At 42.5% G+C, this 576,716-nt stretch overlaps 11 protein-coding genes, 5 long non-coding RNA genes and 2 pseudogenes across 30 annotated transcripts; 6 read left to right on the forward strand and 12 right to left on the reverse strand.

The window, feature by feature from the left end:
• Nucleotides 1-28,822: 28,822 nt before the first annotated feature.
• Nucleotides 28,823-30,408, reverse strand: LOC132226810 (phosphoglycerate mutase 1-like; annotated as a pseudogene).
• Nucleotides 30,409-34,327: 3,919 nt separating this feature from the next.
• LOC132226812 (coagulation factor XI-like) lies at nucleotides 34,328-54,619 on the reverse strand (annotated as a pseudogene).
• Nucleotides 54,620-60,436: 5,817 nt separating this feature from the next.
• On the reverse strand, nucleotides 60,437-84,573 carry LOC132228719 (plasma kallikrein-like). Its single transcript, XM_059685625.1, is given in 16 exon segments — nucleotides 60,437-60,932; nucleotides 60,934-61,092; nucleotides 61,673-61,812; nucleotides 66,342-66,437; nucleotides 67,405-67,580; nucleotides 70,369-70,537; nucleotides 70,701-70,813; nucleotides 70,913-71,075; nucleotides 71,228-71,337; nucleotides 72,151-72,310; nucleotides 75,015-75,124; nucleotides 75,926-76,085; nucleotides 78,314-78,420; nucleotides 80,210-80,372; nucleotides 83,789-83,847; nucleotides 84,441-84,573. Coding segments are annotated over 15 exon segments (1,920 nt in total). The 5' UTR covers nucleotide 83,847; nucleotides 84,441-84,573; the 3' UTR covers nucleotides 60,437-60,896.
• Nucleotides 84,574-91,060: 6,487 nt separating this feature from the next.
• Nucleotides 91,061-325,949, reverse strand: LOC132228726 (cytochrome P450 4V2-like). 4 transcript variants are annotated; one of them, XM_059685637.1, is made up of 12 exons: nucleotides 325,401-325,935; nucleotides 317,350-317,462; nucleotides 315,871-315,956; nucleotides 314,925-315,115; nucleotides 314,475-314,544; nucleotides 312,427-312,553; nucleotides 309,152-309,337; nucleotides 303,125-303,227; nucleotides 293,764-293,898; nucleotides 293,492-293,671; nucleotides 291,912-292,118; nucleotides 91,061-93,474 (listed from the first exon to the last, which is right to left on the reverse strand). In XM_059685637.1, the coding sequence occupies exons 1-11, from the start codon at nucleotides 325,612-325,614 to the stop codon at nucleotides 291,946-291,948; spliced, it is 1,578 nt and encodes a 525-aa protein (XP_059541620.1). In that variant the 5' UTR covers nucleotides 325,615-325,935; the 3' UTR covers nucleotides 91,061-93,474; nucleotides 291,912-291,945. The 4 variants fall into 4 exon arrangements, with proteins under 4 accessions (XP_059541620.1, XP_059541619.1, XP_059541621.1 ...); XM_059685636.1 differs by lacking the exon at nucleotides 91,061-93,474 and having other exon boundaries at nucleotides 291,710-292,118; XM_059685639.1 differs by lacking the exons at nucleotides 91,061-93,474; nucleotides 291,912-292,118; nucleotides 293,492-293,671 and adding an exon at nucleotides 300,335-300,382 and having other exon boundaries at nucleotides 293,763-293,898; nucleotides 325,401-325,949.
• LOC132228724 (cytochrome P450 4V2-like) lies at nucleotides 92,409-124,401 on the reverse strand. Its single transcript, XM_059685632.1, has 11 exons — nucleotides 123,972-124,401; nucleotides 118,894-119,006; nucleotides 117,429-117,514; nucleotides 116,481-116,671; nucleotides 116,031-116,100; nucleotides 113,176-113,302; nucleotides 111,036-111,221; nucleotides 99,832-99,934; nucleotides 95,346-95,480; nucleotides 95,074-95,253; nucleotides 92,409-93,681 (listed from the first exon to the last, which is right to left on the reverse strand). Exons 1-11 carry the CDS (start codon nucleotides 124,183-124,185, stop codon nucleotides 93,509-93,511), a joined length of 1,578 nt encoding a protein of 525 aa, XP_059541615.1. The 5' UTR covers nucleotides 124,186-124,401; the 3' UTR covers nucleotides 92,409-93,508.
• LOC132228717 (protein FAM149A-like) lies at nucleotides 151,998-183,911 on the forward strand. Its single transcript, XM_059685617.1, is given in 13 exon segments — nucleotides 151,998-152,390; nucleotides 155,849-155,959; nucleotides 156,262-156,406; nucleotides 161,373-161,523; nucleotides 163,621-163,738; nucleotides 164,647-164,817; nucleotides 165,607-165,797; nucleotides 170,763-170,932; nucleotides 175,009-175,112; nucleotides 175,656-175,865; nucleotides 178,503-178,623; nucleotides 182,563-182,691; nucleotides 183,615-183,911. Coding segments are annotated over 10 exon segments (1,422 nt in total). The 5' UTR covers nucleotides 151,998-152,390; nucleotides 155,849-155,959; nucleotides 156,262-156,406; nucleotides 161,373-161,429; the 3' UTR covers nucleotides 183,729-183,911.
• Nucleotides 190,693-217,700, forward strand: LOC132228721 (cytochrome P450 4V2-like). Of its 3 annotated transcripts, XM_059685628.1 has the most exons (13): nucleotides 190,904-191,034; nucleotides 198,582-198,809; nucleotides 199,331-199,443; nucleotides 200,831-200,916; nucleotides 201,672-201,862; nucleotides 202,485-202,554; nucleotides 203,855-203,981; nucleotides 206,750-206,935; nucleotides 210,728-210,830; nucleotides 215,248-215,382; nucleotides 215,475-215,654; nucleotides 217,245-217,567; nucleotides 217,599-217,700. In XM_059685628.1, the coding sequence occupies exons 3-12, from the start codon at nucleotides 199,345-199,347 to the stop codon at nucleotides 217,415-217,417; spliced, it is 1,350 nt and encodes a 449-aa protein (XP_059541611.1). In that variant the 5' UTR covers nucleotides 190,904-191,034; nucleotides 198,582-198,809; nucleotides 199,331-199,344; the 3' UTR covers nucleotides 217,418-217,567; nucleotides 217,599-217,700. The 3 variants fall into 3 exon arrangements, with proteins under 3 accessions (XP_059541612.1, XP_059541610.1, XP_059541611.1); XM_059685627.1 differs by lacking the exon at nucleotides 198,582-198,809 and having other exon boundaries at nucleotides 190,696-191,034; XM_059685629.1 differs by lacking the exons at nucleotides 198,582-198,809; nucleotides 215,475-215,654; nucleotides 217,245-217,567; nucleotides 217,599-217,700 and adding an exon at nucleotides 212,865-212,911 and having other exon boundaries at nucleotides 190,693-191,034; nucleotides 215,248-215,387.
• Nucleotides 191,041-192,790, forward strand: LOC132228730 (uncharacterized). Its single transcript, XR_009451423.1, has 2 exons — nucleotides 191,041-191,149; nucleotides 192,177-192,790. It is a non-coding gene; the product is annotated as an uncharacterized LOC132228730 (long non-coding RNA).
• On the reverse strand, nucleotides 243,883-275,820 carry LOC132228722 (cytochrome P450 4V2-like). Of its 2 annotated transcripts, XM_059685630.1 has the most exons (11): nucleotides 275,499-275,818; nucleotides 265,054-265,166; nucleotides 263,607-263,692; nucleotides 262,659-262,849; nucleotides 262,209-262,278; nucleotides 258,102-258,228; nucleotides 256,121-256,306; nucleotides 250,650-250,752; nucleotides 246,281-246,415; nucleotides 246,009-246,188; nucleotides 243,883-244,630 (listed from the first exon to the last, which is right to left on the reverse strand). In XM_059685630.1, the coding sequence occupies exons 1-11, from the start codon at nucleotides 275,710-275,712 to the stop codon at nucleotides 244,458-244,460; spliced, it is 1,578 nt and encodes a 525-aa protein (XP_059541613.1). In that variant the 5' UTR covers nucleotides 275,713-275,818; the 3' UTR covers nucleotides 243,883-244,457. The 2 variants fall into 2 exon arrangements, with proteins under 2 accessions (XP_059541613.1, XP_059541614.1); XM_059685631.1 differs by lacking the exons at nucleotides 243,883-244,630; nucleotides 246,009-246,188 and adding an exon at nucleotides 248,827-248,874 and having other exon boundaries at nucleotides 246,276-246,415; nucleotides 275,499-275,820.
• Nucleotides 275,821-327,814, forward strand: LOC132228729 (uncharacterized). Its single transcript, XR_009451422.1, has 3 exons — nucleotides 275,821-276,240; nucleotides 276,353-276,466; nucleotides 326,716-327,814. It is a non-coding gene; the product is annotated as an uncharacterized LOC132228729 (long non-coding RNA).
• Nucleotides 290,879-348,914, reverse strand: LOC132228728 (uncharacterized). The gene is made up of 2 exons (XR_009451421.1): nucleotides 348,767-348,914; nucleotides 290,879-291,456 (listed from the first exon to the last, which is right to left on the reverse strand). It is a non-coding gene; the product is annotated as an uncharacterized LOC132228728 (long non-coding RNA).
• On the reverse strand, nucleotides 339,558-345,140 carry LOC132226472 (uncharacterized). Its single transcript, XR_009451063.1, has 3 exons — nucleotides 345,024-345,140; nucleotides 344,376-344,434; nucleotides 339,558-339,716 (listed from the first exon to the last, which is right to left on the reverse strand). It is a non-coding gene; the product is annotated as an uncharacterized LOC132226472 (long non-coding RNA).
• Nucleotides 348,915-349,750: 836 nt separating the features above from the next.
• On the reverse strand, nucleotides 349,751-376,705 carry LOC132228720 (cytochrome P450 4V2-like). The gene is made up of 11 exons (XM_059685626.1): nucleotides 376,377-376,705; nucleotides 369,603-369,715; nucleotides 367,318-367,403; nucleotides 366,373-366,563; nucleotides 365,923-365,992; nucleotides 364,119-364,245; nucleotides 361,658-361,843; nucleotides 356,172-356,274; nucleotides 351,657-351,791; nucleotides 351,385-351,564; nucleotides 349,751-349,975 (listed from the first exon to the last, which is right to left on the reverse strand). The coding sequence occupies exons 1-11, from the start codon at nucleotides 376,675-376,677 to the stop codon at nucleotides 349,803-349,805; spliced, it is 1,665 nt and encodes a 554-aa protein (XP_059541609.1). The 5' UTR covers nucleotides 376,678-376,705; the 3' UTR covers nucleotides 349,751-349,802.
• Nucleotides 376,706-386,575: 9,870 nt separating this feature from the next.
• FAM149A (family with sequence similarity 149 member A) lies at nucleotides 386,576-430,592 on the reverse strand. 7 transcript variants are annotated; one of them, XM_059685619.1, is made up of 14 exons: nucleotides 429,817-430,580; nucleotides 411,682-411,792; nucleotides 411,235-411,379; nucleotides 407,936-408,078; nucleotides 406,216-406,341; nucleotides 405,134-405,304; nucleotides 403,762-403,952; nucleotides 401,102-401,256; nucleotides 396,383-396,486; nucleotides 395,496-395,705; nucleotides 392,700-392,820; nucleotides 391,373-391,501; nucleotides 390,364-390,442; nucleotides 386,576-387,613 (listed from the first exon to the last, which is right to left on the reverse strand). In XM_059685619.1, the coding sequence occupies exons 1-14, from the start codon at nucleotides 430,476-430,478 to the stop codon at nucleotides 387,540-387,542; spliced, it is 2,421 nt and encodes an 806-aa protein (XP_059541602.1). In that variant the 5' UTR covers nucleotides 430,479-430,580; the 3' UTR covers nucleotides 386,576-387,539. The 7 variants fall into 7 exon arrangements, 6 of the variants coding, with proteins under 6 accessions (XP_059541602.1, XP_059541601.1, XP_059541606.1 ...); XM_059685618.1 differs by having other exon boundaries at nucleotides 403,762-403,970; nucleotides 429,817-430,579; XM_059685623.1 differs by lacking the exon at nucleotides 429,817-430,580 and adding an exon at nucleotides 416,804-417,069 and having other exon boundaries at nucleotides 403,762-403,970.
• A 7,749-nt stretch (nucleotides 430,593-438,341) lies between these two features.
• Nucleotides 438,342-439,515, reverse strand: LOC132228727 (uncharacterized). The gene is made up of 3 exons (XR_009451420.1): nucleotides 439,238-439,515; nucleotides 439,012-439,131; nucleotides 438,342-438,577 (listed from the first exon to the last, which is right to left on the reverse strand). It is a non-coding gene; the product is annotated as an uncharacterized LOC132228727 (long non-coding RNA).
• A 228-nt stretch (nucleotides 439,516-439,743) lies between these two features.
• On the forward strand, nucleotides 439,744-476,099 carry LOC132228725 (cytochrome P450 4V2-like). 2 transcript variants are annotated; one of them, XM_059685633.1, is made up of 11 exons: nucleotides 439,744-439,978; nucleotides 447,181-447,293; nucleotides 448,688-448,773; nucleotides 449,532-449,722; nucleotides 450,103-450,172; nucleotides 451,861-451,987; nucleotides 453,762-453,947; nucleotides 469,569-469,671; nucleotides 473,900-474,034; nucleotides 474,127-474,306; nucleotides 475,691-476,099. In XM_059685633.1, exons 1-11 carry the CDS (start codon nucleotides 439,765-439,767, stop codon nucleotides 475,861-475,863), a joined length of 1,578 nt encoding a protein of 525 aa, XP_059541616.1. In that variant the 5' UTR covers nucleotides 439,744-439,764; the 3' UTR covers nucleotides 475,864-476,099. The 2 variants fall into 2 exon arrangements, with proteins under 2 accessions (XP_059541616.1, XP_059541617.1); XM_059685634.1 differs by lacking the exon at nucleotides 439,744-439,978 and adding an exon at nucleotides 445,417-446,655.
• A 6,152-nt stretch (nucleotides 476,100-482,251) lies between these two features.
• LOC132226813 (plasma kallikrein-like) lies at nucleotides 482,252-501,046 on the forward strand. The gene is made up of 8 exons (XM_059681235.1): nucleotides 482,252-482,417; nucleotides 487,249-487,411; nucleotides 489,811-489,917; nucleotides 492,143-492,302; nucleotides 493,076-493,185; nucleotides 496,067-496,226; nucleotides 496,836-496,941; nucleotides 500,798-501,046. The coding sequence occupies exons 1-8, from the start codon at nucleotides 482,252-482,254 to the stop codon at nucleotides 501,044-501,046; spliced, it is 1,221 nt and encodes a 406-aa protein (XP_059537218.1).
• Nucleotides 501,047-522,667: 21,621 nt separating this feature from the next.
• TLR3 (toll like receptor 3) lies at nucleotides 522,668-537,669 on the reverse strand. Of its 2 annotated transcripts, none has more exons than XM_059685641.1 (6): nucleotides 537,653-537,669; nucleotides 535,315-535,426; nucleotides 529,514-529,966; nucleotides 526,639-526,830; nucleotides 524,003-525,855; nucleotides 522,668-523,280 (listed from the first exon to the last, which is right to left on the reverse strand). In XM_059685641.1, exons 3-6 carry the CDS (start codon nucleotides 529,955-529,957, stop codon nucleotides 523,052-523,054), a joined length of 2,718 nt encoding a protein of 905 aa, XP_059541624.1. In that variant the 5' UTR covers nucleotides 529,958-529,966; nucleotides 535,315-535,426; nucleotides 537,653-537,669; the 3' UTR covers nucleotides 522,668-523,051. The 2 variants fall into 2 exon arrangements, with proteins under 2 accessions (XP_059541624.1, XP_059541623.1); XM_059685640.1 differs by lacking the exon at nucleotides 537,653-537,669 and adding an exon at nucleotides 535,868-536,144.
• Between the last annotated feature and the right edge of the window lie 39,047 nt (nucleotides 537,670-576,716).

Here is a 576,716-nt window from a genome sequence, read left to right on the forward strand (position 1 = left end):
GAGCGTCCGTGAAAGAAATGTACTAGACTACATTCCGGCCAGTGGACAGAGCTGAGGAATTGTTTCGGGGGAGGTCCCATCTCGTAGCTACCCACAGGGAGGTGGTTCTAAGACGTCCTCCGAGGACTCTCAGAACCTCTGCAGACCTAAGGCTGACCCTCAGGGCCGCAAGTCTGCTCTCAGCAGCAGCCTAGGAAAAAGTTCAGATGCTAGCGTCCTCCCCGCCTCCTATGCCAGGCATATGTGTGTGTTGCATGTAACATGTATACAGATGAAATGTGATGCTGCACAGTGGTGCAGGGGAGTGTACCTGACGCCAGAAAGCACGACCAGGGAGGGAGGGAACCGGAGCACAGAGAGGAGGCGAGGATGCTGGAGAAGGTGAGATGCCTGGGCACCGGGCAGAGAGGCCAGAACCGACCAGGCTCCAGGGGCTCTAAGAAGGATTTGGGTCTTCATCCTGAAAGCACTGAGGAGCCTTTAAAGTGCTTCAAGCAAGGTCATTCCATATTCAGGTTTTCTTTATGAAAAGACCACGGGGGTGAGTAAATCCGTTTACAACTAAAGGCTTTCCCCGCCTACAAATGCAGCCTAGAGAACCGGTCGCCCTGTGGGGCTGGCGCCCCCTAGCGCACAGCTTGAGGAGCTGTACACAGCGCAGGAAACACAGGGAAAGGTTGAAGGCCAGAACATGACTTCTAATAACGGTTTGTTGTCATCCTTCCAACAGCGATAGCTGCTTAGCAGGCGCCCAGTCCCAGAGCTACTCCCACCCTGGTTCTGTTTCCTGAGACAGAAGCTGAGCCGAACCCCCAGCGGAGGAGAGGGCTCATTAACCCAGATTATGTAAAGGAGCTTTTTGTTACTAAAGGCAAAGCATGCCAATAGTGGAGGGAGACGGTGCTCCATGCGCCTGCACCTGGGAAGCCACCGTGCCTCTCAGTGAAGTTGTTTGGATTTTGCTTGTTAGTTGCCAAGGCACAAAGCCCCTTTGTTTATGTTCATGTCAACAATAGCTTGGAAAGTTCCTCATCTGGCAGCAGCCAGAGTTACGCCTGCCCGGCTGGGGGAAATTCCATTCTTCATGCAGCCCTTTTACAAGTATTCATGGCTGTGAGGAGAACATTTGGGAATCAGAAGGAGCCAGACAGTACTCTGGTGGAATTTATATAGCAAAGCACCCCCTAATTCACTCCTGTGTGGGTCTCCAAGTCCTGATTAAGTACGGCTGTGACAATGGACCAGGTTGCTCTGTCTTTTCTCCCCGCCACCATCACCTGTATTCATTGAACATGCTGTACGCTTAAATCTATTTATTATTTTCATTCTGAGCACCAATATGAAGAGCATCAAACTGTCCCTCTGTTTAGGTAGTAGGCACACTACACTGAGAATCACAGAAACCTCGGTTCTACCCTTTGTAATCAAAAACAGTTAAAGACACAGTTGCATATGGATACAAAAAAAACACAGTTGATATATACACTTTATGTACATTATGGATATAATTTAATTTTAAATTGTTAAGAGTATGACAAGAACAATGCTGTGTTTACAAACCCGTTGAACTTCCCTCTTGGGCACCCTGAAGATTAGCTTTCCTTACAGGTATGTGGGAGCCATGTACCTAGTTTCCAGTCAATGGAATGAGGGCAGAAATAATCTATAACAATAAAAACTCAATATGCTAATCAGGCCAGATGTCCTTCTGGACGTCCTTCTGGATGAAGCTGGAGCTGCAGCCACAGGATCGAGGAAGCTGCTACAGCTGCGAGGGATCCAGGCAGCCACCGTGACTGCGAAGGCCTGCTCTTGCACGAATTTTGTGCATTGGCCCTCTAGTGTATTATAATTCAAGACTTGGACACGAACACCCCTATGGAAGATTTCATGCTCCCCCTTACCTTCACATAGCGAACATGGAGGTGATATAGAGAGGGTCATGTAAAACGGAAAAGGCCTAGATTCCTGAGTCACCGCGTGGAGGAGAGGTGCACATGAGGGCTGCCATTCAGGGTTGGCAACATTGCACTTTGTATGAGTGAGAGATGAAGCTCTGTTGTGCTGAGATTTTAGAGGTGCCACAGAGGATAGCCTGTCCTAGTACAAGATATTGACATTGTTAGATCAAATCTAAACCTCATTAAAAGGAAAACAATTTGTTACAGTCTATGCAGTGCAGGGGTACTGCTTTGATTATAAGTTACAAATATCCAGGATAAAAAGCTTTTATACAACCAAGATGTCCTTCTGTGGTACATCCAAACAGCACTGAAAATAAATGAGCTGTGAAGCCATGAAAAGACATGGCAAAAACTTAAAGGAATATTTCTGAGAGACAGAAGCTAACCTGAAAAGGCTACCTACTATATGATTTCAACCATATGACATACTGGAAAAAGCAAAACTATGGAGACAGTAAAAATATTAGTGGTTGCCAGGGGTTAGGGGCAAAGCAGGGAGGAGAGAGGAGTGGACAGAGCAGAGGATTTGAGGGGCAATGAAACTATTCTGTATGATACTATAATGATGAACACATGTCATTATACATTTGTCCAAATCCAGAACATGTACAGCACCAAGAGTGAACCCTAATGTAAACTGTGGACTTTGGAAGATAATGATGTGTCAATTTAGGTTAATCAGTTGTAACAAATGTACCACTCTGGTGGGAGATGTTGCTATTGGGGTGGGGCTGTGTATGTGTGGGGCAGAGAGTATAGGGGAAATCTCTGTACCTTCCCCTCAACTTTTCTGTGAACCTAAAATTACTCTAAAAGTAAAGTCTTAATTTAAAAAACATTTTTGTAAGAAATAACACACCAAGAAGATGTTTATATGAGCAATCATGTTTAGCTAGTTTCAATACAAGGCTATCTAGAAGATACTGCCAATTATGTATTTGTAACTCCTACTAAAATGCTATTTAATTGACTACAAGGCTATAAGCTTACATGACTAGGATCAAAACAGAACCCATTGAGAAGCATGAAGAATCTGGAGGGTGAGTTAGTTATTAAAGAAAGATTATTATTTCTGCTTAGAAGCACTTTTATCTCAGTTAAATATCTAGAACTCCTTTAGCTGAAATAATGGTAAATGTTATTAATGACATTTAATGTTATAGTAGTATTAAAACACAGTTGCTGTATTTTTCTTACAAACTGACAAAAATGGATAAGGATATTGAGACACATTTCTGTTTCCCATTTAATTGTACTCCTGTACTCACACCAGCATGCCAAATCCTATAGAATAAAGAGGTAATATGCAAATTAACCCTCACGCCCTCACAAGATGGCTGCCTACAAACAGGCAGGCAGGGGGGTTATTCAGGGATGACCAAATGACTGAACAGCAGGCTGCATGGGGCAACCAGGCCAGTAGGGGGGGTAGTTGAGGATGACCAGGTAAGCAGGGGGAGGGGTTCAGTTAGGGGCAACCAGGCTGGTGGGGGGGGGGGAGCAGTTAGGAGCAACCAAGTTGGCAGAGGGGCAGTTAGGGGCGACCAGGCAGGCAGGCAGGTGAGTGATTAGGAGCCAGTGGTCCAGGATTGTGAGAGGGATGTCCGACTGCTGGTTTAAACCAGGCTGGGCTGAGGGCACCCCCCCCCCATGCATGAATTTTGTGCACTGGGCCTCTAATATAAGATAAGATTAGACACAGCTGTGTATTACTGAGTTGGGTGCTATACTGATATTTATTAATCAAATTTTACTCATACAGAAATAGGTAATAAAATAATAATGTTTTATGCCATTTGTCCAGATGATTTTGGAGTGGAAGATAAGATTTTGTTGAAAAGTAAATTGTAAGCTCCTTTACTGAAGTTGCTGTCTATACTTCTTTGCATGTCCTCATATAAAATGCATGCAAGGTAGGCTAGGAGGAGACAGGGAGGAGACAGGAGCGAAGGAAGGTGCCTGGGAAACACAACCTAATGCAATGCCTGCCCCCAACTATAGCATCCCAGTGATTCACTGTACAAAAGGCAAGCTTAGCCCTGGTTGAAGCTATTTTTGATATCTAAGGGTGTCCAGCTGTTAAGTAGGGCAGGGATACACAAGGAAGGCATTGTGTCAGCTCATACTCAAAAACAAGTGGGCATCAGGCATCATTTTGACTATTTAATTCATGGCAAAAACACAGCCAATGGACTAGAGGTTGGGGAGGAAGGAGGAGGTAATGTATGAGTGGGAAGAGTGAAAAGGAAGTAGGGTCTGGCCTCTGGGAAGGAAGCTTCAGGCAGATAACCAGAGATTTGGGGTGGGGTTCAAGTTAAGGTTGGCAGGAGAGGTCTGGAAATCTTAATCAGGGGGAACTGAGGCATAATATCACTGAGATGAACTGCCCAAGTGAACTTCCATTATTATCAATAAGCATAAAAGGAATAACAGCTGACAAATATTGAATACTTCGTGGGTGCTGGTATATTATACATCATCTCATTGGAATGTAATGCTTACAGCAGCCCAGTGATATTGTTACCAGTGTCTCCATTTTTAGAGATTAGGAAAGTGAAATATGGGAAGACTTACTAGTATCAATGGGGCAAAGTCATACAGTTAGTAACAAGCAGAGGTGGAATTAGAGTGCAGGCTTTCTAACTCCCCACACCCAAGGAGCTTGGCTGGTACCAGGCACCATAGGGGTCAGGGTCTCAGACAAACTCTGTCCTACTTAGGACCCGATAAGGAACTAGATTGTGTGAATCAACTGCTGGAGGAGTCAGAGCCTTTAAGGGACATTCTCTTTCACCCCCCACGTAGCCACAGGGACTTCCATCCAGTTGGTGAATGGTCATTGTTCACTTGTGGGTTGCTTTTGCATCCAAGTTAGAGAGACTCGGGATAGAACAGCAACAACGGAACCGTCTCCTCTGCTAACCCAGGATGGAGGTCTAGCTGCCGGGGAGAAAAATGTTCTTCGCAGAGGCAAGATGCCACATGCATCTTCTCATAAATCATGAACCTTCGAGATCTGCTAGACTGGTCATCTGTACAATTTGGAACAGTTGGCCCAATATGTCAGTTGACCCAATTTAATAAATGTATGTATAACTTGAGTTAGACACACAGTGGCTACCCAAATGAATTAATTGTGTCTTTTTAGTGTTCTCTCTTCCCATGTGCCTGGCATGTAGTAAGTGCTCAATAAAAGTAGGCTGCCCTTATGTGTGTTACTATCCTGTCTAATAAAAGACAAGAAGGATAATTAACCGTACCTCCTCTAAGCTTCCCATGGGCTAATCGGGGCGATATGCAAATTAACCACCAACTAAGATGGCGGCCAGCAGCCATGCAGCTGAAGCAAGTTCATATGAGGCTTGCTTGCTCCAGTGATGGAGGAAACCAAGGTTTCCTGCCTGCCGCGGCCCGGCTCTGAGCTCTGAAAGCAACAGAGTTTCAATTATAGAAGCTAAACAAACCCGAGATACCTGCTTTCAGCAGGCCGTGGCCTCAGAGCTGGAGCCCGCTCTCAGCTCCAGTGACACAATGTTTCAATTATAGAAGGTAAATAAATCTCAGAATAAAAAAAAGAAAAGAAAAAAAGGAGAGGCTGGGAGCTTCAGTCATTGGCCAGCCTGAAAATGGCCCTCAGCCCCTCACCCATACTGGCCAGGCACCCCAGTGGGGACCCCCACCCTAAAGGGGGTGTGGCCAGCCTGAAAACAGCCATCAGCCCCTCATCCAGGCTGGCCAGGCACCCAAGTGGGACCCCCACCCTGATACGGGACACCCTTCAAGGCAAACCAGCCAGCCCCCACCCATGCACCAGGCCTCTATCCTATATAGTAAAAGGGTAATATGCAAACTGACCCTAACAGCACAAAGACTGGGAATGACTGGTCACTATGACACACACTGACCACCAGGGGGCAGACGCTCAATGCAGGAGCTGCCCTCTGGTGGTCAGTGCGCTCCCACATGGGGGAGCTCTGCTCAGCCACAAGCCAGGCTGATGGCTGCCAGTACAGCGGTGGTGGTGGGAGCCTCTCCCACCTCCTCAGCAGCGCTAAGGACGTCTGGCTGCAGCTTAGGTCTGCTCCCCGCTGGCAAGTGGACATCCCCCTAGGGCTGCCAGGCTGCCAGAGGGATGTCTGATTGCCATCTTAGGCCCAATCCCCCAGGGAGCAGGCCTAAGCCAGCAAGTGGTCATCCCCCAAGGGGTCCCAGACTGGGAGAGGGCACAGGCTGGGCTGAGGGACCCCCCCACACCCGAGTGCACAAATTTTTGTGCACCGGGCCTCTAGTTATGTATAAAAATAATCAATGTTACAGCTACAAAGGTCTTAGATTGAGAACCCTCTGTTGAAATACTTCTGTATTTCTAGTGGCCATTAACCAGGACATCATTAGAGATTTTGAGAAAGATTAGCTAATGAGCGGCTCAATTCATTAATGTGCTTTCTCTTCCCTTAATGGCAGATCTTCCTACTCTCCAAGGCACTATTTAAACTATTAAAATAATGAATGAGATCGTTACTGTTGTCAGAAAAGTCCAAGTCTGAGCAGATATCTTTACCAGTAAATGTAAAGTACTTGTTCCAGGAGAATGTTTGACATGCTTAGTGACTAAACAGAATGGACACAGACAATAGTGCAGTGAAGGCCTGTGGTGGGGTGGCTGGGTGGAGGGGGGCAAAGGGAGGAGGAAATGAGGGGCATCTGTAATATCTTCAACAATAAAAATGAATTTAAGGGGGGGGGGTGGCGGGGCAGGAAACAGCCGAGCAGAGGACTCCTGGGTCCAAACAACAGTAATAGTATATTACCCTAATGTTACACTTTTTCAGTCAAATACATAATTCCTTTGTGTGAAGATAACTTGAGGTTGAATTTCTGTTTGATTTTTAAGTCAAAATGAACACAAAGTCTAATTGTCCATCAGACTCGCACGAAGCACATGTCCTCCCCAGCACAGACTGTTACGGATGGTTAGGAAAAGTGTGTCTGATAAAGGTACCAGCATGCACAGCACCGGTCTCTAGGAGGTGCAGACCTCTGAGATCCAGCTTCCTGCGTCCCCACCTCAGCCAGGAGGATGTTGGTTTCTGAGAGAGGACTGTGTGGGGCCAGGTTAGCACAAAGCTGCCACTGAGTTCAGGGTCTCTCAGCTTGTTTACCTCCCATGTCATGTAGTTCTTTCTGGTTCCCAACATTCATTCTTCAACGCCGCTGCAGCCCACAAGTGGCAGGCTTATTGACAGTCCGCAATCTGTTCTAGGCAGACCAGGAATGTCTCGCTAAAAGCATTTCTGGGTGAGTCATTGCTACATGGCAACTCCTGAGTGACCTTGATGTCACAGTTCACATTTGCTAGGGGTTCTGCTCAGGGCCAAGTCGGCTGTTGGTGTGCAGAGGAGGGAGAAATGGTTTGCACACCTGTGCTAACTCTTTCCTTGCTAAGAACAAAGGGAAGACAGACAGAATGTAAACCGACAGCCAGCTGTTACCAGAACATCAAGGGCTCTCAAGGGTCAACGGCTCAAGTTACTGCCGTCTTAACCTGAACACAACAGAGTATTAAAATCACCATTGCTTGATATCACAATGAATCAAAAACAAGGTAAATTTTTAAAAAAGTCTTCATGATAGTTATTTAAGAGAAAAGGTTACATTTTCCAGTGTGATTATCTTTTAACTCAACTTTATTCCTTGAGAGAAAAACAATTTCTATAAAATATAGCCTGTTGTGAATATTTGTCATATTGGAATGTTTACCTACAGAGAGCATACTTTAGACATGAGTATCAGAAAGGACAGTTGATTAACCACATTTCTCATATAATGTACTCATTTTATAGCAATTTTCTATTATTGTACTGATTTATTGGGTAAAAGGTAATACTATTATTAAATAGTGCTATGATCTTAAAAATAACACAAGCTTACAAATATTGGCTATGATAGATAAAAATCTCATAACCAAAACAATGTTCAATTTTTATAGTCATAAAAACACACATTGGGAATAAGAAAAATGGGTATGGCTTTCCATATTTGTATTTTGCTTATTTTTTTAAAAAAAAATATATTTTATTGATTTTTCACAGAGAGGAAGGGAGAGGGATAGAGAGTTAGAAACATCGATGAGAGAGAAACATCGATCAGCTGCCTCTTGCATACCCCCGACTGGGGATGTGCCCGCAACCAAGGTACATGCCCTTGGCTGGAATCAAATCCAGGACCCTTCAGCCCGCAGGGCGACGCTCTAGCCACTGAGCCAAACCGGTCAGGGCTGTATTTTGCTCATTTTAATGTGCTTTGGCCCAAGTTGTTTATGCATCAGAGACAGGATGGCCATGGACCTTTTGACATCTCCAGTTTTATTTCTTAGAAGAGGGGGAAAACTGACAACCAAGCCAGTGCACAGGGAAGGAGGGGGGTAATGAGTTTTGCAAATACTCAGCCACATCCTTACAATGGACACTTTGCTAAATTTACTCTACCCTGTTCATACATACTGTTAGTAAATCAGGGGAATATGTGAGTGCTTTTGAACCTGTTTTTGGATGGGATGCTGGGGAAATACAAAGAAAGGACTATATGTCCTATGTTTAGTCTTTCAATACTTTAAAAGACTTTTGATGTGTTTGTTACTGGGCCGAACAAAAATGATCATCAAGTCCCTTCTACATGCAACCCACATCTTCTGGGGAGTTAGGACTCTAAGAAGGTAAGTATAAGCCGTGAAATCAATCCTACACTATATTATGTGTAAATGTAGAAGACAGAGAAACTAATGCACCATTGTGCCCAGAGGAAATTTGAATGGATGTGGTAAGATTTGTGCTGGGTTAAGAGTGATGATTAGAAGTTTCCCAAGCATAAATGGAAGGGTAGGGAATAGCATTATCTGTAGAAGAAAGAGCAAGGGCAATGGCATATGTGTTTCTGCAGTGCCAGGTAGTCTCACTCCTCTGTGAAGAGAAAGTATGAAAAAGAAAAGTCTGGAAAGGGTTTCAGGAATTTCCAATCTGGGTGCCCTGCTAGCCCACTTGTTTAAATCTTTCTCACTGTTCAGGAGAATATGCTGGGAAGACAATGAAATTTTCATAAGATGATGAGCTGCTGGAAAATGTACACACATATTTCTTAGTTTGGGGTTATCACAATCAAGGGGGTAAAATGAAATGCTAACTAGGAAATACCTGAAGATTAATTTTTAAGAAGGAACCAATTTGAATGGCTAATTACCTACATAGATGAGTCACACAATTATGACTTTTTTCATGTGTCTGACTTCAACTTTTTAGAAAATACTTATGAGAATTATTAGTAGCAAAAATTAAAAGTAGTGGCTATAATGAACTAAAAATAGGAAGATTCCTCTTGCTAAAATGACCCTTAAGATTTAGTGAGACCCATTTGTTAACCGAGCCACTAACCAAGCTCCTGGGAGCCTGATACCCTTCTGAGTAGGGTTTTAGACCATGAGAATTTTCTGCCTATAGTTCTCTCTCTCTCTCTCTCTCTCTCTCTCTCTCTCTCTCTCTCTCTCTCTAAATATATATATATATATATATATATATATATATATATATATATATATATATATGTATATACTAGGAGCCTGGTGCACAAAATTTGTGCACTTGGGGGGTGGGTCCCTCAGCCTGGCCTGTGCCCTCTTGCAGTCTCGGAGCCCTTGGGAGCAGGCCTAAGCCAGCAGTCCCACATCCCCCCTGTGGGAGCCCACTGAGCACCAGGGGGTAGCTCCTGCATTGAGTGTCTGCCCCCTGGTGGTCAGTGTGTGTCATAGTGACTGGTCGTTCCACTGTTCGGTCAATTTGCATATTCGCCTTTTATTATATAGGATATATATATATATATACTGATTTCAGAGAGGAAAGGAGAGGGAGAGAGAGATAAAAACATCAGTGATGAGAAAGAATCATTGATAAGCTACATTCTGCTTGCCCCATACTGGGGATCGAGCCTGCAACCTGGGCATATGTCCTGACCAGGAATTGAACCATGACCTCCTAGTTCATAGGTCAATGCTCAACCACTGAGCCACACCATCTTGGACTGCCTACACCACTCTTGGTAGATCTATATGCCATAATCAATATCTATGCATTTGATCACAATAAATGTGAGCTTTTGGCAAACTTCGTGACCTCACTGTTTTTGAGACCACTAAACTAACCTACAATAGCATTAAAGGTTTAAGTAGAAGCTGAGGTTAGTGAGCTCACTGTGTTCACATGCATCTCCAAAACTGGTGGGCTTTGAAAGCCCAGAAATAAAAGGCCGGAGACACAAAGCTCCCAGGAACCCATGGAAGACAGCCCAGGTGAGCTGCCACTGTGGCTCTCAAAGGCTTTCAGTGCTCACTGATCAGAAAGACTGCCTTCATTTAAAGACTCAGTGACAGAATGGACACTATTTAGTTAGTTAGTTAATCCTCACCTGAGGATATTTTTCCCCATTGCTTTTTTAAAATATATTTTTATTGATTCCAGAGAGGAAGAGAGAGGAAGAGAGAGAAACATCAATGATGAGAGGGAATCATTGATTGGCTGTCTCCTGCACACCCCCTACTGGGGATCGAGCCTGCAACCTGGGCATATACCCTTGACCGCAATCGAACCTGGGACCCTTGAGTCTGCAGACTGACGCTCCATCCACTGAGCCAAACCAGCTAGGGCTCCCCATTGCTTTTTAAAGAGAGTGGAAGGGAGAGAGGAAAAGAGAGACATCAGTGTGAGAGACACATCAATTGGTTGCCTCCCACATGCACTGGGACCGGGGCCAGGGATCGAACATGCATCCAGGTATGTGCCCTTGACTGGGAATCAAACCTGAGACCCTTTGGTAGCTGGGCCAATGCTCTAACCACTGAAAAACACAGGCTGGGGCTGGTCTGAATCTTAACTGTATGATTACTGATATCCTGGTTATAATATAGTTTTGAAAGGGTATTACCATTGGAAGAAACTGATAAAGAGTACATAGGATCCCTGGATTATTTCTTAAAATTGCATGTGAAGCCTGGCTGGCATGGCTCAGTGGTTGAGCATCAACCTATTAATAAGGAGGCCATGGTTCAATTCCCAGTCAGGGCACATGCCTGAGTTTTGGGCTCTATCCCCAGGGTGGGGCATGCAGGAGGCAGCCAATCAATGAATCTCATCATTGATGTTTCTGTCTCTCTCTCTCTCCCTCTCCCTTCCTCGCTGAAGTCAATAGAAATGTATTTTTTACAAAAACAAACAAACAAAAAAAACCCTGCATGTTAATCTACCATTATGTCAAAATAAAAAGGTTGATTAAAAGAAACAAAGAAACAAAAAGTAAAATTGGGCTGAACATTTTTTCTTTTACCATCTTCAAATTCCTGTATTCATTTAAAGATCCTCCAGAATCAGATTGAGTAGTGATGGGAAGTAAGCAATGAGAAATGGGTCTCTTTGGACTTCATTGGAAAATATTAAAAACAATTATTGACCTACTCTTCATTGCTTGATCATAATTTATCATGACTTATTTGCCTCTGCAAGTTAAAGATGGCACTTTTTGATTAATTTTTATGAGCCAATTTGCTATGATAAATACTTTTTAATTTATCTCAATGAAACCTACAACAGCCTTGTGAGGGTAGGTAATTATGCTTAGTTTGCAAAGAAGAAATGATTCATTTAGAGTAAATTGATTGTCAACTAAAAGCCAAGAAATCATGGGTCAGAACGGGAACCCTTGCTTCTCTCACTGCGATTCCTGTACTCATGGTGGCACATCACGGCGTTCCCTCTGCCTGACCTCTTCCTGTTGTGTTCCTCCTGGAAAACTCTGCACATTCATTTGCCATCTGACTCAAATATAATTCCATCTGTTGAGTCTTTCTTGACTGTCAGGCAGAACTGGTGACTTACAGTTATTTTCCCAGATATTTTGTATCTCCCTCTTTCAATGTACTTTTACACACCTGCAACTGCTTCTGTGTCTCTCCCAGGAAGCTCTGAGATCCTATGGGGAAGTACCTGGTTTCTTTCCTTTTATTGTGTTCCCAATATCCAGCCTCATGTAGCCTTAGTAAAATCACAATCAGCGTTGGTTACTTGAAAGAATAAATGGTGAAAGCTCTCACAGTTAGAAAGGGTAGAATCCAGACTGTAGGTGCATGAAGTATAAAATCAGGAAGAATGTGAGCTCGAGTGCTAATTAAGCTGCATTGTCCAGAGGAGCTCACTCTTGAACGAGGCTGTTGAGTAATTTTCAGCCATGTTTCTGGCATTTAAAATGAGATGCAATCAAACATCTGCTTGTCAAGTCCACGCATTCCTGTGGGTGATGCTCTTAAAAATATTCATTGGATGCTTCAACATATTTGTTGTATTCAATATAAGGTTATATATCCTATCTAATAAAAGAGAAACATGGTAATTGGCGTACGACCGCTACCCTTCCCATTGGCTAATCAGGGAGATATGCAAATTAACTCCCAACTAAGATGGTGGTTAACCGCCAACAAAGATGGCGGTTAATTTGCATATGTAGGCACAATGCTGGGAGGCGAAAGGGAAAGGACGGAAGAAGCCCCCCTGCCACTGACTGTGATCCGAAACCCAGCGGGGAGCTAAGAGCCGAGGGCAGGGCAAAGGCGGCGCTGGGGGCCACCTTTGCCCTGCCCCCCAGCCGTGATCAGAGAACCGGGCACTTTTGCCACCCCGACCAGTGATCGCAGGAAGCAGGGGTGGAGCCCGCAATGGGAGCTGGGCAGGGGCAGAGCCTGCAACCGCGGGGAGCTGGGGGTCCCCTGCCCAGGCCTAATGCCTTGGCCAGAGGCGTTAGGCCTGGACAGGGGCGGAGTCAGCAATTGTGAGCAGCTGGGGGTCCCCTTCCCAGGCCTAATGCCTCGGCCAGAGGCGTTAGGCCTGGGCAGGGGCGGAGCCTGCAACTGCAGGGAGCTGGGGGCAGTGTCAGCAATCGTTAGCAGCTGGGGGTCCCCTGCCCAGGCCTAATGCCTCCATCAGAGGCGTTAGGCCTGGGCAGGGGCGGAGCCTGCAACTGCAGGGAGCTGGGGGCAGAGCCTGCAACCGTGGGGAGCTGGGGGTCCCCTGCCCAAACCTAACGCCTCCATCAGAGGCGTTAGGCCTGGGCAGTGGCGGAGTCAGCAATCGTGAGCAGCTGGGGGTCCCCTGCCCAGGCCTAATGCCTTGGCCAGAGGCATTAGGTCTAGGCCGGGGCAGAGCAGGAGATTGCGGCGAGCTGGGGGTCTCCTGCCCAGGACTAATGCCTCCACCAGAGGCCTTAGGTCTGGGCAGGGGCGGTACCAGAGATCGTTGGTAGCAGGGGTGGAGCCGGGGATGGTGGGAGCTGGGGGTCCCCTGCCCAGGCCTGACACTTCTGCTGGAGGCCTCAGGCCTGGGCAAGGAGCCGATCAGGGGATCGGAGGGTGATGAGGGTCAACTCCTCTGGCTGAGGCATCAGGCCTGGGTGGGGGCGGGGGGGAGCCAGCAACGGAGTGGGCTGAGGGTCCCCTGCCCAGGCCTGACGCCTCTGGCAGAGGTATCAGGCCTTGGCAAGTGGCCGATCCTGCAATTGGAGGTTTATGGGGGTCAACGCCTTTGGCCCAGGCGTCAGGCCTGGGAGGGGGGTGGAGCCGTCAATCAGAGGGGTGTGTGGGTCCCCTGCTCAGGCCTGATACCTGGGCCAGAGGCCTCAGGCCTGGGCGGGGGGCAGAGCCAGCTATGGGAGGGAGATGGGGGTCCCCTGCCCAGGCCTTACACCTCTGGCGGAGGCATCAGGCCTGGGCAAGGGGCCAATCTGGCAATCGGAGGGTGATGGGGGTCAACGCCTCTGGCAAAGGGGTCAGGCCTGGGCAAGGGTGGAGCCTGTGATCGGGGGAGATGGGGTTCCCCTGCCCAGGCCTGAAGCCTGGGCCAGAGGCGTCAAGCCTGGGGTGGGGGTGGGTGGGGTGCCAAGCCGCAGATTGGTGTGAACTACAGAGGAAGCACCTTTTCTGACCGCTCATTGGTTAAGCTCTCTGTGCCACTGGTAATATTCTTAGTAACTTGGGTAATAAGAATCCAAAACGGTGATCTAGGGTTTTTCACCACACTCCTGATAAAAACAACGAAGGTCCGCTGCTGGAGGGCTAAGAAATGTCATATCCTGCTCTAGCCACTTTGGCTCAGTGGATAATGCCTTGGCCTGCCGATGGCAGGGGTCTGGGTTCAATTCTGACCAAGGGCATGTATCTAGGTTGCAGGCTCCTCCCTGGCCGGGGCCCAGGTCAGGGCCCATGCAGGTGGCAACCAATCAAAGTGTTCCTCTCATTTTGATGTTTATCTCTGTCTTTCCCTTTCTCTTTCACATTCTCTAAGAATCAATGGAAACTTATCCTCAGGTAAGGATAAAGAAATAATAAAGAAATTTTTATTATATGAAAGACACATCTTGAAAATGCCTAAAAAAAAGTTGTCATTTTTTCATGGTGATGGGACTGGAGTCCGTATTGATGAAAATACCTTGCTGGATGTGGTGACTGGCAGTGGCTGCAGCAGCGGGGTGATGGGGCTGGTGCCTTCCCCTGATCAGCCCGGTCACCTCCCACAAAGGGAGGCCAGATTGCAGCTTAGGCCCGCTCCCCAAGGGGAGCTGGGAGCGGGCCTAAGCCGTCAATAGGACATCCCCTGAGGGCTCCCAGTATGTGAGAGGGGGCAGGCTGGGCTGAGGGACACTCCCCCCTCCCAGTGCACGAATTTCGTGCACTGGGCCCCTAATATATATATATATATATATATATATATATATATATATATATATATATATATATATAAACCAAGTTACAAATGAGTAGATAGGATCATGTTATATCTGCATTATATCTCAATGAAACGTACAACAGCCTTGTGAGGATATTGGTTAATAAAGTATTAACCAAAATTATGCATAAAGGGGACAAGTTGTACTCTTTATTCCCACCCCCTTTGATGAATTCAGGACCCCAAACCTTTGCCAGCCTAGGTGGTTGGCATAGTGATGGAGAAGGCACAGTTCTTAATTTCATGGGTGGTGGGCGACAGGAACTCTTAGAAACAGAGTTGGAGAGCCACGTCAAGGGCTCAGGCCCACATATGCAGAGGAGAGCAGATGATTTGGAAAGTTGGAGCATGATCACAAATGATAACATAGCTGGTCATTTCAGGGTCATGCCTGTCACATGCAGACACCACTAGAACCCAATAACCAGTTACAAAGTTTCAGCAAAAGTGAATAAACATTAGGAATCACATGACTTTGCATGGTGCCTCCATGTGGTAGGTCTTCCCCAAAGGCGTTGTTGTTGGGTTGAAATATTCCTATTTCACCACTCTCTGATGGTAGGTGTGTGGAAAACCAGAGATGGTGGTCATAGTACCAAGAAAAGGCTGAATCACTGCCTACCTCACCTAAGCACACTCTCTAAGTAAGAAGAATGCTGAGAAGCCACCTTCCATGGAGCTCAGCACCCCTAAACTACTTTTTTTTTGTAGAAACTTGAGGTTGTTAATGATACTAAGTGACTTTCCTGAAAGCCAACCTTGAAACATTAATTTTTGGCAGAATGTCAGACTAGCTATTGGAAGGGAAGCTTTCACTGGAAAATACCTACATCTTGCATAAAGCATCTTTCAGAGCCATACGTACTAAGTGTTGATTACATAAAAGCAAAGTTTCTCTGCATTTCTGGAGCCAGTACAACAATCCAGAGCCCCAGTGCCTTAGGAAAGGTGAGTAGAATCCCAGGACCACACTCTCTCCAGAAGGGGTGCACGCGTTTCCAGGTCAGAATGTTCCCTGGCTCCCAGCAGAAGAAAATGCATTTCCTCTCTAGACAAAAACATTTTAATCACTCGGGCTCTTCAAACATTAAAGTAAAGAAAATTTTTTTTTTTGCCATTAAATTTATCATCATAATTCTTTGCACAGAGAAACCAGTGGGCTCAAATGGTTTTACAAGTAAAATGTTCTGCAAAAGCCAAATGCTCAGAAATGTGAGCATTTGTTTAAAAAATAGTATGGAGATATGTTTTAAAATGGTGTGGAGAAAACAAATAAACAGAAAAACTGAATTGAAAGACAATAATAAGAAAAAAAGCAATGAAGAGAGTCTATGTTCACGGATAGAAAAACTCAGTATCATGAAGCTCCAAGTAGTATAGTCAATAGTATTCACTCTCCCAGTTAATCTAGATTTTATCCAAATCCAGTCAAAATCATACAAGTTCAATTTAAAAATAAATAAATAAAAATGAAAAGAGGTAATATCACAGTGATTGAAAATTGCTTAGTGTGTAGGTGCTATTATTATGTTGGTAAGTGAACAACATTGCCCCCATGTTAGGGAAAAATTTGGGGTTGCAGTATTGCATTCATAGAAGGAACAGAACATGGAGTGACTTCTGCACAGCATGGCTGCTGCAAATGCTCTCCCATGGATGGTGAAGATTATGGAGCTTCAAGAAGACACTTCAAAAAGAAAGAACAAAGGTACCTTTGTTCTAATATAAGTATGGAGTCTTTAGGCTTTCTACAATGTTACCGCAGTTGGAAATAAAGATGGCAGCGCATATAATAAACACCCTAAACTGCATTTTAGATCCATAATTTAAACTCAGCTCTATCACTAATTAGCTTTGTGATCATGGGAAATCACTCCATCTCTTGAACTTTGTATCCCACATCTATAAAACGTAGTTGAATTTATGAGCACTGACGTTTTCCCCAACTCTGACACTGCACAATTCCAAGGCTGTGGAGAAATGTTGTTGACGATGAGCTGAACTGTGCAGTAAGAACGGAAGCTATTGCCAGCAATGTTTTTTATGTTTGGCTCTCACAGTTTCCTACGTGGTTTTACATGCATCGTCTGCTTTCATAAGTTCTTAAAATTTCACTCTTTATCGGGATACTAGACAGCATGCTATCTGGCCAACCTTTCAAAGATGTGTTGTTGTTGTTTTCAAAATCAGTACTAAAGGTACAGTCTATACTTAAATATTCAAATGACCTTAAACTATTTGACAAGGGAACCCAATTCCATTTTGAGAGTTTCGGATTAGTAGAAATTTCCTCAGAAGGATTCTGTCTAAAAATGATGTGAACAACCAGGCAGAGGCACTCAGGCTGCATGCTCCCTGCAAATGATTTAATCTGATCCTCAAACCGGCCTAACACGTAGGCAGCATCACTGCACACCTTCACACATCACCGCTCCAGGTCCCTCTGGCGTCTGGATCCAGAGCTCAGCTTTACACTAAACAAGCTCTACCTGGTAGGACTTATTTCCAAACCAGTGTACACTTACTCATGCCCTTTGGCCAACATCTCCCCATATCCCCCACCCCTTGGCAACCACCATACACTCCATTTCTACCAGTTTGGCCTTTTCAGACTCTACATACAAGTGAGACCATTCAGTAATTGTCTTTCCTCTGACTCACTTCATGGATGTTTTCAGGTTTCATCCATGTTGTCAAAATGATAGGATTTCCTGCTTTTATGGCTACATAATATTTATAAGTAAATTCCACATTTCCTTTTTCTATTCATCCATTGTTGGACACGTAGGTGGTTTCCATGTCTTGACTATTGTAAATAATGCTGCAATGAACATGGGTGTGCAGATATATCTTCAAGGTAGTAGCTATACCAAGTCCCATTCCCAACAGTGCACTAGGGTTCCCGTTTTTTCACATTCTCACCAACAGTTAATTGCTGATCTTTTTAATAAAAGCCATTCTAGGAAGTGTGAAGGGATATCTCATTGTGATTTTGATTTGCATTTCCCTGCGGATGAGTGATGTTGAGCACCTTTTCTTGTACCTGATAGCCATCTGCATTTTTTCTTTGGAAAAATTTATCTGTTCAGGTTTCTTACCCATTTTTAAATAAAATTATTTGGCTTTTTTGCTATCAAGCTGTGTGATGTCCTTGTATATTTTAGATACTAACCTATTATCAGATCTATGGTTTACAAGTATTTTCTCCCATTCCAAATGTTGCCTTTTCATTTGTTGATTATTTCATTTGCGCTACAGAAGTTTTTAAATTTGATGTGGTCCCATTTGTTTATTTTTGCATTTGTTGCTTATGCTGTAGTTTTATATGCAAAAAAATCATTGCCAAGACCAATATCAAGGAGCATTTTCCCTATGTTTTCTTCTAGGAGTTTAATAGTTTCAAAAATCTGACATTTAAGCCTTTAATCCATTTCAAGTTAACTTTTATGAGTGGTGTAAGATAAAGGTCAAATTTCATTTTTTTGCATGTGAATGTCCAGTTGTCCCAACACTTCAAGCTCCTTACACACTGGACTGAAAACCAGAAGTCCAGTATACAATTCCTAAAATAAAAATAGTTTCTCAACGAAATAATCAGTCATCTCTTTAAAAGAAATAGGTTTTCTTCAAAGTATGATTAGTTAAACTTCATACCTTATATACATATTATATTTTTTAATTTGCATTCTGTTGTTTTAGCCACCCAGTCTAAAGTATTTTGTTATGGTAATCTGAGATAATCTATACTAATAATAGAGGAATATGCAAATTGTCTGGGACGCTGTCACAGTAACAGTAACGACCAAACAGCAGTTTGCTTGGGTTGACATGGCCAGCAGGGGGATTAGTGAGGGATGACCAAACCACTAAATGGCAGGCTGCGTGGGGTTACCAGGCCGGCAGGGGGGGGGGGGAAGTTGGGGGCAACTGGGCTGGCAAGGGAGGGCAGTTGGGGTGATTGGGCTGGCAGGGGAGGGCAGTTGGGGGTAATTGGGCCAGCAAGTGAGCAGTTAGGGAGCAATCAGGGTGGCAGGCAGAAGTGGTTAGGGGCAATCAGGCAAGCAGTCAGGTGAGCCGTTAGGAGCCAGCAGTCCCAGATTGTGAGAGGGATCGGGCCTAAACCAGCAGTCAAATATCCCCCAAGGGGTCCCATATTGGAGAGGGTGCAGGCCAGGCTGAGGGACCCCCCTCCCCCGTGCACAAATTTTGTGCACCGGGCCTCTTGTATTATATACAATTATATACATATACATATATACATATATACATATGCATATTATAGACCTGGCTATAAGTGCACTTAATCAAATGCTACTTCCAGGTCAAAAATAGTTTCAATTTGCAGAACCCAGTTCATTACATTGTAAATACCTTCAGTCAACGATGTCTAGTGCACATAGATAACACATAGATAAGATGGCATAATGTTCATAACCCTCTAGGGCCGTGCTGTTCAATATGGCAGCCCCGTCACACATGGGGCTCCTTCAAATTAAAGTTCAGGCTCACATAATTAAAACTCAGCTCCTGAGGTGCATCAGTCACATTTCAAGTGCTCAGGAGCCGCAGGAGACCGATGGCTACTCCACCGGACGTTTCAGCTACACACCGTGCAGAGCTATTTCCATCACTGCCGAGAGTTCTACTGGACATTCTTGCCCCAGAAGGAATAAAACAATATTGTCCGAGATCATATAAAGGGCCTAGCGCAGGTGCCAATGTCTGGTTTATGGAGTGCCAAATATATTGCTAGGAGCCATGAAATCAAAGGCCATCTAAATGTACTGCAAAGGTGATTTCATCTTACAAGGCTGCTTTTCTGCTATTTAGCTTCCTGGGGGCTGCCTGAGGGAACTTCTGATCGTAAACACCCATTATTCCTTGGGATATGTACATACCTGCCTCAATATATAAAACAAGTGGAGTCAATAAAATTCTAGGGATGTTGCTTTCCCCTGGCTCTCAGAGCTGTGGAAGACAGAAGCTAAAATAAGGCTAACTAAAAATATTTATATTATTACACACCTATCACTGGACTCTGCAAAACAGCCAAGCGCTCACTGTTCTGGTGTGATTGCAATAATACCTGAGGCTGCAGACTTTTGTATGCATGTTTGTACGTGATACTCAGCAAAGCTTATGGGGAGCCAAACACTGTGGAAGTGGGACTAGGTAGAGCAGGGTGCAATCCCTGCCCGCAAGAAGTTCAGAAGTAAAGTGGGGGGTTGCAGGGGCAGGGGGGTTGGGAGGATGAGGAGATGTTGGTCAAAGGCATAAGCTTGCAGTTAGAAGATGAATAAGCTCTGGAGATCTAATACACAGCATCATAATTGCAGTTAACAATGCTGTATTATACTGTGTATTCATTCAATCAAGACATGGTTGTTGGAAACCGGCTCTATTTTAGAAGCAAGTAGGACTTCTATTCTGATAAGATGATAGAGAGAAAATAGACAAAAACACGTAGGATATGTTTTATTGTGATGAGGTCATTAAAAAGGGTCATGTGTTAGTAAGAGCTGATGACAGGGTCTGCTAGTAAGTTACTGTAGATGAGAAAGCCTTCTCTACAGATGTGGCATTTGAAGAGAGAGAGAAAGAGAGAGAGAGAGAGAGAGAGAGAGAGAGAGAGAGAGAGAGAGAGAGAGATCCACTCCACTGAAGGAACAAGAATGGCACTTCCAGGAAGAGGAAAAAAAAATGCCTAAGAAAAGCAAGCTGGTAGAAGATGCAGATAACGGAGGTGAGGTCAGAGAGGCACACAGGCACTAGGTAACTGAGGCAGTGAACATCTTGGAGTAAGGAGTCTGATTTTCAATAAAAATCACAGACTTCGAAGGATTTAATCTAAAGTCCCTAATCTACTTTCTATACTGAAAACTGTTACTTATTTGAAAGGAATTGAAACAAAGCAAAAAGGAGAAGGCAAAGAGACCTGTGAGGAGACCGACATGAGTGGCAGTTGGTGGTGATTGACTGCAGAGAAGATGGGTGGACATATGGAGGGTGATTGAAGTTGGAAGCAAAGCCTTTGCCGATCAATTCAATATGATCGTGAGTCCAGGCACCCTGTCAGATTCCAGTTTATTTAGCCGAAAGTACAGAAAATATCAGAAGTGGGGTGGCCACACAGATGGTGATGTAGGATCGCACAGCCCAGATGTCTGAGTCCCCAAAAAGGTAAATCTGCAGTTATGTTTCACTTTACTAAATGTCTGCCATATTTTTCTTACATGAAGGGAAGGAAGATGCTTTGTTTGAGAGAGGTGAGTTTTTCTCCGGCGCTGTACACTTATGAATATGGTAAATGGGGAGACATCAAAGCCAAATCTGTCTGGCGTTCCTAGTCCTGTTTTCCCAGAGATGAGCAAAATCAGCTCTCCACTCCCCTGGGCGCATGAACAGTGCGATAGGTGTGTGTGTGGTGGGAGCAATGTCCGACTGTGTGGTGGACTTTCACTCTGTCGCAGTGGCAACTTCTGGGGGCTCAGCCTGTCCCCATCCAATCCTGCACAGAGTGGAGCTTCACACAGTCATGACGAGATCGGTAGTCTCGTGGCGCTTCGGGGTAAATTCACTGACACAGATGCTCATCTTGAATAATCCCAGTTTGCATTTACGGCAGACTTTTAGCAACAACAAGACAAGTGATTTAACATATGCATTTGTACTTTTAATCATCTTACGTAATAAAGAAGTGATCTCCATCTAGAGCAGTGGTTCTCAACCTTCCTAATGCCGCGACCCTTTAATACAGTTCCTCATGTTGTGGTGACCCCCAATTTCATTGTTACAAATTGAACATAATTAAAGCATAGTGATTAATCACAAAACAATATGTAATTATATATGTGTTTTCCGATGGCCTTAGGCGACCCTTGTGAAAGGGTCATTCGACCCCCAAAGGGGTCTCGACCCACAAGTTGAGAACCGCTGATCTAGAAGAAGGTCTGAAAGCCATTTCAATTGCCTCCATGTCGCTGCTGTGCTAACAGATTAGCACACAGTGTGTGGCTTGAAACAACACAGATTTATCATCTTGCAGTTCTGGGGGTAAGAAGTATAAATTCCATCTCGTTGAAATAAGGTCAAGGTGTTGGCTGGGCTGTGATCCTCCAGGAGGCTCTGAGGGGAAACCCCTTTCCTTGTCTGGTAGGGCTTCCAGAGACCACAGGCATTCCTTGGCCGGGAGCTCCTCCCTGCATCACACCAACCTCTTGCATCTGTGGTCACATCTATTGCTGACTCTGACCTTCTTGTCTCCCTCTTCTAATGGCCCTAGTGGTAGCATTGGGCCGAGTGGGACCACGCAGGATAGTCTCCCCAGCACAAAACACTTAACTTAATCACCCGCACAGTCCCTTTGCTACTTAAGGTCACCTAGTCACAGGTTCTGAGGAGGCGGACAGGGACGTTTTTTGGGGTGGCGCCGATCAGCCTACCATACCCACTTCACATCCTAGTGTCTGCAAGATGCGGAACTCCCCGAGGGCAGCAGATGCCCCCTGGAAGCTGAAGACTTAAAAAATATCTTATAAGAGCAGTTAAAAAATTAATAAATAAGAAAATTAAAAAGATGCTATCAATTTGTGCAATCTCATTCCTGTCATCAATGTAATTTTGGCAGCCTTGGGTGCTATACGTTTTAGTGTGGTCTTCTTATCTGTTAAAAATATCCATGGGGGCAATATTACTTTAAAACTCAGAAAAAAATAAAATGATTGAGAAGGTAGCAGATAATGATTATCTGTGATGCCCTCATACATAGAGTATCAGATGTGAACACTAATGAAAATAGACATCTAGCTGACAGCCTGGGGCTTTGACGTTTCACTGTGAAGTATGTTGGTGCTAAAAATAAAATTCGCAATAAACAAAAGTTCCTTCTGGTATTTAAATGATCTTTCGATTAATTCGGGAGCTCCTTCAGGCAGTAGAGCACCTTTTCATTCTGAGATTGTATAGTAGCTGGAGAATTAAGAATATTAAAGTGAGGGTGTTTAAAAACCTCATTGGAAATACAACACACAATTTATTATGTTGCTCATACGACAATTTACTTTTAAAACATTTTTGTATTCATTGGTTCTTTTATTCAGTTATTCATGCAAAAATATGTGCGGAGTCTCTCCTCTGTGTCTGCCTGGCAGATATTGTGCCTGATGGGCCATTGTGTGAATGTTGCCTTTTGCTCTGAGTGTGACATTGAGCCACCAAAGCAAAAGAGCAAAGAGCAATATAATCCTATATAATAAAAGGCCAGTGACCATATGGCGTAACAACCAGAACAATGGATCGACCAGTCGCTATGAGGTGCATTGACCACATTTTGGTCTCTTACCCCAGCCGCAGACTCCAATCGCTGAATGGCCAACAGGGACCCGTGGGGGAACTGGGGTGGGTGACGGTGGGGCAGGACTGGGGACTGGCGAGTGGGCGGAAGATGGCCTTGATCACAGGCTAGGCCTAGGGACCCTACCTGTGCACGATTTCATGTGCTGGGCCTCTAGTTAGACTTATATTTCAGTAGGACCACTTGGACTGCTGGGTTGAAACTAGATGAAGGGAGGGAAGGATGCAAGCCAGGGCACTAGTATAAACAGTGTCATATATGTGTGCTACCCTAAACCGTAACGGAAGAGTGACTAGTTGGCATTCGATGTGCCCTATTCCAGAATCAGCGATGCAGATGTGGCTACTCAATATTTCAAAGGATGCTGTCAAAACCTACAGTGATGTCCAGGTTGGCTGGAGGCTAGCTGGAAACGTTGGCACAGGCCTCACCATCTGTGAAATGTCTGTAAGTCCCACCCTTGGGTCTGCTGTATTAAGTTTAAGATCTAGAGTTCAAGCCCTACTGATCCTGGATTTTTCTTTCTTTCTTTTTTTTTTTTTAATCCTCATCTGAGGATATTTTTCCATTGATTTTTAGGGAGAGTGGAAGAGAGGGAAAGACAGAGAGAAATATCAATGTGAGAGAAACAGGGCCCGAGCCGGGGATGGCCATGAAACCGAGGTACATGCCCTTGACCAAAATCCAATCCAGGACCCTTCGCTCTACAGACCGATGCTCTATCCACTGAGCCAAACTGGCTAGGGCTGATCCTAGATTTTTCTACCAAACACCACCCAGGGCTCACTGGTCCTTCCCTCAGAATTTTGTGTCTCTCAGTAAACCTTTCATGTCATATGTAAGGCAGGATGCCTGAGGGCTGAGGGCAGGACATCCAGGAGCTATAAGAATAGCTTGTGTGACTGTTTTTGTACCTGCTTGCTAATCAATATTGGCGTGCTGGGCAGAACTGGGTCTCAGACTTGCTTTCTTTGTCACATACCATCTTACAGGCAGCTAGTGGGGACAGGGGATGTACAGTGGCCAACCTTCCTATCACCATAAAAGACTATTTACCAAAAGAACCTGACCTTTACTGAGAGGTCAAATCGACTCAGCTCCCACTCACATCTATTAATGTGATCTATCTCATTTTTAAGCCAAATTTGGATTCTATGTGCTGTGTTCCACGTTATAATGTTTCTGTTTATATTCAAATACGGCATTGCTCTGAAGTTTCCCATTTAAACTGCCTTTCTTAGGTTCTAGAAATATAAAAGTGACCGGAAAGAATTGAGTCAAGGTATGGGCAGTGCATTGGGATCATGGGTGATTTTTATTCTAATCTCTGTATCTTGATGTATTTTACAAATTTTCTTCAAGATATTTATTGTATTCATATTCATAAAATACCATTAAACATTCTTAAACATTTAAAAGACTTAAATAATGACATTTGATCATTTGAACACAAACCTAGCGGAAAATTTTCATTAGTTAAAAAGAGAAGCTTTTCAGCATCTAAGCACATAATAAAATATTTAACAGAAATTTTATGCCTTGATTCATGGAAAGACAGATAACTACTTTTTTAGACCTACAACATCAACAAAGAAATTTTTTTGAAAATTGACATTTATTTTAAAATGCATGAATCAGGTATATCTAGATCCCTCTTCCTTCCTTTTTTGGGAATGAAACTAGTTATTTCACCAACGCAATGTATGTGTTTGACAGGGATATGACTTTCCCTTTGTTTTGCAAAGAAATATATGAAATACAACATTTTAAATAAGTTCTCCTTCATTTAACAATTTTCATTTATATAATTACGACTTATATTTTAAGTTTCTTTCCTATCTCGTACCTTCAGTCATAAAACACGGCAGTTATAGGCCTCAGAATCAATTGTAATACTTATTCTTGGATGAGCTGGATAATGGTTAATACAGTTAATCTCATTAGTTTGTCTCTGGGAGTTTTGAGTATTTTTGATAATTTGCATCTCGAGTTCCCTGCAGTAAGTTTAAAAGGGACTCTTGAACTGAAATTCATTCCCCCAAATACTTCCGTGTACAACTTTGCTCTGGATTCTAAAAGAGACCGTGCTGTCTTCTTAGATAAACAGCTCAATGGCTTAATGTGAATAAAATATGACTTTCTAAGGCTTCATTCCCCACCCTCCCACCCTCTCATCCCTCCACCCCCACAAAATATGTGGCACTCAAAAAAAAAAAAATGCCCATCAGGCACTGCTGCCAATCATCTTCCAAATTCACTTTCTGAAGGTTTTGTTTGCTTGTTGTTGTTGTTTTCTTGGTTTTTAATTTTTTTAAAAATTGTTTATTCCATAGAATGTGATTTTAGCTTCTTGGTGTAGTGGTGGAACTGGGGAGGCGATTCCCGCCGGTCTGGCATTGTCCAGGCAGGCACGGCAGAGTCTCTAAGTGCTTCCTGGGGGCCAGGTGAGGATGCATAGCATCTGCTCCTTTCAGACACCCCAGATACCTAAGTAGGCCTGGTTAGCAGGGTTGAATCATAATTTGGTTATAAGGTGCTCAAGCTGAGACTGGGCTCCAGTAAGTTGTGACAACATGAGGGCTAAAAAACGGAAGAAAGCATAAGGACTGGGAGGGGAATTAAGACAAATTAAGGCTTCAAGTAATTTCTCCATTTCTCTAAACTCTGAGCAGTCTGGAGTTGATATTCAATTCATAGCATAGCTGCGCCCTCTCGTGGCCATACCTGGAAGCTATGACGATTGCACATAGCCCTTCCACCAGTTTTATTTCATTTCTCCCCCCGCCCCCCCCCCCCCCCCCCCATGTCCCTAGCCTACTGGCCAACTTAGACGCTATGCACAGTCAGGGCATATTCGTATCTTTGGGCCTTTCTCTTGTCCACATGAAGGGACAAACCAAAGTTTTACTTTTAAAGAGCCTTCTAGGTCGTAGTCACAAAATAGCACGAGTTTGGGCCCCACCGAGCCTGGTTTTGCTCCTGTGGGTCTGTGGTTGGAGAGCGCCGAAGCTGTCCCTGCAGGCGAGGGCTGGGGAGTCACAGCTCATAGGGAAGCCTGCGGAGGCACCTGCCCCTGGCGACCGGGAGTGATGTGTCCATATCCGTGTGTGTGTGTGTGTGTGTGTGTGTGTGTGTGTGTGTGTGTGTGTGTAGAGTGGGAGTGTATTCTTCTTCTTCTTCTTTTCTTCCATAGTCAAAGGCATTTGCTTGTTGGTTTGTTTTAAATACTGCAACGTGATCTTAGCAATATTCTGAGTAATCAAGAGAGAAGGTTCAGTTCACACGTCCAGCAGGGCAGGTGTGGGGGCGGGGAGTGACCTGAAGGCTGGAGGGTGGGGGTGGTGAAAAGGTGGGGAGGGCTGCAACACTTAGAGGAAACCACAAAGACATGGCAAGCAGGAGTCCCAATCCACGTGACTCAGCAAGATGGCAAGTGACAAGGATGGGTTAGAGGCATGCAGGTAAGCAGTCCACTGCAGTCCTCCGCAGTCCTCAGGGTGTCTGGGGAGGTCACCTTGGTACACAGCCCCCACTGCGAACCCACTGTTGGGGGCTCTCAATAGCTAGTCACCACAGGGAAGTGACATCCCAAAGCTGGGGGACTAGATCGATATTTACAACAATCATATTTGACAAGTCAAACAGAATCAAATTGAAGCTGCCGGCGACCAATTCCAGCATGTCATAATTTCAAGAGTTTCATCAAAAGGTTGATGAGACTTGGGGACTCAACAGGGTTGAGTCACACAGGTAGTCACCTGTTGAGAATGGCTAAAGGCATTTCCCCAAACCTGAATAGGATAGTACATTGAACTGTTTGCTGCTGCCAGACAGTTAAAGGGCATCTTAATCTACATGTTATTGCCTCCTACTGGACAAACACTTAAACAGCTGTAGGCTGTACCAAACCCTGATCCTTTGAAGTGTATATCTCCACCTTGCCTCAGGACAAGTTGTGTTAATAAAAAGCATGGGGTCCTGGGGACGAGAGAACCTAAGGCCTTAGACTTAAGAACTTAGATCTTAGCTCCTTTAGCTAAGCTCCTCTGACCCCCAATGCCTTTCAAAATTATAACTCTTCTCAGGACTCCTCATTAGTCTCTGGATTCCTGTTGAATCTATGCACAGCCTTCTCCAGATTCCTGAACCCTTCTTGATGCTGGGACAAGAACCCCGGCAGAAGCAGTCGAGTTGATTTCATATTTTCAGGTATGACCTGCCCTCGAAATGTGCTTAATCACATTATAAATTAAGTGCATGCTGTCCAGATGCTGTGGTTTGAAATGTAGGTTAAAAGTGACATCTAGTGGGAAGGTGGAGAATTGAGTTGAAAATGTTGACAAGCTGGTTTTCCTTTCTTCCTCCTGTAAAAACAACGACATTGTGTTACATTACGATGGGAGTGATCATACCTTCTCTTACATGGCGTGACAAGGGGTATGTGGCGCAGCACGGAGCAAAGCACACAGCCCAGTGTGCAGCACGCAGCAGACACGCCATCGGGGCTAGACATTGTCACCTTCTCACTTGTATTCCTTGTCTTATTCCATGTTGTCGTTTTTCCTTATTGCGCATCTCGCCTTTATTAGACTGATCTGAAAAAGATTTAGTAGTTATGCTCAAAATGCTTACTGGGCCCACGTGGCCGGGCCAAGCCACGGGAACAGGATTCAGAGCTCACGCACAGTGAGAGACACCCCAGCACGTGATCAAGAGGCTTTTCCCTCCCACGAGACAATATGGCCGTGGAGGGCTTCTAACAGGGCAGGATGACTCCTACAGTCAAGGAGCTCATCCCACCTTGGTGTGAGGAAGGGCTTCTTTTGTGATGACCACATGTGGGAATAGTTCAACCGCCACGAAAAACCCCCAAAGGGTTTTTGTTTTGTATTATTTTATATAGATACTAGAGGCCCAGTGCATGAAAATTCATGCACTCAGGGGGGTCCCTCAGCCTGGCCGATGCCCTCTCACAGTCCGAGAGTTCTCGGGGGATGTCTGACTGAGCCCACACCCATGGGGAGTGGGCCTAAGCAGCAGTCAGACAGCCTTAGGGCTGCCAGTGAGGCAGGAGAGGCTCCCCCCACTGCCGTAGTGCTCACCGGCCATCAGCCAGGCTTGTGGCTGAGCAGCGCTCCCCCTGTGGGAGCGTACTAAGCACCAAGGGGCAGCTCCTGCATTGAGTGTCTGCCCCCTGGTGGTCAATGCACATCGTAGCGACCAGTCATTCCTCTGTTCGGTCAATTTGCATATTAGCCTTTTATTATATAGGATACTTTTTTTTTTTTTTTTTTTTTTTTTTTGTAAAAGTAAATGCAACACGTAAACATTCAGGATTGATCCCAATCTTCTGGAGCTGACTTTTCTGGGGTCAGGGAGGAAATCTTTGTTTGAATCACCATGCACTCATCTTCCACTGGAATGACTAGAGCCCCCGTCAGTTCACCTGACTACAGAATAGCACAGGACTGCTCTGGGGAACACAGGCAGGCACTCTGGCCTCTCATCATGGGTCACACCTTAACGTGGCTCTTTCCTGTCCCCCTGCTCTCAAGCAGGTCCTTAGTAATAAACAAAACACTAGCAAAAAAACGGAGTTATTACCTCTGGACTCACTTAGATAAGAGTCCCCCTCAGCTTGGATTGAGGCCCCAGGCCCCAGAGATGCCATTCTGACTAGGTTGCATGAAGGGAGTGGGTGCAGGAGACAAAATGGCTAAACCAAAATTGGGAGCCACTCACTTCCATCTGCAGCTACGACCTAAGATGCCTACAGATGTGGTCAGTGTGGCATGTGCACAGGAGAGATGCAGAGGAATGCGATGGGAGGGAGGGTGTCCTGGGGAAAGCCTCTGCCTGCTCGCCTTCACTTCGTGGCCTTGCCCTGGGCAGCCACAGCCTCCATGGCTGTACACACAGTCTCTTCAACCCCCAGGAACTGCATGGGCTTGATGGGCTTCAAGTTCTTGTCCAATTCATAGGCAATGGGGATCCCAGTCAGCAGGCTCAGCTCCATGACGGCTTCTTCAGAAAGCCCCTCCAGATGTTTGACAGGGCCTGGAAGGCTGCTGCCATGGGCTGCAATGAGTACCCGTGTGCCCTACTCAGTGGGGGGCACTCTTTCTTCATTCCAAAAGGGCAGAGCTCTGGCAATAGTGTCCTTCAGACTCTCACAGGGGGGTGGCTGATCTTCAGTGAGGTCTGCATACCTGCGATCCTTGCTGATGTTGCTGTAGAAGGGATGGTCAGGCTCCATCGGCAACGGTGGGATATCACAGGAGTGCCTCCAGATCTTTACCTGGGCCTTGCCATGCTTGGCAGCAGTTTCTGCTTTGTTAAGGCCAGTTAGAACCCCCACAGTGCCACTCATTGAGATGCCAAGTCCTCACGACAGGCAGCCACAGGTGGTCAGTGGCACCCAGCACTGTCCAGGGGGTCCGAATCGCTCTCTTCTGCCCTGAGGTGAAGCAGATGTCAAACTCATAGCCGGCATCTCACAGTGCCTGCCTGCCACGCTTTGCCTCCTTGTGCCCTGCTGGGCTTAGACCTACGTGGTACCAGCTGCTGAAGCGGTTCTCCGGGCTCCACGCGCTCTCGCCATGCCGGGTCAGCACCAGCGTGTAGGCGGCCGTGGTGGCGGTTCCGAGTGCATCGCAGACCCCTTGTCTTATTCTTTTTAATCAAGATGACACTGCTATTATTATTAACAGGACTGATCACTGGTGGTTGGGCCTCCTGAATTTTAGGTCTATGACATCCTTTGGACAAGCTCTTCACTTAACTCTGGAATGTGCACTTTAACTCTTTTCTGGATGGAATGAAATGATAATGATATAGATGATAACCCTACGGCCACGTCCTCCATGGGATTGTTTCAAAGGCTGCTCAAGAACCTCCTAGTTTACTGCAACATCCCAGACACTGTACCGGCAGCTGCTGGAGTTGAGGCTGAACAGGGAGGACATGCAGATCCTGAATGAGAGCTGAGCCCACCCTCAATGTCAATGCCACCCATGCAGATGGCACAGCAAATGAACGTAAAGGCCTTTCAGTCATAAGTGGGGCGTCTTAGAATCTTGTCTCGTTCTAATACGTACGTGGCAGCAAAAGAGATATCTGCCCTGACCAAGGGGCAGCCTAGCTCTCCCATGCGACTCCCCTCACGTTTACACCAGCACCTGAAACGGGGCTCTGTGGTTAGACCTGGGTTTTCCAGGTTCAGCTCTTCTCCTAACTCGCCGTATGAGCTGGGAGAGGTCCCTCCACAGCCCAGCTTCATCTCTGTGGATACGATCACTAAGGTCTCTTCTCAATAATTCATGTGTCAAATGGCGCCTCCCATTGGTCTCATCAAAGTGCAATTGGTCAAGGCAAAAAAAAAAAAATGGTTGATTAGATACTGGAGCAGCTTGGAGTTTGATATTCTGATCCTCCAGGGTAGCTGAGATGACTGTGTCTGAGTTTTATTCCCTTCTGAGTGACAGGAAGGAAAGGAAACCTTGGATATAGATGCATGATGCTGGACCTCAGCTAAGTGAGAGCACTGAGCAAGCGGAGCGCCAAGCCTGCGATGTAGCTGGACGCGATCCTTCCGACTGCGGCACAGCCATCAACAAGTTGCTGACCTCACGGACCAATGGTCGGAGGGAGCGTTGAAGGCTGCCCATCACATTTCAGCCCCTCATTTCATTTCCCACTTACCAAGTAGAACCTCAATAAAGATTATTTAACTTTCAAGTCAGAAACATAGTCCTTTCTTTTTATTTTTTTGAAAATATTTAATATTTATTAAATAGTAAAATATTTGATATTTATTTTTTGCTTTTTATTTTTTAAAATATTTTTTATTGATTTTAGAGAGGAAGGGAGAGGGAGAGAGAGATAGAAATATCAATGATGAGAAAGAATCATTGATTGGCTGCCTCCTGTATGCCCCTTCCTGGGATTGAGCCCACAACCCGGACATGTGCACTTATTGGGAATCAAACCCAGGAGCCTTCAGTCCACAGGCCCATGCTTTATCCACTGAGCTAAACCAGTTAGGGCTAAACATTTGATATTTAAATGAATCAAAACTCATCGTCCCCAAACTCCACATGCATGCACCCACAAAACCATCACCATAGTTATGATAGTGAACATTGTTAGCCCTTTCTCCATCCACTTCACCCCCAACCCCAAGCAAATAGCTGGAACAGAACACAGTGGCCTGTCCAAGAAAGAGTGGTCCCTACCCTCTCTTGATGGCTGCCATTTGGCCATGTTGAAATATATATGATGGATAAATATTTTGAAACATCCTTATTAATCCTTCTCCCAAATGAGCAAAGTAATGGTCTAAGAAATACATGCAGCTTCCCAAGCCAAATATTGATTTGTTTAATTACAGGATATATCTGAGGAAGGAACTTTTGTCTTAATTTCTCTTTCCTGCTTTTCCATTCCTATAATGAGGATAATAATTGGTTTAAAATGGTGGCAGCAGAGACTTAGAAAACCCTGTACTTGGTGCTTGATACTGTGTCCCAGGCAACGACAAAGGGGCTGTATTCTGTCTACCTTGGGAAGGTGCCCTCCAGACCAAAGCCATGAGAACCACCTGGACTGTTCTTTTGATAACATATGAGCAATGATATTATCTACCAATCCTCTGGGCAGGGAAACCCCTGCCTCTGCCCAGCACAGTGTCCTCTCAAGGGCTCTGGAGGTTAGGAAGTATACCCAGTTCCCTGGGGAAGTGTATGGTGCAAGAAGAAAGCTGCCTCCTCGTGGGGGGGGGGGGGGGTTGGGAATGGGGGGGTGGGGGAGGGGGGAAGGAGATAAAAGATAAAGGTTGACACCCTGTAGGTAGAGCAGGTGAAACAAACACCTGCACACAATTACACCCCCACCTGGGAACCCCACACCACATACTGCCTTTGCAATGGCACTGCCTGATTCCCAGAGGCAAACAGGAAGGAATCCATTTATAGAATATTGGCTTTGTGCCAGGCGTTTTGAATGTAATCTCCTCCCATAAGATTTGGGTTAAATGGATAATGACTAAATGACATACTCTACAGTTGGATGGGCTCTTTATCCGATAGCACCAGTGTCCTTATAAGAAGAGGGAAGAGACACGGGAGAGGAAACTAAGATGTAGGCAGACATCAGAAGGATAGTGCCACAAGCCAAGGACACCTGGGCACACCTGAGGCTGAAAGAGGCAGGAAGGACTCTTCCCTGGAAGCCCCAGAGGAAGTGTGCCTGCTGACAACTTGTTTTGGACGGCTAGCCTTGGTAACCACGAGAGCAGAAACACTCCCTTCCTGGTAATTTGCTATGGAAGCCCTGGGCAACCAAGCCTGAGGTGAGGAACCACAGAGACCCAGAGACACAGAGGCACTAAGTGAAGTGTTGACATTATGAGACATTTGTTTATTCCCCCCCCCCCCACCCCCACAAACTTTTGCAGCAAGGATTCAGGATCTGGAAAAGGGGCTGCGAGCAAACGGATGCAATAGACAAGAAATATGAATTTAGAAGGCATGGGGGGCCTTCTAAGGTGGAAAACCTTTCTCTGTGGTGGAGAGGCTCTCTGACTCCTGGGTCCTGTTTGCTTTGATTCACTTGAATACACATTTGCCCTTTAGGAATGCAAACAGGCACATCAAAGGTAAAGTTTGGTAAACACTAAAAGGATTATCAGGTTAGGGGATTGCCTTGAGCCATTTGGCCAACAGTAGGGCAATATTATGCTGATTTTCAGTCCTGCTGAATATCACATTGATATGCTAACTACTTATTGGTTTTAGCCTCCGGCACATCTCTCTCTCTCTCTCTCTCTCTCTCTCTCTCACACACACACACACACACACACACACACACACACACACACACACACACCACACACAGAGGCATGTTCCTAATTAAAGAATTCCTCTGCATCCGGCCAGCATAGCTCAGTGGTTGAGCATCGACCTATGAACCAGGAGGTCATGGTTCGATTCCTGGTCAGGGCACATGCCCAGGTTTCAGGCTTGATCTCCAGTGTGGGGGATGCAGGGCAGCCAATCAATGATTCTCTCTCATCATTGATGTTTCTATCTCCCTATCCCTCTCTTTTACTCTCTGAAATCATTAAAAATATATTTTAAAAAAGAGAGAATTGCTCTGAAGAGTTTATCTTTAACTTGTTGAATGGCCCTGGAAAAGCAGGAATGTTTACCCAAAAATGTTCACTCATGCATGCACACAACACGAGGGGGTGATGGGAGAGCTGGCTGGAGTCCACAGGCCACCACCTCTTCCTGGCCCCGTGCCCTCCCTAGGGCAACTAGGTGGCCTCAAAGACATGCCATGGAAAGGCTTGCTGAAGGAAAACCATTGTGACATCCGTGACCACTGTTAACTGCTACTTGAGCATCAATCCAGTGGGTAAATTCTCTAAATGAACTTGGGGATGCTGCTGACTGGAATGCTGAAAATTCTCTCACACAGGACAGGGAAAGGCAAGTTCTGCCCCTGGCTGGTGCAGGATGAGGAAAAGCAAGTGACAAAGTGACATCAGAGGACAATGTGGAAGCCAGAGGATGGAAAGAGAAGTGGGTCTGGACAAGACCATATTTGTCCCCTAAGGTACCACTTCCAAGGGACATGCTGCCTCTAACCCTTTCTCACACAGAAATTCTGGAGTCACATTCATAGCCATGAGAAGTTTGTGTCTACCCAAACAAATTCAGAAAAAAATTGAAATAACAAGAAGTCCTGACTATGATGAAAACATGCCATTGAGTCAAGTTCTTTCTTTACTATGTTCCCATATATAGAGTATGTGTTCCCATATATAGAGTATTGATTCTTGCACATTGGGGTGACTGTCTTTGTCCCCATTTTCTCTGGTTCCCATTTTTGGTTGAGCATATCTCTTTCTGACAGTTTCTCTTCACTGTTCTGCATCACCTTTTGGCCACTTGATTCTCCCCTAGTCCTTCTGGCCATATTTTAATCTTCAAAAATAGCATCTGAGGGTGTTTCTTTGGCTCATCAACAGAATGATCCAAAAGCAAGAGGCTGTGTGATTGTCATGGATGGGGATTTTGAAAATGGCTTTTTCCTTTGGGTGTCTTCTTACAAATACCAAGCCCATTCAATCTGTTACTGTCTCGGTGTTGTAACCTGTGGAGGACAATGGGGGCACAGTGCCTCCTCCAGCGAAATCAAGACTGTCTCCCAGGGAGTGATCTGCTTGGCCCCTGCAGGGAGCCAAATGCCATCTGGGGACTCTGGGGCTGCTGAGTTTTCTCCAAAATCCAGTCCACACACTTGACCACATTGGTGTAGATGCCTGGTTGCTCCTTTTCAGCACAGCCATCACCCCAACTTGTGATGCCCACCAGATACCAGGCCCTCGTTGTGTTTACAGGACAGGGGGTCCCCGGTTCTCCTTAGGACAAGGGGAGAAGAGGAAAGGGATACAGATCAGCTCAGGTGCTTCTCATTAGAAACGTATTTGGCTCAGAGTGATTTCACCTCAAATTCTTCCATGGCCCTTTAATAAACTCCAGTGCAAAACCAATAAATACACCTGGTTCCCTGCTCATTGGCAAGAGACTGATTTTTTCAAAAATTAATTTATTTTGTATTAACATTGGTCAACAAGATCACATAGGTTTTAGGTGTGTGTTTCCATGTTACAAGATCAGTGCATTGCACTGTGTGCCCACCACCCAAAGTCAAATCATCTGTCACCATATATTAGGTCCCCTCCATCCCCCAAACCCAGCCCCCTTCCCTCTGGCAACCACCACATTGCTGTGTGAGGTCAAGAGATTCAGTTCTCTTAGCTCGCCCCCATCTAAGGAACAGCAGCCTCCTGATCACCACACCCTCTGTCTGAGGAACAGCAGCTGTACGTGAAGGCTCAGCCCCACCAGCCAGAGGAGCCACCACAGCAGTGAACAGCACCCACCACAGGAGCTGCTGCCAACTGAGGAGCAGCTGATACTACAACCGCCCAAGAAGCAACCACAGCCTGAGGAGCCACTGCCACCCAGGGAGCAGCCACTGAATGACTCCATATCTAGATATGTCGGTGAGATCAAACATGGGTAGACAAAGAAACCCCCAAAGGAAAGAAAAGGAGGACTCACCAGAAAAGCAGCTAAGTGAAACCGAGGCATGCAGCATGACAGAAAAAGAATTCAGATTAAGGGTCCTAGAGAACCTAAACCGGATGGAGGAAAAAATCAACAACTTATGCAAGAAGCAAGAAGAAACAGATGAAAAAATAAACTACCTATGCAAGAAGCAAGAAGAAACAGATGAAAAAATCAATAAATTATGTAAGAACCAAGAAGAAATGAAGAGTGATATAGCTGCAATAAAAAACACCATTGAAAGTTTCAACAGTAGACTAGGAGAGGCGGAGGACCGAATTAGCGAATAAGAAGACAGGGAAACAAAACACACCCAAACTGAACAGCAATTGGAGAAAAAAATTAAAAGACAGGAGGAGAGCCTAAGGGAGCTATGGGACAACAAGAAACGAAAAAACATATGAATAATAGGGGTGCCAGAACAACAGAAAGTGGAACAAGACTTAGAAAACCTATTTGAAAAAACAGTATCAGAAAACTTCTCTAAGGTGGGGAAGAAAAAAGTCACACAAACACAGAGAGTCCCAAACAAAGTGTAAGGGAGACATTATTATCACTTTTGTACTATTTTGTTAACATTAATAAGTTAAGAAATTACTGAAGGATCTAACTGAAATAACTTGCCACAGAAAATAATTGGATAACAGGCTAGAACATTTACAGAAAAGAGCTAGGTTTCACATTGAACTTTATTAAAAATAATTTGTCTCTAAAACAAATGTCGTATTTAAAATTCCCAGTCAAACAGATGTATCCTCCTCACTTGGGGGGTTTTGTCTTTCCCTCTTTTTCACCATGCTTTCTGTAGTACATACTGTTACTATTTTACTTTCATTTTAGCTGGAAGAGGTGATATAGCAGAAAAGGTTATGATTAAATTGTGGTTTTTACCTGTAAAATGGGGCATGGAGAGAAACATTTTTTTTACCTCTTATTTATCTGTGTCCCCATCCAGTCCCCCAGAAATCAGTATATATTACATCTCTATCTGCTTTGGAAGGTAGGCATATGGGTCATTGAAAAACTAAATTTTAAAACATAAAATTTAGTTATGTTTATAGACGAAAAAGATACCTTCTTTCCCAGGAGGCTTTGCCTTCTGTTTGCATAATTTAGTATCTTCTTTATTTAATCCATTCATTTTCACTCATTGTCATACTCTTCCACCCCTCATGTTTGCACAGTCCAGGATGAAGGAAGAGAGACAAGCCATGGCCTCCCCCACCATCCAGCACACCAACTGGACTGTGCCCTGGAAGTTGCTTTATTGCTCTGACCTGCAATCCTTCTGTTCCTAAAAGGAAGCTATATACCATCCTCGATATCCCAATGTTATTAAAATTATGCCATTTTGTGCATCTGAAGAAGCCTGCAGAAAGCATATCATTTTACCCAAACCCCTGAATAAGATTCAATAATTGGGAATGAGTGTCAGCCTGCAGTCTTAACAGGAGGAAAGACTAGCTTTGCAAACACAAAGTAAGATTTACACTGCTCTCTCCCAATAAAAATTAAAATTAGTACCTGGGAAAACAAAACAAAATGAAAAAAAAAATATCAAAGCATAAAACTTTAGTCAGATGAAAAGCTTTCCTTATTGTTGAGTATTCAACAATATGTGGGCAGTTAAATTATATTTTATTAGCATAAAATTGCATTGCATTCTCCCGACATGATAATCTAACTCAATTTCTTAAATAAGTACCCCAAAATATCATGTTTGGATATTTCTACACAATTTTAAATATACGTAAGAGTTCATGTTTACATTCTGATTTGATATACTGGTCAACATAATCTTTGGAGAAATATGTAACTTCCAGGTTGCCACTAGAACTATAAATAGGAAAAAAGTACTTTAACTTTTCTCACAAGGTAAATTCTCTTGAACAATGAGTTAAATTTCTCCTTTGATATATTTAGATTATACAAGTCTATGTGGCTTTCTTCTACTTACAATAACTTCATAAAACAATGCTTAAAAAACTCCACTTACACTTCTGCACAATTTAGGCTCTATTTTACAAAAAATAGAGTGTCATTATACTTTGTGTTAAGAACTCATTTTTTTGGTTGATTTTTCTTTGTTAAATGGCATTTAAATATATAAAATAAATATCAAAAATGTAAGTCTTTGTTTTACTATGGTTGCAAATATCAAAAAATGTCTATATGTGACACAGCACCAGAGTTAAGTTAGGGTTTTTCAGAATGCTGACACGCCGAGCTCAAAAGGTTCACCATCACTGATCTAGAGGGCCCTGGGTGGCAATTACTTATTTTAAACATGAAAAGTGAATGAATTCTCTTTTTATCCTTACACACACACACACACACACACACACCACAAAGCGTTCTGAGTTTTAGTCTCAATCCTGCTATTGACTAGCTGTGACCCTGAGAAATTCACCCCATTTCCCATATGTAAAAGGTAAAGAAGACGATTGTCCTCAAATGTATCTTTGAGCTATCTGTACAGATTATGTGAGTATAATCTGTATATTTATAAAACAAAAAAAGCCCCAAATCATGTTTGTAAACAACTCAGAGGATCCTGAAATGCAAAGAGGATAGTGGCCAACTAAAGGTCCCTTGGATACACATACGCTCTCAACAGAGCTTTTTACATTTGGCCAATACTGACAGTGACCTAAGTAGGGAACCCAATCTGAGGATGCATGAGAAACTCTTCTTCAGTATCTGGGAACACACACACACACACACACACACACAGTAAGCCAGAGGGAAGGGGGGGAGAGAGAGAGAGAGAGAGAGAGAGAGAGAGAGAGAGAGAGAGAGAGAAGAGAAAGAGAGAGAGAGTGTTTTCTTTGAGTTTAGTTCTGGACTCAGTGCCCAGGGCCATACACAGAGATGATGAGCTCTTATGAGAAATAATAAAAACTTCTCTGGGAAGTGTGTGTATTTAAATGGGAACGTGGGATAGTACACAGACAACTTTGTTTCTACATCTATTCTGATGCTGGTAGACCATGAGTGGCTCTTCCTTTTCGCTTTTCCCCCACTAAAGATAGAAAATTAAGTTAGCAAGTAGAATAGTTTACATTTTTAAAAAATGTGCTGAAATATTAGTGGTAGATTTCATACATGTGTGAGCATGGTGAACCAGTGAACACAGTAACAGTACTGACTCCTTGAAACAGTGAGCAGCTGTTAATATCCACTGGGGCCCAGTGATGGAGCCTCCACACAGGTGTCTCTGGGTGGGTGCGGAGATGTGCAGAGTTACCTGCCAGGGCCACTCACCATGAGTAGACTCCGTTCCTCCAGAAATGCTGACCCTGATTTTGGTTGTGCATTCTACAACAGAAGGATTGCAATGAGTAGCTTCCTAAATCTTCATTTTCTAGCAGTAGTTATGGTCCTTCAGGCACAAAGGGAAGAAACTTTCCCTCTATCCAGTCATTTACCATGACACTGAAGAAATGTTATCATCAAGTTGGCAAAGTAAAACATGCACATAAAAAAATGAATAAGTCACCTGGTCATTATAAGCCCCTAAGGAATCCATCATCTGCTACTATGAGGCAATCTTATCCTCCCTCAAATGATATCCCCAATTGTTCTTGTTTTTTAAAATATATTTTTATTGATTTCACTAGAGGCCCAGTGCATGAAAATTCATGCACTCGGGGGGAAGAAGGGGTCCCTCAACCCAGCCTGCTCCCTCTCACAATCTGGGACCCCTTGGGTAGGGTCCCTAGTCCTGGCCTGAGATCAGGGCCTATCAGGACTTTCCTTCCCTGGGTTGCAGGCAGCTGGCCCCAACCCCACTGCTGCCACGGCTTGCCATCTGTGCAATGCTGCTTCCCCCCTGCTACCGGTGGCCTCCCTTTGCAGGCAACAGGCAAGGGGTGTGATGGCTTGGCTAGCCTGGGCCTCCCTCTTTCTTTGCTTGGGGGCGTGGTCATCCTGGAAAGGGGCTGTCTGCCTACCTGATCTCCCCTAACTGCTGGCCTGCCTACTGATCACCCCTAACTGCTGGCTGCCTGCCTGATCACCCCTAACCACTCTGTCTGCCTGCCCCTAAATACTTGCTTGGGGGCAGGGCGAGGTGTCATCTGCATACCTGATTGCCCTTAAATGCTGGCCTGCCTACCCGATTGCCTGTAACCACTTGCCTGCCTACCTGATCACCCCTAACCACTGGTCTGCCTACCTGATCACCCCAACCACTCTGCCTGACTGCCTGATTGCCCCTAACTGCTTGTTTGGGGGCGGGGCCAGCCCAGGAGTGGCTGTGGTGGTTCTGGTCTCTGGTCATTCCAGTCATTATGCTTATGGTGGCTGGCCTTTTATTATATAGGATAGAGGAAAGGAGAGAGAGAGATAGAAACATCAGCAATGAGAGAGAATCATTGACTGAATGCCTCCTACATGCACCTTACTGTGGATGGAGCCCACATTCCAATCAAATCCTGGCTTTCTGGTTCATAGATCGATGCTCATGAACCACTGAGCCATGTCAATTCTTTTAAATTAATCAGTTGTTTGTCACGTGTCCCTCCCAGATCAATAACATCACCTGGGAATTTGTTAGAAATGCAATTTCTTGAGCCCCAACCCAGACCCAGTGATCAGAATTTCTGGTGGTGGAACCCAGTAATCTGACTTTTAATCAGCTCTGCCAAAGTTTGAGAACCACTGCTATAATAAAAAGTTGAGCAGCCCCCACTCAGTATGTCCAGTTCTCCCCCATTCTCTCCCCCTTGGGCTGACCTTTGGTCCATCACTCCTATTCCAACCTGGGATGCTTTTCTGTTTGTGAGCTGCTTCTGCCCTTTGGCCTTGTTGACAGTTTGGGGATCTCTGATGCAACTCTTGATACCTTTCAGGGACTTTGATTCAGAGTTATCCCCTGTGTTTCTTTCCTGTCTTGGATGCCTCAAGCAGGAGAGTCCATTTGATTTCTACGTCCTGAGATGCCAAACACCAGACCCTACCCTCCTGGTTGTAGGCTTGGGCAAATCTGCTCCAATAACCTACATAGAATGGGAGTGAGGACCTCATAAACAACATTTTTCTAGAGCAGTGCTTTTTGTCTCAGTGGGTATATGGGTCACCTGGTTGTTGTTGTTTTTTAAATGCAGATCTCGATTCTGTGTCTAGCATTATATTTTGTGTTAAGAAATATTTCCTTGGATGGCAATTTTTCTGTATCTTCAGAAAGTTTAGTTGTATTATAGATCAATGACACTACAAGACATAATAAATATCTCGATTAGACATTTCCGTTCATATTAGGATACTATTTCATCTAATAGAGTGCAGCAAAATCTAATTATCTTGTGCCACTTCATTCAGAAGGTCCATTAAAAAGACATAAAGTTTTATTTTCCCTTATCTTACATTTTCTGCTTTCGCTATCAATTACACCTGATACATTCTGTAACCTTTACAGAATAGAGTTCATATTGTCAGCAGAGAAGAACATAATGAAGGAAGGAGGGTGCAGAATGGATTCTACAATTTAAGGCATAAGTGCTGGTTCCTATTTTATAAACTATGTCGACTTCACTAACAACAAAATTTGCTATGTCCCTTTTAATGCTTGGTTAAACTAAGATAACAGACCTATAAATACTCCTTCTTGTCTTTGGTAAACTTATTGTGAGGAAAACAGGGGATGTATGAGATATAACTGCCTTGACTGACTGTAAAGAAGAAGGAGCCATCCAAAGATCCCATCAGAGCCCCTGGACATCCTATCTAATAAAAGAGAAACATGGTAATTGGCATACGACCGCTACCCTTCCCATTGGCTAATCAGCGAGATATGCAAATTAACTGACAGCCAAGATGGCGGCCGGCAGCCAGGCAGCTTGAAACTAACATGAGGCTTGCTTGCTTCAGTGACGGAGGACTCCAACGTTCCCCGCCTGCCTTGCCGGCCTCTGAGCTTGCAGTTTAAGAAACATTGTAACGAATATAGAAGCTAAACAAAACCCCAGAAACCTGCTTTCAGTGAGCCAGGATCTCAGAGCTGGAGTTATACATTGTTTCAATTATAGAACTGAAACAAACCAGATACCTGCTTTCAGGAGTGGAGGCCTAAGAGCTGGAGCCTCAGAGCTAAAGCTGGCCCAGAATAAAAAGAAAAAAAGAAAAAAAAGAGCGGTTGGGAGCTTCCGTCACCCACCAGCCTGAAAACAGCCCTCAGCCCCTCACCCAGACTGGCCAGGCACCCCAGTGGGGACCCCACCCTGAAGGGTGTGTGACCAGCTGAAAACAGTCATCATCCCCTCACGTAGGCTGGCCAGGCATCCCAGTGGGGACCCCCACCCTGATCCAGGACACCCTTCAGGGCAAACCAGCCAGCCCCACCCATGCACCAGGCCTCTATCCTATATAGTAAAAGGGTAATATGCCTCCCAGCACCGGGATCAGCGTGACAGGGGGGAGCTCCTCAACCCCCTGATCGCCCTGCGGCTCTGTGTGTGACAGGGGACGGTGCCCCAACTCCCCTATCGGCCCTACTCTGTGAGTGACAGGGGGGAGCTCCCCAACCCCCTGATGGGCTCTGCTCTGTGCATGACAGGGGGGAGCTCCCCAACCCCCTGATCGACCCTGCTCTATGCGTGACAGGGTACGGAGCCCCAACCCCCCTGATGGGCCCTGCTCTGTGCGTGACAGGGGGTGGCGCCGCAACCTCCCCATAGACCCTGCCTTCAGTGTGACAGGGGGCGGCGCCCCAACTCCCCAATTGGCCCTGCTCTGAGCCTGACCAGGGGCTGCACCTAGGGATTGGGCCTGCCCTCTGCCACCCGGGAGCAGGCCTAAGTCAGCAGGGCATTATCTCCTGAGAGGTCCCAGACTGCGAGAGGGCACAGGCCGGGCTGAGGGATCCCCCCTGCCCCCCCCCCGAGTGCACAAATTTTTGTGCACCGGGCCTCTAGTTAAATAATAAATGCCTTAAATCACGTGATTTTATGTAAATCAATAAATCCTAAAGGTATAATAGGGTGCGATGGTATTTTAAGGAGTGTGTGTGTTACACTTTTTCCTGTTGGCGATTTTATCTTTTAGGTTAGCAATTTTTAATTAATGTGCTGCAAGAACTTTTAAAACATGCAAGAGCTGACTATTTAGTCAGAGGTACTGATCTCTTTTTCCTTAGATTATAAAAAAATGATAACAGTCAACACAACAACACCCGTTGTGAATGAATCAAAATTGTACCTATTTTTTGTCAAATCAGCAAAAAAAAAAAATTTTTTTTTTTTTTTTTTTTTTTGGTGTGGGGCAGAATTTTAGTAATTCGTTTATGTGTGCCATGAGATGGAAAAGGCTCACAATCACTGGCTTAGATAATTCTGTTTGCCTACAAACCATTTCTTGCTACTATTCTCAGAATTGGCCACTGGGCTGGAAACACTGCTGATCAGATTTTTACTCTAATTTTTATATTATAAGTCTTGTTTAATCTAGACAATTCTTTTATTTCCACTCCCTATGACAAATTAATGTTTTTCCAGTAATTTTTGTGAGTATTCATAAGTATGCAGAACCTGAAATAATGAAAGCCCCTGAAAGGGAGCTACTTGAGCATTTCTTGAATAGATTCCTAATTTTTCAAACATGTGATGATTGTTTATGTTTCAATTAAAGATCAAGTAATGGCCAATGGAAAGAAAATGAATAATTTGATTAACCAAGATGCTGGCTGATATTTCAATTAAAAAGGATAATAAGAAAGATAATTGGCCTCAATAACAAAAAATCAGACATGAAAGTGTTGGCCTATTACGAGTCTCACCATGAAATACCAGTTGCATAAATGCAGCAAATTAAAACACATATCCAATTACTACTAGGCAATGTATCCAATTACTACTAGGCAATGCAAGTTAGTCAAGGCCCATTGTTTACGGTTCAAACATGGTCAGCATGGGTGATAGAAGTGAAAATAACAGGTCATTGTAAATTGGTGTTTTTCTTACTAATTTTAATCCCCCTGCGACTGTTATTGACTCTCTTTGTCATGATATAGTAAGCATAGAATAGCTCCTTCAGATGTATTTTTTCAAGTGATGTGAAACTCACCATTACCAATCTTACATAACCTTAATGTATATCCAGAGATGCCTCCTGTCCTATGAAGTATTTTAGTTGGAGATCCATTTGAAGAAACTTTTAAGTAACATTTACCCCTGCAGGTTGGACACAAAATGGTATAAACGTGATGCTCCTCTCGAAGAGATGGGATGGAGCAATGATGGTACCTGCTTGTGTCTTACTTCCCTCCATGGTCAGATTCTTGAGGTGGAAAATAGGTAAAAAAAAATTTGGCAGCAGATGGTGTTGGTACACATTCTCTGGCAGGCTCTATGTCCTTTCACATCAATAGCATCCAGTTCTTCTCCCAAGAAATCAGTGTCACGGTAAAATGGAGTGTGGCAGAACACTGGACAGCAAATCACACATCAGAGACACACAACCTTAGCTCCCATCAGTCTCCTCAGAAAAAAGTGATCTCAACCAGAAGAAAGTGTTTTCATTGTTTACCTGGGATGCTGTGCCTGCGGCTTTGCGGACTGAAACCAGAAATAGCTCTGTTCTTTTTAGTGCATGTACTTGGTAACCCACTTTTAGATGTTTGAAGGAGACAACGATTTCTAACAGTCCAAAAGGGAAATATACATGAATCATATAAAACTTATTCAAGAAAAATAACATTTTCACAGCGCATAGGTGAGTCAATTCATGTTGACATTTAGTCGAGAACATTTCCTGTTTTGAAAGTACTCTTCATGAATCACTGAGTCAGACCCCAGGAGCCATAGGTTGGAGATGAGTTTCCAAAACAGAACCACCTGCCTCCATAAAAAATGTTTGAGCTTGTTCTCTTGTCAGTGTTCCTAGCATCTTCCTTCTTTCTTTCCTTTCCTTCAATGCTCCCAGCCTACCTCAAAGACGCAAGAATTTTCATGCTACCTAGAAATCTGCCGCCCTGAGCTGCTGACAGCTTAGACAGGGAAGCGTGGAACCCACCGCCGGCTTCACATCTAAGCAGCACCTCCCTGAAAGGAGTAACTTTTCCTAATTAGCACAAAATCACAGTCCAGAACAGTGCTGTCCAATAACATTTTCTTCATTGATGCCACCCAATACAACAGTCACCAACCACCTATGACTATTGACCACTGAAAATGTGGCTAGTACAGCTGAGAAAATGAATACGTACTTAGTTTTATTTCATCTTAATTAATTTAAATGTAAACAGCCAAGTCTTGGCTTGTAGCACCCACAATTCTCTGATACCCTGTTTTGAGGGTCAAATGTGTTACTTCTCTCATAGGTATTGATTGGGAATTTTATAAATAAAATTTTAAAAGGACCAGTGATTACACAAAATAACACACTGCAAAGGTATCTCTCTAAATTTTGAAACTTATTATGTTCCAAGACTTGCTCTTTGAACCTCCTTTCTTCTCTACCAGCTGTTTGCTGGTGTCACCCAAACACAGATCTAGAGTGTAAACGTATCTTCTTAATCTCAGAATTCCCTTTCTAATTCCAATTCAACATTTCTCATTGAGCATCTAGCAGATATCTCTCCTCTCTTTAAATCAGATCCTGGAAACATCTTCCACATCTCAGTCATTGGCATCTCCATCCTTTCAATTCTGTGGGCCCAAATCTTGAAGCTATCACTGACATTTTCTTTGACAATATACCCCAATCTGATTACTTCCCTATCATTTCCACTCTGGTCCCAATAGGGAGGGGTTTTTGTTTGTTTGTTTTTATCTATTTAGTTCCCTGGTGTCGAGAACAGTGCCTGGTATATAGTAGGCACCAAATAAATTGTATTAAGTTTGTTAAGTCAGTGAAAGTCACAGATATATTTTCATGTGATAGAACAAGCACTTCTGAAATTACAGCCTCACTCAATGGAAAACCAACTTGCTTGATGGACAAGGAACTCTAGGGCTTCCCTTAGCTGGAGTGCTCTGGGGAGCACTCTCCCCCAAAACGAGCAGCAGAGTCAAACGAATGTTAAGGGCCCTGAGAATTCTAATGTAGATAATACATACATTTCGGATTTTGAAACAGATTTCATCTTAAGGTTATTATCATTTTTTTTTTTAGTGAATCTTGTCAATGAGGGGCAAGACCTCAGCAAGGGTTCCTTTAAGGATCAAAGAAATTTCCCACACTTCATTATGGCTTCCCATGTTAATATCCCTCAGTACGGGGAATGTTCTCAACCCTCCCTACACCTCCATCCCCACTCCCATTGATATAGGCCATCATTTCCACCTCTCTCCACTTTGGATTTGACATTTCACTGATATTTCCAGGTCTTTTTGCTCCAGGCTCAATGATCTTAAACCAGGCCTTGGACTAAGCTGCCTCTGAGTGGCCATCCTTATGTTCTTCTTTCCATTCAGAACTAGGCAGCTCTCCCTTTGTCAAAGATAGAGACCTCCCTAAGCTAAAGAAAACCAAGGATCCTTGGTAGTAGTGGGTTTGTGGGCAGTAGCTAGGGAACAGAAAGGGAGAGGGGTGAGGAATTCTATGCAAGATTTATCTACCTTTCCAGATATTTTGACTAGATTTGTAGTTGCTCAGAATTTTTAATGGTGCATTTTGATCAGTTGTTTTTAAAAAGTCACACATGAGCCTTACTCATAACTCCTTACCTTTCCGATTCCTTTGGCGATTCTTGAGAAAAGAAGGTAAGAAACAAACAACTGGGATGGTGAGTACAAATGCTGAGACAGCCGAAGGCATCAGGAGCCATGACACTGTCGATGTTACTGTCTGCAAACCTGTACTGAGGAAAATGTCCTGAATACAAGCTGTATAGCAGAAGAAACCATATTTAGGGAATCAATTCACCAGTAGAATCTGTAAAATATCAGTCGTAGTATTTGTAAATTCCATATAAAATAGTTTGCTGGGGTATGAGGAAGAAATGAATAGGTGGAACACAGAAGAGTTTTAGGGAAGTAAAATGCTCTGTATGACACTATAGTGAAGGAGGCATGTCCTTATACATTTGTTCAAGCCCACCGAATGTACAGCCCCAAGAACGAATCATAATGTAAACTATGGACTTTGCGTGATTATGATGTGTCAGTGCAGGTTGATCAATTGTAACAAATGCACTGCTCTGGTGGGAGATGTTGATAATGGGGAGTCTGTGGGTATGGGGGGGTAGAGAGTATATGGGAAACCTCTACACCTTACCCTCAATTTTGCTGTGAACCTAAGATCACTCTAAAGAAATAATGTCTTAATAATAATTTTTTAAAGTTCATTTGTCTCAAAATCTTTCAAAAATTTTTATATTAGGAACACCAAAGTGATTATCTTTTAAGCTTAAATTCAAATATAAACTCTAATTATATAGGACATAATAAAAATTTTCACATGAAGAAGACATGTCATTGGTCCATTTCATCAGTGAACATAAAATGGGTGCCCATCAGACCTACCATCCGCAACTCTTTTTTTGTTGTTGTTGTTTTTATTTTTTTAGTTTTACTGCTTAAAGTATTACAAAGGGTATTACATATGTCTCCTTCCCCGCCCCCCCCCCCCCACAACACACACACCTTTGAGAATCCCCTGCAACTCTTATTTAATGGTGCAGTTACCTCGTTAAGAAAATCATAGTTTAGCCAGGTGAGAAAGTACACAGGATTTCAGTGAAAATCCAGACACCACTTCACTGAGCTTCATTATTCTGGTTGGTGTCCCTGTTTGGGTATTCTTCAAAAGGCAGATGTTACTGAAAATAAAACAAAAATGGGAAAATATTTTATTCTTCCAAATGCAAGTAAGAGAACCATCAGAGGATGAGGCGTTCCCGCTTGGAGACTGCCTGAGCCCGTCAGCGAAGGAATTACTCTGCAAAGCGCTGATCTGCAGGCTGGACAGCTGGGAGGCATCCCCACTCTGCCAAGACCTGGTGGTTCGGTGAGTTTTGCCAACATGATTTATCATCAGTAAAATGACAACGTGAGAGAGGGGTGAGACGATAATGGGGATGTAGGAATTAATGACGTCTCTTTTTGTAATGTCTAGCAACTCCCAATTTCCTTGCTTATTCACACTGTGTTAAGTTTTGGATGTAAAATATGTAAGAAGATGTAGTTTCAGGTAAGCTAAAGACAAAAACACTTAAATATTAAACATGAACACTTAATGATTAATTTGGGAGGGGTTGTTTTGTTTTGTCATTGTTTTTGAAATAAATCTTTGATACTTTGTTTGGTTTCCACTATTCTGCTTTTTGTGAATGGAGAGAGCAGAAAGTTAAAATCCAAATGCTAGTCATTTGAACTTATTTCCCCATTTCCATTGGATTTTATATAGTTATAGTTGATTATACAAATCTAGAACATCTCAACTTATTTCTAAATATAAAAGTCATATTTCTCCTACCTTTTTTTAAAAAAGAGAACACAGATTAATAATTAGAGATCAAATTATTTTACATTCTAATGTAATAGATTTATCCCTAAACTATTTCAAAATCCAGTAAGAGGCGGGTTAACACATTCCACATGGGCTTTGGTTATTTTGTCTTCGGTAGGAAACTGTTATTTGGAGAACTACAAGCAGTTTTGCTTTTTTTTAAAATATATTTTTTATTGATTAAGATATTACATATGTGTCCTTATCCCCACGTTACCCCAACCCCCCCTCCCCGCTCATGCCCTCACCCCCCCCCCCCCGTTGTCCGTGTCCATTGGTTAGGCCTATATGCTTGCATATAAGTCCTTTGGTTGATCTTTCCCCCCTTACCCCACCCTCCACTACCTTCCCTCCAAGGCCCAACAGTCCAATCCATGCCTCTCCATCTCTGGATCAGTCCTTGTTCATCAGTTTATGTTGTTCATTATATTCCACAAATGAGTGAGATCATGTGGTATTTATCTGCTCTCCAGTTCCATCCATGCTGTGGCAAATGGTAAGAGTTCCTTTTTCTTCTTCCTCTTCTTACAGAATACCTTTCAGCATTTCATATAATGCTGGTTTGGTGGTGATGAACTCCTTTAGCTTTTTCTTATCCGTGAAGCTCTTTATCTGACCTTCTATTCTGAATGATAGCTTTGCTGGGTAAAGTAATCTTGGTTGTAGGTTCTTGCTATTCATCACTTTGAATATTTCTTGCCACTCTCTTCTGGCCTGCATGGTTTCTGTTGAGAAATCAGCTGACAGTCGTATGGGTACTCCCTTGTAGGTAACTGACTGTCTTTCTCTTGCTGCTTTTAAGATTCTCTCTTTGTCTTTTGCTCTTGGCATTTTAATTATGATGTGTCTTGGTGTGGTCCTCTTTGGGTTCCTTTTGTTTGGGGTTCTCTGCGCTTCCTGGACTTGTAAGTCTATTTCTTTGACCAGGTAGGGGAAGTTTTCTGTCATTATTTCTTCAAATAGGTTTTCAATATCTTCCCCTCTCTCTTCTTCTGGTACCCCTATAATTCTGATGTTGGTATGCTTGAAGTTGTCCCAGAGGCTCCTTAAACTTTCTTCATATTTTTGGAATCTTTTTTCTTTTTTCTTTTTTGGTTGGGTATTTTTTGTTTCTTTGTATTTCAAATCTTTGAGTTGATTCTTGGGATCCTCTTGTCTGCTGTTGGATCTCTGTGTATTATTCTTTATTTCAGTCAGTGTATGCTTAATTTCTAGTTGGTCTTTTTTCATATCCTCCAGGGTCTCACTAAATTTATCAGCGGTTTACATAAAATTCTTGAAAAACCTTATAAACGTGGTTTTGAACTCTAGATCCAGTCGTTTGCTTTCCTCCATTTCTGTCATTTGTGACCTGTTTCTTTGTCTCCACATTTTTTATGCTTCCCTGTGTTGGTAAAGTGGTTTTGTGTGCTAGGTGTCCTGTAGGGCCCAGTGGCTCAGTCTCCCCAGTTACCTGAGGTCGACACTCTTGGTGCACCCCCTTGTGGGCTTTGTGCACAGTCTTGTTGTAGTTATGCCTTGATTGTTGTAGGATCACTGGGAGGAATTGACCTCCAGGCCAATTGGCAGTGAGAATCAGCTGTGTCTGCAGTGGGAGAACTTCTGTGCTGAAGACACCCTTCTGGGGCAAGACTCCCTTCAGTGGGGCTTTGGTGCTCACTGAGTCTGCCCCCTGAGTGTGTCCCTTATGGATCTGAGGAGTTGTAATCCAGATGGTCCCCCTCTGACAACTGGGTACACTGGCTGTTGGATCTAAGGAGTTGCTAATTTAGCCTCTGCCTGAGGTTACCCAGCAGGAGCTATGAAGAGAACTGCAGATTCCCCTTCCTTTTTTGGAGTTTGGAGGTACCCTGATGAGGCCCAGCTGTGAAGCAATGCAAGCTGCTGTGGGGCCTTGGGCCTTCTCTTGGAAGTTCTGGGTCTGTCTGGCCCAGCTGCAATTTGTTAGGTAATTTTCAGGTTGCAAAGGGCCAGGGCATTCATATGCAAAAGCGTCTCCTGAAGCCTGGGTGGGGCGGGGCCTCAGGGAATCAAAGGGCGGAGCAAGCAGCTATGGCTGGTCCTCGGCCCTGCCCTAAGGGGCTGCGCACGTCTCAGTGTCCCGGTAATTTAATTGCTGCAAGCACCTCTGAGGGAAAGCTGCCCTTGAGTTCCGAGTTCTGCCTGCTGCCAGACAGTCCAGTTTCTCCCCGTATGAGTCCTGGGTCCCCAGAGATTTCCCAGAACTGGAGTTCAGAGCAGTCGGGAGCTTATGACTCCCTCCCGATTCAAAAAGACAGCCGCTTCCTCAGGTACCAGCCCCTTTCCACGTGCGCTCGAGCCTCCGTACCTTTGAACTTTACTTCCGCAGCTCCTAACCCTCAGTGTGCTTTTCTCTTTCCTTCTAGTTGTAGAATTTCCACTCAGCCAGCCTTCCTGTAGTTCTGGGTGATGTCCCTTTTGTCTTTTTGTTGTATTTTGAAGTTGTTGTAGGAGGCAGCAATTTCGGTGTTTCCCTATGCCGCCATCTTAGTTTCTCCTGCTTTGTTTTAAATATGGGGTAAGACTATAGCCTCCTTTAGGCTGGGAATGGAACAGTCAGGACAATGTTAACTGTTTCAAAATTGCCAGTTTAAAAAGGTGGGACTTTGCATGAAGAAAACTATAAATATTTATTATAGAAATATTTCATGGGTTAAAAAGAAATGTTGGCATCAAATGGATGAAACTAATTTTAAGGAATCCCCCTATTGCTCCCCGTCAGATAATGTCATGTCTATGGGCTCACTCACTGGTGGTCTGGGCTTGGAAACTGCCCATTGCCTAGGGGACAAAGTGACAGCAGACGTCATCTGTGCATCTGCCCTGGCTCTCCTCTGCATCCTTGGTGACAGAGCTATCATAGTTCACGCCCTCCATGTCCAGGCCCTCATCAACTTCTGTGTCACAGGCTGGAAATAAAAGCAGAAAATATGCTTATCGTTCACACTCTGGGGCCACTTGGAGACTTTTTCCTGTAGCAACTGTCCCTCCTGACTTACCCTTGCAACTCGCTCACCCACTTTCCTCAGACGTCATTTTAATTTTCATCTACTTCATTCCTACTCTCGCGTGGAAACAGAAAAAGAATGCCGATGTCCTTCTTACAGGGACACAATATTACACTTGTAAATTCTTTCTGCAATTTGCTGACCCAGCCTCGCTTGTTTCCTTAACACCAGTGATTGGCTGATTTACTAATGAAACTATTCAAGTATCTACATCACTATTAAGACAAGTGACATCTCAACACTTGCTGCCTTTGGTTTGAATTCATATGTTTAATAAGGACTTTCCTATAACATTTTAAACTGCGAAGGAGGGGGAAATGAATGGTGAGTACTGATGTCATGAGATAGGTCCTATGAGATACATTTTGGTAAGCTGTGGTGGGGCTAAGGGGCAGACATGCCTGCATGCTAACTTTGACTCGACAGAGAAAGAACTTCATTAGGAGACTTTATTTCCATATGTCATGGTTTTCTTTTATAGCCATAAGATCATATGACCATACATATACATCACAATAATTAGTATATATATATAGGTATGTATTTATTTATTTAAAAACTTGCATGTTTTGTGTCTTTTTTTTTTTTACTTTAGACAGGGAGGAAGGGAGAGAGAGAGAAATATCGATGGATATTTCTGGGTGGATATTTATATTTTAAAATAATGCATCTCAGGATTTTTTCACTTATTTCCATCACCATTTATTCCCCTCTACACCCTCTTCCACTTCCATCCACCTATACCCCACAATCACCACACTGTAATGTCAGCATACTGAAAGTCAAAGAGAAGGAAGTAAACTACTGTATCTCATGCCAAAAGAAATACTTTCTTAGCAAGACTGTGAGTTTGGTTGTTTTCAGCCCAACATCCCCACATTTAAAAGATCACATGTAATAATACTGCTTCCTAACAGGAAAGGGTGTGGGCAAGCTATGGCCTGCAGGTTCACGCAGCCAACTGCCTGTTTTTGTATAGCTCACGAGCTAAGAATGCTTTCCATATTTTAATGGCTACATTTTAAACGGTTATATATACAAACTTATATAATGTCCATGACTTTGTCTCCAGACCTATAAAGCTTAAAATATTTATTCTCTGCCTTATCAAGAAAAAGATTGCCCACTCTTGTTGTAGAGTACAGAACAGTGAATTTTATATCTTCATGGTGCTATGGAATTATCTGGGAATGCAGCAATAACACACAAAAATGTTGATCACTTAACATGGCAGTAAAGCTTTCTTATTAAATTCTCAAGGTCCCCCTCACCAGTTTGGCCCAGTGGACAGAGTGTCGGCCTGCAAAGGGTCTCGGGCTTGATTCCTGCCCAGGACACGTACCTTGGTTGCAGGCTCGATCCCCAGCCTGGTTGGGGCTCATGTGGGAGGCAACCAGTCCATGTGTGTCTCTCATATCGATGTTTCTCTCTCTGTCTATCACCGTCTCTAAAAATCAGTGGAAAAAATACCCTTGGGTGAAGATTAGCAAAACCACCAAAATTTTCTAGTTCAACGTGGAAACAAAAATGGTGGGTTGAATGTTCTAAAATTTTACTATAGAGACAAAACTACCAATACAATTTGTGAATCTTGATAAGATTTTGATTAATAACTATACATTACCTTTGGGGGACAATTCAGATGATATAAAGGAATCTTTTTAAATTTTTATGTCTTTTGTGTAGGATAATGTATGTTGAAATAGTTGTGGGTGAAGCATTATGTTTTCAAACTATTTCATATTGTTAAACACATGTTCAATATCCTTTATAATAAAGCGGTAATATGCAAATTGACCATTACTCCAACACACAAGATGGCTGCCCCCATGTTGACACAAGATGGCCAGCAGGAGAGGGCAGTTGTGGGGGAATCCTGTAGGGGAGGGCAGTTGAGGGGGACCAGGCCTGCAGGGGAGGGCAGTTGGGGGGGACCAGGCTGGCAAGGGAAGGCAGTTAGGGATGACCAGGCCAGCAGGGGAGGGCAGTTAGGGGCAACCACGCCTGCAGGGGAGGACAGTTAGGGGTGACCAGGCTGTCAGGGGAGGACAGTAGGGGCAATCAGGCTGGCAAGGGAGCAGTTAGGCAGCCATCTGGCTGGCTGGGGAGTGGTTAGGGGGCAATCAGGCAGGCAGGCAGGCGAGAGGTTGGGAGCCAGCAGTCCTGGATTGTGAGAGGGATGCCCAGTTTGGAGACGGTGTTGGCTGGGTTGAGGGACACACACCCCCACCCCCCGTGCACGAATTTCGTGCACTGGCCTCTAGTAGATAAATAAAATATAATGTCAAAAAGTATTGGTGGTGACAGGGGATCACTACATTCTTTCATCACCTTATAAAATTTATTTTTTTTTCTAATAAAATTATTAGAAATGATTTACAGGCATAAATGCTGGAAGCTAAGTCCAGCAGGGCATAATAAAATGCAAGAAGTCCTCAAAGGGTTGATGGGCTTCTATATTCAGTAGGGCTGAATCATGTTATTGCCTGCTGGAATAGCTGAAAAGCATTTCCCTAAACCAGAAAATCTACATGTTATTACCTGCAGCTGGCCAAACAGCGAACAGCTGTAGGCATTTACCCAAACCTAAAGATTTGCATCTATTATTGCCTGCTGCCTGACAGGTGAGGGCAGTTCCCCCCAACCTGACAACGCCTTCTGTATACCAAACCTTAACCTTTGATATGTATATCTGCTTTGCCTTAGGGAAATTTGTGTTAATAAAAAACCGAGGGGTCCAGAGAGAGAGAGAGAACATGGTTACTGAAGCTAAGCCCTCCTCTGACTCCCCCAAAATAACTTCCAAATTCATATTTCATGTCTAGTCTCTTCATTAAATTACATGCCGCCCTTCTCCAGATTCCTGAACCCTTCTAGATGCTGAGAAACACCTGGCACATAAAGGTAAAGAGAAATAGGAAGCGTACCATTAATATTGAGGACACAAGGGAGTTTGGACAGTCCATCCTGAGAGTTATGTCTATTTCTCCCTGATCTGCCTAAACACCATATTATTATTATTTTTCCATTGATTTTTATGGAAAGTGGAAGAAAGAGGGAAAGACAAAGGGAAACATCGATGTGAGAGAAACACATCAATTGATTGCCTCTGCATGAGACCAGATCAAGGCCCGGGTAGGGAAGGAGCCTGCAACTAAGGTACGTGCCATAGATCAGAATCAAACCTGAGACCCTTTGGTATGTAGGCTGACACTCTATCCACTGAGCCAAACTGGCTAGGACCTGAACACCATATTATTATGTCATATTTCTTATTTCATTTGAAGGAAAATATACTTTTTGATTAACATTAAATTTCATTAAATGGCAGATGGAGTTTTATTAGCAGGTAATTCTGTAAAATCTAGTTTCTCTATGTAGAAATGCAAACACCTACCACCTGGTAGGATCTTTAGCTGATGACTCAGCCATAAATGTGAAGAGCAAACACCTTGGGTGAAGGGTGCAGATGACTTGGCAGTGCTCGGCGCTTGGTGTAGAAACAGTAGTAATGTCACCTCCTTGAAAGCAGGTCTTTGAACAGCTCAGCCACGCATTCTGTGATGCAATCATGGCAGGTGTTATTTGGGATTTTAGACCCATGTCTAATTAGGCAATCATCTACAGAGGCAAGCAAAGGAGACTGACTTAACTAAATAGGCCTGAACTTGGAAATCAGGGCAATCAACACCTTTACATTAGTTTCTTAGATGAGCAGCCTCAGATAGAAAAGAAAACCACAATATAACACATTTGCCTCAATGGATCTGTGTTTATGAGTGATAGTCTCAGAGACGTGGGTGCTTTGTGGGCACTTGAATCATTTCTCAGATCTTTATTAACAAAAGATGCTCTTTAGGATCCCATCCAAGTCTAAAAGGGCCTCCTGCTTTTCCCTTTGCTCCTTGCTTCTCTCTGTCCAAACTCCATGTTTATTGGAAACAAAGGCTCCCGCAAGATCATTAGCGTTCCATGGTGATTCTGATATAAATCTGTCGATATAATTCCCAGAAAGCCCCTGTGTGTTCAGAGTTTCTCTGATTATCCTCTGGGCCATTTTGCTGTTTGTGACATGAGACAGACAGTTATTGTGGGTGTCATCAAAGCAGTGGACAAGAAGGCAGCTAGAACTGTCAGTCACCACATCTGCTCAGAAAGCCCAGAAGGTTAAATTAATATTATCCCCAATTCTTGCCACTCCCATCTTAATCAGGGATGGAAGAATGGGCTCAGAACCATTTTTATCTATTGGACATTTAGGTTTAATCTTCAGAAAGAAAGGAGAATGTTTTGTGGACCATTTGGTGGTGGTGGTGGTGGTGGTTATGTGTGTGTGTGTGTGTGTGTGTGTGTGTGTGTGTGTGTGTGTGAGAGAGAGAGAGAGAGAGAGAGTTTTAAGTTACTAGTTTTTAAAATCAGTACTTCTTCATGGTAATAACTTGACCAAAAATCTGTCACAGAATTTTGAGACCCATTTAAAACAAAGTTTAATGAGGGAATAAAGAATGAAAGATGACCTAAGATTAGAACTACAGATGGCTCGTTCAGTACTCTTACACAAAGAAAAACATGGTGTGTGTGTGGGTCGGGGGGTGGGGGGGGAAGAACAAACTGAAGGTGACAGTGAGAGACTAGTTAGTAAAGGTAAATTTGAAGCTTAGCCCCATATAAACTCATTTGAGACTTTTAGAGAAGAAATAAGCCAGCATTTTTGTTGTTGTTATTCTCTTTGAACAGAAAGTTAAGAGGTATTTAAACTTGGAAGAGGTCGTTATGTAAAATGCTAAGGAACTATTGTGACATTCTATCTGGCAGGCAGTTATTCAGATATTTTTATTTGATCTGTTGCTAAGATTTTATTGCCTATCTGGGTATAAAGAGTCCTTAGTTGCTTTCTTGAGTTTCCAATTTAAAATTAAGTACATTCCAGCTACACAAAAAGCACATATTTATGATGCTCTGCTTTTTACGAAGCTCAATGTGGAATGGCAAATTTATGCCAAGGTAGGTTTTCACGGAAAACTGATATGTGAAATTATATAAGTTCCTTATATCCTTGTATTATTTAACCATGAAACCCCATCTCTATCCTAAAGCCCAAATAAAAAGGCTATAATGATAACTCTCCAAACCTATTGAGAGAAGCAAAAAGACTCGAATGAGAGAAATATTTCCTTGGGAAACAATAACATTTTCCTAAATTTGGTTTAGCTACTTAGTGAAATCTCTAAACCCATTGAAATAATATAAAGATTCCAAAAATATTTTTCTCTGTTTAAATAAAAGTGGATGAGTCTTAATTGCATAGAAATTCTCTGAGATTAAGTAGACCTTCCTCTCAAACTGACAGTAAGTATTCTAAAATTTTTTTCAATGAATACCATTGCAGTTTGGAATCCTCATGTTGACTACTGTTATGTAAAGACTAGAGGTCCGGTGCACAAAAATTTGTGCACTCGGGTAGGAAGAGGGGGTCCCTCAGCCCAGCCTGTGCCCTCTTGCAGTCTGGGACCCCTCGGGAGATAACGACCTGCTGGCTTAGGCCTGCTCCCGGGTGGCAGAGGGCAGGCCCAATCCCTAGGTGCAGCCCCTGCTCAGGCTCAGAGCAGGGCTGATTGGGGAGTTGGGGCGCCGCCCCCTGTCACACTCAAGGCAGGGTCAATGGGGAGGTTGCGGCGCCGCCCCCTGTCACACTCAAGGCAGGGTCAATGGGGAGGTTGCGGCGCCACCCCCTGTCACGCACAGAGCAGGGCCAATCAGGGGGTTGGGGCGCTGCCCCCTGTCACGCACACAGCAGGGCCCATCAGGGGGGTTGGGGCTCCGTACCCTGTCATGCACAGAGCAGGACCCTTCAGGGGGTTGAGGAGCTCCCCCCCGTCATTCACAGAGTAGGGCCGATAGGGGAGTTGGGGCACCATCCCCTGTTACACACAGAGCAGGGCGGATCAGTGGGTTGGGGCGCCGCCCTCTATCACCCACAGAGCAGGGCCAATCAGGGGGTTGGGGCGCCGCCACTCTCACACTCAGGGCAGGGCCGATGGGGAGGTTATGGCTCTACCCCGTCACACACAGAGCAGGGCCGATCAGGGGGTTTTGGTGCTGCCCCCTGTCACGCTGATCCCGGTGCTGGAAGGCATATTACCCTTTTACTATATAGAATAGAGGCCTGGTGCACGGGTGGGGGCTGGCTGGTTTGCCCTGAAGGGTGTCCTGGATCAGGGTGGGGGTCCCCACTGGGGTGCCTGGCCAGCCTGGGTGAGGTGATGATGGCTGTTTGCAGCTGGTAACACACCCTTCAGGGTGGGGGTCCCCACTGGGGTGCCTAGCCAGCCTGGGTGAGGGGATGATGGCTGTTTGCAGCTAGTCACACCCCCTTCAGGGTGGGGGTCCCCACTGGGGTGCCTGGCAAGTCTGGGTGAGGGGCTGAGGGCTGTTTTCAGGCTGGGGGTGACTGAAGCTCCCAACCGCTCCTTTTTTCCTTTTTTTTTTTTTTTTTTTATTCTGGGCCAGCTTTAACTTGAGGCTTGGCTCCAGCTCTTAGGCCTCAGCTGCTGAAAGTAGGTTTCTGGCCTTTGCTTACAATGTTGCGATCCCGCTGGCTGAAGTCCGGCGGTATTTGTTACATAGTTTCTTAAACTGCCCGCTCAGAGGCCTGCAGCCGCAGGCGGGGAACGTTGGTTTCCTCCGTCACTGAGGCAAGCAAGCCTCATGTTAGTTTCAAGTTGCCTGGCTGCCGGCCGCCATCTAGGCTGTCAGTTAATTTGCATATCTCGCTGATTAGCCAATGGGAAGGGTAGCGGTCGTATGCCAATTACCATGTTTTTCTTTTATTAGTGTAGATAAAGGTTCCATACCACACCCCACCAGTGAAATAAAATGTTGTTGAAGCCCAATGAAGATGGCAAATTGCCAGACAAAATCTCTGGAAGAATCCAGAATTTAGTCTACAGAGACCCAAGTGCAAGTCACAAGTTATGGTCATTGGTGACCCAAAGTTTTCTGTCTGGGGCAGGGGACACCACATAGGGATTCTGCTGCCAGAGACCCCTCTGTCCCAGCACAGAGAGCTCCTTCTCTCTCATCAAGTCTTACTGTGAACAAGGGCACAGCCTCCCATGTCCTACAACCCCTTTCTTGCTGTCCCTGAACTACCCCCTTTTCCTTATAAGGTTTTAATACTGACCTTAGAGCAGGGTTTCTCAACCATGGCATTGCTGGTATTTGGGCCAGATAATTCTTTGTGGTGAGGCCCTGTTTGTGCCTGCTGGGATGCTTAGCAACAACAGGCCTTTACCCACTAGATGCTGGTAGCACCCCCTCACCCAGGTGAGCCAACCAAAAATGGCTCTAGTCAAATGTCCCCTGGGTGGGGTTGGGGGCCAACACTGTCTCTGGTTGAGAACCACTGCCTTAGTCGATAAGGAAATGATTAATGGTGGTGACAAATGCCCTGCCATCTTTTGTCCTTCTCACAGTCTGAGGATACATGGCATGGGCCATCACCTGGGGTACAAATGCCAACCTTGGTCCGGTTCTGAACTTGCCATGCCCTCGAGCTAATACTTGTATTTCTTTGAGCCTCCGTTTTAGAATAAAGATGTATTCATTCATTATACATGTACTCAATGCCCATGGACATGCAATATGAAAGGGGGCCTCCTTCAAAGTTGTTCACAGTTTAGTGAGGAGCTAGAGATCAACAGTAATTAAAATAGGAGCTTTAAGTTCCACCTAGAGGTTTCCCACACCGTGGTGAAAAGGGAGACAGACCTTGGATTCCTTGGTTGTCCTCCTATCAGATGTGTGCCTGTGAAGTCCATTACCCAAGTCCATGTTCTGTTGCCTTCTTGCTACTGGTAGCCCTGCCCTGCTGGAGGCTAAGACCAGCAGGTCATAATTATGCAAGAGGTCATCAGAAGGCTGATGGTCCGTGGGCTTTTAGCAAGAACTAAGGCTATGCACCAATTGTTCTGTCAAGACAATGAATGACTCTAGGCAATCCCCTAACCTGATAATATTTTACTGTTTACCAAGCCTTACCTTTGATATGCGTGTTTGCTTTGCTAAAGGGCAAAGTGTGTAAATAAAAAGCCCTGGGTCCAGACATTCAGAGAACCACTCCACTAGAGAGTGGGTATGTGTCTGGCCCCCCACCCCCAATGCCTTCTAAATTTGTATTTCTTGTCTAGTATATCCATTAATGTCACAGCCCCTTCTCCAAATTCCTGAACCCTTGCTGCAAAAAGACTGCAGCACTGCCCGTGGCCTATTCCTTCTCTGTACTCAGTCTCCCTCGTGAGAGTGGAAGCCATGGCAGTCTCTCGCCTTCTTAGCCTCTTACCCACTTCTCAGTCCCAAAGGCTCTGACTGTGGGAAGGGCTCCTCTGTTCACCCCTGTACACGAAGACATTGTTAGTAATAAAGAGATCGGTCCAGTACTACTGGCTTCCACTGGCAACATTAAACCCATCCTTCATACCCCAGGGGAGGTCACATTTCAAAACTCTCCTCTCAATTCTGCCCAAACAAGGTCCTGCCCTGCCCTACAAAGGCCAGCGGTGATCCTGCCAGCACTGTTCAAAGGCCCCATAGGATTATCAATACCAAAGGGCCGCAGATAAAAGACTTTTATTGCCAACCGTTTTCTCCTGTTTCAACATAAAGCAGCATCCACACAGAACAGAGACCAATATCTTTATTACATACCCAAGTAAAAGATGAGGTTGTGTATATTTGTAATCATTTCCTGGAACCCAGCCAGATTTGATGAAATCTGGATGTTTTTCCCTCCAGAGGAAATTTAACTCTTCAGTGGCCTATTGTGTGGTTTGTGAAGAACCCAGACCTCGTGGGTGTTTTTCAGCCCGCGCCCCTTCCTCCATCTTTAGCCCTTCCTACCACTGAGAGTCTCTGAGTGTGGAAAGAAAAACTCGATCTCTCTTAGCAACTTTTCTATTTTTCTACTTAACCTACACAATATTTTATAAATGGTCACTTATGTGTGAACATATGTCAGCTTAATGTAGCACACCTGGTATCAGTATGGTTATCATGGGCAACTTGGAAATTTGTGTTACATTTCCCAGAGAGGAAGAGAGAGGGAGAAAGAGATAGAAACATCAATGATGAGAGAGAATCATTGCTTGGCTGCCTCTTGAATGCCCCACACTGGGGATCGAGTCTCCAACCCGGGCATGTGCCCTGACCGGGAATCAAACTGTGACCTCCTGGTTCATAGGTGGACACTCAACCACTGAGCCATGCTGGCTGGACACATTACATAGATTTACATCATCCATTCCAGGGCTACTTGCTACTACCATGTGCGCTATGAGAGTTTTTGTACCTAATAATACTTCCAAATTGCTATCATCAATCCCAATGTCCACTGATCCTGCAGTCAAGCAGATTCCTTGTCCTCCACAAAGGCAGTGCGATGAGCCCAGGGCAGGAGCTGCAACCAGACACCTGCGACCCCACCGGTTGCCCGGCACAGCCAACCTGGAGCCTGTGTCCACGCCAGGGTCATCAAAGCAAGAGGTCAAAACAAAGAGATGCACCACCATTCTCCCAAGTTCAAATATCTCACCTCTTTCTTAGAAAAACAGATGTTACACAGGTTTCTTCCCTTGCACTTGTCCAGGAAACCCCAAGCTAACTGGCACTTCACCCCTAGTAAGGGGGGAAGTGGTAGGGTTAACGACCCCGTGGGTGATGCACATAAAATTGTTATCTCTGAGATATACTGAGTTCCAGACAAGCAGGGAAGTTAGAATGGCACCGTGCATTGTGCTAGATTCTGAACTGTTTTCTTTGGTTCTGTTTCACAATCGCAGAAAAAACACTCTTTAATCACACTCTTTCACCATTTTATTTCACACTGAACAACTGTGGAGACATTCAGGTGTTATCTCCATTTTTTGTGGGATTAGCAAATACTGGAACCATGCCTCTGTGAGCCATCAGCCTTATCCCCATTGTATGCTGTGTCACTTTTTATCCCCATGGCAGGGACGCGAGGTAGATACCACTCGAGGTAGATACCACTCTCATGGTTCTGCAGGTCAGAGCCCCAAGGCTCAGTGTTTGAATGAAACCCACGTTGCAAAACTTACACTTCAGACTGGGCTCCTCTCCACCTCTAAGTAGCTTCCTCACGCCGGTGACTTCATCAGAGACTGTCCATCACTCACTTCCCTGTGTTTTTTCTAAAATCCAGTCCACATACTCAGCAACTTTGGTGTAGACACCTGGTTGTTCCCTGCGGCCACAGCCTTCACCCCAACTGGTGATGCCAACCAACTGCCATATTCCATGGTGTTTACAAACCAAAGGGCCACCTGAATCTCCCTGTGTCACAGTGGGCAGAAAAAGAAGATGAGAGAAGGTTATGACAAACGTGCCTTTAACATTCTGTAGTCACACCACACACACCACACAAGTCTGATTTCTTATAGATTTTCAGGCATCTCATATGGCTCATTAGCTGTTGAATGTGGTGAAAATTATGCAATTCAATAATGTATTTCCAATGAAGAAATGTTGACATCTTCATTCCACTGTCAAATAAGCCTAATATTCAGCCAATCAGTGATTATCTCTCATCATTGATGCTTCTATCCCTCTCTCCCTCTCCCTTCCTCTTTCTGAAAGCAATAAAAACATTTTTAAAAATAAGCTTAATATTCTTACATTTTAGTACAATTATTGTACGTACAATTGTTCTCCTTTAAATATAGCATGTTCCTGCACAGATTGTAACATATGTTATATAAATTATATATATATAATTTTAGAGGTTATGTATGAAATTATAAGATCATTTCATTTAACTCTGATTTAAAAAACTATAATGACATATTCTATTAGAAAATATATTTTGAAATGGATTTTCTCAAGTTTGCATAATTATTATAACAGAAGACATTACCTTACAAGCATCTTTTCCCCCTTCTTTAAGGCCAGCACAGATCATCTGTTTGGTTATTGCATAATCTCTATATCTTTTCTGGCATTCTTCATTTGTAACCAAAGGAATATTTGCCTTTTGAAGGATATTTTGGACTTCACCTATGAAGTAACCAATATATAACTTCAGAAGGAGGAAATACAATAAATGTGAAAATAAGAATGAAGTCTTAAAGCAAATCAATCAGAATGATGAGCTTTGCATTACGGCCATTCCTTTGGATAGACATATTAAAGGTGAGAAGGGAGAGTTACAGCACACACACACACACACACACACACACACACACACACAGAAAGAGAAGGGGGACTGTACCCTTTATTGGCCTCTGATGCTGTGTTAGAACAACTCCAGATGCAAGACTAACCAGAGATTTTGCTTCCATATTCTCTGCCATTCTCTCATCCAATAGAAGTTTCTCAGAAATTCCCTCCTCTTGCCTACAATCCAAAAACCTGAAGCTCTTACCTTGTAGTTTTGTTTTATATATTAAAAATGATAATCTTTAAATATATAACTAAAAAAATAAACCAAATCTCTGGCAATAGAGGCGCATTTTGTTCTTCAAGTAAAAGCAAGTCAGCATTTTCTATGAAGAACAGTTTATTTACAAACTCGTGGCCCAGTGCGCAAAATTCGTGCCCATTAAAAGGGGATTAATTAGAGGCAATATTTTAATATTGCTATTTGCCCCTTCTCTATAATAAAAGTGTCAGAGATGAAAGAAAATTAATAAAATGTATATGAAAATCTTCCTCCTGTCAGAGTCTGGGGCGCGCCGTGGGAACCAAAGTCAAGTCAAGTCCCTGCCCACCCTTGGCGCTTCAAAATCACATGAGACCCAGACCCAGCTGGCCCCACCCCCATTGGGTGAGATCCAATCTTGGCTGGTCCCACTCTTGTCAAGCCCTGCTGGGTGGGGGGTGCAACCTCAGGTCCCCCAGCACACCCTCAGGTCTCCCAGCCTGATGCTGGGGTGGGGGGCATGGCCTGAGGTCCCTCAGCCCTACGCCAGGGCGGGCAGTGCAGTCTGAGGTCCCCCGGCCCAGCACCAGGGCAGGGGTGCACCTTGAGGTCCCCTGGCCCAGCACCAGGGCGGGGGGGCATGGCCTGAGGACCCCCAGTCTGGGCCAGGGGAGGTTTTGGCACATCTTGAGGTCGGTCCCCCATCAAGCCCCTCCAGGTGGGGGGCGCAGCCTCAGGTCCCCCTTCAAGCCCCGCTGGGTGGAGGGAGCAGCCTGAGGTCCCCCAGGGGTTGGGGGCAAGCCATGAGGTCCCCTGTCAAGCCCCCCTGGGCAGGGGGCACAGCCTCAAGTCCACTGCCCTGGCCCAGCACCTCGCAGCCTCACGTTCCTGCTGATTGGTCATTAAGACTCGTTATAGGAACTTGGCCTCTGCTGTGGGTGCAGCCATCTTGTGTTACAGAAACCCAGCCTCCACTGTGGGCACCGCCATCTTTGTGATTGCATGGCAGTCAATTTGCATATCCCCTCTTTATTAGATAGGATATTTTCTACCAGTGTCCAGTTAAAGTTACTTTTAAATCTTCCTATCTTGACTAGTCAAAAATCTGAAAAATTTGAATTAGTTGAATGAAGGACTAAATTAGGAAAGATGGAGAGAGCTTAGCAAGCTACCTCTTTTTACAAAAAGTGATTATATATAGTGTTCCTTATTACATCTATCAGGAACATCATTTTGGAAGGAAAGAATGACTGGCTTCCTGAAATTTTCAAGAGCAATTGAAATGCCCCAAGTATTCATAAGCTGGTGTTCTTAACCTAGGGACCATAGAAAGAATTCACATTGTCCATAAACTTGGATTGGGGAAAAATACATTCTTCTTTCCACCAACCTCTAACTGAAGTCTAACACTCCCTTCAATTATGAGTGTAGGCAACTCTCTCAGGAGTATTAGCCGTACCTCTGCCTTTCCCATCACTCCAAATTGCAAAAATGTTCCCGTCACATTGCACTTGCGACAGATAACTGAAATGATCATTTGTGCTCATCACAATTTCAAATTGTGGTAGTTATTAGAACAACTCGCTATTTAATATATTAATAAAGAAACACATGTGTGACTATGTTACATCTTTTAAAAAGTACTTTTGATAACTGTCTCGCAATTTCATTGCTTGCTTTTGTAATCCTATATGTTTTTATCTAAGCATTTAAAAACATCACTCTGAAAGTGGTCCATAGGCTTTATCAAGATTGCAGGAGAGATGCATAAAAAAATAGATTAAAAGCCTACCATTCAGAGAGATGGTGTGCCTGCCTAGATCCCTGGTCATGCATATCAAGAGGAAACAGTGTCATTGGGAGATAGGAACATTATTAATACTACTAGCAGGATGGGCTTCAGTGGGATTGTTAGTCCTTTGTGGGACCAATCCTTTATGTGAAGTCAAACAAATGATCTTCATTATAGAGCAGTGGTTCTCAACCTTCCTAATGCTGCGACCCTTTAATACTGTTCCTCATGCTGTGGTGACCCCCAACCATGAAATTATTTTTGGTGCTACTTCATAACTTTAATTTTGCTACTGTTATGAATCTTAATATAAATATCTGATATGCAGGATGTATTTTCATTGTTACAAATTGAACATAATTAAAGCATAGTGATTAATCACAAAAACAATATCCAATCTAATAAAAGAGAAACATGGTAATTAGCCATACCTCCTCTACCCTTCCCATTGGCTAATCAGGGCAATATGCAAATTAACTGCCAGCCAAGATGGCGGCTGGCAGCCAGGCAGCTTGAAGTGAACATGAGGCTTGCTTGCTTCAGTGACGGAGGACTCCAACGTTCCCCGCCTGCCTTGCCGGCCTCTGAGCTTGCAGTTTGAAACATTGTTACAAATATAGGAGCTAAACAAAACCCCAGAAACCTGCTTTCAGCCAGCCGGGATCTCAGAGCTGGAGTTGAAACAGTGTTTCGATTATAGAACTCAAACAAACCAGATACCTACTTTCAGCAGCTGAGGCCTGAGAGCTGGAGCCAAGCCTCAGAGCTAAAGCTGGCCCAAAATAAAAAAAAAAGAAGAAGAAGAAAAGGAGCTGTTGGGAGCTTCAGTCACCTGCCAGCCTGAAAACAGCCCTCAGCCCCTCACCCAGACTGGCCAGGCACCCCAGTGGGGACCCCCACCCTGAAGGGGGTGTGACCAGCTGCAAACAGCCATCATCCCCTCATCCAGGCTGGCCAGGTACCCCAGTGGGGACCCCCACCCTGATCCAGGACACCCTTCAGGGCAAACCAGCCGGCCCCCACCCGTGCACCAGGCCTCTATCCTATATAGTAAAAGGGTAATATGCCTCCCAGCACCGGGATCAGCGGAGCTGTGAGGCCTCCCAGCACCGGGATCAGCGTGACAGGGGGCAGTGCCCAAACCCCCTGATCACCCTGCAGCTCTGTGTGTGACAGGGGGTGGAGCCACAACCTCCCTATCCACCCTGCTCTGTTCGTGACAGGGGAAAGCGCCCCAACCTCCTGATCAGCCCTGCTCTGTGCCTGATAGGGGGGAGCTCCCCAACCCCCTGATCACCCTACAGCTCTGTGTGTGACAGGGTGTGGTGCCCCAATCCCCTGATCGGCCCTGCTCTGTGTGTGACAGGGTGCAGCGACCCAACCCCTCCCCCCCCACCACAGGCCCTGTTCTGTGTGTGACGGAGTAGAGCCATAACCTCCCCCATCGGCCCTGCCCTGAGTGTGACAGGGTGCAGTGCCCCAACCCCCTGATCTGCCCTGCTCTGTGTGTGACAGGGGGTGGTGCCCCAACTACCCTATCGGCCCTACTCTGTGAGTGACAGTGGGGAGCTCCTCAACCCCCTGATCGGCCCTGCTCTGTGCATGACAGGGGGGAGCTCCCCAACCCCCTGACCTACCCTGCTCTGTGCATGATAGGGTACGGAGCCCCAACCCCCCTGATGGGCCCTGTTCTGTGAGTGACAGGGGGTGGCGCCGCAACCTCCCCATCGACCCTGCCTTGAGTGTGACAGGGGGCGGTGCCCCAACCCCCCAATCGGCCCTACCCTGAGCGTGACTGAGGGTGGCATCACAACCTCCCCATCTGCCCTGCTCTGTGCATGACAGGGGGCAGCGTCTCAACTCTCCAATCAGCCCTGTTCTGAGCCCGAGCAGGGACTGCACCTAGGGATTGAGCCTGCCCTCTGCCACCTGGGAGCAGGCCTAAGCCAGCAGGTCGTTATCTCCCAAGGGGTCCCAGACTGCGAGAGGGCACAGGCCGGGCTGAAGGACCCCCCTTCCCCCCGAGTGCACAAATTTTTGTGCACCGGGCCTCTAGTGTAATTATATATGTTTTTTCCGATGGTCTTAGACGACCCCTGTGAAAGGGTCGTTCGACCCCCAAAGAGGTCACGACCCACAGGTTGAGAACCGCTGTTATAGAGTAAGGTGCTCAAAAGTTTATCTGATTAATTCTTCCAGGTCCAGGCAAAAATACATCTTCTCAAGAGCCACTGAACAAATACTTGAGAATCAATCAATTGGAAAGACCATGAGTTTGGATATAATTTTAGGCGCAGATGGAACTGATACATGCCCTGTGCTTTAACATATGAGACTTGCTTTAGGAACAATATTTAAAATGTCACACTGTACCTCGTTCCTTTGTGTAGCCCCATCCCGTTATCCAACAGTTGGTATAAATTGTATTTCTATCATGTTTGGCAGGGAGGCATATTGGCTTTTGGAATTCTGAAAAGTAATTTTAAAATTAGAGTTTAGTTAAAGATATAGATACTTTAAAAGTACACTCTTTCCCCCATATTCTCTTACTATGGAGTAGCACTATGAAGAATAACCCTTTTTTGTCCTGCTCAATTTCTAAGGTCAATGATTCAAGAAAATTTCTCACCATCAAAGTCATTTTCACAGGACATTTTCCTTACTAAATTTTCTGTATTAAATGAAGAACCTCAGAATTCAAATTTACAGTCAAAAGCATTTAAAAGTTCTGCCTCTTATTCCGTATATGATACTTTTAATGGGAATAGAGTGTCTAACACTGTTTCAGGCACCAAGTTAAATGCTTTAACTTATGAGCTGACTTAATTATTCTAACAGTACCATGGGGTAATTATCATGCCCATTTCATAAATGAGAAAACTGAGGTGCTTAGAAGTAAAAGCAACTTGCTCAAGGTTGCGGAATTGCTCATGGACACAGCACACCTTCAGCAACTGTGCGGCATTGCTTGTACCTGAAAGGCAGCACCTCCCACAACCGTGGACTGACTTCCCAGAGCTGCCTCCTCCAGCAGTTTCTCCTCTGCTCAAGATACACCTGGAAATTTATTAATTCCCCACTTGCCCCCCTAGACTCAATAAGCCTCAGCCCAGAGCAATGCTAATTCTTCTCCCCTCATCAAAGGAAGCCATGCTTCCCAGATGGCAAAGACACTGCTATGTCTATTATTTCCATAATGTCTGAGCAGTTGTATCCCTACCTGTGGGAACTAATGAACATTTTTTGCTCCCTACATAGAGGAGACTTTTATGTCAAGCCACAGGTCTTATCTTCCCTGGCAAGCTTCACCTTTTCCCCAACTCCACCAACCAGAAAATGAGGATAGTCTCTGGAGATTCTGCCCTCTCACTCAAATCGATGTGAAAACGTAAACCAATGCCATTCAACTGGATGTCTCCTTGAGTGCACTACGTACCAGTATAATTCAAAGGAGCCTTGAGCTTTATCAAGGCAATATCATTAGTATTTTCTGAGATGCTATAATTGTGGTGAACAATAATCTCTTTTATCTGTGAGAAAGGTGTTTCATATGTAATCTCTTTCAAATCTAAAATGCCTCCATAAATGCGCCAAATATCCGCAAAGGTGAGCCTAGGGGAGAAAAATAAACATCTGTTTGAAACTAGAAAGGCTGGTAGTGGCTACTGGTCTTTTTTCCTTCCCTTTTCCTTTAACAAAAACAAAAACACAACAAAAAACTAGGAAGAGAATGCTACATGTGACGTGTTTCTACTTACCCAACCCCCCCTCTGGCTATTTATCATGGCCCACAAAGCAATCCTGGATCTTTGAAGATTTAGTTAATAACACTGAAAACACACATTTCTGTAATGATTTCATGTTGGCGTGAGTGAAAGTTACTGTCCCATTCTGGGAGAAACTGGTCGGGAGACACGACAGGAGTTGATCATGGAAAGTCCTGGTCAGCTCACAGTCCTGAGAGCAACTGCTCAGGGACACTCAGAGCTGCCGGGGAGGCAGGCTGAGTTTCACAAGCCCCTGTAAGAGGGCAAATGAAGCAGGACTTCAGTGCCATTCACAATCTATCTATTTTATTTTGGGAAGTATGAACACTTAAATCAATTCTTTAAATCTGAACATATACAAAGTAAACCTAAAATTATTATAGCAGTCTTACTTTGTGTAAAGATATGGCAATTTTTATTATGAGTGGTGCAAGACATGCACAAAAACTCTAGCTCTTATAGACAGACACAACACTGAGCCTTCAAAATGAAAATTCTTGACGTAAACTGGTGCAGCTACTATGAAAAACACTCTGAGGTTCCACAAGAAAATAGAAATGGAACCGTATGGTCCAGCAATCCCACTTCTGGGTATGTATCAGAAGGAAACAAAATCGCCATCTCTCAGAGACATCTGCACCTCTGTGTTCACTGCAGCATTATTTTCAACAGCCAAGAAATGTCAACAACCTAAGTGTCCATCCACAGATGAGTGGATAAAGAACATGTGGTGTATACAGCAAATTATTCAGCCTTAAAAAGAAGGGCATCCTGCCATTTGCAACCACATGGCTGAAACTTGAGGGCATCACACTAAGTGATATAAATCATACAGAGAAAGACAAATACTGTGTGATCTCACTTACATGTGGAATCTAAAATCCTTAACTCAGAGAGACAGAGCAGATTGGTGGTTGCCTGAGGGGTTAAGGGAGGGGTAGGTCAAAGGGTACAAACTTTCAGTTATAGGACAAATAAAATCTGGGAATGTAATGTACAGCAAGGTGACTATACTGTATTGGTTAACAGCACTGTATTATATACTTGAAAATTACTAAGAATAAATCTTAAAAGGTCTCATCACTCACAAAAAATTGTAACTATGTGAGGTGATAATGTGTTATATACATAAATCATGATACTGTACACCTTAAATTTACACAATGTTACTTGTCAATTATGTCTCAATAAAGCTGGAAAAAAAAGAAAGGATGAAAATTCTTGGTCCCAAATTGGGTTAATTTAGTAAAAAGGGGAACAACTACTTCTGTTTACAGAATCTTTCCAGCCAGGCCAGCAGCCTTCCCCTAGCAACGCCCTGGGAGTAGAGCCCTACCTGAGACTCATGCTGCTGTGGGGACTGCGGGAGCCTGTTATATTTCAGCAGCAGTATCCTGAACCCTGGTTCACAGTAACTTTTTTAAAAATTTTTTTGAATATGTTTTTATTGATTAGAGAGAGAGAGAGAGAGTAAGAGGGAAAGAGATAGAAACATCCATAAAAAACATCAATCGGCCCTAGCTGGTTTGACTCAGTGGATAGAGTGTTGGCCTATGGACTAAAGGGACCCGGTTTCAATTCCAGGGAAGGGCACATGCCCGGGGCTGTGGACCTGATCCCCAGTAGGGGGCGTGCAGGAAGTAGCCAATCAATGATTCTGTCTTCATCAATGGTTCTCCCTCTCTCCCTCTCTGAAATCAGTAAAAATATATTTTTTTACAAAAAGAAAGAAACATGAATCGGCTACCTCTTGCATGTCCCCTACAAGGGGTCGAACCCGCATGTGCCCTGACCAGGAATCATTCAGTGACGGATTGGTGCATGGGCAACGCTCAACCAACTGAACCACACCAGCCGGGCTCACAGTAATTTTATAATGGGGAAGGGAGGTGGGGTGTGGAATTCTATGAAAACAATAACACTTTTTGAAAGATATCAAGAGCCTTTTATTTTAGGGCTACTAGTATCTCTTTTGCTCATTCACATGCTTTGTCCTTTGTACACTTTTTTATTCAGAGCTTATATTTGAGTAACTTTATCTTCTAGGCATTTCAAGTGTGTCACTCAATCCTTCCAGTAACCTTATGAATTAGACACTATTGTTATTCATATTTTACAGGTAGAAAAAAGAAAGTAAGAGAGAATTACAATTCCCCATTGCCAGTCATACCTCTGCCAAGTGGCAGAGCTGGGAGTCAAGCCCTCTTCTAACAACAAAGTCTAAGTGTTTTAAAACTTTAAAATCCTGTCAAGTCTACTATTTGCCTGATAACGTAAGAAATAGTGTATCAGAATATATTTCTTAAAATAGGGTAACAAACTATTGCATTTTTGTTTTTCTACTTACTATTAATATTATTTAGTACATCTGTGAATCCATGGGCCTGAAAAAACCGTCTTTGAAGAAGACTGCAATCACACCTCACTTTGGTCTCATGGTTCAGACTGGTCAGTGCTCAGCTCCTACTACTTGTTCAACATTTCTAATATCTTCTCTGCTTTAAAATATTTTTTTATTAAATAAGAATAATCTTCCATTCGGAAACTGACATGATGATTGAGAAATCAATTAGAGACTCTTTCAAAACAAAAAAGCAAGATAGGACCCTGGATAACAAGAAGCCAAAACTTACCCATCAAAGCAATGGGCAGCAGTGAGGACCCACCGGTCTCCAATGATGGACCCTCCACACACGTGGCTCTGGGCTGGCAACTTCACGTGAAGGCTGACCTGCCAGGGCCACTCTCCCCAAGAGGAATTGGTTCCTCCTACGATGCGTCCACTGGGTTTTGTCGTGCATACTGGAAAGAGGGTGTTGAAGTTAAAGGCTGGAATCAGAGGTGAGTGGGAGTCCTCCTCAGCCCAGAGAGAAAGATACAGAATTCCATCAGATTAAGGCTCTGCACGCTATGAGGACAACGCGGACGGCCCTTCACAGCTCGATGGGAAAATGGGTGCACTCACCGGAGCTATCCCCACTTCGACACAACCTCAAAGAATAGCCAGAGCTTGCTTGCATCCCATATGTGATTCTAGTCGGAGAACCATCCAAAGATAATCGTAAGGAACACTTACACCTGCATGAAATGATCAGAACAAAGGGTAAGCCCACACAGATGGGGACATTTCATGCAATTGTCTTGCCGACTATCTTGGAAAAATAAACTCTCACTAACTTGTCTCCTTGACAGTCTTCTGGGAGTAAAGAGTACGTGAAAAACTGACAGCGCACCATCTTCGTACAGGTCTCCTGGCAACCTTTGGCTCCTTTAACGAGGGACACACTCAATTCTTCCCCTCCAAAATCAACTCCTGCATAAATTTTTGAATGGCAGGGCTCTGTGGTGAATATAAACATAAGAAGGTATAAAATGCAAAAAGCAATAAACCACATTTACACCAAGTTTCAGGTACACTGAGGATTGTTTCATCACTGTTACTTGAAGACAATAAAATCGGTCACATTATATGTAAGATGACTGAAACATTACCAGGCAAAGTTCGTTTGCAGGTTAGAAGGCTATATCCAGACACGGTGTCTTCCTGAGGAGTCGGGGAACTTGGTGTCCCACTTTTGGAAGTCTTAAGTAAACACACATTTCTATTAAAAAAAAAAATGCAAGGGAAAGAAAATCGCACCCAATTAAAAAAACAGCACCTTGCCAATTTTATTCTTCTAAGAAAGTCTCTTCAAACTAATTCAGACTGCAGAACTGGTTGAAAAAGAGAGAACAAAGAACACATTCTGGGCATTTATGCTGCTGACACTATTATATAACTAGATACTTTTTTTATTTTTTAAAAAAGAGAAACATCGATGTGAGAGCAGAACATCAATTGGCTGCCTCCCGCACGTCCCCCACTGGGGATTGAGCCCACAACTCAGCACGTGCCCTGACTGGGAATTGAACCCGCAATCATTAGTGCCCTGGACGCACAATGCCCAACCCAGTGAGCCATACCGGTCAGGCCTAGATACTGTTCTCTTAGCTTCCTATTGTATACAAAGAAAAGGGTGGGTTATCTGAGGGTAAACAGGTCAACCAGAACCTTGGTCAGGATAAGCAGGGCTCTGGTTTCTGAAACAGAGGAGTTAGAATGAGGTGTTTGAAGACTATGCTCCCGGTGAGCGATACAAAACATTAAGCTGATACAAAACAATAAGATCAGTAAGAAAGGGATCCCATCCTTCTTTTTCCGTGGCTGGTCCCTGGACTCCATGGTATGATGAGTGAGAGGAGGTGGGTACAGAAGTCTGCTAATCTCCTAACTAATTTGCGCCTCGCAGAAAAGTATCTACTTCAGTGCTGGGTGTCCAGCATGCTGAGGGCAATGAACCAAACTTTTAAAAACTCAAAACTATAAAATAAAAGCGATGACTGGGCAGCAGCAAACGCTACACATTCCAACTCACCTTTGCGATTCTACATTCCAGGCATTGGTATAGAAAGTGAAGAAGAGGCAGTTGGGGTGATAGGTGCAAATGGTTCGACAGACAAAAGCATCTGGAGTGATGACTCTGGCAACGTCCACATCCGAAAATGCCGTATGTTGGAACATGTTCATGTGGCAGCCTGTGAACTCACAGAGGGAAGGCGCTACTCAGGAAATGATGCAACGCTAAATGTACATGAACTTGGTCATCACAACTAAGGAAATTATGGCTATTCACAGCACTAAACATCTTAAGTAAAAAAATGTCAACATCTCCCCAACCTTGTTTGCCATTTGGAAGAAGGGAAAATTGGTCTAACTCTCATATAAGACAGATTCCTATGTCAGAGAAATAAAATAGCTCAACCTATGCTCCTAGCTCTATTCTAACCAATGCAAAATATATAGGTTACTCAGCATTGGTTCATATTTTCTTTATATTACCTTGACCCTGAATTCCAGGCCTTTGAAACATGAGGTTTTGTGTTATATTGTCTTGAGTACTGTGCAAAAGATTTTAATAAAAACAGATTAAGAAAAATATCAGCCCCTGCCAGTGTGGTCTAGTGGTTGATGTCAACTCATGAACCAGGAGGTCAAGGTTCCATTCTCTATGAGGGCACATGCCCAGGTTGTCGGTTCAATCTCCAGTAGGGGGCATGCAGGAAGCAGCCGATCAATGATTGTCTCTCATCATTAATGTTTCTCTCTCTCTTTCCCTCTTCCTTCCTCTCTGAAATCAATAAAAACACATTTAAAAAAAAAAAAAGAAAGAAAAGTATCAGTTAGCTAACAAAAATGCCATGTGCCCAATGAAATTAGAACAGAAGAAAATCCACTTTCATTATTCTTATTTAATCTTATTTTGAATTACATTTTGTGTTTATATTATTGTACTCAGTTTGATAGCACATAAATTCTATTAAACTTATAGAAGTTAAATAACAATGATAGCAATTATTGGAGAGAAAAAAACATTTAATTTAAATGCACTAAATTAGATCAGGAGAGCGTACCCTTCATAACATAATTATCTTCAAAGAGGCAGGCTCGGAAATTAGACCTCAACTATTGAAATCTTTAATAGACTCTCGAAGCTGGGAGAGAACTTATGGATCATCCATGCTATTATTACATCCTTTCAAAGGTATCCCCAACAAATTGTCTAAGTTTTACTTAGACATTTACATTGATAAGGAGCTCACTACCTAATGACAAACGCCATTTCTTTCTGAACCACTCTTAGTATTAGAAACTTTTCTTATTTTCTTCATGATATCATTTACCTAGATCTCTCTTAAAAAACCGCACAAATTAAACTAATCCCTTTCCCAATGGCAATCATTAAAACACAGAAAAAATTAAGACAGTCATCTGGCTCTTTTCCAGGTGAGATATCTTTAGCTTACTCCTTTAACCAGTTTTTAAATTGCCCATCACTTCTAGATACTTTACCCTCCTGGTTATCCTCTTTTGAAGTGGCAATATAAATTTCCAGTCACACCCTGAATGGAGAATGACTGCTATTGGAATCAGTGCTTCTTCGGGGATAATGAAAATGTTCTGGGACTGCATAGTGGTCAGTGTTGAACAATTTTGTGAATACAGTGAAAACCACTGAATCATAGATCTTAACAGGGTTAAATTTATATTATGTAAATTATATATCAAATTCTAAAAACTATGAAAAATATATACTATATTAAAATATTACTCTTGAAGAAACAGGAAAAGATATTCCTATTAAAAATTAAAAATCAGTACCATTTGAACCAATAGATCTGGTACACATCAGGGGAGAGGGGAGGGTGGTTCTGGAGAAGAGAAGGAACAAATAAGAAGAGAAATGAGCCCTGACTGGTTTGGCTCAGTGGATAGAGCATCGGCCTGCGGACTGAAGGGTCCTGGGTTCGATTCCGGTCAAGGGCATGTACCTAGGTTGCAGGCACATCCCCAGTAGGGGGTGTGCAGGAGGCAGCTAATCGGTGTTTCTCTCTCATCGATGTTTCTAACTCTCTATCCCTCTCCCTTCCTCTCTGTAAAAAATCAATAAAATATATTTTAAAAAAAAGAAGAGAAATGCATTGTTGCTGACTTCCCAATCTTTCCTGGAGGGGTCCTAGCCCAGCACCCACCACAAGGCTTGGCACAGAGTTGTCACTGGATACTTTGTAGGATTGGCTATCAATGATTTGATTTCAATCACAACTTATCATTTCCACCATGATAGGCTAAATAAGGTAGAATGTCATGGCAATTTCCTGAATAATTCAAATTGAAATTACTTGTATATCTGAAACCACAGGGTTTCATGGATTCCTTATGCTAGAGTCACTTGAATAGACAATGGACACCACCAAGAAATGACCCTCTAGCTTTCTCTGACGTATCATTGCACTAGCCTCCCATTGTTGCTGTAACAGATGACTATCAGCTTAGTGATTTAGAACAACACATCTATTATCTCACAGTTCTGGAGAGGAGAAGTCTGAAATGGGTCTTACAGAGCTACAATCAGCATGTTGTCAGGGCTTCCCTAGCCTTGTCCTTTTAGAGGCCACTGCATTCCTTGGCTCATGGACCCTTCCTCCAACTTCAAATCTCTCTTTCTTCTCTCTGACTGATCCTTCTGCCTCCCTATTTCTCTTATAAGGAAGCTTGTCACTTCACTGGGCCCATCCACATAATCCAGATTCATTTCCAATGTCTAAGTCCTGAACTTAGTCACATCTACAAAGCCCCTTTTGCCCTATCAGGTCACATAATCATAGGTTGTGAATTCATTTGGAGAGCTCTTATTCTGCCTACTACAATTACTTAGTGAAAGAGTAGCCATGGGATTACCAATTTCTGAGAGTGCACAGGACTTCAGGGAGAATCCAGATGCCACGTTTTTCAGCACCTTTATACTGGTCGGTGTTCCAGTTGAACTGTGCTTTAATAGGCAGCTGTTCCTGAAGGTGGAGAAATAGGTTACTTTGCTTCCTACACTGCAAGGTCCACACAGCCATCCATTTCATGTTGAAATGCTCCATGGTTTGTGAAAAATAAACAAAACAATCTAAACAATGACTGCTAATGAAATAGACATCTTCCTCCTCTGCAGAAGAAAGGTTAAGGTGAGAATGGGGTGAGAGACCTTATTCTATAAGACATTTTCTACTGAACCTTCATTCCACAAGCACGGCTATCTGTGAACCAAATGAAAATTACTCTCTTCAGGGAAAAATGACACCAAAAGTAAGTGTATAAGGAGAGTGCTTAGGTCTAAAAGCCCTGTTTAGTTTTCAGTTGGAAAATAAAAAAGGTTAAGAAGCATGCAATCCTATATAATAAAAAGCTAATATGCAAACCAACTGAACGATGGAACGACTGGTCACTATGATGTGCACTGACCACGAGGGGGCAGACGCTCAATGCAGGAGCTGCTCCCTGGTGGTCAGTGTGCTCCCATAGTGGGAGCACCATTCAGCCAGAAGCCTTGAGCCGGGCTCACAGCTGGTGAGGGCAGCAGCAGTGGCAGGAGCCTCTCCCACCTCCACGGCATCACTAAGGGTGTCCGATTGCCAGCCCGCTCCCCAGGGGAGTGAGTCTAAGCCAGTGGTCAGACATCCCCCGAGGGCTCCCTAACTGCAAGAGGACACAGGCCGGGTTGAAGGACCTCCTCTCCCCCGAGTGCAGGAATTTCATGCATTGGGCCTCTAGTTCAATCATAAAATCACTCTGGTAAAGAACAAACACTGAATTTTGCTCACCGGTACTCCACACTGTGAAATGTTTGCTTGGCGTAGGTGAAAAATTTGCAGTGAATGTTATTGGTGCACATTTTTTGGCATTCTTCAACACTTTCAACTTTAGACACATTAAAATTGGCTCCTCTCATATCAATTCCTTCATAAATGTCTCTGTGGCAAGCTGTACAAATAAGATGCATAGAGAAAATTCAGTTTCCCTTCTAGAAGCAGATCATCAAATTGGACAGTGTAGTTTTCAAGGGTGATATTCTGGTTGTGGCAACTGCCCTATTCATTAGGGGATTTTGAATTTTTATTACATGATTAAAAGATCAAACTGCTTGAAATAAACACATTCCAATATGTGTTAGAGTACTAGCATAGAGAGGGGTTACTTTCCTTCTAAAACTGCAAGGTGTGTGCAGCAAGATAGGTAATACTTCCCTGAAATGGTCAATGAGCCGTGGGAGATGAGGCAGTAGCAGTGAGGCCCTGCTACTGTGTGCTAGGCAGTGCCTCAGGAAAGCCTTGACCTCTTGCGTTGAGTGAAGGAGCATCTTATCTCTTTGCCTATCCCTTGCTTTTCAAATACTCCTGTCTGGTTGCAAATTGCATCTGTAAGCCCTGTGATTGACATCTGTATGTCACATCATTATCATAAAATGTGGAGAGTTCTTTACAAGCATAGTGAAACCATTTCCCTCCTTGCTTTTAATTTTCTTAAATTCCACTTAACCACCCTTCCAATTAAAATGTATCTTATATAAAACAAAAGATAGATAATTTTTTTTTACAGACAGTGAACCAAATTTATGAGTTAGGTTCTGTTTTTCCTTAAAGAAAAAATATCTATTATATGTATTGTTCCACTCCTAAGAGGTAAGGTTGAAAAAGTCCTAAAACTAGACTTAATGGTGGGAATGACAGAAAACACGCAAAGGATTAGAAAAACAATATATTGAGGTGGGCAGAACCGTGGACTATTCACGGTGCTTCACACACACAGGAGTTTGCAGATTGTAGAAATAGAATACCTTACAATTCTGCTGCACATGAGAAAAGAAACAGGCTAAGGCTTGGGATGGGATACTTCCAGACCAAAACTTTTCTTTATGGTTAGTTTAAAGCTATAAACCTACTTCTAAATGGTTTAAACTAAAATTGGTCCTGAGTTTAGAATCTTCATGTGCCTGGAATCATTTTTCACTTTATTTTTTTTAAAAGTTATTTGGGGAGAGTTAAAAGGTAACATAAACAAAGGTAACTGTGAGTAGACTAATGGCGGGGGTCGGGCGGGCAATAAGGAGAATTGAAAAGGCACAATATTATTTTTCTTTAAATTTCACTATGATACCATAATTAAAAATAATGCTTAGTTGTATAATGTACACTAAATTATATTAAGATATAAATGTGAGCTTATAAATTAGGAAATGTACTCCTCCTATTGGCTGAGTCAGGCCACCATGTTTATAACTAAGGGCCGCTTACTTTACAAACTGCAGGCACAAAATGTTGTGTGCTGAGGGAGTGGTGTTAATCGGGGAGGAAAGTTTGTAAACATCTGAAATTTGAAACTATGAGGTCAACTATAGATAGGAAACATAGAATAGCAAAGGTGAAGGATCCGACATGATTACTTTTAGTTTCTGCCAACCTGTCAGTTAAGAGAATCTTTTCAGTACTTTTTTGTTTTCTGATCGGTCATGTGAGAGTTATAGGTCATTTGCCTTAAATTTATGAGGATCGGGTTGGGAATTGTTTCCCAAGACATTAGTAGCAATAAGCATCAGCATTGCAGTTTCCTGGCCTCCTAGTCCTCACATTTCTTCTAAGCAGTGTTATTTTTAGCAAGAATGTCAGAAACCAGCCCTTCAGGGTGAGGGGTTAGCAGGGCTTCTTAACCTCCACAGTGTTGATATTTGGGGCAGAGTCTCTTTGCTGGAGGTCTTCCTTGTGCCTGTGGAATGTTGAGCAGTATCTCTGATATCTACTCACTGGATGCTAATAGCATCATCCCCAAGTTGTAACAACTGAAAAAAAAAGTCTCCAAACATTGTCAAATGCCCGCTGGAAAAATGACAACATCGCCCTGGGTGAGAATCAGGAAGCACCACTGGGATGACCCCCCCTGTGTTCTCTTTAAATCCGAATCAAGGGATGACCACTATCTGGGTGTGTGTTTCCTTTCTGCAACTCTTACCCTGTAGTGCTAACCTCATAAATAACAGAGGCTCGCTGAGCATGTGTGGGCTAAAGACAAGAAGATACGTCCAGAGCACTGCTCCTCTCTGTCATCTTTCTCAGCGCTCCCTTCCACATATCTGCGGGAATATGGACTTGAAGCAGAAGCTACTCTTAGGGAGACTCATTATTCATGCAAATTGAGCTGAGAAATCCACACCTTACCACTTATTCGATGACCACATTGCTTTAAGGAATGTCCAGAAATTGCACTTCTCCGTGGCACTCTTGGCAGAACTCCTGTAACACTGTCTTTCAAGAAGCAACCAAACCTGTTTTTAAAAGCAGCGTCACTTAGGAAGTAGAGTAATAAACACACATTGAGGAAATGTCTAGCATATTTGTACACTAATAAGTAGAGTCGGCAATAAGAAAAACAGGGCAGCTTCCCTGACACTTGCTGGGAAGAACATTCTTAGAGGCAATACAATAATATTTAATGGTATTTGTAATACCTAACTTCAGCCTTGTTTTCCTTTACATTCACATTTTTAAGTAAAGAAAGTCAATCATATTAAAGAGTTAACAGCTGTTCCTGAGGTCCAAAACTTTTGGGGAATTATGTTCCTATCTAGTAATTATTTTTATGTATGCTTTCATTTACTTAAGAAATTATTTCCTCCTCATCTGTGTGGCTCAGGAGGTCACAGTTGGATTCCAGGTAAGGACACATAACCCAGTTACAGGTTTGATCCCCACTTGGGGGTGTGCAGGAGGCAGCCAATCAATGATTCTCATCATTAATGTTTCTATCCCTCTCCCTCTCTCTTTCTCTCTCTGAAATAAATTAAACAAAAAATAAATTATAGCCCTCGCCAGTTTGGCTCAGTGGATAGAGTGTAGGCCTGTGGACCAAAGGGTCCTGGGTTCAATTCTAGTCAAGGGCACGTACCTTGGTTGCATACCCGGGCCCTGGTGGGAGCACGTATAGGAGGCAACCAATCGATGTGTTTCTCTCACATCGATATTTCTCCCTGTCTTTCTCTATCTCTTCCAGTCTCTCTAAAAAAAATCAAAGGAAAAATAACCTTGGGTGAGAATTAACAACAACAACAAAAGAAATTATGTCAGTCATGAGAGTTGAATCTACATATGGTGTTTATCTTGCTTATAACTCCTTCTAGTCCACACCTGATGAAAGACTTTTTTCCATCTTTAATGTCAATCTTAATGGTAATTTCATTATTCAGAAGGATTATAGAACCTACCTCAACTTTTTACAGTATTTAAAAAGTTAATGCCTCTCACATCAAATCTGGATTTTTCTGTACAAGTTTAACACTTAGACTCAAAGTATGATTGTCTAATTCCTATTTTTTTTAAATTCAAATAGAGTGAAGATTTAAAAAGTATTATAAATGTGGAAATGGGGATGATGAAGATACATTCATTCTGGACATTGATCAAAATTAAAGAAAAATACAATGAAACTATGGCTGTATTTAGGCAACTTTATGACCTATTAACATTTTTAATGTTATTAGGTCATATTTTTTCAGTGCTCTTGCTTTTCCAAATTACCAGTTAAAAATATATATTCACTCCCCATATGTACCCTAGATGACCCAACTGTCTTACTATAAGCACCATTCAAACTTGGCCCCTCCCAAGGTCACAAGTTCTGGATCTTATTCAATTATATTCTCAACAAATGCTTGCTTTCCATTCTATTTTCTTAGGACTGTGCTCTCTACAGTTGTGACCATGAGTCCTTGTGCAGGTGAAATGTACACCTGTTATTAAATCCTTTCTTGAAACAATTGCTTCACCTGACGATTCACAAGCATTTTCCTTATAAACCTTTGATAGAAAATGACTAGGTTCTACTACTTTAAGTGAATGCAGCACTTATTTAAAATGCAGATTTCCAGGCCAACGAGACTTTGGTTCAGTAAGTCTGGGCTTCAGCCTAAGAAATTACTTTTGTAAGATCCACTCTAGGTGATTCCTTGAACCCCATTTGAGAAGCATACCCCTGTGAGATGCTGCACCACTTTGCACACAATTGCTTCCATTTTGAAAAATGACTGGCTTCCTCAATAAGGAAATATCACCTCTTACCTTTTATCTGTGCCGTTAGTTAAACTTGCAGGGAGAAAACTGAATAGCAAACACCTAGGGTGAAAGGTGCACATGACCTGGCAGTGATGGGCGCTCGGGGTGTACATGGCCGTCACATCCCCGCCTCTGAAGAAGACATTCTCATATAGTTGAGGTAGGCATCCTGTGATATTATCATTGAAAAAACACACATCAATTTGGAACAAATGCAAATAATGCTTTTAATAGAAATGTATCTGTGTCCTGATGCTTTTTAATTCCCCAATGGAATTCCCAAAGATCTGTGCAACATGACCTTAAGTATAAAGGCAGAATAAAACATATTAAAGCCACTATTTGAACAAGGTATGATGCAAAGGCATTTTATGAGTACTTCTTTATGAAAAAAATATGGGGGGTGATTTTTTGTTAAATCATATAATAATTTGCACATAACTTATTGCCAAGAAAACTCATCCCTAGCTTGGCTTCTCCCTGTTGCCTGACATGCTACGAAAATACTATGTCTTAAAAATAATGATGTATGGTCTCTTTTTAAAACACTTTCTTAACAAACATCCCCCTAGATTCTCACAAAAGTTCTGTAGGGGAAGCTGGAGACAGGCTTGATCAGATGCATCTGACTTTCTCTTGTTTTAAGAAAGCAGTTAAGTAACTGGGTTTGGGGGCAGCACCGACTTATCCATGATCCACAGGGCTAATAAGTGTCTGGGACTTAAACCCGGCCCTTCTGACTTCCCGTCTTGTTCCCTTTTATTCTCCAATATTAAATGTTCTTCCTCATCTCAGTATAATAAAGCAAATTAACCGCTATTGGGCAGTTATTACTTTAGGCATGAGGGCAAGGCAGTGTTGGCTATGTTTCTACAAGCTCTGTTTTTAGATAATTTAAGCAAGTGCATGTATATGCCAAGCTGAGAATATATTTGGAAGTGTTTTCTGTTTGGAATTGTTCATAGTTCTAAAGTACCCTGCATCCCACATATTATTGTTGTTATCTTTACTCTTATACTCTTGGGTTTTCCTGGAAAGGCCCACTTCAAAGTCTGCTTAATAAGCTTTTCCAACCCCAGTAGTGCGTTCCCTCTGGCTGGTCAACTGCCCGTTACCCACAGGATATTCCCGTAACAACCTTGTCCATGGCTTAGGGCAGCAGTCACGCTTCAGCTTTAACCATGTCTATTTTTGTATTGTCTTTCAGGGAATGGACAGCTTAGACACATGCATTTCATTGACACTCAAGTTTAAATTTCCTCTGCACTGTCCAACCCTCTGAGGATTCTAGCCCTGGGCTCTATTATGACACCCAACCTAACAAAATTGCTTCTCTCCCTCTCAGAGGTGTGGCGAAGATGACTTGCCTTTGGGTAAGGTTTATATTTAGGAAGAGCAGAGATCTCTTTAGGCGGGAGCTTCTGGGAATACAAGTGCCAAGTATGCAGGAGTGGCCTGCTTCTTAGGCAACTGGTGTTTTTGGCTGATTCATAATTACTAAGCTACCACCTTCCCCATCTCAATGCTCAGAAAGGGTGCACACAATGAGTGGTGTTAGCTGAGAGCCCCCATTCGGGGCCTGAGCCTTTGTCAACTGCCAGGTGAGTTGGCCGAGGGTAACGCAGCTAGAAATACACTAACTTTGGAGAGAAGCAGAAAGAAAGTTCTAGTGAGTGTTCTTATTTATCCTCACAAGTTGTTGATGATGATGATGATGATGACAACTTGATGAGAGGCTTTATGAATTGTATTTTAGAGTGCCTGTAAAACAATGTTACACAAGTTATCTCATAACATAAAGTTATGTTATATCACACTGGATTCAGGCAGACCTGGGCGTGGGGCTCAGCTGACCCTATCACAATACCATTTGTTGGCAGACAATTGCTCTGTTTCAGTGTCGCCTTTGCTCTACATAATGGCAAGACCGTGTCAGACCCTAGGCCTCTGTGTGCTCCCATAGCTCAAGTCCAGTTTGAAGGGAAAAAAAATCAGTATTATCTCTAGAAGTGCAAACAATAGTGTTGTTGCCAGGCAGTGGCTCTGAGCAGGTCACCTCAGGCCGCCGGCTGTGTGCACTTACTGGGTCAGGCCTGCCTGGGTCACAGCCACAACCGCATGGACCCTACCTGGGAGGCCGCAGTTTCCCAGAGATGAGTTAGGCGACTGCTCCAGAGAGGTGAGGAGGTGCCAGGAGAGGAACAACTGATGAATATTCCAGCCAGCCTAAGTGGAGAAATGATCCCTCCCATGTGCTAGGGAGAAAGTCAGAGTAAGAATAGCCTTTCTGGAAGTGAATTTCACAATGTAGAGCATGAAACCTTCCAAAAGATCCACACCTTTCTACCTTATTTCTAAAAGGTTATTCTACCAAAATAACTGAATATGTGTGCAGAAACCTGCATACAAAAATAACATGAATGGGGGAATACTAAAATGCAAATAATATGACATACGAACTCATGTGAGAAGATAGCTATGAATAGGAAATGTGAGTAATAGAAATATCTATGATTAATAACATCTTTGTTAAATGTGTAAGTAGACATGTGTAGAAAAATAAATGAAAGATTCAACAAAACACCTTTAAAAATAGCCATTTCTGAATGATGAGATTATAGACAATATGTAGTTTCTCATTTTTTCCTTACTTGCACCTTTATTTTCCTAGCATGAATATATATATAATTTTTTTCCAAAAAGAGAAAATTGTGGTGGCCATGGTCCAGGGCATCTGTGGCTTCTAATCCTCAGCATCAGTGGATTTGTACGTGGTGATGATTATGGCTCAGAACAATGAAGAGTGAGGGGACAGATAGAGGGGAGTTGTGGTTTAGAAAATCATAGCTTCTTCCTGAAGAAATTATCTCTCTTTAGAAATGCAACCTTTACCCAAGAGGTGTTTGTCTTAGCCATACATCTGAGAAATAAGTAAACAGCACTGTGGTGTCGTCATCCTAAGTCAACATTGATTCCAAATCCACCCCTAAGGGCAGCACAGACAAAACACCGCTCTAGCAGGATTCATGGGAAACAGTGTCCATACTCATCCTAATTCCCTGAAAATTTCATGGAATAGAGAGAGAGAAATAAGGTCAAAACCACTGGTTTGTTGAAACTAGAGCTATTCAAATGGATGGCTTACTGAATTGAATTTAAATCAGGAACTTTCAATTTTGAAATGGTTTGCAGGTTGCCTATAAGAATCAAAGTATGTACTGTGTACCTATTAGGATACTCAGCTTGGACGCAGGCACTTTAAAATGCCGGGCACTCTGGAACATTCAGACAGAGTTGATTTTTAACTAATGTTGATAGAAGGCTGATTGTTTTTGAGCTGCTTTGCAGGGAGTCCTTTCCACACAGAAGTTTCTGCCAACACATACCCAGAGGCACTCCCACTCCTGGGCTCCTTGCCCTGAGGTACCTGGGAAATACTGAGCATGCAAAGGACATGTCCTGACTTATTAGGGCCTGGCTCCTTCCCCAAAGCTCTCTGTTCAGTAGCTTTTTCCAGTGGTGCCCGGTCCTTCCTAACTTCCCTCCCACACCCTTAACTGGACGTCTTGTAGATAATCCACTCACCACAGGAGACTGTAGCAAACAAGCAAATGAAATAAGCTGCTTGTGTGAAGGGAACCATCCTAAAAGAGAAAGCAGCACATGTGTGACTCTGCTGGGTGAGGGCTATTGAACATGAGCCTTAATCTAAGTGACGTAGAGTTTCTCCTCAATGTGTGGATGATGAATCGAAGCACACAATTACCATATAGAGAACATAGGTTTACTACACATTTTGTGCCCCAGACTCGACACAAGATGCAAATTGAGACATCCAGAGGAATACTTGTGTTCATTACTCATTTGTCACCGGTGTTGTTCATAATTATGGAGAGGAAGCTGGTAGAAGGGAACTCAACAGTTGTGAATCCTCTTGAGTTGAGCAGAAAGAAAATTATTGTACGTAATGGCAATAATATCGTTCCAGATTCCCCAAGTAAAGCTCTCAAAATATTGAAGCGCATTTGTTAATTTTTAAATCAGTCAATATTCTTTGAGTTTAAAATAGCTAACACGTAAGTATTTCCACATATAAGAACACCAGTTTCTTCAACACTTTTAAAATAAGCAAGTAATTAAAACAAACTAGTGGCTTCTTCATAACATAAAAACTAGACTTAATTTTTCAAAAAACCTGCTTCATTTGGAAGCAATGGGAATAATAGAAAGTCTCTACCTGAAGGCACAGCTGCTTCCGAGCTTCTGGGCCGAGGGTCTCCTGCCTCTGACGAAGGGCCACCAGTCTGCAGCCTCCCTGCTGGGCTCTGCCGGCCGTGTTCACTTGCCTTCGCTATTGACTTTAGCTTTCTGCCAACGGTTTCAGCGTTTTGTCCTGTCCACATGGTCCATGAACATGCCATTCCTGTGTTCAGCTACTGAATATATTAACCGTTTCACGTTGGGGCCATACAATTCGTACCCAGGTTTCCTTTTTGAAAAATGTTTGTCACATTCCTCATTCTTTGGGGTCAAATGAAGCTTAGATCTCATTTAATGGGACTTTTCCCATTGTAATTGCCTAGCTGCACAACTGAATAACAGGTGGGTGTGGATAGCTGAACCTGAAAGGATCTTCTGGCAAATGGTACCTCTGCCACGAGCAAAGAATCTAATAACACTGAAATTTAAGTACTGAAGGGAGTTGGTTGATGTCTAGGTCCTGCTCCCTCCTAATTCAGAAAATAAGATGTAACATGGCTGACAAGCTACAATTCCCAGAAAAAATCTGGCCCAGTACTTCTTTTTGCAAATAAAGTCTTATTGGTACACAGCCAATGTACACTTAATCATATATTATGGAGGCTTGCTTTCACTCTACAACTACAGTGAAGCAGTGGTGACAGAGACAGTAAGGCCCACACAGCTGAAAAGATTTGTTATCTGGCCCTGCCTAAGTGGCTCAGTTGGCTGGAGCATCCTCCTTACACCAAAAGGTTGTGGGTTCAGATCCCTGTTAGGTCACATACCTGGGTTGTGGTTTGATCTCTGGTCAGGGCACATACAGGTGGCAAATGATCAACGTTTCCCTTTCACTTCTGTTTCTCTCTCCCTCTTTCTCCCTCTCCCTCAATCTCTAAAATCAATAAATATCCTTGGGTGTGAACTTAAAAAAAAAAAGAGGTTGGAAACGCCTTTAGCACTCGTGGCATAGTCTTTGGACTTCTCTGTCAGGATAACTTGACTGCATAAAAACATTGGTTTCTGAGGAGCCCATTTCTGCTCAGAAAGTTCTATCTTATTTTAACTTTTTAAATTAAATCTTTATTGTTCAGATTATTACAGTTGTTCCTCTTTTTCCCCCCATAGCTCTCCTCCACCCAGTTCCCACCCCACCCTCTGCCCTTATCTCCCCCACTGTCCTCATCCATAGTTGTATGATTTTTTGTCCAGTCTCTTCCTGCACACCCACACCCCTTTCCTCCCCAAGAATTGTCAGTCAACTCCCTTTCTATGTCCCTGATTCTATTATATTCACCAGTTTATTCTGTTCATCAGATTATTTATTCACTTGATTTTTAGATTCACTTGTTGATAGATGTGTATTTTTTTGTTCATAATTTGTATCTTTACCATTTTCTTCCTCTCCCTCTTCTTAAAGGATACCTTTTAGTGCTGGGGTCCAACCCCAGCGGGTCCAGGGGTCCCCAAAGGTGTGGACGGAGTTGGCGAAGAAGGAATGACATGGAGACAGCGTTCAGTTGATCAGCAGCCTAGCCAGGATCTCTAGCCAGGTTCTGTAGTCATGTTCCCTCGCTAGGTTCTCCAGCCAGGTTCTGTCTGAGATCTCCAGGCAGGTTTGGTCACCAGGTTCTAGTCAGGTTCTCTTGTCAATTTCTGTAGTCAGGTTCAGTCCAGGATCTTTTGCCATGTTCTCTCCAGCGAAGTTCTTCTGTCTCTAGAGAACGTTCTTCGTAGGTTCTGTGTTCTGAGTTCTGTCTCCTAAGTTCTGTGTTCTAAGTTCTGTCTCTTTCTGTCTTGTTACATCTGTATTTATACCAGTTGATTCAATCCTATCAATCTCTATTACAAAGGTTAGGGCGTTTCTTATCTCCATTCCAGGGAGTAAAGATTATGTAGCTTAAGCATGATTGTTCGTAGTTAAAGTGATTAATTACCCACCTGGCACTTAGTTGAGGGGTTTTATTCCCTCCCTAACTTCAGGGGAAAATCCCTATCTGGGGAAACAACCTTTCTCAGAGAGGAGACCTTGGTTAAAACACATAGTGCCAAGAAGGTGAGCAAACATTTTAAGAACAGTCTGCCATATATGCCAGGTCCTTTGAAACAGCAAGGATGGACCGGCTCCCGGCAAATTCCCCCTTTTTTATTTTTTAAAGGCAGGCATTAAAAAGAAAAACCTCAAATGCTCTCTTATATCCATTTTAAGAGTAGTATTGGCGCTTTCCGCTATTACCTGAGTCCTGATCTATCATCCCAGGGAGAGCTTGCCAATCCTGCACTTTCCCAGGGTAGAAAGGCTGCAGTGGGATTAAGGATAAGGCTCCTTGGGCCTACCTTCTCCCATGCCATTACATTTACCTTTCCTTCCTCAGAAAAGCATGGACATATTTCTTGTATAAAACGTTCTGTCTGACTGGGAGTAACCTTAATTCCTCTGCTAGCAAGCATATATGTTAAAAGATCAATACAGAGTCTTTTTTCTTTAGACTCAGTATGGCACATCTTCTTAATCTAAAGATCAATACAGAGTCTTCTTTCTTTGGACTCAGTATGGCACATCTTCTCAATCTAAGTTCTGTACTATCCACCTTCTTACCCTATTTATCCTCTATAGGGGGGTCTGTAGCACCCTGGTGGAGTCCTATCCATCCCGAGTGTGGGGGTTTTCAAGGGGGGGGGGGGCTTACCTAGGGGAATCCTGTTCCAGGGATTCCCAAAGGTGTGGACAGAGTCAGCGAAGACTATCCACCCTCTTCCTACGGTTAAAAAAGGGGGAATTTGCCGGGAGCCGGTCCATCCTTGCTGTTTCAAAGGACCTGGCATATATGGCAGACTGTTCTTAAAATGTTTGCTCACCTTCTTGGCACTATGTGTTTTAACCAAGGTCTCCTCTCTGAGAAAGGTTGTTTCCCCAGATAGGGATTTTCCCCTGAAGTTAGGGAGGGAATAAAACCCCTCAACTAAGTGCCAGGCGGGTAATTAATCACTTTAACTACGAACAATCATGCTTAAGCTACATAATCTTTACTCCCTGGAATGGAGATAAGAAACGCCCTAACCTTTGTAATAGAGATTGATAGGATTGAATCAACTGGTATAAATACAGATGTAACAAGACAGAAAGAGACAGAACTTAGAACACAGAACTTAGGAGACAGAACTCAGAACACAGAACCTACGAAGAACGTTCTCTAGAGACAGAAGAACTTCGCTGGAGAGAACATGGCAAAAGATCCTGGACAGAAACTGGCCTCAGAACCTAGAGACAGAACCTAGCGAGAGAACATGGCAAAAGATCCTGGACTGAACCTGACTACAGAAATTGACAAGAGAACCTGACTAGAACCTGGTGACCAAACCTGCCTGGAGATCTCAGACAGAACCTGGCTGGAGAACCTAGCGAGGGAACATGACTACAGAACCTGGCTGGAGAACCTGGAGAACCTAGCAAGAGAACATGGACACAGAACCCGGCTGGAGATCCGAACCAGAACTTCGCTGGAGATCCAGACCAGAACTTGGCTGGAGATCCAGGCTAGAGATCCTGGCTAGGCTGCTGATCAACTGAACGCTGTCTCCGTGTCATTCCTTCTTCGCCGACTCCGTCCACACCTTTGGGGACCTCTGAACCTGCTGGGGTTGGACCCCAGCATTTTAGCATTTCATATAATACTGGTTTGGTGATGATGAACTCCTTTAGCTTTTTCTTATCTGTGAAGCTCTTTATCTGACCTTCAATTCTGAATGATAGCATTGCTAGGTAAAGTAATCTTAGTTGTAGGTTCTTGCTATTCATCACTTTGAATATTTCTTGCCACTCCCTTCTGGCCTGCATAGTTTCTGTTGAGAAATCAGCTGACAGTCATATGGGTACTCCCTTGTAGGTAACTGACTTTCTTTCTCTTGCTGCTTTTAAGATTCTCTCTTTGTCTTTTGCTCTTGGCATTTTAATTATGATGTGTCTTGGTGTGGTCCTCTTTGGATTCCTTTTGTTTGGGGTTCTCTGCACTTGCAGGACTTGTAAGTCTATTTCTTTGACCAGGTAGGGGAAGTTTTCTGTCATTATTTCTTCTAATAGGTTTGCAATATCTTGCTCTCTCTCTTATTCTGGCACCCCCATAATTTGGATGTTGGTACGTTTGAAGATAACCCAGAGGCTCCTTACACTATCTTCATACTTTTGGATTCTTTTTTCTTTTTGTTTTTCTGGTTGGGTGTTTTTTGCTTCTTCATATTTCAAATCTTTGATTTCATTCTTGTGATCCTCTAATCTGCTGTTGGATCTCTGTATAATATTCTTTATTTCAGTCAGTGTATGCTTAATTTCTAGTTGGTCCTTTTTCATAACCTCAAGGGTCTCACTAGATTTCTTGAAGGTCTCACTAAATTTATCAGTGGTTTCTAGAAAATTCTTGAAAAACCTTATAACTGTGGTTTTGAACTCTATATCCAGTAGTTTGCTTTCTTCCATTTCTGTCATTTGTGACCTGTTTATTTATCTTTGCATTTTTTATGCTTCCCTGTGTTGATAGAGTGGCTTTCTGTGCTAGGTGTCCTATAGGGCCCAGTAGCTCAGCCTCCCCAGTTACCTGAGGTGGACACTCTTGGTGCACCCTTTTGTGGGCTTTGTGCACAGTCTTGTTCTAGTTAAGCCTTGATTGTTGTAGGATCACTGGGAGGAATTGACCTCCAGGCCAATTGGCTGTGAGAGTCAGCTGTGTCTACGGTGGGAGAACTTCTGTGCTGGAGACACCCTTATGGGGCAAGACTTGCTTCAGCGGGGCTTGGGGGATCACTAAGTCTGCCTCCTGACTATGTCCCTTATGGATCTGAGGAGTTGTAATCTGGATAGTCCCACTCTGACCACTGTGTACACTGGCTCTTGGATCTCTAAGGAGGTGCTAATTTAGCCTCTGCCTGAGGCTACCCAGCAGGAGCTATGGAGATATCTGCAGATTCCTCTTCTTTGTTTGAGGTTTGGAGGTGCCCAGATGAGGCCCAGCTGTGAAGCAATGCAAGCTGCTTTGGGGCCTTGGGCCTTCTTTTGGAAGGTCTGAGTCTCTCTGGCCCAGCTGCAGTTTGTTAGGTAATTTTCAGATTGCAAAGGGCCAGGCCATTCATATGCAAAAGCCTCAACAGGGTGGAGCAAACAGCTATGGCTGATCCTCAGCCCTGCCCTAAGAGGCCCTGGGTCTCATTGTCCCAGGGTAATCTCTGCAAGCACCTCTGAGAGAAAGCCGCCCTCGAGTTCCACCCTATGCCAGACAGTCCAGTTTCTCCCCGTATGAGTCTGGGTCCCCAGAGACTTCCCGGAACCGGGAGCTTGTGTCTCCCTCCTGATTGAAAAAGACAACCATGTCCCCATTTGCCAGCCCTTTCCATGTGCGCCTCTGTACCTCTGCACTTCACTTCCGCACCTCCTCTGGTTCTCAGTGTGCTTTTCTCTTTCCTTGTAGTTGTAGAATTTCACCTCAGCCAGCCTTCCGGTAGTTCTGGATGATGTCCATTTTGTCTTTTAGTTGTAGTTTTGAAGTGGTTGTGTGAGGCAGCAATTTCAGATGTTTACCTATGCCGCCATCTTGGTTTCTCCCTTATTTTAATATTTTTTAGAAATAGTATCCCTATACATGGAAATACACCTCTTTGCAACTTCTATCCTTCCATCTTAGATTTTTCTACTCCATCCACACAAAATAATTTATTCTCCTTTTTGTACTTTTAAAAATATTTAAAGACATAACCAATTTCCCACTAAATCTCCTTTGTTTTCTAACTATTCTTCAAAATTGCATTATATCTGTTTGGTTAGAAAATTAGATTTTCAGGGAGTTGATGCTTAAGTAAATATTTAATGCATATTTCTGCACTGCAGAACTCTTGCTCATTAAAAATGGAGGATAACAAGACCAATAAAATAATTTCTGGTTGAAATGCAGTAGCATATTTCAAATATACAAGCTGTGATGCCTTTTAGATTGAGGGCATCAATCAAGACACCAGCAATTCCTTTTTATTGTACTTCACATTTACTGAGTCCTACCTTTCCTGATCTTAGTCAACTTATGCTTCATGTGAATAATGGCTGTGCTAAAAATCACATTTCTATATAGAAACCTGGTACTAATATTTTCTTTTCTTCAAAAGAGCATTTGTCATGGTGTTTAGACATGATTGTCTTATTTGAAGTATGGTGTTGGAGGAAGGCTCTACAGATAACCTGGACCGCCAGAAAGACAGACAAGTGGGTCCAAGGGCACGTTCAGCCTGAAACATTACTGGGGGCAAAGAAAACAAAATAAAAGACAAAACTGAAGCTGTGTTACTTCAGGCACATCATGAGAGGGCAGAGTTATTTTGAAGAGACAATAATGCTGGGAAAAATCAAAGGCAACAAGAAAGAGGAAGATCAAATATGATATGGATTGAGCCCATAAAAGTAGTAGTAGGTAGGAGATGACTAGTAAAAGTGCTGAGCAGGGCAGCTGAAAACATGATATTGTGAACATCACTCATTCATAGGGTTGCTAATGGCTTGTAACACACACACACACACACACACACACACACACACACAAGCATATCATGAGGTGCTAGAAATACATTTGATCTTCTAGATATAGTCCAAGAATCTCTTTATTTTTGAGACTTGTCAGTAGTTGGGCCAGAAACATGTTCCACAGTTGTCTGTGACAATGAACAGACCATCAATTCAGTAGTCCATCACCTGCAGAGATTTCTAGATGATAAATCTCTGGGTACCCAGTGGATGCTTGGGGCTTTTGCTGATTCCAAGGTAGTCTTGAGAGATTTCACTTTCTCCTTTCGATTAAGCAAAATATGTTGGTCTTTCCACTTATTTTTCAGAGTCAGGGAAACTCAAGATCAGTCTGTGATAACTGCACAGGGACATTTTGTTAGGGAGTCTGAGTGACACTGAGGACATTAACTCAAAGGAGCCATTTCTTTTATTACTTATTATAAAGCACTCACCCACTAATTTATCTTTTAAAGTTATCTATAATTCAAACTCACATCAATTCTTAGAATAAAATGTAGCACCCATGTCTAAATGTAGTTTATTATTCTTAAGATACTTCATTCAAGCAGGAGCATGATAGGTAATAGGGACACAGATATTTAATCTTCTTATTTTTTAAAAAAAAGTCAGCATTTTCATGTTCATACAGCAGACCATGACATACTTTCTCCATTGCAACTCAGTTTAACTGACACAGTTTAAATGATTTTCCAATTAAAATATGAAAAATAAATTTTTCTGGGGACAAATGAAGATCTTAAGCCAAAAGGGAACACAAAGCAACACTTTGCTTTAAATTTAATTTCATGTCTAGTGTAGGGTCACTACATTTTTTAAAGGCAAGGTTTAAAGTAAGTGCATAAAAGTGCATAAAATAATACCAATTTCCAAGAATAAAACTTCAATTATCCAAAATCATCTGGGGAATTTTCTACATATATCTACTTTCTAGATAACACAATTTACCATAAATTGGAAATCATTTTCAACTGCATCATATATGTCCTTGACATTTTCTCCGCAACATACGGACTGACTTGTCTGCACTGAGGGTCTTTGGGATGGTAAAGTGCGTAGAGCTGTTGACCCTGCCCTGAATGCCCGAGCCCATAATACTTGCCCAATGACTTTGGTTGGGTCAGCTCTTCCTTTGATATCCATTAAAGAATACATATTCCATTCTCTTAGTTTGTTGCTTCCACCTGCATTTGCCTTGAGAAAACTAAAGATACAATCTCTGTGTATGCACCAGAAGGTCACGAGTTCAATTCCCAGTCAGGGCACATACCTAGGTGTGAGTTCAATCCCCAGTCGGGAGGTTAACAGGAAGGAATGGATCAAGGTACCTCTCTCACATCACATTGATGTTTTTCTCTCTCTCTCTCCATTCCTCACACTCTAAAATCAATTTAGAAACAGAAACAATCTCATTAAAATTATTTATTAAAATAAGTTTTTTTAAGTCACTGAGTGAGGGAGTAGAACAATTGTCAATGGAATTCAAATTCAGGGAATTAGTGTCAGTTGTTAGCTTGACAGATATGTTCTGGAGGATTGAATTTCCCAGTAGGTTAACCCTAAACTAAGTGCTGGATTACTATACATGTGCGGCTTCTCTTCTCCTTAATGAGGGGAGAATTCTAGAAGATCTGTGTTCTAATGATACACCCAGCTCTAGATCTGAGTTTCATAAAGCAATAGCATATTGTAGTAGAGATTTAGAGTTTAGACATCTATTTCCAGCTCTGTCACCCCCTAGTGGTATGACTTTGGATAGAAACTTACCTCTGATTGATCTTATCCCCTTGGAATGAAAAGGGATATAACCTGATAAGGTCTAAGGTGCTTCCAGTTCCAAATGCCATTATGAGGGACTGGAGATCACCAAGAGGAATCTCTCCCGGTAATATTTGATATGTGAAGGTAATTTTGATGTTATGTAGAATGAAGTGAAATGAAGGCCATAAGTACAAAGTTAAAAGAGAAATAGGAACAGAACCTATGAGTCAACTTATAAATGATCTGCTCTCCTTAATAAAACCTGAAAAGTATCATTATCATAATTATTCTCATAACTGATGCCACTGATATAATTTTTAAAACCTATGCCCCAGCCTAAGTATTTTATTAACCTTTTCAAATTAAATGTATATGTATATATGTATATTTGTGTTCAACAAGAATATCTTAAAAAATTCTGGAACTTCAATTAACTTATATCCTTTGGGTCTGTCAATTGAAATTGAATTGGCCTCTGGATCCCTCTGTTGAGAAATGTATATGTTTATTTGGGTATGGACATTAGTTAACTCGCCTTTTGGGATCAAGAACAAGGATAAGATAATGATGGTAATGAAAATATAAAAATCCTCTCTTTGGAAGACTTGACTCCAAGCTAAGTGGTGATAAGAAAAAAATTAGGTGTAGGGATTAAGAGTATTTAACTCATGATTCACACATTGTAAATGCAAAGTTTCTCTTAAAGAAAGATCTTATTCCTACTAAGGCACAGCCCAATAACAGAGTTAGGATGCATTTGCTTTTCTCCTCTTCAACTTGATCCAGATGCCATTAGTAGGACGAAGAATCAGCTCTCCTGCCACACCAAGTTCTTCTCTTTTCTGGGTGGATTCTACCCAAAAATGCCTCAGGATGGATGAGAGAACAACCTTTTCTTCCATCATGGCAAACCTTTGACCTTCAAATTAATGTAAATAATATGATCTTAATTACAGATATATTTCAAATGGGAGATAGAGCAGGTTCTATTAGAGGAAGCAAGTGATGTTAGATTTTCACAGTAGGCCCTGGGAGAACCAGTATCACTGACGATGCTTCCTAATAATGACTCTTGAGTGCCTTTCCCTGCTCCCACCCAGTGCATCTGAATAGCTCTGAAGACAAGGAATCTAGCCTACGCAGCACACATGTGAATCCTGGGCTCATTGAAGCATGAGAACCACTGCTCTAGAATGTTTTCCTACTGGGCCTTTCCTGTAGTTTACTATAGAGTTACCAGGCCTCATTTCAACAATGCCTGGACTTACATAAACAGTAAAACCCCAGAGATACTAAAGCCAAAAGTGTGTATAATGCATGGTAAGGTGCATTCCTTTTGTTTGAGTACATCCACTGGTCCTATGGTGAGCATTATCTGTTTTGGTTTTGAAAAAAGTAATTCTTAAAAGCAATGAAAACAGGTTAAATAAACTAATTGTTATAAATAAGCTTTCTACCATATAAAGTATATTCTACTTCAATCCAAAGATCTACACTTTAAAACTCTACCATGAAACTGGTTATGCTTTATGTTATGGGCTGAATGGTATTCCCCCCAAATTCATCTGCTGAATTCATAACCGTCAGTACCTCACAATGTGACTGCATTTGGGGATAGGGCCCTTAAAGAGGTGATTGAAATAAAATGAGGTCCTATGGATGGGCCCTAATCCAATCTGACTGGTATCTTTACAAAAAGAGATCAAGCCCTGGCTGGGTGGCTCAGTTGGTTGGTATGTCATCCCATTCACCATGAGGTTGTGAGTTCAGTTCCATCAGGGCATATACTTAGGTTGCGGGTTAGATTCCTGGTTGGGGCACGTATGGGAGGCAACTGAACAATGTTTCTCTCACATCAATGATTCCCTCTCTTTCTAAAAATCAATAAAAACATATCCTTGAGTGCGGATTAATTAAACACACACACACACACACACACACACACACACACACACACACACACACGAATAAACTATGTGAAGACACAGGGAGAATTGATCTATCGATAAGCCAAGGAGAGAGGCCTCAGAAGAAACCAGCCCTGCAGACACCTTGATCTTAAGACTTCTGGCCTCCAAAATTCTGAGGAAATAAAATTCTGTCATTTAAGCCACCCAATCTGTGGTGCTCTGTTACAGCAGCCCTAGAAAACTGATATACTTTATGACAGTCATAGTCAAGTGGGGAAAAAATAAAACAGCTAGTTTTTTAATAGACGTGTATCTGAGACACTACATCTCAAAGACACTGTTGTGAGAAATCCCCTGCCCTGTGGACCTGAAAGGTCAAGTCGATTCTGATGGATACAAACCTATACAGTTTCTGGGTCCTGCAGAGAAGGGCACATATGTGTATGGATGGCGTCCCATCGAATTCTCGGGAAAGAACCGCTCTGGCTTGAACTCCTCAGGCTCTGGGAAGTACCGTGGGTCTCTATGCAGTGCGTAGGGAATGATGAGTATTTGAGAGCCTTTCACGACGTTGTATCCCCCTGTCATGAGGCAGTCGATATGTCATGAGAACAGAGCAAGACAGACACAGAAAAGTCCACTCTCCCCACTACTTTCATGGAAGAATTCTCACCAACATCACAATCTTCATTAAGATCACGGGCAATTAAAGGCACAGAAGGAAAAATACGAAGGGTCTCCTTAATAACACACTCCAGATATTTAAGTTTCTTCAGGTCTTCTAAGGTAACAGGGCGATCAGAATTCCCTGATCAAAGTAAATACATGGAATAAAATAAATGAACTATTTGGGCTTGGCAGATAAGACATCAAAAAAGAATATATTTTAACATCAATACACTGAATTTTAAATACCAACAGCTAGAGTAAAATTCTTAATAGTATAGATAATAAAATAAAATGAGACAATAATGCTAAGTAAAAAAACCAGATGCAAAAGGTCACGTTGTATCATTAAATTTGGAGGAAGTACTCAAGGAAGATAAATCCATAGAGACAGAGTGTAAATGAGGTGCTGCCAGCGGCTGGAGGAAGAGAAAATGGGGAGTGGCTGATTAATGGTGCAGGGTTTCCTTTTGGCTGCTGAAATGGGTTGGAATTAGATAGAGGTGACAGTTATATAACATTGTGAATGCATGAAACTATAAGTTTAAAACATTTAATTTTGAATTCTCAGAGCCTCCTCCAGAAGTGTATCTTCTCCTAGGTCAGCTTCTTGGACTCTCCCCATAGCCTGGCCCCCAAACGCCCTCCATTCCCACCTCAAAGAGAAATCCAAATGGCTTATTGGACTTGCCAACAGGAGAAAAAAACACAGCAGGAAGTAACTGAACAAACTGAGAAAGCAAAAAATGAGACAGACCAACTCAATGAACAAGCCAGTGAGAAGATTCTGAAGGCGGACATATAGCAAATTCTCCAACCACTGTTTCTCAGAAGAGGTAGGAATTGATGGCACAAATCCCACATTTTTGAGCAACAACATTTGCAACCATCTCTATGCCTGCACTGCTCGGGGAGACACATGGAAAGGCACTGTGTTATTTAATCAGAGTTTAAGTGACAGAATTGAAAAATAATAAATCAGGTCACAGAACAGATTTTTCATTTTGATGAAAACCCTTCCTTGGAAAATAATTGCACCCAAAGAATTTCATCTGAGTGCAAGCTGTGATGCATTTTCAAAGTCCACTGAGATATCTGGAAAGGATATGATGAAAAGTTCATATTCAATGCAGGATAACGCCAGCAGGAAGAGGCTGAGACACAAAAATCTGGCTTATGGCCATTCTGATGCAGGTGCAGATAAGTTGGGAGAGATCATTGAAAGTGGTATTTGCCAAAATCCAATTCATTACTACTTGCTTCCTGATATGGAAGATGAAGACGGGGAAGGAGAAGAGAAGAAGATGATGATGGAGGGGGAGATGGAGAGGATTGAAAGCTACCAAGGAAGAAGCTGATGAGGATGAAGGAGACAGTGACTAAGGAACACTGATGGATTCCAACCTTCTTTTTTAAAGTTTCCTCTAGTCACTGGGAGCAAGTTACAGTCTGGGGTTTGTTTTGTTTTGTTTTACTCTTCAGCTCAGTTGTTCTGCCCTTGAAGTCTTTTCTCTCCCTTACATCCTGGTTCTCAACTTATTTTGGGGGAAATACCTTGAGCTGAATACAGTGGGAAAAGAATCTCTAAGGCTTTCTCTTCCAAATTCACCTTTTTTAACGTTTAAAAGTATTTTTATTTTTTTCCATTGATTTTATTTATTTTTTTCTTTATTCATTAGGGTATTACATATGTGTTCTTATCCCCCCAATCCCCCCCTATGTCTTCCCTCATGCCCTCAGCCCCTGGTGTCTGTGTCCATAGGTTAGGCTTATATGCATGCACACAAGTCCAAATTCACTTTTATCCCTTCCTGACTCAACAAGCACTATGTAGAATCAATGCCCCTGTGCTCCGTGGGAAAGAAAAATCTTCTGCTTATTTTGCTCTGCTGGAGGCTGGAGGCTCAGCCCGCGCAGTAGCACACAGAATTCCAGCTTTTTTCCTCCTTTCTCTGTACACTGAGCACACAGATTACACTGTGTCTCTGTGAATGTGGACAGTTAGCATTTACCAGCATATACCTGTCTACTTTCTCTTCTATGGGACATTTTTTAAACTGGAAAAATAAAAAAAAAAGTTTACACAAGGCCAAAGGGTATATAGGAGATGTTTTGTTAGTTAAGTGGGCATTTTGACAAAAAGGCTTTCCCCTTTGATATGTTTAATTGTTATGTTTAATGGACTTCCTTGCAGTTTAAGATGATACTTTTAAAATAAAATTCTCGCCCTTACCGGTTTGGCTCAGTGGATAGAGTGTCAGCCTGCGGACTCAAGGGTCCCAGGTTCGATTCCGGTCAAGGGCATGTACCTTGGTTGTGGGCACATCCCTAGTGGGGAGTGTGCAGGAGGCAGCTGATTGATGTTTCTCTCTCATCGATATTTCTAACTCTCTATCCCTCTCCCTTCCTCTCTAAAAAAATCAATAAAATATATTAAAAATAAATAAAATTCTCTCCTAATAATGGCCTGGGCTCTGCCACAAATGGGAGACTAGCAGACCTGCAGAATCTTATTTGGAACCATCATTCTCTACTGTAATTTTGTTCCTGTTTATTTAATTTCTGTGTGTTTGTTTCACTGGGAAAAAAGATAATGCTCAATTTTAAACATTAAAAGTGTTCCAGTTGCTTATTATAATGAGACTAAATGTGAAGTTTACCTCAGTTTAAAAAGGAATGAATACCTATATCTTAATATCCAAAGATCAGTTGCTCAAAAAAATTTTAGAACTAATACTGGGGATAGAAGAGAAGTGAGGCACAATTAGCAAAAAGCATGAGAAAAAGCAGAAGAAAAATTCTAGTAAAAAAATGGCGTCACTAATTATGTGAGATCCAAAAGCATTTGTGACACCTGCATTGGGCTAGAAATTGTAAAAAACACAAACATAGGAACATATTCCAAAAGAACCTGGGTTTCTATAACACCCAATTTACCCACCAGAGGCAGTTTGAGAGAAATTTAACTTGATACAGGAAAAATTAAATGACGACAGAAACAGAGCCCAGAAGTTTAGATCGTCTCCATTCTACAAAACAAAGTCCTCCCTCTTGGTATGAAAATCCAGTCCTCACACCATCTGGACATGAAATTCCTTTTCCAACGTCACCTCTTAATGGGTTCTAACAAATGTTCTGAGTTCCACCTGTCCTTCATTGCTTACTGTTATCTTCCCACTTCTCCACTCTGCAATTGTGCAACTGGAGCCTCTCTTTCCAGAATGTCTTCCACCTCCTCCTCTTCTCCTTTATTATTCCTTGCCCACTTTGCACTAGGAAAATCTACCAGATACCACTTTGTTGGTTGGCCAACCCAACCTTTACCTTTCTCTTCCCAGCCATGGGACGACATATGACATCTGATTAAACAAAGGATTAAGTTGATGGCAAAATGCACAGGAATTAAGTTGATTGTTTTGTCTTAGGCTGATCATGACCCACAAATATATCAGGCCCTAATCTCTAGAACCTTTTAAATATTATTTTGGGGGAAAAGGTGCTTTTGAAGATTTTATGAAGGATGTTATAATGGAGAAATGATTTTGGATTATCCATGTGGGCCATGAATGCCATCATGAATGTCATGCTATGAGAGAGCAGAGGGATATTTGACACACACCCACAGAAGAGAAGGTCATGTGAAGATGGAGACAGAGATGTGAATGATGTGGCCATAAGCCAAGGTATGTTGGCAGTCACCAGAAGGAATGGATTCTCCCCTCAGGCTTCCCAAAAGTGCAGCCCTGCCAACACATTGATTTAACTCAGACACACTGATCTGGGCCTTCTGGTGTCCAGAACTATAAGAAGACAAATTTCTATTGTGCTCAGCCACCGAGTTTGCAGAATCGGTGACAGCAGTCAAAAGAAACTATTATTATCCTTTATCTACCCTCCCCTTTCTTCTTGCTTTAGAGATAAACATGAGACCCAGAACAACAATCAAGAAAACAAAATCCATGATGATGAAAATGACAGAAAGAAAAAAGTGCAAGCCCCGGATTCTCACAACATCCCTATTGGCATCAGCCTAGGACCCCTTACCTACAGGTTACTGGTTGTACAAAAGAAATGTATGTCCCATCAGCTTAACCCACAGCAATCCTATATGAAACAGCTCTCCTTGACCCCTCTCTGCTCTCTGCTAGCCCCTTGCTCATATCGCTCAAGCACATAGCCATGACTTGATACTTTATACACAGTGTCTGCTTCACCTATGAAGCGTGAGGTCCTTGAGGACAGTGACATTTATCTGTGTAGCCCCCGCATCTAGCCTGGTGTAGTCTCATGCCAAGCAATCAGCAAACGCCCATAAACAAATGGATAAGGTCTTGCAAAGGACATTCGGCCTGGAAGGGGTCTCATATGGCAGCCATCCTGCTTATTACAGTGTCTTTAGAACAGGCCCGACTGCACATTCTTAATGAGGAAGAATGCCATTCACTTCAGTGACTTGGGACCTTCCGTGTAAGTAGTGAAAGGTCCATACCTACCAAACACTTCATCCAGTTCATTGTCCAATTTTTTCTGGACTTCTGGATAGCAACCCAGAAGGTACAATGCCCAGTTCATTCCAGCTGCAGTTGTATCATGGCCCTACAAATGTAAGAGGAAAAAACAACAGCTTAGAAAGCAGAGTTCTATTAGAGATTTTGAACTGTCTCTGGATTTGACAGCTGTGACGTGACCCCAGACAGAACAAGTTAATTTTATACAGTATGTTACCTCGGTGGGGAACAAACCAATGAAACAATCCCTTCAAAGGGGATGGCTCTGGGTACAGGGACATTCAATACGACAGAGTCACATACTTGGTGAGAGTGGCTGGCCTGGGCTAACAGGAGGCATGCTGAGGGAACTCCGTGTGCTGGACTGTTTTTGGGGAAATAAAAGTGTGATTTTCCTGAGCCAAGTGGCCAGATCTGCACTTGTCCACTGTCCCCCATTTGTATGGTCAACTTCACCCAGACTCCAGGGAGCACATGGCTGGTTCTGAGCAACAATCTCCACATCAAGAAGTTAATAAATTCCCTGTTTAAACCCTGCAGAGTTTGAGGCAAAATTCCAAACATTTTGTAGAAACGAACTCAATTATTCTTCACAGAAAATCCATGGGAGCCCGGCCAGTGTGGCTCAGTGCTTGAGCATCAGCCTATGAACCAGGAGGTCATGGTTCGATTCCTGGTCACGACACATGCTCGGGTTGTGGGCTCAATCCCCAACAGGGGGCATGCAGGAGGCAGCCAATCAATGATTCTCTCTCCTCATTGATGTTTCTGTCTCTCCTTCTCCCTTCAATAAAAATATATTTCTCTGAAATCAATAAAAATATTTATTTCTTTAAATCTCCATGGGATACATGATGCTGCTATTCCCATTTTAGAGATGACAAACTGAGCCCCCAAAAGATGCTACATGACTTTCCCAGGGCCCGGCAGCTTCATAGGAGGTGGAGGCAAGAGTAGGACCCTCGGAGTTTCTGATGACAAAGCAGAGCCCACACTCTTCACCTCGGGGAGCGTGGGGGATCCGGGTGAGGAGAGTCCAGCTCCAATACTGATGCTCACACCCTGGGCGACCTTATTCTCTGTCCGTTCAGTGTCTGTAGGCATCAGCCCCTTATTTCCTGTCCTCATCTCAGCAGGACAGTCCACATGCAAAATGGTAAGTTCTTCAGAAAAAAAATGTATTTGAAAAATAAAAAATAATATTATAACTCTTACTGGTCCATTTACCCTATGCAACGCAAGTGACCATTGTAATATTTCATCTCCTGGGCAGAAGTCTCTGAAGGGCTTATTTTAGCTCCTAAGTGCAATTGTTGAGGACTTTTCTGCAATTTTAAAAAATAAGTTTATAAGTCTCTGATATTAGTATGATTGTAGTTTCTCACACTTGCAATTTCTTTACAGAAATGACTCTGAACTCTAGACAAAAGCTGGACCATGTCACTGAAATGTTTAGCAAAGTCATAGAGGAAGTGCTCTTGCTAAACAATTTTAATAGCTTCTCTTGAATTTGAAAATAAATTTCTTGTTTTATTTTTGTCTGAGAGCTAAAGGGAGCAAACATAAAGCACTGAGCCAACAAGTGCATTGGGAGAACTGCGCAGGGCAAGGATCAGCCAATCCAGGAGCATAAAAGTCCTGGCATAGATATAGAAGCATGGAACAGATTGTCTGTTCCATATCAGAGGGAAGGAGGGGGTGGGTGTGAGAGGGGGTGGGAACAGATCAACCAAAGAACTTGTATGCATATATGCATAACCCATGGACACAGACAATAGTGTGGTGACGGCCTGGGTTGCGGGGCAGGAGCAGGCTATAAGGGGTCAATGGGGGAAAACATGGAACATATGTAATACTTTTAACAATAAAGATTTAAAAAATAAATGAAATAAAATTTAAAAGTAAATAAAATAAAATAAAAGGATGCAGCAACCGCCTGCATCTTCTTACGGAGGAGGTCAGAATATTGTAATTATACATGCTATACCTACTGTTTCATGGGACGAAGGGAAAAATTAGAACTTCAAAGAATGTTAGAACTGCAAGAAAGAGATAATTACTCTGGTTGTTTTTGTGGGAGTGAGAGGTTACTGGTGGGAGAAGGATGTGTATGTGCAGGTGTGAGTGTGTGTGTAAGTGCATGTGTGAGTGTGTGTATGCATGTGTGGGTGCAGGGGCCACTTCAACATCAGACACCAGCCAATGTGTGTTGCACAAGAATGTGCCAGGGATGATGGTTGGTGCACATTAGAAAACTATGCACCTAGTCCTCAGAGCTGTTCTGTGAGGCCCGTGTTATTACAGCGAGGACACAGAAGTCCCGAAAGGGAGAGGAGGTGCCGAGGTCACACTTTTAGTATAGGTCAGAGCTGGGATTTGGCCCCACAGCCCACTTTTCAGTGAATTAGATGTCCATTTTCTGCATAATGTTTCTTTTCAATAAAGTGATCTGCTTAAAATAGAAGTTTAAAACCGTTGATATAGTCCATCTTTCCACTTTCCACATGAGGGCGGGGGGGTGGGGGGGGCAGGGCTGTGGCAGAGATCTGCAATGACTGGGCCTGTCTCATCTGGCCAGTCAGCACAGACCTGGGAGAGGTCAGGTCTGTGGACCCTTCACACTGCTTGCTTTCTGCTACAGGGAGCAGAGCCACCGCCCTGGGGAGGCAATGCACCCAGGCGGCTGCAGGCCAAACAAAGATAATGCATGCAGTCCGCCATCAAAACCTGAAGGATTTCCCTTTCTTCCATTTCCAGGATATTCTACCTGCTGCCTTTTAAAACCATTTCTTAATCTGTATTTGGTAAACCACATGTTAAGAGGTTTTCTCTTTATAATATTTAATGAAGTTAAAATTATCTTCGCAAAAATTTCGTCTTTTTGCCCAGCCAGTGTTGATCAGTGGTTGAGTGTTAACCTATGAACCAGGAGGTCATGGTTCAATTCCTGGCCAGGGCACATGCAGGAGGCAGACAATCAATGATTCTCTCTCATCATTGATGTTTCTATTTCTATATCCCTATCCCTCTCTCTTCCTAAAAAAAAATCAATAAAACTATATATTTTTAAAAATTTGTCTTTTTTTATGTAAAGACCAGAAATCTCCTTAGAAGTACAAACGGGTTAAATGCTCTACTAGAAGGAGCTGGGAAGATGGTGGCTGACAGGACAGAGGTGAGGGAGAGGGTGTGAGTGAGTGAGGAAGTGACAGGAGAGTGTGTGGTGTGTGTAGAGTGTGTGGGAATGAGTGAGGGACAGTTAAAACCGGCAGGAGTATCAGAGGCTGGCAGACCAGGCTCTCCTGGACAGGGAGCCCCTGTCACCACTGCGGGCACTCCCCCGGCTGTGGGGCTCAGGCAGGGAGCCCATGCCATCTTGAAGGAGAGAGGGGCCTCCTCTAGGAACTCATCAGTACCACCGCCCAGACTGGCCTTGGACACCGCCCGCGACGCTGCATCCACACCCGACGAAGGCCTGCTGCCTTGTCCGCAGACCTGCAGACCCTAGGACATCTCCCTCCAAGGGCGCACAGATCCCGCAGCAGTAAGTGCAACTTCCCCCTCGCCAGCTGCTGACCTACGGACACTGTGGTCACGGACACCCTGAGTCCCCTGCCCTGGCAAAGGGCTCTCTGGTGCCTCTGTGAGCCACTGCTGGGTGCACTCGTATCCAAACAAGGATGCACAGGCCCGGCAGTAGAAACTCAGACTTCCCACTTCCCAGCTGCCTGCCCATAGACCCAGTGGTCACGTGGTTTCAGCACAGGTCCCCTAGTCCGCTGCCCCAGCAGGCAGCTCCCAGGTGCCTCTGTGAGCAGCCGCTGGGCCCACTTGTATCCAAGCAAGATCTGAAGACCTTGGCTGCAGAAATTCAGTCTTCACTGTCCTCGACTGCCGACCTCTGGTCACTGCAGTTGCAACGAACCAGGACACAGGTCCTCTGACCCTGCTGCCCCTGGAAGGCGGCTCCCAGGTACCTCTCTGAGCCACCGCAAGGCACAACCCTGGGTACCAGCACCCAATCCCCATGGTAGCACTGCTCCAGCACATAGGCCCTGTGAGCCCACTGCCCCAGCAGACAGCTCCTGGGTATCTCTGTAAGCCACCATGGGGTGCACATATCTAACCAAGAATGCACAGCTCCGGAAGCAGAAATGGGGACTTCTTCCTTCCCCAGGCTGGCAGCACACCACAATCCTGCACCGCCAGCATGTGGGTCTCACAAGCACACAGCCCCAGCAGATGGCTCCTGGGCCCCTAGTGAGCTGCCATTGGGCGTGTGCCTCTCCAACCAAGGGCGCACGGCTCCCTCAACAGGATCTATGACATCCCCTCCTGGCTGCTTACCTCTGGACACCTTGGTGAGTTACTGAGGACCCGCCTCCCTAGACAAGGTCACATTGTTTCAGTCACAGGCTCCAAGAATCCTACAACCCCAGCTGCTGGCTCCCGAACCCCCTTGTCATTCAGAGAGGGAAATCACTTTGGCCAGAGTCCCACTGCCTCAACCACAGACTATGGGACAGCCGTCTCCCACCGTCCCGGGCTCCAGGAACCTCGTAGTGAGTTACAGAGTGACGCGACCCCAGCAAGAGTCACACAACACCAGCCAAAGTCAAAGTACCTGAGCCTCAGGCCCCAAGACCCCTTCCTCCCAAGCAGGTGGACTCCTGGAACTCACAGTGAGCACATACCAGTGATACCTCAATTAACCCTTTCCACAAGAGCTGGAACCACTATCACATCCACAACAGCTTATAAAACGAAGCTGAGGGTGAGTCACATTACCAATCTGTGACAAGACTTCATCCACGATTAAGAAACTAATATTCAAGACCGAACTACATCAATAGAACCCAAATAGCTCAAGTAGGGGGCTCTGCTAGATCACCAAATGCAGGAGATTTGAGATACTGCACCAGTGGGTCCCCAAAGTCACCAATTACATAGCACCACATCCAAAAGAACCTGGGTAGCAAATCAGTTGGATCTAAGACATAGAAACAATTAAAACAGCAAAAAAATGGGGAGAGAAAATAAAATGGTGGCATAGGTAAACACCGGAAATTGCTGCCTCACACAACCACTTCAAAAATACAACTAAAAGACAAAAGGACACCACCCAGAACCACAGGAAGGCAGAGAAGGTGTGGAAGTAAAGTGCAGAGGTACAGAGGCACAAGTAGAAAGGGCGGACAGCTGAGGACTCAGTGCATGTGGAAAGGGCTGGCAGCTGAGGACACAGCACACGCGGAAAGGGCTGGCAGCTGAGGACACGGTTGTCTTCGTCTTTTTTTTCTTTTTTTTAATATATTTTATTGATTTTTTACAGAGAGGAAAGGAGAGGGATAGAGAGGTAGAAACACCGATGAGAGAGAAACATTGATCAGATGCCTCCTGCACACCTCCTACTGGGGATGTGCCCACAACCAAGGTACATGCCCTTGAACGGAATCAAACCTGGGACCTTTCAGTCCGCAGGCTGACGCTCTACCCACTGAGCCAAACCGGTTAGGGCACGGTTGTCTTTTTCAATCTGGAGGGAGTCTCAAGCTCCCAACTGCTATGAACTCCAGTTCCGGGTGAGTCTCTGGGGACCCAGATTCATACCAGGAGAAACTGGACTGTCTGACATTGGTCGGAACTTGAGAGCGGCTCTCTCTCAGAGGTGCTTGCAGCAATTACTGGGACACTGAGATGTGGGGCCACTTAGGGTAGGACTGAGGAGCTCCATAGCTGCTTGCTCTGCCCTGTTGATTCCCTGAGACCCCGCCCCACCCAAGCTGTGCACAGAGGTTTTTGCATATGCAAGGCCTGGCCCTTTGCAATCTGAAAATTACCTAACAAACTGCAGCTGGGTCAGAGAGACTCAGAACTTCCAAAAGAAGGCCCAAGGCCCCACAACAGCTTGCATTGCTTCACAGCTGGGCCTCATCTGGGCACCTGCAAACCCCAAACAAAGAAGAGGAATCTGCAGATCTCTCCATAGCTCCTCTCAGGTAGCCTCGGGCAGAGGCTAAATTAGCACCTCCTTAGAGATCCAAGAGCCAGTGTACACAGTGGTCAGAGTGGGACTATCCAGATTACAACTCCTCAGATCCATAAGGGACATAGTCAGGAGGCAGACTTAGTGATCCCCCAAGCCCCGCTGAAGCAAGTCTTGCCCCATAAGGGTGTCTCCAGCACAGAAGTTCTCCCACCGTAGACACAGCTGACTCTCACAGCCAATTGGCCTGGAGGTCAATTCCTCCCAGTGATACCTACAACAATCAAGGCTTAACTAGAACAAGACTGTGCACAAAGCCCACAAACGGGTGCACCAAGAGTGTCCACCTCAGGTAATTGGGGAGGCTGAGCCACTGGGCCCTATAGGACACCTAGCACGGAAAGCCACTCTATCAACACAGGGAAGCATAAAAAATGCAAAGATAAATAAACAGGTCACAAATGACAGAAATGGAAGAAAGCAAACTACTGGATGTAGAGTTCAAAACCACAGTTAAAAGGTTTTTCAAGAATTTTCTAGAAACCACTGATAAATTTAGTGAGACCCTCAAGAAATCTAGTGAGACCCTTGAGGTTATGAAAAAGGACCAACTAGAAATTAAGCATACACTGACTGAAATAAAGAATATTATACAGAGTTCCAACAGTGCCGGGGTCCAGCCCCAGCGGGTCCAGGGGTCCCCAAAGGTGTGGACGGAGTCGGCGAAGAAGGAATGACACGGAGACAGCGTTCAGTTGATCAGCAGCCTAGCCAGGATCTCCAGCCAAGTTCTGGTCTCGATCTCCAGAGAGGTTCTGCTTAGGATCTCCAGCCAGGTTCTGTCCAGGTTCTCCAGGCAGGTCCAGTCACCAGGTTCTAGTCAGGCTCTCCTGCCAATCTCCGCAGTCAGGTTCAGTCCAGGATCCCCTGCCATGCTCTCTCGCCAGGCTCCGCCTCCAGGCTCCGATGCCAGTCCCTGTCCAGGATCCTCCGGCATGCTCTTGCCAGTGAAGTTCTTCTGTCTCTAGAGAACGTTCTGTGTAGGTTCTGTGCTTAGGCTCTGTCTCTCTTGGTCCTGTCTTCCAAGCCCTGTGTCCTTAGTTCTGTCTTATAAGTTCTGTCTTCTTGATTCTGTTATAAGTTCTGAGTCTTTTTTCTGTGTGTTTCTGTCTTGTTACAACTGTATTTATACCAGTTGATTCAATCCTATCAATCTCTATTACAAAGGTTAGGGCGTTTCTTATCTCCATTCCAGGGAGAAAAGATTATGTAGTTTAAGCATGATTGTTCGTAATTAAAGGGATTAATTACCCGCCTGGCACTTAGTTGAGGGGTTTTATTCCCTCCCTAACTTCAGGGGAAAATCCCTACCTGGGGATTCAACCTTTCTCAGAGAGGTGACCTTGGTTAAAACACAGCGCCAAGAAGGTGAGCAAACATATTAAGAACTGTATGCCATATATGCCAGGTCCCTTGAAACAGCAAGGATGGACCGGCTCCCGGCAAATTCCCCCTTTTTTATTTTTTAAAAGCAGGCATTAAAAAGAAAAACCTCAAACGCTCTCTTGTATCCATTTTAAGAGTAGGATTGGCGCTTTCTGCTATTACCTGAGTCCTGATCTATCACCCCAGGGAGAGCTTGCCAATCCTGCACTTTCCTGGGGTGGAAAGGCTGCAGTGGGGTTAAGGATAAGGCTCCTTGGGCCTACCTTCTCCCATGCCTCTACATTTACCTTTCTGGCACCTTTCCTCCCTCAGAAAAGCATGGACGTATTTCTTGAATAAAATGTTCTGTCTGACTGGGAGTAACCTTAATTCCTCTGCTAACAAGCATATATGCTAAAAGATCAATACGGAGTCTTTTTTCTTTAGACTCAGTATGGCACATCTTCTTAATCTAAAGATCAATACAGAGTCTTCTTTCTTTGGACTCAGTATGGCACATCTTCTCAATCTAAGAATCAATACAGAGTCTTCTTTCTTTGGACTCAGTATGGCACATCTTGTCAATCTAAGTTCTGTACTATCCACCTTCTTACCCTACTTATCCTCTGTAGGGGGGTCTGCAGTACCCTGGTGGAGTCCTATCCGTCCCGAGTGTGGGGGTTCTCAATGGGGGGGGCTTACCTAGGGGAATCCTGTTCCAGGGGTTCCCAAAGGTGTGGATGGAGTCGGCGAAGACTATCCACCCTCTTCCTACGGTGGAGTCCTATCCGTCCCGAATGTGGGGTTCTCAATGGGGGGGCTTACCTAAGGGAATCCTGTTCCAGGGGTTCCCAAAGGTGTGGACGGAGTCGGCGAAGACTATCCACCCTCTTCCTACGGTGGAGTCCGATCCGTCCCGAGTGCAGGGCGCTTACCTAGGGGTCCCTGTTCGGGCGCCATATGCCGGGGTCCAGCCCCAGCGGGTCCAGGGGTCCCCAAAGGTGTGGACGGAGTGGCGAAGAAGGAATGACACGGAGACAGCATTCAGTTGATCAGCAGCCTAGCCAGGATCTCCAGCCAAGTTCTGGTCTCGATCTCCAGAGAGGTTCTGCTTAGGATCTCCAGCCAGGTTCTGTCCAGGTTCTCCAGGCAGGTCCAGTCACCAGGTTCTAGTCAGGCTCTCCTGCCAATCTCCGCAGTCAGGTTCAGTCCAGGATCCCCTGCCATGCTCTCTCGCCAGGCTCCGCCTCCAGGCTCCGATGCCAGTCCCTGTCCAGGATCCTCCGGCATGCTCTTGCCAGTGAAGTTCTTCTGTCTCTAGAGAACGTTCTGTGTAGGTTCTGTGCTTAGGCTCTGTCTCTCTTGGTCCTGTCTTCCAAGCCCTGTGTCCTTAGTTCTGTCTTATAAGTTCTGTCTTCTTGATTCTGTTATAAGTTCTGAGTCTTTTTTCTGTGTGTTTCTGTCTTGTTACAACTGTATTTATACCAGTTGATTCAATCCTATCAATCTCTATTACAAAGGTTAGGGCGTTTCTTATCTCCATTCCAGGGAGAAAAGATTATGTAGTTTAAGCATGATTGTTCGTAATTAAAGGGATTAATTACCCGCCTGGCACTTAGTTGAGGGGTTTTATTCCCTCCCTAACTTCAGGGGAAAATCCCTACCTGGGGATTCAACCTTTCTCAGAGAGGTGACCTTGGTTAAAACACAGCGCCAAGAAGGTGAGCAAACATATTAAGAACCGTATGCCATATATGCCAGGTCCCTTGAAACAGCAAGGATGGACCGGCTCCCGGCACAACAGCAGACTAGAAGATCCCAAGAATGAAATCAAAGATTTGAAATACGAAGAAGCAAAAAACACCCATCCAGAAAAGCAAAAAGAAAAAAGAATCCAAAAATACGAAGATAGTGTGAGGAGCCTCTGGGTTAACTTCAACCGTACCAACAGCTGAATTATGGGGGTGCCAGAATAAGAGAGAGAGCAAGATATTGCAAACCTATTTGAAGAAATAATGACAGAAAACTTCTCCTACCTGGTGAAAGAAATAGACTTACAAGTCCTGGAAGTGCAGAGAACCCCAAACAAAAGGAATCCAAAGAGGACCATACCAAGACATATCATAATTAAAATGCCAAGAGCAAAAGACAAAGAGAGAATCTTAAAAGCAGCAAGGGAAAGAAAGTCAGTTACCTACAAGGGAGTACCCATATGACTGTCAGCTGATTTCTCAACAGAAACTATGCAGGCCAGAAGGGAGTGGCAAGAAATATTCAAAGTGATGAATGCCAAGAACCTACACCCAAGATTACTTTACCCAGAAAAGCTATCATTCAGAATTGAAGGTCAGATAAAGAGCTTCACAGATAAGAAAAAGCTAAAGGAGTTCATCACCACCAACCAGTATTGTATGAAATACTGAAAGGTATCCTTTAAGAAGAGGAAGAAGAAGAAAATGGTAAAGATACAAATTATGAACAACAAATACACATCTATCAACAAGTGAATCTAAAAATCAAGTGAATAAATAATCTGATGAACAGAATAAACTGGTGAATATAATAGAATCAGGGGCTTAGAAAGGGAGCAGAATGACAATTCTTGGGGGGGGGGGAGAGGTGTGCGTGTGTGGGAAGAGACTGGACAAAAATCATACTACTAAGGATGAGGACAGTGGTGGGGGCGGTAAGGGCAGAGGGTAGGGTGGGAACTGGGTGGAGGGGAGCTATGAGGGGAAAAAAGAGGAACAACTGTAATAATCTGAACAATAAAGATTTAATTTTACAAAAATGAAAAAAAATGGGGAGACATAAAAACAATCCCAAAAGGAAAGACAAAAAGGAATCACCACAAAAAAGAATTAAATGAGATGGAGGCAAGTAACTTATCAGAGAAAGAATTCAGAGTATTGGTTGTAAGGATGGTCAAAGGTCTGGATGACAAATACACACAACTCAATGAGAATTATAAGAAGCTGAATAACAATGTCACCAACATGAAAAGGAATCAAGAGGAAATGAGGAATGACCTAGCTGAAATAAAAAACATAATGGAAGGCTTCAACAGCAGATTATAAGAGACTGAGGACCAACTCAGCAAATTAGAAGACAAGGTAGGAAAAAACACACAAATGCAGCAATTGGAAAGAAAACTTAAAAAGCAGGAGGAGAGCCTAAGGGAGCTTTGGGAAAACAAAAAAGGAAATAACACCCAGATAATAGGAGTGCCAGAAGGAGAGAAAGCGGAGCAATGGATAGAGAACCTGTTTGAAGAAATAATGACAGAAAACTGACCTGATGTTGGGAAGAAAAAAAACCATACAAGTCGATAGCTTTTTCTGAAAAAGAAAGTTGGTCTGGTATTTAATTAGGGTGTTAAACTTTGTAATTTCTAACTACAATATAATGACTCTTCATCAGTTATAACAAGCTACTTCAAAATGTGATCAGAATTTTAAAAAATGCTAAAAACATTTTTAAAGAACTCCTATAAATTTTTTATTTTTTTAAGTTAAAAAGAAATTGAGAATAGATCATCCCTTATACCAAGCATCCCAACATATTTTAAAAGGTGGCTACAAATAATTCTTTCTATTTCATGTTATTTCTAATTTTACTATTAAATGCTTAAACATGTCTAAGTATTAGTGCTGGCTATTTCTTCATCCTTAGCATTTCCAACTCCCAAAATTAAAAAAAAAGAGTTTTCTTGTTATGTACCAGGAACTATAATTTGTTTAATGGTGATACCTGAGACTAACATAACAACACAAAATACCTCAAACATGAAAGTGTCCACTTCTTCTCGAATTGCCTCATGGCTTAGCTTGTTCCCTTCATCATCCATCACATTTAAAAGCAGGTCAAGAAAAGCCTTGCGTTTTCTGTTGGAGAGGGTTGTGACCTTGTCATCACTTTTACGTTCTTCATCTCTCTTTACTTCATTGGCCCGTTCATTGATGACCTGTATGATTTAAATGATCACATGCTTTTGTGTGGAATTTAATATGGCCTAATAATAATTGTCCTGTGAAAATATACTAGCTTATTTAACTGATTTTTTCCTAAGCCTTTCCTGTTCTGTCTCACTCAACAGGAACTTAGGTCTTTGTGAAAACATAGTAAAGCTTTCTGTGAACATGTTTAGGGCGTTATTTGATAAGATTTTTAAAAACAAATTTAATGTCAGACAAATACATCATTTACAAGGACTATGTTTGCAGCCTTTCCAACATGGGAATAGAGTAGTAGTCTCCTGAATAGGGCTGCAGCGAGTTGAAAGAACTCATGAGAAAAATTTGGGTGGTGGAGAGAACACAATCATTATATGAAAAACTAGTTGTAGATCACTCTAATTACGTGTTGTATTGGAGAAAAGAATCATAACATATGCTTGCCGCTCCTTCTGCCTAGAAAGCTCTTGCCTCAGAAGCCAGCATGACTAGCTTCCTCCCTAGTTTTAGATCTCCACTGCCCATTGTCACACTGTCAGGGTCACTGCTGCCCTAGTCCCTAGCACTCACTCTCTTCCTAAGCCTGCTTTACATTTTTTTCTATTTCACTTACCACCTGGCATTGTATTGTTATTTAATGACTTTGTCCTCCAACTTTAATGTACCAGAAAATTTGTCTTTTATTCATTGATATACTTCCAACCTTTAGAGCACTGCTTGGCATTTTAAACATGTTAATCAGTTATGTGTTGAATGAATTAAAGAATGAAAGCCCCTGAGCTTAATTTGGTTACACATTTCAACTTTCTCCTCCTTTCAGGCAATTGTCCAAACCTGCTTCTGCTTTGCATGAACAGATCCCAAGTTCCATAATGGCAAGCACCATGTCCTCTCTTTGATTCTTGGTGGAATCCCTAGTGCCTGGCACTCAGTATGCAACTTTTGATATTATCCATCCCATTTGGAATTCATTAATTATTGATACTGATATTAATGCATGAAATTTGAAGACAAGGGTAATTATACCTATAAAATACAAACTGTTCACCGTTCACCTATTGCCAGGCAATTATGATATACTCCACTGACAGCAGCTAACTCCAACATCTCAGTCATACAACTCCTAGGGACTCTAACCACTTGATCTGTTTGTAGAGGCAGCACCTCATTGTCAGAAAGCAATGCCATCATATTTTAAACTATAATTTACAGTAAAGGATAAATATAATTACTTAAGCACTTTTATCTGTACATTTAAATTATAATACATGTTTTCAATTAAAGTTTGCCTTTAATAAACATACTTTTAACACAAAGACAGACTATATCCAGAACATTACTATTTCCTTATCATTAAAAATTAAATAGTACAGTGGGACCTTGACTTATACGTGTCCCAACTAACAAGTTTTTTGATACCAGCTGTCTCTCGGCCGATATTTTGCTTTGAGTTGACAGAGTAATTTGAATTAACGAGCTCCTTAACGAGCTCGGTCTCAGAACGAATTAAACTCATAAGTCAAGGCCCCACTGTAATATCTAGTTAATTTTTATCTTTTCCAGTTTAAGATACTGCTGTAAATGCCCTTTGTCTTGGAAAACCATTGCCTAATCCAAACATTTTTCAGAAGATTCTTATAACACAGATCCCTGTGTCTTTATTATCTTAGCATAGCACCCAGTTTGTTAATAAACTATCATTGCACATATCGCATTTTGTAATTATTTATTTATAGACAACCTCCCCCAGTAGATTAACCTCCCCAAGTAAGGAACATTAATGACTGGGTATGTTAACAAACATGGAGTCATGCACTTATAAAAGTTCTAGAAAGTGATAGTGGTAGAGGTTGCACAACATTGTTAATTCCCCTAATGCCACTGAATGGTACACTTAAAATGGCTATTATGATAAATTTATGTTATGTATGTTTGATCACAATAAAAAAAAAAGTGAGGACTTACATTGGTGGTAAAATTATGTAAGATCTTTAGTTTCCTTCTGTGGTCCCTTCCATCTTTAAACAAAAGGTACAAAACGTCATGCCAGAGCCAAAACGTCCTCATTCTTCGATGTAGCAAATCACTCATCCTATAAACAGGTTGCAAATGTATCAGCTGATATATCAAAAACGTGCATTGCTTGAGTACCTATTTGGTGCCTGGTGTCAGTGAGGGTAACATTTGGCAACAATGATAACTCGTCTTAGCAGCCACCAAGAGCTCTATGCTTTATGCTCAACAATGAAGGCATGGGCTAGTACACATCCTAGGAAGCTGAAAAATTAAATGGGTCCTTTAGAGGAATTAAGAATCCTATCTAATAAAAGACAAAAAGGGTAATTGACCGTACCTTCACTATGCTTCCCATTGGCTAATCAGGGCGATATGCAAATTAACTGCCAAGAAAGATGGTGGTTAATTTGTATACGTAGGCACCAAGCAACGGAGCTGGGGGTCCCCTGCCGAGGCCTAAGTCAGAGGCATTAGGCCTGGGCAGGGGCAGAGCCAGTTATCGTGTTTGTGGCAGGGAGCTTGAGGTCCCCTGCCCAGGCCTAACACATTGGTCATTAGGCCTGGGCAGGGGCAGAGCCAGCCATTGTGTTGATGGTGGGAGCTGGGGGTCCCCTGCCCAGGCCGAACACCTTGGCCAGAGGCATTAGGTCTGGGCAAGGGCAGTGCCAGCGATCCTGGGTAGCAGGGTCAGAGTCAGCAATAGTGGGAGCTGGGGGTCCTCTGCCCAGGCCTAATGCCTTGGTCAGAGGCATTAGGCCTGGGCAGGGGCAGAGCCAGCAATCACAGGGGGCGATTGGTCCCCTGCCCAGGCCTGATGTCTCTGGTCAAGAGGCATTAGGCCTGGGCAGGGGCTGAGCCGACGATTGAGGGAGCTGGACGTCCCCTTCCCAGGGCTAAATGACTCAGCCAGAGGCGTTAGGCCTGAGCAGGGGCCAAGCCAGCAATTGGTGTGAACTACAGAGGAAACACCTTTTCTGACTGTTCGTTGACTTAGCTCCCTGTATGCCACTGGTAATATTCTTAGTAACTTGGGTAATAAGAGTCCAAGTAGATGATCTAGGGTTTTTTACCACACTTCTGGAGAACGAAAGGAAGGTCTGCTGCTGGAGGGTTAAGAAATGTCATATCCTGTCCTAGCTGGTTTTGCTCAATGAATAATGCCTCGGCCTGCCCACTGCTGGGTCTGGGTTCAATTCTGACTAAGGGCATGTACCTAGGTTGCAGGCTCCTCCCTGGCCTGGGCCCAGGTCAGGGCTCATGAAGGAGGCAACCAATCAAAGTGTTCCTCTCACTTTGATATTTCTCTCTGTCTTTCTCTTTCTCTTCCACATTCTCTAAAAATCAATAGAAACATATCCTCAGGTGAGGATAATAAAAGAAAGAAATGTCATATCCTATGAAAGAAACATCTTGAAAATGCCTAAAGAAAGTTGTCATTTTTTCCTGGTAAAGGGACTGGAGTCCTTGTTGATGAAAACACCTTGGTGGCTGTGGTGACTGGCAGTGGCTGCAACAGGGTAGATGGGGCTGGTGCCTTCCCCTGATTAGCCCGGTCGCCTCCCACAAAGGGAGGCCAGTCAGTGGCTTAGGCCTGCTCTCCAAGGGGAGCAGGGAGCAGGGAGTAGGACATCCCCTGAGGGCTTGCAGTATGTGATAGGGGGCAAGCTGGGCTGAGGGACTGCCCCTCCAATGCACAAATTTTTGTGCGCTGGCCCTCTAGTCCATTATAAAACACCTTACTAGATGGCCATCTGATCTCTCCTTCTATTTCTCCAGGAAGAGTTGCGGACATCCCCGAGCTGCCTGTATCTCTCATACCACAGGGTGGTATGAAATCTGCCTGTTTAATGTGCACACATTTGCTTATTACTCCGCTGGCTATCCTCTTCTCCAGTAAAGTGCCTCTCGGTCAAATTCCTGTCCTGGGTCCTTCCCTCAACATTTTCAGTGATAGAGCACATAGACCTTGACATGATCTCCTCCTTAGGGAACAGCTTATAGGCCAGTTCTGCAGAGTAGCCTTTCCTGGTCACTCAATCTGTGGGCCCTATTGCTGTTTTCTTCTTGAATATCAACTTTATTCTTTCTTTCTAAGCAATTATTACAGTTTATAAGTTTATACTTATTTATTTTGATGCTTGTCTCCCTGTTATTCTGATCTGTGGACCACTATAAAACAACTCACAATCTTGTGTAAAAATAGCAGATTATATATGCTAATATGTATTAAAATGAAACGAGCAGTGGTCTTAAAGACAGAATTCCTCAAATCAAACCCTAGCCCTGCCTTTTCATAGTTGAATAATCTCAAGCAATTTTTCAAATAAATATGACCATTTCAATTAAAAAATAATACACACTCGATGCAGGAAATATGGGAAAAGAGAATTAATACCAATACAAACAAGAAAGCAAAGCACCTAACACAAAACAATAATCACAGCTAACATTCTGGAATAATATCTACAAGTTTTTTTTAATGAATAATTTTTTATACCTAGTGGTTATCATGCTAAAATATTGTTTTTATCTTTTTTTTTCTTTATCACTAAGCATCATAATGTAATTTCCCAATATATCACAAAATAATCATGTAAAATTATACCAGAGCCTAGGTGTGTCTTAATTTATACAATAAACCCTCTACTGTTAAAATACAGGCTGAAATGATTAGGTTGATTTTTAGTGCATATTTCATTGTTAAACATTCAAAAAGATACAACACAGGCAAAATATTATTAGCGATATTTTTTAAAGCCTGAATAAATAACAACTTTAAAAATAATTAGAAGGGCTCCGTTTACCTATAAACTGCACGGACATACTCAGAATCATCATTAGTCTGAGCATCAATATTCTTGCCCATAGCTGTTTCTGCAAAATATGGGTGAGAAGCAACCATTCAATTCATGCGCATGCCTTGTGTTTATTTTCCAGTGGCAAACACTTCAAAAAAGACATAAATTCTTATGTATTTTAGAATTGTTCCTTTCCCCTTTCACTCTTGCACCTTTTGTTCCTCCTACTCCCTGTTCATGCTCCTTCTTCCCTCCGACCTTCCTGGCAGGTTGGCCCTGCTCGAAACCCTGGCAGTGGGTACTGCTTCTCAGGAGCCTAATTTAGCAGAAGGACCGCCCCAAAGAAGCCAATATCCTTTCTAACCCCTTCATTTGCCTTCCCAGTGAAATGTTATTTTCTATTTGGGCCATTGTATGTTTACACCATAGCTCTAGAAACAAATCCATGAGACTTACCACAGATTATATCTAAGGCACAAAGAGTGATGTAAGAAAAGCAGTTAAATTTTTCTCTGTCAACATGTTTTTCAAGCTTATTAACCAATATGTTGGCTTGTTCATTCATGACATCTAAGAAGTCTTCCAGAATGGTAAAATGGAAACTGGGTGTTAACATTTTTCTCCTGGAGCGCCATTTGTTTCCAGTACTAGAAATACAAGACATGGTTACAAAGAAGAGAAAAGCAACATCCAAAGCAAGTAACGCATAGTCAAGACAACAAATTCTTCTTAATCTACAGATTCCCAAATGCTTTGGTCAGAATGACAAGGGGAGATTCATATACAGTTACAGGATGGGCATATTTTAGATATCCTTCTATATTACTAATATTTAAAAGAGCACTCATCAAAATTGAAAATTTTAAGAATTTCACTAAATTTCTAAGTTCTGAGTTTCTAAAAATGAGAAATTTCCCCCTTTATCCAACCTTAACCCTCTGAAGGTCAAGGAGCTCCATGAGTCTACTTGGATCTCTAACATCTTCAAAGTCTCCAAAGTCCCCACCGAAGTCCTGCTTCCTCTTTCTCAGTTGATGGGGTCCTGTTGCTGGATGGCAGCTCAAGGACTGAGGTTACTGTGCTCCAGTTACTTCTCTGAGGATGACTGCCTGTTTCATTGAATTTTCAAGATTTCCCTGCTCAAAACTCCCCTGTGGCATACTCCATTTCTACATTGGCATTTTCTAACTCTCCTTGGAACACTGGTGATCAGCATTATTGAATACCATGGCTGGAGATTACTCTACACCCTGGGTTCCTGTCTCTCAGAGGCCCATTATCATCCAACTTTTTCAGCTTCTCCCTACTACCCAACAGCACATTCTTGCTACAGGAAAACTACCCCGTGTCAATGCCTGACATAAGTTACACACAAGACAGCTTTACCGATTTACACTGACTTACCTTGTAAGAAGTCCTAGGCCAAGCCACGGTTCTAGGAACCTGTACAGATGAGACTTGTCAATTACCTTTGAGCTAGTTAAAATTACCTTAGAAAGAGAGAAAAGAATAATGAGAGACAGAGCTATGAAAGCAACCTTAATTATAAGAATACTGGGCTAGAATACAATACTTTCTAAAGTGACATTTCATAAAAATTACTTCTTTGTGGCTCATTTTCATTACTATGACTCAAAGAAATTCAAATAGAGTTTGGAGCATACAACTGTCACTCACTCTTAGAGACTAGCTGGAGTTGACTGAAAGGAAAATGTCCAAAATAATTCCCTGACTCCTGCCATGAATTAGGAGCCAAGTGGAGTTGTTTATTCTGAGGGTAGGAGTGAGGAAAGAGATGTGGGTGAAGCAAAGGACGAGCACATTTAGGGAGATGGAAATCACAAGTTCTTTATCAGGTATGGTGATTTGGAGTCATTCAAGTTGCATAGTCTGAAAGCAGGTATGAAGCTCAGGATTAAGGCTTATACTAGGTACACATTTGAATGTCTCCAGGATATAAGTAGCACTGGGAACCATGGGTATAATTAGGTTGCCTGGAGCCAAAGTAAAGCAGAAGGGATGAGCATATGCAAAAATGCTTCTCAGGATCTTGCTGCAGTTCCCTACTTTGGACAGATGTCTATCCACATGTACTAAGCCCACTTACACTAGGCCAGCAATGGCTGACATCCCACATGTGGCCTCTCGCTATCTCCTCTGGGCCAGTACATTGGGCAGTGGGGTACCAGAGAAACTCCAAGAGTTTTACCACAATGAGTAAGAAAGATGTATGCAAGCCCAGCGACCCTAGAAAATTCTGCTGTTAATTTTGAAGGTATTTTTATCTTATCTTTACACCCTAACACAAAGCCTTTGTCATCAAACCATAAGATAATACCCACAATGTCATGATAGTAAGTAAAAAAAAGATAAATAATTTTTAGGAGTAATTTCAATAGTGTGAATTAACAACATCTTCCCCATCAATACCAGATTAGTGTTCTCTTTTTAAAAATTAACTTGAAATCATAAAACTTTAATGGATACTCTGAGCATCTTAAGGGAAACACTTAAATTTTATTAGTCTTATATTTTTGCAATCTTAAAACAGTGCCTGGTAGATGATATGAGCTCACCATGTAGAATAATCTATTTATGGTTCTGTTCAATTGAAGACTTCCCCCCCAAAAAGGACAAATATATTACTTGATACCAAATGTGTATAGACATGTAGAAGCTGCTACTCTTCCCAGAACTCAGACTATATCTGGAAAGCATTTAATGGCATCTTAAAGCCTTAGATATTTAATGGAATCCATTGTATTGAATTCAATTAAATATAAGGACATATATTTGCTGTTTATTCTGATGAGATTCTCACACCATCAAATATACAGTGAAACATTGATCATAGTCACTATCAACTCACCTCTATAGTTTCGGCTTTATACATGAGTATTACTGGTACTGTGCCAAGCCAGAGTATTATCATTGGTACATGTCTGTTCTCTTCAGTGTAATTCATCAGCTGCTGGAAAAACTCTTTAAAATATTTAATTATAAATTAGTTCCTTACTGTGTCTTTTTGGGTTTTTTACTCTTTTTTCTTTGGGCTATTCACACAATGTCTCCCATATCTTTCACATCTTGAAGCTAAACCACACAGTTGTCATTACTAAATTATTAATGAATGAATTATGAGGCTAATTTAATTATGAATGGTATATATGCAACAACCTGGTTAACTGAGAAATGCCAAGCACTGTGGATGTTTGTGGTGACCTTATGACATGCCTTCCCCAAGGACACTGAGGTTGTTCAGTTTCTTCTGACCTTGCTTTTGGCTACTCTTCTGTAGAAAGGGATACCTGTCCCAACTCCACAGCCCTGGTAGATAGATGCTCCCTTTCACCCTCTCTAAAACAGTATTGCAGTTCCTCAGCAAACTGAGATTAGAGCTAAGATATGATCCAGCAATTCCTCTCCTGGGGATTTACCTGAAGAACATGAAAACACTAATTCAAAAGGATATATGCACCCCAATGTTAACTGCAGCATAACTTACAATAGCCAGGATATGGAAGCAACCTTAGGTGTCCATCAGTGGATGAATGGATAAAGAAGATGTGATCATATTGGCCCAGCTGGCATGACTCTGTAGTTGAGCATTGACCCAGTCATGACATATGCCCACATTGCAGACTTGACCCCCAGTGTGGGGCATGCAGAAGGCAGCCAATTGACGATTCTCTCTCATCACTGATGTTTCTCTCTCTCTCTGTCTCTCTCTCTCTCTCCTTCTCCCTTCCTCTCTGAAATCAATAAAGAATATATATTTCTTAAAAGATAAAAATATTGTCATCTGTGATAACATGAATGGACCTTACAGGTATTATGCTAAGTGAAATAAGTCAGACATACAAGGACAAAACAGTCTGATTTAACTCATATGTAAAATATAAAAGAAAAAAGTAACAAATGAACAAATATAATGAAATAAAAAAAATTCAAGGATACAGAGAACAGAATAGTGGTTACAGAGGAGAAGGAGAATGGAGAGAGGGCAAAGTAGGTAAACGGGGTTAAACAAATGGTAATAGATGGAAACTAGACTTTTGGTTGTGAGCACCCAAAAGAGTGTACAGACATCAAATTATACTATTGTACATCTGGTATCTAGATAATGTTATTAACCAATGTTACCTCAAGAAAAAAATAATTTTAAAAAACTCTTCTGTTTTACAATTCCTTCAACTTCTCAAATGACCTTATGACATGCCTTCCCTAAGAACACTGAGGTTGTTCTCAGGGGCTCTATAGAACCTCTTCTCTTTGTAGGAACCTCTTATTCATAGTGCTTTTTGTCTAATAACACTCACTTATTCTTCAAGTGTCATCTTAAATGTGATTTTGCTGCAAAGTCTTCTCTGATATTTTAAACAAGATTTCTGGTCATATAACTTCCCAGGTTGGCTCCCATGTCTAGTACAGGCACCAGATCTCAGTATTTCTAAATACTGTCCTACAATAAAATAAACCAATTCCCCTTGGAGAAGTCATTGAGTTTAGGGCGGAGGCAGAGAAAAATACAAGAAGAGTGGAATATATTATGGTCCCAGAAAATAAGGAAGTGCTCAAAAAATGGTGGGTCATGTTGAAACACCAAACAGCCAACCTGAAAAGCTCCTAATACTCCAAACTGAAAGAATTTGTGCAACAGAATAAGTAATGATAGAATTAGTTTGTGTCACTTCTCCAGTCACTATCTTATAGTTTTCAGTGTACAGGACTTTCACCTCCGTGGTTGAATTTATTCCTAGGTATATTATTCCTTTTGATTCAATTGTAAATGGGACTGTCTCCTTAATTCCTCTTCCTGGTAGTCCTTTGTTAGCATAAAGAAATGCAAGTGATTTTTGTATATTGATTTTGTATCCTGCAACTTTACTAAATTTATTCATTAATTCTAACATTTTTGGGGGTGGAGTATCTAGGGTTTCCTATATGAACAATCATGTCGTCTGCATTCTTTTTCTTGCCTAAATGTTCTGACTGGGAGCTATAATACTATGTTGGATAAAATGGTGAGAGTGAGCATCCTTGTCTTCCTGATTTTAGAGGGAAAGCTTTTAACATCACACATGGTGTTCTTGCCAAAAATGCATAACCTCAATGAAACTCTGAAAAAACTACAGACAAATCCAAACTGAGAGTGATTCTACAAAATACCTGTCTCAGAAAATGTGTCAAGGTCTTGATGTGTGTGGGAAGACTGATAAACGATCACAGATTAGAAAATATTGATATTGAAGAACATAACACAAGGAAGCACAACTCCTATATGCCAGGTGAGATTTGCAATTGAGTCATGGAACAGAAAAAGAACTCTAGGAAGTGTTGTAAAATTCAAATAAGGGCTGTAGTATTGTTAAGAACATTGGACAAATAATAATTTTCTAGTTTTGATAATGATACTAATTCTGTGAAATAACATCATCAGAGGAGGCTTGCTGGTATATGGCATATGCAGAACTCTATATTATTTTACAACTTTCCTGTAGTTTTAATATTATTTGAATAAATAAATGTTTATAAAGAAGGGGATTTTTATCATTCTGAAGCTGAATAATAAAAAATAAGCTGGGAGAAGATTTGAAAATATTTTGTTAGTAGAAGAGAAACACATACACACAATATCAATATATATAAATGCCTAATATACCAACTGGAAGTTCCATCGCTTGCTATCACATGTGCTGACCACCAGAGGGTGGTGCAGAATGAAGGAAGGCCCAGGCTGGTGGCCAGCAGCTTCTAGGGACCCTATCCATACACGTATTTTGTCACTGGGCCTCTAGTATATAAATAATAGGCTATGTCTACATTTCCTTCGATATAGGAAAAAAATTGGTTTGAGAATGTGACAAAAATGTGGAAGAAATGTCATAGTGAATATAAGAAAGAATCATTAAGCTAAAAAGAATTACTGAGAAGCACTGAGGAAAATGTAGGGATTACATAGGGAAATTTGGTAATCAATCAAAGCAGCCTCTTGTATAAGACAAAAGGGTATTGAGGATGGGGACTATACCTTTAAATGTTGTGCTATGCCCAATTTTGCTGAGCTCAATGCTGGGCACAAAGGAGGGCCTCAAATAAGTGCATGACTGACAATGAAAAAATGGACTCAAACCAAGTTGTGGACAACGGTCTAGAAAATGCACGCATTAAATGTAATCCTCAAAGTAACTGTAACATAGTGATGTTTACATGTAAAGGGTAACGACCTCTAAGAGAGTTTTAAACAACTTTTCAAAGTCAAGCACTTTGGTTACAAGCAGAGAGGGAGCAAAGGTTGGTCTCATGCCCAGATCCAGTAGTTGTTGATGCATTAAAAAGTCCCCTTGAGAAAGATAATGTGTTACCATTCTCTTCTCTCCAGAAGTAACTATAAGGAGAATTACTTTAAATAATCCAATAACTCACAGTTTGTTTTGAAATGGATCTTTTTCACTAGAGATTTCAATTCTTAGAGAAATTCCCCCAAAAGACTATGATGAGATTTCTTAAGTATATGGTTTCCTGTTGAGGAGGAGGGGGTCTATATTTCTACACCATAATTTTTTAATATTATAAAGCCTTTGGGTAGAAGGGAAGATTAGCTCTGCCTTTAGTGTTTGCCATGGTGATGTTTACAAATGTAGTTTTCATATATCAAAATCTGCTGCATCACTTGCAGCATTAGTCGCATTGATCTCTGGTTGGTTAAAAGTTTACTGGGATTTCTTCTGCCAGAAACACTTTCTGTATTTTGGTAACACTCTCCCATGAGGCCTCATGTATTCCTGTGAAGTTGAAATGACAGCATTATTTTTACTTGGAGAAAGGAAAGTGGAAAAGAAATAAACCTTTAAGCTTTGGAATTGATGTTCAGTCTATAAAACGTCTTCAGTTAAACTGAGGGCTGATTGGATTCTAGTTCTGGGCTCATTTTAAAATATGTCATTTGGGGCAAATCTTTTCAGTTCTGGGCATCTCAACTTATCCAGCCATGAAGATGAAGGGCTAAGATCTAACTCACCCTCCCTCATGGGGCATCCAAACACCAGGGACTTTTAGGAGCTTTCTAACTTAAAGTGACCCCTTTACCCCTATCATAACATAACATAAAGGCTATCAGCTTCAAAAGATGATTTCAATAAAAAACCAATTCACTCCTTAACAAATAAGACTTCTGAAACTTGCTGTATGACTTATGGGGCAGGCCTTGGTGAATAACATCATAATTCATGTTGTTATGCAACCTCCTAAAAGGGCCAAGGAGGAATGAAAGTTGTGGTGAAGTGTTGTGATTTCTGGAGGGAGAGGCTCTGGTATCAAGTGCATTTCTCTTCTCTAATTTTGGAGAGAGAGAGAGAGAGAGAGAGAGAGAGAGAGAGAGAGAGAGAGAGAGAGAGAGAGATAAGTTGTGTCTACCTTTAGGACTTAAACAGTAAAGACAAAAGAAAAAAGGCGGTGTTTTTTGTTGTTTTTCTTATTAAATATATTTTTATTGATTTCAGAGAGGAAGGGAGAGGGAGAGAGAGAGAGAGAGAAACATCAATGATGAGAGAGAATCATTGATCAGCTACCTCCTGCATGCCCACCCCCACCCCCACTGGATAGAGCCTGAAACCCAGGCATATGCCCTTGACCTGAATCAAACCTGCGGCCCTTCAGTCCACAGGCCAAGCTTTATCCACTGAGACAAGCCCGCTAGGCGGTGTTTTCAGATAGCAGCAGCCAGCAGTTGGGAAAATAAGAAGAGAAAAGGCAGAAGGACGGGAGTTTAGAAACACTGCGCTTATGTGTAATGAAAACTGGAGAGAACTGGGAACCCATTATCCAGGGGGTGATAGAGTCGCGCCTCACCCAGCAGCCTGCAGCTCCAGTCCTGGTGCCCCAGGCGGGTAAGGGGCCCAACAGCCCGTGGCGGGGATGCAGCTTTCCCGGCGCGCAGTCCCTTACCTTTAGCTCCTTTTTCCAGGATCAGGGAGTGTCCCACCAAGGGGTAGGCGCCCGGAATGGTGGGGATGGGCCTCATTTGCAGCCACTTATGCGCGTAGCTCGCCATCATCTGCAAGAATCTCAGGATGAGGGTGACGCCCGCCAGGGAGACGGCGCTGAGCGCGCCCCAGAGCAGCAGCTTCTGCCCGACGTGCACCAGCCAGACGGCCACCATCGCGCCAGCGGTCGGCTCCGCGCGAGAGAGACCCAGAACTTTGGGGGCGGGAGTTGAGCCCAGGCCTGTACCAGCCCCTGCCTTTCAAGTGCGGGGCCTGGGAGGAGTCCCGACATTCCCGGGGGCGGGCGCAGCGGGCCGGGAGGGCGGGGGAAGAGGTTGCGCCCGGCCCAATCGCCTCTCCCTCCTCCCGCAACCCGTAGGCAGCAGCCCAGGCGCCCAGAAGCGGGCCTTCCCGTGCAGGGACCGCTCTGCCCCCTGGGGACGGGCCTGGAGCCTCCCGGTCTCGGAGGAAAGCACCGCGGGGTTGCTGTGCAGACAGACGCCTAGTAACGCGCTCGGGCCTCTGTTTGGTTCCAGCAGAAACGAAAGCCCGGACCCCGAGTCTGAAGGCAGAGAGCGCTGAGAAGACACGGAGGCCCTTGAGTGGCGTGGGGAGGAGAATGGGTGCAATTTAGGGGCAACTCAGGATGGAGAGGCGCACTGGGGCTGGGGTGGGCTGACTTCTGTTACAGGAGTGGGCGGTACGTTTTAGAATGGAAATAAAGGGCGCCGGGTTGGAGGTTCGGTTTGGGGTGAGTTTTTCCCTGGCTGGGCCCCTGGCCTCATGATGCTCCCTTGCGCAACCAGGAATGTCCTCTCTCCTGGGACTGGCTGCGCGCGGGAGGTGGGTGCATCCTGGCTGTGCATCAGGGACATTCAGGGCAGCTCCCTACTCTGACCTGGGACTCCAACCTGAGGGAGCAGGTAAAGTTCGTCACCAGGTCACGGGAGAGCTGAATCATGTTCCTGTGATCCCAATGGTTTCCAAATTATCCTCGGGACCAAGAGAACATGGGGGCGGGTGGAGAGGATGAAGGGCAAGGCCTCTGGAAGTGGGAGAGATAAGAGATGCTGGCAGAGCAGGGATTGGATAAAGGAACAGTAATTATGAAGCAACTCTCAAAAGACAAACCACTGAGCCTATGGAAGGAAGGAAGGGAAAGGGAATGATGGTGAGAAAGAAACCCCAATTCTGCCCATGGCTGTGTTCACTGACTAGGAATTTTCCTTCTTCAGGTAGCGGGACCCCAGTCCTGACTCTGGTTCTCTTTTCTACAGGTGATCCTTCCCACAGAGGCGCTGGGCTAGGAGCGTCCCTCTCTAGTAGCAGGTCCATAGTGATCGGAAAGGCGCCAAGGAAGATGACCTACATTGAGAAATGCCCTGGGTCCTACTTTGCTCAATTCCCTCCGTTTTACTGGCAGCTCTGGTACAGGTTGCAGGGCGTTTCCTGTGCAGGGAGAAACATGCTTAAGGCTTTTCAAGTCATCTATCTGTCCTGACATGGAAAAAGGATCAGGAAATAGTAAGTGAAAGATAACCTTTTAAAGTTGCAGAACAGAGTACATAATATAATGCCATCTTTAGGGAGAAAAATGCTTTAGTTCTCTGCATCTGTGTGGGAGGAAAAACACTGGTCAACCTTATGGGATGTCCACAGAGAAGAAGAATTTACATTCTTTATTTTATTCACTTTGATATTGTTTCATCTGTTTAACACTTTAAAATATTATTTTCTCTAAGGATCTCATCTCTCTAAAAGTCTATCACAGCTATGGAACTATGGGATTTCTCTCTATCTGACTCTCTGCTCATCTCAGTGGACAAAACAAGGAATATATAATCACTACCCTCAAGAAATGGAGAAGGGGGAAGGGGGAGTACTTCAGGCAGCCAACATGAGCAGGAAGTGCTCCAAAGCAGAGAAGGGTATGATGGGTTCAAGAAAGTGTGTAGGGGACCCCTGCTTGGAGCACAGGGTGGCTCAGGGTGACCAGGACAAGAAAATGTTCACAAGTAGCATGGCGCCATCTTGAATGATCTTGACTCCCAGTCTAAGAAAATGTATCTTTATTTTGAAGGTAATTCATGGATGACAAAGAGAGCACCGAAGATTTTATGAATCAGGTTAGTGGGGCTCCACCCTGAGAGGCTGGTCAGCTATAAGAGCCCAGAACCAATCCGATAATTAGCAGTTTAAACACTGAAAGTGTATATTCTAGAAATGATTCTACTTGCATTGAGAGTAACCTAATGTACTGAGGATTTAACTATTCTATGAATTAAAAGCAAGATCCTTATGAAAGAAACACTCTTTAGGACACAGTTTTGCAATCCTGACTGGTACTCTATGAAAATAGTTCAATGTTCTGACTTCATACCCCTCTACGGCTACCAGATTAGTTGCTAAGGAAGAGGAACAATGAAAATATGAGAAACATGGAAGGTTCTGGTGTCCTTGCATCATGACAAAGTTAGCCCAGCTTCCCTGCTCTGACCCTGAGACTTCTGCCTCTAGTTTCCCTCGCTGCTCACAGATGTTTCCTTCGTTTTGGCTCTTCACTGTGTGCTGGTGTGTTGCACGCCGACAACTGTGTGCTCTTTCCTCTTCCAACATCCAAGGCCTTGGCTAGTCTTATCAGCCTCGCATCTCATCTCCCTTAACCACATGAGTGTTCTTTCCCCCAGTTAGTGCTGAGTGGGGTGGCCGCTATCTGCTGTGCTTGTGTCCTGGGGCCCTCACCTGACACCTAGTGTGATAGGAAGCAGATTATTCCTCACTGTGGGAAAATGCCGAAGTCCATTCATTGTCTTCACTAGCTGAGTTTAGACAGAGACCCCCCAAAAGCTAGTAGCCCTTGAAAGTCCTAGTAAAGGTCAGGGCATGAAAGTCCTAGCAAAGGTCAGGGCTGTGCACCACCCAGTTAATCTAGGAACCACTCAGTTAATTTAGGTAATAATAGTTGAAGCATCCCCACCTTAGTTCCCTTAATTCCTTAGATACTTATGTAGATCCTTGTTGATTATTGTTAATCAGATACACTCGGAAATCTATTGATGAGCTAATCAGTTACTCTGCCTACTCTGCCTACACTCGGAAATCTATTGATGAGCTAATCAGTTACTCTGCCTACACTCTGAAATCTATTGATGAGTTAATCAGATACTTTTGTCTATTCCTGGAAATTGTTTGCTGATCTGTGTGTCATTGAAACTTCCTTACCCTAAGGGCTACTCCTGATCAATAAAAGATTGGAGCAGCCTGAGCATGGGTGGAAGTCCCTCTCCTTGAGTTGGGCTTGCCCGCCTGGACCTCCAATATTGCAAAATTATCTCGTGTCTTTTTCTCTCATTTGTTGTGCGGCTCCTCTTTCAGGTACCGAACCCTACTCCACGCGGGTCGTGGAAGGAAACACTCGACATCTGGCGCCCGACGGGTAATCTGGAAGTGCAGGCCTCGCTGGAGCGAGAAAAGGAAGTTTTCACCGAAAAGGTGTGGAAAACTCACCGAAAAAAGGTGAGGGGGATTCCACCGCACGCAATGCCCAGGATCAACTACAGAAGCCCGGGTCTGTAAGTACACTGGGAACGTTTTCTTAACCAGGCTAACAAACAGGGCAGGATTTGGCTTTAAAAAAGTAGATTCGGCTTTAAAAAGGTATATTTGGCTTTTAAAAACTAAGAAACTGTATTATGTGCTTTTGATTTGCATGTTTAAAAGTGTTAAAATTTTAGAAGGTAATCTTTTACAGTTTTTGCATGTTATTATAGAACATAACCTTTGCTTTTCTTGAAGAAGGTACATTAGATCTTAAAAGGTTGCCAAAAAAGTTAGTTAGAACTTGAAAAAAGGTTAGCAGCAAGAAAAACCTCATCTCAAAAAACTTTTTCCATGGGGAACATAATATAGCATTTGCTAAAGCCTTTTCCAGAGGCTGAGGATGAATCTCCTCAACTGGTTCCCTCCGCTCCTCCTAGTGAGGAGTGGGAAGACACGTTAGAGGAATGGCCTTCACGGTCCTCTCCACCTCCGCATGCACGTCCTAATTCTGATATGCTTAATTCTCTGTTATTTGAATCACCTGTGCAAAAATCCATCAGAGAAGGATTGAGGGAAATACCGGCGGCAGAAAGGCTTGCTTTCCCTACCATAGAGGTACCTGATCCACAGCTACCAAATCAGATAATCAGACAGCACGTAAAAATTGACTTTAAAATGATAAAGGCCTTACGTGAAAGTGTAGTCCAAAATGGTCCAACAGCTCCTTTTACAGGAGAAATTATGCATAGTATTTCTGAAGCTTTCCTAATCCCTCATGATTGGTATTCTCTAGCACGTGCAACTCTGGATGGAGGAGATTATTTACTATGGAAAGGAGAATTCTTGGAGAGATGCCAGGAGCAAGCCCAAATAAACCGCGGGCTGAATGCTCAAATCACTTATGAAATGCTAGCAGGACTGGGACAATACAACGATGTGCGAACCCAGTTAGATTATGTGCAACTGGCATATGAGCAAATTAGAGCTTGTGGAAGGAAAGCGTGGTGGACTTTACCAGCAAAAGGGGACTCTGAGGGAGCTTTTAGTAAATGTTTACAGGGGCCTTTAGAATCATTTTCTGATTTTGTGGCTCGTCTCACTCGAGCAGTGAGACGACAGATTCAACATGAGGCAGCAGGAGACATTTTAATTCAACAATTAGCCTATGAAAATGCCAATGATGATTGTAAGAAATGCCTGATGCCTCTGAGAAAAGGTAGTACCATTACAGGAATGATTCGAGCATGTCAGAGTGTGGGGTCAGGCACTTTTCAAGTGAATTTACTCACTGCCGCTGCTACTGTAAATAAAAGGTGTCATAACTGTGGAAACTTAGGACATTTTAGAAAAGAATGTAGACAACCAAGAAGGACACAAGGAGGCGCTCCAGGAAAGGCGCTAACGTTTCGCCTCGTGAGCCGATCAAAACAGATCCAACCTCTCTGTGTCCTTTATGCCAGAAGGGCTACCATTGGGCCGGCCATTGTAAATCCAGATTCCACAAAAATGGGCAGCCATTAAATCAAGACACAGGGTATGGCCAACCGCAGGGAAACGGCCAACGGGGCAACCCCCAGCCCCGTCAATAAAAGGGGAGATCTGCCCTGCAAAGCCCACAGTGGAATCTCTGATTTGGGCCACTCCAGGAAGTGCAAGCCTAGATCTTAACAGTACTATAGCGGTCACTTTGACCCCTGATATGGCTCGGCAAGCTGTTCCTACAGGAATCTGGGGACCTGTGCCATCAGGAACTTTAGGATTAATTTTAGGGAGAAGTGGAAACACTCTGGAAGGATTAACTGTTTTGCCTGGAGTCATAGATTCAAATTATGAGGGAGAGATTAAAGTTATATTGGAATGCAATCATATTATGCAAATTACTCCAGGACAAAGAATTGCTCAAATACTACTTCTACCTTATGTAGATCCTTGTTGATTATTGTTAATCAGATACACTCGGAAATCTATTGATGAGCTAATCAGTTACTCTGCCTACTCTGCCTACACTCGGAAATCTATTGATGAGCTAATCAGTTACTCTGCCTACACTAGGAAATCTATTGATGAGTTAATCAGATACTTTTGTCTATTCCTGGAAATTGTTTGCTGATCTGTGTGTCATTGAAACTTCCTTACCCTAAGGGCTACTCCTGATCAATAAAAGATTGGAGCAGCCTGAGCATGGGTGGAAGTCCCTCTCCTTGAGTTGGGCTTGCCCGCCTGGACCTCCAATATTGCAAAATTATCTCGTGTCTTTTTCTCTCATTTGTTGTGCGGCTCCTCTTTCAGGTACAGAACCCTACTCCACGCGGGTCGTGGAAGGAAACACTCGACAGGAAAAGAACATCCTTTCTCTTACATCTCAGTGCTTAGATCCTTGAAGTAGAAAAGTGTCCAAGACATGCTTGTTTGTGGGGGTTGGATTGAGAAAAGGGATCCTGGCAGAATGTAGATGTCATAGGTAGAAGGTTGGTTAGGTCTCTACAAGGAAATACAAAACATGGCATTACCAATGGAAATTAACTGTGGCTCAGAATCCTGTTTGGTAACTAGCCACACGACTAAAGTATATACTCATGAATGTCAGTTAATTTATCCATTTCCTTTCCCTGCCCCAAATCAGAAAATGTATCTCCTGAACATTAATGGATAAACCTGTCAATATCTTATTTTGTAATCTCGCTGAGAACTGACCCCACACTTTTGTGGATCATCACACTCACACACTCTATCTTTCACAAAAAAAGTCCTCAGATTTAGCAAAACAAAATGTACTCCCCTTAATAAGAAGCTCTTACCTCTCATATCTGCCTTGGGGTTTGTATGGAATAGATCTGATTATAGTTTGGGTTCTGAAACATTGTAGTTGTTAAATCTCTTGGTCCACTTAGATGGGGTTTAGCCACATACACTGTATGTGGATGTTACTAGTTCAGCTTTCAGGGCCCCACCTTATTCACAAGTTCTTGGGTGAGGCACCCGCTGTGTCATTTTTAGTGGCATAGTTTGAACCTGGCCTTGAAGAGGGGTGGGGAGGAGTGGGCACTGCTGTTTCAAGTCTCCTCACTGGAATACAGGTGTTTGGGGTTTGTTTGTTTGTTTACCAGCCTTCCCTGCTGCCAGAGAGCTGGCCGCCCCCGGCCCTGGCACAGTTGGTTTTGTCAGACTAAATAAGTTCCAGCTCTTTTGGAAGCAGGGTCATCTCCCTCTATTCAAATTTCTCACCCTCAGCCCAGAGCCTGGCCAGTCAGGTGAAGCTCAAAGGGTGATGGAGAAATTGGACAGTGTTCCTTTAAGGCAGGTATCCAGGAGGGGAGCCTGGGTACGGCTAGAGGCAAGGACCAAAAAGTGGTTTAGCATGTAGATGTGAGAAGTCTGCCAGAAGGCTGATGGACTCTGATATTGAGCAAAAGCTGAGAATCAGCATATTATTACCTGCTGTTGGCTGAATGGCTGAAGGCAATCCCATAAAGCTAATAATCCTTTCTTGTTTACCAAACCTTACCATTGATATCTGTTTGCTTTGCTAAAGGGCAAATGTATATTCTAGTAAATAAAAAGCAATGGGTCCGGACATTCAGAGAGCCATTCCCTAGAGAAAGGTCTCCTCCTGGTTCCCATGTCTTCTAAATTTATATTTCTTGCCTAGTGTATCCATTTATGTCGAAGCCCCTTCTCCAGATCCTGAATCCTTGGTTGCAGCAGGTACCTATTGTGGACATAGCTCTGAGCTGTAGGAGCTACAGTCAGGGCTCAATTAGCAGGGAGCCAGGCAGGGTTTTGTTTAGCTTATCAACCGCCCACGCATCCTGGAGGCCCATGGGGGAAACCCTGGCACCAGCACCGGAGGCCCCATCCGCACCCCCAGCCGCGGTGGCGCTGGCAGCTGTGCACCTGGGCGCTCAGGGTCTCAGGGCACCAGGACAGAGAGGGACAGAGGGCGCCGCTGTCCCTACAGCCTCAGCCCCGAGAGCCATCCAGGCGTCGGAAAGGTGGTCTCCAGGGCTTTCAGGCTGAGCGCCTGGAGATGGTCCTCTGTGTGGGAGTGTACTAGAGGCCCCCTGGGGGGACCCGGGCAGATGGGAACCCCAGGATTCCTGCCCTGCCCAGGGCCACCTCCTCTGGATCCTTGCGAGCAGGGGTGGATGGAGGCCGGATGCGTGTGAGTAGCAGCAGGGCCGGCCGTCTCTCCATGAGACCCCTACCCCTGCGTCTGCAGCAGCCCCCTTGCTGGGCGTGCTTAGAGCCCTGTGCTATTTGCAAGGACTCCCACCAACTCCCCTGGGCAGCCTCCTTGCCCATTTCCTGGGTCCTGATTGTGTGCCTTTCTGTTCTTTTTAAGGCCCTGAGTCAGGCTTTTGCTCCACTCTCTCTGAGATAACCCACAGCTGTTCACCAGCCTGGCGGGAGTGGAGCTGAAGCGGGGCTTGAAGGGAAAGGGGAGAATTTGGTTCACTTCTCAGCCTTGACGGGTTGTCTGACAGCCTGCTTTTCTTCAGGACTCTGAAGGGAGCTCAGGCCCCTGACTGTAATGCAGAATATGGCAGACGTGCAGGGCAGCTACAATTTTAAGAAATGATGCCTCCCTACTTTTCAAGGACCAGCCCCAATTCTTATCCAAGTGGGAGGGGTTTTCTCCCTGCGACATCCGGTTAATTTACATAAGTATACCATCATCTGACACCAGGCCACTGGCAATGCCCAGGACACCTCTGATGTCTACCTTAGAGCTCCTGAGGCTTTCAAAGTGCCCTCAGGTGCCCCAGAAACGCTGACAACCCTTTCACTGGGAACTGAAGGACATTTCCCTCAACACACACACACACACACACACACACACACACAAACACATACACACAAACACACACATTATTTCATCATGAGCAGTAATGAAAACATTCTTCTTATAAAGTGCATTTTAGAGTTCAGGTGAATTTTATTTTTTAATGAGCAGCTAAGTGGGTGCAAAAATATTCAGTATCTGAATCCTACAAGAGAAGAAATGGTGAAAGGCAGACCACCAGGGCCCATTCCTGAATGGAGATTTCTGACGTATAATCTGGTGAAGGAAGAAGAGTCAGACCTGCTAGCAAAGAACCCTCCCTCACCCCAACCCCCACCATCCCTGACTCCTCCCACACACATCCACGCCCACCTCCACCAAAAATAAATTAACTGGTGAACTTTTGCATTAAGACTGATTCTAACCCATTCACAATTTAAATAATTACATTTTTATAAAACTGCATGACATTCACCTCAGTTCTAAAATAAGCAGTTAAATACATTTTTTCTTTTCATTTAAAATATTGCAGAATGAAATACATGAATCGACTGAATTTTTTTCTTAAGGAAAATCAATTGCATTTGGATAAGTGGCTAGGATACATATGGGTGAGGAATTAGATTTTTGTTATTGGCTACTAGTCCTTAACATTTATGCAATTAAAGATTTATGAGCAAACAGATCTACTCACTGATCTTGTGCCAGAAGCTAAGACCAACAAGTACCATATGAATGTGATATTCAGCAGGGATGAAAATCAGCATAATATTGCCCTACTGTTGGCCAATTCCCTAACCTGATAATCCTTTTACTGTGTACCAAACTTCACCTTTGATATGCCTGTTTGCATTTCTAAAGGGCAAATGTGTATTCAAGTGAATAAAAGCAATGGTGATCCAGAAGTCAAAGAGCCTCTCCACCAGAGAAAGGTTTCCACCTGGCCCCCCAATGCCTTCTAAATTCATATTTCTTCTCTAGTGTATTCATTTGTGTGCAGTCCTTTCTTCAGATCCTGAACCCTCACCTCAAATGGATGCAGCATTCACAATCTTAAACTCTAGTCTTAGTGCTTTTTACAAAGAGGTCCTGAAACACATCAGTGTGACCAGTGAGAGAACTGGGGTCAGTGTCCATAGTTGGGCATTTCAATCCCTGTTTGTATTATCTACACACTTTTAATAGATACTTTTAAATACCACTGTATTTGGCATTATGGATAGAAATCACTACTTTGCATTAGCAAATGTATTAATTTTACTAAAAATGTAGACAATGAATGGCAGGTAATTGCTGTGAGAAGTAATATACCCAGATATGTACATTCAAGAATTTTTCTGGTAATGAACTTGTACTCTCTGTAGGACATTAACCAGCCCCCTGAATACATCAGGTTGTTGTTGTTGTTTTTATTTACATGCACAGATAGCCATATTCCCTTTCTTTCATACCTCATTCCTTTTTTAATTAGAAAGTATACAAACGGGGAATACTTTTGCATCCTGAAGTATATTTTTCCCTCTTGGATTTCTGGGGTGGCTATTTATAACATTGAATAAACAAATATCATTCAACAATGGATTTAAATTATACTACTGACACCTTGACTGCCAGTTTGCAGATAGTTGCAACTAATTATTAGCTTGCTTAATGTTGAAATGGTATATTTAGTTTTCTAAAGCCCAGAGACCTGGAGAGGGGAGGTGGTCAAAGTATAAGTAGGTGCGTGACACCTCCAATTATGTTCTTCTGTCTCAAGATTGCTTTGACTATTGTGGACTTTTTGTAGTTCCACATAAATTTTGGGGTATGGATGAACCTGGAGAGTTTTACGCTAAGTGAAATAAGTCAGATAGACACAGGCAAATACCATATGGTCTTACTTATATGTGACATTTAAAAACAAACAAACAACAAAAACAACAACAAAAAACCCCACAAAAACAGACTCGTAGAAACAGAGAACAAAACAACGGTTACCAGCCCTAACCAGCTTGACTCAGTGGATAGAGCATCAGCCTGCAGACTGAAGGGTCCCGGGTTCGATTCTGGTGAGGAGCATGTACCTTGGTTGCAGGCACATCTCCACTGCAGGGTGTGCAGGAGGTGGCTGACTGATGTTTCTCTCTTGTTGATGTTTCTAACTCTCTATCCCTCTCCCTTCCTCTCTGTAAAACCAAAACCAAACATGACCCATATATATGCTGTCTACAGGAGACCCACCTCCGAACAAGGGACTCACACAGACCGAAAGTGAAGGGTTGGAAAATTATCTATTAGGCAAATGGAAATAAATAAAAAGCTGGGGTAGCCATACTTATATCTGTCAAAATAGACCTCAAAGTGAAGAGACAAGAAATGACACTTCATAATACTAAAGGGAATGGTATAAGAAGAAGATACAACTCTGGTCAACATTTATGCACCCAATGCAGGGGCACCCAAATACATAAAAAACTTCTGGAACATATCAGGGGTGAGATTGTCAGCAACACTATCATAGTTGGAGACTTAAATACCCCATTAACATCACTGCATAAATCCTCTAGACAAAAAATTAGCAAAGAAATTTCAATTCTAAATGACTCACTATATCAAATGTACTTAATTGACATATTTAGAACATTCCACCCCAAAACTACAGAATATATATTCTTCTCAAGCGCATATGGGACATTCTCAAAGATAGACCACATATTGGGACATAGGCAAAGCCTCTCCAAATCAAGAGAACTGAAATCATATAAAGCATCTTTTCAGATCACAATGGCATAAAATTAAAAATTAACTACAGTAAAAACAATCACAAAAATGTAAACACTTGGAGGCTGAATAGCATACTATTAAACAATGAGTGGGTTACCAAAGAGATCAAAGAAGAAATAAAATACATGCTGGAAACAAACAACAATGAAAACACAACATTCCAAAATCTTTGGGACATAATGAAAGCAGTACTGAGAGGGGAGTTCATAGCATTAGAGGCCTACCTCAAAATACAAGAAAAATTGATAATAAACCATCTAACTCTGCAATTTGAAGAATTAGAAAGAGAGCAACAAGAAAAGTCCAGAGTAAGCAGAAGGGAGGAAATAACAAAGATCAGAGCAGAAATAAATAACATAGAGATAAAAAAAATACAAAAGATCAATGAAATCAAGAGCTGGTTCTTTGAAAGGATAAACAAGATTGATGAACTTCTAGCCAGTTCACCAAGAAGCAGAGAGAAGACCCAAACAAACAAAATCAGAAATGAAAGAGGTGAAATAACAACAGACCCCACAGAAATACGAAGAATCATTAAAAAAAAAAAAATACTATGAGCAGCTCTACCATAATAAACTGGTCAACCTAGAAGAAATGGACATATTCCTAAAAAATATGAGCTTCTAAAATTCAGCCAGGAGGAATCAAAATTTCTGAATAGGCCGATAACTATGGAGGAAATTGAAGCAGTAATCAAAAATCTTCCAACAAACAAAAGCCCTGGACAAGATGGCTTCACAGGGGAGTTTTATAAAACATTCAAAAAAGAAATAAAACATATCTTCCTCAGACTATTCCAAAAAATTCAAGAGGAAGGAACACTTCTGAGCCCTTTGTATGAAGCCAGCATTATCCCAAAATCAGATAAAGACAATACAAAGAAAGAGAATTACAGGCCAATATCCCTCATGAACATAGATGCCAAAATCTTCAACAAAATTCTAGCAAATCAAACCCAGCAATACATTAGAAAGATCATACACCATGACCAAGTGGAATTTATTCCGGGGATGCAAGGATGGTACAATATCTGCAAATCAATAAATGTGATACACCATATAAACAAACTGAGAGATAAAAACCATATAATCATATCCATTGATGCAGAAAAAGCATTTGACAAAATCCAACACCCTTTCTTGATAAAAACCCGCAGCAAGGTGGGAATAGAAGGATCATACCTCAACATAATAAAAGCCATATATGACAAACTCGCAGCCGACATCATACTCAATGGGCAAAAACTAAAACCATTTCCACTAAGAACAGGAACAAGACAGAGATGCCCACTCTCACCACTCCTGTTCAACATAGTACTGAAGTACTAGTCATTGCAATCAGACAAGAAGAAGATATAAAAGGCATCCAAATTGGAAAAAAAAGAAGTAAAACTGTCCTTATTCACAAATGACATGATATTATACATAAAAAACCCCCAAAGACTCCATAAAAAAATCTATACTTAATAAATGAATTCGGCAATGTAGCAGAATACAAAATTAATACCCAGAAGTCTGTGGGCTTTCTATATACCAATAATGAACTCAAAGAAAGAGAAATTTAAAAAGCAATCCCATTTATCATTGCAAGAAAAAAAAAATAAGTTACCTAGGAATAATATTAACCAAGGATATAAAGGACCTGTATTCAGAAAATTTCAGAACGCTGAAAAAATAGATAGAGGAAGACACGAACAAATGGAAGGATATACCATGTTCATGGATTAGTAGAATCAACATCAATAACATCATTAAAATGTCCATACTACCCAAAGCAATCTATAAAATCAATGCAATACCCATTAAAATACCAACAGCAAACTTCAAAGACCTAGAACAAATTCTCCAAAAATTCACCTGGAATAAAAAAAAAGACCCCAAATAGCTGCAGCAATCTTGAGAAAGAACAATGTTGGAGGGATCACAATACCAGATATCAAGCTATACTACAAAGCCACTGTTCTTAAAACTGCCTGGTACTGGCACAAGAACAGACATATAGACCAGTGGAACAGAAGAGAGAACCCAGAAATTGACACAAGCCATTATGCACAATTAATATTTGACAAAGGAGGCAAGATCATACAATAGAGTCAAGACAGTTTCTTCAATAAATGGTGCTGGGAAACCTGGACAGATACTTGCAAAAAAATGAAACCAGACCACCAACTTACACCATACACAAAAATAAACTCAAAATGGATAAAAGACTTAAATGTAAGATGGAAAACCATAAAAATCTTAGAAGAAGCCATGGGCAGAGAAGTAGCAGACACTTGTCGTAGCAATATATTTAAGGGTACAGCTTCTAGGGCAATGGAACTCAGGAGAAAAATGAACAAATGTGACTACATCAAAATAAAAAGCTTCTGCACAGCAAAAGAAACCATCAACAAAACAACAAGAAAGCCCACTGCATAGGAGAACATATTTGCCAATGTTATCTCCTATAAGGGTTTAATCTCCAATATTTACAAGGAACTCATACAAGTTAACAAAAGGAAAATAAACAACCCAATCAAAAAATGGGCAAATGACCTAAATAGGCACTTTTCAAAAGAGAACATTCGGAAAGCCAAGAGACCTATGAAAACATGCTCAAAGTCACTACTCATCCGAGAGATGCAAATCAAAACAACAATGAGGTACCATCTCACACCGGTCAGACTGGCTATCATCAACAAAAGACAAGTGCTGGAGAGGATGTGGAGAAAAAGGAACCCTCCTGCACTGCTGGTGGGAATGCAGACTGGTGCAGCCACTGTGGAGAACATTATGGAGTTTCCTCAAAATATTAAAAATGGAACTGCCATTTGACCCAGTGATCCCACTTCTGGGAATATATCCCAAGAAAATAGAAACACCAATCAGAAAGGATATGTGCACCCCTATGTTCATAGCAGCACAATTTACAGTAGCTAAGATTTGGAAATAGCCTAAATGCCCATCAGCAGATGAATGGATTAGAAAACTGTGGTATATCTACACAATGGAATATTATGCTGTTATAAAAAAAAAAAGGGATTCTTACCATTTGCAACAGCATGGATGGAACTGGAGAACATTATGCTAAGTGAAATAAGCCAGTGAGTGAAAGAAAAATACCACATAATCTCACTCATTCATGGATTATAAAGACTATTATAAACTGATGAACAAAAATAGATACAGAGGCAGAGAAGCATCGGACCGACTGTCAAATGACAGCAGGAAGGGGGGAGAGTTGGGGGGCAGAGGGAGGTAAGAGATCAACCGAAGGACTTGTACGCATGCATATAAGCATAACCAATGGACACAAGACACTGGGAAGGGGGTGAGGGCATGTGCCGGTGGGTAGGGAAGGCTAGGGGAAGATCAATTGGGGGGAAAAAGAGGAGACATATGTACTACTATTTTTAATACTTTAAACAATAAAAAGAGGAAAAAAAATAGTTGGGAAAAAATAAAATGCAAAAAAAAAAATCTCTATCATGGCTGGTGCATAAGCCTAACAATAAATAACAACTGCTATTAGTTATAATTCTCATTATTTAAAATATATTTTTATTTATCACCCACAATCAGCATCCTTTTTACAAAGTATAGTTTATTGCTAGAACCTACAGGAAAGGTAAAATAATTGTTTTCCAAACATTAATTGTCAACCTGTATTTATAAAATATTTATTCCATCTAAAACCTAGAGGGAGCTGGACTTTTTGAGTAATCTGGAGAAACAGTTGGAAATGAATCTTATCAGCAAACAACAAGGAAAATAAGATGAGTGAACCAGGAGAGCTTCAGACAAATTGCCATGAGCACCTAGTTCAGAGAGAAGGAGTCCATAGGTTAGGGAAGAAGGGGGGTAAGGATGAGTTGTAAAGAATGTGTCGATGGGCGTAAATAGGTACTTGGGGTTTGGGAGGACATTCGAGGAGACCAAAGCTCTGTGAGCAAATGCATGTAGTTACAATACGATGTGTCATATAAGGAATTCAGTTAGGAGCATAGTGCAGGAAAAGGAAGGAAGAAGAAAACAGGGAAAGCCTGGGGTTCCAGACACTGTTTATCAGTGACAGTAGCTGACCTTGCTCAACGTTAAGTTCTATTTTTTAGAATTTGTTGTCTGAACTAGCTAGCTAAAAGTATAAGACATTTTGAGTTGAGCGTCTTGTGTGTGTTTCTCTACTCCCATTCCAAATACACTCTTAATCCATACACTTGTTCCTGTTGGAAACCTGTTTTTGTTTCAGGCTGACCATGAAGCAGGATGCAATCCTATTTTCACCAGAAAGCATTAGTGAATTACTCTTGCATTAAAAGAATTAGGGGGGAAATATATATTTTATTAAAGATTTTCTTGGGAGATGGATCACGATTTATATCACACAATCTACAATATTTCACTACAAAACTTTCATTAGTTTTATTTTCAGCAATAACAGACTAGATAGTTTGAGACCAACCACCACCTGAGTGTTAACTACAAAAGCTAGACAATGAACGGAACCCCCCTTCCCCACCCACACCCCCCCACACACAAGAAGTTAGGATGAGATGGAAAGAGACCAGTCTAAGAGAGACCTAACCCCAGATAGAAATCGTCTTAATTTTTTATTGGATTAGGGTGATTTGGATGGCTAGAGCTCCCAATCCAGTCTGCTGTAGAGGCAAATTTAATCTCCTCTGAATGTAAACTGTAAGCAACAAATTTATACTGTTTATCAATGACACAGTTTAAATGTAAGAGTACAGAAAGGTTGGATATAAATGTATGGATGAAGTGCAAATCCTAATGAAAAGAAAGCTAGCGTAGCTTTTATAATATCAGACCTAGCAGACTTTAACCCATAAAATAAAATTGACACATTATACTGATCTATCAATTATTACAAGGTCTTTGTTTTATGCTCTACTAATTAAAAGAATAAATAAAATCAAATATTGAAAAACATTTTTTGGGGGAAAATTTGACTGTTTTGATGTTGCAGTTTGGGAAACTGAACTCTTTAAGAATAAAGGGGCTGTTTTTACTTTGAAAGCCTGATAAATTCTTTATCAAAATATTTATAAAACAGTTTTGGGATTGTTTGTGGGCTTTTATTTAATTACTATAGGCCTGGTGCACAAAATTTGTGCACAGGAGAAGGGGGTCCCTCAGCCTGGCCTGCACCCTCTCGCAATCTAGGACCATTGACTCCTAACCGCTCACCTGCTTGCCTACCTGATCACCCCTAACCATTAGCCTGCTTGCCTGATTGCCCCTAACTGCCTCTGTCTTCCTGATCACCCCTAACCACTTTGTCTGCCTGACTTATCGCCCCTAACTGCCTCTGCCTTGGCCCCCACTGCTGTGGCTTCATCTGAAATGATGTCCAGAATGATGTATGGAAGGTCATTCGTCTGTCTGGTCTAATTAGCATGTTACGGTTTTATTATTATAGACTAGAGGCCTGGTGCATGAAAATTCATGCACTGGAGGGGGGTTCCTCAGCCTGGCCTGCCCCCTCTCAGAGTCCAGGAGGTCTCAGGGATGGGAGGCTACCCAGCAATCAGGGGAAGGCGACACCCCATCACACCTCTGCTGCTGCCACTGCCGGCACCGCAAGCCTCGCCGACCCTGGTTACCTGAGACTCGGGCCAGCCCTGGGTGGCTGGGGGCTGAGGGGACTGGAGGAGTCCAGAGACAGGAACACGGAGTGGCCGGGCCCACCTGAGCTGAGTAAACTTGGTGCCACCATCTTGTGGCTGTGGGTGCCGCCATCTTTGAGGACATGGCAGTCAATTAGCATATTCCCTCCTTATTAGCTGTGGGTGCCGGCATATTTGAGGTAGAGGCATTCAATTAGCATATTCTCTCCTTATTGGCTGTGGGTGCGGCCATCTTTGCGATAGCATGAGGGTCAATTAGCATATTCCCTCTTTGTTAGGTAGGACTAGAGGCCCGGTGCACAAAAATTTGTGCACTTGGGGGGAGGGGGTCCCTCAGCCCGGCCTGTGCCCTCTCGCAGTCTGGGACCCCTCGGGGGATGACCACCTGCTGGCTTAGGCCCTCTCCCTGGGGGGTTGCCCAGCAGCCCTAGGGGGATGTCCACTTGCCAGTGGGGAGCAGGCCTAAGCTGCAGTCGGACATCCTTAGTGCTGCTGAGGAGGCAGGATAGGTTCCCACCACCACCGCTGTACTGGCAGCCATCAGCCTGGCTTGTGGCTGAGCAGAGCTCCCCCTATGGGAGTGCACTGACCACCAGGGAGCAGCTCCTGCATTGCGTATCTGCCCCCTGGTGGTCAGTGGGTGTCATAGTGACAAGTCATTCCCAGTCATTCTGCTGTTAGGTTCAATTTTCATATTAACCTTTTATTATATGGGAGTGCCTGGCCAGCCAGGGTGAGGGGCTGATGGCTGTTTGCAGTCTGGCCATAGCCCCTTCAGGGTGGGTGTCCCCACTGGGGTGCCTGGGCAGCCTGGGTTGGGGGCTGAGGGCCATTTTCAGGCTGGCCACAGCCCCTTCAGGGTGTGGGGGTCCTGCTGGGGTGCCTGGCCAGTCTGGGTGAGGAGCTGAGGGCCGTTTTCAGGCTGGCTAAGCCCCCGAGCAGGGACCCTCACCCCATGAGGGTGTGCTCAGCCTGGGTGAGGGGCTGATTGCTATTTGCATGCTTGGCACAACCTTCAGCCACCCAAGCTCCCAGTGGAGGCTGGTTGGAAGCAAGTATCTGGGATTTATTTGTCTTCTATAATTGAAACTTTGTTGCCATGAGCAGAGGCCACAGCTGGCTCATGGCAGGCAGGATCTTGGCTTCCTCCATCGCCTGGGCAACCAAGCCTCCTGCTTGCTCCAGCTCTGTGGCTGCTGGTCGCCATCTTGGTTGGGTTAATTTGCATATAGTCATTCTGATTGGCTGGTGGGCATGGCTTATGGCTTAGCGAAGGTGTGTTCAATTAGCATCTTTGTCTTTTATTAGTGTAGATATATATTCTTTCACTTTCTACTGATAAATGTATCCTAAAGTAAATGCTTCAAAGTGAGGAAAAAATATTGAATGTTAACAAATGTTATTAAACCCATTTATCCAAGGTATAAGATTGTAACATAAAGTTTCTGTTTTTCTGGTTCAAAACAGTATACAGTGGGGCCTTGACTTACGAGTGTCCAGACTAACGAGTATTTTCGAGATACAAGCAGTCTCTCGGCTGATTTTTTGCTTTGAGTTGCGAGCTAAAATTCGGGTTACATACATGCCAGCTTCAGATACCCCACCGCTAGTTGGCACAGCGAACGTCACAGTGATTTGACATACGAGTAATTTGAGTTACGAGCTCCGTCAGGGAACGAATTAAACTCGTAAGTTAAGGCCCCACTGTACTACTGGCAACTTCTTATGATCTCACCTAATAATTATTGTCTCGGATATATTTCAGCACTCATTTTGAAGTTGTTACATTTCTAAATAATCAATATAGGTGCTTTGTTTTGAAAATTATACTAATTCTTTATCCTTCTACAATTTTATATAAGCTGTAGGTCTCATAGATTACTTAGGACTCTAAGTATTTTACTCTTCATATTAAAAATCTAATAATTTTTCCTTCTGCTATCTCTTTTTAGCTACAGCATTCCTCTAAATTGTAAAACAATTTTTTATTCTTTGGTAAATATAGTGAGCTATAGCTTCTTGGTATTTTCGGCAGGGGCTTTGCAGGGGGTGCCCTACATAGAATTATGGTGTAAGGTGTCACCAATGGCCTAAACTAGACTGTGGCTCTGCCAAACCATCAACTTCTCTGTGCCTCAGTTTACAAATCTGCAGAATGGAAATAACAGTCTTTCCCCCTTCAAAGAATTATTGTGAAGCTTGAATGCACTTACAGATATGTCAGTGTTTAAAACGACCTGGGATGTGGCAAGTATTAAAGAAATGTTATAGAACATATTTGATAAATCAACTATAGATGGTTATAGAACATCTTATGAAAAAGGACCTTGAGAACAGAAATCTGCAAATAAGATCTGAGATGAATCTTAAAAAGGGTAAGCTTTTGAAGTCAGACTGAACAGATGTATATAAAAGAGTTTGCCCTTGGTAACTTAATATTGCTCTCCTGGACAAAACTGTAGCCACCTTTCCAGCGGTTGTGAGTTGAGAAGTAAGGTATGTAGTTTCGGGACCCTGTTTGCCTGCGGGAGTGAGAGCATTCATCCACGGTGTGTGTTAGCATCTGGACGCTTTCTGCTGGCTGTGCATACTAGATATTGCTCGCTGCAAAAGTGATTTCCTATCTAAACAGGATTCTACATCTGCACTGAAATGAATCTTCACTACATCCTACATTTTGCAAATAGCAACAAAAGCACATTAAAATCCATCTGGCATGGTTTTCAGTGACAAAAGATGGGAAAGATTGACATCTAGTGGCGTTCCAGTAGTATCGCACAAAATGTTAATCCAGTCAAATATACTAATATACAGGTTGTCCCCAAAAATGTACACACACTTTAGCAGCTGGTTCTATTACATTTTGAAAATGAAATGTATCTTAACAAACACTGCTTTTATAATTATTCAAAGTGTGTGTGTACATTTTTTGGGACACCCTCTAGATGTGTTTTGCTTTACATAGGCTGTCTTCAAAAAAATTCGTATAAAGCAAGTTTATGCGATTATTTATAAGATATATTAGTAACTATTGAAATTTCTTTTTTTATTGCTTAAAGTATTACAAAGGGTATTACATATGTCTCCTTTCTTCCCCCACCCTTGACAATACCCTGGCCTCCACTACCCCCCAGTGTCTTATGTCCATTGGTTATGCTTATATACATGCATATAAGTCCTTCGGTTGATCTCTTACCACCCCCACTACTGCCCCCCTACCTTCCCCGGCCTTCCCACTGCAGTTTGACACTCTGTTTGGGGCAGCTCTGCCTCTGTATCTATTTTTGTTCATAAATTTATAATGGTCTTTATTATCCATGAATGAGTGAGATCATGTGTTATTTTTCCTTCATTGACTGGCTTATTTCACTTAGCATAATGCTCTCCAATTCCATCCATGCCGTTGCAAATGGTAAGAGTTGCTTCTTTTTTACAGCAGCATAGTATTCCATTGTGTAGATGTACCACAGTTTTCTAATCCATTCATCTACTGATGGGCACTTAGGCTGTTTCCAGATCTTAGCTATGGTGAATTGTGCGGCTATGAACATATGGGTGCATATATCCTTTCTGATTGGTGTTTCTGGTTTCTTGGGATATATTCCTAGAAGTGGGATCACAGGGTCAAATGGGAGTTTCATTTCTAGTTTTTTGAGGAAACTCCATACTGTCTTCCATAGTGGCTGCACCAGTCTGCATTCCCACCAGCAGTGCACGAGTGTTCCTTTTTCCCCACATCCTCTCCAGCACTTGTCGTTTGTTGATTTGTTGATGATAGCCAGTCTGACAGGTGTGAGGTGGTACCTCATTGTTGTTTTGATTTGCATCTCTCGGATGATTAGTGACTTTGAGCATATTTTCATAGGTCTCTTGGCTTTCTGAATGTCCTCTTTTGAAAGGTGTCTATTTAGGTCCTTTGCCCATTTTTTGATTGGATTGTTTATCTTCCTTTTGTTAAGTTGTATGAGTTCCCTATAAATTGTGGAGATTAGGCCCTTATCAGATATGACATTGGCAAATATGTTTTCCCACACAGTGGGTTTTCTCGTTGTTTTGTTGATGGTTTCTTTTGCTGTGCAGAAGCTTTTTATTTTGATGTAGTCCCATTTGTTCATTTTCTCTTTAGTTTCAAGTGCCCTAGGAGCTGTATCAGTGAAGAAATTGCTTCAGCATATGTCTGAGATTTTGTTGCCTTTGGAATCTTCTAGAATTTTTATGGTTTCTTGTCGTACATTTAAGTCCTTTATCCATTTTGAGTTTATTTTTGTGTATGGTGTAAGTTGGTGGTCTAGTTTCATTTTCTTGCATGTATCTGTCCAATTTTCCCAACACCATTTCTTGAAGAGATTATCTTGACTCCATTGTATGTTCTTGCCTCCTTTGTCAAATATTAATTGAACATATTGGTTCGGGCCAATTTCTGGGCTCTCTATTCTATTCCATTGATCTATATGTCTGTTCTTGTGCCAGTACCAGGCAGTTTTGAGAACAGTGGCTTTGTAATACAGCTTGATATCTGGTATTGAGATCCCACCTACTTTGTTCTTTCTCAGGATCGCTGCAGCGATTCGGGGTCTTTTTTTATTCCAGATGAATTTTTGGAGCGTTTGTTCTAGATCTGTGAAATATGCTGTTGGTATTTTAATGGGAAGTGTGTTGAATTTATAGATTGCTTTGGGTAGTATGGACATTTTAATGATGTTGATTATACCAATGCAGGAACAAGGCATGTTCTTTCATCTGTTTATGTCTTCCTCTATCGCTTTTTTCAACGTCCTGTAGTTTTCTGAGTAGAGGTCTTTTACCTCTTTAGTTAAGTTTATTCCTAGGTAGCTTAATTTTTTTGGTGCGATGGGAAATGGGATTGATTTTTTAGTCTCTCTTTCTGAAAGTTCACTATTGGTGTATAGAAATGCCTTAGATTTCTTGGGGTTAATTTTGTATCCTGCCACATTGCCAAATTCATGTATTAAGTCTAGTAGTTTTATGATGGAGTCTTTAGGGTTTTGTATGTATAATATCATATCGTCTGCAAATAAGGACAGTTTTACTTCCTCTTTTCCAATTTGGATGCCTTTTTCTTCTTCTTCTTGTCTAATTGCAATGGCTAATATTTCCAGTACTATGTTGAACAGAAGTGGTGAGAGTGGGCATCCCTGTCTTGTTCCTGTTCTTAGGGGAAATGGTGTTAGTTTTTGTCCATTGAGTATGATGTTGGCTGTGGGCCTGTCATATATGGCTTTTATTATGTTGAGGTATGATCCTTCTATCCCACCTTGCTGAGAGTTTTTATCAAAAATGGGTGTTGGATTTTGTCAAATGCTTTTTCTGCATCAATTGATATGACCATGTGGTTTTTTTCTTTCAATTTGTTTATGTGATGTATCACGTTTATTGATTTGCGGATATTGTACCATCCTTGCATTCCTGGGATAAATCCTACTTGGTCATGGTGTATGACCTTTCTGATGTACTGCTGGATCTGATTTGCTAAGATTTTGTTGAGGATTTGGCATCTATGTTCATGAGGGATATTGGCCTGTAATTCTCTTTCATTGTGTTGTCTTTACCTGGTTTTGGTATTAGGGTGATGCTGGCTTCATAAAATGAGCTTGGAAGTGTTCCTTCCTCTTGGATTTTTTGTAGTAGTCTGAGGAGGATAGGTTTTAGTTCTTCCTTGAATGTTTGGTAAAACTCCCCTGTGAAGCTGTCTGGTCCTGGGCTTTTGTTTGCTGGAAGCTTTTTGATGACCGCTTCAATTTTCAATTTCTTTCATAGTAATTGGCCTATTGAGATTTTTAGACTCTTCTTGATTGAGTTTTGGAATGCTGTACTTTTCTAGGAATTTGTCCATTTCCTCCAGGTTGTCTAGTTTGTTGGAGTAGAGTTGTTCATAGTATTTTTTAACAATCATTTGTATTTCTGTGGGGTCTGTTGTTATTTTGCCTCTATCATTTCTGATTTTGTTTATTTGGGTCCTCTCTCTCTGCTTCTTGGTGAGCCTGGCTAGAGGTTCATCAATCTTGTTTATCCTTTGAAAGAGCCAGCTCTTCGTTTCATTGATTTTATGTATTGTTTTTTTTGGTCTCTATGTCATTTATTTCTGCTCTAATCTTTATTATCTCCTTCCTTCTGCTCACTCTGGGCTTTTCTTGTTGCTCTCTTTCCAATTCTTTGAGATGTAGAGTTAGATGATTTACTACCATTTTTTCTTGTTTGTTGAGATAGGCCTGTAGAGCTATAAACTTCCCTCTCAGGACTGCTTTCATTGTGTCCCATAGGTTTTGGATTGTTGTATTTTCATTGTCATCAGTTTCCAGGATGTTTTTAATTTCTTCTTTGATCTCATTGGTAACCCAATCAATATTTAATAATGTGCTATTCAGCTTCCAAGTGTTTGAGTATTTTGGGTTGTTTTTATTGTAGTTTATTTCTAATATTATGCCATCGTGGTCTGCGAAGACGCTTTTTATGATTTCAATCTTCTTGAATTTGGGGAGACTTTGTTTGTGACCCAATATGTGGTCTATTTTTGAATCTGTCCTATGAGCACTTGAGTAGAATGTATATTCCATGGCTTTGGGGTGAAGTGTTCTGAAGATGTCAATTAAGTCCATCTGATCTAGTGAGTCATTTATGATTGCTGTTTCTTTGCTGATTGTGTGTCTAGAGGATTTATCCAGTGATATCAGTGGTATATTAAAGTCCCCTACTATGATTGTATTGTTGTCGAGCTCTCCTTTGATATCTTCCAGGAGTTTTTTTACGTATTTGGGTGCTCCTGCATTGGGTGCATATATATTTATCAGGGTTATATCTTCTTGTTGTATTGATCCCTTTAGTATTATGAAGTGGCCTTCCTTATCTCTTGTTATAGCCTTCACTTTGAGGTCTATTTTGTCCGATATAAGTATGGCTACCCCAGCTTTCTTTTCATTTCCATTTGCCTGAAAGATATTTTTCCATCCCTTCACTTTCAGTCTGTGTGAGTCCCTTCTAATGAGGTGGGTCTCTTGTAGACAGCAAATGTTTGGGTCATGTTTTTTTATCCATTCAGCCACTCGATGTGTTTTGGTTGGAGCATTTATTCCGTTTATGTTTAAAGTTATTATTGAAAGGTACTTGTTTGTAGCCATTTCTATTTTTGTGTGGCTGTATTCTTTCTAAGCTTTTTATTTCTCCTTTTTACACCAGTCCCTTTAGCATTTCTTGCATTGCTGGCTTGGTGGTGATAAACTCCCTTAGCCTTTTTTTGTCTGTGAAGCTTCTTATTTCCCCTTCAATTTTGAATGATAACCTTGCTGGATAGAGTATTCTTGGATTCAGTCCTTTGCTTTGCATCACTTTGTAAATTTCCATTTATTCTTTTCTGGCCTGATGTGTTTCTGTTGAGAAATCATTTGATAATCTAATGGGAGATTCCTTGTATGTAACTTTCCATCTCTCTCTTGCAGCCTGTAAGATTCTCTCTTTGTCCTGAACATTTGCCATGGTAATTATGATGTGTCTTGGTGTGGGTCTTTTCAGGTTCACCTTGTTTGGGACTCTCTGGACTTGTGTGACTTTTTTCTTCCCCACCTCAGGGAAGTTTTCTGATATTTCTTCAAATAGGTTTTCTAATCCTTGTTCCTCTTTCTGTTGTTCTGGCACCCCTATTATTCGTATGTTGTTTTGTTTCATGTTGTCCCAAAGGTCCCTTAGGCTCTCCTCCTGTCTTTTAATTTTTTTCTCCAATTGCAGTTCAGTTTGGGTGTGTTTTGCTTCCTTGTCTTCTAATTCACTAATTCTGTCCTCCGCTTCTCCTAGTCTACTATTGATACTTTCAATGGTGTTTTTTATTGCAGCTACATCGCTCTTCATTTCTTCTTGGTTCTTACATAAGTTATTGATTTTTTTCATCTGTTTCTTCTTGCTTCTTGCATAAGTTGTTGATTTTTTCCTCCATCTGGTTTATGCACTCTAGTACCCTTACTCTGAATTCTTTTTCTGTCATGGTGCATGTCTCTGTATCATTTAGCTACTTCTCTGGCAAGTCCTCCTTTTCTTTCCTTTGGGGTGTTTCTTTGTCTACCCATGTTTGATCTCACTGACATATCTAGACGTTGAGTCATTCAGTGGCAGCTCCTCAGGCTGTGCTTGCTCCTCAGGCGGTTGTGGTAGCAGCTGCTCCTCAGTTGGCAGTAGCTCCACTGGTGGGTGCTGTTCACAGCTGTGGTGGCTCTTCTGGCTGGTGCGGGGAGGCTTCACGTACAGCTGCTGTTACTCAGACAGAGGGTGTGCTGATCAGGAGGCTGTTGTTGCTTGGATCTGCTGCGTTGATTTAAAGGCACAAAATACAGCACAACAAGGCACAACGCACCAGGCACTGAACACAAATGTATTCAGAATATTAATAACCCCAAATAAACGTGACCACCCCAGTTAAGAGAATTAGGGGATAAGGAAGAAAGAAGAGAAAAAGATAAAAATAAAGCGAAAAGAGAGAATCAAGTAGAAGAGGGGAAGAGACTATTTATATGAGGAGAAAACTCTGATAGAACCGCCACTAATGGCAACAAATTCCAGCAACAGATTCCTGGAGATGAATGCAAACTACAAACAACCAATAATATCAAGTTGGAGGCAAGGGAAAACAGAAGCACAAGAATAACTGGGGCGGGGGGGGGGGGGAGAGGGAGAAAAAAAAACAGCAGAAGAATAAAAAGAAAAAGCAAAACAACCTCACAACCAATCCTAAAAAAAAAAAAAACCCAATATTCTCAACAATCAAGCAAACAGCAACAAAACAATAGAAAGATAAAAGAAAAGAAAAGAAAATTTGGATAGTGAAGAAAGATAAGGGAGAGGTGTATAAGGATTTAGAGCAGTGGATTGGAAATAGGATATAAAAGTAGGGTGAAATTTTGACTGGGGGTAAAAAGAAGGAATAGGGAAAATCTAAAGCAGGAATAGGGTAAGAGAAACAGTACAACAAAAGGGAAAAGTGAGGAAGAGGGTTTTAGCATAGAGGTAAAATTGAGGTAGATAAAAATGATGCTAAAGAAACAATGAAAATAGAATATAGAACACTAATCCCAAAATAAAATAAAGAGAAAATAAAATGCCACTTAAAAAATGGTAAAATGGTAGCAGTAGTAATACTGGTTAAAAATAAAAATGTAGTAATTAAAAGGGTAAAATCAGGTGATGGAAAAAGAAAAAAAAAATTGGTTTCTTAGTTAAAAGGTGAAAAAAGAATAAAAAATAAATAAATAAAGATTTGCAGTAGTGAAGGTCCTTCGGTTCTTCTACTCTTCAGTCTGGCTCGCCTTAGTCCTGCCAGGTATTCAGGAGAATGTTGAACTTCCCTGCGATACACTGTTCCTCCGTGTTATAAACCACAGTCCTGATTTTAAAGCAGGCCGTATTTGTGTCCCAGAGTGCCTTAATTTGTGTTTACCTAAGAGTCAGTTTGTGGTTCAGCCTCTGGGTGGCAGTGTTTCTGGATTGACCTACGAGGCTATACGGCCTCTCTATCCAGTAGCTTGGGTTTATTTTCTCTGTTGCACTTAAAACTGGTTTGGGGAAGTCCACTGCCCAGAGCTGGTTCTTTAATCGTTACCCCACTCTGTGTAGTTGCTAGGACTGAAAGTCCCTCTATAGGCCAGACCCTGTTAACTCCCAGGGACTAATCAGATTATTTTAATCCTTCATCTAGTTTAGGGCGGAATCTAGGTGTGGCTGTGCTCCTTGCCTGGGGGCTGGGGGGAGGAATCCTAACCACCGGAGAAAATGGCTGCCCTAGTCCTGGGCTCAACGGTGACTCAGCACTCAATTTGCTGCCACCTCTTCTGGCCCCCTTCTCTCCTCAGCCTCTCCTCAGATTCCACTCATCCGCACCTTCTCCCTCTCTTCAGCACAGGTGAGTGTCTGTATCCGAAATGTCCTATGAACAGGGTTCAGTGAAAACAAACAAACAAACACTGGCCACAGAAACGGGGAAGGCTGAGTCTCTGTAAGCCCTTCTCTTACTGGCACTGCATGGTCTGGTCAGCTCTTCAGGCTGCCCCTTTTAGGCTCAGTCCTCCGTAATTACAGAACCCAGATCTCAAATCCCCCCGCGCCAGCAGTCCCTGGGCTCTCCTTTCCCCAGTCAGGGGCTGTGCCTGTCCCAAGAGATGCGGCTGTCTGCCACTCGGTCTCCCTCTGCCCCTCTGGGCTCAGAGGCCTGGCAAACTTTCCTGCCCAGATCTCTGGTTTTTTACCTTTCCAGGGGAGCTCTGCCCTTCCCGGCTGTAAACTGTCTCACCAGCTGTGTAATTTCTCCAATTTGGGGTGGGTGTTATTAGTTTCAGCTGCTTACTCCATTTGCTCCCAGACAAGACCTGGGACGTGTCTGCCTATACTCTGGCCATCTTGAATCTCCTGAAATTTCTTGTAATTATTTAAAAATAATGCCCTTATAAATCTTGCCACCTACGTAATATATTTTTCGTTTATTATTTTAAATCATATAGTGATTCTATATTTATAATTTCACATAAGCTGTGAACTTCATAATTTACTAGCACTTCCTAAGATTCTTATGTTATTCACATTAAAATAAATAAAGATAACATTGTTTTATTGGTCTTCTTGTAAAGTAGTTACTCATAAAATACACTTAAATGTATAGAGGAGTTCGACACATTTTAAAATAGAAGTTTTTAATTTTAGAACAGCTTTAAATGTATAGAAAAGTTGCTTCCTATTATCAACATTTCCTATTATGGTACATTTGTCACAATTAATGCACCAACAATGATGCATTGTTATTAACTGAACTCTATTTCATTCCAGTTTCACCAACGTATTAGGGTTCTCCAGAGAACTGGAACCAATAAGATGCATCTATATGCAGGTCTACAGCACATCTTTACCCATACTTACAGATTTACATAGATATATAGAGAGAGATAGGTGGCTAGCGCTTGTCTGGACAGACCTTCCCACCCAGTCAGCACGGGGAGGAGGAAGGCCAGGCCCTTGCTCCCTGGAGGCCAGGAGAGGCCCTTGGAGCTGGTGCCAAGAGGCTGAGCGACCTTCAGCCAAAGCTCAGGTCACGGGAATGTGAAATCTGGCCTCTGGCGGCTGGAAGGGAACCGCGTGCTCTCCCGGAGATCAGAGTCCTGGGAAAGGGGGAGATGGCAAGGGTGGGAAGTGAGCGGATGGGGGCGGGGAGGGCGCCCAGGTTTGGGAAGAGGGGGCGCTGGGGACCCAACGCAACCTCCAGCTCGGCTACCCGGGGAGGAGGGAAAGGCGTGTGCGGAGGGGACGGAGGTGTCGCCCCGCCGCACAGGAATCCGGCCCTGGCGGGGCCTGCGGATCTGGCGGGGGGAGCGGTCCTGCGCGCCCGGCGAACCGCCTCGCCCACGGGCCGCGCCTCCCCGGCCGGGAGCGCCCCTGGCCGCGCCGCTGGAGGCTCGCGGTTCCCGGCCGCGGCTCGGCCGCTTGTGCGGGGTTAGCCCGGCGGGGGGCGCAGCACTGGGCGGACGGGGAGCCGAGGTCCCCGGGGCGCCGGGAAGCGGGGCCCGCCGCCTGCAGGGGTTCCGCGCGGGGTGTGGGCGCGCCGGGGCGCCCAGGCCTGGAGGCGCGGGGCCGGGCCCGGGACACGCGAGCGCAGGCCTGGGGCTGATCGTGATTGGGTGAGTCCTGAGCTGGGAAGGGAAGTGGCTGAACGCTGGCGTGTGATGTTTGTGCAATGTGCGTGATTTGTTTTCTGCCTGCAAAGCTGGAATCCATCTCTTCTGTTCCCGCATCCATTCATGACATTCTCGTGCTCACAGCACGCGGGCCGCCCAGGTGACCTCGCTCACTGGCTCTCAGAAGCATCCATGACATCTGATTTGACTTCTGCAATCCCCAGCCCAGGTTGCCTCTAGCAGGTCCTGTGTTAAGTCAGGACAGCCTGGGTGTTTTATAGGGAGTGGCAGGTTCGCGAAGGCCAGTTGATTCCAGAAAATTCCCTGCATTTCAGCCCATGCAGCATACAGGGCTCATTTCAGACAACCCTTCTTAACAGGAATACACAATTGAACCTGCGATGGTTGTTGAAGACTTGAATTTCTACAGGCACTGGTTTGTGGGCGATCAGGAGGCAGCTTTTTCAAAGTAAAAGTAGATGATCCAGTCATTTCCTTGACAACTAGAATGGAGTGACTCATGGAGACTGGGACTCGGCCTTAACTTTGATACATCAACAAATTAATCCGCTGTGGTTCAGTTGTTGCATTTCCGTTTACAACAAAAAGTAGGTCCTGTCTGCAAATGAACAGCCCTAAATGTACCCACTGAGCGGAATTTTTTCATCTCTAAATATAAGGAACTACCATAGAACTGTTCTGTGGCTAGGTGGTTTGTAATTAAAGCTTAAACGCTCCACCACATCAAGCTTTAAGGTTTGTAGGACGCATCCTGTAAGTTGTGTACATTTTCCTAGACTGTAGGGCTGATGTAGGAGTTGATAGTTTACAGGGAATTAAAGATGTTCCATATATTGCATGAAAGAACAGCACAATAATGCATTACTGGGAGACAGAGAAACCAACGAGCAAAACAAGACATAAAAAGAAAAACAGAAGGTAAATGTTACAGATTCTGTTGTTATTTTTTAAAAAATATATTTTATTGATTTTTTTTACAGAGAGAGGAAGGGAGAAAGATAGTTAGAAATATCGATGAGAGAGAAACATCGATCAGCTGCCTCCTGGGGATGTGTCTGCAACCAAGGTACATGCCCTCGACCGGAATCGAACCTGGGACCCTTGAGTCCACAGGCTGATGCTCTATCCACTGAGCCAAACCGGTTAGGGCCAGATTCTGTTTTTAGTTTACAATGTCAGTAACTGTCCTAAGTGTTTCCCTCCACGTCCTGCGTGGTTCAGGGTTCGGGTCTGGAAGAGGAGCCGCACAACAAATGAAAAAGACGAGATAATTTGGGAATATTGGGGGACCAGGCGGCAAGTCCAACTCAAGAGGAAGGACTTCCACTGTGCTCAGGCCTCACCAAGCTTTTTATAGTGAGAGGTAAACAAGGCAGTGGTTACCAAAGTTACACTGTTCTTGTGAGTTTCACTTGTTTAACACCATGGTTATACTTCTGCACTTCCTCAGCCCCTTAGCTTCCCAGATAAGATCTAGGGAGTGTTATAAGGTCAAGCCTAATTATGCTAAGAGGACTGTGCCCTCTAAGCTAGGACTTGTTTGTGACTTTGCCAGCAGGTCAGTCCAAGCCTTAACCCTATTATCAGTTTCCCACAAGTAACCTGTGTTTTGTTGAAAGACCAGCTCCATCCCTGTTGTCCTTGTGACCTTTGGCAGTCATTCTCCTGAATTCTGTTGTCAAATGTATAAGCCATTACACTGAATCTGAAGTTCAAGAAGTTCCACAGATGTCCAGAGACTTTGAAGACAGGGGGAAGAGCAGAGGAGGAAGTTGGAGAAATGGTCTGAAAGTTGTTTCAAGGCATCCATTTTCTTGTAATCCCCACCCCCACCCCCATACCTGGCCAGCACCCCTGTCTTGGAGATAGATTACTTGGCCATAAAAAAGAGAACTCTTACCATTTGCAGATACATGGATGGCCCTAGAGGGTATTATGCTAAGTGAAATAAGTCAGAGAAAAAGACAAATACCATATGATTTCATTTATATGTTTAATCTAAAGAGCAAAGTAAACAAACAAAAGAGAAACAGACTCACGGATGCAGAGAACAAGCTGATGGTTGCCAGATGGGAGGTGGGTTGGAGGGCTGGGTGAGGAAGGTGAAGGGATTAAGAAGTACAAATTCATGGGTGTTAGGTACAGCACAGGGAATACAGTCAATAATATTGTAATAAGTAGGTATGGTGCCAGGTGGGTACTTGAAATGTCAGGGGATCACTTTGTAAGGTATATAAATGTCTAACCACTATACTGTACACCTGAAACTAATATAATACTGACAGTCAACTGTAATTGAAAAATTTAAAAAGTTTAAAGAAATAAAAACAAACAAAAAGAGAGATGCATACTAAGAAATGTTCTGGGAGGTGCAAGTTAACAGGAACTGTTTTCCTGGGGCAGCATTTGCTAATAATAATAGCCGTGAGCAGGGTCAGCCTGATCTACACTAATAAAAGAGAAAAATGGTAATTGGTGTACAAGCTACCCTTTTCATTGGCTAATCAGGGCTATATGCAAATTAACTGCCAACTAAGATTGGCAGTTAACTGCCAACTAAGATTGGCAGTTAACTGCCAACAAGATGGCGGTTAATTTGCATATGTAGGCACAATGCAGGGAGGCGAAAGGGAAAGCAGGAAGAAGCCCCCTGCCACTGACAGTGATCGGAAACCCAGGGGGGAGCTAAGAGCTGGGGGGCAGGTGCCTTTTCTGCCCTGGCCAGTGATAGCAGGAAGTAGGGGTGGAGCCAGCGATGGGAGCTGGGCACACTCGAAGCTGGCAGTCCCAGGAGCTAGGGGTCCCTTGCCTGGGCCTAAAGCGAAGCCCACGATCATGGGGCCGCTGCAGCTGCGGGTCCCCGCTGCCTGGGCCGGACGCCTCAGCCAGAGGCGTCCTGCAGGGGCAGGGGCGGAGCCCGCGCGATCGTGGCACCCCCCCCCCCGCCCCCACGTTGCCACTGCAGGTCCCCGCTGCCGGGGCCGGACGCCTAGACCAGAGGCATCCGGCCTGGGCAAGGGGCCGATCCTGGGATTGGAGGGTGATGGGGGTCAACGCCTGAGGGCTCCCAGTATGTGAGAGGGGGCAGGCTGGGCTGAGGGACACTCCCCCCCCCCAGTGCACGAATTTCGTGCACCGGGCCCCTAGTCTATCTATAAAGTGCAGCAATTTTCAACCCTTTTCATCTGATGGCACATAAACTAATACTGAAATTCTGCAGCACAACAAGAAATATGTTTTTCGCTGATCTGACAATAAAATAAATACAATGTGGATTCCTTCACATTGGATGGCTATGTAGCATATGTGTGCACATGTGTGGGTGTAGCGGGACATGGCAGGAGGGAGGGAGCAACTTTATACAAAAGGAAATTCTAAAAGTCTTAATGAATAAAATTATTACATTAGAAATACTTTTAATATTTTATTTTATTTTTCAGAAGAGGACTGTCAGAAGGATCTGGGAAACACAATTTTTCTCTAAAAAGCAAAGATCCTTTACCTACACATTTTGCAAGAAATGTGCAGAAAGCCATTGATAAATATACCTGGTAAGTATTAACCTATGGAACATTTCTGATTGCAAAACCAAAACATGCCCATAATGAATATGGCAAACAAAATTGGAGATTGGCCGTGAATTTCTAAAAGTAAACAAGCAGTTTTATTTTCAGATAAAGTTAAAATTAGTGAAATGTTACATTGCATCGGTATTTTAAAATTCTGTGTGCTGTGAACTTGACCAATGTATTTAAAGGAAGAAAGAGGAAGTGGCTCAGAGAAGTAAAGCCAGTTTCCAGCCCAACCTCTTCCCAGGAAATACTATTTATGTTGCCTCTGTTTGTTCCTGCAGTGAGCCCCTGTCATCATTTTCATCCAGTGGAAGCCCCACCCCCACAGAAGCCCACAGCTCTTGGTCCGGGTCTGGAACGCAGAGTTCAACCTCGGCCACGGGTTTATCTACCGAAAGGAGCTCCATTTGCTCATGGAGAGATGAAGTATGTCTCAGAATACTTTGGATAATTGCATGGTTACAATGTGTAAACAGTGGCTTTCTTATTTTTTAAAATTGTTTTTATTTTTACAATACATTTTATTTTTACAATACATTTATTCCTGGAGAGGAAGGGAGAGGGAGACGGAGATAGAAACATCATTGATGAGAGACAATCATTGATCAGCTGCCTCCTGCACACCTCCTACTGGGGCGCAACGCTGGTATGTGGCCTTGACAGGAATCAAACCCAGGACCCTTCAGTCTATAGGCTGATGCTCTATCCACTAAGCAAAACTGGCTAGGGCTCTCTCTCTCTCTCTCTCTCTCTCTCTCTCTCTCTCTCTCTCTCTCTCTTTCATGTTGTTATTGATTTGAGAGAGAGAGGAAAAGAGAAGGAGAGAGAGAGAAACATCCATGAGAGAGAATTGATTGTCTACTGTCAGGGCCAGCCTGACAGGTTGAGCTGGGCTGAGGTAGGGAGGTGGGAATTGAGAAAAGAAAGAGAGACAGGAAAGCGGGATCGGGAGGACTGCAGCTCATTCAAGGAACTACTGCAAATTTATTAGCCACACAATGCTATTTATACACAAGAGGAATGTATTTATGTCAAGAGGAATGTATTCTTTGCTCCTCTTAATCTCTAAGAGAGAGACACAGCAGAAGGACAAATTCTCGGTACTGCAAATCTCAGTAAATAGTTACAGACTTCTTGGTAAGCCATGAAAGGCTGTTCTCATTCTACAAAGGTTGCTCTCATTCTACTGATAACCACCATCCAAACAAGTCTGGGAAAACTGTGTGGGTAAGGGTCCCAGACTTGCTAGCCCCTTCAGTTGCAAGGACCTTGTCAGCTTACACCCAGTCCCCAACAGTCTACCACCTGCACACCCCCTACTGGGGATGGAGCCTGCAACTAGGGCATGTGTTCTGACAGGGAATTGAACCAGTGCACAGAATGACACACTCAACCAACTGAGCCAGCCAGACCAGCCAGGGCTGCTTTCTTCTTATTATTTTTTAAAAATATATATATATATTTTGATTTCAGAGAGGAAGGGAGAGGGAGAGAGATATATAAACATCAGTGATAATAGAGAATCATTGATCGGCCGCCTCCAGCACATCCCACACTGGGGATCAAGCTCGTAACCTAGGCATGTACCCTTGACCAGAATCAAACCCAGGAGCCTTTAGTCCGCAGGCCAATGCTCTATCCAGTGAGCCAAACTGGCTAGGGCTGATTCCTTATTTTTAAAAATATCTTTTTACCAATTTTAAAAGCATTACCTATTATACACATACATAGCCATACATATAAAATCATTTCTATGTCACACATAAAATCTTAAAAATACAGAACATATAAAGAAAAACAAAAATAACTTATATTCCCATAACTCAAAGTCTCAGCTATTAATAGTTTTGTTTTTTCTACTTCCTTCCCCTCCCTCTTGGTGTGTTACATTTAATTTTTTATATGAGACTAGAGGCCTGGTGCACAAAATTCGTGCACAGGAGGAGGGGGGGGTTCCCCTCAGGCCAGCCTATACCCTCTCCAATCCGGGACCCCTCGGGGAATGTCCTACTGCTTGTTTAGGCCCGATCCTAGGGATCGGGCCTAAATCAGCAGTCACACATCCTTCTCACAATCCTGGAGCACTGGCTCCTAATCCCTCACCTGCCTGCCTCCCTGGTCACCCCTAACTGCCCCCGCTGCCAGCCACATTGCTGCCAACTGCCCCCTCCCTGCCAGCCTGGTTGCTCCTAACTAACCCCATGCTGGCCTCATCACCCCTTACTGCCCCCCCTGCTGGCCTAGTCACCCCCAAATGCACCCCTCCACCAGCCTGGTTGCCCCTAACTGCCCCCCACTGGCCTGGTCACCTCTTAATGCCCCCTCTGCTGGCCTGGTCGCCCCAAACTGCCTCCCCCTGCCGACCTTGTCACCTCACGCAGCCTGCTAGTTCAGTTGTTTGGTCATCCCTCACTAACACCCCAGCTGGCCTGGTCACCCCACGCAGCCTGCTGTTCAGTGTTTGGTTGTCCTTCACTAACCCCCCTGCCATCCTGGTCGCCTCATGCTGCCTGCTTGTTCAGTCGTTTGGTCATTCCTCACTTACGCCCCCCTACCCCCCGGCCTGGTTGCCCCACACAGCCTGGTGCTCCGTCGTTTTGACGTCTCTCACTAACCCCCCTGCCGGCCTGGTCACCCCACGCAAGCTGCTGTTTAGTCATTTGGTTGTCCTTTAGTAACCACCCTGCCGGGCTGGTAATAGGCAGCCATCTTGTGAGGGTGTGAGGGTTAATTTGCATACTACCTCTTTATTATATAGTATCTATGGCTGGAAATTCAGGACAGATGCTAACAGTAGGAACTCAAGTGGAAAATTTGGGTGAAGTAAAAACTAAAAAATCGCCCTGGTTAGAGGATTTCTAAGCAGATGTTTTACTTTCACGTTCTAAGTGTTGTGGAAACTGTTAACTTTGACCTTATCTTTGTCATTTTCGGGTGTGGGGTTTAGAGCCAGGCAAGCTTTTAGTCACAGCTCTATTAGGTGCTCTGCTGATTGCACAGCCTCCTGCCCCCGTAACCCCTCAAGTGCCCCTGAGCATTCCGGACAAGGCCTTTTGTGAAGCCCTTGAGACTGGGAGCCTCCACTGTAGCCCGTGGGTGTTCTATCTCCTGCACTTTCTTGTTTTCTGTTTTTCTTTGCTCTCTTTAAAAGCAGTTCTCCACTTGCCCCTCTTCCTCCTACCATCTTACAGCAGCGATTTGCAAAGTGTGGGAGGGGACGCTGGGAGGGAGCCAGCTCTGAGTCACTCAGGACCTCTTCAGAGATGTGCTCTCACTTCTGATAAGCAGCCCCACCTCACGCCCACTCCCTGCCACCCCCACTCGCACTCTGCTCATGAGTGTACAGGTGGGAGGAAGGCTGAGAGTCATGGCTTCACACTGTCCAAATTCTGGATTCTCATGTAATTATCCAGAGAGACCCTTATGGCTTCCATTTATAGAATGCACATTACTCCAGAACCTACAGTTGCTTTTAAACACTTTTATTTACTTTTTGATGGAGAATATTTGCAAAAGCAGCCAAATGCAATGGAGAGAAAATGGAAAGTAAGCCCTCTCCCAGGCTGTACCCAGGCAATTCCCTCCTAAGAGGCATATGTTATTATTGATTTTCTACTTATTTGCATTTTAAAAGAGCATTCCACTCCCTTGCAACCCGGGAATCTAGTTTATTATCAATTGGAGGGAAATTGCAGGGAAATATCTCCTGCACTTTCTTGTTTTCTGTTTTTCTTTGCTCTCTTTAAAAGCAGTTCTCCACTTGCCCCTCTTCCTCCTACAGTCTTACAGCAGCGATTTGCAAAGTGTGGGAGGGGACGCTGGGAGGGAGTCAAGCTCTGAGTCACTCAGGACCTCTTCAGAGATGTGCTCTCACTTCTGATAAGCAGCCCCACCTCACGCCCCAAGAAGTAGCAGAAAATATTGACTAGCATTCTATGAAAATCAACCATTTTTCATAGTAAACCATTTGGATCAGGTATGTCAGCCTGAATATGCACTTTGTTGCCCTGAGCTGTGGATTAGATTTCAGGTGCACACATCCCTGGAAGAAAAGATAACCAGGCGTTTGCTCTGGAGGCTGCCTGGTCAGTGTTGGTTCTCCTAATTCTGGTAAAGTTCACATTCTCCTCCTTGGGCCTGAGGGCTGTAGGACTGTTGCCTCCCAACCGTGGAGAACACGTAGAAAGGCTGAAAGGTTTTCTTATCCACATTTCACTGTAGCCACAGTCCAAGAACCTCTTTAGGTCAAGCAGGAAGAATTAATACTCTGGCCTCACCCTGATAATCCCACCTCAGGATTTTTTTCCATTGGTTGAAAGAATGTGAATGGCCTTTTCCATAAGAGCCATTTTCCTTTTCAGTGGTATCATCAGAGAAAGAAATACTTTGAACTTTGCAGATGTGCTTAGATGTGGTCTCACCCCACCATATGAGAGACATATGTCTGCATATTTATTTATGTGTGTGTGTGTGTGTGTATATATATATATATATATATATATATATATATATATATATATATGACTGGTTGACCATTTGACCAGTCGACCATTTAACTCGTTGCTATGACACACACTGACCATCAGAAGGCAGATGCTCAATGCAGGAACTGCCCCCTGGTGGTAAGTGTGCTCCCACAGCGGGAGCGCTGCTCAGCTGATGGGTGACCGATGCTGGGCTCATGGCTGGTGAGTGCAGCTGCAGTGGCTGGAGCCTCTCCTGCCTCTACGGCAGAGCTACCAAGCAGAGACAGCGGCAGATGCAGTGGAGCCAGGGTGAGTGGGAGAGGCACAGCACCCACCCCAGGCTCGGACTCCTCCCTGCCTGCCTGCTCCTTCGTGTACTACTGTATCCCTCAGGGGTTCCTGTGGGGATCAGGCCAAAACCAGCAGTCTGATATCCCCCGAGAGGTCCCAGATTGCAAGAGGGCGCAGGCCAGGCTGAGGCATGAATTCGTGCACTGGGCCTCTAGTGTGTGTGTGTGTATATATATATATATATATATATATATATATATATATACTCACACATATGTGTGTGTGAGTGTGTATGTGTGTGTGTGTGTGTGTGTGTGTAAGTATCTATATTAATATCTGTGTCAGTATGAATACCTATTACCTATACCTATCACTATATCTATGTAAAGATCTGAAATATGTCTCATAACTCATATAGTAGATGATCTCTACTTAATAGTTACAGAAATTGTGGGTCAGAGTGGGATGCAATTTATCAGAAGAGTAAAAATTGCAGTATTGGTGTGTCTGACCACAAAATCCACTTATTTCTATCTTGTCATAATAAGTGCTTTAAATATGTTAGCATCATGGATTATGAAGCCATTATGTCTACAACTTTTAGTCTTGTAACTAAATGTGCATTTCTGTTTTAGGAGTTTGACAAAGCCAGTGCACAGAAAGTACAGCAGTTATTCTGGGAGGTCGAGGAAATGTTATTCGAAGGGAAAGTGAGCCCACAGACCCAGAACCTCATGGCTGAATGCAGTGAGTGGGCGAGACGATCCATCCATCTGAGGTAGGTGGGTAATTCATCGTAACTCACCACAGTGGGTTTTGGAACTGCCCACTTCAGACTTATTTAACAGAATGAGTACATTTTGACTAAAACACTTGCCTGGTCAAAATATGTATCTAGAACATATGCCCTTTATTGAGATATTGCATCTTTTGGGATGGCGGCTGAGGAACTACTGAGACATCCCTATACTCAAGTGCATTTTAATTTCTGAGAAGCAGTTAGCTCATCCTCAGAACAAATACAGGCATTATAGGTCACCCTTTACCTCCATGTTCACTAGCATGTGAGCAACACGTGTGTGTCCTCAGTACTGAAAGTAGGGCACAGCTTGGGGGTGGAAGAGGGACAAAGTAATTATTTGCTGAATGAATAGATAGATGAACCTTACCATTGCACCAAGATTCCTTATGTAGGAGGGATCACTTGTTGTTTTTATAGCAAAGATGGAGACTCTAGATTGGATATAAGGGAAGTTCTTTCTTCTTTCAACTACTCAGCCAAACTACTTAGGCGGAAATCCATATAGGTTCTCTGAAGGTCCTCTGTACTGTGCCCGGGGAGGTAAATGAGAATATTCATACAGATATCAGCAGATCTTCTAGTGACATCCACTAGGCACCTTTAAAAAATTCTTGACTAGGTGGGTTTTTGTCTTTTCTTTTTAGTCCTCTATAAGCCTCCGCCTCAGAGAATGCAATCGGTCCCTTAGCTATTACTTGTGGGCGCTGACTTTTCTAGGCCTGGGGAGCCTGCCAATGTGTCAGGAACTCAGACCTGCTCCTGTCACAGTTAACTCACGTCGTTAAGATAAAAAATGGAAAGGAGGGTAGAAGAAGAAACGATTGCAAGGAACATAAGCCAAGTCTACATATTTATAGATTCCTATTCATTACGTAGATCTCAGTTAACATTTATAGAGAACCTCTGTGTGCTTGCATTACTCTCAATCAGTGTTTTCAATCTTTTCTGCTGGGGGTCTTACTCCAGCATCTAGAAGGGTTCAGGAATCTGGAGAAGGGCTGCGGCGTAAATTAATCAAGAGTCCAGAGACGAAACATAATTTTGGAAGGCATTTTGGGGAGCCAGAGAAAACTTAGCTAAAGGAACTAAGTTCTCCTGAATCCCCGGACCTCTTGGTTTTTATTAACACAATTTGTCCTAAGGCAAGGTAGATAATACACATCAAAGGTTAAGGTTTGGTATACAGAATCAATGGTCAGATTGGAGGAACTGCTTTCGGCTGTTCTGGTGTTTGGCCAGTAGGAGGCAGTAACATGTAGATTGAAATGCCCTCAGCTGTCTGGCAGCAAGCAGTCATTTATGCATCCTTTTCAGGTTTGGAGAAATGTCCTTAGACATTTCTAACAGGCAATAACAAATGTGATTCAGCCCTTGCTGGGTCCCCAAGTGCCACCAACATTTTGATGAAACTCTTGCATTCATGACATGCTGGAATTAGCCTCCGGCACTATTCCATCTCATGGCACACGTAAACTAATTACTAAAATTCTGCGGCACACCAAAAATATATTTTTTGCTGATATGACAACAAAAATAAGTGTAATTTTGAATCATTCACAACCGATGGCTATTGTTGTGCTGGCTATTGTCATTTTTTTATTTCACAATCAAAGGGAAAAGAAGTCAGTGCCCCTGGCTAAACAGGCAGGTATGACATGTTTTAAAAATTCATGTGGAAAAAAAAAATATATATGTATGTATTTCTTGATGTGCCGCAGAATTTTAGTAATTAGTTTACGTGTGCCAGGAGACAAAAACTGTTGAAAACCAGTGCCCTAGATGTAAGGATCTGATAGACCTTATCTCCAGGAGACTGTTATCATTCTGTCTTGCCTACACAATCAAACATATTGAGTCAGTGGCTTAGACGCCTGAGAACTTGGCCTCAAGTCTGTCAGTGAAAGAACAGTCTGGCCTCTCCCTGAGAGCCTGTGGTTCTCTGTAATGCCAGGACACTTCCCATGTGCCAGGATGTTCCTGAGAATAGTATTTTACATGACTTTTAACGTTGCAAAACATTTTACCTTTGCCAATAAAAATATGAATAGCTTTCTCTTTTTTTAAACCTTGCCGAGTATTAGGAAGACAGATCATCCTGCCAACCGGTGAAGGGGTCCGCCACTTCCAGGGCAGCGAGCCTCGCTCTGCAGGTCACGAATCCTCCCCGGATGCTCGTGAACACAGCAGCCACATCAGGCAGTAAGTTCTTACAAACTGGTTCCAAAAGGTAGTTTTAATGGCATTTTAATTACACTTTTTCATGTCTGTCTCAGCCGTGAGCCTTGGCTCCACCACTTTATATGTTTAAATTTCACTGAAGGGCAGCTACAGAGCATTATTTTTATAAGATGCTTCTGATTCCAGATGATGATGGTGATGATGATGATGATGATATGATGATGCTGATGATGATGATTGTGTGTGTTTAATACCAATATCAAGGGTATTAAAATGTATTTTTATTGATTTCAGAGAGGAATGGCGAGGGAGAGAGAGATAGAAACATCTGTGACGAGAGAGTCATTGATCAGCTGCTTCCTGCACAGCCCACATTGGAGACTGAGCCCACAACTTGGACATGTGCCCTGACCGGGAATCTAACTGTGACCTCTTAGTTCATAGGTTGATGCTCAACCACTGTGCCACACTGGTTGGGCAAGGGAGATACCTTTTCAATTTTTGTTTCAAAGAATTTCTGAAAGGTGAGCTAGATACAAAATCAATACTATTGGATCCTAAGCCCTAAGGCCGAAGCAGCAGAAGGACTAAAACTCCAGCTATTTTCTTGTGCTCACTAGCAGATTTCAGTGAATGCCTCCATGCCAGTCACACGTACTTGGGACGGTGCCATGACATCCTATCATTGTAGCAAAGAGGATGCAAATTCATAGAATAATGTTGGCTTCCAAGAATCCCTTACAATGTTTAATGATGCCCGTGTGAAAATGTTGCTTCTAAGGATATGACTTTTGTTAAATGTAATATTTAGTGACTTTTACATTTGGGACTCTGTGCTTTCTGGATCATTTAAAGACCTACCATGTTCATGCACACATTGTATTCTTGACGTTCTACAAGCTCCCATGGAGAATCTGCTTTCCCTGTAGGCTGTGCATCTCCGGCTCTCAAGTACTCCCAGCAGCACTTGCAGCCCCGGCCCTGCCAGGTCCTGACTGCATAGAAGTAGCTGACATAGCAGCATGTTCATCCCTGCAGGAAGAGATCTATGATGTGGATGGAAAAATCGAAGAATATTTTGCTTTTGACCGAAAAGAAGAGTGAGTAGAATTTTATTTGGCACTGACTTAATGGTTTCATAATATTAATTTATTTGGTATTTAGTTTGATTACATGCTCATTTAGTGTATATTTTACGTTCCAAAAGATTTTCCATTCTTTGGAGAGTATTGTGCTCTCAAAAGCTTTCAGATTCCTGGCACGAAATGTCTATGTTAGAAGACTGCTTCCCTTGCTTTTCTTTTTTAAAATACATTTTTTTTTTTTTTATTTCAGAGAGGAAGGGAAAGGTAGAAAGAGAGAGAGAAACAGCAATGATGGGAGAGAATCATTGATTGGCTGCCTTCTGCGTGCCCCACTCTGGGGATCGAGCCTGCAACCCAGGCATGTGCCCTAACCAGGAATTGAACCATGACCTCCAGGTTCACAAGTAGACGCTCAACCACTGAGCCATGCCGCCAGGCTGTTTTTGACAATATGGTACAGATAGAAAACAAGAGTTATGTTTAGCATAATGGTGAACATGACGTGGTGCCCAGGAGCTCCTGGTATCCTATAGCTGGCTGTACAGAGGGCAAAGGGGACAGTCCAGTTTTAGCACTAAATGCATATTTAGTTCTTAAACAAAAGCTACATATATTATATACTAAAAATTTGCCTTGTGATGGAAAATTGGTATATTAAAAAATAATGCACTGTTTTAAAAAAGAGTGTGATGTTTATTTATATGTGTATAATATACATCGATGAATACGTGGTAGGTAGATAGGTAGCATTATTTACCTTTAACCCTTGATTCTTTTAGTAATTAGGATGGATTTTTTCCTTAGTGACGATGAACACCTTGAACAGAAATCAGCTCACCACTGTGGGATGCGGCGCAAGCACGGACTTCCTCCCATTTCCCCTCATGACTGTATCAAAGACACTGTGGCCGCAGAAGTGTTCGATCACATCTGGACAAATGTGGTAGAAATTCTGGAAGAGTTGATTAGAAAAAACTGGGAAGTTACGCTCATAGGTACTTATTTGGTGAACTTGACCTAATGAAAAGAAAGAAAAAGACCCTTGCCCTAGATGGTTTGGCTCAGTAGATAGAGCGTCAGCCTGCTGACTGAAGTGTTGATTCTGGTCAAGGGCGCATGCCTGGGTTGCAGGCTCGATCCCCAGTAGCGGGCGTGCAGGAGGCAGCTGATCAATGATTCTCTTCCATCATTGATTTTTCTCTCTCTCTCTTCCTCTCTCTTCCCCTTTGAAATCAATAACAATATATTAAAGAAAAAAGAAAGAAAAAGAGGCCTTATTTGTCAGTGCTGTGCCCCACCCCAGCCTGGCTTTACATAGGGCATGATTGGGGTGAGAGGGACAGGGATTTTCTGCCTTCATTCACAAGTGATCTTTAACCACTTCAAAAAGGACATTATCCTTTTTGGGTTGTAAAAATGATATACTAGTACAGTAGGTCCTCAGGTTATGTTGGAGATCCATTCCTACAGCATGATATAATGCGATTTACGCTGTAAGTCAGAACCACCTACGTAAGCACCTACGTCACTCACATGGAGCACATACACAGCAGTAATGAAGTGAAACAGTAAAAAAATTTAAAAGAAAGATAACAATTCCTGACCTTTACTTGTGGTAAATAATAAAAAAAAATAAAGTACATATGTACATATGTCAAAATGACGGAACTTGTTTTTTTTTTAATAAATAAATGAGAGATGGTGACTTATCCATGAAATGATGTACTTCGAGTCCTACGTAACATGAGGACTGTCTGTACATATACTCTGGGGGGGAAAACCCACAGAAATATACAAGAAAGAAGCTAGAGGTCATATTTTTAAAAATATATTATGGTAAAAAAATCAAACAAAAACCTTACTTAACTAATCTCTAATAATGGGATATTGACTTTTTATTGTTTATGATGTTATTTATAAAGTAAAATGTAAACATAGATCATTTAATAATCATTTCATTTAACTTTATAAAATGTTTTCTAAATTAGGTAAAACTGAGCAGAAGCAAATCTATAATAATAAAAAAATTGTAATATGCTAATTAGATGTACAGCCAAATGACCTTCCAGACATAATTCCAGATGTCCTTCTGGACTAAGCTGCGCCAGCGGGGGCCAAGGCAGAAGAGGTTAGGGGCAATCAGGCAGGCAGGCAGAGCAGTTAGGGGTGATCAGGCGGGCAGACAGAGTGGTTAGGGTAAATCAGGCAGTCAGGTGAGCAGTTAGAGGTGATCAGGCAGGCAGGCAGGTGAGCGGTTGGTGCCAGCAATCCTGGGTTTCGAGAGAGGCCTAAACTGTCAGTCAGACATACCCTGAGGGGTCCTGATTTGCGAGAGGGTGCAGCCCAGGCTGAGGGACCCCATCCCCCTTCCCGTGCACAAATTTCATGCACTAGGCCTCTGGTCATAGAAATGTTAGTGGTGGATGGTGCTATGTGATCAATTTGTATAATCCTATCTAATAAAGAGGGAATATGCTAATTGACTCTCATGCGGTTGCAAAGTTGGCAGTGCCCACAGCCAATGAGGGAATATGTTAATTGACCGCCATGCCCTCCAAGATGGCAGCGCCCACGGCCAATAAGGAGGGAATATGCGGAGAAACCAAGATGGCAGCATAGGTAAACACTGGAAATTGCTGCCTCCCACAACAAATTCAAAAATACAGCTAAAAGACAAAACAGACATCATCCAGAACCACAGGAAGGCTGGTTGAGTGGAAATTCTACAACTAAAAGGAAAGAGAAAAGCATACCAAGAATCAGAGGAGGTACGGAAGTGCAGAGGAATGGAGGTGCACGTGGCAAGGGCTGGCAACTGAGGACGCGGCTGTCTTTCTGAATCGGGAGGGAGTCACAAGCCCCTGACTGCTCTGAACTCCAGTTCCGGGTGAGTCGCTGGGGACCTAGATTCATATGGGGAGAAACTGGGCTGTCTGGCAGTGGGCAGAACTCAGAATTCGAGGGCAGCTTTCTCTCGGAGGTGCTTCCAGCGATTACTGGGACACAGACATGAGGCCCCTTAGAGCAGGGCTGAAGATCAGCCATAGCTGCTTGCTCCACCCTGTTGATTCCCTGAAACCCCGCCCCACCCAAGCTGCAGCAGAGGCTTTTGCATATGAATGGGCTGGCCCTTTGAGATCTAAAATTACCTAACAAACTGCAACTGGGCCAGACAGACCCAGAACTTCCAAGAGAAGGCCCAAGGCTCCACAGCAGCTTGCACTGCTTCACAGCTGGGCCTCATCTGGGCACCTCCAAACCCCAAACAAGGAAGGGGAATCTGCAGATCTCCTCGTAGCTCCAGCTGGGTAGCCTCAGGAAGAGGCTAAATTAGCACCTCCTTAGATCAAAGAGCCAGTGTACCCAGTGGTCAGAGTGGGACCATCCAATTACAACTCCTCAGATCCATAAGGGACACACTAAGGGGGCAGACTCAGTGAGCACCAAAGCTCCACTGAAGCAAGTCTTGCCTCATAAGGGTGCTTTCAGCACAGAAGTTCTCTCACCGTAGACACAGCTGACTCTCACAGCCAATTGGCCTGGAGGTCAATTCCTCCCAGTGGTACCTATAACAATCAAGGCTTAACTACAACAAGACTGTGCACAAAGCCCACAAACGGGTGCACCAAGAGTGTCTACCTCAGGTAATTGGGGAGGCTGAGCCACTGGGCCCTATAGGACAACTAGCACACAAAGCCACTCTACCAACACAGGGAAGCATAAGAAATGTGGAAACAAGAAACAGGACACAAATGACAGAGATGGAGGAAAGCAAACTGCTGGATATAGAGTTCAAAACCACACTTTTAAGGTTTTTCAAGAACTTTCTAGAAACTGCCGATAAATTTAGTAAGGCCCTCAAAAAGACTGGTGAGACTGCCGATAAATGTAGTGAGACCCTCAAAAAATCTAGTGAGACCCTCGAGGTTATGAAAAAGGACCAACTAGAAATTAAGCATACACTGACTGAAATAAAGGCTATTATGCAGAGTTCCAACAGCAGACTAGAGGATCACAAGAATCAAGTCAACGATTTGAAATACGAAGAAGCAAAAAACACCCAAACAGAAAATCAAAATGAAAAAAGGAATTCAAAAATATGAAGATAGTGTAAAGAGCCTCTGGGACAGCTTCAAGCATACCAACATCCGAATTATAGGGGTGCCAGAAGAAGAGAGAGAACAAGATATTGAAAACCTATTGGAAGAAATAATTACAGAAAACTTCCCCTACCTTGTGAAAGAAATAGACATACAAGTCCAGGAAGTGCAGAGATCCCCAAACAAAAGGAATCCAAAGAGGACCACACCAAGATACTTCATAATTAAAATGCCAAGAGCAAAAGACAAAGAGAGAATCCTAAAAGCAGCAAGAGAAAAACAGTTAGTTACCTACAAGGGAATACCCATACGACTGTCAGCTGATTTTTCAACAGAAACTTTGCAGGCCAGAAGGGAGTGGCAAGAAATATTCAAAGTGATGAATGCCAAGAACCTACAACCAAGATTATTTTATCCAGCAAAGCTATCATTCAGAATTGAAGGTCAGATAAAGAGTTTCACAGATAAGAAAAGCTAAAGGAGTTCATCACCACCAAACCAGTATTATATGAAATACTGAAAGGTATCCTTTAAGAAGAGGAAGAAGAAGAAAAAGGTAAAGATACAAATTATGAACAACAAATACACATCTATCAACAAGTGAATCTAAAAATCAAGTGAATAAATAATCTGATGAACAGAATAAACTGGTGATTATAATAGAATCAGGGGCATAGAAAGGGAGTGGACTGACTAATCTTGGTGGGGAAAGGGGTGTGGGGGATGCGGGAAGAGAATGGACAAAAACCATGCAGCTATGGATAAGGACAGTGGGTAGAGGGGAGGGAGGGTGGAGGGGGGGTGGGATCCATGTGGAGGGGAGAAATGGGGGGAAAAAGAGGAACAACTGTAATAATCTGAACAATAAAGATTTAATTGACAAAAAAAGGAGGGTATATGCTAATTGCCTGCCCCAGCCTCAAAGATGTCAGCGCCCACAGGCAATAAGGAGGGAATATGCTAATTGAATGCCTCACCCTCAAAGGTGGTGGTGCCCATAGCCAAGAAGGAGGGAATATGCTAATTGACTGCCATACCCTCAAAGATGGCAGAGCCCACAGCCAATAAGGAGGGAATATTCTAATTGACTGCCACGCCCTCAAAATGGTGGCGCCCACAGCCACATGATGGCAATGCCCAGTCCCTTCAGCCCCACCGGGGTGCCTGTCTCCAGAGTCCTCCAGTCCCCTCAGCCTCCTAGCAACCCAGGGCTGGCCCAAGGCGCAAGCAAGCCTTGGCTGTCGGCTGCCCAGCCACTCAGGGCTGCCGAAGGTTCAGGTAACCAGGGCCGGGTGAGGCTTGCGCTGCTGGCAGTGGCAGCAGCAGAGCTATGATAGGGGCGTTGTGTCCCCCTGTTCGCCAGGTCGCCTCCTGCCCCTGAGGACTCCCGAACTGTGAGAGGGGGCAGGGTGGGCTGAGGGAGCCCCCTCCAGTGCATGAATTTTCATGCACCGGGACTCTAGTAGAGTAATAATCATGCTAATTTAAATATTATTATTTTTTTTATTTTATTTTTTTTTTATTGCTTAAAGTATTACAAAGGGTATTACATATGTATCCATTTATTATTTTTTAACCAAACGGATTAGTTCTGATATTATAAAATTCTGAGAATTTTTCTTGCTTCAGTATATAATCTCTACTTTTCTGCCTAATACTGAAATGATAGGCATTCATTATGTATGTGTGGAGAAGTATCATGTCAGCCCATAGCACCATGGGTCTCTGCTCTCTATAGCAAGGTCCAAGGCCATAGCAAGCTCATGGTAACTCAAGAACAAATATTTTCTATAAACAGTGAATTCTAAGTACCTATATTAAATAACATTATTAATAATATTGTATTTTCTGTTGACACAGGAAGAAGAAAAGAGAAAGAAAAATTGAAAGTCACTGAGGCTAAATCTCTGCAGGGACTCATTTCCCGTATTAACACTGATCTAATGACTGTTCCCCCGTCCAGAAGTTTTGAAACTCAAAGCATCTCCCTCGCTTCTGATCTTAATCCCCCCAGGTAATGTTTTCCCCTAGTCTTTCTCTTTCCTTCAGTTTTTATACCTTTGGCTTCAGTTTGCCAAGATTACTATTCTAGCCTAACTGGTTTGGCTCAGTGGATAGAGTGTTGACCTATGGACTGAAAAATCCCAGGTTCAATTCCGGTCAAGGGCATGTACCTTGGTGGCAGGCATATCACCAGTAGGAGGTGTGCAGGGGGCAGCTGATCGATGTTTCTCTCTCATCAATGTTTCTAACTCTATATCCCTCTCCCTTCCTCTCTGTAAAAATTTAATAAAATACATTTTTTTTTAAAAAAGATTACTATTCTATTAAACTTTATTATCAAGATATCCAGTCTGTTTGTTAATAAGACTAATTTTTAAAATACTTATTTTATGGAGTTTAATAGAATCACCGTATTCTTTAATAGAGTGGGGACACTCAGATTTGAAACTTTCCATCAGCTTTGAGCTGTAGCACTGTTTCCATATTTTTGAGGACAAAAATGCTTGCCCTAATATTTCTAGCCAATTTGCAGGTTACAAATATGCCCATCTCCTCCCACCAAAGTGATAAAAGAATCAGTCAGTGAGTATACATTGGGTTCATCCAACATTATTGAGTTTGTGTGAAGTGAACTGTATTAGGTGTTTTGAAGAGATATGTAGATGAAGAAAGCATAGTCCCTGACCTAGTAAAACAAAAAGTATGAAACAAGTCAGATGCAATACATTCTGCGGATGATGTGCAAAAGCAGTGTGTTTTAGGAGAATAAAGGAGTAGGAAGTCTGCGTGGGACATTTCAGGCCCATCAAAGGCACGGAGGAATGTAAGATGGGGCATGTTTAGGGAACAGTGATTGGACTTCGGGTTAGAGCAGCGGTTCTCAACCTGTGGGTCCCGACCCCTTTGGCAGTCGAACGACCCTTTCACAGGGGTTGCCTAAGACCATCCTGCATATCAGATATTTACAGTATGAATCATAACAGTAGCAACATTACAGTTATGAAGTAGCAACGAAAATAATTTTATGTTTGGGTCACAACATGAAGAACTGTATTTAAAGGGCCAGAAGGTTGAGAACCACTGGGTTCAAGGATGGGATACTGGGACGCACAGAGTCATTGTGGCAAGACCAGAGCATTTGGAATCAAGAGACCTATAGGGGGGATTATATTGGATGTGTTGATTGAACTTTTCTAAACTTTAGGTTCCCAATCTATAGAATGAGGATAATAATATGTTGTCCAAGGGATTGTGGTGAGCGCAATATCGTGTCAATATGACAGTCACTAACACAGAACCTAGCAACTGTCTTAGTAAATTTTTGTTGAATTGCATTCTCACTCAAAGACCTAGTGGAAAGCGAAGCTTATTCATGGGAGACCTTCGGTAGTACTAAGGAGCTGGGATTTTATGTGTCGCACAGCCCATCTTGTGTAGAGGGGAGCAGGGAAAAGGGGTTTGAGAGAGCTCCTGGTCTCAAGCTACATATAATTTAGTTGGTGGGTGTGCAGCCATGCCACACGCACATGCACACACACAAGATAAGGCAAACTAGTAGGTAGTAGAGTGACTGAGAGGTTGAGCTTTGGGTATAGACTACAAGTTTGGAGCCTGACATCATGATTTATTAGCTTTGTAATCTTGAATCAGCCGCTTTCCTTCAAAACTGGTTTTGTTATCTATGAGAATTAAAGGAGACAAGACATTGTGTGGCATAGAGTAGGCACTCAATAAGTTTTAGTTCTATTATTGTAATCAGATGCTAATTATATGTATTATGCCATATATTATGTTATATTACATTTCATTATATTATAATAGTTCCATGTCCTTTAGCTCATAAATGATGTAGGGTTCAAAGGAAAAACAGCATACCCTTCACAAAGTAGAGCAAGCATGTCAAACTCGTGGCCCGTGGGCCGCATGCTACCCACAACGAATATTTTTGCAGCCCAGCCAATATAACGGCATCGAAGAAACATTTTAATAAAAATTTCATAACATAAGTTTTATAATATTCTGTTATACATAATTACTAATAATGAACTACAGCGTTCGCTAATGACTGATTACTATAATTGTGTTGCATTCATTTCCCTTACGCTCCTTATGTGCAAGCACACCATTTCTCTCCAATACTAGCAGCGAATATTATAGCAGCCAATTGCCACTTCTTTAGTCTTGTACTGACTTGTTTGGTGTGTGCAACAGGAAATATTTTGCTCTCAGAGAACAAGAAAAATAGGCTTATTTGCATTACACTTATTAATTTGTGCAGTTATTCAGTGTCTGGTAAGTTAATGTTCAAGAAAAAATATTAAATTTTAATAAATATTCTATTATTTTATGTTAACCATTACTCTTTTATTTCAGCCCTTTGTATTCAGCATGTCTTTATCAACATAAGCCTACGTTTCCATGAAAATGGAAGCTTTTTTTTTTTTTGCAGCCCACATAAACGTAAACCTTGTTTATTTGGCCCATGATAGCCTTTGAGTTTGACATGCTTGAAGTAGAGTAAGACCTGAACTGAATCTTAAACAATAGGCAAGATTTGGTAAGCTGAAAAGAAAGGGGAGGGTACTCAAGGCAGAGGCAAAAATATGCCCTAGCCCAGGAGCAAGTCTACGGAATGCCTTTGTGAGACTGAAAGGACACAGGCCTGAACAGGGCATACAGGTCGGTGAGTACTGGTTTGAACAGGAATACCTAACAGGATCGCTTTATTCTCCAGTGTGCAGGCTTTACAATAAGTCTGATTTGCTTTTGTTGTTGGAGTTGCTATGAGTTTGTTGTAAGTTTTGGTCTCTTGAAACTGCTCTGACAGGTTCAACATCATTTCCCACTTAGCATAGTAAAATATGCAGCCTGGATTACATAGAAGCAAACAGTGGATAACAACATGGAACCGTTAAACATCAGGCAGAAGAAATAAACTTGAGAAATAGGAACATTGCGCAAATGTTCCCATTTCTCAAGTTTATTTATTTTGCCTGATGATATCTAAGCAATTATTGACAGATATTTGGTGGTTTTTAATAGTATTAAGAAATATTTTCTACATCTATTTTGATGTTCTTTTCTGGATAAATGCTGAAAGAAAATGCATGGACAACACAGGTAAAAGTACAAATAAATACTAATAGAACTTATTTGAAATAGCCAAAGTATTCTAGTGGTAATTGCAATAGGTCTTCATTTATTCTTCTAACATTTCTTTGTACATTTATCCAACATGAGGAAAATGTTATTGTAGTTGCTAGTTCTATTCTTGACCCAGAATAGAATTCTAGTGTCAGATACCCGGTTCCTCTAGGTCTAAATATTATTTTGAATCCTAGTTGGACATATTAAGGATTTGGAATAAAGAATTGATTATTGAGCCCTTAATTCATGCTTTCACCAATGTTGTCTAATGTCATTCCCATAATAATTCTATGAAGTAAGTGTCATTATTCCCAATTTAGAAATCAGGAAATTAAAACTCCACAGTAATCTTCCCATGATCACCAACCAGGAAGCAGTTAGAACTGGGATTTAAATTTAAGTCTTTGGCTCTGGGGCTTGGAGTTTTCCAGGTACCATGCTGCTCCCAGGAAGCAGAGGGGGAAGCTGTGAAGGACAAGGGAGGGGAGGTCCAGAGCAAGCTGACCGGTCGGGAGCTGGGACCCCTTTGCTCTGCTTCTCCTGGTGCTCTCTGCACCTGCCTCCCCCTGGGGTGCCCTGGAGGCTGCGTCCCCTGGCTGTCTTGCCCAGAACCTGTCCGCTGTGGGCGCTCAGAGGTTAGAGAACATGAGGTGTGGTGTTGCTTTTCTCCCGGCTGCCAGCTCACAGTGTGTTGGTGGCACTTCTCCAGGCAGCAACCCTTGTCGCTCCAGGCCCAAGTGTGGGCATGTGTCCTCACTGTGATAAGCCTTGGGGAATTAAGCTGTTCCTTGTTAATTTCGCTCCCCACCTCTTTACAAACTCTGGTTTCTTCATGGAATGTTCCTCCCATTAGCCAGTCTGAAGGTGCCGTTGCTTCCTGTGGATTCCTAGCAGGCAGTCATGGTGTCAGTGGCTATGGATGCTTTTTAATTTTGATTGTTTTTACTTTCCTCAGATCCATCGCTTCTCCAACAATTTTTATAGTGATTTGAATGGTGTGATGACAATTCAAGCAAAACCACTTCAGCCGAGACCGACCTATTTTGCAGACAGAACTCAGTACAAATGAGAAATAACCACCCAGCCTCCTCCCTGTGCTGCACACACATGAACACCCGGACTGTGGAGGATGTGAGAGAATGAGAATCACACTCAGGGCAGGTCACGGCCAGTGTGTGAGGATAGAAACATGCTATTCAAATACCGACCACAGAAGGATTACTGTTAGGATGGGGCAGATAAGAAAAAGGGGCCCAGACAGCATGGTTCAGTGATTGAGCGTTGACCTATGAACCAAGAGGTGACAGTTCTATTCCCGGTCAAGGCACATTGCCCAGGTTGTGGGCTCCGTTCCCATTAGGGAATGTGCAGGAGGCAGTTGATCAATGATTCTCTCTCATCATTGGTGTTTCTCTCTCTCTCTCTCTCTCTCTCTCTCTCTCTCCATCTCCCTTCCTCTCTGAAATCAATAAAATTATATTTAAAAAAAGAAAAAGGGAATGCAGGAATTCTTAATCTTATGGGCTATAATGTTTGATCATAAACAATAAGAAACTTAGATCTTTTCTCTCTATTGTAATTAACTTGATTTCCCTTCCCCAGGAATGAACAAGAGGACAAATCACTGAGTGTTGGGGCTAGTAGCCTTTCTGCGGCCCACCACCGTCTGGGACGAATCTCAGACTCCTGCCGACTACAGACTCCTGCAAAGAAAACACCGGTACACAGGAGGCTGCCTTCTCTCCCTTCGGACTCACAGAGAATGAAAACCCCCAATGTGGACAGTGAGGAGGTGCTTAGGGGAACAAGACTGTAAGTCCTGCTTCTCTCATGGTAAACAAAAGTCACCGAGGACAGAGGCCCTTGTCACTTAGGGCTCATGGATTATTCTAGACAAAGCATCTTCTGTCAAACTTATGTGGACACTTTTCTAAGTTGTTTATGCATTTGAATATTGATATGAGTTGAATATTTAACATTTGAATATTTGGCATGAATTTTGTTTCAGCAGTATTTACAGCGATTCTTAGCTGTATTTACAACTTATTGGCACCCCCATTGTGTTGTCTCGCTTTGGGGACCCTACCTGGACCATCATGCCACAGGCTTTCTGCAGCAAGGGAGGGAGTTAGTACAGGTCCCCCTGCACCTGGCCAGTGTGACTCAGTGGTTGAGCATCGACCCATATACCAAGAGGTCGCAGGTTTGATTCCCAGTCAGGGCACATGCTCTTATTTCAGGCTGATCCCCAGCGGGGAGGCATGCAGGAGGCAGCAGATCATTTTGATGCATCGATGTTTTGCTCTCTCTCTCCCTTCCTCTATCTCTACAAATCAATAAAAACATATTTTAACAAAATAAAAAGTAAAGGTCCCCCTGCGGGAGGTGGGTGGTGGAAGCACTGGCCAGTGCTTAGCCAGGAATTGGACTCTTTCAAGATGGGTTCATAGCGCCACTTCCAGCTTTTTCACAGGTCAGTGTGTCTTGCACAGTTTGGAGCTGAAATTCCCAGTTCTAGGAGGGTCTGTCCTGTTAATTCTTTCAGGACCCTTCTCCCTCCTGTGTTCTCACTGAGATTGCCTGGGACCCATTCCTCACCCACACCCGGGCCAAGAGCACGTGACTGGTTCACTCCTCTTCCTCCCAGCCTGCCTGGGCTCCACTATCAAAACCTTTCCTATTTCCTATGAAAGTGAGTTTGGACACTTCCAACTGTACATTCCCTTTTACTTCAGGCCCCTCCCTTTCTGTAGACGTGTTTTCCAATATTGCCATGCTCAAGGCCCTTTTATACTCTATTTCCAACTATTCCAAACCTATGGAATTTTAATATTCCAAAAATATACTGTGAAACTTATGTACCTTTTTTTACCCGTGATTTACACATTAAAAGAGTAAGATTATTTTGTCCTGTCAAAAACCAATGTTTACCTTTTTTTCTTATACTAACATGATCTTACTATGGTAGAATGTAGTACTTTTTACATACTTTTCTTTTTTTATATATTTTTTATTGATTATTACTTAACATTATTCATATTTTCCATATTATTAGATATTTTCAAAATCACAATTTTAATGATTAGAATGTAATCATGTGGGTATGTGTAATTTATTATTTCTTTATTATTGAGGTTTTTTTGTCTATATGTTCATTATTGTAATATGCAGTGTCATTGTATGTAAATCTAAATAAGGATGTCTTCAAATTGCTTCCTGGTGATGTAGTCCTAGAGCTAAAGACATCAGGTTAAAGGTTGTAGATATTTTTAAGGCCCTTGAACATTTTTTCAAAGTTTGTCCCAGAATGGTTCTACCAATTAATAGGCTCACTGATAAGACAGGAGACTATCTTTTTCATTCAGCTGCAAAACTTTGGGTAGTATGTGTATTTTAAAACTTGATAAGTCAAAAACGGTCCTATATTAATTTTCACAACTTTATTATTCATGAATAAATGAATTGTAAACTGTTTCTAGAATAGCCATCTGTAGCCTTGTGCATGAGTCAGGGAATTTATTTTTCATTTTAGTATCTGATGGAAAGCCTCCTATCATCATTATTCTTTTGTTTTTTTCTGAAAATTTACTCTCCTATACTGACAAAGAACTATACAATATTTTCAATTTTTTTAAAAAGCTCCACATTGGACTTCATAGCATTAAATTTGTTGAAAATGTAGGAATAATTGACATTTTAATGATATTTAGTTTGCCCATTAGAAAACATATTTGCCTCCCCATTTTTATGATGATTCATAAAGTTTTGTGGTTTTCTGAATCTAGCCCCTGCACATTTATAATTAATTTTGTTCTTCTTTTAAAAAATATATTTTTATTGATTTCAGTGAGGAAGGGAAAGGGAGAGAGAGATAGAAACATCAATGATGAGAGATAATCATTGATCGGCTGCCTACTGCACGCCCCCGACTGGGGATCCCGCCCGCAACCTAGGCATGTGCTCTGACTGGGAATCGAACTGTGACCTCCTGGTTCATAGGTGGACGCTCAACCACCGAGCCCTGCCAGGTGGGCTTAATTTTGTTCTTTTATTGATCACTCTATTCCCTAAATTTCTACAGTGCTTATATTCAGAACCATGTGCCATAACATGTTGTTATATAAATTGCATTGCATTGTACTCTAATTATTTATGTGTTTTCAATAATGTGTAAATTCCGTAAGGTCAGAACTAGATGTTCCATTACCTCTCTGTTCTGCCCTGTGGCTAGAATAGCTGGTAACTCAGTCAATACAGGCTGACGGCGATTGCTCAGGAGAAGGTGACAGAGCTAGCTGGTGCCAGGCCCCGCCCCACATTTGTCTCCCTGAACTCAGCTCATTTCTCTTGGAAGGCAGACTGTGATGAAGAGCTCACATCAGGAGCTGTGTAAGGTCTGTCCTCTGTCTTGACTCCCGGATGCTCAGTTACGTGTTGTTGTGTTCACAGGCAAACTGGCATGGACCACATGTCCTCCCCACCAGTCCACACCGCACGGAGCAGGTTACCCCCCATAGGCCCCGAGCCTGCTGAGCAGAAGGTGGCAGTTCCAGGATCTCGGCCTGTCTCTGTAAGACAGATTCCATTATATCAAAGTGCACCGTTCAAACAAACAAACAAACAAACAACATATAATCTTGGTACTTTGCAGTGAAATCATTAACATAAAATGTCTCCATAATCTGTTTCCTGAAAATAAGTGGCTTGTGAGAATTTACAGGGCTGGCAGGGTTTGTTCACTATTTTGTGAAATAAAAACATGGCTTAAGCTAAATGAGGGCGTTCAGGTGTCCGGGACATACTGCCGGGGTCCAACCCCAGCGGGTCCAGGGGTCCCCAAAGGCGTGGACGGAGTCGGCGAAGAAGGAAGGACACGGAGACAGCGTTCAGTTGATCAGCAGCCTAGCCAGGATCTCTAGCCCAGATCTCCAGCCAAGTTCTGGTCTGGATCTCCAGAGAGGTTCTGCTTCGGATCTCCAGCGAGGTTCTGTAGCCATGTTCCCTCGCTAGGTTCTCCAGCCAGGTTCTGTCCAGGCTCTCCAGTCAGGTTCAGTGTCCAGGTTCCAGTCAGGTTCTCCTGCCAATCTCTGTAGTCAGGTTCAGTCCAGGATCCCTTGCCATGTTCTCCCGCTAGGCTCTGTCTCTAGGCTCCGAGGCCAGTCCCTCTCCAGGATCCTCCGGCATGCTCTCTCCAGCGAAGTTCTTCTGTCTCTAGGCTCCGTGTAGGTTCTGTCTTCTTGATTCTGTTCTAAGTTCTGAGTGTTTCTGTCTTGTTACAATTGTATTTATACCAGTTGATTCAATCCTATCAATCTCTATTACAAAGGTTAGGGCGTTTCTTATCTCCATTCCAGGGAGAAAAGATTATGTAGTTTAAGCATGATTGTTCGTAGTTAAAGGGATTAATTACCCGCCTGGCACTTAGTTGAGGGGTTTTATTCCCTCCCTAACTTCAGGGGAAAATCCCTACCTGGGGATTCAACCTTTCTCGGAGAGGTGACTTTGGTTAAAACACAGTGCCAAGAAGGTGAGCAAACATATTAAGAACCGTATGCCATATATGCCAGGTCCCTTGAAACAGCAAGGATGGACCGGCTCCCGGCAACATACCTGATGGTCAGGATGGTGTGCAGAAAATAGCATGAAGGTGAGGTAAGAGACAGGCAGATGTGTGTTGGAATCCTGCCACCCAGTCTCTGTGTGATTTGGTCTAAAGGACTCTCTCTGAGCCTCAATTTTGTCATCTATAAAAGGGCAATAATAATTGCTACCTCAAAAAATTGTTACTAGTATACGGATTCAATGAATGTAAAGATGTTAAATAACGACTGGCATAAATGAGGAGCTCAGTCACATGCCCCTGCCATTTTTATCAGCTCTCATTTTTCCCGCTAACTTTCCTATGTTTACTGCCATGTAGAAGCAGTCCCTTCTTCAGCCAAGCTCAGCTCAGCCCTGCAATTGGGAAAGGTCTGGGGAAGCTGTGCTGCTGGTAACAGGCACAACCATATTTCATAATGACCACACGCTCTGCTATGACACAAGTAGCTTGTGTCTATTTTGTAGAACACAGAAGCATCCAGGTTGTGGCAACATAAAGCTTAGGGAGAGAACAAACGCTGAGGCAGTGTTTTCTCTTGCATTCCCTGTGCCTCCCTGGGCATAGCCATGGACCCATTCCCAGGAGGTCAGAGTGGCAACGCTTTAATATTTAAGCTTAGACTATTGAGGCTGAGCGTGAAATCACAAAAGAAGGCAAATATCACCTTAAAAAGACTCAGATGCTTCACAACTGCAGAACTACATTTTTATTATAGAATTATAGAATTGCATGTAGTAAAGGTTTTAAACCCATATTTACCAATTAGGACATTACTATTTTATTAGGTTAAATAACACAATTCCGGAGAACCAAGATGGCGGCATAGGTTAACGCCGGAGTTTGCTGCTTTAAACAACTACTTCAAAAGTGAAACCAAAAAACGGAAGGGACATCACCCAGAACCACAGGAACGCTGGCTGAGTGGAAGTCCTACAACTAGGAAGAAAGAGAAACGCACAAGGACACTCAGAGGAGGCGCAGTGCTGAAGTCAAATTCTGAGGTGCAGAGTGCGCGGAGCGGGCTGGTGGCGGAGGGCGCGGTTGGCGTTTTCAATCGGGAGGGAGTCGCAGACTCTGAGCTCCAGATCCGGGCGAGTCTTTAGGGACCCAGACTCAAACGGGAGAAGCGGGACTGTCTGGCTTCGGTCAGAGCGAGTGCAGCTTTCTCTCCCAGCTTTGCAGCGGGTGCTGGGACTCAGAGAGGCAGAGCCCCTGAGGACAGGACTGAGAGCCGCCATAACTGCTCTCTCCGGCCCACCCTGTTGATCCTGTGCGACCCGCCCCGCCCAAGCCCTGCACAGAGGCATTTGTCAGATAGCCTCAGGCAAAGGCTAGATTAGCACCTCCCTAGAGGACAGAAGTTCTCTCACTGCTGACACAGCTGATTCTCATAGCCACTTGGCCTGGAGGTCAAACCCTCCCTGGAATTAGCTACAACAATCAAGATTTAACTATAAGACTGCGAACAAAGACCACTAGGGGGTGCACCAAGGAAGCATAACAAAATGCGGAGACAAAGAAACAGGACAAAATTGTCAATGGAAGATATAGAGTTCAGAACCACACTTTTAAGGTCTCTCAAGAACTGTTTAGAAGCTGCCGATAAACTTAATGAGATCTACACGAAAACTAATAAGACCCTCGATCTTATATTGGGGAACCAACTAGAAATTAAGCACACACGGACTGAAATAACGAATATTACACAGACGCCCGACAGCAGACCAGAGGAGCGCAAGAATCAAGTCAATGATTTGAAATGCGAGGAAGCAAAAAACACCCAACCGGAAAAGCAAAATGAAAAAAGAATCCAAAAATGCGAGGATAGTGTAAGGAGCCTCTGGGACAGCTTCAAGCGTACCAACATCAGAATTATAGGGGTGCCAGAAGATGAGAGAGAGCAAGATATTGAAAACCTATTTGAAGAAATAATGACAGAAAACTTCCCCCACCTGGTGAAAGAAATGGACTTACAGGTCCAAGAAGCGCGGAGAACCCCAAACAAAAGGAATCCAAAGAGGACCACACCAAGACACATCATAATTAAAATGCCAAGAGCAAAAGATAAAGAGAGAATCTTAAAAACAGCAAGAGAAAGAAACTCAGTTACCTACAAGGGAATACCCATACGACTGTCAGCTGATTTCTCAACAGAAACTTTGCAGGCCAGAAGAGAGTGGCAAGAAATATTCAAAGTGATGAATACCAAGAACCTACAACCAAGATTACTTTATCCAGCAAAGCTATCATTCAGAATTGAAGGTCAGATAAAGAGCTTCACAGATAAGGAAAAGCTAAAGGAGTTCATCACCACCAAACCAGGATTATATGAAATGCTGAAAGGTATCCTTTAAGAAGAGGAAGAGGAAGAAAAAGGTAAAGATACAAATTATGAACAACAAATATGCATCTATCAACAAGTGAATCTAAGAATCAAGTGAATAAATAATCTGATGAACAGAATGAACTGTTGATTATAATAGAATCTGGGACATAGAAAGGGAATGGACTGACTATTCTTGGGGGGGAAAGGGGTGTGGGAGATGTGGGAAGAGACTGGACAAAAATCGTGCACCTATGGATGAGGACAGTGGGTGGGGAGTGAGGGCGGAGGGTGGGGCGGGAACTGGGAGGAGGGGAGTTATGGGGGGGAAAAAAAGAGGAACAAATGTAATAATCTAAACAATAAAGATTTAATTTAAAAAAATAAAAATAAAAATAAATAAATAACACAATTCCATAATTAAAACATTTTTATATTTATGCTTAGTAGATCTTATGTTTGCCAACATATAAATAAGTTTTCAAGTAAGTGAATAAATGAATGACTAAAGGAGTGAAGCATATATAGATTTTTTTTTAAGGTTTGAATTTTATTTAAACAATAACATATTATCTCTCATTTAGTACAGAGGAAGGCATGCACAGAACCATGTTTTAAGTGCAATACCCGATAGTGTAGAACGATCACCTCTTCGAGAAAGATCTCTGACTGTGGAACAGTTTTCAAGGCCCAGCACAACCCATACGTTCCGAGTAGGTTCTCTGTTAACTATACTTTGCTTTTATTTTTGTTTTAATTAAAATGTTTGGGTGACATTGGCTAATAGGATCATACAGGTATCGAGTGTACATTTCCATATGCATGATCTGTATACTGCATTGTGTTAACTATACTTTGGTTTTTAAAAATATCCACCCCATGCCCTGGCTGGAATGGCTCAGTTGTTTGAATCTTGTCCCATGTACCAAAAAGTCACTAGTTCAATTCCAGGTCAGGGCACATGCCTGGGTTCAATCCCCAGAAAGGGATGTGCAGGAGACAGCTGATCGATGTTTCTCTCCCTGTCCTTTCCTGTCTCTCTAAAAACAATAAAAACATATTGAAAAAATATCCAACTCAAGTGCCCATCAATAGACAAGTGGATAAAGAATTTGTGCCATATACACATACATACATACAATGGAATATTCGTCATAAAAAAGAATGAAATTTTACCATTTGTCACAGCATGGAAATAAGTCAGAGATAGACAAATATCATATAATTTCACTTACATGTGGAATCTAAATAACAAAATAAATAAGCAAAATAGAAACAGGCCCATAGGTATAGAGAACAGGTTGATGGTTGCTAGAGTTGAGGGGGATTGAGAAGTACAGATTGGTAGTTACAGAATAGTCATGGGGTTGTAAGTACAGCATAGGGAATCTAGTCAATAATATTGTAACATCTTTTGATGGTGCCAGGTGGGGACTGGAAGTATCAGGGAAACACTTTGTAGAGTATATGATTATCAAACCACTATGCTGTACACCTGAAATCTACACAAAATAATATTGAATGTAAAAAATATATACTTTTAACTAAATGTCAAACAAGGAAAAAAGTATCTGAAACAATAGAACTCATCCTTCTAACTCATCCTAAAACTCATCCTTTATTTTTCTTCTAACAGTCAGACACCCCTCGAAAAGGTTCATTGACTCTGATGGAGTTTGCTGGTCACACCTGGGCAGGTCAAGGTTTGCTGACAGGTCAGTGTTCTCCATGGATAAATAAAATGATGTAATGTGTGAAATTGTAAGTTTTGGAAAAGAAGCTGAAGATTGCTCCCTGGATGGGACAGTTGTGGACCCCGTCAGAGGAAATACCAAGGGTTTGTGGTCTAAACCAGACCTCAGAAACCTCTATAAAGACCAAAACTGCAAAGGCAAGCTGTGGTTGTAAAGAGGAAAATGCCCAAATGTTTTTTAATCAACTTAAGATCTCACCCTCAAAAAAAAGGGAAAAGGCTGCCTTGTGAGTCCTATGGGAAATTAGTGTCTCCTTCAGCTGTGCAGGTTCATTCTTTTCTCCTAAATGTAACCCTAATCTTAGGTTCTCTTTGAAGATCTAATGATAGCAATGCTTAATAAAATTAATACATACATTCTAATTATTTATGTAGAGTTTTACAGATGAGTCTGCTCTTCGATGAATAAAGTTTCTCATCTGAATTCAAGCCAATGATGTTTTAATTTTCAAACTATGACCAATATTTTTTTTCAAAAGCAAAAGATAGATCAAAATGAACTTTTATTGTTGCAAAATACTTTTTCATCTTTAACTGCCTCTAATCACAAACACACCATTGCTACTGCTTATATGTATGACAGGATAATATCAAATTTGTGAAATCATTCAAACACAGTCAAGGGTAGAGAAAAATAAAGCACATGGTCAAATCATCATAGGCAAGATGACATTTGGAAAAGAACATTACGGGAGTCTAAATATGTGGACACTAGCTCCTAAGGGAACCAAGTAGTGCTTGTCCTGTGTCACACACATGCTTCAGTTATGACCAACATTTTTATTCAGGGAGGCCACATGGCATTGTCATGAAACCCTGGAATCAAGGTTTCTTTTTCTTTTTTTAAGACCTTTTTATTGATTTCAGAGAGAGAAGGAGAGAGAGAGAGAAACATCGATGATGAGAGAATCACTGATCATGCCCCACACTGGGGATTGAGCCCACAAGCTGGGAATATGTCCTGAATGGTAATCAAACCATGACTTCCTGGTTCATAGGTCGATGCTCAACCACTGAGCCACGCTGGCTGGGCTCAAATGCTTCATTTCCATTCTGGCTCTGCCCCTACCAGCCGAGCAATCTTTGGGTTGTCTGAATCTCTCTCTGGGCCTCCGTTTCTTTTTTTTATAACCTGCTGGCTGATAAAATAATTACTGGAAAAATGTATGGAAAGGACCTAGGTAGATGCCAGAAAGATATTGTTTGCTGTAAATGTTCATAGTAGAAATTATGACCATTTGTATTACAGATCATCGGACATGTAAAGGATAATTGCCCTTTTTAAGGGAAACACTTCATATATTATAATTTTAAAATAAATTTAGCAAAATTTAAGCATTGGAACAACACAGGTTTGTCAGTGCTTGCCTCACCCTTCTATGGTTCTGTAGCAGAGTCATGTCAAAGATCCTTTAGCCCTTTGAGATTTTTCTCCAATGCTTAATAGCTCCAGGCTGCTGTACCTTGCCATTGCTTTTTTTCTTATACATTCCCTAGTGCTGTTCGCTATCATGGTCAGTGACAATAGTTCTTTGTCTAAGAGACAGCCACGCTACATTATCAAGTATTGCTTTTAACAGAATCATAGATCAGGGGTCCTCAAACTACGGCCCGCGGGCCACATGCGGCCGGCCAAAAACATTTATCCGGCCCACTGGGTGTTTTTGCCGCCTCTGCCTATCCGTGGCCCGCAGTGTGCATGTGTGGAATGTCTGAGGGACAGTGAACTGGCCCCCTCTTTAAAAAGTTTGACGATCTCTGACATAGATGGTCAAGCAGAATTAGACACCCAAGTTTGTTTATTAATAAATTATCATGTACTAACTGCTCACTCTGTGCCTAGTTCTGCGCTAAAGGCAGAGATTCAAACACCAAAGACATTTTGGTCCGAGCCTGAAGGGACATTCAGGCTAATGGGGAGATGGAAAGGGCTGTGGGAGTGACGAGCGGGGCCACCTGGTTGGATATGCAGGTGGGCAAAGGGGCAGAGAACCTTCCTGGAGGAGGCATGAGCCACTGAATTGGGAGGAACACCCTGGGGTATGTGAGAGAGAAAGGAGTGAAGGCTGATACCTAGGATTCTGTGGGTGATGCTGAAAGAGGGAACTTGAGGAGTTTTGATGAATTGTTTTGGAGAGGTTGACTACAGCATGCTGAGTGGAGATGTCAGCTAGTTTGTTGGGCACACGAGAGTGAGGTTAGGAGATGGAACTGGGCTCTGAATTTGCGTTCACTCCGCGCTCTTGATGTTTCACCAAATACTAGTCAGTGTAGGCTCTTCTCAGAAACTTGTGACAATTATTACTGACGGTCAGAGTCCCTTTTTCATTTCTGTAGAAGGGAATGAGGGTGCATCAAGAGAGATGTTTCTCTAATTCTAAGGATTTATTTTATTTTTTCTCCGACAATCAAGCACATGGTCTCTTTCTTACCTTTGCTTCCAAGTCGGAAAGCATCTGGCGCTATTAACTTACCAACATATTGTTTTTGTGGCATCAATAACTCCCATATAAAAATTTTTCAAGATAATAGGAAGTTATTTTATAAGGCTTTTAGCATAACCTTCATACAAAAACTGATAAGGGTATAGAAAACAAAGAGATGAATCTCATCTCTGAACACAGATGACAGACCCCTAAGCAAGATAGTGGCAAATCAAATCCATCAGGTATGAATGGGTAATAAATGCCATCCAAATTAGATCTATGTAAGGCATTCAAGTTTGGTCTACCATGTGAAAAACAATCAATGAACAAATGATGTCAAAGAAAACAAACATATGATATTCTCAGTAAACAGAGACAAAGTCTTTGAAAAAAATCATTCATAATAAAATTTCCTAGTAACCTAGGAATAGAAGGGAATAACTATCATTGGCTTATGGGTATTTCGAGGAAAAAACCCTTCCGCAAACTTCACACTTGAAGGTAAAATATTCAACTATACCCACTGAGAGCAGAAGCAATGCAAAAAGATTCTGCTAGCCACCAAAGTTATACAGGACGTCCTAGCCAGCTTGATTGGGCCAGATTAAAATATAGAAGGTCTTAAAAATTGAGAGAAAAGAAAAAAATTCATTCTTCACAATAACCATCATTGTGTAGATAATCCAAAATAATCTACAGATAGACTTAAAAATCAGTATGTGATTTTAGCAAGCTCATTGAAAACAAGGTCAACATAAAATGCATTTGCATTTCTACATACCAACAATAAGATAATAAAATATAAAAATACTACTTATAATAGCCTCAAAACATCAAATAATAGGAATCCATTTAATGAGATGATTATAGTAGTCAGGATTCTCCATAGAAACAGAATTAATAAGATATATATAGCCCAAAAAATGTATACTCATTAATTTTAATGGCAGAGTTTATTAAAATACATTTCATTTTCAAAATTAAGCTATCAGCTGTCAAAGCGTGCATACATTATTTTGAAATTCCCTGTATATATGACATCTGAAACAACCATCCTGATATATAAAAACCCAGGGTCCATATGACCGTCCGAAGACTCGCCTGAACACTGGAAGTCAGTCCTGCAGTCAGTGCTGGGTTGCTGTGGTGACCCAGCACTGATTGGTGAAGAGGCTATGGATGAGGCCCGGAGAGAGAGGCAGGGCCTGATCTGCAGCCTCTGTGGCAGCTGTCGATCAGCCATTGCCTCTCTCTTTCTTTCCTGGCTTTGCCAGCCTCTGTTTCTCTCCAGGCCTCCAGGGGGCTGCTGATCAGCTCTGCCTCTCTGCTCAGGCCCAGAGATAAGACTGGAGACACTGACTGGCATAGAAACCAACCAATCAGAACCAAATCTGGGTGCACTGTGAGGAGTCAATGGCTGCCTAGGAGGTGGAGCTTTTGATGCCGACTGGCATAGAAACTGACCACTCAGAACTAAATTGGCCAGCAGGGGAGGGCACTTGGGGGTGAGATCAGGCCTACAGGGGAATGCAGTTAGGGGTGATCAGGCAGGCAGGCAGGCAGAGGCAGTTAGGGGCGATCAAGCAGGCAGCAGAGGGGTTGGGGACAATCAGGCAGGCAGGCAGAGGCAGTTAGGAACGATCAGGCAAGCAGGCAGGTGAGTGGATAGGAGCCAGCAGTACATAGGGATCAGACCTAAAACGGCAGTCAGACATCCCCCAAGGGGTCCCCGATTGGAGAGGGTGCAGGCTGGGCTGAGGGACCCTGCCCCCTTTGTGCACAAATTTTGTGCACCGGGCCACTTGTTGGTCATAAAATGGCTCATAGGTTGTAGTATAGTCAAACAATGGAATAGTACACAGTTATGAAAAATACTACACATCATAACACAGAGTCATCTCACAGGAATAATGTTGAGTTTAAGAAGATGCAAAAGAGTACATACAGTATGATTTCATGTTATATTGTATGACCTGGGAGGTAGTCACATAGAACTGATGATGCTTGTCCATAAAACTGTACTTTTTACATAAAGTGCACTTTACCTGATCTTAGTGATTCAACAATTCATGATAGTGTCTTATTATTCTGATAATTTGCTATGTATAAGCATGTGAATAATATAGTTTTATGTTTAGCCAGCATTTATTTTTTTAATCTAAATTAAACATATTTTCCATATTAGGAATCATTCCAAGTGACAGAAATTTTAAGGAAATCAAAATGTTATCATTTACAAAGCTTTGCTGTGGTTTATAACTTATTTCTGGCCCATGACTAACTTTCAAAGGCATGTATTTCAAGCAGGGGAGAGGAGCAAAAATCTTCCAAGTGGTTTGTCCTTTAATATAGAAAGAATCTTCAAGAGACAAAGTTAGGGGACCACTTCCTACTCAGCGGGATGAGTGCCATGAAGCTGACTAAGTGGTGACAAATATAGGTAGATCGTCTTCACCTTGGCAATGCCATGCTCCCTACACAGAGATTCATTATGTTTCAGGGTGGACATTCGAAGGCGCAACACTGTGACCTTGGTAGCCACGAGAGAAAGGTGTCGCCATGGGTTTCTCTCATGCTTGGCCATCTGACTAGTTTAGTCTGAAATTTCGGGGCACTGGCTCCTATCAGGGAACAAATAGGATGAGAATGATGAGTCAGGAAACAAAGAGGCAAGACTTTTATTTTATTGTCCCTTTTCAAAAAATACTCGGTGCACTCTTTCTCACCCACAAATTGCCTTCAAAATAAAGATACAATTTCTAACACTGGGAGTCAGGGTCTATTCAAGCTGGTTCATGCTACTTGTGAACATTTTCTTGTGACTTTCAGCCACCCTGTCCTCCAAGCAGGAGTCCCCTACACACTTTCTTGAACCCATCAAACCCTTCTCTGCTTTGGAGCACTTCCTGCTCATGTTGGCTGCTGCCTGAAGCACTCCGCCCTCCCCCTTCTCCACTTCGATAGTGGTTATATAGTCCTTGTTTTGTCCACAGAGATGAGCAGAGAGTCAGACATAGACAACTCCCATGGGTTCATAGCTGTGATAGACTTTTAGAGAGATAAAATTTACTTAAAGATATTAGAGAAAATATATTTAAAAGTCTTAGATGATATAATATCAAAGTAAATAAAATACAGAATGTAAGTTCTTCTTCTCCATGGACATCCCATAAGGTTGACCAGTGTTTTTCCTCCCAGACATTAGTCTAGATGCAGAGAACTAAACTTTTTTTCTCCCCAAAGATGGCGTTACATTATGTACTCTGTTCTGCAACTTTAAAAGTTTGCCTTTCACTTACTATTTCCTGATCCTTTTTCCATGTCAGGACAGATGGATGACTTTAAAAAAAAATCAGTTGGAGAAAAGCCTTAAGCATGTTTTTCTCTGCCCAGAAGAGGCCCTGCCACCTGTACCAGAGCTGCCAGTAAAACGGAGGGAATTGAGCAAAGTAGGACCCAGGGCATTTCTCAATGTAGATCATCTTCCTTGGCGCCTTTCCGATCACTATGGACCTGCTCCTAGAGAGGGACACTCGTAGCCCAGCGCCTCTGTAGGAAGGATCCCCTGTAGAAAAGAGAACCAGAGTCAGGATTGGGGTCCCGCTACCTGAAGAAGATTCCTAGTAAGTGAACACAGCCATGGGCAGAATTGGGGTTTCTTTCTCACCATCATTCCCTTTCCCTTCCTTCCTTCCATAGGCTGAGTGGTCTGTCTTTTGAGAGTTACTTCATAATTACTGTTCCTGTATTCAACTCCTGCTCTGCCAGCATCTCTTATCTCTCCCACTTCCAGAGACCTTGCCCTTCATCCTCTCCACCCGCCCCCATGTTCTCTTGGTCCCGAGGATAATTTGGAAACCACTGGGATCACAAGAACATGATTCAGCTCTCGCGTGACCTGATGACGAACTTTAACTGCTCCCTCAGGTTGGAGTCCCAGGTCAGAGTAGGGAGCTGCCCTGAATGTCCCTGATGCTCAGCCAGGATGCACCCACCTCCCGCGCAGCCAGTCCCAGGAGAGAGGACACTCCTGGTTGTGCAAGGGAGCATCATGAGGCCAGGCGCCCAGCCAGGGAAAAACTCACCCCAAACCGAACCTCCAACCCGGCGCCCTTAATTTCCATTCTAAAACGTACCGCTCACTCCCGTAACAGAAGTCAGCCCACCCCAGCCCCAGTGCGCCTCTCCATCCTGAGTTGCCCCTAAATTGCACCCATTCTCCGCCCCACGCCACTCAAGTGCCTGCGTGTCTTCTCAGCGCTCTCTGCCTTCAGACTCGGGCTTCCGGGCTTTCGTTTCTGCTGGAACCAAACAGAGGCCCGTGCGCGTTACTAGGCGTCTGTCTGCACAGCAACCCGGCGGTGCTTTCCTCCGAGCGGGGAGGCTCCAACCCCGTCCCCAGGGGGCAGGGCGGTCCCTGCACGGGAAGGCCCGCTTCTGGGCGCCTGGGCAGCTGCCTACGGGTTGCGGGAGGAGGGAGAGGCGATTGGGCCGGGCGCAACCTCTTCCCCCGCCCTCCCGGCCCGCTGCGCCCGCCCCTGGGAATGTCGGGACTCCTCCCAGGCCCCGCACTTGAAAGGCAGGGGCTGGAACACACCCTGGCCCCAAGGACCGGGCCCCAAGGTTCAGGGTCTCAGTCCCCGCGGAGCCGTCCGCTGGCGCGATGGTGGCCGTCTGGCTGGTGCACGTCGGGCAGAAGCTGCTGCTCTGGGGCGCGCTCAGCGCCGTCTCCCTGGCGGCCGCCACCCTCATCCTGAGCTTCCTGCAGATGATGGCGAGGCACGCGCATAACTGGCTGCAAATGAGGCCCATCCCCACCATTCCGGGCGCCTACCCCTTCCTGGGACACGTGCTGATCCTGGAGCGAGGAGGGAAAGGTAAGGGACTGCGCGCCCGGGCCAGCTGCATCCCCGCCACGGGCTGTGGGGCCCCTTGCAGGGAACCGCCCGCTTCCCCGCCTGGAGCAGCAGGACTGGAGCTGCAGGCTGCTGGGTGAGGGGCGACTCTATCACCCCCTGGATAATGGGTTCCCAGTTCTCTCTAGTTTTCATTACACATAAGTGCAGTGTTACTAAACTCCCGCCCTGCCTTTTCTCTTCTCATTTTCCCAACGCCTGGCTGCTGTTATCTGAAAACACCGCCTGTATCTCTAGCTTCCTTGGCTCAGTGGATAGAGCTTTTGACTGTGGACTGAAGAGTCACTGGTTTGATTCCCTTCAAGGGCATATGCATGGGTTTCAGGCTCCATCTCCAGTGGGGGTCATGCAGGAGGCAGCTGATTAATGATTCTCTCTCATCACTGATGTCTCCATGTCTCCCTCTCCCTTCCTCTCTGAAATCAATAAAAATATATTTAATAAGAAAAACAACAACAAATACCGCCTGTTTTTCTTCTGTCTTTACTGTTAAAGTCCTAAAGGAAGACACAACTTATAACTTAGTCTCTCTCTCTCTCTCTCTCCAAAATAAGGGACAAAAATGCACTTGAGAGCAGAGCTTCTCCCTGCAGAAATCACAAGACTTGACCACAACTTTATTTCTCCTTGGCCCTTCTAAGGAGGTTACATACCAACATGAATTATGATGTTATTCACCAAGGCCTGTCCCATAAGTCATACAGCAACTTTCAGAAATCCTATTTGTTAAGGAGTGAATTGGTTTTTTATTGAAATCATCTTTTGAAGCTGATAGCCTTTATGTTATGTTATGATAGGGGTAAAGGGGTCACTTTAAGTTAGAAAGCTCCTAAAAGTCCCTGGTGTTTAGATGCCCCATGAGGGAGGGTGAGTTAGATCTTAGCACTTGATCTTCGTGGCTGGATAAGTTGAGATGCCCAGAACTGAAAAGATTTGCCCCAAATGACATATTTTAAAATGAGCCCAGAACTAGAATCCAATCAGCCCTCAGTTTAACTGAAGACGTTTTATAGACTGAACATCAATTCCAAAGCTTAAAGGATTATTTCTTTTCCACTTTCCTTTCTCCAAGTAAAAATAATGCTGTCATTTCAACTTCACAGGAATACATGAGGCCTCATGGGAGAGTGTTACCAAAATACAGAAAGTGTTTCTGGCAGAAGAAATCCCAGTAAACTTTTAACCAACCAGAGATCAATGCAACTAATGCTGCAAGTGATACAGCAGATTTTGATATATGAAAACTACATTTGTAAAAATCATCATGGCAAACACTAAAGGCAGAGCTAATCTTCCCTTCTACCCAAAGGCTTTATAATATTAAAAATAATGGTGTAGAAATATAGACCCCTCCTCCTCAACAGGAAACCATATACTTAAGAAATCTCATCATAGTCTTTTGGGGGAATTTTTCTAAGAATTGAAATCTCTAGTGAATAAGATCCATTTCAAAACAAACTGTTAGTTATTGGATTATTTTAAGTAATTCTCCTTATACTTACTTCTGGAGAGGAGAGCATGGTAACACATTATCTTTCTCAAGGGGACTTTTTAATGCATCAACAACCACTTTGCTCCCTTTCTGCTTGTAACCAAATTGCTTGACTTTGACAAGTTGTTTAAAACTCTTTAAGTTAGAGTGTGTTACCCTTTACCTGTAAACGTCACCATATTACAGTTACTTTCAGGATTAAATTTAATGCCTACATTTTCTAGACCATTGTCCAGAACTTGGTTTGAGTCCATTTTTTCATTGTCAATCATGCACTTATTTGAGGCCCTCCTTTGTGCCCAGCATTGAGCTCAGCAAAATTGGGCATAGCACAACATTTAAAGGTATATTCCCCACCCTCAACACCCTTGTGTCTTGTACAAGAGGCTGTGCCTTTCATTGTGTGGCCACCATCCACATTCTGGCCCCAGAAGTCTCACCTGGAGAATTGCAATGGACTTCCAACTAGGCTGTTGAACTCTATCTTTTGCTTTTTCAGTCCTTTTTGTCAACACCTGTCTTCCCCAGCTGCTCCCTGCCATTGGGCCCACCTGAGGCCTTCAAACCATGGATTTTGATTTCCCTGTCTCTGTCAGACCAGACCAAGGCAATGTTTATGGCCATGCTACATATATTTGACACTGTTGATTTGACCTAGCTCTTTTTACAACAATTTAGCCAATGGTTTGACTGGAAGGCATTTTGAATGGGCGTGATGTAATGGTGAAGATGGCACATTGTGTGTCTGGGTGCCTCGGGTACTAAGCCAGGCCTATATTTAGCAGCGCTGTGATATTGTGCAACTACTTAGCTGTGCACAACTTCCTCAGTCGTTCACTAACTTCTGTAACAGTGCTTCTCATCTGACTGTGGTGAGGCATAAAAGACATAAGGCATGGAAAACCTTTAGCTCTGGTCTGATGTTAACTTACCTTCCACAGCAAATAAATATGACAGGATGAATGTGAGCCATTTTAGAAGATTCATTATTAGGTTTTGAGGGGCCCAAATGTGCAAACGCTTTAAACAGTTACTACTGTTTATTCAGTATCACATGCAATGGACATCCCCGCGCTTTAGCCTCCCTCCCGCTGCACTTTGAGCAGCTTGCCCTGAAGCCCAGGGGTGGGGGAAGCTGAGATGGGAGAAGGAGCAGGGAGAGGTGAGTATGTGAACATTTCTTGGCACGAAAAAGAGCTGAGAAGTTTAATAGTTGTTTTTCTATGCCATGTCGATCTGTCCATGGGGCCCAAATTCCCTTGTTAAACAACCCGTCAAAATCTCAGGTGCGGTCTGTATTAGTAGCCTCACAGTGCTGTGGGCATTAGTCCCGCTGCTGTCAAGGGGGCATTCCCTTTGCCTAGAAGAAGCCTGGGTACCACATGCCTCCCAGCTAGTCAGCTCTCCTTATCCCTCCCTCCCTGGATTTTGCCAGCAATCTCAGGAGAGTGCCTCATTTCCTAACCTAATTAGAAAGTCAGTCCTCCTCTGACCTCATGTTGTTTGACTTGGGCTCTGTCTAACCATTGCCAGGTCTTTTCTCTGAGGGCTGGACCCTGTACCCCAATCCTTTAGTCACTGTGTTCCCCCACCCCACCCAACCCCCACCTCTGGGTTGCAGTCACCAATTTAGTGTTTCCTGACCTGACCCAGAGTTTTGTCATGTTTCACCTTTCTGAATGCTGGGCTGCATTCCCCAGATGGAGCCTCAGGGATTTCAATACAGAAAGTGTTAACTCCCAAACTTTCCTCCCTACTTCAGTGTTGTTGGGATTACTGGTCACCATTTCCCCACACCCACTATAAGGACCAGCCATGAAGCAGGACCAGGGCCCCTAACATTTGCTGCATCGAATCCCCGTCTTTTTCCCACCCCCAGAAGCTTCCTGTGGCCTCGGAATACCAAGTTCTTCACAGATCCCACTCACCTCAGTGTTATTGTCCTAAAATATAACTCTGTGGTTCTAGCACTCATCAGGAACTTTCAGATACTGCCTAGAGACTATAAAGGAAAATCCAACTTCTTTAGCCATCCAACACTCCAAGCTCATCTATCAATGTTCTCATCCCCATCCTGTGCTTTGGCTAAACCTATAGGCAATTTTCAGACCTCCCTGCCTCTGCTCTGCTATTTCTGATACTTGGTTTATCCTAACTTCCCGTTTCTTCCTATAAAAAGCCAACTCATTCTTTTATTCTCAAATGCCATCTCTTTCTTGAAATTTCTCCAGTCCTTTCAATGAAAATCGATAACTCCTCAGACTTAAACTTCTAATTTAACGCCCATTTCATCTGATCTGTTACTGTGATTTGTACCACAGTGACCATCTCCTCTGATTATAAATTCCTTTGGAGTAGGGATCTGGTCCTTCGGTGGTACACTTTCCTTGCCTGTGTAATGCATGAGTGAGCATGTTGTGTTTTCAAGAAGAAGTAAGGTACTTCTGTCATATACATTCTTATATCTGGACATGTCATAGGAAACTGATTTGATTGATTACCAACTTTCCCTATCTAATTCCTACATTTTCCTCATTGCTTCTCAGTAATTCTTTTTAGCTTAATGATTCTTTCTTATATTCACTATGACATTTATTCCACATTTTTGTCACATTCCGAAACTAAACTTTTTCCTTTATCCAAGGAAATGTGGACATAGCCTATTATTTATATACTAGTGGCCTGGTGCACAAAATTCATGCACATTAAAAGAGAATTAATGATAAGAAATATTTTAATATTGCTATTTGCCCTTTCTCTATAGTAGAGGTGTCAGAGATGAAAGATAATTAGTAAAATGTATATAAAATCTCCCTCCTGTCAGAGTCTGGGGCGTGCCACGGGTCCTAGAGTCAAGTCCCCGCCCACCATCCTCACCCACTTTGAAATCGCAGGATACCCAGACCTGGCTGGCCTCACCCCCATTGGGTGAGACCTAGACCAGGCCTGCCCCACCCCCATCAGCCCCTCCGGGGAGTAGGCACAGCCTCAAGTCCCCCGGCCTGGCGCTGGGGTGAGCGTGCTGCCTGAGTTCCCCCATCAAGCCCTGCTTAGTGAAGGTCATGGCCTGAGGTCCCTGTGAAGCCCCGCTGGGCGGGGGGTGCGGCCTGAGGTCCCCGGCCCTGTGTTGGGGCAGGGAGGCACAGCCTGAGGTCTCCTGACCTGGCATTGGAGTTGGGGGCATGGTTTGAGGTCTCCCGGCCCGGAGCTGGGGAAGGGGTGTGGCTTGAGGTACCCTGGCAAGCCCCACCGGCCAAGGGGCGCAACCTGAGTTCTCCCATCAAGACCCGCTAGGCAGGGGGCACAGCATGAGTTCTCCCATCCCGGCACTGGGCTGGGGCACAGTCTGAGGTCTTCTGGCCCTGAGATGGGGCAGAGGTCCCCCGTCAAGCCCCGCCAGGAGTGGGGCATGGCCTGAGTTACCCCGTCAAGACCCACTGGGTGGGGTCACAGTCTGAAGTCTGCCAACCTGGCACCCGGGTGGGGAGCGCAGTCTGAGGTCTCCCGGCCCAGAGCTGGGGCAGGGGGTGTGGCCTGAGGTCCCCCATCAAGCGATGCAGGGTGGGGGCCGTGGCTTTAAGTCCCCCGTCAAGCCCAGCCCCCCCGCAGCATCATTCCAATGCTGACCAGGGATCATGCAGGCAGTGTGATGTTAGCGCTGGGGGTGGAATTCCTACTCCTGGCCCTGGTCACAGACTGGAATACCTTAATGGAGAAATTAGCATATTACCTCTTTATTATATAGACTAAAATCCCAGTGTATGAAATTCGTGCATGGGTAGGGTCCCTAGCAGTGGCTGGCTGCCGACCAGGGCCTTCCTTCATTCTGCACCGCCTCCTGGTGGTCAGCACATGTCAGAGCAAGCAATGGAACTCCCAGGTGGTCAAACTCCCGAGGGGACACTTTGCATATTAGGCTTTTATCTATATAGATACTGTGTGTATGTGTTTCTCTTCTACTAGCAAAATATTTTAAAATCTTACTCCAGCTTGCTTTTTATTCTTCAGCTTCAGAATAATAAAACTCTCCTTCTTTATAAACTTTTATTTATTCAAATAATATTAGAACTACAGGAAAGTTGTAAAAATAATATAGAGTTCGCATATGCCATATACCCAGCAAGCCTCCTCTGATGGTGTTATTTCACAGAATTAGTATCATTATCAAACTAGACCATTATTATTTGTCCAATGTTCTTAACAATACTACAGCCCTTATTTGAATTTTACAACACTGACTAGAGTTCTTTTTCTGTTCCATGACTCAGTTCAAAATCTCACCTGGCATATAGGAGTTGTGCTTCCTTGTGTTATGTTCTTCAATATCAACTTTTTCTAATCTGTGATCGTTTATATGTCTTTCCACACACATCAAGACCTTGACATTTTCTGAGACAGGTATTTTGTAGAATCACTCTCAGTTTGGGTTTGTCTGTTATTTTTTCATAGTTTCATTGAAGTTATGCATTTTTAAAAAAGATTTTTAAAAAATATATTTTATTGATTTTTTACAGAGAGGAAGGGAGAGGGATAAAGAGTTAGAAACATCAATGAGAGAGGAACATCGATCAGCTGCTTCTTGCACACCCCCTACTGGGGATGTGCCTGCAACCAAGGTACATGCCCTTGACCGGAATCGAACCTGGGACCTTTCAGTCCACAGGCCGATGCTCTATCCACTGAGCCAAACTGGTTAGGGTGAGGTTATGCATTTTTGGCAGTGACACCATATGTGATGTTGAAAGCTTTTCCTCTAAAATCAGGAAGACAAGGATGCTCACTCTCACGATTTTATTCAACATAGTATTATAGCTCCCAGTCAGAACATTTGGCCAAGAAAAAGAATGCAGACGACATGATTGTTCATATAGGAAACCCTAGATACTCCACCCCCCAAAAATGTTAGAATTAATAAATAAATTTAGTAAAGTTGCAGGATATAGAATCAATATACAAAAATCACTTGCATTTCTTTATGCTATCAATGGACTACCAGGAAGAGAAATTAAGGAAACAGCCCCATTTACAATTGAATCAAAAGGAATAAAACACCTAGGAATAAATTTAACCAAGGTGAAAGTCCTGTACGCTGAAAACTATAAGATATTGGCTAGAGAAGTGATACAAACTAATTCTATCATTACTTATTCTGTTGCACAAATTGTTTCTGTTTGGAGCATTAGGAGCTTTTCAGGTTGGCTGCTTGGTGTTTCAACATGGCCTCCTCATTTTTTTGAGCACTTCCTTATTTTCTACCACCATAATATATTCCATTCTTCTGGTATTTTTCTCTGCCTTGTCCCTAAAATCAATGACTTCTCCAAGGAGAACTGGTTTATTTTATTGTAGGACAGTATTTAGAAATACTGAGATCTGGTGCCCGTACTAGGAATGGGAGCCAACCTGGGAAGTTATATGACCAGAAATCTTGTTTAGAATATCAGAGAAGACTTCGCAGCAAAATCACATTTAGGTGACACTTGAAGAATAAGTGAGTTTTATTAGACAAAAAGCACTATGAATAAGAGTTTAATACAAAGAGAAGAGGTTCTGTAGAGCCCCTGAGACATTTGAGAAGTTGAAGAATTAGTAAAACAGAAGAGTTTTTTTAAATTATTTTTTTATTTAGGTAACATTGGTTAATAACATCTAAATTTCAGGTGTACAGTAGTATAATTTGATGTCTGTATACTCATTTGGGTGCTCACAACCAAAAGTCTAGTTTCCATCTATTTCCATTTGTTTAACCCCTTTACCTACTTTGCCCTCTCTCCACTCTCTTTCTCCTCTGTAACCACTATTCTGTTGTCTGTATCCTTGAACTTGTTTTTATTTTGTTATATTTGTTTATTTATTACTTTTTTAATATATTTTACATATGAGTTAAATCATACTGTTTTTGTCCTTGTCTGTCTGGCTTATTTCACTTACCATAATACCCGTAAGATCCATTCATGTTATCACAAATGACAATATTTTATCTTTTAAAAAATATATGTTTTTTTATTAATTTCAGAGTGGAAGGGAGAGGGGAGAGAGAGAAACATCAGTAATGAGAGAGAATCGTCAATTGGCTGCCTTCTGCATGCCCTACACTGCGGGTCGAGCCTGCAACGCAGGCATATGTCCTGACTGGGTCAATCCTCAACTACACAGTCATGCCAGCTGGGCCAATATGATCACATCTTCTTTATCCATTCATCCATTGATGGACACCTAAGGTTGCTTCCATATCCTGGCTATTGTAAGTTATGCTGCAGTTAACATTGGGGTGCATATATCATTTTGAATTAGTGTTTTCATGTTCTTCAGATAAATACCCAGAAGAGGAATGGCTGGATCATATCTTAGCTCTAATCTCAATTTGCTGAGGAACTTAAATACTGTTTTAGAGAGGGTAAAAGGGAGCATCTATCTACCAGGGTTGGAGAGAGGGGACAGGTTTCCCTTTCTACAGAAGAGTAGCCTGTGCAGGTCAGGAGAAACTGAACAACCTCAGTGTCCTTGGGGAAGGCATGTCATAAGGCCACCACAAACATCCACAGTGCTTGGCATTTCTCAGTTAACCAGGTTGTTGCATATATATCATTCATAATTAAATTAGCCTCATAATTCATTCATTAATAATTTAGTAAGGACAACTGTGTGGTTTAGCTTCAAGGTGTGAAAGATCTGGGAGAAATTGAGTCAGTTGCCCAAAGTGAAAACAGTAAAAAACCCAAAAAGACAAAGTAAGGAATTTATTTAAAATTGATTATTTTCTAGAGTTTTTCCAGCAGATGATTTATCACACAGGACGCAACAGACATGTGCCAATGCTAAAAGTCTGGCTTGGCACAGTACCAGTAATAGCCATGTTTAAGGCCGAAACTGTAGAGGTGAGTTCATGGTGACTGGGGTCAATGTTTCACTGTTTGATGGTGTGAGAATCTCATCAGAATAAACAGCAAATATATGTCCTTATATTTAATTGAATTCAGTACAATGAGGATTCCATTAAATTTCTAAGGCTGTGAAGGTGCCATTTAATGCTTTCCTGATATAGTGTGAGTTCTGAGAAGAGTAGCAGCTTCTACATGTCTATACGCATTTGGTATCAAGTAATATATTTGTCCTCCTTTTTTGGGAACTCTTCAATAGAACAGACCCATAAATAGATTATTCTACAAGGTGAGCTCATATCATCTCCCAGGCACTGTTTTAAGATTGCAAAATTATAAGACTAATAAAATTTAAGTGTTTCCCTTAAGAGGCTCAGAGTATCCATTATACTTTTATGATTTCAAGTTAATTTTTGAAAAGAGAACACTAATGTGGTATTGATGGGAAAGATGTTGTTAATAAACTCTATTGAAATTACGCCTAAAAAATTGTTTACCTTTCTTTTAGTTATTATCATGACATTGGGAGTATTATCTTATGATTTGATGACAAAGGCTTTGTGTCAGGAAGTAAAAATGGGAAAAACAGACTTTCTCTTCATGGAGAAAAATTAACAGCAGTATTTCCTAGGGTTGCTGGGCTTGGATACATCTTTCTTACTCAATGTGGTAAAACTGATAGAGTGTCTCTGGCACCACACTGCCCAATGTACCGGTCCAGAGGAGATAGCGAGAGGCCACAAGTGGGATGTCAGCCATTGCTGGCCTAGTGTAAGTGGGCTTAGTACATGTGCATAGAAATCTGTCCAAAGTAGGGAACTGCAGCAAGATCCTGAGAAGCATTTTGTGCATATGCTCGTCCCTTTTCCTCTACTTTGGCTGCAGGCAACCTAATTATACCCATAGTTCCCAATGCTACTTATATCCTGGAGACATTCAAATGTGTACCTAGTATAAGCTATAATCCTGAGCTTCATACCTGCTTTCAGATTATGTCAACTTGAATGACTCCAAATACCTGATCATGAACTTGTGATTTCCACCTCCCTAAATGTGCTCATCGTTTGCTTCACCCACCTTCTCTTCCCTCAGTCTTACCCTCAATAAACAACTGCACTTGGCTCCTAATTCATGGCAGGACTCAGGGAAGTATCTTGGACATTTTCCTTTCAGTCAACTCCAGCTAGTCTCCAAGAGTGAGAGACAGTGGTATGCTCCAAACTCTAATCGCATTTCTTTGAGTCATAGTAATGAAAATGAACCACCAAGAAGTAATTGTTATGAAATGTTACTTTGGAAAGTAGTTGTGTTCTAGCCCAGTATTCTTATAATTATGGTTGCGTTCATATCTCTAGCTCTCATTTTTCTTTTCTCTCTTTCTAAGGTAATTTTAACTAGCTCAAAGCAAATTGACAAGTCTTATCTGTACACATTCCTACAACCATGGCTTGGCCTAGGACTTCTTACCAGGTAAATCAGTGTAAATCAGTAAAGCTGTCTTGTGCGTAACATGTCAGGCATTGACACAAGGTACTTTTCCTATAGCAAGAATGTGCAGTCGGGTAGTAGGGAGAAGCTGAAAAGGTTGGGTGATAATGGACCTCTGAGAGACAGGAACCGAGGGTGTAGAGTAATCTCCAGCCATGGTATTCAATAATGCTGATCACCAGTGTTCCAAGGAGAGTTAGAAAGTCCCAATGTAGAAATGGAGCATGGCACAGGGGAGTTTTGAGCAGGGAAATCTTGAAAATTCAATGAAACAGGCAGTCATCCTCAGAGAAGTAACTGGAGCACAGTAACCTCAGTCCTTGAGCTGCCATCCAGCAACAGGACCCCATCAACTGAGAAAGAGGAAGCAGGACTTCGGTGGGGACTTTGGAGACTTTGAAGATGTTAGAGATCCAAGTAGACTCATGGAGCTCCTGGATCTTCAGAGGGTTAAGGTTGGATAAAGGGGGGAAATTTGTCATTTTTGGAAACTCAGAACTTAGAAATTTAGTGAAGTTCTTAAAATTTTCAGTTTTGATAAATGCTCTTTTACATATTAGTAATATAGAAGGATATCTAAAATATGCCCATTCTGTACTGTATATGAATCTCCCCTTGACATTCTGACCAAAGCATATGAGAATCTGTAGATTAAGAAGAATTTGTTGTCTTGACTAGGCGTTACTTGCTTTGCATGTTGATTTTCTCTTCTTTGTAACCATGTCTTGTATTTCTAGTACTGGAAACAAATGGCGCTCCAGGAGAAAAATGTTAACACCCACTTTCCATTTTACCATTCTGGAAGACTTCTTAGATGTCATGAATGAACAAGCCAACATATTGGTTAATAAGCTTGAAAAACATGTTGACGGAGAAAAGTTTAACTGCTTTTTTTACATCACTCTTTGTGCCTTAGATATAATCTGTGGTAAGTCTCACTGATTTGTTTGTAGAGCTATGGCAGTGATGGCGAACCTATGACAAGCGTGTCAGAGGTGACATGCGAACTCATTTTTTTGGTTGATTTTTCTTTGTTAAATGGCATTTAAATACATAAAATAAATATCAAAAATATAAATCTTTGTTTTACTATGGTTGCAAATATCAAAAAATTTCTACATGTGACACAGCTCCAGATTTAAGTTAGGGTTTTTCAAAATGCTGACACACTGAGCTCAAAAGCTTCGCCATCACTGAGCTATGGTGTAAACGTAAAATGGCCCAAATAGAAAATAACATTTCACTGGGAAGGCAAATGAAGGGGCTAGAAAGGTTATTGGCTTCTTTGGACTGGTCCTTCCGCTAAATTAGGCTCCTGAGAAGCAGTACCCACTGCCAGGGCTTGGAGCAGAACCAACCTGCCAGGAAGGTTGGAGGGAAGAAGGAGCATGAACAGGGAGTAGGAGAAATGAAGTTGCAAGAGTGAAAGGGGACAGGAACAATTCTAAAATATATAAGAATTTATGTCCTTTTTGAAGTGTTTGCCACTGGAAAATAAACACAAGGCATGTGCATGAATTGAATGGTTGCTTCTCACCCATATTTTGCAGAAACGGCTATGGGCAAGAATATTGATGCTCAGACTCATGATGATTCTGAGTATGTCCGTGCAGTTTATAGGTAAACAGAGCCCTTCTAATTGTGTTTTAAATTGTTATTGATTCAAGCTTTAAAAATATCGCTAATAGTTTTTTGTGTGTTGTATCTTTTTCATTGTTTCACAATGAAATATTGCATTAAAAATTAACCTAATCATTTAAGCATGTATTTTAACAGTAGAGGGTTTATTTTATAAATTATGGCACACCCAGGCTATGGTATAATTTTAAATGATTATTTTATGATATATTGAAAAATTACATTATGATGCATATTGATAAAATAAAGATAAAAACAATATTTTTAGCATGATAACCACTAGGTATAAAACATTTTCATTAAAAATAACTTGTAGATATTATTCCAGAATGTTAGCTGTGATTATTATTTTGTGTTATATGCTCCTCTTTCTTGTTTTTTATATTGTTATTAATTCTCTCTCCCCATATTTTCTGCACTTAGTGTGTGTTATTTTTTAATTGAAATAGTCGTATTTACTTTGAAAAATTGCTTGAGATTATTCAACTATTAAGGGGCAGGGCCAGGGTTTGATCAAGGAATTCTGTCTTTAAGTCCACTGCCCATTTCATGTTAACAGATATTAGCATATATAATCTGCTATTCATCACACAGGATACTGACTAGTTTTATAGTGGTCCACAGAACAGAAAAACAGGGAGACAAGCATCAAAACAAATACGTATAAATGTATAAACTGTAATAATTGCTTCAAAGAAAAAATTAAGTTGATTGATATTCGAGAAGAAAACAGCAATAGGGCTCACAGATTGAGTGACCAGGAAAGGCCGCTCTGCAGAATTGACCTGTAAGCTGCTCTCAAAGGAGGAGATCATGTCTAGGTCTTTCTGCTCCATCACTGGAAATGTTGAGGGAGGGACTTGGGACAGGGATGTGACAGAGGGGCACTTTCCTGGAGAATAGGATAGCCAGAGGAGTGATCAAGCAAATGCGTGGACATTAAACAGGCAGATTTCATCCCACCCTGTGGTATAAGAGCTACAGGCAGCTCGGGGAGGTCTGGAACTCTTCCTGGAGAAATAGAAGGAGAGGTCAGATGTCCATCTAGTAAGGTGTTTTGTAATGGATTCTTCATTCCTCTATAGGACCCATTTAATTTTTAAGCTTCCTAGGATGTGTAATAACCCATGCCTTCATTGTTGAGCATAGAGCTCTTAGTAGCTGCTAAGATGAATTATCATTGTTGCCACGTATTACCCTCATTGAGACCAGGCACCAAATAGGTACACAAGCAATGCATGTTTTTGATATATCAGCTGATACATTTGCAACCTGTTTATAGGATGAGTGATTTGATACATCGAAGAATGAAGACGATTTGGTTCTGGCATGACATTTTGTACCTTTTGTTTAAGGAAGGAAGGGACCACAAAAGGAACCTAAAGATCTTACATAATTTTACCACCAATGTAAGTTCTCATTTTGTTTTATTGTGATCAAACATACATAACATAAAATTTATCATAATATCCATTTTAAGTTTGCCATTCAGTGGCATTAGGGGCATTAACAATTTTGTGCAACCCCTACCACTATCACTTTCTAGAACTTTTATAAGTGCATGACTCCTATGTTTGTTAACATACCCAGTAGTTAATGTTCTCTACTGGGGGAGGTTAGTCTACTGGGGAGGTTGTCCATAAATAAATAATTTCAAAATGTGATATGAGCTATGATAGTGTATTAACAAAATGGGTGCTATACTAAGAAAATGAAGACACAGGGAACTGTGATATAAGAATATTCTGAAAAATGTTTGGATAGGCAATAGTTTTCCAAAACAAAGGGCATATATAGCAGTATCTTAAACTGGAAATGATAAAAATTAACTAGATATTACTATGTAAATTCTAATGACAAGGAAATAGTAATGTTCTTGATATAGTCTGTCTTTGTGTTAAAAGTATGTTTATGAAAAAGTCAAACTTTAATTAAAAGCATGCATTGTAATTTAAGTGTACTGATAAAAGTGCTGAAGTAATTATATTTAACCTTTGCTGTAATTTTAGTTTAAAATATGATGGCATTGCTTCCTGAAAATGAGGTACTGCCTCTACCAACAGATCAAGTGGTTAGAGTTCCTAGATCTTAAGTGAATGAGATGTTGGAGTGAGCTGCTATCAATGGAGTATAGCATAATTGCCTGTCAATAGGTGAATGGTGAACAGATTGTATTTTATGGGTATAATTACACTTGTCTACCAATTTCATGCATTAATAACAGTATCAGTAATGAATGAATTCCAAATTGAATGGCTAATATAAAAAACGAGAGGCCCGTTGCTCAAAGATTCACGCAATAGGCCTTCCTTCCCCTGGCTACCGGCACCAGTTTTCCTCCGGCACCCGTGACCCAGGCCTTTGGCACTGCCGCAGCAGAGAAACCAAGCCTCGAGGCTAGGCTTCTCTGCTCCGGCCGCAGCGAGGCTTGGCTTCTCCACTCCAGCCGCAGCGGAGAAGCCAAGCCTCTTCAGTCTTCAGTCTTCAGTTGTCTTCAGTCTTCGCTCGGAGCCTTCAGTCTTCTCTTTGAGCCTGTGTATGTAAATGAACCCGCCGTCTTTGCATAGTCATCCTGATTGGCTGGTGGGTGTAGTGGAGTGACAACCAATTTACATATTTCTCTTTTATTAGTGTACATTCCACACTGAGTGCCAGGCACTAGGGGTTCCACCAAGAATCAAAGAGAGGACATGGTGCTTGCCATTATGGAACTTGGCATCTGTTCATTCAGAGCAGAAGCAGGTTTGGACAATTGCCCAAAAGGAGGAGAAAGTTGAAATGTGTAACCAAATTAAGCTCAGGGGCTTTCATTCTTTTATTCATTAACAATGCCAAGCAGTATTCTGAAGGTTGGAATTATATCAATGAATAAAGTCAAATTTGCTGCTACATTGAAGTTGGAGGAGAAAGTCACTAAATAACAAATACAATGCCAGGTAGTAAGTGAAATGAAAAAAAATGTAAAGTAGGCTTAGGAAGAGAGTGAGTGCTAGAGACTAGGGTAGCAGTGACCCTGACAGTGTGACAATGGGCAGTGGAGATCTAAAACTAGGGAGGAAGCTAGTCATGCTGGCTTCTGAGGCAAGAGCATTCTAGGCAGAAGGAGCGGCAAGCATATGGCGTGGTTCTTTTCTCTAATACAACATGTAATTAGAGTGATCTATAATTAATCTATTATATAATGACTAGAGGCTCACTGCATGAAATTCGTGCACAAGGGGGTGACCCTCAGCCTGGCCTGCACCCTTTCATATCCGGGACCCATCAGGGGATGTCCGACTGTCGGTTTAGGCCCAATTTCCACAGTCAGCCATCCCTCTTGCAATCCAGGGCCACTGGCTCCAAACCACTCACCTGCCTGCCTGCCTGCCTGCCTAATGCTTCCAACTGCCCTCACATGCTGGCCTGGTTGCCCCCAACTGCCCTCCCTTGCCAGCCTGGTTGCCCCAACTGCCCTCCCCTGCCTACTTGGTCATCACAACTGCCCTGCCTTGCTGGCCAGGTCACCCCATTGACTATCCCCTGCCAGCATGGAAGCCCCGAATAGCTCTCCCCTGTCAGCCCAATTACCCGCAACTGCCCTCCCCTGCAGGGCCTGGTCATCCTTCTCTGCCCTCCCCTGCAGGCCTGGTTGCCCCCAAGTCCCCTTCCCTGCCGGACTGATCTCACTCCTAACTGCTCTCTCCTGCCTGCCTGATCACCCCCAACTGCCTCTGCCTCTGCCCCCACAACCATGGCTTTGTTTGGAAGGAAGTCAGATGTCTGGAAGATGACCAGTTGCCCCAGTCTAATTAGCATATTACCGTTTTATTAGTATAACTTGTGTTCTCTCCACCACCCAACTTTTTCTCATGAGCTCTTTCAACTCGCTGCAGCCCTATTCAGGAGACTACTACTCTATTCCCAGGTTGGAAAGGCTGCAAACATAGTCCTTGGGAATTATGTATTTGTCTGACATTAAATTTGTTTTTAAAAGTCTTATCAAATAACGCCCTAAAAATGTTTACAGAAAGCTTTACTGTATTTTCATAAAAACCGAAGTTCCTGTTCAGTGAGACAACAGGAAAGGCTTAGAAAAAGAAATCAGTTAAAGAAGGTGGTATATTTTCAAAGAACAATGGATTATTAGGCCATATCAAATTCTACACAAAAGCATGTGATCATTTAAATCATACAGGTCATCAATGAACGGGCCAATGAAATAAAAAGATATGAAGAACGTAAAAGTGATGACAAGGGCATGACCCTCTCCAAAAGAAAACGCAAGGCTTTTCTCGACCTGCTTTTAAATGTGATGGATGATGAAGGGAACAAGCTAAGCCTGGAGGCTATTGGAGAAGAAGTGGACACTTTCATGTTTGAGGTATTTTGTCTTGTCATGTTAGTCTCAGGTATCATCATTTAATAAATTACAGTTCCTGTTACATAACAAGAAAATATTTTTTTTTTTTTAATCTTGGGAGTTGAAAATGCTAAGGATGAAGAAATAGCCAGCACTAATACTTAGACATGTTTAAGCATTTAATAGTAAAATTAGAAATAACATGAAATAGCAAGAATTATTTGTAGCCACCTTTTAAAATATTTTGGGATCCTTGGTATAAGGGATGATCTGTTCTCAATTTATTTTTAACTGAAAAAATAATATATAGGAATTCTTTAAAAACATTTTTAGCATTTTTTAAAAGTCTGATCACATTTTGAAGTAGCTTGTTATAACTGATGAAGAGTCATTATATTGTAGTTAGAAATTACAAAGTTCAAGACCCTAATTAAATACCAGATCAACTTTCTTCTTCAGAAAAAGCTGTAGACTTGTATGGTTTTCTTTCTTCCCAACATCAGGGAAGTTTTCTGTCATTATTTCTTCAAACAGGTTCTCTATTACTTGTTCCACTTCCTCTCCTTCTGGCACCCCTATTATGCAGGTGTTTTTTCCTTTCATGTTCTCCCAAAGCTCCCTTAGGCTCTCCTCCTCCTTTTTAAGTTTTCTTTCCAGTTGCTGCTATGTTTGTGTGTTTTTTCCTACCTTGTTTTCTAATTTGCTGATGTGGTCCTCGGCCTTTTCTAGTCTGCTATTGGAGCCTTCCTTTATGTTCTTTATTGCAGCTAGGCCATTCCTCATTTCCTCTTGATTCCCTTTCATGTTGGTGACATTCTTATTCAGCTTCTTATAATTCTCATTGAGTTGTGTGTATTGGTGATCCAGACGTTTGAGCATTCTTATAACCATCACTCTGAATTCTTTCTCTGACAAGTTACTTGCCTCCATATCATTTAATTCCCTTTCTGGTGATTTCTTTTTTTCTTTCCTTTGGGGATTGTTTTTATGTCTTCCCACTTTTTGCTGAAATGTTTTGTTTCTATGTCTTAGATCCAACTGCTTTGCTACCCAGGTTGTGTTGGGGGTGGTTGGTGATTTTTGGAACCCAGTGGTGCAGTCTCTCAGATCTCCTGGGCTTGGTGATCTAGCAGAGCCCCTTATTTGTGTTATTTGGGTTCTCTTGATGTAGTTGGGTCTTGAATGTTAGTTTATTTTTCATGGATGTAATCTCATCACAGATGGACAATGTGACTCACCCCCAGTTTCGTTGTGCAAGCTGTTGTAGATGTGATTGCGGTTTCAGTCTTGTGGAAAGGGTTGCCTGAGGTCTCACTGTTATGTGCTCACTGTGAGTTCCCAGAGTGCATGGGCTTTGGAGGAAGGGGTCTTGGGGCCTGAGGCTCAGGTATTGTGACTTTGGCTGCTGTTGTGTGCCTCTTGCTGGGGTAGCATCTCTCTGTAACTCACTGTGAGGGTCCCAGAGTCTGGGACAGTGCGGGGAGGCTGTCCCATAGTCTGCAGTTGAGGCAGTGGGACTTTGGCCAAAGTGATTTCCCTCTGTGAATCACAAGGGTGTTCTGGAGCCAGCAGTTGTGGTAATGGGAATCTGGGAGTCTTTGGCCAAAACAGTGTGACCTTGTATGGCAAGGAGGGTCCTTAGTAACTCAGCAAGGTGTCCAGAGGTAGGCAGCCATGGATCCTGTGTTGGGAGCCATGTGACCTTCTTTGGATAGGCACACACCCTATGGCAGTTCACAGAGGGGCCCAGGAGCCATATGCTGGAGCTGTGTGCTCATGGGGCCTACACGTTGGAGCTGCATGATCGTGGTGTGCTGCTGACCCGGGAAGGGAGAAGTCCCAGTTTCTAATTCAGGAGCTGTGCACCCTTGGTTGGATACAAGCACCCGGCAGTGGCTTACAGAGCAACCTAGTAGTTACCTGCTGGGGCCCGTGTCCTGGAGCAGTGCTATTGTAGGGACTGGATTCTGGCAGCCAGGGTCATGCCTTATGGTGGCTCAGAGAGTTATCTGGGAGCCGCCTGAGGGACAGTGGACTCAGGGAGCCTGTGTACTTGATTGGTGTGACTGAGGTGACCGGAAGTCAGCAATCGAGGAGGGCGAAGTCTGAGGTACTGCAGCCAGGGTCTTCTGCCCTTTATTGGATAGGAGTGTGCCCAGCAGCTGCTCACAGAGGCACCAGGAAGCTGTCGGCTGGGGTGGCGGACTCAGGAGACCTGTGTGCTGAAACCACATGACCACTGTCTGTGGGAAGTCAGCCATGAATAGGGAAGTCCGAGTTTCTTCTGCTGGGACTGTGCATTCTTGTTTGGATACGTGCGTACCCCGTGGTGGCACACCGAGGCAACGGAGAACTCTCTGCCAGGGTGGCTGACTCAGGGTGCCCATTCACTGGTTCAGTGTGACCGCAGTGTCCAGAGGTCAGCAGTCAGGGAGGGCGAAGTCCCACTTACTGCTGCGGGATCTGTGCACCCTTGGAGGTAGATGTCCTAGGGTCTGCAGGTCTGCAGTGAGGCAGTAGAACTTTGGCTGGTGTGGTTGCAGGGTTGCGAACAGTGTCCACGGCCAGTCTGGGTGGTGGTTCTGGTGAATTCCTAGAGGAGGCTTCTCTCCCCTTCAAGATGGCATGGGCTCCCTTCTCGAGCCCCACAGCCCGGGGAGTGCCTGCAGCACTGATAGAGGCGGCCTGTCCAGGAGAGCCTGGTCTGCCAGCCTCTGGTACTCCTGCTGGATTTAACTGTCTCTCACTCATTCACACACACTGCACACATCCACACACTCCCCTGTCACTTCATCACTCAATCACACCCTCTCCCTCACCTCCATCTTACCAGACACCATCTTCCCAGCTCCTTCTAGTAGAGCATTTAACCAGTTTGTTATTCTAAAGAGATTTCTTGTCTTCACATCAAAAAAAAGGATAAGTTTTAAAAATATATAATTTTATTGATTATATAAAGCTGTTGGGCACTGGGAAAGCATCATTTGGGGCTCAGTTTGTCATCTCTAAAACGTGAATAGCAGTATGAAGTATCCCATGGGGATTTTTTAAAAACATGTATTTTTATTGATTTCAGAGAAATGTATTTTTATTGAAGGGAGAGGGAGAGACAGAAACATCAATGAGGAGAGAGAATCATTGATTGGCTGCCTCCTGCATGCCCCCTAGTGGGGATTGAGCCCACAACCCCAGCATGTGTCGTGACCAGGAATCGAACCATGACCTCCTGGTTCATAGGCTGATGCTCAAGCACTGAGCCACGCTGGCCGGGCTCCCATGGATTTTCTGTGAAGAATAATTGAGTTCATTTCTGCAAAATGTTTGGTATTTTCCCTCAAACTCTGCAAGGTTTAATTGGGGTATTTATCAACTTCTTGATGTGGAGACTGTTGCTCAGAATCACTCATGTGCTGCCTGGTGTCCAGGTAAAGTCGACCGTACAAATGGGAGAAAGTGAACAAGTGCAGATCTGGCCACTTGGCTCAGGAAAGTCACACTTTTATTTCCTCAAAAACTGTCCAGCACACAGAGTTCCCTTGGAATACCTCCTGTCAGCCCAGCCCAGCCACTCTCACCAAGTATGTGACTCTGTCGTATTGAATGTCCCTGTACCCAGAGGCATCCCCTTTGAAGGGATTGTTTCATTGGTTTGTTCCCCACCGAGGTAAAATACTGTATAAAATTAACTTGTTCTGTCTGGGGTCACGTCACAGCTGTCAAATCCAGAGCCAATTCAAAATAGAGCTAGCATTCCTAAACTTCTCAATAGAACTCTGTTTTCTAAGCTGTTGCTTTTTTCTCTTACATTTGTAGGGCCATGACACAACTGCAGCTGGAATAAACTGGGCCTTGTACCTACTGGGTTGCTATCCAGAAGTCCAGAAAAAATTGGGCAATGAACTGGATGAAGTGTTTGGTATGTATGACCCCTTAACTACTTTCACAGAAGATCCCAAGTCACTGAAGCAAATGGCAGTCTTGCTCATGAAAAATGTGCAGTCGGGCCTGTTCTAAAGACACTGTAATAAGCAGGATGGCTGCCATATGAGACCCCTTCCAGGCTGAATGTCCTTTGTAAGACCTCCTGCATTTGTTTATGGGTGTTTGCTGATTGCTTGGCATGTGACTGCACTGGCCTAGATGCGGGGGCTACACAGATATATGTCACTGTCCTCAAGGACCTCACGCTTCATAGGTTAAGCAGGCACTGTATAAAGTATCAAGTCATGGCCATGTGCTTGGGCGATATGAGGAAGAAGGGTCTAGCAGAGAGCAGAGAGGAGAGGTGAAGCTGGTTAGCGGGTAAAGGAGAGCTGTTCCATATAGGATTGCTGTGGGTTAAGCTGATGGGACATACATTTCTTTTGTACAACCAGTACCTGTAGGTAAAGAGCCCTAGGCTGATGCCAATATGGATGTTGGGAGAATCCGGGGCTTGCTCTTTTTTCTCTCTGTCATTTTCATCATCGTGGATTTTGTTTTCTTGATTGTGGTTCTGGGTTTCATGTTTATCTTTAAGGCACGAAGAGAGGGGAGGAGGAGCTGAAGGATAATATTAGTCTCCTTTGACTGCTGTCACCGATTCTGCAAACTGCGTGGCTTAGCACAATAGAAATTCTTACAGTTCTGGACACCAGAAGGCCCAGATCAGTGTGTCTGAGTTAAATCATTGTGTTGGCAGGGCTGCACTTTTGGAAGCCTGAGGGGAGAATCCACTCCTTCTGGTGATTGCCAACATACTTTGGCTTATGGCCACATCATTCACATCTCTGTTTCCGTCTTCACATGATCTTCTCTTCTGTGGGTGTGTGTCAAGTCCCCTTCTGCTCTCTCTTATCATGACATTTGTAATGGCATTCATGGCCCACCTGGATAATCATGATCATCTCTCCTTTTTAAGATCTGTAATAAAATCTTCAAAAGCACCTTCTCCCCAAAAAAGTAATATTTAAAGGTTCTAGGGATTATGACCTGATATATTTGTGGGTCATGATCAGCCTATCACAAATGCATTGGGCCATCAATTTAATCCTTTGTTTAATTAGTTGTCATGTCATATGGCTTCCCATGGCTGGGAAAAGTAAGGTAAAGGTTGGGTTCGCCAACCAACACAGTGGTGTCTGATGGATTTTCCTAGTGCAAAAGTGGGGAAGGAATAATAAAGGAAAAGAGGAGGAGGTGGAAGACATTCTATGAAGAGAAACTCCAGTTTCACCATGGCAGAGTGGAGAAGGTGGAAGATAATAGTAAGCATTAAAGGACAGGTGGAGCCCTAACTGGTTTTGCTCAGTGGATAGAGCGTCGGCCTGCGGACGGAAGGGTTCCAGGTTCGATTCCTGTTTAGGGCATGTACCTTGGTTGCAGGCACATCCCTAATAGGGGGTGTGCAGGAGGCAGCTGATCGATGTTTCTCTCTCATTGATGTTTCTAACTCTCTATCCCTCTCCCTTCCTCTCTGTAAAAACTCAATAATATATATATATATATATATATATATATATATATATATATATATATATATATATATTTTTTTTTTAAAAAAGACAGGTGGAATTCACATTTGTTAGAACTCATTGAACGGAGAAGTTGGAAAAGTAATTTCATGTCCAGATGGTGTGAGGACTGGATTTTCATACCAAGAGGGAAGACTTCGTTTTGTAGACTGGAGATGATCTAAACTTCTGGGCTCTGTTTCTGTCATCATTTCATTTTTCCTGTATCAAGTTGAATTTCTCTCAGATTGCCTCTGGTGGGTAAACTGGGTGTTCTAGAAACCCAGGTTCTTTTGGAATGTGTTCCCACGTTTGTGTTTTTTACAATTTCTAGCCCAATGCAGGTGTCACAAATGCTTTTGGATCTCACATAATCAGTGACATCATTTTTACTAGAATTTTTATTCTGCTGCTTCCATGCTTTTGCTAATTGTGCCTCACTTCTCTTCTATCTCCAGTATTAGTTCTAAAACTTTTTGAGCAACTGATCTTTGGATATTGAGATGTAAGTATTCATTTCTTTCTTTTTTTACTGAGGTAAATTTAGTTTCATTATAACAAGAAACTGGTACACTTTTAATGTTTAAAATTGAGCATTACCTTTTCTTTCCAGTGAAACAAACAAAAAAGATTAAATAAACAGGAAAAAAATTACAATAGAGAATGATGGTTCCAAATAAGAGTCTGCAAGTCCGCTATTGTCCCATTGCGTGGCAGAGCCCAGGCCATTATTAGAAGGGAATTTTATTTTAAAAGTATCATCTTAAACAGCAAGAGAGTCCATTAAACATCACAAACACACCAAAGGGGAAGCCTTGTTGTCAAAATGCCCGCTTAACTAACACAAACATCTTATATCTACTTTTGACCTTGTGGAAACCCATTTTTTTTTTTTTTTTTTAGTTTAAACAATGTTCCATACAAGCAAAAGTAGACAGGTATATGTTGGTAAATGCTAACTGTTCACATTCACAGAGACACAGTGTAATCTGTGTGCTCAATGCACAGAGAAGGGAGGAAAAAAGCTGGAATTCTGTGCACTAGTGCGCAGGCTGAGCCACCAGCCTCCAGCGGAGCCAGGTAAGCAGGTTTTATTTCCCACAGAGCACAGGGGCATTGATTCCATAAAGTGTTTGATGAGGCAGGAAGGGATAAAAGTGAATTTCGACTTGTGTGCATGTATATTAGCCTAACCAATGGACACAGACACCAGGGGCTGAGGGCATAAGTGGGCGGGGGGAGAGGGGGTATACAGGGGCAATGGGGAGATAAGGACACATATATAATACCTTAATCAATAAAGAAAAATAAATAAAAATCAATGGAAAAAATAAAATTACTTTTAAGAGTAAAAAAAAAAAGTGAATTTGGAAGACAAAGCCTTAGACATTCTTTTCTCATTGTATTCTGCTCAAGGTATTTCCCTCCAAATAAGTTGAGAACCAAGATGTAAGGGAGAGAAAAGACTTCGAAAGCAGAATGACTGAGCCTAAGAGTAAAACAAAACAAAACAAAACAAACCCAGAATGTAACGTGCTCCCAGTAACTGGAAGAAACTTTTAAAAAGAAGGTTGGAATCCATCAGTGTTCTTTAGTCACCATCTCCTTCATCCTCATCAGCTTCTTTGTTGGTAGCTTTCAATCCTCTCCGTCTCCCCCTCCGTCATCATCTTCTTCTCTTCGCCTTCCCTTTCTTCATCTTCCATATCAGGAAGCAAGTAATATTGAATTAGATTTTGGCCAATACCACCTTCAATGATCTCTCCCAACTTACCAGAACCTGCATCAGAATGGCCATAAACCAGATTTTTGTTTCTCGGCCTCTTCCTGCTGGCTTTATCCTGCATTGGATTTGAACATTTCACCAAATCCTTTCCAGATATTTTGTGGACTTTGAAAATGCATCACGGCTTGCACTCAGATGAAATTCTTTGGGTGCAACTATTTTCCAAGGAAGGGTTTCATCGCAATAAAAATCTGTTCTGTGACCTGATGTATTACTTTTCATTTCTGTACTTCAACTCTGATTAAATAACACAGTGCCTTTCCATGTGTCTCCCCGAGCAGTGCAGGCATAGAGATGGTTGCAAATGTTGTTGCTCGAAAAGTTGGGATTTGGGACATCAATTCCTACCTCTTCTGAGAAACAGTGGTTGGCAGGATTTGCTATATCTCCGCCTTCAGAATCTTCTCACTGGCTTGTTCATTGAGTTGGTCTGTCTCATTTTTTGCTTTCTCAGTATGTTCAGTTGCTTCCTGCTGTGTATGTTCTCCCCTTGGCAGGTCCAAGAAGCCATTTGGATTTCTTTTTTTAGGTGGGAATGCAGGGCGTTTGGCTATGTTTGGGGGCCAGGCTATGGGGAGAGTCCAAGAATCTGACCCAGGAGAAGATTCACTTCTGGAGGAGGCTCTGAGAATTCAAAATTAAACGTTTTAAACTTATAGTTTCATGCATTCACAATGTTATGCAACTGTCACCTCTATCTAATTCCAACCCATTTCAGCAGCCAAAAGGAAACCCTGCACCATTAATCAGCCACTGCCCATTTTCTCTTCCTCCAGCCGCTGGCAGCACCTCATTTACACTCTGTCTCTATGGATTTATCTTCCCTGAGTACTTCCTCCAAATTTAATGATACAACATGTGACCTTTTGGATGTGGATTTTTTACTTAGCATTATTGTCTCATTTTATTTTATTATCTATACTATTAAGAATTCTACTTTTGCTGTTGATATTTAACATTCAGTGTATTGATGTTATAATATATTCTTTTTTGATGTCTTATCCTCTAAGCCCAAATAGTTCATTTATTTTATTCCATGTATTTACTTTGATCAGGGAATTCTGATCGCCCTGTTACCTTAGAAGACCTGAAGAAACTTAAATATCTGGAGTGTGTTATTAAGGAGACCCTTCGTATTTTTCCTTCTGTGCCTTTTATTGCCCGTGAACTTAATGAAGATTGTGATGTTGGTGAGAGTTCTTTCATGAAAGTAGTGGGGAGAGTGGACTTTTCTGTGTCTGTCTTGCTCTGTTCTCATGACATATCGACTATCTCATGACAGAGGGGTACAACGTCGTGAAAGGCTCTCAAATACTCATCATTCCCTACGGACTGCATAGAGACCCACGGTACTTCCCAGATCCTGAGGAGTTCAAGCCAGAGCGGTTCTTTCCCGAGAATTCAATGGGACGCCATCCATACGCATATGTGCCCTTCTCTGCTGGACCCAGAAACTGTATAGGTTTGTATCCATCAGAATCGGTTTGACCTTTCAGGTGCACATGGCAGGGGGTTTCTCACAACAGTGTCTTTGAGATGTAGTGTCTCAGATACAAGTCTGTTAAAAAACTTGTTTTATTTTTTCCCCTCTTTACTAAGACTGTCGTAAAGTATATCAGTTTTCTAGGGCTGCTGTAACAAAGCACCACAGACTGGGTGGCTTAAATGACAGAATTTAATTTTCCCACAAATCTGGAGGCCAGAAGTCCAAGGTGTCTGCAGGGCTGGTTTCTTCTGAGGCCTCTCTCCTTGGCTTGTAGATAGATGTCTTCGCCCTGTGTCTTCACATAGTTTATTCCTCTGTCTGTGTGTGGGTGTTTTTAATTAATCCCCAATCAATGATATGTTTTTATTGATTTTCAGAGAGAGGGAGACATTGATGTGAGAGAAACATTGATTGGTTGCCTCCCATATGTGCCCTAACCAGGAATCTAACCCACAACCTAGGTTTATGCCCTGATGGAACTGAACTCACAACCTTAAGGTGAATGGGATGACATACCAACCAACTGAGCCACCCAGCCAGGGATTGATCTCTTCTTTTCATAAAGATTTCAATCAGATTACATTGGGGCACATCCATAGGACCTCATTTTATATTAATCACCTCTTTAAGGGCCCTATCCCCTAATGCAGCCACATTCTGAGGTACTGAGGGTTAAGAATTCAGCAGATGAATTTGGGGGAAATACCATTCAGCTCATAACATAAAGCATAACCAGTTTCATGGTAGAGTTTTAAAATGTAGATCTCTGGATTGAAGTAGAATATACTTTATATGGTAGAAAGCTTATTCATAACAGTTAGTTTCTTTAACCTTCTTTTTATTGTTTTTAATAATTCCTTTTTCGCCCAAACCAGTTTGGCTCAGTGGATAGAGCATCGGCCTGCGGACTCAAGGGTCCCAGGTTCGATTCCAGTCAAGGGCATGTACCTTGGTTGCAGGCACATCCCCAGCAGGGAGTGTGCAGGAGGCACCTGATCAATGTTTCTCTCTCATCGATGTTTCTAATACTCTATCCCTCTCCCTTCCTCTCTGTAAAAAATCAATAAAAAATATTAAAAAAAAAAGAATTCCTTTTTCAAAACCAAAACAGAGAATGCTCACCATAGGACCAGCAGAAGTACTTCAAAAAAATGAATGCACATCACCATGCATTATACACACTTTTGGCTTTAGTATCTCTGGCATTGTATCTATGTAAATGCAGGCATTGGTACAATGAGGCCCGGTAACTCTACAGTAAACTGCATGAAAGGCCCAGTATGAAAGCGTTGTAGAGCAGTGGTTCTCATGCTTCAATGAGCCCAGGATTCACCTGGGTGCTGCATGGGCTAGATTCCTTGGCTTCAGAGTATTCAGATGCACTGGGTGGGAGCAGGCAAGGGCACCCAAGGATCTTTATTATCAGGAAGCATTCTGAGTGATACTGGTTCTCCCAGGGCCTACTGTGAAAATCTAACATCATTGGCTCCCTCTAATAGAACCTGTTCTTACTCCCATTTGAGATATATCTGTAATTAAAGTTATGTTATTTACATTAATTTGAAGGTCAAAGGTTTGCCATGATGGAAGAAAAGGTCATTCTTTCATGGATCCTGAGGCATTTTTGGGTAGAATCCACCCAGAAAAGAGAAGAACTTGGTCTGGCAGGAGAGCTGATTCTTCGTCCTACTAATGGCATCTGGATCAAGTTGAAGAGGAGAAACGTAGATGCATCCTAACTCCATTATTGGGCTGTGCCATAGTAGGAATAAGGTGTTTCTTTAAGAGAAACTTTGCATTTACAATGTGTATATCATGAGTTTAATACTCTTAATCCCTACACCTATTTTTTTCTTACCCCACTTACCTTGGGAAGAGGTAATATCAATGTTTCTATATTTTATATTTTCATCACCAAAGGAAGAGTTTTTATATTTTCATCACCACCATTATCTTACCCTTGGTCATGATCCCAAAAGGTGAGTTAACTGATGTCCGTACCCAAATAAACATACATTTCTCATCAGAGGAATCCATAGCCCAATTCAATTTGAATTGACAGACCCAAAGGATATAAGTTAATTGAAGTTCTAGAATTTTTTAAGGTATTCTTGTTGCACACAAATATACATATATACATATACATTTAATTTGAAAAGGGTAATTAAACACTTAGGCTTGAGCTTAGGTTTTAAAAATTATATTAGTGGCATCAGTTATGAGAATAATTATGGTGATACTTTTCAGATTTTATTAAGGAGAGCAGATCATTTATAAGTTGACTCATAAGTTCTGTTCCTATTTCCCTCTAACCGTGTACTTATGGCCTTCACTTCATTCTACATAACATCACAATTACCTTTTTTTTCCTTTATAATTTTTATTTCTTAAAGTATTACAAAGGGTATTATATATGTCTCCTCCCCCCCCCCCCCCTTGACCTTCCCCCGGCCCCTACCCCCCCAGTGTCTTGTGTCCATTGGTTAATCTTATATGCATGCATATAAGTCCTTCGGTTGATCTCTTAATTCTCCCCCCAAACCCTCCCCAGGCTTCCCACTGTAGTTTGACAGTCTGTTCAATGTTGCTCTGCCTCTGCATCTACCCCTGTTCATCAGTCTATACTGGTCCCCATCATCTGTCCCAACCTCACTGGAGCAGTCCCAACCTCACTGGGGCCGTCTCAGCCTCACTGGGGCCGTTTCAACCTCACCGGGGCCGTCCCTACCTCACTGGGGCCGTTTCAACCTCACCGAGGCCGTCCTGACCTCACCGGGGTTGTTTCAATCTCACCGGGGCCATTTCAACCTCACCGGGGCCATCCCGACCTCACCGGGGCCGTTTCAACCTCACCAGGGCCATCCCGACCTCACCGGGGCCATTTCAAACTCACCGGGGCCGTCCCGACCTCACCGGGGCCATCCCGACCTCACTGGGGCAGTCTGACCTCGCCAGGGCAGTCTTGACCTCACCAGGGCTGTCTCGATCTTTCCGGGGGCATCCCGACCTCACCAGGGCCGTCCCGGCCTTACCGGGGCCATCCCGACCTCACCAGGGCCATCCCGACCTCACCGGGGCCGTCCCAGCCTCACCGGGGAAACACAAAGTTTGGCCCTCTGTCCCCTGCTGGGCGGCTCCCTGCCAGACAAAATCTCCAGGCATTCCTGGTGGCTGAACATCCGGCACTCCTGCTCGGACCACGTCCTCCTCCAAGTGCACAGACTGCCCGTCTGCCGTCCCCCAGCGCCCCACGCGAGACTGGAACCAGTGGGCATGTTTGTGCACCTGCTGGTACAGTGGTTCCACAACGCCGGCCCAGCAGGGCCTAGCCCCAGCCTGCCCCGAACCCGACTCCGCCCCCCGATTGCGTCCCTCCGGGATGCGAGGAGCTGAAATCTGCAGCCTGCTGGGTTGGGCTCTGTACTTGGTGTCTCTGCACATCCTACTCAGTCTCAATGCTCTTCTTTCTATGAGAGGAGTTGAAATCTGCAGTTTGTTGGGTTGGGCTCTGTACTTGGTGTCTCTGCACATCCTACTAGTCTCAATGCTCTTCTTTCTATGAGAGGAGTTGAAATCTGCAGTTTGTTGGGTTGGGCTCTGTGCTTGGGTGACTCTGCACATCCTACTTAGTCTCAGTGTTCTTTCTTTCCTTCCAGTTGTAAAGCTTCCACTGGGCCAGCTTTCCCATGGTTCCGTATGATCGCTGTTTGTCCTATAGTTGGTAGGTTTTTTTTATTTGTTTTTGTTTTTTTTATTATTATTAGTTAAGGTATTACAAATGTGTCCTCATCCCCCCCAATTAACCCCCAACCTCCCCCCCCCCCCCGCCCCACACACTCATGCTCCCATCCCCCTGTTGTCCATGTCCATTGGTTTGGCTTATATACATGTATACAAGGCCTTCGGTTGATCTCTTCCCCTTACACCCCCCCTCCCCTACTTTCCTTCTGGGGATTGATAGCCTGATTGCTGTTTCTCAGTCTTTGGGTCTGTCCCTTTTCATCAGTCTATGTTGTTCTCTATAATCCACAAATGAGTGAGATCATGTGGTATTTATCTTTCTCTGACTGGCTTATTTCACTTAGCATAATGCTCTCCAGTTCCATCCATGCTGTTGCAAAAGGCAAGAGTTCCTTTTTTTTTTTTACCGCAGCATAGTATTCAATTGTGTATATGTACCACAGTTTTCTAATCCATTCATCTGCTGATGGGCACTTAGACTGTTTCCAAATCTTAGCTATGGTGAATTGTGCTGCTATGAACATAGGGGTGCATATATCCTTTCTGATTGGCGTTTCTGGTTTCTTGGGATATATTCCTAGTAGTGGGATCACTGGGTCAAATGGGAGTTCCATTTTTAGTTTTTTGAGGTAGCTCCATACTGTTCTCCACAGTGGCTGCATCAGTCTGCATTCCCACCAGCAGTGCAGAAGGGTTCCTTTTTCTCCACATCCTCTCCAACACTTGTTGTTTGTTGATTTGTTGATGATAGCCATTCTGACAGGTGTGAGATGATAACGCATAGTTGGTAGTTTCAGTGTTGTTGTGGGAGGCAGCACGCACAGGTCTCTTCCTTACGCCGCCATCTTGGTTCTCCTGGGTCTGCTTCTTGAGTGTGTCTCCCATGGCTGCGAGCAGTTGAAGTCTGCAATTTGTTGGGTTAGGCTGCAAAAGCGCAGGTGGGTCTTTTTGTGCACCTGGCACAGCTTGGATGGGGATGTAAATTGATTAGGGCTGGGTCTCAGGGAGTCGCCATGGCGGAGCAAATAGCACTGGCTGCTTCTCCGCCGTCCCTCACCTCTCTGGGACACCGGGGCTTCGCGTCCCCCAGTGCCGGCGAGCAGCTGTGCGACAGAGCCTCCCTCGCTTTCTGACGGCTGCAAGGCCATACCGCCTCTCCCCGTAGGGTCTGGTGCCTCATGATCCCGCCCGAACCAGCTCAGTGGATTTGAGAGTTTGCAAAAGCACAGCCATTTCCTCCTATGCCTCTGGCACAGCTTGGATGGGGATGTAAATTGAGTAGGGCGGGGTCTCAGGGAGTCGCCAGCGCTGAGCAGATAGCAATGGCGGCGTCTCCGTGTCCGTGTCCCTCGCCTCCCCGGACACCAGGACTTCCCGTCCCTCAGTGCCAGCGAGCAGCCACGCGTCAGAGCTTCCCTCGCTTTCCGACCGCTGCAAGGCCATGGCCGCCTCTCCCCGTGGGATCTGGGGCCTCAGAGACCCACCCCGAGCGAGCCCAGGGGATTCAAGGGTTAGTAACCGCTTCCGATTGAAAAAAACCCGCGAATCCAGTTGCAGCCCGCCTGGCGTGTGACTGCGTACCTCTGTTTTTGGCGCCTCCGTAGCTCCCACTCAGTCTCACTGCACTTCTTTCTTTTCTTCCAGTTGTAGATCTCCCACTGGGCCAACTTCCCCATGGTTCTGAGTGGTGGTTGTTTGCCTCATAGTTGGTAGTTTCAATGATGCTGTGAGAGAGCAGCACGCACAGGTCCACTCCCTACGCCGCCATCTTGGTTTTCCCCCACAATTACCTTTACACATCATATATTACCGGGAGAGATTCCTCTTGGTGATCTCCAGTCCCTCATAATGGCTTTTGGAGCTGGAAGCACCTTAGACCTTATCAGGTTATACTCCTTTTCATTTGAAGGGGATAAGATCAATCAGAGGTAAGTTTCTATCCAAAGTCATACCACTAGTGGGGGGGGGACAGAGCTGGGAATAAATAGAGGTCTAAACTCTAAATCTCTACTAGAATATGCTATTGCTTGATGAAACTCGGGTCTGTAAGTGGATGTATCATTAGAACACAGATCTTCTAGAATTCTCCCATCGTTAAGGAAAAGAGAAGCTGCACATGTATAGTAATCCAGCACTTAAGTTTAGTGTTACACTACTGGGAAATTCAATCCTCCAGAACATACCTGTGAAGCTGACAACTGACACAAATTCCCTGAATTTGAATTCCATTGAAAATATCTCTACTCCCTCACTGAGTTACTTTAAAAAAACTTATTTTAATAAATAATTTTATTAAGATTGTTTCTGTTACTAAATTGATTTTTAGAGTGGGAGGAATGGGGAGTGAGAGAGAAACATCGATGTGATATGAGAGAGGTACCTTGATCCATTGTTTCCCATTCACTTCCCGACTGGAGATTAAACTCACACCTAGCAATGTGACCTGATTGGGAATCGAACTTGTAACCTTCTGGTGCATGGACAGAGATTGTTTCTTTAGTTTTCTCAAGGAAATAGAAGGTAGAAGCAACAAACTAAGAGAATTGAATATGTATTCTTTTTTTTTCTTTTTTTTTAAAATATATTTTTATTGATTTTTTACAGAGAGAAAGGGAGAGAGATAGTCAGAAACATCGATGAGAGAGAAACATCGACCAGCCGCCTCCTGCACATCCCCCACCAGGGATGTGCCCGCAACCCAGGTACATGCCCTTGACCGGAATCGAACCTGGGACCTTTCAGTCCGCAGGCCGATGCTCTATCCACTGAGCCAAACCGGTTTCGGCTGAATATGTATTCTTTAATGGATATCAAAGGAAGAGGTGACCCAACCAAAGTCATTAGGCAAGTATTATGGGCTCTGACCCTTCAGGGAAGGGTCAACAGCTCTACACACTTACCATCCCAAAGACCCTCAGTGCAGACAAGTCAGTCTGTATGTTGCTGAGAAAAAGTCAAGGATGTATATCATGTAGTTGAAAATGATTCCCAAGATATGATAAACTTTGTTATCTAGGAAGTAGATATAACTAGAAAATTCTTCCCCAGATGATTTTGGATAATTGAAGTTTTATTCTTAGAAATTGGTATTATTTCTCAATTTCATGCACTTACATTTAAACATTGCCTTTAAAAAATGTAGTGACCCTACACTAGACATGAAATTAATTTTAAAGCAAAGAATTGCTTTGGGTTACCTTTTGGCTTAAAATCTTCACTTGGCCCCAGAATAATTTATTTTTCATATTTCAATTGGAAACTCACTTAAACTGTGTCAGTTAAACTGAGTTGGAATGAAGAAAGTATGTCATGGTCTGCAGTATCAACATGAAGATGCTGATTTTTTTTTTTTTTAAATAAGAAGATGATCAAATATCTGCTTGTGTCCCTATTACCTATCATGCTCCTGCTTGAATGAGGTAGATACTGATAATAAACTACATTTTAGAGATGGGTGCTACATTTTATTCTAAGAATTGATGTCAGTTTGAAATATATGTTACTTTAAAAGATAAATTAGTGGGTGACTGCTTTATAATAAGTAATAAAAGAAATGGCACCTTTGAGTTAATGTCCTCAGTGTCACTCAGACTCCCTAACAAAATGTCCCTGTGCAGTTATCATAGACTGATCTTGAGTTTTCCTGACTCTGAAAAATAAGGGGAAAGACCAACATATTTTGCCTAATAGAAAGTAGAAAGTGAAATCTCTTAGGACTACCTGGGAATTGTCAAAAGCCCCAAGTATCCACTGGGTACCACAATGCAAACAAGTAATCGATAAATTATACATAAACTTACGTACAATTCCACAAATAACACATACCAAACTAAGACATTACAGTTAGATGCAGCTTCCTTTGCTTTAGCTTCTGTTTCACTATCAATTTCAATTGCCAATTCCATTAAGCTATCCAAATTAACATCTGACCTTATGAAAAATCAAACGGACCAATAGGATTTTATACTGAAATTAATTTCCAAAAATTTTAATTTGGCCTATAACTTAGTGATACAGACACAACTACTGCTAAGATTACTGCAACAAGCAGGACAGCAAACTGATGAAAATATACAACAATTACATTTAAACCCACAATATTTGAATACAAGATTTCAATCCTTCCAGTTGGAATATCAATGCCAACAAACCCAAAATCATTTAACTATTGCTTATTTGGATATCCTATATTTAATGCATAATGGACATGACTTGAACCCCTTATGGAGTGATTCAACAGTTAGAGTAGATTTTTCAAAACCAGTTGGATGTGAAGTTTTTGAATGTCAACTGACACTTCTCTCCACCATTGGAGGAGAACACCTTATTGCATACCCTACAATTAACTTACCTATAAAACTACATGATGACTCTTTTGCTCTCCCACAAGCTAATTTACTTTATGCTGATCCCTACTTTTTCCAAGAAATGAACTTGTTGAATTCTCACCACAGATATATATAGCACCTACATCTTTGCAGGTAGATCTTTTTCCGATATCCCTCATGCCACATACCCCCTCACCTATTATTCACAATTTAGGGCACTTTTTTTTAATCTTTTGCTTCACCAATATATTTTACTATGATCATACAACTAATAACAACCTCTTTGCTTCAGCCCCGCAAGGCTGCAAACTACTTAAGCATGCAATGAACATCACCACCTCATCCAATTCTACCCTATATTCTTCCCGTAGCACTTCATCTTCTTTATATTACCACCCCTCTATCCCTATACAACCAAACTTTCCACTAAACATTACATGGCACCCCCCACCTTGAATGAGACTATCCAGAAACTTCAGGCTCTGCAAGAACACAAGCAGACGATACTACAGGACTTCAAGACCTCCAAGGATTATCTCCAACACCTCGCCTACGTACCCAATGCCGGGACCATCATCACAAAGAAGGACCTTGAACACCTGAATACCCCATGTTCAATGACAGACACCTTCCTATCATTATGGAGAATTGTACCCTGTAAGCCTACCTGGAACCACTTCTCGCCAATGAACTTGATAAAAAAAAAAAGGACTTTCCTCTTTTGAAACAGCATGGACATTAGCCAAAGACATTTTGTTTGGAATTGCATTAATTTTCTTGTTTATTTTAGCCATTAGAGTGTTCAAAATTTTTGTTTAATTCCTAAATCTAAAAAGTAGTTTTTTGTTCCCTTGTTATTCTTTTGGAATCCCTTCGGGAACCACCGGGTGGAATGTTATAGTAATCATTACGGTACTTAATGTTAGGACCTTAGAATGTAAGACTTAAAGCATGTAACCCTGTGTGGACTGTTATAATAATTATTATAGTACCTAATGTTAGATATAGGAATACTGTTTGAGACCCAAGAATGCACCCTTGTAACCCCACTAGTACTGGTAAACAACCTATCTGATGGGAATGCCCAAAGCCTGTACACACCCATAGGTTAACAGAACCCTGGTGGATCCACATATGGCAGCCGCTGATACACACACCAACGAAGACCACGTCTACAGAGGGGTATATAATCAGTCAGTCTGATCGACCCAACAGCGCATAGCTCTCCTATCGCCAGAGCATGTGGACCTGTGTGTGCTCATGTCTCGGTTCCCAGCACGAAACTCTGCCCAATTAACTGTCAATTGAGGAAAGAGCCAGCAGCCAACGGCGCCATCTACCCCTTTGTGTGTATCAGCGAGCATTGCCAGGTGGATCCTTTCCAGTGTCTGAGACCCATCAGGAACTGGTAAATAAACCCCCTGTGTGCTTGCATCTAACCTGTTTGTCTGTGTGTAATTTCTCCGGCTCGGCTCAGATCTCGGTGCTGTCTCTGTGAAAGTGCCTGACCAGAAGGTATTGGCACAAGCCTCAAGTGGATGGTCCAGACCACCTGTGCATGTCCCACTTAGGAGCAGCACCTATATGGGAACCCCCCACACCTTGACATAGGTAACGGGCCTTAAATATATAAGAAATTGAAGCCTATTTGGGACACCCAGGTATTTATCATCTAGAAATCTCTGCAGGTGATAGACTACTGAATGGATGGTCTGTTCATTGTCACAGACAACAGTGGAACATCAGTTTCTGGACCAACTACTGACCTGTCACACAAATAAAGAGATTCTTGGAGTATATCTACAAGATCAAAATGTATTTCTAGCACCTCATGACTGCTCTGAATTCATTGCATGATATGCTTGTGTGTGTGTGTGTGTGTGTGTGTGTGTGTGTTACAAGCCATTAGCAACACTATGAATGAGTGATGTTCACAATATGTGCTCAATTGCCCTGCTCAGCCCTTGTACTAATAGACTCCTACCTACAGCTACAGCTTCTTTTATGGCCTCAGTCCATCTCATATTTGATCTTCCTTATTCCAGCTGCCTTCAATTTTCCCCAGCATTATTGTCTCTTCAAAATAACTCTGCCTTCTCATGATGTGCCTGAAGTAAGACAGCCTCAGTTTTGTCTCCCCCCCCCGCCCCCCCAGTGATGTTCAGGCTTAACGTGCCCTTGGACCCACTTGTCTGTCTTCCTGGAGGTCCTGGATATCTGTAGGGCCTTCCTCCAACACCATACTTCACATAAGACAATCATGTCTAAACACTATGACAAATTTTTGTTTTAAAAAAGGAAAATATTAGTATCAGGTTTCTATACAGAAATGTGATTTTTAGTACAGCCTTTATTCTCATGAAACATAAGTTGACTAAGATCAGGAAAGACAGGACTCGTGAATGTAAAGTACAATAAAAAGAAATTGCTGGTGTCTTGATTGATACCTTCAATCTAAAAGGCATCACAGCTTGCATATTTGAAATATGCTACTGCCTTACAACCAGAAATTATTTTATTGGCCTAGCTATCCTCCATTTTTTAATAAACAGGGTTCTGCAGTGCAGCAATATGCATTGAATATTTACTTAAGCAACAACCCCCTGAAAATCTAATTTTCTAACCAAACTGATGTAATGCAATTTTGAAGAATAGTTAGAAAACAAAGGGGATTTAGTGTGAAAGTGGTTATGTCTTTAAAGATAAAAAGTACAAAAGGAGAATAAATTATTTTTTGTGGGTGGCATAGATAAATCTAACATGGAAGGATAGAAGTTGCAAGGAGGTGTGTTGCCGTAGTCTTTTTGCAGCAAGTGTTCAGGAATCTGGACAAGGGCTGCGCATCAATGGATAGAGACTAGACAAGAAATATAAAATTGGAAGGCATTGGGGGAGGCAGATGGAAACCTCACCCCCTAGGGGAGTGGGCTCCCTTAATCTCTGGATCCACAGCTTTTTATTTGCTGGAAAACACATTGGCCCTTTAGGAATGCAAACAGGCATATCAAAAGGTTAAGTTTTGTAAACAGTAAAGGACCATCAGGTTCGAGAAAATGCCCTCAGCTATTTGGCTACAGGTAATACTATGCAGATCTTCAACCTTGCTTATTTAAGATGTCCATCAGCCTTCTGAGGAACTCCTGGCATTTATTATGCTGACTCCTGCTCTTAGCCTCCACATGTTCCCCTTTTTTGATTTAATAAATTTAACAAGAATGTATGCCATTTGCAGAGGTCGGGTCCTTTTAAGATTTTTAGATTTAATGGAAAAGATTGAATTCTTTCATGTCTTTTTATTTTTTTTTGAATAAATATTTTTTTAAATTGTTTTATTGCTTAAAGTATTACAAAGGGTATTACATATGTGTCCTTTTTTCCCCCCCGCCCTTGACAGTCCCCTAGCCTCCCCTACCCCCCAGTGTCTTATGTCCATTGGTTATGCTTATATGCATGCATACAAGTCCTTCGGTTGATCTCTTACCCCCCTCCCTCCTGCCCTCCAACCCTCCCCGGCCTTCCTGCTGCAGTTTGACAATCTGTTTGAGGCAGCTCTGCCTCTGTATCTATTATTGTTCATAAGTTTATAATGGTCTCTATTATCCATGAATGAGTGAGATCATGTGGTATTTTTCCTTCATTGACTGGCTTATTTCACTTAGCATAATGCTCTCCAGTTCCATCCATGCCTTTGCAAATGGTAAGAGTTGCTTCTTTTTTACAGCAGCATAGTATTCCATTGTGTAGATGTACCACAATTTTCTAATCCATTCATCTACTGATGGGCACTTAGGCTGTTTCCAAATCTTAGCTATGGTGAATTGTGCTGCTATGAACATAGGGGTGCATATATCCTTTCTGATTGGTGTTTCTGGTTCCTTGGGATATATTCCTAGAAGTGGGATCACTGGGTCAAATGGGAATTCCCTTTCATGTCTTTTTAAATTGCTGCCAGGTATCAAAGGAATCAGTCTGCAGTAAGCTCCTTTCTGGGCCATCAGTTCTTTGAGTCCCCTTCCCAATCACTGTCGGACCGTTTTTTATGGGTTCCCTTCTCAATCACTGTCCCCTGTGACATGACAGCAATGATATTCCAGTTCTGGATGGTGGACAAACAGTGAGCAATGGCAGTACAGGCCCAACCTTGTTTGGCTTGGTCCAGGGCAACCTGCACCAACGCACAGCTGATGACTGCTAGCATGGCAAGGCGTCTTTACCATCCCCCATCTCTGGACTGTTTCTCCCCTGTCTCATCAGCATGTTGCTGGGGTCCACTGCTCTCTGTGGTTGGAGTAGACTGTTCAGTTCCTCTCTCAGATCCATTGTTGCAGGAATCCACACTGGCTTGGAGGAGTTTTCTGGAAATATACAAGCATATTCTCCACCAAGGGTTAATAAAGGGATTCTTCTGTAAACTAGAGTCTGAATCTTTTTATTTTGCCAAACCATTTTCCTTTGGCTTATTCTGACACAATGTGTGTCTTGCCATCAGCATGACAAGTAAAAAAATTTTAAAGTAGAAAACTTTAAGTAATTAAGGCTAGGTGTCATTTACTTACAGGAGATTACTCCACTATCCCACCTTTTTTGTTTTAAATAATATTAAAAGGCTTTTGGAAATCCTGCAATGCGGTCTTCATAGCTTCTAATTTGATTCTTAGTACAGAAGCATGACTGCTCTGAATTCATTGCATGATAGGCAGCTTTACTATGAGATGAACCATCAGTAAAAAATTAGTTAATGCTCCAGGAATAGGTTCCTGCCTAGTACAACTAAGTTCCCAAGAATATTCACTTATTTCAACTTGCCAATTTAAACCAGTGTGAAAAAAGGCTTATTTTCTAACTTTATTTGTCCTTGGGAGTGGACAATAAATGACACTAATTGAATTTCTGCTTTCAGTCTTTGAGTATATTCACATATGCTTTGTTTAGGGAGGCAAAAACATAAATTATTTACTTTTCTTTTTGAGGCCTAGTACATTGACTTTTAATTATAGTTTCTAAATATTTAAAGGGCATTTCCCTTTATTTCCTCCCAGGGTAATTTCTAGGCCACATTTAGAGAGTTTCTTTTTTCTTTTCTTTTTTTAACCTTTTTGTTCCTTTTAAACTGAGCAACTCACTTGGTTGCTTTCATTTGTGGAATATAGAGAACTACATAGACTGATGAGCAGGGACAGATCCAAAGACAGAGAAACAGTGATCAGACTATCAATCCCCAGAGGGAAAGTAGGGGAGGGTTGGGGTAAGGGGAAGAGATCGAAGGACTTGTATGCATGCATATAAACCAAACCAATGGACATGGACAACAGGGGGATGAGAGCATGAGTGGGGGGAGGGGGAGGATGAGGGTTAATGGGGGCAATGAGGACACATTTGTAATACCTTAACTAATAAAAAATAAATAATAAAAAAAGACTCTTATCCACTTTTATTTAAACAGAGAAAAATCTTTTTGGAACCTTTATATTATTTCAGTGGGTTTTTAGATTTCACTAACTAGCTAAACCAAATTTAGGAAAATGTTATTCAGTTTCTCAAGGAAGTATTTCTCTCATTCGAGTCTTTCTGCTTCTCTCAGTAGGGTTGGGGAGTTATCATTATAGCCATTTTATTGGGGCTTTCGGATAAGATGGGGTTTCATGGTTAAATAATACAAGAATATAAGGAACTTACATAATTTCACATATCAGTTTTCCATGAAAATCTACCTTGGCGTAAATTAGCCATTCTATGTGAGCTTCGTAAAAAGCAGAGCATTATGTGCTTTTTGTGTAGCTGGAATGTACTTACTTTTAAATTGGAAACTCAAGAAAGCAACTAAGGACTCTTTAAACCCAGATAGGCGATAAAATCTTAGCAACAGATCAAATAAAGATATCTGAATAACTGCCTGCCAGATAGAATGTCACAATAGTTCCTTAGCATTTTACATAATGACCTCTTCCAAGTTCAAATGCCCCTTAACTTTCTGTTCTATAGAATGACAACAACAAAAAATTCTGGCTTCTTTCTTCTCCAAAAGTCTCAGATGAGTTTATATGGGGCTAAGCTTCAAATTTACCTTTACTAACTAGTTTCTCACTGTCACCTTCAGTGAGTTCTCTCTTTCCCCCCATGTTTCTCTTTGGGTAAGAGTTCTGAAAGAGCCACCCGAAGTTCTAATCTTGGGCCATTTTTCATTCTTTTCCCACTCATTATACTTTGTTTTAAATGGGTCTCAAAATTCTGTGACAGATTTTGGTCAAGTTACCATGAAAAAGTACTGATTTTAAAAACTAATAGCTTAAAAAGTGACACACACACACACACACACACACACACACACACACACACACACACAACAAAAACAAACAAAAAAACCCACCAAATGGTCCAAAAAACATTCTCCTTTCCTTCTGAAAGTTAAACCTAAATGTCCAATAGATAAAAACAGTTCTGAGCCCATTCTTCCATCCCTGATTAAGATGGGGGTGGCAAGAATTGGGGATAATATATATTGAACCTTCTGGGCTTTCTGAGCCGATGTGGTGACTGACAGCTCCAGCTGCCTTCTTGTCCACTGCTTTGATGACACCCACAATAACTGTCTGTCTCATGTCACAAACAGCAAAATAGCCCAGAGGATAATCAGAGAAACTCTGAACACACAAGGGCTTTCCAGGAATTATATCGACAGATTTATATTAGCCTCACCGGATTTCTAAAACGTTGGGTCATTTTCCAGCTTTTTCCAAGAATGATGATCAAGCTTCTCCTTCAGCTCAGCAAATTTGCAAGCGATGTGAGCTGTGTGGCCATCCAGCACAGGTGAACAGCCAGCACTGATTTGGCCTGGGTGGTTCAGGATAATCACCTGAGCTGTGAAGCCACTGCTTCCGCTGGTGGGTCCTTTTTGCTGTCACCAGCCACACTGCCACAGCTAACATCTTTGACAGACACTTTGACAGACATGTTCTTGACATTGAACCTACCTTGTCCCCAGGAAGAGCTTCACTCAAAGCTTCATGGTGCATTTCAATGGACTTTACTTGAGTTGTAACATTGACTAGAGCAAAGGTGACCACCATGTGGGCTTTCAGACACCAGTCTCCTCTGGGCCCGCAGGGACAGCACCATTTTGTAGACGTCCTGGAGGGGCAGACACAGGGGCTTGTCAGTTGGACGAATTGGTGGCAGGATGCAATCCAGAGCTTCAAGCAGTGTGGTTCCAGTGGCATTGCATCTTCACCAGTGACTTTTCCTCCCTTGAACCAAGACATGTTAGCACCTAGCTCCAGGATATTGTCACCATCCCAACCAGAAACCTGCACAAATGCTACTGTAGACAATTTTCTTAATGGAGGTGCTAACTTTCAAGTAACTTCCTCATATCTCTTCTGGCTGCAAGATGACTCAGTGGAATACATTTTGTTAGACCAACAATCATTTGTTTCATACCCACCTAGTGCATAAGCCAGAAGGGCATGCTCATGGATCTGCCCATTCCTGGAGATACCCGCTTTGAATCTCCACCAAACCAGCAGCAACGATCAGGACAGCACAGTCAGCCTGAGATGTGCCTGTAATCCTGTTTTTGGTGAAGTCTCTGTGTCCTGGGGCATCAAGGGTGGTCACATAATACTTGCTGGTCTTGAATTTCCACAGGGAGACATCAATGACAATACCATGCTTGCGTTCAGCTTTCAGTTTATCTGAGACCCAGGCATACTTTTAGGAGCCTTCCTCATCTCAGCAGCCTCCTTCTCAAAATTTTCATTGGTTCTTTTGCCAATCGCACCACATTTGTCAATCGGCCAGTAGTGGTAGATTTGCTGGAATCTACATGTTGACAATAATGTTGATATAAGTCTTTTCCTTTCCCATTTTGGCTTCGCTTTAGTAGTGGTTGTTACAACACCTGTGTTCTGGTGCCAAACCTGTTGTGAAAAGCTTGGATCACCTTGCTACGTAGGCAGCTGGCCAACAGGAATTGGGTATTGCTCTCCTCAGAAACCATTCAGATAATGACAACATTATTATGATCAAGAAAAAATGAGATCTCAAACAGGGGAAACTTGTAATTTTATTTCTCTCCTCCTCTTCAGAATATTTTTAAAACTTATAACTCCATTTATAAACACCTAAGATCTTCTTTTGATTTTCTACAGGAGAAAGCTGCCCCCTAGTTCTTGCTCTGATGCCAGATAATTTAGTTCCTCCATGTATGTCCCTGGATCTTTTCAAGCTGCTTCCCCAGCACTGGAGCTCAGAGGAAGTGAGTCTGAGTAAGTAGGTGTATGGGGCCCTTTAAGAGGAATTGCCTGGGTCTCCAGCTGCCTCCATGTCACTCAGCCACAATCTCCACTGGTTTTTATGGCCCCAAGTTATAGGGGCTTCTCTTCCTGGCACTGGAGCCCTGGGCTGAGGCATCTGGTGTGGTGTTGGGACCCCTTGCTCCTCAAGACAGGAACTCCATGGCAATATATCACTCCCCATTAAGAAAATGCCACACATGGGTGTTGGACCAGCCCATTCTAGACCTCAGCCCTCCTACCCATCTCAAGGTGCTTTCCTCTTTAATTCTCTAGTTGTAGGGCTTTTCTACAGCCAGATTTCAGGTGGTTCTGAATATGGTTATTCTGTGCTTTAGTTGTAATTTTGATGTGATTCTGAGAGGATGTGAGTACCGTGTTTATCTACATCACTATCTTGGCCCCTCCTCTGTGATATACTTTTTTATTGCTTGTCATGCAGCAGCTAGATGTGTCATTCCCTAGATTTCCATTTGTGTTTCAGTGTTCCTAGATCCAAAGAAAGCTATGAAAGTCCCATACTTTGTTGTGTTCTTTTAAATTTTTATTTAATTTAGACTTTCAATTTTTGCAAGTGGGATAAAAAAGAGTTTGGCTCCTCAGAACTAACTGTATCTGCAAAGACCTCTGAGGAGGTAGCATTATATAAAGCGAAAGTGAATCCAGAAGAGGAGGGTACCTCACAACAGCTGATGCTCCATTCACAGACTTCCCCTGTTTTCTTTTTACTCTGGGAAACTCAAATTAGCCTTGAATTAATGTTTAAGAGTGGCCACTTGAAAGTGTGGTTAAATAAAGCTTGGACTAGCAGGCACACCAAATGTGAGTTTGACCATCTGCTAGGGCACATGGGAAATTTCAAGAAGACAAACACTTTAATTAAGAATTTCATCAAACAAGGTTTTTTCAGGTATGGTTTAAAAAATGATTATTTATGATTTATATCAAGCAATTGTTCCTTGAAGTGCCTTTTTCTACCAATGGGTTTTAAAAATTGTATTAGAAAATGATTGATTTTTAAAAGATGTCTGATGTAACATTTTAGAAGATTTTACTTAATATCCATAACCAACTTGAGAGGAGATACAAAATGAAATAACTGTAATAGTTAATACTCAATAATGAGTATTTTACAAATTAAAATGATATTCAAGAGCACTACTAAAAATCAGAAGTCTTAATTTATCTCACTGACAGTTTTCACAGTTCAGTGCTTCATGGGGTTAAGTACCTTCATGTAGGTGACCAAGACAACCTAGTCATCTATTTGCAACAGAATTTAAAAAATAGAAAACATAAGTAGAAAAATCATCTATTTTGATAGCTACAGAGAGAGACTCCAAAGATGGAAAGAAAGGAAATAACCTGGAAGAGAAGATAAAAATGAAAAAATTGGGGTGGGGAAAGGGGTCAGGTGATGACAATAAGAATATATGATGAAGAGTGAGCTAGGGGTGGAGGTGAGGGGAGAGAGGAGGGGAGTCCTGGGTTCTTCAGAACTATGAAGCGTTGAGCAGTGCACACAATCCTGCTGAGGGATGTTCTGGGCTCTGGGGAAGATAAAGGTCAGCATTATGATAGGAACCCTGTGCACATTGTTAAAGTAAGTACACCTCTCTCTCTCTATCTCATGTAACCCCCCCCCCCATGTCACGAAACTAATTAGAAATTCATATTTTTGTTCTAAAACATGAACATCTTTCTTTTTGTAGGAAGATTTTATTATACCAAATGGTATATTTCATTTTATTTGCCTCAGTTTCTGGTGGTAAGTAGAGATTTATCTTAAGTATGAACTGGAAACAGCTTGTTTCCTGAATTTCATTACAAAACAAGAGGTCATAAGCCTAGATACAGAAATCACTCCACAGTCCCATACATATGGGAAAACTTCCACCATCCACACCAGGGAAGGGAGGAAATAAAATAATTTTATTTATTTTCCTCTTAAGGTTCCAGGGGTTTTCAAAGCAGGAAGGAAAGTGAGATGAAGGAGTTTATAGTCGTGGGAAATTATGTCTAAATGTATATTTCTAACTATATTCATTTCTATACCTATATTCATATGCAAATTCACATCACACATTTAAATTATTTTTAAGAGGAATATTAAAAAAATAACCAGATGTCTGGATTTGCCTCATTGATTAGTCAATTTTCCATAAAGCAGTCAGTTTAATGAAAGACACATATACACACACATACATGCAATTTTGGACTGAAAAATATTATGCAAATATTTACACAATTAGACTTTATACATTCAAAAATTTACTGCTATTAATTTTTCACTTCACATAATGTCCACTACATTTGTTTACAAATTACTTAACCAATATTCAGAAGGATATATCAATACAAGTAATTTTGGCCCCTATGTTTATTCATTATTTAAGGTGAAAATTTAAGCACTTACTTTTTTAAATATTTTCCTTTATTTTTTAAAAAATTATTATTATTTTGCCCTTGTTGTTAATTCTCACCCAAGGGTATTTTTTCATTGATTTTTTGGAAGAGTGGAAGAGAGAGGAAAAGACAGAGAGAGAAACATCAGTGTTAGAGAAATACATGGATTGGTTGCCTCCTGCACAAGCCTCACCAGGGCCCAGACCGGAATTGAACCCAGGACCCTTTGGTCTGCAGGCTGACGCCCTATCCGCTGAGCTAAACCAGCTAGGGCAAGCATTTATTTTTAAAGTAGCATATATTACAGTTAATTTCTATTACTGTTGCTAGCATTTTATGAACATTTTTAGCATATGTGAAAAACAGCAGTCTAGGTAAAAAGATTTAAAATAAATTCTATTATAGTTAATAATTTAATTTTTCTTTGTGACAAGTTTCTTCTCAGGTTACTATATTTCTTCATTGTAAAATAATAGTGTTATTTCATTGATAAACAAATCAGCGATAACTAAATGGACATACTTTGAACAATGGACCCAACAATGCATTCTTTACATATGCATATGGAACACTCACAGAATGTGACCCCATACAAGGCTCCAAGGCAAGTCTCAACAAATTTTAAAGAACTAAAATTATGCAGAATATGTCATCCAGTCACAGTGGAATTGAGCTAAAAAATAAAAGAGAACTGAAAAATCCCCAAATGTTTAAAATTAAGGAATACCCTTTTAAATAAATATGGGTCAAAGAAGAAATTTCATTGGAAATTAGGAAATAGCTCTAGCCAGTTTGGTTCAGTGGATAGATCATCAGCCTATAGGCCAAAGAGTCTCGGATTCGTTTCTAATCAAGGGCATATACCTTGGTTGTAGGCTCCTCCCCTGCCCCAGGCCTGGTCAGGGCTCATGCAGGAGGCAATTAATCGATGTTTTTGTCTCACAACAATGTTTCCGTTTGTCTTTCCCTCTCTCTTCCACTTTCCCTGAAAATCAATGGAAAAATATCCTCGGGTGAGGGATAATAATAATAATAATAATATGGTGTTTAGGCAGATCAGGAGAAATTGTCATAACTCTCAGGATGGACTGTCCAACCTCCCTTGTGTCCTCAATATTAATGGCACGCTTTCTTATTTCTCTTTACCTTTATTACTGTTAATCATTTTGTCCTTTGCTTTTCTATTGATTATTGATATTATTTAAACTGATACTTTTCCCTAATACTTTTATTAGAAAAAAATTAAATTTTACAAGGTGATGAAAGAATACAGTGATGCCCTGTCACCACCAATACTTTTGGACATTTTGTCTTATTTATCTGTGTTGAACATATGTTTAACAATGTGAAATAGTTTGAAAACATAATGCTTCACCCTCAACTATTTCAGCATATATCATCCTACACAAAATACATAAAAAAAACTTAAAAAGATCCTTTTATATCATCTGAATTGTCCCCCAAAGGTAATGTATAGCTATTAATTAATCAAAATCTTATCAAGATTCACAATTGTATTGGTAGTTTTGTCTCTATAGTCAAATTTTAGAACATTCTACCCAACACTTTTGTTTCCATGTTGAACTTGAAAATTTTGTTTTTGTTGCTAATCTTCACCCGAGGGTATATTTTAAATTGATTTTTAGAGACAGTGGAAGGGAGGGGGAGAGACAGAGAGAGAGAAACATTGATATGAGAGAGACACATGTTCTGGTTGCCTCCCAGTGCACCCCCATCAGTCTGGGGATTGAGCCTGCAACGAAGGTATGTGCCCTCGACAGGAATCAAGCCTGAAACCCTTCGTTCTGCAGGCCAACACTCTGTCCACTGGGCCAAACTGGTGAGGGGGACCTTGAGAATTTAATAAGAAAGCTTTAATGCCAAATTAAGTGATCAACATTTTTGTGTGTTATTGCTGCATTCCCAGATAATTCCATAGCACCCTGAAGATACAAAATTCACTGTTCTGGACTCTACAACAAGAGTGGGCAATCTTTTTCTTGACAAGGCAGAAAATAAATATTTTAGGCTTTCTAGGTCCAGAGACAAAGTCACCAATATTATATAAGTGTGTATATATAATCGTTTAAAATGTAGCCATTAAAATATGGAAACCATGCTTCGCTCGTGAGCTATACAAAAACAGGCAGCAGGCTGCGTGAACCTGCAGGCCATAGCTTGCCCACACCCTTTCCTGTTAGGAAGCAGTATTATTACATGTGATCTTTTAAATGTGGGGATGTTGGGCTGAAAACAACCAAACTCACAGTCTTGCTAAAAAAGTATTTCTTTTGGCATGAGATACAGTAGTTTACTTCCTTCTCTTTGACTTTCGGTATGCTGACATTATAGTGTGGTGATTGTGGGGTGTAGGGGATGGAAGTGGAAGAGAGTGTAGAGGGGAATAAATGGTGATGGAAATAAAGGAAAAAACCCTGAGATGCATTATTTTAAAATAGAAATATCCACCCAGTAATGTTATTTTTTAATAAAACAGGTTTACTTGCGTCCTGAAAGACAGCGTTATAGAAACGCTGCCGAGGGTAGACAAGACAGTAGCCACTTCTGGACATTCTTTCAAGCAATGCCCACACCACATACGTGGTAAGATACCTTACTAGAATGAATAAATACTAGCTTTTGCCCTGGCCTGCTGGCTCAGTTGGTTGGAGTGTCATCCCGACACCAAAAGGTCGTGGGTTCAATTCCTGGTCAGGTCTCTGTCACATCGATGTTTCTCTCTCTCTCTCCCTTCCTCCCTTTCTAAAGTAAAAAAAAAAAACAAAACAAAAACATGCAGGTTTTTAAATAAATAAACACATACATATATATATACTAGTTATTGTGATGTATATGTATGGTCATATGATCTTATGGCTATAAAAGAAAACCATGACATATGGAAATAAAGTCTCCTAATGAAGTTCTTTCTCTGTCGAGTCAAAGTTAGCATGCAGGCATGTATGCCCCTTAGCCCCACCACAGCTTACCAAAATGTATCTCATAGGACCTAACTCATGACATCAGCACTCACCATTCATTTCCCCCTCCTTCGCAGCATAAAATGTTATAGGAAAGTCCTTATTAAACATATGAATTCAAACCAAAGGCAGCAAGTGTTGAGATGTCACTTGTCTTAATAGTGATGTAGATACTTGAATAGTTTAATTAGCCAATCAACCGATCACTGGTGTTAAGGAAACAAGCGAGGCCGGGTCAGCAAATCGCAGAAAGAATTTACAAGTGTAATATTGTGTCCCTATAAGAAGGACAGTACTCTCTGTTTCCACGTGAGAGTAGGAATGAAGTAGATGAAAATAAAAAGAACGTCTGAGGAAAGTGGGTGAGCGAGTTGCAAGGGTAAGTCAGGAGGGACAGTTGCTACAGGAAAGTCTCCAAGTGGCCCCAGAGTGGGAACGATAAGCATATTTTCTGCTTTTATTTCCAGCCTGTGACACAGAAGTTGATAAGGGCCTGGACATGGAGGGCGTGAACTATGATAGCTCTGTCACCAAGGATGCAGAGGAGCGCCAGGGCAGATGCACAGATGACATCCGCTGTCACTTTGTCACCTAGGTAATGGGCAGTTTCCAAGGCCAGACCACCAGTGAGTGAGCCCATGGACATGACATTATCTGACGGGGAGCAATAGGGGGATTCCTTAAAATTAGTTTCATCCATTTGATGCCAACATTTCTTTTTAACCCATGAAACATTTCTATAATAAATATTTATAGTTTTCTTCATGCAAAGTCCCACCTTTTTAAATTGGCAATTTTGAAACAGTTAAAATTGGCCTGACTATTCCATTCCCAGCCTAAAGGATGCTATAGTCTGACCCCATATTTAAAACAAAACAAAACTACTTGTGGTTCTCCAAATAACAGTTTCCTACCGAAGACAAAATAACTAAAGCCAATGTGGAATGTGTGAACCCGCCTCATACTGGATTTTGAAATAGTCCAGGAATAAATCTATTATATAAGAACTAGAGGCCCAGTGCACAAAAATTTGTGCACTCAGGGGGGTCCCTCAGCCTGGCCTGTGCCCTCTCGCAGTCTGGGACCCCTAGGGGGATGTCCACCTGCTGGCTTAGGCTCGCTTCCTTGGGGGAGTGGGCCTAAGCTGGCAGTCAGACATCCCTCTGGCAGCCCGGGAGCCCTTGGGGGATGCCCACTTGCCAGTGGGAGCAGGCCTAAGCTGCAGTCAGACATCCTTAGTGCTGCTGAGGAGGCAGGAGAGGCTCCTGCCATCACCGCTGTGCTGGCAGCTGTCAGCCTGGCTTCTGGCTGAGCAGAGCTTTCCCTGTGGGAGTGCACTGACCACCAGGCGGCAGCTCCTGCATTGAGCATCTTCCCCCTGGTGGTCAGTGTGTGTCATAGTGACCAGTCCTTCTCAGTCGTTCTGCTGTTAGGGTCAGTTTGCATATTACCCTTTTATTATATAGGATAGAGGCCTGGTGCATGAGGGGGGCTGGCTGGTTTGCCCTGAAGGGTGTCCCAGATCAGGGTGGGGGTCCCGCTGGGGTGCATGGCCAGCCTTGGTGAGGGGCTGAGGGCTGTTTTCAGGTGGTCAAGCCCCCCAGTGGGGACCCTCACCCCACGGGAGTTTGGCAAGCCTGGGTGAGGGGATGAGGGCTGTTTTCAGGCTGGCCATGTCCCCGGGCTGGAAGTAGGTATCTGGATTTATTTATCTTCTATAATTGAAATTTTGTAGACTTGGTCCCACTCGAAGACTGACCTGCCCCTGGCAACCCAAGGTCCCAGCCTCTCCTTGAGCAGAGGCCACAGCAACTGGAAGCAGGTATCTTGGATTTATTAATCTTCTATAATTGAAACTTTGTACCCTTCAGCTCAGGGCCAGCAGGGAAGGTGGGAAGCTTCACTTCCTCCATTGCCAGGGGCAACTCCAGCTCCGTGGCTGCCGCCATCTTAGTTGGGTAATTGGCATATTCACTCCTGATTGTTTTGTGGGTGTGGCTTGTGGGCAGCATTGCAGACAGCGCTCTGCAGGGTCTGGGCCTCCCCAGCCCTCGCCCAGTTGGAGAGGCGAAGTCCGCGAGTTCCTGCCCACATCCCGAAGGTGCACTCCCGGGAGACGGGAATAGTTATCCAGAGGCAGGAAACACTTTCTCCCCCTTTGGATATGTACCTTCCTTTCCCTTTTATTGAAAATCTAGAGACGTGTGCCAGTTCCCCCATATCCGCCGCACACTTGCTTTTCCGATGCTTAACGGGGTCTTAGTAGCCACTTGTATTATATTATTTTAATGTTATTTTGGCTGTTCATAACCAAAAGTAATGTAAGGCCGGGTCCCTGATTGTATCAACATCCTTTGGGGGTGGGGTTCCTGTTTTGAGCATTCCTTAAATTGTAACTTACAAAAGATCTGACTTGTGCTATATTGGCTGCTGTAAGAAACAATTGGGTCAGCAAAAGGCTGGAGAATTTTGCTCAGGTAACTGTTAGTGCTTGTTTTTGTTATTTAATCCTCACGTGAAGACATCTTTCCATTGGTTTTAGAGAGAGTGGGAGGGTAAGGGAAAGATGGGAAGAAACACATCAATTGATTGCCTCCTATAGGAGCCCTGACCAGGGCCCAGGCCTGGGAGGGACCTGCAACCGAGGTACCTTCCTTGGGCAGAATCCAACCCGGATCCTTTGGTCCCAGGCCGAGGCTCTATCACTGAGCCAAATCGGCTGGGCGCGGTAACTGTTGCTGAGGTTTAGCACACTTTTATCCAGGACATGCAGTGATTCAGTTATCTTTTTTGTGAGTTTTACATGTTCCTTTTGTAGTGTCTAGCCTATTTTCTGTTGTGTGAGGTTTAGATAAAATGCAAGCCGCAGGGGCTCTGGTGGAGTTGAGAATTTTTAAATCTCAGTCATGGCAATACTGTATTTTACAAGGGCTTTGCTGCTCAAATCCTATATAAAAAAGGCTAATATGCCGGCTCTGGTGAGGCTGGGATGGCCCCTGCGAGGCTGTGACAGCCCCTGTGAGGCTGCGACAGCCCCTTTGAGGCTGCGATGCCCCTGGGAAGCTGAGTAAAATACCATATGATCTCACTCATTTGTGGATAATAAAGACCATTATAAACTGATGAACAAAAATAGATAAAAGGCAGAGCAGCATTGAACAGACTGTCAAACTACAGTGGGAAGCCTGGGGAGGGTTGGGGGGCAGGGGGAGAGATCAACCAAGGACTTGTATGCATGCATATAAGTATAACCAATGAACACGGGACACTGGGGGGGAGGGGGGATGAGGGGATGTCAAGGGGGGGAGAAAGGGAGACATGTGTAATACTCTTTGTAATACTTTAAGAAATAAAACAAAAAAATAAAATAAAATAAACACTATGGTGTTGGATTGAGAAAAAAAAAGGCTAATATGCAAATTGACACATTATAATCACGCAAAGTCCATAGTATACCTTATGATTCGTTCTTGGTATGTTCTGAAGGATTGAGATTCCCAGTAGTTTAACCCTAAATTAAGTGCTGGATTACTATACATGTGCAGCTACTTTTTTCCTTAATGATGGGAGAATTCTAGAAGATCTGTGTTCTAATGATACACCCAGTTATGGATCCGAGTTCCATAAAGCAATAGCATATTGTAGTAGAGATTTAGAGTTTAGACCTCTATCTATTTCCTGGTCTGTCACCCCCTAGTGTTATGACTTTGGATAGAAACTTACCTCTGATAGATCTTATCCCCTTGGAATGAAAAGGGATATAACCTGATAAGGTCTAAGGTGCTTCCAGCTCCAAAAGCCATTATGAGGGACTGGAAATCACCAAGAGGAGTCTCTCCCGGTAATATATGATGTGTAAAGGTAATTGTGATGTTATGTAGAATGAAATGAAATGAAGGCGATAAGTACACAGTTAAAAGGGAAAGATGGTGGCATAGGTAAACACCTGTACTTGCTGCCTCTCACAACCACAACTAAAAGACAAAACAAATATCATCCAAAACCACAGGAAGGCTGGTTGTGTGGAAGTTCCACAAATAGAAGGAAAGAAAAAAAACACATTGAGACTGGTATGGAGGTGCGGATGTGCAGAGGTGCGCCCAAAATGGGCTGGCAACTGGGTGTGCTGTTGTTTTTTTTCCAATCGGGAGGGAGATACAAGCTCCCAATTGCTCTGAAGTCCAGTTCCGGGCGAGACTCTGGAGACCTAGACTCATACGGGGAGAAACTGGACTGTCTGACATCAGGCCAGAATGTGATCGTGGCTTTCTCTCAGAGGTGCTTGCAGCAATCATTGTTTCTGTGTGGAGGTGTGGGACACAGAGACATGGAGACATGGGAACCTTCCAGTGCAGGACTGACTGGCAGCCATTGCTGTTTGCTTTGCCCTGGTGATTTCCTGAGACCCCACCCCACCCAAGCTGTGAGCAGTGGCTTTTGCATATAAATAGCCTGTCCTTTCATAGCCTAAACTTACAAACTGCAGCTGGGTCAGAGCTCCAAAGCTTCCAAAAGAAGACCCAAGATTTGTCAGCAGCAGACTGCCTTGCTTCACAGCTGGGCCTCATCTGAGCACTTCGAAACCCCAACCAAAGAGGAGGAATCTTCAGATCTCCCTGTAGCTCCTGCTGCATGGTCTCAGGGAGTGGCTGACTGTGCACCTCCTTGGTGATCCAAGAGCCAGTATACCCAGTGGTCAGTGTGAGACCATACCAGATTACAATTCTTAACATCCATAAGCTACACACTCAAAGGGCAGACTTGGTGAGCAACAAAGCCCTAGAGAAGAAAGTCCTGCCACATTAGGGTGTCTCCAGCATAGCAGTTCTTCCATTGTAGACACAGCTGGTATGCACAGCCAATTGTTCTGGAGGTCAATTCCTCCCATTGATATCAACAGCAATCAAGGCTTAACTATAACAAGACTGTGCACACAGCCCACAAAGGGGTGCACCAACAGTGTCCACCTCAGGTGATTGGGGAGGATGATCCATTAGGCCCTATAGGACACCTAGCACACAAGGCCACTCTATTAACACAGAGAAGCAGCCAAAATGCAAAGACAAAGAAAGATGTCAAAAATGAAAGAAATGGAGGAAAGCAAATTACTGGATATAGAGTTCAAAATCACAGTTATAAGGTTACTCAAGAATCTTCTAGAAACCTCCGAGAAATTTAAGGAGACTCTCAAGGATATGAAAAAGGACCAAGCAGAAATTAAGCGTACATTGACTGAAATAAAGAATAATATACAGAGTTCCAACAGCAGACTATAGCAGTGAGGGTGAACCTCTGACATGCGAACTCATTTTGTTGGTTGACTTTTCTTTGTTAAATGGCATTTAAATATATAAAATAAACATAAAAAATATAAACATTTGTTTTACTATGGTTACAAATATCAAAAAATTTCTATATGTGACATGGGACCAGAGTTAAGTTAGGGTTTTTCAAAATGCTAACACGTCAAGCTCAAAAGGTTTGCCATCACTGGACTAGAGGATCCCAAGAATCAAGTCAAAGATTTGAAATATGAAGAAGCAAAAAACACCCAACCAGAAAAGCAAAAAGAAAGAGGAATCCAAAAATATGAAGATAGTGTAAGAAGCCTCTGGGACAATTTCAAGAGTACCAACATCCAAATTATGGGGGTGCCAGAGAAGAAAGAGAGCAAGATATTGAAAACCTACTTTAAGAAAGAATGACAGAAAACTTCCCCTACCTGGTGAAAGAAATAGACTTACAAATCCAGGAAGCGCAGAGAACCCCAAACAAGAGGACTCCAAAGAGGACCACACTAAGACACATCATAATTAAAATGCCAAGGGCAAAAGACAAAGAGAGAATATTAAAAGTAGCAAGAGAAAAACAGTTAGTTACCTACAAGGAGTACCCATATGACTGTCAGCTGATTTCTCAACAAAAACTATGCAGGCCAGAAGGGAGTGGCAAGAAATACTCAAAGTGATGAATAGCAAGATGCTACAACCAAGATTCCTCTACCCAGCAAAGCAATAATTTAGAGTTGATGGTCAGATAAAGAGCTTCACAGATAAGAAAAAGCTAAAGGAGTTTATCAACACCAAACCAGTATTATATGAAATGCTGAAGGATATTTTTTAAGAAGAGGAAGAAGAAGAAAAAGGTAAAGATAAAAATTATGAACAACAAAGTGACAAAAAATACATATCTATCAACAAGTGAATCTAAAAATCAAGTGAATAAAAAATCTTAGGAACAGAATAAACTGGTGAATATACTCAGGGGTATAGAAAGGGAGTGGAATGACAATTCTCAGGGGGAAGGGGGTGTGGGGGTGTAGGAAGAGATTGGACAAAAATCTTACACCTATGGATAAAGACACTGTGTGGGGGCAGGGGGAGTAAAGGCATGGGGTGGGGTGGAAACCGGGTGGAGGGGAACTATGGGGAGGAAAAAAGAGGAACAAATGTAATAATCTGAACAATAAATATTTATTTTTATAAAGGGAAATTGGAACAGAACTTCTGAGTCAACTTGTAAATTATCTGCTCTCCTTGATAAAATCTGAAAAGTATCATCATAATTATTCTAATGACTGATGCCACCAATATTTTTAAAACCTAATCTCAAGCCTAATTGTTTAATTACCCTTTACAAATTAAATGTATATGTATATATGTATATTTGTGTTCAACAAAAATACCTTAAAAAATTTCAGGAAATTCAATTAACTTATATCCTTTGGGTCTGTCAACTGAAATGGAATTGGCCTATGGATCCCTCTGTTGAAAAATGTATATGTTTACTTGGGTACGGACATCAGTTAACTCGCCTTTGGGATCAAGAGCAAGGGTAAGATAAGGGTGGTGATGAAAATATAAAAAAAAATATCTCTTTTTTGAAGACTTGACCCCAAGGGAAGTGGTGATAAGGAAAAATTAGGCGTAGGGATTAGGAGAATTAAACTCATGAACTACACACTGTAAATGCAAAGTTTCTCTTAAAGAAAAACCTTTATTCCTACTAAGGCACAGCCCAATAATAGAGTTAGGATGCATCTGCAATTCTCCTCTTCAACTTGATCCAGATGCCATTAGTTGGACGAAGAATCAGCTCTCCTGCCAGACCAAGTTCTTCTCTTTTCTGGGTGGATTCTACCCAAAAATGCCTCAGGATCCATGAAAGAACGACCTTTTCTTCCATCATGGCAAACCTTTGACCTTCAAATTAATGTAAATAATGACTTTAATTACAGATATATCTCAAATGGGAGAAAAAACAGGTTCTATTAGAGGGAGCAAATGATGTTAGATTTTCACAGTAGGCCCTGGGAGAACCAGTATCATTCATGATGCTTTCTAGTGATAAAGACTCTTGAGTGCCTTTCCCTGCTCCCACCCAGTGCATCTGAACACTCTAAGGAATCTAGCCCACGCAGCACCCAGGTGAATCCTGGGATCATTGAAGCATGAGAACCACTCCTCTAGAACGCTTTCCTACTGGGCTTTTCATGCAGTTTACTATAGAGTTACCAGGCCTCATTGTACCAATGCCTGCATTTACATAGATAAAATGCCAGAGATACTAAAGCCAAAAGTGTGTATAATGCATGGTGATGTGCATTGATTTTGTTGAAGTACTTCTGCTGGTCCTATGGTGAGCATTCTCTGTTTTGGTTTTGAAAAAAGCAATTCCTAAAAGCAATAAAAACAGGTTAAATAAACTAATTGTTATGAATGAGCTTTTTGCCATATAAAGTATATTCTACTTCAATCCAAAGATCTACATTTTAAAACAATACCATGAAACTGGTTATGCTTTATGTTATGGGCTGAATGGTATTCCACCCAAATTCATCTGCTGAATTCATAACCGTCAGTACCTCAGAATGTGACTGCATTGGGGGATAGGGCCCTTACAGAGGTGAGTAAAATAAAATGAGGTCCTATGGATGGGCCCTAATCCAATCTGACTGGTGTCTTTATGAAAAGAAGAGATCAAGCCATGGCTGGATGGCTCAGTTGGTTGGTATGTTATCCCATTCATCATGAGTTTGTGAGTTCAGTTCCACCAGGGCATATACTTAGGTTGTGGGTTAGATTCCTGGTTGGGGCATGTATGGGAGGCAACCATTCAATGTTTCTCTGACATCAATGTTTCCCTCTCTTTCTAAAAATCAATAAAAACATATCCTTGAGTGGGTATTAATTACACACACACACACACACACACACACACACACACACACACACAGGAATAAACTATGTGAAGACACAGGGAGAAGACATCTATCTACAAGCCAAGGAGAGAGGCCTCAGAAGAAACCAGCCCTGTAGACACCCCAATCTTGGACTTCTGGCCTCCAGAATCGTGAGGAAATAAAATTCTGTCATTTAAGGCACCCAGTCTATGGTGCTTTGTTACAGCAGCCCTAGAAAACTGATATACTTTACGACAGTCATAGTAAAGTAGGGAAAAAATAAAACAGCTGTTTTTTTAACAGACTTGTATCTGAGACACCACATCTCTAAGACACTATTGTGAGAAATCCCTGTCATGTGCGCCTGAAAGGTCAAACCGATTGTGATGGATACAAACCTATACAGTTTCTGGGTCCTGCAGAGAAGGGCACATATGCATATGGATGGCGTCCCATCGAATTCTCGGGAAAGAACCGCTCTGGCTTGAACTCCTCAGGCTCTGGGAAGTACCGTAGGTCTCTATGCAGTGCGTAGGGAACGATGATTATTTGAGAGCCTTTCACGACGTTGTACCCCCCTGTCATGAGATAGTTGATATGTCATGAGAACAGAACAAGACAGACACAGAAAAGTCCACTCTGCCCACTGCTTTCATGAAAGAATTCTCACCAACATCACAATCTTCATTAAGTTCACGGGCAATTATAGGCACAGAAGGAAAAATACGAAGGGTCTCCTTAATAACACACTCCAGATATTTAAGTTTCTTCAGGTCTTCTAAGGTAACAGGGCGATCAGAATTCCCTGATCAAAGTAAACACATGAAATAAAATAAATGAAAGAATGATTTGGGCTTGGTGGATAAGACATCAAAAAAGAATATATTATAACATCAATACACTGAATGTTAAATACCAGCAGCTAAAGTAAAATTCTTAATAGTATAGATAATCAAAATAAAATGAGACAATAATGCTAAGTAAAAAATCCACATCCATAAGGTCACATGTTGTATCATTAAATTTGGAGGAAGTACTCAGAGAAGATAAATCCATAGAGACAGAGTGTAAATGAGGTGCTGCCAGCGGCTGGAGGAAGAGAAAATGGGGAGTGGTTGATTAATGGTGCAGGGTTTCCTTTTGGCTGCTGAAATGGGTTGGAATTAGATAGAGGTGACAGTTGCATAACATTGTGAATGCATGAAACTATAAGTTTAAAACATTAAATTTTGAATTCTCAGAGCCTCCTCCAGAAGTGTATCTTCTCCTAGGTCAGATTCTTGGACTCTCCCCATAGCCTGGCCCCCAAACATAGCCAAACGCCCTGCATTCCCACCTAAAAAAGAAATCCAAATGGCTTCTTGGACCTGCCAATGGGAGAACATACACAGCAGGAAGCAACTGAACATACTGAGAAAGCAAAAAATGAGACAGACCAACTCAATGAACAAGCCAGTGAGAAGATTCTGAAGGCAGGCATATAGCAAATCCTGCCAACCACTGTTTCTCAGAAGAGGTAGGAATTGATGTCCCAAATCCCAACTTTTCGAGCAACAACATTTGCAACCATCTCTATGCCTGCACTGCTCGGGGAGACACATGGAAAGGCACTGTGTTATTTAACCAGAGTTGAAGTACAGAATTGAAAAGTAATACATCAGGTCACAGAACAGATTTTCATTGTAATGAAAACCCTTCCTTGGAATATAGTTGCACCCAACGAAATTCATCTGAGTGCAAGCCATGGACATTTTCAAAGTCCACAAAATATCTGGAAAGGATTTGATGAAATGTTCAAATCCAATGCAGGATAAAGCCAGCAGGAAGAGGCCGAGAAACAAAAATCTGGTTTATGGACATTCTGATGCAGGTGCAGATAAGTTGGGAGAGATCATTGAAGGTGGTGTTTGCCAAAATCCAATTCATTACTACTTGCTTCCTGATATGGAAGATGAAGATGGGGAAGGAGAAGAGATGATGATGATGGAGGGGGAGACAGAGAGGATTGAAAGCTACCAAGGAAGAAGCTGATGAGGATGAAGGAGATGGTGACTAAAGAACACGGATGGATTCCAACCTTCTTTTTAAAAGTTTCCTCCAGTCACTGGGAGCAAGTTACAGTTTGGGTTTTGTTTTGTTTTGTTTTACTCTCAGGCTCATTCATTCTGCTCTTGAAGTCTTTTCTCTCCCTTACATCCTGGCTCTCAACTTTTTTTGGGGGGAAATACCTGAGTAGAATAGAGTGGGAAAAGAATCTCTAACGCTTTCTATTCCAAATTCACTTTTTTTTTTTTTACTCTTAAAAGTATTTTTATTTTTTCCATTGAATTTTATTATTTTTTTCTTCATTGATTAATGTATTACATATGGGTCCCTATCCCTTCCATCCCCCTCTATGCTGCCACTCATGCTCTCACCCCCTGGTGTCTGTGTGCATTGGTTAGGCTTATATGCATGCACACAAGTCCAAATTCACTTTCATCCCTTCCTGACTCAACAAACACGATGTGGAGTCAATGCCCCTGTGCTCCGTGGGAAAGAAAAACCTTCTGCTTACTTTGCTCCGCTGGAGGCTGGAGGCTGAGGCCCGCGCAGTAGTGCACAGAATTCCAGCTTTCTTCCTCCTTTCTCTGTACACTGAGCACACAGATTACACTGTGTCTCTGTGAATGTGGACAGTTAGCATTTACTGACATACACCTGTCTACTTTCTCTTGTATGGAACATCTTTTGAACTAAAAAAAAACACATGGGTTTATAGAAGGTCAAAGGGTAGATATGACATGATTGGGTTAGGTAAGTAGGCATTTTGATAAAATGGCATCCACTTTGGTATGTTTAATTGTGATGTTTAATGGACTTCCTTGTAGTTTAATATGATACTTTTAAAATAAAATTATCTCCTAATAATGGCTAGGACCCTGACACTCAATGGAACAATAGCAGACCTGCAGAATCTTATTTGGAACTGTCATTCTCTATTGTAATTTTTCCCTGTTTATTTTATTTTATTTTTTTGGTTGTTTCACTGGAAAGAAAAGATAATGCTCAATTTTAAACATTAAAAGTGTACCAGTTGCTTTCCTATAATGAAACTAAATATGAACTTTACCCCAGGACAAAAAAAAGGAATAAATACTTATATCTCAATATCAACTAAATGTAAAGTTTATCCCAGTAATCAAAAAAAAAAAAAAAAGAGGAATAAATACTTACATCTCAATATCCAAAGATCAGTTGCTCAAAAAAGTTTTAGAACTAATACTGGGGATAGAAGAGAAGTGAGGCACAATTAGCAAAAGCATGAGAAGGGACAGAATAAAAATTATAGTAAAAAAGGTGTCACTAATTATGTGAGATCCAAAAGCATTTGTGACACCTGCACTGGGATACAAATTGTAAAAAACACAAATATGGGAACAAATTCCAAAAGAACCTGGGTTTCTGGAACACCCAAATTACCCACCAGAGGCAATCTGGGAGAAATTCAACTTGATACAGGAAAAATGAAATGACGACAGAAACAGAGCCCAGAAGTTTAGATCATCTCCATTCTACGAAACAAAGTCTTCCCTCTTGATGTGAAAATCCAATCCTCACACCATCTGGACATGAAATTACTTTTCCCACTTTACCTCTCAATGGGTTCTTAACAAATGTTCTGAATTCCACCTGTCCTTCACTGCTTACTATTATCTTCCAACTTCTCCACTTTGCCATTGTGCAACTGGAGCCTCTCTTTCCAGAATGTCTTCCACCTCCTCTTCTATTCCTTTATTATTACTTCCCCACTTTGCACTAGAAAATTCCATCAGACACCACTTTGTTGGTTGGCCAACCCAACCTTTACCTTTCTCTTCCCAGCCATGGGCAGCCATATGACATCTGATTAATCTGATTAGACAAAGGATTAAGTTGATGGCTCAATGCAAAGTTCCTTTAGGGTAGGCTGATCATGACTCACAAATATATCAGTCCTAATCCCTAGAACCTTTAAATATTACTTTTTTGGGGGAAAGGTGCTTTTGAAGATTTTATCAAGGATCTTAAAATGGAGAGATGATTTTGGATTATCCATGTGGGCCATGAATGCCATTACGAATGTCATGATAAGAGAGAGCAGAGGGAGATTTGACACACCCCCACAGAAGAGAAAGTGATGTGAAGATGGAGACAGAGATTTGAATGACGTGGCCATAAGCCAAGGTATGTTGGCAGTCACCAGAAGGAGTGGATTCTCCCCTCAGGCTTCCAAAAAGTGCAGCCCTGCCAACACATTATTTTAACTCAGACACACTGATCTGGGCCTTCTGGTGTCCAGAACTATAAGAGAATTAATTTCTATTGTGCTCAGCCACCCAGTTTGCAGAATCGGTGACAGCAGTCAAAGGAGACTAATATTATCCTTCATCCCCCCTCCTCTTTCTTCCTTCCTTAAAGATAAACATGAGACCCAGAACAACAATCAAGAAAACAAAACCCATGATAATGAAAATGACAGAGAGAGAAAAGAGCAAGCCCCGGATTCTCACAACATCCATATTGGCATCAGCCTAGGACCCCTTACCTACCGGTTACTGGTTGTACAAAAGAAATGTATGTCCCATTAGCTTAACCCACAGCAATCCTATATGAACCAGTCTCCTTTACCCGCTAACCAGCTTCACCTCTCCTCTCTGCTCTCCACTAGCCCCTTCTTCCTCATATCGCCCAAGCACATGGCCATGACTTGATACTTTCTACACAGTGTCTGCTTCACCTATTAAGCGTGAGGTCCTTGAGGACAGTGACATTTATCTGTGTAGCCCCCGCATCTAGCCTGGTACTGTCACATGCCAAGCAATCAGCTAACGCTTGTAAACAAATGGATGAGGTCTTACAAAGGACATTCAGCCTGGAAGGGATCCCATATGGCAGCCTTCCTGCTTATTACAAGTGTCTTTAGAACAGGCCCGACTGCACATTCTTAATGAGCAAGAATGCCATTTGCTTCAGTGACTTGGGACCTTCCGTGTAAGTAGTGAAGGGTCCATACCTACCAAACACTTCATCCAGTTCATTGTCCAATTTTTTCTGGACTTCTGGATAGCAACCCAGAAGGTACAAGGCCCAGTTTATTCCAGCTGCAGTTGTATCATGGCCCTACAAATGTAAGAGAAAAAAAATAGCTTAGAAAGCAGAGTTCTATTGAGAAGGTTAGGGATGCTAACTCTATTTTGAATTGGCTCTGGATTTGACAGCTGTGACGTGACCCCAGACAGAACAAGTTAATTTTATACAGCATTTTACCTCGGTGGGGAACAAACCAATGAAACAATCCCTTCAAAGGGGATGCCTCTGGGTACAGGGACATTCAATATGACAGAGTCACATACTTGGTGAGAGTGTCTGGGCTGGGCTGACAGGAGGCATTCCGAGGGCACTCCGTGCGCTGGACTGTTTTTGGGGAAATAAAAGTGTGACTTTCCTGAGCCAAGTTGCCAGATCTGCACTTCTCCACTGTCCCCCATTTGTACGGTCAGCTTTTACTCGGACACCAGGGAGCACATGGATGGTACTGAGCAACAGTCTCCACAACAAGAATTTGATGAATTGCCCCATTTAAACCTTGCAGAGTTTGAGGCAAAATAACAAACATTTTGTAGAAATAAATTAAATTATTCTTCACAGAAAATCCCTGGGGGCCTGGCCGGCATGGCTCAGTGCTTGAGCATCGACCTATGAACCAGGAGGTCATGTTTCGATTCCTGGTCACGACACATACTTGGGTTGTGGACTCAATCCCCATTAGGGGCATGTAGGAGGCAGCCAGTCAATGATTTTCTCTCCTCATTGATGTTTCTGTCTCTCCCTCTCTCTTCAATAAAAATATATTCTCTGAAATCAGTATATATATATATATACTAGAGGCCTGGTGCACAAAAATTTGTGCACTCGGGGTTGGGAGAGGAGGTCCCTCAGCCTGGCCTGTGCCCTCTCACAGTCTGGGACCCATCAGGAGATAAGGACCTGCTGGTTTAGGCCTGCTCCCGGGTGGCAGAGGGCAGGCCTAATCCTAGGTGTAACCCCTGGTCGGGCTCAGAGCAGGGCCCACTGGGGAGTTGGGGCCCCGCCTCCTGTCATGCACAGAGCAGGGCGGATTGGGAGGTTGCCATGCCACCCTCAGTCATGCTCAGGGTAGGGCCGATTGGGGGGTTGGGGCACCACCCCCTGTCACACTCAAGGCACGGTCCATAGGGAGGTTGCAGCGCCACTCCTGTCATGCACAGAGCAGGGCCGATCAGAGGGTTGGGGCTCCGCACCCTGTCACACTGATCCCGGTGCTGGGAAGCCTCGATGCTCCCCTGATCCCTGGCCCGGAGGCCTCTCGGCTCCGCTGATCACCGGGCCGGGAGGCCTCTTGGCTCCCCTGAACGTGGGGCCGGAGGCCTCTCAGCTCCTCTGATCACCAGGGCGGGAGGCCTCTCTGCTCCGCTGATCGCGGGGCCTCCGACTCCGCTGATCACGGGGCCGGGAGGCCTCTGGACTCCGCTGATCACCGGGGCTGGGAGGCCTCTCGGCTGATCACCGGGGCTGGGAGGCCTCTTGGCTGATCACCGGGCCGGGAGGCCTCTGGACTCCGCTGATCACCGGGGCGGGAGGCCTCTGGGCTCCGCTGATCACCGGGGCGGGAGGCCTCTCAGCTCCGCTGATCACCGGGGCCGGGAGGCCTCTGGGCTCCGCTGATCACCGGGGCGGGAGGCCTCTCGGATCCGCTGATCACAGGGGCCAGGAGGTCTCTCGGATCCGCTGATCACTGGGGCCGGGAGGCCTCACGGATCCACTGATCACCGGGGCTGGGAGGCCTCTCGGCTCCGCTGATCCCAGGCCCTGAGGCCTCTCTGCCCTGCTGCTTCAGGGCTGTTTGGCTTCACTCTGCTTGGAGCCTGAGTATGCAAATTAACCGCCATCTTTTAGCTTCTATAATTGAAACATTGTATCTTTTGGAGTTGTTGCTTCAGGAGCTCAGAGCCCCGGCAGCTGCGGGGATCCTTGACTTTCTCCATCGCTGGGGCAACCAAGCCTCCTATTCTCAGCTGCCTGGCTGCCAGCCGCCATCTTGGCTGACAGTTAATTTGCATATCTCGCTGATTAGCCAATGAAAAAGGTATCGGTTGTACGCCAATTACCATTTTTCTCTTTTATTAGTATAGGATACTCTCCATGGGATACTTGATCCTCCTATTCACATTTTAGAGATGACAAACTGAGCCCCCAAAAGATGCTACATGACTTTCCCAGGGCCCAACCGCTTCATAGGAGGTGGAAGCAAGAGTGGGACCCTCAGAGTTTCTGATGACAAAGCAGAGTCCACACTCTTCACCTCGGGGAGCATGGGGGATCCGGGGTGAGGAGACTCCAGCTCCAATACTGAGGGTGATACCCTGAATGAACTTATTCTCTGTTCGTTCAGTGTCTTTAGGCATCAGTCCCTTATTTCCTGTGCTCATTTCACCAGGACACTCCACATGCAAAATGGTAAGTTCTTCAGAAAAAAAAAAAAGTATTTGAAAAATAAAAAATAATATTAAAAATCTTACTGGTCCATTTACCCTATGCAACACAAATGACCATTGTAATATTTCATTTCCTGGACAGAAGTCTCTGAAGGGCTTATTTTAGCTCCAAGTGGAATTGTTGAGGACTTTTCTGCAATTTAAAAAAGTATATGTTTAAAAGTCCCTGATGTGGCATGATTGTATTTTTCACACTTGCAATTTCTTTACAGAAATGACTCTGAACTCCAGACAAAAGCTGGCCCATGTCACTCAGTTGTTTAGCAAAGTCATAGAGGAAGTGCTCTTGTAAAACTTTTTTAATAGCTTCTCTTGAATTTGAAAATGAAGTTCCTGTTTTATTTTTGTCTGCGACCCAAAGGCAGCAAACACAATGCACAGAGCCAATAAGTGCATTGGCGGAACTGCGCAGGGCAAGAATCAGCCAGACCAGAGCATAAAAGGCCTGGCATAGATACAGAATCATGGAACAGATTGTCTGTTCCATCTCAGAGAGGAGGGGGTGGGTGTGTGAGTGGGTGGGAAGAAATCAACCATGGTCACGCCAATCCAGTGCATGGGCACCCTGATTCCCCAGCCCTGGCAGACGGCTCTTCAGAAGCTTGGTTCGCACGTATCCAAACACGGGTGCACAGGCACATGGCCCCGGCAGTAGAAACTCAGACTTCCCCCTTCTCAGATGCCTGCCCACAGACACAGTGGTCACGTGGTATGAGCAAACAGGTCCCCTGAGTCCACCCCCCCTGCAGGCTGCTCCCGGGTGCCTCTGTGAACAGCTGCTGGAAGCACTCATATCCAACCAAGGGCTGAAGACCCCAGCTTCAGAAACTCATACTTCCCTCTCCTCGACTGCAGACTTCTGGTCACCACAGTCACACCGATCCAGCACACATGCACCGAGCCCCATGCCCCAGTGGCGGCTCACAGGTAACTCTCTGAGTCACCGCAAGGCACTACCCTGCCTCCAGCATCCAGTCCCCACAGTAGCGCTGCTTCAGCATGCAAGGCCCCTGAGCCCACCACCCTAGCAGACAGCTCCTGGGTGCGTCTGTAAGCCAACCCTGGGTGCACGTATCCAACTAAAGTAGCACAGCTCCCCAAGCAGAAACTGGGACTTGTCCTTCTCCAGGTCAGTTGCACATCACGATCTTGCAGCTCCAGCGTGTAGGTCCCACAAGCACACAGCCCCAGCAGATGGCTCCTGGGCCCCTCTGTGAGCTGCCACTGGGTGTGTGCCTCTCCAACGAAGGGCGCAGGGCTCCCTCAACAGGATCCACAATATGCCCCTCCCAGATGCCTACCTCTGGACACCTTGGTGAGTTACTGAGGAACCTCCTCCCCCACAAGGTCATATTGTTTCAGCCACAGACTCCGAGATTCCCATAACCCCAGCTACTGACTCCTGAACACTCTCGTGATTTAGAGAGAGAAATCACTTTGGCCACAGTCCCACTGCCTCAACCACAGACTGTAGGACAGCCGCCTTTGACCGTCATGGGCTCTAGAATCCTCCTAGTGAGTTATAGAATGACGCTACCACAGCAAGAGTCACACAACACCAGCCAAAGTCACAGTACCTGAGCCTCAGGCCCCAAGGCCAATTTCTCTCAAGCCCGTGGACTTTGGGAACTCATAGTGAGCACATACCAGTGAGACCTCAGGCAACCCTTTCCACAAGAGCTGGAACCACAATCACATCCACAATAGCTTGGACAACGAAATTGGGGGTGAGTCACATTGCCAATCTGTGATGAGACTTCATCCACGAATAAGAAATTAACATTCAAGACCCAACTATATCAAGAGAACCCAATAGTTCAAGTAAGGGCCTCCACTATATCACCAAACACAGGAGATCTGAGAGACTGCACCACTGGGTCCCCCAAATCACCAACTACATAGCACCACCTCCAAAAGAACCTGGGTAGCAAAGCAGTTGGATCTAAGACATAGAAACAATTAAAACATTAATTGTTTTTAAAAATAGAGAGACATAAAAACAATCCCCAAAGGAAAGAAAAAAAATCACCAGAAAGGGAATTAAATGAAATGGAGGCAAGTAACTTGTCAGAGAAAGAATTCAGAGTAATGGTTATAAGGATGCTCAAAGGTCTGGATGACAAATAACCACAACTCAATGAGAAGTATAAGAAGAAGCATAAGAATGTCACCAACATGAAAAGGAATCAAGAGGAAATGAAGAATGCCATTAGAAAACATAATAGAAAACTTCAATAGCAGACTAGAAGAGGCTGAGGACCACATCAGAGAATTAGAAGACAAGGTAGGAAAAAACACACAAACAGAGCAGCAACAGGAAAAGAAACTTGAAAAGCAGGAGGAGACCTCAGGGAGTTTTGGGACAACAAGAAAGGAAACAACATCTGCATAATAGGGGTGCCAGAAGGAGAGGAGGTGGAGAAAGGAATAGAAAACCAGTTTGAAGAAATAATCACAAAAAACTTCCCAGATGTTGGGAAGAAAAAAAAATAACCATACAAGTCTACAGCTTTTTCTGAAGAGGAAAGTTGATCTGGTACTTAATTAGGGTCTTGAACTTTGTAATTTCTAACTACAATATAATGACTCTTCATCAGTTATAACAAGCTACTTCAAAATGTTATCAGACTTTTAAAAAATGCTAAAAATTTTTTTAAAGAATTCCTATAAATTGATTATTTTTTTAAGTTAAAAAGAAATTGAGAACAGGTCATCCCTTATACCAAGGATCCCAACATATTTTAAAATGTGGCTACAAATAATTCTTGCTATTTCATGTTATTTTTAATTTTACTATTAAATGCTTTAACAAGTCTAACTATTAGTGCTGGCTATTTCTTCATCCTTAGCATTTTCAACTCCCAAGATTAAAAACAAACATTTTCTTCTTATAGAACAGGAACTGTAATTTGTTTAATGATGATAGCTGAGACTAACATGACAACACAAAATACCTCGAACATGAAAGTGTCCACTTCTTCTCGAATAGCCTCCAGGCTTAGCTTGTTCCCTTCATCATCCATCACATTTAAAAGCAGGTCGAGAAAGGCCTTGCGTTTTCTCTTGGAGAGGGTCGTGCCCTTGTCATCACTTTTACCTTCTTCATCTCTCTTTATTTCATTGGCCCGTTCATTGATGACCTGTATGATTTAAATGATCACCTGCTTTTGTGTGGAATTTGATATGGCCTAATAATCCATTTTCCTGTGAAAATATACTCGCTTCTTTAATTGATTTTTTTCTAAGCCTTTCCTGTTCTGTCTCATTCAACAGGAACTTAGGTTTTTGAAAAAATATAATAAAGCTTTCTGTGAACATTTTTAGGGTGTTATTTGATAACATTTTTAAAACAAATTTAATGTCAGACAAATACATAATTCCCAAGGACTATTTTTACAGCCTTTCCAACATGGGAATAGAGTAGTAGTTTCCTAAATAGGGCTGCAGTGAGTTGAAAGAGCTCATGAGAAAAAGTAGGGGTGGTGGAGAGAACACAATCATTATATAATAGATTAGTTATAGATCACTCTAATTACGTGTTGTATTGGAGAAAAGAATCACCCTGTATGCTTGCCACTCCTTCTGCCTAGAATGCTCTTGCCTCAGAAACCAGCATGACTAGCTTCCTCCCTAGTTTTAGATCTCTGCTGCCCATTGTCACACTGTCAGGGTCATTGCTACCCTAGTCCCTAGCACTCACTCTCTTCCTAAGCCTATTTTACCATTTTTTTTTTTTACCATTTCACTTACCACATGAAATTGTATTTGTTATTTAGTGACTTTCTCCTCCAACTTCAATGTAGCAGCAATTTTGTGTTTATTCATTGATATATTTCCAACCTTTAGAGCACTGCTTGGCATTTTAAAAATGTTCATCAGGTATGTGTTGAATGAATAAAAGAATGAAAGCCCCTGAGCTAAATTTGGATACACATTTCAACTTTCTCCTCCTTTCAGGCAATTGTCCAAACCTGCTTCTGCTTTGAATGAACAGACACCAAATTCCATAATGGCAAGCACCATGTCCTCTCTTTGATTCTTGGTGGAACCCCTAGTGCCTGGCACTCAGTATGCAATTTTTGATATTATCCATCCAATTTGGAATTCATTCATTATTGATGCTGATATTAAGGCATGAAATTTGAAGACAAATGAAATTATACCTATAAAATACAAACTGTTCACCGTTCACCTCTTGCCAGACAATTATGCTATACTCCACTGAGGGCAGCTCACTCCAACATCTCAGACATATAACATCTAGGGACTCTAACAACTTGATCTGTTGGTGGAGGCAGTACTTCATGGTCAGGAAATGCCATCATATTTTAAACTAAAATTTACTTCAAAGAACAAATATAATTACTTCAGCACTTTTATCAGTACATTTAAATTATAATGCATGTTTTCAATTAAAGTTTGCCTTTTCATAAACATACTTTTAACACAAAGACAGACTATACCCACAACATTACTATTTCCTTGTCATTAAGAATTAAATAGTAATATTTAGTTAATTTTTATCTTTTTTCAGTTTAAGATACTGCTATAAATGCCCTTTGTCTTTGAAAACCATTGCCTAAACCAAACATTTTGCAGAAGAGTCTTATATCACAGATCCCTGTGTCTTTATTCTCTGAGCATAGCACCCTTTTTGTTAATACACTGTAATAGCTCATATTACATTTTGTAATTATTTATTTATAGACAACCTCCCCCAGTAGACTAACCTCCCCCAGTAGGGAACATTAATGACTGGGTATGTTAACAAACATAGGAGTCATGAACTTATAAATGTTCTAGAAAGTATAGTGGTAGGGGTTGCACAACATTGTTAATGCCCCTAATGCCACTGAATGGCACTCTTAAAATGGCTATTATGATAAATTTTATGTTATGTATGTGTGATCACAATAAAAAAAAATGAGGACTTACATTGGTGGTAAAATTATGTAAGATCTTTAGGTTCCTTCTGTGGTCCCATCCTTCCTTAAACAAAAGGTACAAAACGTCATGCCAGAACCAAATCGTCTTCATTCTTCGATGTAGCAAATCACTCATCCTATAAATAGGATGCAAATGTATTAGCTGATATATTAAAAATATGCATTGCTTGTGTACCTATTTGGTGCCTGGTCTCAATGAGGGTAATATGTGGCAACGATGATAATTCATCTTAGCAGCTACCAAGAGCTCCATGCTTTATGCTCAACAATGAAGGCATGGGTTATTACACATCCAAGGAAGCTTAAAAATTAAATGGGTCCTTTTGAGGAATAAAGAATCCATTACAGCCCAAACTGGTTTGGCTCAGTGGATAGAGCATCGGCCTGCGGACTGAAAGGTCCCAGGTTCGATTCCGGTCAAGGGCATGTACCTGGGTTGCGGGCACATCCCCAGTAGGAGATGTGCAGGAGGCAGCTGATCGATGTTTCTCTCTCATCGATGTTTCTAACTCTCTATCTCTCTCCCTTCCTGTCTGTAAAAAATCAATAAAATATATTTTTTTAAAAAAAAGAATCCATTACAAAACAATCTTACTATATGGCCATCTGACCTCTCCTTCGATTTCTCCAGGAAGAGTTCCAGACCTGCCAAAGCTGCTGTAGCACTTATACCACAGGGTGGGATGAAATCTGCCTGTTTAATGTCCACAAATTTGCTTATCACTCGTCTGGCTGTCCTCTTCTCTAGTAAAGTGTCCCTCTGTCACACCCCTGTCCCGAGTCCCTCCCTCAACATTTCCAGTGATGGAGCAGAGAGACCTAGGCATGATCTCCTCCTTTGAGAGCAGCTTACAGGTCAATTCTGCAGAGCGGCCTTTCCTGGTCACTCAATCTGTGGGCCCTATTCTGTTTTCTTCTTGAATATCAATCAACTTTATTTTTTCTTTCTAAGCAATTATTATAGTTTATAAGTTTACTAGTAGCCCAGTGCACAAAAATTTGTGCACTCGGCGGGGGGGGGGGGGGGAGGGCGGGGGGGTGTTCCTCAGTTATTAAACATTTATCGGCCCAACACTGACCACACTGGTGGTGGTGGTGGTCTTGTCAGAATGTTTATATTATGCAGATAAAAATCTATTTAAACAGATTTGATGTAGATATTTTCAAAGATAGAAGAATTGTCCCTGTCAACTATTTTAGTTGATTCATATCTTCACTAATTGTCATCATTGCAAAGTTTTCAGTCCCCGTATGGAGTGCTGGATATAATAGGTCATGCGCTGTCCCTGTCCTTTGTAGCCTTTGTTACCTTAAGGACTCTAGTTTTCCATTTATATGTTTAAGTACCAACCTTACCAGCTTAAAAATGTAAGCTTTTAACACTGCTCTCTCTGTTCCGTATCCTTCCGATGAAAAGTGGAGTTGGGTTGCAGCACAGGAGAGAAATTCAGAAGGGGAATATTGAAGTAATGACTGCAGTAGGAGAAGAGGGAACCTGTTTCCCTGGCCACAGGTGCTGGTGCCCTGGACCATAGGGCTGGCGGCTTCTCCGGGTGGCCGCAGCCTGGGACCTCCGGCGGGTGGCTTGTCTGTCTCCTGGGCTGCAGCCAGCCGCAGGCACTGGCACCTGGACCAAAGGTGGGCAGCTTCTTCCTCTTCTTCTGTGCTTCCAGGGAGGGCAGTCAGTTATGTGTATATGTGTGTGCATGCAAACATAGGTGTGTACACGTGTGTATGTGGAAATCTGCTGGGCAAGTCAAAACCATAGAAGAGTTGCCCCCTAGCTCTTGAATCTTCCAGAGATATCCCTCACCTTTTTATTCTGTCACTACTGGAGAGTCAGTATTTGCAGCCAGCCAGCCAGTGACTCTCTCCGTGTCTATTTCTGACTTCTTCTTTCCCTGTCTTCCAACCCCGTAATCCTATTTCCACCTGGATGCATCATTTTTACTCGCAATATGCTGGACACCGTCTCATAGCGTTTGCAGTTTGAAAGGTGCTCGCGATCTAGGTGGCAGACAGGACCCGGTCTCAGGGGGTTTTACCCGCACAGTTTGAAAGGTGCTCGAGATCTACGTGGCTGTCAGGACCTGGTCTCATGGGGTTTGCAGTTTGAAAGGTGCTCGCGATCTAGGTGGCAGCTAGGACCCGGTCTCAGGGGGTTTTACCCACGCAGTTTGAAAGGTGCTCGAGATCTAGGTGGCAGCTAGGACCCGGTCTCAGGGGGTTTTACCCGCACAGTTTGAAAGGTGCTCGAGATCTCGTGGCTGTCAGGACCTGGTCTCATGGGGTTTGCAGTTTGAAAGGTGCTCTCCATCTAGGTGGCAGCCAGGACCCGGTCTCAGGGGGTTTTACCCGCGCAGTTTGAAAGGTGCTCGAGATCTACTTAGGGGTTAGTGCCGCCTCTTCTCTGCCCCGCCGGCTTCTCCAATCACTGATCACTGGTGGGGGTGGGAGGGCAAGGAAGAGGCGGCCACTGGCGCCGCTTCTTCCTTGCCCCGCAGGCTTCTCTGATCACGGCTGGGGGTCGGGCAAAGGCTGCCCGGTTCTCCAATCACGGCTGGGGGTCGCGCAAAGGTGGCCCCGCTTATCAGATCACAGCTGGGGTTCGGGCAAAGGCCCCGGTTCTCTAATAACGGCTGGGGGTCGGGCAAAGGCTGCCGGGTTTTCTGATCACGGCTGGGGGTCGGACAAAGGCCCCCGGTTCTCTGATCACGGCTGGAACACGGCTGGGGGTCAGACAAAGGCCCCCGGTTCTCTGATCATGGCTGGGGGTCAGGCAAAGGCTGCCCGGTTCTCCGATCACGGCTGGGGGTCACACAAAGGCTGCCGGGTTCTTTCTATCACGGCTGGGGGGCGGGGTGATAGCCCCAGGTTCTCTGATCATGGCTGGGGGTCAAGCAAAGGCCCCCAGTTCTCTGATCACAGCTGGTGGGCTGGGCAAAGGCCCCCAGTTCTTGCCTGTCCCCAGGGTTTATGATCACAGTCAGTGGCAGGGGGCTTCTTGTCTTTCCCCTTTTGCCTCCCAGCATTGCACCTACATATGCAAATTAATCGCCATCTTTTTTGGCAGTTAATTTGCATATCGCCCTTATTAGCCAATGGGAAGCGTGTCAGAGGTACAGTTAATTACTATGTTTGTCTATTATTAGATAGGATACTTATTTGTTTTGATGCTTGTCTCCCTGTTATTCTATTCTGTGGACCACTATAAAACTAGTCAGTATCTTGTGTAAAGAATGGCAGATTATATATGCTAATATGTGTTAAAATAAAATGGGCAGTGGACTCAAAGACAGAATTCCTTAAATCAAACCCTGGCCCTGCCTCTTTTTTTAAAATATATTTTATTGATTTCTTACAGAGAGGAAGGGAGAGGGATAGACAGTCAGAAACACTGATGAGAGAGAAACATTGATCAGCTGCCTCCTGCACACTCCCCACTGGGGATGTGCCTGCAACCAAGGTACATGCCTTTGACGGGAATCGAACCTGGAACCCTTGAGTCCACAGGCTGACGCTCTATCCATTGAGCCAAACTGGTTAGGGTGGCCCTGCCTCTTAATAGTTAAATAATCTCCAGCCATTTTTCAAAATAAATATTTCAAAATAAATATTTGAAATATTAATTTCAAAATTAATATTTTAATAAAAAATTACACACTTAGTGTAGAAAATATGGGAAGAGAGAATTAATAACAACACAAAAAACAAGAAAGAGAAGCATCTAACACAAAACAATAATCACAGCTAACTTTATGGAATAATATCTACAAGTCTTTTTAATGAATAATTTTTAAACCTAGTTATCATGCTAAAAATATTGTTTTATCTTTATCAATGAGCATCATAATGTAATTTCTCAATATATCATAAAATAATCAGTTAAAATTATACCATAGCCAGGGTGTGCCCTAATTTACACAATAAATCCTCTACTGTTAAAATACATGCGTAAATGATTAGGTTGATGTTTAGTGAAATAATTCATTGTGAAACACTGAAAAAGATACAACACAGACAAAATATTATTAGCGATATTTTTTAAAGCTTAAATCTGTAACAATTTAAAAATAATTAGAAGGGCTCCATTTACCTGTAAACTGCACGGACATACTCAGAATCATCATTAGTCTGAGCATCAAGATTCTTGCCCATAGCTGTTTCTGCAAAATATGGGTGAGAAGCAACCATTCAATTCATGCGCATGCCTTCTGTTTATTCTCCAGTGGCAAACACTTCAAAAAGGAGATAAATTCTTATATATTTTAGAATTGTTCCTGTCCCCTTTCACTCTTGCACCTTTAGTTTCTCCTCCTCCCTGTTCCTGCTCCTTCTTCCCTCTGACCTTCCTGGCAGGTTGGCTCTGCTCCAAGCCCTGGCAGTGGGTACTGCTTCTCAGGAGCCTAATTTAGCAGAAGGACCAGCCCAAAGAAGCCAATATCCTTTCTAAGCCCTTCATTTGCCTTCCCAGTGAAATGTCATTTTCTATTTGGGCCATTGTATGTTTACACCATAGCTCTAGAAACAAATCCATGAGACTTACCACAGATTATATCTAAGGCACAAAGAGTGATGTAAAAAAAGCAGTTAAATTTTTCTCCGTCAACATGTTTTTCAAGCTTATTAACCAATATGTTGGCTTGTTCATTCATGACACCTAAGAACTCTTCCAGAATGGTAAAATGGAAAGTGGGTGTTAACATTTTTCTCCTGGAGCGCCATTTGTTTCCAGTACTAGAAATACAAGACATGGTTTCAAAGAAGAGAAAAGCAACATCCAAAACAAATAAAGCTTAGTCAAGACAACAAATTCTTCTTAATTACAGATTCCCAAATGCTTTGGTCAGAATGTCAAGGGGAGATTCATATACAGTTACAGGATGGGCATATTTTAGATATCCTTCTATATAACTAATATTTAAAAGAGCTCTCATCAACATTGAAAATTTTAAGAATTTTTCTAAATTTCTAAGTTCTGAGTTTCCAAAAATGAGAAATTTCCCCCCCTTTATCCAACCTTAACCCTCTGAAGATCAAGGAGCTCCATGAGTCTACTTGGATCTCTAAGATCTTCAAAGTCTCCAAAGTCCCCACCAAAGTCCTGCTTCTTCTTTCTAGGTTGATGGGGCCCTGTTGCTGGATGGCAGCTCAAGGACTGAGGTTACTGTGCTCCAGTTACTTCTCTGAGGATGACTGCCTGTTTCATTGAATTTTCAAGATTTCCCTGCTCAAAACTCCCCTGTGCCGTATTCCATTTCTACATTGGGACTTTCTAACTCTCCTTGGAACACTGGTGATCAGCATTACTGAATAACATGGCTGGAGATTACTCTACACCCTGGGTTCCTGTCTCTCAGAGGCCCATCATCACCCAATCTTTCAGCTTCTCCCTACTACTTGACAGCACATTCTTGCTACAGGAAAACTACCCCGTGTCAATGCCTGACATAAGTTACGCACAAGACAGCGTTACCAATTTATACTGACTTACCTTGTGAGAAGTCCTAGGCCAAGCCATGGTTGTAGGAATGTGTACAGATAAGACTTGTCAATTTGCTTTGAGCTAGTTAGAATTACCTTAGAAAGAGAGAAAGGAAAAGTGAGAGATAGAGATAGAACACAACTACTTTCCAAAGTAATATTTCATAACAATTACTTCCTGGTGGTTCATTTTCATTACCATGACTCAAAGAAATGCAATTAGAGTTTGGAGCATACAATTGCCACTCACTCTTGGACACTAGCTGGAGTTGACTGAAAGGAAAATGTCCAAGATAATTCCCTGACTCCTGCCATGAATTAGGAGCCAAGTGCAGTTGTTTATTGAGGGTAGGAGTGAGGGAAGGGAAGGTGGGTGAAGCAAAGGATGACCACATTTAGGGAGGTGAAAATCACAAGTTCATTATCAGGTATGTTGATTTGGAGGCATTCATGTTGACATAGTCTGAAAGCAGGTATGAAACTCAGGATTATGGCTTATACTAGGTACACATTTGAATGTCTCCAGGATATAAGTAGCATTGGGAACCATGGGTATAATTAGGTACATGGAGCCAAAGTAAAGCAGAAGGGATGAGCATATGCAAAAATGCCTCTCAGGATCTTGCTGCAGTTCCCTACTTTGGACAGATCTCTATCCACATGTACTAAGCCCACTGATACTAGGCCAGCAATGGCTGACATCCCACATGTGGCCCCTCGCTATCTCCTCTGGGCCAGTACATTGGGCAGTGTGGTACCAGAGACACTGTAAGAGTTTTACCACAATGAGTAAGAAAGATGTATCCAAGCCCAGCAACCCTAGGAAATACTGCTGTTAATTTTTCTCCATGAAGAGAAAGTCTGTTTTTCCCATTTTTACTTCCTGAACCAAATCCTTTGTCATCAAAGCATAAGATAATACCCTCAATGTCAGGATAATAAGTAAAAGAAAGGTAAATAATTTTTAGGACTAGTTTCAATAGCGTGAATTAATAACATCTTCCCCATCAATATCAGATTAGTGTTCTCTTTTAAAAAATTAACTTGAAATAATAAAAGTATAATGGATACTCTGAGACGCTTAAGAGAAACACATGTATTTTATTAGTCTTATATTTTTGTAATCTTAAAACAGTCCCTGACAGATTATATAAGCTCACCTTGTAGAATAATCTATTTATGGTTCTGTTCAATTGAAGACTTCTCAAAAAATGGAGGACAAATATATTACTTGATACCAAATGTGTATAGACATGTAGCAGCTGCTACTCTTCCCAGAACTCAGACTCTATCTGGAAAGCATTAAAGGGCACCTTCACAGCCTTAGATATTTAATGGAATCCTCATTGTATTGAATTCAATTAAATATGAGGACATATATTTGCTGTTTATTCTGATGAGATTCTCACACCATCAAATATACAGTGAAACATTGATCATAGTCACCATCTACTCACCTCTATAGTTTCGGCTTTATCCATGGCTATTACTGGTACTGTGCCAAGCCAGAGTTTTAGCATTGGCAAATGTCTGTATTCTTTACTGTAATGAATCAGCTGCTGGAAAAACTCTAGGAGAAAATATTTAATTTTAATTAAGTTCCTTACTATGTCATTTGGCTTTTTTACTCTTTTTTACTTTGGACAACTCACTTAATATCTCCCAGATCTTTCATATTTTAAAGGTAAACCACACAGTCCTTACTAAATATTTAATCAATGAATTATGAGGCTAATTGAATTATGAATGGTATATATTAACAACCTGTTTAACTGAGAAATGCCAAGCACTGTGGATGTTTGCGGTGACCTGATGACATGCCTTCCCCAAGGACACTGAGGTTGTTCAGTTTCTCCTGACCTGCACAGGCTACTCTTCTGTAGAAAGGGATACCTGTCCCAACTCCACAGCCCTGGTAGATAGATGCTTCCCTTTCACCCTCTCTAAAACAGTATTGAAGTTGCTCAGCAAATTGAGATTAGAGCTAAGATATGATCCAGCAATTCCTCTTCTGGGTATTTACCTGAAGAACATGAAAACACTAATTCAAAAAGATATATGCACCACAATGTTAACTGCAGCATTACTCACAATAGCCAGGATATGGAAGCAACCTTAGGTGTCCATCAATGGATGAATGGATAAAGAAGATGTGATCATATTGGCCCAGCTGGCATGGCTCAGTGTTTGAGCGTTGGCTTGATCAGGACATATGCCCAGGTTGCAGGCCCAACCCCAGTGTGGGGCATGCAGAAGGCAGCCAATCGATGCTTCCCTCTCATCACTGATGCTTCTCTCTCTCTCCCAGTCCCTTCCACTCCGAAATTAATAAAGAATATATATATTTTAAAAGATAAAATATTGTCATTTGTGATTTGAATGGATATTAAGGGTACTATGCTAAGTGAAATAAGTCAGACAGACACGGACAAAAACTGTCTGATTTAACTCATGTAAAATATAAAACAAAAAGTAATAAATGAACAAATATAACAATATAAAAAAACAAATTCAAAGATATAGACAACAAAATAGTGGTTACAGAGGAGAAAGAGAGTGGAGAGAGGGCAAAGTAGGTAAATGGGGTTAAACAAATGATAATAGATGGAAACTAGACTTTTGGTTGTGAGCACCCAAAAGAGTATACAGACATCAAATTATACTATTGTACACCTGACATTTGGATAATGTTATTAACCAATGTTACCTCAAGAAAAAAAAGTAATTTAAAAAAACTCTTGTTTTACTAATCTTTCAACTTCTCAAATGTCTCAGGGCCTCTATAGAACCTCTTTGTAGGAAACTCTTATTCCTACTGCTTTTTGTCTAATAAGACTGACTTATTCTTCAAGTGTTATCTTAAATGTGATTTTGCTGCAAAGTCTTCTCTGATATTCTAAACAAGATTTCTGGTAATATAACTTCCCAGGTTGGCTCCCATGTCTAGTACAGGCACCAGATCTTAGTATTTCCAAATACTGTCCTACAATAAAATAAACCAATTCTCCTTGCAGAAGTTATTTATTTTAGGGCCAAGGCAGAGAAAAATACAAGAAGAGTGGGATATATTATGGTACTGGAATATAAGGAAGTGCTCAAAAAAATGAGGGGGCCATGTTGAAACAACAAGCAGCCAACCTGAAAAGTTCCTAATGCTCCAAACAGGGACAATTTGTGCAACAGAATCAGTAATGATAGGATTAGTTTGTATCACTTCTCTAGTCACTATCTTATAGTTTTCAGTGCACAGGACTTTTACCTCCTTGGTTAAATTTATGCCTAGTTGTTTTATTCCTTTTGATGCAATTGTAAATGGTGCTGTTTCTTTAATTTCTCTTCCTGGTAGTCCATTGTTAGCATAAAGAAATGCAAGTGATTTTTGTACATTGATTCTATATCCTGCAACTATACTAAATTTATTTATTAATTCTAACATTTTGGGGGGTGGAGTATCTAGGGTTTCCTATATGAATAATCATGTCATTTGCATTCTCTTTCTTACCTGAATGTTCTGACTGTTACCTATAATACTATGTTGAATAAACTGGTGAGAGTGAGCATCTTGTCTTCCTGATCTTAGAGGGAAAGCTTTCAATATCACATATGGTGTTCTTGCCAAAAATGCATAACCTCAATGAAACTGAAAAAACAACAGACAAATCCAAACTGAGAGTGATTCCACCAAATACCTGTTTCAGAAAATGTGTCAAGGTCTCGATGTGTATGGAAAGACTGATAAACAATCACAGATTAGAAAAGATTAATATTGAAGAACATAACACAAGGAAGCACAACTCCTATATGCCAGGTGAGATTTTGAATTGAGTCATGGAACAGAAAAAAATACAAAACACTAGGAATTGTTATAAAATTGAAATAAGGGCTGTAGTATTTTTAAGAACATTGGACAAATAATAATTTTCTAGTTTTGATAATGATACTAATTCTGTGAAATAATGCCATCAGAGGAGGCTTGCTGGTATATGGCATATGTGAACTATATATTATTTTTACAACTTTCTTGTAGTTTTAATATTATTTGAATAAATAAACATTTATAAAGAAGGGGAATTTTATTATTCTGAAGCTGAAGAATAAAAAGTAAGCTGGAGGAAGATTTAAAAATATTTTGTTAGTAGAAGAGAAACACATACACACGATATCAATATACTTTATAAATGCCTAATATGCAAAGTGTCCCTTTGGGAGTTTGATCAACCGGGAGTTCCATCGCTTGCTATGACATGTGCTGACCACCAGGGGACTGTACAGGATGAAGGAAGGCTGAGGCAGGTGACCACCAGCTGCTAAGGACCCCTCCATGCATGAATTTCATTACTGGGCCTCTAGTATATACTAATAATAGCCTAGGACCGTCACGACTGGATGGATGACTGAACACCTGGGTCCCGGCTATAGGAGTCATTCCTGGGTCCCAGCAGCGATGGCTGCGGAAGTCAGACCTAGGTCCCGGCGGCAATTGGAGTCAGGTCTGGGTCCATCACCAGTTAGAAGGCATCTCAGGATGAGGACCATCACCTCAGCCAGAACTCAAGATGGTCACCTGGCCTGGCCTGGCCCCTCCTCAAAGGCAACCCCTTTCCTCCATGTATACTGCAGAGGACAGACAGGGATGCCTAAGAGGCTGGGGCCATGGTGCCCCATCTGTACCCTACTCCCTTTGCCTCCTTCACCTGTGGCCCCCACAGAAGGGTATGTATGAGAGCCCTTTCCCTGCTACCTCTCACCACTGTCTCTGGCCATCCCTCAGTACACAGGCATATCGGCTTTCAAACTTGCCCTATTCACTTCCTCTCACCCACTTCCAGGGCCTCTGCTCTGGATGGGAGGGCTCTGGGGTTTTACAACAGAGCTGGGGTGGGAAAGGGTAAATAGCACCAAAGATGGTGGATGTGGCCACCCTCCTCTGCCTCAGCTTGACCAATTAGTTCAGCCTCAGAACGTGGCCACTCAGAGGGGATTCCTACTTCCCCAGCAACGGCTCTAGGGCCTCGGCCCCAGTACCAACCTCCTCTCCCCCTTGACCCTCCACACAGCTGGTGCTTGATGCAGCTCCATGTGCCTTAGTTAACCACCCCTTCCTTCCCTGTTCCTACAAAGAAGGCTGCATCTTCATATGTTATGTTCATATAAACTTTGTAACGTTTTTGGGGGGGAAAAAAACACACAAAACAAAACAATGACCAAGAGAATGCCGCAGTCAATGTCTGGAGTCCGGCTCAGGAGAATGGAGAGAAGGGAGAATTCCATAAGTTGGCCAATGCCAAGATATTTCTGAGTGACTGCCTGGCGTATGACAGTTTTGTGACCACAGAGGAAGGAATCCAAGTTTCTCAGCAGAACACCAAGGACTTCTTCCATGTTCTGAACCTTTGCTTTGGTTTTCAGAATTCCCTGCTCCCCATCTGTTGGCTCCCTCCCTCTGAGGGCCGTCGCATGGGTGCAACTGGACTGTTGTATCTCAAGAGGATTGCCCCAGTGTATGTATCCTTTTATCCGAAGATGAAAAAAATCCCAAAGAATAAGAATGGAGACAGACAACTTGTCCCTTAGGCTTAAAAATAGAGACCCAGACTGCAAGAGGGTGCAGGCCAGGCTGAGGGACCTCCCCTCCCCACCCCCCAGTGCCTGAATTTCATGCACCAGGCCTCTAGTATATAAATAATAGGCTATGTCTACATTTCCTTGGCTATATGAAAAAATTGGGTTTGGGAATGTGACGAAAATGTGGAAGTAATGTCATCCTATACTATAAAGAAGTGATATGCAAATTGACCATCACGCTCATGCCGGGAAGTGTCCTGCAAAGAGCTGAGAATTGGTTCTGTCCATGTGCCTCAGAAAGACTGGTTGAGGAAATGGCCCAGTTTGGCCCTGACTTTACCCACTTATGTTACTCTTGAAGGTGTCTTTGCCACAATGTGAATAAACTGCCACCTTTTCTAATAGGGGCTCACACGAAAGCCTACATTCCCAACTTTACTTGAAAAAGATCTATGTTCTGCAGCTGTGGCCACCATCCTAAGATCAGGTCTTGTCGACCAGGTCCTGTTGTTGGGAATCAGGGGGCACTGGAGTGGAGCCCCTGCCCCTCCGTGCACTTTTACATTCAGGGATTGAGCTGAACCCACTTTGGGGGAAGCCTGGCAAGGGTGACAGGTGTCACAGATGGAAGGATGGAGAATGGAGAGGCAGACACCCTGCTTGGTCCCTCCCTGGGTAAGGTCAAGCAGATGAAGGCCGGCCAGCCTGCCCCACAATTGGGTGAGATAGCATCCTCTGTGTCCACCTCTCACCTTGTGGGCCCGACCACTCCCCTCAGTTTCAGGCAGCCCTCTGCATTCTATGACAGCACACTCTGCCCTCACATGCCGCTCACCCTAAATGAGAAGGAAGAGAGCAGTTGGCCCACAGACAACTACACAGAAAGATAGGGCTCACGGCTGGCAAGTGAAGTGGTGGTGGCAGAAACCTCTGCTGCCTCTGTGGCAGCACTAAGGAGCAGTGAGCGAGTGGTAAGGAGCAGTGAGCAGGCAGGCGGTAAGGAGTGAGGGGTCCTGGATTGTAAGAGGGATTTCCAACTATTGGCTTAGGGGAATGGGCTTAAGACGGCAGGTGGACATCCCCTGAGGGGTCTCGGATGGCGAGAGGGTGTAGGCCATGCTGAGGGACCCCCCCTCCCCATTGCACGAATTTTGTGCACTGAGCCTCTAGTATATAAATAATAGGCTATGTCTACATTTCCTTGGATATATGAAAAAATTTGATTTGGGAATATGACAGAAATGGAAGCAATGTCATCCTATATAATAAAGAGGTAATATGCACATTGACCATTACACCCTCACAAGATGGCCGCCCCCATGTGGTCACAAGATGGCCACCACAAGATGGCCGGCAGGGAAGGGCAGTTGTGGGCAATCAGGCCAGCAGGGGAGGGCAGATGGGGCAACCAGGCCTGCAGGAGAGGGCAGTTGGGGGTGACCAGGCTGGCAGGGGAGGGCAGTTGGGGATGACTAGGCATGCAGGGAAGGTCAGTTGGAGGTGACCTGGCCGGCAGGGGAGAGCAGGTAGGGGTGACCAGCCCTGCAGGGGAGGGAAGTTAGGCATGACCAGGCCAGCAGGGGAGGGCAGTTGAGGGTGAACAGGCCTGCAGGGAAGGGCAATTAGGGGCAATTAGGCTGGCAGGAGAGGGCAGTTGGGGTGACCAAGAAAGCAGGGGAGGGCAGTTGGGAGAGATTGGGCCGGCAGGGGAGGGAAGTTGGGGGTGACCGGGCCAGCAGGGGAGGACAGTTGGGGGGACCAGGCCTACAGGGGAGGGCAGTTAGGGGTGACCAGGCTGGCAGAAGAGGGCAGTTGGGGGTGACCAGGCAGGCAGGGGAAGGCAGTTGGTAGTGACCGGGCCTGCAGGGGAGGGAAGGCAGTTGGGGGCGACTAGGCCGGCAGGGGAAGGCAGTTGGGGGGAACCAGGCTGGCAGGAGAGGCGCGTTGGGGGAGATTGGGCCAGCAGGGGAGTATTTAGGCATCGATCAGGCTGGCAGGGGAGTGGTTAGGGGGGAATCAGGCTGGCAGGCAGGTGAACGGTTGAGAGCCAGCAGTCACGGATTATGAGAGGGATGTCCACCTCCCTGTGGGATCGGGCCTAAACCGGCAGTTGGACATCCCCTTTGGGGTCCCCGATTGGAGAGGGTGAAGGCTGGGCTGCGGGACACCCCCCTCTAGTAGTGAATATAAGAAAGAATCATTAAGCTAAAAAGAATTACTGAGAAGCACTGAGGAAAATGTAGGGAATAGATAGGGAAAGTTGGTAATCAATCAAATCAGTTTCCTTTGACATGTCCAGATAGAAGAATGAATATGATGGAAATACCTTACTTCTTCTTGAAAACACAACATGCTCACACACGCATTCTACAGGCAAGGAACGTGTCCCACCAAAGGACCAGATCCCTACTCTCAAGGAATTTATTAGTCACAGGAGATGGTCGCTGTGGGACTAATCACAGTATCAGATCAGATGAAATGGGTGTTAAATTAGAAGGTTAAGTCTGAGGAGTTATCGATTTTCATTGAAAGGACTGGAGAAATTCCAAGACAGAGATGGCATTTGAGCATAAAAGAATGAGTTGGCTTTTTATAGGAAGAAAGAGGAAGTTAGGGTAAATCAAGCAGCAGAAATAGTGGAGCAGAGGCAGGGAGGTCTGAAAATTGCCTATAGATTTAGCCAAAGCACAGGAGAAAACATTGATAGATGAACTTGGAGTGTTGGAAGGCTAAAGAAGTTGGGTTTTCTTTTATAGTCTCTAGGCAGTTTCTGAAACTTCCTGATGAGTACTAGAACCACAGAGTTATATTTTAGGACAATAACACTGAGGTGTGTGGGATCTGTGAAGAACTTGGTATTCCGAGGCCACAGGAAGCTTCGGGGGTGGGAAAAAGACGGGGATTCGATGCAGCCAAGGTTAGGGGCCTTGGTCCTGTTTTATGGCTGGTCCTTATAGTGGGTGTGGGGAAATGGTGACCAGTAATCCCAACAACACTGAAGTAGGGAGGAAAGTTTGGGAGTTAACACTTTCTGTATTGAAATCCCGGAGGCCCCATCTGGGGAAGGCAGCCCAGCATTCAGAAAGGTGAAACATGACAAAACCCTGGGTCAGGTCAGGTAACACTAAATTGGTGAGTGCAATCCAGAGGTGGGGGTTGGGTGGGGTGGGGGAACACAGTGACTAAAGGATTGGGGTACAGGGCCCAGCCCTCAGAGAAAAGACCTGGCAATGGTTAGACAGAGCCCAAGTCAAACAACATGAGGTCATGAGAGGACTGGCTTTGTAATTAGGTTAGGAAATGAGGCACTCTCCTGAGATTGCTGGCAAAATCCAGGGAAAGAGAGATAAGGAGAGCAGACTAGCTGGGAGGCATGTGGTACCCAGGCTTCTTCTAGGCAAAGGGAATGCCCCCTTGACAGCAGCGGGACTAATGCCCACAGCACTGTGAGGCTACTAATACAGACAGCACCTGAGATTTTGACGGGTTGTTTAACAAGGGAATTTGGGCCCTACGGACAGATTGACATGGCATTAAAAAAAAAACAACTATTAAACTTCTCAGCTCTTTTTCGTGCCAAGAAATGTTCACATACTCACCTCTCCCTGCTCCTTCTCCCATCTCAGCTTCCCCCACCCCTGGGCTTCAGGGCAAGCTGCTCAAAGTGCAGCGGGAGGGAGGCTAAAGCGCGGGGATGTCCATTGCATGTGATACTGAATAAACAGTAGTAACTGTTTAAAGCGTTTGCACATGTGGGCCCCTCAAAACCTAATAATGAATCTTCTAAAATGGCTCACATTCATTCAGTCATATTTATTTACTGTGGAAGGTAAGTTAACATCAGACCAGAGCTAAAGGTTTTCCATGCCTTATGTCTTTTATGCCTCACCACAGTCAGATGAGAAGCACTGTTACAGAAGTTAGTGAACGACTGAGGAAGTTGTGCACAGCTAAGTAGTTGCACAATATCACAGCGCTGCTAAATATAGGCCTGGCTTAGTACCCGAGGCACCCAGACACACAATGTGCCATCTTCACCATTACATCACGCCCATTCAAAATGCCTTCCAGTCAAACCATTGGCTAAATTGCTGTTAAAACAGCTATGTCAGATCAACAGTGTCAAATATATGTAGCATGGCCATAAACATTGCCTTGGTCTGGTCTGACAGAGACAAGGAAATCAAAATCCGTGGTTTGAAGACCTCAAGTGGGCCCAATGGCAGGGGGCAGCTGGGGAAGACAGGTGTTGACAAAAAAGACTGAAAAAGCAAAAGATAGAGTTCAACAGCCTAGTTGGAAGGCCATTGCAATTCTCCAGGTGAGACTTCTGAGGCCTGAATGTGGATGGGGGCCACACAATGAAAGGCACAGCCTCTTGTACAAGACACAAGGGTGTTGAGGGTGTGGACTATACCTTTAAATGTTGTGCTATGCCCAATTTTGCTGAGCTCAATGCTGGGCACAAAGGAGGGCCTCAAATAAGTGCATGATTGACAATGAAAAAAATGGACTCAAACCAAGTTCTGGACAATGGACTAGCAAATGCACGCATTAAATTTAATCCTCAAAGTAACTGTAATATGGTGACGTTTACAGGTAAAGGGTAACGCACTCTAACTTAAAGAGTTTTAAACAACTTGTCAAAGTCAAGCAATTTGGTTACAAGCAAAAAAGGAGCAAAGGTTGGTCTCATGCTTAGATCCAGTAGTTGTTGATGCATTAAAAAGTCCCCATGTGTTACCATGCTCTCTTCTCCAGAAGTAACTATAAGGAGAATTACTTAAAATAATCCAATAACTAACAGTTTGTTTGGAAATGGATCTTATTCACTAGAGATTTCAATTCTTAGAAAAATTCCCCCAAAAGACTGTGATGAGATTTCCTAAGTATACCGTTTCCTGTTGGGGAGGAGTGTGTGTTTGTGTCTATATTTCTACACCATTATTTTTTAATATTATAAAGCTTTTGGGTAGAAGGGAAGATTAGCTCTGCCTTCAGTGTTTGCCATGGTGATGTTTACAAATGTAGTTTTCATATATCAAAATTTGCTGCATCACTTGCAACATTAGCCGCATTGGTCTCTGGTTGGTTAAAAGTTTACTGGGATTTCTTCTGCCAGAAACATTTTCTGTATTTTGGTAACATTCTCCCATGAGGCCTCATGTGTTCCTGTGAAGTTGAAATGACAGCATTATTTTTATTTGGAGAAAGGAAAGTGGAAAAGAAATAACCCTTTACGCTTTGAAATTGATGTTCAGTCTATAAAACGTCTTTAGTTAAAAGGAGGGCTGATTGGATTCTAGTTCTGGGCTCATTTTAAAATATGTCATTTGGGGCAAATCTTTTCAGTTCTGGGCATCTCAACTTATCCAGCCACGAAGATCAAGTGCTAAGAGATAACTCACCCTCCCTCATAGGGTATGCAAACACCAAGTACTTTTAAAAGCTTTCTAATTTTAAAGTGACCCCTATACCCCTATCATAACATAACATAAAGCTGTCTCTTCAAAAGATGATTTCAATTTAAAAAAAAAAATTTACTCTAACAAATAAGAGTTTTCAAACTTCCTGTATGACTTATGGGGCAGCCTTGGTGAATAACATCATAATTCATATTTGTAATGTAACCTCCTTAGAAGGGCCAAGGAGGAATGAAAGTTGTGGTGAAGTCTTGTGATTTCTGGAAATGCTCTAGTTTCAAGTGCATTTGTTGTCCCTTTTTTGGGAGAGAGAGAGAGAGAGAGAGAGAGAGAGAGAGAGAGAGAGAAAGTTATAAGTTGTGTCTGCCTTTAGGACTTTAACAGTAAAGACAGAAGAAAAACCGGGCAGTGTTTGTTGTTTTTCTTATTAAATATATTTGTATTGATTTCAGAGAGGAAGGGAGAGGGAGAGAGAGATAGAAACATCAATGATGAGAGAGAATCTTTAATCTGCTGCCTCCTGCACTCTCTGCACTGGGGATGGAGCTGGCAACCCACGCATATGCCCTGGACCTGAATTAAACCAATACCCTTCAGTCCACAGGCCATACATAGCTCTTTCCACTGAGCCAAGACAGCTAGGGCTACAGGCGGTGTTTTCAGATAGCAACAGCCAGGAGTTGGGAAAATGAGAAGAGAAAAGGCAGGACGGGAGTTTAGAAACACTGCACTTATGTGTAATGAAAACTGGAGAGAACTGGGAACCCATTATCCAGGGGGTAATAGAGTCGCCCCTCACCCAGCAGCCTGCAGCTCCAGTCCTGCTGCTCCAGGCGGGGAAGCGGGCGGTTCCCTGCAAGGGGCCCCACAGCCCGTGTCGGGGATGCAGCTGGCCCGGGCGCGCAGTCCCTTACCTTTCCCTCCTCGCTCCAGGATCAGCACGTGTCCCAGGAAGGGGTAGGCGCCCGGAATGGTGGGGATGGGCCTCATTTGCAGCCAGTTATGCCCGTACCTCGCCATCATCTGCAGGAAGTTCAGGATGAGGGTGGCGGCCGCCAGGGAGACGGCGCTGAGCGCGCCCCAGAGCAGCAGCTTCTGCCCGACGTGCACCAGCCAGACGGCCACCATCGCGCCAGCGGACGGCTCCGCGGGGACTGAGACCCTGAACCTTGGGGCCTGGTGTTTGGGGCCAGGGCGTGGTCCAGCCCCTGCCTTTCAAGTGCGGGCCTGGGAGGAGTCCTGACATTCCCGGGGCGGGCGCAGCGGGCCGGGAGGGCGGGGGAAGAGGTGGCGCCCGGCCCAATCGCCTCTCCCTCCTCCCGCAACCCGTAGGCAGCAGCCCAGGCGCCCAGAAGCGGGACTTCCGGTTTAGGGACCGCCCTGCCCCCTGGGGACGGGGTTGGAGCCTCCCCGCTCGGAGGAAAGCACCTCTGGGTTGTTGTTGTGCAGACAAAAGCCTAGTAAAGCGCACGGGCCTCTGTTTGGTCCCAGCAGAAACGAAAGCCCGGAAGCCCGAGTCTGAAGGCAGAGAGCGCTGAGAAGACACGGAGGCCCTTGAGTGGCGTGGGGAGGAGAATGGGGTGCAATTTAGGGCAACTCAGGATGGAGAGGCGCACTGGGGCTGGGGTGGGCTGACTTCTGTTACAGGAGTGAGCGGTACGTTTTAGAATGGAAATAAAGGGGCGCCGGGTTGGAGGTTCGGTTTGGGGGGTTAGTTTTTCCCTGGCTGGGCGCCTGGCCTCATGATGCTCCCTTGCGCAACCAGGAGTGTCCTCTCTCCTGGGACTGGCTGCGCGCGGGAGGTAGGTGCATCCTGGCTGTGCATCAGGGACATTCAGGGCAGCTCCCTACTCTGACCTGGGACTCCAACCTGAGGGAACAGGTAAAATTTGTCATCAGGTCACGAGAGAGCTGAATCACGTTCTTGTGATCCCAATGGTTTCCAAATTATCCTCGGGACCAAGAGAACATCGGGGCGGGTGGAGAGGATGAAGGGCAAGGTCTCTGGAAGTGGGAGAGATAAGAGATGCTGGCAGAGCGGGGGTTGGAAAAAGAAACAGTAATTATGAAGTAACTCTCAAAAGACAAACCACTGAGCTTATGGAAGAAAGGAAGGGAAAGGGAATGATGGTGAGAAGGAAGCCCCAATTCTGCCCATGGCTGTGTTCACTGACTAGGAATTTTCCTTCTTCAGGTAGCAGGACCCCAATCCTGACTCTGGTTCTCTTTTCTACAGGTTATCCTCCCTACAGAGGCGCTGGGTAGAAGTGTCCCTCTCTAGGAGCAGGTCCATAGTAATAGGGAAGGTGCCAAAAAAGATGACATAAATTGAGAAATGCCCTGGACCCCTACTTGCCGGGGTTCTTGTTCTGGCATTAAGAAGGGTTCAGCAATCTGGAAAAGGGGCTGTGCATAACTCAGAGTCCAGTGACGAAATATAATTTTGAAAGGCATTTGGGGGTCAGAGGAGCTTAGCTAAAAGGAACTAAGTTCTCCTCATCTGAGGACCCCATGCTTTTTAGTAACACAAATTGCCCTGAGGCTAGGTAAGATATATACTTCAAAGGGTCAGGGTTTAGTATACACAGTTCATTGTCAGAATGGAAGAATTAGCCTATGGCTGTTCAGGTGTTTGTTTAGTAGGATGCAATAACATGTAGATTAAGATGCCCTGAGCTGTCTGGCAGCAAACAATCACCCCTTTTCAGGTTTGGGGAAATGCCCTCAGCCATTCCCATCAGGTGACAATATATGTGACTCAGCCCTTGTTGAGTCCCCAAATTCCATCAACCTTTTGATGAAACTCTTGCAATCATGACCTGCTAAAATTGGCTTCTGGCATCTCACCCTTTTTGATTATTTAAATTTAACAAGAATGTATGTTTTAAGATTTTTAAATTCAATGGAAGAGACAGAGTTCTATCATGTCCCTTTAAATTGCTGCCAGGCACTAAAGAAATCAGTTTGCAATAAGTTTCTTTATGGGCCAACAGTTTTTTGAGTCCCAATTTCAATGTCCAACAGTTTCTTATGTGTACATGTCAGCAATGATATTTTAGTTCTGGATTTATTTAAAAGGGTATTACTTAATTTTTAAACATTTGGGGATTTTCTAGTTCTCTTTTATTTTTTAGTTCAATTCCACTGTGACCTGATAACATATTCTGCATAATTTTAATTCTTTAAAATTTGTTGAGACTTGCCTGGGGAGCCTTGTATGTGGTCACATTTTGTAAGTGTTCCATATGCATATGTAAAGAATGCATTGCTGGGTCCATTGTTCAAAGTATGTCCATTTAGTTATCGCTGATTTGTTTATCAATGAAATAACAATATTATTTTACAACGAAGAAATATAATAACCTGAGAAGAATCTTGTCACAAAAAATTAAATCATTAACTGTAATAGAATTTATTTTATTTTAAATCTTTTTATCTAGACTGCTATTTTTCATATATGCCAAAAAATGTTTATTCTGTATAAAATGCTAGCAACAGTAATAGCAATTAACTACAATATATGTTACTTTAAACATAAATGCGTGCCCTAGTTGGTTTTGCTCAGCGGCTAGAGCAGGGGTGGGCCAACTTTTTGACTTGAGGGCCACAATGGGTTCTTAAACTGGACCGGAGGGCCGGAACAAAAGCATGGATGGAGTGTTTGTGTGAACTAATATAAATTCAAAGTAAACATCATTACATAAAAGGGTACAGTCTTTTTTTTTTTAGTTTTATTCATTTCAAACAGGACGGATCCAGCCCGCGGGCCGTAGTTTACCCACGGCTGGGCTAGAGCGTTGGCCTGCAGACCAAAGGGTTTCTGGTTCAATTCTGGTCAAGGGCACGTACCTTACTTGCAAGCTCCTACCTGGCCTGGGCCCTGATGAGGGCTCATGCAGGAGGCAACCCATCCATGTGTTTCTTTCTTTTTTTTTTTTTTTTTAATATATTTTATTGATTTTTTACAGAGAAGAAGGGAGAGAGATAGAGAGTTAGAAACATCGATGGGGGAGAAACATCGATCAGCTGCCTCCTGCACATCTCCCACTGGGGATGTGCCCGCAACCCAGGTACATGCCCCTGACCGGAATCGAACCCGGGACCTTTCAGTCCGCAGGCCGATGCTCTATCCACTGAGCCAAACCGGTTTTAGCCATGTGTTTCTCTTACATTGATGTTTCGCTCTCTGTCTTTCCCTCTCTCTTCCACTCTTCCTAAAAATCAATGAAAAAATATCCTCAGGTGAGAATTAACACCAACAAAAGAAAAAAATAATAATAACTAACAAAAATAATGGAGAACACTTAAATAAAAATAAATGCTTCAGTTTTCGTCTTAAATACTAGTAACGAATAAACATAGGGGCCAAATTTACTTGTATTGTTATATCCTTCTGAATATTGATTAAGTAATTTGTAAACAAATGTAGTGGACATTATGTGAAGTGGAGAATTAACAGCAGTAAATTATTGAAATGTATAAAGTCTGATTGTGTAAATATTTGCATAATATTTTTCAGTCCAAAATTGCATGTATGTGCGTGTATGTATGTCTTGCATGAAACTGACTGTTTTATGGAAAACTGACTAGTCAATGAGGCAAATCCAGACATCTGGTTATTTTTTTAATTATCCTCTTAAATATAATTTAAATATGTGATGTGAATTTACTAGTACATATAAATATAGGTATACAAATGAATATTTCTATCATATAGACATAATTTCCCATGACTATAAACTCTGTCATCTCACTTTCCTTCCTACTTTGAAAACCCCTGGAACCTTAAGAGGAAAATAAATAAAATGATTTTATTTTCTCCCTTCCCTGGAGTGGATGGTGTGAGATTTTCCCACATGTATGGGACTGTGGCGTGATTTCTGTCTCTGGGCTTATGCCCTCTTGTTTTGTAATCAAATTCAGGAAACAAGCTATTTCCAGTTCATACTCAAGATAAATCTCTACTTACCAGCAGAAACTGAGGAAAATAAAATGAAATGTACCATTTGGTATAATAAAATCTTCCTACAAAAAGAAAGATGTTCATGTTTTAGAACACAAAATATGAATTTCTAATTAGTTTCCTGACATGGGGGGGGGTTACATGAGATAGAGAGAGAGAGGTGTACTTACTTTAACAATGTGCACAGGGTTCCTATCATAATGCTGACCTTTATCTTCCCCAGAGCCCAGAACACTCTTCAGCAGGGTTGTGTGCAGTGCTCAACACTTCATAGTTCTGAAGAACCTAGGACTCCCCTCCTCACCTCCATCCCTAGCTCACTCTTCATCATATATTTTTTTTTAAAAAAATATATATATTTTATTGATTTTTTACAGAGAGGAAGGGAGAGGGATAGAGAGTTAGAAACATCAATGAGAGAGAAGCATCGATCAGCTGCCTCCTGCACACCTCCTACTGGGGATGTGCCTGCAACCAAGGTACATGTCCTCGACCGGAATCGAACCTGGGACCCTTCAGTCTCCAGCCCGACGCTCTATCTAGTGAGCCAAACCAGCTAGGGCTTCATTATATATTCTTATTGTCATCGCCTGACCCCTTTCCCCACCCCAATTTTTTCATTTTTATCTTCTCTTCCAAGCTGTTTCCTTTCCATCTTTGGAGTCTCTCTCTGTAGCTATCAAAGTAGATGATTTTTCTACTTATGTTTTCTATTTTTTAAATTCCGTTGCAAATAGATGACTAGGTTGTCTTGATCACCTATATGAAGGTACTTAACCCCATGAAGCACTGAACTGTGAAAACTGTCAGTGAGATAAATTAAGACTTCTAATTTTTAGTGTTGCTCTTGAATATCATTTTAATTTGTAAAATACTTGTTATTGAGTATCAACTATTACAGTTATTTCATTTTGTATCTCCTCTCAAGTTGGTTATGGATATTAAGTAAAATCTTCTAAAATGTTACATCAGACATCTTTTAAAAATTAATCATTTTCTACTACAATTTTTAAAACCCCGGCGGTAGAAAAAGGCACTTCAAGGAACAATTGCTTGATATAAATCATAAATAATCATTTTTGAAACCATACCTGAAAAAACCTTGTTTGATGTGATGAAATTCTTAATAAAAGTATTCGTCTTCTTGAAATTTCCCATGTGCCCTAGCAGCTGGGCAATCTCACATTTGGTATGCCTGCTAGTCCAAGCTTTATTTAACCACACTTTCAAGTGGCCACTCTTAAGCATTAATTCAAGGCTAATTTGAATTTCCCAGAGTAAAAAGAAAACAGGGGAAGTCTGTGAATGGAGCATCAGCTGTTGTGAGGTACCCTCCTCTTCTGGATTCACTTTCCCTTTTTATAATGTTACCTCCTCAGAGGTCTTTGCAGATACAGTTAGTTCTGAGGAGCCAAACTCTTTTTTATCCCGCCTGAAAAAATTAAAAGTCTAAATTAAATAAAAATTTTAAAAAACACTACAAAATATGGGACTTTCATAGCTTTCTTTGGATCTAGGAACACTGAAACACAAATGGAGATCTAGGGAATGACACATCTAGCTGCTGCATGACAAGCAATAAAAAAGTATATGACAGAGGAGGGGCCAAGATAGTGGTGTAGATAAACACGATACTCACATTCTCTCAGAACCACATCACAATTACAACTAAACCACAGAATAACCATAATTCAGAACCATCTGAAAACTGGCTGAAGAAAAGCCCTACAACTAGAGAATTAAAGAGGAAGATACACTGAGACGGGTAGGAGGGCTGAGGCCTGGAATGGGCTGGTCCAACACCCACATGTGGCATTTTTTTAATGGGGAGTGATTCCTGCCTTGAGGAGCAAGGGGTCCCAACCCCACACCAGATGCCTCAGCCCAGGGCTCCAGTGCCAGGAAGAGAAGCCCCTATAACTTGGGGCCATAAAAACCAGTGGAGATTGTGGCTGAGTGACATGGAGGCAGCCAGAGACCCAGGCAGTTCCTCTTAAAAGGCCCCATACACCTACTTATTAGGACTCACTCCCTTTAAGCTCCAGTACTGGGAAAGCAGGGACATACATGGAGGAACTAAATTATCTGGCATCAGAGCAAGAACTGGGGGGCAGCTTTCTCCCATAGAAAATCAAAAGAAGATCTTAGGTTTTTATAAATGGAGTTATATTTAAAAAAAAATATTCTGAAGATGAGGAGAGAAATAACATAAGTTTTCCCATTTGAGATCTCATTTTTTTTCTTGATTATGATAATGTCATTATCTGAATGGTTTCTGAGGAGAGCAATACCCAGTTCCTGTTGGCCAAGTGCCTTCGTAGCAAGATGATCCAAGCTTTTCACAACAGGTTTGCTACCAGAACACAGGTGTTGTAACAACCACTACTAAAGTGAAGCCAAAATGGGAAAGGAAAAGACTTAAATCAACATCATTGTCATTGGACATGTGCCCTAACAGCTGGGCAAACTCACATTTGGTATGCCTGCTAGTCAAAGCTTTATTTGGTTTAGCTAGTTAGTGAAATCTCTAAACACACTGAAATAATATCAAGATTCCAAAAACTTTTTTTCTGTTCAAATATAGTGGATGAGTCTTAATTGCATAGAAATTTTCTGAGTTAAATAGACCTTCCTCTCAAACTGACAGTAAGTATTCTAAAAACTTTTTTCAACCAATACCATTGCAGTTTAGAATCCTCATGTTGACTACTGTTATGTAAAGATAAAGGTTCCATACCACACCCCACCAGTGAAATAAAATGTTGTTGAAGCCCAATGAAAATGGCAAATTGCTAGACAAAATCTCAGGAAGAATCCAGAATTTAGTCTACAGGGACCCAAGTGAAAGTCAGAAGTTATGGTCCCTGGTGACCCAAAGTCCTCTGTCTGGGGCAGGGGACACCACATAGGGATTCTGCTGCCAGAGACCCCTCTGTCCCAGCACAGAGAGCTCCTTCTCTCTCATCAGGTCTTACTGTGAACAAGGGCACAGCCTCCCATGTCCTACAACCCCTTTCTTGCTGTCCCTGAATTACCCCCTTTTCCTTATAAGGTTTTAATACTGACCTTAGAGCAGGGTTTCTCAACCATGGCATTGCTGGCATTTGGGCCAGATAATTCTTTGTGGTGAGGCCCTGTTTGTGCCTGCTGGGATGCTTAGCAACAACAGGCCTTTACCCACTAGATGCTGGTAGCACCCCCTCACCCAGGTGAGCCAACCAAAAATGGCTCTAGTCAAATGTCCCCTGGGTGGGGTTGGGGGCCAACACTGTCTCTGGTTGAGAACCACTGCCTTAGTCGATAAGGAAATGACTAATGGTGGTGACAAATGCCCTGCCATCTTTTGTCCTTCTCACAGTCTGAGGATACATGGCATGGGCCATCACCTGGGATACAAATGCCAACCTTGGTCCGGTTCTGAACTTGCCATGCTCTCGAGCTAATACTTTTATTTCTTGGAGCCTCTGTTTTAAAATAAATGTGTATTCATTCATTAGACATGTACTCAGTGCCCATTGACACACAGTATGAAAGGGGCATGTCCTTCAAAGTTGTTCATAGTTTAGTGAGGAGATAGAGATCAACAATCCTATATAATAAAAGAGTAATATACAAATCGACTGAATGGCAGAAGGACTGGTTGCTATGATGTGCACTGACCACCAGGGTGCAGAAACTCAATGCAGTAGCTGCCCCCAGCCTGTAGGCCCCAACTGCTGAATCAGGCCTGCTGGCCAACCTCTTGGTCCCTACTCCCCTGGTCCCTGACCTGCAGGCTCCAATTGCCCAATGGTAAATGGAGAACTGAGGGTTGGTGGCGGCAGGGTGTGTGTGTGTGTGGGGGGCGGGGGGGGGGGCGGGGGGGGGATAGCATGAATTTCATGCACCGGGCCTCTAGTAATTGAAATAGGAGCTTTAAGTTCCAACCAGAGGTTTCTCACACCTTGGTGAAAAAGGAGACAGACCTTGGATTCCTTGGCTGTCCTCCTATCAGATGTGTACCTGTGAAGTCCATTACCCAAGTCCATGTTCTGTTTCCTCCTCACTACTGGGTGGCACTGCCCGTGGCCTATTCCTTCTCTGTACTCAGTCTCCCTCGTGAGAGTGGAAGCCATGTGGAAGCCATGGCAGTCTCTCGCCTTCTTAGCCTCTTACCCACTTCTCAGTCCCAAAGGCTCTGACCGTGGGAAGGGCTCCTCTGTTCACCCCTGTACACGAAGACATTGTAAGTAATAAAGAGATTGGTCCAGGACCCCTGGCTTCCACTGGCAACGTTAAACCCATCCTTCATACCCCAGGGGAGGTCACATTTCAAAACTCTCCTCTCAATTCTGCCCAAATGAAAGGGCGAGGGCTACACCCTCCATCTTGCCCTGAATCCTCCATTTTTGGGCAGCCATGTGCTTGGCAAGGCTTCTTCCCAGAAGCCCAAGCCTCTGCTAGCCACACCCAGGACTTCTTTAAACTAACCAATGACAATCAGGGACGTGTGCGCCATAGATATGATCACATCCTGTGTAATAAGACACTGACTTGCGCTGGCCAATCAGCAGGGCCCACAGTCATCTCTCCTCCCCTTACTCCAACCCCCCTATTAAACCCCTCTTCTTGAGTCGGTAAGGAGGGTAGGGGAGCCAAACCTGGGTTTGAAATAAAGACTCTTATGCTTTTGCATGGGACACGGCTGGCTCCCTGGTGTGGTTTCTTGGGGATCCTGAAGTCTGGGCATAACAAAACCCATCCTTCATACCCCAGGGGAGGTCACATTTCAAAACTCTCCTCTCAATTCTGCCCAAACAAGGTCCTGCCCTGACCTACAGAAGCCCAGCGGTGGCCCTGCCGGCACTGTTCAAAGGCCCCATAGGATTATCAATACCAAAGGGCTGCAGATAAAAGGCTTTTATTGGCAACCATTTTCTTCCGTTTCAACATAAAGCAGCATCCACATGGAACCAAGACCAATATCTTTATTAAATGCCCAAGTAAAAGATGAGGTTGTGTTTATTTGTAATCATTTCCTGGAACCCAGCCAGATTTGATGAAATCTGGAGATTTTTCCCTCCAGAGGAAATTTAACTCTTCAGTGGCCTATTGTGTGGTTTGTGAAGAACCCAGACCTCATGGTTGTTTTTCAGCACCCACCCCCCATCTTTAGCCTTTCCTACCACTGAGAGTCTCTGAGTGTGGAAGAAAAACTCCATCTCTCTTAGCAACTTTTCTATTTTTCTACTTAACCCACACAATATTTTAGAAATGGTCACTTCTGTGTGAACGTACATCAGCATAATTTAGCACACCTGGTATTGCTGGGGTTCATGTCCCAACATCAAGAAGGGTTCAGGAATCTGGAAAGGGGGCTGCGCGTAGATGACATAGGAATCCAGAGACTAATAAAGAGTCTGGAGATGAGATATAATTTTAAAAGGCATTGAGGGTCAGAGGACCTTCAGCTAAAGGAACTGAAGAGTTCCCCCTTGCCTAGGACCCTTGCTTTTATTAACACAATTTGTCCTAAGGCAAGGTGTAGATAATACACCTCAAAGGGTAAGGTTTCAAAGGGTACAGAAGCATTGTCAGTTTGGGGAATAGCCTATGGCTGTTCAGGTGTTTGGCCAGTAGGAGGCAATAACATGTAGATTAAGATGCCCTTTAACTGTCTGGCAGCCACAATCAGTTTCCTATTCAGGTTTCGGGAAATGCCTTTAGCCATTCCCAACAGGTGACTACATGTGTGACTCAACCCTGTTGAGTCCCCAAGTTTCATCAACCTTTTGATGAAACTCTTGAAATTATGACATGCTGGAATTGGTTCCCGGCATGATATCAGTGTGGTTATCATGGGCAACTTGGAAATTTGTGTAACACAGATCTCAAAAAAATTATATATATATATTTCAGAGCAAAAGAAAGAGATAGAAACATTAATGATGAGAGAGAATCATTGATCAACTACCTCTTGCATGCCCCACACTGGGGATCGAGTCTCCAACCTGGGCATGTGCTCTGACCTGGAATCAAACTGTGACCTCCTGGTTCATAGGTGGAACTCAACCACTGAGCCACACTGGCTGGACACGTTACATAGATTTACGTTATCCATTCCAGGGCTATGTGCTACTACCATGAGCTCTATAAGAATTTTTATACCTAATAATACTTCCAAATTGCTATCATGAATCCCGATGTCCACTGATCCTGCAGTCAAGCAGATTCCTTACTCTCCACAAAAGCTGTGCGATGAGCCCAGGGCAGGAGCTGCAACCAGACACCTGCAGCCCCACAGGTCACCCCGGCACAGCCAACCTGGAGCCTGTGTCCACGCCAGGGTCACCAAAGCAAGAGGTCAAAACAAAGAGATGCATCGCCATTCTCCCAAGTTCAAATATCTCACCTCTTTCTTAGAAAAATAAATAGTACACAGGTTTCTATCCCTTGCACTTGTCCAAAAATGCCCAAGCTTACTGGTGCTTCACCCCCAGTAAGGCAGGCAGTGGCAGGGTTAATGACCCCGTGGGTGATGCACAGAGAATTGTTATCTCTGAGATATACTAAGTTCCAGACAAGAAGGGAGATTAGAACGGCACCAGGCATTGTGCTAGAATCTGAACTGTTTTATTTGGTTCTGTTTCACAATCAGGAAAAAAAAACAACATTCTTTAATCACACTTTTTCCCTACTTTATTTCACACCGAACAATCACAGAGACATTCAGTGTTATCTCCATTATTAGCAGGCTTAGCAAATTCTAGAAGCATGCCTCTGTGACCGTTAGCCCCCTTGTATGCCCTGTCTCTTTTTATCCCCATGGCAGGGACGCGAAGTAGATACCACTCTCACGGTTCTGCAGATCAGAGCCCCAAGGCTCAGTGTTTGAATGAAACCCACGTTGCAAAACTTACACTTCAGACTGGGCTCCTCTCCACCTCTAAGTAGCTTCCTCATGCCGGTGACTTCATCAGAGACTGCCCATCACTCACTTCCCTGTGTTTTTTTCTAAAGTCCAGTCCACGTACTCAGCAACTTTGGTGTAGACACCTGGTTGTTCTCTGCGGCCACAGCCTTCACCCCAACTGGTGATGCCAACCAAATGCCATATTCCGTTGTGTTTACTAACCAAAGGGCCACCTGAATCTCCCTGTGTCACAGTGGGCAGAAAAAGAAAATGAGAGAAGGTTATGACAGATGTGCCTTTAACATTCTGTAGTCACACCACACACCACACACCACACACCACACACCACACACCACACACCACACACATCCGATTTCTTATAGATCTTCGGGCATCTCATATGGCTCATTAGCTGTTGAACATGGCGAAAATTATGTAATTCAATAATGTATTGTCCAACAAAGAAATGTTGACATCTTCATTTCACTGTCAAATAAGCCTAATATTCTGCCAATCAATGATTCTCTCTCATCATTGGTGAGAATCCTCCTGTACACCAAAAGGTTGCTGGTTCAAATGCCAGTGAGGACACATACCTGGGTTGTGGTTTTGATCTCCGGTCAGGGCACATACAGGTGGCAAATGACTGATGTTTCTCTCTCTCTTTATCCCTCTCCCTCAATCTCAAAAATCAATAAATATCCTTGAGTGAGAATTTTTTTAAAAAGTAGGTTGGAAAGCAGTTGAGCACTCGTGGCATAGAGTTTGGACTTCTCTCTCAGGATACCTTGACTGCATAAAAACATACTGGTTTCTGAGGAGCCCATTTCTGCTCAGGAAGTTCTATCTTATTTTAATTTTTAAGAAAACGTCTCCCTATACACTGAAATACACCTCCTTGCAACTTCTATCCTTCCATCCTAGATTTATCTACTCCGTCCACACAAAATAATTTATCCTCCTTTTTTTACTTTTTAAAATGTTTAGAAATTATCACTTTCCCACTAAATCTCCTTTGTTTTCTAACTATTCTTCAAAATTACATTACATCAGTTTGGTTAGAAAATTAGATTTTCAGGGAGTTGATGCTTAAGTAAATAATTAATGCATATTACTGCACTGCAGGGCTCTGTTTATTAAAAATGGAGGATAACAAGGCCAATAAAATAATTTCTGGCTGTAATGCAGTAGCATACACTGAGTGGCCAGATTATTATGACCACCTGATGTTTGTAGGCAAATTAGCCATACACTGCACCGTATGGGATATGGATGCCGAAGGCCTGTTCGAACACCTTTGCTGTCTGCAGTTACCAAGATTCCATTTCGCACAGGAACACAAGGATTGGACAGTCGAGCATTGGAAAAAAGTCATGTGGTCCGATGAATCACGTTTCCAGTTGCATCATGCAAATGGCAGAGTGTGAGAATTTGGAGGAAACAGCATGAAAGCATGCACCCCACATGCATGAGTATAACCCTTCAAGCTGGTGGGGGCAGTGTTATGGTTTGGGGCATGTTTTCCTGGCATGATTTGGGCCCTCTAATTCATGTGGAACAACATCTGAATAGCACAACATACCTAAGTATCATTGCTGATCAAGTTCATCCTATCATGTTGATGGCGTATCCCAACGGAGATGGCTTCTTCCAACAAGACAATGCGCCATGCCACGGTGCTCATATTGTGCAGGAGTGGTTTCAAGAACATGAGGGAGACTTTACCTTGCTTAGGTGGCCCCCACAATCACCAGATCTCAATCCAATTGAGCATTTGTGGGACGAAGTTAAAAGAGCGATCAGGCAGCTGGTTCCACAGCTACCAAATCTCACAGAGCTAGACAATGCTATTCATCAGGCATGGTGTCAGATTCCTCGCATTACCTTTCAACATCTTGTGGAGTCAATGCCAAGAAGAATCGCCACAGTATTGAAGGCAAAATGTGGCCCAACGAAGTACTGATGGGGTGGTCATAATAATCTGGTCATAATAATATTATATATATTCCATGTTCAAAGCCTGTTAAATTGTGCTGTTTACCTATATCTTCAGAAAAAATCATTTCTACTGTCATGGTAAACAAATTGCTTCCCTATTTATAATGGTCTGGCCCTCTAGCAACTTTAGCATGAAATTATAGCTAATTTTCCTACAAAAGTCAGGTGGTCATAATAACCTGGCCACTCAGTGTATTTCAAATATGCAAGTTGTGATGCCTTTTAGATTGAGGGTATCAATCAAGACACCAGCAATTTCTTTTTATTGTACTTTACGTTTACTGAGTCCTACCTTTCCTGATCTTAGTCAACTTATGTTTCATGAGCATAAACGCTGTGCCAAAAATCACATTTCTATATAGACACCTAATACTAATATTTTCTTTTTTTTTAAAGAAAAGTTGTCATCGCCGAAACCGGTTTGGCTCAGTGGATAGAGCGTCGGCCTGCGGACTGAGGGGTCCCGGGTTCGATTCCGGTCAAGGGCATGTACCTGGGTTGCGGCACATCCCCAGTGGGAGATGTGCAGGAGGCAGCTGATCGATGTTTCTCTCTCATCGATGTTTCTAACTCTCTATCTCTCTCCCTTTCTTTCTGTGAAAAATCAATAAAATATATTAAAAAAAAAAAAAAAAAAAAAGAAAAGTTGTCATAGTGTTTAGACATGATTGTCTAATTTGAAGTATGGTGTTGGAGGAAGGCTTTACAGATACCCTGGACCGCCAGGAAGATGAACAAGTGGATCCAAGGTCACGTTCAGCCTGAAACATGACTGGAGGTAAAAAAAAAAAAAAAAAGACAAAACTGAAGCTATCTTACTTCAGGCACATCATGAGAAGGCAGAGTTATTTTGAAAAGACAATAAAATCAAAGGCAGCAAAAAAGAGGAAGATCAAATATGAGATGGATTGAGCCCATAAAAGAAGCCGTAGGTAGCAGTCTACAAGGGCTGAGCAGGGCAGTTGAGAACATGATATTGTGAACATCACTCATTCTAATGGCTTGTAACACACACACACACACACACACACACACAAATGCATATCATGAGGTGCTAGAAATACATTTTGATCTTTTAGGTATAGCCCAAGAATCTCTTTATTTATGAGACAGGTCAGTAGTTGGTCCAGAAACTGATGTTCCACAGTTGTCTGTGACAATGAACAGACCATCGATTCAGTAGTCCATCACCTGCAGAGATTTCTAGATAAATCCCGGGGTATCCAGTGGATGTTTGGGGATTTTGCTGATTCCCAGGTAGTCCTAAGAGAGTTCACTTTCTCCTTTCTAGTAAGCAAAATATGTTGGTTTTTCCACTTATTTTTCAGAGTCAGGGAAACTCAAGATCAGTCTATGATAACTGCGCAGGGATCATTTTGTTAGGGAGTCTGAGTGAGACTGAGGACATTAACTCAAAGGTGCTATTTCTTTTTATTATTATAAAGCAGTCACCAACTAATTTATCTTTTATTTTTTTATCTTTAAAGTAATATATATTTCAAACTGACATCAATTCTTAGAAAAAAAATGTAGCACCCATGTCTAAAATGTAGTTTATTGTCAGTATCTACCTTATTCAAGCAGGAGCATAAGTAATAGGGACACAAGCAGATATTTGATCATCTTCCTATTGTTAAAAAAGTCAGCATCTTCATGTTAATTATGCAGATCATACTTTCTCCATTCCAACTCAGTTTAATTGACACAGTTTAAGTGAGTTTCCAATTGAATATGTAAAATAGATTATTCTGGGGAAAAATGAAGATTTTAAGCCAAAAGGTAACACAAAGCAATTCATTGCTTTAAAATTAATTTCATGTCTAGTGTAGGGTCACTACATTTTTTAAAGGCAAGGTTTATATGTAAGTACATGAAATTGAGAAATAATACCAATTTCCAAGAATAAAACTTCAATTATCCAAAATCATCTGGGGATGAATTTTCTACATATATCTACTTTATAGATAACAAAGTTTACCATATCTTGGGAATCATTTTCAACTGCATCATATACTTCCTTGACTTTTTCTCAGCAACATACGGACTGACTTGTCTGCACTGAGGGTCTTTGGGATGATAAAGTGTGTAGAGCTGTTGACCCTGCCCTGAATGCCAGAGCCCATAATAATTGCCCTGTGACTTTGGTTGGATCACCTCTTCATTTGATATCCATTAAAGAATATATATTCCATTCTCTTAGTTTGTTGCTTCTACCTGCTATTGCCTTGAGAAAACTAAAGAAACAATCTCTGTCCATGCACCAGGTCACAAGTTTGCTTCCCAGTCAGGGCACACACCTAGGTGTGAGTTCAATCCCCAGTCTGGAGGTGAATGGGAAGCAATGGATCAAGGTACCTCACTTATATCACATAGATGTTTCTCTCTCTCTCTCTCCCCATTCCTCCCACTCTAAAACCAATGTAGAAACAATTTCATTAAAATTAGTTATTAAAAGAAGTTTTATTAAGTCACTGAATGAAGGAATACAGATATTGTCAAAGGAATTCAAATTCAGGGAATTTGTATCAGTTGTCAGCTTGACAGGTATGTTCTGGAGTATTGAATTTCCCAGTAGTTTAACCCTAAACTAAGTGCTGGATTACTATACATGTGTGGCTTCTTTTCTCCTTAATGATGAGAGAATCCTAGAAGATCTGTGTTCTAATGATACACCCAGTTATAGACCCGAGTTTCATAAAGCAATAGCATATTGTAGTAGAGATTTAGAGTTTAGATCTCTATCTATTTCCAGCCATGTCACCCACTAGTGGTATGACTTTGGATAGAAACTTACCTCTGATAGATCTTATCCCCTTGGAATGAAAAGGAGTATAACCTGATAAGGTCTAAGATGCTTCCAGCTCCAAAAGCCATTATGAGGGAATGGAGATCACCAAGAGGAATCTCTCCCGATAATATATGATATGTGAAGGTAATTGTGATGTTATGTAGCAGGAAATGAAATGAAGGCCATAAGTACACGATTAAAAGGGAAATAGGAACAGAACCTATGAGTCAACTTATAAATGATCTGCTCTCCATTAAATCTGAAAAGTATCATCACCATAATTATTCTCATAACTGATGCCACTGATACAATTATTGAAACCTAAGCTCCAGTCTAAGTATTAAATTACCTTTTCAAATTAAATGTATATGTATATATGTATATTTGTGTTCAACAAGAATACCTTAAAAAATTCAGGAAATTCAATTAACTTATATCCTTTGGTTTTGTCAATTGAAATTGAATTGGCCTATAGATCCCTCTGTTGAGAAATGTATACATTTATTTGGGTACAGATATCAGTTAACTCGTCTTTTGGGATCAAGAGCAAGGGTAAGATAATGGTGGTGATGAAAATATAAAAACTCTCTCTTTGGAAGACTTGACCCCAAGGTAAGTGGTGATAAGAAAAAATTAACTGTAGGGATTAACACATTTTAAATGCAAAATTTCTCTTGAAGAAAGACTTTATTCCTACTAAGGCACAGCCCAATAATAGAGTTAGGATGCATCTGCGTTTCTCCTCTTCAACTTGATCCAGATGCCATTAATAGGACGAAGAATCACCTCTCCTGCCAGACCGAGTTCTTCTCTTTTCTGGTTGGATTCTACCCAAAAATGCCTCAGGATGCATGAAAGAACGACCTTTTCTTCCATCATGGCAAACCTTTGACCTTCAAATTAGTGTAAATAACATGACTTTAATTACAGATATATCTCAAATGGGAGAAAGAACAGGTTCTATTAGAGGGAGCAAGTGATGTTAGATTTTCACAACAGGCCCTGGGAGAACCAGTATCACTCAGAATGCTTCCTGATAATAAAGATCCTTGAGTGCCTTCCCCTGCTCCCACCCAGTGCATCTGATTAGCTCTGAGGACAAGGAACCTAGTCCACGCAGCACCCAGGTGAATCCTGGGCTCATTGAAGCATGAGAACCACTGCTCTAGAATGCTTTCCTACTGGGCCTTTCATGTAGTTTACTGTAGAGTTACCAGGCCTCATTGTACCAATGCCTGCATTTACATAAACAGTAAAACCCCAGAGATACTAAAGCCAAAAGTGTGTACAGTGCATGGTGATGTGCATTCATTTGCTGAAGTACTTCCACTGGTCCTTTGGTGAGCATTCTCAGTTTTGGTTTTGAAAGAAGTAATTCTTAAAAGCAATGAAAACAGGTTAAATAAATTAATTGTTATAAATAAGCTTTCTACCATATAAAGTATATTCTACTTCAATCCAAAGATCTACATTTTAAAACTCTACCATGAAACTGGTTATGCTTTATGTTATGGGCTGAATGGTATTTCCCCCAAATTCATCTGCTGAATTCTTAACCCTCAGTACCTCATAATGTGACTGCATTTGGGGGTAGGGCCCTTAAAGAGGTGATTAAAATAAAATGAGGTCCTATGGATGGGCCCTAACCCAATCTGACTGGTGTCTTTACAAAAAAAAGAGATCAAGCCCTGGCTGGGTGGCTCAGTTGGTTGGTATGTCATCCCATTCAGCATAAGGTTGTGAGTTCAATTCCATCAGGGCATATACCTAGGTTGTGTGTTAGATTCCTGGTTTGGGCACGTATGGGAGGCAACCAATCAATGTTTCCCTCACATCAATGTTTCCCTCTCTTTCTAAAAATCAATAAAAACATATCCTTGAGTGGGTATTAATTAGAAACACACACACACACACACACAGAAATAAACTATGTGAAGACACAGGGAGAAGACATCTATCTACAAGCCAAGGAGAGAGGCCTCAGAAGAAACCAGCCCTGCAGATACTTTGATCTTAGACTTCTGGTCTCCAGAATTGTGAGAAAAAAAAATTCTGTCATTTAAGCCACCCAGTCTGTGGTGCTCTGTTACAGCAGCCCTAGAAAACTGATATACTTTACGACAGTCATAGCAAAGTGGGGGAAAAAATAAAACAGCTGTTTTTTTAACAGACTTGTGTCTGAGACACCACATCTCAAAGACATTATTGTGAGAAATCCCCTGCCATGTGCATCTGAAAGGTCAAAGTGATTCTGATGGATACAAACCTATACAGTTTCTGGGTCCTGCAGAGAAGGGCACATATGCGTATGGATGGCGTCCCATCGAATTCTCAGGAAAGAACCGCTCTGGCTTGAACTCCTCAGGATCTGGGAAGTACCGTGGGTCTCTATGCAGTGCGTAGGGAATGATGAGTATTTGAGAGCCTTTCACAACCTTGTATCCCCCTGTCATGAGGCAGTTGATATGTCATGAGAATAGAGCAAGACAGACACAGGAAAGTCCACTCTGCCCACTACTTTCATGAAAGAATTCTCACCAACATCACAATCTTCATTAAGTTCACGGGCAATTATAGGCACAGAAGGAAAAATACGAAGGGTCTCCTTAATAACACACTCCAGATATTTAAGTTTCCTCAGGTCTTCTAAGGTAACAGGGCGATCAGAATTCCCTAATCAAAGTAAATACATGAAATAAAATAAATGAAAGAACGATTTGGGATTGGTGGATAAAACATCAAAAAATAATCTACAGTAATAAAAGACAAAGATGCTAATTGACCATACCTTCGCTACGCCCACCAGTCAATCAGAAGAGTGTGCAAATTAACCCAAAAAAGACGGCCATTAAATTTGTATATTGCAGGTGGGGCCTCAGCATCAGACACCCCCCGGGAATATGGGCCACAGATCGGGGACCGGGGAGGTGGAGCAGGCAGCATCAGAAGCCACCTGTGGGATCCAGGCTTCAGAACAGAGACCAGGGAGGTGGGGCAGGCAGCGCCAGATGCTACCTGGGGAGGTGGAGCCAGCAATCTCCCCAGACAGAAGCCTGAGGCCTGGGCAGGGGCGGAGCCTGTGATTGGAGTGGGCTAGGGGTCCCTTGCCAGGCCTAAGGCCCCGGCCAGAGGCCTTGGGCCTGGGCAGGCAATCTGAGCAGCCTGGGGGTCCCCTTTCCAGGCCTAATGCCCTGGCCAGAGGGCTGACGCCTAGGCAAGGGCAGAGCCTGTGATCAGAGCAGGCTGGGGGTCCCCTGCCCAGGCCTAACACCCTGGCAGAGGTCTTAGGCCTGGGCAGGCAATCGGGTTGGACTGTGGGTCCCCTGCCCAGGCCTAATGCCCGGACTAAGGCCTTAGGCCTGGGTATGTGTCGAGTCGGTGATCGGTATGAACTACAGAGGGAACACCATTTCTGACAGCTCATTGCCTAAGCTCCCTGTATGCCACTGGTAATATTCTTAGTAACTTGGGTAATAAGAATCCAAGAAGGTGATGTAGGGTTTTTCCACCTCACTCCTGGAGAACAAAACGAAGGTCTGCTGCTGGAGGGGTTACGAAATATCATATCCTGCCTTAGCCAGTTTGGCTTAGTAGATAATGCCTCGGCCTGCCTACCACAGGGTCTGGGTTCAATTCTGACCAAAGGCATGTACCTAGGTTGCAGGCTCTTCCCTGGATGGGGCCCAGGTCAGCGCTCATGCAGGAGGCAACCAATCAAACTGTTCCTCTCACTTTGATGTTTCTCTCTGTCTTTCCCTTTCTCTTCCACATTCTCTAAAAATCAATGGAAACATATCCTCAGGTGAGGATAAAAAAAATAATAATAAAGAAATGCCATATCCTATGAAAGACACATCTTGAAAATGCCTAAAGAAAGTTGTCATTTTTTCATGGTGAAAGGACTGGAGTCCGTGTTGATGAAAACACCTTGGTGGCTGCGGTGACTGGCAGTGGCTGCAGCAGAGGGGTGATGGGGCTGGCGCCTTCCCCTGATCAGCATTGTCGCCTCCCACTAAAGGAGGCCAGACTGCGGCTTAGGCCCGCTCCCCAAGGGGAGCAGGGAGCAGGCCTAAGCCATCAAAAGGACATCCCTGAGGGCTCCCAGTATGTGAGAGGGGGCAGGCTGGGCTGAGGGACCACCCTGCCCCCCTGTGCACGAATTTTGTGCACCAGGAACCTAGCATATTATAACATCAATACACTGAATGTTAAATACCAACAACAAAAGTAAAATTATTAATAGTATAATCAAAATAAAATGAGACAATAATGCTAAGCAAAAAAAACAGATACAAAAGGTCACATGTTGTATCATTAAATTTGGAGGAAGTACTCAAAGAAGATAAGTCCATACACAGTGTAAATGAGGTGCTGCCAGGTGCTGGAGGAAGAGAAAATGGGCAGTGGCTGATTAATGGTGCAGGGTATCCTTTTGGCTGCTGAAATGGGTTGGAATTAGATAGAGGTGAAAGTTGCATAACATTGTGAATGCATGAAACTATAAGTTTAAAACATTTAATTTTGAATTCTCAGAGCCTCCTCCAGAAGTGTATCTTCTCTTGGGTCAGATTTTTAGACTCTCCCAATAGCCTGGCCCCCAAACGCCCTCCATTCCCCCCTCAAGAAGAAATCCAATGGCTTTGTGATCATGCCAATGGGAGAAAAAACACAGCAGGAAGGAATTGAACATATTGAGAAAGCAAAAAATGAGATAGACCAACTCAATGAACAAGCCAGTGAGACTATTCTGAAGGTCGACATATAACAAATTCTGCCAACCATTGTTTTTCAGAAGAGGTAGGAATTGATGGCCCAAATTCCACATTTTTGAGCAACACCATTTGCAGCCATCTCTATGCCTGCACTGCTTCAGGACATGCATAAAAAGGCACTGTGTTATTTAACCAGAGTTGAAGTACAGAATTGAAAAGTAATAAATCAGGTCACAGAACAGATTTTCATTGCGATGAAAACCATTCCTTGGAAAATAATTGCACCCAAAGTGCAAGCCGTGATGCATTTTCAAAGTCCACGAAATATCTGGAAATGATTTGATGAAATGTTCACATCCAATGAAGGATAAAGCCAGCAGGAAGAGGCCGAGAAACAAAAATCTAGTTTATGGGCATTCTGATCCAGGTGCAGATAAGTTGGGAGAGATCATCAAAGGTGGTATTTGCCAAAATCCAATTCATTACTACTTGCTTCCTGATATGGAAGATGAAGATGGGGAAGGAGAAGAAAAGAAGAAGATGATGGAGTGGGAGAGGGAGAGGATTGAAAGCTACCAACAAAGAAGCTGATGAAGATGAAGGAGACAGTGACTAAGGAACACTGATGGAATCCAACCTTCTTTTTAAAAGTTTCCTCCAGTCACTGGGAACAAGTAACAGTCTGGATTTTGTTTTGTTTTGTTTTACTCTTAGGCTCAATCATTCTGCTCTTGACGTCTTTCTTTTCCCTTACATCCTGGCTCTCAACTTATTTTGGGGGAAATACCTTGAGCAGAATACAGTGGGAAAAGAATCTCTAACACTTTCTGTTCCCAATTCACTTTTTTTTTTTTACTTTTAAAAGTATTTTTAGCCGAACTGGTTTGCCTCAGGGGATAGAGCGTCTGCCTACGGACTCAAGGGTCCCAGGTTCGATGCCGGTCAAGGGCATCTACCTTGGTTGCGGGCACATCCCCACTTGGGGGCATGCAGGAGGCAGCTGATCGATGCTTCTCTCTCATTGATGTTTCTAACTCTCTATCCCTCTCCCTTCTTCTCTGTAAAAAATCAATAAAATATATTTTAAAAAAAGCAAGTACAGAAGGCCTCTGTCTCCATATTTTTTTTTTAAAAAAGTATTTTTATTTTTTTCATTTATTTTTATTTATTTATTTTTCTTTATTGATTAAGGTATTACATATGTGTCCCAATCCACTCCTTGCCCCCCTAAGCCCCCCTCCCCCCACTCATGCTCTCATCCCCCTGGTGTCTGTGTGCATTGGTTAGGCTTATATGGATGCATACAAGTCCAAATTCACTTTCATCCCTTCCTGACTCAACAAACACTATGTGGAATCAATGCCCCTGTGCTCTATGGTAAAGAAAAACCTTCTGCTTACATTGCTCTGCTGGAAGCTGGAGGCTCAGCCCGTGCAGTAGTGCACAGAATTCCAGCTTTCTTCCTCCTTTCTCTGTACATTGAGCACACAGATTACATGGTGTCTCTGTGAATGTAAACAGCATTTACCAACATATACCTGTCTACTTACTCTTGTATGGAACATTTAAAAACAAAAATAAAAATTGGTTTATAGAAGGTCAAAGGGTAGATATGAGATGTTTGGGTTAGTTAAGTGGGCATTTTGACAACAAGGCTTCCCCTTTGTTATGTTTAATTCTGATGTTTAATAGACTTCCTTGCAGTTTAAGATAATACTCTCAAAATAAAATTCTCTCCTAATAACGGCCTGGGCCCTGCCACTCAATGGGACAATAGCAGACCTGCAGAATCTTATTTGGAATTGTCATTCTCTATTGTATTTTGTCCCTGTTTATTTAATTTTCTTTTGTTTGTTTCACTGGAAAGAAAAGATAATGCTCAATTTTAAACATTAAAAGTGTACCAGCTGCGGAAAAAAAAAAAAAAAAAACCACTGAGGAGAAGAAACCAAGATGGCGGCATAGGTAAACACCCGAAATTGCTGCCTCGCACAACCACTTCAAAAATACAGCTAAAAGACAAAACGGACATCATCCAGAACCACAGAAAGGCTGACTGAGTGAAAATTCTACAACTAGAAGGAAAGAGAAAAGCACACTGAGACTCAGAGGAGGTGTGGAAGTAAAGTGCAGAGGTACAGAGGCGCACGTTGAAAGGGCTGGCAACTGAGGATGTGGTTGTCTTTTTCAATTGGGAGGGAGTCTCAAGCTCCTGACTGCTCTGAACTACAGTTCAAGGCGAGTCTCTGGGGACCCAGACTCATACGGAGAAAAACTGGACTGTCTGGCATCAGTCCGAACTCGAGGGTGGCTTTCTCTCAGAGGTGCTTGCAGTGATTACCGGGACACTGAGATACAGGGCCTCTTAGGGTAGGACTGAGAATTAGCCATAGCTGTTTGCTCCGACCTGTTGATCCCTGAGACCCCGCCCCACCTAAGCTGTGCTCAGAAGCTTTTGCATATGAAAGGCCTGGCCCTTTGCAATCTGAAAATTACCTAACAAACTGCAACTGAGAAAGAGAGACCCAGAACTTCCAAAAGAAGGTCCAAGGCCCCAGAGCATCTTGCATTGGTTCACAGCTGGGCCTCATCTGGGCACCTCCAAACTCCAAACAAAGAATAGGAATCTGCAGATCTCTCCATAGCTCCTGCTGGGGAGCCTCAGGCAGAGGCTAAATCAGCACCTGTTAGAGATCCAAGAGCCAGTGTACCCAGTGGTCAGAGTGGGACCATCCAGATTACAACTCCTCAGATCCATAAGGGACACACTCAAGGGGCAGAGTCAGTGAGGACCAAAGCCCCACTAAAGCAAGTCTTGCCCCAGAAGGGTGTCTCCAGCACAGAACTTCTCCCACCATAGACACAGCTGATTCTCACAGACAACTGGCCTGGAGGTCAATTCCTCCCAGTGATAGCTACAACAATCAAGGCTTAACTACAACAAGACTGTGCACAAAGCCCACAAACGGGTGCACCAAGAGTGTCCACCTCAGGTAATTGGGGTGGCTGAGCCACTGGGCCCTATAGGACACCTAGCACAGAAAGCCACTCTATCGACACACGGAAGCATTAAAAATGTGGAGACAAAGAAACAGGTCACAAATGACAGAAATGGAGGAAAGCAAACTATAGGATATAGAATTCAAAACCACACTTATAAGGTTTTTCAAGAATTTTCTAGAAACTGCTGATAAATTTAGTGAGACCCTCAAGAAATCTAGTGAGACCCTCGAGGATATGAAAAAGGACCAAATAGAAATTAAGCATACACTGACTGAAATAAAGAATATTATACAGAGTTCCAACAGCAGACTAGAGGATCGCAAGAATCAAGTCAAAGATTTGAAATACGAAGAAGCAAAAAACACCCATCCAGAAAAGCAAAAAGAAAAAAAGAATCCAAAAATATGAAGGTGTAAGGAGCCTTTGGGACAACTTCAAGCAAACCAACATCCGAATTATGGGGGTCCCAGAAGAAGAGAGAGAGGAAGATATTGAAAACCTATTTGAAGAAATAATGACAGAACACTTCCCCTACCTGGTGAAAGAAATAGGCTTACAAGTCCAGGAAGCGCAGAGAACCCCAAACAGAAGGAATCCAAAGAGGACCACACCAAAACACATCATAATTAAAATGCCAAGGGCTAAAGACAAAGAGAGAATCTTAAAAGCAGCAAGAGAAAAACAGTTAGTTACCTACAAGGGAGTACCCATACGACTATCAGCTGATTTCTCAACAGAAACTATGCAGGCCAGAGGGGAGTGGCAAGAAATATTCAAAGTGATGAATAGCAAGAACCTACAACCAAGATTACTTTACCCAGCAAAGCTATCATTCAGAATTGAAGGTCAGATAAAGAGCTTCACAGATAAGAAAAAGCTAAAGGAGTTCATCACCACCAAACCAGTATTATACGAAATGCTGAAAGGTATCCTTTAAGAAGTGGAAGAAGGAGAAAAAAGGTAAAGATACAAATTATGAACAATAAATACACATCTATCAACAAGTGAATCTAAAAATCAAGTGAATAAATAATCTGATGAACAGAATAAACTGGTGAATTTAATAGAATCAGGGGCATAGAAAGGGAATGGACTGACTATTCCCGGGTGGGAAAAGGGTGTGGGGGGTGTGGGAAGAGACTGGACAAAAATCGTACACCTATGGATGAGGACAGTGGGGGCGGGGTAAGGGCAGAGGGTGGGGTGGGAACCAGGTGGAGTGGAGCTATGGGGGAAAAAAAGAGGAACAACTGCAATAATCTGAACAATAAAGATTTAATTAAATAAATAAAAATAAATTTTAAAAAAAGTGTACCAGTTGCTTTCTTAGAATGAAACTAAATGTGACGTTTACCCCAGTAACAACAACAAAAAAAGGAGGAATGAATACTTACATCTCAATTTCCAAAGATCAGTGGCTCAAAAAAGTTTTATAACTAATACTGGAGATAGAAGAGAAGTGAGGCACAATTAGCAAAAAGCATGAGAAGCAGCAGAATAAAAATTCTAGTAAAAATGGTGCCACTGATTATGAGAGATCCAAAAGCATTTGTGGCACCTGCATTGGGCTAAAAATTGTAAAAAACACAAATGTGAGAAGACATTCCAAAAGAACCTGGGTTTCTAGAACATCCAATTTACCCACCAGAGGCAATCTGAGAGAAATTCAACTTGATGCAGGAAAAATGAAATGACGACAGAAACAGAGCCCAGAAGTTTAGATCATCTCTATTCTACAAAATAAAATCTTCCCTCTTGATATGAAAATCCAATCCTCATACCATCTGGACATGAAATTACTTTTCCCACTTTACCTCTCAATGGGTTCTAACAAATGTTCTGAATTCCACCTGTCCTTTGATGCTTACTATTATCTTCCAACTTCTCCACTTTGCCATTGTGCAACTGGAGCCTCTCTTTCTAGAATGTCTTCCACCTCCTCCTCTTTTCCTTTATTATTCCTTCCCCACTTTGCACTAGGAAAATCCATCAGACTTTGTTGGTTGGCCAACCCAACCTTTACCTTTCTCTTTCCAGCCATGGGAAGCCATATGACATCTGATTAAACAAAGGATTAAGTTTATGGCACAATGCACAGTTGCTTTGTCTTAGGCTGATCATGACCCACAAACATATCCCATCCTAATCCCTAGAACAGGGGTGGGCAACCTTTTTGTGAGTGCGTGCCAAAACCAGCAAAAGCTCTGACTCAAATTTCTTCTGCGTGACAACCCTAATTTTTTGAGAACATGTTACACCTACTTGATATCTCTTAAGGCAGTGATGGCGAACCTTTTGAGCTCGGCGTGTCAGTATTTTGAAAAACTCTAATTTAACTCTTGTGCCGTGTCACATATAGAAATTTTTTGATATTTGCAACCATAGTAAAACAAAGACTTATATTTTTTATATTTATTTTATATATTTAAATGCCATTTAACAAAGAAAAACCAACCAAAAAAATGAGTTCATGTGTCACCTCTGACACATGTGTCATAGGTTTGCTGTCACTGTCTTAAGGTGTATGTATGTGAAGAACCTTGAAGAAATAATAAAATTCATTTGAGCGACAAAAACACAGTATATGATGATAAAAAATACATTTATTTTTTAATGTACACATGTACACTGATAGTCTGACAGAAAACTTTATGATTCTGTTTGATATTACCAGTGGGACTTTTGCTGCTGCATCACTGATGACAGAGATTTTACATCAGGTTTATATTTCGTGACCTTCAGAGATATGCATGAGCTACTACTTTCATGCATCAGGCCACTCCTATTACCAGACTTAACAAAATTCATCACTGAGAACAAAGATTCACAAGCGTATGTGGATGAAACTAAGACACTGGTTGGATCTAGGAAGGCAGGGAGAGTTAAGGCAGAGGCATAGAAATTGCTCTTCCCCTCTCTCGTCAATCCATGTCTATGGTCTTAAAGATAACTTGTTATGTAAAATTATTTATTTATCTAAGATGCACCTACACTGAATTTATCTGAAAAATAAAAAAGTCAATATTAAGAAAAAAATTGTAAATGGAAGATTATAAGAGAGGGTTTGGCGTGCCAGCAAAAGTTACCAGCATGCCATGTTTGGCACGCATGCCAGGGGTTGCCCAACCCTGCCCTAGAACATTTAAATATTATTTTTTTTAGGGAAAAGGTGCTTTTGAAGATTTTATCAAGGATCTTAAAATGGAGAGATGATCATGGATTCTCCAGGTGGGCCATGAATGCCATCAGGAATGTCATAAGAGAGAGCAGAGGGAGATTTGACACACACACACAGAAGAGAAAGTGATGTGAAGATGGAGACAGAGATTGGAATGATGTGGCCATAAGCCAAGGTATGTTGGCAGTCACCAGAAGGAGTGGATTCTCCCCACAGGCTTCCAAAAAGTGCAGCCCTGCCAACAAACTGATTTAACTCAGAGATACTCATCTGGGCCTTCTGTTGTTCAGAACTGTAAGAGAATTAATTTCTATTGTGCTCAGCCACCCAGTTTGCAGAATCGGTGACAGGAGTCAAAGGAGACTAATATTATCCTTCATCCCCTCCTCCCCTTATCTTATTGCCTTAAAGATAAACATGAGACCCAGAACAACAATCAAGAAAACAAAATCCACGATGATGAAAATGACAGAGAGAAAAAAGAGCAAGCGCCGGATTCTCACAACATCCCTACAGGCATCAGCCTAGGACCCCTTACCTACCCGTTACTGGTTGTACAAAAGAAATGTATGTCCCATCAGCTTAACCCACAGCAATCCTATACGGAACAGCTCTCCTAGACCCGCTAACCAGCTTCACCTCTCCTCTCTGCTCTCTGCTAGCCCCTTCCTCCTATTCCCCCGGCACACAACCGTGACTTGATACTTTCTACACAGTGTCTGCTTCACTTGCAGCAGCAAGGTTTTTGAGGACAGTGATATTTATCTATGTAGCCCCAGGGTCTCCCCCGGTGCAGTCACACGCCAAGCAATCAGCAAAGGACCATAAACAAATGGATGAGGTCTTCCAAAGGACATTAGGCCTGGAAGGGGTCCCATATGGCAGCCTTCCTGCTTATTACAGTGTCTTTAGAACAGGCCCGACTGCACATTCTTAATGAGCAAGAATGCCATTTGCTTCAGTGACTTGAAACGTTCAGTGTAAGTAGTGAAAGGGCCCTACATACCAAACACTTCGTCCAGTTCACTGTCCAATGTTTTCTGGACTTCTGGATAGCAACCCAGTAGGTACAAGGCCCAGTTTATTCCAGCTGCAGTTGTATCATGGCCCTACAAATGTAAGAGAAAAAAAACAACAGCTTAGAAAGCAGAGTTCTATTGAGAAGGTTAGGGATGCTAACTCTATTTTGAATTAGCGCTGGATTTGACAGCTGTGACGTGACCCCAGACAGAACAAGTTAATTTTATACAGTATGTTACCTCGGTGGGGAACAAACCAATGAAACAATCCCTTCAGAGGGGATGCCTCTGGGTACAGGGACATTCAATACGACAGAGTCACATACTTGGTGAGAGTGGCTGGGCTGGGCTGACAGGAGGCATTCTGAGGGAACTCCGTGCCCTGGACTGTTTTTGAGGAAATAAAAGTGTGACTTTCCTGAGCCACGTTGCCAGATCTGCACTTCTCCACTGTCCCCCATTTGTATGGTTGGTTTTACCTGGATACCAGGCAACACTAGGCAGCACATAGGTGGTGCTGAGCAACAGTCTCCACATCAAGAAGTTGATAAATAGCCCCATTTAAACCTTGCTGAGTTTGAGGCAAAATACCATCATTTTGTGGAAAGGAACTCAATTATTCTTCACAAAAAAACCATGGGAGCCCAGCAGGCCTGATTCAGTGCTTGAGCATCGACCTATGAACCAGGAGGTCATGGTTCGATTCCTGGTCATGACACATGGGGTTGTGGGCTCAATCACCAGTAGGGGGCATGCAGGAGGCAGCCAATCAATGATTCTCTCTCATCATTGATGTTTCTGTCTTTCCCTCTCCCTTCAATAAAAATACATTTCTCTGAAATCAATAAAAATATATATATTTTTAAAATCTCCATGAGATGCTTGATACCGCTATTCCCATTTTAGAAATGACAAACTGAGCCCCCAAAAGATGCTACATGACTTTCCCAGGGCCCGGCAGCTTCATAGGAGGTGGAGGCAAGAGTAGGACCCTCGGAGTTTCTGATGACAAAGCAGAGCCCACACTCTTCACCTCGGGGAGCGTGGGGGATCCGGGTGAGGAGAGTCCAGCTCCAATACTGATGCTCACACCCTGGGCGACCTTATTCTCTGTCCATTCAGTGTCTGTTGGCATCAGCCCCTTATTTCCTGTCCTCATCTCACCAGGACATCCACATGTAAAATGGTAAGTTCTTCAGAAAAAAAAAATGTATTTGAAAAAAAAAATAATATTATAACTCTTACTGGTCCATTTACCCTATGAAACATAAGTGACCATTGCAACATTTCATCTCCTGGGCAGAAGTCTCTGAAGGGCTTATTTTAGCTCCTAAGTGGAAATGTTGAGGACTTTTCTGCAATTTTCTAATGTTGGCATGATTATATTTTCTCACACTTGCAATTTCTTTACAGAAATGACTCTGAACTCCAGACAAAAGCTGGCCCATGTCACTCAGTTGTTTAGCAAAGTCATAGAGGATGTGCTCTTGTAAAACTTTTTTAATAGCTTCTCTTGAATTTGAAAATGAAGTTCCTGTTTTATTTTTTTCTGCGACTGAAAGGCAGCAAATACAAAGCACAGAGCCAACAAGTGCATTGGCGGAACTGCGCAGGGCAAGAATCAGTCAGACCAGGAGCCTAAAAGGCCTGGCACAGACATAGAAGCATGGAACAGATAGTCTGTTCCATATCAGAGGGAAGGAGGGGGTGGGTGTGAGAGGGGGTGGGAAGAGATCAACCAAAGAACTTGTATGCATATATGCATAACCCATGGACACAGACAATAGGGTGGTGAAGGCCTGGGGTGGGGGGCAGGAGCAGGCCATAAGGGTTTATTGGGGGGAAATGGGGGACATATGTAGTACTTTTAACAATAAAGATTTTAAAAATAAATAAAATGAAATTTAAAAGTAAAAAAATAAAATAAAAGGCCTGGCAGCAACAGCCTGCATCCTCTTATGGAGGAGGTCAGAATTTTGTAGTTATACATGCTATGTCCTCTATTTCATGGGTAGAAGGGAAAAATTAGAACTTCAAAGAATGTTAGAGCTGCAAAAAAGAGATCATTAGTCTGGTTGTTTTTGTGGAAGTGAGAGGTTACTGGTGGGAGATGGATGTGTATGTGCAGGTGTGAGTGTGTGTGCAAAATCACGTGTGAGTGTGTGTATGCATGTTTGGGCACAGGGGCCACTTCAACATCAGACACCAGCCAATAACTGTTGCACGAGAATGTGCCGGGCATTATGGTTGGTTCACATTAGAAAACTATGCACCTAGTCCTCAGAACTGTTCTGTGAGGCCCGTGCTATAACAACGAGGACACAGAAGTCTCGAAAGGGTGAGGCAGTGCCCGAGGTCACACTTCTAGTATAGGTCAGAGCGGGGATTTGGCCCCACAGCCCCCATTTCAGTGAAATACTTACTTGTAGATGTCCATTTTCTGCATAATGTTTCTTTTCTATAAAGTGATCTGCTTAAAATAGCCGTTTAAAGCCACTGATACTGTCCATCTTTCCACACAGGGAGACTGGGGCAGAGATCTGCAATGACTGGGCCTGTCTCCTCTGGCCAGTCAGCACAGACCTGGGAGAAGTCAGGTATGTGGCCCCTTCACACCGCTTGCTTCCTACTACAGGGTGTAGAGCTTTCCTCCCTGGGGAGGCACTGCACTCAGGCGGCTGCTGGCAGAGCAAACACAATGCATGCAGTCTGCCATTGAAAACTGATTGTTTTCCCTTTCTTGTATTTCCTGGACATTCCACATGTTGCCTTTTTAAAACCATTTCTTAATCTTTACTTGGTAAGCCACATGTTAAGAGCTTTTCTCTTTATAATATTTAATGTCGTTACTTGTAAAGTTATCATCTTTACAAAAAATTTGTCTTTTTGCCCAGCCGGTATGGCTCAGTGGTTGAGTGTTGACCTATGAATAAGGAGGTCACGGTTCAATTCCTTGGTCAGGGCACATTCAGGAGGCAGCCAATCAATGATTCTCTCTCATCATTGATGTTTCCATCTCTCTTTCCCTATCCCTTTCACTCTCTCCCTAAAAAAAAAATGAATAAAACTATATATTTTTTTAAATTTGTCTTTTTTTTTTTTTTTAATGTAAAGACCAGAAATGTCTTTAGAATCACAAACTGGTTAACTATCTACTAGAAGGAGCTGGGAAGATGGTGGCTGGCAGGACAGAGTTGAGAAAGAAGGTTTGAGTGCGTGAGGAAGTGACAGGGGAGTGTGTGGACATGTCTAGTGTGTGTGTGAGTGAGGGAGGAATAGTTAAATCTGGCAGGAGTATCAGAGGCTGGTAGACCAGGCTCTCCTGGACAGGGAGCCCCTATCACCCCTGGGGGCACTCCCCTGGCTGGGATCCCACACCATCTTGAAGGGGAGAGGGGCCTCCTCTAGGAATTCATCAGCACCACCACCCAGACTGGCCTTGGACACTGTTCGCGACGCTGCAGCCACACCAGCCAAAGGCCTGCTGCCTTGTCCACAGACCTGCAGACCCTAGGACATCTCCCTCCAAGGGCGGATGGCTCCCGCAGCAGTAAGTGGGACTTCCCCCTCCCTGGCTGCCGACCTCCAGACACGTGGTCACACCGGTCCAGTGCACAGGCACCCTGAGTCTGCCACCCTGGCAGAGGGCTCTCTGGTGCCTCTGTAAGCCACTGCTGGGTGCGCACATATCCAAACAAGAGGGCACGGCCCCAGCAGTAGAGCCTCGGACTTCCCACTTCCTGGCTTCCTGCCCATAGACACAGTGATCATGTGGTTTCAGCACACAGGTCACCTGAGTCCTCTGCCCCAGCAAGCGGCTCCCAGGTGCCTCTGTGAGCAGCCTATGGGCGCACTCCTATCCAACTAAGGGCAGACGACCCTGGCTGCAGAAATTCGGACTCCCCCCTCCTCCACTGCCAATATCCGGTCACTGCAGTGACACCAATCCAGCACACAGCCCCCTTAAGTCTGCTGCCCTGGCAGGCGGCTCCCAGGTGCCTCTCAGAGCCACAGCAAGGCATGACCCTGGCTGCCAGCATCCAGTCCCCAAAGTAGCCCTTAGCAAGCACACGAGTCCCCTGAGCCCACTGTCCCAGTAGACAGCTCCTGGGTGCCTCTGTAAGCCACCCCTGGAAGCATGTATCAAACCAAGGGAACACAGCTTGCAGAACAGAAACTGGGACTTCTCGCTCCCCTGGTTGGCGACACACCATGATCTTGCAGCTCCAGCTTGTGGGCCCCACGAGCACACAGCCCCAGCAGATGGCTCCTGGGCCCCTAGTGAGCTGCCACTGGGCGTGTGCCTCACCAACAGAGGGCACACGGCTCCCTCGACAGGATCCATGACATCTCCCTCCTGGCTGCCTACCTCTGGACACCTTGGTGAGTTACTGAGGACCCGCCTCCCCAGACAAGGTCACATTGTTTCAGTCACAGACTCTAAGATTCCCACAACCCCAGATGCTGGATCCTGAACCCCCTCGTCATTCAGAGAGAGAAATCACGTTGGCCAGAGTCCCACTGCCTCAACTGCAGACTATGGGACAGCCGTCTCCCACTGTCTCAGGCTCTGGGACCCTTGTAGTGAGTTATAGAGTGACGCTACCCCAGCGAGAGTCACACAACACCAGCCAAAGTCAAAGTACCTGAGCCTCAGGCCCCAAGACCCCTTCCTCCCAAGCCCATGCACTCTGGGAACTCATAGTGAGCACATACCAGTGAGTCCTCAGACAACCCTTTCCACAAGTGCTGGAACCATAGTCACATCCACAACAGCTTGCACAACGAAGGTGGAGGTGAGTCACATTGCCAATTTGTGGTGAAACTTCGTCCACGAATAAGAAACTAACACTCAAGATACAAGTACATCAAGAGAACCCAAATAGCTCAAGTAGGCGACTCCGCTAGATCACCAAGCCCAGGAGATCTGAGAAACAGCACCACTTGGTCCCAAAAATCACCAACTACACAGGATTATCCCCAAAAGAACCTGGGTAGCAAAACAATTGGATCTAAGACATAGAAACAATTAAAACATTACAGCAAATAGTGGGGAGACATAAAAACAATCCCCAAAGGAAAGAAATAAAGAAATCAACAGGAAGGGAATTAAATGAGATAGAGGCAAGTAACTTATCAGAGAAAGAATTCAGAGTAATGGTTATAAGGATGCTCAAACATCTGGATGACAAATACACACAATTCAATGAGAATTATAAGAAGCTGAATAAGAATGTCACCAACATGAAAAGGAATCAAGAGGAAATGAAGAATGACCTAGCTGCAATAAAGAACATAAAGAAAGGCTTCAATAGCACACTTGAAGAGGCTGAGTACCACATCAGTAAATTAGAAGACAGGGTAGGAAAAAACACACAAACACAGCAGCAACTGGAAAGAAAACTTACAAAGCAGGAGGTGAGTCTAAGGGAACTTTGGGACAACAAGAAAGGAAACAACATCCACATAATAAGGGTGCCAGAAAGACAGGAAGCGGAGCAAGGAATAGAAAACCAGTTTGAAGAAATAATGACAGAAAACTTCCCTGATGTTGGGAAGAAAGAAAACCATACAAGTCTACAGCTTTTTCTGAAGAGGAAAGTTGATCTGGTATTTAATTAGGGTCTTAAATTTTGTAATTTCTAACTACAATATAATGATTCTTCATCAGTTATAACAAGCTACTTCAAAATGTGATCAGACTTATAAAAAATGCTAAAAACTTTTTAAAAGAATTCCTAGAAATTATTTTTTTAAGTTAAAAAGAAATTGTGAACAGATCATCCCTTATACCAAGGATTCCAACATATTTTAAAAGGTGGCTACAAATAATTCTTGCTATTTCATGTTATTTCTAATTTTATTATTCAATGCTTTAACAGATCTATTAGTGCTGGCTATTTCTTCATCCTTAGCAACTCCCAAGATTAAAAACAAACATTTTCTTGTTATAGAACAGGAACTGCAATTTGTTTAATGATGATACCTGAGACTAACATGACAACACAAAATACCTCAAACATGAAAGTGTCCACTTCTTCTCGAATAGCCTCCAGGCTCAGCTTGTTCCCTTCATCATCCATCACATTTAAAAGCAGGTCGAGAAAAGCCTTGTGTTTTCTTTTGGAGAGGGTCATGCCCTTGTCATCACTTTTACGTTCTTCATATCTCTTTATTTCATTGGCCCGTTCATTGATGACCTGTATGATTTAAATGATCACATGCTTTAGTGTAGAATTTAATATGGCCTAATAATCATTGTCCTGTGAAAATATACTAGCTTCTTTATCTGATTTTTTTTTTCCTAAGCCTTTCCTGTTCTGTCTCACTGAACAGGAACTTCGGTTTTTATGAAAATATAGTAAAGCTTTCTATGAACATTTTTAAGGCATTATTTGATAAGACTTTTAAAAACAAATTTAATGTCAGACAAATACATAATTCCCAAGGACTATTTTTGCAGCCTTTCCAACATGGGAATAGAGTAGTAGTCTCCTGAATAGGGCCCCAGTGACTTGAAAGAGCTCATGAGAAAAAGTTGGGTCATAATGAGAACACAATCATTATATAATAGACTAATTATAGATCACTCTAATTACGTGTTGTATTGGAGAAAAGAATCACCATGTATGCTTGCCGCTCCTTCTGCCTAGAATACTCTTGCCTCAGAAGCCAGCATGACTAGCTTCCTCCCTAGTTTTAGATCTCCACTGCCCATTGTCACACTGTCAGGGTCACTGCTACCCTAGTCTCTAGCACTCACTCTCTTCCTAAGCCTACTTTACCTTTTTTCCATTTTACTTACCACCTGGCATTGTATTTCTTATTGAGTGACTTTCTACTCCAACTTTAATGTAGCAGCAAATTTTCCTTTATTCATTGATATATTTCCAAACTTTAGAGCAATGCTTGGCATTTTAAAAATGTTCATCAGGCCCTAACCAGTTTTGCTCAGTGGGCAGAGCGTCAGCCTATGGACTGAATGGTCCCAGGTTCAATTCCGGTCAAGGGCATGTACCTTGGTTGTGGGCACATCCCCAGGAGGAGGTGTACAGGAAGCAGCTGATTGCTATTTCTCTCTCATCGATGTTCTTAATTCTCTATCCCTCTCCCTTTCTCTGTAAAAAATCAACAAAATATATTTTAAAAAAACACATAAACATCCCTTTAAAAAAATGTTCATCAGGTATGTGTTGAATGAATAAAAGAATGAAAGCCCCTGAGCTTAATTTGGTTACACATTTCAACTTTCTCCTCCTTTCAGGCAATTGTCCAAACCTGCTTCTGCTTTGAATGAACAGATCCCAAATTCCATAAGGGCAAGCATCATGTCCTCTCTTTGTTTCTTGGTGAAACCCCTAGTGCCTGGCACTTAGTACACAATTTTTGATATTATCCATCCAATTTGGAATTCATTCATTACTGATACTGATATTAATGCATGAAATTTGAAGACAAATGTAATCTACACTAATAAAAGACAAAGATGCTAATTGACCATATCTTTGCTACGCCCACCAATCAGAGCGACTATATGCAAATTAACCCAACCAAGATGGCAACCGGCAGCCAGGGAGCTGGAGCAAGCAGGAGGCTTGGTTGCCCAGGTGATGGAGGAAGCCAAGCTTCCTGCCTGCCCTGAGCCAGCTGTGGCCTCCGCTCATGGCAACAAAGTTTCAATTATAGAAGACAAATAAATCCCAGATACCTGCTTCCAGCCAGCCTCCACTGGGAGCTTGGGGGGCTGGGCGCCGTGGCCAGCCTGCAAGCAGCCATCAGCCCCTCACCCAGGATGGCCACACCCTCATGGGGTGAGGGTCCCTGCTGGGGGGCTTGGCCAGCCTGAAAACTACCATCAGCCACTCACCCAGACTGGCCAGGCACCCCAGCAGGACCCCCCCTACCCTGAAGGAGGTGTGGCCAGCCTGCAACCAGCCATCAGCCACTCACCCAGGCTGGCCAGGCACCCCAGGGGGACCCCCACCCTGAAGGGGCTGTGGCCAGCTGCAAAAAGCTGATGCCCCTCACCCAGGCTGGCCAGGCACTCCTATATAATAAAAGGGTAATATGCAAATTTACGCTAACAGCAGAATGACTGAGAATGACTGGTCACTATGACACACAGTGACCACCAGGGGGCAGATGCTCAATGCAGGAGCTTCCCTCTGTTTGTCAGTGCGCTCCCACAGGGGGAGCTCTGCTCAGCCATAAGCCAGACTGCCAGCTGCCAGTACAGCAGTGGTGGTGGGAGCCTCTCCTGCCTCCTCAGCAGCGCTAAGGGTGTCCAACTATAGCTTAGGCCTGCTCCCTGCTGGCAAGTAGATATCTCCCAAGGGCTCCTGGACTGCCAGAGAAATGTCTGACTGCCAGTTTAGGCCCAATCCCCCAGGGAGCGGGCTTAAGCCAGCAGGTGGTCACCCCCCAAGGGGTCCCAGACTGCGAGAGGGCACAGGCCGGGCTGAGGTACACCCCACCCCCCGAGTGCAGAAATTTTTGTGCACCGGGCCTCTAGTTATACTTATAAAATACAAACTGTTCACCTTTCACCTATTGCCAGACAATTTTGCTATATTCCACTGTGGGCAGCTCACTCCAACATCTCAGTCATCTAACATCTAGGGAATCTAATCACTTGATCTGTTGGTGGAGGCAGTACCTCATTGTCAGGAAGCAATGCCATCATATTTTAAACTAAAATTTACAGCAAAGAACAAATATAATTACTTCAGCACTTTTATCAGTACATTTAAATTATAATGCATGTTTTCAATTAAAGTTTGCCTTTTGTAAACATACTTTTAACACAAAGACAGACTATATTCAGAACATTACTATTTCCTTGTCATTAAAAATTAAATAGTAATATCTAGTTAATTTTTATCTTTTCCATTGTAAGATACTGCTATAAATGCCTTTTGTCTTTGAAAAACATTGCCTAATCCAAACACTTTGCAGAAGATTCTTATAATACAGACCCTGTGTCTTTATTCTCTTAGCATAGCACCCAGTTTCTTAATAAACTCCCATCGCTCATATTACATTTTGTAATTATTTATTTATAGACAACTTCCCCCAGTAGACTATCCTCCCCCAGTAGGGAACATTAATGACTTGGCATGTTAACAAACATGGAGTCATGCACTTATAAAAGTTCTAGAAAGTGATAGTGGTAGAGGTTGCACAACATTGTTAATGCCCCTAATGCCACTGAATGGTACACTTAAAATGTCTATTATGATAAACTTTATGTTATGTATGTTTATCCACATTTTAAAAAATGAGGACTTACATTGGTGGTAAAATTATGTAAGATCTTTAGGTTCCTTTTGTGGTCCCTTCCATCTTTAAACAAAAGGTACAATACATCATGCCAGAACCAAATCGTCTTCATTCTTCGATGTAGTAAATCAGTCATCCTATAAGCAGGATGCAAATGTATCAGCTGATATAGCAAAAATATGCATTGCTTGAGTACCTATTTGGTGCCTGGTCTCAATGAGGGTAATATGTGGCAACGATGATAATTCGTCTCAGCAGCTACCAAAAGCTCTATGCTTTATGCTCAACAATGAAGGCATGGGTTATTACACATCCAAGGAAGCTTAAAAATTAAATGGGTCCTATAGGGGAATGAAGAATTCATTAGAAAATATCCTTACTAGATGGCCATCTGATCACTCCTTCTATTTCTCCAGGAAGAGTTCTGGACCACCCCAAGCTGCTTGGAGCTCTTATACCACAGGGCGGGGTGAAATCTGTCTGTTTAATGTCCACACATTTGCTTGATCACTCCTCTGCTATCCTCTTCTCCAGGGAAGTGTCCCTCTGTCACACCCCTGTCCCGAGTCCCTCCCTCAACATTTCCAGTGATGGAGCAGAAAGACCTAGACATGATCTCCTCCTTTGAGAGCAGCTTACAGGTCAATTCTGCAGAGTGGCCTCTCCTGGTCACTCAATCAGTGGGCCCTATTTCTGTTTTCTGCTAGAATGTCAATTTTATTTTTTCTTTGAAGCAATTATTACAGTTTATAAGTTTATACGTATTTGTTTTGATGCTTGTCTCCCTGTTATTCTGTTCTGTGGACCACTATAAAACTAGTCAGTATCTTGTGTAATGAATGGCAGATTATATCCTATATAATAAAAGCCTTACATGTAGAGGGTCTGGTCCTTCATTTGGCCATTCAACCAATCAAAGTTTAATATGCTAATGATATGCTACAGCCGCACAACTGCTCACTATGATGTGCACTGACCAACAGGGTCAGATACTCCAACCGGTACGTTAGCTTGCTGCTGGGGTCCGGCTGATTGGGAATGAGCGAGATGGGCCAGAAACGCCCAGGAGCCTTCCCGGGGCCCCTCCCTGGCTGGCCCACCTCCAGCATCTCTCCCTGGCCCTGATCGTGCACTGGTGGTGTCCCTTAGCCTGGCCTGCATTGTCTTGAAATTCGGGTCAGGGAACCATCCCCCACCTGCCCCCAGGTACATGAATTTCATGCACCAGGCCTCTAGTAAGCTAATATGTGTTAAAATGAAATGGGCAGTGGACTTAAAGACAGAATTCCTCAAATCAAACGCTGGCCCTGCCGTTTAATACTTCAATAATCTCAAGCAATTTTTCAAAGTACAGTAGGGTCTTGACTTACGAGTTTAATTTGTTCCATGATGGAGCTCATAACTCAAATTACTCGTATGTCAAATCACTGTGACGTTTGCTGTGCCAACTAGCGTGGGGTATCTGAAGCTGGCTCGTAACCTGAATTTTTTTGAGCTTGCAACTCAAAGCAAAAAATTGGCCGAGAGACAGCTCATATCTCAAAAAAACTCGTTAGTCGGGACACTCGTAAGTCAAGGCCCCACTGTAAATATGACTATTTCAATTAAAAAATAATGCATACTGAGTGCAGAAAATATGGGAAGAAATAATAATAACTCAAACAAGAAAGAGAAGCACATAACACAAAATAATTATCACAGCTAACATTATGGAATAATGTCTACAAGTTTTTTTTAATGAACAATTTTATAAACCTAGTGGTTATGATGCTAAAAATATTGTTTTTATCTCAATGTTATCACTAATCATCATAATGTAATTTCTCAATATATCATAAAATAATCATTTAAAATTATACCATAGCCTGGGTGTGCCACACTTTATACAATAAATCCTTAACTGTTAAAATACATGCTTAAATGATTAGGTTGACTTTTAGTGCAATATTTCATTGTGAAACAATGAAAAAGATACAACACAGACAAAAAATTATTAGCAATATTTTTTAAAGCTTGAATCAATAACAATTTAAAAAAAATTAGAAGGGCTCTGTTTACCTATAAACTGCACGGACATACTCAGAATCATCATGAGTCTGAGCATCAAGATTCTTGCCCATAGCTGTTTCTGCAAAATATGGGAGAGAAGCAACCATTCAATTCATGCGCATGCCTTCTGTTTATTCTCCAGTGGCAAACACTTCAAAAATGACATAAATTCTTATATATTTTAGAATTGTTCCTGTCCCCTTTCACTCTTGCACCTTTAGTTTCTCCTACTCCCTGTTCCTGCTCCTTCTTCCCTCTGACCTTCCTGGCAGGTTGGCTCTGCTCCAAGCCCTGGCAGTGGGTACTGCTTCTCAGGAGCCTAATTTAGCAGAAGGACCAGCCCAAAGAAGCCAATATCCTTTCTAGCCCCTTCATTTGCATCCCCAGTGAAATGTTATTTTCTATTTGGGCCATTGCATGTTTACACCATAGCTCTAGAAACAAATCCATGAGACTTACCACAGATTATATCTAAGGCACAAAGAGTGATGTAAGAAAAGCAGTTAAACTTTTCTCCGTCAACATGTTTTTCAAGCTTATTAACCAATATGTTGGCTTGTTCATTCATGACACCTAAGAACTCTTCCAGAATGGTAAAATGGAAAGTGGGTGTTAACATTTTTCTCCTGGAGCGCCATTTGTTTCCAGTACTAGAAATACAAGACATGGTTACAAAGAAGAGAAAAGCAACATCCAAAGCAAATAAAGCTTAGTCAACACAACAAATTCTTCTTAATCTACAGATTCCCAAATGCTTTGGTCAGAATGACAAGGGGAGATTCATATACAGTTACAGGATGGGCATATTTTAGATATTCTTCTATATTACCAATGTTTAAAAGAGCACTCACCAAATTTGAAATTTTTAAAAATTTTTCTAAATTTCTAAGTTCTGAGTTTCCAAAAATTAGAAATTTCCCCTTTTATCCAACCTTAACCTTCTGAAGGTCAAGGAGCTCCATGAGTCTACTTTGATTTCTAATATCTTTGAAGTCTCCAAAGTCCCCACCAAAGTCCTGCTTCCTCTTTCTCAGTTGATGGGGTCCTGTTGCTGGATGGCAGCTCAAGGACTGAGGTTACTGTGCTCCAGTTACTTCTCTGAGGATGACTGCTTTTTCACTGAATTTCAAGAATTCCCGGTACGAAACTCCCCTGTGCTGTACTCCATTTCTACATTGGGACTTTCTAACTCTCCTTGGAACACTGGTGATCATCATTATTGAATACCATGGCTGGAGATTACTCTACACCCTGGGTTCCTGTCTCTCACAGGCCCATTATCACCCAAACTTTTTAGCATTTCCCTACTACCCGACTGCACATTCCTGCTACAGGAAAACTACCCCCTGTCAATGCCTGACATAAGTTACACACAAGACAGCTTTACCAATTTACACTGATTTACCTTGTGAGAAGTCCTAGGCCAAGCCATGGTTCTACAAACCTGTACAGATAAGACTTGTCAATTTGCTCTGAGCTAGTTAAAATTACCTTAGAAAGAGAGAAAAGAAAAATGAGAGATAGAGATATGAAAGCAACCTTAATTATAAGAATGCTAGACTGGAACACAACTACTTTCTAAAGTAACATTTCATAACAATTACTTTTTTGTGGTTCATTTTCATTACTATGACTCAAAGAAATTTAACTTGTGTTGGAGCATACAACTGTCTCTAACTCTTGGAGACTAGCTGGAGTTGATTGAAAGGAAAATGTCCAAGATACTTCCCTGTCTCCTGCCATGAATTAGGAGCCAAGTGCAGTTGTTTATTGAGGGTAGGAGTGAGGGAAGAGAAGGTCGGTGAATCAAAGGATGAGCACACTTAGGGAGATGCAAATCACTAGTTCGTTATCAGGTATGTTGAATTGGAGGCATTCAAATTGCCATAGTCTGAAAGCAGTTATGAAGCTCAAGATTAAGGCTTATACTAGGTACACATTTGAATGTCTCCAGGATATAAGTAGCATTGGGAACTATGGGTATAATTAGGTTGCCTACAGCCAAAGTAGAGGAAAAGGGATGAGCATATGCACAAAATGCTTCTCAGGATCTTGCTGCAGTTCCCTACTTAGGACAGATGTCTATCCACGTGTACTAAGCCCACTTATACTAGGCCATCAATGGCTGAAATCTCACCTGTGGCCCTCTTGTATCTCCTTCGGACCAGATTCTGTAGTGTGGTACCAGAGACACTCTAAGAGTTTTACCACAATGAGTAAGAAAAATGTATCCAAGCCCAGCAACCCTAGGAAATTCTGCTGTTAATTTTTCTCCATGAAGAGAAGGTCTGTTTTTCCCATTTTTACTTCCTGATCCAAATCCATTGTCATCAAACCATAAGATAATACTCCCAATGTCATGATAATAAGTAAAAGATAGCTATACAATTTTTTTAGGAGTAATTTCAATAGTGTGAATTAACAACATCTTCCCCATCAACACCAGATTAATGTTCTCTTTATAAAAATTAACTTGAAATCATAAAAGTATAATGGATACTCTGAGCCTCTTAAGGGAAACACTTAAATTTTATTAGTCTTATATTTTTGCAATCTTAAAACAGTGCGTGGGAGATGATATGAGCTTACCCTGTAGAATAATCTATTTATGGTTCTGTTCAATTGAAGAGTCCCCAAAAAGGAGGACAAGTATATTACCTGATACCAAATGCGTATAGACATGTAGCAGCTGCTACTCTTCCCAGAACTCACACTATATCAGGAAAGCATTAAATGGCAACTTCACAGCCTTAGATATTTAATGGAATCCTCATTGTACTGAATTCAATTAAATATAAGGACATATATTTGCTGTTTATTCTGATGAGATTCTCACACCATCAAATATACAGTGAAGCATTGATCATAGTCACCATCGACTCACCTCTATAGTTTCGGCCTTAAACATGGCTATTACTGGTACTGTGCCAAGCCAGGCTTTTACCATTGGCACATGTCTGTTTTGTTCAGTATAATAAATCACTTGCTGGAAAAACTCTAGGAGAAAATATTTAATTTTAAATAAGTTCCTTACTGTGTCTTTTTGTTTCTTTTTACTCTTTTAATTTTGGGCAACTCTCTCAATATCTCCCAGATCTTTCACATCTTGAAGCTAAACCACACAGTTGTCCTTACTAAATATTTAATGAATGAATTATGAGGCTAATTTAATTATGAATGATTTATATGCAATAACCTGCTTAACTGAGAAATGCCAAGCACTGTGGATGTTTGTGGTGACCTTATGACATGCCTTCCCCAAGGACACCGAGGTTGTTCAGTTTCTCCTGACCTGCACAGGCTACTCTTCTATAGAAAGGGATACCTGTCCTAACTCTCCAGCCCTGGTAGATAGATGCTTCCCTTTCACCCTCTCTAAAACAGTATTGCAGTTCCTCAACAAATTGAGATTAGAGCTAAGATATGATCCAGCAATTCCTCTTCTGGGGATTTATCTGAAGAACATGAAAACACTAATTCAAAAAGATATATGCGCCACAATGTTAACTGCAGCATTACTCACAATAGCCAGGATATGGAAGCAACCTTAGGTGCCCATCGATGGATGAATGGATAAAGAAGATATGATAATATTAGCAGAGCTGGCATGGCTCAGTGTTCTAGCGTTGACTGGGTCAGGACATACGCCCGGGTTGCAGGCCCAACCCCAGTGTGGGGCATGCAGAAGGCAGCCAATCAATGATTCTCTCTCATCACTGATGCTTCTCCCTCTCTCCCAGTCCCTTCCACTCCAAAATTAATAAAGAACATATATATAAAATAAAATATTGACATTTGTGATAACATGAATGGATCTTAAGGGTATTATGCTAAGTGAAATGTCAGACACACAAGGACAAAAACAGTTTGATTTAACTCATATGTAAAATATAAAACAAAAAGGTAACAAATGAACAAATATAACAAAATAAAAACAAATTCAAGGATATAGACAACAGAGTAGTGGTTATAGGGGAGAAGGAGAGTGGAGAGAAGGCAAAGTAGGTAAATAGGTTTAAACAAATGGTAATAGATGGAAACTAGACTTTTGGTTGTGAGCACCCAAAAGAGTAAACAAACATCAAATTATACTATTGTACACCTGAAATTTAGATAATGTTATTAACCAATGTGACCTCAAGAAAAAAATAATTTTAAAAACTCTTCTGTTTTACTAATCTTTCAACTTCTCAAAGGTCTCAGGGCCTCTATAGAACCTCTTCTCTTTGTAGGAAAATCTTATTCCTACCACTTTTTGTCTAATAACACTTATTCTTCAAGTGTTATCTTAAATGTGATTTTGCTGCAAAGTCTTCTGTGATATTCTGAACAAGATTTCTGGTAATATAACTTCTAGTACAGGCACCAGATCTCAGTATTTCTAAATACTGTCCTACAATAAAATAAACCAATTCCCCTTGGAGAAGTCATTGATTTTAGGGCCAAGGCAGAAAAAATACAAGAAGAGTGGAATATATTATGGTACTGGAAAATAAGGAAGTGCTCAAAAAATGAGAGGGCCATGTTGAAACACCAAGCAGCCAACCTGAAAAGTTCCTAATGCTCCAAACAGAAACAATTTGTGCAACAGAATAAGTAATGATAGAATTAGTTTGTATCACTTCTCTAGCCAATATCTTACAGTTTTCAGTGTACAGGACTTTAACCTCCTTGGTTAAATTTATTCCTAGGTGTTTTATTCCTTTTGATTCAATTATAAATGGGGCTGTTTCCTTAATTTCTCTTCCTGGTAGTCCATTGATAGCATAAAGTAATTCAAGCGATTTTTGTATATTGATTCTATACCCTGCAACTTTACTAAATTTATTTATTAATTCCAACATTTCAGGGGGTGGAGTATCTAGGGTTTCCGTTATGAACAATCATGTCGTCTGCATTCTTTTTTTTGCCTAAATGTTCTGACTGGCACCTATAATACTATTTTGAATAAAATGGTGAGAGTGAGCATCCTTGTCTTCCTGATCTTAGAGTGGTGAAGATCACCACATGGTGATGATGATGATGAAAGCTTTCAACGTCACATATGGTGCTCTTGCCAAAACTGCATAACCTCAATGAAACTGAAAAAACAACAGACAAGTCCAAACTGAGAGTGATTCTGCAAAATACCTGTCTCAGAAAATGTGTAAAGGTCTTTATCTAATCTGATAAAAGATCACAGATTAGAAAAGATTAATATTGAAGAACATAACACAAGGAAGCACAACTCCTATATGCCAGGTGAGATTTTGAATTGAGTCATGGAACAGAAAAAGAACACTAGGAAGTGTTGTAAATTTCAAATAAGGGCAGTAGTATTGTTAAGAACATTGGACAAATAATAATGGTCTAGTTTGATAATGATAATAATTCTGTGAAATAACACCATCAGAGGAGGCTTCCTGGGTATATGGCTTATGTGAACTCTATATTATTTTTACAAGTTTCCTGTAGTTCTAATATTATTTGAATGAATAAAGGTTTATAAAGAAGGGGAGTTTTATTATCTGAAGCTGAAGAATAAAAGGTAAGCTGGAGTAAGATTTAAAAATATTTTGTTAGTAGAAGAGAAACACATACACACAATATCTCTCTATATAAAAACCTCATATGCAAAGTGTCCCCTCGGGAGTTTGACCAAGTGGGAGTTCCATCGCTACCTATCACATGTGATGACCACCAGGGTGCGGTGCAGACCAAAGGAAGTCCCAGCCGATGGATGGCAGCTGCTAGGGAACCTACCATGCACACATTTTGTATACTGGGCCTCTGTTCTATACTAATAAAAGCCTTGGTAGCCCTCGTGCGTGACGTCATCACAATATGGCTACCAAAAGATGACTGCCAAAAGGTGGCCGCCACAAGATGGCCACACACACAGCTGAGGTGGGGCCCGGTGGCCATTCCTCAAGGTGAGGCCTGGGGGTCCCGCAGCTCCACGCAGTGCAGAGAAGACCTGTCTTTGCAGAGGAGGTGGGTCGTGGCAGGAGAGGGCATTTGTGGGCAATCAGGCTGGCAGGGGAGGACAGTTGGTGGTGATGAAGGCCAGCAAGGGAGCAGTTAGGAGTCAATCAGGTCAGCAGGGGAGCGGTTAGGGGGTGATCAGGGTGGCAGGCAGAAGTGGTTAGAGGCAATCAGGCGGGTAGGCAGGCAAGTGGTTAGGAGCTAGCAGTCCCAGATTGTGTAAGGGATATCCGACTGCCGATTTAGGCCATATCCCGCAGGCACACGGACATCCCCTGAGGGGTCCCAGATTGGAGGGGGTGCAGGCTGGGCTGAGGGACACCCCCAGCCCTCGTGCATGAATTTCATGCACCGGGCCACTAGTATATAAATAATGGGCTATGTCTACATTTCCTTGGATATAGGAAAAAATTTGGTTTGGGAATGTAACAAAAATGTGGAAAAAAGGTCATAGTGAATATAAGAAAGAATCATTTAGCTAAAAAGAATTACTGAGAAACACTAAGGAAAATGTAGGGATTACATAGGGAAATTGGGTAATCAATCTAAGCAGTTTCCTATGACATGTCCAGATATAAGAATGAATATGATGGAAGTACCTTACTTCTTCCTGAAAACACAACATGCTCACACATCAACATGCTCAACAACATACAAATCCAAACTGAGAGCGATTCTACACAATACCTGTCTCAGAAAATGTGTCACCATCTTGATGTGTATGGAAAGACTGATAAAGGATCACAGATTAGAAAAGATTAATATTGAAGAACATAACACAAGGAGGTACAATAACTACATGCCAGGTGAGATTTTGAATTCAGTCATGGATTCCACAGGCAAGGAACGTGTACCACCAAAGGATCAGATTCCTACTCTCAAGGAACTTATAGTCAGAGGAGATGGTCACTGTGGTACAAATCACAGTATCAGATCAAATGAAATGGGTGTTAAATTAGAAGGTTAAGTCTGAGGAGTTATTGATTTTCATTGAAAGGACAGCAGAAATTCCAAGAAAGAGATGGCATCTGAGCATAAAAGAATGAGTTGGCTTTTTAAAGGAAGAAAAAGGAAGTTAGGGTAAACCAAGCAGCAGAAATATCGGAGCAGAGGCAGGGAGGTCTGAAAATTGCCTATAGGTTTAGCCAAAGCACAGGATGGGGATGATAACATTGGTAGATGAGCTTGGAGTGTGGAAGGCTAAAGAAGTTAGATTTTCTTATATAGCCTCAAGGCAATAACTGAATGTTCCTGATGAGTACTAGAACCACAGAGTTATATTTTAGGACAATAACACTGAGGTGTGTGGGATCTGTGAAGAACTTGGTATTCCTATTCCAAGGATACAGGAAGCTTCTGGGGGTGGAATTAGATGCAGCTAATGTTAGGGGCCCTGGTCCTGCTTTATGGCTCGTCGTTATAGTGGGTGTGGGGAAAGGATAACCAGTAATCCAACAACATTGAAGTAAGGAGGAAAGTTTAGGAGTTAACACTTTCTGTATTGAAATACCGGAGGCCCCATCCAGGGAATGCAGCCCAGCATTCAGAAAGGTCAAACAATGACAAAACTCTGGGTCAGGTCAGGAAACACTAAATTGATGAGTGCAACCCGGAGTGGGGGTTGGGTGGGGTGGGAGAACACAGTGACTAAAGGATCGGGGTACAGGGTCCAGCCCTCAGAGAAAAGACCTTGCAACGGTTAGACAGAGCCCAAGTCAAACAACATGAAGTCACGGGAGGACTGGCTTTCTAATTAGGTTAGGAAATGAGGCACTCTCCTGAGATTGCTGGCAAAATCTAGGGAGGGAGGGATAAGGAGAGCTGACTAGCTGGGAGGCATGTGGTACCCAGGCTTCTTCTAGGCAAAGGGAATGCCCCCTTGACAGCAGCGGGACTAATGCCCACAGCACTGTGGGGCTACTAATACAGACCGCACCTGAGATTTTGACGGGTTGTTTAACATGGGAATTTCGGCCCCACGGACAGATCGACATGGCATAAAAAAAAACAACTATTAAACTTTTCACCTCTTTTTCATGCCAAGAAATGTTCACATACTCACCTCTCCCTGCTCCTTCTCCCATCTCAGCTTCCCCCACCCCTGGGCTTCAGGGCAAGCTGCTCAAAGTGCAGCGGGAGGGAGGCTAAAGCGCGGGGATGTCCATTGCATGTGATACTGAATAAACAGTAGTAACTGTTTAAAGCGTTTGCACATGTGGGCCCCTCAAAACCTAATAATGAATCTTCTAAAATGGCTAACATTCATTCTGTCATGTTTATTTGCTGTAGAAGGTAAGTAAACATCAGATCAGAGCTAAGGGTTAGCCATGCCTTATGTCTTTTATGCCTCACCACAGTCAGATGAAAAGCACTATTACAGAAGTTAGTGAACAACTGAGGAAGTTGTGCACAGCTAAGTAGTTGCACAATATCACAGCGCTGGTAAATATAGGCCTGGCTTAGTACCCGAGGCACCCAGACACACAATGTGCCATCTTCACCATTACATCACGCAGATTCAAAATGCCTTCCAGTCAAACTGTTGGCTAAATTGTTGTGAAAAGAGCTAGGACAGATCAACAGTGTCAAAATATACGTAGCATGGCCATAATCACTGCCTTGCTCTGGTATGAAAGAGGAGACAGGGAAATCAAAATCCGTGGTTTGAAGGCCTCAGGTGGGCCCAATGGCAGGGAGCAGCTGGGGAAGACAGGTGTTGACAAAAAGGACTGAAAAAGCATCAGACAGGGTTCAACAGCCTAGTTCAGTGGTTCTCAACCTTGGCTGCACATTAGAATCACCTGGGTATATTTTTTAAATCCTGATTTCTGGGCCTCATCCTCCAGAAATTCTGTTTCTTTGTTACTCATGTTGTGGCCCCCACCCCATAACAAAGAAACAGAATTTCCGGAGGATGAGGCCCAGAAATCAGGATTTTAAAGATTCCCAGGTGATTCTAATGTGCAGCCACGGTTGAGAACCACTGGCCTAGTTGGAAGGCCTTTGCAATTCTCCAGGTGAGACTTCTGAGGCCAGAATGTGGATGGTGGCCACACAATAAAAGGCACAGCCTCTTGTATAAGACACAAGGGTGTTGAGGATGGGGACTATACCTTTAAATGTTGTCCTATGCCCAATTTTGCTGAGCTCAATGCTGGGCACAAAGGAGGGCCTCAAATAAGTGCATGATTGACAATGAAAAAATGGATTCAAACCAAGTTCTGGACAATGGTCTAGATAGAAAATGCACGCATTAAATCTAATCCTCAAAGTAACTGTAATATGGTGACGTTTACAAGTAAAGGGTAACACACTCTAACTTAAAGAGTTTTAAACAAATGTCAAAGTCAAGCAGTTTGGTTACAAGCAGAAAAGGAGCAAAGGTTGGTCTCATGTCCCGATACAGTAGTTATTGATGCATTAAAAAGTCCCCTTGAGAAAGATAATGTGTTACCATGCTCTCCTCTCCAGAAGTAACTATAAGGAGAATTACTTAAAATAATCCAATAACTCACAGTTTGTTTTGAAATGGATCTTATTCACTAGAGATTTCAATTCTTAGAGTAATTCCCCCAAAAGCCTATGATGAGATTCCTTAAGTATATCATTTCCTGTTGGGGAGGAGGGGTCTATATTTCTACCATTATTTTTTAATATTATAAAGCTTTTGGGTAGAAGGGAAGATTAGCTCTGCCTTTAGTGTTTGCCATGATGATGTTTACAAATGTAGTTTTCATTTATCAAAATCTGCTGCATCACTTGCAGCATTAGTCGCATTGATGTTTGGTTGGTTAAAAGTTTACTCGGATTTCTTCTGCCAGAAACATTTTCTGTATTTTGGTAACACTCTCCCATGAGGCCTCATGTCTTCCTGTGAAGTTGAAATGACAGCATTATTTTTATTTGGAGAAAGGAAAGTGGAAAAGAAATAACCCTTTAAGTTTTGGAGTTGATGTTCAGTCTATAAAACGTCTTCAGTTAAAAGGAGGGGTGATTGGATTCTAGTTCTGGGCTCATTTTACAGTATGTCATTTGGGGCAAATCTTTCCAGTTCTGGGCATCTCAACTTATCCAGCCACGAAGATCTAGTGCTAAGAGATAACTCACCCTCCCTCATGGGGGATGCAAACACCAGGGACTTTTAGGAGCTTTCTAACTTAAAGTGACCCCTCTACCCCTATCATAACATAACATAAAGCTGTCTCTTCAAAAGATGATTTCAATAAAAACAACAATTCACTCTTTAACAAATAAGATTTCTGAAACTTGCTGTATAACTTTAACATCATAATTCATGTTGGTATGTAACTCCTTAAAGGGCCAAGGAGGAATGATAGTTATGGTCAAGTCTTGTGATTTCTGCAGGGAGAGCCTCTGGTCTGGGGTGCATTTCTTGTCCCTTATTTTGCAGAGGGGGAGTGGGTGGGTGGGAGATAGACTAAGTTATAAGTGTGTCTGCCTTTAGGACTTTAACAGGAAAGACAGAAGCAAAAACAAGCAGTGTTTTTGTTGTTGTTTTTCATATTAAATATATTTGTATTGATTTCAGAGAGGATGGGAGAGGGAGTGAGAGAGAGAAACATCAATGATGTGAGAGAATGTTTGATCAGCTGCCTCCTGCACGCCCTTCACAGGATCTAGCCCGCAAGCCAGGTATATGCCCTTGACCAGAATCAAACCCTACCAAGCCGGCTAGGGCTACAGGCGGTGTTTTCAGATAGCAGCAGCCAGGAGTTGGGAAATTGAGAAGAGAAAAGGCAGAAGGACGGGAGTTTAGTAACACTGCACTTATGTGTAATGAAAACTGGAGAGAACTGGGAACCCATTATCCAGGGGGTGATAGAGTCTCCCCTCACCCAGCAGCCTGCAGCTCCAGTCCTGCTGCTCCAGGTGGGGAAGCGGGCGGTTCCCTGCAAGGGGCCCCACAGCCCATGGCGGGGATGCAGCTGGCCCGGGCGCGCAGTCCCTTACCTGTCCCTCCTCGCTTCGGGATCAGCGCGTGTCCCAGGAATGGGTAGGCGCCCGAAATGCTGGGGATGGGCCTCATTTGTAGCCAGTTATGCGCATAGCTCGCCATCATCTGCAGGAAGCTCAGGATGAGGGTGGCGCCCGCCAGGGAGACGGCGCTGAGCGCGCCCCAGAGCAGCAGCTTCTGCCCGACGTGCACCAGCCAGACGGCCACCATCGCGCCAGCGGACGGCTCCGCGGGGACTGAGACCCTGAACCTTGGGGCCCGGTGCTTGGGGCCAGGGCGTGTTCCAGCCCCTGCCTTTCAAGTGCGGGGCCTGGGAGGAGTCCCGACATTCCCGGGGGCGGGCGCAGCGGGCCGGGAGGGCGGGGGAAGAGGTGGCGCCCGGCCCAATCGCCTCTCCCTCCTCCCGCAACCCGTAGGCAGCAGCCCAGGCGCCCAGAAGCGGGCCTTCCCGTGCAGGGACCGCCCTGCCCCCTGGGGACGGGGTTGGAGCCTCCCCGCTCGGAGGAAAGCACCGCCGCGTTGCTGTGCAGACAGACGCCTAGTAACGCGCACGGGCCTCTGTTTGGTTCCAGCAGAAACGGAAGCCCGGACCCCGAGTCTGAAGGCAGAGAGCGCTGAGAAGACACGCAGGCACTTGAGTGGCGTGGGGCGGAGAATGGGTGCAATTTAGGGGCAACTCAGGATGGAGAGGCGCACTGGGGCTGGGGTGGGCTGACTTCTGTTACAGGAGTGGGCGGTACGTTTTAGAATGGAAATAAAGGGCGCCGGGTTGGAGGTTCGGTTTGGGGTGAGTTTTTCCCTGGCTGGGCGCCTGGCCTCATGATGCTCCCTTGCGCAACCAGGAATGTCCTCTCTCCTGGGACTGGCTGCGCGGGAGGTGGGTGCATCCTGGCTGAGCATCAGGGTCATTCAGGGCAGCTCCCTACTTTGACCTGGGACTCCAACGTGAGGGAGCAAGTAAAGTTCGTCGTCAGGTCACGGGAGAGCTGAATCACGTTCTTGTGATCCCAATGGTTTCCAAATTATCCTCGGGACCAAGAGACCATGGGGGCTGGTGGAGAGGATGAAGGGCAAGGTCTCTGGAAGTGGGAGAGATAAGAGATGCTGGCAGAGCGGGAGTTGGATACAGGAACAGTAATTATGAAGTAACTCTCAAAAGACAAACCACTCAGCCTATGGAAGGAAGGAAGGGAAAGGGAATGATGGTGAGAAGGAAGCCCCAATTCTGCCCATGGCTGTGTTCACTGACTAGGAATTTTCCTTCTTCAGGTAGCGGGACCCCAATCCTGACTCTGGTTCTCTTTTCTACAGGGGATCCTTCCTACAGAGGCGCTGGGCTAGGAGTGTCCCTCTCTAGGAGCAGGTCCATAGTGATCAGGAAGGTGCCAAGGAAGATGATCTATAGTGAGAAATGCCCTGGGTCCTACTTTGCTCAATTCCCTCCGTTTTACTGGCAGCTCTTGTACTGGTTGCATGGCCTCTTCTGGGAGAAACATGCTTAAGGCTTTTCTCCAACTGATTTTTTTTTAAGTCATCCATCTGTCCTGACATGGAAAAGGTTTAGGAAATATTAAGTGAGCCCTAACCGGTTTGGCTCAGTGGATAGAGCATCAGCCTGCGGTTAAAGGGTCCCAGGTTTGATTCCAGTCAAAGGCATGTACCTCGTTTGCAGGCACATCCCCAGTAGGGAGTGTGTAGGAGGAAGCTGATCGATGTTTCTGTCTCATCGATGTTTCTAACTCTTGATCCCTCTCCCTTCCTCTCTGTAAAAAATCAATAAAATATATTTTAAAAAAGGAAATAGTAAGTGAAAGATAAACTTTTAAAGTTGCAGAATAGAGTCCATAATGTAATGCCATCTTTGGGGGAAAATAAAGTTTAGTTCTCTGCAACTAGACTAATGTCTGGGAGGAAAAACACTGGTCAACCTTATGAGATGTCCATGGAGAAGAACTCCCATTCTTTATTTTATGTACTTTGATATTATTTCATCTGCTTAATATATTTTCTTTAATATCTTTAAGTAGATCTCATCTCTCTAAAAGTCTATCACAGCTATGAACCCATGGGATTTCTCTATAGCTGACTCACTGCTCATCTCTGTGGAAAAACAAGGAATATATAACCACGGCCCTCAAGAAGTGGAGAAGGAGGAGTGTGGAGTGCTTCAGGCAGCCAACATGAGCAGGAAGCGCTCCGAAGCAGAGAAGGGTATGATGGGTTCAAGAAAGTGTGCAGGGGACCTCTTCTTGGAGCACAGGGTGGCTCAGGGTGACCAGGACAAGACAATCTTAATGTTCACAAGGAGCATGGACCAGCTTGAATGGACCTTGACTCCCAGGCTTAGAAATTGTATATTTATTTTGAAGGCAGTGTGGCTGATAAAGAGAGCACCGAAGATTTTATGAATCAGGTTAGTGGGGCTCCATCCTGCGAAGCTGGTCAGCTGTAAGAGCCCAGAACCAATCAGATAATTAGCAGTTTAAACACTGAAAGTGCATATTTTAGAAATGATTCTACTTGCATTGAGAGTAACCTAATGTATTGAGGATTGAATTATTCTATGAAAGAAAGAACACTCTTTAAGACACATCTTTGCAATCCTGACTGGTACTCTATGAAAATAGTCCAATGTTCTGACTTCATACACCTCTGCGGCTACCAGATTAGTTGCTAAGGAAGAGGAACAATGAAAATATGAGAAACATGGAAGGTTCTGGTGTCCTTGCATCATGACAAAGTTAGCCCAGCTTCCCTGCTCTGACCCTGAGACTTCTGCCTCTAGTTTCCCTCGCTGCTCACAGATGTTTCCTTCGTTTTGGCTCTTCACTGTGTGCTGGTGTGTTGCATGCTGACAACTGTGTGTTGTTCCCTCTTCCAACATCCAAGGCCCTGGCTAGTCTTATCAGCCTTGCCTCTCATCTCCCATAAGCACATGAGTGTTCTTTCCCCCAGTTAGTGCTGAGTGGGGTGGCCGCTATCCGCTGTGCTTGTGTCCTGGGGCCCTCACCTGACACCTAGTGTGATAGGAAGCTGCTTATTCCTCGCTGTGGGAAGAGAACATCCCTTCTCTTCCATCTCAGTGCTGAGCACACCCTTGAAGTAGAAAAGTGCCCAGGACATGCTTCATTGTGGGAGTTGGATTCAAAATAGGGATCCTGACAGAATGTAGATGTCATAGGTAGAAGGTTGGTTAGGTCTCTACAAGGAAATACAAAACATGGCATTACCAATGGAAATTAACTGTGGCTCAGAATCCTGTTTGGTAACTAGCCACACGACTAAAGTATGTACTCATGAATGTCAGTTAATTTATCCATTTCCTTTCCCTGCCCCAAATCAGAAAATGTATCTCCTGAACATTAATGGATAAACCTGTCAATATCTTATTTTGTAATCTCGCTCATAACTGACCCAACACTTCTGTGGATCATCACACTCATACACTCTGTCTTTCACATAGAATTCCTCAGATTTCGCAAAACGAAATGTATTCCCCTTAATAAGAAGCTCTTACCTCTCATATCTGCCTTGGGGTTTGTATGGAATGGATCTGATTATAGTTCAGGTTCTGAAACATTGTAGTTGTTAAGTCTCTTGGTCCACTCGGATGGGTGTTAGCCACATACACTGTATGTGGATGTTACTAGTTCAGCTGTCATCTTATTCACAAATTCTTGGGTGAGGCGCCCGCTGTGTCATGTTTAGTGGCATAGTTTGAACCTGGCCCTGAAGGGGGAGGAGTTGGCACTGCTGTTCCAAGTCCCCTCACAGGAATACAGGTGTTTGGGGTTTGTTTGTTTGTTTACCAGCCTTCCCTGCTGCCAGAGAGTTGGTCTTGTCAGACTAGATAAGTTCCAGCTCTTTTGGAAGCAGAGTTATCTCCCTCTGTTCAAATTCCTCGCCCTCAGCCCAGAGCCTGGCCAGTTGGGTGAAGCTCAAAGGGTGATGGAGCAATTGGTCAGTGTTTCTTTAAGGCAGGTATCCAGGAGGGGAGCCTGGGTACCTATTGTGGACACAGCCCTGAGCTGCTGGAGCTGCAGTCCAGGCCCAATTAGCAGGGAGCCAGGCAGGGTTTTTGTTTAGCTTAGCAACCGCCCGCGTGTCCTGGAGGCCCATGGGGGTAACTCCGCCACTGGAGGCCCCATCCGCACCCTCAGCCCGCGGTGGCGCTGGCAGCTGCGCACCTGGGCGCTGGGGGTCTAAGGGCACCAGGACAGAGAGGGACAGAGGGCGCCGCTGCCCCAGCAGCCTCAGCCCCGCGAGCCATCTGGGCGTCGGAAAGGTGTCTCCAGGGCTTCAGGGATGAGTGCCCAGAGACGCTCCTCTGCGTGGGGAGCACACTAGAGGCTTCCGGGAGGTGGGGGGGGGGGACCCTGGTAGACGGGAACCCCAGGATCCCCGCCCCGCCCGGGGCCGCCTCCTCCGGATCCTTGCGAGCAGGGGTGGATGGAGCCCCTGAGCCCGGCACCCCGTGGTCTTGAGGTTCCAGCAGCAGCGAGGACAGCATTTCCAAGTCTGGGCCATGAAGGTCGCCGTGTAGGACCTGGGGTCTCTCTTTTCCAAAATCTTCAAGACCTCGACAGCGTCCCCAGCGTCCCAGGCGTCCCCTCCCCAGTTGTGTCCTCCAGCAAATCGGAAGGCGCTGCCATCGCGGAGCCAGCGTGCACAGCGCTGAGCATGGCCCCCACCCTGCCCCTCCTCCCCGCCTTGGGCCCGACTCCCCTTGTACCCGGGGAGCCCCCTGCTCTGCTCACTGCCTCCTACCCCAGGGTCTCCGTCGCTAGCCGCGTGGTAGAAGCCGTAGGGACCCCCTCTTCCCTGCCCAGTAGCCCCAGAGCAACCAAAGTCCAGTCCCTGCCCCAGGACCTGCCCCTGGCCCTGTGGGGTGGTGGCTGCAGAGCCCAGAGCTCCCCAGCGCACCTGGGGGCCGGGACGCGGTCAATTCCAGGCCCTGGCGGGGTCTGGCAGGCTCTATGTCCTTTTACATCAATAACATCCAGTTCTCCCAAGAAATCAGTGTCACGGTAAAATGGAGTGTGGCAGAACACTGGACAGCAAATCACACATCAGAGACACACAACCTTAGCTCCCATCAGTCTCCTCAGAAAAAAGTGATCTCACCCAGAAGAAAGTGTTTTCATTGTTTACCTGGGATGCTGTGCCTGCAGCTTTGCGGACTGAAACCAGAAATAGCTCTGTTCTCCTGTACTTGGTAACCCGCTTTTAGATGTTTTGAGGAGACAAAGATTTCTAATGGTCAAAAAGGGAAATATATATGAATCATGTAAAACATATTAAAGAAAAATAACATTTTCACAGCACATAGGTAAGTCAATTCATGTTGACCAACACTTTCTCTGGTTGAGAACCACTGCCTTAGTTGATAAGGAAAATGACTAATGGTGCTGAGAAATGCCCTGCCATCTTTTGTCCTTCTCACAGTCTGAGGATACATGGCATGGGCCATCACCTGGGATATGAATGCCAACCTTGGTCCGGGTTCTAGACTTGCCATGCCCTCAAGCTAATACTTTTATTTCTTCGAGTTTCTGTTTTAAAATAAATATGTATTCATTCATTAGACATGTACTCAATGCCCATCGACATGCAATATGAAAGGGGACCTCCTTCCAAGTAGTTCACAGTTTAATGAGGAGATAGAGATCAATAATCCTATATAACAGTCTATTTATATAAAAACCCTGGGTGTAACACCATGTCCAAAGCTCGAACAACCGGAAGGAAGTCAGTCCTCCAGGGGTCGTCTTGGAAATGGCTACGCCCTCCCTGAGCTGTTTCTGGTAAGGGCAAGGTTTCAGGCAGGAACCTGCCCTTGGAGCATGGAGGCATATCTTTATAAAGTTTTAATACATTTTATTAGAGGTCGTGGTAGTACTGTTTTACCCACAGCATCTACAGCAATTGCTGCAAATTTACTTCTCGGTGGAAGCACCTTTCATTCCCAATATAAATTACCCATTCCACTAAATGAAACTTCAATTTCTAGACTCGATATAAACAGTGAAGTTGCTAAAACTATTAAAAAGGCCCAGCTTCTCATCATTGATGAGTGCTCCATGGCATCCAGTCATGCTATAAACACCATAGACAGATTACTAAGAGAAATTTGAATGTTGTATTTGGTGGGAAAGTTCTCCTTCTTGGAGGGGATTTTTGGCAATGTCTCAGTATTATACCACATGCTATGCAATCAGCCATAGTACAAACGAGCTCAAAGTACTGTAGTATTTGGGACGTTTCAGAAAGTTGTCTCTTACAACAAATATGAGATCAGAGGATTCTGCTTATAGTGAATTGTCAGTAAAACTTGGAGATGGCAGACTTGATAGCAGTTTTAATTTATGAATGGATATTATTGAAATCCCCTGTGAAATGATTTGTAATGAAACTATTATTGAAGCTACCTTTGGAAATACTATATCTATTGATAATATTAAAAATATATCTAAACGTGAAATTCTTTGTCCAAAAAATGAGCATGTTCAAAAATTAAATGAAGAAATTTTGGATATACTCGATGGAGATTATCACATATATTTGAGCGATGATTCCATTGGTTCCACAGATGATGCTGAAAAGGAAAATTTTTCCATCAAATTTCTTAATAGTATTACTCCTTCGGGAATGCCGTGTCACAAATTAAAATTGAAAGTGGGTGCAATCATCATGCTATTGAGAAATCTCAATAGTAAATGGGTCTTTGTAATGGTACCAGATTTATTATCAAAAGATTACGACCTAACATTATCAAAGCTGAAGTATTAACAGGATCTGCAGAGGGAGAGGCTGTTCTGATTCCAAGAATTAATTTGTCCCCATCTGACACTGGCCTCCCATTTAAATTGATTCGATGACAGTTTCCCATGATGCCAGCATTTGTGATGACTATTAATAAATCACAAGGACAAACTCAAACAAAGTAGGCATATTACTACCTGAACCTGTTTTCACACATGGTCAGTTATATGTTGCTTTCTCTCGAGTTTGAAGAGCATGTGATGTTACAGTTCAAGTTCTAAGTACTTCATCACAAGGGAAATTAGTCAAGCACTCGGCAAGTGTTTTCACTCTTAATGTGGTGTCCAAGGAGATATTAGAATAAGTTTAATCACTTTATCAGTCATTGTTTGCATCACTGTTGTATTTATACCATGTTTTTGTTGTTTTTATATCATGTTTTTGTTGTTTTCATATCATGTTTTTGTCATTTTTATATCATGGCTCTGTTGTTGTTACATCCTTTTGTTACTGTTTATTTATTAATAAATTTATATATTATTTTCACATACATTTTACTAATTTCCTTTCATCTCTCACACTTCTATTATAGAGAAAGGGCAAATAGCAATATTAAAATATCTCTGCTAATTAATTCCCTTTTAATGTGCACAAATTTTGTGCACCGGGCTACTAGTCCTATATATCCTATATAATAAAAGAGTAATATACAAATCAACCAAATGGCAGAAGGACCAGTCCCTATGATGTGCACTGACCACCAGGGGGCAGACACTCAATGCAGGAGCTGCCCCCAGCCCACAGACCCCAATTGCTGAATCAGGGCCTGCTGGCCAACTTCTTGGTCCCTTCCACCAGCTTGCAGGCTCCAATTGCCCGATGGTGAACAGGGAAATGGGGGTGGGTGGCCATGGGGAGTGGGGCTGGCATGAATTTCGTGCATGGGCCTCTAGTAATTAAAATAGGAGCTTTAAGTTCCAACCAGAGGTTTCTCACACCTTGGTGAAAAAGGAGACAGACCTTGGATTCCTTGGTTGTCCTCCTATCAGATGTGTACCTGTGAAGTCCATTATCCAAGTCCATGTTCTGTTTCCTCCTCACTACAGGGTGGCCCTGCCCATGGCCTATTCCTTCTCTGTACTCAGTCTCCCTCGTGAGAGTGGAAGCCATGGCAGTCTCTCGCCTTCTTAGCCTCTTACCCACTTCTCAGTCCCAAAGGCTCTGACTGTGGGAAGGGCTCCTCTGTTCACCCCTGTACATGAAGACGTTGTAAGTAAAAAAGAGATCGGTCCAGGACCCCTGGCTTCCACTGGCAACGTTAAACCCATCCTTCATACCCCAGGGGAGGTCACATTTCAAAACTCTCCTCTCAATTCTGCCCAAACAAGGTCCTGCCCTGCCCTACAAAAGCCCAGCGGTGACCCTGCCAGCACTGTCCAAAGGCCCCATAGGATTATCAATACCAAAGAGCCACAGATAAAAGACTTTTATTGCCAACCATTTTCTCCTGTTTCAACATAAAGCAGCATCCACACGGAACAAAGACCAATATCTTGATTACATGCCCAAGTAAAAGATGATGTGTTTATTTGTACTCATTTCCTGGAACCCAGCCAGATTTGATGAAATCTGGATATTTTTCCCTCCAGAGGAAATTTAACTCTTCAGTGGCCTATTGTGTGGTTTGTGAAGAACCCAGACCTTATGGGGGTTTTTCAGCCCGCCCCTCTCCCCCCATCTTTAGCCCTTCCTACCACTGAGAGTCTCTGAGTGTGGAAGGAAAAACTCGATCTCTCTTAGCAACTTTTCTATTTTTCTACTTAACCTACACAATATTTTATAAATAGTGACTTCTATAGTCACTTCTGTGTGAACGTACTTCAGCTTAATGTAGCACACCCGGTATTAGGGTGGTTATCATGGGCATCTTGGAAATTTGTGTTCAATAGATTAAATATACATATTTGATTGTATATATTTCATCTAATATGTATAGTAGATGAAATATATACATAGATTAAATATATATAATTGATTTCAGAGAGGAAGAGAGAGGGAGAGTGAGATAGAAACATCAATGATGAGAGAGAATCATTGATTGGCTGCCTCTTGTATGCCTCACACTGGAGATTGAGTCTCCAATCCGGTTATGTGCCCTGACCAGGAATCAAACCATGACTTCATGGTTCATAGGTGGACACTCAACCACTGAGCCATGCTGGCTGGTTGTATTACATTCCAGGGCTATGTGCTACTACCAGGAGCGCTATGAGAGTTTTTATACCTAATAATACTTCCAAATTACTATCATGAATCCCAATATCCCTTGAACCCACAGCCAAGCAGATTCCTTGCCCTCCACGAAGGCTGCGATAAGCCCAGGGCAGGAGCTGCAACCAGACACCTGCAGCCCCACAGGTCGCCCCAGCACGGCCAGCCTGGAGCCTGTTCCCAAGCCAGGATGCGCAAAGCAAGAGGTCAAAATGAAAAGATGCATCACTATTCTCCCAAGATGAAATGTCTCACCTCTTTCTTAGAAAAACAGATGTTACACAGGTTTCTATCCCTTGCACTTGTCCAAAAAAAACCAAGCTTACTGGTGCTTCACCCCCAGCAAGGTGGGCAGTGGTAGGTTAATGACCCCGTGGGTGATGCACAGAAAATTGTTATCTCTGAGATATACTGAGTTCTAGACAAGCAGGGAAGTTAGAATGGCACCAGGCACTGTGCTAGAATCTGAACTGTTTTCTTTGGTTCTGTTTCACAACTGGGGTAAAAAACACTCTTTAATCACACTCTTTCGCCATTTTATTTCAAACCAAACAATCGTGGAGACATTCAGTGTTATCTCCATTATTAGTGGGATTAGCAAATACTGGAACCATGCCTCTGTGAGCCATCAGCTTTAGCCCCATTGTTTGTTGTGTCTCTTTTTATCCCCATGGCAGGGATGGGAGGTAGATACCACTCTCACGGTTCTGCAGGTCAGGGCCCCAAGGCTCAGTGTTTGAGTGAAACCCACGTTGCAAAACTTACACTTCAGACTGGGCTCCTCTCCACCTCTAAGTAGCTTCCTCATGTCGGTGACTTCATCAGAGACTGCCCATCACTTACTTCCCTGTGTTTTTTCTAAAATCCAGTCCATGTACTCAGCAACTTTGGTGTAGACACCTGGTTGTTCTCTGCGGCCACAGCCTTCACCCCAACTGGTGATGCCAACCAAATGCCACATTCCATGGTGTTTACAAACTAAAGGGCCACCTGAATCTCCCTGTGTCACAGTGGGCAGAAAAAGAAAATGAGAGAAGGTTATGAGAGACGTGCCTTTAATATTCTGTAGTCACACCACACACACCACACACGTTCAATTTCTTATAAATCTACAGGCATGTAATATGGCTCATTAGCTCTTGAACATGGCAAAAATTATGTAATTCAATAATGTATTGTCCGACAAAGAAATGTTGACATTTTCATTTCACTGTCAAATATGCCTAATATTCAGACAATCAATGATTCTCTCTCATCATTGATGTTTCTATTCTTCTCTACCTCTCCCTTCCTCTTTCTGAAAGTGCCGGAAGCCAGTCCATCCTTGCTGCTTGACACAGTTGCTGCAGGGAAGAAACATCTACACAGCATATGTTTCAAGGGACCTGGCATATATGGCATACTGTTCTTAATATGTTTGCTCACCTTCTTGGCGCTATGTGTTTTAACCAAGGTCACGTCTCTGAGAAAGTTTGTTTCCCCAGGTAGGGATTTTTCCCTGAAGTTAGGGAGGGAATAAAACCCCTTAACTAATTGCCAGGCGGGTAGTTAATCACTTTAACTATGAACAATCACCCTTAAACTACATAATCTTTACTCCCTGGAATGGAGATAAGAAACACCCTAACCTTTGGAATAGAAATTGACAGGATTAAAATCAACTGGTATAAATACGAATGTAACAAGACAATAAAACACAGAACCTGGCTGGAGATCCTGGATAGAACCTGTCTAGAGAACCCAACTATGCTGATCAACTGAACGCTGCCTCTGTGTCATTCTTTCTTTGCTGACTCCATCCATACCTTTGGGAACCCCTGGACCTGCTGGGGCTGGACCCCAACATGAAAGCAATAAAAACATTTTAAAAAATAAGCTTAATATTCTTACATTTTAGTATATTTATTGTAAGTACAGTTGTCCTCCTTTAAATATAGCATGTCCCTGCACAGATTGTGACATATGTTATATAAATTATATATATACTAGTAGCCCAGTGCATGAAGTTCGTGCACATTAAAAGGGAATTAATTGCCCTAACCTGTTTGGCTCAGTGGATAGAGCATTGGCCTGCAGACTCAAGGGTCCCAGGTTTAATTCCGGTCAAGGGCATGTACCTTGGTTGTGGGCACATCCCCAGTGGGGAGTGTGCAGGCGGCAGCTGATCGATGTTTCTCTCTCATGGACATTTCTAACTCTCAATCCCTCTCCCTTCCTCTCTGTAAAAAAATCAATAAAATATATTTTTTTAAAAAGGGAATTAATTATCAGAGATATTTTAATATTGCTATTTGTCCTTTCTCTATAATAGAAGTGTGAGAGATGAAAGGAAATTAGTAAAATGTATGTGAAAATAATATATAAATTTATTAATAAATAAACAGTAACAAAAGGATGTAACAACAACAGAGGCATGATATAAAAACGACAAAAACATGATATGAAAACAACAAAAACATGGTATAAAAACAACAGTGATGCAAACAATGACTGATAAAGTGATTAAATTTATTCTAATATCTTCCTGGACACCACATTAAGAGTGAAAACACTTGCCGAGTGCTTGACTAATTTCCCTTGTGATGAAGTACTTAGAACTTGAACTGTAACATCACATGCTCTTCAAACTCGAGAGAAAGCAACATATAACTGACCATGTGTGAAAACAGGTTCAGGTAGTAATATGCCTACTTTGTCTAGAGTTTGTCCTTGTGATTTATTAATAGTCATCACAAATGCTGGCATCACGGGAAACTGTCATCGAATCAATTTAAATGGGAGGCCAGTGTCAGATGGGGACAAATTAATTCTTGGAATCAGAACAGCCTCTCCCTCTGCAGATCCTGTTAATACTTCAGCTTTGATAATGTTAGGTCGTAATCTTTTGATAATAAATCTGGTACCATTACAAAGACCCATTTACTATTGAGATTTCTCAATAGCATGATGATTGCACCCACTTTCAATTTTAATTTGTGACACGGCATTCCCGAAGGAGTAATACTATTAAGAAATTTGATGGAAAAATTTTCCTTTTCAGCATCATCTGTGGAACCAATGGAATCATCGCTCAAATATGTGTGATAATCTCCATCGAGTATATCCAAAATTTCTTCATTTAATTTTTGAACATGCTCATTTTTTGGACAAAGAATTTCACGTTTAGATATATTTTTAATATTATCTATAGCAGTGGTTCTCAACCTTGGCTGTACATTAGAATCACCTGGGAATCTTTTAAAAATCCTGATTCCTGGGCCTCATCCTCCGGAAATTGTTTCTTTGTTATGGGGTGGGGTCACAACATAAGTAACAAAGAAACAGAATTAAAACTTTATTGTGGGGCCCTGACCCGTTTGGCTCAGTGGATAGAGTGTCGGCCTGTGGACTGCAGGGTCCCAGGTTCGATTCCAGTCAAGGGCATGTACCTTGGTTGTGGGCATATTCCCAGTAGGAGGTGTGCAGGAAGCAGCTGATCGATGTTTCTCTCTCATCGATGTTTACAACTCTCTATCCCTCTCCCTTCCTCTCTGTAAAAAATCAATAGAATATATTAGAAAAACAAATAAAACTTTATTGTGGGGAGCCACTACAGTGTTTTGGACAGGTTCAAGCCTTGGACTTATGAGAGGGCAGAGTTGTCTCATTGCCATGTGCAAGTCCTAGTTTGGAGGGCAGGGCCCTCCCAGCACAATTATAACCAACAGCTGTAGTTATAAGTTTGAACCTATGGTCCGAACACGTGGCCCCACGTACCTGAGTGATGTAGGCTTGATAGAATTCAGGTGCCTGTAGTTGAGTAAGATTGAAATCCAGGAGAATGTTGTAAACATCTTGGTCATGCCCTTACCTTGCCTCATAGCATCTGCTATAAAATAAGGCATGGCTGTGGGTGTGGGCACCGTCTCTCAGAAGCAGCCTCCCATCGAGACCCGGCTTTCATTCTCCTGTCTGTCTTTTCTAAGCCTTTCAGCTGCCCCCACTCAGGTTCAGCCCTTGCTGGCGCAGCACACTTTAGAAAGAGAGGCCTCCATGTTCCCAGGGTGGGTTCCTGCCTCAAACCCCGCTCTTACAGGAAACAGCTCCAGGAAACAGCTTGGGGGAGGGCGAAGCTGCTGCCAAGACAACCCCTGCAGGACTGACTTCCTTCTGCTTGGTCGTGGCGGTTGTGGTCATGATGAAAACCACCCATGGTTTTTATATAAATGTATATATATATATAAAATTTTAGGTTTTGTATGAAATTATAAGATCATTTAACTCTGATTTTTTAAAAATGTAATGACATTCTATTAGAAAATATATTTTGAAATGGATTTTCTCAAGTTTGCATGATTATTATGACAGAAGGCTTTACCTTACAAACATCTTTTCCCCCTTCTTTATGGCCAGCACAGATCATCTGTTTGGTTACTTCATAATCTCTATATCTTTTCTGGCATTCTCCATTTGTTACCAGAGTAATATTTGCCTTTTGTAGGATATTTTGAATCTCACCTATGAAGTAACTAATATATAACTTCATAAGGAGGAAATACAATAAATGTGAAAATAGACTACACTGAGCATGTGGTCATCTTGTGGCAGCCATCTTTGTGGCAGCCATCTTTGTGGTGGCCATCTTGTGGCAGCCATCTTGTGATGAAATCACGTGTGAGGACTCGAGGACCCCCTACGCTTTTATTAGTATAGATATTCTCAACAAAAAGCTTGCTTTCCATTCTATTTACTTAAGACTGTGCTATTGACAGTTGTGACCATGATTCCTTGTGCACATGAAATATACACCTGTTAACAAATCCTTTATTGAAACAATCAATTCACCCGGTGATTCACAAGCATTTTCCTTATAAACCTTTGATAGAAAACAACTAGCTCCTACTACTTTAAGTGAATACAGCACTTGTTTAAAATGAAGATTTCCAGGCCACTGCAGCTTTCATTCAGTAGGTCTGGGATTCAGCCTAAGAAATTCCTTTTGTAAGATCCACTCTAGGTGATTCCTTGAACCCCATTTGAGAAGCATACCCCTGTGAGATGCTGCACCACTTTGCACACAACTGCTTCCATTTTGAAAAATGACTGGCTTCCCCAATAAGGAAATATTACCTTTTACCTTTTATCTGTGCCGTTAGTTATACTTGCAGGGAGAAAACTGAATGACAAACACCTGGGGTGGAAGGTGCACATCACCTGGCAGTGACGGGCGCTCGGGGTGTACATGGCGGTCACATCCCCTCCTCTGAAGAAGACAGTCTCATATTGTTGAGGTAGGCATCCTGTGATATTATCATTGAAAAAACACGTTAATTTGGAACAAATGCAAATAATGCTTTTAATAGAAATGTATCTGTGTTCTGATCCTTCTTTTTTATTTTTTAAAATATATTTTATTGAGTTTTTACAGAGGGGAAGAGAGACGGATAGAGAGTTAGAAACATTGATGAGAGAGAAAGATTGATCAGCTGCTTCCTGCACACCTCCTACTGGGGATGTGCCCACAACCAAGGTACATGCCCTTGACTGGAATTGAACCTGGGACCTTTCAGTCCGCAGGCTGATGCTCTATCCACTGAGCCAAACTGGTTAGGGCATGATCTTTTAAGTATAGGGGCAGAATAAAACATATTAAGGCCACTATTTGAACAAATTATGATTAAAAGGCATTTTATGGGTACTTCTGTATGAAAAAACACTGGGGTGCATTTTTATTAAATCATATAATAATTTGCACATAAATTATTGCCAAGAAAACTCACTCCTAGCTTGGCTTCTCCCTGTTGCCTAACATGCTATGAAAATACCATGTCTTAAAAATAATGATGTATGGTCTCTTTTCAAAACACTTTCTTTTTTTTTTTTAAACATATATTTCTTTAATGGTTTCAGAGAGGAAGGGAGAGAGAGATAGAAACATCAACGATGAGAGAGAATCATTGATTGGCTGCCTCCTGCACACCCCCCACTGGGGATTGAGCCCGCAACCCAGGCACGTGCCCTTGGCCGGAATTGAACCTGGGACCCTTCAGTCCGCAGGCCAACGCTCTATCCACTGAGCCAAGCCGGCTAGGGCTAAAAACATTTTCTTAACAAACATCCTCCTAGATTCTCACAAAAGTTCTGTAAGGGAAGCTGGAGACAGGCTTGATCAGATGCATCTGACTTTTTCTTTTTTTAAGAAAGCTGTTAAGTAACTGGGTTTCAGGGTAGCACCGACTTATCCATGATCCACAGGGCTAATGAGTGTCTGGCCTTTCGAACTTCCCATCTTGTTCCCTTTTATTGTCCAATATTAAATGTTCTTCCTCATCTCAGTTTAATCGAGCAAATTAACCGTTATTCTACAGTTATTACTTTAGGCATGAGGGCAAGGCAGTGTTGGCTATGTTTCTACAAGCTCTGTTTTTAGATAATTTAAGCAAATGCATGTATATGCCAAGCTGAGAATATATTTGGAAGTGTTTGCTGTTTGGAATTGTTCATAGTTCTAAAGTACCCTGCATCCCACATATTATTGTTGTTATCTTTACTCTTATACTCTTGGGTTTTCCTGGAAAGGCCCACTTCAAAGTCTGCTTAATACGCTTTTCCAACCCCAGTAGTGCGTTCCCTCTGGCTGGTCAACTGCCCGTTACCCACAGGATATTCCCGTAACAACCTTGTCCATGGCTTAGGCCGGCAGTCACGCTTCAGCTTTAACCATGTCTATTTTTGTATTGTCTTTCAGGGAATGGACAGCTTAGACACATGCATTTCACTGACACTCAAGTTTAAATTTCCTCTGCACTGTCCAACCCTCTGAGGATTCTAGCCCTGGGCTCTATTATGACACCCAACCTAACAAAATTGCTTCTCTCCCTCTCAGAGGTGTGGCTAAGATGACTTGCCTTTGGGTAAGGTTTATATTTAGAAAGAGCAGAGAGCTCTTTAGGCGGGAGCTTCTGGGAATACAAGTGCCAAGTATGCAGGAGTGGCCTGCTTCTTAGGCGACTGGTGTTTTTGGCTGATTCATAATTCCTAAGCTACCACCTTCCCCATCTCAATGCTCAGAAAGGGTGCACACAATGACTGGTGTTACCTGAGAGCCCCCATTCTGGGCCTGAGCCTTTGCCAACTGCCAGGCGACTCGGCCGTGGGTAAGGGCAGCTAAAAATACACTAACTTTGGAAAGAAGCAGAAAGAAAGTTCTAGTGAGTGTTCTTGTTTTTCCTCATAGGTTGGTGATGATGATGACAACTTGATGAGAGGCTTTTTGTATTGTATTTTAGAGCATCTGTAAAACAATGTTACACAAGTTATCTCATAACATAAAGTTATCTCATAACATAAAGTTACACAAGTTATCTCATAACATAAAGTCTGGGCCCTGTGTCCGTAGACTTTGGGCTATGTGGTTTTGTTTTTTTTTAAAAATTACATAATGAATAAGGACAAGAAAAGCACTCTGATTTTTATAAATTGGGTGAAGGATATGAAAAGGTAATTTGCAAAAGTAAAACAAGCGACTGATTAAGTACATGAAAAATTGTTAAGAATCATAAATACAGGCAAGTTAAACCAACTAGATGCCATTTTACTCACCAGAGTAGCAAACATTTTAAATGATCTAAGTACCCTGTGTTGAGGTACTGCCTTTAGTTGCAAATGATAAAAAAACAAACAAAAAGCCTAGTTCAAAGTTCAACATAACTGATACAAATGAAATGTACGGGCTCAGACCCCAGAGTCCATGGGGAATCTGGATTCAGGCAGACCTGGGCGTGAGGCTCAGCTGACCCTATCATAACACCATTTGTTGGCAGATGATTGCTCTGTTTCAGTGTCGCCTTTGCTCCACATAATGTCAAGACCGTGTCAGAGCCAAGGCCTCTCTGTGCTCCCATAGCTCAAGTCCAGTTTGAAGGGAAAAAAATCAGTATTATCTCTAGAAGTGCAAACAGTAGTGTTGTTGCCAGGCGGTGGCTCTGAGCAGGTCCCCTCAGGCAGCCGGCTGTGTGCACTTACTGGGTCAGGCCTGCCTGGGTCACAGCCACAACCGCATGGACCCTAACTGGGAGGCCGCAGTTTCCCGGAGATGAGTTAGGCGACTGCTCCAGAGAGGTGAGGAGGTGCCAGGAGAGGAACAACTGATGAATATTCCAGCCAGCCTAAGTGGAGAAATGATCCCTCCCATGTGCTAGGGAGAAAGTCAGAGTAAGAATAGCCTTTCTGGAAGTGAATTTCACAATGTAGAGCATGAAACCTTCCAAAATACCCACACCTTCCTACCTTATTTCTAAAAGGTTATTCTACCAAAATAACTGAATATGTGTGCAGAAATCTGCATACAAAAATAACATGAATGGGAGGATGCTAAGCTTCAAATAATATGACATACAAATTCACACGAGAAGATAGCTATAAATAGGAAACGTGGGTAATAAAAATATCTATGATTAATAACATCTTTGTTAAATGTGTAAGTAGGCATGTGTAGAAAAATAAATGAAAGATTAAACAAAAGACCTTTAAAAGTAGCCATTTCTGAATGATGAGATTATAGACAATATGTAGTTTCTCATTTTCTGCTTACTTGCACCTTCATTTTCCTAGCATGAGTATATTTAATTTTTTTTCCATAAAGAGAAAATTGTGATGGCCATGGTCCAGGGCATCTCTGGCTTCTAATCCTCAGCATCAGTGGATTTGTGTGTGGTGATGATTATGGCTCAGAAGAACAATGAAGAGTGAGGGGACAGATGGAGGGGAGTTGTGGTTTAGAAAATAAAAGCTTCTTCCTGAAGAAATTATCTCTTTTTAGAAACACAACCTTTACCCAGGAGGGTTTATTTCAGCCATACTTCTGAGAAATAAGTAAACAGCACTGTGGTGCCCTCATCCTAAGTCAACATAGACTCCAAATCCACCCCTAAGGGCGACACAGACAAAACACTGCTCTAGCAGGATTCATGGGAAACAGTGTCCATACTCATCCTAATTCCCTGAAAATTTCATGGACTAGAGAGAGAGAAATAAGGTCAAAACCACTGGTTTGTTGAAACTAGAGCTACTCAAATGGATGGCTTACTGAATTGAATTTAAAACAGGAACTTTCAATTTTGAAATGGTTTGCAGGTTGCCTATAGGAATCAAAGTTTGTACTGTGTACCTATTAGGATACTCAGCTTGGACGCAGGCACTTTAAAATGCCGGGCACTCTGGAACATTCAGACAGAGTTGATTTTTAACTAATGTTGATAGAAGGCTGATTGTTTTTGAGCTGCTTTGCAGGGAGTCCTTTCCAAACAGAAGTTTCTGCCAACACATACCCAGAGGCACTCCCACTCCTGGGCTCCTTGCCCTGAGGTACCTGGGAAATACTGAGCATGCAAAGGACATGTCCTGACTTATTAGGGCCTGGCTCCTTCCCCAAAGCTCTCTGTTCAGTAGCTTTTTCCAGTGGTGCCCGGTCCTTCCTAACTTCCCTCCTGTTATGCCCAGATTTCAAGATCCCCAACAGACCACGCGAGGGAGCCAGCCGTGTCCAATGAAAAAGCAGAGTCCTTTATTTCAAACTCGAGTCTGGCTCCCTTACCCTCCTTACTGACACAGCAGCAGGTGGCAGAGAGAGACCTAGCCCGATGGGACGAGGAGTTTTATAGGGGGGTGGAGTAAGGGCAGGAGAGGGGACTGTGGGCCCTGCCGATTGGCCAGGCACAAGTCTGTGTCTCGTTACACAGGATGTGGTCATATTGATGGCATGCACTTCCCTTGATTATCATTGGTTAGTTCAGAGAAATCCTGGGTGTGGCTAGCAGAGGCTTGGGCTTCCAGGAAGAAGCCTTGCCGAGCACATGGCTCTGCCCAAAAATGGAGGACCCAGGGTAAGATGGAGGGCCTAGTCCTCGCCCTTTCACTCCCACACCCTTAACTGGACGTCTTGTAGATAATCCACTCACCACAGGAGACTGTAGCAAACAAGAAAATGAAATAAGCTGCTTGCGTGAAGGGAACCATCCTAAAAGAGAAAGCAGCACATGTGTGACTCTGCTGGGTGAGGGCTATTGAACATTAGCCTTAATCTAAGTGACGTAGAGTTTCTTCTCCATGTGTGGATGGTGAATCAAAGCACACAATTACCATATAGAGAACATGGGTTTACTACACATTTTGTGCCCCAGACTTGACATAAGATGCAAATTGAGACATCCAGAGGAATACTTGTGTTCATTGCTCATTTGTCACCGGTGTTGTTCATAATTATGGAGAGGAAGCTGGTAGAAGGGAACTCAACAGTTGTGAACCCCCTTGAGTTGAGCACAAAGAAAATTATTGTACGTAATGGCAATAATATCGTTCCAGATTCCCCAAGTAAAGCTCTCAAAATATTGAAGCGCATTTGTTAATTTTTAAATCAGTCAATATTCTTTGAGTTTAAAATAGCTAACACGTATTTTCACATATAAGAACACCAGTTTCTTCAACACTTTTTAAATAGGCAAGTAATTAAAACAAACTAGTGGCTTCTTCATAACATAAAAACTAGACTTAATTTTTTAAAAAACCTGCTTCATTCGGAAGCAATGGGAATAATAGAAAGTCTCTACCTGAAGGCACAGCTGCTTCCGAGCTTCTGGGCCGAGGGTCTCCTGCCTCTGACGAAGGGCCACCAGTCTGCAGCCTCCCTGCTGGGCTCTGCAGGCCGTGTTCACTTGCCTTCGCTATTGACTTTAGCTTTCTGCCAACGGTTGCTGAGTTTTGTCCTGTCAACATGGTCCATGAACATGCCATTCCTGTGTTCAGCTACTGAATATATTAACCGTTTCATGTTGGGGCCATACAAATCATACTCAGGTTTCCTTTTTGAAAAATGTTCATCACATTCCCCATTCTTTGGAGTCAAATGAAGCTTAAATCTCATCTAATGGGACTTTCTCCATTGTAATTGCCTAGCTGCACAACTGAGTAACAGGTGGGTGTGGATAGCTGAACCTGAAAGGATCTTCTAGCAAATGGTACCTCTGCCACGAGCAAAGAATCTAATATCACTGAAATTTAAGTATGAAAGGGAGTTGGTTGATGTCTAGGTCCTGCTCCCTCCTAATTCAGAAATAAGATGTAACACGGCTGACAAGGCTACAATTCCCAGAACAAATCTGGCCCAGTACTTCTTTTTGTAAATAGAGTCTTATTGGCACACAGCCATGTACATGTAATCATATATTATGGAGGCTTGCTTTCACTCTACAACTACAGTGAAGCAGTGGTGACAGAGACAGTAAGGCCCACACAGCTGAAAAGATTTACTTAGGTGGCTCAGTTGGCTGGAGCATCTGCCTGTACACCAAAAGGTTGCAGGTTCAAATCCCAGTCAGGACACATACCTGGGTTGTGGTTTCAATTTCTGGTCAGGGCACATACAGGTGGCAAATGATCGATGTTTCTCTCCCAATTATCTGTTTGTCTCTCTCATTCTCCCTCTCCCTCAGTCTCTAAAATCAATAAACATCCTTGGGTGAGAATTTTAAAAAAAAGGAGGTTGGAAACCTAGTTTAGCACTCGTGGCATAGAGTTTGGACTTCTCTGTCAGGATACCTTGACTGCAAAAAACATACTGGTTTCAGAGGAGCCCATTTCTGCTCAGGAAGTTCTATCTTATTTTAATTTTTAAGAAAAAGTCTCCCTATACACTGAAATATACCTCCTTGCAACTTCTATCCTTCCATCCTAGATTTATCTACTCCATCCACACAAAATAATTTATTCTCCTTTTTGTACTTTTTAAAATATTTAAAGACATAACCACTTTCCCACTAAATCTCCTTTGTTTTCTAACTATTCTTCAAAATTGCATTACATCAGTTTGGTTAGAAAATTAGATTTTCAGGGAGTTGATGCTTAAGTAAATAATTAATGCATATTGCTGCACTGCAGGGCTCTGTTTATTAAAAATTGAGGATAACTAGGCCAATAAAATAATGTTTGGTTGTAATGCAGTAGCATATTTCAAATATGCAAGCTGTGATGCCTTTTAGATTGAGGGTATCAATCAAGACACCAGGAATTTCTTTTTATTGTACTTTACATTTACTGAGTCCTACCTTTCCTGATCTCAGTCAACTTATGTTTCATGAGCATAAAGGCTGTACTAAAAATCACATTTCTATATAAAAAACTGATGCTAATATTTTCTTTTTTTCAAAAGAAAAGTTGTCATGGTGTTTAGACATGATTGTCTTATGTGAAGTATGGTGTTGGAGGAAGGCCCTACAGATAACCTGGACCGCCAGAAAGACAGACAAGTGGGTCCAAGGGCATGTTAAGCCTGAAACATCACTGGAGGTTAAAAAAAAAAAAAAAAAAAAAGACAAAACTGAGGCTGTCTTACTTCAGGCACATCATGAGGTGCTAGAAATACATTTTGATCTTCTAGATATAGTCCAAGAATCTCTTTATTTGTGAGACAGGTCAGTAGTTGGTCCAGTAACTGATGTTACACAGTTGCCTATGACAATGAACAGACCATTGATTCAGTAGTCCATCACCTGCAGAGATTTCTAGATAATAAATCCCTGGGTACCCAGTGGATGCTTGGGGCTTTTCCTGATTCCCAGGAAGTCCTAAGAGATTTCACTTCCTACTTTCTATTAAGCAAAATATGTTGGTCTTTCCCCTTATTTTTCAGAGTCAGGAAAACTCAAGATCAGTCTATGATAACTGCGCAGGGATCATTTTGTTAGGGAGTCTGAGTGACACTGAGGACATTAACTCAAAGGTGCCATTTCTTTTATTACTTATTACTTTATTACTTATTATAAAGCAGTCACCCACTAATTTATCTTTTAAAGTAACTTATATTTCAAACTGACATTAATTCTTAGAATGTAGCACCCATCTCTAAAATGTAGTTTATTATCAGTATCTACCTCATTCAAGCAGGAGCATGATAGGTAATAGGGACACAAGCAGATATTTGATCATCTTCTTATTAAAAAAAAAAAAGCAGCATCTTCATGTTGATACTGCAGACCATGACATACTTTCTTCATTCCAACTCAGTTTAACTGACACAGTTTAAGTGAGTTTCCAATTGAAATATGGAAAATAAATTATTCTGGGGCCAAGTGAAGATTTTAAGCCAAAAGGTAACCCAAAGCAATTCTTTGCTTTAAAATTAATTTCATGTCTAGTGTAGGGTCACTACATTTTTTAAAGGCAATGTTTAAATGTAAGTGCATGAAATTGAGAAATAATACCAATTTCTAAGAATAAAACTTCAATTATCCAAAATCATCTGGGGATGAATTTTCTAATTATATCTACTTTCTAGGTAACGAAGTTTATCATATCTTGGGAATCATTTTCAACTGCATCATATACTTTCTTGACTTTTTCTCAGAAACATACAGATTGACTTGTCTGCACTGGGGGTCTTTGGGATGGTAAAGTGCGTAGAACTGTTGACCTTGCCCTGAATGCCCGAGCCCATAATAATTGCCCTGTGACTTTGGTTGGGTCACCTATTCCTTTGATATCCATTAAAGAATATATATTCCATTCTCTTACCTGCTTCTACCTGCTATTGCCTTTAGGAAACCAAAGAAGCAATCTCTGTCCATGCACCAGGTCACAAGTTCACTTCCCAGTCAGGGCACACACCTAGGTGTGAGTTTGATCCCCAGTCAGGAGGTGAATGGGATGCAATGGATCAAGGTGCCTCTCTCACATCACATCAATGTTTTTATCTCTCTCCCCATTTCTCCCACTCTAAAATCAATGCAGAAACAATCTCATTAAAATTATTTATTAAAAGAAATTTTTTTTAAGTCACTGAGTGAGGGAGTAGAAATATTGTCAATGGAATTCAAATTCAGGGAATTTGTGTCAGTTGTTGGCTTGACAGGTATGTTCTGGAGGATTGAATTTCCCAGTAGTGTAATCCTAAACTAAGTGGCTTCTCTTCTCCTTAATGATGAGAGAATCCTAGAAGATCTGTGTTCTAATGATACACCCAGTTATAGACCCAAGTTTCATAATGCAATAGCATATTGTAGTAGAGATTTAGAGTTTAGACCTCTATATTTCCAGCTCTGACACTCCCTAGTGGTATGACTTTGGATAGAAACTTACCTCTGATTGATCCTATCCCCTTGGAATGAAAAGGAGTATAACCTGATAAGGTCTAAGGTGCTTCCAGCTCCAAAAGCCATTATAAGGGACTGGAGATCACCAAAAGGAATCTCTCCCGGTAATATATGATGTGAGAAAGTAATTGTGAAGTTATGTAGCATGAAACGAAGGTCTTAAGTACACAGTTAAAAGGGAAAGAGGATCAGAACCTATGAGTCACCTTATAAATGATCCGCTCTCCTTGATAAAATCTGAAAAGTATCATCATAATAATTATTCTCATAACTGATGCCACTGACATAATTTTTAAAACCTAAGCTCCAGCCTAAGTATTTTATTAACCTTTTCAAACTAAATGTATTTGTATATATGTACTAGTGGCCCATTGTACAAAGATTCGCACAATAGGCCTTCCTTCCCCTGGCTGCAAGCACCGGTTTTCCTCCAGCACCCAGGACCCAGGCCTTTGGTCCAGCCATAGCAGTGAGCTTGACTTCCCTGCTCTGGCTGCTCCCAGCTCCTCCTTTTTTTTTTTCCCCAGCTCCTCCACCCAGGCCCCCAACCACTCCTTGAGCAGAGCTCAGGCCCCCAGCCCCTCCTTGAGCCTAGCCCAGGGCGGGCTGGAAACCTGGTTCACCCTGACAACCCAGGCCCCCAGGCACGCCTTGAGCAGAGTCCAGGGCCTGTGGGAAGCTTGGCTTCCTCCATCGCCGGGAGCAACCCAAGCCTCCTGCTCACTCCAGCTCTGTGGCTGCCACCATCTTCAGTCATCTTCAGTATTCGCTGTGAGCCTATGTATGCAAATTAACCGCCATCTTTGTTGGGTTAATTTGCATAGTCACTCTGATTGGCTGGGGGGTGTACCGGAGTCGGGGATTGATGGTTAATTTGCATGTTTCTCTTTTATTAATGTAGATATTTGTGTTCAACAAGAATACCTAAAAAAAATTCTGGAACTTCAATTAACTTATATCCTTTGGGTCTGTCAATTGAAATTGAATTGGCCTATGGATCCCTCTGTTGAGAAATGAATATGCTTATTTGGGTACTGACATCAGTTAACTTGCCTTTTGGGATCAAGAGCAAGGGTAAGATAATGGTGGTGATGAAAATATAAAAACTTTCTCTTTGGAAGACTTGACACCAAGGTAAGTGGGGATAAGAATAAATTAGGTGTAGGGATTAACACATTGTAAATGCAAAGTTTCTCTTAAAAAAAGACTTTATTCCTACTAAGGCACAGACCAATACTAGAGTTAAGATGCATCTGCATTTCTCCTCTTCAACTTGATCCAGATGCCATTAGTAGGACGAAGAATTAGCTCTCCTGCCAGACCGAGATCTTCTCTTTTCTGGGTGGATTCTACCCAAAAATGCCTCAGGATGCATGAGAGAACGACCTTTTCTTCCATCATGGCAAACCTTTGACCTTCATATTAATGTAAATAGCACAACTTTAATTACAGATATATCTCAAATGGGAGAAAGAACAGGTTCTAGTAGAGGGAGCAAATGATGTTAGATTTTCACAACAGGCCCTGGGAGAACCAGTATCACTCAGAATGCTTCCTAATAATAAAGATTCTTGGGTGCCCTTCCCTGCTCCCACCCAGTGCATCTGAATAGCTCTGAGGACAAGGAATCTAGCCCACGCAGCACCCATGTGAATCCTGGGCTCATCGAAGCATGAAAACCACTACTCTACAACGCTTTCCTACTGGGCCTTTCATGTAGTTTACTATAGAGTTACCAGCCCTCATTGTACCAATGCCTGCATTTACATAAAAACTAAAACGCCAGAGATACTAAAGCCAAAAGTGTGTACAATGCATGGCAATGTTCATTCATTTTGTTGAAGTACTTCCGCTGGTCCTATGGTGAGCATTCTCTATTTTGGCTTTGAAGAAAGCAATTCTTAAAAGCAATGAAAACAGGTTAAATAAACTAGTTGCTATAAATAAGCTTACTACCATATAAAGTATATTCTACTTCAATCCAAAGATCTACATTTTAAAACTCTACTATGAAACTGGTTATGCTTTATGTTATGGGCTGAATGGTATTCCCGCCCAATTCATCTGCTGAATTCTTAGCCCTCAGTACCTGACAATGTGACTGCATTTGGGGATTGGGACCTTAAAGAGGTGATTAAAATAAAATGAGATCCTATGGATGGACTCTAATCCAAACTGACTGTTGTTTTTATAAAAAGAAGAGATCAAGCCCTGGCTGGGTGGCTCAGTTGGTTGGTATGTCATCCCATTCACCATGAGGTTGTGAGTTCAACTCCATCAGGGCGTATACCTAGGTTGTGGGTTAGATTCCTGGTTGAGGTATGTATGGGAGGCAACCAATCAATGTTTCTCTAACATTAATATTTCCATCTCTCTCTAAAAATCAATAAAAACATATCCTTGAGTGGGTACTAATTAGAAACAGAGAGAGAGAGAGAGAGAGAGAGAGAGAGAGAGAGAGAGAGAGAGAGAGAGGAATAAACTATGTGAAGACACAGGGAGAAGACATCTATCTATAAGCCAAGGAGAGAGGCCTCAGAAGAAACCAGCCTTGCAGACACCTTGATCTGGGACTTCTGGCCTCCAGAATTATGAGAAAATAAAATTCTGTCATTTAAGCCACCCAGTCTGTGTTGCTTTGTTACAGCAGCCCTAGAAAACTGATATACTTTACGACAGTTTAGTAAAGTGGGGGTAAAAATAAAACAAGTATTTTTTTTTTTTTACAGACTTGTATCTGAGACACTACATCTCAAAGACATTATTGTGAGAAACCCCTGTCATGTGCGCCTGAAAGGTCAAACCCATTCTGATGGATACAAACCTATACAGTTTCTGGGTCCAGCAGAGAAGGGCACATATGCGTATGGATGGCGTCCCATCGAATTCTCGGGAAAGAACCGCTCTGGCTTGAACTCCTCAGGCTCTGGGAAGTACTGTGGGTCTCTGTGCAGTGCGTAGGGAACGATGAGTATTTGAGAGCCTTTCACGATGTTGTATCCCCCTGTCATGAGATAGTTGATATGTCATGGGAACAGAGCAAGACAGACACAGAAAAGTCCACTCTCCCCACTACTTTCATGAAAGAATTCTCACCAATATCACAATCTTCATTAAGTTCACGGGCAATTAAAGGCACAGAAGGAAAAATACGAAGGGTCTCCTTAATAACACACTCCAGATATTTAAGTTTCTTCAGGTCTTCTAAGGTAACAGGGCGATCAGAATTCCCTGATCAAAATAAATACATGAAATAAAATAAATGAAAGAACGATTTGGGTTTAGCGGGTAAGACATCAAAAAAGAATATATTATAACATCAATACACTGAATGTTAAATATAAACAGCAAAAGTAAAATTCTTAATAGTATAGATGATAAAAAAATGAGACAATAATGCTAAGGGAAAAAAAAGGAACAAAAGGTCACACGTATCATTAAATTCGGAGGAAGTACTCAGGGAAGATAAATCCATAGAGACAGAGTGTAAATGAGGTGCTGCCAGGGACTGAAGGAAGAGAAAATGGGCAGTGGTTGATTAATGGCGCAGGGTTTCCTTTTGGCTGCTGAAATGGGTTGGAATTAGAGGGAGGTGACAGTTGTATAACATTGTGAATGTATGAAACTATAAATTTAAAACATTTAAGTTTGAATTATCAGAGCCTCTTTCAGAAGTGTATCTTTTCCTGGGTCAGGTTCCTGGACTCTTCCCATAGCCTGGCCCCCAAATGTTCTCCATTTCCTCCTCAGAAAAAAAAACCAAATGGCTTCTTGGACTTGCCAAGGGGAGAAAAATCACAGCAGAAAGATATTGAGAAAGCAAAAAAATGAGACAGACCAACTCAATGAACAAGCCAGCGAGAAGATTCTGAAGGTTGACATATAACAAATTCTACCAACCATTGTTTTTCAGAAGAGGTAGGAATGATGGCCCAAATCCCACATTTTTGAGCACAACATTTGCACAACCATCTCTATCCTGCACTGCTCAGGGAGACGGATGGAAAGGCACTGTGTTATTTAACCAGAGTTGAAGTACAGAATGGAAAAGTAATAAATCAGGTCACAGAACATATTTTCATTGTGATGAAAACCCTTCCTTGGAAAATAGTTGCACCCAAAGAATTTCATCTGAGTGCAAGCTGTGATGCATTTTCAAAGTCCACGAAATATCTGGAAAGGATTTGATGAAATGTTCAAATCCAATGCAGTATAAAGCCAGCAGGAAGAGGCCGAGAAACAAAAATCTAGTTTATGGCCATTCTGATGCAGGTGCAGGTATGTTGGGAGAGATCATCAAAGGTGGTATTTGCCAAAATCCAATTCATTACTACTTGCATCCTGATATGGAAGATGAAGATGGGGAAGGAGAAGAGAAGAACATGATGATGGAGGGGGAGAGGGAGAGGATTAAAAGCTACCAACAAAGAAGCTGATGAGGATGAAAGAGACGGTGACTAAGGAACACTGATGGATTCCACCCTTCTTTTAAAAGTTTCCTCCAATCACTGGGAGCAAGTTACAGTCTAGGTTTGGTTTGGTTTTGCTTTACTTTTAGGCTCAGTCATTCTGCTCTTAAAGTCTTTTCTCTCCCTTACATCCTGGTTCTCAATTTATTTGGGGGGAAATACCTTGAGTAAAATACAGTGGGAAAAGAATCTCTAACGCTTTCTGTTCCAAATTCACTTTTTTTTCTTTACTTTTAGAAGTATTTTTCCATTGATTTTTAAAATTTATTTTTCTTCATTTATTAAGGTATAACATTTGTGTCCTTATCTCCCCATTGCCCTCCTATGCCCCCACTCATGCACTCACCCCCATGTTGTCTATGTCTATTGGTTAGGCTTATATGCATGCATACAAGTCCAAATTAACTTTTATCCCTTCCTGACTCTGTAACAAACAGTATATGGAATCAATGCCCCTGTGCTCCATGGTAAAGAAAAACTTTCTGCTTCGTTGCTCCGCTGGAGGCTGGAGGCTCAGCCCGCGCAGTAGTGCACAGAATTCTAGCTATTTTCCTCTTTTCTCTGTACACTGAGCACACAGATTACACTGTGTCTCTGTGAATGTGGATAGTTAGCATTTACTGACATACACCTGTCTACTTTTTCTTGTATGGAACATTTTTTAAAATAAAAATAAATGGGTTTATAGAAGGTCAAAGGGTAGATATGAGATGTTTGGGTTAGTTAAGCGGGCATTTTGACAACAGGGCTTCCCCTTTGGTATGTTTAATTGTGATGTTTAATGGACTCTCTTGCAGTTTAAGATGATACTTTTAAAATAAAATTCTCTCCTAATAATGGCCTGAGGCTTGAAACTCAATAGGAGAAGAGCGGACCTGCAGAATCTTATTTGGAATTGTCATTCTCTACTGTAATTTTGTTCCTGTTTATGTGATTTTTGTTTGTTTGTTTCACTGGAAAGAAAAGATAATGCTCAATTTTAAACATTAAAAATGTACCCGTTGCTTTCTTATACTGAAACTAAATGTGAAGTTTACACCAGTAACAAAACAAAACGAAAAAAGAGGAATGAATGCTTATATCTCAATATCCAAACATCAGTGGCTCAAAAAATGTTTAGAACTAATACTGGGGATAGAAGAGAAGTGAGCCACAATTAGCAAAAAGCATGAGAAGCAGCCGAATAAAAATTCTAGCAAAAATGGTGTCACTAATCATGTGAGATCCAAAAGCATTTGTGACACCTGCATTGGGCTAAAAATTGTAAAAAACACCAACATGGGAACACATTCCAAAAGAACCTGGGTTTCTAGAATACCCAATTTGCCCACCAGAGGCAATCTGAGAGAAATTCAATACAGGAAAAATGAAATGACAACAGAAACAGAGCCCAGAAGTTTAGATCATCTCCATTCTACGAAACAAAGTCTTCCCTCTTGGTATGAAAATCCAGTCCTCACACTATCTGTACATGAAATTACTTTTCCCACTTTACCTCTCAATGGGTTCTAACAAATGTTCTGAATTCCACCTGTCCTTTGATGCTTACTATTATCTTCCAACTTCTCCACTTTGCCATTGTTCAACTGGAGCCTCTCTTTCCAGAATGTCTTCCATCTCCTCCTCTTTTCCTTTATTATTCCTTCACCACTTTTTAAAAAATATATTTTATTGATTTTTTACAGAGAGGAAGGGTGAGCTATAGAGAGTTAGAAACACTGATGAGAAAGAAACATTTATTAGCTGCCTCCTGCACATCCCCCACTGGGGATGTGCCCACAACCAAGGTACATGCCCTTGACTGGAATCAAACCCAGGACCCTTTAGTCCACAGGCTGAGGCTCTATTCACTGAGCCATACAGGTCAGGGCTATTCCTTCACCACTTTGCACTAGGAAAATCTATAAGACACCACTTTGTTCGTTGTCCAACCCAACGTTTACCTTTCTCTTCCCAGCCATGGGAAGCCATATGACATCTGATTAATCTGATTAAAAAAGGATTAAGTTGATGGCACAATGCACAGTTCCTTTATGGTAAGCTGATCATGACCCACAAATATATCAGGTCCTAGTCCCTAGAATATTTAAATATTACTTTTTTTGGGAAAAGGTGCTTTTGAAGATTTTATCACGGATCCTAAAATGGAGAGATGATCGTGGATTGTCCAGTTGGGCCATGAATGCCATCACAAATGTTATGATAAGAGGGAGCAGAGGAAGATTTGACACACACCCACAGAAGAGAAAGTGATGTGAAGATGGAGACAGAGATGTGAATGATGTGGCCATAAGCCAAGGTATGTTGGCAGTCACCAGAAGGAATGGATTCTCCCCTCAGGCTTCCAAAAAGTGCAGCCCTGTCAACACATTGATTTAACTCAGAGATACTGATCTGGGCCTTCTGGTGTCCATAACTGTAAGAGAATAAATTTAGTCTGGAAATGGAAGAAAGGTGATTAAAATAAAATTAATATTTGAGCCTAAGAGCAGTCAAAGGAGACTAATACTATCCTTCATCCCCTCCTCCCCTTCTTGCCTTAGAGATAAACATAAGACACAGAACAACAATTGCGAAAACAAAATCCACCATGATAAAAATGAAAGAGAGAGAGAAAAGAGCAAGCCCAGGATTCTCACAACATCCCTATTGGCATCAGCCTAGGACTCCTTACCTACCAGTTACTGGTTGTACAAAAGAAATGTATGTCCCATCAGCTTAACCCACAACAATCCTATACGGAGCAGCTCTCCTAGACCCGCTAACCAGCTTCACCTCTCCTCTCTGCTCTCTGCTAGCCCCTTCCTCCTATTCCCCTGGCACACAACCATGACTTGATACTTTCTACACAGTGTCTGCTTCACTTGCAGCAGCAAGGTTTTTGAGGACAGTGATATTTATCTATGTAGCCCCAGGATTTCCCCCGGTGCAGTCACACGCCAAGCAATCAGCAAAGGACCATAAACAAATGGATGAGGTCTTCCAAAGGACATTCGGCCTGGAAGGGATCCCATATGGCAGCCTTCCTGCTTATTACAGTGTCTTTAGAACAGGCCCGACTGCACATTCTTAATGAGCAAGAATGCCATTTGCTTCAGTGACTTGGGACCTTCAGTGTAAGTAGTGAAAGAGCCCTACATACCAAACACTTCATCCAGTTCATTGTCTAATTTTTTCTGGACTTCTGGATGGCAACTCAATAGGTACAAGGCCCAGTTCATTCCAGCTGCAGTTGTATCATGGCCCTACAAATGTAAGAGAAAAAAAATAGCTTAGAAAGCAGAGTTCTATTGAGAAGGTTAGGGATGCTAACTCTATTTTGAATTGGCTCTGGATTTGACAGCTGTGACGTGACCCCAGACAGAACAAGTTAATTTTATACAGTATTTTACCTCCATGGGGAACAAACTAATGAAACAATCCCTTCAAAGGGGATGCCTCTGGGTACAGGGACATTCAATACGACAGAGTCACATACTTGGTGAGAGTGACTGGGCTGGGCTGACAGGAGGCATTCCGAGGGCACTCCGTGCGCTGGACTGTTTTTGGGGAAATAAAAGTGTGACTTTCCTGAGCCAAGTGGCCAGATCTGCACTTCTCCACTGTCCCCCACTTGTATGGTCGACTTTACCCAGACTCCAGGGAGCACATGGCTGGTTCTGAGCAACAGTATCTATATCAAGAGGTTGATAAATACCCCATTTAAACCTTGCTGAGTTTGAGGCAAAATACCAAACATTTTGCAGAAACGAACTCAATTATTTTTCACAGAAAATCCATGGGGGCCTGTCCGGCATGGCTCAGTGTTTGAGCATCGACCTATGAACCAGGAGGTCATGTTTTGATTCCTGGTCATGACACATGGGGTTGTGGGCTCAATCACCAGTAGGGGGCATGCAGGAGGCAGCCAATCAATGATTCTCTCTCATTATTAATGTTTCTGTCTCTCCCTCTCCCTTCAATAAAAATACATTTCTCTGAAATCAATAAAAATATATATATTTATAATCTCCATGGGATTCTTGATACTGCTATTCCCATTTTAGAGATGACAAACTGAGCCCCCAAAAGATGCTACATGACTTTCCCAGGGCCCGGCAGCTTCATAGGAGGTGGAGGCAAGAGTAGGACCCTCGGAGTTTCTGATGACAAAGCAGAGCCCACACTCTTCACCTCGGGGAGCGTGGAGGATCCGGGTGAGGAGAGTCCAGCTCCAATGCTGATGCTCACACCCTGGGCGACCTTATTCTCTGTCCATTCAGTGTCTGTAGGCATCAGCCCCTTATTTCCTGTCCTCATCTCAGCAGGACATCCACATGCAAAATGGTAAGTTCTTCAGGAAAAAAATGTATTTGAAAAATAAAAGATACTATTATAACTCTTACTGGTCCATTTACCCTATGCAACACAAGTGACCATTGTAATATTTCATCTCTTGGGCAGAAGTTCTGAAGCACTTGCTTTATCTCTAAGTGGAATTGTTGAGGACTTTTCTGAAATTTTCTGATGTTGGCATTATTGTCTTTTCTCATACTTGCAATTTCTTTACAGAAATGACCCTGAAGTCCAGACAAAAGCTGGCCCATGTCACTCAGTTGTTTAGCAAAGTCATAGAGGACATGCTCTTGCTAAACAATTTTAATAGCTTCCCTTAAATTTGAAAATGAAGTTCCTGTTTTATTTTTTTCTGTGACCCAAAGGCAGAAAACACAAAGCACAGAGCCAACAAGTGCATTGGCGGAACTGCGCAGGGCAAGAATCAGCCAGACCAGGAGCCTAAAAGGCATGGCACAGACATAGAAGCATGGAACAGATTGTCTGTTCCATATCAGAGGGAAGGAGGGGGTGGGTGTGAGAGGGGGTGGGAAGAGATCAACCAAAGAACTTGTATGCATATATGCATAACCCATGGACACAGACAATAGGGTGGTGAAGGCCTGGGGTGGGGGGCAGGAGCAGGCCATAAGGGTTTATTGGGGGAAAATGGGAGACATATGTAGTACTTTTAACAATAAAGATTTTAAAAATAAATAAAATGAAATTTAAAATTAAAATAATTAAATAGAAGTCCTGGCAGCAACAGCCTGCATCCTCTTACGGAGGAGATCAGAATATTGTAGTTACACATGCTATGCCTACTGTTTCATGGGAAGAAGGAAAAAATTAGAACTTCAAAGAATGTTAGAGATGCAAGAAAGAGATCCTTAGTTTGTTTTTTGTGTGTGTGGAAGTGAGATGTTACTGGTGGGAGATGGATGTGTATGTGCAGGTGTGAGTGTGTGTATGCATGTGTGGGTATAGCGGCCACTTCAACATCAGACACCAGCTAATATCTGTTGCACAAGAATGTGCCAGGCACGATGGTTGGTTCACATTCGAAAACTATGCACCTAGTCCTCAGAGCTGTTCTGTGAGGACCATGCTATACCAAGGAGGACACAGAAGTCTCAAAAGGGAGAGGAGGTGCCGAGGTCACACTTTTAGTATAGGTCAGAGCTGGGATTTGGCCCCACAGCCCACTCTTTAGTGAATTAGTTGTCCATTTTCTGCATAATGTTTCTTTTCTATAAAGTGATCTGCTTAAAATAGAAGTTTAAAACCACTGATATAGCTCATCTTTCCACTTTCCACACAGGGGGACTGTGTCAGAGATCTGCAATGACTGGGCCTGTCTCGTTTGGCCAGTCAGCACAGACCTGGGAGAGGTCAGGTCTGTAAACCCTTCACATCTCTTGTTTCCTGCTACAGGGCGCAGAACTTCCTCCCTGGGGAAGGACTCAACCCAAGCGGCTGCAGGCAGAGCAAACAAAATGCATGAAGTCTGCCATTGAAAACTGATGGTTTTCCCTCTCTTCTATTTCCAGGATATTCCACATGCTGCCTTTTAAAACCATTTCTTAATCTTTACTTGGTAAGCCACATGTTAAGAGGTTTTCTCTTTATAATATTTAATGTAGTCACTAGTAAAATTATCTTTGCAAAAATTCATCTTTTTACCCAGCCTGTGTGGCTCAGTGGTTGAGTGTTGACCTATAAATCAGGAGGTCACGGTTCAATTCCTCATCAGGGCACATGCAGGAGGCAGCCAATCAATGATTTTTTCTCATCATTGATGTTTCTATCTCTCTCTCCCTATCCCTTTCTCTATCTGCCTAAAAAATAATCAATGATACTATGTATTTTTAAATTTGTCTCTTTTTTTAATGTAAAGACCAGAAATTTCCTTAGAATCACAAACTGGTTAAATTCTCTACTAGAAGGAGCTGGGAAGATGGTGGCTGGCAGGATGGAGGTGAGGGAGAGGGTGTGATTGAGTGAGGAATTGACAGGGGAGTGTGTGCACAAGTGTAGTGTGTGTGTGCATGAGTGAGGGACAGTTAAATCCGGCAGGAGTATCAGAAGCTGGCAGACCAGGCTCTCCTGGTGAGTCACCACTGGGTGTGCACATATCCAAATAAGGTCACACAGCCCTGGCAGTAGAAACTCCGACTTCCCCCTTCGCGGCTGCCTCCCCACAGACACAGTGATCATGTGGTTTCAGCACACAGGTCCCCTGAGTTTGCCCCCAAGCAGGTGGCTCCAGGGTGCCTCTCTGAGCCACCTCAAGGCATGACCTTGGCTGCCAACATCCAGTCTCCATGGTAGTGCTGCTCCAGTACATGGGCCCCCTGAGCCACTGCCCTAGCTGACAGCTCCAGGGTGCCTCTGTAAGCTGCCACTGGGCACACATATCCAACCAAAGGCACACAGCTCCCAGAACAGAAACTGGGACTTCTCTCTCCCCCAGTTGGCGGCACACCATGATCTTGCAGCTCCAGCTTGTGGGCCCCACGAGCACATAGCCCCAGCAGATGGCTCCTGGGCCCCTCTGTGAGCTGCCATTGGGTGTGTGCCTCTCCGATGAAGGGTGCACAGCTCCCTCAACAGGATACATGACATCTCCCTCCTGTCTGCCTACCTCTGGACACCTAGGTGAGTTACTGAGGACCCGCTTCCCCAGACGAGGTCACATTGTTTCAGCCATAGACTCCGAGATTCCTACAACCTGAGCTGCTGGATCCTGAACACCCTCATCATTCAGAGAGGGAAATCACTTTGGCCAGGGTCCCACTGCCTCAACCACAGGCTACGGTACAGCTGCCCCCACCATCCCAGGCTCCAGGACCCTCATAGTGAGTTACAGAGTGACACTACCCCAGCAAGAGTCACACAACACCAGCCAAAGTCAAAGTACCTGAACCTCAGGCCCCAAGACCCCAAACTCCCTAGCCCATGCACTCTGGGAACTCATAGTGAGCACATACCAGTGAGACCTCAGGCAACCCTTTCCACAAGAGCTGGAACCACAATCACATCCACAACAGCTTGCACAATGAAACTGGGGGTGAGTCACATTGCCAATCCATGACGGGACTTCATCCAAGTTTAATAAACTAACATTCAAGACCCAACTACATCAAGAGAACTCAAATAGCTCAAGTAGTAGGCTCCACTAGATCACCAAACTCAGGAGAACTGAGAGACTGCACCACTGGGTCCCAAAACTCATCAGCAAAATAGCACCCCCCCCCAAAACAACCTGGGTAGCAAAGCAGTTGGATCTAAGACATAGAAACAATTAAAACATTACAGCAAAAAATGGGGAGACATAAAAACAATCCCCAAAGCAAAGAAATAAAGGAATCACCAGAAAGGGAATTAAATGAAATGGAGGCAAGTAACTTATCAGAGAAAGAATTCAGAGTAATGGTTATAAGGATGCTCAAACATCTGCATGATAAATACACACAATTCAATGAGAATTATAAGAAGCTGACTAAGAATGGCACCAACATAAAAAGGAATCAAGAGGAAATGAAGAATGACCTAGCTGCAATAAAGAACACAAAGGAAGGCTTCAACAGCAGACTTGAAGAAGCTGAGTACAACATCAGCAAATTAGAAGACAAGGTAGGAAAAAACACATAAACACAGCAGCAACTGAAAAACAAACAAACAAAAAAACCTTAAAAAGCAGTAGGTGAGCCTAAGGGAGCTTTGGGACAACAAGAAAGGAAACAACATGTGCATAATAGGGGTGCGAGAAGGAGAGGAGGTGGAGAAAGGAATAGAAAACCAGTTTGAACAAATAATGACAGAAAACTTCCCTGATGTTGGGAAGAAAAAAAATCCATACAGGTCTACAGCTTTTTCTGAAGAAGAAAGTTGATCTGGTATTTATAGGGTCTTAAACTTTGTATTTTCTAACTACAATATAATGACTCTTCATCAGTTATAACAAGCTACTTCAAAATGTGATTAGACTTTTAAAAAATGCTAAAAACTTTTTAAAAGAATTCCTATAAATTGATTATTTTTAAGTTAAAAATAAATTGAGAACAGATCATCATACCAAGGATCCCAACATATTTTAAAATGTGGCTACAAATAATCCTTGCTATTTCATGTTATTTCTAATTTTATATTAAATGCTTAAACATGTCTAAGTATTAGTGCTGGCTATTTCTTCATCCTTAGCTGTTTTAACTACCAATATTAATTTTTAAAAAATCGTTTTTCTTGTTATATAACAGGAACTGTAATTTGTTTAGTGATGATACCTGAGACTAACATGACAAGACAAAATACCTCGAACATGAAAGTGTCCACTTCTTCTCGAATAGCCTCAAGGCTGAGCTTGTTCCCTTCATCATCCATCACATTTAAAAGCAGGTCGAGAAAAGCCTTGCGTTTTCTGTTGGAGAGGGTCGTGCCTTTGTCATCACTTTTACCTTCTTCATCTCTCTTTACTTCATTGGCCCGTTCATTGATGACCTGTATGATTTAAATGATCACATGCTTTTGTGTGGAATTTGATATGGCCTAATAATCCATTTTCCTGTGAAAATATACTCGCTTCTTTAATTGATTTTTTCTAAGCCTTTCCTGTTCTGTCTCACTCAACAGGAACTTAGGTTTTTGAAAAAATATAGTAAAGCTTTCTGTGAACATTTTTAGGGCGTTATTTGATAAGATTTTTAAAAACAAATACAATGTCAGACGAATACATCATTTCTAAGGACTATTTTTGCAGCCTTTCCAACATGGGAATAGAGTAGTAGTCTCCTGAATAGGGCCCAGCGAGTTGAAAGAGCTCATGAGAAAAAGTTGGGTGGTGGAGAGAACACAATCCATAGAATAAAAACACAATGGTCTGAAAGCCATAACCACAAAGACGGGTTACCAGAAGGTGCCTTGATGCTGTGTCCCACGGCACCAGCGGGACTTGACTCTGGGTCCCAGGGCACACTGGTTCTGGCTCTCGCGCAATCTCCCATGCTGGGCCCCTAGTCATTATATAATAGATTAATTATAGATCATTCTAATTACGTGTTGTATTGGAGAAAAGAATCACCATGTATGCTTGCCACTCCTTCTGCTAGAATATTCTTGCCTCAGAAGCCAGCATGACTAGCTTCCTCCCTAGTTTTAAAGCTCTGCTGCCCATTGTCACACTGTCAGGGTCACTGCTACCCTAGTCCCTAGCACTCACTCTCTTCCTAAGCCTACTTTACCTTTTTTCCATTTCACTTACTACTTGGCATTGTATTTGTTGTTTAGTGACTTTCTCCTCCAACTTCAATGTAGCAGCAAATTTGTCTTTATTCATTGATATATTTCTAACCTTAGACCACTGCATGGCATTTTAAAAATGTTCATCAGGTATGTTTTGAATGAATAAAAGAATGAAAGCCCCTGAGCTTAATTTGGTTACACATTTCAACTTTCTCCTCCTTTCAGGCAATTGTCCAAACCTGCTTCCGCTTTGCATGAACAGATCCCAAGTTCCATAATGGCAAGCACCATGTCCTCTCTTTGATTCTTGGTGGAACCCCTAGTGCCTTGCACTCAGTCTACAATTTTTGATATTATCATCCAATTTTTAATTCATTAATTATTGATACTGATATTAATGCATGAAATTTGAAGACAAGTGTAATTATACCCATAAAATGCAAACTGTTCACCATTCACCTCTTGCCAGGCAATTATGCTATACTCCACTGAGGGCAGCTCACTCCAACATTTCATTAATCTAACACAGTGGTTCCCAAACTTATTTGGCCTACCGCCCCCTTTCCAGAAAAAATATTACTCAGCGCCCCCTGGAAATTAATTTTTTTTTAATTTTAATAGCAATTAAACAGAAAGATATATGTATTAATGTTTCTACCTTTTTTGTAAAATATAGTAAAGAAAGGTGTAAATTAGAAACATTGAAGTTTGAAATTATGAAACTATTTATTGAACTCAGAATAGAAAGGTAATACAAAAAGTTAAAACAAATGCACCTGTGGCCATCACCGCCCCCCGGATCGCTGCAGCGCCCACCAGGGGGTGGTAGCGGCCACTTTGGGAATCACTGATCTAACATCTAGGGACTCTAACAACTTGATCTGTTAGTGGAGGCGGTACCACATGGTCAGGAAGCAAGGCCATCATGTTTTAAACTAAAATTTACAGCAAAGGATAAGTATAATTACTTGACCACTTTTATCTGTACATTTAAATTATAATGCATGTTTTCAATTAAAGTTTGCCTTTAATATACATAATTTTAACACAAAGACAGACTATATCCAGAACATTACTATTTACTTGTCATTTAAAATTAAATAGTAATATCTAGTTAATTTTTATCTTTTCCAGTTTAAGATACTGCTATAAATGCCCTTTGTCTTTGAAAACCATTTCCTAATCCAAACATTTTTTAGAATATTCTTATAACACAGAAACCTGTATCTTTATTCCCTTAGCATAGTACCCATTTTGTTAATAAACTACCATCGCTTATATCACATTTTGTAATTATTTATTTATAGACAACCTCCCCCAGTAGATTAACCTCCCCCAGTAGGGAACATTAATGACTGGGCATGTTAACAAACATAGGAGTCATGCACTTATAAAAGTTCTAGAAAGTAATAGTGGTAGAGGTTGCACAACATTGTTAATGCCCCTAATGCCACTGAATGGTACACTTAAGATGGTTATTATGATAAACTTTATGTTATGTATGTTTGTCCACAATAAAAAAATGAGGACTTACATTGGTGGTAAAATTATGTAAGATCTTTAGGTTCCTTCTGTGGTCCCTTCCTTCTTTAAACAAAAGGTACAAAACATCATGCCAGAACCAAATCGTCTTCATTCTTCGAAGTATCAAGTCACTCATCCTATAAACAGGATGCAAATGTATCAGCTGATATATCAGAATGTGCATTGCTTGAGTACCTATTTGGTGCCTGGTCTCAATGAGGGTAATATGTGGCAATGATAATAATTCGTCTCAGTGGCTACTAAGAGCTCTATGCTTTATGCTCAACAATGAAGGCATGGTTTATTACACATCCTAGGAAGCTTAAAAATTAAATGGGTCCTTTAGAAAATGAAGAATGCTTTGCAAAACATCCTTACTAGATGGCCATCTGATCTCTCCTTCTGTTTCTCCAGGAAGAGTTCCGGACCTCCCTGAGCTGCCTGTAGCTCTTATACCACAGGGTGGGATGAAATCTGCCTGTTTAATGTCCACGGATTTGCTTGATTATTCCTCTGGCTGTCCTCCTCTCCAGTAAAGTGCCCCCTGTCACATCATTGTCCTGAGTCCCTCCCTCAACATTTCCAGTGGTGTAGTAGAGAGACCTAGATATGATCTCCTTTGAGAGCGGCTTACAGGCCAATTCTGCAGAGTGGCCTTTCCTGGTCACTCAATCTGTGGGCCCTATTGCTGTTTTCTTCTCGAATATCAACTTTACTTTTTCTTTCTAAGCAATTATTATAGTTTATAAGTTTATACTTATTTGTTTCAATGCTTGTCTCCCTATTATTCTGTACTGTGGACCACTATAAAATTAGTCAGTACCTTGTGTAATGAACGGCAGATTATATTCTATATAATAAAAGCCTTACATGTTGAGTGTCTCATCGTGCAGTCAGCCATTCAACCAATCAAAGTTTAATATGCTAATGATATGCTACGGCCGCTCAACCACTTGCTATGACATGCACTGACCAACGAGGTCAGATACTCCAACCGGTACGTTAGCTTGCTGCTTGTGTCCTTCCAAATGGGACTGAGCAAGATGGGCCAGACATGCCCAGGAGCCCTCCTGGGGTCCCTTCCTGGCTGGCCAGCATCTTGCATCTCTCCCTGGCCTCGATCATGCAGCACTGGTGTCCCTTGGCCTGGCCTGTGCTATCTTACAATCTAGACAAGGGAACCACACCTCCCCCCAGGTGCACGAATTTCATGCACTGGGCCTCTAGTAATTTAATATGTGTTAAAATTAAATGGGCAGTGGACTTAAAGACAGAATTCCTCAAATCAAACCCTGGCCCTGCCTTTAATACTGGAATAATCTCAAGCAATTTTTCAAAGTAAATATGATTATTTCAATTAAAAAATAATACATACTTAGTGCAGAAAATTGGGAAGAAATAATTAATAACAACTCAAACAAGAAAGAGAAGCACATAACACAAAACAATAATCATAGCTAAAATTCTGTAATGATATCTACAAGTTTTTTTAATGAAAATTTTTTTATACCTAGTGGTTATCATACTAAAAATATTGTCTTTATCTTTATCTTATTAATAATCATCATAATGTAATTTCTCAACATATCATAAAATAATCATTTAAAATTATACCAGAGCCTGGCTGTGCCATAATTTTTACAATAAATCCTCTACTGTTAAAATACATGCATATATAATTAGGTTTATTTTTAGTGCAATATTTCATTTTGAAACAATGAAAAAGGTACAAGACAAACCAAAAATTACTAGCAATATTTTTTAAAGCTTAAATCTGTAACAATTTTAAAAATAATTAGAAGGGCTCCGTTTACCTGTAAACTGCATGGACATACTCAGAATCATCATGAGTCTGAGCATCAATATTCTTGCCCATAGCCGTTTCTGCAAAATATGGGTGAGAAGCAACCATTCAATTCATGCACATGCCTTCTGTTTATTCTCCAGTGACAAACACTTCAAAAAAGACATAAATTCTTACATATTTTAGAATTGTTCCTGTCCCCTTTCACTCTTGCACCTTTTGTTCCTCCTCCTCCCTGTTCATGCTCCTTCTTCCCTCTGACCTTCCTGGCAGGTTGGCTCTGCTTGAAGCCCTAGCAGGGGGTAATGCTTTGCAGGAGCCTAATTTAGCAGAAGGACCGCCCCAAAGAAGCCAATATCCTTTCTAACCCCTTCATTTGCCTTCCCAGTGAAATGTTATTTTCTATTTGGGCCATTGTATGTTTACACCATAGTTCTAGAAACAAATCCATGAGACTTACCACAGATTATATCTAAGGCACAAAGAGTGATGTAAGAAAAGCAGTTAAACTTTTCTCCGTCAACATGTTTTTCAAGCTTATTAACCAATATGTTGGCTTGTTCATTCATGACACCTAAGAACTCTTCCAGAATGGTAAAATGGAAAGTGGGTGTTAACATTTTTCTCCTGGAGCGCCATTTTTTCCCAGTACTAGAAATACAAGACATGGTTACAAAGAAGAGAAAAGCAACATCCAAAGCAAATAAAGCTTAGTCAAGACAACAAATTCTTCTTAATTACAGATTCCCAAATGCTTTGGTCAGAATGTCAAGGGGAGATTCATATACAGTTACAGGATGGGCATATTTTAGATATTCCTTCTATATTACCAATATTTCAAAAAGCTCTCATCAACATTGAAAATTTTAGTAATTGTTCTAGATTTCTAAGTTCTGAGTTTCCAAAAATGAGAAATTTCCCCCCTTTATCCAACCTTAACCCTCTGAAGATCCAGGAGCTCCATGAGTCTACTTGGATCTCAAACATCTTCAAAGTCTCCAAAGTCCCCACCGAAGTCCTGCTTTCTCTTTCTCAGTTGATGGGGTCCTGTTGCTGGATGGCAGCTCAAGGACTGAGGTTACTGTGCTCCAGTTACTTCTCTGAGGATGACTGCCTGTTTCATTGAATTTTCAAGATTTCCCTGCTCAAAACTCCCCTGTGCCGTATTCCATTTCTACATTGGGACTTTCTAACTCTCCTTGGAACACTGGTGATCATCATTATTGAATACCATGGCTGGAGATTACTCTACACCCTGGGTTCCTGTCTCTCACAGGTCCATTACCACCCAACCTTTCAGCTTCTCCCTACTACCTGACAGCACATTCTTGCTACAGGAAAACTACCCGTGTCAATGCCTGATGTGTTACGCATAAGACAGCTTTACCGATTTACACTGACTTACCTTGTAAGAAGTCCTAGGCCAAGCCATGGTTCTACAAACCTGTACAGATGAGATTTGTCAATTTGCTTTGAGCTAGTTAAAATTACCTTAGAAAGAAAGAAAAGAAAAATGAGAAATAGAGATATGAAAGCAACCTTAATTATAAGAATACTGGGCTAGACACAACTACTTTCTAAAGTAACATTTCATAACAATTACTTTTTTGTGGTTCATTTTCATTACTATGACTCAAAGAAATGCAAGTAGAGTTTGGAGCATAAAACTGTCTCTCACTTTTCGATACTAGCTGTCGAGTAAGACTCCCTCCACGTTCTGCGTGGAGTAGGGTTCGGTATCTGAAAGAGGAGCCGCACAACAAATGAGAGAAAAAGACACGAGATAATTTTGCAATATTGGGGGACCAGGCAGCAAGTCCCGAAGGACTTCCTCCGTGCTCAGGCCTCACCAAGCTTTTATTGATCTGGGATGCACCCATGGCATAGCCCTTAGGCAGGTGACCCCCTGCAACAGGCAGACTAGCCCATCAGCAAGGATTTACATAATAATAAATGGGGGATTAGTTTCAGCTACCACTGTCTGGACAAACAGAGGTGGCGCCTAGCTCCGACCTTTGCTAAGGCTTCAAAGGCACCCAGCCTTCCGGGGTTCTCTGTCTAAGCTTATCAGATAGTGAAGGCAATAACAGTTTCCCACACTAGCTAGATTTGACTGAAAGGAAAATGTCCAAGATAATTCCCTGACTCCTGCCATGAATTAGGAGCCAAGTGGAGTTGTTTATTCTGAGGGTAGGAGTGAGGAAAGAGAGGTGGGTGAAGCAATGGATGACCACATTTAGGAAGAAGGAAATCACAAGTTCATTATCAGGTATGTTGATTTGGAGGCATTCAAATTGCCATAGCCTGAAAGCAGGTATGAAGCTCAGGAAAAAGGCTTATACTAGATGTTAGGTTGGAGAGAGCCCAGGATCAGATACATGCAGACATGTGCTAAGACAATGAACTTCCCCTGGAATTTCTCACAGATCAACGTGCCAGACACAGATACCAGCTTCTTCTCCCTGAATCCACATACCCCCACACAGATATGGACTTCTTCTGAATACCCCTGCCCATCCCCTGTGGCAGAGAATTCCTCAGCTCATGTCCCCGCCCCTCACCCAACTGCAGTATAAAAAAGCGCCCCCCTCCTTGTTGGTGTGAATCCACGTGCCCTGTCCTGGGGGTACGTGGGTCTCCCGGGGACGCAGAATAAACCTTTTCCTTCCCTTTCTTTTCTGATTCACTGGACTCTATTTCTTGCGCCGCCTCCTGAGCCACCTAACCTAACACTAGGTACACATTTGAATGTCTCCAGGATGTAAGTAGCATCGGGAACCATGGGTAAAATTAGGTTGCCTGGAGCCAAAGTAAAGCAGAAGGGATGAGCATATGCACAAAATGCCTCTCAGGATCTTGCTGCAGTTCCCTACTTTGGACAGATTTCTATGCACATGTACTAAGCCCAGTTATACTAGGCCAGCAATGGCTGACATCCCACATGTGGCCTCTCGCTATCTCCTCTGGGCCAGTACATTGGGCAGTGTGGTACCAGAGACACTGTAAGAGTTTTACCACAATGAGTAAGAAAGGTGTATCCAAGCCCAAAAACCCTAGGAAATACTGCTGTTAATTTTTCTCCATGAAGAGAAGGTCTGTTTATTCCATTTTTACTTCCTGACCCAAATCCTTTGTCAACAAAGCATAAAATAATACCCCCAATATCATGATAATAAGTAAAAGAAAGTTAAACAATTTTTAGGAGTAATTTCAATAGCGTGAATTAACAATACCTTCCCCATCAATATCAGATTAGTGTTCTCTTTTTAAAAATCAACTTCAAATAATAAAAGTATAATGGTTACTCTGAGCATCTTAAGGTAAACAAAAATATTTTATTAGTCTTTTACTTTTGTAAACTTAAAACGGTGCCTGGAAGATTATATGAGCTCACCACGTACAATAATCTATTTATAGTTCTGTTCAACTGAATACTTCCCAAAAAGGGAGGAAAAATATATTACCTGATACCAAATGTGTATAGACATGTAGAAGCTGCTACTCTTCTCAGAACTCAGACTATATCTGGAAAGCATTAAATGGCACCTTCACAGCCTTAGAAATTTAATGGAATCCTCATTGTAATGAATTCAATTAAATATAAGGACATATATTTGCTGCTTAGTCTAATGAGATTCTCACGCCATCAAATATACAGTGAAGCATAGATCATAGTTACCATCGACTCACCTCTATAGATTCGGCCTTATACATGACTATTACTGGTACTGTACCAAGCCAGAATTTCAGCATTGGCACATGTCTGTTGTTTTCGGTGTAGTAAATCACCTGCTGGAAAAACTCTAGGAGAAAATATTTAATTTTAAATAAGTTCTTTACTGTGTCTTTTTTGGGTTTTTTACTCTTTACTTTAGGCAACTAACTCAGTGTATCCCAGATCTTTCACGTCTTGAAGCTAACCCACACAGTTGTCCTTACTAAATATTTAGTGAATGAATTATGAGGCTAATTGAATTATGAATGATATATATGCAACAACCTTGTTAACTGAGAAATGCCAAGCACTGTGGATGTTTGTAGTGGCCTTATGACATGCCTTCCCCAAGGACATTGAGGTTGTACAGTTTCTCCTGAAATGCACAGGCTACTCTTCTGTAGAAAGGGATACCTGTCCCAACTCTCCAGCCCTGGTAGATAGATGCTTCCCTTTCACCCTCTCTGAAACAGTATTGCAGTTCCTCAACAAATTGAGATTAGAGCTGCTATATGATCCAGCAATTCCTCTTCTGGGTATTTATCTGAGAACATGAAAACACTAATTCAAAAAGATATATGTACACCAATGTTAATTGCAGCATTACTTACAATAGCCAGGATATGGAAACAACCTTAGGTGTCCATCAATGGATGAATGGATAAAAAAGATGTGATAATATTGCATTGGCCTGTTCAGGACATATGCCCGGGTTGCAGGCCCAACCCCCAGTGTGGGGCATGCAGAAGGCAGCCAATCAATGATTCGCTCTCATCACTGATATTTCTCTCTCTCCCCCCCTCCCTTGCACTCTGAAATCAATAAAGAATAAAATTTTTAAAAAGATAAAACAGAGAAACCAAGATTGCGGCATAGGTAAACACCTAAAATTGCTGCCTCGCACAACCACTTCAAAAATACAACTAAAACACAAAACGAACATCATCCAGAACCACAGGAAGGTTGGCTGAGTGAAAATTCTACAACTAGAAGGAAAGAGAAAAGCACACTGAGACTCAGAGGAGGTGCAGAAGTAAAGTGCAGAGGTACAAAGGCGCACGTGGAAAGGGCTGGCAACTGAGGACACAGTTGTCTTTTTCAATCGGGAGGGAGTCTCAAGCTCAAGACTGCTCTGAACTTCAGTTCTGGCAAGTCTCTGGGGACCCAGACTCATACGGGGAGAAACTGGACTGTCTGGCATCGGTGTGAACTCGAGGGCGGCTTTCTCTCAGAGGTGCTTACAGCGATTACCGGGACACTGAGACTCGGAGCCTCTTAGGGTAGGACTGAGGATCAGCCATAGCTGTTTGCTCCGTCCTGTTGATTCCCTGAGACCCTGCCCCACCCAAGCTGTGGCAGAGGCTTTTACATATGAAAGGCCTGGCCCTTTGCAATCTGAAAATTACCTAACAAACTGCAGCTGGGTCAGAGAGACCCAGAACTTCCAAAAGAAGGCCCAAGGCCCCACAGCAGCTTGCATTGGTTCACAGCTGGGCCTCATCTGGGCACCTCCATACCCCAAACAAAGAATAGGAATCTTCAGATCTCTCCATAGCTCCTGCTGGGGAGCCTCAGGCATAGGCTAAATTAGCACCTCCTTAAAGATCCAAGAGAAAGTGTACCCAGTGGTCAGAGGGGGACCATCCAGATTACAACTCCTCAGATCCATAAGGGACACACTCAGGGGGCAGACTCAGTGAGTACCAAAGCCCCACTGAAGCAAGTCTTGCCCCAAAAGACTATACAGACATCAAAATATACTATTGTACACCTAGAATTTAGATAACGTTATTAACCAATGTGAACCTCAAGAAAAAAAATTTAAAAAGTCTTCTGTTTTACTAACCCTTCAACTTCTCAAATGTGTCAGGGCCTCTATAGGACCTCTTCTCTTTGTAGGAAGCTCTTATTCCTACTGCTTTTTGTCTCATAACACTCACTTATTCTTCAAGTGTCATCTTAAATGTGATTTTTCTGCAAAGTCTTCTGTGATATTCTGAACAAGATTTCTGGTCATATAACTTCTAGTACAGGCACCAGATCTCAGTATTTCTAAATACTGTCCTACAATAAAATAAACCAATTCCCCTTGGAGAAGTCATTGATTGTAGGGCCAAGGCAGAGAAAATACCAGAAGAGTGGAATATATTATGGTACCGGAAATAAGGAAGTGCTCAAAAAATGATGGGCCAGGTTGAAAAAACAAGCAGCCAACCTGAAAAGCTCCTAATGCTCCAAACAGGAACAGTCTGTGTGACAGAAGAAGTAATGATAGAATTAGTTTGTATCACTTCTCTAGCCAATATCTTATAGGTATCAGTGCACGGGACTTTCACCTCCTCCGTTAAATTTATCCCCAGGTGTTTTATTCCTTTTGATTCAGTTGTAAATGGGGCTGTTTCCTTAATTTCTCTTCCTGGTAGTCCATTGTTAGCATAAAGAAATGCAAGTGATTTTTGTATATTGATTCTATATCCTGCAAATTTACTAAATTTATTTATTAATTCTAACATGGGGGGTGGAGTATCTTGGGTTTTCCATATGAACAATCATGTTGTCTGCATTCTTTTTCTTGCCTAAATGTTCTGACTGGCACCTATAATACTATGTTGAATAAAGTGGTGAGAGTGAGCATCCTTATCTTCCTGATTTTAGAGGGAACGTTTTCAACATTACATATGGTGTTCTTGCCAAAAATGCATAACCTCAATGAAACTCTGATAAAACAACAGACAAATCCAAACTGAGAGTGATTCTACCAAATACCTGTCTCAGAAAATGTGTCAAGGTCTTCTACTGTATGCCAGGCGAGATTTTGAATTGAGTCATGGATTCCACAGGAAGGAACAGATCCGTACTCTCAAGGAATTTATAGTCAGAGGAGATGGTCACTGTGGTACTAATCACAGTATCAGATTAGATGAAATGGGTGTTAAATTAGAAGTTTAAGTCTGAGGAGTTATTGACTTTCATTGAAACGACTGGAGGAATTCCAAGAAAGAGATGGCATTTGGGCATAAAAGAATGAGTTGGCTTTTTAAAGGAAGAAAGAGGAAGTTAGGGTAAACCAAGCAGCAGAATTAGTGAAACAGAGGCAGGGAGGTCTGAAAATTGCCTATAGGTTGAGCCAAAGCACAGTTTGGGGATGAAAATATTGATAGATGAGCTTGGAGTGTTGGAAGGCTAAAGAAGTTGGATTTTCCTTTATAGTCTCTAGGCAATATCTGAAACTTCCTGATGAGTGCTAGAACCACAGAGTTATATTTTAGGACAATAACACTGAGGTGAGTGGGATCTGTGAAGAACTTGGTATTCCGGGGCCACAGGAAGCTTCTGGGGGTGGGAAAAAGACGGGGATTTGATGCAGCCAGTGCTGAGGGCCCTGGTCCTGCTTTATGGCTGGTCCTTATAGTGGGTGTGGGGAAATGGTGACCAGTAATCCCAACAACACTGAAGTAGGGAGGAAAGTTTGGGAGTTAACACTTTCTGTATTGAAATCCCGGAGGCCCCATCTGGGGAATGCAGCCCAGCATTCAGAAAGGTCAAACATGACAAAACTCTGGGTCAGGTCAGGAAACACTAAATTGATGAGTGCAACCCGGAGTGGGGGTTGGGTGGGGTGGGGGAACACAGTGACTAAAGGATTGGGGTACAGGGTCCAGCCCTCAGAGAAAAGACCTGGCAATGGTTAGACAGAGCCCAAGTCAAACAACATGAGGTCAGGGGAGGACTGACTTTGTAATTAGGTTAGGAAATGAGGCACTCTCCTGAGATTGCTGGCAAAATCCAGGGAGGGAGGGATAAGGAGAGCTGACTAGCTGGGAGGCATGTGGTACCCAGGCTTCTTCTAGGCAAAGGGAATGCCCCCTTGACAGCAGCGGAATTAATGCCCACAGCACTGTGAGGCTACTAATATGGACGGCACCTGAGATTTTGACGGGTTGTTTAACAAGGGAATTTGGGCCCTACAGACAGATTGACATGGCATTAAAAAAAAACAACTATTAAACTTCTCAGCTCTTTTTCGTGCCAAGAAATGTTCACATACTCACCTCTCCCTGCTCCTTCTCCCATCTCAGCTTCCCCCACCCCTGGGCTTCAGGGCAAGCTGCTCAAAGTGCAGCGGGAGGGAGGCTAAAGCGCGGGGATGTCCATTGCATGTGATACTGAATAAACAGTAGTAACTGTTTAAAGTGTTTGCACATGTGGGCCTCTCAAAACCTAATAATGAGTCTTCTAAAATGGCTGATATTCATTTTTGTCATACTTCTTTGCTGTGGAAGGTATTTAAATATCAGACCAGTGTTAAGGGTTTTCCATGCCTTATGTCTTTTATGCCTCACCACAGTCAGATGAGAAGCACTATTACAGAAATTAGTGAACAACTGAGGAAGTTGTGCACAGCTAAGTAGTTGCACAATATCACAGCGCTGGTAAATATAGGCCTGGCTTTGTACCCGAGGCACCCAGACACACAATGTGTCATCTTCACCATTACATCACGCCCATTCAAAATGCCTTCCAGTCAAACCGTTGGCTAAAATACTGTGAAAAGAGCTAGGTCAGATCAACAGTGTCAAAATATATGTAGCATGGCCATAATCACTGCCTTGGTCTGGTCCAACAGAGGAGACAGGGAAATCAAAATCCATGGTTTGAAGGCCTCAGGTGGGCCCAATGGCAGGGGGCAGCTGGGGAAGACAGGTGTTGACAAAAAGGACTGAAAAAGCAAAAGGTAGAGTTCAACAGCCTAGTTGGAAGTCCATTGCAATTCTCCAGGTGGGACTTCTGAGGCCAGAATGTGGATGGTGGCCACACAATGAAAGGCACAGCCTCTTGTACAAGACACAAGTGTATTGAGGATGGGGACTATACCTTTAAATGTTGTGCTATGCCCAATTTTGCTGAGCTCAATGCTGGGCACAAAGGAGGGCCTCAAATAAGTGCATGATTGACAATGAAAAAATGGACTCAAACCAAGTTCTGGACAATGGACTAGCAAATGCACGCATTAAATTTAATCCTGAAAGTAACTGTAATATGGTGACGTTTACAAGTAAAGTGTAACGCACTCTAACTTAAAGAGTTTTAAACAACTTGTCAAAGTCAAGCAATTTGGTTACAAGCACAAAGGGAGCAAAGATTGGTACCATGCTCTCCTCTCCAGAAGTAATTATAAGGAGAATTCCTTAAAATAATCCAATAACTCACAGTTTGTTTTGAAATGGATCTTATTCACTAGAGATTTCAATTCTTAGAAAAATCCCCCCAAAAGACTATGATGAGATTTCTTAAGTATATCATTTCCTGTTGAGGAGGAGGGGTCTATATTTCTACACCATTATTTTTTAATATTGTAAAGCCGTTGGGTAGAAGGGAAGATTAACTCTGTCTTTAGTGTTTGCCATGATGATGTTTACAAGTGTAGTTTTCATATATCAAAATCTGCTGCATCACTTGCAGCATTAGTAGCATTGATGTTTGGTTGGTTAAAAGTTTACTGGGATTTCTTCTGCCAGAAACACTTTCTGTATTTTGGTAACACTCTCCCATGAGGCCTCATGTGTTCCTGTAAAGTTGAAATGACAGCATTATTTTTACTTGGAGAAAGGAAAGTGGAAAAGAAATAACCCTTTACGCTTTGAAATTGATGTTCCGTCTATAAAACGTCTTCAGTTAAAAGGAGGGCTGATTGGATTCTAGTTCTGGGCTCATTTTAAAATATGTCATTTGGGGCAAATCTTTTCAGTTCTGGGCATCTCAACTTATTTAGCCACGAAGATGAAGGGCTAAGATCTAACTCACCCCCCCTCATGGGGGATGCAAACACCAGGGACTTTTAGGAGCTTTCTAACTTAAAGTGACCCCTCTACCCCTATCATAACATAACATAAAATTATCTCTTCAAATGATACTTTCAATAAAAAACAATAAACTCTTTAACAAATAAGATTTCTGAAACTTTCTGTATGACTTTTGGGGCAGGCCTTGGTGAATAACATCATAATTCATGTTGGTATGTAACCTCCTTAGAAGGGCCAAGGAGAAATAAAGTTGTGGTCAAGTCTTGTGATTTCTGCAGGGAGAAGCTCTGCTCTCAAGTGCATTTTTGTCCCTTATTTTGGAGAGAGAGAGAGAGAGAAAGAGAGAGAGAGAGAGAGAGAGAGAGAGAGAGAGAGAGGCTGACTAAGTTATAAGTTGTGTCTGCCTTTAGGACTTTAGCAGTAAAGACAGAAGAAAAACCAGGCGGTGTTTTTGTTGTTGTTGTTTTTCTTATTAAATATATTTTTATTGATTTCAGAGAGGAAGGGAGAGAGCTAGAAACATCAATGAGAGAGAATCATTGATGAACTGCCTCCTGCAGGCCACCCAGTGGGGATCCAGCCTGCAACCAAGCATATGCCCTTGACCTGAATCAAACCCACTAATCTTCAGTTCACAGGCCAAAGCTCTATCCACTGAGCCAAGCCAGCTAAGGTTACAGGCAGTGTTTTAATATAGCAGCAGCCAGGAGTTGTGAAAATGAGAAGAGAAAAGGCAGAAGGACGGGAGTTTAGAAACACTCACTTATGTGTAATGAAAACTGGAGCGAACTGGGAACCCATTATCCAGGGGGTGGTAGAGTCGCCCTCACCCAGCAGCCTGCATCTCCAGTCCTGGTGCTCCAGGCGGGTAAGCAGGCGGTTCCCTGCAAGGGGCCCGACAGGTCTTGGTGGGGATGCGGCCAGCATAGGCGCGCAGTCCCTTACCTTCCCCTCCTTGTTTCAGGATCAGCGAGTGTCCCAGGAAGGGGTAGGCACCCGAAACGCTGGGGATGGGCCTCAATTGCAGCCAGTTATGCGCATAGCTCGCCATCATCTGCAGGAAGCTCAGGATGAGGGTGGCGCCCGCCAGGGAGATGGCGCCGAGCGCGCCCCAGAGCAGCAGCTTCTGCCCGACGTGCACCAGCCAGACGGCCACCATCGCGCCAGCGGTCGGCTCTGCAGGGGACTGTGACCCTGAACCTTGGGGCCCGGTGCTTGGGGCCAGGGCGGGGTCCAGCCCCTGCATTTTAAGTGCGGGGCCTGGGAGGAGTCCCAGGGGGCTGGAGGGAGGTCCAGGAGGGCGGGGGAAGAGGTGGCGCCCGGCTCAATCGCCTCTCCCTCCTCCCGCAACCCGTAGGCAGCAGCCCTGGCGCCCAGAAGCTGGGCTTCTGTGCTGGGACCGCCCTGCCCCCTGGGGACGGGGTTGGAGCCTCCCCGTCTCGGAGGAAAGCACCGCCGGGTTGCTGTGCAGACAGACGCCTAGTAACGCGCACGGGCCTCTGTTTGGTTCCAGCAGAAACGAAAGCCCGGAAGCCCGAGTCTGAAGGCAGAGAGCGCTGAGAAGACACGGAGGCACTTGAGTGGCGTGGGGCGGAGAATGGGTGCAATTTAGGGGCAACTCAGGATGGAGAGGCGCACTGGGGCTGGGGTGGGCTGACTTCTGTTACAGGAGTGAGCGGTACGTTTTAGAATGGAAATAAAGGGCGCCGGGTTGGAGGTTCGGTTTGGGGTGAGTTTTTCCCTGGCTGGGCGCCTGGCCTCATGATGCTCCCTTGCGCAACCAGGAGTGTCCTCTCTCCTGGGACTGGCTGCGCGCGGGAGGTGGGTGCATCCTGGCTGCGCATCAGGGTCATTCAGAGCTGCTCCCTACTTTGACCTGGGACTCCAACCTGAGGGAACAGGTCAAGTTCGTCATCAGGTCACGGGAGAGCTGAATCATGTTCCTGTGATCCCAATGGTTTCCAAATTATCCTCGGGACCAAGAGAACATGGGGGCTGGTGGAGAGGATGAAGGGCAAGGTCTCTGGAAGTGGGAGAGATAAGAGATGCTGGCAGAGCGGGAGTTGGATACAGGAACAGTAATTATGAAGTAACTCTCAAAAGACAAATCACTGAGCCTATGGAAGGAAGGAGGGAAAGGGAATGATGGTGAGAAGGAAGCCCCAATTCTGCCCATGGCTGTGTTCACTGACTAGGAATTTTCCTTCTTCAGGTAGCGGGACCCCAATCCTGACTCTGGTTCTCTTTTCTACAGGTGATCCTTCCCACAGAGGCGCTGGGCTAGGAGTGTCCCTCTCTAGGAGCAGGTCCATAGTGATCGGGAAGGCGCCAAGGAAGATGACCTACATTGAGAAATGCCCTGGGTCCTACTTTGCTCAATTCCCTCCGTTTTACTGGCAGCTCTGGTACAGGTGGCAGGGCCTCTTCTGGGCAGAGAAAAACATCCTTAATAGTTTTCTCCGACTGATTTTTTTTAAAGTCATCTCTCTGTCCTGACATGGAAAAAGGTTCAAGAAATAGTAAGTGAAAGATAAACTTTTAAAGTTGCACAACAGAGTACATAATGTAATGCCATCTTTGGGGAGAAAAACTTTAGTTCTCTGCAGGTAGACTAATGTCTGGGAGGAAAAACACTGGTCTACCTTATGGGATGTCCACGGAGAAGAAGAAGTTACATTCTTTATTTTATTCACTTTGATATTATTTCATCTGCTTAAGACTTTAAAATATACACTGAGTGGCCAGATTATTATGACCACCCCATCAGTACTTCATTGACACTTCCAAAAATACTGAATATTGAAAACTTCCTAAGAAAATACTGTCAAGGTTTTATTATTATTACTGGAGGCCCATTGCTTGAAGAGATTAGTGCAATAGCCCTTCCTTCCCCTGGCTGCCGGCACCGGTTTTCCTCCGGTACCTGGGACCCAGGCCTTCACTCTGGCCATAGCGGAGAAGCCAAGCTTCTTCAGTCTTCCCTCAGCGCCTGCCTATGCAAATTAACCCGACATCTAGGTTGGGTTAATTTGCATACTCATTCTGATTGGCTGGTTGGTATAGTGGAGTGAAAATCAATTTGCATGTTTCTCTTTTATTAGTATAGACTAGAGGCCAGGTGCACAAAAATTTGTGCACTCGGGGAGGGAGGGGGGGGTCCCTCAGCCCGGCCTGTGCCCTCTCCCAGTCTGGGACCCCTCGGGAGATAACGACCTGCTGGCTTAGACCTGCTGCCGGGTGGCAGAGGGCAGGCCCAATCCCTAGGTGCAGCCCCTGGTCGGGCTCAGAGCAGGGCCATTTGGGGAGTTGGGGCACCGCCCCATGTCATGCACAGAGCAGGGAGGATCAGGAGGTTGCGATGCCACCCTCAGTCACGCTCAGGGTAGGGCCGATTGGGGGGTTGGGGCACCGCCCCCTGTCACACTCAAGGCAGGGTCGATGGGGAGGTTGCAGCGCAACCCCCTGTCACGCACAGAGCAGGGCCAATCAGGGGGTTGGGGCGCTGCCCCCTGTCACTCACAGAGCAGAGCCCATCAGAGGGGTTGGGGCGCCGCCACTCCCACACTCAGGGAAGGGCCGAAGGGGAGGTTATGGCCTTACCCCGTCACACACAGAGCAGGACCCGTTGGGGGGGGACGGGGGGGGAGGGGGTTGGAGCACCACACCCTGTCACACACAGAGCAGGGCCGATCAGGGGGTTGGGGCACTGCACCCTGTCACACACAGAGCCGCAGAGCGATCAGGGGGTTGGGGAGCTCCCCCCTATCAGGCACAGAGCAGGGCTGATCAGGGCGTTGGGGCGCCTTCCCCTGTCCCGAACAGAGCAGGGCGGATAGGGAGGTTGTGGCCCCGCCCCCTGTCGCACACAGAGCCGCAGGGCGATCAGGGGGTTCAGGGGGTTTGGGCACTGCCCCCTGTCACACTGATGCTGGTGCCGGGAGGCCTCGCAGCTCCGCTGATCCCCGTGCACTGGGTGTGTGTAGGGGGGGGAGTGTCCCTCAGCCCAGCCTGCCCCCTCTCACATACTGGGAGCCCTCAGGCGTTGACCCCCATCACCCTCCAATCGCAGGATCGGCCCCTTGCCCAGGCCTGATGCCTCTGGCCTAGGCGTTCAGCCCGGGCAGCGGGAACCCGCAGCTGCAGCGGCCCCACGATCGTGGGCTTCGCTTTAGGCCCAGGCAAGGGACCCCTAGCTCCTGGGACTGCCAGCTTCGACCGTGCCCAGCTCCCATCACTGGCTCCACCCCTACTTCCTGCTATCACTGGCCAGGGCGGAAAAGGCACCTGATTCTCCGATCATGGCTCCCCCCTGGGTTTCTGATCACTGTCAGTGGCAGGGGGCTTCTTCCTGCTTTCCCTTCGGCCTCCCTGCATTGTGCCTACATATGCAAATTAACCGCCATCTTGTTGGCAGTTAACTGCCATCTCAGTTGGCAGTTAATTTGCATATAGCCCTGATTAGCCAATGAAAAGGGTAGCTCGTACGCCAATTACCATTTTTCTCTTTTATTAGTGTTGATCAGAGGTCCTCAAACTTTTTAAACAGGGGGCCAGTTCACTGTCCCTCAGACCGTTGGAGGGCCGGACTATAGTTTAAAAAAAAACTATGAACAAATTCCTATGCACACTGCGGCGGCAAAAACACCTGGCGGGCTGGATAAATGTTTTCAGCGGGCCGCATGTGGCCTGTGGGCCATAGTTTGAGAACCCCTGGTGTAGATTATTTGCATAAGTAATTCACTTCATTGTACTAATGGGGTGGTCATAATAATCTGGCCACTCAGTGTATTTTCTTTAATATCTTTAAGTAGATATCATCTCTCTAAAAGTGTATCATAGCTATTAACCCATGGGAGTTGTCTATATCTGACTCTCTGCTCATCTCTGTGGAAAAAACAAGGAATATATAGCCACGACCCTCAAGAAGTGGAGAAGGGGGAGGGCGGAGTGCTTCAGGCAGCAGCCAACATGAGCAGGAAGTGCTCCAAAGCAGAGAAGGGTATGATGGGTTCAAGAAAATGTGCAGGGCACCCCTGCTTAGAGCACAGGGTGGCTCAGGGTGACCAGGACAAGACAATGTTAATGTTCACAAGGAGCATGGAGCCAGCTTGAATGGACCTTGACTCCCAGGCTTAGAAATTGTATCTTTATTTTGAAGGCAATTTGTGGGTGAGAAAGAGAGCACTGAGGATTTTTTGAAAAGGGCCAATAAAACAAAGACTTGTCTCTTTGTTCCCTGAGTCATCGTTCTAATCCTATTTGTTCCCTGATAGGAGCCAATGCCCCGAAATTTCAGACTAAACTGGTCAGATGGCCAAGCATGAGAGAAACCCATGGCGACACCCTTCTCTCCTGGCAACCAAGTTCACAGTGTTGTGCCTTTGAATGTCCACCCTGAAACATAATGAATCTCTGTGTAGGGAGCATGGTATTGCCAAGGTGAAGACGATCTACCTACATTTATCACTGCTTAGTCAGCTTCATGGCACTTATCCCACTGAGTAGGAAGTTGTCTCCTAACTTTGTCTCTTGAAAATTCTTTCTATATTAAAGAACAAACCACTTGGAAGATCTTTGCTACTCTCCCCTGCATGAAATACATGCCTTTGAAAGTTAAAGTCATAGGCCAGAATAGGTTATAAACCACAGCAAAGCTTTGTAAATGTTAACACTTTGCTTTCCTTAAAATTTCTGTCACTTGGAAGGATTCCTAGTATGGAAAAGATGTTTTATTTAGATTAAAAAAATAAATGCTGGCTAAATATAAAACTATATTTTTCACATGCTTATACATAGCAAATTATTAGGATAAAAGGACACTGTCATGAATTGTTGAATCACTAAGATCAGATAAAGTACACTTTACTTAAAAAGTACAGTTTTATGGACAAGCATCATCAGTTCTATGTGACTACCCCCTAGTTCATACAATAGAACATGAAATCATATTGTATGTACTCTTTTGCATCTGTCTTCTTAAACTCAACATTATTCCTGTGAGAAGATTCTATATTGTGGTGTGTACTATTTTTCATAACTGTGTATTATTCTATTGTTTGACTATACTTCAACTTATTAGCCATTCTGTGGCCAATGGTTGTTTCAGATGTCATATATACAGGGAATTTCAAAATAATGTATACACACTTTAACAGCTGATAGCTCAATTTTGAAAATGAAATGTATTTTAATAAACTCTGCCTTTACAATTATTGAAAGTGTGCGTATACACTGTACATTTTTGGAGACACCCTATATATACATACATATACATGTATATCTTATTAATTCTGTTTCTATGGAGAATACTAACTACTATAATCATCTTATTAAATGGATTCCTATTATTTGATGTTTTTGAGGCTATTATAAATAGTATTTTTATATTTTATTATCTAATTATTGTTAGTATGTAGAAATGCAAGTGCATTTTATGTTGATTTCTTTTCAATGAGCTTGCTAAAATCACATACTGATATTTAAGTATATCTGTAGACTATTTTGGATTTTCTACCTGCACAATGATGTTTTTTGTGAAGAATGAATTTTTTTCTTTTTTCCCAATTTTTAAGACCCTCCATATTTTAATCTGGCCCTATCAAGCTGGCTAGGACAACCTGTATAGTGATGAATAACTTTGGTGGCTAGCAGAAACTTTTTGCATTGCTTCTGCTCTCAGGGGGTATAGTTGAATATTTTACCTTCAAGTGTGAAGTTTGTTGAAGGGTTTTTTTCTCTAAATACCCATAAGCCAATGATAGTTGTTCCCTTCTATTCCTAGATTACTAGGAAATTTTATTATCAATGAATATTTTCAAAGACTTTGCCTCTGTTTATTGAGAAAAGCATATGTTTGTTTTCTTTGACATCATTTGTTCATTGATTATTTTTCACATGGTAGACCAAACTTGAATGCCTTACATACATCTAATTTGGATGGTATTTATTACCTATTTCATACCTGCCTGATTCGATTTGCCACTAACTTGCTTAGGAGTGTATCATCTGTGTTCAGAGATGAGATTGGCCTATAACTTTCCTCTTTTTTTTTTTTTTGTAGTACCCTTATCAGTTTTTATATAAAGGTGATGCTAGCCTTATAAAATAGCTTCCTATGATCTTGAAAAAACTTTATATGGGAGTTATTGATGCTATATTTTCCTTAAATATTTGGAAGAATTAACCCTGGAAGTCATCAGGACTTGGACTTCTCTTTGAGAGAAGGATTTTAATTATAGATTTTAGTCTATAATGGATATAAACCTTTCCAGGTTTCTTATTTCTTCTTTGTCCGGTGATAAGTAATATTCTTCAAGGAGTTTAAACATTTCATCTAAATTATCATATCAAATTAGTCATAGTATACTGGTTAAATTCTAACATCTATAAGATTGGTAGTGATATTCCCATTTTTATTCTTTGAAAAACTTTTCCCTCTATTTGACTTCAAGGATTCTACATCCTCTTGATTTTGATTCTCCCTCACCAGTCATTTTTTTCTGTCTGTTTCACTGCTTTCTTTCCACATCCTATACCTCTAGATGTTAAAGGGGGTCAGGACTCTTTCCCTGCATCTTTGTACTCACTCTCTTGGTTATCTCATTCATTTCAGTACCTAAATACCACCTCTCTGTTGAATTATACTTCCAGTCTATACCTTTTCTCTAAATCCCAGGCGTAGATACCCAAATACCTTAATATCTCCACTTAGAAATCCAATAGGCATCCCAAACATAACATGTCCCAGCCAAAGCCTTGAAGTCAATATTGATTCTTTCTTTAGTTACACTTCACATCTAATTCCACAGCAAATCCCACTGACTTGACTTTCAAAACACATCCAAAGTCCTCTGACTTCTGAGCAGCTACATCACTGTCATATGACTGAAACATTGTCTCGGGTCAGATTGCATTGCTCTGTCCTGAAAACTTTCCAGTTGCTTACTATTTCAGATAACTGTCTATTTCCAAGGTCAAAAAGGATCTTAATCACTCCACTCCTATCATCTACTGTGATTCACCCCCTTGCTAATTCCATTCTATTCCTCAATGGCCTCTTTGCTGTTCTTCAAACCCCTAGGTATGCTCCAATTTTAGGCCTGTGTGTGTTTTTCCTATGTCTAGAATTCTCTTTTTCATATCTACATGGCTTATCTCATATTCTTTGCAGCTTTGCTCAAATATTACCTCTACACTAAAGCCTTCTTTTTCTGAAATTGAAGCCCTATTTTAGGTTTCTTCAGCTAGCACTTATTGCTATCTGATCTTGTATTATATTTTCGTTGCTTTAGTTATCGAAAACAATTACAACAAAAATATAGTACCCAAATGATCTATGATTAAAAACAAAAACTGATTGCCTCCTCCACTACACTCGAAGTTCTGTTAGGGCAAAGACTTCATCTTGTTCAGTCCAATGCTTAGAACGGAATCTTAATAAAAAGAAGGTGATTGATAAACATTTGATGAAATAATAAATCCATGATGATGACCACACAGAATTGTTATCTTCTGAAACAAATTTTAAATTGGAACTTTTAAAAAATATATATTTTATTGATTTTTTAACAGAGAGGACGGGAGAGGGATAGAGAGTTAGAAACATCGATGAGGGAGAAACATCGACCAGCTGCCTCCTGCACACCCCACACCAGGGTTGTGCCCGCAACCAAGGTACATGCCCTTGACCGGAATCAAACCTGGGACCCCCCAGTCCGCAGGCCAACGCTCTATCCACTGAGCCAAACCGGTTAGGGCTTAAATTGGAACTTTTATCAAAGAGGTAAAACCCTGAAAAACATAGATGGATATATATTTTGAATTCACGAAAGAATGTTTGCTATCTGGTTAGAAATATAAATGAGTGAATAACCTATGTATATGCAGAGCAGAGAAGTATTCACACAAATTACATAAAAATTGGGAACCTAAACAAGCTTTTATAAATGCAATAAATTTTTGAAAACTCTTTCAACACTTTTTATTTTATTAAAAATTAAAGAATTAAAAATCTTGGACAATGATCTGTGGTCATAAGAAAACAATGACAATAAAAATATCATACCCAAATGACTTACGGTATTATAAAAATGGACCTCTTAATTGGTATAGCAATTACATTCTAGTTCAGAATAACAATATGGATATTTCCTCTTATGTTATATTTTAAAAATCAAATTTGTTATGGTATTTTACATGTTTTTATATTATTTTTCAATTCCTTCATTCCTTCTTTGATTTTGGATAAATTAACAGACATTTAATTAATGTAGTCTCTAACCTTTATTTAAAAACTAGAGGTCTGGTGCACAAATTTGTGCATGGGAGGGGTCCCTCGGCCTGGCCAGTGATCGAGGCCCATCGGTGGCCTGCTGGAGGGATGTTCTGGGAGGTTGGCTGGCCAGCTCCCTAATCGGGGCCTATGTGAGGGCCAGTCGGCAGGAGGGAGGAGCTGTGGGAGGTTGTCTGGCTGGCCCCACCCCTGATTGGGGTGAGGGGGCCAATCGGGGTTGGGTCTGACAGGGGGAGATGCCGAGGGGGGTTGAGGGAAGCTGATCAGGTCCTGGATCAGGCTGGTTGGCCACTGCAGTGCATGTCATAGCAACTGGTTGTTCCAGTTGTTCCGCTGTTCCTGTCACTGGGCTTATATATATATGGATTGACCTCAGGAATAATTCAGTTAGCCTTTTTCAATTTTTAACAAAAATTTTAAGATGATTCATTTATCAATGATTACTATGAAAACACTGTCCTAACTTTTACCTAACCAGTTCAAGAAGCACCATCCTTGGTATAAGGATTACTTACTAGCCTCTGAATTTCAATTAACCTGTAAATAAAACATTATCTTTAATACAGATGTGAAAACATCTGTGGAGAGGTTTTTTTTAAAGTCAAGGACAGAGTCAAGTCTTTTTGTTATGTCTAAAATGGTACTTTATCTTCCAATTGAAAATATTTAGAACATATGAAGCAAGATCATTGTACTTGGTTCCATATTTTAAAGTACTTTTAATCAATATATGTAAATAATAGAATTTTTTAATTGTTGCACAATTCCAAAGCCAAATAAAATAAAGCTACCATTAAACCTTTTCAGTGGTTCTCTATGAAAAAATAATTCCTTTTGTATACCTAATGTTAGTGTACAATGCATATCAATCCTGTTTAAGAAGTCTGAGCTGATTAGGGAAAGACTTGGATGGTTTGGGGAAACCGATATAAAATAGTGTGAATGGTTTTGAAGGCGCCAGGTAGCTAGAAATAATTACCACAGTTAGCAGTAATTAGGGACCAAAGAGCACCTAACTCCAGACCACTTACATGTCTAGAAGTTCCTCACGTCTGATAACTGCAGAATTAGGACTGATACTCTATATTGAAAGCTTTTATAGCTAATATTTAGGAATAGTTAGAAAATTCTTTGTGTAGGTTACTAAGCATTGAGAATATGACCTAGAATTATGGAGCTGTGGCCAATCAGAAGAGCCATAGACACAGTGATCATTCTCATGTCAACTCCCTAACATGTTCCATGACTATAGACATTGAAGTAGAGAACGTAAAGGAGAACGTGCCAATTGCAGGCAAGGCTCTGGACAACACTAATTCAAGTGCCAACACTCTTCTTAATTTCCAGGCGTTTATAAGTGGGCAACGATCCTCTCTTCTTAGAGCCAGAAATATGTCTGAAAATAACCTATTATACATTTATGGGAATAGATAGATAGATATAAGCTTCCTTTTGGATTAATAAAAATTAAATCATTAAAATATAATTCTCTGATAGAAAAGAAGAATTTCACAAGTTGAGATCTGAAAAGATCAAAATGAGTCTAAAAATTTAAATCATGATAAAGGAAAACAACGGGGCAGAGAGAAAAGAGAAATGACCACATAGCCTTGCCTCCAACTGATTAAGCCTCGTTTACATTCTCTATTCCAGTCTCCGTATTAATGTCAGATAGGGATACGCTCAGAGGAAAAATAAAGCAGAGCAAGAGGACAGAGAGCAGAGGGAGCTGCTGCTTTAGACAGAGGGATTGGGAAGGCTCCATGCCCCGTGGTGACATCTGGGAAGAGGAAGATGCTGCTGTGAAGCCTTCTGTCCAATGGAGGGACACTTCAGTTGTGAACAATAATGATGAAACCGTATGCAAAATATTTTAATTATGTTTATGTTCATAATTCAAATCAATCATTTGTTTTCAAAAATCAATAAACTGGGGGTACTTCTGAAAAGACCACCTGAACTTGAACATGAAAACTAGTATAGCAAAATGGCCTTGGGAGACTTCACCACTGACGTCCCTCAAAGAGGTTCATGACTAAACTACTTTTTTAAAAATATATTTTATTGAGTTTTTACAGAGAGGAAGGGAGAGGGATAGAGAGTTAGAAACATCGATGAGAGAGAAACATCGATCAGCTGCCTCCTGCACACTCCCCACTGGGTATGTGCCTGCAACTAAGGTACATGCCCTGGACCAGAATCGAACCCGGGACCTATCAGTCCGCAAGCCGACGATCTATCCACTGAGCCAAACCGGTCAGGGCTAATCTACTTTTTAAAAGGGTATGAGAAAGTCAGCACACTGACCAGAACAGCCCCAATCTTCGACTGGCACATGGTATCCAAGATGACTCTGCTATTTTCTCAAGAAGAAAATAATACCTATTCGTGATTAGGATTTTGATGGAATTAATCATGGAATGAGACACAAAAAATATGTCAAGACACAAAGTTAAAAAATGGCATATTACTATATATATTAAATAGTGCATGAGTACATACACTAATTTTGTGTGTGTGTATAGTTGATAAAAGGATGGATTATAAACACAGATTCCTCTGAGCAAAGCCTAAAGGTTCCATGTTGGAATGCTTCCCATGACGAAGACTGATAAGCCTGACTTGTATTGTGTTTACAATGCAAAGTTCACAATTAAATTGTTTATTTGACTGCATTTCTCTCAGACAGTCCAATATCACAGACTGCTGTGCTAACAGACACATACTATAATACTTGTTCTTCTGTTTTTCAAGTGACAAGTGGTCGCAGAGGCGCTGGGTGGCCCAGCAAAGGCTGCAATTCTGGGGAAGCAACATCAAGATGCCACTTGGAATCTCTTTCTTAAAGTCGGAGTTGTCCTCTGAAAAGACCTGGGTGGATACCGCGAACCTGAAACAGCAACCAAAAGTAATTCTCATTAAAATGTTAAAAATTCCAGCTCTGAAAAGCGTTGTTTTGTATAGTCCATGCCGATGATATTTTTAAAAAAAGAAAAAAGGTATTTAATGTCACTTTCACACAAACCAGGAAACAGTCACGTGCAAAAACTGCCATCTGGGGTTGAGAAGAAGGAAAGGTGTGTCCCCACCAAGCCTCGGGGCCGGCCATGTGTCCTTCCAGGCAGGTGGGGTGCAGGGACCTTCTCCCCACAGGGGGTCCCAAGGCCCAGGCAGTTGAGTAGGGAGCTCTGTCAGCCCCATGGTTGTAGAAGCAAAGTCACCTGCCTTCCCGCTATTGGGGACACCCCATCAGCTCCTCCTCTCTTTTTTTTCCAGCCACAAAAACAATATGTTGGTAAGTTAATAGCTCCAGATGCTTTTTGACTTGGAAGCAAAGGTAAGAAAGAGACCACATGCTTGCTTGTCAGAGAAAAAATAAACTAAATCTTTAGAATTAGAGAAACATCTCTCTTGATGTACCCTCATTCCCTTCTACAGAAATGAAAAAGGGACTCTGACCGTCAGTAATAATTGTCACAAGTTTCTGAGAAGAGCCTACACTGACTAGTATTTGGTGAAACACCAAGAGCGCGGAGTTAAAGCAAATTCTGAACCCAGTTCCATCTCCTAACCTCACTCTCGTGTGCCCAACAAACTAGCTGACATCTCCACTCAGCATGCTGTAGTCAACCTCTCCAAAACAATTCATCAAAACTCCTCAAGTTCCCTCTTTCAGCATCACCCACAGAATCCTAGGTATCAGCCTTCACTCCTTTCTCTCTCACATACCCCAGGGTGTTCCTCCCAATTCAGTGGCTCATGCCTCCTCCAGGAAGGTGCTCTGCCCCTTTGCCCACCTGCATATCCAGCCAGGTGGCCCTGCTCGCCACTCCCACAGCCCTTTCCACCTCCCCATTAGCCTGAATGTCCCTTCAGGCTCGGACCAAAATGTCCTTGGTGTTTGAATCTCTGCCTTTAGCGCAGAACCTGCCACAGAGTGAGCAGTTAGTACATTGTAATTTATTGATAAACAAACTTGGGTGTCTAATTCTGCTTGACCATCTATGATTCTGTTAAAAGCAATACTTGATAATGTAGCATGGCTGTCTCTTAGAGAAAGAACTATTGTCACTGACCATGATAGCGAACAGCACTAGGGAATGTATAAGAAAAAAAAGCAATGGCAAGGTACAGCAGCCTGGAGCTATTAAGCATTGGAGAAAAATCTCAAAGGGCTAAAGGATCTTTGACATGACTCTGCTACAGAACTATAGAAGGGTGAGGCAAGCACTGACAAACCTGTGTTGTTCCAATGCATAAATTTTGCTACATTTATTTTAAAATTAAAATATATGAAGTGTTTCCCTGAAAATAGCAATTATCCTTTACATGTCCGATGATCTGTAATACAAATGGTCATAATTTATATTATGAACATTTGCAGCAAACAATATCTTTCTGGCATCTACCTAGGTCCTTTCCATACATTTTTCCAATAATTATTTTATCAGCCAGCAGGTTATTAAAAAAAAGAAACGGAGGCCCAGAGAGAGATTGAGACAACCCAAAGATTGCTCGGCTGGTAGGGGCAGAGCCAGAATGGAAACGAAGCATTTGAGCCCAGCCAGCGTGGCTCAGTGGTTGAGCATCGCCCTATGAACCAGGAGGTCTCGGTTTGATTACCAGTCAGGACATATTCCCAGGTTGTGGGCTCAATCCCCAGTGTGGGGCATGATCAGTGAATCTCTCATCATCGATGTTTTTCTCTCTCTCTCTTTCTCCCTTTCTCTATGAAGTCAATAAAAAGGTCTTAAAAAAAGAAAAAGAAACCTTGATTCCAGGGTGGCACACCTCAAGACAATGCCATGTGGCCTCCCTGAATAAAAATGTTGGTCATAACGGAAGCATGTGTGTGACACAGGACAAGCACTACTTGGTTCCCTTAGGAGCCAGTGTCCACATATTTAGACTCCCATAATGTTCTTTTCCAAATGTCATCTTGCCTATGATGATTTGACCATGTGCTTTATTTTTCTCTACCCTTGACTGTGTTTGAATGATTTCACAAATTTGATATTATCCTGTCATACATATAAGCAGTAGCAATGGTGAGTTTGTGGTCAGAGGCAGTTAGACATGAAAAAGTATTTTGCAACAATAAAAGTTCATTTTGATCAATCTTTTGCCTTTGGGGAAAAAAATTGGTCATAGTTTGAAAATTAAAACATCATTGGCTTGAATTCTGATGAGAAACATTATTCTTTGAAGAGCACACTCATCTGTAAAACTCTACATAAATAATAAGAATGTATGTATTTTATTAGGCATTTTTATCATTAGATCTTCAAAGAGAATCTAAGATTAGGGTTTTATTTAGGAGAAAAGAATGAACCTGCACAGCTGAAGGAGACACTAATTTCCCATAGGACTCACAAGGCAGCCTTTTTCCCTTTTTTTTTGAGGGTGAGATCTTAAGTTGATTAAAAAGCATTTGGGCATTTTCCTCTTTACAACCACAGCTTGCCTTTGCAGTTTTGGTCTTTATAGAGGTTTCTGAGGTCTGGTTTAGACCACAAACCCTTGGTATTTCCTCTGACGGGGTCCACAACAGTCCCATCCAGGGAGCAATCTTCAGCTTCTTTTCCAAAACTTACAATTTCACACATTACATCATTTTATTTATCCATGGAGAACACTGACCTGTCAGCAAACCTTGACCTGCCCAGGTGTGACCAGCAAACTCCATCAGAGTCAATGAACCTTTTCGAGGGGTGTCTGACTGTTAGAAGAAAAATAAAGGATGAGTTTTAGGATGAGTTAGAAGGATGATTTTTATTGTTTCAGATACTTTTTTCCTTGTTTGACATTTAGTTAAAAGTACATATTTTTTACATTCAATATTATTTTGTGTAGATTTCAGGTGTACAGCATAGTGGTTAGATAATCATATACTCTACAAAGTGTTTCCCTGATATTCCCCGTTCCCTCCTGGCACCATCAACAGTTGGTACAATATTATTGACTAGATTCCCTCTGCAGTACTTACAACCCCATGGCTATTCTATAACTACCAATCTGTGCTTCTCAAATCCCCCCTCCACTCTAGCAACCATCAATCTGTTCTCTGTACCTATGGGCCTGTTTCTATTTTGCTTATTTATTTTGTTCTTTAGATTCCACATGTAAGTGAAATTATATGGTATTTGTCTATCTCTGACTGACTTATTTCCATGCTGTGACAAATGATAAAATTTCATTCTTTTTTATGACGAATATTCCATTGTATGTATGTATGTGTATATGGCACAAATTCTTTATCCACTTGTCTATTGATGGGCACTTGGGTTGGATATTTTTTTAAATATGTTTTTATTGTTTTTAGAGAGACAGGAAGCGAGAGGGAGAGAAGCATTGATCAGCTGCCTCCTGCACATCCCTTTCTGGGGATTGAGCCCAGGCATGTGCCCTGACCTTGAACTGAACCAGTGACTTTTTGGTACATGGGACAAGACTCAATCAACGGAGCCACTCCAGCCAGGGCATGGGGTGGATATTTTTAAAAACCAAAGTATAGTTAACACAATGCAGTATACAGATCATGCATATGGAAATGTACACTCGATACCTGTATGATCCTATTAGCCAATGTCACCCAAACATTTTAATTAAAACAAAAATAAAAGCAAAGTATAGTTAACAGAGAACCTACTCGGAACGTATGGGTTGTGCTGGGCCTTGAAAACTGTTCCACAGTCAGAGATCTTTCTCGAAGAGGTGATCGTTCTACACTATCGGGTATTGCACTTAAAACATGGTTCTGTGCATGCCTTCCTCTGTACTAAATGAGAGATAATATGTTATTGTTTAAATAAAATTCAAACCTTAAAAAAAAATCTATATATGCTTCACTCCTGTAGTCATTCATTTATTCACTTACTTGAAAACTTATTTATATGTTGGTAAACATAAGATCTACTAAGCATAAATATAAAAATATTTTAATTATGGAATTGTGTTATTTAACCTAATAAAATAGTAATGTCCTAATTGGTAAATATGGGTTAAAACCCTTTACTACCTGCAATTCTTAGTATTAAACTGTATTAAAATGTAGTTCTGCAGTTGTGAAGCATCTGAGTCTTTTTGAGGTGATATTTGCCTTCTTTTGTGATTTCACGCTCAGCCTCAATAGTCTAAGCTTAAATATTAAAGCGTTGCCACTCTGACCTCCTGGGAATGGGTCCATGGCTATGCCCAGGGAGGCACAGGGAATGCAAGAGAAAACATTGCCTCAGCGTTTGTTCTCTCCCTAAGCTTTATGTTGCCACAACCTGGGTGCTTCTGTGTTCTACAAAATAGACACAAGCTACTTGTGTCATAGCAGAGCGTGTGGTCATTATGAAATATGGTTGTGCCTGTTACCAGCAGCACAGCTTCCCCAGACCTTTCCCAATTGCAGGGCTGAGCTGAGCTTGGCTGAAGAAGGGACTGCTTCTACATGGCAGTAAACATAGGAAAGTTAGCGGGAAAAATGAGAGCTGATAAAAATGGCAGGGGCATGTGACTGAGCTCCTCATTTATGCCAGCCGTTATTTAACATCTTTACATTCATTGAATCCGTATACTAGCAACAATTTTTTGAGGTAGCAATTATTATTGCCCTTTGATAGATGACAAAATTGAGGCTCAGAGAGATTCCTTTAGACCAAATCACACAGAGACTGGGTGGCAGGATTCCAACACACATCTGCCTGTCTCTTACCTCACCTTCATGCTATTTTCTGCACATCATCCTGACCATCAGGTATGTCCCGGACACCTGAACGCCCTCATTTAGCTTAAGCCATGTTTTTATTTCACAAAATAGTGAATGGACCCTGCCAGCCCTGTAAATTCTCACAAGCCACTTATTTTCAGGAAGCAGATTATGGAGACATTTTATGTTAATGATTTCACTGCAAAGTACCAAGATTATATGTTGTTTGTTTGTTTGTTTGTTTGAACGGTGCACTTTGATATAATGGAATCTGTCTTACAGAGACAGGCCGAGATCCAGGAACTGCCACCTTCTGCTCAGCAGGCTCGGGGCCTATGGGGGGTAACCTGCTCCGTGCGGTGTGGACTGGTGGGGAGGACATGTGGTCCATGCCAGTTTGCCTGTGAACACAACAACATGTAACTGAGCATCCGGGAGTCAAGACAGAGAACAGACCTTACACAGCTCCTGATGTGAGCTCTTCATCACAGTCTGCCTTCCAAGAGAAATGAGCTGAGTTCAGGAAGACAAATGTGGGGAGGGGCCTGGCACCAGCTAGCTCTGTCACCTTCTCCTGAGCAATCACCGCCAGCCTGTATTGACTGAGTTACCAGCTATTCTAGCCACAGGGCAGAACAGAAAGGTAATGGAACATCTAGTTCTGACCCTTACGGAATTTACACGTTATTGAAAACACATAAATAATTAGAGTACAATGCAATGCAATTTATATAACAACATGTTATGGCACATGGTTCTGAATAAAAGCACTGTAGGAATTTAGGGAATAGAGTGATCAATAAAAGAACAAAATTAAGCCCACCTGGCAGGGCTCGGTGGTTGAGCATCCACCTATGAACCAGGAGGTCACGGTTCGATTCCCAGTCAGAGCATATGCCTAGGTTGTGGGCGGGATCCCCAGTGGGGGGCGTGCAGGAGGCAGCTGATCAATGATTATCTCTCATCATTGATGTTTCTATCTCTCTCTCCCTTTCCCTTCCTCACTGAAATCAATAAAAATATATTTTTTAAAAGAAGAACAAAATTAATTATAAATGTGCAGGGGCTAGATTCAGAAAACCACAAAACTTTATGAATCATCATAAAAATGGGGAGGCAAATATGTTTTCTAATGGGCAAACTAAATATCGTAAAAATGTCAGTTATTCCTACATTTTCAACAAATTTAATGCTATGAAGTCCAATGTGAATCTTCTTAAAAAATTTGACAATATTGTATAGTTCTTTGTCAGTATAGGAGAGTAAATTTTCAGAAAAAACAAAAGAATTAGGATGATAGGAGGCTTTCCATCAGATACTAAAATGAAAAATAAATTCCCTGACTCATGCACAAAGCTACAGATGGCTATTCTAGAAACAGATTACAATTCATTTATTCATGAATAATAAAGTGGTGAAAATTAAAATAGGACCATGTTTGACCTATCAAGTCTTAAAATACACATACTACCCAAAGTTTTGCAGCTGAATGAAAAAGAGAGTCTCCTGTCTTATCAGTGAGCCTATCAATTGGTAGAACCATTCTGGAACAAACTTTAAAAAATGTTCAAGCGCCTTAAAAATATCTACAACCTTTGACCTGGTGTCTTTAGCTCTAGGACTACATCACCAGAGAGCAATTTGAAGACATCCTTATTTAGATTTACATAAAATGACACTTACTGCACATTACAATAATGAACATATAGACAAAAAACCCTCAATAATAAAGAAATAATAAATTACACATACCCACATGATTACATTCTAATCATTAAAATTGTGATTTTGAAAATATCTAATAATATGGAAAATATGAATAATGTAAAGTAATAATCAATAAATATATATATATATATATATATATATATATATATATATATATATATATATAAAGAAAAGTATGTAAAAAGTACTACATTCTACCATAGTAAGATAATGTTAGTATTAGAAAAAAAGACAAACATTGGTTTTTGACAGGACAAAATAATCTTACTCTTTTAATGTGTAAATCACAGATAAAAAAAGGTACATAAGTTGCACAGTACATTTTTGGAATATTAAAATTCCATAGGTTTGGAATAGTTGGAAATAGAGTATAAAAGGGCCTTGAGCATGGCAATATTGGAAAACACATGTCTACAGAAAGGGAGGGGCCTGAAGTAAAAGGGAATGTACAGTTGGAAGTGTCCAAACTCACTTTCATAGGAAATAGGAAAGGTTTTGATAGTGGAGCCCAGGCAGGCTGGGAGGAAGAGGAGTGAACCAGTCACGTGCTCTTGGCCCGGGTGTGGGTGAGGAATGGGTCCCAGGCAATCTCAGTGAGAACACAGGAGGGAGAAGGGTCCTGAAAGAATTAACAGGACAGACCCACCTAGATCTGGGAATTTCAGCTCCAAACTGTGCAAGACACACTGACCTGTGAAAAAGTTGGAAGTGGCGCTATGAACCCATCTTGAAAGAGTCCAATTCCTGGCTAAGAACTGGCCAGTGCTTCCACCACCCACCTCCTGCAGGGGGACCTTTACTTTTTATTTGTTTTAAATATGTTTTTATTGATTTGTAGAGATAGAGTAAGGGAGAGAGAGAGCAAAACATCGATGCATCAACAACGATCTGCTGCCTCCTGCAGGCCTCCCCGCTGGGGATCAGCCTGAAATAAGAGCATGTGCCCTGACTGGGGATCAAACCTGCAACCTCTTGGTACATGGGTCGATGTTCAACCACTGAGTCACACTGGCCAGGTGCAGGGGGACCTGTACTAACTCCCTCCCTTGCTGCAGAAAGCCTGTGGCATGACGGTCCAGGTAGTGTCCCCAAAGCGAGACAACACAATGGGGGTGCCAATAAGTTGTAAATACAGCTAAGAATCGCTGTAAATACTACTGAAACAAAATTCATGCCAAATATTCAAATGTTAAATATTCATGTCAATATTCAAATGCATAAACAACTTAGAAAAGTGTCCACATAAGTTTGACAGAAGATGCTTTGTCTAGAATAATCCATGAGACCTAAGTGACAAGGGCCTCTGTCCTCGGTGACTTTTGTTTACCATGAGAGAAGCAGGACTTACAGTCTTGTTCCCCTAAGCACCTCCTCACTGTCCACATTGGGGGTTTTCATTCTCTGTGAGTCCGAAGGGAGAGAAGGCAGCCTCCTGTGTACCGGTGTTTTCTTTGCAGGAGTCTGTAGTCGGCAGGAGTCTGAGATTCGTCCCAGACGATGGCGAGCCGCAGAAAGGCTACTAGCCCCAACACTCAGTGATTTGTCCTCTTGTTCATTCCTGGGGAAGGGAAATCAAGTTAATTACTGGGATGCAAACTATGTGAGAATAGGGAACATCTGCCCATGACCAGACACCATCAAGAACAGTGCCTGGCTCCTAGACAATACTCCTATTTGCTGAAAGGATAAACAGATTATTATTTCCAAATCCATTTCAATTTCAATGAAGAATTCATCAATAGAGAGAAAACATCTAAGTTTCTTATTGTTTATGATCAAACATTATACCCCATAAGATTAAGAATTGACTGCTGCATTCCCTTTTTCTTTTTTTAAATATATTTTTGTTGATTTCAGAGAGGAAGGGAGATGGCGAGAGAGAGAAACATCAATGATGAGAGAGAATCATTGATCAACTGCCTCCTGCACGTTCCCTACTGGGAACGGAGCCCACAACCCGGGCGATGTGCCTTGACCGGGAATAGAACCGTCACCTCTTGGTTCATAGGTCAACGCTCAATCACTGAACCATGCTGTCTGGGCCCCTTTTTCTTATCTGCCCCAACCTAACAGTAATCCTTCTGTGGTCGGTATTTGAATGGTATGTATCTATCCTCACACACTGGCCGTGACCTGCCCTAAGTGTGATTCTCATTCTCTCACACCCTCCACAGTCCAGGTGTTCACGTGTGCGCAGCACAGGGAGGAGGCTGGGCGGTTATTTCTCATACGTACTGCGTCCTGTCTGCAAAATGGGTCGGTCTCTGCTGAAGTGGTTTTGCTTGAATTGTCATCACACCATCCAAATCACTATAAAAATTGTTGGAGAAGCGATGGATCTGAGGAAAGTAAAAGCAATAAAAATTAAAAAGCATCCATAGCCACTGACACCATGACTGCCTGCTAGGAATCCACAGGAAGCAACGGCACCTTCAGACTGGCTAATGGGAGGAAACATTCCATGAAGAAACCAGAGTTTGTAAAGAGGTGGGGAGCGAAATTAACAAGGAACAGCTTAATTCCCCAAGGCTTATCACAGTGAGGACACATGCCCACACTTGGGCCTGGAGCGACAAGGGTTGCTGCCTGGAGAAGTGCCACCAACACACTGTGACCTGGCAGCCGGGAGAAAAGCAACACCACACCTCATGTTCTCTAATCTCTGAGCGCCCACAGCGGACAGGTTCTGGGCAAGACAGCCAGGGAACGCAGCCTCCAGGGCACCCCACGGGGAGGCAGGTGCAGAGAGCACCAGGAGAAGCAGAGCAAAGGGGTCCCAGCTCCTGACTGGTCAGCTTGCTCTGGACCTCCCCTCCCTTGTCCTTCACAGCTTCCCCCTCTGCTTCCTGGGAGCAGCATGGTACCTGGAAAACTCCAAGCCCCAGATCCAAAGGCTTAAATTTAAATCCCAGTTCTAACTGCTTCCTTGTTGGTGATCATGGGAAGATTACTGTGGAGTTTTAATTTCCTGATCTCTAAATTGGGAATAATGACACTTACTTCATAGACTTATTATGGGAATTACATTAGACAACATTGGTGAAAGCATGAATTAAGGGCTCAATAATCAATTCTTTATTCCAATTCCTTAATACATCCAACTAGGATTCAAAATAATATTTAGACCTAGAGGAACTGGGTATCTGACACTAGAATTCTATTCTGGGTCAAGAATAGAGGGAGCGCCCTAGCCAGTTTGGCTCACTGGATAGAGCAGTGATGGCGAACCTTTTGAGCTCGGCGTGTCAGCATTTTGAAAAACCCTAACTTAACTCTGGTGCGGTGTCACATTTAGAAATTTTTTGATATCTGCAACCATAGTAAAACAAAGATTTATATTTTTGATATTTATTTTATATATTTAAATGCCATTTAACAAAGAAAAACCAACCAAAAAAATGAGTTCATGTGTCACGTCTGACACACGTGTCATAGGTTCGCCATTACTGGGATAGAGCATCAGCCTGGTGACTGAAGAGTCCCAGGTTCGATTCTGGTCAAGGGCATATACCTTAGTTGCAGACACAACCCCAGTAGGGGTGTGCAGGAGGCAGCTGCTCGATGCTTCTCTCTCATCAATGTTTCTAACTCTCTATTCCTCTCCCTTCCTCTCTGTAAAAAATCAATAAAGTATATATTTTTAAAAAAAGAATAGAGTTAGCAACTACAATCACATTTTCCTCATGTTGGATAAATGTAAAAAGAAATGTCAGAGGAATAAATGAAGACTTATTGCAATTACCACTAGGTACTTTGACTATTTCAAAATAAGTTCTATTGGTATTTATTTTTACTTTTACCTGTGTTGTCCATGTATTTTCTTTCAGCATTTATCCAGAAAAGAATCTCAAAATAGATGTAGCAAACATTTCTTAATACTATTAAAACCCACCAAATATCTGTAAATAATTGCTTAGATATCATCAGGCAAAATAAATAAACTTGAGAAATGGGAATATCTTCCCATTTCTCAAGTTTATTTCTTCTGGCTGATGTTTAACGGTTCCATCTTGTTATGAACTGTTCATTACTATGTAATCCAGGCTGCATATTTTACTATGCAAAGTGGGAAATGATGTTGAACCTGTCAGAGCAGTTTCAAGAGACCAAAACTTATAACAAACTCATAGCAACTTCAACAACAAAAGCAAATCAGACTTATTGTAAAGCCTGCACACTGGAGAATAAAGCGATCCTGTTAGGTATTCCTGTTCAAACCAGTACTCACCGACCTGTATGCCCTGTTCAGGCCTGTGTCCTTTCATGATTTTTTTAAAAAATATATTTTATTGATTTTTCACAGAGAGGAACGGAGAGAGATAGAAAGTTAGAAACACCAATGAGAGAGAAACATCAATCAGCTGCCTCCTGCACATCTCCCACTGGGGATGTGCCCGCAACCCAGGTACATGCCCTTGACCGGAATCGAACCTGGGACCTTTCAGTCCGCAGGCCGACGCTCTATCCACTGAGCCAAACCGGTTTTGGCAAAGGCCTGTGTCCTTTCAATCTCACAAAGGCATTCTGTACACTTGCTCCTGTGCTAGGGCATATTTTTGCCTCTGCGTTGAGTACCCTCCCCTTTCTTTTCAGCTTACCAAATCTTGGCTATTGTTTAAGATTTAGTTAAGGTCTTACTCTACTTCAAGCATGTCAAACTCAAAGGATAACACGGGCCAAATAAACAAGGTTTAAGTTTATGTGGGCCGCAAAAAAAAAAAAAAAAAAAAAAAAAAAAGCTTCAATTTTCCCAGAAACGTAGGCTTATTTCAGTAAAGACATGCTGAATACAAAGGGCTGAAATAAACGAGTAATCGTTAACATAGAATAATAGAACATTTTAATAACAATTCATATTTTTTCTTGAACATTAACTTACCAGACACTGAATAACTGCACAAATTAATAAGTGTAATGCAAATAAGCCTATTTTTCTTGTTCTCCGAAAGCGAGATATTTCCTGTTGCACACACCAAACAAGTCAGTACAAGACTAAAGATGTGGCAATTGGCTGCTAAAATATTCTCTGCTAGTATTAGTGGAGAGAAATGGTGTGCCTGCGCATAAGGAATGTAAGGGAAATGAATGCAACACAACTATAGTAATCAGTCATTAGCAAACGTTGTAGTTCATTATTAATAATTATGTATAACAGAATATTGTAAAAATTAAATTATGAAATTTTTAGTAAAATGTTTCTTAGATACCATTATATTGACTGGGCTGCAAAAATATTCGTTGCAGGCAGCATGCGACCCATGGGCCATGAGTTTGACATGCTTGCTCTACTTTGTGAGGGGTATGCTGTTTTTCCTTTGAACCCTACATCATTTATGAGCTAAAGGACATATAACTATTATAATATAATGAAATGTAATATAACATAATATGATATGATATAATTAGCATCTGATTACAATAATAAAACTAACACTTGAGCGCCTACTCTATGCCACACAATGTCTTGTCTCCTTTAATTCTCATAGATCCCATAGATAACAAAACCAGTTTTGAAGGAAAGGGGCTAATTCAAGATTACAAAGCTAATAAATCATGATGTCAGGCTCCAAACTTGTAGTCTATACCCAAAGCGCAACCTCTCATTCACTCTACTACCTACTAGTTTGCCTCATCTTGTGTGTGTGCATGTGCGTGTGGCATGGCTGGACTCCCACCAGCTAAATTATATGTAGCTTGAGACCAGGAACTCTCTCAAACCCCTTTTCCCTGCTCCCCTCTACACAAGATGGGCTGTGTGACACATAAAATCCCAGCTCCTTAGTACTACCGAAGGTCTCCCATGAATAAGCTTCGCTTTCCACTCGGTCTTTGAGTGAGAATGCAATTCAACAAAAATTTACTAAGACAGTTGCTAGGTTCTGTGTTAGTGACTGTCATATTGACACGATATTGCCCTCACCACAACCCCTTGGACAACATATTATTATCCTCATTCTACAGATTAGGAACCTAAAGTTTAGAAAGTTCAATCAACACGTCCAATATAATCCCCCTATAGGTCTCTTGATTCCAAATGCTCTGGTCTTGCCACAATGCCTCTGTGGGTCCCAGTATCCCATCCTTTAATCCAAAGTCCAATCACTGTTCCCTAAACATGCCCCATCTTACATTCCTCCGTGCCTTTGATGGGCCTGAAATATACCACGCAGACTTCCTTCTCCTTTATTCTCTTAAGACACGTTGCTTTTGCACATCATCCGCAGAATGTATTGCATCTGACTTGTTTCATACTTTTTGTTTTACTAGGTCAGGGACTATGCTTTCTTCATCTACATATCTCTTCAAAACACCTAATACAGTTCACTTCACACAAACTCAATAAATGTTGGATGAACCCAATGTATACTCACTGACTGAGTCTTTTATCACTTTGGTGGGAGGAGATGAGAACATTTGTAACCTGCAAATTGGCTAGAAATATTGGGGCAAGCATTTTTTCTCCTCAAAAATATAAAAACAGTGTTACAGCTCAAAGCTGATGGAAAGTTTCAAATCTGAGTGTCCCCACTCTATTAAAGAATGTGGTGATTCTATTAAACTCCATGAAATAAGTATTTTAAAGATTAGTCTTATTAACAAACAGGCCAGAATATCTTGATAATAAAGTTTAATACAGTGATGGCGAACCTATGACACGTGTGTCAGAGGTGACACGTGAACTCATTTTTTTGGTTGATTTTTCTTTGTTAAATGGCATTTAAATATATAAAATAAATATCAAAATATGTCTTTGTTTTACTATGGTTGCAAATATCAAAAAAATACTATATGTGACACGGCACCAGAGTTAAATTAGGGTTTTTCAAAATGCTGACACACTGAGCTCAAAAGGTTCACCATCACTGGTTTAATAGAATAGTAATCTTGACAAACTGAAGCCAAAGGTATAAAAACTGAAGGAAAGAGAGAGAGAGACTAGGGGGAAAACATTACCTGGGGGGTATTATGATGAAAAGCCAGTGAGATGCTTTGAGCTTCAGAACTTCTGGACGGGGGAACACTCATTAGATCAGTGTTAATACGGGAAATGAGTCCCTGCGGAGATTTAGCCTCAGCAACTTTCAATTTTTCTTTCTGTTTGCTTCTTCCTGTGTCAACAGAAAATACAGTATTATTAATAACACTAGGGGCCCGGTGCACGAAATTCGTGCACTGGGTGTGTGTGGGGGGGGGGGGGGAGAGTGTCCCTCAGCCCAGCCTGCCCCCTCTCACATGCTGGGAGCCCTCAGGTGTTGACCCCCATCACCCTCCAATCGCAGGATCGGCCCCTTGCCCAGGCCTGACGCCTCTGGCCTAGGCGTCCGGCCCGGGCAGCGGGGACCTGCAGTGGCAGCGGGGACCTGCAGTGGCAGTGGGGGGTGCCACGATCGCGTGGGCTCCGCCCCGCCCCTGCAGGATGCCTCTGGCTGAGGCGTCCGGCCCGGGCAGCAGGGACCCGCAGCTGCAGCGGCCCCGCGATCCTGGGCTTCGCTTTAGGCCCAGGCAAGGGACCCCTAGCTCCTGGGACTGCCCTCTTCGACCGTGCCCAGCTCCCATCGCTGGCTCCACCCCTACTTCCTGCTATCACTGGCCAGGGCGGAAAAGGCACCTGATTCTCCGATCACGGCTGGGGCCGCCTTTGCCCTGTCCCCCAGCTCTTAGCTCCCCCCTGGGTTTCCGATCACTGTCAGTGGCAGGGGGCTTCTTCCTGCTTTCCCTTTCGCCTCCCTGCATTGTGCCTACATATGCAAATTAACCGCCATCTTGTTGGCAGTTAATTTGCATATAGCCCTGATTAGCCAATGAAAAGGGTAGCTCGTACGCCAATTACCATTTTTCTCTTTTATTAGTGTAGATTATCTAATATAGGTACTTAAAAGTCACTGTTTAAAGAAAATATTTGTTCTTGAGTTACCATGAGTTTGCTATGGCCTCGGACCTTGCTATAGAGAGCAGAGACCCATGGAGCAATTGGCTGACATGATACTTCTCCACACATAATTAACGAATGCCTATCATTTCAGTATTAGGCAGAAAAGTAGAGATTATATACTGAAGCAAGAAAAATTCTCAGAATTTTATATCAGAATTAATCCCTTTGGTTAGAAAAATAATAATATTTAAATTAGCATGATTATTACTCTATTGTACAAATTGATCACATAGCACCATCCACCACTAACATTTCTATGATTAGAGGCCCAGTGCATGAAATTTGTGCATTGGGGGTGGGGGGAGTCCCTCAACCCAGCCTGCACCCTCCTGCAATCCAGGACTCCTCGGGGGATGTCCAACTGCTGGTTTAGGCCCAATCCCTGTGGAATCCCTGGCACCTAACCGCTCACCTGCCTGCCTGCCTGATCTCCCCTAACTGTTCACCTGCCTGCCTGATGCCCCCTAACCATTTGCCTGCCCGCCTGATCACCCCTAACCACACTTCCTGCCTGCCTGATTGCCCCCAACTGCCTCTGTCTCAGCCCCCGCCAGCGTCGCTTAGACTGGAAGGACATCGGAAAAGACATCCAGAAGTTTGTTCAACTGTCCAGTCTAATTAGCATATTATGCTTTTATTATTACAGATTTGCTTCTGCTCAGTTTCAAGTAATTTAGAAAACATTTTATAAAGCTAAATGCAAGATTATTAAATGATCTATGTTTACATTTTACTTTACATATAACATCATCTATACTAATAATAGAGGAATATGCAAATTGCCTGGGACACCATCATGGTAACAGTAATGACCGAACAGTAGGCTGTGTGGGGCGACCAGGCCGGTGGGGGGGAGGGGCAGTTAGGGGCGACCAGGCTGGCAGGGGGGGGGCACTTAGGGGCGATCAGACAGGCAAGCAGGTGAGCAGTTAGGAGCCAGTGGTCGTGGATTATGAGAGGGATGTCCAACTGCCGATTAGGCCCAATCCCGGGGATCGGGCCCAAACCAGCAGTCGTACATCCCCTGAGGGGTCCCAGATTGGAGAGGGTGCAAGCTGGGCTGAGGGGACCTGCCCCCATGCATGAATTTCATGCACCAGGCCTCTAGTAAACAATAAAAAGCCAATATTTCATTATTAGAGATTAGTTAGGTAAGATTTTTGTTTGATTTTTTTACCATAATACATTTTTAAAAATATGACTTCTAGCTTCATTCTTGTATATTTCTGTGGGTTTTTCCCCCAGAGTACATGTATATAATTTTTACAACTCAAAAAGGATAATGTCCTTTTTGAAGAGATTAAAGATCACTTGTGAATGAAGGCAGAAAATGCCTGTCCCTCTAACCCCAATTCTGTCCTACGTATGGCCAGGCTGGGGTGGGCACAGCACTGACAAAGAAGGCCTCTTTTTCTTTCTTTTTTTTTTTCTTTAATATATTTTTATTGATTTCAAAGAGGAAGGGAGAAGGAGAGAGAGACAGAAACATCAATAATGGGAATCATTGATCAGCTGCCTCCTGCACACCCCCTACTGGGGATCGAGCATGTAACACAGGCATGTACCCTTGACCAGAATTGACCCTTCAGTTGGCAGGCTGACGCTCTATCTACTGAGTCAAACCATCTAGGGCAAGGGTCATTTTTTTCTTTTCGTTAGGTCAAGTTCACCAAATAAGTACCTGTGAGTGTAACTTCCCAGTTTTTTCTAATCAACTCTTCCAGAATTTCTACCACATTTGTCCAGATGTGATCGAACACTTCTGCAGCCACAGCGTCTTTGATACAGTCATGAGGGGAAATGGGAGGAAGTCCATGCTTGCGCCACATCCCACAGTGGTGAGCTGATTTCTGTTCAAGTTGTTCATTGTCACTAAGGACAAAATCCATTCTAATTAATAAAAGAATCAAGGGTTAAAAGTAAATAATGCTACCTATCTACCTAACACGCATTCATAGATGTATATTATACACATACTAGAGGCCCGGTGCATGAAAATTCATGCACTGGAGGGGGGCGTCCCTCAGCCAGGCCTGCTCACAGTCCGGGAGCCCTCAGAGGCGGGAGGCGACCTGGTGATCAGGGGAAGGTGACACCCCCATCACACCTTTGCTGCTGCCACTGCCAGCAGCACAAGCCTTGGCTGGCCCTGGTTACCTGAGCCTCGGGTGGCCCTGGGCGGCTGGGCAGCTGATATCTGAGGCTTGCCTGCACCTCAGGCTAGCCCTGGGTGGCTGGGGGGCTGAGGGCGGGTCCAGCCGCACCGTGCACCTGCCACTTTCCTGGCTGGGCTGAAAGGACTGTGGGACTCCGGCAGGGCTGAGGGGACTGGGAGCAGCCATCTTTGTGATGGAGTGATGGTCAATTTGCATATTATATCTTTATTAGATAGGATAAAAAATTCACATTCTTTTTTTAAATAGTGCATTATTTTTTAATGTACCAATTTTCCATCACATTTTAGTATATAATATGTGTAGCTTTTGTTTAAGAACCAAATATGCATTTAGTGCTGAAACTGAACCATCCGCTTTGCCCTCTGTACAGCCAGGTATAGGATACCAGGAGCTCCTGGGCACCAAGTCATGTTCACCATTATGCTAAACACAACTCTTGTTTTCTATCTGTACCATATTGTCAAAAACAGCCTGGCTGGCATGGCTCAGTGGTTGAGCATCTACTTGTGAACCTGGAGATCACAGTTCAATCCCTGGTCAGGGCACATGCCAGGGTTGCGGGTTCAATTCCCAGTGTGGGGCAGGCAGGAGGCAACCAATCAATGATTCTCTCCCATAATTGCTGTTTCTCTCTCTCTCTCCCTCTCCCTTCCTCTCTGAAATCAATAAAAATATATTTTAAAAAAGACAAGAAAGGGAAGCAGTTCCTGCCAGGAACTGGAAAGCTTTTGAGAGCTCAATACTCTCCAAAGAATGGAAAATCTTTTGGAAAGTGAAATATACACAAAGCACTATATGAGCAGGCAATCAAACTAAATACCAAATAAATTAATATTATTAAACCATTCAGTCAGTGCCAAATAAAATTCTACTCACTCTTCTTTTCGGTCAAAAGCGAAATATTCTTCAATTTTTCCATCCACATCATAGATCTCTTCCTGCAGGGATGAACATGCCGCTAGGTCAGCCACCTCTGTGCAGTTGGGACCTGGCAGGGCCGGAGCTGCAAGTGCTGCTGGGAGTATTTGAGAGCCGGAGATGCACAGCCTACAGGGAAAGCAGATTCTCCATGGGAGCTTGTAGAACGTCAAGAATACAATGTGTGCATGATTATGGTAGGTCCTTAAATTATCCAGAAAGCACAGTCCCAAATTTTAAAGTCACTAAATATTACACTTAACAAAAGTCATGTTCTTAGAAGCAACATTTTTAACACTGGCATCATTAAACATTTGAAGGGCTTCTTGGAAGCCCACATTACTCTATGAATTTGCATCCTCTTTGCTACAATGATAGGATGTCATGGCACTGTCCCAAGTACGTGTGACTGGCATGGAGGCATTCATTGAAATCTGTTACTGGGCAAAAGCAAATGGCTGGAGCTGTAGTTCTGCTGCTACTGCCTTGGGGCTCAGGATCCAGTAGTTTTGATTTTGCATCTAGCTCACCTTTCAGAGATTCTTTGAAACAAAGGTTGAAAAGTTAACTCCCTTGCCCAGCCAATGTGGCTCAGTGGTTGAGTGCCGACCTATGAACTAAGAAATCACAGTTCGATTCCTGGTCAGGGCACATGTCCAAGTTGTGGGCTCGGTCTCCAATGTGGGCTGTGCAGGAAGCAGCTGATCAATGACTCTCTCATCACAGATGTTTCTCTCTCTCTCTCCCTCTCCATTCCTCTCTGAAATCAATAAAAATATATTTTAGCTCCCTTGATATCGGTATTAGACACACACACACACACACACACACACACACACACATTGTCGTCGTCATCATCATATCATCATCATCATCTGGAATCAGAAGTATCTTATAAAAATAATGCTCTGTAGTTGCCCTTCAATGAAATCTAAACTTGCAAAGTGGTGGAGCCTAGGCTCACGGCTGAGACAGACATGAAAAAGTGTAATTAAAATGCCATTAAAACTACCTTTTGGAACCAGTTTGTAAGAACTTACTGCCTGATGTGGCTGCTGTGTTCACGAGCATCCGGGGAGGATTCGTGACCTGCAGAGCGAGGCTCGCTGCCCTGGAAGTGGCGGACCCCTTCATCGGTTGGCAGGATGACCTGTCTTCCTAATACTCTGCAAGGTTTAAAAAAAGGAGAAAGCTATTCATATTTTTATTGGCAAAGGTAAAATGTTTTGCAACGTTAAAAGTCATGTAAAATACTATTCTAAGGAACATCCTGGCACATGGGAAGTATCCTGGCATCACAGAAAACCACAGGCTTTCAGGGAGAGGCCAGACTGTTCTTGCCACTGACAGACTTGAGGCCAAGTTCTCAGGTGTCTAAGCCACTGACTCAATTTGTTTGATTGTCTAGGCAAGATAGAAAATTCTTGACTGGGTGGGTTTTTATATCATCTGGAGATAAAGTCTATCAGATCCTTACATCTAGGGCACTGGTTTTCAACAGTTTTCGTCTCCTGGCACACGTAAACTAATTACTAAAATTCTGCGGCACATCAAAAAATACATATATTTTTTGCCACATGAATTTTTAAAACATGTCATACCTGCCTGTTTTGCCAGGGGCACTGACTTCTTTTCCCTTAGATTGTCAAATAAAAAAATGACAATAGCCAGCACAACAATAGCCATCGGTTGTGAATGGTTCAAAATTACACTTATTTTTATTGTCATATCAGCAAAAAATATATTTTTGGTGTGCCGCAGAATTTTAGTAATTAGTTTACGTGTGCCATGAGATGGGAAAGATAGAAAACACTGATCGAGTGTAATGCAAGCACACAGAAGTTCTCTATAAATGTTAACTGAGATCTACATAATGAATAGAAATCTATAAATATGTAGACTTGGCTTATGTTCCTTGCAATTGTTTCTTCTTCTACCCTCCCCTCCTTCATTTTTTATCTTAATGACGTGAGTTAACAGTGGCAGGGGCAGGTCTGAGTTCCTGACACATTGGCAGGCTCCCCAGGCCTAGAAAAGTCAGCGCCCACAAGTAATAGCTAAGGGACTGATTGCATTCTCTGAGGCGGAGGCTTATAGAGGACTAAAAAGAAAAGACAAAAACCCACCTAGTCAAGAATTTTTTAAAGGTACCTAGTGGACATCACCAGAAGATCTGCTGATATCTGTATGAATATTCTCATTTACCTCCCCGGGCACAGTACAGAGGACCTTCGGAGAACCTATATGCATTTCCGCCTAAGTAGTTTGGCTGAGTAATTGAAAGAAGAAAGAACTTCCTTTTATATCCAATCTAGAGCCTCCATCTTTGATATAAAAACAATAAAAGGTCCCTCCTACATAACGAATGCAATGGTAAGGTTCATCTATCTAATCCTTCAGCAAATAGTTTGTCCTTCCTCCACACCCAAGCTGTGCCCGACTTTCAGTTCTGAGGACACACATGTGTTGCTCACATACTAGTGAACACGGAGGTAAAGGGTGACCTACCATTCTTGCATTTGTTCTGAGGATGAGCTAACCGCTTCTCAGAAATTAAAATGCACTTGAGTATAGGGATGTCTCAGTAGTTCCTCAGCCGCCATCCCAAAAGATGCAACATCTCAATAAAGGGCACGTGTTCTAGATACATATTTTGACCAGGCAAGTGTTTCAGTCAAAATGTACTCATTGTGTTAAGTAAGTCCGGAGTGGGCGGTTCCAAAACCCATTGTGGTGAGTTAAGATGAATTACCCCCCTACCTCAGATGGATGGATCGTCTCGCCCACTCGCTGCATTCAGCCATGAGGTTCTGGGTCTGTGGGCTCACTTTCCCTTCAAATAACATTTCCTCAACCTCCCAGAATAACTGCTGTACTTTCTGTGCACTGGCTTTGTCAAACTCCTAAAACAGAAATGCACATTTAGTTACAATACTAAAAGTTGTAGACGTAACGGCTTCATAATCCATGATGCTAACATATTTAAAGCACCCATTATGACAAGATAGAAATAAGTGGATTTTGTGGTCAGACACACCAATACTGCAGTTTTTACTCTTCTGATAAATTGCATCCCACTCTGACCCACAATTTCTGTAACTATTAAGTAGAGATCATCTACTATATGAGTTACGAGACATATTTGAGATTTTTACATAGATATAGTGATAGGTATAGTTATACATACTGACATAGATATTAATATAGATTAATATAATATAATATTAATCTATATTATATAGGCCCAGTGCATGGATTTGTGCACCACAGTGTCCCTCAACCTGGCCTGCGCTCTCTCATAATCCGGGACCCCTCGGGGGATGTCGGACAGCCTGTGGGGATGGGGCCAAAACTGGCAGTTCGACATCCCCTGGAGGATGTAGTAGTGCGTGAAGCAGCAGGCAGCTGGGCAGGAGTCTGAGCCCACCGCTCCCTCGCATAATGGCCCTGCAGCATCTCCTGCAGCCTCCACTAGGTAGCGCTGCCACAGAGGTGGGAGAGGCTCTAGCCCAGCGGTTCTCAACCTGGGGGTCGCGACCCCTTTGGGGGTCGAACAACCCTTTCACAAGGATTGCCTAAGACCATCGGAAAACACATATATAATTACATATTGTTTTTGTGATTAATCACTATGCTTTAATTATGTTCAATTTGTAACAATGAAAACACATCCTGCATATCAGATATTTACATTATGATTCATAACAGTAGCAACATTACAGTTATGAAGTAGCAACGAAAATAATTTTATGGTTGAGGGTAACCACAACATGAGGAACTGTATTAAAGGGTCGCGGCATTAGGAAGGTTGAGAACCACTGCTCTAGCCGCTGCAGCGCTGCAGCTGCGCTCACCAGCCATGAGCCCCACATCTGGAGCCCCTCAGCTGAGCAGCACTCCCACTGTTGGAGCGCACTGACCACCAGGGGGAGCTCCTGCATTGAGCCTCTGCCTTCTGGTGGTCAGGGTGCATCATAGTGACTGGTCACTTAGGGTTTTATATATATAGATGCACACACACACACACACATACACACACATGTATAAATATGCAGACATATGTCTCTCATATGGTTGGGTGAGAGAGCATCTAAGTACATCTGCAAAGTTTAAACTATTTCTTTCTCTGATGATACCACTGAAAAGGAAAATGGCTTTTATAGAAAGGGCCATTCACATTCTTTCAATCAATGGAAAAAAATCCTGAGGTGGGATTATCAGGGTGAGGCCAGAGTATTAATTTTTCCTGCCCGACCTAAAGAGGTTCTTGGACTGTGGCTACAGTGAAATGTGGATAAGAAAACCTTTCAGCCTTTCTACGTGTTCTCCACGGTTGGGAGGCAACAGTCCTACAGCCCTCAGGTCCAAGGAGGAGAATGTGAACTTTACCAGAATTAGGAGAACCAACACTGACCAGGCAGCCTCCAGAGCAAACGCCTGGTTATCTTTTCTTCCAGGGATGTGTGCACCTGAAATCTAACCACAGCTCAGGGCAACAAAGTGCATATTCAGTCTGACATACCTGATCCAAATGGTTTACTCGGGTTGATTTTCATAGAATGCTAGTCAATATTTTCTGCTACTTCTTCCCTCTAATTGATAATAAACTAGATCCCCAGGTTGCCAGGGAGTGGAATGCTCTTTTAAAATGCAAATAAGTAGAAAATCAATAATAACATATGCCTCTTAGGAGGGAATTGCCTGGGTACAGCCTGGAAGAGGGCTTACTTTCCATTTTCTCTCGATTGCACTTGGCTGCTTTTGCAAATATTCTCCATCAAAAAGTAAATAAAAGTGTTTAAAAGCAACTGTAGGTTCTGGAGTAATGTGCATTCTATAAATGGAAGCCATAAGGGTCTCTCTGGATAATTACATGAGAATCTAGAATTTGGACAGTGTGAAGCCATGACTCTCAGCCTTCCTCCCACCTGTACACTCATGAGCAGAGTGCGAGTGGGGGTGGCAGGGAGTGGGCGAGAGGTGGGGCTGCTTATCAGAAGTGAGAGCACATCTCTGAAGAGGTCCTGAGTGACTCAGAGCTGGCTCCCTCCCAGCGTCCCCTCCCACACTTTGCAAATCGCTGCTGTAAGATGGTAGGAGGAAGAGGGGCAAGTGGAGAACTGCTTTTAAAGAGAGCAAAGAAAAACAGAAAACAAGAAAGTGCAGGAGATAGAGCACCCACGGGCTACAGTGGAGGCTCCCAGTCTCAAGGGCTTCACAAAAGGCCTTGTCCTGGATGCTCAGGGGCACTTGAGGGGCTACGGGGGCAGGAGGCTGTGCAATCAGCAGAGCACCTAATAGAGCTGTGACTAAAAGCTTGCCTGGCTCCAAACCCCACTCCCGGAAATGACAAAGATAAGGTCAAAGTTAACAGTTTCCACAACACTTAGAAGGTGAAAGTAAAGCATCTGCTTAGAAATCCTCTAACCAGGGCGATTTTTTAGTTTTTATTTCACCCAATTTTCCTCTTGAGTTCCTATTGTCAGCGTCTGTCCTGAATTTCCCGCCATAGATTTCATATAAGAAATTAAATGTAACACACCGAGAGGGAGGGGAAGGAAGTAGAAAAAACCAAAACTATTAATAGCTGAGACTCTCAGTTATGGGAATATAAGTGATTTTTGTTTTTCCTTATATGTTCTGTACTTTTAAGATTTTACGTGTGACATAGAAATGTTTTTATATGTATGGCTACGCATGTGTATTATAGGTAATGCTTTTAAAATTGGTAAAAAAGATATTTTTAAAAATAGGAAAGCAGCCCTAGCCCATTTGGCTCATTGGATAGAGCGTTGGCCTGCAGACTGCAGGCTCCTGAGTTCGATTCTGGTCAAGGGCACATGCTCGGTTGCGAGCTTGATCCCCCGTGTGGGGCATGCAGGAGGCAGCCGATCAATGATTCTCTCTCATCACTGATGTTTCTATCTTTCTCTCACTCTCACTTCCTATCTGAAATCAATAAAAATGTATTTAAAAAATAAAAATAATTTTTTAAAAATAAGAAAGCCACTGTTCACACATTGTAACCATGCAATTATCCAAAGTATTCTGAGACATACTTCATCTCTCCATGAGCAAATGGAGCTCCTTTCGGTAGATAAACCCGTGGTCGAGGTTGAACTCTGCGTCCCAGACCCGGACCAAGAGCTGTGGGCTTCTGTGGGGGTGGGGCTTCCACTGGATGAAAATGATGACAGGGGCTCACTGCAGGAACAAACAGAGGCAACATAAATACTATTTCCTGGGAAGAGGTTGGGCTGGAAACTGGCTTTACTTCTCTGAGCCACTTCCTCTTTCTTCCTTTAAATACATTGGTCAATTTCACAGCACACAGAATTTTAAAATACCGATGCAATGTAACCTTTCACTAATTTTAGTTTTATCTGAAAATAAAACGGCTTGTTTACTTTTAGAAATTCACGGCCAATCTCCGATTTTGTTTGCCATATTCATTATGGGCATGTTTTGGTTTTGCAATCAGAAGTGTTTCATAGGTTAATACTTACCAGGTATATTTATCAATGGCTTTCTGCACATTTCTTGTAAAATGTGTAGGTAAAGGATCTTTGCTTTTTACAGGAAAATTGTGTTTCCCAGATCCTTCTGACAGTCCTCGTCTGAAAAATAAAATAAAAAAAGTATTTATAATGTAATAATTTTATTCATTAAACTTTTAGAATTTCCTTTTGTATAAAGTTGCTCCCTCCCTCTTGCCATGTCCCGCTACACCCACACATGTGCACACACATGCCACATAGCCATCCAATGTGAAGGAATCCACATTGTATTTATTTTATTGTCAGATCAGCGAAAAACATATTTCTTGTTGTGCTGCAGAATTTCAGTAATTAGTGTATGTGCCATCAGATGAAAAGGTTGGAAATTGCTGCGCTTTATAGATAGATCAGGCTGACCCTGCTCACTGCTATTATTATTAGCAAATGCTGCCCCAGGAAAACAGTTCCTGTTAACTTGCACCTCCCAGAACACTTCTTAGTATGCATCTCTCTTTTTGTTTGTTTTTATTTCTTTAAACTTTTTAAATTTTCCAATTACAGTTGACTGTCAGTATTATATTAGTTTCAGGTGTACAGTATAGTGGTTAAACATTTATATACCTTACAAAGTGATCCCCTGACATTTCAAGTACCCACCTGGCACCATACCTACTTATTACAATATTATTGACTGTATTCCCTCTGCTGTACCTAACACCCATGAATTTGTACTTCTTAATCCCTTCACCTTCCTCACCCAGCCCTCCAACCCACCTCCCATCTGGCAACCATCAGCTTGTTCTCTGCATCGGTGAGTCTGTTTCTCTTTTGTTTGTTTACTTTGCTCTTTAGATTAAACATATAAGTGAAATCATATGGTATTTGTCTTTTTCTCTTTGACTTATTTCACTTAGCATAATACCCTCTAGGGCCATCCATGTTTTTGTAAATGGTAAGAGTTCTCTTTTTTACAGCCAAGTAATCTATATATATAAAAACCTAGCGACCCGAATGCTGGAACAACCAGAATGATTGGAACGAACGGTGGCTACGATACACACTGTTACAGCCAACCAGCCTGATCTGGGCCCCGATTGGGACCTCCCCAGCTGGCTCGGCCCCCCATTGCACCCAACACCCCGATCAGGGGTGGGGCTGGCTGGTCAACCACCCATGGCCCCTCCCCACTGCCGGCCTGATAAGCCTCCATAGGGGTGGGCCGGCCAGACCCCACCCGTGCACGAATTTGTGCACCAGGCCTCTAGTATTTTATATATATCTATTCCACACCATCACACCATCTTTATCCACTCCTCTATGGCTGGGCACTTATGTTGCTTAAGCTCTCTTTTTTTAAAAAAAAAAAAATTTTATGTCCTTATCCCCACATTATCCCCTACCCCCTCTCTCACTCATGCCCTCACCGCCCCCCCCCCCCGCCCTGTTGTCCATGTCCATTGGTTAGGCCTATATGCTTGCATATAGTCCTTTGGTTGCTCTCTCCCCCTTACCCCCACCCTCCCCTACCTTCCCTCCAAGGCCCGACAGTCCAATCAATGCCACTCCGTCTCTGGATCAGTCCTTGTTCATCAGTTTATGTTGTTCATTATATTCCACAAATGAGTGAGATCATGTGGTATTTATCCCTTAAAGAATATCCTTCAGCATTTCATATAATTCTGGTTTGGTGGTGATGAACTCCTTCAGCTTTTTCTTGTCTGTGAAACTCTTTATCTGACCTTCAATTCTACATGATTGCTTTGCTGGGTAGATTATTCTTGGTTGTAGGTTCTTGCTATTCATCACTTTGAATATTTCTTGCCACTCCCTTCTGGCCTGCATGGTTTCTGTTGAGAAATCAGCTGACAGTCGTATGGGTACTCCCTTGTAGGTAACTAACTGTTTTTCTCTTGCTGCTTTTAAGATTCTCTCTTTGTCTTTAGCCCTTGGCATTTTAATTATGATGTGTCTTGGTGTGGTCCTATTTGGATTCCTTTTGTTTAGGGTTCTCTGCACTTCTTGGACTTGTAAGTCTATTTCTTTCATCAGGTAGGGGAAGTTTTCTATCATTATTTCTTCAAATAGGTTTTCAGTATCTTGTTCTCTCTCTTCTTCTGGCACCCTGATAATTCGGAGGTTGGTACGTTTGAAGTTGTCCCAAAGGCTCCTTACATTATCTTCATATTTTTGGATTCTTTTTGCTTTTCTGGATGGGTGTTTTTTTGCTTCTTCATATTTCAGATCTTTGACTTAATTCTTGGGATCCTCTAGTCTGCTGTTGGTTCCCTGTATATTATTTTTAATTTCAGTCAGTGTATGTTTAATTTCTGACTGGTCCTTTTCCATTTTTTTGACCTTCTCATTAAGATCCTTGGAGGTCTCACTAAGTTCCTCGGAGGTTTGTAGAAGATTCTTGAGTAGCCTTATAACTGTGGTTTTGAACTCTATGTCCTCCATTAGTTTGCTTTCCTCCATTTCTTTCATTTTTGACATGTTTCTTTGTCTCCGCATTTTTGGCTGACTGCAAGGACCCTCTGTGTCTATAGTGGAAGAACTGCTGTGCTGGAGACACCCTTATGCGGTAGGACTTGCTTCAGTGGGGCTTTGGTGCTCATTGAGTCTGCTTCTTGAGTGTGTCCCTTATGGATGTGAGGAGTAGAAATCTAGTATCTGACCTGGAGTACCCTGGCTCCTGGATCCCCAAGTCAACCACTGTGTGGTTCCACCCAGCAGGAGCTACAGCAATATCAACAGATTTCTCCTCTTTGTTTGGAGTTTGGTAGTTTTGGAGCTCTCTGATCCAGCTGCAGTTTGTTAGGCTGCAAAAGCGCAGGTGCCTCCTTTTGTGCCGAGCACAGCTTGGGAGGGGATGTAAATTGAGTGGGGCGGGGTCTCAGAGAGTCCCCAGGGCAGAGCAAACAGCAATGGTGTTGTCAGCGTCTCTGCGACTCCCCGAGTGCCTCGAGCCCCCACAGCAACAATGATCCCTGCAAGCAGCTCTGTGAGAAAGTCACCCTCGCTTTCCGACCCGCTGCAAGACAGTCCCGTTTCTCCCCGTAGGAGCCTGGGGCCCCAGCGTCTCACTGTAAATGAGTTCAGTGCTTTCAAGAGCTTGTATCCCCTTCCGATTGAAAAAAACTGCGCACCCAGGTGCAGCTGTCTCCCTCGCGCGCGCCTCCGTACCTCTGTTCTTGGCGCCTTTCCCCTCCTACTCAGTCAATCAGCGCTTCTAAAGAATATGTTTTAGCTCTCTAATTATTCTGAATGTTCATGCTTAAATCACAAGATTACACTGTGACCAGACTCAAAAATATTCTCCAAATTAAAGACATTTCTGGAACATATTTAACCTTTATAAAGAAAGAAAATTCACAGTAGCTGATATCTCCAAAACATGGAGATTACAACAGAATGGAGTCCCTCCTGCACTCATTTAGCTTCTCTTGCTCCTACTTAGCACCTTATCTCCTTTCGTGCAACTTGAAAATGCATACCCATTTGTTTTTGTTTCCAACTAAATAATTTCTTCTTCCAGAATAGTCACCCTTTTTCTGAGGTCATGGGGTAGGGTGGGAAGAGTGGGAAGGAGGTAGTTCAAACAAAGAAGAAATTATTTACAAAATGGAAGAACTAGTTTCTCTCTTCACATTATACCATATCCTTGCCAAGAGGAACACTGCTGCTCACTTCAAAGTGTAGTGAGACCACGAGGTCTCCAAGACAGGGGTGCTGGCTAGGTATGGGGGTGAGGGTGGAGATTACTAGAAAATGGACGCTTTGAAACGACTTTCAGACCATTTCTCCAACTTCCTCCTCTGCTCTTCCCCCTGTCTTCAAAGTCTCTGGACATCTGTGGAACTTCTTGAACTTCCAGGTTCAGTGTAATGGCTTATACATTTGACCACAGAATTCAGGGGAATGACTGCCCAAGGTCACAAGGACAACAGGGAAGGAGCTGGTCTTTCCACGAACCACAGGTGACTGACGTTGTAAACTAAAAACAGAATCTGTAACATTTACCTTCTGTTTTTCTTTTTATGTCTTGTTTTGCTTCGTTGGTTTCTCTGTCTTCCAGTCATGCTGTTCTTTCATGCAATATACGGAACATCTTCAATTCCCTGTGAACGATCAACTCCTACATCAGCCCTACAGTCTAGGAAAATGTACACAACTTACAGGATGCGTCCTACAAACCTTAAAGCTTGATGTGGTGGAGCGTTTAAGCTTTAATTACAAACCACCTAGCTATAGAACAGTTCCATGGTAGTTCCTTATATTTAGAGATGAAAAAATTCCGCTCAGTGGGTACATTTAGGGCTGTTCATTTGCAGACAGGACCTACTTTTTGTTGTAAACGGAAATGCAACAACTGAACCACAGCGGATTAATTTGTTGATGAATCAAAGTTAAGGCCGAGTCCCAGTCTCCGTGAGTCACTCCATTCTAGTTGTCAAGGAAATGACAGGATCATCTACTTTTACTTTGAAAAAGCTGCCTCCTGATCGCCCACAAACCAGTGCATGTAGAAATTCAAGTCTTCAACAGCCACCACAGCTTCAATTGTGTATTCCTCTTAAGAAGGGTTGTCTGAAATGAGCCCTGTATGCTGCATGGGCTGAAATGCAGGGTATTTTCTGGAATCAACTGGCCTTCGCGAACCTGCCCCTCCCTATAAAACACCCAGGCTGTCCAGACTTAACACAGGACCTGCTAGAGGCAACCTGGGCTGGGGATTGCAGAAGTCAAATCAGATGTCATGGATGCTTCTGAGAGCCAGTGAGCGAGGTCACCTGGGCGGCCCGCGTGCTGTGAGCACGAGAATGTCATGAATGGATGCGGGAACAGAAGAGATGGATTCCAGCTTTGCAGGCAGAAAACAAATCACGCACACTGCACAAACATCACACGCCAGCGTTCAGCACTTCCCTTCCCAGATCAGGACTCACCCAATCACGATCAGCCCCAGGCCTGCGCTCGCGTGTCCCGGGCCCGGCCCCGCGCCTCCAGGCCTGGGCGCCCCGGCGCGCCCACACCCCGCGCGGAACCCCTGCAGGCGGCGGGCCCCGCTTCCCGGCGCCCCGGGGACCTCGGCTCCCCGTCCGCCCAGCGCTGCGCCCCCCGCCGGGCTAACCCCGCACAGGCGGCCGAGCCGCGGCCGGGAACCGCGAGCCTCCAGCGGCGCGGCCAGGGGCGCTCCCGGCCGGGGAGGCGCGGCCCGTGGGCGAGGCGGCTCGCCGGGCGCGCAGGACCGCTCCCCCCGCCAGATCCGCAGGCCCCGCCAGGGCCGGATTCCTGTGCGGCGGGGCGACACCTCCGTCCCCTCCGCACGCCTTTCCCTCCTCCCCGGGCCGCGCCCGAGGTCGGGTTAGGCCCCGCGGCGGGTCCCCAGCGCCCGCTCTTCCCAAACCTGGGCGCGCTCCCCGCCCCCATCCGCCCACTTCCCACCCTCCCCATCTCCCCCTTTCCCGGACCCTGACCTCCGGGAGAGCACGCGGTTCCCCTTCCCGCCGCCAGAGGCCAGATTTCACATTCCCGTCACCTGAGCTTTGGCTGAAGGTCGCTCAGCCTCTTGGCACCAGCTCCAGGGGCCTCTCCTGGCCTCCAGGGAGCAAGGGCCTGGCCTTCCCCCTCCCCGTGCTGTCTGGGTGGGAAGGTCTGTCCAGACAAGCGCTAGCCACCTAGCTCTCTCTCTATATCTACGTGAATCTGTAAGTATGGGTAAAGATGTGCTGTAGACCTGCATATAGATGCATCTTATTGGTTCCAGTTCTCTGGAGAACCCTAATACGTTGGTGAAACTGGAATGAAATAGAGTTCAGTTAATAACAATGCATCATTGTTGGTGCATTAATTGTGACAAATGTACCATAATAATAGGAAATGTTGATAATAGGAAGCAACTTTTCTGTAAATTTAAAACTGTTCTAAAATTAAAAACTTCTATTTTAAAATGTGTTGAACTCCTCTATACATTTAAGTGTATTTTACCAGTAACTACTTTACAAGAAGACCAATAAAAAATGTTATCTTTATTTATTTTAATGTGAATAATATAATAATCTCAGAAAGTGCTAGTAAACTATGAAGTTCACAGCTTATATGAAATTATAGAGAAAGGTAGAATTAATATGTGATTTAAAATAAAAAATGAAAAAAATATTACCTCGGTGGCAAAATTTATAAGGGCGTTATTTTTAAATGATTACAATAAATGTAAATAGTTATATCTTATAAATAATAACATAAACTTGCTTTATATGAAATTTTTTTTAGGACAGCCTATGTAAAGCGAAATACAACTACAGGGCGTTCCCAAAAATGTACACACACACTTTGAATAATTATAAAAGCAGTGTTTGTTAAGATACATTTCATTTTCAAATTGTAATAGAACCAGCTGCTAAAGTGTGTGTACATTTTTGGAGACACCCTGTATATATTTGGCTGGATTAACATTTTGTGCGATACTGCTAGAACGCCACTAGATGTCCATCTTTCCCATCTTTTGTCACTGAAAGCCATGCCAGATGGATTTTAATGTTTTTGTTGCTATTTGCAAAATGTAGGATGTAGTGAAGATTCATATCAGTGCAGATGCAGAATCCTGTTTAGATAGGAAATCACTTTTGCAGCGAGCAATATCTAGTATGCACAGCCAGCAGAAAGCGTCCAGATGCTGACACGCACCGTGGATGAATGCTCTCACTCCCACAGGCAAACAGGGCCCAGGAACTACATACCTTACTTCTCAACTCACAACTGCTTGAAAGATGGCTACTTTTTTGTCCAGGAGAGCAATATTAAGTTACCAAGGGCAAACATTTTTATATAGATCTGTTCAGTCTGACTTCAAAAGCTTACCCTTTTTAAGATTCATCTCAGATCTTATTTGCAGATTTTTGCTCTCACCTTCCTTTTTCATAAGATGTTTTATGACGATCTATAGTCGATTTATCAAATATCCTATATAATAAAAGGCTAATATGCAAATAGACCGAACAGCAGAACAACTGGTCGCTATGACATGCACTGACCACCAGGGGGTGCACGCAGAACATGGTGGGTGTCAGCAGTAGGCAGCAGAGCGCAGAACATGGCCAAGGCGGGGGCGCCAGCCGCTGTCATCCAGGCAAGCCTCTGGTGGTTACTGAAAATTCTTTGCTCCCACCTGCCGTGGACCCACCTGGCTCTCACACCTGTTGCTGGCGCCCGATGCCAGTCCTGATTGCTCAGCACCATCAGCGGGTGTGAGCGGCAGCTGCCGGCCCTAATTGTCCCTGAGGGCTTCTCCACCTCCCCCTGCTCCTGAGGGGCGATCGGGGCAGCAGCTGCTGCTCGCACCCGCTGACAGTGCCGGCCCCGCTCATACCGCTGCTGGCACTGGCCCCAATCGTTCTGCACTGTCAGTGGGTGCAAGTGGGGCCAACACCGTCAGCTCATGGGAGTGGTGGCGGTGGGAGCAGGGCTGCTGGAAGACAGAGGACTGGGGTCCACAGCATGAGGGGCCAGGTGGTGGTGCAGAGGATGGGCCAAGACCCGCCCCTGTGCCTACTGCAGCCTTACAGCCCACAGTTCCTTTCAAGGTGCACGAATTCATGCACTGGGCCCCTGGTGTTCTATAACAATATTCGCTAACATTTCTTTAATACTTGCCACATCCCAGGCCATTTTAAACACCGTTGTTAGTGCATTTAAGCTTCACAATAATTCTTTGAAGGGAGAAAGACTGTTAGTAGCATTCTACAGATTTGTAAACTGAGGCACAGAGAAGTTGATGGTTTGTCAGAGCTACAGTCTAGCTTAGGCCATTGGTGTCAGACCTCACACCATACTTCTATGTAGGGCACCCCCTGCAAAGCCCCTGCCAAAAATACCAAGAAGCTAAAGCTCACTATATTTAGCAAAGAATAAAAAATAGTTTTAAAATTTAGAGGAATGCTTTATCTAAAAAGAGATAGCAGGAGGAAAAATTATTAGATTTTTAATGTGAAGAGTAAAATACTTAGAGTCCTAAGTAATCTATGTGGTATACAGCTTATATAAAATAGTAGAAGGATAAAGAATTAGTATATTATTCAAAACAAAACACCTATATTGATTATTTTGAAACATAACAACTTCAAAATGAGTGCTGAAATATATCCAGGACAATAATTATTAGGTGAGATCATAGGAAATTGCCAGTAGTATGCTGTTTTGAACCAGAAAACAGAAACTTTATGTTACAATCTTATACCTTGGATAAATGGGTTCAATAACATTTATTAACATTCAATATTTTTTCCCACTTTTAAGCATTTACTTTATGATACATTTATCAGTAGAAAGTGAAAGAATATATATCTATAATAATAAAAGCGTAATATGCTAATAAGACCAGACAGCCGAACGACCTTCCAAACACCATTCCGGACATCCTTCCGGATGAAGCTGCAGAGGCAGGGGGCAAAGAATAGGTGGTTAGGGGCGATCAGGCAGGCAGGTAGGTGAGTGGTTAGGAGCCAGCAGTCACGGATTGTGAGAGGGATGTCCTGCAGGATCGGGCCCAAACTGGCAGTCGTACATCCCCCGAGGGAGTCCCAGATTGTGAGAGGGTGCAGGCTGCGTTGAAGAACACCACCCCCACCCCCACCCCCGTGTACGAATTTTGTGCACCAGGCCTCTAGTAATTAAATAAAAACCCACAAACAATCCAAAAACTGTTTTATAAATATTTTTATAAAGAATTTATCAGGCTTTCAAAATAACAACAGCCCCTAATTCTATTCTATGAAGAGTTCAATTTCCCAAACTGCAACATCAAAATAGTCAAATTTTCCCCAAAAAATGTTTTTTAATATTTGATTTCATTTATTCTTTTAATTAGTAGAGCAGAAAACAAAGACCTTGTAATAATTGATGGATCAGTATAATGTGTCAATTTCATTTTATGGGTTAAAGTCTGCTAGGTCTGATATTATAAAAGCTACACTAGCTTCCTTTACATTAGAATTTTCACTTCATCCATACAATTATATTCAACCTTTCTGTATTCTTACGTTTAAACTGTGTCATTGATAACCAATATAAAGTTGTTGCTTACAGCTTACATTCAGAGGAGATTAAATTTACCTCTACAGCAGACTGGGCTGGGAGCTCTAGCCATCCAAATCATCCTAATCCAATAAAAAATTAAGACGATTTCAATCTGGGGTTAGGTCTCTTTCCGTCTAATCCTAATGCCTTGTGTGTGGGGGGTGGGTGGGGGTGGGGTTCTGTTCATTGTCTAGCTTTTCTAGTTAACACTTAGGTGGTGGTTGGTCTCAAACTATCTAGTCTGTCATTACTGGAAATAAAAGTAAGGACAGTTTTGTAGTGAAATATTTTACAATGTGTGATATAAGTCACCATTCATCTCCCAAGAAAATCTTTAATAAAATATACATCCCCCCCTCCCCCCCAATGCTTTTAATGCAAGAATAGCTTACTAATGCTTTCTGGTGAAAAAAGGTTTGCATCCTGCTTCCTGGTCAGCCTGAGACAAAAACAGGATTCCAACTGGAACAAGTATATGTATTAAGAGTGTATTTGGGATGGGAGTACCGGCACACACACGAGACGCTCAGCTCAAAGTGTCTCATAATTTTAGCTAGCTAGTTCAGACAACAAATTCTAAAATGGAACTTATGTTGCCCAAGGACAGCTACTGTCACTGCTTTGCATAAAAAGGTGGTTTCATAACAAAAGACAAGAAAGTGACACATATTTGCTATTGCATAACTTTGAAACCTCATTGTAAGAAATTCAAGTTAGTGATTAATTTAAAAATTGTCACTTTTATGAATCTTTAAAACAAATACCTTGTTAGTTTTAGATTATCAAAATCACATCATTTATGTTGGAAATCAATAAGCAAGAGAGATACAAATTGTTAAATGTTATGTGAAAGAAATATACTCATTGGATGAACATAATATAAGGGCCTGGCAAGGATTACAGTTGTAGATATTTAATTATAAGGCGTCTTCTAAAGACACCTTTAAGTGAAATGTCTAATTAGGGAAATTCTAATGTGCTGGTATATTCTTTCCTCTTGCAAGGGCCATCGCTAATATTTTTTTCTAGTAAGACATGTTTGCTCATTACTGCCTTACTAGAATGAATAAAATATTTGATTTGCTATTAAATAATAAACTAGAGTTAACCAATGCTTTATTTTAAGTAAGTCATGCTTTTTATGCTAAAATTCATTTGTTATCTGTACTTCAAGTGGATAAAATTAAGCTTTAAATTTGGTTTTATCAGTATTAATAGGAATATTATTCTGAGGATGTTAGTTTTAGGTTACCTATTATCATAATTTTTATTTTTCAAAATTATTTTAATTGGAAAATACAATTTTTTAGAGTAGATCTGCTACAGGAAAAATACCACCAACTACCTTAGAAGTAGATTTTATTTTTCATTACCATCTTAAATAATTTGTTAAAAAACAAACTACTTGGTTACACATATTGTGTGCCGGGGTTCCGGCAATTGTGGATAATATACTGCCTGCATTTGCTTCTTACATTTCCCACAGATTAGCCATGTGAAATTAGACCAATTGTTTTCCTTTCTTATCCTCAACTTTTTCATCTGTAGAATGAAATAACATTCCTACCTTGTATGTTTGGGGGATTCATGATAATGTCTACGGATGCATGCAGCATCTGGCAACTAGTAGATATGGAAAAGCCAGCTGTTATTTTAAATGCTAAGAAGCTTACATTTGTACAATAATACATATTTCAGCAATGCTCATGTCAGTGAAATGTGATTACAAACATGTCAAATTTAGTAAGTAAAACGAAAGTCTGACTGAGGTAGGCCTTTTCTTGAGACTATCACCTTCTTTATAATATACTAGAGGCCTGGTGCATGAAATACGTGCATGGGGGGTGGGGGTGTCCCTCAACCCAGCCTGTACCCACACCAATCCAGGATCCTTTGGGGGAAATCCAACTGCCAGCAGTAAGACATCCCTCCCACAATCCAGGACCACTGGCTCCTAACCACTCACCTGCCTGCCTGCCTAATGCCCCCAACTGTCCTACCCTGAAGGCCTGGTCGCCCCCAACGGCCCTTGCCTGCCCACCTGGTTGCCCCCAATGGCCCTCCCCTGCAGGCCTGGTTGCCCCCAACTGCCCTCCCTAATTAGATGTCGGACATCCGGAAGATGGCTGGTCAACCTAGTCTAATTAGTATATTACCCTTTTATTAGTATAGATAGATTATATAGGATAGGATTGCTTAAATGGGGGGGGGGGGAGCCTTTTTCAGCAGGAGGAAATGCTCTTGGCAGACAAAAATACATAACCCCTATATCTGGATTGATAGCCAGCCATATGCGCTATACTGCCAAACTGGTTATTAAAAAATTGAACTGCTTTCTTATACCTTACACCAGGGGTCAGCAAACTGCAGCTCATGAGCCACATGTGGCTCTTTGGCCCCTTGAGTGTTGCCACAAAGTTTCAATCGCACTGTACGTGCGCGCCCGCATGTGGTATTTTGTGGAAGAGCCACACTCTAGGGGCCGCAGTTTGCTGACCACTGCCTTACACCAAACAGCTATTGCCCTTAAAACCCCTTCTCAGTGCCCACCTTAGGTTCTCCCTTCACAGTTCACCCAGATTAGGTTCTGATTGGTCGGTTTCTATGCCAGTCAGCATCAAAAGCTCTGCCTCCTAGGCAGCCATTGGCTCCTCTGGGAAATCCAGAACAGCCACGCCTTCACATCAGTGCCAGCCTTTCAGTCACACCCCCAGTCCACTCCTGGGTGTATCTCTGGCCATTTTGAGAAGTGGCATCTCAGATCTCTGTTGGTGGAATTTTGAATTCTCATCCCTGACCTAATCTTCTTACAGTCAAACTCTGTGAAGGCAAGCATTTGTCTTGTTCATTCTTAGTTCACTCATAGACTTTACCTATGTCTATGCATCTATGCTAGCACCGCATGGTGAGTGGTCAAACAGTCATTTTGGTCATCACGATCACTGCCTATATTTCATATACTAAAGTTAAAGTTCCCTAGGAATTATTTTTATGCATTAATTTGTCAACAAACTTATGTTTTTTAAGAGGGAAGGGCTAATTTTATTCAATGTAGACTCTTATTTCAATTGGATTATAAAGAATCTTGAATGTACATGAATGGTTTTTAATATTTCACTGATGTTCAGAATTTGCATTAAATGTATTTTTAAATATATCTCGATTTTAATCTTCTATGCATCTAGCGACATTCTCTGAAATATAATTATTGCTATTAAAAGCCAGATGTAAATTGTGAGCTTCCTACATGGGGTTCTTCCTAATCCTTGTTACTATCACTATAATAAATTTAAGATGACAATGATCCTAAGAAGGTATGTATGTATATATGTATAGGAGGAGGACATTTTGTTTAGTTCAGCATATTCTAGTTATTAAACAACAGCAGGGGAAGTCTTACTTGACTGGTTTTCTTGTCATTTCCAAAGACCATCAGCTTCTTTCCCAAGTTCACCACTGGATATTTAATCATTTCAAAGACTTTATTTCATTTCTATGCTTTTAAAAATATATATATATTTTTATTGATTTCAGAGAGATAAGGAGAGGGAGAGAGAGAAACATCAATGATGAGAGAGAATCATTGATCGGCTGCCTCCTGCACGTGCCCCACTGGGGATCAAGCCCACAACCCAGACATGTGCCCTTGGACAGAATCGAACCTGGGACCTTTCAGCTCACCGGCCAAGGCTCTATCCACTGAGCCAAACCGGCTAGGTTGAGATATGTTTTGTTTTTTTTTTGTTTTTTAAATATATTTCTTTATTGATTTCAGAGAGGAAGGGAGACGGAGAGAGATAGAAACATCAATGATGAGAGAGAATCATTGATTGGCTGCCTCCTGCACACCCCACACTGGGGATGGAGCCTGCAACCCAGGCATGTGCCCTTGGCCCGAATCGAACCTGGGACCCTTCAGTCCACAGGCCGATGCTCTATCCACTGAGCCAAGCCAGCTAGGACGAGATATGTTTTATATATTATCTCTTTTAATGTTTACAGTATCTCTTTGAACTGGTATTATTAATAATTCTCATTTTATGGGTGAGAAAATGAGGCTTAAAGAGGTTAAGTAAGGTATTCAAGGTGAATACATAATTTGTATTTTATTCTTTGTATTCTCAGAAAGATTATAAACTGGAATTTGAATCAGGATCAAACTGATTTCAAAACTATGCTCTGAAAACTGTACTAATATAAGTCAGCTATTAAAATTTTAGAACAATCAAGGATTCAAATCCCATATCATAGCACTGTAGCTATGAACTTGGCACATATCAAACAGTATACATGTTAGCTATTACATGAGAGAAAATTCAAAATGTGTTCTTTAAATACCCAACAGAACATATAACTATCCCTCAAATATAATTTTTACAATCTTAAAGATAATAACAAAGTAAAGAAGATAATTTAAATTTTAACAAACTAGTACAAAAGACAGGAAGAACAAATTTATTTTTCTGGGTTTGAGAAAATGCTAGACATGGACAACCAAGTCAAGTTTATCACTATTTTTAATGAAAGTAATGGTCATCTGACTGTCATAGAAGGCATGATCATATGACAATTGTGTGCTGAGCTCACCATTCATCCCTGTGGAACTACCATGTCCCAGCAGAAAGCATTACTGACTTTAGGAAAACTCCAAGATGACAAAACCTAAAGGTCCAAGATAACCATTATTCTTAAAGAAAGATATTAAAATTGCCTCTAGATTTTTATGAGATTAGGAATCCATGAAAGTGGATTATATGCAAAGAAAAGATTTTCCTTCATCATTCATTTAATACATTTTATTAAATGTCTTTTCTGGGCATGCATTGACTTAAGTGTCACAGGAAAGACAAAGAATTTGTAGTCACAAATGGATATAAAAAAAATCACAGGATTGCTGGGTAGAAATGGGCAAGAGCTACCGGTACAGTAAGTGTGAGTTATTTATGATTTGTGATGCTACTGGTGACTCTCATTGTTTCTAAAACTTTTAAAAGTTTGATCCCAGGGTAGCAAATATTTCTTCTAGGTATTGCATAGCAATCAGTGGTGATGCTAATTAAAGCAACCTCTGTCTACTGTAAGATGTGCAAAGGAACATGAAAGATTATTGTTCATTTGTTGTACTATCATTTGTTCTCCCACATAACTAAACTAAAAGATGCCATGTCTTACAGTCATGTGATAAATATAAATGAATTCTTTTTTCACTCCTTTCTTCACCTGGAATGTATGTATTCTTTAATGAAACACACTCTCAAATTTCATTTCTGTGCCAGGAAGCAGGTGGCCATCATAGATAACATTTTAACAGCATTTCTCCGTGTGTTAGGCACTTCACATATTATTTCAGTTAACTTTGGGACACCCCTGTGAGGAAAGTCTAGAGTTTGGAAAACTGAATAACTTGCCCAGAATTACAAGTTAGCAAATGGTTTGAGATTGGAATCCAACTCATCTGACTCCTGGGTCCATAGGCATCGCTCCAACTCTAGGCTGCCTCATTAATGGATGAGTTGAGAGATAAGACCTTGCATTCACTCTATTGCCAGCCACACAAACAAGCCCTGCAGGCTGCCACTGCAGTATTTCCATGCCCACGTGACTTTAACAACAGAACTCGATCACTCAAAGTAGCAATAGTTACATGCTAACAGCAATAATTTAGAAAACACAGAAATACTTCCTGACCACATGAAGTTTACAAGCTACCAACATTTTTATTTATTTTTTTATTATTTTGTTTTATTTTTATTTTTTTAATATATTTTATTGATTTTTTACAGAGACAAAGGGAGAGGGATAGAGAGTTAGAAACATCGATCAGCTGCCTCCTGCACACCTCCTACTAGGGATGTGCCCGCAACCAAGGTACATGCCCTTGACCGGAATTGAACCGGGCATCTTTCAGTCCGCAAGTCAATGCTCTATCCACTGAGCCAAACCGGTTAGGGCGCTACCAACATTTTTATATAGCAATCTCTATCTACCAACCAACCTTATCTACTGTAGAAATCCTTCTACTTCCAGAACAAACAGATAATACAATCTATTACAAGATAATAGTTGTGTAGTTCGAGCCAGAAGAGCAAATGGAGGTGGCAAAGAGGGATGGCCCAGATGGGGAAACAGTGTAAATGAGGTACAAAGTATCAATGAAATGGACAGGCAGGTGAAGAAGATGAAAGTGCTGGATCACATATCGGGGTGCAGGAGAGAGAAGTCATGAAGGGAACTCAGTGTCCTCCACCTCTGGTTCAAGTGCGGCAGCCTGTGTGCCTGTGGAATAAAAGGGCAAACCCTTTCCATGGGCCATTCCTGTATCTCATCCATGAGTCAGAGATCAAAACTCATGCTGCTACTAGTATATAGCATCTTAGTGAAGAAGGGGCGAAAAAAGACTCTGAATTGAAAGTGTACATATTAACCCCTCCCCTAAATTAATTTCACTACTTTTAGTTTTAACAAAGGCTGAGTACGTCATAATCAGGTCCAATGTAAAATGCATGGGCTTGCTCCTCGCGTTCACCTCCCTGCCCACTCACTGCCCGCCTTGCTTCCATTGGAGCCTGTGGGCCATGGGCAAGGGACTGAGAAGTGCTCAATGCAACTCATTGTGACTGGTCATTCGGTCGCCATGGTTGTCAGGGACACTGGCTTTTTATATATATAGATATATAGAGATATATATAGATAGTTGGTATACAATATATATTAGTTATATTAGTTTCAAGTGTACAATATACTGATTTGACACTTTCAAACCTTACAGTGTGGTCACTCCTCTAATTCTAGTGATCACCTGTCACCATGAAAACTTATCACAATATTATTGACTATATTCCCCTTCCCTTTTCTCACCCATCCCCCATCTCCCCTCTGCTAACCATTGTTTTGTTCTGTTTCTATGAGTCTATTTTTATTTGGTTTTGTTTAACTTTTTTAGATGTCACATATAAGTAAACCATATGTGCCTGTGTTTATCTGACTTCTTTCACTTAGCATAATAGCCTCTAGGTTCAGCCATACCCCACAATTTATGTGGAATTACAAAAAGTCCACAAATAGCCAAAGCAACCTTGAGACAGAAGAATATAGTTGGAGGTGTCATCCACCTACCTCTACTATAACCACCTCCCCTCTCCAGGTCTCTGGGCTTTAGCAAAATAAATATACCATTTCAACATTAAGCAAGCTAATAATTAGTTGCAGCTATCTGAAAACTGGCAGGCAAGGTGTCAGTAGTATAATTTAAATCCATTGTTGAATGATATTTGTTTACTCAATGTTATAAATAGCCACACCAGAAATTCAAGAGAGAAAAAAATATACTGCAATATGCAAAAGTCTGTACTATTTCCCCTTTGTATACTTTCTAATTAAAAAAGGAATGAGGTATGAAAGAAAGGGAATATGGCTATTTGTGCATGTAAATAAAAAAACAAAAACCTGTTGTACTCAGGGGGCTGGCTAATGTCCTACAGAGAGTACAAGTTCATTACCAGAAGAATTCTTGAATGTACATATCTGTGCATATTCTCAAAGCAATTATCTACCATTCATTGTCTGCATTTTTAGTAAAATCAATACATTTGCTAATGCAAAGTAGTCACTTCTATCCGTAATGCCAAATACAGTGGTATTAAAAGTATCCATTAAAAGTGTGTAGATAATACAAACATGGACTGAAATGCCCAGCTATGGAGACTGACCCCAGTTCTCTCACTGGTCACACTGATGTGTTTCAGGGCCTCTAGGTAAAAGGCACTAAGACTAGAGTTTAAGATCAGTGTGTAGATCTGTTTGCTCATAAAACTTTAATTGTATAAATGTTATGGACCAGTAGCCAATAACAAAGGCCTAATTCCTCACCCGTATGTATCCTAGCCACTTATCCAAATGCAATAGATTTTCCTTAAGAAAAAAAAAAATCAGTTGACTCATGTATTTCTTACTGCAATATTTTAACTGAAAAGAAAAAAACTTGTTTAACTGCTTATTTTAGAACTGAGGTGAATGTCATGCAGTTTGGTAAAAATCTAATTATTTAAATTGTGAATGGGTTAGATTAGAATCAGTCATGGGTGTGGATGTGTGTGAGAAGAGTCAAGGCTGGTGGGGGTTGGGGTTGGGGAGGGTTCTTTGCTAGCCTCACCAGATTATAAGGCAGAAATCTCCATTCAGGAATGGAACCTTGTGGTCTGCCTTTCACCACTTCACTATTCTCTTGTAGGATTCCGATAGCTGAATATGTTTGCACTCACTTAACTGCTCATTAAAAAAATAAAATTCACCTGAATTCTAAAATGCACACTTTATAAGAGGAATGTTTTCATTCCTGCTCATGGTGATGAAAGCATGTGTGTGCCTGTGAGTGCCTGTGTGTGTGTGTGTGTGTGTGTGTGTGTGTGTGTGTGTGTGTTGAGGGAAATGTCCTCCAGTTCCCAGTGAAAGGGTTGTCAGCGTTTCTGGGGCACCTGAGGGCACTTTGAAAGCCTCAGGAGCTCTAAGGTAGACATCAGAGGTGTCCTGGGCATTGCCAGTGGCCTGGTGTCAGATGATGGTATACTTATGTAAATTAACCGGATGTCGCAGGGAGAAAACCCCTCCCACTTGGATAAGAATTGGGGCTGGTCCTTGATAAGTAAGGAGGCATCATTTCTTAAAATTGTAGCTGCCCTGCACGTCTGCCATATTCTGCATTACAGTCAGGGACCTGAGCTCCCTTCAGAGTCCTGGAGAAAACCAGGCTGTCAGACAACCGGTCAAGGCTGAGAAGTGAACCAAATTCTCCCCTTTCCCTTCAAGCCCCGCTTCAGCTCCACTCCCGCCGGGCTGGTGAACAGCAGAGGGTGATCTCTGAGAGAGTGGAGCCAAAGCCTGACTCGGGGGCTTAAAAAGAACAGAAAGGCACACAATCAGGCCCCAGGAAATGGGCAAGGCGGCTGCCCAGGGGAGTTGGTGGGAGTCCTTGCAAATAGCACAGGGCTCTAAGCACGCCCAGCAAGGGGGCTGCTGCAGACGCAGGGGTAGGGGTCTCATGGAGAGACTGCAGTCCCTGCTGCTACTCACGCGCGTCCGGCCTCCTCCGAGTCGCTGTCCGAGGCCCACTCCTCGCCGATGCCCGGCAGAGTGAAGAAGAGGGTCTTGGGGCCAGGCCCGGGGGGCATCCCAGCGCTGGGCTCTCGGTCTCCGGGGCCAAGCTGGCGGGGGTTCCGTGGGCTGGAGACTGAACTGCTGCTACCCACGGCGCCCCGGATGGATGGCAGCGCCGCCCAGACCCCGCTGGGGACTGGGGTCGACCGCGCCCCAGCCCCCAGGTGCGCGGGGGAGCTCTCAGCTCTGCAGCCACCGCCCCAAGGGGCCAGGGGCAGGTCCTGGGGCAGGGACTGGACTTTGGCTGCTCTGGGGCTACTGGGCAGGGACAAGGGGGTCCCTACTGCTTCTGCCGCGCGGCCGGCGACCGAGACCCTGGGGGAGGAGGCGGTGAGCAGAGCATGGGGCGCGGCGGGCGCCCCCCGCGAGGTGCAGGGGGAGTCGGGCGCCAAGGCGGGGAGGAGGGGCAGGGTGGGGGCCATGCTCAGCGCTGTGCCCGCCGGCCCCGCGATGGCAGCGCCTTCGGATTTGCTGGAGGACACAACGGGGGAGGGGACCGCCTGGGACGCTGGGGACGCCGTCGAGGTCTTGAAGATTTTGGAAAAGAGAGACCCGAGGTCCAACACGGCGACCTTCATGGCCTAGAGTTGGAAATGCTGTCCTCGCTGCTGCTGGAACCTCAAGACCACGGGGAGCCGGGCTCAGGGGCTCCATCCACCCCTGCTCGCAAGGATCCGGAGGAGGCGGCCCCGAGCGGGGCGGGGATCCTGGGGTTCCTGCCTGCCGGGGTCCCCCCTGGGGCCTCTAGTGCGCTCCCCACGCAGTGGAGCGTCTCTGGGCACTCATCCCTGAAGCCCTGGAGACACCTTTCCGACGCCCAGATGGCTCGCGGGGCTGAGGCTGCGGGGGCAGCGGCACCCTCTGTCCCTCTCTGTCCTGGTGCCCTGAATTCCCAGCGCCCAGGTGCGTAGCTGCCAGCGCCACCGAGGGCTGAGGGTGTGGATGGGGACTCCGGTGGCGGAATTACCCCCATGGGCCTCCAGGACGCGGGGGCGGTTGCTAAGCTAAACAAAAACCCTGCCTGGCTCCCTGCTAATTAGGGCCTGGGTTACAGCTCACACACAGCTCAGGGCTGTGTCCACAATAGGTACCCAGGCTCCCCTCCTGGATACCTGCCTTAAAGGAGCACTGTCCAATTTCTCCATCACCCTTTGAGCTTCACCCGACTGGCCAGGCTCTGGGCTGAGGGCGAGGAATTTGAACAGAGGGAGATAACTCTGCTTCCAAAAGAGCTGGAACTTATCTAGTCTGACAAGACCAACTGTGCCAGGGCAGGGGGCGGCCAGCTCCCTGGCAGCAGGGAAGGCTGGTAAACAAACAAACAAACAAACCCCAAACACCTGTATTCCGGTGAGGGGACTTGGAACAGCAGTGCCCATTTCTCCCCCTTCAGGGCCAGGTTCAAACTGTGCCACTAAAATGACACAGCGGGTGCCTCACCCAAGAACTTGGAAATAAGATGGGGCCCGGACAGTTGAACAGTAATATGCTCAAGGATCAAGGAATTAAAGTGTCAGAAGGTATTCTCTTACAGTTTTTGCATATTATTATGGAATATAGACCTTGGTTTCCTGAAGAGGGCACATTAGATGTTAGATGTTGGGAAAGTGTGGGTCAGAACTTGAAAAAAGCAGCAGGGGAAAAGCTTGCCTCCAAATTGTTTCTCCATGTGAAACCTGGCATTGCGTTTGCTAGAGCCTTTTAGAGAGGCAAAGGAGGGTAAGCCTCCTCTCCTTGCCCCCTCCACTCCTAAAGAGGAGCAGAAAGAAAAATGCAGGAGTGGCCATCATGGCCCCCTCCACCTCCATGTCCTAATCCTGAAACATTTAATTCGCTGCTAACGGAATCACCTGTGCAAAGAGCTATCTGAGAAGGATCAAAGGACATGACAGTGGAGGAGAGACTTGCTTTTCCCATTACACAGGTAGCTGACCCACTTTTACTCGGAACGTATGCATGGCTGCATTAGCCAGCATCCAGGAAGCAACCCAGTTTGTTGTTCACGTTAAGAGAAAGAAAGTTTTTTAAAAGAAACTCCCTAAATGTAGTTTAAAGATCACTCTGGGAGGAAATAAAGGGAAATGCCTTTCAGATATCTAGAAACTATTGTTAAAAGTCAATATATTAGGCCTTAAAAAGTAGAAATATAAGGAGAATTGCCTTAAAACCTTAAATGACTTTTTAGAAGTTATCAAAGGACATTAATTGGTTAAGACCTTATCTAAAAATCTCTATGGAAGAAATAACAAATTTGCTACTCAATTAAAATGACTCAGTGACACAAGCTGTCATTTCCAGCAGTTTTGTAAAAAGTAGAAAATTCAGCACATTGCAGGTTTTCCAAAAGCCTCTTAACATTATTTAAAACAAAAAAGGGGGGATTTTTGAGAAATCGCCTGTAAGTAGACTACGCCAAGCCTTAATTACTTTAAATTTTTTCACTTGTGATGCCAATGGCACGACACCCTTGGAAATACACTGCTGTCAGAATAAGCCAAAGGAAAACGGTCTGGTTGAATGGAAAGATCCCGAGTCTGGTTTATGGAAGGGCCCCGACCCCCTGTCAACATTTGGTTGAGGATACGCTTGTGTGTTTCCAGAAAATGTCTCCAAGCCCGTGTGGATTCCCACAAGAAATATTAAATTTCAACATGGATCTGAGGGAGGAACTGGCCAGATTAATGAGGACCTTGCACCTGGATCCACACCTTGCAGCTGCAGACAATCAGCTACCCCAGCTGCAGATAGCATCAGCCCCAAACAACCCACTGAAGATAAGGAGTGGGAGGAGGACAAGGCAGTCAACAAACAGCCCAGAGGTCACCCGGGGGATGGTGAAGAAGATGGCCAGGAAGCTGAGCGAATTTGTGAGGAGACCAGAACCCCGTGAACGCCTGAGAACGTCTTTCTTGCCACAGTCATCAGCTGTGTGGTAATACTACAAGGGGCAACTGGGGAAGTACTTTGGACTTATGTTCCTCACCCACCATGGATAAGACCCCTTGCATGGGCTGATCCCCCGCCTAATGTAGTCACCAATAACACCAAACACCTTGGTCATCCAGGAGGACCACGTGTGGGACAGGGAAGTAAATGAGCAAAGTATAATTACACGGGTCTCGCCACCCAGCTCCTTTGTATGTAGAATTAAAGAGAGGTTTCTGGCTAGCATGGACACCAAAGGAGGGGGAAGCAAAAGCCCAAATACATCTATTATAACTACTTGCTCTGGGGAGAGGTACAGAAAATGTAACTTTACTAAGCCATTATGTAAAAAGTCTTATGAATGGCACCCCACTGAGGAAGAAATTAATTGGCAAGACTGTTATAGTGACTACCCCACCAGCAGCAAACTTAAATAACAGTTTTTCCTTTGTGGATTGGAGCCCCTATGGTTCTGTGGTTCTGTGTGTAATAACAGTAGCACCATAAAATGGAAGGGGACCACATCCTATCTATATGTTGAAGCTAATCACTCCATCTCATGGCATGGAGGAGGACTTGTTGGATCTCAATTACAACATGACAATTGGCCCCTACAAAATACGCAATAGAAATTAGCTGCTGCACTTGCACCTATTAAATGGTATAGTTTTAATTATAGCTCAGATAATTCCATTTGTACCTTATGCGGAACTCCCAATAAGACAGTAGATTTGATCTGTTTGTACTTCTCTCAGGCACCATCCAGATACACCTTAATGCTACAATCAAAGTGTCATGCACAGGCTGCACATTATCACATTGTATTAATTTCTACATTCCAAAAAGATTCCCTTAGGCTTTTAAAACAGTCTGCTTTCGCTTGGGTTCCTACTAACCTAAGCGAACCTTGGGAATCTCATCAAACCTACCAACTGTCACATGATCTGGTAAAAATCTTAAAACGACAAAAAAGATTTATTGGAATGTTAATTTCAGGAATCTTTGCCCTCCTAATGTTACTTTCTTCTGTGGGCATGCTGCTTTATCCATGGAACAAACTGTTCAAACTTTTCAGTTTGTACAACAAGTTAAGGAAAATGTAACTAAGACCTTGTCTATACAAAAAATAATTGACAGCCAGTTTGAGATAGAATTATTGGCACTAAAGTCTACAGTCATGTGGATGGGTGATAAAATCCACAGCTTAGAGCAAAGAATATCTTTTCAGTGTCATTATAATTTGTCCCAGATTTGTGTTACCCCCGTTCCCTATAATAGTACCTTATACCCTTGGGAATCAATAAAAAAATCACCTTCTTGGTGCTTGGGTTAAAGGTAACACAACCCTTGATATTTTAAAATTACAACAGCATATTGTACAATTATCCCAGGCAAACTTACAAACTAATTCTTTAGATGCCTGGCAACAATTTAAAAAGGACATGAAAGAATTTAATCCATTCCACTGGATCTCCTTACATTTGCCTCTTAGCATAACCACTATTGCCTGTCTCATTCTTGTTCTTATATGTTTATTTCTAGTCTGCAGATGTGGAATGAAGAGTCTTAAAAGGACTCAAATCATTCAGGCAGCATTCACTTTTCAAGATTTATTAAGAAAATGAAAAGGGGGAGATGTTAGAAGCTACCCATTGTCTATGCTATCAGGAAAGTGTAAACAAAGAACCCAGAATGCTGGTGGACCTTGAGCTCCTGCAAGGGCCAAAGCGATGCACCGACTATTTAGTTGAGACAATGGTGGTTCAAGCAATTTCCTGAAACAAATAGTCTCAAAGTAAATCTTTACTAATATTTACTGACCTTGCTACCAGAATTGCCTGCCTAAGGGCAATATGTGTATCTAAAATTGAATAAAAGGTTGGCAGGGCCTGGTTACCAGCAAAGCCTTTCTTCTTCAGAAAGACTCTCCGCCTGGCTCCCCATTTCCAAATTCATATTTGTTGTCTAGTCTCATCATTTTCACACAGTCCTTCTCTAGATCCTGAACCCTAAGCCATGTGGGATGTGGCTTCTCACAGAATACGTTTCGTTTTGCTAAATCTGAGGAAATATATGTGAAAGATAGAGTGTATGAGTGTGATGATCCATAGAAGTGTGGGGTCAGTTCTGAGCAAGATTATAAAATAAGATATTGACAGGGTATATCCATTAACTAGAGGCCCAGTGCATGTATTTGTGCATGGGTGGGATCCATGGGGCCCGACACCAATCAGGACAGATCCGGGCTGGGCCTGTTGGGAGGAGGAGATGGCAGGAGGTTGGCCTGCCGCCCACCTGAATCAGGGCCTGAGATCAGAGCCAGGCCTGGGGGAAGGGGCCATGGGTGATTGACTGGTGAGGCCTGCCCCTAATTGGGATTGGGGAAGGCAATTAGGGATGGGGATGGCCATGGCGAGGGGCTGTGGGCAGTGGGCCAGCCGGCCAAACCCCTGAATAGGGTGGGTAGGGGGTGCCGATTTGGGCCAGAGGCCTGGGGGAGGGGCCATGGGTTGTTGGACGACTGGCCTTGCCCCTGATTGGGATTGGGGGGCCGATCTGGGGTGGGGCCAGGTGGGGGGAGGGGCTGCAGTAGATTGGCCAGCAAGCCCTACCCCCTATTGGGATGGAGGGGAGATCAGGGGTGGGGAAAGCCAGGGGAAGGGCTTCAGGCCAAACAGGCTGGTGGGGGCTCAACAGGGGCATGGCCAACCGGGGGGGGGGGGGGGGGGGGGAGGAGCTGCAGAAGGTTGGCTAGCCATCCCTGCTCCCTATTAGGGTGGGGGTGTGGTTAGGGGGTGTGGCATCCAAGGGGAGGGGCTGCAGGAGGTTGGCCACCCTGCCCTGCCCTCTATTGGGGTGGGGGGGTGAGATCAGGGGTGGGCCGGCCAGCGGGAGGGGCTGTGGGACTATTGTGGAGGGGCAGGCTGATGGGGGCGCGGCTGGCTGGAGAGGAAGGGTGGGGGCTTTGCCCGGCAGACCCAGCTCATAATTGGGGTGGGAGAGTCCAATCAGGGGCAGGCCGGCAGGGGTTAGGGGCCTCAAGGTTGCCCACCTGCCTCACTCCCTGATGAGGCAGTTTGCTGGCCCCAGTGGGCATCATAGCAACCCATTGTTAGGTCATTATGGCCGTTACGGTAGCTGCCTATATATATATATATATATAGACTAGAGGCCCATTGCACAAAATTCATGCACGGGGGCGGGGGTGGTGTCCCTCAGCATTAGCCTGCACCCTCTCCAATCTGGGACCCATTGGAAGATGTCTCACCGCCAGTTTAGGCCCAAAAGAATCAGGCCTAAACCAGCAGTCAGATATCCCTCTCACAATCCGGGACTGCTGGCTCCTAACCGCTCGCCTGCCTGCCGCCCTGATTGCACCTAAATGCTTCTGACTGCCAGCCTGATTGCCCCCTAACCACTCCCCTGCCGGCCTGATTGATGCCTAACTGTTACCCTGCCAGACTGATCGCCTCCAACTGCCCTGCCCTACAGGCCTGGTCATCCCCAACTGCCCTCCCCTGCAGGCCTGATCTTGCCCCCAACTGCCCTCCCCTACAAGCCTGGTGGCCCCCAACTGCCCTCCCCTATAGGCCTGGTGATGCTGAACTGCCCTCCCCTGTATGCCTGATAGCTCCCGCAACTGCCCTCCCTTGCTGGCCTGATCTTGCCCCCAACTGGCCTCTCTGCAGTCCTGGTCGCCCCTAACTGCCCTCCCCTCATGGCCTGGGCACCACAACTGCCCTCCCCTGTTGGCCATCTTGTGGTGGCCATCTTGTTGTGGCCATCTGGTGATGAGGTGAGGGCAGCCATGTTTTGGTGGCCATGTTGTGATGACATGAGGGTGGCCTCTTGTGACAACGTCACATCAGCCATCTTGTGACGCCATCACGTGACGCCACCTAGGCTTTTATTATATGGGATGTTCATGAGATACATTTTCTGACTTGGGGCAGGGGAAGGATATGAATAACTTAACTGACTTTCATGAGTATATATTTAAGTCTTGTGGCTAGTAACAAAACAGGATTCTGAGCAATTGTTAATTTCCATTGGGGATGTCAAGTTTTCTATTTCCTTGTAGAGCACTAACCTATTTCTGACCTGTGATATCTACATGCTGTCAGGATCCCTTTTCTAAATCCAAACCACGCAAACAAGTCTGTCCTGGACACTTTTCTACTTCAAGGGTGTGCTCAGCACTGAGATGGAAGAGAAGGGATGTTCTCTTCCCACAGCAAGGAATAAGCAGCTTCCTATCACACTAGGTGTCAGGTGAGGGCCCCAGAACACAAGCACAGCGGATAGCGGCCACCCCACTCAGCACTAACTGGGGGAAAGAACACTCATGTGCTTATGGGAGATGAGAGGCGAGGCTGATAAGGCTAGCCAGAGCCTTGGATGTTAGAAGAGGGAAGAGCACACAGTTGTCAGCGTGCAACACACCAGCACACAGTGAAGAGCCAAAACGAAGGAAACATCTGTGAGCAGCGAGGGAAACTAGAGGCAGAAGTCTCAGGGTCAGAGCAGGGAAGCTGGGCTAACTTTGTCATGATGCAAGGACACCAGAACCTTCCATGTTTCTCATATTTTCATTGTTCCTCTTCCCTAGCAACTAATCAGGTAGCCGTAGAGGGGTATGAAGTCAGAACATTGGACTATTTTCATAGAGTACCAGTCAGGATTGCAAAGCTGTGTCCTAAAGATTGTTTCTTTCATAGAATAATTAAATCCTCAATACATTAGGTTACTCTCAATGCAAGAGGTATCACTTCTGGAATATGCACTTTCAGTGTTTAAACTGCTAATTATCTGATTGATTCTGGGCTCTTACAGCTGACCAGCCTCTCGTGATGGAACCCCACTAACCTGATTCATAAAATCTTCGGTGCTCTCTTTATCAGCCACAAATTGCCTTCAAAATAAAGATACAATTTCTAAGCCCGGGAGTCAAGGTCATTCAAGCTGGCTCCATGCTACTTGTGAACATTGTCTTGTCCTGGTCACCCTGAGCCACCCTGTGCTCCAAGCAGGAGTCCCCTGCACACTTTCTTGAACCCATCATACCCTTCTCTGTTTAGGAACACTTCCTACTCATGCTGGCTGCTGCCTGAAGCACTCCACACTCCTCTTTCTCCACTTCTTGAGGGTAGTGACTATATATTCCTTGTTTTGTCCACAGAGATGAGCAAAGTCAGATATAAAGAAATCCCATGAGTTCATAGCTGTGATAGACTTTTAGAGAGATGAGATCTACTTAAAAATATTAGAGAAAATATATTTAAAGTCTTAAGCAGATGAAATCATATCAAAGTGAATAAAATAAAGAATGTAAGTTCTTCTTCTCCATGGACATCCCATAAGGTTGACCAGTATTTTTCCTCCCAGACATTAGTCTAAATGCAGAGAACTAAACTTTTTTTCTCCCCAAAGATGGCATTACATTATGTACTCTGTTCTGCAACTTTAAATTTTATCTTTCACTTACTATTTCCTGAACCTTTGTCCATGTCAGGACAGAGAGATGACTTTAAAAAAAAAATCAGTTGGAGAAAAGCCTTAAGCATGTTTTTCTCTGCCCAGAAGAGGCCCTGCAACCTGTACCAGAGCTGCCAGTAAAATGGAGGGAATTGAGCAAAGTAGGACCCAGGGCATTTCTCACTATAGATCATCTTCCTTGGCACCTTTCCGATCACTATGGACCTGCTCCTAGAGAGGGACACTCCTAGCCCAGCGCCTCTGTGGGAAGGATCCCCTGTAGAAAAGAGAACGAGAGTCAGGATTGGGGTCCCGCTACCTGAAGAAGGAAAATTCCTAGTCAGTGAACACAGCCATGGGCAGAATTGGGGCTTCCTTCTCACCATCATTCCCTTTCCCTCCCTCCCCCCCCTTCCTTCCTTCCTTCCTTCCTTCCTTCCTTCCTTCCTTCCTTCCTTCCTTCCTTCCTTCCTTCCTTCCTTCCTTTCTTCCATAGGCTCAGTGGTATGTCTTTTGAGAGTTACTTCATAATTACTGTTCCTTGTCCAAACCCCGCTCTGCCAGCATCTCTTATCTCTCCCACTTCCAGAAACCTTGCCCTTCATCCTCTCCACCCGCCCCCATGTTCTCTTGGTCCCGAGGATAATTTGGAAACCATTGGGATCACAAGAACATGATTCAGCTCTCCCGTGACCTGATGACGAACTTTACCTGCTCCCTCAGGTTGGAGTCCCAGGTCAGAGTAGGGAGCTGCCCTGAATGTCCCTGATGCTCAGCCAGGATGCACCCACCTCCCGCGCGCAGCCAGTTCCAGGAGAGCAGAAGACACTCCTGGTTGCGCAAGGGAGCATCATGAGGCCAGGCGCCCAGCCAGGGAAAAACTCACCCCAAACCGAACCTCCAACCCGGCGCCCTTTATTTCCATTCTAAAACGTACCGCTCACTCCTGTAACAGAAGTCAGCCCACCCCAGCCCCAGTGCGCCTCTCCATCCTGAGTTGCCCCTAAATTGCACCCATTCTCCTCCCCACGCCACTCAAGTGCCTGTGTGTCTTCTCAGCGCTCTCTGCCTTCAGACTCGGGCTTCCGGGCTTTCGTTTCTGCTGGAACCAAACAGAGGCCCGTGCGCGTTACTAGGCGTCTGTCTGCACAGCAACCCGGCGGTGCTTTCCTCCGAGCGGGGAGGCTCCAGCCCCGTCCCCAGGGGGCAGGGCGGTCCCTGCACGGGAAGGCCCGCTTCTGGGCGCCTGGGCTGCTGCCTACGGGTTGCGGGAGGAGGGAGAAGCTATTGGGCCGGGCACCACCTCTTCCCCCGCCCTCCCGGCCCGCTGCGCCCGCCCCCGGGAATGTCGGGACTCCTCCCAGGCCCCGCACTTGAAAGGCAGGGGCTGGACCCCGCCCTGGCCCCAAGCACCGGGCACCAAGGTTCAGGGTCTCAGTCCCCGCGGAGCCGTCCGCTGGCGCGATGGTGGCCGTCTGGCTGGTGCACGTCGGGCAGAAGCTGCTGCTCTGGGGGGCGCTCAGCGCTGTCTCCCTGGCGGGCGCCACCCTCATCCTGAGCTTCCTGCAGATGATGGCGAGCTATGCGCATAACTGGCTGCAAATGAGGCCCATCCCCACCATTCCGGGCGCCTACCCCTTCGTGGGACACGTGCTGATCCAGGAGCGAGGAGGGAAAGGTAAGGGACTGTGCGCCCGGGCTAGCTGCATCCCCGCCACGGGCTGTTGGGCCCCTTGCAGGGAACCGCCCACTTCCCCGCCTGGAGCAGCAGGACTGGAGCCGCAGGCTGCTGGGTGAGGGGCGACTCTATCACCCCCTGGATAATGGGTTCCCAGTTCTCTCCAGTTTTCATTACACATAAGTGCAGTGTTACTAAACTCCCGTCCTTCTGCCTTTTCTCTTCTCATTTTCCCAACTCCTGGCTGCTGGTATCTTAAAACACTGCCTGTAGCCCTAGACGGCTTGGCTCAGTGGACAGAGCTATGGCCTGCGGACTGAAGGGTCAATGGGTTTAATTCCTGTCAAGGGCACATGCCTGAGTTGGGGGCTCGATCCCCAGTGGGGGGTGTACAGAAGGCAGCTGATCAATGATTCTCTCTCATCATTGATGTTTCTATCTCTCTCCCTTCCTCTCTGAAATCAATAAAAATATATTTAATAAGAAAAACAACAACAAAAACACTGCCTGGTTTTTCTTCTGTTTTAACTGTTAAACTCCTAAAGCCAGACACAACTTATAACTTCCCCCCTCTCTCTCTTTCTCTCTCTATCTCGCTCTCTCTCTCTCTCCCTCTCTCTCAAGTAGGGGACGAGAAATGCACTTGAGACCAGAGCCTCTCACTTCAGAAATCACAAGACTTGACCACAACTTTTATTCCCCCTTGGCCCTTCTTAAGGAGGTTACATACCAACATGAATTATGATGTTATTCATCAAGGCCTGCCCCAAGAGTCATACAGCAAGTTTCAGAAATCTTATTTGTTAAGGAGTGAATTGGTTTTTTATTGAATCATCTTTTGAAGAGACAGCTTTATGTTTTGTTATGATAGGGGTATAGGGGTCACTTTAAGTTAGAAAGCTCCTAAAAGTACCTGGTGTTTGAATGCCCCATGAGAGAGGGTGAGTTAGATCTTAGCACTTCATCTTCATGGCTGGATAAGTTGAGATGCCCAGAACTGAAAAGATTTGCCCCAAATGACATATTTTAAAATGAGCGCAGAGCTAGAATCCAATCAGCCCTCAGTTTAACTGAAGACGTTTTATAGACGGAACATCAATTCCAAAGCTTAAGGGATTATTTCTTTTCCACTTTTCTTTCTCCAAATAAAAATAATGCTGTCATTTCAACTTCACGGGAATACATGAGGCCTCATGGGAGAGTGTTACCAAAATACAGAAAATGTTTCTGGCAGAAGAAATCCCAGTAAACTTTTAACCAACCAAACATCATTGTGACTAATGTTGCAAGTGATGCAGCAAATTTTGATATATGAAAATTACATTTGTAAACACCATCATGGCGAACACTAAAGACAGAGTTAATCTTCCCTTCTACCCAAAGGCTTTATAATATTAAAAAATAATGGTAGAAATATAGACCCCTCCTCCTCAACAGGAAACCATATACTTAAGAAATCTCATTATAGTCTTTTGGGGGAATTTTCCTAAGAATTGAAATCTCTAGTGAATAAGATCCATTTCAAAACAAACTGAGTTACTGGATTCTTTAAAGTAATCCTCCTTATAGTTACTTCCAGAGAGAAGAGAATGATAACACATTATCTTTCTCAAGGGGACTTCTTTATGCATCAATAACTACTGGATCTGGGCATGAGACCAACCTTTGCTCCCTTTCTGCTTGTAACAAAATTGTTTGATGCTACAACCTTTGTGGAGAGGTTTGGGATCTGAAGGAGGGGCCAATGCACAAATGAAAATACTATATAAGAAATATGAATTTAGAAGGCATGGGGGCCAGATGGAGACCTCTCTCTTGGAGAGGCACAGGGACTTCTGGGTTCCATTTGCTTTGTATTCACTTGAATACACATTTTCCATATAGAAATTCATACAGGCAGGACAAGGGTAAAGTTTGGTAAACAGTATAAGGATTATCAGGTTAGAAAATTGCCTTGAGCCATTGAGAAAAGAGCAGGGCAATATCATGCTGATTTTCAGCCCTGTTGAATACCAAAGTCTATTGACCTTCCAAGGTCTCTTTTTGCATTAATACGCTAACTACTGTTGGTATTAGCCTCTGGCAGTTTGAATTTGACAAGTTGTTTAAAACTCTTTAAGTTAGAGTGTGTTACCCTTTACTTGTAAATGTCACCATATTACAGTTACTTTGAGGATTACATTTAATGCGTGCATTTTCTAGACCATTGTCCAGAACTTGGTTTGAGTCCATTTTTTCATTGTCAATCATGCACTTATTTGAGGCCCTCCTTTGTGTCCAGCATTGGGCTCACCAAAATAAGGCATAGGACAATATTTAAAGGTATATTCCCCAACCTCAATTCCCTTGTGTCTTGTACAAGAGGCTGTGCCTTTCATTGTGTGGCCCCCATCCACATTCTGGCCTCAGAAGTCTCACCTGGAGAATTGCAATGGCCTTCCAACTAGGCTGTTGAACTCTATCTTTTGCTTTTTCAGTCCTTTTTGTCAACACCTGTCTTCCCCAGCTTCCCCCTGCCATTGGGCCCACTTGAGGCCTTCAAACCACAGATTTTGATTTCCCTGTCTCCTCTGTCAGACCAGACCAAGGCAGTGTTCATGGCCATGCTACATATATTTGACACTGTTGATCTGACCTAGCTCTTTTCACAATTATTTAGGCAATGGTTTGACTGGAAGGCAATTTGAATCGGCGTGATGTAATGGTGAAGATGACACATTGTGTGTCTGGGTGCCTTGGGTACAAAGCCAGGCCTATATTTACCAGTGCTGTGATATTGTGCAACTACTTAGCTGTGCACAACTTCCTCAGTTGTTCACTAACTTCCGTAATAGTGTTTCTTATCTGACTGTGTTGAGGCATAAAAGACATAAGACATGGAAAACCCTTAGCTCTGGTCTGATGTTTAATTACCTTCCACAGCAAATAAATATGACAGAATAAATGTTAAGCTATTTTAGAAGATTCATTATTAGGTTTTGAGGTGCCCACGTGTGCAAATGCTTTAAACAGTTACTACTGTTTATTCAGTATCACATACAATGGACATCCTTGCACTTTAGTGTCTCTCCCGCTGCACTTAGAGCAGCTTTCCCTGAAGCCCAGAGTTGAGGGAAGCTGAAGGATGGGAGAAGGAGTAGTTGAGCATGTGAACATTTATTGGCACAAGAAAGAGCTGGAAAGTTTAATAGTTGTTGTTGTTTTTTTTTATTCTCTGTCGACCTGTCCTTGGGGTCCAAATTCCCATATGAAAAAACCCCATCAAAATCTCAGGTGTGGAGAACCAAGGTGGCGGCATAAGGTATACACCTGTACATGCTGCCCCCAACAACCACATTAGAACTACAACTAAAAGACAAAAGAGCTATCATCCATAACAACAGGAAAGATGGCTGAGTGGAAGTTCTAAACTAGAAGGAAACAAAAAAGCGCATTGAGGCTGTGCAGGAGGTGCAGAGGCGCCAAGAGCAGAGTCTAACCCAGGAGTGGGCAAACTTTTTGACTTGAGGGCCACAATGGGTTCTTAAACTGGACTGGAGGGCCAGAACAAAAGCATGGATGGAGTGTTTGTGTGAACTAATATAAATTCAAAGTAAACATCATTACATAAAAGGGTACGGTCTTATTTTTTTTGTTTGTTTTATTCATTTCAAACGGGCTGGATCCGGCCTGCGGGCCGTAGTTTGCCCACAGCTGGTCTAACCTAACAAACTGAAGCTGGGACAGAGAGCTCCAAAATTCCAAACCCCAAACAAAGAGGAGAAATCTGCAGATCTCGCAGTAGCTCCTGCTGGGTGGACTCACACAGTGGTTAAATTTGCACCTCCTTGGAGATTCAGGAGCCAGTGTACGCAGTGGTCACATACCAGATTTCAACTCCTCACATCCATAGTGACACACTCAAGAGGCAGACTCAGTGAGCTCCAAAGCCCCACTGAAGCAAGTCCTGTCCCATAAGGGTGTCTCCAGTGCAGCAGTCCTTCCACTATAGACACAGTGGGTCTTGCAGTCAATTGGCCTGGAGGTCATTTCCTCCCAGAGATACCCACAGCAATCAAGGCTTAACTACAACAAGACTGTGCGCCCAGCCCACAATGGGGTGCACCAAGAGTGTCCACCTCAGGTGATTGGGGAGGCTGAGCCACTGGGCTCAATAGGACACCTACCACACAAAGCCACTCTATCAATACAGGGAAGCAGCCAAAATGCAGAAACAAAGAAACATGTCACAAATGAAAGAAATGGAGGAAAACAAATTACTGGATTTAGAGTTCAAAACCACAGTTATAAGGTTACTCAAGAAACTTCTACAAACCTCCAAGGAACTTAATGAGACCTTCAAGGATCTTAATGAGAATATGAAAAAAATGGAAAAGGACCAGTCAGAAATTAAGCATACACTGACTGAAATAAAGAATAATATACAGAGATCCAACAGAAGACTAGAGGATCCCAAGAATCAAGTCAAAGATTTGAAATACAAGGAAGCAAAAAACACCCAACCAGAAAAGCAAAATGAAAAAAGAATCCAAAAATATGAAGGTAGTGTAAGGAGCCTCTGGGACAACTTCAAACGTACCAATATCCGAATTATGGGGGTGCCAGAAGAAGAGAGAGAGCAAGATATTGAAAGCCTATTAGAAGAAATAATGATAGAAAACTTCCCCTACCTGATGAAAGAAATAGTCTTACAAGTCCAGGAAGTGAAGAGAACCCCAAATAAGAGGAATCCAAAGAGGACTACACCAAGACACATTATAATTAAATTGCTAAGGGCAAAAGACAAAGAGAGAATCTTAAAAGCAGCAAGAGAAAAACAGTTACCTAGAAGGGAGTACCCATACGATTGTCAGCTGATTTCTCAACAGAAACTATGCAGGCCAGAAGGGAGTGGTAAGAAATATTCAAAGTGATGAATAGCAAGAACCTACAACCAAGATTACTCTACCCAGCAAAGCTATCATGTAGAATTGAAGGTCAAATAAAGAGCTTCACAGACAAGAAAAAGCTAAAGGAGTTCATCAACACCAAACCAGGATTATATGAAATGCTGAAGGGTATTCTTTAAGAAGAGAAAGAAGAAAAAGGTAAAGATAAAAATTATGAACAACAAAGGGACAACAAATACATATCTATCAACAAGCAAATCTAAAAATTAAGTCAACAAAATAATCTGATGAGCAGAATAAACTGGTGGATATAATAGAAGCAGAGGCATAGAAAGGTAGTGGACTGACAATTCTCAGCAGGAAGGGGGTGTGAAGGGTGCAGGAGGAGACTGGACAAAAATCTTCACACCTATGGATGAGGACAGTGGTGGGGGGTAAGGGCATGGGGTGGGAACCAGGTGGAGGGGAGCTCAGGGCGGGGTTGGGGGGGGGGGAGAGGATCATCTGTAATAATCTGAACAATAAAGATTTATTTTTAAAAAAAAAGAAAAAAGAGAAAAAAAATCTCAGGTGTCATCTCTATTAGTAGCCTCACAGTGCTGTGGGCATTAGTCCTGCTGCTATCAAGGGGCATTCCCTTTGCCTAGAAGAAGCCTGGTACCACGTGCCTCCCAGCTAGTCTGCTCTCCTTATCCCTCCCTCCCTGGATTTTGCCAGCAATCTCAGGAGAGTGCCTCATTTCCTAACCTAATTAGAAAGCCAGTCCTCCCGTGACCTCATGTTGTTTGACTTGGGCTCTGTCTAACCATTGCCAGGTCTTTTCTCTGAGAGGTGGACCTAAAATCAATGACTTCTCCAAGGATAATTGGTTTATTCCATTGTAGGACAGTCTTTAGAAATACCGAGATCTGGTGCCCGTACTAGAAATGGAAGCCAACCTGGGAAGTTATATTATCAGAAATCCCGTTAAGAATATCAGAGAAGACTTTGCAGCAAAATCACATGTAAGATGACACTTGAAGAATAACTAAGTCTTATTAGACAAAAAGCAGTAGGAATAAGAGTTTTCTACAAAGAGAAGGGGTTCTGTAGAGGCCCTGAGACATTTGAGAAGTTGAAAGATTAGTAAAAGAGAAGAGTTTTTGTAAAATTATTTTTTTTCTTGAGGTAACATTGGTTAATAACATTATCTAAATTTCAGGTGTACAATAGTATAATTTGATGTCTGTATATTCTTTTGGGGGCTCACAACCAAAAGTCAAGTTTCCATCTATTACCATTTGTTTAACCCCATTTACCTACTTTGCCCTCTCTCCATTTTCCTTCTCCTCTGTAACCACTATTCTGTTCTCTGTATCCTTGAATTTGTTTTTATTTTGTTATATTTGTTCATTTGTTACTTTTTGTTTTATATTTTACATATGAGTTAAATCAGACTGTTTTTGTCCTTGTCTGTCTGACTTATTTCACTTAGCATAATACCCTTAAGATCCATTCATGTTATCACAAATGACAATATTTTATCTTTTAAAAATATATATATTCTTTGTTGATTTCAGAGTGGAAGAGAGGGGGGGAGAGAGAGAAACATCTGTGATGAGAGAGAATCATTGATTGGCTGCCTTCTGCATGCCCCACACTGGGGGTCAAGCCTACAACCCGGGCATATGGCCTGACCGGGTCAGTACTCAACCACAGAGGCATGCCAGCTCTGCTAATATTATCATATCTTCTTGATCCATTCATCCATTGATGGACACCTAAGGTTGCTTCCATATCCTGGCTATTGTGAGTAATGCTGCAATTAACATTTTGGTGCATATATCTTTTTGAATTAGTGTTTTCATGTTCTTCAGGTAAATACCCAGGAGAGGAATTGCTGGATCATATAGCAGCTCTAATCTCAATTTGCTGAGGAACTTCAATACTGTTTTAGAGAGGGTGAAAGGGAAGCATCTATCTACCAGGGCTGGAGAGTTGGGACAGGTTTCCCTTTCTATAGAAGAGTAGCCTGTGCAGGTCAGGAGAAACTGAACAACCTCAGTGTTCTTAGGGAAAGCATGTCATAAGATCACCACAAACATCCACAGTGCTTGGCATTTCTCAGTTAACCAGGTTGTTGCATATAAATCATTCATAATTCAATTAGCCTCATAATTCATTCATTAAATATTTAGTAAGGACAAATGTGTGGTTTAGCTTCAATATGTGAAAGATCTGGGAGGTATTGAGTGAGTTGCCCAAAGTAAAAAGAGTAAAAACCCAAAAATGACACAGTAAGTAACTTATTTAAAAATCAATATTTTCTCCTAGAGTTTTTCCAGCACCTGATTCATTTCACTGAAGAAAACAGACATATGCCAATGCTAAAACTCTGGCTTGGCACAGTACCAGAAATAGCCATATATAAAGCTGAAACTATAGAGGTGAGTCTATGGTGACTATGATCAATGTTCCACTGTATATGTGATGATGTGAGAATCTCATCAGAATAAACAGCAAATATATGTCCTTATATTTAATTGAATTCAATACAATGAGGATTCCATTAAATATCTAAGGCTGTGAAGGCTCCATTTAGTGCTTTCCAAATATAGTCTGAGTTGTGGGAAGAGTAGCAGCTTCTACATGTCTATACACACTTGGTATCAAGTAATATATTTGTCCTCCTTTTTTGGGAAATCTTCAGTTGAACAGAACCATAAATAAATTATTCTACAAGGTGAGCTCATATCATCTGCCAAGGCACTGTTTTAAGATTACACAAATATAAGACTAATAAAATATAAGTGTTTCCCTTAAGATGCTCACAGTATCCATTCTACTTTTATTATTTCAAGTTAATTTTTTAAAAGGGAACACTAATCTGATATTGATGGGGAAGATACTGTTGATTTACTCTTTTGAAATTACTCCTAAAAATTGTTTACCTTTCTTATACTTATTATCATGACATTGAGGGTATTATATTTTGGTTTGATGACAAAGGATTTGGGTCACCAAGTAAAAATGGGATAAGCAAACCTCATCATGGAGCAAAATTAACAGCAGTATTTCCTAGGGTTGTTGGGCTTGGATACATCTTTCTTACTCATTGTGGTAAAACTCTTAGAGTGTCTCTGGTACCACGCTGCCCTATTTACCGGTCCAGAGAAGAGAGCGAGAGGGCCACATGTGGGATGTCAGCCATTGCTGGCCTAGTATAAGTGGGCTTAGTACATGTGGATAGAGAACTGTCCAAAGTAGGGAACTGCAGCAAGACGCCTGAGAAGCATTTTGTGCATATGCTCATCCCTTCTGCTTTACTTTGGCTCCAGGCAACCTAATTATACCCATGGTTCCCGATGCTACTTATATCCTGGAGACATTCAAATGTGTACCTAGTATAAGCCATAATCCTGAGCTTCATACCTGCTTTCAGACTATGCAACTTGAATGACTCCAAATCAACTACCTGATCATGAACTTGTGATTTCCACCTCCCTAAATGTGGTCATTCTTTGCTTCACCCACCTTCTCTTCCCTCACTCCTACCCTCAATAAACAACTGCACTTGGCTCCTAATTCATGGCAGGACTCAGGGAATTATCTTGGACATTTTCCTATCCGTCAACTCCAGCTAGTCTCCAAGAGTGAGAGACAGTGGTATGCTCCAAACTCTGATTGAATTTCTTTGAGTCATAGTAATGAAAATGAACCACCAAGAAGTAATTGTTATGACATGTTACTTTAGAAAGTAGTTGTGTTCTAGCCCAGTATTCTAATAATTAAGGTTGCTTTCATATCTCTATCTCTTATTTTTCTTTTCTCTCTTTCTAAGGTAATTCTAACTAGCTCAAAGCAAATTGACAAGTCTTATATGTACACTTTCCTACAACCATGGCTTGGCCTAGGACTTCTTACAAGGTAAGTCAGTGTAAATTGGTAAAGCTGTCTTGTGCGTAACTTATGTCAGGCATTGACACGAGGTAGTTTTCCTGTAGCAAGAATGTGCAGTCGGGTAGTAGGGAGAAGCTGAAAGGTTGGTTGATAATGGGCCTCTGAGAGACAGGAACCCAGGGTGTAGAGTAATCTCCAGCCATGGTATTCAATAATGATGATCACCAGTGTTCCAAGGAGAGTTAGAAAGTCCCAATGTAGAAATGGAATACGGCACAGGGGAGTTTTGAGCAGGGAAATCTTGAAAATTCAATGAAACAGGCAGTCATCCTCAGAGAAGTAACTGGAGCACAGTAACCTCAGTCCTTGAGCTGCCATCCAGCAACAGGACCCCATCAACTGAGAAAGAGAAAGCAGGACTTCGGTGGGGACTTTGGAGACTTCGAAGATGTTAGAGATCCAAGTAGACTCATGGAGCTCCTTGATCTTCAGAGGGTTAAGGTTGGATAAAGGGGGGGAAATTTCTCATTTTTGGAAACTCAGAACTTAGAAATTTAGAAAAATTCTTAAAATTTTCAATTTTGATGAGAGCTCTTTTAAATATTAGTTATATAGAAGGATACCTAAAATATGCCCATCCTGTAACTGTATATGAATCTCCCCTTGACATTCTGACCAAAGCGTATGAGAATCTGTAGATTAAGAAGAATTTGTTGTCTTGACTAGGCGTTACTTGCTTTGCATGTTGCTTTTCTCTTCTTTGTAACCATGTCTTGTATTTCTAGTACTGGAAACAAATGGCGCTCCAGGAGAAAAATGTTAACACCCACTTTCCATTTTACCATTCTGGAAGAGTTCTTAGGTGTCATGAATGAACAAGCCAACATATTAGTTAATAAGCTTGAAAAACATGTTGATGGAGAAAAGTTTAACTGCTTTTCTTACATCACTCTTTGTGCCTTAGATATAATCTGTGGTAAGTCTCATGGATTTGTTTCTAGAGCTACGGTGTAAACATACAAAGGCCCAAATAGAAAATAACATTTCACTGGGAAGGCAAATGAAGGGGTTAGAAAGGATATTGGCTTCTTTGGGGCGGTCCTTCTGCTAAATTAGGCTCCTGAGAAGCAGTACCCACTGCTAGGGCTTCGAGCAGAGCCAACCTGCCAGGAAGGTCAGAGGGAAGAAGTAGCATGAACAGGGAGGAGGAGAAACTAAACGTGCAAGAGTGAAAGGGGACAGGAACAATTCTAAAATATATAAGAATTTATCTCTTTTTTGAAGTGTTTGCCACTGGAAAATAAACACAAGGCATGCGCATGAATTGAATGGTTGCTTCTCACCCATATTTTGCAGAAACAGCTATGGGCAAGAATCTTGATGCTCAGACTAATGATGATTCTGAGTATGTCCATGCAGTTTATAGGTAAACGGAGCCCTTCTAATTATTTTTAAAATTGTTATTGATTCAAGCTTTAAAAAATATTGCTAATAATATTTTGTCTGTGTTGTATCTTTTTCATTGTTTCACAATGAAATATTGCACTAAAAATCGACCTAATCATTTATGCATGTATTTTAACAGTAGAGGATTTATTGCATGAATTATGACACACCTGGGCTATGGTATAATTTTAAATGATTATTTTATGATATATTGAGAAATTAGATTATGATGCTAAGTGATAAAATAAAGATAAAAACAATATTTTTAGCATGATAACCACTAGGTATAAAAAAATTATTCATTAAAAAACTTACAGATATCATTCCAGAATGTTAGCTGTGATATTGTTTTGTGTTATCTGCTTCTCTTTCTTGTTTGCATTGTTATTAATTCTCTCTTCCCATATTTTCTGCACTGAGTATGTATTATTTTTTAATTGAAATAGTCATATTTACTTTGAAAAATTGCTTGAGATTATTCAACTATTACAAGGCAGGGCCAGGATTTGATTTGAGGAATTCTGTGTTTAAGTCCACTGCCCAATTCATTTAACACATATTAGCATATAAAATCTGCCATTCATCACACAAGATACTGACTAGTTTTATAGTGGTCCACAGAACAGAATAACAGGGAGACAAGAATTGAAACAAATAAGTATCTACACTAATAAAAGGGTAATATGCTAATTAGATCGGGAGACCCGACATCTCCCAACCATCTGACTTCCTTCCAGACAAAGCCAAGGTGGTAGGTAGGAAGCTGACGTGGTTAGGGGTGATCAGGCCAGCAGTGAAGGGCAGTTGGGGGCCATGAGGCCATCAGGGAAGGGCATTAGGGGCCATGAAGCTGTCAGGGGAGGGCAGTTGGGGGCCATCAGGCCAACAGGGGAGCAGTTAGGTGGCGATCAAGCCGGTAGGCAGACAAGCGGTTAGGAGCCAGTGATCTTGGATTGCGAGATGGATGTCCCCCGAAGGGTCTCCCAAGGTTTCCCAGATTCGAGACGGTGCAGGCCAGGCTGAGGGAGCCACCCCCCCCCCCCATGCATGATTTTCATGCACTGGACCTCTAGAATGAAATAAGTAAAGTTGATATTCAAGAAGAAAACAGCAATAGGGCCCACAGATTGAGTGACCAGGAAAAGCCACTCTGCAGAATTGGCCTGTAAGCTGCTCTCAAAGGAGGAGATCATGTCTAGGTCTTTCTGCTCCATCACTGGAAATGTTGCGGGAGGGCCTCAGGGCAGGGATGTGACAGAGGGACACCTTACTGGAGAAGAGGATAGCCAGAGGAGTGATCAAGAAAATGTGTGGACATTAAACAGACAGATTTCATCCCACCCTGTGGTATAAGAGCTACAGGCAGCTCGGGGAGGTCTGGAACTCTTCCTGGAGAAATAGAAGGAGAGATCAGATGGCCATTTAATAAAGATATTTTGGAATGTATTCTTCATTCCTCTAAAGGACCCATTTAATTTTTAAGCTTCCTTGGATGTGTAATAATCCATGCCTTCATTGTTGAGCATTAAGCATAGAGCTCTTAGTAGCCACTGAGACGAATTATCATTGTTGCCACATATTACCCTCTTTAATACCAGGCACCAAATAGGTACTCAAGCAATGCACATTTTTGATATATCAGCTGATACATTTGCATCCTGTTTATAGTATGAGTGATTTGATACATCGAAGAATGAGGACGTTTTGGCTCTGGCATGACGTTTTGTACCTTTTGTTTAAAGATGGAAGGGACCACAAAAGGAACCTAAAGATCTTACATAATTTTACCACCAATGTAAGTCCTCCTTTTTTTTTCATTGTGGACAATCATACATAACATAAAATTTATCATAATAGCCATTTTAAGTGTACCATTCAGTGGCATTAGGGGCATTAACAATGTTGTGCAACCCCTACCACTATCACTTTCTAGAACTTTTATAAGTGCATGACTCCTATGTTTGTTAAAAAACCCAGTAGTTAATGTTCCATACTGGGGAGGTTAGTCTACTGGGGGAGGTTGTCTGTAAATCAATAATTACAAAATGTGATATGAGCTATGATAGTTTATTAACAAACTGGGTGCTATGCTCAGAGAATAAAGACACAGGGATCTTTGTTATAAGAATCTTCTGAAAAATGTTTGGGTTAGGCAATGGTTTTCAAAGACAAAGGGCATTTATAGCAGTATCTTAAACTGGAAAAGATAAAAATTAACTAGATATTACTATTTAATTTTTAATGACAAGGAAACAGTAAGTTTCTGGATATAGTCTGTCTTTATGTTAAAAGTATGTTTATGAAAAGGCAAACTTCAATTGGAAACATGCATTATAATTTAAATGTACAGAGAAAAATGTAATTATATTTATCATTTGATGTAAATTTTAGTTTAAAATATGATGGCATTGCTTCCTGACAATGAGGTACTGCCTCCAGATCAAGTGGTTAGAGTCCCTAGAAGTTAGGTGAATGAGATGTTGGAGTGAGCTGCTCTCAGTGGAGTATAGCATAATTGCTTGGCCAAAGGTGAATGGTGAACAGTTTATATTTTATTTGTATAATTATACTTGTCTTCAAATTTCATGCATTAATATCAGTATCAATAATGAATGAATTCCAAATTGGAAGGATAATATCAAAAATTGCACGCTGAGTGCCAGGCACTAGGGGTTCCACCAAGAATCAAATAGAGGACATGGTGCTTGTCTTTACAGAACTTGGGATCTGTTCATGCAAAGCGGAAGCAGGTTTGGACAATTGCCTGAAAGGAGGGGAAAGTTGAAATGTGTAACCAAATTAAGCTCATGGGCTTTCATTCTTTTATTCATTCAACACATACCTGATGAACATTTTTAAAATGCCAAGCAGTGCTCTAAGGTTAGAAATATATCAGTGAATAAAGACAAATTTGCTGCTACATTGAAGTTGGAGAAAGTCACTAAACAATAAATACAATGCCAGGTGGTAAGTGAAATAGAAAAAAAGTTAAAGTAGGCTTAGGAAGAGAGTGAGTGCTAGGGACTAGGGTAGCAGTGACCCTGACAGTGTGACATTGGGCAGCAGAGCTTTAAAACTAGGGAGGAAGCTAGTCATGCTGGCTTCTGAGGCAAGAGCATTCTAGGCAGAAGGAGTGGCAAGCATACAGGGTGAATCTTTTCTCCAATACAACACGTAATTAGAATTACCTATAATTAGTCTATTATATAATGATTGTGTTCTTTCCATCACCCCAACTTTATCTCATGAGCTCTTTCAACTTGCTGGGCCCTATTCAGGAGACTACTACTCTATTCCCATGTTGGAAAAGCTGCAAAAATAGTCCTTGGGAATTATGTATTTGTCTTTCATTAAATTTGTTTTTAAAAATCTTATCAAATAATGCCTTAAATATGTTCATAGAAAGCTTTACCAAATTTACACAAAACCCTAAGTTCCTGTTGAGTGAGACAAAACAGGAAAGGCTTTAAAAAAATCTGTTAAAGCAGCTAGTATATTTTCACAGGAAAATGGACTATTAGGCCATATCAAATTCCACACAAAAGCATGTGATCATTTAAATCATACAGGTCATCAATGAACGGGCCAATGAAATAAAGAGAGATGAAGAAGGTAAAAGTGATGACAAGGGCACGACCCTCTCCAACAGAAAACGCAAGGCCTTTCTCGACCTGCTTTTAAATGTGATGGATGATGAAGGGAACAAGCTAAGCCTTGAGGCTATTCGAGAAGAAGTGGACACTTTCATGTTTGCGGTATGTTGCGTTGTCATGTTAGTCTCAGGTATCATCATTAAACAAATTATAGTTCCTGGAACATAACAAGATAATGTTTTTTGGTTGTTGTTGTTGTTTTTAATCTTGGGAGTTAAAACTGCTAAGGATGAAGAAATAGCCAGCACTAATACTTAGACATGTTTAAGCATTTAATAGTAAAATTAGAAATAACATGAAATAGTAGGATTATTTGTAGCCTCCTTTTAAAATATGTTGGGATCCTTGGTATAAGGGATGATCTGTTCTCAATTTATTTTCAACTTAAAAAAATCAATTTATAGGAATTCTTTTAAAAAGTTTTTAGCATGGGGAGGGGAGAAAATGGCAGCGGTATAGACGGACGTGTTCCGTGCCTTGTCCCGGAGCAGATAGGGTGAGCAGCTGAACCGAGTAACATCTAGCCCGAATAGATAGAGGAAATTCAGCTGGGAGACATTTTGCAGCTGAGAAAGGCAGAGAGGACTCCGGAGAAAGGGGGCTGTTGGAGACTGCAGCTGAAAACTCTCCCAGAACGGCTGCCTCAGCCGCGAGTCCATGCCATCTTGAGTGGCTGTTTTCGGAAGCGTATACATCTAGAGACCCTGAAACCATGGCATCCAGGAATCAGCTACTGACCCAGAAACACTGGATCTAAAGCAGCGTGAATACATGGACTCAGAGGAGCCCTGCTCCTCCTCACGGAAAGGTCAGATTTCGCCTTGATAAGGGTGCGGTTTGCAATTCAGGTTGGAGAGAGGAATGCGCGCGGGCATAGTCAGTGCCCCACGAGGTCCGCAGCCATTGGGGCCAGCGTGATCCGCGAATGCGGAAGGGGTCTCACAGGGCTGCCGCCAGAAGGGAATGATAAAAATAAGCCCATGGCTGGACTGGGTGCAAAAAGGAAGCCTCAGATTTTGCCAGTGTACTGGCTGATTAGTGCCAGGGGAGAGAGGATGTGCGGACGAGACTGCGCACAGAGCTGGAAGGTGGAGGGTTGCGAGAGCTCGCACACCTCCTCAGGCCCCCCCTTTTTTTCTCTCTCTCCCCTTAAATATTTGCATTTAATTATTAAACCCAATACAAAGCATGGCCCAATTGGGGTCACTCACAGAGACTGCAGGGAAAAGTTGTTTTTGTGGAACCTGGGAATCAGAGCTGGGAGTAACAATCAAAGAAACAGTTCTGTGGCAGAAACAGCTCTTCCAAACTATTGGCTAGAGAGGACTTATAGCCTCGGAGGTCAATCCAGAAACACAGCCACCCAGAGGCTGAACCACAAACTGGCTCTTCTGTAAATACAAATAAAGGCAGTCTGGGAAACAAATACTGCCTGCTTTAAAATCAGGACTGTGGTTCACAACACGGAGGAACAGTGCATCACAGGGAACTTCAACACTCTCCTGAATACCTGACAGGACTAAGGCATGTCAAACAGAAGAGTAGAGGAACTGAAGGACCTTCACTACTGCACATTTTTATTTTTTATTTTATTTTATTTTTTTCACCTTTTATTTAAGAAACTAATTTTTTTTTCTTTTTTCATCACCTGATTTTACCTTTTTAATTACCATATTTTTATTTTTAACCAATATTATTACTACTACCATTTTACCTTTTTTTAAAGTGTCATTATATTTTCTCTTTATCTTATTTTGGGATTAGTGTTCTAAATTCTATTTTCATCTTTCCTTTAGCATCATTTTACTCTACCTCAACTTTACCTTTACACCAAAACTCTCCTCCTCACTTTTCCCCTTTTGTTGTCCTGTTTCTCTCACCCTATTCCTGCTTTAGATTTTCCCTATTCCTTCTTTTTACCCCTTGTTACAATTTTACCCTACTTATATATCTAATTTCCAATCCCCTGCTCTAAATCCATATACACCTCTCTCTTCTCTTTCTTCACTATCCAAATTTTTTTTCCCTCTTTGTCATTTGGTTGTTGTTTATTTGATTGTTCAGTATATTGGGGGTTTTTTATGCTTGTTTGTGAGATTGTTTTGCTTTTTCTTTCTATTTTTCTGTTTGTTTGTTTGTTTATTTTTCTTTTCTGTTTATTATTATTTTTTTGCTCCTGTTTTCCCTCACCTCACTTGATATCAATTGTTGTTTGTAGTTTGCATTCTGTTGCTGGAATTTGTTGGGATTAGTGGCTGTTCTATTGGAGTTTTCTCCACATTTAAATAGTTTCTTCCCCTCTTCTATTTCATTCTCTTTCTTTTCTCTCTTACTTTTTTTTCTTTTTCCCAATTTCATTTTTGCACTTCTTTTCCCCCCTCTTTTTTCTTTTTCTCTTCTTTCTTCCTTATCCCCTAATTCTCTTTGATCTGGTGGTCACCTTTATTTGGGGTTATTAGTATCGTGAATACATTTGTGTTCAGTGCCTTGTGCTTTGTGCCTTGTTGTGTTGTATTTTGTGCCTTTAAATCAATGCAGCAAAGAGAGAACTACATAACCAAACACCTAAAAAAGAGAGATCATGGGGAGACAAAGAAACAGGCCGCAAATGAAAGAAAAACAGGCATCACCAGAAAAGGAAGTAAACAAAATGGAGGCAATGGAGGCAAGCACCTGTCAGAGAAAGAATTCAGAGAAATGGTCATAAGGTGGATGAAAAGAATGGAAGAAAAATTCAACAATATGTGTAAGAACCAAGAGGAAATGAAGAAGAACCAAGAAGATATGAAAAATGACATCACTGCTATAAAGAACTCAATAGAAAGAATCAACAGTAGACTAGAAGAAGCACAAAACTGCATCAGTGAGCTAGAAGACAAGGTAGGAAAAAATACCCAAGCAGAGCAGCTTCTAGAAAAAATTTAAAAATGAGAAGAGCCTAAGAGAACTTTGGGACAACACAAAACAAAACAACATCCGCATAATAGGAGTGCCAGAAGGAGAGGAAACTGAGCAAGGAATAGAAAACCTGTTTGAAAAAATAATGACAGAAAATTTCCCTGATATAGGGAAGAAAAAGCTCATACAAATCCAAGAAGCTCACAGAGTCCCAAACAAAATGAACCCCAATAGACCGATGCCAAGGCACATTATAATTAAACTGGCAAACACTAACGACAAAGCAAGAATCTTAAAAGCGGCCAGAGAGAGACAAAAAGTTACCTACAAAGGATCCCCCATCAGGCTAGCGACTGATTTCTCAACAGAAACGCATCAGGCAAAAAGGGAATGGAAGGAAATATACAAAGTCATGCAAAGGAAGGGTCTGAATACAAGAATACTGTACCCAGCAAGGCTATCAATCAAAATTGAGGGTGAAATCAGGAGCTTCATGAACAAAAAAGGACTACAGGGATTTATTACCACCAAACCAGCAATGCAAGAAATGCTAAAGGGTCTGCTGTAAAAAGAAAAATAGGAAACGAAGAAGGAACACAGGGGTAAAGAATAAAAATGGTGACAAACAAGTATCTATCAATAATAACTTTAAATGTAAATGGATTAAATGCCCCAATCAAAAGACATAGAGTAACTGAGTGGATAAGAAAACATGACCCATATATCTGCTGTCTACAGGAAACCCACCTCAGAAAAAAAAGAAGCACACAGACTGATGGTGAAGGGATGGAAAAAGGTTTTTCAGGCGAATGGAAATGAAAAAAAAGCTGGGGTAGAAATACTTATATCTGACAAATTAGATCTCAAAGTGAAAGACATAAAAAGAGATAAGGTAGGCCACTTCAAAATACTAAAGGGAGCAATCCAACAAGAAGAAATAACTCTGGTAAACATATACGCACCCAATATAGGAGCACCCAAATACATAAGAAAACTTCTGGAGGGGATCAAGAGAGAGATTGACAGCAATACAATCATAGTAGGGGACTTTCACACCCCACTATCACCATTGGACAAATCCTCTAAACAAAAAATCAGCAAAGAAACACCAATCCGAAATGACTCACTAGAACAGATGGAATTAATTGACATCTTCAGACCATTTCATCCCAAAGCCACAGAATATACATTCTTCTCAAGTGCACATGGGTCATTTTCAAAGATAGACCATATATTGGGTCACAGGCAAAGTCTCTTCAAATTCAAGAAGATAGAAATCATATCAAGCATCTTTTCAGATCACAGTGGCATAAAACTGGAAATCAACTACAATAAAAACAATCCAAAAAAATCAAACACATGGAGACTAAATAGCATGCTATTAAACAATGGTTGGGTTACCAGAAGATCATAGAAGAAATAAAAAACATCATGGCAACAAACGACAATGAAAACACAACAATACAAACCTATTGGATTCAATAGAAGCAGTCTTGAGAGGGAAGTTCATAGCTCTACAAGCCTACGGCAAAAAAACAAGAAACAATGATAATAAATTACTTAACCCTACAACTCAAAGAGTTAGAAAGAGAGAAACAAGAAAAGCCCAGTGTAAGCAGAAGGAAAGAAATAATAAAGATCAGAGCGGAGATAAACGACATAGAGACCAAAAAAAAACAATACAAAAGATCAACAAAACCAAGAGCTGGTTCTTTGAAAGGATAAACAAGATTGATGAACCTCTAGTCAGGCTCACCAAGAAACAAAGAAGACCCAAATAAACAAAATCAGAAATGAAAGAGGAGAAATAACAGTAGACCCCACAGAAATACAAAGAATTGTTAAAAAATACTATGAACAACTCTACTACAACAAACTAGACAACCTGGAGGAAATGGACATATTCCTAGAAAAATACAACCTTCCAAAACTTAATCAGGAAGAATCTAAAAATCTCAATAGGCCAGTAACTATGGAAGAAATTGAAGCAGTAATCAAAAAGCTTCCAGCAAACAAAAGCCCGGGGCCAGACAGCTTCATAGGGGAGTTTTACCAAACAGTCAAGAAAGAACTAAACCATATCCTCAGACTATTCCAAAAAATTCAAGAGGAAGGAACACTTCCAAGCTCATTCTATGAAGCCAGCATCACCCTAATACCAAAACCAGGTAAAGACAGCACAATGAAAGAGAATTACAGGCAATATCCCTCATGAACACAGACGCCAAAATCCTCAACAAAATCCTAGCAAATCAGATCCAGCAGTACATCAGAAAGATCATACACCATGACCAAGTAGGATTTATCCCAGGGATGCAAGGATGGTACAATATCCGCAAATCAATAAACGTGATACATCACATAAACAAATTTAGAGATAAAAACCACATAGTCATATCAATTGATGTAGAAAAAGCATTTGATAAAATCCAACACCCTTTCTTTTTTTTAATTTTTTTTATTTATTTATTTTTATTTTTTATTTTTATTTATTTATATTTTTTTTATTGCTTAAAGTATTACAAAGGGTATTACATATGTGTCCATTTTATCCCCCCGCCCTAGACAATCCCCTAGCCTCCCCTATTCCCCAGTGTCTTATGTCCATTGGTTATGCTTATATGCATGCATACAAGTCCTTTAGTTGATCTCTTACCCCCCTACCTCCTGCCCCCCAACCCTCCCCGGCCTTCCCGCTGCAGTTTGACACTCTGTTTGAGGTAGCTCTGCCTCTGTATCTATTATTGTTCAAAAGTTTATAATGGTCTCTATTGTCCATGAATGAGCGAGATCATGTGGTATTTTTCCTTTATTGACTGGCTTATTTCACTTAGCATAATGCTCTCCAGATCCATCCATGACGTTGCAAATGGTAAGAGTTCCTTCCTTTTTACAGCAGCATAGTATTCCATCGTGTAGATGTACCACAGTTTTCTAATCCATTCATCTACTGATGGGCACTTAGGCTGTTTCCAGATCTTAGCTATGGTGAATTGTGCTGCTATGAACATAGGGGTGCATATATCCTTTCTGATTGGTGTTTCCGGTTTCTTGGGATATATTTCTAGAAGTGGGATCACTGGGTCAAATGGGAGTTCCATTTTTAGTTTTTTAAGGAAACTCCATACTGTCTCCCATAGTGGCTGCACCAGTCTGCATTCCCACCAGCAGTGCACAAGTGTTCCTTTTTCTCCACATCCTCTCCAGCACTTGTCGTTTGTTGATTTGTTGATGATAGCCAGTCTGACAGGTGTGAGATGGTGCCTCATTGCTGTTTTGATTTGCATCTCTCGGATGATTAGTGACTTTGAGCATGTTTTCATATGTCTCTTGGCTTTCTGAATGTCCTCTTTTGAAAGGTGTCTATTTAGGTCATTTGCCCATTTTTTGATTGGATTGTTTATCTTCCTTTTGTTAAGTTGTATGAGTTCCCTATAAATTTTGGAGATTAGGCCCTTATCAGATATGACATTGGCAAATATGTTTTCCCACACAGTGGGTTTTCTCATTGTTTTGTTGATGGTTTCTTTTGCTGTGCAGAAGCTTTTTATTTTGATGTAGTCCCATTTGTTCATTTTTTCTTTAGTTTCAAGTGCCCTAGGAGCTGTATCAGTGAAGAAATTGCTTCGGCATATGTCTGAGATTTTGTTGCCTTTGGATTCTTCTAGAATTTTTATGGTTTCCTGTCGTATATTTAAGTCCTTTATCCATTTTGAGTTTATTTTTGTGTTTGGTGTAAGTTGGTGGTCTAGTTTCATTTTCTTGCATATATCTGTCCAATTTTCCCAACACCATTTATTGAAGAGACTATCTTGGCCCCATTGTATGTTCTTGCCTCCTTCGTCAAATATTAATTGAGCATATTGGTTTGGGCCGATTTCTGGGCTCTCTATTCTATTCCATTGATCTATATGCCTATTCTTGTGTCAGTTCCAGGCAGTTTTGAGAACAGTGGCTTTGTAATACAACTTGATATCTGTTATTGAGATCCCACCTACTTTGTTCTTTTTCAGGATTGCTGCAGCTATTCGGGGTCTTTTTTTATTCCAGATGAATTTTTGGAAAGTTCGTTCTAGATCTCTGAAGTATGCTGTTGGTATTTTAATGGGAAGTGCGTTGAATTTATAGATTGCTTTGGGTAGTATGGACATTTTAATGATGTTGATTCTACCAATCCATGAACACGGTATGTTCTTCCATCTGTTTATGTCTTCCTCTATATCTTTTTTCAACGTCCTGTAGTTTTCTGAGTAGAGGTCTTTTACCTCTTTAGTTAAGTTTATTCCTAGGTAGCTTAATTTTTTTGGTGCAATGGTAAATGGGATTGATTTTATAATCTCTCTTTCTGAAAGTTCATTATTGGTGTATAGAAATGCCTCAGATTTCTTGGGATTAATTTTGTATCCTGCTACATTGCCAAATTCATGTATTAAGTCTAGTAGCTTTTTGATGGAATCTCTAGGGTTTTGTATGTATAATATCATGTCGTCTGCAAATAAGGACAGTTTTACTTCCTCTTTTCCAATTTGGATGCCTTTTATTTCTTCTTCTTGCCGAATTGCAATGGCTAACACTTCCAGTACTATGTTGAACAGGAGTGGTGAGAGGGGGCATCCCTGTCTTGTTCCTGTTCTTAGGGGAAATGGTGTTAGTTTTTGTCCATTGAGTATGATGTTGGCTGTGGGCCTGTCATATATGGCTTTTATTATGTTGAGGTATGATCCTTCTACTCCCACCTTGCTGAGAGGTTTTATCAAAAATGGGTGTTGAATTTTGTCAAATGCTTTTTCTGCATCAATTGATAAGACCATGTGGTTTTTTTCTTTCAATTTGTTTATGTGATGTATCACATTTATTGATTTGCGGATATTGTACCATCCTTGCATCCCTGGGATAAATCCTACTTGGTCATGGTGTATGATCTTTCTGATGTACTGCTGGATCCGATTTGCTAAGATTTTGTTGAGGATTTTGGCATCTATGTTCATGAGGGATATTGGCCTGTAATTCTCTTTCATTGCAACACCCTTTCTTGATAAAAACTCTCAGCAAAGGTGGGAATAGAAGGATCATACCTCAACATAATAAAAGCCATATATGACAAACCCACAGCCAACATCATACTCAATGGGCAAAAACTAAAACCATTTCCCCTAAGAACAGGAACAAGACAGGGATGCCCCCTCTCACCACTCCTGTTCAACATAGTACTGGAAGTACTAGCCGTTGCGATCAGACAAGAAGAAATAAAAGGCATCCAAATTGGAAAAGAAGAAGTAAAACTGTCCTTATTTGCAGATAACATGATACTGTACATAGAGAACCCTAGAGACTCCATCAAAAAATTATTAGACTTAATAAATGAATTCGGCAATGTAGCAGGATACAAAATTAATGCCAAGAAATCTATGGCATTTCTTTACACCAATAGTGAACTTACAGAAAGGGAGACTAAAAAAGCAATCCCATTTACCATCACACAAAAAAAATTAAGATACCTAGGAATAAATTTAACTAAGGAGGTAAAAGACTTATATGTGAAAAACTACAGGACACTGAAAAAAGAGATAGAAGAAGACATAAACAGATGGAAGAACATACCCTGTTCATGGATTGGTAGAATCAATATCATCAAAATGTCCATACTACCCCAAGCAATCTATAGATTCAACGCAATCCCCATTAAATTACCAATGGCATATTTCACAAATCTAGAACAAACGCTCCAAAAATTCATCTGGAATAAAAAAAGACCCCGAATAGCTGCAGCAATCCTGAGAAAGAAGAACAAAGTAGGTGGAATCTCAATAACAGATATTAAGCTGTATTACAAAGCCACTGTTCTTAAAACAGCATGGAACTGGCGCAAGAACAGACATATAGATCAATGGAATAGAATAGAGAACCCAGAAATCAACCCAAACCACTATGCCCAATTAAGATTCAACAAAGGAGGCAAGAGCATACAATGGAGTCAAGACAATCTCTTCAATAAATGGTGTTGGGAAAATTGGACAGATATATACAAAAAGATGAAACTAGACCACCAACTCACACCATACACAAAATAAACTCAAAATGGATAAAAGACTTAAACGTAAGACTGGGAACCATAAAAATACTAGAGGAATCCACAGGCAGCAAAATCGCAACCATATGCCAAAGGAATTTCTTCTCTGATACTGCTCCTAGGACAATGGAAACTAAAGAGAAAATAAACAAATGGGACTACATCAAAATAAAATGCTTCTGCACAGCAAAAGAAACCATCAACAAAACAACAAGAAAACCCACTGCATGGGAGAAAATATTTGCCAACAATATCACCGATAAGGGCTTAATCTCCAACATTTACAGGGAACTCATGCAACTTAACAATAGGAAGATAAACAATCCAATCAAAAAATAGGCAACGGACCTAGATAGACACTTTTTAAAAGAGGACATACAGAAGGCCGAAAGACATATGAAAACATGCTCAAAGTAAGTAATTATACGAGAGATGCAAATCAAAACGACAATGCGGTATCATCTCACACCTACCAGAATGGCTATCATCAACAAATCAACAAACCACAAGTGTTGGAGAGGATGTGGAGAAAAAGGAACCCTTCTGCACACTGGTGGGAATGCAGACTCATGCAGCCACTGTGGAAAACAGTATGGAGTTTCCTCAAAAAACTAAAAATGGAACTCCCATTTGACCCAGTGATCCCACTTCTAGGAATATATCCCAAGAAACCAGAAACACCAATCAGAAAGGATATATACACCCCTATGTTCATAGCAGCACAATTCACCATAGCTAAGATCTGGAAACAGCCTAAGTGCCCATCAGTAGATGAATGGATTAGAAAACTGTGGTACATCTACACAATGGAATAACTACGCTGCAGTAAAAAAGAAGGAACTCTTACCATTTGCAACAGCATGAATGGAACTGGAGAGCATTATGCTAAGTGAAATTAGCCAGTCAGAGAAAGATAAATACCACATGATCTCACTCATTTGTGGAATATAGAGAACTACATAGACAGAGAAATAGCGATCAGACTATCAATCCCCAGAGGGAAAGTAGGGGAGGGTGGGGGTAAGGGGAAGAGATCAACAAAAGGACTCGTTTGCATGCATATAAACCAAACCAATGGACATGGACAACAGGGGGATGAGAACATGATTGGTGGGGGGAGGTTAGGGGTTAATGGGGGGACGAGGACACATTTGTAATACCTTAACCAATAAAGAAATTTTAAAAAAGTTTTTAGCATTTTTAAAATTCTGATCACATTTTGAAGTAGCTTGTTATAACTGATGAAGAGTCATTATATTGTAGTTAGAAATTACAAAGTTTAAGACCCTACTTAAATACCAGATCAACTTTCTTCTTCAGAAAAAGCTGTAGACTTGTATGGGTTCTTTTCTTCCCAACATCAGAGAAGTTTTCTGTCATTATTTCTTCAAACAGGTTTTCTATTCCTTCCTCCACTTCCTCTCCTCCTGGCACCCCTATAATGCAGTGTTGTTTCCTTTTGTGTTGTCCCAAAGCTCCCTTAGGCTCTCCTCCTGCTTTTTAAGTTTTCTTTCCAGTTGCTGCTGTGTTTGTGTGTTTTTTCCTACCTTGTCTTCTAATTCTCTGATGTGGTCCTCAGCCTCTTCAAGTCTGCTATTGAAGTCTTCCATTATGTTCTTTATTGCAGCTAGGTCATTCTTCATTTCCTCTTGATTCCATTTCATGTTGGTGGCATTCTTATTCAGCTTTTTATAATTCTCATTCAGTTGTGTGTATTTGTCATCCAGACGTTTCAGCATCCTTATAACCATTACTCTGAATTCTTCCTCTTACAAGTTATTTTCCTCCATCTCATTTAATTCTCCTTCTGGTGATTCCTTTTTTTCTTTCCTCGGGTGATTGTTTTTATGTCTCCCCATTTTTTGCTGTAATGTTTTAATTGTTTCTATGTCTTAGATCCAACTGCTTTTCTACCCAGGCTCCTTTGGGGATGGTACTATGCAGTTGGTGATTTTGGGGACCCAATGGTGCAGTATCTCAAATCTCCTGGGCTTGGTGATCTAGCGGAGCCCCCTACTTGAGCTATTTGGGTTCTGTTGATGTAGTTGGTTCTTGAATGTTAGTTTCTTATTCTTGGATGAAGTCTCATCATAGATTGGCAATGTGACTCACCCACAGCTTCATTGTGTAAGCTGTTGTGGATGTGATCGTAGTTCCAGCTCTTGTGGAAAGGCTTGCCTGGGGTCTCACTGGCATGTGCTAATTGTGAGTTTCTAGAGTCCATGGGCTTGGAAGGGATCTTGGGGCCTGAGGCTCAGGTACTGTGACTTTGGCTGGTGTTGTGTGACTCTTGCTGGGGTGACGCTTCACTCTTTATCTCACTACGAGGGTCCGAGAGCCCCTGACAATTTGGGGCAGCTGTCCCTAGTCTGTGGTTGAGGCAGTGGGACTCTGGCCAAAGTGATTTCCCTCTCTGAAGGACGAGGGGGTGCAGGAGTCAGCAGCTGGGGTTGTGGGAATCTTAGAGTCTGTGGCTGAAACAATGTGACCTTGTCTGGAGCGGCGGGTCCTCAGTAACTCACCAAGGTGTCCAGAGGTAGGCAGCTGGGAGGGGAATGTCATGGATCCTGTTGAGGGAGCCGTGCGCCCTTGGTTGTTGAGGCACACGCCCAATGGCAGCTCACAGAGGGGCCCAGGAGCCATCTGCTGGGGCTGTTTGCTTGTGGGACTTACGCGCTGGAGCTGCATGATTGTGTTGTGCTGCTGACCCGGGGAGGGGGAAGTCCCAGTATCTCCTTCGGGGGGATGTGCGCCCTTGGTTGGATACACAAGCCCAGCGGTGTCTTACAGAGCTGTCTGCTGGGGCGGTGGGCTGAGAGGTGCTGTGTGCTGGAGCAGTGCTACCATGGTTACTGGATCCTGGCAGCCAGGGTCATGTCTTACGGTGGCTGAGAGGCACCTGGGAGCTGTCTGCTGGGGCCTATGCGCTGGATTGGTGCAACTATGGTGACTGGAGGTCGGGAGGTTGGCATTCGAGAAGAGTGCGCCCAGCAGCTGCTCACAGAGGCACCTGGGAGCCGCCTGCTGTGGCAGTGGACTCTGGGGGCCTGTGTGCTGAAACTGTGTGACCACGGTGTCTGTGGACAGGTAGCCGGGAATGGGAAAGTCCCAATATCTACTGCCAGGGCCCTGCTGCCTTGTTTGGATACCTGCGCACCCAGCGGTGGCTCACAGAGGCATTGGAGAGCCCTCAGCCTGGGCTGGTGACTCAGGGTGCCCATGCAGTGGATCTGCGTGACTGGGGTGTTTGGAGGTCTGCAGCCGGGGAAGGGAAAGTCTCACTTACTGTTGCAGGAGCCATGCGCCCTTGGAGGTAGATGTCCTAAGGTCTGCGGGTCTGCTGACGAGGCAGCAGGCCTTTGGCTGGTGTGGCTGTAGGGTCGCAGGCAGTGTCAAGGCCAGTCTGGGGGGTGGTACTGATGAGTTCCTAGAGGAGGCCCCTCTCCCCTTCAAGATGGTGTGTGCTCCCTGCTGGAGCCCCACAGCCAGGGGAGTGCCTGCAGCAGTGGTAGGGGCTCCCTGTCCAGGAGAGCCTGGTCTGCCAGCCTCTGATACTCCTGCCGGTTTTAACTGTCCCTCACTCATTCCCACACACTCTACACACGTCACACACTCCCCTGTCACTTCCTCACTCACTCACACCCTCTCCCTCACCTCCATCCTGCCAGCCACCATCTTCCCAGCTCCTTCTAGTAGAGAATTTAACCAGTTTGTGATTCTAAGGAGATTGCTCGTCTTCGCATTAAAAAAAAGAGACAAATTTAAAAAATATATAGTTTCATTGATTTTTTTTTAGGGAGAGAGACAAAGGGATAGGGATAGGAAGATAGAAACATCAGTGATGAGAGAGAATCATTGATTGGCTGCCTCCTGCATGTGCCCTGACAGGAATTGAACCGTGTCCTCCTCCTTCATAGGTCAACACTCAACCACTGAGCCACACTGGCTGGGCAAAAAGATGATTCTTTTGCAAAAATAATTATAACTACATTAAATATTATAAAGAGAAAAGCTTATAACATGTGGCTTACCAAGTAAAGATTAAGCAATGGTTTTAGGAAGCAGCCTTTGGAATATCCTGGAAATGGAGGAAAGGCAAAGCCATCAGTTTTCGATGGCGGACTGCATGGATTGTGTTTGCTCTGCCTGCAGCTGCCTGGGTGCAGTCCCTCCCCAGGGAGGAAGCTCTGTGCCCTGTAGCAGGAAGCAAGCAGTGTGAAGGGTCCACAGACCTGACCTCTCCCAGGTCTATGCTGACTGGCCAGATGAGACAGGCCCAGTCATTGCAGATCTCTGCCATGGTCTCCCTGTGTGGAAAGTGGAAAGATAGACTATATCAGCGGTTTTAAAATTCTATTTTAAGCAGATCACTCTATTGAAAAGAAACATTATGCAGAAAATGGACATCTAATTCACTAAAGAGTGGGCTGTGGGGCCAAATCCGAGCTCTGACCTATACTAGAAGTGTGACCTCGGCAACTCCTCTCCCTTTCGGGACTTCTGTGTCCTCGCTGTAATAACACGGGCCTCACAGAACAGCTCTGAGGACTAGGTGAATAGTTTTCTAATGTGCACCAACCATCGTGCCTGACACATTCTTGTGCAATAGATATTGGCTGGTATCTGATGTTGAAGTGGCCCCTGAACCCACACATGCATACACACATTCACACATGCACTTACACACGCACTCACACACACACATACACACACCTGCACATACACATCCATCTTCCACCAGTAACCTCTCACTTCCACAAAAACAACCAGAATAACGACCTCTTTCTTGCAGCTCTAACATTCTTTGAAGTTCTAATTATTTCCTTCTTCTCATGAAACAGTAGGCATAGCATGTACAACTACAATATTCTGACCTCCTCCGTAAGAGGATGCAGGCTGTTGTTGCCAGGCCTTCTATTTTATTTTTTTACTTTTAAATTTCATTTTATTTTTATTTTTTAAATCTTTATTGTTAAAAGTACTACATATTTCCCCCGTTTTCCCCCAATAACCCCTTATAGCCTGCTCCAGCCCCCCACCCCAGGTCTTCACCCGCTATTGTCTGTGTCCATGGGTTATGCATATATGCATACAAGTTCCTTGGTTGATCTCTTCTCACCCACTCACATACCCACCCCCTCCTTCCCTCTGATATGGAATAGACAATCTGTTCCATGCTTCTATGTCTATGCCAGGCCTTTTATGCTCCTGGTCTGGTGGATTCTTGCCTTGCGAAGTTCCGCCAATGCATTTGTTGGCTCTGTGCTTTGTGTTTCTGCTTTTGGGTCGCAGACAAAAATAAAACAGGAAGTTCATTTTCAAATTCAAGAGAAGCTATTAAAATTGTTTAGCAAAAGCATGTCCTCTATGACTTTGCTAAACAACTGAGTGACATGGGCAAGCTTTTGTCTGGAGTTCAGAGTCATTTCTTTAAAGAAATTGCAAGTGTGAGAAAATACAATCATGGCAACATCAGAGACTTATAAACTTATTTTTTAAAATTGCAGAAAAGTCCTCCACAATTCCACTTAGGAGCTAAAACAAGTGCTTCAGAGACTTCTGCCCAGGAGATGAAAAATTACAATGGTCACTTGCGTTGCATAGGGTAAATGGACCAGTAAGAGTTATAATATTATTTTTTATTTTTCAAATACATTTTTTTTCTGAAGAACTTACCATTTTGCATGTGGATGTCCTGCTGAGATGAGGACAGGAAATAAGGGGCTGATGCCTACAGACACTGAACGGACAGAGAATAAGGTCGCCCAGGGTGTGAGCATCAGTATTGGAGCTGGACTCTCCTCACCCGGATCCCCCACGCTCCCCGAGGTGAAGAGTGTGGACTCGGCTTTGTCATCAGAAACTCCGAGGGTCCTATTCTTGCCTCCACCTCCTATGAAGCTGCCGGGCCCTGGGAAAGTCATGGAGCATCTTTTGGGGGCTCAGTTTGTCATCTCTAAAATGGGAATAGCGGCATCATGTATCCCACGGAGATTTAAAAATATGTGTATTTTTATTGATTTCAGAGTAATATATTTTTATTGAAGGGAGAGGGAGAGACAGCAACATCATTGATGAGAGAGAATCACTGAATGGCTGCCTCCTGCATGCCCCCTGCTGGGGATTGAGCCCACAACCCGAGCATGTGTCGTGACCAGGAATTGAACCATGACATCCTGGTTCATAGGTCGATGCTCAAGCACTGAACCAGGCCTGCTGGGCTCCCATGGTTTTTTTGTGAAGAATAATTGAGTTCCTTTCCACAAAATGATGGTATTTTGCCTCAAACTCAGCAAGGTTTAAATTGGGGTATTTATAAACTTCTTGATGTGGAGACTGTTGTTCAGAACCACCCATGTGCTGCCTGGTGTCCGCCCTACTGTACAAATGGGGGACAGTAGAGAAGTGCAGATCTGGCCACTTGGCTCAGGAAAGTCACACTTTTATTTCCTCAAAAACAGTCCAGGGCACGGAGTTCCCTCAGAATGCCTCCTGTCAGCCCAGCCCAGCCACTCTCACCAAGTATGTGACTCTGTCGTATTGAATGTCCCTGTACCCAGAGGCATCCCCTTTGAAGGGATTGTTTCATTGGTTTGTTCCCCACCGAGGTAACATACTGTATAAAATTAACTTGTTCTGTCTGGGGTCACGTCACAGCTGTCAAATCCAGAGACAATTCAAAATAGAGCTAGCATCCCTAACCTTCTCAATAGAACTCTGCTTTCTAAGCTATTTTTTTTCTCTTACATTTGTAGGGCCATGACACAACTGCAGCTGGAATGAACTGGACCTTGTATCTTTTGGGTTGCCATCCAGAAGTCCAGAAAAAATTAGGCAATGAGCTGGATGAAGTGTTTGGTATGTAGGGCCCTTTCACTACTTACACTGAAGGTCCCAAGTCACTGAAGCAAATGGCATTCTTCCTCATTAAGAATGTGCAGTCGGGCCTGTTCTAAAGACACTGTAATAAGCAGGAAGGCTGCCATATGGGATCCCTTCCAGGCCTAATGTCTTTTGCAAGACCTCATCTATTTGTTTACGGGTGCTTGGCCTGTCACTGCACCAGGCTATATGCAGGGGCTACACTGATAAATGTCAGTGTCCTCAGGGACCTCACGCTTCATAGGTGAAGCAGACACTGTATAAAGTATCAAGTCATGGCTGTGTGCTTGGGTGATATGAGGATGAAGGGGCTAGTGGAGAGCAGAGAGGAGAGGTGAAGCTGGTTAGCGGGGTCAAGGAGAGCTGTTCCATATAGGATTTCTGTGGGTTAAGCTGATGGGACATACTTTTCTTTTGTACAACCAGTAACCTGTAGGTAATGGGTCCTAGGCTGATGCCTGTAGGGATGTTGTGAGAATCGTGGGCTTGCTCTTTTTTCTCTCTGTCATTTTCATCATCATGGATTTTGTTTTCTTGATTGTGGTTCTGGGTCTCATGTTTATCTTTAAGGCAATAAGAAAGGGGAGGGGGAATGAAGGATAATATTAGTCTCCTTTGACTGCAGTCACCGATTCTGCAAACTGGGTGGCTTTGCACAATAGAAATTTATTCTCTTACAGTTCTGGACACCAGAAGGCCCAGATGAGTATCTCTGAGTTGAATCAATGTGTTGGCAGGGCAGCAGTTTTTGGAAGCCTGAGGGGAGAATCCACTCCTTCTGGTGACTGCCAACACATCTTGGCTTATGGCCACATCATTCCAATCTCTGTCTCCATCTTTACATGACCTTCTCTTCTGTGGGTGTGTGTCAGATCTCCCACTGCTCCCTCTTATCATGACATTTGTGATGGCATTCATGGCCCAACTGGATAATTAACGATCATCTCTCCATTTGAAGATCCTTAATAAAATCTTCAAAAGATTTTATTGGAAATATTATTCTTCCCAAAAAGGGTAATACTTAAAGGTTCTAGGGATTAGGACATGATTTATTTGTGGGTCACAATCAGTCTACCACAAAGGAACTTTGCATTGTGCCATCGACTTAATTCTTTGTTTAATCAGATGTCATATGGCTGCCCATGGCTGGGAAAAGAAAGGTAAAGGTTGGCTTGGCCAACCAACAAATTGGTGTCTGATGTATTTTTCTAGTGCAAAGTGGGGAAGGAATAATAAAGGAAAAGAGGAGGAGGTGGAAGACTTTCTAGAAAGAGAGGCTCCAGTTGCACAATGGCAAAGTGGAGAAGTTATAAGATAATAGTAAGCATCAAAGGACAGGTGGAATTCAGAACATTTGTTAGAACCCATGGAGGGGTGAAGTGGGAAAAGTAATTTCATGTCCAGATGGTGTGAGGACTGGATTTTCATATCAAGAGCAAAGACTTTATTTTATAGAATGGAGATGATCTAAACTTCTGGGCTCTGTTTCTGTCATTTCACTTTTCCCGTATCACTTTGTATTTCTCTCAGATTGCCTCTGGTGGGTAAATTGGGTATTCTAGAAACCCAGGGTCTTTTGGAATGTGTTCCCATGTTCATGTTTTTTACAATTTCTAGCACAATGTAGGTGTCATAAGTACTTTTGGATCTCACATAATTGACACCATTTTTGCTAGAATTTTTATTCTGCTGCTTCTCATGATTTTGCTAATTGTGCCTCACTTCTCTTCTATCCCCAGTATTAGTTCTAAACATTTTTTGAGCAACTGATATTTGGATATTGAAATGTAAGTATTCATTCCTCTTTTTCTTTTTCTTTTTTTTTTTTTTTTTTTTTTTTTTTTTTTTTACTGAGGTAGACTTCACATTTAGATTCATTATAAGAAAGCAACTGGTACACTTTTAATGTTTAAAATTGATCAATATCTTTTCTTTCCGGTGAAACAAAAAAAAAAATTAAATAAACAGGAACAAGATTACAATAGAGAATGACGATTCCAAATAAGATTCTGCAGGACCGCTACTCTCCTATTGAGTAGCAGGGCACAGGCCATTATTAGGAGACAATTTTATTTTATTTTTTTTCTCATTTCAAGTTTATTGCATTTTATTTGAAAATTATTTTAAAATTTTATTTTAAAAGCATCATTTTAAACTGCAAGGAAGTCCATTAAATGTCACAATTAAACATACCAAAGGGGAAGCCTTGTTGTTTAAATGCCAACTTAACTAACCCAAACGTCTCATAACTACCCTTTGTCCTTCTATAAACCCATTTTTTTTTTAGTTTAAAAAATGTTCCCTACAAGAGAAAGTAGACAGGTGTATGTCGGTAAATGCTAACTGTCCACATTCACAGAGACACAGTGTAATCTGTGTGCTCAGTGTACAGAGAAAGGAGGAAACAAGTTAGAATTCTGTGTACTACTGCGCAGACTGAGCCTCCAGTCTCTAGCGGAGCAATTTAAGCAGAAGATTTTTCTTTCCCACAGAGCACAGGGGCATTGATTCCATAAAGTTTAATAGGAAGGGATAAAAGTGAATTTGGACTTGTATGCATGCATATAAGCCTAACCCATGGATGCAGACACCAGGCGGGTGAGGGCATGAGTGGGGGATTAGGGGACAATGGGGGGATAAGGACACATGTGTAACACCCTAATCAATAAAGAAAAAAAAATTAAAATCAAGGGAAAAAAATAAAAATACTTTTAAAAGTAAAAAAAAAAAAAAAAAGAATTTGGAACAGAAAGCGTTAGAGATTCTTTTCCCACTGTATTCTGCTCAAGGTATTTCCCCCCAAATAAGTTGAGAACCAGGATGTAAGGGAGAGAAAAGACTTCAAGAGCAGAATGACTGAGCCTAAGAGTAAAGCAAAACAAAACAAAACCCAGACTGTAACTTGCTCCCAGTGACTGGAGGAAACTTTTAAAAAGAAGGTTGGAATCCATCCATGTTCCTTAGTCATCTTCTCCTTCATCCTCATCAGCTTCTTCATTGGTAGCTTTCAATCCTCTCCCTCTCCCCCTCCATCATCATCTTCTTCTCTTCTCCATCCCTGTCTTCATCTTCCACATCAGGAAGCAAGTAGTAATGAATTGGATTTTGGCAAATACAACTTTCGATGATCTCCCACCTTACCTGCACCTGCATCAGAATGGCCATAAACCAGATTTTTGTTTCTCGGCCTCTTCCTGCTGGCTTTATCCTGCATTGGATTTGAACATTTCATCAAATCCTTTCCAGATATTTCGTGGACTTTGAAAAATGCATCACGGCTTGCACTCAGATGAAATTGCTTGGGTGCAACTATATTCCAAGGAAGGGTTTTCATCGCAATGAAAATCTGTTCTGTGACCTGATGTATTACTTTTCCATTCTGTACTTCAACTGTGGTTAAATAACACAGTGCCTTTCCATGCATCTCCCCGAGCAGTGCAGGCATAGAGATGGTTGCAAATGTTGTTGGTTGAAAATTTGGGTTTTAGGCCATCAATTCCTACCTCTTCTGAGAAACAGTGGTTGGCAGGATTTGCTATATGTCCGCCTTCAGAATCTTCTCACTGGCTTGTTCATTGAGTTGGTCTGTCTCATTTTTTGCTTTCTCAGTATTTTCAGTTGCTTTGTGCTGTGTTTTTTCTCCTGTTGACACATCCAAGAAGTCATTTGGATTTCTCTTTGAGGTGGGAATGGAGGGCATTCGGGGGCCAGGCTATGGGGAGAATCCAAGAAGCTGACCCAGGAGAAGATTCACTTCTGAAGAGGCTCTGAGAATTCAAAATTAAATGTTTTAAACTTATGGTTTCATGCATTCACAATGTTATGTAACTGTCACCTCTGTCTAATTCCAACCCATTTCAGCAGCCAAAAGGAAACCCTGCGCCATTAATCAGCCACTGCCCATTTTCTCTTCCTTCAGTCCCTGGCAGCACCTCATTTACACTCTGTCTCTATGGATTTAGCTTCTCTGAGTACTTCCTCCAAATTTAATGATACAACATGTGACCTTTGGTATTTTTTTTTTTTTACTTAGCATTATTGTCTCATTTTATTTTCATTATCTATACTATTAAGAATTTTACTTTAGCTGTTGGTATTTAACATTCAGTGTATTGATGTTATCATATATTCTTTTTTGATGTCTTATCCACCAAGCCCAAATAGTTCTTTCATTTATTTTATTTCATGTATTTATTTTGATCAGGGAATTCTGATCGCCCTGTTACCTTAGAAGACCTGAAGAAACTTAAATATCTGGAGTGTGTTATTAAGGAGACCCTTCGTATTTTTCCTTCTGTGCCTTTAATTGCCCGTGAACTTAATGAAGATTGTGATGTTGGTGAGAATTCTTTCATGAAAGTAGTGGGGAGAGTGGACTTTTCTGTGTCTGTCTTGCTCTGTTCTCATGACATATCGACTGCCTCATGACAGGGGGATACAAGGTTGTGAAAGGCTCTCAAATAGTCATCATTCCCTACGCACTGCATAGAGACCCACGGTACTTCCCAGACCCTGAGGAGTTCAAGCCAGAGCGGTTCTTTCCCGAGAATTCGATGGGACGCCATCCATACGCATATGTGCCCTTCTCTGCTGGACCCAGAAACTGTATAGGTTTGTATCCATCACAATCGGTTTGACCTTTCACGCGCACACGGCAGGGGGTTTCTCACAATAGTGTCTTTGAAATGTAGTGTCTCAGATACAAGTCTGTGAAAAAACTAGTTGTTTTATTTTTTCCCCCTACTTTACTATGACTCTCATAAAGTATATCAGTTTTCTAGGGCTGCTGTAACAAAGCACCACAGACTGGGTGGCTTAAATGACAGAATTTTATTTTATCACAATTCTGGAGGCCAAAAGTCCAAGATCAAGGTGTCTGCAGGGCTTGTTTCTTCTGAGGCATCTGTCCTTGGCTTATAGATAGATGTCTTCTCCCTCTGTCTTCACAGAAAGAGTTTATTCCTCTGTCTGTGTGTGGGTGTGGGTGTGTTTTTAATTTATTAATCCCCACTCAAGGATACATTCCTATTGATTTTTAGAGAGAGAGGGAATCATTGATGTGAGAGAAACATTGAATGGTTGCCTCCCATACGTGCCCCAACCAGGAATCTAACCCAAAACCTAAGTATATGCCCTGATGGAATTGAACTCACAACCTTATGGTGAATGGGATGACATACCAACCAACTGAGCCACCTAGCCAGGGCTTGATCTCTTTTTTTTTGTAAAGACACCAGTCAAATTGGATTAGGGCCCATCCATAGGACCTCATTTTATTTTAATCACCTCTTTAAGGGCCCTATCCCCAAATGCAGTCACATTGTGAGGTACTGAGGGTTAAGAATAAAGCAGATGAATTGGGGGGAATACCATTCAGCCCATAACATAAAGCATAACCAGTTTCATGGTAGAGTTTTAAAATGTAGATCTTTGGATTGAAGTAGAATATACTTTATATGGTAGAAAGCTTATTTATAACAATTAGTTTATTTAACCTGTTTTCATTGCTTTTAAAAATTGCTTTCTTCAAAGCCAAAACAGAGAATACTCACCATAGGACCAGTGGAAATACTTAAATAAAATGATTGCACACCGCCATGCATTATAAACACTTTTGGCTTAGTATCTCTGGCATTTTATTTATGTAAATGCAGGCATTGGTGCAATGAGGCCTGGTAACTCTATAGTAAACTGCATTAAAGGCCCAGAGGATAGCATTCTAGAGTAGTGGTTCTCAGGCTTCAATGAGCCCAGGATTCATCTGGGTGCTGCATGGGCTGGATTCTTTGTCCACACAGCTATTCAGATGCACTGGGTGGGAGCAGGCAAGGGCACTCAAGGATCTTTATTATCAGGAAGCATTCTGAGTGATACTGGTTCTCCCAGGGCCTACTGTGAAAATCTAACATCACGTGCTTCCTCTAATAGAACCTGTTCTTTCTCTCATTTGAGATAGATCTGTAATTAAAGTTATGTTATTTACATTAATTTGAAGGTCAAAGGTTTGCCATGATGGAAGAAAAGGTAATTCTTTCATGCATCCTGAGGCATTTTTGGGTAGAATCCACCCAGAAAAGAGAAGAACTTGGTCTGGCAGGAGAGCTGATTCTTCGTCCTACTAATGGCATTTGGATCAAGTTGAAGAGGAGAAACGCAGATGCATCCTAACTCCATTATTGGGCTGTGCCTTAGTAGGAATAAAGTCTTTCTTCAAGAGAAATTTTGCATTTAAAATGTGTTAATCCCTACACTTAATTTTTTCTTATCACCACTTACCTTGGGGTCAAGTCTTCCAAAGAGAGAGTTTTTATATTTTCATCACCACCATTATCTTACCCTTGCTCTTGATCCCAAAAGATGAGTTAACTGATATCTGTACCCAAATAAATGTATACATTTCTCAACAGAGGGATCTATAGGCCAATTCAATTTCAATTGACAAAACCAAAGGATATAAGTTAATTGAATTTCCTGAATTTTTTAAGGCATTCTTGTTGAACACAAATATACATATATACATATACATTTAATTTGAAAAAGTAATTTAATACTTAGACTGGAGCTTAGGTTTCAATAATTGTATCATTGGCATCAGTTATGAGAATAATTATGGTGATGATACTTTTCAGATTTAATGGAGAGCAGATCATTTATAAGTTGACTCATGGGTTCTGTTCCTATTTCCCTTTTAATCGTGTACTTATGGCCTTCATTTCATTTCCTGCTACATAACATCACAATTACTTTCACATATCATATATTATCGGGAGAGATTCCTCTTGGTGATCGCCAATCCCTCATAATGGCTTTTGGAGCTGGAAGCACCTTAGACATTATCAGGTTATACTCCTTTTCATTTGAAGGGGATAAGATCATTCAGGGGTAAGTTTCAATCCAAAGTCATACCACTACAGGGTGACAGAGCTGGAGGTAGATAGAGGTCTAAACTCTAAATCTCTACTACAATATGCTATTGCTTTATGAAACTCGGGTCTATAACTGGGTGTATCATTAAAACACAGATCTTCTAGAACTCTCCCATCATTAAGGAGAAGAGAAGCCGCACATGTATAGTAATCCAGCACTTAGTTCAGGGTTACACTACTGGGAAATTCAATCCTCCAGAACATACCTGTCAAGCTGGTAACTGATACAAAGTCCCTGAATTTTAATTCCATTGATAATATTTCTACTCCCTCGTTCAGTGACTTTTAAAAACTTCTTTTAATAATTTTAATGAGATTGTTTCTGTTTCTAAATTGATTTTAGAGTGAGAGGAATAGGAAAGAGAGAGAGAAACATTGATGTAATGTGAGAGAGCTACCTTGATCCATTGCTTCCCGTTCACCTCCTGACTGGGGATTGAACTCACACCTAGGTATATGCCCTGACTGGGAATCAAACTTGTGACCTTCTGGTGCATGGGACAGAGATTGTTTCTTTAGTTTTCTCAAGGCAATAGCAGGTAGAAGCAACAAACTAAGAGAATGGAATATGTATTCTTTAATGGATATCAGAGGAAGAGGTGACCCAACCAAAGCCATTGGGCAAGGATTATGGACTGGGGCATTCAGGACAGGGTCAACATCTCTTCGCACTTTATCATCCCAAAGACCCTCAGTGAAGACAAGTTGGTCCACATATTGCTGATAAAAAGTCAAGAAAGTATATGATGCAGTTGAAAATGATTTCCAAGATATGGTAAACTTTGTTATCTGGAAAGTAGATATATATATATATATATATATAGAAAATTCATCCCCAGATGATTTTGGATAATTGAAGTTTTATTCTTGGAAATTGGTATTACTTGTTAATTTCCTGCACTTACATTTAAACCTTGCCTTAAAAAAAATTTAGTGACCCTACACTAGACTTGAAATTAAATTTAAAGCAAAGCATTGCTTTCTGTTATATTTTGGCTTAAAATCTCCATTTGGCCTCAGAAAAATTTATTTTTCATATTTTAATTGGAAACTCTCTTAAACTGTGTCAGTTAAACTGAGTTGGAATGGAGAAAGTATGTCATGGTCTGCAGTAGCAACATGCAGATGCTGACTTTTTAAAATAAGAAGATCAAATATCTGTTTGTGTCCCTATTACCTATCATGCTCCTGCTTGAATGAGGTGTCCAAAGAATAATAAACTACATTTTAGACATGGGTGCTACATTTTATGCTAAGAATTGATGTCAGTTTGAAACAGATAACTTTAAAAGATAGTGGGTGACTGCTTCATAATCTATACTAATAAAAGTGTAATATGCTAATTAGACCAGACAGCCAAACGACAAAGCCTCAGTGGCAGGAGCCAAGGCAGATGTGGTTGGGGGCAACCAGGCAGGCATGGGAGCAGTTAGGGGCATCAGGCAGGCAGATAGAGTGGTTAAGGGTGATCAGGCAGGCAGGCAGATGTGGTTAGTGGTGATCAGGCAGGCAGGAGAGTGGTTAGGGGTGATTACACAGGCAGGCAGAGACAGTTAGGGGTGATCAGGCAGGCACGTGAGCAGTTAGGAGCCAGCAGTCCTGGATTGGGAGAGGGATGTCCAACTGCCAGTTTAGGCCTGATCCACAGCAGGATCAGACCTAAACTGACAGTTGGACATCCCCCAAAAGGTCCCAGATTGTGAGAGGGTGCAGGTGGGGTGAGGGATGCGCATGTAGGAATTTTGTGCACTGAGCCTCTAGTAAGTAATAAAAGCAATGGCACCTTTGAGTTAATGTCCTCAGTCTCACTCAGACTTCCTAACAAAATGATCCCTGTGCAGTTATCATAGACTGATTTTGAGATTTCCTGACTCTGAAAAATAAACTAGAGAATTAGAAAGACCAACATATTTTGCTTAACAGAAAGGAGAAAGTGAAATCTCTTAGGACTACCTGGGAATGAGCAAAACCCCCAAGCATCCACTGAGTACCCAGGGATTTATCATCTAGAAATCTCTCCGGATGATGGACTATTGAATTGAAGGTCTGTTCATTGTCACAGACAACTGGAACATCAGTTTCTGGACCAACGACTACCTGGCTCACAAATAAGCAGATTCCTGGACTATATCTAGAAGATCAAAATGTATTTCCAGCATCTCATGATATGCATGTGTGTGTGTGTGTGTGTGTGTGTGTGTGTGTGTGTGTGTTACAAACCATTAGCAACCCTATGAATGAGTGATGTTCACAATATCATGTTCTCAACTGCCTCAGCCCTTGTAGACTGTGAACTATGGCTTCTTTTATGGGCTCAGTCCATCTCATATTTGATCTTCCTCTTTCCTGCTGCCTTTGATTTTTCCCAGCATTGTTGTCTTCAAAATAACTCTGCCTTCTCATGATGTGCCGGGAGCCGGTCCATCCTTGCTGTTTCAAGGGACCTGGCATATATGGCATACGGTTCTTAATATGTTTGCTCACCTTCTTGGCGCTGTGTTTTAACCAAGGTCACCTCTCCGAGAAAGGTTGAATCCCCAGATAGGGATTTTTCCCTGAAGTTAGGGAGAGGATGAAACTCCTTAACTAAGTGCCAGGCGGGTAATTAATCACTTTAACTACAAACAATCATGCTTAAGCTGCATAATCTTTACTCCCTGGAATGGAGATAAGAAACGCCCTAACCTTTGTAATAGAGATTGATAGGATTGAATCAACTGGTATAAATATAGATGTAACAAGACAGAAAGAGACAGAACTAAGAAGAGAGAACCTACAGACAGAACCTACACAGAACCTACAGACAGAAGAACTTCGCTGGAGAGAACATGGCAAAAGATCCTGGACTGAACCTGACTACAGAAATTGGCAAGAGAACCTGACTAGAACCTGGTGACTGAACCTGGCTGGAGATCTCAGACAGAACCTGGCTGAAGAACCTAGCGAGGGAACATGGCTACAGAACCTCCCTGGAGATCCTAAGCAGAACCTCTCTGGAGATCGAGACCAGAACTTGGCTGGAGATCCTGGCTAGAGATCCTGGCTAGGCTGCTGATCAACTGAACGCTGTCTCGGTGTCATTCCTTCTTCGCCGACTCCGTCCACACCTTTGGGGACCCCTGGACCCGCTGGGGTTGGACCCTGGCAATGATGTGCCTGAAGTAAGACAGCTTCAGTTTTGTCTTTTTTTTTTTTTTTTTCCTCCAGTGATGTTCAGGCTGAACGTGCCCTTGGACCCACTTGTCTGTCTTCCTGGCAGTCCTGGATATCTGTAGAGCCTTCCTCCAACACCATACTTCACATAAGACAATCATGTCTAAACACTATGACAACTTTTCTTTTGAAAAAAAGAAAATATTAGCATCAGGTTTCTATATGGAAATGTGATTTTTAGTACAGCCTTTATGCTCATGAAACATAAGTTGACTAAGATCAGGAAAGTTAGGACTCAGTATATGTAAAGTACAATAAAAAGAAATTGCTGGTGTCTTGATTGATACCCTCAACCTAAAAGGCATCACAGTTTGCATATTTGAAATATGCTACTGCCTTACAACCAGAAATTATTTTATTGGTCTTGTTAGCCTCCATTTTTAATAAACAGAGTTCTGCAGTACAGCAATATGCATTATTTACTTAAGCATCAACTCCCTGAAAATCTAACTTTCTAACCAAACTGATGTAATGCAATTTTGAAGAATAGTTAGAAAACAAAGGAGATTTAGTGGGAAAGTGGTTATGTCTTTAAATATTTTAAAAAGTACAAAAAGGAGAATAAATTATTTTGTGTGGATGGAGTAGATAAATCTAGGATGGGAGGATAGAAGTTGCAAGGAGGTGTATTTCACTGTATAGGGAGACTTTTCTTAAAAATTAAAATAAGATAGAACTTCCTGAGCAGAAATGGGCTCCTCAGAAACCAGTATGTTTTTTTGCAGTCAAGGTATCCTGACAGAGAAGACCAAACTCTATGTCACGAGTGCTAAACTGCTTTCCAACCTACTTTTATTTATTTATTTATTTATTTTTTTAACATATTTTTATTGATTTTTTACAGAGAGGAAGGAAGAGAGATAGAGAGTCAGAAACATCGATGAGAGAGAAACATCGATCAGCCGCCTCCTGCACATCCCCCACCGGGGATGTGCCCGCAACCCAGGTACATGCCCTTGACCGGAATCGAACCTGGGACCTTTCAGTCCGCAGGCCAACGCTCTATCCACTGAGCCAAACCGGTTTCGGCCCAACCTACTTTTAAAAAAAATTCTCACCCAAGGATATTTATTGATTTTAGAGATTGAGGGAAAGGGAGAAAGAGAGAGAGAGAAACATAGAAGTGAGAGAAAAACATTGATCATTTGCCACCTGTATGTGCTCTGACCAGTGATTAAACCCACAACCCAGGTATGTGTCCTGACTGGGATTTGAACCTACGACATTTTGGTTTACAGGAGGACGCTCCAGCCAACTAAGCCACCTAGGCAGGGCCAAATAACAAATACTTTCAGCTTTGTGGGCTTTACTGTCTCTGTCACTGTAGTTATAGGGTGAAAGCAAGCCTCCATAATATATGACTGAAAGTACATGGCTGTGTGCCAGTAAGACTTTATTTGCAAAAAGAAGTACTGAGTAAGATTTGTTCTGGGAATTGTAGCTTGTCAGCCGTGTTACATCTTATTTTCTGAATTAGCAGGGAGCAGGACCTAGACATCAACCAACTCCCTTTCGTACTTAAATTTCAGTGATATTAGATTCTTCGCTAATGGCATAGGTACCATTTGCCAGAAGACCCTTTCAGGTTCAGCTATCCACACCCACCTGTTACTCAGTTGTGCAGCTAGGCAATTACAATGGAGAAAGTCCCATTAGATGAGATCTAAGCTTCATTTGACTCCAAAGAATGGGGAATGTGACGAACATTTTTCAAAAAGGAAACCTGCATATGAATTGTATGGCCCCAATGTGAAACAGTTAATATATTCAACTAGAGGCCGGTACACAAAATTCATGCATGGGGGATGTCCGTCAGCCCGGCCTGCACCCTCTCCAATCTGGGACTCCTTGGGGGATGTCCAACTGCTGGTTTAGGCCAGATCTCTGTGGGATTGGGCCTAAACCAGCAGTTGGACATCCCTCTTGCAAACTGGGACTGCTGGCTTTTAACCACTTGCCTGCCTGCATGCCTGATCGCCCCATAGCCACTCCTCTGCTAGCCTGATTGACACCTAACTGTTCCCCTGACAGCCTGATCGCCCCCAATTGCCCTCCCCTGATGGCCCAATTGCCCCAACTGCCTTCCCCTGCCAGCCTGATCACCCCCAACTGCCCTGCCTTACAGGCCTGATCTCGCCCGAACTGCTCTCCCCTGTTGACCTGATCTCGCCCCTAACTGCCCTTCCCTGCCAGCCTGGTCACCCCCAACTACCCTCTCCTGCTGGCCTGGTCCCCCCAACTGCTCTCCCCTGCCAGGCATCTTGTAGTGACCAACTTGTGATGACATTGGGGTGGCTATCTTATGGCAGCCATCTTGTGACGACGTGGGGTGGACATCTTGTGATGATGTCACATGATGCCACCTACGCTTTTATTATATAGGATAGTTGGACACAGGAATGGCATGTTCATGGACCATGTTGACAGGACAAAATGCTGAAACGTGGCAGAAAGGTATTAATAGTGAAGGCAAGCAAACAGGGCCTGCAGGGAGGCTTCCCAGCAGGGAGGCTGCTGACGGTGGCCCTTTGTCAGAATCAGGAGACCCTCAGCCCAGAAGCTCAGAAGCAGCTGTGCCTTCAGGTAGAGAATTTCTATTATCCCCATTGCTTCAAATAAAGCAGGTTTTTAAAAAATTAAGTCTAGTTTTTACGTTATTAAGAAGCCACTAGTTTGTTTTAATTGCCTGCCTATTTAGAAAATGTTGAAGAAACTGGTGTTCTTATATGTGGACATATTTAAGTGTTAGCTATTTTAAACTCAAAAAATATTGACTGATTTAAAAATTAATACATGCACTTGAATATTTTGAGAGTTTTACTTGGGGATATTATTGCCATTATTTACAATAATTTTCTTTCTGCTCAAATCAAGAGGATTCACAACTGTTTAGTTCCCTTTTACCAATTCCCTTTCCATAATTACGAACAGTACAGGTGACAAAGGAGCAATGAACACAAGTATTCCTCTGGATGTCTCAATTTGCATCTTGTGTCGAGTCTGGGGCACAAAATGTGTAGGAAACCCATGTTCTCTATATGGTAATTGTGTGCTTTGATTCACCATCCACACGTTGAGGAGAAACTCTACGTCACTTAGATTCAGGCTCATGTTCAATAGCCCTCACCCAGCACACACATGTGCTGCTTTCTCTTTTAGGATGGCTCCCTCCAGGCAAGCAGCTTATTTCATTTGCTTGTCTGCTGCAGTCTCCTGTGGTGAGTGGATTATCTACAAGACGTCCAGTTAAGGGTGTGGGAGGGAAGTTAGGAAGGACCGGGCACCACTGGAAAAAGCTGCTGAACACAGAGCTTTGGGGAAGGAGCCAGGCCCTAATAAGCCAGGACATGTCCTTTGCATGCTCAGTATTTCCCAGGCACCTCAGGGCAAGGAGCCCAGGAGTGGGAGTGCCTCTGGGTATGTGTTGGCAGAAACTTCTGTGTGGAAAGGACTCCCTGCAAAGCAGCTCGAAAACAATCAGCCTTCTATCAACATTAGTTAAAAATCAACTCTGTCTGAATGTTCCAGAGTGCCCGGCATTTTAAAGTGCCTGCGTCCAAGCTGAGTATCCTAATAGGTACACAGTACATACTTTGATTCTTATAGGCAACCTGCAAACCATTTCAAAATTGTAAGTTCCTGGTTTAAATTCAATTCAGTAAGTCATGCATTTGAATAGCTCTAGTTTCAACAAACCAGTGGTTTTGACCTTATTTCTCTCTCTCTATTCCATGAAATTTTCAGGGAATTAGGATGAGTATGGACACTGTTTCCCATGAATCCTGCTAGAGCGGTGTTTTGTCTGTGTCGCCCTTACGGGTGGATTTGGAGTCTATGTTGACTTAGGATGAGGGCACCACAGTGCTGTTTACTTATTTCTCAGAAGTATGGCTGAAATAAACCCTCCTGGGTAAAGGTTGTGTTTCTAAAAAGAGATAATTTCTTCAGGAAGAAGCTTTTATTTTCTAAACCACAACTCCCCTCCATCTGTCCCCTCACTCTTCATTGTTCTTCTGAGCCATAATCAGCACCACGCACAAATCCACTGATGCTGAGGATTAGAAGCCAGAGATGCCCTGGATCATGGCCACCACAATTTTCTCTTTATGGAAAAAAAATTATATATACTCATGCTAGGAAAATGAAGGTGCAAGTAAGCAGAAAATGAGAAACTACATATTGTCTATAATCTCATCATTCAGAAATGGCTACTTTTAAAGGTCTTTTGTTTAATCTTTCATTTATTTTTCTACATGTGTCTACTTACACATTTAACAAAGATGTTATTAATCATAGATATTTTTATTACCCACGTTTCCTATTCATAGCTATCTTCTCGCATGAGGTGGTATGTCATATTATTTGAAGCTTAGCATTCCCCCATTCATGTTATTTTTGTATGCAGGTTTCTGCACACATATTCAGTTATTTTGGTAGAATAACCTTTTAGAAATAAGGTAGGAAGGTGTGGGTATTTTGGAAGGTTTCATGCTCTACATTGTGAAATTCACTTCCAGAAAGGCTATTCTTACTCTGACTTTCTCCCTAGCACATGGGAGGGATCATTTTCCCACTTAGGCTGGCTGGAATATTCATCAGTTGTTCCTCTCCTGGCACCTCCTCACCTCTCTCATCTCTGGGAAACTGCGGCCTCCCAGTTAGGGTCCATGCGGTTGTGGCTGTGACCCAGGCAGGCCTGACCCAGTAAGTGCACACAGCCTGCTGCCTGAGGGGACCTGCTCAGAGCCACCGCCTGGCAACAACACTACTGTTTGCACTTCTAGAGATAATACTGATTTTTTCCCCTTCAACTGGGCTTGAGCTATGGGAGCACAGAGAGGCCTGGGCTCTGACACGGTCTTGCCATTATGTGGAGCAAAGGCGACACTGAAACAGAGCAATCGTCTGCAGACAAATGGTGTTATGATAGGGTCAGCTGAGCCCCACGCCCAGGTCTGCCTGAATCCAGATGCCCCATGGACTCTGGGGTCTGAGCCCGTACATTTCATTTGTACCAGTTATGTTGAACTTTGAACTAGGCTTTTGGTTTTTTTTTTATTATTTGCAACTAAAGTCAGTACCTCAACACAGAAAACTTAGATAATTTAAAATGTTTGCTACTCTGGTGAGTGAAATGGCATCTAGTTGATTAAACTTGTCTGTATTTATGATTCTTAACATTTTCTCATATACTTAATCAGTTGTTTGTTTTACTTTTTCAAATTACCTTTTCATATTCTTCACCCACTTTTTAAAAATCAGAGTGCTTTTCTTGTCCTTATTCATTATGTAATTTTTTTAAACAAAACCAAATAGCCCAAAGTCTATGGACACAGGGCCCAATGTGATATAACATAACTTTATGTTATAAGATAACTTATGTAACATTGTTTTACAGACACTCTAAAATACAATACAAAAAGCCTCTCATCAAATTGTCGTCGTCATCATCATCATCATCATCACCAATTTATAAGGATAAACAAGAACACTCACTAGAACTTTCTTTCTGCTTCTCTCTAACGTTAGTGTATTTCTAGCTGCCTTACCCACAGCCAACTCACCTGGCAGTTGACAAAGGCTCAGGCCCCGAATGGGGGCTCTCAGCTAACACCACTCATTGTGTGCACCCTTTCTGAGCATTGAGATGGGGAAGGTGGTAGCTTAGTAATTATGAATCAGCCAAAAACACCAGTCGCCTAAGAAGCAGGCCACTCCTGCATACTTGGCACTTGTATTCCCAGAAGCTCCCGCCTAAAGAGCTCTCTGCTCTTCCTAAATATAAACCTTACCCAAAGGCAAGTCATCTTCGCCACACCTCTGAGAGGGAGAGAAGCAATTTTGTTAGGTTGGGTGTCATAATAGAGCCCAGGGCTAGAATCCTCAGTGGGTTGGACAGTGCAGAGGAAATTTAAACTTGAGTGTCAGTGAAATGCATGTGTCTAAGCTGTCCATTCCCTGAAAGACAATACAAAAATAGACATGGTTAAAGCTGAAGCATGACTGCTGGCCTAAGCCATGGACAAGGTTGTTACGGGAATATCCTGTGGGTAACGGGCAGTTGACCAGCCAGAGGGAACGCACTACTGGGGTTGGAAAAGCATATTAAGCAGACTTTGAAGTGGGCCTTTCCAGGAAAACCCAAGAGTATAAGAGTAAAGATAACAACAATAATATGTGGGATGCAGGGTACTTTAGAACTATGAACAATTCCAAACAGCAAACACCTCCAAATATATTCTCAGCGTGGCATATACATGCATTTGCTTAAATTATCTACAAACAGAGCTTGTAGAAACATAGCCAACACTGCCTTGCCCTCATGCCTAAAGTAATAACTGCCTGAAAGGGCGAGGGCTATGCCCTCCATCTTACCCTGGATCCTCCATGTTGGGGCAGAGGCCATATGCTCAGAAGAGTGCCTTCTTCCCGGAAGCCCAGGCCCCTGCTGGCCACGCCCTGGATTTCTTTGAACTAACCAATGACAAGCAAGGGATGTGCGCGCCATAGAGATGACCACATCCTGTGTAACAAGACCCGACTTGCGCCTGGCCAATCGGCAGGGCCCACAGTCAGCTCCCCTCCCTTCACTATTAAAGCCCTGATTTTCTCATGGGTGTCACTCGGTTTCCGGTTGCTGCGTTGACTGGAGGCCCGGGTCGGGTTAGCTAACTCAATAAAGGACCTTCTGCTTTTGCATTGGACTGGCTCCCTGGCGTGGTTTCTTGGGGATCTTGAATTCTGGGCATAACACTGCCCAATAACGGTTAATTTGCTCTATTAAACTGAGATGAGGAAGAACATTTAATATTGGACAATAAAAGGGAACAAGATGGGAAGTCGAAAGGGCCGGGTTTATGTCCTGGGACACTCATTAACCCTGTGGATCATGGATAAGTCGGTGCTGCCCCAAAACCCAGTTACTTAACTGCTTTCTTAAAAAAAGAGAAAGTCAGATGCACCTGTTCAAGCCTGTCTCCAGCTTCCCTTACAGAACTCTTGTGAGAATCTAGGGGGATGTTTGTTAAGAAAGTGTTTTGAAAAGAGACCATACATCATTATTTTTAAGACATGGTATTTTCATAGCATGTCAGGCAACAGGGAGAAGCCAAGCTAGGAGTGAGTTTTCTTGGCAGTAATTTATGTGCAAATTATTATATGATTGAATAAAAATCCACCCCAGTGTTTTTTTTTCATATGGAAGTACCCATAAAATACCCTTTAATCATACCTTGTTCAAATAATGGCCTTAATATGTTTTATTCTGCCCCTATACTTAAAGTCATGTTGCACAGATCTTTGGGAATTCCACTGAGGAATTAAGAAGCATCAGGACACAGATATATTTCTATTAAAAGCGTTATTAGCATTTGTTCCAAATTGATGTGTGTGTTTTTCAATGATAATATCACAGGATGCCTACCTCAACTGTATGAGAATGTCTTCTTCAGAGGCGGGGATGTGACGGCCATGTACACCCCGAGTGCCCATCACTGCCAGGTCATGTGCACCTTTCTCCCCAGGTGTTTGCTATTCAGTTTTCTCCCTGCAAGTTTAACTAACGGCACAGATAAAAGGTAAGAGGTAATATTTCCTTATTGGGGAAGCCAGTCATTTTTCAAAATGGAAGCAGTTGTGTGCAAAGTGGTGCAGCATCTCACAGGGGTATGCTTCTCAAATGGGGTTCAAGGAATCACCTAGAGTGGATCTTACAAAAGTAATTTCTTAGGCCAGTGGTCGGCAAACTGCGATTCTCTAGCCACATGTGGCTCTTTGGCCCCTTGAGTGTGGCCACGAAGTTTCAATCGCACTGTATGTGCACGCCCGCACATGGTATTTTGTGGAAGAGCCACACTCAAAGGGCCACAGTTTGCCAACCACTGTCTTAGGCTGAAGCCCAGACCTACTGAACCAAAGTCGCTTTGGCCTGGAAACTGCATTCTAAACAAGTTTTGCATTCACTTAAAGTAGTAGAAACTAGTCATTTTCTATCAAAGGTTTATAAGGAAAATGCTTGTGAATTGTCTGGTGAAGCGATCATTTCAAGAAGGGATTTAATAACAGGTGTATATTCCACCTGCTCAAGGACTCATCCTCACAACTGCCAATAGCACAGTCCTAGGAAAATAGAATGGAAAGCAAGCATTTTGTTGAGAATATAATTGAATAAGATCCAGAACTTGTGACCTTGGGAGGGGCCTGGACTGAATGGTGCTTATAATAAGACAGTTGGGTCATTGAGGGTACATATGGGGAGTGAATATATATCTTTAACCGGTAATTTGGAAAAGTAAGGGTACTGAAAAAATATGACCTAATAACATTAAAAATATTATTAGGTCATAAAGTTGCTTAAATACAGCCGTAGTTTGATTGTTCTTTTCTTTAATTTTGATCAATGTCCAGAATGAATGTTTCTTAATCATTCCCATGTCCAATTTTATAATTCTTTTTTACTCTTCACTGCATTTGAATTAAAAAAAATAGGAATTAGACAATCATCCTTTGATTCTACATGTTAAACTTGTACAGAAAACCCATATTGGATGTGAGAGACTATAACTTTATAAATAAAAAGTTGAGCTAGATTGTAGAATACTTCTGAATAATGAAATTACCATTAAGATTGACATTAAAGGCCCTAACCGGTTTGGCTCAGTGGATAGAGGGTCAGCCTGCGGACTGAAAGGTCCCAGGTTCGATTCTGGTCAAGGGCATGTACCTTGGTTGCGGACAACATCCCCAGTAGGGGGTGTGCAGGAGGCAGCTGATCAATGTTTCTCTCTCATCAGTGTTTCTAACTCTCTATCCCTCTCCCTTCCTCTCTGTTAAAAAAAAAAAAATCAATAAAAAAAAATATATAAAAAGATTGACATTAAAGATGGAAAAAAGTCTTTCATCAGGTGTGGACTAGAAGGAGTTATAAGCAAGATAAACACCATATGTAGATTCAACTCTCATGACTGACATAATTTCTTTTTGTTGTTATTAATTCTCACACAAGGATATTTTTCCTTTGATTTTTTTAGAGAGACTGGAAGAGATAAAGACAGAGACCTTGATGTGAGAGAAACACATGGATTGGTTGCCTCTTATACATGGTCTGACCAGAGCCTGAGCCTGCAACCAAGGTATGTGCCCTTGCCAAAATCGAACCCGGGACCCTTTGGTCCATAGGCCGACACTCTATCCACTGAGTCAAACTGACAAGGGCTATATATTTTTTGTTATTTAATTGATTTCAGAGAAAGAGTAAGGGAGAGGGAGAGAGGGATAGAAACATCAATGATGAGAATCTTTGATGGGCTGCCTCCTGCATGCTCCCTACTGGGGATCGAGCCTGTAACCGAGTTATGTTTCCTGATCTGGAATCCAACTGTGACCTCCTGAGCCACATAGGTAAGGAGGAAATTATTTCTTAAGTAATTGATGAAAGCATATATAAAAATAATCACCAGATAGGAACATAATTCCCCAAAAGTTTAGGACCTCAGGAAAACTCATTAACTCTTTAATATAATTGACTTTCTTTACTTAAAAATGTGAATGTAAAGGAAAACAAGACTGAAGTTAGGTATTACAAATACCATTAAATATTATTGTATTGCCTCTAAGAATATTCTTTCCAGCAACTGTCAGGGAAGCTGCCCTGTTTTTCTTATTGCTGACTCTATTGATTAGTGTACAAAAATGCTAGACATTTCCTCAATGTGTGTTTATTTTTAAAAATATATATTTTATTGATTTGTTTACAGAGAGGAAGGGAAAGGGATAGAAGATTTGAAACATTGATCAGCTGCCTCCTGCACACTCCCTACTGGGGTTGTGCCTGCAACCAATGTACATGCCCTTGACCGGAATTGAACCTGGGACCCTTGAATCTGCAGGCTGACACTCTATCCACTGAGCCAAACCGGTTAGGGCTCGTTGTGTGTTTATTACTCTACTTCCTAAGTGATGCTGCTTTTAAAAACAGGTTTGGTTGCTTCTGGAAAGACAGTGTTACAGGAGCTCTGCCAAGAGTGCCATGGAGAAGTGCAATTTCTGGACATTCCTTAAAGCAATGTGGTCATCGAATAAGTGGTAAGGTGTGGATTCCTCAGCTCAATTTGCATGAATAATGAGTCTCCCTAAGAGTAGCTTCTGCTCTAAGTCCATATACCCGCAGATATGTGGAAGGGAGCGCTGAGAAAGATGACAGAGAGGGGCAGTGCTCTGGACGTATCTTCTTGTCTTTAGCCCACACATGCTCAGCGAGCCTCTATTATTTATGAGGTTAGCACTACAGGGTAAGAGTTGCAAAAAGGAAACACACACCCAGATAGTGGTCATCCCTTGATTCCGGATTTAAAGAGAACACAGGGGGGGTCATCCCAGTGGTGCTTCCTGATTCTCACCCAGGGGGATGTTGTCATTTTTCCAGCGGGCATTTGACAATGTTTGGAGACTTTTTTCAGTTGTTACAACTTGGGGATGATGCTATTAGCATCCAGTGAGTAGATATCAGAGATACTGCTAAACATTCCACAAGGCACAAGGAAGACCTCCAGCAAGAGACTGTACCCCAAATATCAACAGTGCCAAGGTTAAGAAACCCTGCTAAGCCCCCACCCTGAAGGGCTGGGTTCTGTAATTCTTGCTGAAAATAACACTGCTTAGAAGAAACAGGAGGCCAGGAAACTGTAATTCTGATGCTTATTGCTACTAATGTCTTGGGAAACAATTCCCAACTCTATCCTCATAAATTTAAGGCAAATGACCTATAACTCTCACATGACTGATCAGAAAATAAAAAAGTACTAAAAAGGTTCTCTTAATTGATAGGTTGGCAGAAACTAAAAGTAATCATGTTGTGCCTCTTCACCTTTGCTATTCTATGTTTCCTATCTACAGTTAACCTCGTAGTTTCAAATTTCAGACGTTTACAAACTTTCCATTCTTTCCTCTCCCATTAACACCAATGCCTCAGCACACAACATTTTGTGCCTGCATTTTGTAAAGTAAGCAGCCCTTAGTTATAAATATGGTGGCCTGACTCAGCCAATAGGAGGAGTACATTTCCTAATTTATAAGCTCACATTTATATCTTAATATAATTCAGTGTAAATTATGCAAGTAAGCATTATTTTTAATTATGGTATCATAGTGAAATTTAAAGAAAAATAATATTGTGCCTTTTCAATTCTCCTAATTGCCCCCCCCACCCCCACCATTAGTCTACTCATAGTTACCTTTGTTTATGTTCCCTTTTAACTCTCCCCAAATAACTTTTAAAAAAATTAAAGTGAAAAATGATTCCAGGCAAATGAAAATTCTAAACTCAGGACCAATTTTAGTTTAAAACATTTAGAAGTAGGTTTATAGCTTTAAACTAACCATAAAAAAAAGTTTTGGTCTGGAAGTATCCCATCCTAAGCCTTAGCCTGTTTCTTTTCTCATATGCAGCAGAATTGATAAGGTATTCTATTTCTACAATCCGCAAACTCCTGTGTGTGTGAAGCACCATGAATAGTCCACGGTTCTGCCCACCTCAATATATTGTTTTTCTAATCCTTTGTGTATTTTGTCAGTTCCACCATTAAATCCAGTTTTAGGACTTTTTCAACCTTACCTCTTAGGAGTGGAATAATACATACAATAAATGTTTTTTCTTTAAGGAAAAACAGAACCTAACTCAAATTTGGTTCACTGTCTGTAAAAAGAATTATCTGTCTTTTTAAAAAATATAAGATACATTTTAATTGGAAGGGTGGTTAAGTGGAATTTAAGAAAACTTAAAAGCAAGAAGGGAAATGGTTTCACCTTGCTTATAAAGAACTCTCCACATTTTATGATAATGATGTGACATACAGATGTCAATCACAGGGCTTACCAATACAATTTGCAACCAGAGAGGAGCAGTTGAAAACTGAGGGATAGGCAAAGAGATAAGATGCTCCTTCACTCAATGCAAGAGGTCGAGGCTTTCCTGAAGCACTGCCTAGCACACAGTAGCAGGGCCTCACTGCTACTGCCTCATCTCCCACGGCTCATTGACGATTTCAGGGAAGTATTACCTGTCTTGCTGCACACACCTTGCAGTTTTAGAAGGAAAGCAACCCCTTTCCATGCTAGTACTCTAACACATATTGGAATGAGTTCATTTCAAGCAGTTTGGTCATTTAATGATGTAATAAAAATTCTAAATCCCCTAATGAATAGGGCAATTTCCAAAACCAGAATATCACCCTTGAAAACTACACTGTCCAATTTGATGATCTGCTTCTAGAAGGGAAACTGAGTTTGCTCTATGCATCTTATTTGTTCAGTTTGCCATAGCGACATTTATGAAAGAATTGATATGAGAGGAGTCAATTTTAATGTGTCTAAAGTTGAAAGTGTTGAAGAATGCCAAAAAAGGTGCACCAATAACATTCACTGCAAATTTTTCACCTACGCCAGGCAAACATTTCACAATGTGGAGTACCGGTGAGCAAAATTCAGTGTTTGTTCTTTACCAGAGTGATTTTATGATTGAACTAGAGGCCCAGTGCACGAAATTTGTGTACTCAGGGATCCCTCAGCCCGGCCTGCACCCTCTTGCAGCCTGGGAATCCTCGGAGGATGTCCAACTGATGGCTTAGGCCCACTCCCCATGGGGAGCAGATCTAAGCAGGCAGTCGAATATCATTAGTGCTGCCGTGGGATGGGAGAAGCTCCCGCCACTACCTCTGCACTCACCATCTGTGAGCCTGGCTCAGGGCTTCTGGCTGAGTGGTGCTCCCGCTGTGGGAGCACACTGACCACCAGGGGGCAGCTCCTATGTTGAGTTTCTGCTCCCTGGTGGTCAGTGCACATCTTAGCAACCAGTCGTTCTGCCATTTGGTCGATTTGCATATTAGCCTTTTATTATATAGGATTGCATTCTTCTTAACCTTTTTTATTTTCCAACTAAAAACTAAACAGGGATTTTAGACCTAAGTACTCTCCTTATATACTTACTTTTGGTGTCATTTTCCCTGAAGAGAGTAATTTTCATTTGGTTTTCAGATAGCTGTGCTTGTGGAATGAAGGTTCAGTAGAAAAATGTCTTATAGAATAAGGTTCTCCTACTGCATTCTCTCCTTAACCTTTCCTCTGTAGAGGAGGAGGATGTTTATTTCATTAGCAGTCATTGTTTATATTGTTTTGTTTATTTTTCATGGACCATGGATCATTTCAACATGAAATGGATGAAAGTAACCTCCTTTCTTCACCTTCAGGAACAACTGCCTATTAAAGCACAGTCCATCCGGAACACCAACCAGTATAAAGGTGCTGAAAAACGTGGCATCTGGATTCTCCCTAAAGTCCTGTGCACTCTCAGAAACTGGTAATCCCATGGCTACTCGTTCACTAAGTAATTGTAGTAGGCAGAATAAGAGCTCTCCAAATGAGTTCACAACCTATGATTATGTGACCTGATAGGGCAAAAGGAGCTTTGTAGATGTGACTAAGTTCAGGACTTTGACATTGGAAATGATTCTGGATTATGTGGATGGGCCCAATGAAGTGACAAGCTTCCTTATAAGAGAAAGAGGGAGGGAGAAGGATCAGCCAGAGAAAAAGAGAGAGAGAAAGAGAGAGAGAGAGAGAGAGAGAGAGAGAGAGAGAGAGAGAGAGAGAGAGATTTGAAGATGGAAGAAGGGTCCATGAGCCAAGGAATGCAGTGGTAGAAGGGTAAGGCTAGGGAAGCTCTGACAACATGCTGATTGTAGCTCAGTAAGACCCATTTCAGACTTCTCCTCTCCAGAACTGTGAGATAATAGATGTGTTGTTCTAAACCACTAAGCTGATGGTCATCTGTTACAGCAGCAATGGGAGGCTAGTGCAGTGATAAGGCAGAGAAAGCTAGAGGGTCATTTCTTGGTGGTGTCCATTGTTTAGTCACGTGATTCTGGCATAAGGAATCCATGAAACCCTGTAGTTTCAGACATACAAGTAATTTCAGTTTGAATTATGCAGAAAATTGCCATGATGTTCTACCTTATTTAGCCTATCGGGGCAGGAATGATAAGTTGTTATTGAAATCAAATCACTGATAGCCAATTCGATAAAGTATCCAGTGACAACTCTGTACCAAGCCCTATAGTAGGTGCTGGGCTAGGACCTCTCCATGGAAGATTGGGAAGTCAGCAACAATGCATTTCTCTTCTTATTTGTTCCTTCTCTTCCCCAGTACCACCCTCCCCTCTCCCCCGATGTGTAGCAGATTTATTGGTTCAAATGGTACTGATTTTCAATTTTTAATATGAGTATCTTTTTTTCTGTTTCTTCAAGTGTGATATTTTAATATAGTATATATTTTTCATAGGTTTTAGAATTTGATATATAATTTACATAATAGAAATTTAAATCTGTTAAGATCTATGATTCAGTGGTTTTCACTGTATTCACAAAATTGTTCAACAGTGACCACTATGCAGTCCCAGAACATTTTCATCATCCCCGAAAAAACACTGAATCTAATGGTAGTCATTCTCCATTCAGGGTGTGACTGAAAAATTGTATTTTCACTTCAAAATATGCCAAAGGCTAAGACCAACAGTAGTTAGCATATTAATGTGATATTCAGTATAATATTGCTCTGCTGGTGGCCAAATGGCTCAGGGCAATTCCCTAACCTGATAATCCTTCTACTATTTCTCAAACTTTACCTTTGATATGCTTGTTTGCATTCTTAAAGGGCAAATGTGTATTGAAGTGAATAAAAAGCAGACAGGACCAAGTTTTCAGGGAGCTTCTCCACTAGAGGGAAGTTTCTACCTGGCTCCCCCATGCCTTCTAAATTCATATTTCTTTTCTAATGTATTCATTTGTGCACAGCCCCTTCTTCAGATCCTGAACCCGAGCCACAAATGGACCAGCATTCACAAAAAGAGGATAACCAGGAGGGTAAAGTATCTAGAAGTGATGGGAAATTTTAAAAATGGTTAAAGGAGTAAGCTAAAGATATTTCACTTGAAAAAGAGCCAGGATGACTGTCTTAATTTTTTCTGTGTTTTGACGATTGCCATTGGGAAAGGAATTAGTTTAATTTGTGTGGTTTTTTAAGAGAGATCTAGGTAAATGTTTTCATGAAGAAAATAAGAAAAGTTTCTAATACTAAGAGTGGTTCAGAAAGAAATGGGCCTTTGTCATTAGGTAGCGAGCTCCTTATCAATGTAAATGTCTAAGTAAAACTTGGACAACTTGCTGGGGATATCTTTGAAAGGATGTAGTTATAAGTTGGCATGGATGGTCCATAAGTCCTCTCCCAGCTTCAAGAGTCTATTAAAGATTTCAATAGTTGAAGTCTAATTTCCCAGCCTGCCTCTTTGAAGATAATTATGTTATGGAAGGTGCTCTCTCCTGATCTAAATTAGTGCATTCAAATTATTTTTTTCTCTCGCATAATTGCTATCATTGTTACTTAAGTTCTATAATTTTAATAGAATTTATGTGCTATCAAACTGAGTACAATAATATAAACACAAAATGTGATTAACAATAACATTAAATAAGAATAATGAAAGTGAATTTTCTTCTGTTCTAATTTCATTGGGCACATGGCATTTTTGTTAGCTAACTGATATTTTTATTTCTTTTCTTTTTGAAATGTGTTTTTATTGATTTCAGAGAGGTAAGAAGAGGGAGAAAGAGATAGAAACATTAATGATGAGAGACAATCATTGATTGGTCGCCTCCTGCACATCCCCTACTGGAGATTGAGCCCAAAACCTGGGCATGTGCCCTGATAGGGAATGGAACCTTGACCTCCTGGTTCATGGGTTGACATTCACCCACTAGGCCACACTGACAGGGACTGGCATTTTTCTTAATCTGTTTTTATTAAAATCTTCTGCACAACACTCAAGAAAATATAAAACACAAAACCCTATGTTCCTAAGGCCTGGAATTCAGAGTCAAGGTAATATAAAGAAAATACGAACCAATGCTGAGTAACCTATATATTTTGCATTTGTTAGACTAGAGCTAGGAGCATAAGTTGAGCTATTTTATTTCTCTGACATAGGAATCTGTCTTGCATGAGAGTTGGACCAATTTTCCCTTCTTCAAAATAGCAAACAAGGTTGGGGATATGTTGACATTTTTTTACTTAAGATGTTTAGTGCTGTGAATAGTCATAATTTCCTTAGTTGTGATGACCAAGTACATTTACACTTAGCGTTGCGTCATTTCCTGAGTAGTACCTTCCCTCTGTGAGTTCACAGGCTGCCACATGAACATGTTCCAACGTATGGCATTTTCCGATGTGGACGTTGCCAGAGTCATCACTCCAGATGTTTTTGTCTGTCGAACCATTTGCACCTATCACCCCAACTGCCTCTTCTTCACTTTCTATACCAATGCCTGGAATGTAGAATCGCAAAGGTGAGTTGGAATGTGTAGCATTTGCAGGTCAAAGCACATGCCCAGTTTGGAGACTCAATCCCCAGTGTGGGGCATGCAAGAGGCAGCCGATCAATGATTCTTTCTCATCATTTATGTTTCTATCTCTCTCTCCCTCTCTCTTCCTCTCTGAAATATCTATATCTATATATCTATATCTATATTTTAAATCTATGTAACACAAATTTCCAAGTTGCCCATGATAACCATACTGATACCAGGTGTGCTACATTAAGCTGAAGTACGTTCACACAGAAGTGAACATTTATAAAATATTGTGTAGGTTAAGTAGAAAAATAGAAAAGTTGCTAAGAGAGATGGAGTTTTTCTTCCACACTCAGAGACTCTCAATGGTAGGAAGGGCTAAAGTTGGAGGGGCTGAAAAACAACCACGAGGTCTGGGTTCTTCACAAACCACACAATAGGCCACTGAAGAGTAAAGTTATTCTGGAGGGAAAAACATCCAGATTTCATCAAATCTGGCTGGGTTCAGGAAATGAGTACAAATAAACACAACATCATCTTTTACTTGGGCATTTAATCAAGATATTGGTCTCTGTTCCGTGTGGATGCTGCTTTATGTTGAAACAGGAGAAAACGGTTGGCAGTAAAAGTCTTTTATCTGCGGCCCTTTGGTATTGATAATCCTATGGGGCCTTTGAACAGTGCTGGCAGGGTCACCACTGGGCTTTTGTGGGTCAGGGAAGGACCTTGTTTGAGCAAAATTGAGAGGAGAGTTTTGAAATGTGACCTCCCTTGGGGTATGAAGGATGGGTTTAATGTTGCCAGTGGAAGCCAGTAGTACTGGACCGATCTCTTTATTACTAACAACACCTTCGTGTACAGGGGTGAACAGAGGAGCCCTTCCCACAGTCAGAGCCTTTGGGACTGAGAAGTGGGTAAGAGGCTAAGAAGGCGAAAGACTGCCATGGCTTCCACTCTCACGAGGGAGACTGAGCACAGAGAAGGAATAGGCCACGGGCAGTGCTGCAGTCTTTTTGCAGCAAGGGTTCAGGAATTTGGAGAAGGGGCTGTGACATTAATGGATATACTAGACAAGAAATACAAATTTAGAAGGCATTGGGGGTGGGGGGCCAGACACATACCCACTCTCTAGTGGAGTGGTTCTCTGAATGTCTGGACCCAGGGCTTTTTATTTACACACTTTGCCCTTTAGCAAAGCAAACACGCATATCAAAGGTAAGGCTTGGTAAACAGTAAAAAATTATCAGGTTAGGGGTTGCCTAGAGCCATTCATTGTCTTGACAGAACAATCGGTGCATAGCCTTTAGTTCTTGCTAAAAGCCCACGGACCATCAGCCTTCTGAGGACCTCTTGCATAATTATGACCTGCTGGTCTCAGCCTCCAGCAGGGCAGGGCCACCAGTAGCAAGAAGGCAAGAGAACATGGACTTGGGTAATGGACTTCACAGGTACACATCTGATAGGAGGACAACCAAGGAATCCAAGGTCTGTCTCCCTTTTCACCACGGTGTGGGAAACCTCTAGTTGGAACTTAAAGCTCCTATTTTAATTACTGTTGATCTCTAGCTCCTCACTAAACTGTGAACAACTTTGAAGGAGGCCCCCTTTCATATTGCATGTCCATGGGCATTGAGTACATGTGTAATGAATGAATACATCTTTATTCTAAAACGGAGGCTCAAAGAAATACAAGTATTAGCTCGAGGGCATGGCAAGTTCAGAACCCGGACCAAGGTTGGCATTTGTATCCCAGGTAATGGCCCATGCCATGTATCCTCAGACTGTGAGAAGGACAAAAGATGGCAGGGCATTTGTCACCACCATTAGTCATTTCCTTATCGACTAAGGCAGTGGTTCTCAACCAGAGACAGTGTTGGCCCCCAACCCCACCCAGGGGACATTTGACTAGAGCCATTTTTGGTTGGCTCACCTGGGTGAGGGGGTACCAGCATCTAGTGGGTAAAGGCCTGTTGTTGCTAAGCATCCCAGCAGGCACAAACAGGGCCTCACAACAAAGAATTATCTGGCCCAAATACCAGCAATGCCATGGTTGAGAAACCCTGCTCTAAGGTCAGTATTAAAACCTTATAAGGAAAAGGGGGTAGTTAAGGGACAGCAAGAAAGGGGTTGTAGGACATGGGAGGCTGTGCCCTTGTTCACAGTAAGACTTGATGAGAGAGAAGGAGCTCTCTGTGCTGGGACAGAGGGGTCTCTGGCAGAGGAATCCCTGTGTGGTGTCCCTTGTCCCAGACAGAGGACTTTGGGTCACCAATGACCCTGACTTGTGACTTGCACTTGGGTCCCTATAGACTAAATTCTGGATTCTTCCTGAGATTTTGTCTAGCAATTTTCCATTTTCATTGGGCTTCAACAACATTTTATTTCACTGGTGGGGGATGGGTTGGAACCTTTATCTTTTTTTAAATATATTTTATTGATTTTTATAGAGAGGAAGGGAGAGGGATAAAGATTTAGAAACATCGATGAGAGAGAAGCATTGATCAGCTGCCTCCTGCACACTCCCCACCAGGGATGTGCCTGCAACCAAGGTACATGCCCTTGACTGGAATCAAACCTGGGACCCTTGAGTCCGCAGGCCGACCCTCTGAGCCAAACTGGTTAGGGCAGGAACCTTTATCTTTACATAACAGTGGTCAACATGAGGATTCTAAACTGCAATGGTATTCATTGAAAAAAGTTTTTAGAATACTTCCTCTCAGTTTGAGAGGAAGGTCTATTTAATCTCAGAGAATTTCTATGCAATTAAGACTCTTATCCACTTTTATTTAAAGAGAGAAAAAAAATTTTGGAATCTTTATATTGTTTCAATGGGTTTAGAGATTTCACCAAGTAGCTAAACCAAATTTAGGAAAATGTTATTGTTTCCCAAGGAAGTATTTCTCTCATTAGAGTCTTTCTGCTTCTCTCAATAGGTTTGGAGAGTTATCATTATAGCCTTTTTATTTGGGCTTTAGGATAGAGATGGGGTTTCATGGTTAAATAATACAAGAATATAAGGAACTTATATAATTTCACATATCAGTTTTCCATGAAAACCTACCTTGGCATAAATTTGCCATTCCACGTTGAGCTTCGTAAAAAGCAGAGCATCATAAATATGTGCTTTTTGTGTAGCTGGAATGTACTTAATTTTAAATTGGAAACTCAAGAAAGAAACTAAGGACTCTTTATACCCAGATAGGAAATAAAAATCTTAGCAACAGATCAAATAAAAATATATGAATAACTGCCTGCCAGATAGAATGTCACAATAATTCCTTAGCATTTTACATAATGACCTCTCCCAAGTTTAAATACCTCTTAACTTTCTGTTCTATCTAATAACAACAACAAAAAATGCTGGCTTATTTCTTTTCCAAAAGTCTCAGATGAGTTTATATGGGGCTAAGCTTCAAATTTACCTTTACTAACTAGTCTCTCACTGTCACCTTCAGTGAGTTCTCTCCCCTCTCCCACCATGTTTTTCCTTGTGTAAGAGTTCTGAAAGAGCCATCCATAGTTCTAATCTTGGGTCATCTTTCATTCTTTATTCCCTCATTAAACTTTGTTTTAAATGGGTCTCAAAATTCTGTGACAGATTTTTGGTCAAATTGTTACCATGAAAAAGTACTGATTTTAAAAACTAGTACCTTAAAACTCTCTCTCTCTCTTTCTCTTTCTCTTTCTCTTTCTCTTTCTCTTTCTCTTTCTCTCTCTCTCTCTCTCTCTCTCTCTCTCACACACACACACACACACACACACACACACACACACACCCACCACCACCACCACCACCAAATGGTCCACAAAACATTCTCCTTTCCTTCTGAAGGTTAAACCTAAATAGCTTTTTCCAAGAATGATGATCAAGCTTCTCCTTCAGCTCAGCAATTTTGCAAGTGGTGTGAGCTGTGTGGCCATCCAGCACAGGTGAACAGCCAGCACTGATTTGGCCTGGGTGGTTCAGGATAATCACCTGAGCTGTGAAGCCACTGCTTCCGCTGGTGGGTCCTTTTTGCTGTCACCAGCCACACTGCCACAGCTAACATCTTTGACAGACCCTTTGACAGACACGTTCTTGACATTGAACCTACCTTGTCCCCAGGAAGAGCTTCACTCAAAGCTTCATGGTGCATTTCAATGGACTTTACTTGAGTTGTAACATTGACTAGAGCAAAGGTGACCACCATGTGGGCTTTCAGACACCAGTCTCCTCTGGGCCCGCAGGGACAGCACCATTTTGTAGACGTCCTGGAGGGGCAGACACAGGGGCTTGTCAGTTGGACGAGTTGGTGGCAGGATACAATCCAGAGCTTCAAGCAGTGCGGTTCCAGTGGCATTGCATCTTCACTGGTGATTTTTCCTTCTTTGAACCAAGACATGTTAGCACCTAGCTCCAGGATATTGTCGCCATCCCAACCAGAAACCTGCACAAATGCTACTGTAGAAAATTTTCTTAATGGAGGTACTGACTTTCAAGTAACTTCCTCATATCTCTTCTGGCTGCAAGACGACTCAGTGGAATACATTTTGTTAAACCAACAATCATTTGTTTCATACCCACCTAGTGTGTAAGCCACAAGGGCATGCTCATGGATCTGCCCATTCCTGGAGATACCTGCTTTGAATTCACCAACACCAGCAGCAACAATCAGGACAGCACAGTCAGCCTGAGATGTGCCTGTAATCCTGTTTTTGGTGAAGTCTCTGTGTTCTGTGGAATCAAGGGTGGTCACATAATACTTGCTGGTCTTGAATTTCCACAGGGAGACATCAATGACGATATCATGCTCGCGTTCAGCTTTCAGTTTATCTGAGACCCAGGCATACTTTTAGGAGCCTTCCTCATCTCAGCAGCCTCCTTCTCAAAATTTTCATTGTTTTTTTGTTTTGTTTTGTTTTGTTTTGTTTTTTGTTTTTTGTTTTTTGTCAATCGCACATTTGTAGATCTGTTGGCCAGTAGTGGTAGACTTGCTAAAATCTACATGTCCAATGACAATGATGTTGATATACTAGTAAGTCTTTTCCTTTCCCATTTTGGCTTCGCTTAGTAGTGGTTGTTACAACACCTGTGTTCTGGTGGCAAACCTGTTGTGAAAAGCTTGGATCATCTTGCTACGTAGGCAGCTGGCCAACAGGAACTGGGTATTGCTCTCCTCAGAAACCATTCAGATAATGACAACATTATTATGATCAAGAAACAATGAGATCTCAAACAGGGGAAAACTTGTAATTTTATTTCTCTCCTCGTCGTCAGAATACTTTTTAAAACATAACTTTATAAACACCTAAGACCTTCTTTTGATTTTCTACAGGAGAAAGCTGCCCCCCAGTTCTTGCTCTGATGCCAGATAATTTAGTTCCTCCATGTATGTCCCTGAATCTTTTCAAGCTGCTTCCCCAGTGCTGGAGTTCAGAGGGAGGGAGTCTGAGTAAGTATGTGTATGGGGCCCTTTAAGAGGAACTGCCTGGGTCTCTGGCTGCCTCCATGTCACTCAGCCACAATCTCCACTGGTTTTTATGGCCCCAAGTTATAGGGGCTTCTCTTCTTGGCACTGGAGCCCTGGGCTGAGGCATCTGGTGTGGGGTTCTGACCCCTTGCTCCTCAAGGCAGGAACTCCATGGCCCATATATCACTCCCCATTAAAAAAATGCCACACATGGGTGTTGGACCAGCCCATTCTAGGCCTCAGCCCTCCTACCCATGTCAGTGTGTCTTCCTCTTTAATTCTCTAGTTGTAGGGCTTTTCTTCAGCCAGATTTCAGATGGTTCTGAATTATGGTTATTCTGTGCTTTAGTTGTAACTTTGATGTGGTGCTGAGAGAAGGTGAGTATCGTGTTTATCTACACCACTATCTTGGCCCCTTCTCTGTAACATATTTTTTTTATTGCTTGTCATACAGCAGCTAGATGTGTCATTCCCTAGATTTCCATTTGTGTTTCAGTGTTCCTAGATCCAAAGAAAGCTATGAAAGTCCCATACTTTGTTGTGTTCTTTTAAATTTTTATTTAATTTAGACTTTTAATATGTGCTGGTGGGATAAAAAAGAGATTGGCTCCTCAGAACTAACTGTATCTGCAAAGACCTCTGAGGAGGTAGCATTATATAAAGGGAAAGTGAATCCATAAGAGGAGGGCACCTCAGAACAGCTGATGTTCCATTCACAGACTTCCCCTGTTTTCTTTTTACTCTGGGAAACTCAAATTAGCCTTGAATTAATGTTTAAGAGTGGCCAGTTGCAAGTGTGGTTAAATAAAGCTTGGACTAGCAGGCACACCAAATGTGAGTTTGACCATCTGCTAGGGCACATGGGAAATTTCAAGAAGACAAACACTTTAATTAAGAATTTCATCACACAAGGTTTTTTCAGGTATGGTTTAAAAAATGATTATTTATGATTTCTATCAAGCAATTATTCCATGAAGTGCCTTTTTCTACCGCCAGGGTTTTAAAAATTGTAGTAGAAAATGATTGATTTTTAAAAGATGTCTGATGTAACATTTTAGAAGATTTATTTAATATCCTTAACCAACTTGAGAGGAGATACAAAACGAAAGAACTGTAATGCTCAATAATAAGTATTTTGAAAATTAAAATGATATTCAAGAGCAATATTAAAAATCAGAAGTCTCAATTTATCCCACTGACAGTTTTCACAGTTCAGTGCTTCATGGGGTTAAGTACCTTTATATAGGTCACCAAGACAACCTAATCGTCTATTTGCAACACAATTTAAAAAATAGAAAACATAAGTAGACAAATCATCTACTTTGATAGCTATAGACTCCAAAGATGAAAAAAAAGGAAATAACTTGAAAGAGAAGATAAAAATGAAAAAATTGGGGTGGGAAAGGTGTCCGGTGATGACAATAAGAATATATGATGAAGAGTGAGCTAGGGGTGGAGGTGAGGGGAGAGAGGAGGGCAGTCCTGGGTTCTTCCGAACTATGAAGCATTGAGCAGTGCACTCAACCTTGCTGGGGCGTGTGCTGGGCTCTGGGGAAGATAAAGGTCAGCATTATGATAGGAACCCTGTGCACATTGTTAAAGTAAATACTCCTCTCTCTCCCTATTTCATGTAACACCCCCGCCCCCATGTCATCAAACTAATTAGAAATTCATATTTTGTGTTCTAAAACATGCACATTTTTCTTTTCGTAGGAAGATTTTATTATACCAAATGGTACATTTCATTTTATTTGCCTCAGTTTCTGCTGGTAAGCAGAGATTTATCTTGAGTATGAACTGGAAATAGCTTGTTTCCTGAATTTGATTACAAAACAAGAGGGCATAAGCCCAGAGACAGAAATCACTCCACAGTCCTATACATGTGGGAAAATCTCACACCATCCACTCCAGGGAAGGGAGAAATTAAAATCATTTTATTTATTTTCCTCTTAAGGTTCCAGGGGTTTTCAAAGCAGAAAGGAAAGTGAGATGACGGAGTTTATAGTCATGGGAAATTATGTCTATATGTATATTTCTAACTATATTTCTTTCTTTTTTCTTTTTTTTGATTAAATCTTTATTGTTCAGATTATTACATTAGTTATTCTTTTTTCCCACCATAACTCCCCTCCACCCAGTTCCCACCCCACCCTCCGCCCTCACTCCCCACCTACTGTCCTCATCCATAGGTGCATGATTATTGTCCAATCTCTTCCCTCACCCCCAAACCTCTTTCCCGCCCCCAAGAATAGTCAGTCCATTCCCTTTCTATCTCCCTAATTCTATTACAATCACCAGTTCATACTGTTCATCAGTGCCGGGGTCCAGCCCCAGCGGGTCCAGGGGTCCCCAAAGGTGTGGACGGAGTAGGCGAAGAAGGAATGACACGGAGACAGCGTTCAGTTGATCAGCAACCTAGCCAGGACCTCTAGCCCGGATCTCCAGAGAGGTTCTGCTTCGGATCTCCAGCGAGGTTCTGTAGCCATGTTCCCTCGCTAGGTTCTCCAGCCAGGTTCTGTCCAGGCTCTCCAGTCAGGTTCAGTGTCCAGGTTCCAGTCAGGTTCTCCTGCCAATCTCTGTAGTCAGGTTCAGTCCAGGATCCCTTGCCATGTTCTCCCGCTAGGCTCTGTCTCTAGGCTCCGAGGCCAGTCCCCGTCCAGGATCCTCTGGCATGCTCTCGCCAGCGAAGTTCTTCTGTCTCTAGGCTCCGTGTAGGTTCTGTCTTCTGAATTCTGTCTCCTGAGTTCTGAGTCTTTCTGTCTTGTTACAACTGTATTTATACCAGTTGATTCAATCCTATCAATCTCTATTACAAAGGTTAGGGCGTTTCTTATCTCCATTCCAGGGAGAAAAGATTATGTAGTTTAAGCATGATTGTTCGTAGTTAAAGGGATTAATTACCCGCCTGGCACTTAGTTGAGGGGTTTTATTCCCTCCCTAACTTCAGGGGAAAATCCCTACCTGGGGATTCAACCTTTCTCGGAGAGGTGACTTTGGTTAAAACACAGCGCCAAGAAGGTGAGCAAACATATTAAGAAAAGTATGCCATATATGCCAGGTCCCTTGAAACAGCAAGCATGGACCGGCTCCCGGCACATCAGATTATTTATTCACTTGATTTTTAGATTCACTTGTTGATAGATGTGTATTTGTTGTTCATAATTTGTATCTTTACCTTTTTCTTCTTCTTCCTCTTCTTAAAGGATACCTTTCAGCATTTCATATAATAATGGTTTGGTGGTGATGAACTCCTTTAGCTTTTTCTTATCTGTGAAGCTCTTTATCTGGCCTTCAGTTCTGAATGATAGCTTTGCTGGATAAAGTAGTCTTGGTTGTAGGTTCTTGGTATTCATCACTTTGAATATTTCTTGCCACTCCCTTCTGGCCTGCAAAGTTTCTGTTGAGAAATCAGCTGACAGTCGTATGGGTACTCCCTTGTAGGTAACTGATTTTCTTTCTCTTGCTGCTTTTAGGATTCTCTCTTTGTCTTTTGCTCTTGGCATTTTAATTATGATGTGTCTTGGTGTGGTCCTCTTTGGATTCCTTTTGTTTGGGGTTTTCTGCGCTTCCTGGACTTGGAAGTCTATTTCTTTCACCAGGTGGGGGAAGTTTTCTGTCATTATTTCTTCAAATATATTTCTTTCTATACCTATATTAATATGTAAATTCACATCACACATTTAAATTATATTTAAGAGGAATATTAAAAATATAACCAGATGTCTGGATTTGCCTCATTGATTAGTCAGTCAGTTTGCCATAAAGCACTCAGTTTAATGCAAGACATACATACATGCAATTTTGGACTGAAAAATATTATGCAAATATTTACACAATTAGACTTTATACATTTCAATAATTTACTGCTGTTAATTCCCCACTTCACATAATGTCCACTACATTTGTTTACAAATTACTTAACCAATATTCAGAAGGATATATCAATACAAGTAATTTTGGCCCCTGTTTATTCACTATTTAAGATGAAAACTTAAGCATTTATTTTTATTAAATGTTTTCCTTTATTATTATTCTTGTTATTGTTAATTCTCATCTGAGGATATTTTTCCACTGATTTTTAGGAAGAGTGGAAGAGAGAGGGAAAGACACAGAGAGAAACATCAGTGTAAGAGAAACACATGGATTGGTTGCCTCCTGCATGAGCCCTCACCAGGGCCCAGGCCAGGGAGGAGCTTGCAACCAAGGTATGTGCCCTTGACTGGAATTGAACCCGGGACCCTTTGGTCCGCAGGTCTATGCTTTATCCGCTGAGCTAAACTGACTAGAGCAAGCATTTATTTTTTAAAGTAACATATATTACAGTTAATTTCTATCACTGTCGCTAGCATTTTATGCATAATAAACATTTTTGGCATATGTGAAAAACAGCAATCTAGGTAAAAAGATTTAAAATAAAAGAAATTCTATTACAGTTAATAATTTAATTTTTCTTTGTGACAAGATTCTTCTCAGGTTATTATATTTCTTCATTGTAAAATAATAGTGTTATTTCATTGATAAACAAATCAGCGATAACTAAATGGACATACTTTGAACAATGGACCCAACAATGCATTCTTTACATATGCATATGGAACACTCACAGAATGTGACCCCATACAAGGCTCCAAGGCAAGTCTCAACAAATTTTAAAGAATTAAAATTATGCAGAATATATTATCCAGTCACAGTGGAATTGAGCTAAAAAATAAAAGAGAACTGGAAAATCTCCAGATGTTTAAAAATTAAGTAATTCCCTTTTAAATAGCTGAAACCGGTTTGGCTCAGTGGACAGAGTGTCGGCCTGCGGACTGAAGGGTCCCAGGTTCGATTCCGGTCAAGGGCCTGTACCTGGGTTGCGGGCACATCCCCAGTGGGAGATGTGCAGGAGGCAGCTGATCGATGTTTCTCTCTCATCGATGTTTCTAGCTCTCTGTCTCTCTCCCTTCCTCTCTGTGTAAAATCAATAAAATATATTTTTAAGAAAATACCCTTTTAAATAAATATGGGTCAAAGAAGACATTCCAGTGGAAATTAGAAAATAGCTCCAGCCGGGTTGGCTCAGTGGATAGAGCATCAGCCTTCAGACCAAAGGGTCTCAGATTCGATTCCGATCAAGGGCACATAACTTGGTTGCAGGCTCCTCTCCTGCTTGGGCCAGGGTCAGGGCTCATGCAGGAGGCAATAAAGCGATGTGTTTCTCTCACATCTATGTTTCCATCTCTCTTCCACTTTTCATAAAAATCAATGGAAAAATATCCTTGGGTGAGGATTAACAAAAAATAAAATAAAATAAAAATGTATATTTAATTGAATAATAATGAACATATGGCATATCAAAGCTTTGGGATGTAGCTGAATCAGTACTGAGATCATGGGTGTAGACCGACAGGCATTCATTAGAATAAGGAAAAGGTAAAAATTAATGATATAAGAATCCAGTTCAAGCCCTAACCGGTTTGGCTCAGCGGATAGAGCATCGGCCTGCGGACTGAAGGGTCCCAGGTTCGATTCCGGTCAAGGGCATGTACCTTACTTGCGGGCACATCCCCCGTGGGGAGTGTGCAGGAGGTGTCTGATCGATGTTTCTCTCTCATTGATGTTTCTAACTCTCTATCCCTCTCCCTTCCTCTCTGTAAAAAAAAATCAATAAAATATACTTAAAAAAAAAGAATCCAGTTCAAGAAGGTAGAACAAGATTAGTAAATTCAACACAAAGAAAGTAGGAAGAAGAAAAAAATAAAGAAAATGGCCGGGAGTAATTAAATGTAAATCATATTTACTAGAGAAGATCAACATAGTCATAGTCTCCAACCCATTTTATAAGGTGGGTGTGCCCTTAATACTAAAACCTGACAGGAACATTATGACAAGGCCATGGAACGCTGATGATCCTGCGGGAGCCTTTGTTTCAAATAAACATGGAGTTTGGACAGAGAGAAGCAAGGAGCAAAGGGAAAAGCAGGAGGCCCTTTTAGACTTGGGTGGGATCCTAAAGAGCATCTTTTGTTAATAAAGATCTGAGAAGTGATTCAAGTCCCCACTAAACACCCACGTCTCTGAGACTATCACTCATAAACACAGATCCATTGAGGCAAAGGTGTTATAGTGTGGTTTTCTTTTCTATCTGAGGCTGCTCATCCAAGAAACTAACATAAAGGTGTTGATATTCCTGATTTCCAAGTTCAGTTAAGTCAGTCTCCTTGGCTTGCCTCTGTAGATGATTGCCTAATTAGACATGGGTCTAAAATCCTAAATAACACCTGCCATGATTGCATCACAGAATGCGTGGCTGAGCTGTTCAAAGACCTGCTTTCAAGGAGGTGTCATTACTACTGTTTCTACACCAAGCGCCGAGCACTGCCAAGTCATCTGCACCCTTCACCCAAGGTGTTTGCTCTTCACATTTATGGCTGAGTCATCAGCTAAAGATCCTACCAGATGGTAGGTGCTTGCATTTCTACATAGAGAAACTAGATTTTACAGAATTACCTGCTAATAAAACTCCATCTGCCATTTAATGAAATTTAATGTTAATTAAAAATATATTTCCTTCAAGTGAAATATTAAATATGACATAAAACTATGGTGTTCCGGCCTTAGCCAGTTTGGCTCAGTGGATAGAGCATTGGCCTATGGACCAAAGGGTCCCAGGTTCGATTCCGGTCAAGGGCATGCACCTCGGTTGCAGGCTCCTCCCTAGCCCGGGTTCTGGTCTGGGCACTTGCAGGAGGCAACCAATGGATGTGTTTCTCTCACATTAATATTTCTCTCCGTCTTTCCCTCTCTCTTCCACTCTTTCTAAAAATCAATGGAAAAATATCCTCGGGTGAGGATGGACTGTCCAAGCCCCCTTGTGTCCTCAATATTAATGGCACGCTTTCTTATTTCTCTTTACCTTTATGCCTGTTAATCATTTTGTCCTTTGCTTTTCTATTGATTATTGATATTATTTAAAGTGATATTTTTCCCTAGTAATTTTATTAGAAAAAAAAATTAAATTTTATAAAGATGATAAAAGAGTATAATGATCCCCTGTCACCACCAATACTTTCTGACATTGTGTCTTATTTATCTGTATTGAACATATGTTTACCAATGTGAAATAGTTTGAAAACATAATGCTTCACCCTTAAATATCTCAACATACATCATCCTACACAAAAGACATAAAAAATTTAAAAAAGATCCCTTTATATCATCTAAATTGTCCCTAAAAGGTAATGTATAGTGATTAATCAAAATCTTATCAAGATTCACAAATTGTATTTGGTAGCTTTGTCTCCATAGTCACGTTTTTAAAAATTTTAGAACATTCTACCCACCACTTTTGTTTCCATGTTGAACTGGAAAATTTTGTTGTTGTTAATCTTCACCTGAGGGTATTTTTTTTCATTGATTTTTAGAGAGAGTGGAAGGGAGGAAGATAGACACAGAGAGAGAAACATCAATATGAGAGAGACACATGGACTGGTTGCCTCCCACATGTGCCCCAACCAGTCTGGGGATTGAGCCTGCAACCAAGGTATGTGCCCTTGACAGGAATCAAGCCTGAGACCTTTCTGTCTGCAGGCTGACACTCTGACCACTGGGCCAAACCGGTGAGGGGGAACTGGAAAATCCTATATAATAAAGAGGTAATATACAAATTGACCGTCACACCCTCGCACAAAGGTGGCTGCCCCCATGTGGTCACAAGAAGGCCACCACAAGATGGCCAGCAGGGGAGGGCAGTTGTGGGTGATCAGGCCAACCTGTGGGTCGTGACACTTTTAGGGGTCGAACAACCCTTTCACAGGGGTCGCCTAAGACCATCAGAAAACACATATAATTACATATTGTTTTTGTTATTAATCACTATGCTTTAATTATGTTCAATTTGTAACAATGAAAATACATCCTGCATATCAGATATTTATATTATGATTCATAACAGTAGAAAAATTACAGTTATGAAGTAGCAACGAAAATAATTTTATGGTTGGGGGTCACCACAACATGAGAAACTGTATTAAAGGGTCGTGGCATTAGGAAGGTTGAGAACCACTGCCCTAAAATTTATGTGGAACTACAAAAAGTCCTCAATAGAAAGCGACCTTGAGACAGAAGAACATAGTTGGAGGTGTCATGCACCTACCTCTACTATAACCACCTCCCCTCTCCAGGTCTCTGGGCTTTAGAAAACTAAATATACCATTTCAACATTAAGCAAACTAATAATTAGTTGCAGCTATCTGCAAACTGGCAGGTAAGGTGTCAGTTGTATAATTTAAATCCACTGTTGAATGTTATTTGTTTATTCAATGTTATACATAATCACCCCAGAAATCCAAGAGGGAAAAAATATACTGCAATATGCAAAAGTCTGTAGTATTTCCCCTTTGTACACTTTCTAATTAAAAAAGGAATGAGGTATGAAAGAAAGGGAATATGGCTATTTGTGCATGTAAATAAAAAAACAAAAACGTGGTGTACTCAGGGGGCTGGCTTATGTCCTACAGAGAGTACAAGTTCATTACCAGAAGAATTCTTGAATGTACATATCTGTGCATATTACTTCTCACAGCAATTATCTACCATTCATTGTCTGCATTTTTAGTAAAATCAATACATTTGCTAATGCAAAGTAGTCACTTCTATCCGCAATGCCAAATACAGTGGTATTAAAAGTATCTATTAAAAGTGTGTAGATAATACAAACATGGACTGAAATGCCCAGCTATGGAGACTGACCCAGTTCTCTCACTGGTCACACTGATTTGTTTCAGGGCCTCTATGTAAAAGGCACTAAGACTAGAGTTTAAGATCAGTGTGTAGATTTGTTTGCTTATAAAACTTTAATTGCATAAATGTTATGGACCAGTAGCCAATAACAAAGGCCTAATTCCTCACCCGTATGTATCCTAGCCACTTATCCAAATGCAATTGATTCTCTTTAAGAAAAAAAAAAAAATCAGTCGATTCATGTATTTCATACCTCAATATTTTAAATGAAAAGAAAAAAACTTATTTAACTGCTTATTTTAGAACTGAGGTGAATGTCATGCAGTTTTGTAAAAATGTAATTATTTAAATTGTGAATGGGTTAGAATGAGTCTTAATGCAAAAGTTCTCAGTTAATTTATTTTTGGTGGAGGTGGGTGTGGATGTGTGTGGGAGGAGTCAGGGTTGGTGGGGGGGGGGGGGTGGGGGATGGTTCTTTGCTAGCAGGTCTGACTCTTCTTCCTTCACCAGATTATAAGGCAGAAATCTCCATTCAGGAATGGTCTGCCTTTCACCATTTCACTATTCTCTTGTAGGATTCAGATAGCTGAATATGTTTGCACTCGCTTAACTGCTCATTAAAAAAATAAAATTCACCTGAATTCTAAAATGCACACTTTATAAGAAGAATGTTTTCATTCCTGCTCATGGTGATGAAAGCATGTGTGTGCCTGTGAGTGTGTGTGTGTGTGTGTGTGTGTGTGTGTGTGTGTGTTGAGGGAAATGTCCTCCAGTTCCCAGTGAAAGGGTTGTCAGCGTTTCTGGGGCACCTGAGGGCACTTTGAAAGCCTCAGGAGCTCTAAGGTAGACATCAGAGGTGTCCTGGGCATTGCCAGTGGCCTGGTGTCAGATGATGGTATACTTATGTAAATTAACCGGATGTCGCAGGGAGAAAACCCCTCCCACTTGGATAAGAATTGGGGCTGGTCCTTGATAAGTAAGGAGGCATCATTTCTTAAAATTGTAGCTGCCCTGCACGTCTGCCATATTCTGCATTACAGGCTGGGACCTGAGCTCCCTTCAGAGTCCTGGAGAAAAGCAGGCTGTCAGACAACCCGTCAAGGCTGAGAAGTGAACCAAATTCTCCCCTTTCCCTTCAAGCCCCGCTTCAGCTCCACTCCCGCGGGGCTGGTGAACAGCAGAGGGTGATCTCTGAGAGAGTGGAGCCAAAGCCTGACTCGGGGGCTTAAAAAGAACAGAAAGGCACACAATCAGGACCCAGGAAATGGGCAAGGCGGCTGCCCAGGGGAGTTGGTGGGAGTCCTTGCAAATAGCACAGGGCTCTAAGCACGCCCAGCAAGGGGGCTGCTGCAGACGCAGGGGTAGGGGTCCCATGGAGAGGCGGCCGGCCCTGCTGCTACTCACGCGCGTCCGGCCTCCTCCGAGTCGCTGTCCGAGGCCCACTCCTCGCCGATGCCCGGCAGAGTGAAGAAGAGGGTCTTGGGGCCAGGCCCGGGGGGCATCCCAGCGCTGGGCTCTCGGTCTCCGGGGCCAAGCTGGCGGGGGTTCCGTGGGCTGGAGACTGAACTGCTGCTACCCACGGCGCCCCTGCCCCGGATGGATGGCAGCGCCGCCCAGACCCCGCTGGGGACTGGGGTCGACCGCGCCCCAGCCCCCAGGTGCGCGGGGGAGCTCTCAGCTCTGCAGCCACCGCCCCAAGGGGCCAGGGGCAGGTCCTGGGGCAGGGACTGGACTTTGGCTGCTCTGGGGCTACTGGGCAGGGACAAGGGGGTCCCTACTGCTTCTGCCGCGCGGCCGGCGACCGAGACCCTGGGGGAGGAGGCGGTGAGCAGAGCATGGGGCGCGGCGGGCGCCCCCCGCGAGGTGCAGGGGGAGTCGGGCGCCAAGGCGGGGAGGAGGGGCAGGGTGGGGGCCGTGCTCAGCGCTGTGCCCGCCGGCCCCGCGATGGCAGCGCCTTCGGATTTGCTGGAGGACACAACGGGGGAGGGGACCGCCTGGGACGCTGGGGACGCCGTCGAGGTCTTGAAGATTTTGGAAAAGAGAGACCCGAGGTCCAACACGGCGACCTTCATGGCCTAGAGTTGGAAATGCTGTCCTCGCTGCTGCTGGAACCTCAAGACCACAGGGAGCCGGGCTCAGGGGCTCCATCCACCCCTGCTCGCAAGGATCCGGAGGAGGCGGCCCCGAGCGGGGCGGGGATCCTGGGGTTCCTGCCTGCCGGGGTCCCCCCTGGGGCCTCTAGTGCGCTCCCCACGCAGTGGAGCGTCTCTGGGCGCTCAGCCCTGAAGCCCTGGAGACACCTTTCCGACGCCCAGATGGCTCACGGGGCTGAGGCTGCGGGGGCAGCGGCACCCTCTGTCCCTCTCTGTCCTGGTGCCCTGAATTCCCAGCGCTCAGGTGCGTAGCTGCCAGCGCCACCGCGGGCTGAGGGTGCAGATGGGGACTCTGGTGGCGGAGTTACCCCCATGGGCCTCCAGGACGCGCGGGCGGTTGCTAAGCTAAACAAAATCCCTCAGATTTAGCAAAAAGAAATGTATTCCACTTAAAAAGAAGCTCTCATATCTGCCTTGGAGTTTGTATTGAATTGATCTGATAATACTTCGGGTTCTGAAACATTGTAGTTGTTAAATCTCTTGGTCCACTCGGATGGTGTTAACCACACACACTGTATGTGGCTGTTAGGAGTACAGCTGCCAGGGTCCCATCTTATTTCCAAGTTCTTGGGTGAGGCGCCCACTGTGTCATTTTTAGTGGCACAGTTTCAACCTGGCCCTGAAGGGGGAGGAGTGGGCACTGCTGTTTCAAGTCTCCTCCCCTGAATACAGGTGTTTGGGGTTTGTTAGTTTGTTTGTTTGCTCGGGCCTGGGAAGAGCCTGTAACTGAGGAACGTGCCCTTAACCAGAATCAAACCTGGGGCCCTCCAGTTTGTAGGCCGATGCTCTATCCACTGGCTAGGGCTCTATTGTCTTAAGCCACCCAATTTGTGGCACTTTGTTATGGCAGACATAGGAAACTAATACACTATTGGGATATTAGTTAATTCTTGGGGTACTTAATCATTATGGTGTCTTGCTGGTACCTTTATGAAAACTTTGGTGGGTGCATTTTCTGTAAAAAGCTGCTATACATTAAAATGATAATCATAATTGTTTCAAATCTACAGGCAGAATGACAGGAATCCTAAAAAGAGAGGGGAAGAAGTATCATTGTCGGTTAAGGTATTGAGGGTGGCATTCTGGCTAGCCAGCCTAGTGAACAAGACACAATGAATGAATGATTGATCCTTTTGTGGGAAGGTCCTTTGAAAAGGAGCTATAATTGCAAACATAATCAACAATTCTCAGCAAGATGCTGGGTCTTTTGTACCCATTGTTCACCTATCAACAGTCTTTCAGAGAGATGTTAGGTGCTACCCTGCTTCTCTGTTAATTACCAGTAGCAAAGCATTCTCATAGAATGAGCGTGCCACAGAGGTCTGGCTCAGGCAGAATAAGGAAGTGAAAGTAAATGCAGCGAATCATTGTTTCTGACCACGACCATGTTCATTTTAGATAGATTTTATTAGAAATATCAAAGCAGTGTTTTGTGTGATAAAATTCTTCTGCTAATACTGATTAATGAACAATTTGAAGAATTTATTTTCTGATGTGTACAATAATGCTTGGCTATATCATAGAGAAAGGATTAGGAAGTCATGACCATGTTGCTATGAAGAAATGGCCTGTTTTGGAAACCTGGAAGTTAAAGCAAATAACCTGAGTAATTAATCTGCTTCAGAATGTAAATGGCCTCCCTTCGCCTGACACCCAAGCCAGAACCTCTAAAGGAGAATCCTGTCACATTTGCTTATAAAAATTTAAAATTTTGAACAATGAAATACATTTGTTGATTGAACAAATATTTGCTACACACCACAAGGGAGCAGGGCAGTCTCTGGAGTTGGGCTCTCTAAGTTCATATTGTCTCTGCCACTGACCCACATCCTGGCCCCTCTCTCTCCCTTCATGGTTCCTGTCTCAAATAATGGGACATTGTGAGGCTCACATTAATTAACATCTGTTTGGCAGCTGGAACAGGAGGAGCAGAGCCCGGCATAGGGTCAGCTTTCAGGATGTTTGTTTTTACTATATGTGGAGCCAGGTTACGCTGAACAACCCGGAAAAAGATCTAGAAGGAAATGAGAGCTTCATTTATGTCCAAGTTTATTCCTTTTTGTACTAATTGAAAGTTTTCAACAAGTGTGTCTTATTTGTTTTCAATGGCAAACACAATAAAAGAAAACAAAACAGATCAAAGCCTCAAAAGCCTCAAGCAAAGTTTCTTGATATGTGATGGAGGGCTGTGGATTCTACCAAGCATACAAAAACAAGAAGAACTTGACCCTGATGGAGAAGCTGCTTTAGATGACAGGATTGCTAATAGACCATGACTGCCTCTCCTGGGTGTGGTAGCAGACACGGTGCAGTGGAACAAACAGAGACCAGACCCAGGAGGCTTTCCAGGTGCCCTCAGCTGCAAGTGACAGAGAGAGCCCGCACTAACAGAAGCCTGAGCATTTGAGATACTTACGTAGCTCCCAGCAGGAGGCCCACAAGAAGCTGGTTTCGGATTGGTGCTGGGAGTTACCAATGTCATCAAAGACTCAAGACCTTTCTTTTTTGTTTGCTCACTGTCAGGATGTTATGCCTTTTCCTGGTGGTCCCAGGATGGTACCCTGAGCCCAAACCATCTTCTATTCAAATAACTACCTTTAAGGCAAGAAGGTACAGCTCATTCTGTCACTTTCCCTCTCATGACGGAATAAAATACTTTCCAGAAGGTTCTCATTGGCCAGAACTAGATTAAAAGTCCTTCCCTAAACTAATCATCAGCCAAGGGGAAATCAGCGTTGTCATGCTTTTTAATCATAGTGCACCCCCTAGTGCTTGAGCAAGGGCCTACTATCCCTGAACATGTTGCCATGGGAACAAAATCAGGGCCCCAACAATCACAAAAGGAGAGATGGGCATGTTTGTTGGATAAAGTAGATAGCTACAAGGAATAGTTTGACTATCTTCCATCATTAAGTTAAAACAGCAGCTACCAGTTAACAGCTCACATTGTGCACTACACATGTAACTTGTGCATTGAGCATTTTAAGTGCTATCATTGAAGAGGCAGTAATAGGCCTTCTCAAACTCAACCTCTTCATATTCCCAGATGACATATCACAGTCAATGTCAATATCATACCCCATAGTATTTTGGTAGTTTTCACCTTTACATTCGAGTCAGACTGCATAGGTTCAAATCATGACTTTAGTAAGTGGCAGAGATGTGACATTGGGCAAGTTAAGTAACCGTATGCTTCAGTTTCCTAATCTGCAAAATGAGGCAATAATAGTAGCCTATGTGGTGGTGAAGATTTAAAGAATTACTACATTAAAAAGACTTAAAATGTTTGCCTGACACATAGTAGATGCTCTATTAGGTGCTAATAATAATAATAACCATGACTGAAAACCTGGCAAATATTAATGAAGACTTTTCTCAATGCTTTTCCATCCTTTGGTTAAACAGCATGCAATTTGCTTTATGGTGTGTCTTTCCATGGCTAGGGAAACCATGTCACAGTGGAGAGATCAATGGTTTTATAGCCAAGCCAACTTGGATTTGAATTTTGAACATTCTTTATACAAGTCACTTGGCTTCTGTGGGCCTCCCAATTATAATATTCTTTTCTTATGAAATCATTATGAGTATTAAATGCTATAGTGCATAAAGTAAGTAGTAGGTAATAAATGGTTGCTGAAAAACTTTATGAGCAGATCTGTTAAAATAATGGAGGTACATTGGTGAAGAGATTACGGTTAATTCAAAAGTCCACTAAATATGAGTCTAGCTAAATGTTTCTCAAAGGAACATCTACAGATTCTCTCTAGCAGAGTCATCTGGGATGATTGTCAATGCAGAATTTTGAGCCAAACTTCGTGGTTCAGAATTTCTGATGGTGATGCCCAGGATCTGCATTTTAGCAAGCTACCCAGGTGAGTGGTCAGCTTGCTAAAGTTTTAGACATGTTTGTCTAGTTCTTAATATGCCTGTTTCCCTGGCAGCCCAGCATCTGCTTATTTGCCCAACAGGAATATGCCCAACTTTGTATTAAAGGGTTGTAGAATATTGACGACTCCTCCTACCCTACCCTCCACCCACTTTTGACAACAATGATGCTCCCTGTGACCTCGGTTCAGAGTACTTTAAATTTTCCTAGTCTCCAGTTTTCTCTTGTGAAACTCCATTAGGAGGTAAGCAGCATATTCCTGCCTTCCTAAGCCTGTTCCCATCTCTTTGCTTTGAGTCCTCTCCCCATACCTTGTCCAATGCATCTCTTTCACCTAACTGTTTCTGAATTATATCCCTTTATAATAAACCAGTAATCTAGTAAGAAAAATGTTTCTCTGAGTTCTGTGAGCTGTTTTAGCAAGTTAATCAAACCCAAGGATGGGTAGTTCAGAGGCACAGGTGATGACCTGGACTTGTGACTGGCATCTGAAGCAGGGCATTGGGGGGCAGTCTTGTAGGACTGAGCCCTTAACTGCACATTGTGTTTTGGATACTGTTTATATCTGACTCCATTCTGAGTCCTCATGATCTGAGCTTCTTAAATATAGAGAGTTCCATCATATTCATCTTGGTATCCTCAATATCTGGAAGAATGACTGGGACATAGTAATTTTTCAAACAACAGACTATTGAACAAAAAAATGTTGGATTGATGAAATTTTTTTCATGTATTTAGGACCCTGACCATTATCTGGTCCTTGAACTTTCATTAAATAAAGCTTAACAGGTTGGCTGAATGCCAGAGTAATAAGGTATTATTCAACACAATCATATTCCGAGAAGGCCACATCTTTCAGTAAATGGAGGGAACCAACACTTACAGCTGGACCATGTTTTTCTCTTTCTGGCCATAGACAATGTCACAGGATACCAACCTCAGACAAAGCATGACCACTTCATAATTTGTCTGAGTACACACACTAATGAGGTCACTGTGCCACACTCAAAATGCCATGAACTCTCCTCTCTTGGATAAGTGACTACTATTTCTAGTAAGTTCTTTCTTGTTCCAGTCTCCCCTCCTTATAGATAAGATTTACCGAGATTCCCAATCATAAAGTTTCCCCCTTTCTGACAATATCAAATCTAGAGTGAACCTTAGGCCCTCCCCCAAACCACCCAAGGAAAACTCAAACCTATGTCACAAGCTCTTTCAAGTATTTTCTCCCTGGGATACCCCATGGTGTATGTCCTCCTTCACTGCAAATGAGTAATAAACCCAACTTGCTCCACTGCAGGCATGTTTCTGCACTGTTAAGGCATCCTTGTTTTTAAAAAAATGTTGGTTTCTTAGGAAGCCATTTGTTTCCAGAATTTCTAAAAGAGGCTTTATTTTAAAAAATAAAATGGATGGAAGCTTGCAGAAGTGTTTCAAGAAACCAACTGAGCGATGTCTATTTTAATTCTCAAATAGCTTAGGATTTAATTAGCAAATACTATTGTTGTCACTCTAGTCCCACTTTGGGCGTCCATTTATGCCGGGGTTCATGTCCCAGCATCAGGAAGGGTTCAGGAACCTGGAAAAGGCGCTGCGCATGGATGACATAGGAATCCAGAGACTAATAAAGAGTCCGGAGACGAGATATAATTTTGAAAGGCATTGGGGGTCAGAGGACCTTCAGCTAAAGGAACTGAAGAGTCCCTCCTTGCCTAGGACCCTCGCTTTTATTAACACAATTTGTCCCAAGGCAAGGTGGAGATAATACACCTCAAAGGGTAAGGTTTCAAAGGGTACAGAAGCATTGTCAGTTTGGGGAATAGCCTATGGCTGTTCAGGTGTTTGGCCAGTAGGAGGCAATGACATGTAGATTAAGATGCCCTTTAACTGTCTGGCAGGCACAATCAGTTTCCTAGTCAGGTATGGGGAAATGCCTTTAGCCATTCCCAACAGGTGACAATATGTGTGACTCAACCCTGGTGAGTCCCCAAGTTTCATCAACCTTTTGATGAAACTCTTGAAATTATGACATGCTGGAATTGGTCTACGGCAAAATACCATAGTGGATCTTGTAGTGAACTGCCAAGATCTCCCATTCAGGATCTTGGCACCTGCTCTTCCAGGGTGTTAGCTCCTGATGGCTCTCAACTGAACCCCTTCCTTGGAATTGCTTTTGGGTAAAGCTTTTTGCTCAAGGTCATGCTTCCTCACTGGGATTGCCTACACCCAGTGACTGCTTAATGCGAAAGTACAGTGGTCCAGCCCCTTTGCCTAGATTTGTGTCAATTCTGTAGGGCCATTCTGGTTCTAGAGCTCCCTGTGGGGTCTGCTAAGGCCTCAGGTGCAATTGCAGTTACATCACACTTCATCACTCTCTCTTCTCAACCCAGCTTATTTCTTTCCCTTTCAATCAGAGCCCTCTCCCCAAACCTGCTGCATGTAATTCTCCACCCCTGAGTCTGTTTCCTGGGGGAACATATTTAACATAAAAGGGAACTAAAAATCCAAAACTGGCTGCCCAGAAATTCTCGCACAGAACTGGAAAAGTTCCATCATTGAAAAGTCCCGTGACTCTTGCCCAGTGTACACAGTGGGTCCTTTGCTGAATTGGTGGGGAGAAGAGTCCCATAACAGAACTAGTTTCTCCCTTGGACAGGAAGATGGATCAAGGCTAGAGAGCTGCAAGGGCTAAGAATGGTTAACGTATCAGTTTACCTAGTGTAATTAGTAACTAATGATCAATTGATGGTTTTGTTATTTTAATACAAATTTATAACTTTATGGAAAAAAATAAGTGTTTGAAATCCCCTTCTGTTATGTGAGAAAAAGCCTGTCTGTATGGACGATGAAGCTGTAAGTCACACTTGTCTATTCAACTAGTTGTCACATAAATTTAAGTCATAGGTCCAAGGAGGGAATTTTATTGTAATTTCTGGTTTTGCTAATTGAAACCCATGAATTACAATTTCAAAATACCTGACTCCTTGAGTCTAAATTCCTCTGTCATGCTCTCTGCAACATGGCTCCAGCAACCCTAGTATCTCCCAACACCAGGTTCACATTTCCCTCCCTACCTTTCACCTCACTGTTCATTCTGCCATTGTCATCCTCACTCACCAAATCCTACCCAACTTTGAAAAGTCTGATCCTCTTCCATGAAGTTGTCCTTGTCTGGGTCCATCTTTGGTAATCCCTTCCTACCCTAATTCCTGTTGCCCTGGTTTCTATAGTGTATCTCATTATTGTTTAGCATAGGGTTAAGCACATGTAGCTGCTCCATAAATACTATTACTATTATTATCCTATATAATAAAAGCCTAATAGGCTAAGTGTCTGACCGTTCATTTGACTGTTCTACCAGTTGCTATGATGTGCACTGACTACCAGGGGGCAGATGCTCCAACTGGTAGGTTAGCTTGCTGTTGGGGTCCAGCCGATCGGGACTGGGCAAGATGGGCCAGCCATGCCCAGAGCTCTCCCGAGGTCCCTCCCTGGCCCCGATCGTGCATCCGTGGGATCCCTCGGCCTCGCCTGCACCCTCTCGCAATCTGGGATCCCTCGGGGGATGTCGGAGAGCTGGTTTCAGCCCAATCCCCCCAGGCCAGGTTGAGGGACCCCACTGGTGAATGAATCCACGCACCAGGCCTCTAGTTAATATATAGTTGACATACCATAAATTTCACCTGTTTTAAGTATATGAGTCAACAACTTTTAGTAAACTTACATAGTTGTGCAATCATGACCACAATCCAATTTTACATTTTTATTGCCCCCCAAAAGATTTCTTGTGCCCACCTGCAGTTATTCCCCATTCTCAACCCTAGGCCCAGACAACAACTCCTCTACTTTCTGTCTCTTTAGATTGCAAGAAAGTCTTTTTAAGCTCCTGATTTGGAGCCTCTTCACATTTTCTAATGGTCACCATCACTTACAATTGAGTCCCTTCGACAATAATCTAAGATAGATATTTCAATAATTAGACATCATCAAATAAATGGCACCAAATCCCCCTTCCTCACTAATAAATCGATCCTATCTACTATTTATTACAATCTAAAAGATGTCATTAGTGGTTAAAACCTAAATAAACACCTAGATTTATTTTAAATGCAAGGTTGTTGATTCAGCTGTGTTTGGGTTTAAAAGTGAAAATCAGGAAGAAGGAGTTGGAGTGAACAGATAACATAATGGCATCTGAGTGCATCCAAACAAGTCAATTCACTGGTGGAAATTAATAGGTCAGACCAGCATCCTTTTCTACACGCCTTGTGTGAACACAAGGGAGAAGGACTTCTCCTGAGGACAATTAGAAAAGACAGCCTTGGAAAGTTGCTTCCTGTTTAGGTCAAACACAAGTCAAGGCTCATAGCTTTGATTAGTTTTACTTATATTCAGTTCAACAGGTCATCCCTTATGTATCCTGACCTCTTACATATTAAGCAATTTTTAAAAGGTTACACTTGAACTCAATTTAAATTGTGGCCATTTGATTGTCTACCTCATAAGCAAATACAGAAGAGAATAAGAGCAAAATTACTCCCTGCCCTGCTTTTCACGAATTGATGACATATTAATTCATAATAATAACTTACTTATAATTATTTTAATGAAGTTGAGAACATTGAAACATGACAATGTGCATCAAGAAAAAAAATAGTTGTGGTTTTTATTTTATGATGCCAAAACAAATGTTAACAAAAACGTTATAAAACAAATGTCTCACATGTGCGTGACCTGTGTAATGAGGAAGTGGAAAGAAGTCGTCCTCCACATGTTCACGTTGTTGGAAGACAGCAGACTCTCAGAATCATGGTTTAGTGGATATGACTTTTTTTCAGGATTATGTGAATTTCATCCTGAAAACACTAAACTAGTTAAATCCCATTTCCAAAATGGGACATTTTAACGCTCCCTAAGTTCAATAAACATGTACTTTAATTCTCTTTTACATTTAAATACAAGAACTAGAAAGGTTTTAAAAAGCTATTCATTACAGTATGAGTTTCCTCAGAAAACTAAAAATGGAACTCCCATTTGACCCAGTGATCCCACTTCTAGGACTATATCCCAAGAAACTGGGAACACCGATCAGAAAGGATACATGCACCCCTATGTTCATAGCAGCACAATTTACAATAGCTAAGATTTGGAATCAGCCTAAGTGCCTATCAGCAGATGAGTGTATTTAAAAAATGTGGTACATCTACACAATGGAATACTATGCTGCTGTAAAAAAAGGAAGGAACTCCTACCATTTGCAACAGCATGGATGGACCTGGAGAGCATTATGCTAAGTGAAATAAACCAGTCAGAGAAAGACAAATATCACATGATCTCACTCATTTGTAGAATATAATGAACAACATAAACTGATGACGAAAAACAGATCCAGAGACAGAGAAGCATCAATCCGATGGTTAAACCTCAGAGGGAAGGTAGGAGAGGGTGGGGGTAAGAGGGAGAGATCAACCAAAGGGCTTGTATGCATGCATATAAGCATAAACAATCGACACAGACATGGGGGGGGGGGGGAAGGCGACAGGGGGTGAGGGCATGAGCTGGAGGGGGGGCATAAGGACACATATGTAATACCTTAATCAATAAAGAAAGAAAAAAAAGCTATTCATGTCTATTTCCAATAATTAGAATTTTTATGTAAAACAAAATAATCACAAGGACTAATTTATACCTAGCATATTATTTTGTGGTACAATAATATAATCTATATGAAGGTATTAAACCATGATCATCATCACTAAATACATGAGAATATTTATGATTTTGTTTATCATCATATTTTCAAGATCATGAATCATGAGTCAGTGGGACCAAGTGGTTTGGCCAGGGTTACCTCCAGAGTCTGTGAGCAAGGGAGGACAATATCTTGTTTCCACAAAGCCAATCTACTAATTAACCTTCAAGAAGTAAGCCTTTCTGCAATTATTCTAAGTAAGAGAATTATTTCTTCTAACATATTCTATGGCAGGATTTCAAATATTAAGAAAATGTAAGTATTAAATCATTTGTTTCATTAAGTAATCAAAATTATTAACAAATGTTTTCTGCCCTAGAGTCTGCATATTAAAATGTTATTTAAAATTTAACAAAATCAACACTGGGATAGGCACTACTAAAATACAAGCTTTTCAATTGGCAAAATACTGTAATTAAACTTTTAAAAAATATGGGTATATATTTTATTGTTTATAATTGAAATACCATTGTGCCCATTAAAACAATTATTTTTTATTCTGAGTACATAAAAAACCCAAATATAACTATTACAAACCCTCACATAACTCTTACCTTACTTAAATGAGGAATATTTTTAAACTTTCTTAAGTTTTCATTGGCCTCAGTAACCAATTATGTATATTCATTAATAGGGAATATTCCTATATGTTTCTTTTGGGTCGAATTAAGTCAATTGGTTATAAAAAGTCTGAAATAAGGAGATATATTTCCATAGAAGAGAGATAACTGTGATCTAATACTCTCACCTATAAAATATAAACAAACGGATTTACACTGTTTCCAAGTAAAACTTAAATTTACCATGAAACTTTTTAAATTAGGAAAGTTATTCCTTTGTTTAATTTTTAAATAAATCTAATGTACTGAATTTCTGGACCCAAGTGCTACTTGCAATGTGTGATGAAAGGCATTTTTCCGTTCTTTCTGAACTGGCCAGTTCAAGATGCAGTGAGATTTAAACATTCCTCTTCGCAAGCAGAGTGCATGGTTCAGTTTATAATCTGGAATCTCCTCAAGAAAGATCAAGATAATGGAATCTAGGTTTTGTTCAATAGCTTTTTGAACTGCTTGGTGCACCTTGAATCTAAGTAAAAACAAACAAACAAAACCACAAGAAATTGAATTAAGTTATATATAAATATACAGTTTTAAATAGTCAAAAGCTCTAAAATCTAAAATGCCCCTTAGAATTTACTTTGATCTCTCACTAAAAATCAGGTTATATTTTTTCTTAATTTTATTTTTTAAACTAGAGGCCCGATACATGAAGATTCATGCAAGAATGGGCCTCCTTCACCTGGCTGCCAGCACCACCTTTGCTCTGGCCAGAGCCACCTTTCCGCCTTCCCACACCTCCCAGAGCCCCGGAGCAGCACAGTGCAAGCGTCCCGCCCCACCCCACCCCTGGCCACTTGGTGCCTGTATATGCAAATTAACCCACCATCTTTGTTGGGTTAATTTGCATACTCACTCCTGATTGGCTGGTGGGCATCACAAAGGTATGGTCAGTTTGCATCTTTCTCTTTTATTAGTGTAGATTCTTTGAATTGTGAGTAAAATGTTGGTAATATTGAAATGCTCAATGTAAAAACAGCTACAGTGGGGCCTTGACTTACGAGTTTAATTCGTTCCGAGACCAAGCTCATTAAGGAGCTTGTTAAGAAGCTCGTTAACTCAAATTACTCTGTCAACTCAGAGCAAAAAATCAGCCGAGAGACAGCTGGTATCTTGAAAAACTCGTTAGTCGGGACACTCATAAGTCAAGGCCCCACTGTATATACTTCAAATGTCACAGTGTTCACCTACCTTTTGCATAATGGATCTTTTAATAGATGCTGTGTTACAACAAAAATGGTTTTTCTGCTCCTTTTGATGCTGTTAACAATTGCTTCAAGTTCAAGGACACCTGCCTGGAAGTCCCTTTCTTCCAGACAAAATCTGAGACTTTGATCTTGTTCTTCCATTGGGGAGAAGTTCTCCCAGACCCAGTCCCTATCTTCATAGGCATGAATTATATACGCCGCATAGTCAAACTGCTCTGGCTGTCTATCCATTTCTTTGAAACCAAGAGCTCGATGCACTAAAACATTCCAGTAGAAGGATATCCTCCAGCCTTCAAAATGGATGAACAGTACAATAAAAATAAAACTCAGTAAGATACTGGTATTTATTATGAAAAGGAGTTTGAAGGGGGCACTGTCTTTGCAGGGTGATATATCAAAAAGCATCACTGGAAAACCATGATATTGAGGCGGGGTATTGCAGAGGTAATGGCTTGATAGTTCAGAGATATTGGTATGGGTAGCATTGAGCCAGGTAACAAACCAGGCAATACTTTCACACGTGCAATCAAACGGATTAAAGCGCATATCTAAATTACTCAGGTTCCTGAAAGCTGGCCCAAAAACATCCTTCTCAACTGATGTGATGAGATTCTTCTGAAGGTTTAACGACTTTAGAGATGCCTGATTGTCAAAGATGGATGGTGGAAGTATGTTTAAATTATTCAACCCTAAATTGATGCTCTTTAACTGAAGCAAGTCCTTGAAGGCCTCTGCTGGGATCTCATCAAAGCCGTTAGACTCTAAATTAAGGATGTGGAGGTGAGAAAGACCCTTTAGAAAATTCACAGGACCACCAGGATTTGCTTGTTTCCAGAGCCGGGCTAAGTTGTTATGCTGCAAATCCAGAATTTCCAGTCTGTCCAGACCCTCCAACAGTTCATCATTGATGTTGGCTATGTTGTTGTTGCTTAGATCAAGGATGGTCATATTGGCAAGAGGGCGAAAAGGTGAAGGGGAGCTATCCAGGTTTTTAAGGGCCACCCTTCGGAGCATCAGTTGCTGAAGGCTTGGAACCAGGGCAAAAGAGCTGCTAGTCAGTTGCAGGTATTTGTTGTAGGAAAGGTAGATTTCAACAATGTTTTCTAGACCTCTCCATTCCTGGCCCGTGAGTTCCTGCCCAATGTCATTAATGCCGAGGTCAAGTACCTTTAGGTGGCCCAACCAAGAAAAAGCACCCCTCTCTATTTTTGAGATTTTATTTTTTGTTAGGTTGAGTATTAGTAAAGGAGAATGAGCAAGTGATACAAATGTTTTATTTGTTAAAGTTTGCAAACTGGTGAAAGAGTTGGATAAACTTAAATATCGCAGCTGTGTGAGTCCCATGAACATATTGCTTTTTATGCCTGGAAAGTTGTTATCGTCCATGTTAAGATGCTCCAAACATGTTAGCCACTGAAAGGCAAAATCATCAATCTTGGGAAACAAAGCAAGGGAATTGCTTTGTTTAGTAAAAGAGCGTCTCAAATTCAGGTATCTCACATTGAAAAGCCCATAGAAGGAGCGAGAAGACAAATGTACTATGTTATTATACTCCAGGAAGAGATATTCTAGATGTGGAAGCCAAGCAAAGGAATCATTGCCGATCACATTTAAGCCATTATAGGAAAGATCAAGCACGGTGAGGTTCGTCTGCTTTAGTCCAGCGAAAGTCATGTTGCTTGTTCTGTACAGCTGGGTGCTGCTCAGGGAGAGAGTCTGAATGCTTGTGTTTGACAATTCCTGACAAAGGTTCTCGGTGAGACTGGGGCCCAGTTGGGCATTGTTCAGAGAGAGACCAAATAATTTTCCAATTGCATGGAAACACCCTGGAGAAAACTAAGGGTGGAGGGAAAAAAAGAGGTAAATAACCAAGACACAGTAGAGTTTGTATGACCCTTGCAACACAATCTGTTAAACACAATGCGTTACTCCAGCCCCCTCTTCTTTTCATTACCTTCTCTGGATTTTCTCTCCATCCCTCTAATGCACAGCTCCTTACTCTGCACCTTGCTCCAACACTCCTCTCTGCCCCTCCCCTGGCCACAGGGTAACTTCTATTCAGCATCCATGGTTCAGCTTAGATGTCACTCCTGCTGGGGTCCTTACATGCCTGACATGTGCTACATTGTCTAGCACACAGTTCTATGAAGTAATGTTTATTACACTAACTTTATAACTGGAGAACTGGAGTAGAGAGAACTTGAATAATTTGCCTGATTGCACAATTAATAAGAGAGAAAGCCCAGAGAGGAAGGCAACTAAATTAGCTCTAAAGCCCATGCTCTTAAACATCATGCTATGTTAATTCTTTCAGAGATTTTGTAAGATAGATGGTATTTCCACTTTACATGTGAGGACCCAGAGAGGTGAAGTTCCCCAAAGTCAAAGTACTGGTCTATAATGGAAGGAGGATTTTAAGCCACTTCTGTTTGACAGCAGAGGCCTAGCTCCTAATTGCTACCCAACTCCCTTTCTTGTGAGGGCGACATCAATGACCAAGAAGTCAGTGTGAAGGATTTTGCAAGTCTATAGAGATTTTTGGATTCCTATCCATGTGACACAATTACGGACTGCCCACACCTAAAGACAGAACATGAAATAATTTATCTCACTTCTTACCTCTTTAATTTGATTTGAAGACAACTCTAATTTTTTTAAAGAAGAATTGCCAAGGAAATCAAGTTCTTCACGTTTTAGTACATGAATTTTATTATTTGATAATAAAAGTTCTTGGAGATTTTCCAGTTGGAGTTGAGTTCCTAATTTAGTAGATGATAAGCCATTGTGAGATAAATCTAATTTGATTAAATTCTGAGAGGAAAAAATAAGTAGATGTTAGAATCTTGCCATCAAAAATAGTTCTTCTAAATCAGGGGTGGGGAATCTTTTTTCTGCCAAGTGCCATTTGGATATTTATGATATCATTCATATGCTATACAAAACCATCAACTTAAACATTAGCCTGCATATTTGGTCAAACACTTAATTAACTCATTCCTAATGCCTTGGTAGGGCCAGACTAAATGATTTTATGGGCCTTATATGGTCTGCAGGGGTTTCCCACCCCTGCTCTAAATGTATGTGAACCTTAGAAAGAACTCAACAGCAAAATGTCATTTCTCTATTATTCTATAGAAAACTAACAATAGGAGTAATAAAAATCTTTGTTGAGATTAAAAATATTATTGTTGTAAGGATTTAGTTTCTTACATCAAGAATCACTTTATTTCTCTTACTGAAATAAGAAAGGCTTAAGCTTACTTATTCATGACATAAAGAATAGTCATAATGAGCATGTATTTACATATCTCTATATGTAAAAGCCTAAGCAACCAGCTGACCGTTCAACCGACCGGTAACTATGACACGCACTGACCACCAGGGAGCAGACACTCAATGCAGGAGTGGAAAACACAGGCATGGAAACATGGAACAAACTGATGAATCTCAGAGGAAAGAGGGGAGAGAAGGTGGGAAGAGATTAACCAAAAATCTTATATGCATCCTAGAGGATTCATGCACCAGTGGGGTCCCTCGGCCTGGCCTGCATCCTCTCGCAATCCAGGATCCCTTGGGGAAATCAGATAGCCAGTTTCAGCCAAATCCCAGCAGGCCAGGCCGAGGGACCCCGCCGGTGCACAAATCTGTGCACCGAGCCTCTAGTTTATTTATAATAAACACGTATTTTTGATCTAAGGAATATTCATGTAGCTTTTCAAACATATAGTGTCATACATCAGACTTAAAACTAAATAACAGGAAAAGAGAAATGTTTTCTTAAAAACTATGAGGCCCTGCTGGTGTTGTTCAGTGGTTGAGCATCAACCTATGACCAGAAGGTCATGGTTCAATTCTCAGTCAGGGCACATTCCTGGGCTTGGTGCCCATTGTGCAGCATGCAAGAGGCAGCCAATTGATGATTCTCTCTCATCATTGATGTTTCTATTTCTCTCTCCCTCTCCCTTTCTTTCTGAAATCAATAAAATATATTTTAAAAAAGAACTATGAGTAGAGCTTTGTCAACCATGAAATCCTAAGATTTTTATATTGAGTAAGATCGATAGCTATGTAAACTTTGCATCATGTCTAGTAGCATGTCTAGTAGAGAATGTTCATTTTTGTTTGTTTTGTCAGGGTTGTGGGGTGTTTTTTCACGCTATGCTGTTTTTGAACATGTATGCTACAAACTCAAGTAAAAGATAAGGAAACATTGATATATATGTTAGGGCAAAATCTTATGTCTATTACAGAGAATAACACTTTTATTTATTTTAAAAAAACAATGTTAAAATTTCCCCCAATGATTACTTCAACCAGATATTGAGGTTTTTGTATCCAAAGATATTTTTCCACCTCAAAATCTAAGAAGGCCTCAAAAGAAATTTCAAATAGCTTCCAAGCAAATCATTTTATAAAAGTTTCTAAGCATGTTTAAATATATATGTATTCTTGGCATCTGAGGTCAAGAAATGACCTGGTGTTTATAAGTCCATAAAAAGAAGAAAACAAATAGTTTTGAAAATGGCTTTGGCTTAGGAAAAGCATTTAATAACTGTCTCAAATTTAGAGATATTAAATACAGGGTGGGGCAAAAGTAGGTTTACAGTGGTGAGTACATGAAACAGTTTATTTTTGTATTATTTATTAGTTGTATTATTTTTCATATGAGCAACTATCAACCTACTTTAGCTCTACCTTGTACATTTTTCACAGACTTAAAATTCAAGTGAAGTACTAAAAGGAAAACTGTAACTAGTCATTGGAAAGCAATATTGCGAGATTTCTAAAATCAAGAATAGATAACTTTAAGTTGAACAACTTATCATGTATCACTGTGTTAACCTTATTTAAGTCAGAATTTGCACTAGACATTTTTCTCATTATTTCAGGTACAAAATCAGCAGCCTTGAAAGATTATTTGCTGTGCTCCTCATGGGATGTTCTGATTCATCTCTGATCTCTACCTCTTGTATCTAAGAAAGTTCTATTTCTAATGGGAAGAAGCAAGAGACGCAGAGATCTTTAAAATTAAGATTGAAACTGATTTAAGCCCTGGCCAATTTGGCTCAGTGGATAGAGTGTCAGCCTGCAGACTGAAGGGTCCTGGGTTTGATTCCAGTCAAGATCACATACCCGGGTTATGAGCTTGGTCCCCAGTAGGGGGCGTGCAGGAGGCAACCGATCAATGATTCTCTTTCATCATTGAAGTTTCTATCTCTCTCTCCTCTTTCTTCCTCTCTGAAATCACTAAAAAAAATTTTTTTAAAAAGAAAGAAACTGATTTAAAATGATATTTTCTCTTTTGAAAACATTTCCCATGATAATGGCAATGTGTGTGTGTGGTTCCCCTCAACCCCCCAATTTGGGTAGATTAAAATTCTCCTTCACCCAGATATCTAGATATTAAGTATAAGAATGAGTACATGACTTGAAATCTTAACATTAGAGAACATACTTTTCATTTATGATATGGAAATAAACATTTTCATCTTACCTTCAGGTCTTTAAAGGGATTATTTTGAATTTTATGGATTAAGTTGTACCTAAGATGGAGTTCAGTCAAATTCCGGCAGAAGATAAAGGTTTTGTCAGAAAGTTGATATAGCTCATTGTGTTGGAGGTTCAAAATTTCCAACAAGGGAAGTTTTTGGCACAATTCTGGCTCCAGTTTTGAAATGGAGTTAAATCCTGCATCCAAGATAGTAAGTTGACTGTATCTTGTAAAATTGGCAGGTGGTAATTTTCTGAGTTGATTATGGGTTAGATTTAGCACTGTTATGTTTGCTGGGAGGTCATCAGGTATCTGAGTCAACTTCAGATGACTGCAGTCAGCTACTTCGTGCCAAACAGCACATCTGTTGGCAGAAGACGTACACTGTATCCAAAAGGGCAACAGTCCCAGAAAGCAGGAGATATGACACAGCAGCCTCCAGCTCATGATTCTGCCCTATAAAAAAACATTAAAAAGCAATAAATTACATTAAAAACACATGTTTTCACATGCATTGGTATATTCTTTGTAAAATATATAACCAAATGTGTCTATGCATGATTTATTTTACTATAACTTTCATGATATACAAGTATGTATTATACAAGTAGTACATTAAATGGAAACTAGTGGCCCAGTGCATGGATTCGTGCACATTGAAAGGAAATTAATTAGAAGAAATATTTTAATATCACTATTTGCCTTTCCTCTATAATAGAAGTGTCAGAGGTGAAAGAAAATTAGTAAGATATACATGAAAATAATATATAAATGATTAATAAATAAACAATAACAACATGATATAACAACAAAGACATATGAAAACAACAAAAACATGATATAAAAAAACAAAAAGATGATATAAAAACAACATTGATGCAAACAATGACTGATAAATTGATTAAACTTATTCTAATATCTCCCTGTATACCACATTAAGAGTAAAAACACTTTCAGAGTGCTTGACTAATTTCCCTTGTGATGAAGTATTTACAACTTTAACATCACATGCTCTTCAAACTCAAGAGAAAGCAACATATACTGACCGTGTCTGAAAATGGGTTTAGGTAGGAATATTCCTACTCTGTCTAGAGTTTGTCCTTGTGATTTATTAATAGTCATAGCAAATGACTATTTCCCCAATCACAGGAAACTGTCTTCAAATAATTTAAATGGGAGGCCAGTGTCAGACGGGGACAAAGCAATTCGTTATTCATTAATTTTTTAAAATATGCCGGGTATTCTGGAAAATTTATATCATTTGGAGAAACTTTGCCTTTGCTACAACATTGAGTAAATTTTCCATCAGTTGGTTTTTCATCGGATAGATTGAGGGATAGGCAAAATTGACATGTAAGAGTCATTCCACCACACTGTGTTCAATAATTGCATCCTCATTTATCTCATTTTGCTATGAAGGCAGTTCCTACCAGTGTTGGTAGTACTTGTCGATGGTTGTTCTTCGGACATACAGTGGGGCCTTGACTTACGAGTGTCCTGACTAACAAGTTTTTCAAGATACAAGCCGTCTCTCGGCCAATTTTTTGCTTTGAGTTGCGAGCTAAAATTCGGGTTATGAGCCAGCTTCAGATACCCCACCGCTAGCTGGCGCAGCAAACGTCACACTGAATGTCACAACATCAACCCAGCATCACATGTCTCACTTGTCCACTTTTTGATTTGACATACGAGTAATTTGAGTTACGAGCTCAGTCACGGAACAAATTAAACTCGTAAGTCAAGGCCCCACTGTACTCTGTCGACAACATTGCTTTCTTTCCGCCTCAGAGTTACGCTGTGCCAGTAGTTGGTCTTCAGATACATTGGTAGACAGCCCTGGCTTCTTTCGATTTCACAGGTACGTGGAGCCAGTAGTCAGTCTTCAGATACATTCTGTTGACAACCCTGGCTTCTTTTGGCTTCAGAGGTACATTGTGGCAATAGTTGATCTTTAGACATATTCTGTTGACAATTTTGGCTTCAGAATGTCAACAAAAATGTGACATCATTACCCGGCGCCCACAGCCACCGTTTCCAGGCTGGGCTGGGCTGTAGGCCGCATTTTGCACTATGGGGTCTCAGCAGCATCGGCTGCGATTTGGTGGGCTGTCACTTCAGGGTGGTGGCGGGGCCTATGTTCCACTTGGGGGAAGCGAGGGTTGCTTTGTGGGTGCCAGATCCGCAGTGCCATTTCTCGGTGCATGTCATGGCAGCTCCTGTGTTGAGTGTCTGCCCTCTGGTGGTCAATGTGCATCATAGTGACCAGTCGGATGGTCAGACACTTAGAATATTAGAGATATATATATATAATTCAAACAGCACAGAAAATACAAAACGGATAATACAAACTCCCTCTTCACCCTTCACTTCCACTCCCATGGCAATGACCTAAAGTAACCTCTTGACAGTGTCTATTTTTAATTCTCATGGTCACCTTCACAAACCTAAATAATATGCATATGCTACTATTTCTTCATTTACTGACTAAGCATTTTCTTCCCACTCTAAAGATAAGGAACTTAATTATTCTGTTTCATCATTGCTGTCACAATTTTTCTTTAGTTATTTTTAATTTAATTTAGTCTATTGTTACAATTTTAATTTTAAAGACTATACTTAGAATTCTACTTATTGATCAACCAACTTTACACAAAAAAAATCTCTCGACTCTTCACCATGTGATACAGGAAATATGCACCCCTGTATTTTCTACACACTTCTTCCTTCCTTGCATTTCCTAAAACTGTCAGCTATAATAGATATACAACATTAGCATTTATCCTACGACTATGATAAGTCAGATATACTTGGTCTAGATCAATTCATAAAATCTAAAGTCAATAGATATCATTTACAATTTTATGATTATATAAATGACCATTCACTGCAGAATCAGTAAGACTTGAAGAAACACAGTCATTAAGAGAACAAACCCTGGAAATACACCCTCTGAGTTCTGATCCTGGATCCTCTACTATATAGCCTGGAGCAAGCTAATTCATTTCTCAGGCCTTAGTTTTCTCATCTTATAAGTAGAGATAATTAGAGTCACTCCTCCATAGGTTGTTACAAAGGTTAAAGGAAATAAGTCTTTCGGTATCTGGAACAAAGCAGGATTTACTACTATTATTAATCAGTATAATAATCCATGTTGTATAAAGTGGTAATTATAACTATTTCCTATTTTGTAAATTTTTCACTTTATAAAGGAAAATCTATGCAAAACAAAATATATCACCCGACAACCACAGCTCATCATTAAATCGGAAGGAAATAGTAGTGGGAGCCAAGCATGTAAAATACTTGATATTCATGGAAATGCATGAAGCCCCTTTAACTCCACCCTGGGTTAGGTGGAGAGCTTCATTCAGGACCAGCGGCACTGTCTTCGCAGGCTGGGAAGCAGCCAGCATCCTCCCTGAACAACCACATCACTTAAGGAGGCCTCATTCCTTTCAGAGTGCTGTTTTTCCATTTCATTTTAAAGACTGAAAAGAAAGTCTCAGGTTAGGAGGCACCCATGGGACATCTTACCCTAAAGAGTGAAATTAATAAATTTAATCGCCTGTAATACAACATTCACAAAATCCAAGGCCTTAAAAAAATTCTTTTTGTTTGTTTCTTTTAATTCGTGGAGACCTTTACTTTCCCTCTTGCAGGGCACATGTCCCGGGCAGGCGGGCTGGTGACCCTCAGAGTAAGTGATCTCTCCTCTTCAGGAAACGCGCAGACCCTTACCAGTGAGGTTTCCGAACCCGTTTGACACCCCACTTATTGGCATTTTCCTGGTGAGCAATGACACTTAACAGTTTCTTTTCTGTGCTTACTGTCCATTTGTATGTCTTCCCTGTGTTCAAATATTTCGCTCATGTATTAATCAGGTTGTTTCTTTTTTATTATTGTTTTATCGTTAATATTGTGTTATAGATTGTTTAATAACTAAAACCATACTCTTTTTAATTATTGTAGCTTTACAGTAAGTCTTGAAGTCAGAAGTGTAAATTTTCCCATTTTGTAACTCTTTTACTAGATCACTTATTGCATGCAATGGCTTATGGGAATTATCTGAAATAATTTTATTTTTAATTTATTTAATTATCCCTCCTTATGAAGAAGTGGTAATAGGAGAGGACATGGTTGTTTTTATTTTATGCTGTGTAACCCGGAAAAATCATTAGAACGTAGCTGGTATTGAATAAATATATGTTGAATGAACAGCTTTCCATGGGCAGTTAAAAACCAGTTCAAGAAAACCACTCTTCTTTTCCTATGTATGGTTACAAACTTGTTCTGGTGGAATTTGTACCCGATGTAGTATTTTATGGTATGATTGTTTACCTAGTTTACCATTTCACATGTTTTTAAAAAATCAAATGTATCCTCAAGGTATGGGGATGAATCAATAATAATGATATTTTAATAGATTTTTGTGTAAGATCTAAAACTCACGTCACAAGAAGAATTCCAGATAAGTTTGAATGTAAAATCCTTTTAGGTGATTATTCTAGGAAAACAGAACTTGTCTGAGTATTTTAAATTATTCTTTTTTTTTAAATATATTTTATTGATTTTTTACAGAGAGGAAGGGAGAGAGATAGAGAGTTAGAATCATCGATGAGAGAGAAACACTGATCAGCTGCCTCCTGCACACTCCCTACTGGGCATGTGCCCGCAACCAAGGTACATGCCCCTGACTGGAATCGAACCTGGGACCCTTTAGTCCGAAGGCTGACGCTCTATCCACTGAGCCAAACCGGTCAGGGCTTAAATTATTCTTTTTAAAATTAATGGCTTTATTTTTATTCTACTCTAGTTCTCAGAAAAACAGAAGAAATCAGCTTCTATAAATTAACATTCCCATCTAATGGCCTTTACAAGGCTGGCACCGAGTATTTTTAAAGCTATACACAATTTTATGTACACAGGCTCTGAGGACATGGGGCCTGGCTGTTTGGAGAGCGGGCTCAGGGAGCACAGGATTCCATCTCTGTCCAAGCCAGCGCCACACTGCACAGTGGTGAGGACATGGAGTCCGGAGCCAGGCTGCTTCGAGTTTCCACCAGCTACAGTTTGGCTTGTACTGTTTGGTGTGTAAACTTTACATTTCTCTGTGCCCCTAAATTTAGACACATACACTGTATGCAGACACATGCCGACACAAAGCCATACTGCAACGTTGGGAAGCAGCTTCCTAAAACTGCTAGCCAAGGCCGACTCCATCTCCATGTGACCTGACCCACATCTGCCCAAGCTAATCTCTGATCCTCTTACACCTCCGAGTGGCTTTCCACTTCTCAGCTCCAAGCTTCCTCCTTTATTAGGCCAAAGAAAGCCATTTTCTCACCCCTGCGAACAGTGGAAGAGTTCCTCCTTGTCAAGCGCGTTGTCATACAGTGCCAGCTCACCTCCTCCCCAGCCCTGAAGGCTGAGAGAGGGAGACAAACTCTTTTAAGCTCACAGGACTTTGTATCTTTAAGACGAAGCTGCGATTTTTTGTGAAGGCTATTGCCAAATGATTTCAGTAGCTACCCTGATGTGCCTGCCAGCTACCTTACAAAGGAAAGAAACATTTTTTTTTCATTCGCTGCATAAAATGTTTTATCCTGCTCATTAGGCTTGTTGCTATTATTTGTACTGAGTTATGATACACTTCTTCCCATACCTACATCATCTGCCTGTTCTTTCATGCTCCTAGAGTGATTCTGACTAGAGTTCAAGCACCAGAGCAAAGAATCCTAAAACCATCATGCACCTAGCTGCACCCAACGAGCGATCCTAGCCCCACAGGAAGGTGAAATCTCTACCTTTGTGTACTCTGAGGACAGCTGACCGTCCCTGTTGTCATCAGTCCCAATCCAGCCGTGTGTTCATCGGGGACGGGCGGGCGGCAAATTTGCTGCAATCTCGAAAGTGAAACTGAAGTTAAAAAAAAAAAAAAATGACCAGTTATAGTTGGTGCATTCCAAGAAAGGCAAAGGAAACAAAACACAATCACAGCAAGAGGCACAGAAAATAGCTTCTTAAGAATGTCTTCTGTCTTCTTCTTCAGGGGCAGTCCCCTGGGTTTCCTTAAACGGGGCACAGATTTAGCAACAGAGAAAGTTAAGACAGTGGGACTTCGCCCCTCAGTGTGGGCAGGGCCAGTACTAAAAAGTTAATGAATATCTAACTGAGAGGGAATTCCTCTGTTATTAACCTGAGGCTGATGCAAAACTGTCAGAATTGAACAGTGTGTAGTCAGAGGGACAGAAAAAAAAAACCCCACTCTGTTCCTAATCAAAGTTAATTACTTCCATTTCTCTAATCTCACTTTCTCTTCTTGGCGACATTGTAAGAGAAGTAAGTGCAGAAACTCACCCTTTCCCAGCAGAGAGGGAGCCGCCTTTCCCAGGCAGAACCTGCAGGGAGCACCCAGGTGCCCGGAGAAAGTTCAGATTCACTGTCCAGTCTTCCATTGGCTTTACTGACTCCAACTGGTTAAAGGAATGTGCTTGTCCAGAAATGAGCACATTTTTTATTGTTAGGATATAATATTACAACTACCTAGGTATTATAGCAAAACATGGCAATTGGCAGGGACTGTAGAGATCGCCTCATCCAACTCCTTAGTCTGAGAAAGGAGGAAATGAAACCTAGTGGTGAGAGATTTGCCTAAGGACACACCACAGGTTGCCGCAATGCCTTATACAGACAAGTAAAGTAATAAAACAGCCTGAGGCGGTTGAAACAGGTCACTAGCTCGACAGGGTTGCAGAATTAAGAGCAAGAAGTAAACGTGTGCCAGTGTGTACACTGCCCACTCCTGGGCCCCAGATGTAGCTATTGATTATTTAAAAGGGTCGATATTGTTCACAGGTTTAATGTAGAGGGACTCATAGGGCTTTTTGAAATAAACCCTTATTAAAAGGAACAAGGCGATTAGAACAAACAATCCAGTGTTAGCAGAAAGCCAAGGTCAGACTATATTTTTTCATCATTAAAACTTCTCCCGGGTTTATAATGTGATGAATATATTGTGGACATAGATAGAGAGTTACATTTACAGCAGAGCATTAGATAAACAGTCACCTGTGCTCATGGGTCTCCCTTCTCAGCCACTGTTCAGAAAGGACATTGTCTTGCTCGTTGGCTGAAATTCTAGAGGGCATTTCTTTTCTCTTTATGAACTCTGTCCCTAACGTGAAGGTGCAGTTCCTCTTGCCAGTGCCAGTTCCATTTCTGCTCCGTAAGCTTCAGAGGGTTTAAATTAAACTCAACCAAACCATAAACTCAGCAAGAACATGAATGAAAGAGGAAATAGGGCGATGCCCTGTCTACTACTCTCACTCATGTCTACTGACCAAAACTGAACTTGAACTTCCCCTCTGAGAAAGAAACCAACATTTAACACACAGAGTTTCTGGTTTAACCTGAACTTTCACTTATTTTTATTTTTTCTAATTTTACGAAGTAGTTGTAAAGTGGTGATAACTTTGTGTCTAAGTCAACCTGTGAAGTGGGTTAGTGTGAATACTGATGTTCTCCTGATATGGCTAAAGGCTCTTCAAACCCTATGCCTTGAATTTGATATTTATTTACGAAAATAAAATTCTAGACCCAACTTCACTATCATCCTACACTTTAAACATCCTAATTAAATTTGAATAAATTGATGTCCACTGGGCACCCAGTGAATTTAATCAGAAATGTCAGGCAATACCGTTAAATTATCATACTCAACACAAGGAAGTTTAAAGTGTCAAAAGCAACCACGGGTTTCTCCTACCATTTAAAATGGTGCTCCTTTGAAATCTTTCATAAGCCAAATGGCATAAAGAGAAGCGGCCATGATCATCAATTTAATATGGAAAAACTTTTGAGCCTTCCCAGACTCAAAACATAACCTACCAAATCAATACAAATAACATCTAAAATCCAAAATAACACTAACATGTGGTAAAAGCAGGAACCATATAATAAATATGCAACCTGAACCTGTATAAAGTAGAAATAATGTACGTACAACGTAGTTTTACCTATAGACTGACTGATTTATCCTCAAGATACACTTAGAGAAAACGGGTACTAATACAGGTCATTCGTAAAAGCAAAGTGGCTTAATGTAAACTTTGAAAAAAGCAGGGCGTACCTGTAACAACTTACCTTAGTGATATTGAACTGGTCGTTGGTGAGAATTAATGCTCATGAAGATTGATCTCCATTTCATAATGCAAAGTCTGAACCAGCCAGGGAAATGAAAAAGAAGGCCCAGGTTGGAAGGGTTGGGAAACTGAATTAATTACACTTCTTTTTATCACCTAAGAGGAAGCTTTGTCCGTATCATGGCCTGATTTATAATAAGAATATGAGAACCGGTCCTTAAAAAATGAGAAGTAAAAGTAGGAGGAAAGTGGGGAGGAGGAAGGCACACTATGAAAATGATTTGGAGAGAAAATACTGAACCTTGACAAAATTCAGAAAGCTCCAGTAGAGTTTACAGTTTCTATAAAATGCTAGCCTTAGTCTTTACTTTACGTAGAAATAGGCCTATATACGAGTTGAATGTACACTTTAACATCATCAAAAGAAATGCTGACATTCTTTTTTTTTAAATTACCTGTTTCTGTTGTTTGTCCAAATTTCTACTTGGTTTGTATATTTTTAGAATTGATTTGCAAGAGCTTTTTGGAATATTATAAAAATTAACTTTGACCTAAATATATTTCAGATCTGTTTTACCTGATCTGTTACCTGCATTTGACTTTTTTAAGTGATTGTTTTAACTACACAAAAGTTCCTCACGGGAATGATATTATCACAATGGCAGACTAGGAAACTTCGAGATCTTGTTCCATCAAAAAAACAAGAAACTGGCTGAACCAGCCCTATCGTAGCTCTGAAAACAGCTAAAGATCTATAGTAACCAAGTGAATGCCCCACGAAGAAAATTTTGCCTTAAAAAAAGAGAAAAATAGGACATTTCATGGCTTTTTTTATATTCATGTTTGCCCTACCCCCTCCTCAGCTCAGCACACTCTTCAGTTGGAAGACACAGCAGCCCTATTCCTAGTTATCTCCTTTGAACTGAAGATTGCAGAGTAAACCTTATCGGCCACATTCTAACCTGCCTGGGAGCTTCCAAAAACCTGGCCTCTGTCTCATTGAATTTGGATCTCAAATTCCATTAAACAGAGGGGAAAGTGGCAGTCACTGCACGTGAAATCTTCAAGAAAACTATATACACACAGACAACTGGGACAAACAGATTATGGGCGAGGACACACAGTAGAGCCTCTCTAAGGCCCTGAAGAGAAGCTGGCATGAGACTTTTGGGATATTAAGACATTCAAACAGAGCCAGGTACATGAGGGAATTAAGAAAGCCACATACAACCCCAGGCTAGAGGCATTCTTAGAAAAGACTTGAAAGGGCCTTAAGCTTCCACCTCAGGCTGATCACTAAGCTCAGAACACACCCAACCAATTAGCGAAGCACTGACTCAGCACAGCACCAGTTTGCCCGATTTCTAGCAAAAAATTATAAGACATACAAAAAAGAAAAGGAAAACATGGCCCATTCAGAGCAACAGTGTAAATCTCCAGTGTCTATCCTTGGGGAAGCATAGACATTGGATTTATTAGAAAAAGACTTTAAATGAGATTTCTTAAATATTCTCAAAAAATATCAGCAGAAAGATAGAAATTATAAGAAGGAACCAAACAGAAATTTGAAAGTTGAAAAATACAACTGAATTAAAATATTCACTAGATAAATTTAACATCCAATTTGAGCAGGCAGAGGACAGAATCAATGAACTTAAATACAAGACAATTGAAATTATTAAGTCTGAGGAGCAAAAAAAATAAAATAAAATTTAAAAATAAAAGAAGAAAATGAACAGCCTAAGAGATTTGTGGGGCCCTATAAAGCAAATTAATATGTGCATTGTGGTAGTTCCAGTGGGAGAAGAGAGAAAGGGGCAGAAATCATATTTAAATACTGGCCAAAATGTTCCCAAATTTTATAAAACATATGAATCTACAAATCTACAAAGTTCAGTGAAATGCAAGTAGGATACCCACCCCCTCCCCCCAATTATCTTACATTATATACAAAAATTAAGTCAAAGGGGATCAAAGGATTAAACATAAGAGCTAAAATATGAATCTATTATGAGAAAATATAGGGGGAAGCTTCATAATAATGGATTTGGCAATGATTTCTTGCATATGATACCAAAACACAGGTAACCAAGAAAAAATAAATAAATTGAAAGTTATCAAAATTAAAACTGCGTATCAAAGAACACAATAAAAGAAAACCTACAGAATGGGAGAAAATATTTGCAAAATATCTGATAAGGAATTAATATCCAAAATGTATTAAAAACTGTAACAACAACAAATTTAAAAAAACTAATAAAAAATAGGCAAAGGACTTAAATAGTCGTTGTTTTTTTTTAAAAAAAATATACAACTGGGCAATAAGCACATAAGTAGATAATAAATGTCATTAATCATTAGGGAAATGTAAATCAAATTTACAATAAAATAATACCAGACCATTAGGAAGGCCCTTATTAGAATTATTAATTTAAAAATAAAAAAAATAACATATGTCAGTAAGGATGTGGGAATAATGGAATCCATGTGCACTGCCGATGGGAATGTAAAATAGTGCAGCTGCTCTGGAAAACAGTAGGATGGCTCCTCAAAAAATTAAACATAGAATTATTATGCGATCCAGCAATTCCTCTTCTAGTTACATAGAGGAATTGAAAAGAATTGACAGCAGAGACTTGAACAGATACTTGCACACAATGTTCATGAGGCATTATTTACAATAACCAAAACACAGAAGCAACTCATGTGTCCATGGATGAATGGATAAACAAAATGTGCTATATCCATACAATGGAATATTAAGCCTTAAGAAGGAAGGAAATTCTAACATATGCTCCAACATGGATGAACCTTGAAAACATGCCTAGTGAAAGAAGCCGGTCACAAAAGGACAAATATTGCATCATGTCACTTAATGACTGGAATAGTCAAACTGATAGAGACAGAAAGTAGAATAGAGTTTACTAGCGTCTTAGAAGCAAAGGTCCATGGAGGTTAAAGGTTAGAGTTTCAGTTTGGGATGATGAAATAGTGGTGATGTTGCACAGCAATGTGAATGCTACTAAATTGTATTCTTAAAAATGGTTAGGGTAGTAAATTTTATGCTATGTATATTTACCACAATTTTTAAAAAGAAAAAACACTGAATAATGGTGATTCAGTTGGAATAGTGACCATACAGGATCATGACAGAATAAAGGCCATATTATTAAATGTTTTAGGGTATAGTCTTCAAATATCCTCGCTAATTACATGAACTTGGAAATTTGTTTGCTAACTCTGGAATTCATTTTGTAAGAATATCATGTTTAGTTTCTTCCATAATGTTAACTTCAATAAAATTGCAATGTTCCAATTCTATGAGAAGATATTTTACTGCATCTAAGTTCTAAAATATGATTCCAAACTATTGAGCAAGGCAGATGCAATATTAGAAACAGGGTGAACTTTGGAGCTCCTCAAATCTAAATTCAAACTATGACTCAGCCACTCATTAGCTTTATGACCTTTGCAAATTATTTCATCTTTCTAAGCATGAATTTCCTCCTCTGTCTATAGGAGACAACGTAAGCAACTGACTGAATTCTGTAAGGTTTTAGGGCAATTACAATAAATGCTTGGTACATAATAATTGATGTTCTCAATAAATTATAGCTATTATTTTTACTATGAAGATAAATCAAGTAGTTCTTGCAAGAAAACTAGATAGGCAGTGTCCCTGAGTTTTGAACACTCAAAATGAATTGTGTACAATAGCTTGCTGGCGTACAAGAAGAATTACCTCAGATGGACAATGTAGTGTTTCTCAAGGAGTAGGCGTAGACACAGTCTAGGAAAACAATAACTTTAATCTGTAAGATACCATCTGGTGGCACACAGATTCTGTTACAGCCAGATGCCCATATGTTCCAGGAATACCATCAACACATCAAAAGGGGAGATTGGTTAAGGAGATATCATTGAAAAGACGTTTTTTGAAGATATTAAGGGACTTTAAAATGTATGTTTTAAAAATAAGGGTATGCTTTTGACAATGCTATAGTATAGTTATTATTCAATCTTCATCCAAAACATTATACCAATTACCACATTCTATTCCCACCAAATAGTTCCTGAGAGTGCCTGCTTTCATATAGCCTCAAGCATACTTCAACTTTGACAATGTGATAGATGGAAAACAGCATCTTGCTGGTTGATGAAATATTTAAAATTATATTCAAGGAAAAAAATGTGAGTGGAGCTTTTTTACCCATCAAAATGATCAAATATAAAAAAGCACAAAGAATTATCAGCAAGTAAGAATTTAGAGAATATTGTGCACATGAACCCTTCCTAAAAAAATCTACTTAGGAATGAGTCTCAGACACCCAATATGACTAGAAATAATTAACAACACACAAGCTAGTGCAACCATTACATGCAGTTACTATAGAAATAATACTAACAGAAGGTTAAACGGCAAAGAATATAGTTTGCCATGCTCTAACAATATAACCATGGTACATGCCATATGTGAAATAGACTTATATAAGTGTTTATGTTTTTTAAAGGAAGGTTTTTAGTTGAAACCTTGAAAAACATAAACTGCTCCTCGGATAAATTTAATATTCAACTTCATAATTCCTTTTTAAACACAATACCTCTGTTTTTGCCTTGAGTTCAGTCCTTCACATGCTACCAGTGACATTCTAAACTATATTTCCATTTACAAACAAATAGACTTTCCTTCAGAATCTTCATTTAGATGCTCTCTACTGGCCATTTTCCAACATTTTACACATGCAGAAGTGTTGAAAAATTGCACAGAGAACACCTCAACAATCCACTACATAGCTTCTACATTTAACACTTTAGTGTATATACTTTATCACACAATTATCCATCTATTTATCCCTCTATTAATCTATCTTATTTGTGATGCATTTCAGAGTAAGTTTCAGACATCACTACACTTCGCCCCTAAAATCTTCAGAAGGCATATCATTAACTGGAGTTCAATAATTGTTGACAGTTTCTTTTAGATATTTACAAACCATGAGATATACCCATCTTAAGTTTACCACTCAATGTGAATAAATGAAAACTGCTATTAGGGCATAGAACATGAATACTTTGACCCCAGAGAGTTTCCTCTTACTCATTCCCAGTAGCTTTGTCATACATTTCCCCTCCCAGAGGCAACTTCTTTCTGATTGCTTTTCACCTGAGAGGAGGGTTACCCTACTTCCAGAATTTCAAGTAGGTGGAATCATGCATTATGTGGTTTCTTTCACTGACCATGATTTTTTTGAGATTCATTCATGTTACTGTGCATATCTATAGTTTTTTCTTATTGAGTGGTATTCCTTTTATGCCATATGATTTCTCTTATATATGGAATCTAAAGAACAAGAGAAATGATCAGACAAAACAGAAACAGACTCATAGACACAGAGAACAAACTGTTGAGGTGACTTCTATAGTTTATCCATTTTTCTGTGGGTGGTTGTCTGTCTTATTTCTAGGTTTTGCCTGTTGTGAGTAAAACTGTTAGGAAAATTTTACAGGTATGTTTATTTTGTGACATGGTTTTTCATTTTCCTTAAGTAAGTACGTAGGACTGGAACTGCTGGTAGGTATAGCTTCACTTTTATAAGGAAATGCCAGGCCTTTTGCTAAAGCAGTCAAACTAACCTACACTCACACCAGAAATGTACAACCTCCAATTGCTCTCCATCCGTGACCAGACTTGGATTGTCTGCCTGTAGAATTTTAGCCACTCTGGCTGGTTGCGCAACGGTCTCTCATTGTGGTTTTCATTTGCATTTCCCTGATGACTAAGGCTGCTGAGTATGTCTTTCTTTTTTTATGAAATGTCTGTTCAAATATTTTCCTCATTTTTTTAAAAAAAGGTGTTTACTTCTTTTTTTTCTCTCCGGTTGGTTTATGCAGTAGCCACAGCTTCCTTCTCCAGGTTCCCTCCCACTAGAGCTTTGATGGCGAGAGAGACCCTTTTCTCTGGCCTCTTGCACAGGTGTCTCCCGGAGGCCCTTCCAGAAAGCACCTCACTAACTTCCCTTGTCCTAATGTTAGCCTCCTGTATTTGCAGGCTGCTGTATTACTGCTCCTGTTGAACCTTCGGCTTTGGCTGGTCCAAGGTATGTCCAGCCAGATCCCTAAAATTCTCTCATATGATCCCCTGAGAATAAAGAAATAAGCCTTCCCCCCTTTCATGCTGACTTGTATTTACCAACGATGTTATCCTTAAAGTATGAGAAAGTGAACTATAATGTTCAAGAGGAGGAAGATGGAAATTCTTAATGTGTCCTTGCCTAATAGTCCCACTATGGAGCTTAACTACTCCAACGCTCAGTAGTACCTTTGGGTGGTGAGGTATTAAGGAGCATGTCATTCCAAGACACAACACTAGATGGCGCAAAGAGATAAACTTTTCGTTTTTACACTTAACCTGAAATTCTAAAGGCCAGCAGCAAAACAAAATTTCATTTTAAAATGAGGTAACTATTTTTGTAATTTTTTCGATCACAGTTAACATTCAATATTATTTTATAGCAGTCTCAGGCGTACAGCATGATGGTTAGACGATGATAGAATTTACAAAGTCTAGTACCCACCTGGTGCCATACATAGCTATTACACTGTTATTGACCATGTTCCCTATGCTGTATTTCACATCCTCGTGACCGTTTTGTAACTACCAATGTATACTTCTTCATCCCTTCATCTTTTTCACCCAGCCCTCCAAGATCCCCTCCATCTGACAACTCCCAATTTGTTCTCTGTCTCTATGCATCTGTTTCTGTTTAGTCTGTTCATTTATCTTGTTCATTAGATTCCAAATATAAGAGAAGTCACATGGCATCTGTCTTTGCCTATTTGGCTTATTTTATGTAGCAGAATATCCTCTAGGTCTGCCCATGTTGTCGCAAATGGTAAGATTTCATTCTTATGGCCAAGTAACATTACATCGTATACGTGTACCACATCTTTATCGAATCATCTATTGGTGGGCACTTGGGTTGCTTCCATATCTTGGTTATTGTAAATAATGCAGCTAAATGAGCTAATTGGGTTATATTATAGTCACTTTTCCATTCTAAAGAGTTTATAATTCTTAATCAAGACCAGTTTATTCCTTTATGATTCTTCTTTTGTTTCCTTTATTTCATCTCTCACTCAGCCTTCCACAAAGTTTATTCTAAATAAGCAGTTGTTGAGTTGATGAATGAATTGCTAAGTGAATGAAAGACTCGCTCCCTTGACCTCATCCATCTACTAGCATCTCCAGCCCTTCCTTCCCCTCTTCTGTTCTCCATCCCACCTGCTTTCTCCCATTTTATTAATCTGTCCTTGTCGTTTAATTGTCCTTTGCCAGTAATTGAATTTAGGACCCTTGATTGCATGCCTCCCTTTTAAATTAATTCACTAACTGCCGGGAGTCGGTCCATCCTTGCTGTTTCAAGGGACCTGGCATATATGGCATACGGTTGTTAATATGTTTGCTCACCTTCTTGGCGCTGTGTTTTAACCAAGGTCACCTCTCCGAGAAAGGTTGAATCCCCAGGTAGGGATTTTCCCCTGAAGTTAGGGAGGGAATAAAACCCCTCAACTAAGTGCCAGGCGGGTAATTAATCACTTTAACTATGAACAATCATGCTTAAGCTACATAATCTTTACTCCCTGGAATGGAGATAAGAAACGCCCTAACCTTTGTAATAGAGATTGATAGGATTGAATCAACTGGTATAAATACAGATGTAACAAGACAGCAAGACACAGAACTTAGGAGACAGAACTCAGAAAACAGAACCTACGCGGAACCAGGAGATGGAGGAGCTTTGCTGGAGAGAACATGGCAAAAGATACTGGACTGAACCTGACTACAGAAATTGGCAAGAGAACCTGACTAGAACCTGGTGACTGAACCCGGCGCTACCCTTTTCATTGGCTAATCAGGGCTATATGCAAATTAACTGCCAACTAAGATGGCAGTTAATTGCCAACAAAGATGGCAGCTAATTTGCATATATAGGCACAATGCAGGGAGGCGAAAGGGAAAGCAGGAAGAAGCCCCCTGCCACTGACAGTGATCGGAAACCCAGGGGGGAGCTAAGAGGTGGGGGGCAGGGCAAAGGCGGCCCTGGGGCCGCCTTTGCCCTGCCCCCCAGCCATGATCGGAGAATCAGGTGCCTTTGCCGCCCTGGCCAGTGATAGCAGGAAGTAGGGGTGGAGCCAGCGATGGGAGCTGGGCACGGTCAAAGCTGGCAGTCCCGGGAGCTAGGGGTCCCTTGCCTGGGCCTAAAGCGGAGCCCACGATCGTGATCGCGGGGCTGCTGCAGTTGCGGGTCCCCGCTGCCCGGGCCGGACGCCTAGGCCAGAGGCGTTAGGCCTGGGCAGGGGCAGAGCAGGAGATCGCGGGGGGCAGGGGCAGAGCGGGAGATCGCGGGGAGCTGGGGGTCCCCTGCCCAAGCCTAACACCTTGGCCAGAGTCATTAGGCCTGGGCAGGGGCAGAGCAGGAGATCGCGGGGAGCTGGGAGTCCCCTGCCCAAGCCTAACACCTCGGCCAGAGGCGTTAGGCCTGGGCAGGGGCGGAGCCTGCAACCGCGGGGACCTGGGGATCCCCTGCCCAGGCCTGACACCTCTGCCGGAGGCCTCAGGCCTGGTCAAGGGGCTGATCCGGTGATTGGTGATCGGAGGGTGATGAGGGTCAACTCCTCTGGCTGAGGCATCAGGCCTGGGCGGGGGGCTGGGGGTCCCCTGCCCAGGCCTGATGCCTGGGCCAGAGGCATCAGGCCTGGGTGAGGGGCGGAGCCGGGGATTGGAGGGATATGATGGTCCCCTTGCCCAGGCCTGAAGCCTGAGTCAGAGGCGTCAGGCTTGGGCGGGGGGTGGAGCAAGCGATCAGAGGGAGATGGGGGTCCCCTGTCCAGGCATGATTCCTGGGCCAGAGGCCTCAGGCCTGGGCGGGGGTCAGAGCCAGTGATCGGGGGGAGATGGGGGTCCCCTGTCCAAGCCTGACACCTCTGGCAGAGGCGTCAGGCCTGGACAAGGAGCCGATCAGGCGATCGGAGGGTGATGGGGGTCCTCTGCCCAGGCCTGATGCCTGGGCCAGAGGCATCAGGCCTGGGCTGGGGGCAGAACCAGTGATGGGGGGAAATGAGGGTCCCCTGCCCAGGCCTGACACCTCTGTCAGAGGTGTCAGGCCTGGGCAAGGGGCCGGACCTGCGATTGGAGGGAGGGTGATGGGGGTCAACGCCTGAGGGCTCCCAGTATGTGAGAGGGGGCAGGCTGGGCTGAGGGCCACTTCCCTCCCCCCCCACCCAGTGCACGAATTTCGTGCACCAGGCCCCTAGTATAAAATAAATATCAAAAATATAAATCTTTGTTTTACTATGGTTGCAAATATCAAAAAATTTCTATGTGTGACACTGCACCAGAGTTAAGTTAGGGTTTTTCAAAATGCTGACACGCCGAGCTCAAAAGGTTCGCCATCACTGCCTTAAGCGTTTGCCTGTCCATTGTTTTGTGCATTTGGGTGAACACACATTTAAAATGCCTCTTTTCAGACCCCCTCATAAGTGCAACCACCCTCAACAGAGCACATAATCTTAACTACCCTGTAATTTGATCCCCACCTTGCTTTCTCCCACCTCCACGTAATCTTCCTTAATTCCAAATGTAGAAAAGAAGCTGCAAAACTATTATTCTCCAAAGCATTTGGAATCTTGCCCCCTAGCAATTGTCAGTTTTGGTTCAAATAAACTCTTACAAAAATTCTTGGTATGTTTGGACATTTCTTACATTGACAGAAAATACATTTCAAACACATTGTGCTCATTGTAAACCATCACTCATATGAAGGGAGATGAGTGTAAGGAACTTTCTTTTTACCACCTTTTCCCTCTGACATGAATATCCCCATATTTCATATGGGGAAAAAAGAGTCTAAGGGTTGTGAAGTTGGCAAATTATACAGGAGGGAAGGTCATAATCATGAACCCCCACTGAAGAAGGAAACGCATGCAGAAATCTGATATTCCTAGAAGTTTAGTACAATTTGATTAATTTGCTGCCCATTTGTTTGCTTGCTCCTTGCTATTTGCCTTTGAAATACGGAAGTCTGACAAATGAATCACCGACAGGAGAAGGTCTCCATGCCAAGGTTTCTCCGTGGCACCAAAACATTTCCTGTTCTCCCTGGGCATCCAGATAAGAGCAAAGCACGCCTCCCCCTTTCTTCAGCCCCAGCCCCAGGTGCTGGTGTGGGCGAGAGGCCCGGCCCTCACCCTTCAGGGCAGGGCTGGGAGACTGCCTCCCTGTGACTGCCCTTGATTCTGTCCCTTCCTGGTGAAGGAAGAGGGAAGGCCAGTGGGCTAGGCAGCAGGCGATACCCACAGCACGAGGAAGTGGAATGCACCACAGACAGAGCCAAGAGTTCTCTCACACTAACACCCTAACGACGAGGAAGGTCCCCCAGCTCTTGGGAACTCACAGACCTTCCTTTCTTGTTCATCTCCCTCCCTGGCTAAGATTCAGCCACTGTGGATCCCTCCGCAGACTTTTAGCTGTACAAGGAGAATGAAAAAAATGCACCCTCAGACCTTGGATTTTTTTTTTCTTTCCTTTTCTGTTGCCCGTGAACCACGTTGCAAAGCCAGCTGGCAGAGACTCCGGGAATGTGTGTGAATGCCTGATGGAGAGCCACTGCGCAGTGCAGGCCCGACAGGCGCTTCCAAACATGGTGCTCGCTGCTGGCCTGCACTTTTAGGGCAGTGACCTGCCTGCCACACAAGCTTTCCTACCTGCAGGAAGACTCAAATGTTTCTCTCTATTTTAATGGGGGGTGGGGTGCGGGGGGAGGGTAGGGGTGGGGATCATGTACGTTTTAATAGTCCCATGTGCATTTGAAGCAAGTTCCACGAGCACACACATTATCTCTGTCTCCTCACTGCACTTCCTGGGAATCTCAGAAAGCCAAATGTAAATGTTGTGCCTGTCCCTACAGGTATTTTTCCATGGAAAGGGTGATCGTTTTTGGTTTTGTTTGCATTCAGTTCTCAACTGGGCCTGCTGATTTATTCAACAATATGTACAGAGTGCCATCGATAGGCTAGACACTGTAAGTTTATACTTGAGGACACAGCAAAGAGCAAGGTGGACAGGGTCCCCACATGAGGGGATTTCTAAAGGAACGGGGTAGAGGGAGACATGAAGAAAATAAAAATAAAGAACCACATGTGTTTCACCTTGTGCCCAGTGCTCTGGCACTAGGGAGGAAATGAACAGGGTGGATGTCACGGTAGCTAGCTGGATGGTAGGAGCAGTAGATATTATGGATGAGCTTTTTTTCAATTCCCATTTCAACCCACTTATAGGATCCCATCCTGAATGACAGTTAGGGTGCATGCTTGAACTGCAGAAAGAAAAAGTTCCCCCACAATGAAAAATTAAAATGCCGCTTCTCAGACTCCCTTGCAGCTAGGGTCTGAACTGTGGCCCCATGTGAGACACATGGAGGAAATGAGCAGCACAAGACTGTGGGTACTTGTGAGGAGAGGAGATTTGGCCAGTTTGGTGGCAGAGGACTTAGACTGGTCCAGGCTGTTCAAACTGAAGCTCCACAGTCGCAGGTTCAGAGGCAAGTGGAGGCAGCAAGAATTCCAGAGACACATGTATGTGTGCCCTGATGGAGTCACTCAGCTGCTGCCCTGACTGCAAAGCTTCCAAGAGGCTTGGGCATGGGGGAGATTTTCTCACTCTTCTCCTGTGGTTACATTCGTTTGTTTTGTATCCTGTTCAGGACCCTGCACTTGAGCCTTTTTCAGCCCCTCCCCAAGGACAACCGGTCTGCTTCTACTCAGAAGCAATGCACCTTTGTCAGGGACTGTTCCCTGCCCTGCGCTCAGTCGGGGGGCGGGGGGGCTTGGAGGAAGACAGCGAGTGAGTGCACCTGCTCCTGTGTCTGAGGCTCCCAGGAATTCTCAATGGTCTCCCCAGCCTGCCCTTGGCCTTTGAGAACTTGTCAACCTTTCAGCGGATTTCTTCCAGCCTGCTTCTATGGTGGCTCCATTTTCCGCTCATGCTTTGCCAAAGGTGAACTGGCCTGTGTCACGCATTTCCCCTCCATGGACTCCCCACTCTTCAGAATTGAGTACACTCAGTTGCCTTACAACCTCAGCTTTCTGATGTACTCAAAACAGTCATTCTTCTGTAGATTACCTGGCTTTTTCTCGTGGCTCAGGTGGGAGTGGCATCTTCCTGAAGTCACCTACATCCTAAGCAGAGGCAGCATTCTCTGCTTCTGCTTCAACATCCAATCCCTGGGGGTCTGGAGTTTGAGTCTGTCTCTGGCAGGTGATCAGAGCACCCACACTAATAGAAGCTCCAGATGTGAAACCTGTTGCTACCTCATTTCTCAAGTGATATTTGCCCATCACGACATGAGGAGCTGAGGATGCAAAGATGGGTGAGCTGAGGATGCAAAGATGGGTGTCCTGCACTTGCTCACACTCGCGAGGGAGGGAGACCACATGAGCAAAGGGTACAAAGCTGTGTGAGGAACACCATACTAGGAATGGAATGAGACACGGTGGGAACGCAGGCCTGGAGAGATGGAACACAGGGGCCCCGAGGAGGAACCACGATATGAATTACTCCTGGAATTTTGAGTAAGAGTTTCCCAGACAGAAATGGTGAGAACACCTCCATAGGAAAGTGTCCCTTCAATTCCTCGTTCATGAATAAGAAATCCACTTCCTGACAGGGCGGACCAAGGTCAGAGCTCTCTTTGTGAGGTCTGGTAAGTCCACCCAGGCTCAGCGATGGTCAGCTGTGCACCTGAGTCCTCCAGGTGAACTTGGCATTTCTGCGAGGTCAGCAGGCCCCTCATCAACAGGACTAATATCAGGGGCTCTGGCAGGCTGCGTTTCACTAGAGCCAGTATTTTTTTCTAAAAAAAGAAGTTTGATACCAATATCTAGATGCTATCTTTCGCACTTACCTTCTTCATATTTTTAACCTTTAGATGTGTTATGTCCCACGTGGGTGGATACCTGGATGTTAGTTTATTTGAAATACTGGAAATACATCAGCATTTCTCTGAAAAGAAGGTGGTGCTATGCAGTAGTCAGAGGTCTCCCTTTTGGGCCCTTTGGCCCAACCAGGATGGTACAAGGTGTCAGAGCCAAGACAGGAATAGCGAAGCCAATGTGGGACTTGCTACAGTCAGATGCCCAAAGGAGCGTGTGACATGGCCATTATTTAGTTGTTGACATGAAAGCTGGGGCTGTGGCAGGCTGGGTTTACACAGAGGATTAGCCGAGTAGAAGACGTCAACTCCCAGGCATGTGAGCACAGTGACAAGTCTGTGGACAAAGCCACGATCAAAAGCTGGCGACATAGTTAGACAGGAAGTAGATCACGGGTGTGGCCGTGTCTACCTGAGGGCCTTCAGGCTATACCCACTGTTCCTTTGAGAATCATTTCTGAAGACGTGCACAGTATCCACACAGGACACATGGGCCATCACTTCAAAAACAGAACAATGTGGATGAGAAAAGCACCACCAATGTGCACCTGAATCTGTGTGCTGGAGGATTTACTTAAAAATATTAAATTTTCCCTAGCCGGTTTGGCTCAGTGGATGGAGTGTTGATCTGAAGACCGAAGGGTCCCAGGTTCAGTTCTGGTCAAGGGCACGTACCTGGGTTGCAGGCTCCTCCCTGTCCCAGGCCCTGGTCTGGGCACGTGCAGGAGACAACCAATCTCTCACATGGATGTTTCTCTCTGTCTTTCCCTCTCTCTTCCACTCTCTCTAAAAATCAATGGAAAAATATCCTCAAGTGAGGGTTAATGTGTGTGTATATGTGTGTGTGTGTGCGCGCGTGCGGGTGTGTATATATGTGTGTATGTGTGTGTGTGTATATATATATATATAACTTGATGACCATACACTCTGAAAGGGAACTTTGGAAATGTATATAAAAGTTTATAATAAAAGCACAAACCTTATTATCCTCAGAAACAGAGAAAAATATTTCAGCAGTAAAAAAGTGTCCTTTTCTTGAACTACTGACTAATAAAATGAGTTGATGAAGAGAGAGAATCGAATAGGAAGGAAAATTGATGTTATAGGGAATTCTACAGGTTGGCAGTGCATTTGCTGGCACCTCAATGCCCTCATTCCTTGGTCTTTAAGACTCCACATGTGCAGGGGTATGTGTGCTGAACCCTGCACCACAAAACTAATCCCACTTGTAAATTAAACAGCTAACCCAGTCTTCATTGTCCCAGCATCTCTCATTGTTATTTTGAATTTTCAACTATGAATGAAGTAAAAATAGTTGCCAACATTTGCCAGACATGATCTTAAATATCTTGAGAGCCATTATCAAAGAACCCCCAAAATTACTTTAAGTAATTGTCTATCTTATTGAGAATATTCCTTCATATTCCATCTCCCAGCACAGTGCCTGAGAAATAGTTCCTCTTGTTTTGTTTCTGACTCTGTGATTTCACTGAGGATATCTTTCAGATGAGGGTGAAACAAATTACCAACAGATTATATAATGTAAGACCAAATATCATTCCCAGTTGTTAATCTTAATATAGTGAAAAATTCATCAATCCAAACAGTTATTTATGATCATTAACTTTCTGGTATTTTAGTCACCCAGAAGTGATTTAAACCAAGCTCAGTTATTTAGTAGGAAACTATGCTGACTTAGGACTAACTCCACTGTTCATTTCTGTTCACACAACATTTGCTGGCTCATCATCTGGTTGTACAAAGGCACTTGACTGTGTCAATGCTCCGGAAATGTGGGTTACACAATTCTTAAAAAAAATCTCCGTGAGTTAATCATAGGAAAGTAAGGACATATATCTTCCAAAGTTCAAAGTCACCAATAAGATGTTTCTTTGGGGCTAGAAGAAAGGCAAGGGCATAGAATATAAATTATTTTTTATTACTTGTGTGTGTATATATTAAATGTTGTATTTCTAGGTGAAAACCCTAAAACGCAAGATTGAATTAAAGAAGTGCTTGAAATGAGAGCAGGTAAACATGGATTTCCTCCATAGAAACATTCGCTCAGAGTGTTACTCTTAAACTGTTTTCATATACTTTTACTCGGTCCTCATTGTAAGTCTCTGAGGTAGACAAGGAGACATTATTTCCGTATTTAGCTGATGAAAAAGGACATACATATTTAATGGCGATAGAAACATAGTGTATTTTCCATTAGAGAAGTTGAATTATGGAAAGAATGGACCATGACTCACTGCCCCCAAAGCTGGGTCAGCCCAAGCAGCTGTTACCCAGACAAGTCAGACAAAACCAGGATTATTCGGGCCTGGGTTTTATCCAGAACATTGTATCAACTGTTTCCTTCACTTTGGTAGCAGTAGACTGCTCTGGGAATCTGACGGTCTCTGGGAGAAAAAAACAAAATAAAAACAAACGTCTGTATTTCCAGTTCTTACTTCTGACCACTAGGGTGCAGTGTTGCGCTCTGCATGGCTTGCCCAGTGTCTATTCTAAGAGAAAAGATTGGACCTTGGCCACCAACCTATGCCACACCTTCACCTAAGGTGCACCTAGGCCTTCAAGGCCACGGATGTGTCTTTGAATCTGCAGTTCTAGGTGTTTGCCAGCCCTAAGCACTAACAGACCATTGGCCTCTATACCGGGTAGTGCAGTTTGGATGGAGGGAAGAAAACAGTCTCTCTTTTCATTAACCACACTCTGCAGTGGGGCTCCAACTAAGTCTTTAAAACATAGATATATGTCTCTTCCTAAGTGTTAAATGATCAATCAGTAACTGTTATCATAAGCTCATAGGTTTCCAGCTTGATTCATTTCCTAGAGAAAATTATTCCCTTGATCATATTATTAAGTATCAAAAATTATAAAGGACAAGGGAGGAGGAGAGAAAACATTGTCCGCTCTTGTGATTAGCCACTATATAATATCGTAGTAACTACCCATGGTGTCAGACAGCTACTAGACTTATCAAGGTGATCACTGCATAAGGTATATAAATGCCTAATCACTATGTTATACACCCGAAACTCATATAATAATGTGTGTCCACTATAATTAAGAAATACAATTATAAAACTGCTACATAAAAACACCTATTGCACAACCTCAAGTACCTTGTGCTTTCACTGATGTTCAGAGCTTCCATGGGGGTGCAGGTGGAAAGACGTTCTGGTGGTGGCATGACTATCGAGTGTTCCCAGGAGGATGGGAAGAAGCCTGTAAAAGTTCTTACTGCAGAAAATCAGGAGCCCTCACATTGGCTTCGTGGCCAGTCTGGCCTGTGCTCTTCGCACTGCTGACAGAAGATACAGGACAACCACCCATCTTCGCAACGGCTGTCCCCAGACCAGGCCACACGGGCGCACACCCCATTTCACAGGTGAGGCCTTCACTTGCATTCCGGGTTTCAGTGTTTCCCCTCCTGAAGTGACTCTGTACTAGTACTCGTATCTTTCTGGCACTAACCTTCTTTCTGCTACCTTGTGTTTTAAGTCAATTTGCAGAGAAATTAGATCGATAACATTTAAAATTCCATAAGGATGGACTACAAATTACTTACACAGCTCTGAGCTACGTACTAGAATGTATTTACGCACGTTGTTCTCTACAGGGCTGGCCAGTCTGCGCGTTCCTCCGACATCCCACTCCCAACACTGACTGTTGCCGGTCCTCTCCTCTTCCTATAGTCACAGGCTCTCTAGGCAGCCCCTCCCTACAGCGCCCTCTGCTCTGATCAGCCCTTCCTGGGAATCCTGGGGGTGTCTCACCAAAACCTCCCACATTCTGCCTTGCACACCCTCCCTTGCCCATGCCTGTTCTCCTCAAATCCCATGAAGGCCAGACCTCCTTAGATAGCTTCTGTCTGTGTTACACAGAAGGACACCCCAAGGGAGCTGGGTCCCAGGGAGTCCGAGTGGCCGACCCTCCCTGGGCTCTTCAGTACATCAGGGCTGTCCTCTCCCACAGCCTCTCTCTATACATCCCATCCATCCAGGAGGAGGGACCAGCAAACAAATCAAAGCTGAACTCTGCTCCTCATCTTGTTTTATACCCACGTGTCTGCGAAAGGCCTTCCCACTGCAATCCTCCTGCAGCCACAAACCTCATTCAAATCAACACCAGCAGCCCCCCTCCTGGTCATCTCAGGCATCTCTGAACTCCACCAGGAATTCTCTACAGAGGGGCAGATGACAGCAAGCACCCTGCCCAGGAGGGTCACATCCAGGGCTTTGCCCGCTCCTGATACTCAGCGGAGTAAATTGGACCCGGCAGACGCTGGCTGAGGTCATGTTCGGTGAGAGTGGTGGGGATGCGTCTGGGCACTGGCCTTAATTGTAGGGCTTACTAAACCTGTCATCTGGTTAATGAGCACTCTGGCAAACACTAAGAGATATCATTGAATCCTTAACACAGAAGTCACGTGCTGGGTGAATCATACAACAGAATCCATCCTTACCTATTTCTAATGATTTTGCCTTAATAAACTTTATCTCCCAAATGAGACATAAAGCTCTTGAGGTCAGGCGCTTGATCTTATATTTCTCTCTCTCTCTCTCTCTCTCTCTCTCTCTCTCTCTCTCTCTCTCTCTCTCTCTCTCTCTCTTTTCCTTTCTTACCCTGTTATCTACTCTCTCCAGAGTCTCCATTCCAAGTATCCCAAGTTCCAACCACCTCCTCTGGTATGTCCTGCCCACTCACTAGAATTTCCCATCTCCACCAGTCCTCTCTCAAACATGACCTCCCACTCTCTGCTAAAATGCCACCTACACAGACACCTTTTCTTATTGCCTCACTTCAGATCATACTAGAAGTCCCCCCTTACCCTCTGCCTCTCTGCTTCATTTTACTGTGTGGCATGTAGCACCATCTGATATGCCATAAATTTTCACTTTGGTTACTGCCAGCCGTATACCCCTCAATAGAAAATAAGGTCCATAAAGGTGCTCTTGTCTTGCTTTGTGTTCACTGCTGTAACTTCAGTGCCCAGGAAAGTGTCTGGCATATATTAGCACTCAGTAAACATGTGTTGACTACATTAATGAGTCAATAATTTAACACAGCATTTTCCCAGAGCGGGCAGTTAAGAAGTCACTATGTTTCTATCAGTTCAGGAAAAGGTCAAGGATCCTTTATGGACGGTGCCATAAGAGCCCAAGGAAGCTCATCAATTGTCCAAATCTCCAGTGATGGTTTAAATGTGATTGTCCCAGGCAGCCAAGTGGGAAAAGAATGCTTTGACATGAACACTCTGGGATTAGAGTCATGGAAAGCTCTAGAACTAGCTAGGCTTCTAGGATGGTCAGTTCAGGATTCCAAAACGATGTACAGAGCAATATTCTTTCAAGCATCCAAGCTGAAGGTATTTTATACATGCAGAGAAGCATAAGGGGGGTCTCTGTAACAAAGAATATTTCATTGATAACATGTTATGGTCATGATTAGCGAAGCACTGTGTTACAAAACACGGAAAGTGTTTAGTGGGATAATACTTTGCAATATTAACTGTCCCAAATATTTCTCTGTTTTCTTCTAATTCAGGAAACTAGGCACAAATTTTCCATCACCCCAAATATTTTTAACACCCCAGAATGTAGGTGTACTAACCATTTCTTATTTTCTTGTTCTCTCTTTTTCTAGCTGTAGATTAGATTCCAGAACTTATTCATCTTGTCACTGGAAGTGTGTTCCCGTTTTGTTTTGGGTGTTTGATGCTGTGCATCTGGGGCCTTGCTAACCCTGAAGTCACCTCCCTCAACCTTTCAAACCTCTCACCTGTTAAAAGCAAACCCACCATTCCCAAGCCCACACCGCCAACCACCTGATCTATTGGGTTCTCAAAGCCCGGGCCACTATCCACCTGTCCTAATGATCCCAGAAACTAATAGGCAATTCAGAACAGAGCCCGCTGAAATTATTCAAGCTACACCATCCTAGACCTGTCTGCCCTGCCTGCCCGCCGCTCCCCAACCTTTCCCTGCGTGGCCTCTGTGCTGTGGTGTGCCCCCTCTTCTTGGGAACTGAGTAACTAACTCTTTTTCAATCATTTCCTGGCCTGTTGGTCCTGCCATACCTAAGTAATTATAAAATCTATATTTTAAGATAGTACAGAATAAAATAAGTTAGTTCTTGGCTTTCAAGGGCTTCTAGAGCTGTGGTCCTGGCACATAAATAAGTAACCATTACATTAACAACAAAGGAGGTCCGAAAGGATGGAAGTTCTGTCATTTGGAGAAGAGGACAAGAGAAGAGCCAGAGATGGTGACAGAGGTGCAGACTCAGGAGGATCCCAAACTCACCTTTCCACTCCTCTCCCCCCCCCCCCCCCCTCTCCCCAGAACTCAGCCTGAATGAGAGGCTGAATAGATCCGAAGGGCAGGTTTGGGAACCGAAGCCGAGGCCGGCCTTTATCCTACTTCCTGTCTGGATTTCTAATACTTGGTGAATATTAGAATACTTATAGCTTCAGACATGGCCTAATCACACATAAATTCTTTAAGGTACTATACATTTACAGATGAGAAAAATGACATCAAAGAGATTAGGATCACTCAATCATTAAACTGATGTATTGAATTATAATAACAATACCCGTCATTTATTAGCTGCCTCCTGTAGGACAAGGGCAGAGACGTTACTGTGTTTTATCCACTCAACCATGTAGGACAGTGCCTAGCAGAAAACACAGTCACGGATTAAAGCTATGCAGCTTGGATCTCATTCTGATTCTGCTCCTCAGGGCACATATTTCATCTCTGTCGGTCAGAAGTCAATTGCATCAAGGCCTATATTTTCATTTTATTTAGTTTTAACATCTGTCTTTAAAAATATTTAAAGCAATAGGTTCACAAAGTTAAAAACAAAACAAAACCCAAAAAAACCTAAAGCCTTATCTTGCAGAAATAGCAGTCGCCAGCCTACTGTTTCCCTCCTAGCACCCCACTATCAAGCAATCACTTTTTTTTAACTGTTTATCTTTTTTTAATTTATTTTTTATTATTAGTTAAGGTATTACAAATGTGTCCTCATCCCCCCCATTAACCCCCAACCTCCCCTCCCCCCCCCCCACCCCGCACACTCATGCTCCCATCCCCCTGTTGTCCATGTCCATTGGTTTGGCTTATATACATGCATACAAGTCCTTCGGTTGATCTCTTCCCCTTACCCCCGCCCTCCCCTACTTTCCTTCTGGGGATTGATAGCCTGATCGCTGTTTTTCAGTCTTTGGGTCTGTCCCTTTTCATCAGTCTATGTTGTTCTCTATAATCCACAAATGAGTGAGATCATGTGGTATTTATCTTTCTCTGACTGGCTTATTTCACTTAGCATAATGCACTTTTTAAAAAAATATTTTTTAATTGATTTTAGAGAGGAAGGGAGAGGGAGAGAATCATTGATTGACTGCGCCCCACACTGGGGATCGAGCCTGCAACCTGGGCATGTACCCTTGACTGGAATCGAACCCAGAACCTTCAGTCCGCAGCTCAACACTCTATCCACTGAGCCAAACCAGCTAGGGTCCCAGCATTCACTTTTTACCTTTTTAGGCAATCCTTTCAAACAGAAGTAATATGTTTATGTTGTTATTTTTTATAATCAATTTTAGACAGGATCGGTTATAGGAGAGAGGAGTTAGCTGCTAGCTGGGATTAACTGTCTATTGCCACGCTATGGCCTTTGCAGCCCCACCTTCACTTCACAGTATGTATCTATTATTTATCAATTCTAGAAACGCTGGCTGTTTCCATTGTCATGACTCCATAGCTTTGGTTTATTACAGAAATAAGTCATGTTCTGTGATGATATTCCTTTTCTCACAAAGTGTTTCTCCTTCTAGGAGTTATCTATAAGCCTCTATGTTTTATTTATCTCCATGGTACTCATCACTTCCCAGAATCCAGTGTATCATTTTTATGTTTTATCTCTATATTTTCCTGTCTTCTCTCTGGGATGAGAGTACACAGAGCAGGGATATCTGCCTATTTGAGTCACTGCTATGATGCTGGAGTCGAGACGTGCTCAGCACACAGTAGACAAATCTGTATGAGAAAGCACATTCTGATGTGGAATTAACAGAGCTGTTTACCAATAAGTGATTGAGAAAAACAGAAATCTGTGTCATCTCCCCTAGAAGACAGAGAGGAAATGGAGCCCAGATGGTGCTGCAAGGAGAGAGGAGATGGGGCCCAGACCGTGCCTCATGGGCTGTGTGGCTCTGTGGGCTGCTGATAGGCAGGCAATGAGGGTGAGTCTACAGAGGAGGGACGGTGATAGAGGTGAGCTGAAGATACAGTGAGGGGAAGACACAGAAGCAAAAAGCAAAATCTCCTTCGAGCTGTTTGTTGATCTGAAACATCCAAGAATTAGAGGTACTAGGTTAATACCTGTTGTCTCACCTGTGCTGAATCAAACTTCCAATAATAAGAATAGTTTGGAGGCAAATGTTCAGATTAATTGATTTTTTCACTTAATAGATGATTGCCAGACAACGCATTTTAATTACTTCCTTGTTAGAAAGAGTTTCTAAGTAGCCTTCTTTCCTTAATAGCATCATATGCAGAGTATGACTGATTCATGTTTGGATACTATGATAGTGTTTCATGAGCATCCACTGAAGAGTAACTGTGTCAGACAAACTGATGTGGAGGAAATCACTTTGTCTGCAAGGTCTACATTCTCGTCCTCATTTGACCCTAGGCAGTTGAAGGTGACATTTTCAATGTCACCGTCTTCTAGTCTTCACTATTTTGCCTCTAAATAACAGTATGGGACTGAGCCTTGGATTTTCCACGGGCGGTTGGTTACTCTTCAACAGTTTCCTATGATACTGTTGAAGATCTGAATGTGTGATAGATCTGAAGAACAGGTTTGAGAACCAGAACCTGAATCTGTAAGAGGAAGGGATTTTTATGTGCTGAGCAATCCGCTTTTAATGTATACCAATATCCAGCCCCACTCATGATCACCTGAAATGGGCTCTATGAGGAGGTAGGGTCCAGACATCTGTAGTTTTTCAACTATCTAGACAATTGTGATGCATAGTAAAGACTGGGAACCATTGGCACATGTGTGTGGTCCAGGTTAGGGCCAGGCTCAGCACTTTTTGAAACCACAGGTGAGTCAGCATGAGAGCAATGCTGGCACTTACTGAACCAGGACTGCCTGCAAACAGCAGGCAGTCATCGGGCGCATAAAGGAAAGCTAAGCTGTGCTGAACTTTTCACAGAATTACCTTTTAACAAAACTCACTTGGATAGTTCTCAGCTCTCACCTGTAGAGTTGCCCTTCAAACCCAAGTTGCTATTTGCGAAAGTATGTGGCAAAGTCTGGATGCCTATTAATTTTTTAGTTCTATTGCTTTAATTCTATGTATATATCTCATGTTACACTTGCCACATTAAGTGCATTAGGTTAAATTATAGTTGGTTAGATAATTAGGGAGACGTTCTTTTAAGATTGTGAGTATAAACATTATCTCCCGCCTATGACAGAGGATATGTTTAAGGGTAGTTGGCACAGAGAAGAATGTAAAGGAAAAAATAAAGTACAGAGTGTTCTATTCGAAGACTGAATAATATGATAAATGGAACACAGATGGAAAACTTGTGATATATGTTCTCTCTGAATCAAATTATTGGAGGGATATTCAATGTTAAGCAGGTGCCAGGAAAATAGAAGGGTAGAATGTTGATCACAGAGAACAATGAACCGTAAGACTTTGAAAACACAGAAAAATTACATTCCCTGATAATCCATCAACTATTAGAAGGAATTCTAAAGACAATTTTAGGGAGAGCAAACCTCTTCAAGGAGTGGCAAACATGATACTTAAAATAGGTGTAAAGTATTACCAATGAAGAGAAAGATAATCTTCTAACAATGGCATCAGAAAAGACACACTCTGCTATATACTGATGTGGAACAAAACCTGGGATATAAATAGACAGCAAACAGAATTCGAGCAAGAAAAACAATGAGGATCCCTGACTACATTAGGATGGAGCTTAAGAAAACAACTTCAGATTATTTCTAGTTTCTTAATATGGAGAAATTGAAAATTTCAAGAAAAACCTCACATTGTTAGATTTTGTTGCTTTTTATGACTTATATTGAAGTAAATTGTATAGCAAATTGAAGATAGTTCTTATTCCACAGTGTGGCTTTGACCATTATCACAAGTATTGCTATAGGCTGCATAAAGCAATGAGTTAAAGGTTATTCCAGGTGCTGTTAACCTGACACATCAGGACCAGGTAGACCCCTCATGACCATTAGTTACAGTTCTAGTAGATGCAGCAGGTGATCAATGAAATCAGCTTCTCTTCACAAAATTTCCCTGGTCAGTTCTATTCACTTTGATTATTATCTCCCATTAGAATTTTTCCTAAGTGAGAACCTACATAACTTATTCATTTGATCTGTGTGGTTTCTTTAAGTGTTAAAAAAAACACACCCATAGGTGAATCTAATAGATTATATCACTAACATCCAAGATAACTCTTAGTCTCAGATTATTTCTTCAGTTACAAACATGAAAATCTATGTAGTAACATGACAACTGTCATTCTTGATCACCCACAGAAACCCAGATGTACTGGAAGCAGGGTTGTGTCTAGAATGAGAATGAAAATATTTCTTTAAAAGTTGCTCTTATGAAAGGGAGAACATCTTCAGAGTCATCTTCAGAGTTTTTTTTTTATCTACATATAGATGCCTTATACTTATTTGGAGAATTAAGTGGGAATGTCATCCCCAAAGTTGCTGCCATCTCTATGAGGGCTTTGCAAGAGATGTTCAGAAATGGGTTCTTACATCATAGGTGTCTTACAAGTGACAGGAGGACTACATTGTACTGCAAGTGAGGAAGGAAATGTATGGCAAAGAGGAAAGAAAACATATAGGTAAGCACCAAAGCACCTGGAATTATTTAAACATAAAATAAATAGTGAAGATAGTTTGTGCGCTCATCTACAGAAGAGGCATGAAAGCCACCACTTGTCTTCACTTAGTATAGACAGACTTGTTATTGTACATAAAATTTCAATATGGCTTCCCACTTATATCTCTTTATTATGGCATCATTTTAAGATTTCAAAAATAAATAGGTGGATTTTTTTTGGGGGGGGGGTCAGGAGAAATTTTGGCTTACTCATAGTCTATATTCAGATTACATATTACAATTTATTTACTTGAAGTTGAAATATCAGTGGAGATGACATATTCAGATTCATGATGGAGATTGGGGTGGAGGACATTGTCCCTTAATGACCTTCTAAGGAACCCAGATGGGTCAGACCACACTATTCACTCTGGATATCGCAAGCAGCTTTACCCAAAGTATACCTCTGAGGGCCAGGCTAGCCCTCTCACTCTCAGTACCATGACTGTTCAACCTGCAAAGGGAGGGAGTTCTGTTTCTTAGGTCAGGGAGCACCGTGACCTATCAACTACTCAAGGTCAGCACTTAAATATCACCTCATGGCCCAAACCAGGGGTCTAACAGACACACTTGTTATGCATAATAAAGCCTGGATTTCATGAAAACAGACCTTCTCAATTATGTCTGCTCCTCAAAATCCAGCTATTATTTACAGGTGTATGAATGAGCAGTGACTGTTCTGGGAAAAGAGAGATTGGAAAGAACCAAGAAGCAAGAAAAAATCAGTTAGGAAGAAATGAAGAGAAGGGGTGTCAAGCCCAGTGTCCAAAATTTTGTAAAATGCTGAGAGGGAGAAGGGCTAGGCATGTGATAGCCAACAAAGGACCTATTCAGATGCAGGGCACCAACGATGTTTCCCAGAACTGACACGTAAAGGATAAATGTGAGTTAGATTATTCTGGTTGCAAGTGACAGAAATCCAGTTAAAAATGGCTCTACCAAATTAATCAAATATAAAAAGGAAAACGTTGTCTCGCATATTTATGAATTCCAGGAGTAGACATTACTTCAGGCAAACCAACATTAAATCCTGTTTGCAAGGAGCCTATCTTTATATCCCAGCTCTGCTTTTTAAAAAATATATTTTATTGATTTTTTACAGAGAGGAAGGGAGAGGGATAGAGAGTTAGAAACATCAATGAGAGAGAAACACTGATCAGCTGCCTCCTGCACACCCCCCACTGGGGATGTGCCCACAACCAAGGTACATGCCCTTGACTGGAATCGAACCTGGGACCTTGTAGTCTGCAGGCCGATGCTCTATCCACTGAGCCAAACCAGTCAGGGCCCAGCTCTGCTTTTTAAGATGTGGACTTCATTCTAAGGCTGGTTCTCTACATGATGGCCAGATATCTCTCACAGGCTTGCATTATAGCAACCCAGAAACCTCATAGGAAAGAGAGCCCCTTTTTCTACAATAGTTCAATAGGAGTCCTGTGGTCAACTCCCCTTCCAACAGCATAGGTCATGTGAGCATCCTAGTGCAATCACTATAGCCAGAGGTTTTGGGATACACCACTGGTCCAGACCAGGACTATCCCTCACAGCGGGAGCCTAAGGATGGTATCTGGAACCCCCCAGGCCATGGGGACTGGGTAGAGAGGAATGCCCTGGCTTGCCAAAAGAAAATCAGGAGGCTGTGGTGAAAGGACCGTGACTGAGAGGGCAGCAAAAACAACAGATCTTTTCAAGCCAATTTGGATCTTTTTTTCAGTCATTGAGAAGACATTCTGTTTAGAGTCATTGAATTGAGGCTCACTTCACCTACAATTAATCATAGTAATTTGCTTCTGTAAACTTAACAGAAAACCCAACATGTCTCATAAATCACTGCATATTATTTTGTTTTCTACAGTTAGACATAAGGCAGACTTTATAGGCCAAAGTCAATATTATAATGCAGTAAATAACAAGACTAAAATGTCAACGTATTTATTTAGAAGTATGAATGAATTGACTGACTTACAGAATAAAGGGGAAAATATTTAGGATTTTTATGGGCATGAACAAAAGTGATTCAGAAATGGCTCCTAGAGTTTTACACATCAGTGCAAATAAAACAGCTTTGTGAATTTTAAACACACGCCATCGCAAGGAACCTTAGACATTAGAACATGTCTTCAGTGCCTGATGGGATGGGTAAAATCACACTAAATGTAATTCAGCCCTAAAGGTTCTGTGGAATTTGTTCATTCTGGTAAAATAGAATGGGAAAGATCGAGACTCTGAAATCTGGCAACTCCCCCAATATTAACATAACTGAGGAAAAATTCAGAGCATGAAATCTTGTGTCTGTGAGGGAGCAGTTTATCTGAGTCCTTGTTTTTCAGACTCAACATAATTATGCTGTCAGTTCAGAGAATGTAGTGTCACAGTCCTTTTCATGCTTTCCTGGGTTATAATACAGTGGTCATTTGTTCCACCTATGCATCTTCACCAAATAAGAGGATGCTTTACGACCTGAACACAGAATAAAGCTAGTTGAAAGTATTGGAAATCTAGTGGACCAGCAAAAATGTTTCTGCCTAGTATTTTTTTTTCTAAATGTAAATTACATCAATCTGTGAGCATGTGATAAGAAGTGACATACAAATAAAATGTAAACTGACATCCCATAAAAATTTTCAAATGGCAAAAACTATGGTTGTTAAAAATATGACAGGACACTAAGTAATGGCATGGGACTTAGAAAGTTCTCCCCTGCTAATAAGACAGGTATTAGATGCCGAAAGTTACTGCACCGTATGCAACAACTATCCAGGAGAGGGAAGAACAGTCCTGAATGCCAAATACCTCTCACCTTGTTTTATACCGACTCTGTCTCATAGATGAGGACACTGAGGATCCAGAAAATTAAGAAATTTACATATGGGTCCAGCTGGATTGTCAGCCTATGTCCTTTCTGCTACACCATGTCACACCAAGGAGCATTGAGAGCCATTTTTGTTGTTCTTTGTAAGGAGGAAACGGCTTCTGTATGCTGCTATGCGCCGCTGTGTAAATTTAGTTCAGATATGTTACTTTTCCCAAACACCTATAAATGCTTTACACTCAGTTCCATCTTTAACAGCAGTGAACATATTAAAATAAATTGACCCTTCAAATTTGATGATCCTGATCTAATTCTGTAGGCAACATCACATGGTAGATTCTATTACAACTGAGACGTTCTAATTCTCACTATGTATTCCAGGTTATGATTTAACTCGCCTTTTAATGAAGTCAATATACTGATGACATTTTTGAGGTTTATTGTACCCACAGATAGTATTGAATATTGCCGCATATATATTCAAGTAAAATACAGTGCAAGTCTTAGATATTTTGCGTAGTTTTGCCACATTTAAATGATCACTTTATGGGAAGTTTGATTATTAGTAGAGTTAATTTGGTCTACCAACTCTAACACTTCTAAACTTGGTCAATTATTTCCTTAACCAGCCCACCTGAAACTGGACCACCTGCTAACAGCCTAAGAGGAGATGCCACATCTACTCCCGACGTCATCACGTCGTGCTTGCTCACTCCACACCATCTCTGACAGTGCACAGTCCATCTTTGCCTCTCCCTCTAAGCCATTTCCATTTTGCAAAGCTCAATTTCTGGCTGAAGCCCATCTTTCGGAGGAATGAGGTCACTCAAATATCATTTGCCAGATCTCTCCACCAAAGGACAATAACCAAGGACTGAGTGGAAAATCTTGCACAAAGCCAGATTAGAGTTTGCACTAATGAGAACGAGGTATTGGTTACAACGATGCTATCTCTCAAAGGCAGCACAGTTACAGTAAATGGTCCAGTCCACTTCTCCACCCCTTCAAGCTCTCCTAGGCAGACCCAGAGACTCCAAGGCGAGATTTGACCTTGTTTTCCAAGAGCTTTTGTTTTCTTTGCCATTTGAAGTGGCCAGTGGAGCTTCTGAAAATGAAGGCATAACATGAGAAAACAGTGGAGGTCTCTGACCACCACTATGTGAAATGCAATCCATTGTTTCCTGTTATTCAGCTTTGCTCCAATGTGGTAGAGTGTCAAGGTTTTCCAGTAGCCAGAAACTAACCGGACTGGAAATTGGAGTCCTAAATTTTAGTTCACCATTTGCTCGCTATATGGTTTCACTTAAGTCACTGAAGTCTTCTGTGCTGTATTTTCTTCATTGTTAAAAATTGGAAAAGAACCAATACTCATACCTGCCAAACTTACTTCAGGCATATGGAAGTACTACACGAACATATAAATGACCAAGACTTATAAGATACAAAATATTATGTTTAATATTAAACTAGAAAAAAGACAGTCAACTTTCTAATGACAGAAATTGCAGGAAGAGCATCCATGACAACATGATAGTATGATAAACCAAACTAACCTTCCCTTGATATGCATAATAGAAAGGGGTACTAAAGCTGGTACTTTTGGGCACACATCTGAACAGGCATAACTCCCATGAAATTATGCTTTTCCTGGAAACTTTGACCATCTTAATCTTGGCAGAGTTTCGGTAGTATTTTTGGAACTCTGAAAAGACTCGTTCATTTCATTTCCCATGGAAGGCCTTGTTTTTTATACACGGTGTCAGGGAAATCAAAAAAGAAAAAGACAGCACCCTCATACTTAGGATGCTGTTTCGTGGAAATGAGACAGTGGGATAAGAAGAGCATCCAAAGGTGTCACCTGTACCATAACTACAATCTATATAGAAAAATGAGCCTTTCAATCTTCATTCATTAATTGTCCACTTCACACTTGTAATTGCATAAATTCATGTTTGCACAATACATGCATACATTGGCATTTTTCACCTTTAAGCCGTTCCCAAGCAAAGCGATTTTATCTCTCTTAGTGGGACAGTGAATCAGACTTCCCTAGATGCTTTCTGCTCCTAAAACTCCTAACTTTTACAGAGGACAAGGGCTCTTTCAGGCGACTGCTGTGACCTAGTCTGAATGCCACGCTGGCTGCTGGAAGAGTTAATTGACTTCAAGGCTGGCTAATGTGCCCCAGGGAAGCTAAAGGACTTGAGGAAAAGCATCCTGCAGTACTTGATTCTTTGCTCTGACTTGCACTCACATCCTTAAAGATTTGGTGAGGGGGGGCGGGGGAGGAGCTTTAACAGTAGAAATGAGTCGGGGAAATTGAAGAATTAAGTACAGGAGACTGAGACTCAGTACCCTTGAAAGATGGTCAAAATATAAATCATCCTTTTCCTATGAAAACTGCCTCTCAGCGGTTTTGCCAAAACAAGCCTCTCAAACAGTAGGAGATTGTCAAGGCTCCAATTAGCAAAACCTTAAACCCCAAAGTCAATTATGTGAGTAATGAAAAATGGTGGCAAACGCTCCTTCCCAGGAAAGGGAAGAATTAGATCAGCCATTAGCCCCCCTAGTGTGCAGAGGATTAGAGTCTGCCACAAAAAGAGATATTCATGGTCCCCAATAAAGTGGGATTAAAACCCTTTAATGATTATTATTGTTAGAAAAGTTTCAGTAATTTTTTAAAGCAATCAAAGACAGCAAAGGATATAGGATACTTATTCCTCCAAGGGAAAATATAAAAATATGTTTAAGATATTAGGGAAAAGGGAAAGATTTTTAAAAAATGATTTTTTCCTTGGTAGGTAGAGCCAGGAATCGCTCACTAATAAAGATTTTGGTATTTAATAACTATGAGTAATGTCAACCCCCCACAGGAAGAGGGAGATCAATTTACATCAAAAATAGATAGTACACTCTCAAAATATTACAAAACTAAGGATGAGCCTGAAAAATAATGGTGAAAACCCACATATGTCACTAAGTTGGGTAAAGGCTTCAGGCCCAAGATACTTCAAAATCAGGATATTTAGTAAATAATTAGAGTTAATAAACATAGGTAGGTATCATCTTAGAAGATATATAAAAGTCTACAAACACTAAGGAAATAAATATTAATAAGGAAGATTAGTATTTTGGTAGAGGCTGCTGGAAAGCCATCAAAATATCTCTTCCACTTCCCATAACACTGGAGTCATTGCTGGGCCCATAACTGCTCCATCAGACACTGTATTTCCAAATCTCCCTTGTATAAGGCGCAACCGTGCAACTAAGTTCTCATCAACACAATGAGGATGACATGATGTTTGCCATTCTGGGCCTTCAAATATTGGGTAAGCACACTTAGGTATTTCTCTCTGTCTCTGGAGCTAAAACAGGGATGTACCATTGGACTAATGAGGAAAGCATTCTATATATATATATGGGATGGAGGAAAAAGAAGATGGGAACAGCCTGGTTCCCTGAAAGCCCACATGGAGCCGAATCATACTACTAACCAGCTCACTCACCTCTATCCTTAAACTTCAATATTTAAACTTCAAGTAGGGTGAACAGTCCCAATCTTCTCTGAACAGTCCTGTCTTATGCCTGTTGTCTTGATATACTTATAAATGGCATTTCCTTTCACTTTCAAAATAAATTACGTGCAAATCCTATTTTAATTCACTGTATTATTCTGCCTTTTTATATTAGAAGTTTAGCTTCTCCACAACCAATATAGAAATTGGCACCTGGAACTTGTGTGAATCACAAAAGTAATATGTGTGATAAACAGTCAAATGGTAGGAGGTGAGGGCGTGTATTTATCAGGTCAGAAGACTAGAGATCCTTGTTATGTTCCGGTTAAATGTTTGATAAAATTTTCCTCTGTGATAACTTGAAAGGCAGACCACATGGACTTATGGGACGTGTAGCCACAGAGTCAGAATGTTTATTTGTATTGGTTAGCCCTTGCCACATTTAGCAAGGTACTACAAGAAAATAAATAAACACAGGCGAGACTTGGCAAGTGTAAAAGCAGAGATGAAATAGAACAGATGGGGTGGAAATACCTCCTGCTTCTACACTTCAAACGGCAGTCGGGTCATAACTCTTGACTCCCAGAGACTTTCTCAGAGACTTACCATTAAGCCAAAGCAAAGAAAGCTCAGATTAAGAGTGTTTGTTCCCTTTAAACTGACCGTTCCAGATGCCCTCAAGACAGGTGCCTTTAAAACAAAGACCGGGGAATGGATCCCAGGGGCCAGGCAATAGGAGGGTTTTGCATATGGTGACTACAACCTGGGACTGACTGGAAGAAATAAGACTACTGAGAAGCCCACTACGTTTTTGAAACTACAAACCTGGTTTACAAATGCCCGTGACTCTTTGAACCCCAAGCAAGAATAGTGTCCATATCCACTTCAGATGGTAGCATGGCAACGAGGAAAAAAGAAGACCCTCCCCAAAGGGCACAGCCAGGGGTCAAGAAAGACGATGAGCAAGAGAGTGCCTCTAGGAAGGTCAGGACCAGTGTGGCGGTGTGAACCCACCCAGGATGCACTGGACGGTCAGGGCACAGAATTTACACAATTCCTGCCTCATTAAGGACCATCGGTGACTTTGCATTTTGTGCTTCCCATTCTAAGCTGAAGCCTCTAGTGAAGGAATGCTGTTTCCACCCCACCATTGTATGGGTGTGCAGATGGGAAGGGGGCAAAGATAATCCGCCTTTTAGTTTCTATCATTGGATGATGAGCAGCTCCCTCTGGACCAGATCAAAAAGACTGTCAGTTACCTAGAGAACCTAGACCTTGAGCTGGGTCCAGTACAGATGGGACTTCAAGGGTCCCCTTAGGGATAGTGGATGTGTTTCCTGAATGAGAAAATAGTTGGGTGGTGTTTCGAGGGTCGGAGGGGGACACATCTAGTTATAACCCAACATGTGTTCCACTTTTTCCTTAAAAGTTATACCTCCTTTTGGCTAGTGGCCATCCTTCTATGAACTACATTTCTGAGTCTCCCTGCAGGTAGTGCAGGCCTTGTGATTGCATTCCATGCATGGAAGCTGAGTGGAAGTGACATCCCCACCCTGGATCAGGGCCTTGAAACATGGAGCATGGGCTCCCCTGCCCTTTCCCTCAGCCCAGGGTGGTACCCACAGGGCCTCTACCCAGCTCGGTCGCATGGAAGAGGATGCGCTAGACAAGATGGAAGGACCCTTGTCCCTTGCTAGGCTGCATTGTTCACCTGTTGTTCTATGAGGGAGAGATAAACTTGAAGATTTTCATGGCACTGGTTGGGGGATTTCTTTGTTACCACAGCTAAGTCTTGACCCTCACCCATTATAGCTCTTCATAAATTTATTCTGTCTGTAGGTCAGGTAAAGCCATGCGCAGTGAGCCCTAAGTGTCATACCCCATATTGGACCTCCAGACCCACTTGCCACGGCCACCCACTGGTCACTGTTACACTGCTGACCAGGCTCCCTGCTGTATCCACGGCTTCTTGACAAGCTCGCAGTCTCCTGTCTACACCACTGCCTGCTGTCTACACCATTGCCTACAAACTTACACAGAATATAAATGGAGGGACTGGAAATGGAACTCGGGACCATCCAATTCTGGCACTGTTTATCTTTCTATGATACAGATGCTTAATTTTGTAGCTAATTTTCGAATATACTGAAATCTCTCAGGAATGTAAGATTGTTGTGTTTGACATAACAGACATGTTTATTTTGCCTTTCCTATTAGAGGTTAAATTTATTTTGCCAATATTTTGATAACTTGAGCTTTGATATAAATTAAAAAAAGCACAGTATGCCCAGTGCCAACTTCAATTTGTAGGCTTAGGTTCTGGGAATTTTCCATGTACTTCAAGTTACAATTGAATTTTTAGTAAAGCAATATTTTAGGCAAGTATTCGGGATCTAAGATTCCATGACTGCCAGGAATTCTGGGTAGAATATGTCCTTTCATATCCTGACATATACTAAGCAGTGTAAAGAAATAGGTACCAGTCATTCTGAAGAAAGATATACTTCACAAAAATGTTCTTTGGTTCACCTTGGTAAAGCCCACCCAGTTACCTAAAATCCTATCAGGGAACGTTTATCATCTCTTTCTGGAGGAAAATCCAATGGAGGCTGGTTTCTTTATGTTAGCAGCTTGCTAATCTGAAGAGTATATACTTTTCATAATTGGTCTTGGTTTATGTCAGTCCTCTTTTTACCTCTTAGGATCATGGATGTCTGGTGAGTGATGCTCAATAAACTATGGAAGAAACCAGATGCCTCTTTGTGGAAATTCTCATGGTCAAAGGCAAGGTGGGAGAGTCAGTCCTCGAAGTCCCCACGTGTCTAAAACCTGATGCTGCCTGTGTCCAGCTGGTTCTGTGTGCCCTCGGGACTTGCCTCCCAGGCAGTTGTCTGCTGCTTCTCTATGGGCACGTCTACGGTCTGAAATATCCATGTGTTTTTTTTTCCTCTAAAAAGCCCCTGCACTAGAACCTTTCATTATGCCCTTGAGTGTCCTCTGAGCTGCTGCCTGACTTTGAAGGGCAGCGAATCCAGCATCGGGAGTTAGGGGCTAGGGCTACAAGAAAAGAGAATGAAACAATGATGAAGTTGGCCAACTCACAAGAGAAAAAGCAAGGGACAAGGGACTCACAGAGCAGGCATCCATTTACATGAGGACGGATGGCTGTCAGATAACTGTTCAGAAACAGGGATCTAAGGAATTAATGGAGTCTATAATGTGGTCCAACCAGAGGTTTCTAATATACTTCCTCCCAAAGCCGTTGTATCACCCCAGGACACAGGGAGTTCGGGGTCTGCTGGGAAACTAGTTTAGATGTAAGCATTTTATGTGATGGATCTCAGGAGGCAGCACAGAAGGTGGGTGACGTGAGATTGGAAGGTCAGAAGCCAGTAGTGTGTGCTGTCCAGCTCAGCAGGAGGATTTTGCTACCTACCTCCTACTTTGGGAAACAGTGAAAGGGGTGAAATTGACCTTATAGATCCCAACGGTTTTGATGTAGAAGAAAGGGTTAGACAATGCATGTCAGGGTGATGTTTGGGAAATATGGATCAAACTCTGAATACCAATAGAATATATGAAATGTACAACATTCAAATTTGAATGATATTTAATGAGTGCTGAGCATTGTGCCACCTTTCAAAAGATTTTTAAATTTTCACAATAATCTAAATAAAGAGAAACTGATGCCTTGTGGAATATGATATGGCTAATGAAAAGGAGAGCTTGGATTATATTCAGGGTTCCTAACTCAAAATATAGTGAGAGGCAAAAGAGAATATTGGAAAGAATAGGGGTTTTGGAGTCCTAGTCTTGTCTGTGCTCTACTGATGAGGGTGAAGGTGACATCCAAACCTCGACAACCAGCAGTGACATGGGAACCACAGAGCAGAACAATGCTGGCCAGTGCGGGGAACAGATGCGTCTGCCTGCACTTCGTCCCTGCCAGGAAACCTCGGGTAAGCTCCTTAGCCTCCCTGGGCTTTAGTTTCTTCATCTGTAAAATAGATATGTCATATCTACTTTCAAAGCTAAAAAACCTGACCTGGCCAGCATGGTGCAGTGGTTGAGTGTCCACCTATGAACCAGAAGTTCAAGGTTTGATTTGCGGTCAGGGCACATGCTCGAGTTATGGGCTCTATCCCCAGTGTGGGGTGTGCAGGATGCAGCCAATCAATGATTCTCTTTCATCGTTTATGTTTCTGCTTCTCTCTTCCTCTTTCTTTCTCTATGAAAGCAATAAAAATTTATTAAAAAAAATAAAAGCTAAGAAACCTTGTCCATTGTTAAGCTAAATAAATTCGGTTCTATTTCATTTTTCTCATGCACACATTTGACACCTTGACAAATCTTCAAAACAGTTTGTTCCTGTTGTAAACAGTACTGTCAGCAATGAGCAGTGTATTTCATAGACGGTGCCATCTACATTCCTAAAGTCAGAGGCCAGTGTTGAGAGGGATAGCCTCCACCATGACTTTGTTTAGCATAAATATAAAAACTAAAATTTTCCTTTGTTTAAGTTTTTCCTTCAGTTGCCATGATAATTACATAGTTATGACTAGCTTAGTTTTTTTTTTTTTAAATATATTTTATTGATTTTTGCAGAGAAGAAGGGAGAGGGATAGAGAGTTAGAAACATCGATGAGCGAAACATCGATCAGCTGCCTCCTGCATACCCGCCACTGGGGATGTGCCTGCAAACAAGGTACATGCCCTTGACCGGAATAGAACCTAGGACCCTTCAGTCCGCAGGCCGATGCTCTATCCACTGAGCCAAACCGGCCAGGGCTAGCTTAGCTTTTTTAGTTATTCTCATCCAGTATTACTCCATTATTAGAACAGCGATTAAGCAGCTTTATGCCAGGCACTAACTAAGCCAGCCCTGGGATGGAGGGGTGAACAAAGACATGGGCCCTATGCTCCCCAATGTTCAGAGTCTAGCTGTAGAATCACATGCTAACAAGAACTGCAGCAAGAAATATTATTTATCTGTGGTTCTAACAAAAAAATAATGAAAGATAAGTAATATTGCATAATAAAGAGTTTGAGCAAACCATTCCTAAATTAAATATTTTAAAATGTTCTTTCGTTCCCAGAAGTTCTAGATCGATGGTCTGAGCCCTTGTTGAAGGAACAGGTTTTAAGGACTTTCTCAGAAAAAACAATTTTAGTCTAAAAATCAACAGTAAGACCTGCTGTTGATTCGTTTAGACTGAATCCAATTTGATTTACCTCAGTTCAACTCAATAAAACTACACAAACCTTCCTTGAGTATTGCATTAGTGTGGAAAGAAATGGTCCTCTCTCTGGGTGCCCTAAACACTCGCTCCCCCTCCCCAGCCCCAAATAAGCTTTAGACCTGACTTCTAGATTCTGCCACCAAATGCAAGCTCACCATCGGCAAAGCAATATGCCTTGGGATGTCTGCAGGAATGAAGCACTTTACCAGAACAATAATTATTTTTATCTGAACACTGGCCTAATGAATGTCTCTCAGTGAATCAGCATCAGAAGTCTCCATTTTTATGAAAGTTAATGAGTGAAGTAGGTCGAAGTGGCAAATCTAGACCAATAAGGTTCGCTGTTCAGGCAATTCTGAAACAAAGCATTTCAGCTCCAGTAAGCAGACACCAGCCCTTTGCATTGTGTTTGCAATCTGCAGCTGAATATGGCTTTGAGGTAAGCAGACAAGAGTCTTGACAGACTCAAAAGAACTAAACTACTCACACAGTAAGAGTGTGTGCTGAGGAAGGAGAGGGGCTACCCTCGGTACCATGGGTTAATTATCAAAGGTGTATTTTGTACCCCTGATTTTGGAATTGGAACTGGCAGTTACCGTTCCTATATTTCTTCTAATATATATATATTTTTGCCTTTTTACTCAAATTTCAAGAGTATTTTCTTAACTTTATCTTCTAATCCTTCTGTTGAGTTTTCCAAGAGCTTTTTTTTTTGTCTCATGTACTTCTTGCTTATTGTTGCTTATGTTTATTTCTTAGCTACAATATAGTCGGTCTTCACTCTGAATGCTACTGCAGGATTGTAAGCAGAACCATGCAAAACAATCTCAATGGTCAATAGATACATGATCATTGTTCAGTAAACTGTAACAATTTCTTCAAAACATTACAATTCATATTATCAGTTTTAAAAGTACAGGGAAAGAATAAAATAATAAAACACATTTACTTAGTGCACTGTAATTTAAAACATCAAAAATTAAAGTGTTTTCTATCTGGAAATGATGCTTGCCACCTTCTCATGATATACAATACTCAGTGAGCACCTTGACCATGTCTTGGTGAACTGTCACACTCTAAGTTTGGATCAGCTTCAAACCATTTATCCTTTGTGCTTTTAGTGTCATGAAATATTTCTGCAAGCCCTTTGATGCAAATTATTTTGCTGATATCACTTCCTGTTGGACATCTTCATCCTTTTAATCACAAACACTTGCATCCACATAATATTTGGCAATCATAATATCCTCTTGCCTTAACCCATCCTTGGAAGGTTGGTGCAAATTTCACAGCAGCATTTTCTGCTCTAGCAATGTCACAAGAAAGCTTAACGTTAATCAATCCAGCCAACTTTCGAAACAATAAAACTAGCTTTTATTGATAATAAAAGTTTCTTCTATTCCCTTGTAATCACCATTTTCTTTTAATATGGCAGCTAACATCAACACTTGTCCTGAATGCTAGCCATTTTTTTTAAAATTACAGTCTTCAATCCGACCATAAGTGACTTTCTGTTCCTAGTGTGATTTAACCTAAAAGATGTTGAAGCCACTTGACCTTGTTCTTTATATTTATTGGACTTTTACAATTTGGTTCAGGTAGGCCCCTTCTTATCTTGCTAGCAATCACCAGTTCAGTAACCAATCACGGATAGACTTTGAAAGAAGTGATGTGATTGGTAGCTGATCATGGTGTGCATCTAGTATTACTTAGTGGCTGTGGGCAGAAGAGCGAACAGAAAAGGTTGTAGACTATGCAATTACCCATACTTAATGCAGGCATACATTGGAGATACTGTGGGTTTGGCTTCAGACCACAGCAACAAAGTGAATATCTCAATAAAGCAAGTCACATGAACTTTTTGGTTTCCCAGAGCATATAAAAGTTATGTTTACTCTATATTGCAGTCTATTGAGTGTGTAATAGCAGCATGTGTAAAAAATTTACATACCTTAATTTAAAAATACTTAATTGTTAAAAACTGTTGACCATCATCTGAGCCTTTTTGCTGGTGGAGGGTCTTGCTCTGATGATGAAAATGCAGTATCTGTGAAGCACAATAAAGCTAAGGGCAATAAACTAAGGTATGCTTGTATACCACAGTAACTGAAATCTCAGCTGTATTACCAGGGGACCAGTGTTATAACTAAACTGTACAACTGATATCCATGCATACTGGAACCACGCAGAGTGAGAACCGCCTGTGCCTCTCTTATTTCGACAAGGACGTGAATGCTAGCATTTAAACGGTGTTCCCATTGTTCCCTCCAGTGTACATTTCCCCATATTGATTTGTCGGTCTGCTTCGTTACCTGTTTCTGGCCTCTGCTTTGATATTAGGTATTTGTCTGATCCGCTCATATGTAGGAGTGGGGCACTAAAGACTCATGTGTAGAGCTTATTAAGCGTCCTTCCCAGCTGGGTGGTCTGGCTGGACCATTTCTTAGAGGAATAAGAATATTAATGCCTTTAAGTCTTATCTTTTGGGACAATCAGAGTCACCAAGAACACTTTTCAAAGTCCTTTCTGGAGAGGATGCACCTTGCTGTATATACAGTACACGCCTATCTCTTAGGAGTTGAGTGTGAGAGAGAAGGCCTATTTTCCATGAACCATATTTAAATTTGGTACCTTTTTCTTACCCATCCAGTCCAGGGACACTCTTTAGTCTTTGCAGTGTTCTGCAAAGGTGGGCGTGAGCAGTCAGGCCACCTGCGTTTGAGCCCCACGTGAACTCTGCTTCCATACCTCCATCCTATCTCAGCCCCAGAGTGCATCTGAGCCGGTGTGTTGTGAATTTGGTTCCTTCTGGACTTTCCCCATCGCTAGTGGAGGCTTCCACTTTCCCTGGTCACTTACCACCTAGCCCCTGCTCTCTAGTTTTCTAAATTTGGTTGCAATTTTCTCAATTCTTTGTCCTTGTGGTTTTATCATTTTTAAAATAAAAACTTTGTCATTTCAGTGAGGCTTTAGGAGGAAGAGAAGGTAAAGTGTATGCAGTCAACTCACCATCTTTAATTTGAAGCCTCATTTAAAACTAGAGGCCCGGTGCACAAATTCATGCACTCAGGGCGGGTGTCCCCCCAGCCTGGCCTGTTCCCTCTCACAGTGCAGGAGCCCCGCGATTGATCGCCCCAAAGAGGTAGGCCCCTCCCACCCATCCCAGGCTCCTTTATGGATTGCCCCAAAGAGGGATGCGGGAGCCGAGGGTCCCTCCTCCACGGTGGGCATGGGGCCACAGGAACCCCGGCAGAAGCCGCGTGGAAGCTGCCGGGCCCCGCCTCCACTGTGCGTGCAGCCATCTTGTGATGGCATGAGGGCATCACAGCATGACGGTATGAGGACCACCTAGGCTTTTATTAGTAAGACTAGAGGCCTGGTGCATGAAAATTCATGCACTGGAGGGAGGGGTCCCTCAGCCCGGCCTGCCCCCTCTCACAGTCTGGGAGCCCTCAGGGGTGGGAGGTGATCCAGCCATCAGGGGAAGGCAACGCCCCCATCACACCTCTGCTGCTGCCACTGCCGGCAGCGCAAGCCTTGGCCGGCCCTGGCTAC

The sequence above is a fragment of the Myotis daubentonii genome, chromosome 2 (assembly GCF_963259705.1).
Source record: "Myotis daubentonii chromosome 2, mMyoDau2.1, whole genome shotgun sequence".
In the NCBI taxonomy this organism is placed as follows: Eukaryota; Metazoa; Chordata; class Mammalia; order Chiroptera; family Vespertilionidae; genus Myotis; species Myotis daubentonii.

Bases quoted from the DNA above. Each gene is read 5' to 3' on its own strand.
- LOC132228724 (XM_059685632.1), bottom strand. From the start codon at position 124,185: ATGGTGGCCGTCTGGCTGGTGCACGTCGGGCAGAAGCTGCTGCTCTGG. The intron at 95,254-95,345 runs GTGAGAATTCTT...GCCTCATGACAG, and splicing joins TAATGAAGATTGTGATGTTG to GGGGATACAACGTCGTGAAA. The intron at 93,682-95,073 runs GTTTGTATCCAT...ATTAATTTGAAG, and splicing joins AGGACCCAGAAACTGTATAG to GTCAAAGGTTTGCCATGATG.
- LOC132228721 (XM_059685627.1), top strand. From the start codon at position 190,821: ATGGTGGCCGTCTGGCTGGTGCACGTCGGGCAGAAGCTGCTGCTCTGG. The intron at 200,917-201,671 runs GTAAATCAGTGT...TTGTATTTCTAG, and splicing joins GGCCTAGGACTTCTTACCAG to TACTGGAAACAAATGGCGCT. The intron at 210,831-215,247 runs GTATGTATGACC...TACTTTGATCAG, and splicing joins TGAACTGGATGAAGTGTTTG to GGAATTCTGATCGCCCTGTT.
- LOC132228722 (XM_059685630.1), bottom strand. From the start codon at position 275,712: ATGGTGGCCGTCTGGCTGGTGCACGTCGGGCAGAAGCTGCTGCTCTGG. The intron at 262,850-263,606 runs GTAAGTCAGTAT...TTGTATTTCTAG, and splicing joins GGCCTAGGACTTCTCACAAG to TACTGGAAACAAATGGCGCT. The intron at 246,189-246,280 runs GTGAGAATTCTT...ATCTCATGACAG, and splicing joins TAATGAAGATTGTGATGTTG to GGGGGTACAACGTCGTGAAA.
- LOC132228726 (XM_059685637.1), bottom strand. From the start codon at position 325,614: ATGGTGGCCGTCTGGCTGGTGCACGTCGGGCAGAAGCTGCTGCTCTGG. The intron at 312,554-314,474 runs GTAAACAGAGCC...TCCTGCTTATAG, and splicing joins TATGTCCGTGCAGTTTATAG to GATGACTGATTTACTACATC. The intron at 293,899-303,124 runs GTATGTAGGGCC...TACTTTGATTAG, and splicing joins TGAACTGGACGAAGTGTTTG to GGAATTCTGATCGCCCTGTT.
- LOC132228720 (XM_059685626.1), bottom strand. From the start codon at position 376,677: ATGCAGGGGCTGGACCCCGCCCTGGCCCCAAGCACCGGGCCCCAAGGT. The intron at 369,716-376,376 runs GTAAGGGACTGC...ATTTTCTCCTAG, and splicing joins CCTGAAACAAGGAGGGGAAG to AGTTTTTCCAGCAGGTGATT. The intron at 367,404-369,602 runs GTGAGTCGATGG...TTTCTTTCTAAG, and splicing joins ATAAGGCCGAATCTATAGAG to GTAATTTTAACTAGCTCAAA.
- FAM149A (XM_059685618.1), bottom strand. From the start codon at position 430,478: ATGAAGGTCGCCGTGTTGGACCTCGGGTCTCTCTTTTCCAAAATCTTC. The intron at 411,380-411,681 runs GTAAGTATTAAC...TTGTTCCTGCAG, and splicing joins GCCATTGATAAATATACCTG to TGAGCCCCTGTCATCATTTT. The intron at 408,079-411,234 runs GTATGTCTCAGA...TTTCTGTTTTAG, and splicing joins TTTGCTCATGGAGAGATGAA to GAGTTTGACAAAGCCAGTGC.
- LOC132228725 (XM_059685633.1), top strand. From the start codon at position 439,765: ATGGTGGCCGTCTGGCTGGTGCACGTCGGGCAGAAGCTGCTGCTCTGG. The intron at 439,979-447,180 runs GTAAGGGACTGT...ATTTTCTCCTAG, and splicing joins CCAGGAGCGAGGAGGGAAAG to AGTTTTTCCAGCACCTGATT. The intron at 449,723-450,102 runs GTAAGTCTCATG...CATATTTTGCAG, and splicing joins TGCCTTAGATATAATCTGTG to AAACAGCTATGGGCAAGAAT.
- LOC132226813 (XM_059681235.1), top strand. From the start codon at position 482,252: ATGTTGACAGGACAAAATGCTGAAACGTGGCAGAAAGGTATTAATAGT. The intron at 482,418-487,248 runs GTAGAGAATTTC...ATAATATCACAG, and splicing joins AGAAGCAGCTGTGCCTTCAG to GATGCCTACCTCAACTGTAT. The intron at 496,227-496,835 runs GTGAGTTGGAAT...ATGTTGAAACAG, and splicing joins TGGAATGTAGAATCGCAAAG to GAGAAAACGGTTGGCAGTAA.
- TLR3 (XM_059685641.1), bottom strand. From the start codon at position 529,957: ATGAGCTGGAGGCTGCTGTGTCATATCTCCTGCTTTCTGGGACTGTTG. The intron at 526,831-529,513 runs GTAAGATGAAAA...TTTTCCTCTCAG, and splicing joins ATCCCTTTAAAGACCTGAAG to AATTTAATCAAATTAGATTT. The intron at 525,856-526,638 runs GTAAGAAGTGAG...CTCCACCCTTAG, and splicing joins CTTCAAATCAAATTAAAGAG to TTTTCTCCAGGGTGTTTCCA.